The sequence below is a fragment of the Macaca nemestrina genome, chromosome 12, assembly GCF_043159975.1.
Source record: "Macaca nemestrina isolate mMacNem1 chromosome 12, mMacNem.hap1, whole genome shotgun sequence".
Lineage (NCBI taxonomy): Eukaryota > Metazoa > Chordata > Mammalia > Primates > Cercopithecidae > Macaca > Macaca nemestrina.
In genome coordinates this window covers 29,794,973-30,371,688 of record NC_092136.1, presented here as the reverse complement: position 1 = coordinate 30,371,688, position 576,716 = coordinate 29,794,973, and the positions used below count along the sequence as shown (strand labels likewise).

The 576,716-nt window shown below is 42.2% G+C and overlaps 4 protein-coding genes and 4 long non-coding RNA genes across 22 annotated transcripts in view; 4 read left to right on the top strand and 4 right to left on the bottom strand.

Moving 5' to 3' along the window:
• LOC105471555 (uncharacterized) overlaps positions 1–4,242 on the top strand; it is a 9,549-nt gene extending 5,307 nt beyond the window's left edge. The window contains exon 3 of the long non-coding RNA XR_981210.2: positions 4,009–4,242. This is a non-coding gene — a long non-coding RNA (uncharacterized lncRNA). The remainder of the gene's footprint in view (positions 1–4,008) is intronic.
• Positions 4,243–23,467: 19,225 nt separating this feature from the next.
• Positions 23,468–26,929, top strand: LOC105471556 (uncharacterized). The gene is made up of 3 exons (XR_981211.3): positions 23,468–23,716; positions 25,052–25,183; positions 26,760–26,929. It is a non-coding gene; the product is annotated as an uncharacterized lncRNA (long non-coding RNA).
• Positions 26,930–41,124: 14,195 nt separating this feature from the next.
• On the bottom strand, positions 41,125–44,939 carry LOC105471558 (uncharacterized). Of its 2 annotated transcripts, none has more exons than XR_981213.3 (3): positions 44,773–44,939; positions 43,725–43,992; positions 41,125–42,693 (listed from the first exon to the last, which is right to left on the bottom strand). It is a non-coding gene; the product is annotated as an uncharacterized lncRNA (long non-coding RNA). The 2 variants fall into 2 exon arrangements; XR_981212.3 differs by having other exon boundaries at positions 41,126–42,693; positions 43,725–43,989; positions 44,773–44,935.
• A 94-nt stretch (positions 44,940–45,033) lies between these two features.
• Positions 45,034–134,833, top strand: LOC105471557 (CD44 molecule (IN blood group)). Of its 11 annotated transcripts, none has more exons than XM_024789613.2 (18): positions 45,034–45,406; positions 81,850–82,015; positions 85,506–85,639; positions 91,647–91,715; positions 94,642–94,872; positions 101,578–101,706; positions 102,896–103,021; positions 105,855–105,968; positions 106,437–106,556; positions 109,547–109,675; positions 111,391–111,519; positions 113,695–113,796; positions 115,562–115,651; positions 116,832–117,035; positions 120,473–120,535; positions 124,948–125,019; positions 127,308–127,386; positions 133,934–134,833. In XM_024789613.2, exons 1-18 carry the CDS (start codon positions 45,340–45,342, stop codon positions 134,136–134,138), a joined length of 2,229 nt encoding a protein of 742 aa, XP_024645381.1. In that variant the 5' UTR covers positions 45,034–45,339; the 3' UTR covers positions 134,139–134,833. The 11 variants fall into 11 exon arrangements, with proteins under 11 accessions (XP_024645381.1, XP_011722387.1, XP_011722388.1 ...); XM_011724085.3 differs by having other exon boundaries at positions 111,388–111,519; XM_011724086.3 differs by lacking the exon at positions 109,547–109,675 and having other exon boundaries at positions 45,058–45,406; positions 111,388–111,519.
• Positions 83,852–102,951, bottom strand: LOC139357476 (uncharacterized). Its single transcript, XR_011610688.1, has 4 exons — positions 102,817–102,951; positions 87,714–87,868; positions 86,716–86,820; positions 83,852–84,450 (listed from the first exon to the last, which is right to left on the bottom strand). It is a non-coding gene; the product is annotated as an uncharacterized lncRNA (long non-coding RNA).
• Positions 134,834–159,693: 24,860 nt separating the features above from the next.
• On the bottom strand, positions 159,694–329,257 carry LOC105471559 (solute carrier family 1 member 2). 3 transcript variants are annotated; one of them, XM_071074880.1, is made up of 11 exons: positions 329,240–329,257; positions 222,433–222,572; positions 220,104–220,256; positions 217,381–217,631; positions 211,017–211,185; positions 206,468–206,594; positions 197,251–197,484; positions 191,755–191,949; positions 185,850–185,984; positions 169,819–170,050; positions 159,694–165,543 (listed from the first exon to the last, which is right to left on the bottom strand). In XM_071074880.1, exons 2-11 carry the CDS (start codon positions 222,560–222,562, stop codon positions 165,472–165,474), a joined length of 1,698 nt encoding a protein of 565 aa, XP_070930981.1. In that variant the 5' UTR covers positions 222,563–222,572; positions 329,240–329,257; the 3' UTR covers positions 159,694–165,471. The 3 variants fall into 3 exon arrangements, with proteins under 3 accessions (XP_070930981.1, XP_011722397.1, XP_011722398.1); XM_011724095.3 differs by lacking the exon at positions 329,240–329,257 and adding an exon at positions 328,284–328,901; XM_011724096.3 differs by lacking the exon at positions 329,240–329,257 and adding an exon at positions 270,557–270,671.
• A 12,357-nt stretch (positions 329,258–341,614) lies between these two features.
• LOC105471560 (peptidase domain containing associated with muscle regeneration 1) lies at positions 341,615–440,879 on the bottom strand. 2 transcript variants are annotated; one of them, XM_011724098.3, is made up of 12 exons: positions 440,643–440,879; positions 406,734–406,910; positions 401,264–401,392; positions 383,517–383,631; positions 379,497–379,714; positions 376,890–376,997; positions 361,724–361,774; positions 351,651–351,863; positions 349,791–349,857; positions 346,041–346,273; positions 344,450–344,742; positions 341,615–342,686 (listed from the first exon to the last, which is right to left on the bottom strand). In XM_011724098.3, exons 1-12 carry the CDS (start codon positions 440,713–440,715, stop codon positions 342,150–342,152), a joined length of 2,214 nt encoding a protein of 737 aa, XP_011722400.2. In that variant the 5' UTR covers positions 440,716–440,879; the 3' UTR covers positions 341,615–342,149. The 2 variants fall into 2 exon arrangements, with proteins under 2 accessions (XP_011722400.2, XP_011722401.2); XM_011724099.3 differs by lacking the exon at positions 361,724–361,774 and having other exon boundaries at positions 341,616–342,686; positions 440,643–440,878.
• A 92,385-nt stretch (positions 440,880–533,264) lies between these two features.
• LOC105471561 (four-jointed box kinase 1) lies at positions 533,265–535,761 on the top strand. The gene has a single exon (XM_011724100.2). It carries the CDS (start codon positions 533,525–533,527, stop codon positions 534,836–534,838), a length of 1,314 nt encoding a protein of 437 aa, XP_011722402.1. The 5' UTR covers positions 533,265–533,524; the 3' UTR covers positions 534,839–535,761.
• Positions 535,762–576,716: the final 40,955 nt, after the last annotated feature.

The following is a 576,716-nucleotide window of genomic DNA, read 5'->3' as shown; positions in this document are numbered from 1 at the left end:
AACTACATGGAAACTGCTCCTGAATGACTACTGGGTAGACAACGAAATGAAAGCAGAAATAAAGATGTTCTTTGAAACCAATAAGAACAAAGACACAATGTACCAGAATCTCTGGGACACATTTAAAGCAGTGTGTAGAGGGAAATTTATACCAAATGTCCACAAGAGAAAGCAGGAAAGATCTGAAATCGACCCCCTAACATCACAATTAAAAAAACTAGAGAATCAAGAGCAAACAAATTCAAAAGCTAGCAGAAGGCAAGAAATAACTAAGATCAGAGCAGAACTCAAGGAGATAGAGACACAAAAATCCCTTCAAAAATCAATGAATCCAGGAGCTGGTTTTTGAAAAGAACAACAAAATTGATAGACCACTAGCAAGACTAAGAAAGAAGAAAAGAGAGAAGAATTAAATAGACACAATTAAAAATTATAAAGGGGATATCACCACCAATCCCACAGAAATACAAACTACCATCAGAGAATGCTATAACCACCTCTATGCAAATAAACTAGAAAATCTAGAAGAAATGGATAAATTCTTGGACACATACACCCTCCCAAGACTAAACCAGGAAGAAGTTGAATCTATGAATAGACCAATAACAGGCTCTGAAATTGAGGCAATAATTAATAGCCTACCAACCAAAAAAAGTCCAGGACCAGATGGATTCATGGCCGAATTCTACTAGAGGTACAAAGAGGAACTGGTACCATTCCTTCTTAAACTATTCCAACCAATAGAAAAACAGGGAATACTCCCTAATTCATTTTATGAGGCCAGCATCATCCTGACACCAAAGCCTGGCGGAGACACAACAAAAAAAAGAGAATTTTAGACCAATATTCCTGATGAATATTGATGCAAAATTCTCAATAAAATACTGGTCAACCAAATCCAGCAGCACATCAAAAAGCTTATCCACCATGATGAAGTTGGCTTCATCCCTGGGACACAAGGCTGGTTCAGCATACCCAAGTCAATAACCGTAATCCATCACATAAACAGAACCAATAACAAAAACCACATGATTATCTCAATAGATGTAGAAAAGGCCTTAAACAAAATTCAATAGCCCTTCATGCTAAAAACTCTCAATAAACTAGGTATTGATGGAATGCATTTCAAAATAATAAGAGCTATTTATGACAAACCCACAGCCAATATCATATTGAATGGGCAAAAACTGAAAGCATTCCCTTTGAAAACTAGCACAAGGCAGAGATGCCCTCTCTCACCACTCCTATTCAACATAGTGTTGGAAGTTCTGGCCAGGGCAATCAGGCAAGAGAAAGAAATAAAGGATATTCAATTAGGAAAAGAGGAAGTCAAATTGTCCCTGTTTACAGATGACATGATTGTATATTTAGAAAACCCCATTGTCTCAGCCCAAAATCTCCTTAAGCTGATAAGCAACTTCAGCAAAGTCTCAGGATACAAACTCAATGTGCAAAAATCACAAGCATTTCTATACACCAATAGCAGACGAACAGAGCGCCAAATCATGGGTGAACTCCTATTCACAATTGCTACAAAGAGAATAAAATATCTGGGGGTCCAACTTACAAGGGATGTGAAGGACCTCTTCAAGGAGAACTACAAACCACTGCTCAATGAAATAAAAGAGGACACAAACAAATGGAAGAACATTCCATGCTCATGGATAGGAAGAATCAATATCATGAAAATGGCCATACTGCCCAAGGTAATTTATAAGTCAATGCCATCCCCATCAAACTACCAATGACTTTCTTCACATAATTGGAAAAAACGACTTTAAAGTTCCTATGGAACCAAAAAAGAGCCTGTATTGCTAAGAAAATCCTAAGCAAAAAGAACAAAGCTGGAGGCATCATGCTACCTGACTTCAAACTATACTACAAGACTACAGTAACCAAACAGCCTGGTACTGGACCAAAACAGATATATAGACCAATGAAACAGAACAGAGGCTTCAGAAATAACACCACACATCTACAATCATCTGATCTTTGACAAACCTGACAAAAACAAGACATGAGGAAAGGATTCCCTATTTAATAAATGGTGCTGGGAAAACTGGCTAGCCATATGTAGAATGCTGAAACTGGATCCCTTCCTTGAACCTTATACAAAAATTAATTCAAGATGGATTAAAGACTTAAATGTTAGATCCCAAATTATAAAAACCCTAGAAGAAAACCTAGGCAATACCATTCAGGACACAGCCATGGGCAAGGACTTCATGACTAAAACACCAAAAGCAATGGCAACAAAAGGCAAAATAGACACATGGGATCTAATTAAAATAAAGAGCTTCTGCACAGCAAAGGAAACTACCATCAGAGTGAACAGGCAACCTATAGAATGAGAGAAAATTTTTGCAATCTTCCCATCTAACAAAGGGCTAATATCCAGAATCTACAAAGAACTTAAACCAATTTACAAGAAAAGAACAAACAACCCCATCAAAAAGTGGGCAAAGGATATAAACAGACACTTCTCAAAAGAAGACATTTATGCAGCCAACCGACAAATGAAAAAATGCTCATCATCACTGGTCGTTAGATAAATGCAAATCGAAACCACAATGAGATACCATCTCACACGAGTTAGAATGGCGATCATTAAAAAGTCAGGAAACGACAGATGCTAGAGAGAATGTGGAGAAACAGGAATGCTTTTCCACTGTTGGTGGGAGTGTAAACTGGTTCAACCATTGTGGAAGACAGTTTGGCGATTCCTCAAGGATCGAGAACTAGAAGTACCATTTGACCCAGTGATCCCATTACTGGGTATATACCCAAAGGACTATAAGTCATGCTACTATAAAGACACATGCACACGTATGTTTATTGCTGCACTATTCACAATAGACTTGGAACCAACCCAAATGTCCATTAATGATAGACTGGATTAAGAAAATGTGGCACATATACACCATGGAATACTATGCAGCCATAAAAAGGATGAGTTCATGTCTTTGTAGGGACATGAATGCAGCTGGAAACCATCATTCCGAACAAACTATCACAAGGACAGAAAACCAAACACTGTATGTTCTCACTCATAGGTGGGGATTGAACAATGAGAACACTTGGACACAGCGGGGGAACATCACACCCCAGAGCCTGTCATAGGGCGGGGGTCAGGGGGAGGGATAGCATTAGGAGAAATACCTAATGTAAATGATGAGTTAATGGGTGCAGCAAACCAACATGGCATATGTATACCTATGTAACATACCTGCACGTTGTGCACATGTACCCTAGAACTTAAAGTATAACAAAAATAAATAAATAAATAAATAAATAAATAAATAAATAAATAAGGCTCCAGAGAGACTCCTTACCCTTTCAGCCATGTGAGGACACAGCAAAAATTGGCTGTCCATCAACCAGGAAGTGGGCTCTCACTAGACACCAAATCTGCTGGTGCGGTGATCTTGGACTTCCTAACCTCCAGAACTGTGAGAAATAAATTTCTGTTGTTTATAAGCCACCCAGTTTATGATGTTTTGTTATAGTGGTCCATATATACTGTGTTAATTCGGCTTTAATGCCCCTTTGCCAGAAGCTCTGGGTACAGGCCCTGAGGGGGACTGAGTCTCTCCTCTTCTCTTTCCTCCAGCCTGGCCTCAAGCTGCCCCAGTGAGCACTGGCCATGTGGTGGTACACTGGCTTCCAAAAGGTCATGCAGCGTCAAATGGTATTTCTGGTTCCAGATCTTTGAGGAATTGCCACACCATCTTCCACAGTGGCTGAACTAATTTACATTCCCTCCAACAGTGTAAAAGCATTCCTGTTTCTCCACAACCTTGTTACTGGGTATATACCCAAAGGGATATAAATCATTCTGTTACAAAGATATATGTATGCACATGTTTATTGCAGCACTATTCACAATTGCGAAGACATGGAATCAACCCAAATGCTCATCAATGATAGATTGCCTAAAGAAATTGTGGTGCATATACACTATGGAATACTATGCAGCCATAAAAAGTAATGTAATCTTGTCTTTTGCAGGTACATGGATGGAACTGGAAGCCATTATCCTCAGCAAATTAATGCAGGAACAGAAAACCAAATACTGCATGTTCTTACTTATAAGTGGGAGTTGAACAATGAGAACACATGGGCATAGGGAGGGAAACAACACACACTGGGGCCTGTCTGGCAGTGGGGTTGAGGGAGGGAGAGCATTAGGAAAAACAGCTAATGCATGCTGGCTTAATACAGGGTGATGGGTTGATAGGTGCAGCAAACAACCATGGCATATGTTTACCTTTGTAACAAACCAGCACATCCTGCACATGTACCTTGGAACTTAAAATAAAAATTAAAATGTTTTTTAAAAAAGGTCATGCTGTTTTCTCAGCAGCCCAGCTCACATTTCTAGACCCCTCTGGCTTGTGTTACTCCAGAAAAAGCCCAGTGTGTGCGAGACCCAGGCCACTGTGATACTATATAATGAGAGGAGGGAGTAGGCTGCTCCAGCCAAAGCCAACAGCATCCTGGGAGCTGCTGCATCTGGCCAAAGGCTGTTTACTCTTTGCTGCAGACATCGAGGCCTGCTGTTCAGGGGAGGAAGATATCAGTATGTGACCCCACAAGGCACAAGCAGAGCCACCTCTGTCAGACTGACCTGGACAGACTGGTAGGGCCAAGTTTTAGAAAGAAGTTACATTGGAGAGGGAGGCAGGAAAGAAACACTTTGATTCTTGCTTTCTGAGCTTGTCTGGAAAAACAAGACCAGAAAACAGAGCACCTCTCCAATTGTGTGACAGAATAGGAAAAGAATCGGAATTGATGGCGGTGGCTCAGCTTCAGTACTGGCCGCTGCTGTCTTCCACCTGCATAATCTCCTGCAAGTCCCATAGTCTCTCTGTGCAGACTCAGATTCCACATCTGTAAAATGGGAACAATAACAAAATTGACACGAGGATCACATGGAATAATGCATGTCTTGGACTTTTTTAAAGCAGGCAGTTATGTGCACAAATATTTCATTTGCTTATTTATCTTTTTCTCTGTAACTTTTCCTTTTGTCCTACCTAATCCCTATTTCTCTTTTTTTTCCATGTGCCTATACCTCAGGCCAGAAATGTTCAAATGTTTCCACCAAAAGTCCCCTAACAAGCAAAAAAAGACGTAAGAAGTTTAGCCCAAAGTGCCTGACACAAATGTGAAATTTCATTCACATTTAATGTTTATTTTTAAGATGCATGTGAATCTTGCATTTGATTCCATAATATGTTCATGTGAATCATTTACATTTAGTTCTTGGTTGAAAATAATGGAGTCCATTCTAGGTAGCTCAGGCAGAACAAGAATTTAAGGGCAACCATGGATCTTCTAGGAAATCTAAAGCGTTGGGTTCCCCACGTGCTGGAAACATGATGAAGCCAGTACCCAGGGGCTGCCCCAGCAAATGTCCAGTGGTGTTGGCCTTGGACACAAACACCCCAGCTTGCCCCAGACAGAGGTGCTTGCTCTGATCCCACTGGGGACTGGATGCAGAGGCTCTGCCACTGCTGCGTGTGGCTCTGTCACAGTGCTCCCCAAACAGATTCCTCAAGGCCCCTTCCCCATATCACTTTTGCCCAAATTGAAGTCTTTCGTGGTTGTGTCTGCATGGTATAGCCTAAGACCCAGCCTATAACCCAGCTACAAGGGAGGATGGAATAGTAAATTCCAGCTTCTACTTTATGAAGGCAGAATTCACAAGGTAGGACATTTTCCTGATACCTAAAAGACTTTCAATGCACACTTAGTGGTCATAAACATTATATATCTTAACATTCTTTTTAAACCACCTATCTGCAAGTAAAGTGAATGTTCTGGAAACATACGCCCTGTTTTTCTAAGCTTTGTGTATCTTTCATAATCTGTGTAATCCCAAGGATACATGCACTGCAGTTTGAAAATGCAGGCCCTAGGCCCTCCAGAGGCATTACCCATTTTCATGGAATGTACCTGAGGTTAAAGAGATGAGTCATCCTCAGAAAGAGAGTACAGTTTCCATCGCCTAGGAGTGGAGGCACATTCAAAATAATGTGAATAATTCCAGATACGAAATTGTCATATTAGGGTCACGAAACTGATACCCTTTAACAGCTTTAGAATCACCAGTCCCACTCTGAACACCCATCTCCTAATGCTTCCCTGATGTCGGTTTCCATGTCTTCGTCCCATCTTTTCCCAGTGCAGGCTTAGTTCCTATCTAGTCAGAGGAATTCAGGTCCATTCCGCACATTTCATGTCCAGTTTTGTTTACAGTAAAGGATCAAGCCCCTCCTCTACCACGGCTAATAATTCCTGTTAGAAATACAACCCACTGGGAAAAAGTCACAAAAAAACAAGCACTCTTTTCTGGGAACTTCAACTTTTCTTATTTACATGACCTGAAGTTTCATCATCTTCATTAGCAGAGACCCCCAAGTCTGTAATTGAATCTTTGAGAGAAACAATACAATTCAAATTTCCCTGTGGCTTGAAGGTAGTGGGACTGGCACTGTGGAGGTTAACATTCTCTCTGCCAACTACAGGATGATATTCTCCTAACAGCACAGCCCTGTCATTGTTGGGAAACAATTCTGTCTTGCTAACCCTCTCCAGGGAGTGGACTGTAAAACCACTGGCCAAATTTCAAGTATGTCCATGCAGAATGACAGTTATTTTTCCAGTTGGTCACTAGAAATAGAGCCCAGGCAAGGGCCGGAAAATTGGAAAGTATAGTTCATAGCAGTTTTTTATTCTAAAAATAGAATGATACTCACGCCTGTAATCCCAACACTTTGGGAGGCCTAGGCGGGTGGATCACCTGAGGTCGAGAGTTCAAGACCAGCCTGACCAAAATGGAGAAACCCCGTCTCTACTAAAAATACAAAATTAGCCGAGCGTGGTGGTGTGTGCCTGTAATCCCAGCTACTTGGGAGGCTGAGGTAGGAGAATCACTTGAATCCGGGAGGCAGAGGTTGTGGTGAGCTGAGATTGCACAAATGCATTCCAGCCTGGGCAACAACAGTAAAACTCCATCTCAAAAAAAAAAAAAAAAAAAAAAAAAAAAAAAAAAAAAAATGAAAGATAGCTTTGCTGCTCAAGAGATGGGATTTTAGGGCTCTAGCTCAGGGGTGAGAGGAAGGCTGTCCTAGTCAGCAAGGCAGCAGGGTCTCAACCTGCGAGACACCACTTCCCTGCTTCAGTAGGAGCCTCATCTCTTGAAATCTGACTTCAAGAACCTGAGCACAGCCCTCCTGCTGCCCAGCCCAGCTATATTCCACAGGAAGGGTGGGACCCTTCCATCTCTCACCATGCTGCCCAGACCAGTGTGTTAGGTTGCTAAAGCTTGCTGTTGGGACAGACCTGGGGTCATTAATACAACTTGTACTAGCTCCAAGAATAACCAATATTTTGGAAGAGGTAATAGATAAATACTTAAGTTGGTGACAGATACATTTGCTGGATGGACAGGATGTGGGTCCATATAGTCTCACATGAATTCGAAACATGACTTGTGTTTCCCCAAGAGGACATGAGTCTGGGTGGCAAAGGTGGGGTGCAGTAGACAGCCATAAATCGTGTTTCACTGGCCCCACCTGCTATTCATACTTCACCTCTTCTCAAAGTGTCACTCAAGTATTTCTGAGAATTCTTAGGGGTATGTCAAATATGCTCCTAAACAAACGCTTGCCATTTCCATTTGGTGCCTGCCATTTTCCTCTTGTGCACCTCTGGCCTCTCAGTGGAGTCTCATGGCCATGATTCTTCAGCTGGCAACTACTGGGAGAACCCTCATACCCAGGGCTTCCTCTGTGCACTCAAGGCTTAGCTCCATGACAATGGGAAATCTCCGCTGCTCAGATTTTTCTCACAGCTTGTCTTTCCCAAGAATTCTCACATTGAGTCCACATGGCACCGGACCCAGTATTGACATAGTCATGATGTCACCATCCTGGATCCAAAATCATCCTGTCCTTTACACAACAAATGCTTTGTCATCTGGGCCCGCTTCTCTGCTGAAATTCTCTCCTTAGAGTTCCAGTCCCAATCTGATGACTTATGGTGGGCAAAGCATTTAACCTCTCTGTGTTTCAATTTACTTATCTATAAAATAGGGGAGGTGAGCTAGATATCTTCTAGAGTCGCTTCTATTCTAGGGTTTGATGACCCCTTGGAAGCATGATGCTTTATCAAGCGATACACAAGAAGATATATTAGGTACTTCCATGTATCAAGCACTAGCTAGGTGCTGTGTAAATGGAAAATTGCTATTTTCTTTCACCTTTCTGACAAGAACCCAGCCTCTCTGGTCATCACTTTGCTTAAAACCCTCCAGTGACTTTTTGTCATATTCTGGAAAAAATCCAGGCTCAGTGGCATCCTACCTCAGTGCTCTCACCTCATTCTCTTCTCTCATTTTTCATTTAATATACTCCAGATGGCCAGTCTTCTTTCTGATCCTGGAATGTGCTGAACCCCTGCACCCCAGAACTTCTGCAAGTGTTCATTGTCCTACCTGAGATGCTCATCTCCCAGGTAACCCATGACAGACCTCTTACCATTCGGGTCCCCAAGGTGCCTTGCTTGACATCTGCCCCACTTTCAGCCAACTTGCTGTGTCTCAAAGGTTGGCAAATTGTTGGCTGTGGGTCAAATCTATTCTCATTTATTTACACATTTTCTCTGGCTACTTTTGGGCTACAACAGCAGAGTTGAGTTCCATGTATGAGTAGCAAGAGAAATGGATGGCCCACAAAGCTGAAAATATTTACCATCTGGCCTTTACAGGGAAAGTTTAAGAATCCCTGCCTATCCCATAGCATCTTTTATTCACATTGCTTATCAGTATCAGAATTGCTAACTCAATCTGCTTCTTTCTATCTTCTTTTTCTCCCCCACTAGGATGTAAGTGCCTGCAAGTTGAAGAACTCATCTATCTTGATCCCGGTGCTTTTGTTAGTTCTTAGCACAGCGCCTGACACAGAGCCAATCATAACGGTAAGCTGGATGGATTTAGGTCTGTTTCCTTTTGCTCTGTTGAAGCAATAACAAAATTCAGTGCAAATCGTAAAATAAACTCCACCACCTCCACAGTTCTTTCTACACCCCCGTGACCAACTGTCAAGCTTCTCTCTGTTCCCACCTTCATCTTGTTGTGTCCTTTTCTGATTCTGCTCTGACACCCCCAGATACCAGTGTCTTCTTGCCCTATCACTCTTTATACTTTTCTAATCTGCTCTTGACCCTCCATGACACCAGCAGCCCTCCAGGGAAGAGCTCATGGCTAGAAAACCAACCAAAGGGCAACAGTGCATTCCTCTAGGGTATTTCTGGGTAGGACTTGAAAGTCTGGTGGACTCAAACTCAGACACATGTTTGAGGGAGCTTCATACCTTCCTAAGTGAGCCTTTCTACTTGGGACCACTTGAAAAATGAATTTGGGCTCTCAGAGAATAGAACTCCAGGGCCAGGAGAAGTTTGAATCTAAGAAGCTCTGGCTATCAGATATGGGGGAGCTCCAAGGAATCATCTAGCACCTCTCAAACTTCCCCACCAAAACTAGCCTAGTAGCCGATAACAGTGACACATTTCCCCAGGAGGGAATGAGGTTGATACTTAAACTACACCACTCTAACTTCATGTTATTTTAATAATCCATTAGAACATTGTATTCTATCTCATAATATATTTTTAAAGAAATAATGAACCTTTTCCATTAAAATGTGTGGCTATGGCAACTACACATCTGCAATCTTTGAGCAAAAATCACAATCTACCTCTATCCTTAGCACACTCTTGCCTAGGCCCATATACCCACTGGTACTAAGACAGCTTGGAAAGCAGGAAATCTTATCCAGTGTATCCTTTAACAAATGAGGATACTGAAGGCCCAACAGAGACAGCAATATAAATGGAGCACCTTCCCTTTAGGAGAACTCCATTCCTACTTATTGGTAGGATAAACTAGTCTGTGGTGGGATTCGAAGTGTATTGAACAGTCTCTGTCTGCCCTCCAGACACACCTGCCACCCTACCCACCTGCTCTGTGACCCTGCAGGCTGATATCTGTGTACTGCACAGCCTTCCTTGCCCTCTGACTTCTAGTTGGGTTTGACCAATGGCAAGCAAGGGAGGGAATTGGAAGGCAGGATGGGAGTGTGGTCAGGGTATTTGTTCCCCCAGCTCCCTCCCTGCCAGGCCTCATGTTGGCAATGGCTGTGCTCTTCTACCAAAGCAGGCTGACCCCACAGCTAGAGATCTACTAGGTTCTGGGAACCACTCCATGCTCTCATTCTCCTCAGACCCAGGAGTGTAGTGGCTTCCTCATTTGTCATCCCCAGAGTTCTTTACTATCCCAGCCATACATTTGTAACTAATGCCATAGTTAGACTTTCCTAATCTCTTTTATCAAGGAATCATTTGTTTCCTGCCAGGACACTTATAGTAAATGGCACTGGAAGAAGCCCAAAGAAACATCCCTCAAAATGGGATTCTGAGATTGGGTTGCTCACACATTCATTAAGCACACATTAGCACACTCTATTTTGTGGCATGGGGAGGGGCATTTGTTATTGTCATTTGCAGTGACCTTACGATTACCTAAAACATCACCTGCTATGGCCTGGGATGGTGTGGAATATGCATGAAGGGCATTATGTTTTGAGATCAGGAGCCATGGGTCTTTAGTCAGTCTGGTGACAATGATGATTGCAAAAATTATGGTGTGAGCTGGTTGCCTCTGAAAACCCTACAGAATATTCATAGAGAAAAGAACAAATGAAAAGCTTCTAATATCCAACTGAGAATACAAATAGAAAATCAGAAAGCCTCTTTGGTCTGAATGATGCAAGTAACCTGGATAAGCAGATGGCCCAGACTCCCGTGACACTTACTCCTTCTCCTTGAAAGCATGTCTATGGCTCATGAGAAGTTTCTGATGGCAATGACAGACCAGTTTATACAGGGGTCTACAAGGTGTTCTGGAACCAACCAGAAGTACTGGCCACTACCTACAGACCTACTCAGGGGTGGCCCTAAAAAATAGTGATGATGGTGAATCTTCCAGGTGGGTAGAACTTTCAGAAGTTCAAGGACATGGAAAGAACAGAACTGGAAGATTGGTGACAAGGAGGTCTGGGGAGAAGTCTGTATATGGATACCCGGGAATAGATACTAAGTGTAAAGATATCTGCGTTCCATGTACATACCTACCTACTGAGGGCATTTACTGCAGATGATGCGCCAAGTAATTAGATGGACAAGATGATCTGTCTAAGAGATGTCAGTCTCTCTTTTGGATAACTGTGTGCATACTCCATGTGCAAAGTGCTCGTGCCAGCAAAGATGGATGATATTTATGCACGTAGATAACAAAAAGACACATCCTTAACAAGGCTTATCAGGCTATCCTCATTGCCAAGACCGCTCTGCCACAAAAAAAGAAGCCAGTATAAGCCTCTAATGTGGCACCATTCCCCAAGGGATCAGCTAACTACCTGGTGGCAAGATGATTTCATTGGATCCCTCCTGTTACGGAGAAGGCAAGGTTTTTGTCTTCATAAGAAAATATATCTACTTCACTTGCAGAATTTGCTTTCCTTACCCACAATACTTCTAACAGCACTATCTTTTGGGGGCTGTATTGAGAGATTTATCTATTGCCATAGTATTCCACACAACATTGGTGCCAAGCAAGGAGCTCATTTTATAACAACAACAAAAGTATAGCATGGGGCCCATGACTGCGGAATTCCCTGGTGTTTCCATTGATCCTCTCATCTATAAGGAGCTGACTTTATGTATTAGTTGTTTATTATTGCATAACAAATTACCCCAAACTTAGCATCTTAAAACAACAAACATCATCTTCCAGTTTCTGTAGGTCAGGCATCTGACCTCTAACTTGGGGTCTCTCACAGGCTGCAAACATTGGCCAGGGCTGTAGTGATCTCAATACTTGACTAAGGGAGTGGGCACTCCCAAACTCACTCATGTGACTGTTGGCAGGGCTCAGGTCCTCGCTGGCTGCCGGCTGGAGATATCAGTGTGTTGCCATGTAGACCTCCCTACAGAGCAACACACACCAGAGCAGCTGGATTCTATCAGAGCAAGCAAGCAGGAGAGTCAGAGAGAGCAGAAAGTCAGAAGCCGGAGTCTTTTTGTAACTTAATCTCTGAAAGTGACATCTCTTCATTTTCTCTATATTCTATTCATTAGAAGCAAGTCACTAGGTCCAGCCCACATTCAAGGAGATGTAAATACACAAGGGCAAGGACACCTGAAAGAAAGGATCATTGGGAGCCCCTTTAGAGGCTGCCTATCACCCTGGAAATAAGAGCACAATAGCATGCCAAAGCCTCAGCTATGCTTCTGACAGGCAACACCCTGTGAGGGTTGGGTGCTACCCTACAGTATGCAGTATATGGCTAACAGCCAGCATGTGGTACTATCTCCTCTATCCAGAGAATGCACATGTCTGGAAAACCAGGGGTAGAGGTAAAAGTGTCCCCTCTCCCCATTTTAAGAAATAATCTACTTTAAAAATGTTACCTCTCTCTCCTGTGTCCTTTGGTTCAATGGGTTTAGAGGACCTAATGCCCAGGGATAGAAAGCTTCCTCTAGAGACCACAGCCATGGTTCTAACAAATTACAAGCTAGGCCTGCTTCTGGCCATGATGAGCATCTATCCTTAAACCAATGGAGAAGAGAGTCACTATATTACCAAGGAAGAATTTGGGTGCTGCTGCACAATGGAAGCAAGAAGGACTACGTTACAAATTTGGAAGATTTCAAACATAAAAAACCAGGGATGCCTTCTGGTAGTGTTGCCTCATGATCCTGATCATTTGGAAAACTATAGTTTCAAAATTAAGAGAGTACTACCGAGGACTCATATCCTGTGGCCATGAAGGTTTGGGTCACAACAGGTAAATGACCGAATTCAACCAGGGTGCTGGCAGAAGGTATAGAGAGCATAGAATGGGTCATAGAAGAAGTATGGTTATAACCTTAATCCCAATGACTAGGCACAGAAACAGGGTCTGTAGAAGCTATATTTTATGTTAATTATATCTTTGCCTATGTTTCCTCCCACTACCTTCTAAAAGAACGCAGGTAGTGACTAAAGTTTCAGATTGCAGGTGACAATGTGACTGAACTCACCCTGACATGATACAGTAGTTGAGGAACTTTATGGAGGCCAAAAGGCAAAAGAGATGGGCTAGGATGAAGAGTTACTATCTGCTCTTCCCAGTCTACTCTCTGCCCTTCTCTCTCTTTCTCTGGGCCCTGGGAGACTGGTCTCTACAGAGCACATCAATGAGATGTTTTCACTTCTGGTTTCTGAGAGGAACTGGCAGGATATCAGAGGGTGGAAGGAGATAGATAGGGTTATTTATCACTCATGTTTCCTCCATGTTTGGCTGCAGATTGTCAGTGATTGGGCTGCTGTGCCAAAAGTTGATTTTCTATGTCTTAGTTTGCGTTCTTTTGAAAACAGTGCAACTTGAGTGTTGGGGGTTGACTCAGGAGGCAGAAATAAGAAAGAAAAGCCAATGGAGTGTCTAAAAATTATCTGGTAATTGTTGTGGGCAATTGGGGTGCAATCACTCTGGGGACTCCCTGAGGAACTATGATCGTGTGCCTCAGAATGATTTCCACAGAGGCTGATGGGCTCTGGGCATTTATCCATGGACTTTCACCCACTATCTATTGAGTTTGCGCCTGGAGACATATATTCCATGAAATTTCTCCATTGTACCTATGCTGGCTAAGTGGCCTTCTGAAACTTTGGAAAAAGCACCAAGGAACACAATTGAGAAAGACCTTGAATAATCCATCCTTGCCCTTGAGGAGGGACTCAGGTAAAGTGTGTGGAACTGTCCACCCTGTGTTGCCAAAGTCAGGCAGATTGAGGGTATATGTTGTGGTACATCACCAGCACCTTCTTGCCCTCTGACAGACGCAGGACTCCTGGGTTTGCTTCTTCTCTTTGCTGTTTCAGATGTAATCATAACACATCCTGTCCTTACTAGTCCCAGGGTATTTCATTATCTCTTTTTTGTTTCCTCTAAGGAGGTCTATGCCTTTGTAATAGCTCCTCCTAACTCTCTCTTCAATCATCCTTTGGATCTGTTTTGTGCTAAAACTCTGATAGATAAGATTCGTGAATTTTCAAAAGTGAACATATAATTAACTAAACTCCAGATAAGTAGTCTGGACAAGGTCTACTGTTTCTACCCACCATCCACATACTAGTTTCTTATTAAAATGTTCAAAGCCACAGAATCAATTTTTTTGGACTCCTCAAGATGCAGATACTTTGAGAAAGTACTTTTCATGCCAAGGAAATACTGGCTACTTTGGGGCTAACATGCAGATTTATTATTTTTTTTAAATGTCTGTAATATGGTTTGGCTGTGTCACCATCCAAATCTCATCTTAAATTGTAATCCTCATAATTCCCATGTGTCAAGGGAGGCATCTGGTAGGAGGTGATTGGACCACGGAGGTGGTTTCCCCCATGCTGCTCTCATGATAGTGAGTGAGTTCTCATGAAGTCTGATGGTTTCATAAGAGGCTTTTCCCCCTTTGTTTGGCACTTCTCCTTGCTGCTGCCATGTGAAGAAGGACATGTTTGCTTTCCCTTCTGCCATGATTGTAAGTTTCCTGAGGCCTCCCCAGTGTTGTTGAACTGTGAGTCAATTAAAACTTTTTCCTTTATAAATTACCCAGTCTTGGATATGCCTTTATTAGCAGTGTAAGGACAGACTAGTAAAGTAAATTGGTTCTGGGTAGTGGGGTGCTGCTGTGAAGGTATTCAAAAACTTGGAAGTGACTTTGGAACTGGGTAACAGGCAGAAGTTGGAACAGTTCAGAGGGCCCAGAAGATGAAAGGAAAATATGGGAAAGTTTGGAACTTCTAGAGACTTGGAGGGCTCATAAGACAGGAAGATGTGAGAAAGTTTGGAACTTCCTAGATACTTGTTGAATGGCTTTGACCAAAATGCTGATAGTGATATAGGCAATAAAGTCCAGGCTGAGTTGGTCTTAGATAGAGATGAGGAACTTATTGGGCACTGGAGTAAAGGCCACGCTTGCTATGCAGAGAGACTGACAGCATTTTGCTCCTCCCCTAGAGATCTGTAGAAATTTGAACTTGAGAGAGATGATTTGGGGTATCTGGCAGAAGAAATTTCTAAGCAGCAAAGCATTCAAGAGGAAGCAGAGCATGAAAGTTTGGAAACTTCGCAGCCTGATGGGATGCAATAGAAAAGAAAATCCCATTTTCTGGGGAGAAATTCAAGCTGGTTGCAGAAATTTGCATAAGTAATAAGGAGCCAAATGTTAATCACTAAGACAATGGGGAAAATATCTCCAGGGCATGTCAGAGACATTCACAGCCACCCACCCATCACAGGCCTGGAGGCCTGGGAGGTAAAATAGTCTTGTGCATTAGGATCAGGGCGCCTGCTCTATGTAGCCCCAGGACATGGGACCCTGTGTCCCAGTTGCTTCAACTCCAGCTATGCCTAAAAGAAGCCAACTGACAGCTCAGGCCATTCCTTCAAAGGGTGCAAGCTTCAAGCCTTGGTGGCTTATACATGGTATTGGGCCTGTAGGTACACAGAAGTCAAGAATTGAGGTTTGGGTGCCTGTGCCTAGATTTCAGAGGACGTATGGAAATGCCTCTATTTACAGAAGAGGGAGAGGATTCCAGATACCTGTTAATGTGGACAGTAGAACTCCCTTCACTAAAGGACAAAAGTAAAGAAAGATTACATGGTGCCATGTTCGTACAAGGTGCTCAATAAATATTTGCTTCCACATGTCAACTGAAACCCAATATTAGTTATATCTGCTGGAATCAGAACTCAAAGTGTTCTTTCATTTACCAGTTCAAGAAAAGCACAGAGCATCTAATGTTTTCCAGAAATTGTGGTGCTCTGGGGCATGCAACAGCAATCACGCAGAATGTGTAGTCCCCCATGGGCTGAGCTTGCAGTGTGTGGGGAGTACATGCAAGTAACTGGCTCTTAAAATGCTGTGTGGTAAGTCCTTTGATGTAGGGGCAGAGGTGAGAAAGGCACTGACCCAATCTTTGGAAGAAAGGATATATTGCTTATAATTGTGCTTGTCTGTAATAGTAAATTCTACTCATCTCCTACCCTCTGAGTGTCCCCCCACAAAACAGTGACTTTAACAATGAGAGATTATATACTTCCAGAAGTAGGTGGTCCATGCTTATATGGCAGCTCAAAAAACGCCATCAGGGCCTTTACTTGGTCATCCTTAGCAAATGGCCCTTGTCCTCATGGTGGCAAATGGCTCCTAAGTTCCAGGGATTAATTCTACATTCCAGGCAGGAAAAAGAGGAAGAACAAATGGCCAAACACTAGATGAACCTGTCAGAGGTTTTCCAGGATCTCAACCTAATGTTTTATCTCTTTAGCTACACCTGTGTCCCATGGCTGCTCTGGATCCAAGGGTGCTGAGAAATAAAGCTTCTGGCTCTAAACTTCGACAACTCAGACAAAACTGGATTTCTGTTAATCAGGAAGGCAAAATGGCTACTGCAGAAGCAATTATAATTCTTTGCCCCATGGGTCAGAACAGAAGGAAGAAGTGAGCACTGAGTTCCTAGACACCTTGCTTTTGCCCCCAGGGGTCCCTTTTGCTACTCTGGACCAAGTTTCACTCTGGCCTTGTAGGTGATCACAAGGCTGGAGCAGGGAAGTGGGACTCGATAAGGCCTGAAGCTGACTTCCTCCCACCCCTGCCGTTTCAGGCAGAATCGCCTCCAAACATGCTAGGGAGGCATGCTCTGCGTTGGCACGCAGCAGTGACCCCAACAAAGCAACTCCTGCCTCCAGAGAAGTCACATTTAGTGAAGAAGTCAGATAACACAACCATTCTCAGTTAAGACCTTTCGATAATTTTATATATTATATTCATTCCTCTAAGCCAACAGTAGGGAAAGCAAGTGTCTCATTATACAGATAAGGAAATGGAAGCCCAGAGAGAGTTGAAACTTGTGCAGTTCACACTACTGGTCAAGACTGGAATAGGGTTTGCTTCCCAGTTCAGTGCTTTTCCCTCTCCAGAACCGCTTTCTGCTCCCCAACCCCTACCCCAAGCCTCAGTCTGGTGAGAGAGAGAACTGGAAGAGAAGGTGCTGTGGTTCCAGGCATTAGAGCAACTGAACATGTTCTGAACCAGAAGGCCTGATTAGGAGCCACTGCTCTGTTTTCATCGTATTCTTGCAAGAGGAAGTGGTGGTGGTTTTCCCCGCAATCAGGAAGGAATTCCATCGTACATCTGCTAGCACAGCACCTCCCTGAAATCATCTCTCTTCTCCTAGTCAGGCCTAGCTGGCTCCTTTCCCTCTGCAGCAGGATTGGAAGGGTTGACCTTATTATGGTCCCTTCTGGCTCTTGATTCCTGTGGGGCCTTCTTGACTGCCAGTAGCACATTGGCTTGGTTCAGGGTGGAGTTGCTCTGAACTACCTTAGGAGGGAGAGGCCTTGTCCCCGGCACTTTCCCTTTCCCTTCATTCCCTCCCAGCTGTGGCATTCACAGAGTTTCCCTCCTCCAGCGCAGTCCTGGGCAGCAATGACCTTCATGTTAGATGCCAAAAGGAGCATTCATCCTTCCCCCATGGGCTGGCACTGGGGCACTAAACTTGGGCACCAAGGTGGGGCCTCGTGGAGGCTCATGGAGGGGGCTGTGTGAACGGGGTGTGCTGTGTCATGTCTTTCCACCACTGTTCCTGCTCCTGCCTGCCTCCGAGGCCTGCATATGACTCAGGAGTCAGTTCAAGTTTATCTCCCTTGGCAGATCTTCCCTGCTCCCTGCCCACTCCACCACCACATCCTCTCCAGAGCTGGAAGATCCCTTCCCACATCCCACAGGTCTCAGAGCACTTAACCCCTGGTTCCAGTGGACACATCTGTTTCTGTCTTTCACCTCCCTCCTTTTGACTGTGAGATCCTTGCCTTCTCACAGTGCCTTGGCACTTAGTAAACCCTCGGTACATATTGGGTGAATCCAGGATGTGCCCTGGTGCAGAACATTACAGGAACATGTAGAGAAAGCTTTTATCACATTCCTGAAGTAGCTTAAGGTGAGGTACTTGTAGAGAGGGAGGGAAATCCTAGTAGCACATTTTTGTTGAGGATTTGACAGTTGCCAGGCACTAGTATAGCTTTTTGCATACTTTGTGTATTTGCTCACTGAGTCTTCACAACAACCCTACAAGGTAGGCGCTGTCTCCACTTTGCCCATGAGAAAACAGAGGCTAAGAAAGATTAAGTAACTTGCTCAAGATCCCACAGTAGGACAAGATAGAGGGATTTTGACCTCACACTCAAGCTCTTAACCCTGTGCCATGCATGTTGTGTCCTTAGTACCACCTCCCCACCCTCCCAGCCACACAGGAACCCATATTATAGGCTAGACATTCTCAAGTGGATCAATTAGATGAAAAAGCAAGACAGGGCCTGCCCCAACAATTAATGCTCAATTATTGCCCAAATGCTAATGTACAGAAATGATGAGGACTGGACTGGAGGGAAAGCCAGAAAGGACTTCCACAGAAAGGTGTGCCTCATCCAGCTTAAGAGACATGGAGGAGCAGGACCAGCAGGTGATGGGGGCTGGGGACAGGGTGGGGTGAGCAACCCGTTTCAGGTTTCTTCCAAGAAGACGTTTGCAGGGGACTGGCTGAACTTAGCCACAGTTTCAGGAATGCATAGAAATGAAACCACTAGAAGCATTTGGCTTCAGTTAAACTTGGGGCCAAGCAGAGCCAAGACCAGCACACATGGCTGAGGAGCATGGGCTGTCCAATGGCCATCTCGCCAAGATGAGGTGGGAGCAGTGACTGGGAGGAGACCCAAAGCCAAGGTGGGAAGGTATCACCAGCTTCCTGACCACATGGGAAGAAAGGTGGCTCCTGTTTATCCATCAAATATTTGACTAAGAACAGGTCTTAGTAAGACACTGCTTTGGCTTTGGGAGGAGGGCAGGTTGGTTGGTTTTTCTCTTACCCCTGGAGAGAAGAAATAGAACCAATGTGAGCAGAGCTTGCTGCAAAAATGTCACCTCTCCATTCAGATGCTGTCACACTGTCGGAAATGCCACCATTAGTAAGGGATTTAAAAACTTGAACCTTCTTCTTCATTCAAGATGAAAAGAGTTTGCATAACTATAGACCTTGACAGGTGACTAAAAAGTGTTCAGGCTCCTGAAAAACATATGAGAATCCTCAAAACATGAAAAATAGAATGGCTATATGATTCAGCACCCCACCACTGGGTATATATCAAAAAATATGAAATCGGTCAGAACTATCTGCACTCCCATGTTTACTGCAGGAGTATTCTCAACAGCCAAGGTTCGGAATCAACCTGAGTATCCATGGAGACTCATGGATGGGTTTTTAAAATACGGTACATATACATCATGAAATATACATCAGCCTTAAAAAAAAAGGAAATCTTGTCATTTGAAACAGCATGGATGAACCTGGATGACATTATATTAAGTGAAATAAACCAGGCTACAGAAAGACAAATGCCATATGACCTCACTCACGTCTAATGTAAGAAAAGTGTTGAACTCATAGAAACAGGAAGCGAAATGGGGTTACCAGAGACTAGGGACTGGGAGGATTGGGGAAATATTGGTCTAAGGACATGAAGTTTCAGTGAGCAGCAAGAATAAGTTGAAGAGATCTATTTTACAATACGGTGACTATAGTTAATAGCAATATATTGTATATTTGAAAACTGCTGAAAGAGTAGATTTTAAGTGTTCTCACCACAAAAAGCAAGTGTGTGAGACAAAGCCTATGTTAAATAGCTTGACTTAGACATTCCACAATGTATACAAACACCAGAACATCATGCTATACATCATAAAGTTTACTTGTCAATTAAAAAAATAAATTTAAAAAGGATTTCAATTCCTTGTATCTGTTGAATCCTCCAATAGGTCTATGAAGTATGGTGGGCTCTAGAATGTAGTTGTTTAAGCACCCAAGTGATGAAGCCAGACTGAGTTTGAATCCCATCTCTGAGTAGCTATGAAACCCGGGGCCACCCACATAACCTCCCTGTGCCTTAGTTTTCTTTGCCCATAAGTGGGGTGATGATAGTACTTACCTCGGAGGGCTGCTATGATTAAATAAACTGCTGATATAAGTGATTGGAACAATGTCTAGCATGCAGCAAGTGATATGTAAACATTAGCAATTATTATCCTATTTTATAGGTGTGGGAAACTGAGGCTCAGAGAGGTGAAGTGACTTACTCCAGGTCACACCACCAGTTGATGGCAGAATGAAGATTTAACCTCTGCCATTTGGTCTTCCAACTTGAAGCCTGACGATCACAATGAGGAAAGCTCTCCCTCTTCTTCTACCCTCTCAAAGCAGTGATAATCATTGTGAAGACCCTTTCTTTTAAATATGACAAAAAAATTGCCTGGCAGAGAGGACTTAAAAAGCAGGTGATGAAGCCCCAAGGAGAAGGGAGAGCAATGCTTATTAACATTCAGCTATCTGCTGGACTATTAGATGATGAGTTGGAAAACCTTTTTCTGTAAATGGCCAAACAGTAAATATTTTAGTCTTTGTGGGCCATCTGGTCTCTGTCAAAACCACTCAATTCTGCCATTGTAGTTCACAAACAACCATGAGCAATATGTAAATCAATGGGCATGGCTATGTCCCAGTAACTCTTTATTATGGATACTGAATTAGGTAGAATTCTATTTCATGTATGGTGAAATATTTCTCTTTTGATTCTTTCCAGCCATTTAAAAATGAAACAGCAATTCTGTGCTTGAGGGGCGTACAAAAGCAAGCAGCAAGACAGATACCAGGGGGCTGTGGTTGGCTGACCCCTGATGCAGAGGCTGAGATTAACTTACTCCTGCCAGCACTGCTGAGACTCATTTTGTGCATGAGTAAACTGAGGCTCAGGGGCTTCCATCACCAGCTTACAAGGCAGACTAGTGAGGAGCAGAGCTAGGATTCAGTTCCTCTTTCCATCTCCTCTGTGATGCCCTTGGACCTAGTTGTTCCTTCTGCGTTTGTCACCACTGTGTGAAGAGGTTGCAAGACCCTTTGTTATAGGACAGGGGAAACTGTCCTAATGGACATGCCTCTTCAATGTGTGATGATGGCATTTGCCATACTCAAGCCTTTTAAGGAAACAACGTCAATCAGTTGATGTTCAGGACATGTCGCTTCAGGAAATAGCAGATCCCAGCCACAGCATGGGGAAGGTGCCTAGTACTCATTTGGTATGTGGCGTAGGGCAATGGTTCTGTCATTGCCCCAGCTCTGTGGTACTGGTGAAAAGACTCTTGATTCTCTGGCTTGTGGTCAGCAAGAAGAAGGTTGAGAGGTTCCCACATGACAGATCACCTTCATGAGATAACACAGAAAGGTGCATTGGTCTCAAGGGCTTTGGATCATACTGGACAAGCAGCAGCAAAATGAGAAAGGTGCATGTCTGAAAGATAAAACTGGGCTAGGATGTCTCCTGAAGGGTGTAGCCTGGGACTGGGAGATTTTCCGAGAGCGGACTAGGCTTTATCTCCCTCTTCCTCACATCCCGCATCTCAGACCTCAGACTTGGCCTCTTTCCCCACCTGCCAGACACACTCTCAGCTGAGCCAGCTGTGAGACTGGGGTCCAGCATCCAGCCTTTCCTCCCTGGTGCACATTGAAGACCCAGGAGTGCCTGCACTGAAGCTGCTGTTCCCAGACTGCAGCAAAACCACAGCTGTGGCTTCCTGCAGGTCTGAGCTTGTTTAGGCTTCACCGGAAAGAAAAATGCCCCCGCCTTGTGCAATGGGTGCAGTCTGTCCTGGGAGCTGTGGCAAACCAAGCCTGTCTGAGTGAGGGCGACTGGGGACCCTGACACTTGCCTACTTACTTTATATCCTTTTAAAATTGTTGTTTCAGAAATAAACACTCTCGAAGTAGAAAATTTAGAAAATATGCATGACAAAAGAAAAAATGAAGATGACCCATAATCCTGCTTCCTAAAAGTAACTGTTTTTCTTCTCTTTCCAGTCTTTTTTTCTATGCATGTGTGCGCCCTATCCAAATGGAATCATAGGATAAATGCTGCTTGGGGAATTTGTTTCTTTTTTATTTAACACTGTAGAGTGAACATCTTTCCATGCCAAAGCATACTTTTCTTTGCCGTTATTTTTGCCTATCATCTGTTTTTGGCAAGTCCTCTTCCAAAGGTGTGTGGAACTTGGAGAGGATTTCTGTGTATTGGGGTCCTAGGCTCCAACTGGATCACCAGATCCAGTCCTTTTTAGGTAAGAGTGCGGGGGCAGCTCTGTGGCTTTGAGTAATAAAAAAAAGCCCTAGGCTCATTGTTTGCGCAAGAGTTCCTGCCCCAGCCCTGCTCTGACTCATGGTGCCATCTTAGACTTGTCACTTCATCCCTCTGGGCCTCAGTTTCTTTACCTATAAAATGGGATGGTTGGATTGAGGGCTTTGCCAGCTCTAATGTCCATGACTAAGCACTTGTATACTGAGGAAGATTCCAGAAGCCTCTGGGAGCATTGGCTGCTGGGAGGAAGTTGTCTCTTCCCAGTCAGTAAGCTGGCATCCAGCTCAAGGCTAACCAAGGAGATAGGGGTCTTGGCCTGGATGATCTGAAACCTCTCTGGGGTAGACAGCACCCTATGCTGTGATCCCCAGGGCTTCACAAATCACTGGGTTCTCCCCACCTTCCTGTTCCCTGCCTCTGGGGAAAGGGAAGCAATTGTCCTGTGCCAGCACCGAGCTCACAACTCCACTGCTTCTTGGTCATGGTATTAACAGTCAGAACCTGCAGCAGCCAATAGCTACCGGTCACTCTCTGAAATGCAAACCAGGTGACTGGGCAGAGAGTGCCATCTCAGGCAGTGCCAGGGCCAGTGTCTGGGGGGCTGGGCATGTGGTGGAGCTGGAGCTTCTGGGAGCTGCAAAGGGCTTAGGAAAAGGGCCTTGGGTGGACAGGCTTTCCTCACCTCTGTTTTCCCTTCCTCCTGTGGTCCAGGAACAGCAGCTGGCTTTTCTTAAACTGATGTGAAGAGTCCTGCCAAGAAACTTGGAGGCTGAGGCAGCTGCTGTGTGAAGGTTTTGAGGAATGGGAGCATCACAAAATAAAAACAACAGAATCTTTTTTTTTGTGGCACTTGGGTTGTTTGTCTTCCATACTCTTTTATAGAAATTACAACAACAACAACAACAAAAACAGCAACAACAATAATAGCAATACAGCTACCATGTAATAAGCTTTTGCTGTCTTCTAGGCAATGAGCCCAATGCTTTACTTTCTTCATCTTATTTGAGATGAGCTGTTGCTGGTATTATCTCTATTTTACAGCTGGGGAAATAAAGGTTCCAAGAGGTTAAGCTATTTGCCTAAGGCTCCCCAGCAATGAGTTGCTAGGCTACAATTTGGACTCAGAACGTCTGTTCTTAAGCTTGGCCTCTTACCCACCTGGCCCTGCTACCTCCTCAAAGTTTCATGCTTCAGTTGGCCAGGAACCTCCCACTGTAGTTTCAGTTTTTACTTATATGCAGAGATTGCCAGAGGCTTAGAAATTCTATCGGTTCCAGGCATCTATGTGCTAGGTCCCATACTCATCAACAGCGTACCCAAAATGTGTAAGCTTTGGTCTTCAAGTGCTGGCAGTTTAACATTTCATTGATGAGGTGAGTGATAACAGATCCTGAGGTCCTAGGGGGCATTTATATTTTTCATGGCATCGTGGAGTATGTGTTTTGAGCTATGCCTTCTGCAGTGTGAATCCCAGCTCTGCCACTTACCTGTGACTCTGGGCAAGTCTCTTATCCTCTCTGTGCCTCAGAATCCTCCTCTCTTAAACAGGGGGAATGCTATACACTTTATAGAGATGACTCTTAAGGATTAAAGAGAAGGTATGTAAAGGACCGTCACTTAGTAGGTGCTTTATGAATGTTAGCTCTTATTATAAAGACTAAAAGAATGGTATCCTGAGTCAGATGCCTGAGTTTTATTCTAACTTAACTACTTAGCAGTTGGGTGACTTTGGATAGCTCGCTTTTGTCACTCTGTGCCTCAGTTAATAGGATTGTTGTAAGGAGTAAATGTGTATCTTCTATGTATATAAGTATACAAATACACACACATACCTCAGAGCAACACATGTTTACTAAGTATCTATTATGTCCCTGGCACATACTAACTGTTCTGGTTTTTATTTTCCATTATTATTATTCCTCTACTATCAGCATAATTTTATATTTATTACCATGACTATTAGTCATGCATCTGATTTATGGATTCAAAACGACCTCACTCACTCCTCTAGATGACCATATTCGTATTCATGGCATTGCACATTTAAGTCATCAAAATTTGTAACTTTGGAATTATTTAAAATTTTCCTTTCCCCCTCCACAATCACCCTGTCAGTACTGTCTGGGACTGTTTCTTCCATCAACACCCTCCTCTCCATTCCCACTGGCAGTCATTTAGAGTTGGTGTAGGTGAGTGTCGCAGCTCCTTCCCTGGGAGCCACTTTTGATGAGAAGAAGCCAGGAAGGGAGGGGGCACGTGGTTCTTCCACATCCACTCTTCTATGGTTGGTCGTTTCTCATCAAGGCATCCAAAGAATTATTCCTTGAACTCAATTCTGTTTACTTCTCTCCTGAAAAACAATCAATACCCCTCCCACACCCCCTCCCGGCCCCCCCCACCACCGCCCCACCGCCATGCCTTTTATTTTTCACAAAGATTCTTGAGTCTGGGATTCAAGGCTTTCCACAGTCTGGTACAAGCATTTTACAGGAATCACCATGGATGATGCCTGACCTTGCATTTCGCTCATGTAGTTTGTTTGTACCATTCATGGTAGGTCGCTAGTCAGTGATGGGTTCAGGAATGGGCAGTCCTAAGCTACTTCATGTCCGTGGGATCTGAGGAGAAGTTTGCTTGGGGCTTCTGGGAATGATAAACTATTTTCTTTTTCCCTCTCTGCTTTTCAATGCAAACACTTTTTGCCCCAGGTGCAGCTGACAGCCAGCTTGCAACCACAAGGATGGCCACCATGAAGTCAAAGGAGAACTGAGAGAAGAACCAAGAAACAGACCAGGAACCCTGACTGAACTGCTCTGAAAAGCCGCTGCTTCTGGACTCCAGTGTGTAAAATACATTTCCTTATTGTCTAAGCCTGGTCAAGACATACTTTTGTTACTTGCAGGTTGAAGAATCCCAATGGATACACTCATCTTTCCAGCTTTATCTCCAGCCATACAGGATAACTTGTTTGTCTTGAAATTTCCCCTCAGAGTCCTACCTTGGTGTCTTCTCTCATTCTTGTCTTCACCTGGAATGCTCTGCCCAAATTATATTGTTAAGGTCTTATACACTCTTCAAAGTCCAGATTCAAAGGCACCAACCTATCCTCTCATTCAGAAGGACTCTCTGCCCTCCTGAGTCTCCAAGATGCTTTGTGTACACCTGATAGCACTAAAACGTCCAGCTCTACAGCACACTCATCTGCCTCCTTCCCGGGATGGCATATTCCAGGGAGGCTGTTTCTCTTTATCATTTTGAATCCCCTAGCTTGGAACAAAGTGTGCTTAGGAGATATGTGTTGCATTAAGATGTGGAATTCAATACAAATGATAACCAAATGTCAAATGATGGTAACAAAAACAATCAGTGTTAAGTAAGACAGAAAGGGATGGGATCTCTCTGGGCTGGAGCAGTGAAGAAATGATACTTATGTCTTGAAGGTGGGAACTGTGGCTCATGTCTTGTAATCCCAGCACTTCGAGAGGCTGAGGTTGAAGGATTGCTTGAGCCCAGGAGTTTGACACCAGACTGGGCAACACAGCAAGACCCTGCCACTACAAAAAAATTAAAAAATTAGCTAGGTATGGTAGCATGCAACTGTAGTCCCAGCTACTCAGGAGGTTGAGGTGGGAGAGTCACTTGGGGCCAGAAGTCTGAGGCTGTACTCCAGCCTGGGTAACAGAGTGAGACTCTGTCAAAAAGAAAAAAAAAAAATAAGAAGAAAGAAAGGAAGTAAAGAAGAAATCAGTGCTACTTATGTCTTGGGATGTGCCCCAACTAGCAGGTAGAATTTGGATAGGTTGACTTGGGGGGAATTCCCCCGTGGAGAGGACTAAGCAGATGCAGGGATCTGTTTCTCATTCCTCTACTCATTGTAGTATGTTTGAGGGGTTCTTTGTAATTGTTGGGAAATGTGGTCTCCGTAATAAAATTCTGGTGGGTGGAAGAGGAGAAAAGTTGGTTTCGTCCAAGTGGAAATGAATTCTTCATTTTTTCTATGATTATAAAATGAATAAAACACAAGTGGTAGTTGGGGATGGGCTGGGAGCATCTCAAGATGGTTTTTATAAGCCCAACAAAGTATGACTGTGAGACAGAGGGGATGTTGAACTCATCACCATGTTCCTCCAGGTATCCAGAGATTCCTTCCGTTTCAGGGGCTTATGTGTTCAGGCTGTTATAAAGAGTGTTGTCCATCCATATAAAGTACTATGGTGGACACATTATGTGTTCTTATTATCTCATTTTCTTCATGATCACATGAGAAGACTACAAGTGCTGCCATGTGACTGGGTCTTTCCAGTGGAATATAGGTGGTAATAATGTACTACTCTACTTCCAAGCCTAGCCCCTAAAATGGCCCATGCAATCTTTCATGGTCTCTCTCTCTCTCTCATTGTCTGGTTGAATCTACAGGTTCCAATGGAAGACTCTGAGGAGGACTTAGACAAGGCAAACCCACCAGATGAAGGAAGGCTGAATCCCAGAGTTTCACTGCTTGGAGAAAAACAGCTCAAGAGAGCTGCTTGGCCAAGAACACCTGCATTGAACCTCGTATGAGAAAGAAATAAAATTCTACTACTACATTAACACCTAAAATGTTGAGTCTGTTTGTTAGCTAGCCTACCCCGATTAATATGGATGTCAAAGAGATGGCTTAGCAACATCTGAGGGCATGTGTAAACGCAGTCCTATGAAGATGATCAGCACGTGATAGGTAGGAGGCTTTTACCTGATGCTCATGAGAAGGAGAGGTAATACAGACCCTCAGTACTGGAAAGATTCAGTGTTTGCTCCACTGGCAAGGGATAGTTTGCTTTAAACTTCCTAATGCTGGCTGCAAACGGCACCTGCGGGGCAGAGGCTGGGCAGTCTCTGGACACTGATTTCAGTGCTGTTCATGAGGTCCTGCCTGCTCCTATTATTTGACAGCTCTCCTTTTAAGCCCTGTGGATTTCCTCTTCGATAACACTCCTCTGATTTTCCTCCTTCCTCTACCTTTAATTTTGAGAGATATTGCCAAACCACTATCCACAAAGGAAAGCCCATTTAAAGTGCCATTATAGTTTGTGGGGTGGACATGAATGCCTATTTCCCTACTTACTATCCAGTACTGCATGTTATCAAACTTTTAAAATTTTATTTCATTACAAAGAAATTATTGTGGTAAAAACATGACACAGAATTTACCGTCTTAAGCATTTTAAGAGTACAGTTCAGTAGCGTTACGTGTGTCCACATTGCTGTACAAGCAATCTCCAGAAGTTTGTAATCTTGCAAAACTTCAACTCTATGTCCATTAAACAACAACGCCTCATTTCCTCCTCCCCCATCCCCTGGAAACCACCATTCTACTTTCTGTTCCGATGAATTTGACTACTCTAGATACCTCATGTAAATAGAATCTTGCAGTATTTGTCTTTTTGGATTGACTTATTTCCTTTAGCATATTGTCCTCAAAATTCCTCCATGTTGCAACATGTGTTAGAATTTCCTTCCTTTTTAAGGCTAATATTCCATTGTGTGTGTGTGTATATATTTTGTTTACAACACAAATTTTGTTTATCCATTCATCCATTGATGGGCACTTGCACCTCTTGGCTATTATGAATAGCGCTGTTATGAACATGGATATACAAATATCTTTTTGAGATTCTGTTTTCGTTCCTTTGGGAGATAAATATACTCAGAAATGGAATTTTTAAATCATGTGGTACCTCTATTTTTAATTTTTTGGGAACCTCCCTACTGTTTTCCATAGTGACTATACCATTTCATATTCCCACCAGCAATGCACAGGGTTCCAATTTCCCCACATCCTCGCCAACAGGTATTACTTTCTGCTTTGTTTCAGGGTTTTCTTGACAGTAGACAGCCTAATGGTTGTGAGATGGTATCTCCTTGTGGTTTTAATCATTTTTTCATGTTCACCTAATATGCTTTAAATTTTAATTCACATTTTTTGTTATATATAGAGGTCAGAAGAACCCATCCTAGTGATGAGATGTTTCTGGTTTCCAATCTTATAAGAACTACACCAACTTTGCAAACAACTAGTGTCTGGAGTGAGTTATGCCTTGGCAGTAGTAGAGAAACTCATGTTCCTCAGATGCAAGGTTTACACAGCACTTTGTAGTTTATACACATTATCTCACTTGATTATCACAGCAGCCTGACAAGGTGCAGAAGGCAGATGAGGAAATTGAGGTTCAGAGATGAGAAAAGAGAGAAAGAAGGAGACCAGCTCTTTAAAATCATAACCACAGAAGCAAATGCCTAGTGATGCGCAACAGATATTGCTTTCTGCCTGTCGTTGGAACCGATGTTGTCGGTTCTCCCCTTTTCCTTCCGTCAGGGTCCCAGTTTTGTTAGAGTATCCACCCTATGTATTCATAACTCCCATAATGGTAGTTCTATCTCCTTGCTTAGAGATTGGTTTAGCAGTGGTCAGTACAGTGTGAAAGGGATTTTATGAAAGATTTCTTCATTTTTTTTTTTTAAAACAACTTTAGAAAAAAGGTGGAATTTTCTCCCTTCCTCTGGATGATGTGGTTCCCGGATGGGATGCCAGGAATTGTAGCATCTATCTTAGGACCACAGGGGGAACCAGTCTTAGGATGAAGCCAGGGGCATATGACAGAACAGAGTAATAGAAAGCACCTGGGTCCAATATCACAGAGTTGTCAATAATAACACACTATGTTTTTTTCTTACTTCTTGTGGTGTGAAATAGTACATTTCTTTCCTGATTGAGCCAATCTGAATTGAGATTTTTTAGGGGTGTTTGGCAGCTGAAATAATCCTATTAAATGGTGGATGAAATTATAAAGTGACAAGAAAGTGGTGTGAAAACATGATTCAAGCACGTAAATGTCACATCCCTGCATCCCCATGTTGGGTAGTAGGTCAATACCGTTCCAGAGGTGTAATGAGGAAAGCCAGGAGAGAGGGAAAGGCAGTGGGTCTAACCATGGCTGCCAGAAACCGCCAAAGGTCCAAATGGTGAGAATGAACCTGTTGTCATCATATCCAGCAGGTCAGGACGAGATCAAATATTGGGTCCCAAAAGCAACCTGTTGTACACCGGCCTGATATTCTCATTTTGAGGAACTTCAGCTGCAAACGCTCCTGGTCTCTCTGACCATCCTTTGCTCCCTTCTCCCCACAAAAGGAGGAGGAAATTCTCTCTGTTGGTGAGTTTGGAGATAAACTGGACATTTTCCACCTGGCACCTCCGTTTCCCTCTCAGATATGCCACCCGCAGTGAGGATCCATTCTGGGCTGCTATCCACTCTGTGGCAAGTGAGGAAAGCTAGAAATTTTATGAGGTGTGCTGCAAGTTCATTTCAGGGGACAGGATTAGGGACTCTGCTGTGGCTACATATTTAAGCTGTATTCTTTTCTTCAGCTTTTCCTGGTCATAAAGCTCAGATTCCGATCTCCATCTATCTGATTCCTATCTAATTCCTTCCATATCTCTTCCTGAGTTCAGAACCAAATAAGAAAAATATTTGGAAGGCATTATTCATTGGACCTTTAGACTGTAACTCAAACCATGAAATCAAAATTGGTTAGTTTTAATAAAACTAAAAATAAAGGTATGAATAATGGTGTGAGGGTAAAACCTCACATCCCATCTACTAGCATACTGCTTTTATGTGGTCTGTTGCTCCAATGTAGCTATATTTTCTGCAGAATGTGAGGGATATTTTCATATCCTGGTGAGAGCTGGGATGTTGTTTCCAAAATTTAAAAAGCTGGGATTCTACAAAGGCCTTTAAAAAACCTTAGAAGGGATGAGAAAAGAACTGAGTTCAGAATAGAGTTTCTGAGCTAGGATGGGTGGGATGAGTGAGTGGCGTAAGTGGCTCTAAAATCATTTGACCTGTTGGATTATTGCAAATCAGGCTGCGTTTGGCTCTAGGAAACATTCTGGGTTTCAGCCGCATAGTGTTGACCCAGCTGAAGGTAAAAGAATAGACATACAGTGTTAGTAGTAGTCAGAGCAGCAGTAGTATTAGCACCAACTAAAGTATGCTGGATATGTGCTATTTTATTTTATCATTTTATTAAGTCCTCACTATGACTCTTTGAATTAAGTATTACATTAGCCTTGTTTTACATTTGAGAAAATTGAGGCTTAGAAAGATTAAGTAGTTTGTCTAAGGTCACACAGCTAGAAGCACCAAACCTGGATTTTAACCTGGCCACTGGGACTCCACCTTAGATACTAACTCCATATTGCAATCAAACTGTTTATAACCATTCCAATTTCCAATCAGTTTTCTGAAGGGATAATGCCACAGAAGCAAAAAGCTACATGTGTAAAATTTTCCATTAGAATGTTTTATATCGCTGTGATCCAAAGAAGTGACTTGAATGCACACCAGCATGGAACTATATTAATAAATTATGTTACATCCAATCAATAGAATGCTAGATGTAATTTTAAAATAGTAATTCCAGAATTTACATTAAAAATGAGCATTATATTCTACTATAAAGACACATGCACATGTATATTTATTGCAGCACTATTTATGATAGCAAAGACATGGAATGAACTCAAATGCCCATCAATGATAGACTGGATAAAGAAAATGTGGCACATATACACCATGGAATACTATGAAGCCATGAAAAGGAATGAGATCACGTCCTTTGCAGGGACATGGATGAAGCTGGAAGGCATCATCCTCAGCAAGCTAACACAAGAACAGAAAACCAAACACCAATGTTCTCACTCATAAGTGGGAGTTGAACAATGAGAACACATGGACACAGGGAGGGGAACAACACACATCAAGGCCTGTTGGAGGGTAGAGGGTGAGGGGAGGAGGAGCATCAGGACAAATACCTAAGGCATGCGGGGCTTAAAATTATATGATGGTCACTTGGACACAGGAAGGGGAACATCACACACCGGGGGCTATTGTCGGGGGGGAGGAGGGAGGAATAGCATTAGGAGATATACCTAATGTAAATGATGAGTTAATGGGTGCAGCACCACCATATACATAACTGCCAATACATAACTGCCAATACATAACACTGGTGTTATATATATGCCAATATACATAACACCAATACATAACTGCCATATGTATTACATATGGCACATGTATACATATGTAACAAACCTGCACGTTGTGCACATGTACCCTAGAACTTAAAGTAAAATTTAAAAAAAAAAAAGAAAACTGAGAAAAAAAATTATATGACGGGTTGATAGGTGCAGCAAACTACCATGGCACATGTGTACCTACATAACTAACCTTTATGTATGGTGTATACTTTATGTATGTATGTACACTTTCTCTACGTGTATCCCGGAACTTAAAGTAAAATTAAAAAAAAAAGTTTTGAATTTGTCCAGTAAATAATAAATAAGTATAAAGCTGAAAATAAATGAGTTCCTTAGTAAGGCTAAGGAACAAAGCTGAGGAGAAAATGGCATGTATGCCCAGATGGCAACAGTCTAAAAAAAGCAGGCCCACCTGCGATCCAACACTGAAAGGAAATATGCACAAACAAAAATAACAACGTTTAATAAGAAGTGGGATCTAGGTGAATATTTTTCTTTTAGCTAAAGTTGTTTCTAACATTGCAGAGGCCCTATTTTGTAGAGAAAAGCAGAACATATCGGTAGGGGATACTGCAGGCAGAATCACGTGTATGTGCGTATACTGGCTAGTTCATTGGTGGGGAGCAGGGCCACTGGGCACACTTGCAGAGGGCTTTCTCCCTGCTGAAATGTGGCTCAGCCTCATCTGACCTGCAGATATTAGTCTGACCTTCAAGAAGGCTGCAGCCAGGTGAGATTCTTCTCCTCTCGAGTCTCTTTAAACTTTCAGTAGACACTGAAGTCATAAGTGCAGTTTCCTATAATCATCCCACAGAAAAGGAAAACTCTGTCTCCAGACAGCTTGTATCCTGAGGTATTCAGGAGCCTACCCAAAATGCTGGTGACACCACTGAGACGTGGGAGAGAAGCACATGGGGCAGGACAGGGCAGAGGGAAAGACAACACAGCAAAAACTTTTCTAGAGGAAATAAGATGCAAATGAGCAAAGGGCATGAAGAGAGAAACACATGTTAAGGCGTTGGATGGTAAGTGACTTTCTCAGAGGGTTAAGACAGAAAAAGGTAATATGATTGATTAGTCGGTTTCCTCCATCTACAGAGGCCCTTATTGCAATGCAATGAAAGGGGCTTTGGTGTGAGACCAGGTTCCATCTGCTTCCTGGCTGTGTGAGTGTGGGCAAATGGCTTAACCTCTCTGATCCTCAGATTCTTTAAGTGGTAATAGCCATTTCTCCAGCACAGCAGTGAGTGAGATGTTCTGAGAAAGCCCTTCTCCCAGTGCCTGTCTGATGACATAGGTGGCACTTCAGTTATTCTCTACTTCTTACCCCTTGGAGACGGGGCTTTCTGAAACCATCCACAGTACAGGCATAGACCCAGGCTCTGTCCCAGACAGCAAAGCATTTCCTGTGCCCTCCAAGTCCATCCCATGGGACAGCTCCCTGCCATTCTCCCTTCCTCTCCAACTGGGTACCAGAAAAGCCTGCCACTGCTTACCAGAGGTAAGGGAGAGGTGACCTGAGGGCTGCCCCCGAGCATCTGCTCTGCTCTGCAAGTGAGTTTCCTGATTGCGTGTGATGAGAACGGAAACAAAAGCTGCAATCACTTTTGCACCAACCTAATATAAAAGGTCTGAATCAGGCCACCAGGAGCTGATACTCTGTGGGTGGGGGAAGAAAAAGGGACAAACCCAGGCTGAGGAAGTGGCAGGCTGTAGCAAGACCAAGGTGGGTTGAAGAAAGAGTGAAATTAAACCAAAAAACTCCCCAAAACAGTCATATATGTGACTGGTGGGAGGGGAACCAGGGCAAGAGATAGGAATGAAGGGAAAATAAGGAGAGGATGCAAAATGAGAAAGTGAGGGAGACAGGGAAAAAGAGAAGGGGAGAAAAAGTGGGAGTGGGAGAAAAACAGAAATTAAAAGAAGACAAAAAGAATGGGGAGCTTGAGAAAGGTTAAAAATGTCTGGGAAATTGGTAGAATCGCCATCATTCCTCTGCAACCTGGAGAAAGCAAGAGGCACCTACTGAATGCAATGATTTATGGAGCAGGTAATGTTCACTGGATGAGGAGTGGCTTCTCCGTGGGGTGAAGCAATGGAAATGTTGTTGTTGGTTTGTCTGTGGAGACATGACTACCCCATGCTGGATGTCCCCTGACCCACAACACTAGGTGAGAATAGAGGAAGTTTTCCATCCCTGAAAACAGCAAGCAATGACTTGGACAGTACTAACAACCACCATACCACCATTGGTACAGCTCCATCTGGACTGGGACAGAGGACATTGGTTACTTCTGAGAAAGTCAGACTTAGGCGTAACTTGGGCTAAAGTCCAAGCCAAGGGTGTTTCTGGGTTTTCCCTTGTTTTTTTCTGAGTGCTCAGAGTTCTCATGCCCTCACCCACATCTACGACCCTGGGTCAAACATCCTGATGAGAAAAGATCATCTAAACTCATTGACCCAAAGGCAAAAGGGACTGATAAGACTTTAAATGCTCAGATGGTAGACTTTGGGGCGTCTGCTGGCTGGCAGACGAGGGGCCAGAAGGATCTTCTCTGAAGGACACCATAGGGTGCTTTGCCTCCTGCTTTCTCATCTTTGTCAGTGTCACTCAGAGGTCCCCCGATGGGACTATTCACTACACTTGTGCTGTGGACTGGATGTAAGATTGGGCCGGATCCCCAGCTCCCATTTCCCACAGAATTGGTGTGAGCATGGGAGGCTTCCTTTTCACTTCTACTGCAGACAGATCAAGTCCACCTAGCATGTGATGGAGACTGTCCTCAAGACAAGGGTGTTTCCATAGAGGTGATGTCAGAGTCACTCAATGTGTGTGTGTGTGTGTGTGTGTGTGTGTGTGTGTGTGTGTGTGATGTTTACTGAATCTTAATATTTTTTAGAATAATATTGCTCGATTCAAAAGTAATATACATATTTTTATAATACATGTACAAAATCACTAGTAGAAAGAGTTTAAAATTACCAATAATGTACTAATAGTATTGTGGTTAGATAAGGGTTTAAAAGTCCTTATCTTTTACGGATACATACTGAATATTTACAGACAAGTGTATGATGTTTGGAATTTGTTTCAAAATAATCCAGCAGTTGGGGAGGAGGTAGGAGGTACAGACAGATAACATGGGCTATGAGTGGGTAATTGTAGAAGCTGGGTAATGGCTGTGTGGAAATTCATTATAATTTTGTCTTTACTTGTATATATTTATGATTGAAATTTTCCATAATTAAAGGTTGTTTTTGGCCATACGCAGTTGCTCACGCCTGTAATCCCAGCACTTTGGGAAGCCGAGGCGGGAGGATCTCCTGAGGTTGGGAGTTTGAGACCAGCCTGACCAAAATGAAGAAACCCCATCTCTATTAAAAATACAAAAAATTAGCCAGGCGTGGTGGTGTATGTCTGTAATCTCAGCTACTCGGGAGACTGAGGCAGGAAAATCGCTTGAACCCAGGAGGTGGAGGTTGCGGTGAGCCGAGATCATGCCATTGCACTCCAGCCTGGGCAACAAGAGCGAAACTCCAACTCAAAAAAAAAAAAAAAAGAATTTTATCTTCCTTTTGTGCCAAATGTATCTTTCCATTAAACTTTCACTTATTTGAGGAAAAAAATCACCAATGGTCCCACCTCACGTCAGTCCTTTTCCTATTCATAGGTAAACACAGAGATGTTGAAAACAAGACCTTATTGATTTGGTCAGTGTTAATGTTTTGCACAGTCTATTTCAGAGTACAGTGAACAGGAACTCTTCGAAGGTGGAGGCATGCTCAGTGAGTGAGGCTCACCCAGGTGTCTCCATTCTTATCATTGTGGCATGGTAGGTGCCGTGGACCTAGGAAATAAGTGAAGAAATGAGTACAGACCAAGACATCAACATGCATAACCCCCCATTAGAAGAAGAAACAGGAGAAAAGACTCAGAGGAGGAGCAAGGGATGGAGAGAGAAATGTAGCAAAGACAACAGTTTCCTGGACTCCACGTTCTTCTCTTTCCTCTGGACTCACAGCTGGACCACAAAACCTTTCCAGCTTTCCTTGCAGTTAGGTGAGGCTACACGACCGGGTTCTGGCCAATGGAATGAGGGTGGAAGTGAAGGTCCCACTATCAGATCTAGCCCATAAAAACCTCACAAACAATTCTCCTCCATACTCTTTTTCCTTCCACCAACTGAATGGACATGACCTCAGTGAACTTGGAAGTCATGTATTGAAAACTGCAGAGTCTCTATCAGCCTGAATTGTTTATCCCTCTTCACCATCCTATCTACCCAGAAACCCTTACAAGTATTAGGTAACCACAGGATAAATGTGTATGTGTTTAAGCCATTCTACCTCGTAGCTGAAATTGGACCAAAAACACAGAACGATAAATTCATCTGAAAGGTGGAATGAAAGATAGGCTATAGCCGTATCTATAAAGACAAGGGAAAATATAATTTTAAGGAAGGTGAGTCAATAATAACAAAGACTGTTTTTTAGACCCTGCTATATTCTAAAGTCTTGATAAGTTGAATAGATGAATGATTATATTATATATTTTAAGTTTCATAATAATTATATCAAGCATTAAATGAGGATCTTAAGCTCAAAGAGGTTGAGTACATTGCCCAAAATTCCACAGCAAATAAATAATGCTCTTCAACACCATATGATCTTACATCCAAAATAATAAGTCTAAAGAGCCAGTTAAAGTGACTTGCAGAATAGTGGACAGGATTGAGCCAGGGAAAGGAAGGGGGGCGTTTATTGGGCATGGGATGGTGAGGATTGAGTAACAGGACACTGCTCATCCATCAAGATCTGGTTCAGGCACCCTTCTTCTCTATAGAGCCTTTTTGAGCTACACTTGTCAGTATCACCACTCTGAATATCTTTCTTTTCTTTCTTTCTTTTTTTATTTTTTGAGACAGAGTCTCGCACTGTTGCCCAGCCTGGAGTGCAGTAGTGTGATCTCCGCTCACTGCAAGCTCCGCCTCACAGGTTTATGCCATTCTCCTGCCTCAGCCTCCCAAGTAGCTGGGACTACATGGACTCACCACCATGCCCGGCTAAGTTGTTTTGTATTTTTAGTAGAGATGGGGTTTCATCGTGTTAGCCAGGATGGTCTCAATCTCCTGACCTCGTGATCTGTCCGCCTTGGCCTCCCAAAGTGCTGAGATTACAGGCGTGAGCCACCATGCCCGGCCTCTGAATTTCTTTATTATTTACTACTCCTTATCCAGTGCATTACAAACTTCCTTAGAGTATTACTGGACTTGCTCTCAGGTCGATTTATATGCTAGATTTTTACTGCTTACTCACATTAGGTTCTTCTCTACCTTTAGGCAAATGAAAGGATTACCCTTTCCCAGTCGTCTTGCACTTAAGTGGGATCATGTGACTAGCTCTAGCTAATGGGCTGGGAAAAGAAGTGACATCTATTATTTCTGAGACAAAGCATTTAATCACTGGCATGAGACCTTCTACTATTCTTTTTCCCTGCTGCAGCAATTGTGTTACGAGACAGAGGTAGCACAAGATCAGTGAGCAACTGCACGGAAGATGGTTGTTTTTAGAGAGTTTCCTGAACCCACAGCCAATTTAGCATGGCAAGAAGTCACCTGGGTAATTGTGTTAAACCAATGATACTTTGCTGATGTTGTTACTGCAGCACAACTCAGAGTATTTTGACAAATACAATTTAATCTTCCATCACGATCAGAGATGTCAAATATTAATCATCAGTGTTACCACTGCCTCATGCTACAGACATGATGTATATTATTAATTCATCAATGGACTTTTATCCATTGAACTGTAAAGCCTTAGAATCTTTCTCATCATGGTAAACTAAGCAGTCATTATTAATTGATTACTTGTGAAAATTAGGGGAAACCCACTAAAGTCATTCCATTCCAGTCGGCATAAAATCCAAACTTCTTACTGGGGCCTGAAAAGGGGCACAAGAGCTAGCCTTACCTTCCTCTTCAATCTCATTTCCTACTATTTGCTTCCTCATCACTCTGCTCCATCCACATTAACCTTTTTGGTTCCTCAAACACACTAAGAACACTCCCATCTCAAAGCCTTTACATTTGCTATGCACTTTTTTTTTTTTTTTTGGTGCAAATTTGCCTGAAATGTCACCTCTTTGCCCAGACCTTCCTAGTCTCCCTTATTAAAATTGCCTGCACCCTCCACCCACTTCCTCAATGATAATAAAATGCCAGTCGTCTTTTTGTGCTGTTGTATTCTTGGTATTTAGAGTAGTGCCTGGAATATAGAGGTACATACAAAATAGTTCTTAAACTAATGAAGGCAACTGATCCACCAACCCTGATCTAGATCATAATCTCTGAAGAGAGAGGGCAGGTCCTTCTTATCTGTGACTTGTCCTCTGTGGTGAATCCATGTAGTGCATACAGAAGGTGTCCATTAAATCCCCATTGGATGATTAGAAGACTTTTATTTTCCATTGCATCATCATGGAGTCACATCTGTGTCTTTTTGCCTCTTTCACCTTCATAGGCTCTCTCAAGACGTCTCTTCCTTTCTCTCTGCCTAGCCCGCTCTCCCCACATCCTCTCCCATTAAAGTTCAGTTCAATAAGTCTCTTTCTCACCCACACCATGCCTTCTAGAGCAGCATTCTTCTGTGGCTGGGAAACAGTAGCCAGCAATAAAATGCGTTTTGGCCTGGACTCACATCCATGTTCTGTACCTATTCCTTTTCTACAGGATTTGATGCTAAGCCCAGTCAGGACTTGGCAGGAGCCTTATGCCTGTACATTACAGCCCAGAATTTCTACCCTTTGGGTGTTTTAAAGAGAAGCAGCTGTTACCAGCTGCCAGAATGAAAGGCTTTGCCTTTGAAAATAGACTGTGAGGCATGTTCAGGCAGAAAGGGACTCTCTGGAGATCTGAGAGGATAGGACTCAGAAGACCTGCCACTCATTTGGATTGCCATACAACTGTAGGCAAAGTATCAGAGATGTTTAGTTTCTATCACAGTGAAGGAGAGAGAATTATGTTCTTTGGGTAGGATGGAATGACGTGGGGAGGGATTGTAGGTGAGGCCAAGTGGTGAAAAGGGCACAGACCTCAGAATCGGAAGACTTGAGGTTTAGAGTCAAAGTCCTGAATTCAAGACCCAATGGTAGCGGCATCCGCCAGCCACCTGAGCCACCATTTACCCTTTTGTAAAATGGTGTGATGCTCTCCTACATTCATCAAGTCTTTTTGGTTGCATGGAACAGAAACCAGCTTATGCTAATGTAAACAGAATAAAAGGAATTTATTGGCAGGATCTGACTGCATTCTTGCCATTGGTTTCTGTAAGGCACGTGTGTCAAGATTGGACTAGAAAAAGAAACCCGAAAAGTGTTAGACCTCAAGAAGTATTTCCTGCATTTCTGTGAGCTTCTGCTTTATTCTTATTTCCCCTGCTTCTCTGTCCTCATGGAGGTGTACTGCTGCCCCACAGCTTCCAAGTTTGCGTCTTAAACCTTCAGCCATGCTCTAATCCCAAATGTCAGGAACAAAGACTGATTGATCGGGATTGCTTTAGATGTCTACTATGGGGTCGAATCAGTCCTGGGCATGGGAAGTGAGAGTCACATAGTAAAACTGTGGCTGCCAGAAGCTGCTTTTCACACTCTGGATGAAATATTTAGAGAAGGAACTATAACTTGTGGGTTGGGCCAACAATCCAAAAAGGGTCTTGTGGGTATAATCATTATTGAATAAACTCTCAGGTGCTGTAAAGAGAAAATGGTGTTATTTCTAGTCAGAATATACAACCATCCCACAACGATACTATAAGGAATCAAGGCATAGTCCTGTGCAAATCTAAAATTTTCCATTGACTAGCCAAGGTCTGAGTCTACACATTCAAAGTTGTCTTATTCTAGGATTCTAGTGTTTCAGAGGGCTGTGAGAGTCAGCATTCTCCATCCTCTACCTTAGCAATACTCTTTTCACTTCCTCCACTTCAACAAAAGCTTCCAAAGGAAATCTTTCTTCTTAAAAAAAAAAAAAACTGACTTCCATGATTCAGAATAAAATTTGGTAAAGACTAATGAATTAGGACTCCATTAATTTAGCATTTTTGCTACGTCAAGAATCAGAAAGGGATTAAACTTCTGTATCCCCATATCTCTTAAAGCCAGGAAAGATTTGCTAAGTGAAATAAAAATGTGACTTTGGACAAGTTTTGTAACCTTTCTAAGACTTTGTTTCCTTATCTGTGAAATAGAAATTAACTTTTCATAGGATTGTTGTGACAATTAAATGACATTAGGCTTGACATGTAGAAAGTACTGGCTATTAGCTACGATGTTGAAGATAATGGTGGTTGTAGTGATGGTAGTGATAACTCTAGTGGTGATGGTGGATAATGGTAGCGGTGGTGGTGATGGTGGTGGTTATGATAGTGGCAGTGGTGATGGTGGAGGTGGTGTTAGTCTTCAAGGTAGTCATGGTGGTTGTGGTAGTGTGATGATGGCAATAGTGGCAGTGAAGGAGTGGTGATGATTAATTATGACAGAACCAAGAATGTATAAATTGTCCTTAGCACATAGTAGTCATATACTGAATGAGTGCAGAGAACAAGGCTTTTTCAGACAATTACAAGGCTCTTAGTTACCATTTACATATCAACCATGGATATGTCCAAAACAAATCATGCTTAAATGTTCATTAAAACAGATTCCTAAAGCCTTCCAATAGATGTTTAACCACTTTGTATGAAGTGAAGAGGGATAAATATGAATTTTAGTTACTACATGAACATAAAAGAAATATAATTAAAAATAAATATAATTACATTTCCCTTAAATAGTAGTGCATAAAATATAGACTGTTTCACTCATCTTCCTCCCAGACAGCTTGCTACATAAAGTCACACACCATTAATTCAAATCTCATCCTCAAAAATTCACATTTCTAAATGTATTATCATCCAAGTCTAGGATTTGTCCTATCTGCATACTATTTTAACCTCCAAAGGTCTGTGTAAAACCTATTTTGTGGCTAACATGGACCTATCTAAAAAAATCCAGATGCATCCGTCCCCTTGGCACTTCCAGGGTGCAGCAACTACTCCAATTTCTTTATCTGCCATAATTTGAAAGCCTTATTAATCCCAGAGGCTCAGCTCTGTAATCAGACTTGGTTAGCTTGAGACTAATCCTTGGAGGTCATTTATTTTTCATGAAGTTTGCTTCCCGGCTACTGGTTTATCTAGACTTTACTAATAATTATTTCACAAAAGCTTTTTTCACCACTGCTCATTTGTATATGTAGAATTCACACTGTGAATATGAACTAAGTATGAATCTTTTTAAGAGTTAAAGTTCAACTGGAATGTCACTTTTTCTTTACTGTGCCAGATCATTCCTTTTCTGGGAAGCAATCCCATGAAATAATTAAATATTGTTCCTTTAAAAGTCTGTGACCTGCTGCATTTGTAATCCTTGAATTCCACGATTCGGTCCAAGGTCTCCCAGCTTTGCATTTCACACTCCTGCTCACATTTGGTTTAGATTTGGTTTTTTGTTGCTTGAGAGGAGCAGGATTTATTACTACCAGTCAGAAGCCATCAGGCCCCAATATTTCAGCAAAGAACACTAGTCTGCCAGAGTGAGTAATGCTCTGGCTACACTCAAGTGTCCCTGAACCAGTCACCCCAAATAGGATGTCATTGCTTGCATTTATTTAGAAACCGTCAAGTTGTCTACGTGTTTCCACCCACTAGTTCATGTGATTCCTGAAACACCCCTATGTGCTTTGATGGGAGGAAAAAAAATAACAGTCCCTCATGCATTTATGTAATGCTTATTTATGGAGCACAGTGTATATGTTAGGGACTGAGAGCTGAGTATGTGCTAGTGCCACAGAAGGACATGTCCCTGTTCTCAGGTATCTTAGAGGTCACTGAGTCGCACCACGTGGCAGGCACCCCAGGAAATGGTCTTGATATCTTCTTTCACTGACTACTCATAATAAACTATGGGAAAGGTCTGATTACCCTTGTTTTGTGGCTGGGATTGCCGAAACTCCCATAGGTTAAGTCATCCTCTGATAAGGGGGCAAGACAATGCTCAGACCTGGGCTTTCTCAGTCCAAGGCTGCTGATTGCATTCTGGATTTTTTCCAAATAGTGTGACCTCATGTCAACTCAAATCAATTCAAGTTTCCTTTCCAGTTTCCCACATCCCATGGTTTGGCTTAGAAAGAAAGGTGGTGCAACACACAATAGATATCAAGCATCTAAGAGTTTGGAAGGGTTTGTGTGACCACTGAAGTAGGCAAGGTGTATTTGGAATGGAAAGTGGATGACAGGGGAGCTCAAAGAGGTGATCCAGGAATTCCCAAAGGTGGGCCTTGACTCAGTAAGTCACCGGGTCTGTTATTTGAAATGAGTCATTTGTGGTATGGGGGCAAATGACTTCAGTCCCTCACCAAACTATCGGGAAGAAGGCAAACAAAATACTCCCCGCTGCTGGGGAGAAGAATCCTAATTACAGCCCCTAGAATTTGCATGCCCTTCTACAGTTTGCAAAGCACTTTCAGACCTGTTTATTCCTTGGTGGAATTGTTTACTGCACTAATGGAGAAGGGACCAGGACTTGATATGGCCTAGTTTGGTAGATTTATATATTTTTAAAGAATAATCCTCTGTCAAAATGTAATTTCATGCAGTAGTCTGGTATATAAAACTGACGCAGGTGGAACTTCTGTGGTTGGGATGGGGCCTGGGGAGGGAGAGGCACAGCTTACTCTTAAGCTTTTACTCTGACCACTATGTCTGCTTCTGAGGGGTCTCTAAAGAACCTCCAGTTTCCATGAAACACAGTAAGACAGACATTGCTCCTAGTGACTCCCCATGTCACTTCACTTTCTTCCTCCAAGAAAAGGAAGCTGAAATCCCTGGAGGTTGCATGAGGTGAGCAAAGCTGCTCATTGTCCTGTATTCTTGTGCATGGAACCTCCCAGGGCTGGTTTCTCACATGGGTAGGGCCTGAAGTCTTATCTGGGAGTCAGTTTGCCCCCAGTTGTTTCAAGAAATAAAGTGTCCTCTTGGTCGCAGACAGCAGCAGCAACAACTTTTTCCTGCAGACTGGCAGCATTTTCCAAGCACCGGCTCTTCAGGTGGGAGTTTCGGGGCACTGTCTTCATTCCAGACTGGCTGCTCTTTGAGTCATGGCATGCCAGCTTCTGAGTGGCTGAGGACTAGATCCAGACAAGGATTTTTCAGTCCCAAACACTCTTCCTGAAAATGCAAGAGGAGTAGTCTTTAGTCAAACAGAAAAGTTTGCACTGGACTAGACAATGGTGGTGGTTGCACAATACTGTTAAGGTACTACATGCCACGGATATATACGCTTCTAAAAGGGGGAAACGGTAAATTTTATCTTATGCATATTTTAACATAATAATGATAATAATTTTAACTATGTACATTGGCTCCTTATTTCCTACAGGATCAAGTTCAAACTCCCTGGCATAGCTTACACTCTGTACTCCCCACACCTGTAACCTCATGTCTGCTATCTTCCCCCAGCCCCTTCATCTGATCTATGTTCAGATCAGCTGACATTGTTCTGCATTCTCTGGACAAGCCATGTTCTTTCACTTTTCTATGCTCAAACATAATTTTGCTTTTAGTAATGACAGCAAACACTTATTTAAAGTGCTTACTACATGCATATATAGACATAAATCTAGTGCTTAATACATGCAGGGCTTTTGAGTCATTTAATCCTCATCAGTTCTATGGAGTACATAGATACTATTATTAAGCCCATTTTATACTTGAGAAAATTGAGCTAATTGCGTTAGTCAATGTCACACGACTAAGAAGCAGTCAAAATAGGGTTTGGATCTAGGTGTTCTGACTCCTGAATCCAGGCTGTTCATCATTACACAGTACCACCTGTGAATGACTTGTCCCTGTAGTTTCATCTGAAGAATTCCTCCTCCTCCTTTGAGGTCTGCCTCAAATATCACTTCCCCTGTGAAGACTGTCTGGTGTTCTCCAGGAGACAGTGTGACTCCCTTCTCTAGGAACGGTAGCACCCTGAACACACATATTTTGCAACATATTTCACCTTGCATGGTAAAGGCCTGCTTGTGAGTTAGTTTCCCTACCAGAGGGTGAAGGCCCTGGAGATAGCGCCAGGTCTCGTTTACCTTGATATCCCACAACACTCATTACATGTTTGATGAATGAATGCATAGGTGGATAGTTGGGTGCATTCCTCTCAACTTTTCAATTTCTTGAAATAAATAACAAAATCTTACCTTCCCTCAGAAGTTCTGGCATGGTTCCTTCAGTCTTGCCACAGCCACTGATAATGACTTTCATTTTCTGTGCAACTCACCAGGCAAGAAGTCCTTGCAGATTTACTTTTAGTAGTTCACATGAAAAATAAATACTGTGTTTGATTTCCAAACATTAAACCATAGTGTATTATAGGTAGATATAGAGTTATCATTCAAAGTATGATATTTCAATCTCAAAAGGCTTCCCCTGAAGAATATTACAATCTCTTCCTCTCTTTAAGATCTGCTGGGTAGAAGAGGTGGGAGAAAATGAATTAATGTTTACACAGAAAGGAGGATAATGGGGGCAAAAAATAACAGATGAATGTATGGGTGGATGAGAGAATGGATAAAATGACAGGTGGATATGTTGATCATGGACAGATGGGAAATGAGTGGATATATCAATAAACAGATATGTGGGTGGATGGGTGGAGAAGAGGATAGTGGATGGTTGTGGGTTTATGAAGAGATGTGAAAAAGGAAGTGTGGAATGATGATTGAGAAGTTGCATGGGAAGATGAATAGAAGAATAGGTGTATGAATAAATTAAAAGATGTGTGGCTGGAAGAATTAATGAATGAATGGGATGATGGATGGACCTAAGTGGTTAGTGGATGGACAAGAGGATGCATGGATGTGAGAGTCCCGGAAAGACATAAGGAAAGATGGGTGGATAGATGGATGGGTGGATGGAAGGGTATTTAGGAAGATGAATGAGCATGTGTGTGGAGAGAGGTGCCCACACCCACTGGCTTGAACACATGGGTTAGCCGAGCCAAATGCCAGCCCTATGACCGGCCATCAGTAGCTTTCCCTGAGCCGTTCTGCCAAGAAGCAAAAACTTATTCAAGCCATGTGGACTTCACTTGTTTTTGAGGGGGAAAAGAATGAGCTCTCCCTCTTTCCACCTAGAAGATTCACCAACTCCCCACCCCTCACTCCCCACTGTGGGCATGGAGGCACTGCGCCACCCAGGGCAAGACCTCGCCCTGTCTCCAGCTCCTCTCCCAGGATATCCAACTACCTGTGTAACCCAGAGATCTTTCTCCAGTCGGATTCAAAGAGAAATTTAGCGGGAAAAGAGAGGCCAAAGGCTGAACCCAACGGTGCAAGCTTTTATGATGCAGTCATCCTCTGTCCTGACGTCTCGGGGCCAGCGAGAGAAGAAAGCCAGTGCGTCCCGGGTCGCAGGGGCCGGTGGGGTTCGGAGGCACAAGCACCCCGCGACACTCCAGGTTCCCCGACCCACGTCCACGGAAGCCCCGATTATTTGCAACCTCAGCAGAGCACGGGGCGGAGGCAGAGGGGCCCGCCCAGGAGGGCTGCTACTTCTTTAAACCTCTGCCGGCTGCTTAGTCACAGCCCCCCTCGCTTGGGTGTGTCCTTCGCTCGCTCCCTCCCTCCGTCTTAGGTCACTTTAAGCCTCGAATAAAAACTGCAGCCAACTTCCGAGGCAGCCTCATTGCCCAGCGGACCCCAGCCTCTGCCAGGTTCGGTCCGCCATCCTCGTCCCGTCCTCCACCGGCCCCTGCCCCGCGCTCAGGGATCCTCCAGCCCCTTTCCCCCGCGCCCTCCGTTCTCTCTGGACACCATGGACAAGTTTCGGTGGCACGCAGCCTGGGGACTCTGCCTCTTGCAGCTGAGCCTGGCGCAGATCGGTGAGTGCCCGCCGCATCCTGGGCAGCAAGATGGGTGCGGGGTGCGCAGCGCGAACCCGGAGGTAGCCCCTCCGGCTGAGTCGGCGCTGGGGGACTGGAGTCAAGTGAGTTGCCTGCGAAGTGCTTTGGGCTCCGGAAAGCAGGGCTGGGATTGCGCTAAACCGTTGGAGAATGTGTCTGTGGAAGCACCGTTTGGTTGAAAGAAAAAGAGAAAGAGAAGAAAGTTTGTTGGGCAGGCTGCCGGCACGCAGTTTTGGGCGAGGTCGCTAGAGCTAGAGCACATGGCAGAAAGTAACCCTTCTCCTGGATGCGCTCAGTCAGTGTCTGGACTAACAGGCTCCTGTGCCCAAGGGCTCGTCAAGCCCCACCGGGCTGTGTCTAGGCAGGGCAGAGCTAGGCGGGGCAGGAACTGGGGCTAGAAAAGGGCGAATGGCTGTTACCAAGGTGGTCACAGAAGGGGTCACAATTGCAAGTGTGAGACTGGCTGGCAATGGGTTTTCCAGAAAGGGGTCCTGGGTTCTCCCAACTACCCACTGAGCATTGTTCCAAAGCTTACAGTCCGCACTGCCACTGCCACCTTAGCGCTGTGGAAGCCTGAACCAGCTCTGCGGTGAAGTCTTGGGTCTCCATGAGATTCCAGCCTGGGACAGGGAGCATGAATAGGAGAGGCAACCACTGGACCAGCTGCTTGGTCCTTGCTACCTCCTGCTTCTGCCAATCAGTGTGGGGGAAATCTCAACGGTAAGGTGGCTCATATTCCCTGCCTGGCAGCCTCAGAGCAGAGAGAAGAGCCTTGATACCAGCGCGACATCAGGGACACTGGGGCTAGGACTCCAATATCTCATCCCAACAGGATCAGTGCTATGAAGGGGAGGGGCTGCGTGTAAGGTATATTCTAGCACGGCTCAATTCCAAGCATTCTCTTTCTTTGTCTATATATGTACAGATAATTACACAGCCAATTCGCTTATCGCTGGCCAAAATTAATTTTTCTCTTAAGAAGTGCCAGCTGGGTCATTAAGACAGCTCAACCTGCATGCAGTAAATTCTACTCAGCAAATATTTATTAACCCAGTTCCACGGGGGTACTGAGAAAGTGAAACGCAGTCCCACCTGGTTACTTTAGATTGCGTACCCAGTATAACTTATCTTGAATTACTTTCTGCTTTCTGTATCTTCCTACTTTCTGCAGTAGGAAGAAAGTGACCCTAGGTAGAGGCTAGGCAGGATGAGTTCTTTGTGCACATGCATCTCCCTTTCTGTGTGAGTAGGAGGTCATTACTAGGTGGGGATTTGGGGATCTAGGATTTATACTACTGAAGCTGAAATAGTAATAATAATGACAGCAATAACACAGCTGGTCATGGTGGCTCATGCCTCTAATTCCGGGACTTTGGGAGGCTGAGGCAGCAAATTTCCTGAGGTCAGGAGTTCGAGACCAGCCTTGGCCAACATGGTGAAACCCCATCTTACAAAAAATACAAAAATTAGCAGTGTGGTGGTGCAAACCTGTAGTCCCAGCTCCTTGGGACGCTGAGGCAGGAGAATTGCTTGAACCCAGGAGGCTAAGGTTGCAGTGAGCCAGCCTGGGTGACAGAGCATGACTCTGTTAAAAAAAAAAAAAGCAATACAGCACTAGCTACCATGTACTGTATATTTTCACTGTGCCAGGCATTATGTTAAATCCTTTCCATGTGTTATCTCATTCTCCCCTCACAATGGCCTAGTAAGAAGTTTCCTGTTATCAGGCCTGTTTGACAGGAGGAAAACTGATGCTTAGAGAGGTTAAGTGACTTGCTGGCATTCACATAGCCAGGAGCAGTGCTGGATGGAAACCCAGCTGCACTGAGCTCCAAAGCCTAGGCTTATAATATGTTAGACTGTATAAGATGGACAAACTTGGAAAGGATTCAAGGAGGAAAGGATTTTGGTGGACTCTAGGCCTTAGGGAAAGTTCCAAAAGGGACTGGAGTTCAAATAAGCCCTTGAAAAGTGGAAACACTCAGGATGGGAGAGAAGAGTCAAGTTGGAGATCAGGGAGAGCCCTGGGCCTGGCCTCAGAGAAGAGGGCCCTGGTGGTTTCCCTATGGCCTCTAGGGAAGTTTATTTGTATGTTACCTACCAGTGCCATCTTCTGCTTTGTCTTTGGGCTTTCTGACTCCTGACTCCTTCCAACTTGTCTCCCTGATTCTTCTAAAGGGCCCCACCTCCAAATATTTGGCACGTCCTAACCCTTGAGGTTCTCCCAGAGACCGGCAGGCTCCCTCCTGCCCCGAGTTTCCACGGCCCCTTTGCGCAGCATCATTTAGAGGAAGCACAATGAAGTGCCAGTAGCAATAACTGCCCCGGCCCTCACTTTCATGTGCTTGTAAAGTTGTTTGGCAGGAACTGAGACTTGGAAAGGAGACATGACTTTGTCACAGGGCTTGGGGCTGGGCATGGGGTGGGTGGCGGGAGGGAGAAGGAGGAAGGGGGAAGGAAAGGAGCTCTTGTTGCCCCATTCTGGGGAGTGGTGGACTCTGGACAACCAAGAGGAAACTTTGGAAAGGAGCAAGGCTTTCGGGAAGAGAAGGGGATCCAGTCTTTGTATGGGAAAGCAAAAAGTGGAGAAATGGCCAAATGTAGTTAAGTGACATTGGACCCAGAAACTCTGAGTTGGGGAACAGATATCTTGAATTAGGGGTCCTGTGTAGGAGGAAGAAAGTGACCCTTGGTGGAGGCCAGCAGGGATGAGTCCTTCATTCACACGCATCTCCTTTTCTCTGTGGGCGAGGGGCTCTTTGCTTGGGAATTGCATGCCTGGTGTTGAGAAAGAGGTGAACGTCTGAGAGTCCTGGGGCTTGGGGTTGGCACATACCTTTCTGCTCTTTTCTCTCTAATTGAGCATTAGAGACTCCGCCCCTTGCGGGGAGTTAGAACTTTGGCTGTGTTTTCCCATGTGAAGAAGCAAAGAGGCAAAGCTTCATCTCTGTTGGGGCTAGCATTGATTAATTGAGGTATTCCCCATTCACACATTGGACATCTACTTCCTGCAAAGGCATGGTGACAAGTGCGTGTGTGGGAGGCTGGCAGCCAGAAGGAAAATGTTCCGTTTGTTTTTTCCCAAATTGCCCCACAAAGGAGGGGATGCTGGACAGCATAGAATTCTTAGTTTATGACAGATTCCCTTCCATTCATTCAGGAACTATTTCCTGACTCATTGTCATAGACTCAGAGATGGGAACTCTAAGGATCATTTAGAAAACCTGAAAGAGAGGGACTAGTGACTTCCCCTCTCTGAGACTTGTTAAGATATTAGGGCAGGGCATTTTTCACTGGTCTCTCATATATCTCTATCATGAGGACTGTGGGAGCCTCAACCCCAACCCCTGCACTGGGCGGGGAGGGTGTGATCTACTGGGGTAACAACATTTGTTTCACGCCTTAAATACTACCTTACACAGTCATTACAATTTTATATATTACTCTACAATATACCCAATTTGAATTTAATGCAATAATCATGACATATATTTTTGACCATATAGCAGCGTTGGTGTTTGAGAAAGATTCTCTGTATTGTCCTGGGGCTTCTAGCACCTCCTGGAACATCACTAGATGATTAGGAGCACCGAAGTTTCAAAAGCCTGACACTCTGCTATGGTACCATATGGTCCTATGTAAAGCAGGGCCCTAAGTCCTGAGTCCCTAGGAAATACCACTCAGGGAGCACTGACTCTATGCTAGACATGAAGCCAGGGGGTAGCACAGGATATCTTATCTAAGCCTCCCAACAGCCCTGTACACCTAGCACTTTCTTAACTACATTTTCTAGATAAAGAGATCGAGACTTGTGGAGATGGCATGACTTGCCCCAGGGTCCAGTGGTGGAGTTGGGATTTCCCTGCCATCTAACATCCTCCTATGTTAGACTCCAGTGCTTATGCTCCTTCAATTCATTACGTGTCTGGAGGACTTTGAAAACTCTGCGTGGCTCTCCCACACTCCCTGTCTCCTGTGGCTAGCATACGTAAAGCGTTGCATGGGTGGCTTCTCTCTCCACCCCGGCAGGCTGTGGACTCTTGGCTGTCCTGCCCTGGCCTGTCTCCCCAGGTTTGGCCACAGATATCAGAGATGCCAACCAAGTTATTTGTAACTAAAATAAGTCACTTCCCTTATCAGAGTCCAGCTGCCCTCCCAGACATGCTCTCATTTGCAGGCTTGGAATAAAGGGAGAGGTGGTTGCTTGTCTACGAGACAAGTTAGGGCAATGCCCTCTGCCTGAATATTAGGAAAGCAGCACTACAGGAGCTCTCACTCTGACCTGGCAAGCATTTCACCTGCACTGACCCAGAGACCCACTCCTCACATCTCATTAGTAGGTTGTGTGACCCCTGGCAGGAAGCTGACATGGGTCTTGAACTGAAACCCAGTGTGTGGCTCTAGGTGACACATGGCCACCCAAGTGAGGTTTTGGATCCACCTGCAGTGTCAGATGCTTCAAGGCTGGGGTCCACTGATGGAGAGGAGGTGGTTGGAGATCACCTGGGCCTCCCCAGCACTGCCTCCTGGCTGGGGCTGGGGCTGGGGCTGGGGATAAGAGAGTAACTGCCCTTGTGTTTCCCCAGCACCTTCACTTTAGCTCACTCCAGCCAAGAGCCTGAAAGGGAAGTAGTTCTTGTGAAAGAATGAGCTGAAGCACGTGGCAGATACTACCAGGCACCGTGTAGTTTTCAAAGGGGATCTTTTTCTGCCTCAGAGAGAAATTCTGGGGTTTGAACAGCAAGAAGCCGATGACTCAACTTCCTTTGTGTCCCTGCTTTAATGGGAAGGTTGCAGGCATTCTTTAGAATGGCAGGGTAGGTTGATACCTTCTACCTTAAATTTGAATCCCACTTTTCACTCACTTAGCAGGTTGAATTTTTTTAAGTGTAGCCCCCACGACTGCCCAACTGGGTTTGGAAGGCAAGCCCAATTTGCCAGAGTAAACCAGAAGGGGTGCTTTCTAAAGTTTGTGGTTCTGGAGTCTGGTCTGGCATGGATACAGTCATTGTGTGTTCCAGATTTTCCAGGAGAGTCAGGATCTCAAATATGCAAACACTCTACCAATTGATGTATAGTGTATATTTTGACTAAATGTTTATATATTTTTCCACAAATAAATACATGACTTCATGTAATTGAAAGTCAAACGCTTTTTTAAAAAAATGCTTTTTGCATAAAGAAATTCACATCTTTACAACTCCTTAACTAGGATGGTGTCAATTAAATTAATGTTTGATCCAGGACATGTGTACTTTGGAGATAAGTCTTTCATATTCCTCCTCTCTCCATTGCTCAGTCACCCCACTGTGTGACGTACCAAGATAAGCCACATGTTTGATTCTTGTTTGCTGGATGTGGACATATATACATCGCAGGTGTGCCTGTAAGTACGTGCCTGATGGATCTATGTGTGTGGTGGGAATTGGTGATGCCAAAATGCTAAAGACTTTCATGCCCCTTAAAGGGGAAAATAACCACAAGAAAACAAATTCCAATGTATCTTCTCCTGTCCGTCTTCTGCAGCACTGGGGGAGTCCCCAGATAACAAGGATCATGTCACATTCATTTTTGTGGGCCCAGATCCCAGTAGTATTGACACATAACTGTTGAACTTCAACGAATGTCTAGAATATAAGTCATGCTATCTATATATATGGAAGCATGCTGTCAGTATGGCTAAGGTGCAAATACATTCATGTGTAAGTGAGAACCGTAGTGACGGCTGTGTTGCTCGGGACAGGGCTGAGGAGGGCGCTTGGCTGACTGACTGCCCACCACAGGCCTCATGTTTGGTCTGCCCCAAACAGTGAGCTCACTCATCTGTTTGTTTGTGGCTTTGGTGGCTGCCTGCTGTGACCGCTGGGGACATCTGGCTAAAGACAGGGTTACTAGATAGTTGGGCTGAGAAGGGAGTGGGAGCCAATGAGATGAAGACACCAACCCCAAATTTAAGCCTCAAAACAAGAACACACCCCAGCAGCAGCCAGATTGGAGTTCTAGTTATTTTGGAGATACTGATATGAGGTTAGGATCCTTGGGTGAGAGGCCCACACTCCTCCAGCCCCAACACCTGCTTCTGGAAGGTGGTGGCAGAGGACAGAAGTAGAAGTACTACACAGGAGATTCTTGCCTTCTCTGTTGGTCTCTTTGGGCAATTATCAAGCTGTTGTCTGGCCGGATACTACTGTAGCTTCTTCAGGGGCAAATCCATAGGGAATCCTGACATCCAACAGGGAGCCACTTTGGCAATGGCAAACCATGTCTCCTCTCTACAGAGCTTGTGATGTCAGAAATTACCCATAACTGGGGCAGGTTTTGTTTTCCTGAAGATTGTCTGCCCAGCTAGACTCGAGAGACAGGGAGACAAACACAGAATGAGGGGGTGGGTCTTGTGGGGGTGGGGAACAATGGAAACTCGCAGAGCCAGATCTCCCCGAGTTTGAGGTGCACTGGCTGCCTGGGTGTGTCCTCCTGAGGCAAGTGTCCCTGCTAAGTGCAAGTGTGGGCAGACAGATCTCAGGTGGGTGGGGAGGGACTGAGTCACCAAGGAGGTGATTTGCAAAACTCAGGTCCCAAAAACTTTCAGGTCTTCAGCTTTTAAAAGTAAAGGTTAATTGCAAAACTCTGGAGTTTAGGGAAGAGATTATTCATATACACCAGTCATTTTGAGCATCTGCTGTTGTGGCATTGCAAGTCTCCTTTGGCAGTGCCTGAAAATTCATTTGTTTTTGAGAGCTCTTATGCTTTTTCTGCTTGCATCTTTGCATAAGTTCTATGTTTCTGAGAACTCTCACCACTGTTAGTAATAATAGCAAACACAGAGTGTTGATCATGTACCAGCGCCATTCTAATTGTTTCCTATATACTGCCTTGTTTAATCCAAACACTGATCTCATGAAGGTGGTGCTGATATTATCTGTCTTTTACATATGAGGAAACTGAGGCACAGATAATTGAAGTAACTTGCCCAAGGCCGTGCAGCTGATAAGTGATGGCGCTGGGATTCAAACTCACGTCTGGCTACAGAGTTTATGCTCTTTGTCACTACATTAGAGTGCTTCTCTTCGTATATTAAGATGTCGAGGCACCCCAGAAATCCAGACGATTGTACCTGGAAGTACTGTAGTTGTTTTCAAAAACTTCATTTGGGAATCTAGTTGTGGGTGAGGTCATAACATCCACAGAGCTTTTAAATATGATGTCAGAGAAAGGCGCTAGAACTGCAAAAATGAAGGAGGAGGAAGTTGTAACGGAAACTTCTTCCAATGCATATTCTGAGTTGACTCATTCATTCCGATCTCTGAACAGAAGCTCTACTCTCTTCTATGTGATGGAAAGTTGAGGATAGGGTAGGACTGACAGGGATGTGAATTCAGTTGTTTGTTCATTAGGATAAGGTAGGGCTGAAAGGGATGTGAATTGAGTTGTTTGTTCATTATCACTTCATTATTTGTCACCTGGATGAAAGGTGAAGGTGGCTGATTAGTGGTTCTCCATCATCTAGAACTTTGACTGGGAAATGAGCTAATCAAATAGCAGCAAAATATTTGCCCTCAGCCTACAGGCCCTTGGTTCCAGGGTCTTCTCTCTACTGGCTAGAATGGATGAGGGAGGGAGGGAAACTCTGAGAAAAGAGACTGTTAAGAGTAGGGTTGTACATATCCAGGGCACAAGGAATTTGGCAAAAGCTGGAAGTGTGCTATAGCCCTTCTCTCCAGCCCTAGCCTAAACCAGACAACCAGGCTTCTATTTGGCCCAGCATGTGACCATCCCATCAGGGAGCAAGAGAGTTTCCTCCGGGTACCCCTCACTGAGAAAAAAGCCACCCAGGAAGGGAGGAGGCAAGGCCCCCTGGGAACATCTGGTTCAGTCCACTGGAAGGGACACAGGCCTTTTCCTGGGAATGGGGACTCATCCCAGATTCCAGTCCCCTTCCCCCAACTTTTGATTTTTTTTTTCAATTTTAATGTATCTCTTTACACTTAAACAGGCCTGCAGTGACTTCTCGGAGGACCCACACACCAATCATGGGACTAGGCAGCATCTTTTTCCACTTCCTTTCCAAGATAGTAGCATGGTAACAGTAAAGCCCCTTTGTAAGTGTTCACCATTATGCACATTAAGATGCCAGGGAGAGGGCCAGGCATGGTGGCTCATGCCTGTAACCCCAGCACTTTGGGAGGCTGAGGCGGGCTGATCACCTGAGGTTGGGAGTTCGAGACCAGCCTGACCATCAAGGAGAAACCCCATCTCTACTAAAAATACAAAAAAATTAACTGGGCATGGTGGCACATGCCTGTAATCTCAGCTACTCGGGAGGCTGAGGCAGGAGAATCACTTGAACCCGGGAGGCGGAGGTTGCGGTGAGCCAAGATCACGCTGTTGCACTCCAGCCTGGGCAACAAGAGCGAAATTCAGTCTAAAAAGAAAAGAAAAAAAAAGATGCCAGGGAAATAAACAATTCCATGCATCCAACACCTGGTCTCCTGCCTGTGGCTTAGAAGGACATTTCTGCCCAAGCCTCTAGCCCCAGTCTTTGCACGCTCTAAATGAGTACCTACTATATGCCAATCAGAGATGTTGCCTCTGCTGAATGTGTGCAGTCCAAAAACCAGAATCCAACAGAGCTAACTAAGCACCATCTTGCAGGAAACCAGCTGATGTCAGCTCTGCAGCCACCAGTGAGTTGCTGGGCCCACATTAGCCTGCAAGAGGGGGAGGGGAATTCAGGTAACCCACAAGAGTGCTGCTCACACAGAGGGGATAAAAGTTTGGGGAATAAATCTCCTGTTAAGGAGTTTGTTTTTGCAGTGGATCTTCTGTGGTGAGACTAGTTGTCTTTACAATATCATTAGAGGTCAGGTACATTCCTGTAGACTCCCTTAAGTGACTTACTTTCTCCTATTGTTCCCCCTGAAAATTCATAAAAACCTCACAAACACATCTCCATTTAAAAAGAGAAAGTTTAAGGGGTGGCGTATAATGGCTATCTCTTCTCTTTTGTCAGTGAGCATAAAAGCTCCTTAGGGAAAAGCCCAAACGCTCTACACATTTTCATATTCATAATAGCCCTGAGCAGTCAGCACAGTTCCCCAATTATAGTGAGTACTCAGTAAACACTTGGATGGCTTACTGAATTAATAACGTTTCTATACTTGGCTAGCAAAGCCATCTCTGTTACTTATTTTTCGTGATTTTTATAGCTTCTGTCTAATTCTTTTTCTTCATTTTTTTTTCTTTCTGGTCTATACAAATCTTCTTTCATTTTTCTCCATTGCTGCTTGTAGCAATCCTCAACCCCCTTCCCCCCTTGAAATTTCTGTTCTCTGCACTCTCTTCAGTCTAAAGAGTTCTTTCTTGAGATTTGAAATGTAACACAAGGCAGGGAAAGTTTACAGCTCATTGTATTTTGTCCAGTAGAATGGGGATCTGGATTTCCTATAGGTCTGACTGTCTCTTTGTCTACACCTTTACTTCCAAATCTGGCCTCGTGTATAAAAAGACCCCAAACCTTAGAGTCATGTTCTCAACAATCCTCAGAGAAAAATTGTTGGCTTTTTGGTCACCATGCCAGAGGAATAAAAGGGCAGTTGTTTCTTTCAGTCAATGGTTTGTAAACCTCCCAGACTAAAAATCACCTCCATATAATCAGATGTTTGGTGTGGTATAATGAAAATGAGGAGGTCTGGCTTTGAGGAGAGTCCTTTAGAAGGTATAAAGACAATGGAACAAGACAGGGGGACCCACATACCAGTTGATTCCACTCTTGCCACTTAACAGCAGCATGAGCTTGGGCAGTTGCACTTGTTAAGTGTCTGGAACAATACTTAGAACATAATGTCTAAAGCTAAATGTTTATTTCATAGAAGGTACCCCAAGAATAGAAATGATTATTATATCTTAGCTTCTTTTTATTACTGATTCACTATGTGCTGCAAAGCAAAGTATTTCACCCCTATTTACCTCTGTTTTTCCACGTGTAAAATGAGAGTTGGATTCTAGTTGATCTGTGAAGTCCTTTTCAGACTCATGTTCTATAAATTCGTCACTCTGTGGGCTTACTAACACCTAAGCCTCATAAAACCTAATGGAAAGAATAACATAAAACCACCATAATGCAGTGTCAAAAAAAATTGATGCCTGATTTGTATTAAATGTCAAAAGTGAATTATTAATCCATGCCAGAAATAAACATATGGACCCAATTACACTTTAACTCCAATCGGCAAGAGTGACTCGTAGGGAGAAAGTGCTTTGCCCATAGTACTCCATAGAATCCTCTAGACCATGTGGAAGGCGAGCAGATGAAGAAGCTCTAGCCAGAGAAGTTAGCAACATGTCCCAGTCACACAACTGAAACTGCAGGAAGTCAGTCCTGGGATTACCTGCAGGATCTGAACACTGTACTCTTTATATTGTACTTTAAAAAACATTGCTTCACATGGCCAGAAAAACCAACCTCCAAAGGAGAGAAAAATTGTTCCCTTCACTCTCAGAGCTTCATGAGCACCTTGGACTTGCCAGCTTTCCGCAAGCAATCCCTGCAACTTGTTGGTACAAAATTAATCACAATATTCAGACAAAGCAGTACTTACAGGGTGAGCACTAGTATCCTATGCAACTAGGGTAGCCTGAGAATCTAGGGGAAAAAAAGCAAGACAAAACAAAAGATTATATATAATCTTCTCCCAAATCAAGGCACTGAGCAAGGTAGGCCTGTGAGATGGTGAATTTCTGCTTCTTCTGAGAGTCCTCCAGACCCCCAGTAAAAATTTCTTTTCATCATAAAACCAGATAAATTCTTGGTCAGGAAAAAGAAAGAAAAAATGGAAATCATAGAGATTGCATTACTTAGAAGTTTGTCAAAGTGTGTCAGAGGCTATCATATAAGGCTAGTTTCTGGCATTCTATCCGTCACTGAATGTCCTTGGTCAGATCATAGCTCCTTCTTCTTGTGCTCACTTTATACCCATCTGGAATCTACTGACCATTAGTTGAAATAAAATCACAGATGTGCTCAGATCTCATATCCTGTGCAATGCCCTCGATTATTGCAGATACGGTTCAGTCATCTGTCTCTCCAGCGAATCATACAGACACAGTATTCTAGAAGTGAGAACCCACTCGTAGCCAGGAGAGGTTCTCCCTCTTAGTCACAGGGTGACTGTGGGCAAGGTCCTTCCCTTGTTAGTTGCCTCTGTCTCTCCAGTTATAAGATGGTGACAAACTGACCAATTTAAAATTTCCTTAAAATGTATTAGCACTGTGGACAGAAATGAGGAAAGCGGAAGACCTAGTTTCTGTCCTCAGGGAGCTTACCGTTTGGTGGAAGTAAAGTTAATCAGGTGAAAGAATTATGCAAGAGAGCATAACCAAGTGTCAGAAGATCAGGAAAAACAGACGTCTCGACTGTATGTGAAGGCTTCAAGGAATTTGAGGATGAGTTGAACGTGGAAAAGAAGATGGACAGAGAGAGGGGAGAAGAGAGAAACCCAGAAAAGAGCAAAACATGAGCCAGGAGTTTTAAGTGGGGAGTAAGAATGGCTTGACTGGGGCCGGGGGAGGGGTCAGCCTGCTTGGATAAGAGAATTCATGTTAAGAACAGTGAGAGATGAGGTTGGACAGATTCCAGGCAATCAAGTAACAGTGGCACTGTCCACTGGCAGAAGACCCAATTTTTCTGCCCCAGAAACTCAGAAGTTCTCATGAATCACCCTCTCAGACAGTGCTAGACAGAGTTCAGAAGCAGGCCAGCTCCAACAGTGAGAAAGAACTTTGGCAACTTTGCCTGGGTTAGAGAGTGGCAATTTAAATGAATCCCAAACAAGACCTACTGTGGCAATAACAAATAGATTTTAGCTCAAGGAACATTTCTCATTGACTGCCTAGAGGCCTCCTAAAATGCTGTGCTAAGAAGTCAAACCTTGGCTCAGGTATAGAGAGTGCTGTGATCCATTAGTGATGTCTGCTATGGGCACAGTATGAAGGATTTGACCCCATGCATCACATGGACATCACCGTAGAAGAACAGCAGGCTTTCTTTGTTAATGTTTCTGAGAGTTGTGTGTATAGTCCTCTGGGAGTTTAGCCATTCTAGAATCTGGCCAGCTAGCCATACTATAGACTCTATCTCCTTCTAGAACAGTAGAAAAGCAGTCTATTGCCCAGAGGGCAGAGTTTAGTCACTTGAGCCTTTTGTTAGCATTCATTCTCATTCTGTCTTCCCATTTACCCACTTGAAGTTAGATGATGGGATCCAGATATCTCCTGTGTTTGAACAAGGGCCAGACTTCCTGGCAAAGGGTCCCTTCTCCCCATCAGTTTCTTCAGCTGCAGACTGAGAAGACAAAAGTGATGCCTCACTCGTGGTGGCGACAGGAGGAATAACTAGCTAATGCGAAGAAAGCCTTTGAAGATGAAAGGGTGGTATGTGCACGTTAATTACAACGTTTATCAGCCCTGGAGCCTCTGCATTCTCAGCTGCCACTGGAAGCTCTTCTGTGCCTCCCAAATGCAAACAGCAGCCGCATTCCACGAACTGACCTCACTGAGTCCTGCTTAGAGCATCCAAATCAAGAAGGCTGGATTTTGAGCTCAGGCTGGCCAGCTAGCTCACTCTGGGCCACTCAAGTTTCCCACTACTCGTCCCCAAGGGAAAAAGTAGGCTAGCTACCTGGGCAGGTAAGATAAGATAGAACCAAGGTATAAACAAAAGGCTCCATCAAAAGTCTACCAGAAATAGCCCCCGGGTAAGATTAGGACACTCTGCTCTAATTCCCACCCTGTGAAAGCCTAATTGTTTGACCTTGGGCTATTGGCTTTATCTGTCTAATGGTTCAATATACTGTGTGAACCATTTGGGGATAATAATCCCTCTGCCTCCCCTAGACCTCTCCACCTTTGCCTGCTGGTGTGAAAGTGTTTTGTGCTAGTAGGCAGAAGCACGTGATACAAAACTACAAGGTCCTATTATTACCTAGGATAACTTTCGCCTGTATCGATGTCTCCTGTTGCTGGTTGACCCCAATCATTGAAACTGTATTCTTTGGAATGCTCAGCAGTCTCCTCCAAGCTGCCATCCCCTCCTTATCTAGGTGGGCCCAGTATTGGCTCAGGGTTCTTGGTTGTGCCATTTCCTAAGGCTTGCAAATTCATTCAGCCTGCCAGGGTGGCTCTCAGTGCCCTTGCTGGGATAATTCAATAAAGGGCTAGAGGTGGGAATGGGATAATCATCAGATTCTTTGCTAAGGCTGATGGGACAGCTTAGAAGGTACAAGCCGAGCTGAGCCCATGCAGCAGCACCAAAATATGGGTTCCAAGAGGAAGAAGAGGAGAAAGAGAGAAAGGACCCTATATGGGAAGTTATCATGGGCTGATGACAAAAAAGCCAAAGATGAGGGCATGTCAGAATGGGAAAGGGTGCCAGGAATTTTGTAGCCCACTTGTTTGATTGGAAAGATAAGGAAGGCTCAAGGGCTGCAAGTGACTTTCCCAAGGTCACAAAACTAGTTAGTGGCAAAACCGTGGTCTTCTGACTTGTCCAGTTTCCTTTTCATTTTATCCTTTGAGATGCTAAAAGAGAGGACACTAACTAAACAAGCAGACAATGATCTGATCAGGACAATAAGACTTGGAATGCAAAACAAGAAGAAGATAAAAGTGTAATGGATGTTTTAGTGGCACAATGGGAAATGGAGTAGGCGTTTACACTGCACTGGGGCCCTCACTGGGCTTGGAACTGGTTCCTTGCGCACTGTCTTGCGCATCCATATTTGGTATACTTTTTATCCTTTTTGACTTAATGAGCATTTGGAAACCATAAGGCCCAGAGCAACCTGACCTTTGCCTTGCCCAGACTCTCTGAGCAATTTTGTGATTTGAGTCAATAATCAATGGTTTTCAAATTATTCAATTGTTCACTCAATGCACACTAGTTGAACACCAATATCTGTGCTCTGCTAGGCACTGGGGATACCACTGTAGACAACAGAGGCATAGTCTCTTCTCTCCTGGAACTTACGGTCTATCTGGAAGACAGACAGTAAACAAATAATGATTTAATTACATTTTTGTTTAATTACACTTGTGGTAAGTGCTATGAAGGAGAAACACTGGATCTTGTGAGAGCATAATAGAGAGCTATCATCTGATTTAAAGCACCAGGGAAAGCCTCCCAAGACCTGTTGGATCTGTAGCAGTAACTGTGTCTCCAGGATCCCCACAATTCCTTGAGGAACCCCCTTGCCGGACTTCGCAGAGCTGCACCAACCCTCTCACTGTCTCACCATTGGGTCTTCTGAGTAAGAGAACAAGAAAAAAAAATTTTACTCCTCAAAATTCTGAAAGCAAGTGGTTTATCTTGTCTGCCCTGTAATAGACAGTGGTGAGAAAATCATGGGAACCTCTAATCTGACTCAGGATTTTAGAAGCACACATTTGAGGAGAAGGGAAACAAAAATTCTGAAGAAGCAAAAAGTGCCATATGGTATAGATGTTATTTTAAGCTACTGGGAAAAAGTCATAATTTACTTAGGGATCTTGAGTGACAAGCATTGGTTTAGAGTCAAATCTTATCCATTTCATTGGAAGTTCCTTGATCTTGTGGCTGAAGCTTGGGCCTAGGGTTTTATTAGTGTGTATGTAGGGGATGGTTTACAGGGTGTCTTCCAAGGTCATTCAGGTACCTCTTTTGGGGTCATGTGGGAGGAATAGAACAAATTCTGGGATATGGATGTACAACCATTTGGCTCCTAGGGCCTCACTCCTTTAGCTCCTTGCTGGTGACTTCTTGGAGATGACAAGAGTAGACTCTTTCAGAGCAGTGAGATAGTTGTGCTGACAAAACAAAAACAAAAACATCATTTAAGATGCCTTCAGATGCAAGCACATGTAATAACAGAAATATTTAAAAATTAGTAGAGTATAGGTACTAGCTAATTCAAATACTTTGTTGTGAACAACTATGTCTTGTAAATGAGAATAGATCAAAGTTTATTCTCCCAATGACGATGATAATATCTTTCTCACTCATTTTTACTCAAATTGGCTTTATTGGGCAGGAGAGACAGGGATGGAGTTATAGCTATCATGACTGAACTTAAGCTACAACCCATCTATGCATCAAACCATCACGTGTCTCATGTGTGATTGTTACCTGTTGTGTATCCCTATCCATACATACCAGCTGAATATTTCTGTAAATAACAGGACAATCAACCCTCATAAAATATTACCTCCCAGAGCAAGAAGTCTGGGATGATTCCAGAAAGTCAATGATATTATCAAGACTCAGGTTTATTTTTTGCAACTTTCAATTCTGCCACTCCCAGTGTCTTCCTGCAATTTAGCACCCCTCATATTCCTAAACTAAATCCCACAGTTCCAGGCATTCTATGAAAAAAAAATCAATATTTAGCAGCAGAAGAAAGAGTGCATATTAACAAACATCTCTTCTTAAATTGGAGGAATGGCTTTTCGGGAAGTCTGTAATTGACTTCTCCTTATTTTTCATTGGATGAATGGGGTCACATGCCCACACCTAACCAATCACTGGCAAGGAGAGCTTGGACCACAGTGTTTGACTTAGACCAATCATGATCCACCCACTGGAGCTGGGATTTGAGGTCTCACCTCTCCTGTAGCACAAGTTCAGGGTTTCTGAATAAAATTGCACTTCAGGTAGAATAATTCTTTTTCATTGGTAAGAATGTGGGCTACAACGAGTGAGGGAGTCCATCTACCTTCTAGAGTTGTGGTTTGAGACTCTATTTGGCTAAGGAAAGAAGGCAAAGCTAAGTTTTTGTGTTTCTATGCCACACCCTCAACCTTTTTCTGAGAAGCCATGCCTCATGGGTAGAGCTCACATGGGGAACACACTGCAGTTTGAGGCTTAGATGGTCTGTGGCTTATACTCAACGATAATAGCTATAACTTTATCCTTTCCTCTCTTCCACAAAAGAGAATTATATTAGGGAATAATCTTAAATCTGTTACAATTTACAAGAAATAGCCAGTCTTTTGCACACTTGAGTACTTTATTATTAGAAACTCATTACTTGCAACACATCTCAGCACTGCTGGAGCTACACCATGTGTGAGGACCACTGCTCTAGAGTGATCCATTAAAAAAGAATTACTACGACCTTGAGTGAGCATCTCTCTCTCTAAATTATGAGATGATGACCCTCAAAGGAAATGCCCGTCTTCCCTTTTCTACTGCACTCTTAGCGTGTATTAATGTATGTGAAGTGTTTTCAGTTCCATTATCTAAAGCAGCCCTCATATTAACGTCGTGGTTGGCATTATTGTCCTCCTGTATGGGATGAAAGTTTAATGACTTCTGCAAGGTTATGAAAGGTCAAGGTCACAGCTAATTGGTGCAAATTCAGGATCTGAATCCTAGTTTCTACCCCAGAGCTGATGTCCATGTCACTATGGACATCATTTGCTCCCATTATACCTGATTTACTTTCAAGGGGTCTGGAATTGACTATTGGATTTTATATTAAAAATTGCTCTTTCATAGGCAGGAAAAGTCCTTCCTAATAGTTTGAGTCCAAAGCTTAAGGGTCTAGCATCTCAACCTTTTAATAAACCCAAAATTGAACAGGAGGGCTTTCTGAGCCAGTCCCCTGCCTCCACAGAGTTAGCTCATGAATCCAACATCATGGGAGAAGTCTTCAGGATTTTGTTTACCTTTCCTTTTGTATCACCTAATATAGTTAAAGGATTTGTGAAGACTGCATCCAGAGATGTTTAAAGATGGACCTGAAGGATGTGATTGTGTCTTAGGCAGAAAGCAGGCTGGTTCTTTTCAGTATCTAATGATGAATGATCTAAAGGAAATGGATTCTAAACCATTTGATTCTAAACCAAAATGGTATATGCTTTCTTTTGAGGGTGAATTTCCTGATCTTGAGCCTTATTGAGCATTAGACTGGCCAGCTGGTTCCTAATCCATCCTTCAGTTCTCAGCTGCAATGACATTTCCTCAGAGAGACAGATCTCCTTTGGGGACAGCACAGTCCTTCTTAGAGGAAAGGCTTCCCTTTCCACTGAGCTTGGCTCCTACTACACTTCATGTGTGTGTTATGTTTATTGTGCTGTGTTGTCAACTTGTTTAATGTCTGTCAGTGGCTCATGCCTGTAATCCAGCACCTTGGGAGCCTGAGGCAAAAGACTTACTTTGACAGCAGAGGTTTGCAGCCAGCCTGGGCAATATAGTGAGACCCTGTCTCTACAAAAATATATTTTTAATTGGCTGTGCATGGTGGCACACACTTGTAGTCCCAGCTGCTCAGGAGGCTGAGGTGGGAGTAGTGCTTGGGCCCAAGAGTTTGAGGTTACAGTGAGCTAGGATTGTGCTACTGCACTCCAGCCTGGGTGACAGAGCCAGACCCTGTCTCTATTAAAATTAAAAAAATTAATAAATAACCTGTCTACTCTGTTGGTCCATAACCTCTATCGAGACAGTGACTTTGTCTGCTTTATTCAATGCCTGGATCTTTCCTGGCTCCTAGCACAGTGCCCAGCACATGGAGACACTGAATTGGGATTCTCGTTTTTGAAGGTCCCATATCCACTTCAGTATTGGGGTGATTTTGGTGGGATTGTGGCTTACCATGGTGGATGCAGCCTGTGAGTTCCAAAGTCAACTTCTTAAAAAACCTTGTTTATCTATCAGCTATCCATCTATCTATCTGTCTATCTATCTATCTATGTATCTATCTATCTATGTTCTATGCTCCATCTATCATCTGTCATATATCTATCTCTATTAATTATCTCTATCTTTATGTCTATCATCTATCTGCCATATATCTATCTCTATCTCTTAATTATCTCTATCTTTACCTATTTATATCTATCATCTATCTATATCTATCATCTTTTAACCTACCTGTTTCTATTGGAATAAGAGACAAGTGTTTGGAAAGCAGAGGAGAGTCGATACACAGGCCATATCTTCTCTCACTCCCTCCTTCCTCCTCATGGCTGTGAGCCACCCCAGTCCCTGTACCCACTTATTTGGCTGGCATCATCTAAGAGATCATCTCTTCCACAGTTTCCTGCACGGTTATCACCCCAAGGGAAGCTGAACACATGCAACATTTGCCCACTCAGGATGAGTGTGAGGGATAAGGAGGAAACATTTTTCCTCTAGAGACAGGGCAGTTGGGGCAAGGGATGGGGAAGCAAGACATGGATACTCCAGGCTAGTTCTTGCTGGGGCTGACGGGTCTGCTCAGTGTGGCTCCCCTCTGGGACATGTTTGGGGCGGCTCTCTCGCCTCTGAAACAAGCCTCATCAGATCATCCCCAGGCTTCCTTCCGCATAGTTTCTGATGATATAGGAAAGGAGCCTGATTATCTATTTGAACTTCCTGTTCTTTGTATTGTTCGGAAGGCTAAAGTCAACAGCCACTTCTATATTCTGCATTGTTTGCGTTGTTAAAAACTCTGGAAAACTCATCTGATTTCTTCTCCAAAAGTAGCTTCCCAGAGCCCTGGGAGACATTCAGAAATAAGATCCTTTTCAAATAGTCCAGCAGGGACCAGGGTCTCTCAGAACCAGCTCTCCGATCTTCTTCCAAAGGCCGGAATTGAGAAGGCTTACTCCAGCCCACATAATTGAGTCTCTGGGCTGTCAAGGATGCATTAGGGGGATTTGCCTCTGGTGTGCTGGGTGCTCAGAAAACTGTGTGAGTTGCAGAGATAGAGCTGGGTTCCAGTTCTGCCAGTCACCAATTATGTGGCCTTAAGCAGTTTACTTAACTTTTCTGAGCCTCGATTTTCTCTTCTCTAAAATAGAGTTGTAATATAACCATGGCTTAGAGTTGTGTAAGGACTGATGCGATCACAGACTTGAAACCCTTGATAGAACAACTGGCATGGAGTAAGCATTCAACAGTTATAATTAAGATCATTGTGATGATTGCACTTGGGGCCTCTCCATCCACCATTCTGCCCCAACTGTGTTCCTGCTGCACTTGAAAATGATTCCAGCTGCCTCTGGAAGATTTTCATCCCGTTTCTGGGCAAAACATTAGCCAATAAACTCTCACTGAATTTGGCAGGGCAGGCACACCAGCGAGCTGACACTATGTGCATACGGGCTTCCTGGAACAACTGTTGCTGAGCCAATGAAGCAGCATGGAACGTTCCGGGAAGCAGGGGTATTGCTGTAGCTGGTAAAAGTGAACTGGGAAATGCACTCCAGGTCCTGTCTTTACTTGCACAATTACAGTCAATCTCCCAGGCTGCTTGTCTCAGCAGGATCAGCCTCTTCCTGCCTTCTGTCCCGGCAGTGGCAGTGGTGGTGGGGCTGGAGGAAGAAATGGTACTTTCCTCCCTCTCAAATGCAATTGTTTCTTTACAGTGTTGTTCTCTGGCCTCAGAGAACAGAAGGGCCCTTTCTAGAGGCAGTTTACCAGAGTAGCTTCCTTTTCACTCCGAGAAGTTTGGAGTTTCCCAGAGCCCACTTCCTCCCCAGAAGCGCAAGCTTGGAATTTCTTGGTTGCTGATGAGGGGCCAGCTTCTGAGTGCATAAAGTGTGTCCATCGTTTTTAATCAATTCTCTCATCTCCAAAAATATCTTTAATTGCCTTTAGCTGCTTAGTTCTGCTCTCCTCTAAAGAAAGGAAGATCTGGCCCCTCCCAGCCACACCTTAGAAGTGAGTAAGGCTTTTGCACCTTTTAATGGGAGTATTTACATGTGTGTCAGTTTCTCATCCGCTTTTAATTTCGTGAGAGTGTGATTTTGGACTGTTGTTTGAGATGAAAGAGCAGATTATCAAAGTGCAAATGATTTTTTCATGGTGCAAACACATCATAAATTAGAACCTACGAGACCCCTTTGCAGTGGGGAAGACTGGGGCCAGTCATCCAGGGTTTCCTCTTCCTGTAGGAGCAGGGAAAAAAACGGACATTTATTAAGCATCTGGTATGATCCAGACTCTCTACTGGTGCTTTTTGTATATTTATTCTCTAACTCCCATCAGCCTCTCTTTGAGAGAGGCAGCAAATGACAACTGAATAAATGAATGGCTGAATTTCATCAGAGCCAGTTTACAGGCAGAGAAACTGAGGCTCATAAAGCGGACGTAACCCGCCAGAGATGTCTCAGCTCTTATGCGGTGGGGCTGGAATTCAATTCAGAGCTCCTTCTCCCGTTTAACACTACACTGCAAGTTTCCGTTCAGCTTCATGGGATTAATCCTGTTCTTCTGTCCCTAGAATGGAGGCTTGAAAGTTCAAGACATCTCCCTTTCCTAAGAAATTGGATTTTTCTGGCTCCTTGAGAATTAAGGAGCTCAAAACAATTCAGAACTCTTGGGAGGCATCGTCAGGAAAGGAGGTGGTGGAAACTTCCCTCTCCCCATTCTCCCTAGGAGCAATGGGGCCCCCAAGACCACCAAAGATCAGGGCGCCCGGTGGGGGATGCCTCTCGGCTCCCCATTCATTGTTCAACTGGGGGCCACTCAGCAGCTTCTAAGGCACGGATTGTCTCAGAACTGAAGAATGGTTCAAACTGGCCCAAGATGCTGAAATTTATTGCAGGGAATATTGGGCCAGTGTGTAGCAATTTAGGAGCCTTCTCTGTGAGGGAATCGGTAACTGCTGCATTTCTGTTAATTGAGACCTTTCCCTCCAGCTTCGATGGGGCAGGTTCTCATATCTGTGTGCTGAAAGGCATTTGTTTGGTGTAATCTGAGAGCAGGATGCTGGCAACACTTTCTTTTGTGTTTTGCCAATTGTTTCTTTTTACTGGCCAGTCCACCCTGTCTGACGCATTCATTATACCATAACCACCTTGACACCAGAGTGAAATGCCATTTCTCTGCAGGCAGGAGGGAGTCACGCAGATTCCTTGAGTGTTTGTAGAGTAAGTGAGAAAGATATGTAGCCTTCTCCTAGAGGCAGAGGGCTGGGTTGACTAGGACCTAGAGGTTTTCAAATCCAACTCCATCCTTGTCTGATAAAGTAAACGAGGGCTCAGAAGGTAAAGTGACTTCTCTGAGTACTCACAGCTTATCAGTGAGAAGCCTGATATTAAAACTCCAGGTCACTAGACCTTCAACCTAATGTTCTTTCCACTAAACCAAGTTAACGTTTATTGTGCCCCATACTAAATGGCAGACACTGGGGACACAAATATGAATAAGGCATGGTCCCAGTGGAATCCACTTTGGTTATATGAGTTAGGACACTTGAGGCAGGATCCTCCTTAGAATGGTGTTTTATAAAGTCTCTCTCTCTCTCTCATCTATCTCCAATCTATCCTGTCTATCAAGAGAAAACCATATAATGTAGAGTAAGAGCCCATGTACTGGATAATTAGGCTTCTGGCTCCTAATTATCAGGAAGCCTGGAGGTCTTGAGTGGTTGTAACCAAGGATACTGAAAGTGGTTGACCAGTCAATGAAGAATTAAGTTAGAGTAAGGGCACTTTACTTTTAAGCTGCCTTTTATACACTTTAATCTTTGAGATGATTGGCTAATATCTGTTAAGTACCAGGCTCTTTGCAGAGAGTCAGGTTCTTTGCTAAATGATTTAGGTATATTTCTTCATTTAATACTCAAAAAGCACCCCATAAGGAAGGTATTACTTTTACTTTACTGATGAAGAAACTGAGGCTTAAAGGTTAAGAAAACACAGCATGCATAACATCCCACAAGAGCTCAAGCCAGGACTTGGACCCAAGTCTTTCTTGGATCTTTCTGATCCAAGCCATATTTGGAGTATGGTTACTACAATCTTACAATACAATGAGGGTAAATCCTTGCAATCACCAGTCACCAGCAACTGTGAAATAATGGATGGCATAGATGTCAGGGGGTCAGGAGAGCCTTCTAAGCATTCAGAGGGCTTGGGAGTGGACACATCACAGTTGCACTCTGCTGGACCGCTCTGTAAATCTCTGGTTGGATCTTGCCTTGAATTTTTTCTGGTCAAGACTCAGAAAGGATAGATGTAGCTTCACTAACACCAATTCTACCCAGCTTGTGACCCAAATGGAACTCTTATCCCTTAAGCCAGGTCATTCAGTTGTTGTAGCCTTTGCCTTCCAAGTTTCCCTTGTCTACCCTACTGAGTTTGAATTCTAAGGACATCTCCTTATGGACTGTGGAAGGCAAAGATGAATTCCAAATCTTATTTAATCTGTGTGTTGGGGGGAGGAGGAGTGTATTTCCTTTTGCCAGGTATCTGAGCCTACAAAAAGGCCTGTAATAAATAAGTAAAATATGTCCATGAGTTCATAAAAGAGTGAGCCTTAGACATACAGACCACCTGTCAAAAGAGGCCTGTCATTCTCTATTATGATATCCTCTTTTATTTTCCGTGTAACACTATCAGTATCTGAAATTACCATATTCATGTATTAATCATTTACCTGTATACTATCTCCTCACTCTAGAGGTAAGTTCTTTGAGGGCACAGATTGTGTCTGACTCTCCAGCACCCAAGATTATATCTGGCTCATATCATCCATATCATAGGGAAGGTGCTGTGAATTGACACCTTGCACCATGCCTTATGGGAACTAATGGTGCTTTGAGAGGCACAGATTTCATAGAAAGAGGCCCACTTGTTCCCATCCTGATGGTTCTAGAGTTGCTCTCCAATGTCTATGGTGAAAGAATGTGTTTTTGCGAGGTATGGTCTCATGTCACGTTTGAGGGTCATTTATTTAAGGGAAAACCAAGACTTATTTTCTTTGACAACTGCACACAAGGGTCGTTTGTAAAGTCCTTCATTTCCAAGCCTCTGGATCTTTGTATGGATCATGCTCCTTAAAAGAAGGAAGTTACATTTGGCCTGCTTCAACTGAGCATGGAATGGTAAAGATTTTGGTCCAAACCCTGTGGCTTGAGTTGGATTTAAAAGCTTGTCAGAAATGAATTCTCTGGAGCTTGGCATTTGAGACTGGCATCTGTTTTTCCAGATGAGATTTCACAGATTGAAACCTCAGGAAGAGGTGTGAATTACAAGCAATTAGTTCACAGGGCAGTTGGAACTGTAGTAATCCTGGAAATCTTTTGGCCCGGATTTTAAAAATATCCCCACAATCCAGCTTCTCCCTCTGTGGCGCTTCTGCTTGGAGAGGTTTATGTAACTCCCCAAAACATCTAAAGAGTGACTAGCAGTAGGGTTCTTGGACTGCAACGGAGACCCTGCTTCTTGTGTGCATGCTCTTGTGTGCACAGACAGAAACAGACACACACGTGCACACACACACAGACACATACACCCATGTTCGCTTTAGCATCTGATAGAAAAGGAAGAGCATGAGGAAAGACAGAGATTGAGTCATTAACATGTGACCAGGTGATTTCTGAGTCCTCTGACTTTGAAATCAGTGGAAACCTAGAGCTCTACTTTGTCACTTGTAATGCTTTGTTGTTGCAAATAAATATTTTTGCAACTGCATCACTTCATTGCTAATATATTTGAAGAAGGCAAGATAACCTAAAGGCATGAATCTTGTTCTGTCTTAATCCACCTATAGGTCAGTGTTGGTTGCAAGGTAAATTATAAGGGCTATTGGCCACCAAGTGCCAGGGTTATGAATGATTTACCTTTTTATTTTTTTCTAAACTGAAACAAACTCATGGTTGTTCCTAGAAAAGCATGCACCCTCGCTTGCATTTGGATAAGCTTCTTTGAGTAACAGAGAAGAGGCCACTGGGATTACAAGGCACTTAGTGCCCATTGGAGTGTGACTGGCATTGTGCACCCTGTGAATTATAGTGGTGGTATGGGGAAAGGAGTTAAAAAGCATCAATCTATGGAGTATGCAAACCGGATGGCATCTGTCCTGGGAAGAACAGACGTCCCTCATAGGAGAGTTAGAGGACTATACCAGTCAGGCAGAAATCCAGTCCATTCGTCAAGCTTTTCCTCTTGCTGTGGTCCCTACAGGGTCAGCCCTGTTTAGGCTCGGGCCTCCTAAATCCCAGTGCAAGACCAATTTCTCTATGAAATCCTCCCTATCTCCTTTGGTCTCATAGCTACTTCCTGGGAGGAGAAAGTAGTAATCGGCTCCCACCCGCCAGCTAAATTTGCATGGTATTAGCAAATTCTAACCCAAGATGTTAAAACTATCTGAGAAGAGGCATGACTCTGCTTCTTGTCTGTACTCTCCTAAAGATGCAGCAAGGAGAGAAACATTTGCCCGTGGCCCCTGAGAAAGAAGAGATTTGTCTGTCTCACCCCCTGCTGGTGCAAACTTGCACCTCTCTCAGCCTCAGTTTTATTATGTGTATAAAGTTTCAATGATCGAAATAGTACTTATCTCATGTGACTATTATGGAATGGAAACGAGATAGTTCATGTGAGGAACCGAGCACAGAGCCTGGCACACGGTAGGTGCTCTATTAGTATTAATATCACTGGAAAGCCCAACTGGGGCTCAGCAGTAGAAGCTACCAGAGCCTTAGTGTTACAGCCACATCCTTTACCCCACCATTCACATGCATTTCATGGCCCAGCGTGAGAATCCACATATTCCAAGCAGAGAGCCACAGCTTTGATAAACTGAGTCTTAGCTCACTCGTGTCAGAGACCAGGTGTTATCCTGGGGTTTGACTCCTGGCTCTTGCCACATTCATAGCAGGATGCTGAGTGGATTGTACTCTGAGCTTCACTTGTTGCATCTGTGAAATGGGGGTGATTATTTGACTTCTCAAAGTATAGCATCTGTTAAGGCACATAGACTACAATCTGACACAAAGTAGCAGCTCCATACATTGCAGAATCTTTTCTTTTTCACTTAAGGAGATGTTAAAAGAGGCAAGAGGAAAGAAAATCAAATTTGGAGATGCCCTGGGCCGTGTGTTGAAGTTGGGCTCTGGTGGAATTACTGGTGGCCTTTTTCTTCTCTCCACTTGGATGGCTGCATCTTCAAGGACAAGTCTTACTGCAGTTTTTGATAGTATAAATCTGGCCAAGTCCACTACTTACCCAGCCCCAGTCTCCTTAGAGTAGGATTGGAAACTTGGACTTTGCTATCTCTTCTGCAGAGTGAACTAGAGACAATCTTTATGAAAAATTTTAAGTTACAAGATACTTGTATTCTTGTTACTGAGGGGAAAAATACAAAAATGATAATACTAAGCCTGGCTGATGGATAGCATTTTTGCACAATGTATTTCATTTGGGCTGCACCTTTGAGCTGTGCTAATTGCTCTGAGCATCTGTTTTTATGTCTGTTGCATGGGGTGATTTACCCTCCTAGATTTCCAAATGCTTTGGAGCCCCTGGTTCATTGCAGGACTTACTAAGTGGTGGCCATCAGCATTTTGATTGGCCCCTACCACAGTATTTTCCAGACTTTTCCACTGAGGCTCCTAGGGCTTTGTGGCAGGTGCCAGGACAATTGATGGGGTAGGGTGGGTGCTGGATGAGAATGAGCAGCTGGTAGGTTGAGTCTCTGGGTCTGCCCTTCCACCCTCACTCCAGTCCCCATTAGCTCAGCTCGATTTTTAACCACTTGAAATATTGTGGTTGTGCCCAAGACATCATGGCAGGGAGAGGAAGAAACGTCTGAAAACCGTCAATCTTTTCTCTGTGTGCTGCCACTGGTCCCATGGGCCTGTTGACAACCCAAGTTGAAAAAGCAGCACCACTGGGGAATGGGGAAAATTAACAGAACTGGAAAATCTGAGTTGAGATCTGGGTTTACCAAACTCTCCGTAAGACTTTGAGTCTGTGAAACTTATGTCCATTAGTTTCCTCATCTTTTAAATGGGTCTGTAGTACCTACCCTCTGGGCCTCACAAGGCTGCTTTTGGATGTGAAAATGCTTTATAATTGGTGAAGGAACCTCCTACATGGCAAGAATAGCAAAGCCTGATGTACTTTAATCCATTCTGTTCTGCTGAGGGTGGAACCCCAATGTGTCTTAATTCATATGAGGTTTTTGAGAAGCTTTCTGAGATTTTAATACTGTCCCAGGTATGCACATCAACCCTCTCACTTTTATCCCCCAAGCTCCAAAAGTTTCATAACTTTTTATTTCATCTTGGGTGGTAGGAAGGCAAGGTGTGCCTGGGGGAGCTACAGTGAGTTATTCAAGGTCACATAATTAGCTTATAATTAACAGAGTTTAAGCTAGAACCAGTGCATCCTACTCCCAGATGGGGGCCCCTAGCTCAACTCAACATGTCAGCAACCATTAAGCACCCCTGAAATACAGATATTACCTGTTAGTAACAGTTTTTCAGCCTACCTCAACTGTTGTGAGAGTCTTCCCTCAAACTAAAGCTAAGCAGTTCCACGAAATGCCAGCTGTAGACATTAGCAGAAACTGTCTACTGATTAGGTGATGTATCAGTCATTGTAACTACCCATAAAAATAAAATCCAATGACAAAACCAAGTGGACCAACCTTATTTTCTACTTGGAAGAGGAAAAACCCTATCTGGGCCCCAAGATGCTTTTTAAATTTCATTTACCACATCCTGGGTTTGTGCTAGTCAATCTGCTAAATCAATAAGATCTGAAAAAGCAGAAAACAAAGATCGTGAGGCCAGAGGATTTCCTGATCACCATGGCAACACACAGGGGTAGGCACTGTGGTTTCTCTCCCTGAAGACGCACTCGTCAAAGACTACTTGGTGTTACAGAATTCTAGTGCAGTGAAGCAACAGTTCTGGGACACATACTTTCTTTCGCCAGAAAGACTCTGCCGGATCCAGGATCAGGAGTCGGGGGTTAAACAGTTCTCCATACTCTCACCTCCAAGTCCCCATCATCCCATCAGGAGGCAGGGACAGGACTGCTCTCCAAACTCTCAAAACAACCCCAGAGCTTTCTAGACTGTGCATTGGGTTGGTCATTTGGTGGCTTTGGCTGAAGGGCCAGGGTAACAGCTAAGAGAAGCCTGAAGATTCTTCTCCAATGTGACAGGACCCTGTGGGTTCTGCATTGGCTGCCATGACAGGCTCCATGCTCCACAGAAAAAAGGCAGAGAAATCAGGGGGTCCAGCCAGGCACCAACACGCTGGGGTGCCGTGCCTTTCTAAGTGCCAAGTGATGAATAGCTCAGTTGAAAGCAACCCAGGGCACATTCTGGAGGAAATTCTCTGGGTATGATTGTGCATGACTGTTTTCTCTGCTCATTAAACCCTCATCTGCCTCCAGGGCAATTCCGGGAGAGACTGAGTCACTCAAGACTCATGGTCTGCACTGGGCAGCCAAAGGCGATTCGGCCCCTAAGTGTGATTCTGGCCTCTTTCAGAAGTGGATGCTAAACAATACACCCTTTCACAAGGAGCCCATCACATGGGCGTCAGGAGATGGGGGCGAGTGATGTGGGGGCAGAGGGAAGGCTGTCGGCCCTCTAGACTGGCAGGCCTGTGGGGCAGCAGAGGGCATAATAGCTAGAAAGACTCCCAGATGAAAACTTCTGGGCTTTGAAACCTTTGAACAAATGAAGAAGAAAATGACTTCTTCGTGTCCTATTAAGACAGTGAGTTGTGGCTTTTTTGAGAACAGCTTGCTCGGACCTCTTATGAAAGATAGATCAGTAGTAAGAGCACTAGTGTAGGAGTCAGGAATCTGCAATTATGAACCCCTGAGTTTTTTGGTTTTTTTTTGTTTTTTTTTTTGTTTTTTTTGATGTGCTGGAGGACCATGCTCGGCTATTCTTGATTTTACTTTCTCCTGTGTCACAAGAGAAATTGATTAGAAGCTTCCCATTGTGCCTCCTGGCTTTAAAAGTAGATAATCCAATTAGCAATAATGCTTTAAAACAACAAAACATTGTCCTTTTCCCTTCCTACTTCTGATCAGAACCAGCTCAGTAAGATTTATTAGTTGTGCAATCTGTTTTGGACATGAGCTCAGCAAATCAGAGGACAGAAATAGAATCCTGGCTTTTTAATGATAAACACTGTAAAAATAAAAAATTTGGAGAGCTTACCAGTGCTTCTGACTGCGCAAGTGGTTGGTGTGTGGCTGACTCCCAGGAGCTCGATAACTTTGGGTGCAGTCCACCCAAAGAGTCATGTTCCAGCTACATCAACCTGGATCCTTAGCTTGGTCAGTCTAGATTTTTAGGTTTGACTGCAGACATCTCCAGATGTCACAAGGACAGCCTGTGTCCTTGGTGACCCAACCCTGGGCCAACCCTGAGTCCTGGAGTCCTCTCCTAAGAGCCCTGCCTAATTGTAGAGAGAGCATTCAGGCTGTAAAGGGCAGCAGGCCTGGGGGTTATGACTAGGTTTGGGCTTTCTAAATTCCCAAGGGTGTGAAGACCAACAGGTAGAATCAGAGAAAGCAGTCAACCCACTGTTGGGGAAAGCCAGTCAAGGTCAAGACTTCAGAATCTCCTCTCTGGGGAGAGAGTGAAAATTCCATTAGTGAAGTTTATTCCACTGAAGCCTAATCAGGCCTTGGTAAAGGCCCCTATCTTGTGGTCCAGAATCAAGGGATTTCTGATCTTAAAATAATATTCAATAAGCTCAAATTCTTCTCTCTAGGGCTCTCTTCATGATAACCTCTCCACACTTTATTAAAAAATGACATGAAGGGTAAGTGGGCCTCCTGTCATTTCAGCGTCTGACCTGTGCATAAGTTGGAATTTAACACTGGAAAATGATCAGCCAGATTGCCCAGTCTGAAACCCAGGTCCCACAGTGACTCGCACAAGTTACTTACATCTTCTCAATGAATCAGTTACCTCTTGTGTAAAATGGGGATAATAAAAATGCCTACCACATAGGATTGTTAGGAAAATTAAGTGAAATATTAGGTGTAAAGTTCTGAATACCTTGAACCCAGACTAGGCACTCAGTGTGCGCTCACTGTGGTTATCATGGACCACGAGCTGCAGGAATTAGAACACCATTGAGTAATAGGAACCGGTTTTATTCTCATCTTCACCGATGAAGCAACTTCTCCTTACATATAGCTTAATCTGGAACCAAAAATCTAATTCTGTCTCATCCCTCCTGAGGAGATGACAAATAGGGATCAGGCACAACTGGGTGGCTCAAGTTAGAAAACAAATTAACTCATTTTGCAGAATCTGGAGACGTCTGGTCTGGAGAACTAACAGTGCCCTCTCTTTGGGCATAGTACAATTGTAAGTTGTCTTCGGGTGGTCTTCATATGGAACGTACTGTGTTTGCCATGTTCCCTAGGAGATTTGGCCTCAGAAATGGCCCTGTGATGGTATGTGAACATACTGTTCTGTTACTGAGATGATGGCTTGCACATTCAGACAGATAAAGCCAGTTACAAAACTAAAAGTTGGTCTCTGAAACATTTGCTTTCTGGGAAAATAGCAAATGTTCACAGAAGCAGAGTTCTAGGTTAAAGACATTTTAAGTGTCCAATAAGGAATTCTCAGCAAACACCAGCTGGTGATTCTTCAGATATGATGTGGGAAAGGAACCTGATAGGTGATCTTTTTGCACTCTATAAGACTGAAGCCTGTTGGGGGTTGGAGGCGGAAAGAGAGCATTTATTAATTCATTATTTCATTCAAAATTTGCTTACCATGGGTGGCTGTATTGGGTACTGGGGATATAATTGTGAAGAAGGGAAACACCATTTCTGTTGTCACGAAGCCCACAGGGAAGTTCCAAAATTTCAGAATGCTGGAATTTCTGGTTACTGAAGCGACCTTGGAGATAATAATTTCTTGCAATTCTTTACCTGGTTGTGTCACAGACTTTACGAACCAATGAAAACCAGAGATGTTGCCCCATCTAAACACACACAGACACACACACACACACACACACATCCATACACACAATCTTGCATATAATCTCACAGGTCCATGGACGTGTTGAAGATCAGCTCCTGGATCCCATATTGAAAATCCCTTGCAGCCCAGCTCCAACACTAGCTACTGCATGAACCAGCCCACTCACCTCTCAGGAAAGTTTGGGAAGACGTAGATAATGGCAACGTGGGTGAAAATTACACAGTGCTCTCTTCCCAGCACATGTTGTGATTTTCTACAACTTCAGAAATAACTGGGCTGGACCAAGAAGCTATTATTCCTCACAGGCCCTACAATCTAGGCAAAGCTTTGAAACGTGCTGGGACAATTTTATTAGAGATCTGTTTTCCTTGATCTGAGGCTTAGGGGACAGTATAGATGAGATTAATGGCATTTGGGGTCAGCGATGGTTTATCCAGGAGAGAATGCATAGTACCCGTAACCAGGAGCCTGGAGAGTAGGCAAGATAGCACAGAGGTTAGAACCCTGACTCTCCTGCTTAGATGACATTGGACAAAGGACTTCACAACTTTGTTCCTCAGTTTCCTCATCTCTAAAATAGGTTTAGCAATAGTGCCTACCTCATAGCATTTTTATGAGAATTAAATTAGCTGAAGGACATAAGGCACCTAGTAAGTGTGCAATGCTCATTGGCTCTGATTATTAAGTGTCAAACACCATATCAAGTGTTTGACATACCTTATTTCATTTAATAGTCCCATAAACCCTGACAGATTAGCATTGTCATCCCATCAAGGAGGAGGTGGAGAGTCAAAGAGGTTAAGTAACTAACAACCTGTGTCACCTGAAGCGAGTGGCAGGGTCAGGAATTAAAGCAGGTTTGAGGAGGTCCTAACTAGGTTGAACTACCAACCTTCACAAAAGTTTGGCACTAGAGACTAGCTTTATAGGACAAATAAACCTTCTTTCAGAGCTCCTTTTTCTCGCTTTCCTGACAGCTCCCTAGCAGACCTCTTCCCATGTGGGTGGGGAGATAAGGTTCCTAGACACTGAGATACTGGTCACCATGCCCCCTCTGTGCTGCCCACAGCCCTGTAGTAATGAGCATTCTAAAGGCCTGGTGGCATTTCTCCCATGGGAAGTCTCCTCTCTGAATCCAAAAGTGGCCTCAAACAGTCAGTGTTTTCTGTTGAGCCCATTTATCGCTCAGAGGGAGCCACTTGGGACACTTTATTCATTACATGATACAGGAGATTTATTGGAGACCAGAGGGCTCAACGGAAAACATTCTTGATTTATTTCCAGCCGGAAAGGCTTGTTTGAGAGATGCAATCAGCCATTTAGTATCAGCCTCTTGAGTCAAAGTGGATCCTGAATCACAGAGGTCTCTGTTTCTCAGGAGAGACAGACAGACATCTGAGGAGTCTTGCCTCTCTATAGTGGTTTGCAGCATGGCTAGCACCATTGCCAGAGACACTGGCACTCTGTCAAGCAATGTTCTGTGGTCCATGGCTATTCACGTCTTAACCTTACCTTAACTCTACTTCATTGTGAATTTGGGCATGTTTCTTTATTTCTTCCCCTCTCTGTGTATTAGTTTCTCCATCTGGAAAATGAGGATACTAATATTACCCACCTCATAGGGATGTTTTAAGGATAAAATAAGTAAATAATTCTAAAGTGCCTAAAAGAGAGCCTGGTATATACATAATGAATGCACAATAAATATTAGCCACTGCTCTTGCTGTTGGCATTATTAATATCCTGCAGGGTAATAATTTGGGTTTGCATTTGTATCAAGGAAACCTATTGAAATGTCTTCATAAATTATCAGGATATGAATGACACACAGCCTTGAAAATGTTGTCTCCTTTTAAGTCAAGAGGGACCTAGAGGAGAAGGATTGTGAACACTCACAGGATAGTTGACCAGAAGTGAAGTATTGACACCATTCTTGCAACTCCTAAGCGGCTAAATAGCATCAGGGTTAGGAGTTGGACTTTCTCATGAGATCAAGATAAATGTAAGCTGTGGAATTTTTACTTTGCATAGCATTTCTTCATCCAATCAGTAGCCCTTTGCAAATACCTACAATGTTTCAGGACCTGCTTAAGCCTTCACATCGAGGAAGGCTAAAGGTTGAGTTTATCTGTTTCATCCTGTCTTGGCTCATCACATGCACATACAACCACACACTCACTTGCATACACACTTAAGAGTATGAGGAGAATTCAAAATGTTCATGGAAAAATGAGATTAAAAGAGAAAAGTTTAAAGATGTAAGCTTTTCTTATCACCATAAGTGCCATCACGTTCAAGATACTGTTATAAGCTATGATAGCAGCCGTTTAGTCCATCCCTTAAGAACTGAGGGTCCTGGGAATTTAATCATGTCAATGCAGTCTTTCTTACATTGTTAACTAAAGAAAAATGGGTGCCCTTTAAAGATTTTTAAAGATTAAGTAACAAAAAAAAGTCAGAAGAAGTCAAATTTGGACTGTAAGGTGGATGTCTAATGGCTTCTCCTTAGGAATTCTCAAAAAATTGCCTTTGTTTGATGAGAGTAATGAGCAGAAGCATTGTCATGGTGGAGGACGACTCTCTAGTAAAGCTTTTTCATACATTTTTTTCCTTCAAAAGCTTTGGCTACCTTTCTGAAAACACTCTCATAATTAGCAGATGTTATCATTCTTTGACCTTCCAGAAAGTTAACAAACAAAATGCCTTGAGCATCTCAGACAACCGCTGTCATGACCTTGGCTCTGGACTGGTCCACCTGCTTTGACTGGTACACTTTTGCTTTGACTGGACCACTTCCACCTCTTGGTAGTTATTCCTTTGATTGTGCTTTGTCTTCAGGATCACACTCATAAGGCCATGTTTCATCTCCTGTTACAGTTCTCAAAGAAATGCTACAGGATCTTGATCCCACTTGTTTAAAATTTCCATTGAAAGCTCAGCTCTTGGCTGCACCTGCTGATCTGGGCGCAATGGTTTTGGCAACCACTGAGTGGAAAGTTTGCTCAACTTTAAATTTTCAGTCAGATTTGTGTAAGCTGAACCAGTTGAGATGCCTATGATGTTGGCCATTGTTTCTGCTGTTAATCATTGGTCCTCTTCATTTAGGTCACAAATAAGATTAATTTTGTTCTTCCAAATTGATGTGGATGACATATCACTGCAGGCTTCATCTTCAGCAACATCTTGTCCCTTCTTCAAACAAGTTATCTGTTTGTAAGCTGCTGATTTCTTTGGGGCATTGTCCTGATGAACTTTTCATAAAGCATCAATGATTTTGCCATTCTTCCACCTAAGCTTCACCAAAAATTTTGGTGTGTGTTCTTGCTTCAATTTTAACAGAATTCATGTTGCTCTGAGAGAGCATCTTTTCAAATATGTCTTATCGTTGTTAGTGCCTCAAACTAGTTCCTGTTCAGACATATCAAGTTAGTGAGAGTTGATTTTGGTACAAAAAAATTGAAATCCATGTATAATTTTTTTCGTAACACATATTTTTCATGAACTTTTGGAAGACCCGTAATATAGACACACTCACACAATGCATGCATGTATTGTCAATGAAGTTATGTTGGCTTCTGAAACTCAAGGGATTTTACTGAAACTCATGAAACTCAAAGGATTTTACTGAAAAGTCTCAGCCTTAATTGGTTCCTCTTACATTTGCATATTCTGTCTGCCAGGTGGCAAGGTAGAATTGACTGTAATAAGAAAGAAATTACCATTTAGCTCCAATTATTGTCCATGCCTCAGAGTTGATTTTTAACCTGAGAGTGACAGCAGCCACCTGGGCCAGGGGCAGACAGGTAGTTTGCCTTTCCTGGAATCAGAGGCTCCCCTATTAGCCTTATCTTCAAGAAGCTGATAGGAATGCTTTGTTTTCCTTTTGTGTGCTGGAGAAGGAGAGGTCCCGGAAGGTCTGTCATGCAGATTGACAGTTTCCCTTTGTAAGACTGGCCAACTGAGGCCAAAGTTGAAAATGTCAGTAAAAACAAATAGTATTGCAAAAGGGCCTTATGCATTTCCTTCTCTATCCTTTCATTGCCCCATCAGCCAAGTGTTGCATGAGTGGCTTAAGAGAACACCACTAGGCTTGAAAAAGAGTGAACTGCAAAAACACATTTTCTCCATTTCACCTAGTTGGTATTTCCCCCCATGTGCCAATGACGCAAACAAAAGAAAATAAAAATAATAGACATTGGCTTATGTATTTTCAAGTTCCATTTCTTGTTTCTTCTTTTACTATTTTCAGAATCAAGGAAGATAATATAGAATTTTAACAGTTTTCTTATCTCATTTTCATGTGTTAGACATTGTTTCCTAGTGGTTGAGACCTGCTTCCTGCTCAGGAAAGAGAAAGCAGTGGTTGCCCATACAATTCAATAATAATGACTCTATCTTTGTCATTATTTAACGATTGTTTAGGTGTGCCCATAAATAATACATACATACACAAAACTCACCTTTCAGGGTTCTGGTGAAGATGATACAACACAGAATCTCAAAGGTACTGGGTACCCAGGGACATTGCAGTAATAGGTCCCTTCTCCCATTGCTGTCAGCTCAGAAATACAGAACAGAGGAACTGGGATTCAGGAAGGAGACTACAGGCTCTAGATAGAAGTAATCACTCACTTCCTTGGGCAACTCACTTCCCTGAGCCTCAACTTTCTTGTTGGTAAATAAGTGGAATCTTCCTACCCACCTCTAGACCTGTGTAAGAAAGGGATGGAGCTGGTTAATGCCAGTTCTGTCTGATTCCAGACTGGGTTCTTAACTAACAACAAGGAGTGGTGCCTGGCCAGGCACCTGGGTCATTGTCCCAAGATGATGTCAACATGTCTCCTTAGAGAAGGACTATCATTGAGGCCTAAGGAAGTGTTCAGGAGGAATCAAGCTTCACCAGGAGAGTTTCAGTGTCTTAACCCTTTGCATGCAATTTCCTCAAGTATAAACTGGGGATCATATAGTCCCAGGAGTTTTCAATTACAGCCTTTGAAGTCTTTTGAGATTGTTACACAGGATCAAGAAGAATAGGATGATTTCTAGCTCTCTATTGGAATTTCAGATTAATGTCTACAAAATTCACTAAAGTCCTTGTATTGAATAATTCTTTACCCAATTGATAGCAGTTAGGCTTCATTTTCAATGCCATTAACTCCGAGAGCAAACGACAGGCTTTAAGTCTGCCAAAATATTAAAAGTGTATTTCTGAGGAAATTTCAATGAGTCATTCGTTTATATAACAAATACTTGTTGAGCGTCTATTTTCTATTGGGTACTGTTGTAGGGGTTAGAGATAACAGCTGCAAGCAAGTAAAAGGCCCTTGCTTTCTCAGAGCTTTCATTCCAGGAAGGAGAGAAAGAGAGTAACCACACACAACAATAGATGACCATGCTGTTGTGAAGACACAAAAGCCAAATGAGTTGAGGGAGAGACTGGGGGTTAGATAAGGGTGTTTAGGGAAGCACTCTAAAGTGAGGTGATGTGGAGTTAAAATTCTGAAATACAAAATAATGAACCACCTATGTGACCATTAATGAACCACCTATGTGACCATTTGAGGATGGAACATTCCAGACAGAGAAGAAGGCAGATATAAATGTTCTAGGATGCGAAGGAGCTCAGAGTGTCTGAGAGAATTGAAGAGAAGATTTGTGTTTCGAGCAGAGCAAGCTACTTTGAGGTTAGAGAGGGAGCCAGGAGCCAGATTATGTTGGTTTTAGCCATAATAAGAACATATATACTGGGTGTGAACATAAACTGTCGGAGGTTGTAAGCCAGGAAGAGAGATCACTTGATTGTGGAAAAATGCTCATAAGATTAAGTGGAAAATTGACTCTCAAATCTAGAACTGTATATACAGTACCATTTCAATTATGCAAGCATATGTGTATGTATATGTGTGTATGTGTATATAGATACATACTTTATGTATATATGCATAAAGTACGTGTGTGCGTGTGTGCACGTGTGAATGTGTGTATTCAGTAAACAAACTGGAAGAAGATAAAGAAAAGTGTTTGCTGTAGTTTTTGTAGTGGTGGATTTATTTTCCTTCATTGCTTTCTTGTGTTTTGTAAGTTTTCCCTAAGTTCATATGACATCAGTAATCAAAATTAAATCATTTGCTTTTTAAAAACTTTGTTGCAGAGCAATCAATGGAGAGAATGTAAGAGTGACACTATTTTACCGTGTCTTACCTCAGATTTGAGCTTAATATCATGGTGCTTTGGAATGCTGGAGTGAATTTTGAAGGCTCTGGCTAGCAGAGAAGTTTATTTGGCTTTGGCTTTTGGTTTGTTCTTTTTTTTTTTTTTTTTTTTTGAGATGGAGTCTCGCTCTATCACCCGGGCTGGAGTGTAGTGGCATGATCTCAGCTCACTGTAACCTCTGCCTCCTGGGTTCAAGTGATTCTCCTGCCTCAGCCTCCCAAGTAACTGGGACTACAGGTGTGTGCCACCACACCCGGCTAAATTTTGTATTTTTCGGAGAGACGGGGTTTCACCATGTTGACTAAGCTGGTCTCGAACTCCTGTCCTCAGATGATCCACCTCCCTCGGCCTCCCAAAGTGTTGGTATTACAGGCGTGAGCCACTGCACCCGGCCTTATTTGGCTTTTTAAGGAGTCTGTCCTAAAGTGAACTTCTTACTGTCTCCAAATTATGCAAAAGAATCTAACATTTCTATTTCTTCTCATAGATTTGAATATAACCTGCCGCTTTGCGGGTGTATTCCACGTGGAGAAAAATGGTCGCTACAGCATCTCTCGGACGGAGGCTGCTGACCTCTGCAAGGCTTTCAATAGCACCTTGCCCACAATGGCCCAGATGGAGAAAGCTCTGAGCGTCGGATTTGAGACCTGCAGGTAACATACCAGCACCCGACCACTGGCGAAAGCTGGCGGCCTGGGACCAGGGAGCTGGGCTTAGAACTGGAAGGCTCCTCTCCCACAGCTGAATGGACTATTGCCTAAAGAGTCAACCCCACCTATTAATTTGGCCAAGTCAATTTGGAACCTGTATGACAACTGGAGTTTAAAGTCAGCTAAAGACACCTTTGTGAATCATAGAGTGGGAACCCAGAGGAAGCCATTAGAGCTCTCCTGGCTTTGAAGAAGCTGCAATATCATTGTCAGAACCACAAGGAAACATAAACCAAATAACAGTGTTTAAAATAAATATGTGGCTGGTAGAGTCTTGGCCCTGCAGACTTGGCTCAAAGCAGACTTTTCAAATTACTCTACCTTGCTCTCTCTTCAAAAAAAATTTTGTTGGTTTCTCTTCTATGTTTCTCTGGTTTGAAAAAGTAAATAAAAAGGCATGAAAGCTATTAAGCTATATTATATCAAGTTATATTATTATATATACCAGGTATTCTAGAGCTCCATAGAGCCTTCCTCAAACTATGGCTCCAAGCAAGATAATCACAACAAGCAAGGACTTTATTTTTTGAATTTCCAATGGTCTTGTGTTAAGCAGTGCACAAGAAGAGCAAGCCATGATGGCAATCACAGTGAATTGTTTTGGTTCGGTTTGTTTTCTTTAGAAGAGGACTGAGTAACCTCTACAACTGCTCTAAGCTTCTACCCTAGCCTGCAGGTGTGCTTTTGCAGTGTCTTTAGGTGATACGATTTCCCTTTCTCTGCAACACACACTCACATGCACACAGACTGCTTTTGAAAAGTCAAGCTGCAGAACTCTTTATGGAAACCATGAAATTTAAGTTAAGTGCTTCTGTCCTCCCACACTGATTATAGTCATGCACCCACATTATGAGTGATGGCTGAGACTCTTGCTGAAAGGGGAAAGGAAAATCTTTTGCCTAAAATTGCCCTGTCTGATATGGTAGCCACTAGCCACATGTGGTGACTTACACTTAAATTAATTAAAATACTAAAATTAAAACTTTAGTTCTTCACTAGCACTAATGACATTTTAAGGACTCGGTTAGCCACCAATGGCCAGTGGCTACTGTACTGGATGACCCAGGTTAGAGAACATTTCCATCGTTGTAGAAAATTCTATCGAGCAGCACCACTCTAAAATAAAGAGCAGATGTACATAGACATCTGTATGTGTTCAGAGCTAGGTCTGGGAGAATATGAAAGGAGCAGAGAGAGGGAGAAAGCTCTGGTGGCTACTGAACTTATACTGTAAGATGCAATAAGGAAAGGCCAGTTAGCAAATCCATTATTCTATTCCCAAGGCTAATTGTTTAATTATGGCCCTGACTAGGCCACTGGCCTAAGAAAGTGAATTTAGTAAGCTGAACTTCGATTGTGCTGAACTTCGATTGTGAAATACAAACAAGGCATACTTGCAAAATATAGAAATGCTCCCATATGCTGAGGACCAGGGGAGTTCTTACAACTGCCACTGGCCAATCATCAAGCACTTAGATGCTGGGAGCCCTACTGCCCACCTGGCCAAACCCTCACTTAATTCTCAAACTGCACTGTTGATCAATATTATCACCTCATTTTATGGATGAAGCAACTGAGGCTTAGAGAAGTTACACACACAGTCTGCCCAAACAGGAGTTGGGATTCTGGTTCTGCTTAGCCTGAGCCCAGGACAGGATTTTAATGACCAAGCCCTCCTCAGGGGCTTAAAAGGGGAGGAAAGTATGCTCTCTGGATTTGCTAAATATTCTTTCCTCCTTGTGAACAATCACTTACTCATGCCACATACACACATATAAACTTTAATATCCCCAATTTACAGTTAGCATGACACATAAAACCGGCAGGCAACATGAGGTGGCAAAAACTCAGTAATAGCTTACAAAGAGAATGCAATAGATTCTAGAATGTCGGTGTTATCCATACTTGATGACATGATGTGATGGGGGTGAGTTGGCAGGTAGGTTCACCAAGAAGTATTATTTAGAAAAAGAAAAACTGTGCCAAAGAAATCTATCATTTCACCCATAACTGGTATTAAGGATTGCAAAACTTATTTCCATAATTTCACTCCAGTAGCTATGAATCAGCTTTCTGCCATAGGACAGATGGCAGAGTCTCATGGGTTAGGATAAAACCTTAGCAGCTACTCTCTTTTGTCTACCCCACCCTGATTGGTAGCAACTCTTAGATATATGAAAACTTATTACCATTTAAATGTGCCTGTATCCCCTGCCAAGCTAAAGAGGCTTTGGGGAAACCAGTTTGTCTGTTTAGATGAGAAATTAGTCATGCGAGCTACAATTGCCACATAGATAGGAGTTCTGTGTGCTTGGGAACTGCAGACTCAGAGACATTTCCATGGGTCTTGCAGGGTGATGCACTCCATGCTGTTGCCCCTGGCAGGAAAGATGAAAAGCAACAATGTGCGTTTTAGCCAGAATTGAATTTTGAAAAACCTGCTGGATTTAGCTTCCTCCTCTCTGCCCTCCTTCTGCCACAGCTTCTCTTGCACATGGCATTTTCTCAGCCCACATCTCATTTTTTTGAGGCATTTTATATTCAGAAAAATTTGTGGTTTTAGCACAATTAAAAAGTAAGCAACTTTTTAGCCATCAGGATGCTGCTAGAAGAGGCTGGGCTGTGTATGTTGTATCTGAAAGGGCCTCCAGCTGTAACACACTCTCAGAGATACCTTGGCGGAGAGAGAGGGGCTATGCGTTTCTCTGGCTGTGCTGCTTCTGGAAAGTTCCTGAGCTACATGAGCCATTGCTATCTGCTTACTTAATTGCTATGACTCCTATTGTAATGATGGTTAATTTATTCCCACTGGCAATAGAATTATGCCTGCAATGCTCAGGAGGCCGTGTGCTGTGCTGTGTACTTGGCATATGAACAAGGCTTTGTGTTTAGGATAACGGAGTATGGAGTAAGGGGACTCGCAGGAAAAGTTGTGGCTGAGAAAGAAGCAGGGGAATGGGACATGAGACAGGTCTGAAATATGTGCACTGAAATGAAGAAGCACCCCTTCCTATCTATGGAAGCTGGCCATTTTGTGTATTTTCTGGAAAACATGAAAGTAATCCAGAGCCAGTATGAATCTCACATCAAAACTTCTCTCTTCTGTGACTCACGCTTCCTTCTGTTTGTTCAGATAGACTCAACACTGCTGAACACAAATTTTATTTGAAACTAATTATTCCTTTCATGATTTTTTTTAAAGCTCTTTATAGGTCTCTAAATAAAATCACTTTGTTTCTATTAGTCTTGTTGATCTCTTTCCCTCTCTATGCTGTTATTTTTGGATTTCACATAACTCAGTTGTTGAAACCTCCGATATCCCTAGAGGTGAATTGAGTGAAGAGTTGCACGGCATTAAATGTCATTCAGTGGGATATTATGAAATTCCCATCTTAACCTTTTAGGTCAATATCCTCTTGTTTTTCTCTTACAGGTACGGGTTCATAGAAGGGCACGTGGTGATTCCCCGGATTCAGCCCAACTCCATCTGTGCAGCAAACCACACAGGGGTGTACATCCTCACGTCCAACACCTCCCAGTATGACACATACTGCTTCAATGCTTCAGGTTGGTTCTCACGGGGGGTGTCTGTTGGCATGAGAGGCTTTGGGAGCCTGGTCTTTGGAGCTCAGCTCAAGTGGGGATTCTCATAGCTTCCATTTACATAACAAATGCTCACTCAATATCTGTACAGCAGAGTCAACACTCCTGTCTCCAGTGGAGCTTATATGCTAAACTGGGGAGGCAAACAATAAACAAATAAATATTAAATACCCTTCAGGGGTGTCCAGTCTTTTGACTTCCCTGGGCCACACTGGGAGAAGAATTGTCTTGGGCTCCACATAAATTACACTAAAACTAACAGTAGCTCATAAGCTAAAAAACAAACAAAAATCACACACAAAAAAATCTCATAATGTTTTAAGAAAGTTTACGGATTTGTGTTGGACCACATTCAAAGTCATCCTGGAACACCCGTGGCCTGTGAGCCGCTGGTTGGACAAGCTTGCCATGTATGAAGTCAGAAAGTGATACAAGTGTTGTAAAAAAGAGAGCAGAGTACAAGGCTAACTAGTGTCAGGGATGCTTTTATTTTCTGAGAAGGTGGTCAGGAAAAGTGCCCCCTGGCCTGTTGTGAGAATATCAGTGCTCAGAGGGGAGAATGCCAAGGAACAACGTCAGAGAGCTAAGCAAGGGCCCGCTAACAGGGGGTGATTCATTCTCAGTGTGATGGGAAGTCATTACAGGTTTTGAATAAGGGAGTGACATGAATCTAATGATAGCTTCGGGGTGTAAGTCAAATGTCTTAGCTGAGAGCTATTTATTATATGAGAGGGCTGGAAAAAATTCTTGGAGAGTATATGGTATGCCTTTGACCTTCTTAAATATCCCTTACCCAACAGTTAAGAGAACCAGAGGAGAAGAAACCTAAGTTAAGATGTAGATGCTAGGACACAGGCCAGCCTTTCTCTATGTCTTTGTGACTTTCTCCCAACCATTAACCTAGAAACTCAGGCTTATGAGCCTTATTCAAGTCCTAGCAAAATTAAATAGTTCTATGCATCATGAATTTTCAGAATTTTTTGAAAAGAATCAAAATTATAAATGTCAAATATCTGGATGCCACCTGTCAAAAGTCTTACCTCTTAAACTGGGTCTTCTGTTCCCATGGAAAGTTTGAAGTTGTGTGAAGGGAAAGATGAAGCCTTGAGGTAAACTTGGTACATCTTGTTGGAGCATCAGTTTTCCTCAAAGATGGGAAGGAGATGTTAAATTAGCTGGAAAGGGACTTAAGACATTAACAGCCTGAGACAAACACATATAAATATATATATAAAATCAAGATATCACAGATATATATATACCATATATATCACATATACCATATATATACCATATATATTTATGGTAGTAAAATATAAAAATCTGCATAGATTTTTAAGTTATAAAAAGAACATCAACTTAATTATGAGATCTTCTACCTACTAATAAAAAAACAAAAATTAAAATTAATTGTGAGATTACATCAGTGGCTTTAATCTACACCACCCACTCTTTGTTGTGTGAACAGTAGGTATCAGAGTGGAAATTCAGAGAAGAAATCTAGAGTTTAGGACAAAGTATCAGGGCTGGCTAGTTGAAATGGAGTGTGTGAAGCCAGTAGATTTTGACAAAAATTTACAGGTCATTAAACCTATGGAGAGACACACAAAACAGGAACAGAAAACTGTATAATGTTTACTCCTCCCTGTTATATGAGTGAAGAACACAAATGGAGTTTCATAAAGGGAAGGGAGTCCAATTAACGCTAAATAGTACACGACTCATACATACTAAGTTCCCATACCCATGTCTAGCATGTCACTCTAATGATATTATAATGAGAAAACCACATATAAAAAAGCAAGAAATAGACATAGAGCAACACGTGGTCTAGCTAGCTCCATCTCGGTGCAACAGGTCAGAGGGAGACATTGGGAAAAGTTTGTGCTTTAGACGAAGAGGTTGGCTCAGTGGGAAAGGGCTGGCCTGAAGTTGTACACTCCTGAGTCTCTGGGCACTGCTTATTGCATCTCCCATTGAGTCTTACTGAATGAATGTAGGCAATAAATTATGTAGTTGCATACCCACATTGTCTTACCTGTTTTGCAAGTTGGTTTCACTTGCCAAAAGGAACCTCAACTCAAATAGGTAGAAGCTCACACTGTTTTATTGCCTGGCATCGAAGCCATCTAGGCAGGCTGCTACTGAGACTTGTTTCTATCCTTAATTTTGTTCATGAGGTTGGGTCCATCCCTGGAGTTGGGAGCAAGAGCATTGATTAATTTTCTTCTCCTTGGAGGGTTAGTTCAGTTGAAAAGTTTGAGAAGTACAGGGGGTATGTTCCTTACTAAAATGGATGAATTAAATAATAAAGCTAGAAGTACTATTTTTCCTTTTGTCTATTTTCCAAATTGACTCAATATTGATAGCTACTTTTGTAAGTTTTTAAGTTTAAAGGGAATATTTATTGATCACCTCTATGTGCTCAGTACTGCACTAGGCACAGATGGGGTAAGAAGGAACTGGAGGCTACATTTCTTGTCTTAAAGGAGTTAACAATCTCGTTGAAGCAATGAGACAAAAAAAAAAAAATAAAGAAAGAAACTGGAGAAGAGGATAAATGTGTTTAAGGATACATAAATTCTAAATGTCTTGAATTAGAGTCAGATGATAGGGGTATTAAGTGAGCTAAAGATTTTGATAAACTGCTGTATACAAAGGATTTCATTGCAAGGATCCCTGAATCTAATTTAGCCTGAAAGCTGCTAGTAGGTGGTCCTGTCCCAGTGCTGTGATCCCCCCATAAAACAGCTATAGGGACAAAAGTCAGCTTGATCTTAGTAGATAACTTCCATAAGCTTAAAGTTTTAGCAATATTTTTAGAAAACATGGCCTGTGGCTAACAAATGAAAATAAGGCGGAACTTGAAAAGACCTTTGTGATTTTTTTTTTCCCCTCATTCTCAGTGGCTGAGGACCAATGTGAGCCTGGTGACTTCTGTGTGAACACAGAACTGACTTGAATTGATTCATTTAAGCTTGCTTTCAGTCAAGTGCCTCATTTTATTCTGAAGGTAGAATTAAAGGGAAGATTCTACATGTATTTGTTTATTCATTTCCTCCTTTATTCAACAACTATTTGAGAATATTTCTGAGATAACTAAAATGTATCCAGCATTGAAGAGGGTGCTTTTCTATCTGGAGATTAGTGGCCAGACTGAATAATTAATGTTTCTCTTGGTTATTTTGGTGTGTTGAAGCCAAGGTTTATGAGAATGCCCACCTCAGAGAATTTCTAACAAGTCCTCAGATTCAGGAATACCTCACCAGGTCTAGCTTTCCAAGCAGTACAGAGCTCATTAAATGGAAAGAAAGGCTATCTAATGAGGCCCTGGAATCCGACATGAGAGCATGAGTGTGTTAATTGCACATTTGGGTCACCATCCACTAAGTGTATTTGCCAGATTTGATGTTCTTTATAAAAGTTAAGGTGAATTGGAGCATGAAGGGGGTCCATGTGAACGAATGCGCGAATAATTTACAAAACTGTCTTAGGGTTTTTGACATCATGCTCCATTCTATTACAACTTGCTGCCTGGAAATTCCCAGTGTACTGTTACTTGCAGTTATATTTGAAGTTGGGGGAGGTTGCTGCATCCCTGGCATTAAGAAGCCATAATCCAAAGCCTGGTTCCAGGTATGCACAACATACAAATATCAGAAACATCTCATAGGTTGGGTCAGTTTCTGCTGATATTTCCATGAGAAACAAGATAGATACTCCACCAAATCTCCCAGGTTGGTTATATGCCCTTATTTTCAAGTGCAATAATTTTGGAAAATATTTTTGAAAACTGTAAAAAGCTAAATTAATATTAATTATTACTGTGCCCGATGACCTTGTGAATTTCTCACAAGCAGGGACAGAAGCATGCTCATCTTCTTTTCTCCTTTTATATGGTCTGGCATATAAGTGTTGAGTAGATGCTTAAAAGTAATAAATGAAGAGTTATAGATGTAACTTCCTTTAATTATTTCTTATGGCATTATCATTTAGGGATAATCTGAATGCTTGACCTGTACATATTTGGAGACCCATTTTGGGGGGTTAACATCTTAGGTGTGTTTACTGGAAGAATAGACCCTTGGGAAATTATATTGGTACTTTTTTCTTTTTTCATCCATTTAACACATTTTTATTGCATGTTTATCTGTCCCTATCACACATAAACGTTCTGGCCAAGACAGATAAAGTTATTACTCATCTGTGGAACTTATATATTTCTAGGGAGGGAGGCAGGTAGCAGGAAGCAGTGATTGAGAGATGTGCCATTAACAGCCATCAAGTAAGATGAACAAGATAAGTTTATATAGTGGTAAACATGAAGAAGAAATGAGAGCAAGATGCTGCGTGATGGTGACAGGTGTGGGGGAGTGATGAAGCAGTTTAGATTGGATGATAAGGAATGGCCTCGCCAAGGAGGTGATATTTCTTTTTTAAAAAATCTGAGAAATCTTTTAGAACAGGCTTTGCAAGAATGGCTTTTCCTAAAACTTTCTGTTTTTTCCAATCGAATGTATAAAACTGACAGTTAGTTTCACTATGAGGCCAAAGAAATGGGCAGGTTAAGGTTATCCTCTTTTATCTGTGGGAAAAGATGCTCGCATGTACTAGGAAGCAAACAAAACCTGTTTTGTTCAACTTGTGTTTCTATTCACTTTTATGCGCACGCAAAAATTATAGCAGGACACTTAAAATACTTGTGATAGCAGTCTGTCTGCCTGCCTCTCTTCCTCCCTCCCTCTCTCTATCCATCTATCTGTCTCCACCCATCCATCTCCTTCTTCCTCTTTGCCAGGAGCAATTCTGGGAGAAACTAACCTAACAAATAAATTTCCATTTTACATTTACGTATGCACACACACAGTACAAAAACTGTAATGCACAAATGGACTTAACCTTTCTACAGCAGCAAAACCAGTTTAAAGCTCTCTGAGGCTTTAGAGCTCAATTCAAGGTCTAGTCACAGAATAAAGCACTTTGGCATGAATGGAAGGTTGCTTCAGCTACTCTGCAGTCTGCTTTTAAGACACAAGGAATGAAATGCAGGGTGGAAGTTTCAGGGCCTGTTGTCAGGGGGCTTGAGACAGTGCTGCTCAGAGGGCTACCAGTAACATCTGTGGATGATCAGTCAGGTCCAAGATTCAGGCAGAAATATTTATTCCTAAAGAAAGGGATGAAAGAGCAGAGGATAAATGGAGAACAAGAGGAAAAAATCCAGAAATACCAATAATGAGATATGCCAAAACAGTAACCTTGAAAAATATTGTGGGCACCTAGGCCAAAGGTGGTCAACCTCAGAAGCAACATGCTGAGAAGCTGTCTATACAGAGTAAGCACTTCAAAAGATCAGCTAAATTAATAAATACATTACTACATTAATGAAAGACTAGAGATTCATTTGGTTTTTAATATTTCAACTGAGTAAATTCTTTGTTATGATTATGTTATTTTAACCTTCAGATTGTCAGGCTGTTCATGTTGATAAACATTTGATTGTGTGTCTGTCATGTTTTCTCATCATTTCTGTGGATTGCCCAGATTATAAATGATCTTCTCATGATAGTTCATACTTTACTTTTAAATTTTTTACAATGTTCCTGCATTACCTTTATAATCACAAACTTAAAAAATCCTCCCTAATGTGTTTGCATTAGAGAAGGAGCCATGTCTATCTCAGGCTTCCACAGTGCCTGATATAGAATGTACATTTATTAATGAATGAATTCATGGGGGTGGGGAAATTTCTGGAAATTTCATAAGTTCCAGAAATTTATGAAATCAAGTAAAAATGGAAAACGCATCACAGAAGACAGAGAAATTCCTAGCCAACTTACGGAGTTTTGGAAAAAGAAAATTATTTGGGACAAGTTATAATAAAACTCCATCCTAACTGACTAATAAAAATGAGAATAGATTTTTCTCATATTTTTAAAGTGTTCTCATCCTTTTTTTTTTTCCTACCCCATAGCTCCACCTAAAGAAGATTGTACATCAGTCACAGACCTGCCCAATGCCTTTGATGGACCAATTACCATAAGTATGTCTCTCTTCTAATCTTAATTGAATTTTCCTATTTTGGGGAAGGGGCTCAGGTGGGTTCTCTATGGTATATTTGAATAGAACATTAGGCCAGGTGTGGTGGCTTACTTCTGTAATCTCAGCACTTTGGGAGGCTGAGGTGGTTGGATCACTTGAGGTCAGAAGTTTGAGACCAGCCTGACCAATATGGCGAAACCTTATCTCTACTAAAAATACAAAAAATTAGCTGGGTGTAGTGACAGGCACCTGTAATCCCAGCTACTTGGGAGGCTGAGGCAGGAGAATGGCTTGAACCTAGGAGGCAGAGGTTGTAATGAGCTGAGATTACGCCACTGCACTCCAGCCTGGGCAACAGAGTGAGACTCCATTTCAGAAAAAAAAAAAAAAAAAAAATATTAGTCATTTCCCTAAGACTAAGGACAGTTGGCTTTAATTCAGTGTCCCTTCCCTTTTTTCTGCAATGACTTGAAACTGCTCTCTGGTTTACACTCATGCATCGTTCCTCAAACTTCAGTCATTCGAAACCCACTTTCACATGTTTTTGGTATCTCTATATATACAATGCTATCATTTACTTGATTTTTTTATTTAATTGACCCATTGTTTTCTACTTAAAATGCATTTATTTTTAAAAAGAAATTGCACATGGAAAACCAACACCACATCATCAATAGAAGGCAACCTTAATAACATATTAAAATGTAAGAAAAATTAAATAATGTTCTTAATTTGTAGCTGCTGAAAACTCTGGGTCTGAGTCATGTTCTCTCTTATAAAGGGGGATTAATAAGTGTTGGGCATAGGGGCATTTTGGCCCCAATTAGCAATTTCATGTTTGATATAACTGAAGTATTGAAAGATAATCATGAAGGATATAAACTTCCTGATATGAGTTTTGACATTATTTATACCACATCCATCTTAAATCATCCTGATATTTGATTATCCACAGATGTATATATTCATGCACTTTTTAAAAATAGACATGGGGGTCTCACTATGTTGTCCAGGCTGGTCTTGAACTCCTGGGCTCAAGCAATCCTCCCTCCTCAACCTCCCAAGTGCCAGAGTTACGGGCATGAGCCACCATGCCTGGCCTATTCCAGCATTTTAGAAATCAGAAAATCTGAACCAGAACTTTCAAATAGGCTAGTCTGCTAACCCTGATCTTACTGCCTCTGAGCCTCATTTAATGGGAAACAGTACAGTGTTGAGGAGGTCTGATTTCTGCTTCCTCACAGCTGGACACTGACTGTGTGCATGGGCATGATGTTGCAGTGGCAGATGGATGAGAATCTTTGTAGACCATACAAACCCAGCCCCACATTGTTGTGTAAGGAATTGTGCCTGACCTGTGCCTTGCAATAGGAAGGGGAGGCTTCACACCATGATGGCTATGACATGAGATGTGCTGTCTTGGTCAGGCCTGGTTTGAAATCCCAGTTCCTCACCATGTGTGAGATTTTAGAGGAGTGACATAGTTTTTCTGATCCTCAGTTTTCTCATACGTATAATGGAACAACCTATGAGAATTTTCAGGAAATTTGTAAAAGATACTATGTCTAACGTATGCCCAGCCCATAGTAGATGTTTAATAAATGCCCTGTTTCTTTGATGCCCACAGTTCTCTTTTGAAGTCCAGACCTGTAAGAGTTTGGTCAACAATATTTCCTTGTCAAATCCTCACCAGCAGAGATTACCAGGGTGATTGACACGTTGATTTTTTTTTCATTTATGTATTATTAATAGTTCCACTTGAGGCTTGGCACAGTGGCTCACTCCTGTAATCCCAGGCCGAGGCAGGCAGATTACCTGAGGTCAAGAGATCAAGACCAGCCTGGCCAACATGGTGAAACCCCATGTCAACTAAAAATACAAAAATTAGCTGGGTGTGGTGGCGTGCACTTGTAGTCCCAGCTACTTGGGAGGCTGAGGCAGGAGAGCTGCTTGAACCCAGGAGGCAGAGGTTGCAGCACGCCGAGATTGTACCACTGTACCCCAGCCTGAGCAACAGACCATCTCAAAAAAAAAAAGTTCCATTTGAGCAAGCTAAATAGGTGGCCAAAAAGAACCTTTAGTCCCATCAATGCAATACAGCAGAAAATAATTTCATCTCACTTGCGTAGTGAGTGGCCCAGACTTGAGAGCAGCAAATACTTTTAGGGAGGAATAATGAATGAATCCATTCAGGCTTTTTCTTCTCCAGTTCATTCTAGTCATTTGCTTGTTGAAACCACAGATGTTGATCTTCGTGTATATCTGTGCTTATTAATTTCCAGGTTGAATTTCACAGAGAACTGCAAAGGGCTCTGTCTGTATTTAGACCTGCTGATTTCCTAGCCAGAAGTGGGTGTTTGCAGAAGCAGACAAAATTTGCCCCTTAAAAAAGAAAATCTAAATCTTCATCAATTTTCAGATGTATCTTCCCTGCTGAGGCTATTAGTCTGCTACTTCAAATCCTTTTTGGAGGAATATATGGAATTAATAGCAACACATTTTATATGTACTTCAGAAGGGAGAGTAGGGAACCAAGTGGGAGGATGATTATTTATTGAGCACCCACTGTATTTTGAATACTGTGCTGAGCACTTTACTTACAATGTATCACTTAATCCCCATTTTACAAATGAGGAAACTGAAGCTCAGAGTTGCCTTGTCCAGAGCTCTATGAAGCTGGGATTCAAACATGGGGATGGGACTCCCCAGTACTTCCTTGTTTCCTGCCTCATCCCCAGGGTGTGTGGGGGGATGGGAGGCTGCACTTTCTAAGTGCATCTGCCACTCTGTCCCATCACTGGATAGATAGGTGTTTTTCATTTTCATAAAGCAGAGGAAAATAGCTTTGAAGTCACTATGTTAAATGCTAATCCACAAACTCAAAATATGAGCTGTGAAGTTCTGTAAGAACCTTTTCTCTCTCCCAGCTATTGTTAACCCCGATGGCACTCGCTATATCAAGAAAGGAGAATACAGAACGAATCCTGAAGACATCTACCCCAGCAACCCTACTGACGAGGACGTGAGCAGCGGATCCTCCAGTGAAAGGAGCAGCACTTCGGGAGGTTACATCTTTCACACCTTTTCTACTGCACACCCCATCCCAGATGAAGACGGTCCCTGGATCACCGACAGCACAGACAGAATCCCTGCTACCAGTAAGGAAAATAAATCACTGTGCTTCCCAATAGCAATTCCTTGGCAAAATGTCTCTGACCTTCCTGAGCATTGCACACTCACATGCTGATTTCCTCATCTCTAGACAGCTGGAAGCTGGTGATGCCATCTGGGGAGGTGGGCTCTTGTGGTTGTCAGTGAACTGTATGCACTGACTACTACTGCCTACCTTTTTTTCCTCATCTATAACTGTTTTTCCTACCTTGGCATAAGAAGTGCCATATAGGAAGTTTTATTTTGGGGAGAGCCCTCCTTATTCTCTTATCCCCAGAGATACAGTGACAATTCAAGCCTGGTATGAAAACCATTTTCATTTTTTCATGTTTCCTTCTTGTTCTTATCCACCTATGGATAAGATTGTTTTCATAAAGTCGGGATCATACAGTTTGCGTACCACTCCACTATCACCTTTTTAAAAACCCGTTTATGCCTGAGGTTGCAATTTTTTTAATTTTTGCAATCAGAACTTGGTGATGACCTTGAGCAGTAGGATATAAATAACTCCCACATGCTTAGCGTTCCAATAATGGAACTGTAGGCATACATGGGTCAACTGTGGCTTTTTATGTTTTAACTTGATTTACACTTAAACTATTGATAGTGTGATATTCAGTGATTTTCATCAACCATGATTTACTCAACAATTCCTTCATTTTTGGTCCAAGGAAGCATATCTGGATGAGTTTTCTGGTGAAATCAAATCAGCTTAAGAGCTCTATATTCCAGCCTGTTGGGGAATGTTCTCAATACTTACTTGGTGTGTGGGGGTAATTCGTTACTCAGAGCTGCAAGAGTGGAAGTATGTAAACATTGCGTTCGATTTCTTTGGAGTGTGCCCCTTGCGCTTCAGCTCCACTGGCAAGTGTTTACATATCTCTTGTCTCCTCTGTTTCCCTCTTTGCTTTTCTTCTACAGTTTGTTTTGAAATGGGCTCCCAGATGGGCCATGTTCCTCCAGTGGAGGATTAATCAAACTCAAATAGGACATCTGCATCTGGAGCAGTTTTCCTAGTATGGTGTGGATTTTCTCTTTTCCTGGCTATAGCTCCTGAGGGGTGAAACTTGGGCCCCAAAGAGTGTGGCAGAAATGCGCTAGCTTGTGAATACTCAAGACAGGGCCCTTCTCTATTCCTCGCCACCCAGAAACCAGGGAAACCCCCACAGCACTGTGATTTCATTTATAAGGTCACTTGTGCAATAGTGTTTTAAATTTCTGTCAGTCTCTGGCTGAGGGCATGATATAAATAGGCTTGGGGTTCCCATCACTCCCTGCACATTCTTTGAAGCCTTTTAAAAAGCAGCTTTTTCAAACTGTCCATGCTTTCTTGGGTGATTGGCCCTCTTAAGTTTGCATCAGCTTATTGTTGGTAGTCCCGTGGGCAGCCCTTCTTGAGAGAGGCTTCTGCAAACCAAGCAGGTAGTGCTGCTAGCCACTCACTGCTTCTTGAGTTCCTGTCTTTTTAAAGTAACCATGTCAAAGGTGCTTATCATTATGGCATGCAATTTTGTCAGATGCTGGCAAACACAATAATTAGTGGTCTCAGCAGGAAGCAGAATAGGTCTACCCTAAAGTACCGCTTCCCACCAAAGAAGAAAATCCTGATAAAACATAAGTTGTGGGGACCATACATAGCTAACATTCAAGCCACTAATAGCCTATACAAAATAGTATTTCATGTGTGTTTTAAAAAGGCAATTAGCACATTTTATTAACCCTCATAGAATATCTCTTAAGAACTGTGTCTTCCCTTCCTAAGTTAGTCAGCAAATGTATTTTGAGAACCTACTATGTACCAGGCCTATTAGAATGATTGCGATCCAAGGATAAACATGGGTAGGAAGTAACATTGAAGAGAAGCAAAGATTACTGAGATATTTATTCATTGAATCAATATTTGAGGTCTTCTGTATGCCAGACATGGCTCTAGGATGCTAGGAATTCAGAGTTGGACTTACCTTCATGGAGACCATATACTATTAGTTTAGAAATCAGGGAAAAGGAGTGTTTATAAGACTTAACTAAAACATAGTTCAGGATTTGGGCTGAGAAATGAATTGTGCCTTTCTCCTCCCAGATAAATTAGTTAAGTTTCCTTCAGCAGCTAAAAAAGAAAGAGACTAATGAGTCTACCAGATGAGTCCAAGTTTAACCTGAGAGTCACTGAAGTACTGTAGGACCCAATGGGCCAGTAGCAGCTCCAAGTGGATCGCTTCATGCAAAGAAAGGTACCAAAGCAAACAACCTGGTGGAAACTTGAACGTAGCATAATGGCATGACAGGAAAACTCAACACCGATAGGCTTTTGAATAGAATTGTATCTCTAAAGTCCAGTGAGGAGATTTGCAAAACCTTATCACTGTTGGACTGAGAGCTGGGACAGAGTGAGAGGGAGTGATTGCACAACCTCCCTCATGCATTGCAGGAGGGCAGGGGTCAAGAGGAGTGCTGGCTAAGAGCATAGAAGAAGACTGTCTTTGGCTCGGCTGGCTCATTCCTTCCTGAAGGGCCTGTAGTGGGTGGCAATAGGGACAGCTAGTCAGAATAACCATCTGGGTAGCTTTAGGCTTCCAGCAGGCTGTTTACCTTGAGTGTCATCAGCCTCTTCCTATTGGTGACCTGGAGCTCTCTGGGATCAAGAAACCTAAACTAATTCAGGAAACTGACTCTTGCCTTGGAACACTGTATTTCCTTGTCTTCTGGGTGTCAAAGGAATACTTTCTTTTTTTTTTTTTCAGATCTGGTATGGCCTATTTAGGTGGGGAAAATTAGAAATTCTGCTGGCTAGGCAGTAGCTTTTTCTGTTTTTCCCCCTCATACCACTCCTTTCAGGAAAACAAAAATAACACCTATTTCTATCTTGTTCTTGTAGGTTTGTTTCCTCTGGTACTGTTTTTTCCTGGTGTACTATTGGGTGAGGGTGGTGGGAACTATGCATCTTTAATAAAGTTTCTGAGGTGAGAATGTGGTGTCTGTGGATTTTCCAGGGGATGCTCAGGTTTGTCGGGAAGCTTCATGGGTAAAATTGGCTCCTATTTCTCTACTCTCTGTTCTAAACTAATGTGTCCTTTACAGCAGGGGTGTCCAGTCTTTTGGCTTCTCTGGGCCACATTGGAAGAAGCACAATTGTCCTGGGCCAAACATAAAATGCACTAACACTAACCATAGCTGATGGGATAACACACACACAAAAAATCTCATAATGTTTTAAGAAAGTTTATGAATTTTTGTTGGGCCACATTCAAAGCCATCCTGGATCGCATGTGGCCCGCAGGGTGTGGGTTGGACAAGCCTGATTTAGAGGACAGAACGTACTGTGCCAGTGGGGCACAAATGCCTGTTGGCATTTGATATAGGTAGAGTCAAAGTTTTTAACATAGGGTTCATGGACTTTCAGTAGGTTCAATGATAGACCATAAGGCATTCTAGAACCATCTGAAATAATATGCAAAATTTTGAGTGTGTGTATACGTAGCATCTCTTTTTTGAGGAAGGAGGTCATAACATAGATTTTCAAAGGGATATATAATTTAAAGTGGTCTTTTAAAATCTCAACTGGCTTAAATTAGATATTTATCCTGATGGTTTTTGCCATTCCACTTCAACAAGGAAATATGCTGGACTCAAGTCAAACTTGAGAGTCAAATGAGAGATTTTAAATTGCAAAATGTTACTGATGATATTCTCTCTAATCTGAGAAAAATGTGGAATTTCTCTAACTTTGGCTACTCTGGTTTTTGGTAGAAACACATATTGAATTAGAATAAAAAGTAACAGAAATGGTAGATGGATACCTGAGGAAGCTTTATCTGATTTCTATACTTTGAACACATTTTCTTTGCAAAGTTCCTGCTCAAGTATGAAGTTTGACCTGAGGCTGATGCATGTGGGTGGAGCTTTGAAATGCCAGTTGTCATCACAAGCTACTTGGGTACAATGTTAGACAGATGTGAAAAATACATACTAGCAACTCAAAGATAATCCAAAGATAAATGAATGAAAGCAATCGTTCGAAATTCTGCTTCGAAAACCTCCAGTTCATGGCTCAGTCGCCCAATCAAGAAAATAGAAAATTTCTTTCCTTCACAGGTTATTAAGTTGCTGCTTGATTTTGCTTTGATCATGAATTCAGGAGGTTCAGTTTGAAGAATGAGTAGCATGAAATTTATACCCATGTGGAATTTGCATTTCTGATGTTGTCCTAAGATAGTGGGAGATGTTAGGAGTCTGGAAAGATAAAACAAGGCCTAGATTTTTCTTTTCTAATTATCATTCAATAATAGATACAGACATCATATATAGACAGAACTGAAAGTGAAGATTTATAGAGGGAATATCACTAAGTGATATTTTCATAATTGATCCAGTTACTTCAACTGTGCACTCAAACAGCCACGCAACAGCACAGAAGCAAAATAACTGGATTTGGTCCTGGTTTGGTAATTCATAGCCTAAGACTCAGGATCTCACAACAACAGCAATGACAGGTAAACTGCTTCATCTTTTGCTTATCGGCACTCCTGAATGTCAGATCTTTTAGTGTTAGGGGAGAGGACATCCATCATCACGTCAAATCTCCTTCACCATTCTTAGTGAGAATAGGGTATTGTACCACTTGGTATATCAGAAAGGCCTGTGGATCTGGGAATATGACTGATATTCTTAAATGTCCTGTATGTTTTCCTTTTGGCAATGTGTATGTAGAATCAGAATGAATTTTCCATAAGAGGAAGGAAAAACTATGAATGAATACTTCTGAATGAATGAATGAAATTATGAAAAACTACAAATGAATGAATTGACTGTGTGATTCAATGAGAAAATGTCCTTTAGAAAGAAGTCTGCTGGAAAGTGCAGGCTTCTCCTTTCTGCTGTTCTGATTCTCACAGCCAATAATAAGAGAAGGAAATGCAGATTTCTCTCATCAAAGTGTAGGCCCTGAACCCTTCTTTGAACACTTAAAATCTCAGCTGTAAAATGTAGGAAATGACCTATTGCTCCATATCAGAATCTAGGCCTCTAACTAGCTCCCTGGGTGTGTGCCTCTTAGCTCTATATACCTGCAAAGTGTATTGATAAAGGAGCTTTGGGGAAGAACGATTCAAAGCCTGTAAAAATGGGAGATTGCAAGGACACCTTCATTTATTAACTTTCATTGATGGAGGTAATGGCCATACTCCAAAATAACTAGGCATTCTTTCTGCAGAGGGGAGTAATAAACATGGAAAAATGATTCTTTGCATTTGTTTGCCTTATATGACATTGGACAAATTATATTCTTTACTTCTATAAATAATCATGAGGAAAATAGTGCTCATGTTATGTTATTATTGCCATATCACAATGTCTAAGATCATGCAGGGGTGGGGAGGAGGGATAGAGAAATTGCAGAATAAAGAAAATGCTATTTTTAAATGTTGACAATGTTTATCTTCATAGGACAAAGAATGTGAAGGAAAAGGTCTTTTTGGCAGTATTTCATCTTAGGTCATTTTTGGGCTTTCTTGATAGCTGAAAAAAAAAATCTAACTCACCTTACTTTTGTGTTTGGGGATGATGGTTTCAGCCTCTCTGCTTGAACTTGTTCTCAGTTTTTTGTCTACTGTTAGCTCATATTCTTCTGATACACATTTTTGTGCATTATTGGTTGCAGAAATGGCGGTCTTTGGAGATTTTTAAATCAAGACTCTTGCTTCTGGTTTTATTAGCAAGATCATTGGGGTCACTTCATCTCTGTCTGTCTTTCCTGATTGATTATCCTATTTTCAAAGAATGAGACTCAAAATGTCCTCTTCTGCTTTGCAAAATATAGTTTGACATAAGAAATTACCTTGGGCAAGGTTGTGAGAGGATTTGGAATCTAAATGGAGAAAAGTGGAGAGGCACATTTTTCAATCTTCTACTTCTATGTCATTTTCCCTGTGTGTTGGATTGTTAAGATTATGTATCTATTGCTGGCAGAAATATCATATTCTAAATTCTTGGAGAATGGTATTGGTTGCCCAAGATTGTATAGAAGATTAAGGAGCTAGGACTCTGAAGAGCTGGGTTTTAGAATCATAAACTCTCAGATTTGGAAAGGATGTTAAGTGGTCTGGTTCAATCAACACTTCTAATAATTTAATCTCTTACACAACTTTCCTGCCAAGTGATCTTCCTGACTATGGGAAACATAATACTTTATGAAGAAGTTCATTGTTGGATAGTTCAGATTATTGCTTTTTTCAATCCAACATTTGGAAGAATATTCATCTCCCTGAAATTTTCACCACAGATCCTAATTTGGCCTCCTGGATCCAGAGACAAAAAATTTAATCCCTCTTTTACATTATATAGACTTTCAAAATTTGAAGATGGCTCTCATGTGTTCCTGGAGCCCTCACTCTTGCTAATTAGGCTTCTGACTTCAGATAGGTCAGAAGCTCTGTCCAGCACAATTTTTAAATCTTTAAGATAAGGAGCATGAACCAGATGACATTTAAGATCCTTCCCTCTCTGACATTCTATAAACTTCAGTTTGAGCCTCTGAAAAAAAATGGAACTTTTTTGCTTTTTCCCATTCTTTTCACTATCTATATCAAATATAGATGATTCTCTTGAATAGTAAAACAGTACAAGCATATTCAATGCTATTTCTTAGGAACTGTTAATTAATCTTTCAACAATCAATTCAATCATGATTACAACAGCTTTGATGAGCACTAGTGCTACAGCAACTGAGACAGCAACCAAGAGGCAAGAAACCCAGGATTGGTTTTCATGGTTGTTTCTACCATCAGAGTCCAAGAATCATCTTCACACAACAACACAAATGGCTGGTAATGAGTTATTATTGTCTCATAGCATATGTTTTCTTGACAGCGTTGAATAATTTTGATTGACCTCTGGGATGTTATTAAAGCCTAAAGTTCCTTCTATTCTCACAAATGTTCATTATGACTTTAGAAGGATCATGAACTCTGGTATCTGTTTGTTTGCTTGTATGGCACCAATAAGCAGATTTCTTCTTTCTAATATATGGATTAGTATAGCCCAGGAGAAGGTTAATATAGAGACTATAAAACGGGAATAAGCTTTTTTTAATGATGTAGCAAAATTGTGACTCTGAAAGATTATTCATGTATATTCTAAAATTACCACAGTCATAAAAAGTCTTGGACTTTCATGAGGAAATAGCATAGCTAGATCTGAAAAAATATAGAAAATCTTCATCAATGGAACTATTCTTGGGGTAGACACTAATCATACGAAAAGGCAAATGCTCATTCCCTAAGATAGCCTGAATCTCATTTAAAATGTAGAAAACCCCGTTTTAGTAAAAAGACATTGTCTACAGTAACCACTGAGAAGAAGATGAAGTTTTTCATCTCCTTTTTTTATTCAAAAAGAAAAAGAATTTCTCAATATCTCAACCACAGTTCACTTTAGTTAACCCCTTTGATTGCCTAATAATGCCAAAAATGATTTCTCTGTTAATTGGCTCCACATTTTTGCTCTATGCTGAAGTAGTGTTGGGAACTGCAGTGTAGCTTCCATCTCTGAAGACAAAAAATGAATTAGCAAATTGTGAACACAATGAAATGACTGACACAGGTGTAGATTCCAAATTTTTCTGAAGGAGTCTTGACCAAAATAAATAAATAAATAAATAAAGGCACGTATGAAACCTTTCCATTCTGTTCTTGACGGCTTGGCTTTAATGGCATATGCTTAATGAGTTAATAATAAACACATCTGAAAGCGTGGGGGAGTTTTCATTGGCCTTTGAAGACCTATTTTAGCTTTCTTAAGGAGAATATTCAGTTTTAAAGATCACAGTCACTTGTTTTGAGATTTATGTATTAGCTTCGGAGACCAGAACATAAGAATTTGGGGTATGCAAGTCAACTCCCTCACTTTCTTTTAAAAATTCGGGAAATCCATTATACCTTCTGTGCCTGATTTTCTTCCTTTGCAAGTGGGTTGCCTGGCATCCAGCTCAGCCACTAATGCAAGTCACCACAACAGGTACGTCTTCAAATACCATCTCAGCAGGCTGGGAGCCAAATGAAGAAAATGAAGATGAAAGAGACAGACACCTCAGTTTTTCTGGATCAGGCATTGATGATGATGAAGATTTTATCTCCAGCACCAGTAAGAATAATCAATTACAGTACAGCCATTTATGCAAGGCTTATTGATTAATCTGAGTGATACCTAATTGTATCTCTCTTGAGAAGTAGTTAATGTGAAAAATAGGTGAACCTGTGATCATACCTTAGTTATATCTTGATGAGATTATGGAAGAAGAAATAGAATGTTTTGAGAAGTGGGGAAAATATCTCATAAAATTTCTAATGTCTCAGGTTCTTCCTGTTTTATTTATCAATGAAGTCTACTGCTACAGATTGTCTTTGAATGATCAGGCTTTGTCAGAGGATGACATTAAAACAGTCCAAAAAATATTCATTGTGTACTTACTGTGCTAGGTGCTGGAAACACAAAGATGAAAAAAGCCAGAGCCTTTGCCTTTCAGAATCTCATGGTCTGTTGGAGCAATAGACTTGAAGAATGTGATTAGGAGGGTATTAATTAAAATTTGTAGGCCAGGCGCGGTGGCTCACGCCTGTAATACCAAAACTCTGGGAGGCCGAGGCGGGCAGATCATGAGGTCAGGAAATCGAGACCATCCTGCCTAACACAGTGAAACCCCGTCTCTACTAAGAAATACAAAAAATTAGCCCGGCGTGGTGGCAGGCGCCTGTAGTCCCAGCTACTTGGGAGGCTGAGGCAGGAGAATGGCGTGAATCAGGAAGGAGATAGCGCCACTGCATTCCAGCACTCTAGCCTGGGCAACAGAGCGAGACTCCATCTCAAAAAAAAAAAAAAAAAAAAAAAGTTGTAGAAGATCCTAAATTGAAGGCCCTTAAGGCTTAAATGATGGGAGCTGGAACTCAAGAATTATCTTAATCAAAACCCGACTAAGGTCAAAGGAACAAATCCAGAGTTTTAACAAATGAGCTGGACACCAAAGACCTTGAAGGGAAGGGCAAATGTCAGGTTAGCTTTAACAAGACATTACCACTTATTAAAAGCAAATAATGAAACCACTATTGGTACATAATAGTATCCAAATTTTTGACAATTATAAAACTTTTTGAGAACAAAGAGATGGAAATTGAGCTTTAAAGATGTCCTTAAAAAGTTAAAAACATGCAAAGGTTGGTCTAATAGTCTGCCAGATTACTGAGTTTTCCACACATACCTGTAATGACTTAAGATTTTGCTGAATAGAGCTGAGAATCCTGAACCTGACTCCATCACAGTTTTGCTTTTCCTTAGAAAAAAGGCTTTTGGGGTGCTATGTGAGCTCCCCCAATTCACTGAAGTTCTATCCATTCCATTAAAACCTGACAATTTAATCCTCAAACGGACAGCACACAGAGAAGAAAGGGTCCAGAAAAAAAAAAAAATAGCTTAGGCCTTGAAGGCATCTGAATATATAACATTGATATAACAGATACTCAAAAGGAACTAGAATTTTCTATCTAAACTTTTAAGTGATTTTTTTAGACCCAGCACCCCTCCAGAGCTTAATCTATGGAATAAGAAAATTCTTTTTGGTAACTTCAGAACAAAAACCAAATAATCAAAAACACTGGAGTTTTACATTACACTGTCTCCTGTGTTCAGGATGTGGCCCAGCTTTGCAGGTAGGCCCATTAGTAAAGACGTGGTCTTGATATTGAAGAAATTAAATTCCCTTGGGGAGTAACCCAAAGATATCTACCTGCAAATGAATTCTATGGTCAGGCTTCAGGGAAAAACTTCCCATGGTGTTTTTTTGTTGTTGTTGTTGTTGTTGTTGTTGTTTTTAATTTTTAAAATCTCTATGGCATATTTTCCAATTTCAGTTTACTTTTCTGCTTAGCACCCATGGACATAATTCAACATGATGCCCTCTTTCTTCTGGAGGGGTGCGATAACTGCTTGATAATAAGCACCTTTTCATGCTTGTTGAGAATGTGGTTAATGATTCTAAACTCGATTTTCATAACTTGTAAAATAAAGCTGACAGTATTATAGTTCTGAAAACAGTTTTGTGTTATTTGGGTTTCAAAATAAAATTTGAAACAATTAGGATGGATTTGCAAATAACCTTTCCACAAAACACATTGATTCAGATTTTGTCATGATCTTTCTGTTAGGTGCATCTCCTATCCAGCCCTAACAGATTGGGTGACGATATCAGGGTGCTGGTGGATGTATGCCTCTTTCTTTCCAGTGTGCTTCTGTGATGGTGGCTGGTTACCTGTGGTGTCTTATTTTCTTTCATTGGCTATGAATGGCTTGCTCGTGACATATTTTGTATTTGATGAGAATACCATAGTGTTTGATAAATATTCAGAAATGGACAGCTAAAACATATGGCTATTCTAGGTAGGTAATATTTTTCGGAATCATCTATAGGAAAGCTCTGGCTGCTCAGACATTTCTTTCCCCACTGAAATTACTAACAACATAAAGTGATTATCATGGTATAACTTTCAGTTATCTGCCTCTTCACCCTGAGGATCTACAAATAGCACACAGTGACTAAGTCCCTGGGCTTTCAAGTGCAGAGGGATACTACAGACTGCATGGATGGGCAAAATGGCGCCTTTGGTTATCCTCGGTGAAGGGCTGGTGTTTTCAAAGCTGTCCTTCCTACTGCTGCAGCTTCTTTGACTGTTTTATCTGGAAGATCTCATGTTCTGAACCCCAAGGTATTCTATGACAGAATGCAAAGGACACTGAGATGCTTACCAATATGGCTGAATTAAGCTGAAGGCATCCTCCGCTTTCCCTCCATTTCCATGCCGCCATCTATACAACCTGGTATAGATGATTCATTGCATAGTCTACAGAAACAAGACTATATGTGAGACAAGTGGCGAAGGCTCAAGAAATAACATTTTTCTAATTGCTTCAATCATCGTTATCACAGTTTCAACCACACCACGGGTTTTTGACCACACAAAACAGAACAAGGACTGGACCCAGTGGAACCCAAGCCATTCAAATCCGGAAGTGCTACTTCAGACAACCGCAAGGATAACTGGTAATGGGTTATGCATATTTAATGAAAGGTTTTTTTCCCCTCAAAGCCTATGATGCTGCAAAGGTCAATCATCGGGACACAGTGGGAAATTTAGCTAGTATCTCATCAAGAAATTCTTAGTGGACTTTCATGAGGATACTTAATTCCATTTAGGAGTCATTTATCAATTATACCATGTGGGTATATTTTTATGTTGCTTCATTATAAAAATGAATATGTTTGAAGGATTTATGGTGCTGCCTTTGACAAACTGATCATAGTGGAATAATAAGGGAACATGAAGAAATTCCAAGCCCATTGATTTTCTCTTGAGACCAATTAGGTAAAGTCACTCAAAATTTTTGAGAGTGGATGCTCAGAGATAATACTTTGGCATAGAATTGTTAAATAGCATGCACTTTAATGGAAGAACAGAATCATTAAAGCTTGATTGATAACAAGTCACAGTGTATTTAACCATCATCACAGCAGATGTAGACAGAAATGGCACCACTGCTCATGAAGGAAACTGGAACCCAGAAGCACATCCTCCCCTCATTCACCATGAGCATCATGAGGAAGAAGAGACCCCACATTCTACAAGCACAAGTAAGCAAGATGGCAGTCGGCAGTTCTGGGTTAGATGAGTTAGTGAAGACATTCCAGCAATAGGGAAGATTTTGTTTAGAAATTGGCCACATCTTCTATTTCCACTTAGTAATTTATTTTATTCTCAGAGCCTGAAAATCTGCCAAACTTGCACACAAATTTTAAAAATTGGAAGGAAAATGATAACACTTCAGGTTGCCCAAAGACCAAAATGTTTTAAGAAGTAGATCTAGATACAATTTTTGTGTTAAAAGTTCCTAGAGGTTCCATTTGGGTAACTTGTGTGTGTTTATGGAAATGTGTGGCAAAGTGTGTTCTTTTGGTGCTTAGTAGTGAAATCTGGAAAGAAAGCTTGTCAAGTGAATTGATCTTTGGAATCCTTATTTTCTATGAAGATCTTTGATGAATATAGTTTCTTTTTTGCATTCTGTCCTTGACTGTTCTATAGTCCCTTGTACTCTTTAGAACAAAGTTGGTAGCTCGTATGGTCTGCATTTGAATTCTACCACTGCTTCTTTTTCTGTTTTTAAGCCCAAGGTAACTTGGGGAAGGCTTTGATGCTCTTACTGTTATTTCTACTATTATGAAAACTTGTCAGTTTTTCTAAAACAATCTCAAGTTGCAGCACTGGACTGTGAGAATAGGGGACCCCCTCACTCCCCAAACATAAGAAGTAAGTGCTTTTCTTCTTTTATCTGTCCCACTGAGATATGTCTATCTTATTTGGAATAAGAGTATTTATTTTGGAAAACAGCTTTTTAGCATTTTTAAAATGATGATTTGACTGTCATTCTCACAGCCCTAAATACACCTAATGCGGAAATGTGAGCTATAGCCACTTAAAAACCAAAGGGCTTTGGGAATCTATAGCTTGAGGTGTGTCTTCAGACAACAAAAGAAAAGTTTCAGGTACCAGCTAGGATAGAGGTTAGACGTTGTACTAAATATATCCAGCAGACCTTACATTCCATTACAAACCCCAGTAGATCTGATGTATGCATAAGGCTTACGGACTAAGTTAACAAAGAAGTCTAGGAAAAGAAAATACAGAGGAAGCATAAATCTCTTTGGAATAGGATTTTGTTCCAGTCCCTTAGAGCCCTAACAGTATATCTTAGAAATTGTTTTAGACAGTTTGCACTTAAAGACCAGAAAGCTACTTTAGAGACTTGGAAATAATGAGCCTATTGTCAAAAGGTGGTGCTTGGGGGGCATTAGGACTAGAGGGTAGGTGAAAATTCAGACAGAATGTAACTTGACAAAGAGAAGACAGCGAAAACTGTAACAATTCTCTTATGAATATTTGCGAAACTCAAAGGGATCTGATTGGTGACCTCTGGTCTTTATCAAATTAACATCACAAATTCTAGAAGAAAGTCAACCTTCATCTTTTACAATAGAAATCATATGTTTTGTGAACTCATTCCTATTTAGGCTGAAAACAATAAAGAGTTATGGGTACTTTAAAAACTCATTAAAGTAGTGATAGAAGGAGTATAGAGTCCTTCTATGCAGTCACACACATACACTTCCTTATTTCTTTTATTTAAACTTTGAGTAACATGGCAGTCTATGTTTGGGTCAATGTTCCTTTTTATGTAATTACATTCAGTGGTTTTTCTAACTTCATTATTGGTTGGGAATTAGTGATTTAGTCAGTGGTAGGTAAAACTTAACATTCTGGCTTTTTTCCCCTCCCGCTGGATAACCAGTTAACCCAATAATGGCTTGGCCAACGTAAGGGTAAAATGAGGACTGTTCTATTTTTTAAATGTCATTGCCGTCACCAAATCACACATATCATTTTCTAAGATAATGAAATACAACCATTTTACAAGTTACAAAAAAATACTCTGGCTTGGCAAGTTAATAGGCTCTCATTTTCTTGATAAAACAAAATTGCTTTAAGTTGCTATAGTTAAAAATGTTGGTGGCTTTCTGACTTTTCCTGAAGGCACCTTGATGGAATTTTATTCTGTTGATTTTGTCCTTTTTAAAATATGGTTGAAATTTTAAGCCTGTCACACACTATTATTTATATAATGCCTCAAACTGGCTTGGATAGTTTTTGTCAACTGAATTAATTTTGTTAAAAAGTGATTTTAGTGGCCGGGCACGGTGGCTCAAGTCTGTAATCCCAGCACTTTGGGAGGCCGAGGCGGGCGGATCACAAGGTCAGGAGATCGAGACCACAGTGAAACCCCGTCTCTACTAAAAATACAAAAAATTAGCCGGGCGCGGTGGCGCGCGCCTGTAGTCCCAGCTACTCAGGAGGCTGAGGCAGGAGAATGGCGGGAACCCGGGAGGCGGAGCTTGCAGTGAGCCGAGATCGCGCCACTGCACTCCAGCCTGGGCAACAGCATGAGACTCCGTCTCAAAAAAAAAAAAAAAAAAAAAAAAAAAAGTGATTTTAGCAATTTTAGGCGCCATATGAACATTGCCACATAATGTGTTAGTGAAATAGCATTCAAGCCATCCCAACACCTTTCCTGCTGGGCAAATCCACTGCTGGTGCATTTCCAGTGTGTGCAATTATGGGTTACATGACCACCATTTGAGACGGTCTCCTAATGCGCTGATCTTGTCAGTTGTTATACAGTATTTTCCTTTCATCAGAATGACTGGAGCGAAGAGGTTATTCTTTGAATGGTTTTCTAAGACAGGGTATGTGACGCCATACACTACAGTAAAATAAAAATAATGATAACTCATAGAACTCTGAGAATTCATCAGCTATGGTCTGCTTAGTCCTATGGTTTTGAACAAATCAAAACCTCTTTGGACCACAATGTTCCCATCTGAAAAATTAAATGTTTGGATCATTTTATTTCTAATATCCCTTTCAGAATATCAGTGGCCTGTTTCCTTGCTGCTTTTCTTTTCTACCTTCTGTTCCCATGTGTATCTGCCCTTAAAGTAGAAAGATACGTTGACAGCTATTGGCAAGGAAAATAGACAATTATGTCTCCCAACTGATATTCTTCTCACAGTCCAGGCAATTCCTAGTAGTACAACTGAAGAAACAGCTACCCAGAAGGAACAGTGGTTTGGCAACAGATGGCATGAGGGATATCTCCAAACACCCAGAGAAGACTCCCATTCGACAACAGGGACAGCTGGTAATGGGTGGTTTAACAAGTAAATTTGGATGGCAACTTCCTTTTGGGTTAAATGGTAGACATTGAGGACACTGAACAAAAGGACATTGGAGGAATTGTCACAAGATGTTAGGTTACTTAATAGATTATGCTGCAGTTAACACAGAGCCAAACCTTAAAGGCTCATAACAAGTCACCTGAACAGGAATGGATACAAGCCAGTTACGAATAAGAACAGGAAACACAGAGAACATGCCCTTGAACATGTCTCTTTCACACCGAGTTCTGGGCATTATCTAGTGAGATTGTAGCGGAGGCCCTGATAAAATATCCCCTTTTGTCGTACAAAGGAATCTACTCTAGAATATGGGTCCAGACTTTACAATGTGATTCTGCAAAGTCTGACTTGTGAGAAAGCATTTTGCTAGAACTCCAGTGTTTGAAGAAATAGAGCCAGACATTATGTGAAAAATGACACCTGTCTGATGTCATTTGGCCTTTTGGCCATGCCTGTTTGGTAATTTGTCCTGGAGTATAAACAAGCCATCTTCTCTATTCTTGAACTGTGAGATTGTGGAAATTGGAATCAAGTCTTATCATCATCTCTAAGTGATACCAGATGACTTGGCTCTGCAAGCTCCCATGCAGGATATTTTGTCTGTGTGACATAAGTATTGAAATGTGTCCTGCCTTATCAAGAATGTGAATTCCATATTCTCACTTGGTATCAGTGAGAAATATTCCCATATTTCTATTTGCAATATAGAAGATAATACGTCATGTACTTCTGGGGCATGGCAAGTTCTGAATGAATTCCTGGCAGAGCAATGGATTCTGTGACTGTCTATGTGGTGTGGTTGTTGCTAAGAGGATGCTGTTGCAATCTTTTCTACCTATACTTCCTCATTGGCTCAGAATGAAGCAAGGCATGTGCTGCTTTCTTATATGTCATTTAGGCATATTCTCACTTGGTATCAGTGAGAAATATTCCCATATTTCTATTTACAATATAGAAGATAATGCGTCATGTACTTCTGGGGCATGGCAAGGTCTGAATGAATTCCTGGCAGAGCAATGGATTCTGTGACTGTCTATGTGGTGTGGTTGTTGCTAAGAGGATGCTGTTGCAATCTTTTCTACCTATACTTCTTCATTGGCTCAGAATGAAGCAAGGCATGTGCTGCTTTCTTATATGTCATTTATGCCATAAATCCCGTTGTCAGGTAATGCTTCTAACGGATTCCATTCATGCTTTTGAGATAAATGGGACTGACTTTCATATTGATCACATGGAAAGCTGTTACCTGATTCCTTTCCTGAGATCACTTCCAGCCTAATGTGCATTCGGCTGGAATATGGTTGTCTCAGAATAACATAATGCACTCGGGCTTTTACACTTCTGCCGTTAGGGTACGGTGGCAGCATGGCACAGGTCAAGAACTACTCCTTCATCTTCCTATGATGTCTGTAACTCACCCTCTCTGCACTGCAGGAGTCGTTAATGCTTTTGTGTCCTCCAGTTCACATGCTGATTGCTAAGAAGAAAATGAGCATGAGTGAACCCAAACCTGCTGAAACATTTTGCGTTTATGCAACTTCCTTGCCCTCTATACAAGGAAGATGGTTTCATTGTCTTGTCTAGAGAATAAAGTCTTTTTAAACAATAAAATCAGTGTATTCCTGACCAAGCGTCCATTAACACTTTGACAATTGCTCCAACTGCATGGTCTCAGCAGCCTCAGCTCTTACCAGCCATCCAATGCAAGGAAGGACAACACCAAGCCCAGAGGACAGTTCCTGGACTGATTTCTTTGACCCAATCTCACATCCCATGGGACGAGGTCATCAAGCAGGAAGAAGGATGGGTAATAGCCTCTGATATTTTTATATATTCTGTTTTTTGAAATCCACTGACTGCTGACTATTTTTCTAGAAATATGCCCTAGGTTTAGACCAAACTACTTTCCTGAAGGACTTGAGATTCTTCAAAAATTAGTTTTCTTGGTAGGAGTGATACACATATTCACCTGAATATGAAATTCCGAGCTGAAAGTAAAGAATTTAGCAGGAGAGTTGGCAAAAGAAAACATTTATTGTCAAAATATATCTGTGTGAGGCAGTAAGTAATAGATGTGAAATGAATGTTGCCAACAACAAACGCTAAAGAAATTCTGAGAACCCCTCCCCGCCCACCACAGCATCACAGAAAGGTGAATTGGATCTGGTTTATGAAAAATTAAAAAACCCTGGATAGTCAGAGAAAGGAAGTGGGTGGTGGGGGGTGGGGGGCAGTTTTCCTAAGAAGGAGACTCATTTAAGGAGAAATGTGAAGGAAGAAAAGCCAAGGAATGAATATGTCAAGTGAGTAAATCCATTTTTCACAAAGGAAGATGTGTTTGAATGGCTAGGGAGGGGCCATTATGTTGAGTGACTGAAGTACCACAGGCAGACCCAGCACACATGAGTTTGCACATGGCAGCTGGAGCTCTGAGGAGCTGGAGCTCTGAGATATGGGGGAAAACCAAGCCAGGCAAAGATCTTCAGAATCAATATTAAGTCTATGTACTGATGAAGAGAAAGAGATTCCATTAAATTAATGAACATGTCAAGGACAATACAATTGGCTTCAACTACACAATGGTATGATAACTCTTGAAGGACTCTACTTCTAAGAGGGAAGATGAACAAGAGTCTAGATCCCATCATCAAGTGGGACTTTTTCTGGGAGAATGTCCATTTGTAGTTTTGATTCAGGTTAGCACTTGCTCTTGTTTGAAATCTGGGATAGTAGAGTCACCACATTTTTGTCCTACAAAGATCTTGAATATTTTAGTGTTGAATATTTAGTGTTGAATCTTGAATATTTAGTGTTGAAAGCTGCAGTGCACACGTAGGTACCCAGTATTCTGGTGCTTCGCTGGAACTGATTAAATCTCTCCAGAGGCAGTGGTGTGGATAGACTTTGACTGAATTGGAGAGCCAGCAATATAGATGGGGTTTATAAATTGTTTGGCCTCTGTTTCACTCAAGACTTCTTATTTCAGCAGAATAGATCTGTGATAACTATTAAAAACAACATTTACAAGTATCTCAGTGAAATTTCTGCACTACTCAACATTGTACAAGTTAAATTTTAAAGACCGCTTATACTTGGGTTTTGGGGAAGAATAATTCAATGACATCTACTGCTTCTTATTTCTTGCCCCTGTATACTTTCTGTAACTCCACCTAGGTGTTATTGAATGCTGATTTTGTGTTTGTTTGCATTTTCACTCTGTGAAGAGAAAAAGACTAAAGGGGGGAAGAGGGTTATTTTTACAAGTCCCTTTGGTTGGTAAGGGGGAGGGGATAAAATGGTGCCTGAGCCAGCACACTTTATCTTTTCTCCATGTGTCAGATTGCATGTTTCTATAAAAAAGGCAATGTATCTGTCTCTCTGCAAGCTTTGGGTGTTCCATCATGTGCCCATGTAGAGTCCTTCGAGACTCAGCAAAAACAAACACGAATCATAGCTTTCATATAACTCGGCCCTTCAAGGAAAGTCAGTTACTTGTTGTGGTGCTCTTGATGAAACAATAATCTATCTCAGTTCTGGAGATATAGTCAGTATGTGCTTTCTTTCCTCTTGGCCAGATGCGAATATTTTTTTTTTTTTTTTTGAGACAGAGTCTGGCTCTGTCGCCGGGGCTGGAGTGCAGTGGCCGGATCTCAGCTCACTGCAAGCTCCGCCTCCCGGGTTTACGCCATTCTCCTGTCTCAGCCTCCCGAGTAGCTGGGACTACAGGCGCCCGCCGCCTCGCCCGGCTAGTTTTTTGTATTTTTTAGTAGAGACGGGGTTTCACCGTGTTCGCCAGGATGGTCTCGATCTCCTGACCTAGTGATCCGCCCGTCTCGGCCTCCCAAAGTGCTGGGATTACAGGCTTGAGCCACCGCGCCCGGCCCAGATGCGAATATTTTAAAAAATCAGTTGTAGACCATAAGCCACCTTCGGGTAGTGGGTTTGGGAAATCAAGCATTAACACTAACATTGATTCCTTCAGACATGGACTCCAGTCATAGTACAACGCTTCAGCCTACTGCAGATCCAAACACAGGTTTGGTGGAAGACTTGGACAGGACAGGACCTCTTTCAATGACAACGAGTAAGAATAACGATGCTCAGCCTCTTTATTGACTTGTATTCCTGCTTCATCTCTTACACCCTATTGGCCAAGATGCAGAACTTTGGTGGTGGAATGGTGCTATGAGGCTCACCTCAGCCCAGAGTGTGAAACTGTCTTCATTGTCTATATTTCTTGTGGAGGTCTCTCAAGCTGATTTTCCCTTCATTTCTTGGTGCCTTCCAGATTCAATGACTTTGTGTTTTTAAAAAAGTAGAACTCTATTCAACTCCATTTTCATTCTCTAAGTAGTTATGTCAGTGAAACACAAGCCCACTTCCAGGATATCTCTGTGTTTTAACTGACCATTTCCTTTCAATATCCATCTTTCCTCCAGCCAGTGCAGAAGAGGGGTAGGATTGCTTGCATGGTTGTAAAAAGACATTTTTGGGGCCAGATAATCCTAGAGATCACATCAGTTCTTAGAGGAGAGGCAAGGCATGTTATTGACAATCAACAAAGGTGACGGGATCCCTGGAACAACAACAACAACAACAACAAAAATTGCTAGTATCTCTTTCTGTCACTAAGAAATGTTCAACTTCTAGTAGCCTTAATTTCTACTATATGTGCAGGGATGTCCTAGAGATCAGCCTAAAGTCATTCATAATTTCTTTGAAGAATACAAAAGAAATCTAGAATTAAGAAGGTCCCATTTTATTGCTTGCCACACACAATGGGCAGAGTCCTTCATATGAGCCCTTTAGGCAAAGGAAAAAAATCAGCAAGCATGTATTGATTGTCAGCAATGTAAATAGCACAGCATTAAGCATCAAAGGAGATGCAAATAAGCCTATGAATGGCCCTTGCCAAAGAAGGACTTTTATTTCCATTTTATGTCACTGTTGGCTTTTGTTCTGACATTGGGCTTGGGATTTGGTGACTGTCTCTCTCCTGGGTTGTAATATTTGTTTGGTGGTGGGCATGGCTTATGGGTGTGCTTTATGAAGTTTTTGTACCTGCAACTCAGAGGTCAGTACCTTTCTTGAAAGAACACAAAAATAAACTTGAAACAGTCCAAGTGATTTTAGATATGGGCAATGGTTCAACCTCAAATTGGTATATGTCACTGAGGGCCCTGTGTTTGCCCAGGCAAGCGTTTCCTTGGTGCAGTGATGAGAATCCCTATACACAGGTGAAATTAAAAAAAAAAAAAAAAACAACTTAAGAATGGAGTAAAATGGTAACTTTAATTTGATGACCTTTACAAGGTAGCTAAGTATTTCCTTGTATAAATTTGATCTGTGTTACTTGAGTAGGCTATTCTAGATAGGCTTCTTTTTCTTTTGTGGTTACAAGTAGACTGCAGGCTATCATAGTGTTCATTTTCCCTACAGTCACATGTCTTAACACACAGTTAGGTGCTCTTGATTACTGATAGGAGCATTGGGATTCAAATATTCTTTTTTCCGTGTCTCTGTGTTCTCTGGTTTTCCTGAGTGACTGGGAGCAATGCTACAATTGCGCCAGGACAATCCAGGGTAGGCAAAGTTTTGGCTCATTCTTCACCTTGCCATCATTACCTTTGATGATTATACTGAGAAATAAAGGATTTTTGGAACCAACTAGGGGCAAAATAGAATTCTGTATATTTCTATCAATCAGAGGAGAATGGTGTGCACAAACTTTGGTCTTCCTGTGCACCTATCCATCTGACTCTACTCTAGCCAGATCTTCCCTGCTAGCAGATAACAGGATTTGTACCATAGCTTCAAATTAACACTGGATTCATCCCTCATTGAAACAGAGCAGAGTAATTCTCAGAGCTTCTCTACATCACATGAAGGCTTGGAAGAAGATAAAGACCATCCAACAACTTCTACTCTGACATCAAGCAGTAAGGATTATAAAATCTAGTTGGCTTCAGCTATTGATAAGAATCAATCAATTATGGGTACTTTTGCAGTGTCTTTGGTGGAGGTGCATCGATTAGCTGCTGTTACACTGTTACTTTTAATCAAAAGGTGCATCTGGTGGTGGTTTTCTGATTTTCCTGTTTTATACACTCTTTGAACATTAAGTGGAAACTACATTTCTTAGTCTTAAAGGTTGGATTTCTTTCACTCTAGGGTTAGTGCTTTGTTTTAACCATAATGGATTGCTTATATATGATTGATTTTATTTATTTATTTTTGTTAACTTGAGATCTTTCTAACTTTTTTATGTGGGCGTTTAAATTTAGTGCTATAAATTTCCCTCTTACTACTGCCTTAGCTGTGTCCCAGAGATTTTGGTACGTTGTAACTTTGTTCTTACTAGTTTCAAAGAACTTCTTGATTTCTGCATTAATTTTATCATTTACCCAAAAGTCATTCAGGAGCAGGTTATTCAATTTCCATGTAATTATATGGTTTTGAGTGAGTTTCTTAGTCTTGATTTCAAATTTGATTGTGCTGTGGTCCAAGAAACTGTTTATTATTTCAGTTCTTTTGCATTATAATTGGCGTAAATGTCTGATTATATCACTTTATATTCCTCACAATAATATTATTTTGCCTTTTGTCCTCTGGACCTACATGGTGCTGATGACTAAAAAGCAGTCCCTTCTGGAAAAGAAAAGAATAATTAATTTAGTAGCCTCGGGCCCTTGAAACCATGCATTTGCTATTCTAATTGCAAGCAGCAAAATTTTATCTTTCAATCCAATGGTATGTTCCCTCCACTTCATCAAAGATGAATCCAATTGAGAAAGAACTCAAGATTATCTATGAGCTCAGCTGACTTCAAGGTCACAGTTTTAGTGACATAGCCTTACCTAATAACCCAAGCAGATGTTGCAACAAATGCCAATTCTGGGTATTAAGATCACCAAAATCTCTTCTGTTGAGTGATGTCCAAGTGGTGTCTATTGCAAAATATTTATTCTGTTCAATAGTGTGACAGACTTCACTCTATTGCTCCCTATTTATGGATAACAAGTGGAAAGCTTTTGCAGCAGTTGTGTGTTCTGGAGACAAGCACATGGTGGGTGGTAATCTTACAAATATGGGTTCATCACTGATTCCACCTCCACACAGATAGGAATGATGTCACAGGTGGAAGAAGAGACCCAAATCATTCTGAAGGCTCAACCACTTTACTGGAAGGTTATACCTCTCATTACCCAGACACGAAGGAAAGCAGGACCTTCATCCCAGTGACCTCAGCTAAGACTGGGTCCTTTGGAGTTACTGAAGTTACTGTTGGAGATTCCAACTCTAATGTCAATCACTCCTTATCAGGTAATTTGGCATTTATTATCTAGTTTGCTTTCTCTATACAGAGAAACAGTATACAGTTTCATATTACAGAGGACATTTTCTGTGTCGTCTGGAATTGGACTAGTTTGTGATATAGAAATGTCTTTCATTATTGGTTATCAATTCTAGTGCAAATAAACTTGGGTATACTTTAGATAAAAGAATACTTCCTTTTGCCGGTGTTTTTTCCATTTGTGTATGTTTGTGTGTGTGTGTGTGTGTGTGTGTGTGTACAACTTGGCTGTTATGATGGAATTGCTTTCTTTGTCTTATCTTGTGATATATGAAGTTGAACCACATGAAACTGATATTTTTGCAGGTCAAAATAGTCGAATTTTAGCAATTCCATTTAATTTGACTAATATATGCTACTTATTTGGTAAGGTTTTATCCTACAGGTGAATAATTTCTATATACTAGTATCTTTGCTCTGAAATTATTATCTGGTTTTGGTGATAGATTGATCAGTTTTACTTTTGGTGTTGGATAAACCTCTTCTAGTTCTGATGCATACTTAAAATGTTCATGATTTAATCTAGTATTAATGAGGGACCACTTCTCTGATTGTAATAGTGAAGAGAGGACTGAAGATAATTTATTCAATTAAGTTTGACATGAACCTAGAGTAAGTCTTTTTTTTCCCTCAAATAAGTAGTCATCTCTGCTTCTGCTTTTCTTTGCTTCTCCATTTGTATTAAGAAATTAACACTGAAGAAAGGGGAACTGGAAAACACCCACTTTAGTGAAGAAATAAAAAACAGATTCTGTCTTCCTAGTACTAGTTTTTCAATTGCTTTGTAACACAGTCACTAAGGCATATTCAAGATTAGAGACTTTAGATATATAATTTTGGAGCAGAGATCTTCTCTCCTCCCCCTAAAAAGAAAAATAAGAATTTATATATATATATATGTGTGTGTATATATATATATATATATATTTTTTTTTTTTTTTTGAGATGGAGTTTTGCTCTTGTTGCCCAGGCTGGAGTCCAGTGGTGCGATCTCGGCTCACCGCAACCTTCGCCTCCTGAGTTCAAGCAATTCTTCTGCCTCAGCCTCCATGAGAATCCAATATGTAAAACAGATGAGAGTTGCGAGGCAGGGACAGAAAATTCAGAATGCCGCACGCTAGGCCTCATTTCTCTGGGTGGCCTACCCCAGAGCTTCAAGAAAAACAGTTTAAGAAAATGCTAACTTCAGCAATATTGGCAAGACAAAGCCCCTTACACTCCTTAGTTCCTTATTCAGCATTGTTCTGCTCTCACTTATTAAAATTTCCAAGTACCATTGTCAGTATTCTTCAGAAAATCTTACAGTGCTGTCTCATTGCTCTTGGCAAAAGAAAGCCTGTTGTGCAACCTAATGAATTTAATTTTTTTTTGGTTTTTTTTTTTTTTTTTTTGGAGACAGAGTCTTGCCCTGTCACCCAGGCTGTAGTACAGTGGCGCGATCTCGGCTTACTGCAACCTCTGCCTCCCAAGTTCAAGCAATTCTCTTGCCTCAGCCTCCCGAGTAGCAGGGATTACAGATGTGTGCCACCATGCCTGGCTAATTTGTTTTTATTTTTAGTAGAAATGAGGTTTCACCATGTTAGCCAGGCTGGTCTCAATCTCCTGACCTCAAGTGATCCACCTGCCTCAGCCTCCCAAAGTGCTGGGATTACAGACGTGAGTCACCGCGCCCAGCCATGAATTTAAATTTTAAATGGCAATTTTAATAGTCACAGTACCCTAGAAGGCTTATAGCCTAATGTTAGTATATCAAATGCTTTTTACAAGACTGATATTCACAGACACTGATTCCTTCTAATTTCCACAGTGGTAAGGAGAGATTTTCCATGATTCTCCATGGATTAGACAATTAAGTCACCCAATTCTCATCCTTGGTTTTCTTCAAAAATACTCACCCATATAAATCTCATTTATGTCCATACATTTTTCTCAGTCTTTAGGCTTAATGTTAAGAACTAAAGCATTTGTTGAAGCAAGCGGATCACTTGGGGTCAGGAGTCTGAGACTAGCCAGGCCAACATGGTGAAACCCCGTCTCTACTAAAAATACAAAAAATTAGCCAGGCATGGTGGCAGATGCCTGTAGTCTCAGCTACTCGGGAGACTAAGGCATGAGAATCACTTGAACCCAGGAATTGGAGGTTGCAGTGAGCCAAAATCATGCCACCGCACTCCAGCCTGGGCAACAGAACGAGGCTCTGTCCCCCAAAAAAGAACTAAAGCATTTAGAATCATAGTGGCAGTGGTGGTGGTGGTGATGGTGATGGTGATGGTGATAATGATGGTGATGGGATGGCGACGGTAATGGTGATTTTGGTAGTGGGAGTATTGGTGTGGCATTTCAGCAAATGTTGTTTTCATTTGTTTTAACCATCAGCCAAGGAACAAAGCAATCTGTCTCTTCAACATAATTACACAGGTGACTAAGTGTTACCCACTTCCACCTTCTCTAATCAAGGAAATGGTGATGATCAGGTTACTATAGACTCCTTATAAGGTGCCTTCATAATGGATAACTGCAGCCATTTATGTAAGCATTGTCCTGTGGTCAAAAAAAAAAAAAAAAGATTCCAGTATACTTTTGAAAAATGGGGGTGGGGGAGGGAGTTTTAATATGCTGCATTCAAGATTTGACCTGTGGATTTAGATTTTAGCAATTAATGAGGTTGACTTAATCTAAAGCTTTCTGGTGATAGATGTTTGAGAAGTTAGGATTATATTAATTCGTCATGTTGAAACCACAGATTTAACTTTAAAAAATATTATTTTAAACTTATTATAATACCCATATTCCAATACACATTATTCATGTTAGCTATCATCTCACCATTTCCTTTTTTACTTATTTTTAATTTTTTTTGAAAATAAGTAGTTAACTTTTCTCTTTGAATCTTTACATCATTCAATCCCAAGATTCCTTATTGCATACTAATTTCCTGCCGCCAAGAAATCTGTTTCATGCCCTAAGCCAGCGTACGCCCATTTCCAGTGATTACATTTCTCATAATCCAATTCATATTGTCCTTATTTAAAATATACAATGTCTAGTCTCAACCTCAGACCTGCAAAGGTATCACAATATTTTTGTTAGCATGTTCTTTACCACAGTTCTTGGATTTCTACCAAAACCAAGTTTCTACAAAACTTCCTGTGGTCATCCTTCTTCGCCTTTGCTGCCCTAGTTTCCTTAATTCTGATTAAAGCTCTAGCTCATTTATCCGTGGATTAAGCAATGAACAGTAATTAATATTGTGCACCCATTCAAGGCTGTTTTGCCATCATTTTTTGGAATACCTTAAAAAGACTAAACTTTGCGATAGGCTGTATAGGAATGCAAAGGTAAGGAAATGCAGACGGGAGTGTAAGTGAAAACATGCAGTACTGACCTTCCTGATTGCTCATTACAGGAGACCAAGATGCATTCTACCCCAGTGGGGGGTCCCGTACCACTCATGGATCTGAATCAGCTGGTGAGTTCAAAACCGCTTCAGTCATGTACTGTTATAATCATTGAGCCTGACGATGACGACTAATGAAGTATGAGTCAGTGTCTCCAGAGAAGTGGTTCTCAAACCTTCTTAGCATACATCACAATTACAGGGATGGCTTATTAAATCACAGCGCTGGACCCCACCCTTAAGGCTCCTGATTCAGTAGGTCAGGGGTGGAGCCCAAGCATTTGCATTTCTAATCAGATCCCTGGTAATGCTGACACTGCTGGGACAGGGATTGCACTTTGAGAACTACTGCTCTGGAGAAAAGCCTTGCACTGAAAACCTCAGGAAGAATTCAGGCAGTGTCCCAATTTAACATTGCACTACACCAGAGTGAGTAAGAGCATGAGTTTTGTAGCAAAAATGGCCTGAGAACGATTCCAGCCCTCTACATATTAACTGAGCAAGATGCTTTAAAGGGTCTGAGACAAAATTTCTCAAGTAATAAACTTGGAATAATAATAATTGTCACAGGACATTGTTTCAAAGACTAAATGATAGAATACATGCAAAGCATTTAGCATCATCCTGGCACATGATATCATCACTGGTATTTGTTGGGAATTTGCTGTGTGCCAACAGTATCTTCCTAAACACTTTACATGTATTAAGTTGGGCCAAATGGAACTGCCATTATTGTAGGTCAAGAACAGGTCAATATCAGCGAGGCACAGTGGCTCACACCTGTAATCCCAGCACTTTGGGAGGCCGAGGCGGGTGGATCACGAGCTCAGGAGTTCGAGACCAGCCTGACCAACATGGTGAAACCCTGTCTCTACTAAAAGTACAAAAATTAGCCGGGTGTGGTGGCACGCACCTATAATCCCAGCTACTCGGGAGGCTGAGGCGGGAGAATTGCTTGGACCTGGAAAGCAGAGGTTGCAGCGAGTCAAGATCGCACTGCTGCACTCCAGTCTGGGTGACAGAGCAACACTCTGCCTCAAAAAAAAAGAAAAAGAAAAAGAAAAAGAAAAGAAAAGTTGATATCAGCAAATGTATAGAGTTTATCTAGTATGAACTCATTCAGTCATCCTACAAACTCTGTGACATAGGTAAGTACTGTTATTATCCCCATGTTACAGATGAGGAAACTAAGGCTCAGAGTGTCAGAGTTGACAGGGCCAGGGAGTGACAGAGCCACCTTTCAAGCCTGGAGGGTCTCATATTACTTCTCATAGCACAGTCTGGAGAAAGCATTCCATAATGCCCATAATTACTGCCAGGCGTGAATTCGTAAATAGACTCCTGTTTGTTGTGATTCAGATCACATCCCTGCAAACCTTACCCCAGACTGCAAAAGTCTGGCATGAGGTAGGTTTACTAATGACTTCTACTGCTGGGCTGCTGGGAGGTTCTGCCAGTGCTGCTTTACTGTGGTCTCCCTGAACATCATAAATCCAGGTGACCCCATGTAAATGATTTAAGCCGTATCAATTACTGCCTTCCCTTTTTATGCCCAAGTTTGAGTGAGGCTCACCAACAGGTTTAATGTTTACACATTGAAACAAATATGAAGATGGATATTTACATGGTGGCTTTCACAATAACTCTCTATGGAGGAGCACTAGGAGGTAGGGATTCATTAGAGATGCCTCTGAATTAGAGACAGAAGTCACAGGTTCACTGGGGACCTTAGGCAGGGCACTTAACCTTTCCCAGACTCAGTTTCCTTGTTAGGAAAAAGGAGATCAGATCATCTGCCTCAGTTGCTTCCTAGAGTTCTTGTGAGGAAGACAGGGTACCAGAAGTGCGAAAGTACTCTGAAACAGTGGGGAGTTATTAAGGGGCATGATCTCTAAAACCAAGAGACCCCAGCCACTCTGTAAGTGTGATTCTTTAACCATCAGTGCAGACATCACCTAGGAACTTGTTGGAAATGCAGAATCCCTGGCCAACCCAGACCTACTGAATCAGGATCTGCATTTTAACTATACTCTCCCACCCAGGTGGTTTACACGCACATTAAAGTTTGGCGACTTAGACTGTGCTAGACTGGTTTTCTCACCATTAAAGCCAATTGAACGATCTCTGTGCACAGGTCTCAGATTACATGTCATCTCCCAACAGGAATATCAAGTGCTCCTCTCTGTGGAACTTGCTATTGTGGCCAGTCCTACCCTGGCTGGATTTGTAGACATCTAGGGCACAAGGCAAGCCCTGCTGTCTCACATCCATCCTCTGTGGCTTTTGCTTGAAGTGAGAATCAGGCGGACAGGAGCCAGTCTCTTTTGTTTGGCTTCTGAGCAGGTGTCTATTGTTCAAACAGGAGGTTTCATCTTGTTGCACACACACCCAGATCTTTTCTTGCTGGGAGCACTTCTTTTTTTTTTTTGAAAATGAAAATAAAGAGATTATGATCCATTAATGGCCTCTTTTTTAAATATCAAAGGCTTATGTGAGTCAGAAAAAATAAAATAAAAAAACAGTGAGAGTGACTATACCTCCTGGGGAGTTTTCAAGGCCAAAGATCTTTAGTTTAAGTGGCCAATGTCCCATGACTTGGGCAGGTGAAAACCTGCCAACCACCAAGGACACTGGAAAGCATGTAGGGAAAGGGCCTTGGATTGTTTTGGAGGTTTGTAAAGTCAGAGGCCGCTGTCAACATAGGATGGGGGATGTTGAAACACCTAGATGTCTGGTAGGAACTTGTTTTGCTCCCTTTTAAGTTTTAACAAAAGCATCAAATTGCATAAACAAGAGCTATCATGTCCCCATATAACCATCGTAATCAAGATTTCATTGTGCACAGCCTAAAGTTTGGCTCCATGAGGAAAGCTCTCATTTAAGACCCCACCATCTTCATCCATTGATCAGCCTTCAGGATTCTACAATGGGCTTCCCTTTGGTAGGAAAAAAAGTTCATTTTGGTGGGACACTTTCACATTTTGTTTTGAAGCAATGGAGGAAGAATTTTTTAAAATCTATGAACCTTTCATTTTGATGAGTCTCTTCACAAGATGTCTTAGAAGTTTCTTTTTGAAAAAAATTATTTATTTATTTATTTATTTATTTATTTATTTATTATTTTTATTTTTAATAGGGACAGGATCTCCCTATGTTTCCCAGGCTGGTCTCAAACTCCTGGGCTCAAGTGATCCTCCTGTCTCCGCCTCCCAAAGTGCTGGGATTACAGGTGTGAGCCACCGTGCCCAGCTTCTTAGAAGGTTCTTTTAGAACCATTGTGTCTCCCTCATTTGGATAGGCCTCCATTTCTGACTTGAGGATTGTCTGTCTTGTGATGCTTCCTCCCAGTTTAAGGCATTTTGTTCATTTCCTTATTTTGCTTTTTAGCAGTAGAAAATGTTGATTCTTCTAACAAGGTGTGTTTCAGTAATATATTAGCAGGGACTCTAATAGGGTGATTTTTCATAGTCAGAAAGGGCCACTGCTGCCAAACTCCTTATTTATTTATTTATTTAGAGATGGCGTCTCGCTCTGTCATCAGGCTGGAGTGCAGTGGCACAATCTCAGCTCACTGCAATCTCTGCCTCCCGAGTTCAGGCAATTCCCCTGCCTCAGCCTCCCGTAGCTGGGACTACAGGTGCCCGCCACCACGCCTGGCTAATTTTTGTATTTTTAGTAGAGACAGGGTTTAACTGTGTTGGCCAGGCTGGTCTCTATCTCTTGACCTCGTGATCGACTTGCTTCGGTCTCCCAAAGTTCTGGGATTACAGGTGTGAGCAAACTCCTTATTTTATAGCGTTTATGTTGGCTCCTATGATGCTATTGGATGGGATTTTCAGGTTCCCTTTGGGCTTTCTGGAGTGTGTGAGTCCCCTGGGGGTCTTGTTAAAATGAAGATTCTGATTGGTAGCTTTGAGATGAGGCATAAGATTCTGCGTGTCTAGCGATCTCCTCAGGTATGCCTGTCCTGATGGTCCGAGAGCCACACTTTGAGTAGCAAGGTCCTAAATTTAAAATAGAAATAACAACCACACACAACTACCAATACCATGTACTTCTTTAAATGTCTGTAAAATTATGATGAACAGGATTCTATTATCCCCATCTTACAAGTGCGAAAAGAGAGACTTGGAGAAGGTAAATTAACCCATTACACATGGCTAGTTAGCAAGAGACAGCGGTGAGACTCAAATCCAGGGTTATCCAGCTCTAGACCCCAAAGTCCTGAACACTGTACAACACTGCTGCGGAGAATTCTCATGTTCCTTGATACAAAATAACATTACCAAGCCTTAGCCTTAATCAAACCAGGGTGGCGAGGGGGGATATCTTTTGTGTAATGCTTTATAAACATCTGCAGCTTGAATCCATAAATGGCTTCTCAGTGATTAAGAATGTGGACAGCTGCCCTTTCTGCAGCTCCACAAGGAACTCATGGTTACTCATTGCAAACTTTGGTTCAGAGATGTTGTTTTTCCCCTTAGGACACTCACATGGGAGTCAAGAAGGTGGGGCAAACACAACCTCTGGTCCTGTAAGGACACCCCAAATTCCAGGTGAGTTTCCAACTGTGAGGCAGAAAAACACGCTGAAAGTAGCTTTCTCTGAATGTCCCAGCAAGGAAGAAGAGACCCGTTTGAAAGCACATTCTCTGCAATGCCCAACATATGAATCTGATTGCTCCTCTTTACAAGTTAAAGGATGAGTGAGAGTACTGCAGCCTCTTGGTAGGAAAAGATGGAATAGTCTTCTCTTCCTGGGTTCTGCAAACTAGCTGAGCTCATACTCAGATCTGTCCCTGGCCTGTCCCAGAGAAGTGTCATGTTAGTTACTAAAGCTTCCTTCCTAAGTGAATGATCGCCAAGAGGACCCCATGTCATTCCTAGGTCCTTTCTATCCCAATCCAATTTTCCCTTATTTCTGGGGTCCAAAGTGAAGCATGTAATTTTCCTCTTACAATTACAGACAGGGAGGAGCCACAAGAGCATTTATGTTAGATGGAGTGAAAACTTTCTTTTGGTTCCCCAACTAATTTTTTTTTTGGTCGAGGGACCGCCTGCTGATGTGGACAGAATAAACTTTTCAGAAAGTATGACATGTGCAGTGAGGAGGCTGGGACACCTGGTTCTCCTGAGCATCAAGACAAGGCATTTGTTGCAAATTCTTTATTTGACTTGGAATCAAAATTGATTTGTCAAGGAGAATTACTAAAGGGAATCATCTCCTAAGGTTGTAAATTACCTTTTTAATTCTCTACCCTTCAGAGGTCTCCAAACTGAGTCTCCCTTGGGGAAAGAGAAGAATGTGTCTTGCACCTTTCTCCTTTGTCCCAGCTTGCCTAAGCACACCTGAAGACAGACCAGACAGAGAGAGGGGTGGGCTGCCCTGGGGGAGAGCGGAGGGGAAGCCTTAGCTGTCATCAGGCAGCAAGATTCTTCCCAGCTCCAGGGGTAGTGCAGGTGGGACATCTCAGGCTGGAGACCAGGGCCACTGTGGGCAGGAGTAGACAGGAAGAACAGAAATGGGGCCCTCCTGTCAGTCTCCTCCACTTCTGACTCTACCTCCCTCTCCAAACTCATCTGAACCAGGAAAAGGTGAGGCAAAGGTAGTGCTGAGCAGGAAATCAGAGGTAAACCAAGATTTCCAAGAAGAAAACAGATGATGAGACTTTCCATGTGTCTTCTTTCTCAAGCCCTGGTTCATGGCACACATATACAACCCACTTTGCAGCTGAATTTAGGAGAGTTGTCAAGTCAGATTTTAGTCCTACAAGAGCCTGATTTCAAAATGTGTAGAATATTAATCCACAAGTGATATGTAATTATTGAAGACATTTGAAAAAATACAACTAGATAAAATAATGGAAATATAAATCACTTATCGATCTCACCATCCAGAAATACCATGGTTACCATTTTAATATACGTCTTTAATTTAATTTTATTTTATTTTATTTTATTTTATTTTATTTTATTTTTGAGATGGAGTCTTGCTCTGTCACCCAGGCTGGAATGCGGTGGCACGACCTCGGCTCACTGCAACCTCCGCTTCCTGAGTTCAAGCGATTCTCCTGCCTCAGCCCCCTGAGTAGCTGAGAATACAGCATGCCACCACGCCCAGCTAATTTTTGTAATTTTAGAGATGGGGTTTCACCATGTTGGTCAGGCTGGTCTCGAACTCCTGACCTCGTGATTCACCCACCTCAGCCTCCCAAAGTGCTGGAATTATAGGCGTGAGCCAGCGCGCCTGGCCTTTCCTGTCATTTTAAAATGTAAAATATATACCAAAATGTGATTGTGCCTTACATGGTGTTTAGCAAACATTGCCTACTGGTTAACCATGGCTTCCATGTCATTGAATATTTCCTCCTTGTATTGTAGTGCATAATGCAATAGATGTACCCTAATTTATTTAACCAATCCTTTATTGTCTCCATTTTTGTTTTTTAATACAATGTAAGGTGGATAGGTTGGTGCTCTTATACAGGAAAAAATGTTCCTTTCAAAAGAAGCCTACATTTCCTTTTATCTGTTTAATAATATTATACCAAAGGCATCTACAAGATTCAACAAGTCATCCTGTCCTTTTTTAGAAACATAGTTCTCCTGAAGGGACTTAAAAATCCTGACTGATGATAAAAGATTAAAGCAAGAAGGCTGTTGGACAAATACGTATAGCAAATTGCTCTTCCAGAATTACCTGCCTATTGGCTGGACCTGTTGACCAGACCCCCCTGCAGCGCTGACTGGTGCTTGTTTGAACTAGGTCAATTATAAAGTGCATTTTTGTTTTTACAAAGTGTGTCTCTGAAGCTCATACATGTCATTTAATTTACTCACACCAGAATGGCTGATCATCTTGGCATCCCTCTTGGCCTTGGCTTTGATTCTTGCAGTTTGCATTGCAGTCAACAGTCGAAGAAGGTAAGGGGCTGTCCTGGGGGCCTTCACCTTGGAAAGGGCATCATTTAAACTTTATATCCTTGCTGCTCAGAGTGTAGTCCCTGGAACCAGCAGCCTGGGCACGCTGGGAGTTTGTTGGAAATACACAATCTCAAACCCAACCCCAGACCTCCTATGGCAGAGTCTGCATCCTAACAAGATTCCAGTGATTCATGTGCATGGTGCAGCTTAAGACATCTTTCTCTGCCCCGGTTTTTAAAGACAGGAGACACCTGTGATTGTTTGGCTCATCACTTTTAAGTAGTGGTTGAATGCTTTGTGATTTTACATGTTTTTTAGGGTTAAACCTCATGCAGACTCTATCTGATAAAAGTTATGAAGTATCTCACCAGGAAGGCATACAAAAGTATATACTCATTCATTGATTTGTGAAATATTGATTAAATACATTCACGATGCACAAATATTGTATAAAGATTCAGTGATTCATCATCCCCTGTAGCCTCTCTGAGGTCCAGGGAATGTTTAAGAACTTTTACCAGAAGGAGGTATTGGCTTTGTGCTTTTGTTTGTTGTTTGCTGTTTGTAATGATATCATTTTTTGTTTTCTGGGAACTGTAGTTGAAGAGATTCAGGTATACACACAATAGTAATTCTAGCAACAGAGGAAATGAACTTTAACAGGGGCATAAATCTAAATTTATAAAAGTATAAATCTAAATTTCTTACCCAAGACACTTTAAAGATACATTATTTTTCTCCAGGACATAATTCATAGGAATATTAAATCTTTTGTAAATGTCCCTTTAGATGGTTTCTCATAAGGTAAAAGAACCTTATTTCCAAGCAGGGCCACATTTATTGTGTCCCCAGATCACCTCACAGGGCAGAAAAATGCCCCTCAGTCTGGGAGAAGACCTAGAGAGAATTATGGACTCCTTACTGGCTTTTGGAAAGCAACCAACAGCTAATTCCAACACCATGGGCAGCCCATACAGTCTCTAATTATCTGAGAAAATCAAATGATGCTGTTATATAATTATGCTGGTACAAGTTAATAAAAGTGCCATATTACAGTTAAATAGCTATGTTGCTATCTATACCATTCAGGGCATAATTTTAAAAAGTAGTTATGATAGCTGATTGTATAAGGAACAAAACTGAGAGAAAAAATCTAAAAGGCTGCCTATGATTGAATGGAAGATTTTTTTTTTAGTTGAATTTAAATAATGTGACTTGGGGGAGTCTTTACAAAGAGTCTTTATACTTCCCTTCAGCTTCCTTGTTTTCCCTCGGATTACTTTTGCTCAATTAAATATGAATTTCCTATTGTGTGCAATCAGCCCTTTATTGCCAAGCCCTAGCATGCACCACTTTTGCTCACATACACAGTCCATAAGCTTTGCACATGTCACCATAGAAACGCTGGCACGGATGCTGTCAACATTCAGGGAGACCTCAGAGAAGCATCTCAGCTGTCCCCAAGAGCAGCTGGAGTCCATACATTGGAGCTGGGTATCTCCCCCATCGTCTGTGTCTTGTCAGCAGCAGACAGCAGAGAAGGGGCCTCACTCCTGCCCTCTCCCTCCTCCCAAGACCACAGTCACCCTGGTAACCGGCAAACAGGGACACACAGGGTCCGGCACAGCGAGTATCTCACCAGGAAAGTAGCTGCTTGGACACCATAGATCACTATGTCCTGATTTGATAATTGAAAACAGATTTGCCACGCAGCTAAAGGGTGGTTAACAGCTGCACAGGCCCCTTAATGGGCTCTGTGATTCTGAAGCTGTCAACCCATTTCTAATCCCCTTCAAAGGCTGGGGCTTTTCTGCTTTGAGTGTCACATTTAAGAGAAAGAGATACAGAATCCTGTTTTCATCAGAGAAAGGTTGGTTGAAAATGGGGCCTCCAATGAGTGTTCATTTATTCAGCAAACATCTTTTGAGTGGCTCCTGTGACTACCAGCCCTGGCAAGGAGAAAGAGAAGGTAAAAAACAAAAAGAGTACCATCCCTTTTTTAAAAGAATCTTGAGGTTTAGTGGCAGTATTGGCCTCTTGAATTTGAATTGGCTAATATTTATTGAGAACCCCTGTGCCAGACACTGTTATATAAATTATGGTTAAAAGACAAAAGTGGAAAATCATTAGTCTCTGAAGTTGACATACAAGGATGGCTCATGGGCTTGCATGATGAAGTGATCTGTGAGTCACGTTGTCTTAAAGATGCTGGCTTGGGGGTTCTATTACTTCTTCAGCTTTTTCCACTGCTGCCATCATCCACAACAGCTTTCCTTGCTGTTCCTCATGTCACCTGACTCCTTGAATTACAGCTCTCCACGGGAAATCATGCTTTATTCCCTCTCTGTGAGAGCACATAATTATTTTAGGAGTCAACTGGGTTGATAGATACTGGGTGAGGCTCCAGAGAAGATTTTCCTTTAAAGAATGTATCTGGGCCAGGTGCAGTGGCTTACGCAATGGCTCACACCAGGTGCAGTGGCTCACTTTGGGAGGCCGAGGCAGTGGATTACTTGAGCCTAGGAGTTCAAGACCAGCCCGGGCAACATGGTGAAACACCGTCTCTACAAAAAAGACAAAAATTAGCTGAGCGTAGTGGCGCATGCCTGTGGTCTCAGCTACTTGGGAGGTTGAGGTGGAAGAATCGCTTGAGCCCCAGGAGGTAGAGGCAGCAGTGAGCCACGATAGTGCCACTACAGCCTGGGCAACAGAGTGAGACCCTGTCTCAAACAAACAAACAAACAAAAACCCATCTGAATTGTCTGAAGAGGAGAAAAAAACATGAGGACTTTACTATGCGCTGCTTGTACATAAAAACTGTTCACCAGCCTTCACTTTAATGGGAATAATCGTGTTTTCTATAAACCCCAGCAGGCAGTCACCCACACTCCAATCAGTAGGTCTTTTCTACGCATCGCCATAATTTAGAAATATTTTCATTCTCTTATGCTCCACAGGAGCTCCTGTAATCTGAGCTCACCCAACTTCCTCCTGCTGTCTAGAACAGTGCTATGCAATAGAACTTTCTGTGATGATGGAAATGTTCTATATCTCCACTGTCCAATATATAACTACTAGCCAATTGTGGCTACTGAGCACTTGAACTGTGGCTAGTTTGACTGAAGAAGTGAATTTTTAATTTCATTTCATTGTAATTAGTTTAAATTCAAATAGCCACATGTGGCTGGTGGCTACTATATTGGATGGCACAGCTCTAAAACAGTGCAAAATAAATCCCTAAATATCTTTAAGGATTGTCAGGTAGAAGAGTCATGAGATCAGTTGCCAAGTTACCCACCTAAATCTTTTGAGATAAATTCTGCCATGCCATAAAACTATGTTACCTGGCGTCTAAACCCCAGCCAGCCTGCCCTCCCTTTCCTGGTGAGGTCCCAGTCTGCCTCCTTCACACACTGTGTGATTGCTGTGTGCTCAGCTAATGCCTGAGATTTAAGGGAAGAGGAGAAAAAGGTAAGATACAGATCCACGAGGACCTCTGATCTTCAGAGTCAGAAAATCCAAGCTGTGGCTGGGCACAGTGGCTCACACGTGTAATCCCAGCACTTTGGGAGGCCAAGGCAGGCAGATCACTTGAAGTCAGGAGTTTGAGACCAGCGTGGCCAACATGGAGAAATCCTATCTCTACTAAAAATACAAAAATTAGCCAGGTGTGGTGGTGGGTGCCTGTAATCCCAGCTACTCGGGTGACTGAGGCAGGAGAATTGCTTGAACCCAGGAGGTGGAGGTTGCAGTGAGCCGAGATTGTGCCATTGCACCCCAGCCTGGTTGATGAAGTGAGACTTTATAAAACAAACAAAAAAACAGAAAATTCAAGCTGTGATTCTTGCAGTGCCATAACTAGCTGTGAATTTGGACAATACCCTTGACTTCTTGGACTTGGTGTCCAGTTCACATAATGAAGAAGCTGGGCTAGCTCATCTCTGAAGCTCCTTCAGGTCTAGTGCTCATTCTTAAATTCTTATAACTAAGAAGAACTTAAAAATTTGAATTTGTCTTTTAAAAGTACTTATTAGATGCCTAGAGCACTGAATATTGGAATGAGTTATTTATGAGAATCATCCTACCCTCCTGAAAGTACTCAGACAGATAGAAACACATAAATCCAAAGGGAAATGCTGGCCAGCCAAAACCTAAGCACAATATTCCTGTGTTCTATAGGTCAAATGTTATCCACTGTCAAGATCAGCTTCATTTAGATTAACAAAATTAATCCCCACCCACTCCCATGCACAGACACATTTTTTATGCTCATAAATCACTTTCCCACAATATTTCATTCCATCCCTCAACCACCCATTGGTTAGGCAAATGGGAATGACTTTAACTAGACAACTTTCCTCCAAAGAACACAGGGACCAGAGAATTGGAAGTAACACGAGCAGCATTCTACCTTGAGCCTTTTAAATCCTCTTCATAGTAAATAATAACGAGGTAGGTGGAGGAAGCCAGGAGAAACAAACAAAATTCATTTCATATGGCTTTTGTTATATTAACAATTATAGACAGCACTTGAAAGCTTATTGTGCTCCAGATACTGTTTTAAGTGTTATCCCAAACCTTAGTTTCCTTACCCTGCATAAGAGCAAGAACAACAATTATTTCCTTATCCTTCATAAGAGCAAGAATAATAACAATAGACTCATTTATTTAGTGACAGTCTCTGTTTCAAGGGCTTTTCACAATCCTATGATATTGCTACTCTTAATAACCTGGTATTATTGATGCAAAACTGAGGCTCGGAGAGGTTAAGTGAGTTGCCCCAGGTCACACAGCAGGAAGTTCTCAAAACCAGGCCTTCCAAGCCCCTTTTCTTTTCTTTCTTTCTTTTTTTTCTTTTTCTTTTTCTTTTCTTTTTTCTTTTTTTTTTTTTTTTGAGATGGAGTCTTACTGTGTCACCCACCTGCACCTGGCCTCCAAGGCCCTTTTTTTGACCATGCATCCTGCTGGACTCCATCTGTATTCCTGGTTCCCATGAATCTGTTTCACGGTTCAAGCATCCTTCCCCCAACTCCTCATCAAGCCTCATGCCAGAGGAGACAGGATCTACCTCCTGTTGAGGAGGTATAATTTCTATTTCCCCAAACAAGAACTTAAAGTTTATGGCCTTGGCAGTCCTACAGGGAATGGTCCATGATCATGAATAATAGATGCTTTGTCTCTATTACCCCAAATATCCAGAGGCAAAGTGAACAATTCTGACTTCATACTGTTTCCAAATCTCCAGAGGGCTGGCAGCATTGACAGAGCCAGGCAGAGCCCAGACTTTGGTCATAAAGGCCTGGATTTTAATATTGGCTCTGTCATTCTTACTCTCTATGTGACCTCGAGCAAGTTATTAAACCTCTTTTGGCCTCAGTTTCCACTGCTGTATTATGGGAACAATAGCTGCTTTGAAAGAGTCTTGTAAGAATTATAGAAAATTACATGTAAAGTGGCTGGCATTCAGGAGGTAATCTGCTTCCCTGCATCCCCATCTTGCTTGTAGTTGTGAAGCTGTGCAACTTTGCTTCCTCTAAGCATAGTCTGACTTGTATATGTGTAGCAGCGATGTGTTACAGGAAAGAGGAAGCATTGTGTCAGCCTGGCTGGGGTGAAGCAATGGACAGTAACCAGGGAAAAGATCAAGGTCTTGCTCTTCCATGGCAATTTTCTTTTGCGTTTGAGTCTTAAGTAATGTTAAAGTAATGAGAATAATTCGTCTTATGTTATTAAACTTCCTATATAAGGGTTATATGGGAGTTAACCAATGTTAGGAAAACATCACGATGGCCTTACACCTCTAGAAAAATGTTTTATTCTTCTCAGTACATTCAGTAATAACGCTGACAAGGCCGACAAAGTGTTGACTGGGAGAGGAAGTTATTGGACTTTCTTGAATATACAAATCAGAATGATTTACAATCATCATGTTGATGGTTTATCTAAATCTGCAGAAACTGCCAACATGCTTAAAAGAGGCAAACATTTCCATTATAAAGTATGATAGAAGGCAAATCAGAACTTGAGAGTAAGACAGACCAGGGTTTGAATCCTCTTTTCTTACTTGCTGAGTTACTTGGGGGAAGTTACTGAATTTTCTGATCCCCAAGGTTTCTTCTCTTGGATTAGGGGGATAATAATAATAACACCAGCTTCCTGGAGTTGTAGTTGCTGATTTGCAAAGTTGACTGTGCAGAGAAGCCCCCTGAGGAGTTGTGAACCACAGATACTGGGCTCCAACCCTAGAGTTTTCTGATTCAGTAGGTTTGGGGTGGGGCTGAGAATTTGTATTTCTAACAGGTTCCAAGAGGATGCTCTTGCTGCTGGTCCAGGGACCTCACTTTGAGGAGTGCTGGTTGTTAAGAGTCTGGTCATTAAGTGCTGGTTGTTAGTTGTTAAAGTAGAGAAGACACCTAGTACAGTGCTTGGCACACACTAAAGCCATCATAAACCATAGTGATCCTCATGATGGTGCTCAATAATGATGACGATCTGATGCCTGAGTCGCTGCACTCTTTCTCATATGGTACATTTTTTAAATTATTAGGTGTGGGCAGAAGAAAAAGCTAGTGATCAACAGTGGCAATGGAGCTGTGGATGATAGAAAGCCAAGTGGACTCAATGGAGAGGCCAGCAAGTCTCAGGAAATGGTGCATTTGGTGAACAAGGAGCCATCAGAAACTCCAGACCAGTTTATGACAGCTGATGAGACAAGGAACCTGCAGAACGTGGACATGAAGATTGGGGTGTAACACCTACACCGTTATCTTGGAAAGAAACAACCGTTGGAAACATAACCATTACAGGGAGCTGGGACACTTAACAGATGCAATGTGCTACTGATTGTTTCATTGGGAATCTTTTTTAGCAGAAAATTTTCTACTCTTTTTGTTTTTTGTGTTTTGTTCTTTAAAGTCAGGTCCAATTTGTAAAAACAGCATTGCTTTCTGAAATTAAGGCCCAATTAATAATCAGCAAGAATTTGATTGTTCCAGTTCCCACGTGGAGGACTATCATCCCTCAGGTGTGCTGTGGATGACTTCTAACAAAAACTACACATACATATTCCTGATTGCCAACATTTCCCCCACCAGCTAAGGACATTCCCCAGGGCTAATAGGGCCTGGTCCCTGGGAGGAAATTTGAATGGGTCCATTTTGCCCTTCCAGTATCCTAATCCCTGGGCATTGATTTCCAGTGAGGTTGGGGGTTGTGGTGTACTAGTTACACATCTCCTTCAACAGACCCCCCTAGAAATTTTTCAGATGCTTCGGGGAGACACACAAAGGGTGAAGCTATTTATCTGTAGTAAACTATTTATCTGTGTTTTCAAAATATTAAACCCTGGAGGTCCTTTGATCAGTATAATTTTTTAAAGTTACTTTGTCAGAAGCACAAAAGGGTTTAAACTGATTCATAATAAACATCTGTACTTCTTCCATCTTCACTTTTTGTGCTGTGATTTTTCAGTTTCTAAACCAGCACTGTCTGGATCCCTACAATGTATCAGGAAGAGCTGAGGATGGTAAGAAGACTCTTCTAAGTCTTCATCTCAGAGACCCTGAGTTCCCACTCAGACCCTCTCAGCCATATGTCATGGAAGATCAAGGAAGGCAGCACTGTTTAGTTTTTGACACTTTCCGAAGGTTTTCTGTCCTGTCCTGGAATCAGAGTTGGATGCTGAGGAGCTTCGGACTCTGTTATGGTTTAATGGCCAACTGTTCTCTCCTGTCAAAGGTTTTGCAAAGTCACATTAAGTTTGCATGACTTGTTATCCCTGGGGCCCTATTTCATAGAGGCTGGCCCTATTAGTGATTTACAAAAACAATATGGAAGTGCCTTTTGATGTCTTACAATAGGAGAAGAAGCCAATGGAAATGAAAGAGATTGGCGGGGGAAGGATGATGCAGTGTAGATCCTGTTTGACATTTTTATGGCTGTATTTGTAAACTTAAACTTTGACACATCAGTGTCTGCTCTTGATGCAGTTGCTATTTAGGTTGAGTTAAGTGCCTGGGGAGTCCCTCAAAAGGTTACAGGGATTCCCATCATTGGAATCTTATTACCAGATAGGCAAGTTTATGACCAAACAAGTGAGTACTGACTTTATGCTCTAATCCCATATTATCTCCCACTTGGCAAGTCCTTTGTGGCATTTATTCATCAAGCAGGGTGTCCGATTGGTCCTAGAACTTCCAAAGGCTGCTTGTAATAGAAGCCATTGCATCTATAAAGCAACAGCTCCTATTAAATGGTATCTCCTTTCTGAGGCTCCCACTAAAAGTCATTTGTTACCTAAACTTATATGCTTAACGGGCAATGCTTCTCAGACCACAAAGCAGAAAGAAGAAGAAAAGCTCCCAACTAAATCAGGGCTGGGCTTAGAGTTGATCTGAAGAATATCTTTAAAGGAGAGATGCCAACTTTCTGCACTATTCCCAGCCTCTGCTCCTCCCTGTCTACTCTCTCCCCTCCCTCCTTCCCTCCACTTTGCCCCATAATCTTCAAAAACTTCCCTTCTTTTCTGTGAACATCATTGGCCAGTTCCATATTCAGTGGTCTGGGTTTCTTTTTATTTTCAATTTGAAAGAAACTGGACATTAGGTCACTATGTGTTGTTCCTGCCACTAGTGTGCAAGTGCCCCTTGTTTTCCCAGAGATTTACTGGGTCTGCCAGAGGCCCAGACAGGCTCACTCAAGCTCTTTAACTGAAATGCAACAAGTCACTCTGGGACAAGGTTCAAAATGGTTACACCAGCCTCTACCTGTCCCCCCAGGGAGAGAGGGGTAGTGATACAAGTCTCGTAGCCAGAGATGGTTTTCCACCCCTTCTAGATATTCCCAACAAAGAGGCTGAGACAGGAGATTATTTTCAATTTTATTTTGGAATTAAATACTTTTTTCCTTTATTACTGTTGTAGTCCCTCACTTGGATATACCTCTGTTTTCACGATAGAAATAAGAGAGGTCTAGAGCTTCTATTCCTTGGCCATTGTCAATGGAGAGCTGCCCAAGTCTTTACAAACCCTTGTAACATAAACATAGCCTGAAGTTTATGGAATAAGATGTATTCTCACTCTCTTGATCTCAAGGGCATAACTCTGGAAGCACAGCTTGACTACATGTCATTTTTACCAATGATTTTCCAGGTGACCTGAGCTAAGTCATTAAACTGGGTCTTGTTTATAAAAGTAAAAGGCCAACATTTAGTTATTTTGCAAAGCAACCTAAGAGCTTAAGATGTAATTTTTCCTGCAGTTGTAAATCTTTCATGTCTCCTGAGGACTTCCCTTAAAATTAGCTCTGAGTGAAAAATCAAATGAGACAAAAGACATCTTCAAATCCATATTTCAAGCCTGGTAGAATTGGCTTTTCTAGCAGAACCTTTCAAAAAGTTTTATATTGAGATTCATAACAACACCAAGAATTGATTTTGTAACCAACATTCATTCAATACTATTATATCAGGAGTAGGAGAGAGGAAACATTTGACTTATCTGGAAAAGCAAAATGTACTTAAGAACAAGAATAACATGGTCCATTTACCTTTATGTTATAGGTATGTCTTTGTGTAAATCATTTGTTTTGAGTTTTCAAAGAATAGCTCATTGTTCATTCTTGTACTGTACAATGACCACTGTTATTGTTACTTCGACTTTTCAGAGCATACCCTTCCTCTGGTTTTTGTATATTTATTGATGGATCAATAATAATGAGGAAAGCATGATATGTATATTGCTGAGTTGAAAGCACTTATTGGAAAATATTAAAAGGCTAACATTAAAAGACTAAAGGAAACAGACTCAGAAGTCTCTAATTTAAAAGAACGGGAGGCTGAGAGGGACAGAACTATGCTTATCTGGCACTGAATGGGTAATTTAGAGGAACAAAGTCAAAGGTATCTGAGGTGGCTGAAGCCTCACACTCATTTTATTTTTTAAAAAAGCAAAAACAAAATGGGTTTCTATCAACTTGAAAGTCTTCTTTTGGAGAAAATTTGGTTTTCTATGATTGATCTGTGGTTCACATGTTTCAAACTAAATGAGATATAGTAAAGTGTTCATTCTTTTAAAGCCAAGAACTACTCCTGGACTTCCAGTTAAAGAGAGGAGAGTATACATACCTTCATTCCCTCATGTAAGCCTCTAAAAAGAAAATAAAGAGATATTTCCAGATGGATTCAACCAATGGAGTTCAAAAGATCGGAAGAAGAGACAAGAGCAACAAAAAATTGAAGCTGAAAAGTGATAGCTGATTGGTAACTGAATGAACAGATCTGGAAAAGCTGACTCCTAAGCCTGCAGTGTGGAAAACTGAGAAACAACCAGATTTATGTGACAGAACCATCAAAAGGCTCAGTAGCTACTCTGGAAATAAATGGGAAGATGAGGCTAAGATTAGGAGGACAAGCTTAAAGTCTATGTAAGAAGCAGTTAGAATTCCAGGTCCCCTTCCTTACTCTGTGTAACTGAATACCATCCTTTCCCAATCTCAGCAAAAGATCAGAAGTTTATTTTCTGGAGACAGGGAAAAAGAGAGTCTCTGGTTGAAGTCCAACAGCACGTACACAGTTGACATTAGAAATACCACACGGTGATACATGCCTGTAATCCCAGCAGTTTGGGAGGTTGAGGAGGGCAGATTGCTTGATCTCAGGAGTTAGAGAACAGCCTGGGCAACATGGCAAACCCTGTCTCTGTAAAAAATATAAAAATTAGCTGGGCATGGTGGTGTGTACCTGTGGTCCCAGCTACTCGGGAGGCTGAGTTGGGAGGATCATGTTTGAGCCTGGGAGGTCAAGGCTGCAGTGAGTTGAGATTGTTCCACTGCACAGCAGCCTGGGTGAAGAGTGACACCCTGAATAAGAAAAGAAAGATAAGAAAAGAAAAGAAACAAAAGAGAAAAGAAAGGCCATGCTGAAAAAGTGAAACCATGCTTAAAGAGTGTTGAGATTCCCTATCCTTCTCTCCCAGCTTGGCTCTCGGAATACTGGCAGCTAGGCATATGTTCTCCAGGCAGAAGCTCAGTGTTTCTGGGGAATCTTATAAGCCTGAGATAAAATTCTAAAAATATTAACATGGTAGTTCCCCAAAGAAATGGCCCAACAAAGCGATCTGCAATGAAGATGGCATCTCAAGCCACACCAGGCACCCAGAAAGCTCAGTCAGCTTTCTGTAGCTTACTCTCACACATGAGCTGTTACCAAGGAGCACCAGAATTTTGGAGAAAACATCTAATATTAAAGTCAGGGACTACAAAAAACAGGAAAAAGTACCTTGACAGAAAAGAAACTGCTTAGATAAGGAAACTTTCTCTAATAAGGGTCACCAATACCCTCAGTAAGGTAAGAGGAGATGGTATATCTATAAAGCAAGAACACAATGCCAGGATAAAAAGGAACATATAGAGAACACCTGAAAAAGAAGCTTTTAAAAATGTAAACGTGAGAGCACAAATTTAAAAATAAACCTTACAGAAGGTTTGCAAAATAAAGTTAAAGAAATACCCTCAGAAATAGAGCAAAAGCAAAGAAATGGAAACAGAGGGGGAATACATTGGGAAGATTGGCACCTGGTCCAGCAAATTTAACATGCAAATGCTGTAATAAAAGTCACAGGGAGAGAAAACAAATAGGAAGAAATCATCCAAGAAAAAAAATCAAGAAAATTTTTCAGAACTTTAAAACATGAATATCTTGACTAAAGACAAGGTGAGTACTTAGTAAAATGAATAAAAACAGACCCACACTAATGCATATTATCTTAAAAATTCATGACACCTGGGGCAAAGAAATGATCCTATGAATATCTAGAAAGGAAAAATACATATATGGCGGATCAACAATCAGAATGGAATCAGATTTCTCAACAGCCACATTGGAAGATAGAAGACTATGAAACAGTGCCTCGAAATTCTGAAAGAATTATTTCCAAGCTAGAATTCTAACTTGTTAAACTGCAAATTAAGTATAATGATGGAATAAAGACATTTTAGGTAATCATAGTCTCCAAACCTGCTCACCCATTCACAGGCAACTCCCAAAGGATGTACTCCATCAAAACAAGGGAGTTACCAAGAGAGGAGAGGACATGAGTTTCAGAAAACAAAGTAGAAGGAGTTCTTAAGGTGATGACATAGGGAGATCCCAAGATGACAGCTGTACAGCAGGTTTAGAGAACAATTAAAGTTGGAGTACTGACTAATAATTAAAACAATCAATGTTTTGCTTTTATTGACTACTAATTAAAAAGAAAATTATTTTTTGTTATATTCATTAACTACTGATGCATTAAAAACTGTTCCAAAATTAGTCGCTTAAAATAAAAAGCATGTATTTATTTCTTATCCATCCACCAGTTAACTGAGTGCTTCTGCTGATCTTGGCAAGACTCACTTGAGCATGATGGGACTCATGCATTTGTGTGTGTGATTAACAAACAGGTCAGCTGGAAGCTGTCTGATCTCGGATGGCTTCATCTGGGATGATTGGGGCCTTTTTCCATCTGACTCTCACCTGCCTCCAGCTGGCTGGTCCAGGCCTGGCAGGGTTCCAAGTAAGAGCACATGCTCACAGGTCCTCTTGAGGCCTAGGCTCAGAACTGGTGCTCTGTCATTCCACCATATTCTATTGACCAATCAAATTACAAGAGCAGCCCAGATTTTAAAAGAAGAGAAATAGATTCTATCTCCTAATGGGAGAAGCTGCAAAGTCACATTGAAAAGAGTGTGGTTACCAAAAAGCCAACTATCAGGGCCATTAGTGCAATCAAGATCTATGATAGACATGTTGAAAGATTCTTGTGCTCAAGGGCACCTCTCATGTTTATGCTTAAATACACTCACCATGTGAGCCATATTGGCAATAGCATTAACTTAGAAAACCATAAACAACTTTATAAACCCCATGCTTTTAGAAAAGGAAGGAGCACAGTCATGTGTAAATGTGTTTGGGAGATTGCTTGGTATGGTAGAAACAACATGAGCTTTGAGATCAGACAAATTTTGAGTTTTAATACTGATTCTACCACTTACTTAACTATGCAACCCTGTTCACACATCTTAAATATTTTGAGTCAGTAAAGAGACAGTAAAACCTTCATAGGGTGGCTATGAGGATTAAATTTAATAAGCACCTGGCAGTGCTTACGGTATATTAGGTCCTCAAAAATATTAATTTCTACTTGCCATTGCCCACATATGCACAGTAGGTACTTAACTTCTTCCTTCACCATTTCCTCCAATGTTCTGAACTCTAACCAGCTTTTAAGTGTGAGTTGCTTTTAACTTACAGTGGCTGGAGACAGATTATTTCAGCATCTGAAGCTCCCCATGAAGAAAGCCCTTCAATTTTAGTCGAAAGGTTTTTGCTTTCAAAGCAAGGCTAACAAGCAGGGAGTCCTGGAAGCAAATAGCTGACATTCGTTGATCAAATCTTGGCCATCCAAGTTGTGGCTGCAGGTTAACCAAAGTTGGGCATCCACCCATGGCTTTGATTGTCACCTCCAAGAAGTTGTCTTGCCCCACCCCTACCCACAATGAGCTCATTTCTCCCTTTGTGGGTATACATCTTACCTTGTCCATATGTCATTGTAGTTCTTACTCTGCAATTTCATTAATCTGCCTATGAACCTGTCTCTTCTACTATATGATGAGCCTCTTAATAGCAGGATCTGCTTTGTGTATCCTATGTGCAACAGAAAACTCATCTCAATAATAGCCTCAAAAGTTACTGAGCACTTAATGAATGTCTGGGTTTACACATCTTTGAATTTCCCTTACAACCAATGAGGAAGAAATTCTTACCTGTTTTTAACAGGAGGGTCATCTGAGGGTACAGAGAAATTCATTATGGTCCCCCAAACCAAGTAAGCAGAAAGTGGTGGAACCAGGAATAGACCTCAGCTGTTTCCAAAGTCTCTGGCTTAATATGCCTGAATTGTCTATTGTCAGAAGTTTGGTAAACTGAATTTGCTGAAGTTAAGACATCATCTCCAAATGTTGCAAACCAGGTCTGTATTCTGGAGCTCTCTGTGCCTGGTGGAGCCAAAGGAGGCTTTCACAAACCACTGAGAAGATTTGGGGATGAGTACACTCACGATTTAGACCATATTAGCAATGGAATTAATTTAGGAAACCATAAACAACTTCATAGATGCTGTGTTTATTGGAAAGGGAAGAATCAGTCATGTGTAAATGTGATTTTTGCTGTGATGCCCTGGGCAAAGAAGGCTCAGTGGAGAAGAAAGTCTGGCTGGGCATCCTGGCCTCAAGCCCCATTTCGTGCCTGTGTTGACACCTGGTCTTGAACACCAGTAGTTTGCCTGTAAGGGCCGCCCAAAACCTGCCTCCTCAATCCTGCCCCATTAGGCTTCTAGACTGCTGATGTCATTACGTGGTGACTACTATTTTCCAGAAGTCTTGTTTAAACCACTTCCTCCTTCCTCTCTCCCTAAAGAGGAATAATAACCACCTCAGAAAAGGAGGCTAAGGTTTAGCTTTTAAAAGGTGATTTTTAAAATAAGACTCTCAGTTCAAATTCAACCTCTGCCATTTACTTATGTATAACCTTACGCAAATTATTGAACAGTTCTGTGCCTCAGTTTCCTCATCTGTAAAGTGGGAATAATAATCTCTACCAGAAAGAATGCTGGGAGGTTAAATGAGATAATATCTGTAAAATGATGGAATATAGTAGACCTACATAGGTTTCCCTCCCTCATTTCTGCTATCTTCAACACTTTCCTTGTGTGAATACACAGTAGGGACATAGATAGAATATGAACCATGATTTGGGGGAAATCAGAGGTGTTCCGAAAATTTCTGAACCTCTCCCAAACGCTTTTAAGCATTGGGGTCTGAAAAGCCTACCCTCTCCCACCCTAAGATTTCCAAATAGCATCAGAAAGAAAAAGAGATTCCCCCTCCTGTTTTCTGGGGAAGGGTGGGATATGCAGGTTTATTATTGCCAACATGTGTAACACAAAGGCTCTGCCAGAGCCAGCCTTCAAGGTGGCCCCTTGATAGGGAGAGAGAAGAAATGAGATTGAAATTCCAAGGGCCTAGCTCTGGAGATTCTGAAGATCCTATACCTTGGGAACTCACCCACGCAGAAGTGGAGAGACAGGTTTTCAATAATAAAGGCTTAAGGGCTTCAAATTTCAGCTTGGGTTACTAGAGTTCAGTAAGAGCTTTACTTTTTACTTTCTCCTCCTCCAGGATTCTTTAAATCTCATTAAGAAATGAAGAGAGAAAGATGAAGAAAAGCTGTCAGAGGGGTAAACATTGTCAGAGGGATGCAAAGAAGAGTAAGATTTCAAACAATTGTTCTGAAAGAAAGTTAGTAGCTATTTAATAAGGACTGTCTATGCATATAGCAGATATTTAAATCACAATAGGTATAAAGTAACCTCAAAAGTGTCTCAATAAGGACAGCATCTCTCTTCCAAACCTCAGTGGGTTTTGTTGGCTGCATTTCCAGGGCAAGTTGTCTTGGCCACACTTGACTTCTCTTCCACTCTCTGAACCCCTTTCACTGGGCTGGGAGGCACAGCAGCTCAGAAGTACAAAGTCTGGCCCGGGCAGCAGAGTCATTGGCCGCGCTGTACTGTCCCTCAGGTCAGGTAGAGCCGGGATCTTTCTCAACAGGCGAGGGACCTCCGACTCCCTGTTTTAGATCACTTCCCCCTTAAACAAAATTTAGACCTTTGTGCAAAAGCTGACTGAGAAAAGTGCAATGTGTTCATCTGTCAAGCTAAGGGTGACAGTAATGGAAATTTTCCCATCAACGTTCACGTCCCTTGCAGAACCTTCGTTTTCACCCATCTTGTTGGCCTTCTCCGGCCCGTTGATAATGCGCCCCCTAGTGGATGCTTTACAACATCCCCTTTGTCTCTGTAGAAATTGAGTCCTTCCGCCTGACTTCAGTCCTGGAATCCTCAAGGTAAAACCAGAAAGAAGAGGGTAAAGGTGGGTATCCTTGCACTCAAGGCTTACCGGGGAGTGGGAATGGGAGTGGAACTGGGTTGCCTGAGTTGGAACAAAGGGTTGGGGAACAACTGAGGGTCCACGTTTTCTTTTTAATCAACATTTTGTGTTTTGAAAAGGATTTATAGATCATGAAGAGAGGGAAACGTTCATTAGTTGCAATTTAAACATCATTTACTGATTATCTACTATATGCCAGACATTGCACCATTACTGCGCTACAGATACTTGTCTGAAGGACACTGATAATTGTAGCCAAGAACCTGCTATGACAGAGGGATAGGTAGAGTATTGATCTATAATGGCTGAAACTGAGCATTTGCTATCTACTTAGGTGCTGTCTTAAGCATGTTGCATGTGTTAACTAAATTATTTAACCTCTCTGCGGTTTAACAGATAATCATAGAACACAGCTTACAGAGTTATCAGAACTAAACAAGATAATATCTGAAAGATCTTAAACAGTGCCTGGTACAGACATGCTAAAATAAGAAAACGAAAATGATACTCTGCACAACCTTGTGATATAAAGTACCATATTATCTTGCATCTACAGATGGGGAAACTAAGGCAGAGGAAGCATAGTCACTCTGCTAGTAACTGGCAGAGCAGTCTGCCAATGTGAACAGCCCAGAGCTAGAACATGCTGTCTTAACTCCTATGCCACACTGCTTCTGCCTGAACATACTGACTCTTTAAACAGGAATAGTTTTCATTTCAGTTCTTAAAGAAGGCTGGCATCAACATTGGTGAGCTATTAAACAAGTGTCAAAATTATTGGGGACTCTAAATCACTTTATGTCTATTAGTTGATTCTAAGTGTGGCACAGATTACTTGTTCATTTGGTGTTTGAGGAAAAGTTCAATAATATGCCAAACCTTGGTTCTCAGTTTTCACTTATGATGAAGCTCTTGGCTAACTAAATTTCCTGAAAGAATCTAGGACTACTCAAAGAAGAGACTGGCTTATTTTCTGCCTTTTATTGCTCCTTAAAAAGAATTCAACATTAAAAATACGAAAGTAATGGTCTACTTCATTTCTATAGAAAGGTAGACAACAAGACATCTGCTTTCTAGAAAATTCTTTATTCCCAGAAATTTTATACTGGAAATGTTTTCTGTTCCGAAAAATATCATCTAATCTTGTTAACAAACCACACAAAGGGATTACATTTTAAGTCTTATCGTTGTGACTGAATGAACTGAGACTTCCCCTCAGCCTCCAGGGTTTAGGGAGGTGCAACTTGGACATTCTTTATTGTCAAATAACAATGAGGTGTCTGATAAATTATCTCAAAGGCAAGGTGGAAGTGAATGCTCTTTTAGCATAATAAGTCCAGGTTATTTAATTCTGCTAGTAAGATTGTCAAAATGAGTAGGAGAAAATGGTATATGTCATACAGGTTAGAACAGAGTGTTTCTGAAAGAAATTAATCCTGGAGGTGGTGAGATGTGCTTGATTTTAGGTAACCCAGGGGAAAGCCAGTACAACCCAGGGTGGTAGTATCTTTTTGATGCAGCACCCCGCCCCCTGCCCCCAGTTCCCAGAGACAAACTCTCACCCTTGTGGACTCAAGTTATCTCTTCTCCCTGTAGAGTGACTATCACTTGAAGGAGGAGAAAAGCAGTTGGCATCCAATGTGGAAGGCTGGGAAAGCTGAGGGGACCGAAAAAGCTGAGACAGGCATGAGCTGGTTATAGAGGCTCCTGGACTTACAATGGGGCCATATTCCTATAACACGTCATAAGAAGTCAAGAATACATTTAATACTGGCATAAACCCGTCATAAAGTCAAAAAAAATTAAGTAAAACCATCATTAAGTTGGGGACTATCTGTATTTCTGTGGGAAGGGGTCGTGGGTATAAGGAGAAAGGGAGGGTTGTGGGGATACCAGAGATAGAAGAGATTAAAGGAAGAAAGATGAGGGTCAAGAATTAAAAGGAGAAGGATCGGACACGGTGGCTCACACCTGTAATCCCAACACTTTGGGAGGCCGAGGCAGGTGGATCACTTGAGGCCAGGAGTTCGAGATGAGCCTGGCAAACGTGGTGAAACACCATCTCCACTAAAAATATAAAAATTAGCTAGGTATGGTGGTGCACATCTGTAATTCCAGCTACATGGGAGGCTGAGGCATGAGAATTACTTGAAGCTGGGATATGGAGCTTGCAGTGAGCCAAGATTGCGCCACTTAACTTCAGCCTGGGCAACAGAGCAGGAGCAAGGCTGTCTCAAAAAAAAAAAAAAAAAAAGGAGAGGAATACCTCCTGGAAAGGTATGCACACACACACACACACCAGCTTGTGTGACTCAGGGGTAAGAAAACCTCGTCCCTTCCCCCTATTTCACCATCACTGTCATTATGCAAGGCTTTACCAAATCAGTAACTGAGTCTATAATTTTCACCTTCCCTGTAATGTCTTCTGCATCTGGAAGAGCACCTGGCACATGGATGCTCAGTCATGTATGTTGAACAAAGGCACAAATAATAATAGTAAGAGATCCCGTAAGTGATCAAAAAAAGGAATTAACTCACTGGCTGTATCCCAGGGGCTCTTCCAGGGTATTTGAATGGAGATAAAATGTCTGCTTACTTCCTGTCTAAGTCATAGCCTAGAACTAGAGCTGATAATATATTCCTCAAGCCAGCTGCTAAATAGCTAGTAGAATGGTACCAAGGTGCCAACATGGACCTAGCCAGGATGTATATGAGTTTCTTCTAATGAGAGGGGGTTACTGGAGGCAGTTAAGCATTGGCCTGGAGCTGCTTGCTGGGAAGCAGCGTGAAGTGTTGCTTCCAGTTGAGAATGAATATTCCATCACAGAATTCCAGTTAAAGTCAACAGATTGAATATACTCATTATGTATTTTCCTTCCTAACACTCAAACGATCACAAATGCATCAAAAGAATGTAGACTCATGAAGAGATTGGAAGAAGGGACTTTAGCAGAAAAAGATACCAAGAGATTTTGGAAAACAGTAAATGGCAGAGGAATTCATGATCTAGCAGGTGTAGGAAGATGTCACCTAAGTATGAGCAGAGTGACAGCCTCTGAGTAGAGAGCCAGTTGCTCCAGCAGAACCTTGGAGATGCTTATGCCTTAGAGGCACCAAGCAGGCAGAGACGGGGATGAGGAACACAAAGAATTCTCCTGTCCAGGGCTTTGAATCTTGAGCAAATCACACACAGACAAGTGAGAGATGAAGAGAGATTCACAGCGGTAGTGACACAATGACTGTGTCCAGTGGCATAGCTACTGAATGGCAACTGTGGTGGCTACATCCTGGCAAAACTAATCTGCCTCCTAAACTCTACATATCTAAGAAAAATAGAGGCAGGCCGGCCTCACTTACTTACTGGACGCTATGCCTGAGGGCATTGTACTTGATATATTTAGACCTCAGTTTCTTCACTTGTAGAAATATGTATAAAGATGTGTAAATATATATAAAAATACACATAGACCAGTGCCTGGCACCTAATACATGTTCAATAACTGTTGAACAAGAGCGTCCTCAACTAGGCATTTCCCCGTTGCAAGAACCCAGCTGGACAATGGAGATTTCCATCTCTTCAGGGGATAGCTAGAGATCTATCCCATGGGGGTGGAAATAAACACATAACATTAGTTTTTGGTCATTTCTAATCAACCAGTCCATTGTTTAACTTCCAACAACATAGCTATTTAAAAACCTCACTTTTAATTTGAAATTGGTGCCAAAAAAATGTTTTGCGATTCTGAAACTCTCTAGCCTCACTCTTAAGGAAACTATCATAACATTCTATCTTCAGAGATTGACTTTACGTATTCTGTCATTTCCTTCATCCTGCCTTTGGAAGTCTTCTTTAATGATCAAAGTCTTCACTCTTCAGGACAGTTAAACATCATTTTCATAGGGACAGTTTGTTACTAGCATATAAGAAGGGTTTTATTTTATTCCCAACTGAGGTTACACCAGAGAAGAAATATCTAAGCTGAAACACCAGAGCAGGACATAAATTTGCTTAATGTTTTCAGGCAGTTGTTTGCAGTACAAACAACTGCAAATTCTGAGTGGCCTAAAATAATAAAAGTTTATTGCTCATTCAGGCTATATGCTCCTCACAGGCCACAGACAGGTTCTATCATCATAGTCACTCGGAGACCCTGACTAATGGCACAACTGTGATCTAAAAATGTCTCTATTACCTGCCAGAGGGGAAGAGCGACTTAAGAAATATAAATAGTTGTAGAGCTGGAAGAGACAATTGCTTCTTAATCCCCAACAATACAAGATGAAATAGAGAGATGCTTTATGCAATAAAAGCCAACTTAACCTCAGAGGCAAAATCAACTCAAGTGCTTGGTCATTACATACATTGTTAAAGCCTCTGCATGAACTAATGTGGCATCCAGGATATTCTTTCATTTTAAAAAAAGGCCAAGGGAAAAATAAATCTAGGAATACGTCTCTCTGCCTTAAGCCTGATTGACTCAAGGTACCCACAATTAAGGAAAAGGAACATGTTTTTAAAAGGGCTGTGGTTATGACTGTTGGCATATATGGCTAATTAGAGTCAAAAACATAAAGGCCAGCAGAGATGTTAAGAGTTGTGATGGCAAAAAACTATGGAACTTAATTAGAAAACTCTGTAACTGTTCAAGTCTGAAAATGAACCTTAACTTTCTGTGAGCATAAAGCAGAGGATGTTGCTGAAGAAGAGATTATTTCCTAGTCTTCTCTTTGGATGCATCAACAAAGTATAATGGAAAAAGAAGGACTTCCTAGAAGGTAATATTAAGGGCCATGGGGGAAGACAGGGAGATGGACTGCGGAAGCCCTCCCAGGAGGCCAGATCAGAATCTAATAAAAGCATTTTCCTTATTGGCTGGGTGCAGTGGCTCACACTTGTAATCCCAGCACTTTGGGAGGCTGAAGCAGTTGAAGGGATCACTTGAGGCCAGGAGTTCGAGACCAGCCAGGCCAACATGATGAAACCCTGTCACTACTAAAAATACAAAAAATTAGCTGGGTGTGGTGGTGTACACCTGTAGTCTCAACTACTCGGGAGGCTGAGGCATGAGAATCACTTGAATCCAGGTGGTGGAAGTTGTAGTGATCTGAGATTGTGCCACTGCACTCCAGCCTGGGTGACAGTGAGACTCGGTCTCAAACAAGCAAAAGAATTCCTTATGTATAGTGTAAGGGTTCTGTAATGTCTGCCCATCAGGATTTCTGAAATGCTATGGCTCAGTGACTCATAAGTCTTCCAGGGGTCCCCTTTCCAGACAGGAGTATTTATGGTAACTGAACTCTTCCTGTTCCACCATTGGAGTGTGTGTACCAGGGAAAAGGAGGGAACGGGGCTGCAGAAAACATGTTATTTTCTGTTCATAAATTTTTGAGTCAATGGAAGCCACATCTGAACCATATGTGAAACCTTCTATTCATCTTGCCAAGTTCTTGGACTTTGACCTTGATGTCATGACTGGATGAAACTTTTATGTGGTGTCTTTGAAGAATTTTGCATGTGGGAAACAGTTACCGAATACTAGGTGATCAGAGAAGTAGACTGTGGTATCATATTTGTGCCGTTCACCAAATGTTTCTGGATCTCTCTCTCTCTCTACTCTCCAGTCCCTCAACATTCCCAATTCCCATTCTGAGAATGTGGTAGAATTGCATTTCACTATCCTTGAAGCTGGGTGGGATTATGTGGCTAGATTTGACGAGGCTAGTGGGTTGTAAGCTGAGGCGACATTTAACTGCTCAGGTAAGGACTTTACTAGAGCTCTTTCTCTCCACTGGCACATCAACAAAAGCCTGTTTAAAAATAGTAGTTGGTTGTCATCTAGGGTCCCTGAGTAACTACAGAGAGCAGAACCTTCTATTGACCTACAGTGGGACTGTGATGAGAGTCAATAATAAACTTATCTTGTTGAGACCATTGAGATTTTGATATTGTCACTGCAGCACAACTGAGCCCATCCTGATTGATATCTGCAAGGATGGCAGATATAAGACAAATATTAGTCACTCCCTCTTCCTTCTTCCTTTGCGGTCATTTATGATCATTTTGAATTCTTTCCTAATCTGCCCAAATAGTTTCTAAGAAACTTCCTCACTCCCAGTTGATTAGAGTTGACACTCAAGATGACACTCCTTGGCCTATTGACTTAGCAAATTCTTTAGGGAAAAGAATTTGTCCTAACTGGCTGGGGCCAACCAGTATGGGTACATCTATGGGTTCCAGTTATTTTTTGAGATCTCCTCTTTACCATACATGGATTTCATGATTCTGGGAGTCAGGCAAGTAGATAATGCAGGACCCTATGGGATAACAAGCATGACCAATCTTCTTTGAATGCCCTAAAGCCCCACGCATAATTAGGACTCCAAAATTAGATATCAAGGGAAGTTGCACCCAGCACAGAGGTTCAACCAACATAAGAAACTGATAATGTGACAATATATACTCTCTGGGTCATTTGAGAAAACAGAGGGAGTATAGTAGGAAGCATTGAAACTAGAAAGACTTTCAGGTCAGCTTCTTCTTAGGTGTGCATGTTTCCTTCTCTGAATCTCAATTTCCTTATCTTCAAAATGGGGAGAGTAATAGTAACTACTTCACAGAGCTGTTTTGAAGACTAAAGAACCTACATAAGAGCCTGCCACATAGCAGGCATGTGGGGAATGGGATATTTAGGAGATGCTGTTGGTGCTCTGCCCAGACATCCTTCCTGTATTGGTGCACTCATGGCCTAACTGCTGTGTTGACAGCTAACAACTTGCAGCTGGCCCCTCTCCAGCAAACGGCTTTCTGCAGATGGGAGCTGCCTCACCCTGGAGGTTATGCCTCCTTCCCATAGGTAGCCCACAGCCAATGACTGACTGATAATGAGTGCTCAAAGATAAGCCTCGTTTCCTCAAGGGGACAACTCAAAGTTAGATTTTTCCTGAGACTGTCTTCCTGTACAGCTCTTTCCCTTCCCTGTCCTGCTCTCCTTGTGCCCTTACAGGCCCTCCTGAGAAATACTCCCTCAAGAAAATCTTGTGAATTTGAATTTTGTCACAGGGATCCCCACCTAAGACAATTAATAATTGCATTATTATTAATATTATTATTAATTGATTTACTATTAATAGTAAATAGCAGAGTCTTAAGGTTGTGGTGATGCCTTGAGCTGCTGAAAACTACAGAAGGCACCATTTTGAGATGATTCTAGCATAGCCACAGAGAAGCTCCCTCAACCTAAAAGCTCCCAGAAGTTCCTCCTGAGATCTGCTCTTGGAAGAGCAAGAACATTTGTGAAAGAACACAGGGCAAAGAATAAAGGGATGATGGGAAGGAGAGCTGCTGGGAATTGATCAGCTAAGGGCATTCTGGAGGGTCCTTCTGGGTGGGTACATTCCACAGAAATGGCCTTTCTCACGACATTTGTCTCAACGAGTCCATCCAAGGCTGTGAGCTGGGGACTCCCCGAGGGACTCCACCAGTGAGTAAAAGAATTCTGGATGTCCTGTTTCCCATTGGAAGGGTCAGCTCAGGCTCCCATCTCAGTGAGAGGCCACTTGGGCCAGACTGAAACTCACTTCATTTCCCTGAAGAAATGCAGTGCCTTCTCTCACTGCTAAGCCTCAAAAACTTGGCAAGTAACTGAAGACATTTGGAACATCAGATAATGCAAACTTGTAATGACCATGAAGCTCCTCTAGATGAAAGGTGGGGTTATCTCAGGCTAGGTCAAGAAAGCTCATGGTCTACTAACAAAGCTCAGATTTGGGGGAGGGCAGCTGAACTATGGGTTACATGCTGGTGTCCATGATATGGTTGAGAAAAAGGCCAAATTGGGAGAGAGGAGGCATGACTTCTTCCAGCTTGGTCACAAAGAGGTGGTGATTGGTAATGTTAAGGATGAAAACAGTGATGATGAGGAGGATGATGAGGATGATGGTGGTAACTATCACTGACTGAGCCCTTATTATGTGCCAAGTACTGCACTAACTACTTTATGAATATTCTCATATGAAAATCTCTATCTCATAGGCATGACTAGCCCCATTCCACAGATGAAGCAATTGAGGCTAAGTTAACAATCCAATCACCCACAGCTAGGAAAGGGATGGAACCAGGACTTAACCTTGGTTTGTAACTGAGTTACCTCTAGTTCATTTAAACTAAGATATCTGCTTCCTCATCTGCAAAAAAAAAAGCACAGGCTGACAATCTGGCTTTACAATCTGGAATGATCTCTGCTCTCATCACCATGATGAAAGGAAAATTTGGGATCAGGTGGAGAAGGAAGATGGTGTTCTGATGGAACTGTTCATTCAGAGGAAAGCAGTTGGGAAATTCTGCGGCTCCTCCCTTTGTGAGCAATGTGTTATTCAGGCCTGGAAAACATCTGAGAAGTGACAGAAGCTGTTCGAGAATTCCAGGGGAGTCAGGTCACTCAACAAAAGGAGTGAGGAACAGATGACTGCAATTCTAAATTTGTCTTTTTTTCCTTAACTGGAAGCCACTAGATTTTTCCAGACAATATTTGGAAGGCTAAATCTGATTACCCCAAATAACAGACATAAAAAGATGTTGAGATTTTACATATTCATTCAGTTGGTAAAAAGGAAAGGGAGAACCGTGAAATAATGTTTTATTTATCTGCTTCATGGAATTCTTCAGAGTTTAATGTCGCTGCTTTTAAATGTTTGAGAGTAAAAACAGGATTTGCATTGGATGGGTTTATTCTTTTTATATTCTTTTTGGATAAGCTGTGTAGACCCAGTCTACCCTCTGGAATTTGAGCCTGACTCTGTGGCTCAGTTTTCTTAGGACAACATGGGAATTAAATATGGTCTTTCACTGCCTCGGTGGAAGAATGAATTAATTGAACTTTGAAAACTACCAGGGCGAAGAATTATTGAGCTAAAAACATTTGTGTTGTTGCCAGGGACTCCACAGTCTTCTCTCCTTGCTCAACCCATGTCAAACGTGTGGGCATCTCCACCCACACCTTCCTGTCTGGGCTGAAATGTGACAAGTGGGGAAAGCTTCTGATGAAAGCTTTCCTGGAGGTGCCGGAACCCTCTGTCACCTGTGGTTCTTTGCTATACAGAACACTGGCATCCTGTTTACGTCATTGTGCCTGGAAGGAGATGTCCACACTGGGGCCAGTCCTTAGCTGGCAGGCCTCATAGTTCACCCTCTTTACAGGTATTGCCCTTTGTGGTCCTATAGTCCTCCATCACAGGGCAGGGGGTTGCATTGGACTGAATGTTTGTTTTTACCCCAAAATTTATAAGTTGAAATCCAAACCCTCAAGGTGATAGTATTAAGAGGTGGGGCCTTTCGGAAGTGATTAGGTCATGAGGATAGATTCCTCATGAATGGGATTAGAGCCCTTATAAAAATGACCTCAGATAGCTCCCCTGCCCTCTTTCTGCCATGTGAGGATATAAGGAGAAACTCAGAAGAGGGCCCTCCCCAGAAAACACCATGCTGCCACGCTGAGCTCACACTGCAAGCCTCCTCAACTGCAAGGCATCAATTTCTGTACCTGATAAAGCACTCAGCCTATAGGGTTCTCACAGCCAGAACTAAGTTGGGGATGTGGCTGAAGGGGCTCCTGGTGGTTCTTGCGATAGGTGGAGAGACTTTTTTGTGACTTCCTGTAACTTCCTCTGTTAACTGACAATTCACATCAAAGCAAATAGCCCGCTGATGTCAGGTAGAGGCTGCTGGGCCTCACACATTATCGGTCAAAGAAGAGATCAAAGATGAAGTGGGCCCTGTTTTGCTCCCATTAGATTTGTGCTCAAAGGCCTCACCATTTGAGCCTGAGGAAAGAAGGCTTCAGCCTTGCAACTTACACTCCCCTCCTAAAAATGGTCTGGTTTTGCTTGTCTCAGTATCCATGTTGGGAAGATGGACCCATAATACAGCCAGTAATGTATGGATCACTAGGAGATTACTAGCAATGCATGGATCACTAGGGGACTAGTAGCGGTGCATGGATCACCAGGGTACTACTAGCAGTGCATGAATCAACAGGGGATTACTAGCAGTGCATGGATTATTAGGGGATTATTAGCAGTGCATGGATCAACAGGGGATTACTAGCAGTGCGTGGATTACTAGCGGATTACTAGCAGTGCATGGATCAACAGGGAATTATTAGCAGTGTGTGGCTCACTTGGGGAATACTAGCAGTGCACGAATTATTAGGAGTGTCAAATGGTTCACAAGTGGACTCACTGATGGGGCTAAGGACAAATGGGCAGAAGATTTGAACAGGAACTTTTCAGTCACATACACATACTTTTTAAAAATTAGGACCACATGCACTAAAGCCTCCTGGGTCATACACACAGGAGACACAGATGACAATGTTCATAGCAGCCCTGCTCGACATAGAAAAACACCTGGAAAAGAGCACACACCCACTGTCCAAAAAAATGAATAAACAAAACATGACATATTCCACATGCTATCATATTATTACACAACCGTGTAATGAACAAACCACAGTTACTTGAAACAACATGGATGGACTGAGAAACAATGTTAAATAGAAAAAGAGCAGTTCAAAAAGACTACATGTGGTATTGCACTCTTTTTTAAAAAAAGCTCAAAAATAAGCAAAGCTGGTTTGGGTACACCTATGTTGGGGGTAGAACTATTTTTTTAAAAAAAATCAACAGGGGAATGATAAACACAAAATTGCAAGTAGCAGCTTCCTCCGGGGAGTAAAGCACAAGAACAAGGTAAGAGAGGAGCATGGGGTGAAGGAAGGCTCTATAGCTCTTGCACTGGGTAGTGGGCTTTTGGGCTAGTATCTCATGTGGCATAAGACCCAGACACAGGTTACAGAGATTCTTTTGTAGGTATGAGATGTTATATTAAGACAGTAAGATTAGAAAATGAAAGTGAATCTGTAGCCATGATGACTTACCTAGGTAAGATCATTCAAATTTCACAGTCCAAAAGCTTAGAAGTCATCTACATGAAACCCCTAATTTTATGTACGCCAAGATGACTTCCAAACTGCAAAGACATTTGGCCACATTCGTATGACCCTTCAGTGACTGAGTGGAGACCGGAATTCCTGGGTCATAACTCTCAGTCCACAATTACACTTTCCCTACTTACCCCTGTAAATTCTTTTTTTTATTTTTCCTTTTCACGCAGTGGTAATTAAAAGCAACACTTAGCGGGCCCTCACAAAAGGATGGATTAAACACCTCTGATCCAGAAGAGCAGGGAAATCACATTCCCTAAGCAAGCAAAGTCAAGTCTCTCTCTGGCTGTGTTGCCTTTGGCAGGAGTGGCTGGTTTGGACCTAAGAGTATACATACTAAAGCATTAAGAAGTTTACCTTAACTCTGATTTGTGGCTATTTGCTATCTTAAAATAAAATGGCAGCTCAGATATTTACTAATGAGCATATTTTCCATAATTAAGATCTTAAAAACATTTTGAATGTGGATAGGATGTAGACCTGGCTCCAAGGGAAGAATAAAATATGTCTTTTCAAATGAAGAGTCCATTTTCAATATTTTAAGAAATTACCAACAGTGGTGAAAAAAATTGTGATGTATTACATCTATGTACTTTACTTACTTAAAATAAAATATTTGCCTTCTTTTCCCCCAAAATAGAATAAGAGAAAACAATTCAACTAATCCAAGCCGTCTACCAGTGGGTGTCCTAGAGTGTGACACAAGAGTCTGCCACTCTTTCTGTGGGTCTCTGTTCCTGGACATATACCTTTCAGTGCATCAGAATCTCACCATGCTGAGTGTGACCCTACTGTTGAAGAGCATGCATTTTATTTCTACAGCATCACCACTTAAGGCTTGCCCCTTACTTCCATGGTCATTATTTTCCCAATACTGGAGGAAAAACTTGCTATGTTGAACTTGTTGAGAAATGATATGTTTGTATACTATCCTTTATGAATGATTTAAGGGATTTCCATGGCCTGATAGTCATTAGAGCTATTCACCAACTAGTTCCAGTTTTCTTCCTGTGAATCTGGTGAGGTTACACCTCCTTCATTTCTTGAAGTTAGATGGAGCTGTGTGAATTGCTTTGGCCCTTGAAATATGAGCAGAAGTGAGGTACATACATTCAGGGGAAGCTGTAAGAGCCCACGTAAGATTTGTTATGTTCCTCTTCCTGCACTGGCAGCTGCAAAAGCATGGAGATGGAGCCTCCCACATACATCCTGAGTGAGGACAGAACACAGCAGAGTCTCCCAGCCAACTGGTAACAGACATGTCACATGAATAAGAAATACACTTTGGTTGTTTTAAGGCCCTGAGATTTGGGGGCTACCCCATATTGACTGATTCATTGACAATATACCATTTTGTTCAACTTACTAATTTAGATTGCAAGATGTAACTCCAATATATATTTAGGCTTCCTAGAAAATATTCATTTTAACATTGTAGCCATCAATTCATAAGTTTCTGCAAAAGGAACACTACTATGTCACCAACAATTAGTCTAAAATGGGAATTAAAGAAGAGGCAACAACCAAAATAAATTGAAATCCACATTTATTGATGAAAGATATATACACGAAAGTTAAAACACTTAGTGAAATATTGGATTCACAGGTTATTTCCAGTATATAAAGAATATCCAGTTATTTTACACATGAAATGTTACAGTAATCAGTCCACATTGTAAGAAAGCTTAGAAAGCTAAAGGCGAAAACAAAAGACCTCAACTACCCAAAATGTGCTTCATCAACAAGGCATTTTTCTAGTACCATATATGAGAAACAATTCAAAAATTAGCTGAAGAATTTATCTTTTTGCATTCATTAGTCTTTAAACACTATGTGCTATAGATGCTCTGTGCTACATGACTTCAGACCAACGGGGATTGTGAATGTGAGGAATACAATTATTTTTATCTTTCATTCTGGACATACAAGAATTTTCAAAGAGAATCCTGCATAAAGCCCAGTTTTATTTCAGGAAGTATTCCATCCTAAATTTGAAAGGAGTTGAAAAAGTCACATTTTCAAGGAAAAATTAGCCTGTCCACCATATCTCTTCATATGAAGAAGCCACTGCAAATTAATGTGCTTCATGCCCCCTGATGATATTGTAGGCTTTACCCTTCTTGGGAAAAGAGTAGGGCACTCAGGGTTCCCTATAGCAATGACTAGTTCTTTTCTGTCCTTGGGGAGGAGAAAGGGGTTACAGAAATTATAGACCTCACAGCATTGTATTTAGTGACAATTATACAGAATGTATGTTTTAGGAGGCAAGTGTATATTTGCAACAGTTAATACCATCTTCAATAATTCAAAACATGCACACAGAACGTATTAGGTAGAGGAGGTCATACTCCCTCATATATGTGGGACCTGTGCTTCATCAGTTGCTCCTCTACAACCCCCTAAGCTGTACACTGACTATTACTGTGCTTCTAGTGTTCTACATTGTTTTACAGAGAACTGTGAAGTTTATAGCCAGAACTGTGCTTTTGTGGGGTTTCACCTGCATGTTCGTTTGCAGTTAGTTAGTCAGCAATGTTTTTCCTGTACCCTGACTCAAAAATTCAAGGGCGACAAGGCTCTTCAGAACCTTTAAGTCACGAGCATCATGAGGAGTATTTGGCAACCAGAGAGACTGACCTTTCTCTAAAGACATGATGCTAATATGCACAGGGGCAGACTAACTGTTTGTCTCTCTGAGCCCAATCCACCAAGCAAAGGACTGTAGATGGACATTCTCATTCTAAACCTACCTAAGTCTAGGTAACCAAAAGTTCCACAGTTGTATTCACCATGTATTATACAGACATGAGATGACCTTTCACTAAGAACCAGGACACACACCCAGCCCATCCCTGCTCTGAATTGTGTATTTACAAAGGTGCTGGACACACACAGACTTTCAAACAATTATCAGTACAAAGGATTCACAGATAAATTCTTCACTCATATATATTCCCAAACCACATTGAGAAAAAGGAGAAATGATTCACGACTAGTTATCTAAGAAGGAAAAGAAGGATTTGCAAAACACCAATCAACATGTCTACTGCATTTAGATGAATAGCCAAAAATAACATATACATTAAATTACAATACATCTATACACCATTTCACTGAAATTACACCTAGATCCCTACATTATAGCTACACAAAGTGCATAGGCACTGTTCTTCATGCGTGAACCAAGTGTCAGTGTGTATACACAAGAGCTTCATGCTTTGACAGCTAGCTGTACTTGAAAATAGATACAATTATTGCCAGTTGAGGGTACATCTAATCTGTTTGTTTAATGAAGAGCAGGTTCAAATACATACCAATACACTTTCTATGTAACTGACTACTTTTTAAACCATGGTAAAAATACTAGCCCTACAACCATCTCAGAAAGTGTATTTGGTGGAAGTAAGACACCTCGTCTTTGCAGTGGCTATTGTTTTACCTTTCGGGAAAGTTACATAGTCCGTTATTCACCTGAGGACAGAAACTACCTGGGCTGCTTCTTCAGTACGATTCTAAGCCCCTACTTCCAGCCCCCAGTGATACAGTATAGCCTCATAGCTGGTTCTAAAATTTTTTTCAAACTTTCTTTAAAAATATGTACTCAATTCACATAACAATGTGACATTTACCACCAATTTGCTTGACAAGAATTAACTGCAACAAATCTGTCCTGATTTCATCTCTAGCACTCATCCTCAGTCTCTGCTACTCCAAGTTTTCCTAAGCCAATTTTCACATAAACCTTCAGGAAGGTATGAAATATTCTGATCTAGAAATAATCCTACTATTAATACCTTGCCTTTGATAGTCTTAGAGAAAAGCAAAATTAGAATGCTCAGCTGGAAAAACAAGGCCTGGTGTCAAAAATTTTAAAAACCAGCACCATTCCTTGAGTTAAAAAGATGAATTATTTAGATGCATATCCTCACCAGCTAAGGGATTTGAGCAATTCCTTGTTCTTAATGGTTCATTTTGTTTATTGCATCACTAAGGACTGGGTTCTTAAATTTGTCAAATGTGACTATATAGTCAAGAAACAATTGATCGCTCTAAATTGCTGAAGAAACTTCTTGTGCTCTAATTAGTTATAATTCTACATGTGTGGTTACATAGAAAATACTGTAAGAAAATATGTCTGCAAAATTACAGATACTAAATAGATTAATTCAGTCTACACTGAGTTCTTTATAATTTCTGAAGAATAGTTACAAACCTATAACATTATTAAAGGCTAAATTAATATTAAACATATAATATCCAGGTCTATAAATACATTTTCTAATGCTCTTTATAAATAATAGCAAACAAGCTAGGGGATTCGTTTAAAAAAATGTAAGACTGGGCTGGAGGAATTTGTGGATTTAGGGTGCAATACTGATCAGAGGGCAATATATTGTCCCTGGTAACACAGACTCTTACCAGGAAGCCAAAATATATCTGCTGGCAACAAGATCAAGTTAGATTCACAGTTTGCCAGCTCTTTCCTCAAGCTGTAGAAAACAAATAGAAAAACAATATACAAAATCCTCAAAAAAGTAGTTTTTTTATATACAAATCTCTATAGTGACCAGATAATCTGATCTGTGTTGTGCAACATGGAGATGCAATGTTGAGGTTTTTCCAGGAGAAGGAGAAAGGGAGGGAGTTAAGGTGATTTGTAGAAAAATCTAGATGCCAAAGGATGAGTTTCTATAACGGAAGTAACTTACGGAGTATCAAACCACCAGACAGCCAACTTTCTGATGATATATCTCAGGGAATTCGCTCCATGGGTCCATGGGGGAGAAACCTCAGAGATGTGTTGGACCAACTTCCTTGGCTAGTGTGTGTATTTGCCCCCAACCAAAGGCAACAGGCTGTTTCCAGGCAAGGAGAATGGTTGCCGTGAGAAGAAACAGTGCCCCAGAAGAAGTGAGTTTCCGAAAACAACATCTCCATCTCCAGGGGAGATGATGACAAGGCTAACAGTCAGTTGTCAGGTTCCAACACTCACCCAAGGATTGGGCGTGTCTCCAGAGAAACTGAGGACCTGTTGCTACCCATTCTTTAGGTCAACTGCTGACTCTACAAAGCAGTGAGATCTGTTTCAATAGCAGGTTTTATTCTCAGCACAAAAGGGCCTTGTGTAAAAACCAGAAGGACTTTGTAAAATATCAGAATGAATATTTGGCCTGGAGGTTGGGAAGTGAAGCAAGGCTGGACATAGGGAAAAACTGATCAGTAGTTACTCAGGATATTATTTAGGATAAATGAAATAGGAACTTAGGGGCATCTCTCACTTTTCTACAGGTTCTTATATGGGTCAATGAAGAAATTGTGTATATCTTGCTGCCCTTGCATCAGGTTTTTTGCACTAATGGAATAAAGCCGGCCAACAAACAAAACCCTGTCCTTTCAGTCCTAGCTTTACATTTTGCCCCTGCAAACCTAAAGAGCTGAAGTCTTCTCTGGCAATAAAGGAGTTCACAACACAGTAAATACCAACACTATTCTATTTAGCAGAAGTTTGGACAAAGAGCAGAGGTGCCAGCCATGGGCCATTGCAGCAGTGCTGGAAAGTACAAGAGGGTGTTTAAAGATCATGGCTGGTGACATGCACCTTGTAGACCATGCATTGTATCCCATCCACCCTAGAAACTCATCAGGCCTTGAAGAGGACAAAGATAGTCAGAAAATTCCATTCTTGTAAGTTAGAGCATCTCTTCCTGCAATGTGATGCCCATGATAAAAAGAAACCAAGAGGAAAATGTGAAAATGAATTTGCGGGCTTACTTGTGAGTGGATGTGCATGTCTACATGCTGGCAGAGAAGAGAAGATATTTACAAACAGTTGCCGTGATTGTGTAAGTGTTGCACCAAATTTCATAAGAGTGTTCAAGGTTATTTGCCAAAGGCTGTCAAATTCCCACACTGGGTTGGCAATTAGAATTGTTGGAGAAAATTGTGTTTTTTGGGTATTCAGAGTGGGCTCTGTTGCTACAGCAGGAATGATGCAAGAGCTTGAGTGAGGCTGTAGGTTCATCCAGTCCTCTCATGGTGACTCTGGAAACATTTTTTTGTGAGCCAAATCACTACTTCTATTAGGAAGGTGAGTTTAGGTAGAGAGAACTTTTAGGAAAAAATGTATATTGGTGTCTCAAAACATCCAACTGTGAATGAACATGGCCACCTTCCAAGCTTGTTATAAGACATAAAATGAATAGAGGCTTGAATTTAATTTCTCCCAGAGGGGATGAGAAAAATCTAAACTGATAATTCATTATTGTGGGCTCCTTCAACTTAAAATGTAAATAGGTCACATTTTATAGTAGGAAGCCTCTTAAGAAGGAAACAAAGCAGAGATCATAATACGTTGGGATCACAGGGCTGGAAGGGGATTTTAATCATTTAATCCAACCCCTTCACTTTTCATATGGGAGAAAATGGGGCTTGGACACAAAATGACTTACGTAAGTCATACAGCTAAAGATGGGCAGAGTTGAAATCAAATGTTCCCTCTACCAAACCATGTTGTTTCTTATCATCTCTATGTCATTGCCTGAATTAGCTGTGTTACGCTATAAAGTTGGATATTATTTAATCAAGATTCTCTGTTATCTATTTTAAAACCAAGCCTCACACTAATTTGTGTGATGGCTTACTAAGCTGTCTGTTTGCAAAGCAGCAACAATAAGTGGAATGATAGGAAAGAAGGAGGAGGAGTAGAAAATTTGGTTTTCTTTTAGGGAAAATCATAAGCACATGTTTCATGAGCAACTGGAAACTCACTCTACACTAGGAGAACAATCTGCCCCTAGTGCCACCTGCCTGGGTTGGCACTCAGTGATCCTTCTAGGCTTAACCAGAAATTACTACAGATACTGAGACCATTTATCTTCTTTGACAACTAGACTTACAAAACTCTCACTCCAGAATTCCTTCAGGCTGTTTGCTTTAACTTAGTCTTCTTACACCTCCAGACTCTAGCATTCTTATTCAAGGAACAAGTATGATAATAACTGAAAATTTCATTTGGTCCTTTTTCTTGGCTTGGAATGAGTTCAGCTGGAGAATAAGTAAAACAAACCAGCAGCTCAGACAACTAGATAGCCGTAAGAGTTAGAGAGCAGCGAGGTGAGAAAAATCACTTCCACTAGGGTGTAACTGCTGTGCACTTTCAGTCATCAAACCAGGTGAGAGCTGATGAGACTTGTTTTTCAGGAGTCAGAACTATGGAGAATTCTCTCTGAGCATGGATATACCTACTTGAATTTATTGCTGCATTCCATGGGAAAATATTGCACCGGTGGCCGAAGCCTTGATTCTGACAAAAGTAAAACACCATAAGATAACTTTTGCTATTGAGAGCAAAGGGACGTGTAGTATTTGCAAAAACATGGCAGAATTGGGTTTCCTTTGGGGGACCCAGTAAATGAGTTTCCCAACCACTTTATTCCAAAAGGGCTTCTTGACTAGATACATTTGCAAATGACATATTTCTCCATGCACAAGTGGAAATGACCAGAGACTCTCTAATCAACAGGTCATTGGGATTCCTGGCATCACCTAGCAGGAATCTCCCCATGACTTGAATTTTTCCTAAGCCTTTCTCACATTCCATGAGTCTAAATCCAGAAGCTAGGCATTTTGGCACCCCTTCTTTCAGCTTTCATGAATATCCAGGCTGACTAGTGGTTCGAGAGGAGAAAGAAATATTTGTCTTTTACAGGGTATGGTAACTTCCACAGGCAGCAAAACCATAGGCTGTGTCTCTACACACTCAATAGGTAGTAAAAACTGAATCTGATAGCTCTGTGGTTCAGATGTCATAAGCTAGAGTCCTATGTTGAAGATCTGTGAGATCTAGATGATTGCCCTGATTTTCTGATGCTCTTTGTATGGGAAGCATGCCCTCAAAGATCTAAGGTAAAGCATTACCTTGAAAGATAAGCCATTCTTCTCACCCACTGGATTTGATTGATTGAATTTGAGTAAGTAATTAACTGATGATTCCACTTGGGTTTCTCAAAGGATAAGAATGAGAAAGAGAAGAATTAAAGTCTACTTGGTTGGTTTTCTCCTGAAATGATTCTGATTCCTAAAAAAAGTGAATGAGTCTATAACAAAATGGCATTGCCAAAGCCCTGATTTACAGACCTTACAGGATGCAGTGTGTGTATGTTTCTGGCCTGCTGTAACTGTATATAAATATAACATTTATGCATTATCAAATAGTAACAGACTATTACAAGCATTCATATACATGTTGAACCAATTAGGATAAATCTACACATATAATTGACAGGTTAAATGTATTCTATTCAGATAAAGGTTATTAGAGGTATACCTTGGATCCATTTGTTCTGTTTATGGCACATATGCTGGGCAAAGAAAATCCCAAATGGGCATGGCATGGGAGAAATAAATGAGGCTTAAAAAAAACCAAAAAAACAAACAAACAAAAAAAACAGAGGACATAGACATATGTCTACATACATTTTGGATTTTCAGGCTAGTCCTGAGTTCAAGAAATTGTTTATTTTTAATATGACTTATTGAATTTCCAGATAAGTATGATTTTCTAAGTATATTCTCATGAGACTTCCTGCAAACAGTAAGTCTAGAACCAGAAAAACTTGCTTTGTGAAGTTGTACACCTTGTTTCTTCCAAACACATTGTCTACTGATATATTTACAGGCTAATAGGATAGCTAGGAAAAAGTTGAAGACAAAACACACCAGAAAGGTTTCAGGCAGAGTTTTGAGAAGACAATCCTGTGATCACTCCTTTGAGAAACATGCCCATATATACAAATCCCAAAGTTGGCCTTCCATAGCAAAAAACAACAAGCTCCTAAACACTTTGCCTAGAGCCTCCAACTTACCATAGAAAAGCTCTTGGGAACACCACTTAAAGAAAATCCTAAACAGTTTCACAGCTAAACCCAAGAACTGTCTCCTTAACCTGCAACATTTGCTGTAAAGAATGCATTTTCTGACCAGGCGCGGTGGCTCATGCCTGTAATCCCAGCACTTTGGGAGGCCGTGGCGGGTGGACCACGAGGTCAGGAGATTGAGACCATCCTGGCTAACATGATGAAACCCATCTCTACTAAAAACACAAAAAATTAGCCAGGCGTGGTGGCATGCATCTGTAGTCCCAGCTACTTGGGAAGCTGACACAGGAGAATCGCTTGAACTAGAAAGGCAGAGGGTGCAGTGCAGTGAGCTGAGATCGTGCCACTGCACTCCAGCCTGGGCAACAGAGCGAGACTCCATCTAAAAAAAAAAAACAAAAATGAAAAGTTGCCTAATACTGTTCAGTAGTGATCCGTATCCAAAAATAACTAGGGTTTAGGAGACAAAAACAACTGGAATCTCATGTCTCTTGTATGTTTCAAAGGTATCTGATTTAGAAGAGAGAAGTCACAAGGAGTAGATAAGAAAGGCTATTTGAGGTCCATAAGCACCCTCATCTCAGAGAATTTGGGTTCTATAAACCATGACTATCTCAGCATCCCTCTGCTGGTTTCATATAATACAGCCTACTCTCACCTATAAACAAGGTTCTACATACTTCTTAGAGTCAAATGTGCTTTATTTCTCAATGATTAAAGTCCCAAGCTTACTCCCAAACCCAGCAACATTAGGAAAATACTGTGCATTATTCAATAAAAAAAGGATAGTAGAGACATTAAAAATTTTAGCTTGCATAACCAATCATTAAGAACTTGTTGGCTGCCTACTGCATGCAAGGCACTGTGCTACACCAATTATATTATTTATTCCTTAACACTTCACAGCCTTAAACAAGATTCCATCCATGAAGTTGTACAGAGCCATCCTTGGTTGCCACGTCATGGTTCAAGGCTGCCTGGACTCTGCCATAGGAATGTCACTTTTATAGGGTTTTTGCACAGATGTTTGTTTTCTGTTCCTCTCTACTGAGAAGATTGAGGAGGAAGACTGGCTCTGCTTCCAATTGTGTCCTATAACTGGTTTTATGTGCTTTGATAGAAGATTACAAAATGCTTTCTACATATTAGATAAATACCAGTATTTTTGTTTCATCAAGAGATGACATTAAAAGAGGCACAGCCAACACAAGTGTCTTCCATGTGTGAGGACAGCAAAATGTCGAGGCTTTCTAGGATGAAGACATGATGACTGAAATAATTGACAGATTAAAAATGTCTTTGTCTTTAGGAACTCAAAAAATAATATTTTGGGTTAAACAAAGCAAAACATATACCAAATAATCTCACTTGATTTTACTACACCAGGTGAAGGCAAACCAAACATAAATAAATTTGAATATTTAACTCTGGTTAAATTTTATGTTGACTGTGCTCTCTTACTTTTGTCAATGTGTACAGTGGTTATATATAAAATACTTTCTAATCAATTATCAAATTTAGAAAGAATTATGAAGCATAGTTTGAAATTTCAACCATTGTTCTCATAGATTACACAGGGTAAGGCAGAGACGTAATAGGTTCTTTAATCAACTGCCTTTAAGAGCATGGCTCCCTCTAAAACTCTCTTTGAAACATTTTACTTAAAGAGCATATGGAAAATAAATTGTCAGAATTCCCTAAGACAGGTATTTGCTTTTAATCAGCCCATGTGCAAACTCTACTAGACATTTTAAAGGGAGTTACTTCTAGAAGCTTTTAATAGAATCTCTTGTGCATAACAAGGCGAGACATGGAGAACACTTTAAGGAATAACACACTGTGTGTTTGCTCATTATCCCAAGTCCCTGGAGTATACCACACTGCTTTACTCATGTCCCCTGGGAAAAGAGCATCCAGGGAGAAAAGTGAAGCTGGCAAGAACATGTCTTCAATTCAAACTGATTCCTCCAGCAGCATCCATTCAAATAATAATACAAGTGAGAAAATTAGACGGTTATAAAGCATTATTTGGCAAAGACACAGCACCGTGCCTGTCATCACTGACTCACAAGAGCTCCTCTAAGCCTCGGCTAACAGATTAAGTAAACATAGAAATATATGCATTTTTTTCATTTTTTTCCTTTTTAAAGAAAGCTTGTTTAAATCATCATTTACCATAGGATACGCTGGGGAGTTTATTCAAGAATTTGCTGAGACTCATATCCTTATTTCTCACGTTTCCAAGGTTCTTCCTCAACACTGCAGTCGGCTGACTTTCCATTGGCTGCCAGAGTTACCTGAAAATAATTATCATCAACATCCAGCTTACAGGCCATGAACCAGAAAAAAGCCCTGTGGGTTATGTGGAGAAGCACCAAATCCAAGATTATACGACATGACTGAAATATTAGTTTTAAATGGAGTTCTTTCCAAATTGAATTTGAGCCTGTCTTGGGTTTCAACAGTGATCTGTGAATTTTAAAAATCCATATCTGCCTTGGGAGTATCAGTGTATTAAAGCTGCTTTGCAATTTGGGGAATAACTTCTACTATGTTTTTAGTGTTGCAGGGTGTCTAACTACCCAAAGATCCATCACACAATAACACAGTCCTTAAAATATAGTGCCCACGTGCTACTCCATACAACCACAGAGGAAGAAATCCAGAACTAGGTATCTAGTTCTACTCATGCATGTGAAAGATTCAGTTGCAATGACACCAGGTAGATGGCATATATGTCTAATTTTTATATCAGAAATCATGACGTTTCAGCTGTGCCAAATAAGCTATCCCAGCTTTAAAGATTAAAAAGAAAAGTAGGGAGAATTAAAAGTCTGAGATTGGTGACAATGTTTATCTAAATTACTTAAATGCAGACATTTAATAATCAGATATAATTACCATCTATATTATGCTATATTATTACCAGACCATCTATATTATGCTTCCCTGGCTCAAAGTGAACTGAACCTTTTTGCAGAATAGGAGGTTTTCCCCTCCACTTCTAAGTAGTTTTCCTAGCTTACCTTCTGTCTGTCCTCAACGTCATGTGCAAACTTAAACCCACGACTGATATTCCACATAATGGAGAGACTGGATTTATGAAAGCATTAGAATATGAAGACATGACAAACACAGCAATGTTTGAAAGAAATCTGACTTTCTTCTTACCCAAGTGGAAGTGAAATGCATGCATCATGACCACATACAACATGCTAGGAACAGAAAACCAAGTGCCCTTCAACGAATCAAGCAAAGGAAAATAAAAACCATTCATTCAATCCCCATTAGCCCCTCAATTTTTTTTTTTCAGAAAAACAGACCATGCAATTAGCAATGACAGCTCCACATGCAGTTATTCTGATTAAACTTGAAAACTATTGTGTAACTTCAAACTACTATTACCAGGCAAGAGTTTGAATACACAGACCAACGAGACATAACAATGCTTGAAATGGTTAAAGTTTTGACCAGAGCTGCAGCAAATTTGTTTCCCTTTCAGTGAACTGTCAAGAAAGACTGCCAGGGACAGACTGTCTGCCTGGAGAAAGTTGCCTGTTCACTATGATCTTGAATGTGCCTATTTGGCTCTCGGTGATGAACCACATCAATAGTGGTACAAAATTATCAATCACAGTGTGGTGCCTTTGGAAGACCAGACAGCACTTGGGGGGAAGTGTTTTTTTGTTTTTTGTTTTTTTTGTTTGTAAATACTGGGGCCTATGTTTCAAAGTATCTGGGACAGCAGCTTTTTTTTGGCATTTCCTTTCTTGGTTGGGCTAAAGAAAGCTAGGACTCCATTCCCCAATCCTCTCTGCTCCAACCACTTGGGTAATAGAAAAGAAAAAGAGGATGGCATTGGCAGCAAGTGCTGACATCTCCCATGTCAGTTTTTAAAAAGTGGGAAATAGTGAGACAGAATTAACCATAAGGAAGCTCAAAGGAATAAATAAATGTGACCCAGATATCCTCAGAAAGGTGTAAATGTATCTCCATGGCTCTGGCTGCCTCCTTCCCACATCAGCGTCAACACAGTTAACTGATTTAGAGTGAGAAAAATCAACTTGCTTTACCTAGCAAAGGCTGAGGATAAAATAGCCTTCACTGAGCTGAACCCAACCATTTCATTAAAAATGTAAACAGCTGAAACAGTTGATAAACCAATAGAGCTATTTTCATCATCTTCAAGACCTGCTCAGCTTGACCACTGGTGACCTAAAGGCTAATTAACCAATGAGTTTGCAGATGGTTGGCTGACTGACCATTTATATAGAGATTGATCCACTATCTCTATGGAATGTCCAGCAAAAACGTTATCTGAAATACAGCAAGGACTAAAGATGCTAAAAGGATACATTCAACAAATATTATTGAGACCCCTACAACATGCCAGACACTATTTTAGGTGCTGGGTCACAGTAGTATAACTAGGGACAAAGCCTTACTGCTAATTAGCTTACTTCCTACTGATATGGATAATTCACAACATTTCCTTATAGGGCTTGAAATAGTTTGCTTTTAAAAATGAAGCAAATTGGCCAGGCACAGTGGCTCACGCCTGTAATCTCAGCAGCTCGTGAGGCCGAGGCGGGTGGATCACCCGAGATAAGGAGTTACTGACCAGAGAAACCCTGTCTCTACTGAAAATACATAAAAAAAAAAAAAATCCCAGCTACTCAAGAGGTGGAGGCAGAAGAATCGCTTGAACCTGGGAGGCGGAGGTTGCGGTGAGCAGAGAGCACGCCGTTGCACTCCAGCCTGGGCAACAAGAGTGAAACTCTGTCTCAGAAACAAACAAAAAGAAGCAAATTTATCCTCATGTGCTTGATGTCCTTCAAATCCAGGAAGTCTGAAATCTAAAGACATCTCCACGTGCACACACCTTCTTTTTAAAAAAGTGTCCTACAAAATATTAAGAAGCCTCTTGAGAAACTCCAAAAGGGCCATACGCAATTAACCACTAGGATTCTTCTCAAATATAATTATGAAATTTTTAAAAAATTGTGATGTTTTGTTTTACATAACTTTTCCTCATATGGCAATAATTTGAGTTCAAGTCTTATCAACATTGTACATTCTTCTTGCTGTCCTCCAGTGCCTAATTTATGGCTTTATAGATAATAGGCATTTAGTAAATACTTGATGAATAATCAAAATATAGGATCTCACAGGAATGAGACAGGGACACTCAACTAAACCTTACAAGGCACACAACAAGTACTTAAATATAATAGAACATAAAGCCATTCACAAGATTATTGACCCTTGTTGATTCAAACTAACATTTTGACGGGGAATAATCCAGCGCATTCACTCAGATGTGGGAAACACCAGCTTTCCATGAGAATGCATCATGTCCTTTAGGCACATCTGAATTTCTAATAATTTGAATCATTTTCACTGAGTCAATTAATAAACTTGTGCAATTGCCTCTTGATGGATGGTTTCCCTCCCTAATTTGTTTCAGAGTCCTTGTTCACCCATGTATGTATCTTCCATAGAGAGGACAAGCAAAAGCCTGTGCTAGTCCACGAGAATTCTGGACCTATGTTACAATCCAGTAAAGAGAATTATTTCTGTGACATCCTTAGTTGCCCAGCAAGAGCCATAGTATGTATTTGTAATGACCCAGAAGTAATAAAGGAAGAAATTAGTGATTAAATGTGACCTTGTCAACAGAAGTCAAAAAGGTACCAGAGATCTCTGGCTGGGTTCAGCTTGTCCTCAGCTGCTGTGTGGAATCATTTTAGAAACCAACCCCCAGAGTTGATTCTGCTCACCTGCCAGGGTTTCTCCAAGTTTGCTTTACTCTGGTCATGACACTCTGACTGACAATGTCAAATTAGTTACAATGAAGGCTAGACAGAGCCCATCAAGCTTGAAGAATTAGCACCCAACAGCTTGGAGGAGAGCCCAGAACATCCATGCTGCATGGCGCAGCCAGGCAGTGTCTGAGATGTAGTGTTTTTAAAAAGACATTTCTGGATAATTGTCCTGAAGGATACCTGTTCTCTACTTGAAATTGTTTACCCACTTTTGGAGCAAGGTACTCTCAGGTCAAAATTCACCTTTCCCACAAAAATAATTAAGAAAAAGATAGTTGTGTAAAGTTCTGTGGGCACATTTTTGACCAATATGTGATATATAGCAAGGACAATACTTGTGATAGGTACATCAGCTTGGGATTTCTCTTGATGCTTCAATTGAGGAATCAAATATTTGAAAGTCAGAAAAGCTCTAGTAACCACAAATTCTTGGGCAAAATATTCAAGATAACTGGTCAAATTAGTCAAGTGGGGCAGATGGGGGAATCCAATGGTTGTTTCATGTCACATGGACAAAATAAGCAACTGATTGACTCTTTCTCTGTCAGACTTGTTGATTTCCTGCCACGTTAGACACAGAATTAGATGATCTGGGACTCACAGAAGCTTGGGTTACATGATTCTTTAGGAAAATAAATGTGACAATAATACATGCAGGGCTTTATGGTTTGTTTTTTTTTTTTTTCTTAAGAAATCGAGCATGCACTACTATATACAGGTCTCGATATCCATGAATGGGAAATGTACCTTGCACTCATCTACTATGACAGAGTTGTGTGCAGCATAGACACATTGATTAGAGTTGCTTTCCCTATGGTTCTTCATGTCATCATAAATGGATTGAGTCTTGGTCATTTCAATATCTTCATGCACTCGATGCTGGGAGTCAATGGTATCCAGCTCTGACTTGGAGAGGTGATAGACTATCCCAGCCCCAAAAGAGTCACCCACAACATTGACTGAAGTTCTCATCCTGTCCCTGAGAACAAAGAACAGAAAAGGTTCAGTGAGGAAGCAGTATTATGTGGTGGTTGAGAGGTCAAGGTCTAGAGTCAGAGAGACGTAGGGTTGAGTTCTGGCTCTACCTTTTCCCTCTGCTTGATTTGGGGCAAGTTACTTAACCTTCATGAGCCTTGACTTCCTTGTTTGTCAGTTGGAGATGATGCTTATACTTCTCTCATAGACTGTGTGAAAATTCAGTGAGATATTATACGTAAAGGGCTTGGTAAAATGTCTGGCAAATGGTAAACACCAATAACCAGTAGCAAAGGAAAAGGAGGAGGAGGAGGAGGAAAGAAAGGATTAAAGAAAAATAATGTGTCTAAATCAGAATTAGTACACAGGCTCCAGACACACCTAGCTGAGTGCAGCAACCACTCCTGATTTAAACTGTTCTGTTTTTGAAGACTCTACACTATTTCTGCTTATGTTACTTATTAGTTTTACTGGAAAAACTAACCATCTGTGAACTTTCTCATAGTAGAAAAGTCACTGTTTTTGTAAGAATGGGAACTAAGCCTTCCTTTCTCCCTGCACCCACTTCCCTCACACACAGACACAGCTGTTAGATAAGAAATCCAGCCATAATTTTCTCATTGACCAATATGTGTTATAACTGACTACTCGTCCTGAAAAAAACAAAATACTTTATCTTGCTCTATTAACCTAAAAAAAAATTAAATCTCCCAGAGTGTTTCTGGAATCAGGAAATATTAAGAAAATCCTTCTCCAAATCTTGTGTTGCAAGTTTTAACTTGAAAAAAGGATGGTTGATAACTCTCTCTCTCTCAGAAATTCAGTGCCAGGAAAGCTAATTAAATTCTTAAGAGTAATTCCAGCACTTTGGGAGGCCGAGACGGGCGGATCACGAGGTCAGGAGATCAAGACCATCCTGGCTAACACAGTGAAACCCCGTCTCTACTAAAAAATACAAAAAACTAGCCAGGCGAGGTGGCGGGCGCCTATAGTCCCAGCTACTCGGGAGGCTGAGGCAGGAGAATGGTGTGAACCCGGGAGGCGGAGCTTGCAGTGACCTGAGATCCGGCCACCGCACTCCAGCCTGGGTGACAGAGCGAGACTCCGTCTCAAAAAAAAAAAAAAAAAGAGTAAGTTTTCTCCTCTCATCCATAAGTTCAAGTCAAATCAGTGTGAAGAATCCTTTTGGCCATGTTTACCAGATATTCAAAGTCTTAAAAGGATGCTGAAAAACTACAAAAAATGTTTTAAAAAAATTAAAATGAAGGAGTTTACATAAAGATGCTGCTGAGACAGTCTTAGTCCAGGACATTGTAGCTTTCAATTCAAATAATATTAGTTCCAGGCAAAGCGGAAACTTTAACTTGTTCTTGGAACAAACTCTAAATAAATTCTAGTTGCTATTATTAAATCTATTTCTTATTAGAGAATAATAAGGAAGCTGCACTAGGAAGAATCAGGCCTGGCTCCCTTGCAAGGCCAGTTGTTTGCAAAGTATAAGCTGGTCGTCTTTCTGATTTCAACTAAGAAGAAAATGTGGGGGAAAATTGTGATCAAAGCTGGAGTTTAACTCTTGTGGGCCTCTCTCCATCTGAGAATGCTCTTGCGCCTCTTCTGCTTTGGAGAATCCGCCTCAGGGTGATCATGTCTACATCTGAACGAAGACTGGGTCTTGAGGTCATCCACAAAATCAGGCACTTGGAATACGTGGCTAAGAAGTCCCAGTGTATGGGTTTTAGGAAGGAATACATGACAGTAGTTAAGAAAAAGCACAGACTTTAGAGGCAGCCTGATTTGGATTTGAATGCCAATTTGTCCCTTGCCTGTGTGACAACCCTGATCATACTTGACATTTGAGAGCCTTAGTTGCCTCATTCATAAAATGAATATAATAAAAATCTCCAATACATAAGGTTGTGGTGAAGATTAAATAAGATAACAAAGTGCTTACATGCTTCCGGACATTTAATAGGAACTCAAAAAAATATTTAATCTATGATGTATAATTCTAATATTATTATAAATTGTATCAAGTCAATTCAAATATATTTGTGGCAACTTCTAGGTAGCTCATCCAAATATGGCTAGTTAAGTTACTATCACCCCCTGAAAACATTAACCCTATTTATAGCACAATTTCTATGGCAACACTCCCAACTAACTAGCTGACCTATTTGTCCATTATATGGTTGTGGTCTACTTTGGAGCTACTCCACTATACTTTCAGTCCCTCCTGGAATGTATCCTGAGTCATATATCTGTGAAAGGAAAGTAAAAACTCCAGCCCCCAATTTACTATGTCAAATGGAAAAAAAAAAAAAAAGAAAAAGCCGAAAGTTGAATCATGCAAGAAACTGCCTTTCCTTCTGTTCCTAAGCAGATAGCTAATAGTTAAATATCTCCACAGGTAGCTACTCTATGTTCACCTTATCTTATGTAAAGTGCCAATTTACTGAGCATAAGACAAATACCTAATTATCTATTCCCCTACCAGCTTCTTTTCCCTGGCAACATGTGGATTCAGTAAAGTGACCAGACTCTCCCTCTTTTCCCTCCAGACTGCATTTCCCTTTTAAATATGGAAGCCCTCAAAATCATCTTTGGAGAAAAGTACCGGCTACAGACTGTTACTGTGATTCCATGGTTTTTTCTTCTGGGCATGTCTTTAACCTTGGAAAAATAAGCTTCTAAATTGATTGAGACCTGACTCAGATACTTTTTAGTTTACATATCCAATACCTTTGACCAATTGCAAAATTTCAAAGAATGCTAAAGTCTTCCAGAGCAATACTCTGAGTACCCACTGATCTCATAGCCCAGAATAATTTGCATTATTGGCAAAGAAAGAGACCAAAGGTAACGATGGTGGTGGTGGTGATAATGATGAGGACAATTAAATTTATATCACACTTACTATGTGTAAGAATATTCTTTATAGGCTGGGCATGGTGGCTCACGCCTGTAATCGCAGCACTTTGGGAGGCCGAGGCGGGTGGATCACCTGAGATCAGGCATTTGAGATAAGCCTGGTTAACAATACAGTACTAAAAGTACAAAATTAGCCGGGCATGATGGTGTGTGCCTATAATCCCAGATACTCGGGAGGCTAAGATGGGAGAATTGCTTGAACCTGGGAGGCAGAGGTTGCAGTGAGCCGAGATGATGCCACTGCACTCCAGCCTGTGCAAGAGTGAGACTCTGCCTCAAGAAATTAAAAAAAAAAAAAAGAATATACTTTATAGATACTACCTTATTTAACCCTCACTATAACTCTGAAGAGGGATTATTATTCATATTTACTAGATGACAGAACTAAGGCCTGGAGAGATTAGTGGCTTCCCAAAGTCTCACATCCTAGTTAAGTCATAAAGCAAGTGTGAACACAGGCAGTACTACTCCAGAATCCAGCATCTGCCACATGTTGAGAAGCACCCTGGACCACACAGCCCTGGTTTTGAATCTAGCTCAGCCACTTACTAACTGTGCAATCTGGATGACTTACTGCTGTGATCTGAATGTTTGCATCCCCCCCAAATTCATATGAAGAAACCTAATCTCCAAGGTGATTGTATTTGGAGACGGGACCATTGGGAGGTGATGAGGTCACATGGGTGAAGCCTTCATGAATGGGATTGGTGGCCTCAGAAAAGGGGCCCAACAGAGACTCGTTGGCCTTTCTACCATGTGAGGCTAGAGTGAAAAGATAGCTGTCTATGAGGAAGCAGACCCTCACCAGACAAAGAATCTGCCAGTGCCTTGATCTTGAACTTCCAAGCCTCCACAGAACTGTAAGAAATAAATTTTTGTTGTTTATAAGCCACCTGGTATATAGTATTTTGTTACACAGTCTGAATGGACTAAGACACTTGCTCAACCATAATTTTTCTCAGGTAGCCAAAATAACTATTAATACTTTATAGAATTTGAGGAAGACAAATTCAGTTCCTAGCCCATAGTTGACACTCATTATGTGCTGGGTCCTACCCTTTTTGGGGATAACTCCACTCACATACCATGTTTTGAACAAAAACACAAAATACTATGCTAAAGGGTTAACGACTTTTCCAGTTTAACAAATCCATTTCCACTCAAGTGGTTGACATAAGTTTACAAACGACTGCTTCTTCAACCCTTGACACCAAATCCTTGCTCTCCAGAAGCAGCCACTGAAGTAGCCAAGTTTTTGGAATAGGATTTCTGAGTAAGTTTTCCCCATATTTTTTCTTTTTACCACCACATCTCTTCCATGCCATCAGATCTCCCTGCATCTGAAAAAGAACTCTGGCCAATGAAATAGCCATTAGGACAGGAATGGATGCAAGACAGAGTTGTACAGGATAAAAGCAGACTGGCTGAATGCAGTGGCTCATGCCTGTAATCCCAGCACTTTGGGAGGCAGAGGTGGGTGGATTACTTGAGGTCACGAGTGCAAGACCAGCCCAGTCTCTACTAAACCCAGTCTGTACTAAAAATACAAAAATTAGCCAGGCGTGGTGGTACATGCCTGTAATCCCAGCTACTTGGGAGGCTGAGGCAGGAGAATCGTTTCGGCCTGGGAGGCGGAGGCTGCAGTGAGTCAAGATTGTGCCACTGTACTCCAGCCTGGGCAACAGAGCAAGACTCTGTCTCAAAAATGAATGAATGAATGAATGAATTTTTTAAAAACAATAAAAGCAGATTGATGCTTTTATTCTTTTGATGGAAAATCAAGATGCAAAGGACCCTGGACCTTGGGTGAGAACACTAACCCAGGTCTTCTGGTTCCCACTTGAGGAAATCACTTTTCACCTGAGCATGAAATAGGGAATGAGGCTAATACCAGCCTCACAGGAGGTTGTATTAAGTGGAATAAGAAAAATACTAGACATGCTTTAAGTACTCATTGTAGGTTACAGGCATACATGAGCATGAAAATGTTCCTTTTCTTACACCTGTTAATAGCCAAGTAGAAAGAAGAAGAAAACATCAACTCTAATACTTTGAGTTCTTTGTTAGTGAATTTATTTATTCAACAGATGTTTAATAAGCTTCTTAGAGTGTGTAAGGGCACTATGCCAATTGCCCAGGCAGCAAAAATCCTTCCTAAACTCCCTTTTCCCCAAGAACCCATGTACTGTTTATTTGTCTATCTCCTCCAGTAGAGTGAGATAAATGTTCAAAAAGAAATGAGTACAGAGTGCTACAGGGTCATATAGGTAGAACACTATCACACTTGCGTCATAATAAAAGCTTTAAGTAGAAATATCTTGAGTTGGCCCTAAGGATAAGTCCAAGAAAATGAGCTAGAGAGAGGAAAGAAATAATATGCAGGAAATCTAAGAGGTAGGAACACTTAGATGAATTCAGGATGGCTAACAAGTATAGTGAGAGACGGAGAAAATAAGAATTAACCAAATCATGTATCAGTCAAGTTCAGGGGTTAGTCTTTATCAGTCAAGTTCAGGGGTTAGTCTTTATCCCAAGTGTAATGAAGTACCATTGAAAGAAAAGATCATGTTTGTTCCATTGTGAAGAACAAACTAAAAAAAAGATAAACCTGAAAGAGTGAAATCCAGTTAGTGAGGATATGGTGGATTTGGAAAAAGATGGATTTGAGCAAGACTCAGGAGACAGAATTACAGGACTTGAAGACTGGTTATAGGGAATAAAAAAGAGTCAAAGATTCCTCTCAGGTTTCTGGTTTGGGCAACCAGTAGACAATGTAAGCACATGTAGGGAGTATGATGAGTTGGAGTGGAAAAGATTCTGGCTTTGGTTTGGACACGTTGAGGGTGAAGCATATGACTCAGTTATGAGCAGATGCCCCACAGATGGCTGATAATATGGACTGACGGTCAGGAGACACATCTGAGATGCAGGTGATAATAGGATTCATCACATAGAGATGGCTGAGGATGCCAGAGAGGTGCTTAGTTAATCCTTGGAGAGAATGCAGAGTGAAAAAAGCAGACAGTCTAGGCTGGAACACTAAGGTCAACCAACATTTAATGAATGGGAAAGATAAGAGCCTGCAAAAGTGAAAGGAAACTAGAAGAGTTTGGTATTTCATAAGTAAATGGAAGTATGCTTCCAAAATAAGGGTGTGGCAAACAATGCTAATTATTATCTAGGGATCAGGTGAGATGAGGGTAAGAAGGTTCTTTGGGAGGCTGAGGTGGGCGGATCATAAGGTCAGGTGTTTGAGACCAGCCTGGCTAGCATGGCGAAACCCCGTCTCTACTAAAAATGCAGAAAATTAGCCGGGCATGATGGCGTGCACCTGTAATCCCAGATGCTCTGGAGGCTAAGGCGGGAGAATCGCTTGCGCCCAGGAGATGAAGGTTGCAGTGAGCTGCGATAGCACTACTGCACTCCAGCCTGGGCAACAGAGCAAGACTCCGTCAAAAAAAATAAATAAATAAAGATAAAAAAGTTATTTTGGTTTTAACAACAAAGAGGTAACTATTGGCCTGGCAAGGGCAGTTTCAATACAGAGGTAGTGATAGAAGCCAGCTTACTACAGGTGAAAAATTGAATGTGAGGTGAAGAAATGGAGACATTATGTATAATCAGCTTATTCAAGATGATTGATAAGAAAGGAAGGAGAGGAAATGGCAGATGGAAATGGAAAGGAGATCAAATTTTTATTTTAAGAGGTAGAATATTTGAACATGTTTAAATCAAAAAGAGAAGACGTTGGTGGAGAAGAAGTAACTGAAGACACAGAGAAGGGGGAATAATTGATGAAGTTAGGTTCCTAGAGAGATCAGAGAGGATGGAAGTCCAGAGTGCAGATAAGGGCCATTTCCTTTGGTGGAGGGACTGTATTCCATCAATACAGAAGGGAAGGAGTAAAAGGCAAGGTTATGAAGATAGGTTTCTAAGTGAGAAGGCAGGACATTAAAGGGGTTCTGTTAAACAGAAAGCTATTAATTTGGATTAAACTAGAATACAGAACCCTCTCATGCCAGGTTTCTCTGCCACAAGGCATTCTGGGAAGATTCCCAGGATGCCCAGCCAGGAGGTAGGTCATGGCTGCTCTACCTGGGTCTTCCTTTCTGAAAATGCTGCAAGGCAGAACACCCTTGAAGCTGCCAGGGGAATGTCTGACCAACTCTGGGGAAGTTTAACTCAGGCCCAAAGCAGGACATGGGAGTTTGCGGTTCATGTGTGGAAAGTTTCTCCACAGGCAAAGAGTTTCATTTTCTCTCACAATCATCCCTGACCACTCAGGAAACCCTGTCTTTCGTGTTGACCTCAGGAGCTTTAAGACTTGGTAAAAAACAACCTTTAGAGTGTGTGACGCCATCTTTGGGTCTAGAGGCTGTGTGTCAGGACTGAAAGAAGGGGATGAAGATGAAAGCTGATCTTGCATTTCATGGATTTCCTTTTTTTTTTTTTTTTTTTTTTTTTTTGAGATGAAGTCTCACTCTGTATCGCAGGTTGGAGTGCAGTGGCGTGATCTTGGCTCACTGCCACCACACCTCCTGCATCCTGGTTCAAGTAATTCTCCCGCCTTAGCCTCTCGAGTAGCTGGGATTATAGGCATGCGCCACAATGCCCAGCTAATTTTTGTATTTTTAGTGGAGACAGGGTTTCACCATGTTGGCCAGGCTGGTCTTGAACTCCTGACCACGTGATCCGCCCACCTCAGCCTCTCAAAGTGCTGGGATTACAGACGTGAGCCACTGCGCCTGGCCCATTTCGTGGGTTTTCTACAGATGACACAGCTATGCTTTAGAGGTCACCAGGAACCAAAAATGAGAGAGGGGCTTGACTGAGTTATTTCACACTGAGTCACTGGGTCTGGTTCACTAGAAGAAAAACAAGTACCAAGGTACTCTGTCTCATCTTCATCTCTCAGTTTATATCCTCTAGCAGGGAAATGTGAAATTGTCTGGAACTCCTGGTTCACAGAGAAGAACAGGGCTGAGGGAGCTGGGTCACCCACAATTCATCTGGTGTCTTGCATTGGATTGAACCATATGAAATTGCCATTTATTTCAATATAAAAAGGTCAAATATTGGCAATTTCATATGGTTCAACTTAATATTGATAGAAACAAAACATAGTGCCTGCCTCTCAGGATGCATGGTGTCAAGGGACTGTCTTTAGGGGCAGGGTGTGGCAGAGGGGTCACTTGAGGCCCCAAACCTGAGGAAGGCTGGCACAGCTCTGGGCATTGAAGGGCTAAAGTCACATGGGGTTAGGGAAGAAAACGAGATCCATGTAAGCATTGGCTAAGAGCGTGAAGTCCGGATTCCAGCCTAGATAACAATCCCAGCTCCAACAGAAAAGATTTCTTAGCCTGTCCTGCTCAGTTTTCTCATTCATAACATATGGAGAGTCATACTCACCTGCAATCATGTTGAGAAGATAATAACTGCTAACATGTATTGAGTGCTTGTCAACCAAGAGGTCCTCCACCAAGGCTCTTTTATATAAAAGGCTTACAGGACCCAGAAGAAGCTTCTCCTTATATTACCATTTTTAGTCCAAGTGAAAACAGGATCAGAGCATTCTCTCTTTTATTCCTCCACTACATCTTATCCATTTCTTTTTGCACCTAGCATGCTCCATTGGGATTTCTTGACACATTACTAGACTATAAGCTCCTGAGGACTAAGACTATGTTTCATTTACTTATGGCATGGGCTGGGCAGGGGAGAATGGGGAGGCTGGTATGCGGAAGGGGCAGGACCAGGATGGATTGTGAGTTTAAGACTTGAAAGCAGATTAGCTCTAGAGACACAATTGGTTTTTGTTTAGTAAAATATCTAGTTGGATATTTTGGTGGTAAAAAGTCAGAGTGCAGGCCATGATCTAGAAGGATGAGGAAAGAGGCACAGAGAGCTCAGATTACTTTACAGATGAAAAGGAGAGAGGTGTCCAGAGAGCCGGGGAAAGATTCAAAGATGGAGAACAAGGAGGCCCAGGGGGAAATTCCCAGGAGTGGGGAATACTAAAAGATTTTTTTAAAAAGGAGATGCCTAACATTACATTTTTATTTTATTTCTGTCCTACCTGAAATTATTAACAGTGAAATAACACTTGAGATTCAACAGTAGGCGAAGGGGAGATGACTTCTTTTTCATTTTATTACTCTTTTAAACTTTGTCCTTCCCTTTTCTATGAACACGCATTTATTTTGTGATATATTAAAAATGATTTTGCTGCACAGAACTATAGCCCTGCCCCATCCTGCCTTGATCTGCAATTACGCTGCCTCAAGTCAGAGACACTTTGGCGAGAGAGGAAAGGACTTAGTGGAAAAGGGGCCACATTCCTTGGTGACGTTGATGTAGACTGGAGATAAGGTGTAAAAAAGAGAATTCAGTGGAAGTGGGAAATCAAAGCAAAAGACTAAGACAGACATAAGCCCCTAAAATCTTCAAAGAAAAGATTAATGTAGGAATTAGTTTTGTTTTCCACCAGCCATGAGTGGAGGGTAAGTCAGTCAGTTAAGTGTGTGTGTGTGTGTGTGTGTGTGTGTGCGCGCATACATGTGTGTGTCTTAAATTTTTAAAACAGCAGAACTCAGATGAGCACGCTGGAACACCCAAGGCTATCTAGATCATCTAGGTTTGAACCCCAATTCAGCCAGTTAATATCCACTAAATTGGGATAAGTTACTTCTCTCTGAACCTGTTTTCTCAACCGTAAGACAGTGATAATACTATTAGCTGCTTCATAATCTGCTGTGACTTTTAAACGAGCCCATGTAAAGTGCTTAGAACAATGTCTAACACTTAAGGGACACTCACTAAGTATTAGCTATTTGCATCCTGCATCCTTTCAATCTATTTTTCTGAATGGATGCATGAACTGTCAACTGTTACTCAAAAAAAAAGTAGAGGTGCTCATATACCCACAATCAGAAACTCCTGTTTTCCTTCCCTGTCTCTAGTTCATTGCTTCTGGAAGGGAGTCCCTGGAGATTGCACCAACGGAATCACCTGGGAACTTGTTAGAAATGCCAGTTCTCCAGCCCCACCTCAGATAAATCTCTGGGAGATTTTGGTGCATGCTCAAGTTTGAGAACGAATGCTCTATTCTCTCCAGAGAGGAATGCCAATGGGAGGAGCTTCAGAGCACTCCTGGAGGGTGGAGGCTCTTTGAGGTCTTCCTTCTAAGTGCCATCTCAACTATATTCCCCCATTAGCACATGTGAGCCCAGAAAAGATCTCACCAGCAGAGTCTTACGTGAGAATTGGGCCACAGGTCCGCTTGGATTTCACTTTATTTTGATTTTCCTTTTCCTACCTGTAGCCAGACCCAGTTATTTATTACCTCTTCCTGGTATTGGCTCCCATTTATCACTCCATCCTGTCTCTGTCAGAGACATTGGGGTGTCAGCAAGGTCTCTTATAAATATCTGCCAAGGGCTCCTGACACAAAGAGCTTCTTGGACCCAGGGAAAGCTTCTAGTTTTAAACAGTCCCACCCATCCGGTGCTCTGGGACTCGGCATTTTTCAGGACTCCAGAATCTTGGTTTTCACCATGACATTTACAGAGCAGCTAAGCCTGCCTGTTGAAAACCATCCAGGGCTTAAAGGGCAGTAGCGAGGCTGGCTGGTCTCCAGCAGTTGGCAAACACTGTGACACATTAAATGTCACTGTAGGCTTTGTTTGGTTTTAAATGGAAAAATTGCTAGAGTTATGAAAGCTTACAAACCTTGGATAAAGCAAAAAAAAAAATTCCCCCTTTTCTTCTTGTCTGCTTTTCCTCCACAGGCTACTTATCTAGGGAATGGCCAGTTGCACCCCATCTCATCTTAGCCCCCACCACCACTTACACACTAATGAGCACCCAACAGTCACAGAGCCCATAACCAAGAGCTAGTTTCCGGAACTCCTCTTGCTGGTGAGAAAGAATGTGCCACCATTACTAATTCAAAGCAGATCCGACCTAGCTACAAACAGCTACACACATTTTCCCAGGATCCTCTACCCTTCCTTTTTCTTTTCCTCTTAAAAGGAATGCTCATGTTTATTTGTATACAAATATTCATCCCCAGCAGAATTCTACTCTAGGTCTTAAAACTAGAAGGGCACTCAAAGGCATTGAACCTAGACTCTTGCTTCCAGCCTGATAGGTTATTGCTCCATTTTACACATAATGTAGCTGAGGCTCAGAAAGTCACTTGCCCAAGGTCCTGTGGATAGTAAGTGCAGAGCTCTCAGACCCAGGGCTCCTGCCTCTTAGACTCTCTTTCCCTTCATCACACTCCTCCCTCCATTTGAGATCAGAGCCCTAGAACTAGATAACAGCTCTTCATTTGCCCCTTTCTTCCCACCTCCAGCCAAGGATAGAGTTTTCTCTTACTTGATTTCATCAATATAGTTAATCCAAATGTATCATCCTTTTTTTTTTTTTTTTTTTTTTTTTTTTAAATTCAGCCAACTCCCTCCTGCTGACACACTTCAGCCCTGGAGTTAGGACGCTCTGCTTTCCTTTGCAAGTGTAAGCATGTGAGCACATGCGTGGGGCGATCTGGGAGGACCTGGCCCTCCTATTTCATTTGCTAACATTTAGGTCAGAAGTAGGCAGGGTTTTGAATGTTTCATGAAGTGACTCACATCCAACAGGCTTGAGAACAAATGACTGCCAAGAAGGAACAGGGCCCACAATGGCAGACCCACTGGGGGTGGACGACTTGAATTCTAAGAGTGGTTAAGACCTTGATTGTACCCCATTTGTCCTCATTGAGTCTATTTGTTATTTTCATGCTGTGAGAAGAAAAAAATAGGTCAAAAATATTTCTCTGGTTAGCATGCAGATTCAGGTGTGTCTTAGTCTGTGCTGCTATAACAAAATACTTGAGATTGGGTAATTTATGAAGAACAGAAATTTATTTCCTCAGAGTTCTGGAGGTTGGTTCCCAACCTCCAAGATCAAGACACTGGCATCTGTCAAGGGCCTTCTTTCTGCATGATGACACAGCAGAAGGCAGAAAGGCAAAGAGAGAGCAAGAAGGGGCTGAACTTGCCCTTTTATAATGCACCAACCCCACTCATGGGTGAAGCCTTCATGACGTAATCACCTTTTAAAGGTCCTACCTCTTAATATTACTACAATGGCAATTAAATGTCAACATGAGTTTTGGACTGGACAAATATTCAAACCATAGCCCAATAGGAGGCCCTAATAAATGTGTCTTCTCCAACTTTCCCAACTCTGGGCCTCTCTGCTCCTCCTCCCCATTGCTAGAACTGCTTAGTACAAATTAGGAGGCTGTGTAGAGTTGGGTGAAGTGCCCTGACCTGGCTATACAAGCTCTGCTGTGCATCAGGTAAAACACTCAACTCTTCTGATTCCCAGTTTTCTCATCTGGAAATACATCATAGGGCACCTTAATGATTAAATGGGGACAGATGTAAAGATATTGCAGTACCCACCAAATATCAGCCCCTTTTCCTCATTCCTGATCATATTAGTGCATTTTTTCCACTCAAAGGCATTTGTATTATAATGGGGGCAGCCTCTACAATAATATTTTTTAAAAAGATGAATCTCTAATGGTGGTTTAAAGCCTTGGAAATAAGCCCAAGAAAAAAGCGAGGTGATATTGTTGCAGCAGGCAAGGGACCCTCAATGACAACACGCATTGAAAAGACTTGACAGGCAAAGAGTCAAGGGTTTAAGTCAGCAACAAGTCACAGGGAAAGCCAGCAGAACTTAAATGGCTTCCTTCATCTTTCTTCTCATGTGGGAGGACCCTAATTATCACACAGCAACTATGTGGTTAAGAGTAGCACATATTTATTGAGCTCCTACTATGTGCTCTGTCTCTAGACCACTGCCAATGTCTTCATTTCCCCTTGGTCCCCCTTCCATCCAACAGCCTACCCCATTCCTTTGTATCCTTCATCCCCTTCTCTCACAATCCTTCCCACCCATACACCACCATTGACTCTCAGCTGCCTTGTCTGAACAGATGTCATGAGAAAGGCTGTCCCTTGGGGCCAACATAGGACACAGAGAACAACCAAGCTGGCAGGTAAGGATGCCACTACCACCACCTGAGAGACTGGCAGAGACAGAGATGAGGCTATTCTGTTTGCTCTTCACCTTCTGCTAAAGGTATTTCCTGAGCGTTTTCTGATGATGAAGGAGCCAGTCAAGAAGATCCATGGCCTTCCTTGCAGTCCTCCTAAGTTGAACTGATTCTGTTCAGGGAGCCACTTCTTACTTCTGCTTTTGTTTTGTTTTGTTTTGTTTTGTTTTGTTTTGTTTTGTTTTGTTTTTTTCAGATGGAATTTCACTCTTGTTGCCCAGGCTGGAGTGCAATGGCACTATCTCAGCTCACTGCAACCTCCACCTCCCAGATTCAAGCGATTCTCCAGCCTTAGCCTCCCGAGCAGGTGGGATTACAGGCATATGCCACCACACCCGGCTAATTATTTTGCATTTTTGGTAGAGACGGGGTTTCTCCATGTTGATCAGGCTGGCCTTGAACTCCCGAACTCAGGTGATCTGCCCGCCTAGGCTTCCCAAAGTGCTGGGCACTTCTTACTTCTAACCTAAGTCCTGTTGTCTGCACCAACAGCAGGCACATCTTATGGAGAGTTTGGGCTTCTTTTTAGCCTTCCCAGATGTCCTTCCTCCCTTCAGCCACTTGCATTTTCCTCTCTTTGGAAGGGTGGGGGTAGGAAGGAGGAACAAACTCAAGTCCACAAAATGTGGTTTCTGAGGCCGGGCACAATGGCTCATGCCTGTAATCCCAGCATTGTGGGAGGCCAAGGTGGGCCGATCACTTGAGGTCAGGAGTTTGAGTCCAGCCTGGCCAACATAGTAAAACCCTGTCTCTACAAAATACAAAAATCAGCCGGGTGTGGTGGCACATGCCTGCGGTCCCAGCTACTTAGGAGGCTAAGGCAGGAGAATTGCTTGAACTCAGGAGGCAGAGGTTGCAGTGAGCCGAGATTGTACCACTGCACTCCATCCTGGGCAACAGAGCAAGACTCCATCTGAAAAAAAAAAAAAAATGTGGTTTCCGGCTCTTAAAATCAATGCCAATAAATGTCAGAAAATTTGCTACTGGCAAGTGAGGCAGTTTGAAAAATAAGTGTGGGCACTTTGGCCTTGGGCCTCTGGGCCAGCACTTGTCACTCTGTGCCTCTGACATTGAAGACTGACATTGCCGGAGGCCCTATCATATAACTCCAATTCTGGACAGGAGGCATCAGTGTATATCTCATAGAACGTCAAAGCCCAAGTGGGCACTTAGAAGGGATCCATTGCAACCCCCTTATCAAGGACCATCTGTTTAGACTTTCCCACCTTTGTGAATGGGCAGTGAGTTTTGTAAAGGAGGAAAATGTCTTTCACTGAGAAAGGTAGCTGAACTACTGTACTTGGTCAAGTTCAAGTTTCTCTGCACGACCTTTGAGGATGTCCATCTTGCTCACCTTTCACCACCCGCTGCCTCCAAGAGTACCAGACCACTCGTACATCCTCACAGTGCTATAACCTCAGTGCCTTTGTGCAGGCTGGCATTGACTGGAATGTCCTGTTGCCCCTCTCCCTACATTCACCTGAGAAACTTTTACCTATTGGTTATGATTCAGCTCAGCTACCACTGCCTTTAGAAGCTTGAATGTGACCATAAACAAGAATTTGTCAGGCTCCAGAGACAGGCTGACTGAGGGTCGAATATCTGTCCATTCCCAAGTCCCTCTACCTCTACAAACCTTAGTGTCCTCATCTATAAAGTGGGAATAATAACATGGAACTTTCAAGGCTGTTAAAGAGGGAGATAAAAGTGCTCAGTCTAGTAGCTGTTCACCTAGTGAACACTCAAATTCAGTAACCATTTTCATGTTTCTTGATATTCTCCACTCTGTCCTTCCATTCTTGACTGGGATGAAGGCTTCTCTCTATCACTGTGCTTTTATATGTGTGCTATGTTTTAATCACTTTATTGAAGTGTAATTTACATACAACAAAATGTACCCATTTTAAGTGCATGGTTTGAAGAGTTCTGACAAATGTAGACACCTGTGCATACCTGTGCATACGGAACATTTCTGTCACTCCCAAAGGTTTCCTTGTGTTCCTTCCCAGTTGATCTCTATTCCCCTATACCTGGCCCTAAGAAACCACTGATCTCTTTGTTCTTTCTTTTTTTGTTTAGGCAGAGTCTCACTCTGTCCCCTAGGCTACAGGGCAGTGGCACAGTCTCAGCTCACTGCAACCTCCGCCTCCCAGGTTCAAGCAATTCTCCTGCCTCAGCCTCTCCAGGAGTTGGGATTATAGGCACATGCCACTATGCCCAGCTGATTTTTTTGTATTTTTAGTAGAGATGGGGTTTCACCATGTTGGCCAGGCTGGTCTTGAATTCCTGACGTCAGATGATCCACCTCCCTCGACCTCCAAAATTGCTGGGATTACAGGCGTGAGCCACTGCACCCAGCCCCAACTGATCTCTTTCTATTGATATGTGTTACATTGTCTTTTCTTAGAGCTTCATATAAATGGAATCATACAGTACATACTCCTTTGTGTCTGGCTCTGTTCATTCAATATAATGTTCTGAGAGTCTTTGAATGCATCAGTAGCTGGTTCCTTATTACTGTACTTTTAACCTTGTGTCATAATCTATCTGATTCCTCCACTAGACTGTGAGGCCTTCAAATATTTAATCTTTTTCTTCTTTCGTTCTCAAATAGGTACTCAGTAAATGTGAGCGGGAAGGAGGGAGGAAGAGTGAGGGAGTTGCCATGGGGATTAGCTAAGATCTTGGTTGCAGCCTTGCTACCTGTCCATCCCTGGGAGGCAGTACTCACAGTCCCAGCAGAACCCCATCCACAGGCACTTACAGCAGCCAGTCCACAGCCACCAGCAGGCTGATGTCCTCTGTTGGCAAGCCCACGGCCGTCAGAATGAGGAGCATGGTGACCAGTCCGGCACTGGGGATACTGGCCGCGCCGACGCTTGCCAGGGTGGCTGTGAGGCTATAAGAACAGAGAAGTCCAGGTCATGGAAACAGAAAGAATCTTAGCAAAACCAACCCTGGCAATTTTAAGCTCTAATTTTCCTGCAGCCATAAAATCCCCACCCTCCCAACCCCCACCCCATACTCTCCACCAAGGAATAGAGAAATCTAAAGTACTAAGACCCAGGAATTAAGGATTAAGGCCTATTTGGGTTCTGCTCAACTATGATATAAGCTTATAAATTCATGGATTGGAGCCTTATTCCCATCATGCTATCCAATTAGTCTAATATATCACAGGGCTCAAATAAGGTAAGCGTGGCTCTAAAAGCAGGCAAGGAAATACTAAAGATAAAAACAAATCGCCCTTAATCCTCCCATGGGAACACAACTGCATTCATTTTTGCTTACGCTTTTATGTCTCTGTGAGCACCAGAGGCTTTTGGACTACGTGGCAAGGGTCTGAGAAGGCCATTGCCAAGGTTAACAGGAGAACTCAGAATAGCAAATATCCAGACGCAACTGAGTTGGACATCAGGGGAACAAATCAACAGATTCCAAATGACACTAAGCGTCAGGCGCCTGGATGCCTCACTGTGGGCTGGAAAATACATTATTCAGAAGGAGGATGCCAAGAAATGATAATGAAAGAAAGGGAGGCTTTCTTTCTGAAGCATCTCATCAGTGCTTTCCGAACAATGCCAGGGCCACACCCAGCACCATTCTGAAGTTTGTCTCTGGGAGAGGGTTAATCTGGAGTTCCAGTGCCCTGTCCTGACACCAGGGAGTCTCTGCGGTCTGGCAAAGGGCAGTGACTCTTTTTCCTCTTTTCTGGATGCCATTTGTACAAAGCTGTCACATCAAAATATCATATCAAAATATCCAAGAGTACTTTAGAAATATGGATTCCTAAGCTGTTTTTGTGGGTACCAAAAGGTAAGGGGGACTGCTTTCTTTGTAGTCATAAAATCCTAGAAATTTTATGAGCTGAGAGGCAGCCTCTCAAATTGTTTCAACTAAATCCGGGCCATCAGTGCGACCAAGCACAGAATCCTGGGGTCTTATCATCGGGAGGGCCCTGAATATACCTAATCTTACGTTTGGGAGATTAAGTCCCCTGGAGAGCCTGTGGTTTGAGCTGTTTTTCCCATATTGCCATCCTTCCCAGGTTTAGGCCCATCCTTGCATAGACACTTCCCCTGGGTGTGATCTACAGACTCCCCAACCACACCCTTCCCCTCCCATTCCATGGTGTCAAGGCTCGGCGCACTCCAATTTCCTTGAATCTATCTGGGTCACAAGAGGTACAGTGTGGAGTGCTCAGCCGTGAAAGTTCAGCAGTTGAACAACCTGAGTTCAAATTCCAGCTCTGCCACTTAATAACCACGTGACTACAGGCAACTTAACCTCTCTGTGCCTTGATTTCCTCGCCTGTAAAAAGGAGGCAGTAATGGTATCTCTTTCATGGGCTGGTCAGAAGCTTTCAGGAGCTAATAAATTAAAATGCACTTAGAAGGGCCGGGCACATTCTGACCCATCCCCACCCCGCCCCATCCCGCCCAGTAAATGTGAATTGTTTTTCTTGTCAAGAAATCTGGATAGGACTAGGCTGCTTTGCAATGAAAACTTCCCTAAAACCCCGAGAGCTGGAAGAATGGAATTCTCAACCATTTCCCAAACAGACAGAACACCAGGGAAGGGGAACTCCCCAAGTTCCAATGGTCTTGACCTTGACTGTTTTATTTACAGCATCAGTTGCTCTGAGTCACTCTTGCACATCCCTTTGAACTGTGGTTAACATTAACATTATCTGGTTATCTTTCGGTTGTGTGAGACAAAGTCTTATAAAGATAATTCTTCCTGGAAGTTGCTTTCCCCTCTTGTCCTCCACCCTAATAATATCCTCACCCTCCAGTGGGCACAGTGTCTGTCTGTGGAATTCTAAGCCCTGCAAGAGCTCCTTGGGCAGTGATTTTCCCTGCATCCCTCATTGCTTTCTGCTTTGCCTGGTCTTCCACTCCCCTGGCTCACTTCTCTAGGGTTCCTGGAAGCTGTTAAGATACTAGACACACAATATCAGAGCAGAACCTCACAGTAACCTTGCAAGGGACTTATATGGTAACACCTGCTTTCACTGTGAGGAAAACATATATAGGATGGGTGGAGAAACTTAGGTCACACAGCTTGAACATGGTCTGCTGGGATTTGAACAACGGTCTACTTGATTTCAATGCCACGCTGGTCCTTGATGGCCTTGATCCCTCCCTACATTGAAAATTCTATGAATTAATAAAATGCTGAGAATTTCTAATCACTATTTTCCTACATGCAGTGAAAGGAGAGGAATGAAGAATTTACTTGGAAGTGCAGCATGAAGATAGATTTGGCTATTTTCCTCCAAATAAACTGCAGGCATGAAGTATATCCACCCGTGGTGGGTGCCCCAGATGTAGCCCTTGTGGGGTCTACAATTCAGGAGGATTTGACTAAACTCACCCAGGGGCCAGAGATTTAAATGTGTATGGTCAAACTCATCTTTTGTCAACTGAAAATGCTCAGTAGTATCATTGTTAATATAAAACAAACCCTGTGTAGATAAATTTATAGAATTTAAGCATAAATTCAATCACTCACTGGTCCATTCTCCCATCTGTAAGTTCCCATCTAATAGTGCAAACTTAATGGAAAATATGGTTACCATCAAGACCAATTGTTGAGAGAGCAGAAATGACTTTTGCTTGGCAAAAGACTTTCTTAAGAAGCCCTTTTTGTCTTTGAGTTTTAAAGCAAGGGAGGTTAGCAGTCTTGTGATAATTGTTAGGACATAATTCTGAAAGACTTGATCTTCTGACCTGAAATATGTTTTCCATTGTCAGTAACATCATGGTACTCATGATGTCATGGCCACATTTTTCTTTAATATTCTAGGAGTGTTGTGTGTTTTATTAGACATCAATAATAATAATAGAAGCTAACATTTATTGACTGGTGCCTGGTTCACACTCATAAGAGACTATGAGCCAGGCACCATGTTCTCAGCCACCCTAGAATTTGTTATTGTTCCCATTATGCAGATGAGGAAACTGAGGCTCCCTTGTAGTATATAATTCATAGGGTGGTTGTGAAGATTTTATTATATGTATGTAAATTATTATTTTGCAACCCAACAGTATAATATAGTGGAGGCAGTGTGTGTAATGGTTAAAAACACAAACCCCAGAGTAAGGTGGTCTGGGTTCAAATCCCATTTCTGCCTCTTATAAACAGTGTGATCCTGGCCCAGTTACCTCATCTTACTGTGCCTCATTTTCTCCATCTGTAAAACACGGAACCCAGTATCTACTTTTTAGGGCTGTTTCTAGGATCACAAGTTAAATAAATGGAAGCATATGCCAGCATTTGGAAACTTAAATTGTAGTTGTTCCTCTAGATGGCTGTGTGTGATCTGTTCTCTGAGCCTCTGTTTCCTTATCTAAGGTGAGATAATTTAGCAAGAGAGTCACTGGAAGACATTTCAGATGATACATTCTAGCTGATTAAATAAATGTGATTGCTATTTCATGTTTTCATATTGTGTGTGTGTGTATTAAACATGGTGAATTTTTCTTTTCTCTATTTGCTGAGTTGCTAAAGTGAACTCAGATGCACATGGGATATTCACTAAATCTTCTGGAATGGTTATAAGGATAAAGGAGAAAGCTGTGTTTTAACAAAAATGTCCTTGAGCTGGTTGAATACCTCAGAGCTAGACAGATCAAGCACAGGCTCTGAAGTGGCCATTCCATGGCAATATCAGCCCCTAGAACACATAGAGGACATGATTAGAGGAATTTTCCAGCACTGCTACAGATACTGGGTGGTCCCTTAGTTTGAACTTTTAAAAAATCTGAGCAGGTAGAGACATCAGACCCAAATGAACACTGCCTCTTAGGAGAGATCTCCTAAAATGGCCCTAGTCCACTAAAGGCCTACCAGAGAATGGACTGTTGAATAACATGAATCAACCAGACACCAGATTATTACCAAAGTTTCTAATATAGAGGTTGACAGTGCTGCCTGGGGGAGAAACTGAAGTGGGAGAAAGAGGCTAGCGCCTTAGCCTGAACCCAAAAAATATTGCCCCTTCTAATGCCCAATGGAAAAAGCCAATAAAAACACTATTCTAATGTCTGTTTTTGAGTCATAGTCAGAAAGAAGAAATGACTTGTGGTTGGAAGAAGTAAACTGTGGAATAGAAATTTGACTTGTGCCTCTGCCACCCATAACCATGAGACCTAGGTTTGTCACATAATTTCTTTGAGCCTCACATGCCTCCTCTGTAAAATGGGAATAATGACTATCCCTTCTCTTCAGGACTGCTGGGCATGTTCAAAGCAATATATGGAAAGAGTCTGCTACCTCAGAGGAACCAAAGAGTGGAGTGATTATCATCGTGGAGGATGAAAGTATATTCCAGTGTCTACCTCATTCATTTCCTAAAATGAATCACCCAGGCCTTGGCTATTCTAATATCTGGAATTCTCTTTCTACTACAAGTACATCTGTCACACAGAATGTGACCCACTTACTCCCTATGTTTTCTGATCACATAGAGTCGAGAAGGGAAATAAAACTTGCACATTGTTGAGTCCAAAACTGACAAACTCCAGGGTCTTAAAAGACCAAGCTGCGGTGACAGGTGCAGCAGACCAGGCATAAGTAATAGGGTAGGCAGGGGAGACTGTAGGAAACTGAAGTGCAGCTGTCTTACAAGAGGATGAATTTCTAACCTTTTACAATATATTTCAAGGCAAACAAAGCAACACTCTGGGCTGGGAGTCCATCCATGAACTCCAACTTTTAGCCCCAAATTATGAATACCTTCCTTATTTATAGATGAGGAAATTGAGACTGAGAGTAGGGATATAACATAAGTTAGGGCAGAAATTGGCTTCTGGCTTAATTGAAGCATTTAGATGGGTTGAGAGTGATAATATTAAAATGATGATTGCAAAAAGCTTTATTTCATGCTATAATGTCAATATAACATTGAATGGGTTGAAGACCGATATTTTCAATGACTTAACCTATAAGCAAGAAAGTGAAGTGTTAGTTTGGCTAGTAGGTGTGATCTTTAAGTTTATGGTGAGGCAACACATTTTTAATGATCTCTTAGGAAAATGTTCTTTCTGAATTTTTAAAATGATGAATGCATTTAAATAAAAACAGCTTTAGTAAAAGCAAAACTATGTGCTATTTATTTGTAATAAAATCTTATATGTCATATTTAGGAATCTCTTCCAGTATTTTGTAATTTCTGCCGTTACCCTCTGGTGATAGAATATTGAACGGAGCATATTTTAGTGAAACAAAAATTGGATCCAGAGTCAGCTGATGTTGGCCTCAGTTACAGTCCTGTCAAATCATTACTGATGTTGGCCTTACTTACAGCCATGCTGTAGCCATGGACAAACTACCATGCCTCTTGGTGCCTGAGTTTCTTCGTCTATTAAATGGGCAAGGAAATTACCCTGCCTACATCACAGGATTGCTAAAAATCAAATAATATCCAATTTCTAAAGCAAGTTGACATGTGCAATACAAACAGGAGGCATTAATGAGAGTCTTCTTTCTTGTCGCAATCTTTTCCTTTTGAAGGCTGCCAATAATTCCTCTTCTTTTATTACCTTCATTGTCTTCCACCAGCAGAAATGAAATTCAAGTGGCCTCTGTCACATGGAGCTAGTGTGGAGGGGAAACAGGGTAGAACAACAGGTAGTTGTTTTTGTGTTTTACCCCACCCTCCTCACCTTACAGTCACAATCTGTCCTCCATCCAGGACAACACCATTCATTTGGGCTATAAAGATGGCGGCCACCGCTTCGTAAAGGGCTGTACCATCCATGTTAATGGTTGCTCCAACAGGAAGGACGAATCTAGTCACACGTTTATCAATCCCCAGATTTTCTTCCAGGCAACGGAAGGTGACAGGCAAAGTTCCAGCACTGAGAACAAAGAGAAAGAGAAAGACAGGGTTATGTCCACTTTAGAGAAGCAGGACAATGCACAAACTGGAACGCCACTGCATCCTTAGTTTTTCTTGTTTTGTGTCAATCAAGCAAGGTGACATGCAAAAAAGCAGTATCTGGAGCCAGATTAAAAACTGGTGAGTTGGAGGCTGAAATTCAATCTTACTGAGATGCTAATAGGCAGCAAAATATTTTCGTTGGTTCTGGTTCTGGAGATACACTCAGAACTTGAAGATGTTTTCTTTTGACCACTGTTTCCATCTTGGATTCGATATTGAAGTGCATCTGATTGCCCATATTAATTGGGTTGCAAAAAAAAAAAATCTATGTCAGAAAAGAATCAGCTATCAACAGTGAAATGGGATGAGGAATTTTTGGATAACCCATAATTTCATGCTAGAAATGCTGTTTCCAATAAAATGACTGAATGGATCGCATTTAGCCCCAAGAAATTGCCCTGAGCTGGGCTTGCTAATTTCCACAACAATAAACATGTCCAGCACCCTTCAGCATGAGCTGAAGCCCTTCACTGGGGAACCTCACAGATAGTCCAACACCCTGATACATGCTCATCAGCCAATTCTACAGTCACTTCAATGACATGGAGCAGGAAAGCATGTGTTCAATAGCAAATCAGAGACTAAATATGAAGTGACTTCACCCCCACTCCTCCCAGGCCTGGGATGTGGATTCATGACCACATGATCCAGCCTCAAAGGCCAGAATTCCTGACATGTTCATATGTCTTCAAAATTGGAGACCAATAAAAAATAAGGATTGCTAAAGGCCAGAATATTATCTCCATGTGGATAGAAGGGCATGGGAGGGTGAGTGGATTTGCTGCAAGGTTTAAGTAATGTAGAAAGCAATGCAAAACACTCAAACTGCCATGGAAGTGCTTCATGGTCCATCCTCTTGATTTTTTTCTATTCAAACTTTAGCAAAGTGAATTAGAAAACCTGCAATGCAGACAACATTTGGAGGTGTTTTCTCTCTTGCACTTACAGCTTTTGTCAAAGTTTCCTCCTACTGGTCAGAATTAGTGACTAAGCTGGACATAGATCCCTGTAGAGGTCTTGGTTTCTCAGAGAGTGGGAGAAGACCATCTGCTCCAGGGAAGCTAAATGAAATGAAGATTCCAGGGCCTATCCAGAACCAACGAATCAGAAGCCCTAAAACTAGGGATGCCCAGATGTGCATCTTATCAAACCACTGGCCCACAAGCTCCTAAAACAACCTTAGGAGAGCCAAATTTCTCTTACCAGAACATTCTTTGTGATTTCAAGTCAGGGGTCTGTCTCATGCCTCCTTCTTGGTCTTGGGTAGGAAGAAGAAATGTTTGTTGGGAAACATTTCATAACTAAAATCTTGCAAACCCAGGGCAAAGTTGGAGCCTGGCCTCATTTGCACGCAGGAGATGCCATTAGACCTGGCTTGCTGTCTTAATGCGAAGTCAGTGTCCCTTTCTTCCTCTTACCCCACCCTCTCCTGGGCCCTTTCGAAGGGTTGCCAGGACACCAGGACTGGTCTGAGATGACTGCTCAGTTGTGGTTGGTGGCCAGGATTCTCGATTGCAAGGATTCTCAAATCTAAGGACACTTCTGGGATTGCTAGAATACATTTATATTTATTATTGCATTCATTTTTCCAAACTGTCATCAAATGGTCTTTGGACAATTAAGTAGATTGGGAAAAATGATCGGTAAGTATAAAAATATCCTCTATTTCTCTACTGGACAGGCTTTCTTTGTGTCTTTAAACCCACCCACCCAATCAAACTAGGACTTGAGAATTTTAATTTCAAGCTTTCCTATGTGGATGGGCTGACATTCTGACATTGCTTTTTTGTCTCCTGCCTCAATGGCCATATGACAGCCTTCAAATGTTGCTAATAATAACAATTATTAATAAATAATAAATGTTGCTTCTTTTGTTTTTTATGTATTAGTTTTAACAGCCTGCACTGAAGTTGGAGGGCTGAAGACAAGCCAGTCTCAGGCCACCCCCCTCCCTCTGCCCTCCCTGACACCAGCCTCTGGAACCATTGAGAAAAGCCGTTCAACTACCCTCAACATTTTTATTCTGTACAAGGGCCGAGGAGGCAGGAAGGATATTTTGTGGGCTGTTCCTGGGTTTTGCTTTTTTTTTCTTCTCTGTGACCATGATGGCAAAGAAACCTTCAGTTAATTCTCGGTACATGACTCATGTCACACAGCCTTTTAAACAAAGAAATTCCACATCCAGGCAAAAACCACATTTTAATGAAAGATTAAAACCACATTTTTTTTTTTCAAATGAAATATAGGGTTGGGGAAGAAATCGGTCTAATATTTGCAGCCTTGGTTGGATAATCTGAGCATTTGTCTCTGATTTAAATACAAATTTGGGCCATGCAAATTCCCTTAAGATTCACCTTGTCTTACAAAGTTACTGAAATAATGGCCTAGTCATTCAAAAGAAAATAATACTAATATTTTTGAAATAGTTGAAAGATCTAAACCATAAAGGTATCGGAAGAAAATAAAAAGTCATATTGTATTAACTCGAGAAGCTATTCCTAAGCAAAATCTAAATTCTAAATTCTAAAGAAAAGTACTGATAGCTTTGACTAAGTACAAATTTAAAACTTCTAGAGGCAAAAAGCACAGTAACTTTTTAAGACAAATGTCAAGTGAAGAGAAAGATTATTTGCAACTTGTGACACATGAGCTAATATTCTTATACAAAAAGAGAGCTTGAAAATCAATCAGGGAGGGACGAATACCTCAACAGGGAAATGACCAAGTTCAAGAACAATTCACGAGGCAGGGGAAAAGGGGAGGGGAAGGAGAAGTAAAGATATGCATATCCCATGAGATTACTTTTCACCCAATAGGACTGGAAAGCATTAAAGTGACCCGTAATATCCAGAGCTGGTAAGTAAGCGGGGATGGGCACACCCTCAAACCCCAGTTAATGGGAACATAAAATAATAAATTTTTCTGAATAGCAATCTGGTAACGTGATTCAAAACCGTCAATGTGCATACCATTTAACTCTGAAATTCCACTTATCCTGAGGGGATCATCATACAACCTTGCAGAGATGTATTTGTAAGGATATTTGTCACAGCCCTGTTTAATAGACATGCCTTAAATGTACATCACTGTGGCTAGGATGGGGTGGGGTTTGCATTGTAGTACATACAGTGCATTATTATGCAGTTTAAAAAATTGTAGTAAAGTCTATTGCAATAGATATAACTTTTATGATATGTTGACTAGTAAAAAAATAGCTATTTATAAAACAGCATATATATACATAGTAAGAACTTGAAAGATATATAACTAAAGACTAATTAAAAGGTTATGACCAATTATCACTGGGTGATAGAATAATTGGCAAAGCTCATTTTCTTCTTCAAAATTGTATTCACTGCCTGAACTTTTTCACAATGAGCCTGCAGAAATTTTATTTTATTTTTGTTTTCTGGTTATGAGCCAGGTATGAGATAAAGTATGAGATACCAGGCTTATAACCAGAAAACAAAAATAAAATTAAACCAGGTGGGTTTTTTTTTCTTTTTCCTCTTTTCTTCAAGTGGAGATCTGTATGGATAGAGATACTTAGTCATGGGAAATTTATAAAACCAAGAAGGAAATTTTGAAGTGTTTTCCTTCATCTTCGGAAAATGGGTGCAGAATCTAGATCCTCAAGATTGTGTATATTCCAGCTTGGTCTGAAACCCCATTTTCTACTAGCACTGAATCCTCATTGATTTGCAAGGTGGAAATTTAATTTGGTTTCCCAGGCATTATTGGTCTGTTAGGTCGCTTAAGGGAAACCTGACTGCCTGCTCAGCAGCCGTGGAGCAACAGGCCCTGCTGTGTCATGGAGTGCCACCTCACCAGCAGTGCATGGGCACAGGGTCTGCAACAAGGACCTGATGATGAGCTATGGGTTTCAGAATTTGCTTCCCTCCCTGTTTTATGATTCAGTCTTAGTTTTGTGACCCAAGGACATATGTGCAGATATAAAACCATGATTGCAAGCTGAAAGTAAAACACTAGTCTTAAAAATTCTCAGTTGTAAGGCATTTCTTTCTTTCTTTCTTTCTTTCTTTTTTTTTTTTTTTCCACATGGAGCCTCACTTTGTCACCTAGGCTAGAGTGCAGTGATGCAATCTCAGCTCACTGCAACCTCCGCCTCCTAGGTTCAAGCAATTCTCCTGCCACAGACTCCCGAATAGCTGGGACTACAGGCACTCCCCACCGCACCTGGCTAAGTTTTGTATTTTTAGTAGAGATGGGGTTTCACCATGTTAGCCAGGCTGGTTTCGAACTCCTGACTTCAAGTGATCTGCCTGCCGAGGCCTCCCAAAGTGCTGGGATTACAAGCATGAGCCACTGCGCCCAGCCCAATTGTAAGGCATTTCTTATGTATTTCTTCTTGTTCATTTTTTGGGTTGTTTTTGTTACATTCAGTCCAAGATGATAGTCCAAAAACTGATTTTTCTCTGCATATCTCTGGGGTCCTCTTTGGCTTTCTAGGCACTGGAACTAGGTAATAAAGGGGGAACTGATTCTTCATCAATGCCAAGTTAACTCTGGGGAAGAATAATCCATTAGAGGTTCATGTCGAGGTCAAAGATTTGGCTGAGCTTTGTTTGTTAGAAAAAGTCTCACCTAACATACCATTTACTTTGTAAAAGCTGCTGCTTCTACTTTTGAAAATTTATTTACCAAAATCTTCAAAGAGTAATATTTTGTGATAGCATTTTCCAAATCACAGGTGAAATGTTAATTGAAAAACATCGTGTTAAACTTCCTTTAGAAAACATCTAAAACTAAACTAATGATACAAGTGGCAAATTAGGCATGCAAACAAATAGCATGCATTTATCTGAAAAATTTAATGTGAGATCATATTTCCAATATAGTTGCAAACCAGCAAAAATGTTCACCAGAAGGCTCAGAAGTTCCTAGAAGGAGACAAAAATTCAAAGCATTCGCCTTTTCCAAAAGATCTTAGTAATGTGTGCCAAGTGTTCTTATTGAACTTTGTGATGGGAGGGTTTTGAGAAATGAGAAATGGCAAAGAGGGCAAAAGAGTGAACAAAGAAAGAAAGAGAAGAAAGAAAGAAAAAAAAAGGAAAAAAAAGAAAAGAAAAGAAAAAAAGTACCCTAGAACTTAAAGTATAATAAACAACAACAACAACAACAACAACAACAACAAAAAGAGGAGAAAAAAAAAAAAAAAGAGTGAGCAAAGAGAAAGGTGATTTCTTTTGTTCTCTACCTGGAAGCGGTGCCCAGGGCAGTGATCCAAGCTTGGAAAATGCCAGCAAAAAAGGAGAAGGGGTTTTTCCTGGTCACTACAAAGTAAATCAAGGGGAGAAAGATGCCCCCGTGGATGATGAGGCCTATGATCACTGTTACCATGTACATCCCCAGTTGCCTAGCAACCACTTCTAAGTCCTTGATTGCAATGATCTTCCCACAGATCAGGCAGGCGATACCCAGGGGAGAGTACCTGAAAAACACAAAAGGGAAAAACAGCATTGAAGAGATCATTATGGCATTCAGAACCTGGGCCTCCTCTGTACTGCACCCTGAGGAAAACACATGGCTCTTCTGTACAAAAAAAGACTTTTGCTGAGAAAAGGTCATGACATTCCATTGATGTTATTTTTTATTTTGGACCAACTCCCTTAATCAAAATCTGTTTTGTGGATCTGGTGGTGCCTGCTCTGATGAAAAGTCCAAAGGCAAATTTTGTCGCTTAAGGTGAGTTTTAGGGATAAAGGAGAGACATGCATTACCATCTTTTAGCTTTACCATCAAGTTCCAAGTTGAGAGACTCAGGCGTGTTTCTGGGAATCTTGTTTGATTTGTGTTCCTCAGTTCCTTCCTAGAAATTTGGGAATTTGAGCTTTTTAGAAAACCATAAACTGGAATTTGTAAATTTGCATTGTTTTTACCTTGGAAGATAGGGAATATATTAAAATGAGAGAGAAAGAGAAAGAACAAGGAAACCATCTGGGCCAAAATGTACATTTAGAGAAAAGTGGTTTTATGACTTCCAAGTCTGAAAGTAGTTTTTCCATACTTACTCTAACAATAATGCTAACTACTTTCATTTTGTTTTAAGCACTATGGTGAGAGCTGCACACTCATTCCCTCACTTCATGCTTACCACAACCCGAAAATCTAGGTGTCATTATTGCTACGTGGCAAATAAAGAAACTGAGGTTAAGAAAAGCTAAATAATCAGCCCAAGACCAGGAAACCAGGAAATAAGAGAACAATCTCAGGTCTCTGAAACTCCCAACTGGGGGATTTTCCCAACCAAGACAAGCCACTTCTCTTTAGTGAACAATAAGCAATTCACCATATGCCAAATTTATCCTATATAAACTGATGTTATAGTTCTACCTTATTACTTTATAGAGAGTTTGGAAACTACTTTGGTCCTCACTCTTGGGAAAGGTATTTTGTCTCTCAACCTGAATATATTCTTCCCATATTTGGTAAAATTCTTTAGTATCCAGAATGATGTTGCTAGGGCATGAATTTGTTCAGCCTGTGACAGTTTCTGGCTGATATGAAAATATTTGTGGGAAGGTTGCTACCTTAATACAAATTATGAATATACTTGAGAGAAAGACTATGGGGAAAATGAAGTCCCTAGATAAGGCTTCCAGCAGGGGTCAGGGAGTCAGGAAAGGCTGCTGTAATTGTAAGATCTATAGAGACTTGTAATTGTGCCTGGAGCAAACACTTTCCTGAATTAAAGAAAAAATGTGAAAAGTAGATGAGACACATATATATGAATACTACGTAAGACATGGAGCTCATCTCGCCACTTATTAGCTATTAATATGTGACCATGGTTAGTGGCTTATTCCCATTTTACAGATATGGATGTCAAGGCTCAGAGCAGCTAACTCCAACCTCATGGAGATGCTGTGGGGATTAAATTTTTGAGCATGCATGTGTGTGTGCTGCAAAAAAGCCCTCTCGCATCTCTGTCAGTACCATTAATTCTCTGAGTCCTGACAAAGGAATTCCTCGTGGGTTCTGTTTTCACACATGTACCCCATGTCCTCCCACCACTCATGCTTATTAAGCCTGAGTTAGTGATGCTTTCTAGAACATCTCATGGGATACCCAATTGCAAGATGATTTTATAGCAACATATTCTCTCAAGAGGAACCTAATCTTGAAGGAACTGATTTGTAACTGACACTATTAAACATTAGCATAGCTGTTCTCTTCCCATATGAGAATCTAGCCTGAAGCTCCTACTTCTCCTTTCTGTGGGGTCCAGGCTGGTCAAGTCTGAGGACTGCTTCCCTAGACATTAGGGAGTCTGAGACAAACCTGTACTCATGTCATTAAACCCTGAGCTCTCCCACCGTTTTATATTCTGCTGGTGTGTCCATAGTCACAACATCTCATAAATTATCAAGGTAGTCTCGGGGACCAGCACTTCGTTCACTGAGACTGTAAATAAGCAGAATGAACCTTCCTATAAAGCAAAAAAGTATTTATCTTCATAAACCAAGAGATCAGTTCTTTCCCAAGCACCAAGCACCCTTGAAAGCTGTCCAGAAAAACACTACTATAAGCTGTTTTGGGTGCCATTCAATTTTCCTTCTCTCCTGGGAAAAGCAATTTGTAGAATGGAGAGAAAATGCTTTCAAGGCTCTTTGCCAAAAAAAGACTAGCTATAGAGTCTCCTGGAGAATGTATTTGGGCCACTGACAGATGGACTAGAGAGAGGTAACAGTTTACCTCTGGGACACTTAGCCAGCTGGGAAAAGCATGAGCTCCCATTGTAAATGGAGAGTGTTAAAGGCCAGAAAGTGAAGTGTTAGCAAGCAGAAGCCCTTGCTAATCCAAACACCTTGATCTCTGGGAATAGTATGAGCATTAAGTAGAAGAAGGTAAGAATCTTTGTTCTATGAAGTCTTTCAGGGCCGTTACTTTCTTGTGCCTATTTTTATTTTATTTATTTTTTATTTTTTATATTTTGAGACAGAGTATTGCTGTTAGCTAGGCTGGAGCTCAGTGGCACAATCATTGCTTGCTGTAACCTCGACCTCCTGGGCTGAAGCAATCCTCCCACCTCAGCCTCCTGAGTAGCTAGGACTACAGGTGTATGCCACCATTCTCAGCTAATTTTTGTTTACTTTTATTTTTGTAGGAGATCTCACTATTTTGCTCAGCAGGTCGCAAATTCCTAGCCTCAAGCAATCCTCCCGCCTCAGCCTCCTAGAGCACTAGGATTACAGGTGTGGCCAACCAACTGCGCCCATTTTTAAAACAAACAACTCAGGCCTTCACTCCAAAACTGGGGCTTCTGGGTTCCTGGGTTTCCATGTCAATGAATTACCTAATTGAAAATAATATGCCATGGAAAAGGATAGGCAAATGGCCAGCACCCAAGGCCACCACTCAAATCTTCTGAGATGAAGCCAGCAATCAAAACCACAAACCAAAGTGCATAACGAGGCTGAGGGCTGCACGGAGAGTTCTGAAGCCAAATAATGCCCTGTGATTGTTGGTCCAGTTTCCAAATGAGAGGGACACGGCTAGAGAGCTGGGGAGAGGGAATGGCTCCCATGCTGCTCTTAGGCTGTTCTTGTTCTCTGTTTTCAGGGCCACAGATTCATCCAGGACTGGCCTGTGGAGTCTTTTTCTTACTGCTGTATCCATTCTAGCCTCCACCTACTTTGTCTCAAAGCCCTTGCCAGCCGAAGGATCCCACCAAGATGCCCCTCGCAGGACTCCAAAAACACACTCATCTACAGCAGGCAAGTTACCTAGAATTCAGTCGGTGTCCGGGTGTCAGAAACCACTGGCTTCCTGTTAACAATGCGATTCCCTGGGCTTACCACACACCTACAGAGTCAGAATGTCCTGAAGCTGGCCTTGGGGCATTTATATTTTAAACAAGCTCCCCAGGTAATGCTGATCTGTTTGAAAACCAGTATTTCGAGAAACAAAAATCTTAACTGCAACTGATGAAATGCAGATATTACTTGGTGACCTTTTGGAAACCATTTACCTTAGCTCCAATTTCTTCAGCATCTTTGAGGTCTTAACCCACTGGAATAATTCATTTGGGACTTACAGGCCTGGGACAGATGATGGGGCAGACACTGATGATGGGAAAGGAGGTAAGCTGAGGGACTTTCTCAGTCCTGCTGTGAAGCCCCTCTGGTGCTGTCCCACATATTTCCAATAGCTTGTCAATAGAGCTAAACACACATTCCAAGAGTAGCTGAAAGGTGCTGTCCACGCTCAGAGAGTATTACAAATCTTCATCTTTCCCAATCCATTTAGGGATACGTGTTCCAGCTACCCAAAGAGTGATTCTTGTTCAAAGTTACCATTTGTGATTAGAACTTTTCATCAAGACAGAGTGAAAAACAGTTTGTACAGCCTCTAGGCTTATGATTAAGGGACTTCCTTTTGCAAGTAAATGAAATTCCAACCCATCAAGGTGGCCTGCAGGACCCTGGAGGATCTGCCTACTGCCTACCTCTCCAACTGCACCTCCTTCTGTCCCCTTTCACCAACCACACTGCAGCTTCTCTAGACCTTTGTTCTGATCCTCAAAAGCCTTTCCCTGCCACTTCTTCCCCCGGAACATTCTCCCCTCAGTTCTTTACTAGGTTGCTTGGCTCACTCTGCAGCTCTTCATTAAAGGTCAACTTCCCAGACAGCACCATGTGGCCCAACACTTTTACACCATCACTATCTCTCGCTATTGCACGGCACTTATGACTATTGGAATTAGTAATAAGTGCTACAAAGACAATCTGCTCCCATTTGCTCCCTTTTGGCTTTCCCTCTCTCCCTTCCCTAGGATGTAAGTCCCACGAGGGCCGGAACATTTCTCTGTCTTATTCAACATTGTATCACCAGTACCTAAAATCATTGCCTGCACATAATAGAATATTTATTGAATGAAAAAAAAAATAGATGAATTGACAAAGATTCTTTGTTTGACCAAATTTTAGTTAGGCTTCTGAACCTTCTTCTGGCCTCTTCTGGGCTCTTTGCTAAACCTTATAAAATCCGGTTTAGCAAAACACTCATCTAAGTCAGGTTAGCAAGAACCTCCGTCCTCAAAATCTGATCACCCTCAAATCTGATCAGGTTCTTCATCCTCCCCCGGATGTCTGGTCACCCTGTGGCCTTCAGCTAGAATCCTGTGGGGTTGGTTTATCCAAAATACTCCTTACTCCAGACCATCCACTGCCCCCACCTTTCTCCATGCCTATAAATTCCCACTTGCCCATGTGTACTTGCAAGTGAGCCCAATCTCTCTCCCCCACTCCAAAATCCCATTGCTGTGGTCCCTGTGCTCATTGCAACGATCCTGAATAAAATCTGCCTTACTCTGCTTTAACAAGTGTCATTGAATAGTTTTTTCTTTAACAGTGTGGATGGATGGTGGTTTATTGGAAGAAGGAATTGGAAGAGTAGGCAGAGATTTTACTTCTCACTTATGTTTTTATAGGGGTAAGATTATGAAACATTTTACTTTCTGTTTAAGTTTTTCAAATTTTGAAAAAAAAATGTTTTAAATAACCTCATAAGAAAATGAGGATATGAAAATCATACAAAAATTAAGGGGTTTTCAGGTTTCTTAAAGAATTCATAAACACAGAGATACAAAGGATATGGATTGAATTGATGATAATATTGGTAACAGCAAACAGCTATTACTATAATACTAATCCATGTAAAGTGCTTAGACAGTTCCCAGCACCAAAAAGGTGCTTCACGACTGTTGGTCACAGTCTTAGTTCTCACAGCAACCTATGGCATGGATTCTAGAATCATCCCATTTTACAGATCAGAATATCGGGGCTTAGAATCTGTCTAACTTGCCTGAAGTCACACAGCTTGCAATGGGAGGATCCTGGATTCAATCCAGTCTGAAGTAATAAAGAAATTGACATAGGTGTTACTTCTGTACAGCTCCATAATACTGGGCAAGTCGCCCTCTGTGCTGAGTTTTCTCATTTGGTAAATGGGTTAACAAAAGCACGTATTTTTGTGTTCAGTACTATTGTGAAGAATAAATGAGCTAATGCATGTAAAATAATTGGAGTAATATTAAGTATTTAGCAGGAATTTGGTAAATTTAAGTTATTTAATAATAATTGTTTCCTCAGTAATAAATGGGTTAGTACATGTACTATAACTGAAATAGTACTGAGCATATAGCAAGAAGTTAGTAATTCTAATTTATAATTTAATAACAAAAACAATTATTATAATATTTTCAATGTTACATTTTGTTATTATTACTATTATAACTGCTACATAGAAAAGAATACAAAAGAATTCTGATTTTTTAAGCTTTGAGGGGTCAGTTAAATAGTAGTTGACTGTTTTATCCAGAACCTTTTTACACACATCATTAGCAAATACTGATGCTGAGGAGGCAGTGAAAGAATTAAAGAAATGTGTAGAATTGGCATCTCATGTCACGTGACATCGTCCTGACTATGAGCCTAGATGAAGTAACCAAACAGCTGTCAGAAATCATTCTAGGGTCTTACTCCTGCCTCACAACCACTTTTTACCTCCCAAGATGATACTAAGTATTTAGGAGTTCTGGTTTCAATGAATGGGAAACTTCTTAATTCATACCACCACCCTCCATCTCTGGGGAGGAGGGAGGCTACACTTCATCCCACTGACTCATCTGATGTCCTAGAAGATTCCCTTTCCTGCAAGGGTTTAGTGGAAATCACATTGGTATGGACGTAGGAAGGACACACACATTGTCTATGTTATTGGCATCATATTACAGAAATATGGGCTGCATATTTGGAGTAAAGATGCATAATCTGCTAGAAATTCTAGGAAACAATGGAAAATCCTAATGTTTAAGCAAGAGACTTATTCTGCATTGTGTATTATGTACTAAACTCTCAACAGACTCAGATGAATCTGAAGGACTTAAAAAATACATTTTACCTCTGGGAGCGGTGGCTCACGCCTGTAATCCCAGCACTTTGGGAGGCCGAGGTGGGCGGATCATAGGGTCAGGAGTTCGAGACCAGCCTGGCCAACATGGCAAAACCCTGTCTCTACTAAAGATTAACAAAACTAGCCGGGCATGGTGGTGTGCACCTGTAATCCCAGCTACTTGGAAGGCTGAGGCTGCAGAATCACTTGAACCCGGGAGGCGGAGGTTGCAGTGAGCTGAGATCGCACCATTGCACTCCAGCCTGGCGACAGGGCAAGATTTTGTCTCTCTCTCTCTCTCTGTCTCTCTCCGTCTCTCTCTCTCTCTCTCTCTCTATATATATATATATATATATGTGTGTGTGTGTGTGTGTGTGTGTGTGTGTGTATGTATATATATGTTTTGCACCACCATCATATTACCAAATCTTCATACAAAAGAAATATCTAGAAATCCAGCATTGCCTGAGAAGCTAAAGGATCAGTACAATCATGAAAGAGAACATGTTATTTCATTAGCATACTTTCTGTGTTTTAAAAGCACTGTAAAACAATGATCTGAACAAGCCAGGTCTGCTAAATATGGTTCATGAAATAGTGAGGAACATCTTCTTGATCTGAAATCTTGGCGTTTTCAGCTATCCCACTCATTCCTAAAGTTTTAGTAACAATTGACTACAGGCACATCACCATGTTTGGTTCTGTGGAGATAAAAAATAAGAACAGATTTTTGTCCTTGTGAGGTGGGGTGGGAGACAAGAAAAAGAAGAAGAGAAAAAGCAGCTGGAATTTCCATGAAAGGCACCTACAGAAAAGTGGAAAAGGATCAGAAGAGGTTTGGCAAAGAAAGTGGGTAAGCCTGGAACATGCAAAGATGGGGAATAGGTAACCCAGAACTCCTATGGAAAAGAGAACACAGCTATGACTTGGTCTAAGAGTGGTTTTATTTTTTTCTAGGCAGACATACAGGACCATCCTAGGGATCTGAAACAAATGCAAGTAAAAAGCTTTCTGTCTGATGGATATGGGACACCAAAAGTTTCCTACGATTGAAGACGACAGAGCTTCCACGATGAGAGAGTAGATCCTCGTGCTCTCCTAGGCTCCCCTAGATTTCAGAGTCACTGACTATAAACACACGTGAAATCAAGGGGAAACAATATTGTTTAGATGATTCAAACCAAAAAACCTACCTGCTTAGGTATCAAGGATTTTGATACCAATATGAACTATAGCTCTTCCTCTACCTAGCTATAATAATCTTAGGCAAGTTAATTATTAAGTTGGTGCAAAAGTAATTGTGGTTTTTGCCATTGAAAGTAATGGCAAAAACTGCAATTCATATGTTGAATTCATATGTCCCCCAAATTCATATGTTGAAACTTAACTCCCAGGGCATTGGTGTTAAGAGGTGAACCATCTGGGAGGTGATTAGATGATGAGGGCTTTGCCCTCTTCAATGGAATTAGTGCTCTTAATAAAAGATGCATGAGGGAGCCTGTTTTCCCCTTCCTGTGAGGACACACACAAAGGTGCCAACTACGAGGAATAGGCCCTCAACAGATACTAAATCTGCTAGTACCTTGATCTTGAACTTGTCAGCCTCCAGAAGGGTGAGCAATAAATTCCTATTGTTTATAAATTACCCAGTCTAAGGTATTTTGTTATAACAGATGGAAAGACAATGACTGTGTAAAAGCGACCCCAGAGAGCTTTCTGAATCTCTTTTCATGCTAAGCGAGGTGGCTCATGCCTATAATCCCAGCACTTTGGGAGGCCTAGGTGGGAAGATCACTTGAGCCCAGAAGTTTGAGATCAGCCTGGGTAATATAGTGAAATCCTCGTCTCTACAAAAAATTTTCAAAAACTAGCTGGGCATGGTAGTGTGCACCTGTAGTTCCAGCTACTTGAGGGGCTGAGGTGGGAGGATCACTTGAGCTGCAGTGAGGGAGGTTGAGGCTGTAGTAAGCCATGATCACACCACTGCACTCCAGTCTGGGTGACAGGGTGAGACCCTGTCTCAATAAAATTATAATGAAATAAAATTCAAATAAAAATAAATAAATATCTTTCTAACTGTGGGTACAATGAGAAGTTGGTCCGCAACTTGGAAAAGGCCCCTTATCAGACCCAACCATACTGGCACCCTGATCTTGAACTTCCAGCCACCAGAACCATAAGAAAGAAATTTCTGTTGTTTCTAAGCCACCCAGTCTTTGGTACTTTGTTATAGCAACCCAACTAAGACAGTTACATAAAAATATACAACCCATTCTCAACTCGCTGGCCGTACAAAAGAGACAGTAGGTTAGATTTGGCCCAAGGGGCATAATTTGTCTACCCTTGTTTTAGGGGAAGCTCCAAAAAAGATATTTTCATCCCTTTCTCAAAGTCTTTCTGGAAAGACCTTTGATCAGCCTATGCCAACTTGTTCCTGCAGGGAGAGCTCCAGTATCCTCTGGGGACCCCAAGGCTTTCTCAACCCACGGCTAAGAAGAAGTAAGAACAAGGCCACTTACCACATGATCATGATCACTAACTTCATTACAATCTCATTCAAAATGTTGAAGAAATCCACCATCAGCTTGGCCTGATCTCCCATCTTCCCCATAGCGATGCCAAAAGCAATAAAAAACCCTATCAGACCTGTTGGGTGAATCACATTACACAGAAGGACAAATTACAAAGAATGTATTTTTTTTCCTCATTCTTTACCATTCCCAAATGTATGGAGCCATGTTCTCACTGCTGGTTACCCTATGAATTAGACATTAAAAGAAAAAAAACATTATATTTCATACTGAATGTAACTTTCCCCTGGATAACTATGGATTTCTTGAACATTTTCCACATGAGCAAGTTAAACTGTAAGCAGTGTTAGGTTCAGAAAAATGTATTCATTTTCATTCCGAACTAAAAGGTGCTCTTTTCTCCCTCCCCTCACTTATGAAGTCATGTGTAAGCAGATTCCATTATTACACAGATTAACGAGTAAAGGCTTGTTGGGACTTGGGGATTATCATGCAAACTTTGGAGCCAATATTGGAATAGCAGAGACCAATTAGCCAATAAATTCTTTGCTAGAGTTACATCTAGTTTGTTTTGGTATTATCCCAAGTCAACGTATGGCTGGTATGTTTCACTCTTACAAAATCCTAAATGTAAAATTTATTTTTTATTACTACATACATAAAATGACAGGGAGAAAAAAATACTGAAAAATCAAAGGGAAAACAATAGGAAATCTGAAACTCCATTTTATCCAGTTTTTAAAAAATGTAATCTGTTATTTATGAATTTGTCACAATTCTTTTCATGACTCAAGTGGTTAGAATGCTTTCTTTTTTATTTTATTTGTTTTTTCAGGATCATAAAGACAGAATATAGATTCACTGTCAGATTTTGCTAGTTCCTAGTCTCTCCACTCTCTTCTTCCTTCACTTGACATTCTTGACTTGTATCTAAGTCCAGCCTCACATCAGCCTCTGGGGTCAATCCTAACCCCAGGAAGGATTTAAGGAGCTTCATCTCTGCCCTCTTCATGTCAGCATCACATTGCACTAGGTCTTGGACCAACTCCAATACCCAACCATGAGTCTTACTTCTGTGTTGGTTTCACCTCATCCCTATGCCTGAGGTCCTGGGAATCTGCCCTACACTTTAGTTCCTGCAAGGCTAGGCCTGGCTTTGCTCTTCCTACCACTCCTGTTGGTCCCTTCCATTCTCTCCCTTGGTATTTCATGCTCAGGCCTGGAGTCTCACTCCAATGCATCCAGGGACTGGGGTACACTGTGCGGCTTACAGGTGTTTCCAGTAGTGCCTGGGGGCTATCTGGATTTCTAATTGCCAATCCCCATGTGCTCCCTGACCTCTGACCCCTGATCTAGTATTGACAGTCTTAAGGTCTCAATTCTTACTACTTACATGTTCTGTAAATCAATGTTACTATGTCCTTGGCTACAGGACTTTGCTTGCCCACCTGACTTGTTCTCTGACTCTGAAGTATGAGCCATCTTCTCTTTCCTCTTCTCCACACCTAACCTGCTCAATTCGGCAGTCCTAATTTCCAGTCCCTCCCTATTATATCCAGTTTCCTATGGTGTCCAGTTATGCTTAAAGTCTTAACCCATACTCAGTAAATTTTAGCATCATAATTTGATTCTCTTAGAAGGAAATTTCTTCTTTCTGAACCTTTGACTTTACCCTTTCCCTAGCCATCTAACCCATTAACCTCTTTACACCAAACACATATCAACCCAGATTGTCTAACTACCCTTTGCTGGATCCTTTCTATCTTCAGCAAAAAGAATCCATTACTTGCACTTGGGGTTGCTAATACTTCACATTTAGTATCTCCTCTTTTTGCTCTCAGCTAGAAAGCTTGACAAATGACTTCATAAGTGAGTTATTGGCCTGGGAAGACAAAGGCTTAGGGAAGATTAGATCCAGGACAGAGGGAACTAGTCCTGCAGCAATGTACAAAGTCAATTTCAAGCCATTCCCAAGTCCTTCTCTCAAGCCCATGGAGAGGAGTCTGCTAGGTGGGCGGGGAGAGAGAGTCAATCTGAATATTCTGGTTGAGAATAGCTCATATTACTTGGTTAATTTCATTTGAAATTAAGAAAAAAATGCCTGAGGTATCAAGGTCCCAAAGAACTGGAATAAAAAAAAGCTCCATTCAGTGTCAGCAGAAACTGGCCATACCTACGAGAGATAGGTTTTTAAAGGAAGAATTGGAGTTGATTTAAGCAGTTGGGAGAGGGTGGAGCCCAGAATTGTTTCTGGAGGATTCTTAGGAGAGAAGTGGTTCCTTAAAGAAGTGGGAGGCAAGAGCTGGGGTTGTATCTTCACTTATTGCAAGTGCTTAATCCTCGGGACTTTCCAAAGACAAAAAACAGAAAGACAGCAAAAATAAAAAATAAAAAAAGCCACTATCTCCACCCTCAGAAGACCATGGAAAGAACCTTATTTCAGCCATGATTTGTAAATGGGAAGTTTCTCAACAGTTTAACTTCCCTTGGCTTTCCAGAGCCTTGATCTGCACTTGGATGGAAACCATATTCAGCTTGTAATTTTTCTCTGTAAACGTTGCCTAATTGAAATTGCTCACTGAAACGGGGGTGTTCCATCTGAACAAAACCCTCTTGGACTTGGCCGCTGGGGTTACAGAGTAGTGAGTTGTGTTGAAACTCCCCAGTAGAGCCAAAGGTCCTGTGACTTCCCAGAATCCACCAAGACTCTGGAAACAACCAGGAAAGTCTTTGAATGATTCACTCCAAAGCCCTGGCCCCATTGTTCATGGCCTCAAACTCCTCCAGAGTATGGAGAAGACTGAGGAACACTTTGACAAAAGGGGGTTGGGTGTTTTAAGTTATGACCCACCAGAAAGGACCACGGGGGAGTTAGGAAGGTCCTAAAAGGGACATAGATAGCTGGACAGTGAGGGAGAAGAGCTGCTCCGTGGTGGGTGCTGGGGATATTTGCAAAACCTCCCTAGAGGAACTCTCCTTCCTTCTCCTCGCTTCTTCCACCTCTCACCTCCCACTGGTTGTTAAACAATGTTTATTGATCTTCCATTGCCCAGCAACCTAGTCAATTCATCTCTTCCCTCACTCTCACTCACCCAACCTGCTTCCTGCCAGGCCAAACAAAAAAGATCCACTTCTGCTTCTTGGTGACTATGCAATTCTGCTCCCTCTCTCTCCTCTTTCTCTGTACCATTCTGGATAGCTAAGAAGTAGGCTTACCAAATTTGGAACAAACAAACAAACATGACACTCAATTACTTTTTGAATTTCAGGTAAGTAATGAATACTTTTTTTTTAGTATTCTTATGTCCCATGCAATATTTGTGACACACACTAAAAAACTATTTGCCTTTTATCGAAAATTCAAATTTATCTGGGCATTCTGTATTTTATCTGACAACCCAACTAAGGAGACAGGCCATGCGATCTTTTAGATGACAATGTGAAAGGACTACTGAGCTCATTCATCTCTAAGCAGCTGTCATCCAAACCTTTAGAAATTGTGCTTAGATAAATAAACATACTTCATCCATCCAGATTCACCATTTCTCCCAGGTTTTGGCCAAACGCCCCTATTTCCTGTCTAGGGGACACCATTCTAATGGTGGATGGAGGTTATGGAAGGGAGTGGACCCATTGAGTGGGAGGGGAGCAAACTGGGCAGACTAGAGCCGCTCACATGGTAAGAAACCTCTGTCCCTCATGGAGGTATTTTCTTACTGAACTCCTCAGCTCTCCACCCACTTGGAATAATGATCAGAGCTCATATGGAGAGAGCACATGGCATAAGCTACTGTGCCCTATATGCACAATCACATTTCATCCTCACAATAATCTACTAAACAGATGTCAATCCCATTTCCATTTTACAAATGCGGCTCAGAGAAATGGAGTAACTTGCCCAGGGTCAGATAACCAGTTAAGTGGCCCATACTGGATCCAAACCCAGGTCTGCCCAACTGCAGAGCCCCAAAAACCTCTAGGATAGCATGCTAAGAAGGCACCAGGCTAGGAGAAAGAGCTCACTGGGATCCCAGAAAGTAAAACAAGATAATCTGTAAAGCTCCTTTGGTACCTACTCCAACACTTCACAGTCCTGGTAGCATTGCATTTGTTTGCAGACTATGAGAGCTGCGGTGGTCCAGCCTCTGCACCTAGCACAGCACCAGTACATGGGGGCAGCTTTTAAAAAATGCTTAAGAAATGAAAGCAATGGATGTGTCAATAACATAGAGAGTCAGAGAAAGTGACTTTCTAACACCGCACAGAGAGTCAGGGAATGTGCCCAATGATGGTAAGCTCCCTTATTTTTTTCCGATACCCAGCTTCTGGCTGCCCTGTCCCCTCATGGTCTCCTCTGCCCTTCTCCCTCTTCCTTAAATCGCTCAGCTCTCAGTCCCAGTGACCCTCAAATTGCTCCCCAGAGAGAGCCTCCTGCTCCACCTAGAGGACAGCTGAGTCATCAGTTTTCTGAAAAAGGAGTGCAGGAGAGCCCAGCCATAGACAGGGAAGCAGAATCCCGGACCACCAGCTGGCCTACCTAAGACGTTCATCCCGTCCTTGAACTCCAAGCCCTTCTTGATAACCATCTTAGTCTCCTCCGGCACCTCGGTCACAGTCTCGTTCAACAGAGACACAACAGCGCTGGTTGCGTTGGCCTCCTCGTCTGGCGGTGGTGCAACCAGGACTTTCTTTGTCACTGTTTGAATCTAACAGAGTGAGGGGAAAAAAGGCATAAAGTTGAGGTTTGGCCTATGAGGTGAAAAAAAAAGCCTGGCTACTCATATATTTTAAGGTTCCCAACAGGTTAACAATAATTAAGAAATGCCAAAGCAAGGTTATGAAAACTGGAGAATATTTCCTATGTCTATTTACAAAGCAGTGTTTTATTATACACAGTGAGATACAATTGTCCTAATCACAGATAATTACAGAATTTTTATTTGTGCAAATTTATGGGGTACATGAGAAATTTTTTACATGTATACAATGTGTGATGATCAAATCAGGGCATTTAAGGTGTCTATCATCTGAGTACAATGCATTTTTTAAGTACAGTCATCCAACTCTGCTATCAAACATTGAATGAATTCCTTCTATCTTTCTGTATGTTTGTATCCTTTAAGCTACTTCTCTTCATCCTTTCCCTTTCCCCCACACTCACCCTTCCTAGCCTCTGTTATCTATTTTTCCACTATTTTTCCATGTGTTCAAATATTTTAGTTCCCACATATAAATGAGAAATGCAATATTTGTCTTTTTGTGCCTGGCTTATTTCACCTAAGATAACGACCTCCAGTCTTATCCATGTTGCTGCAAATGACACGATTTCATAAGTATAGAATGTATAAAAATAATTTGCAAATGTACTATAAGTACTATGGTCAATAATAGGACACAGTCTTATAAACTTGGGGGATAAATGTTTTCTTTCACTCCTATGATTGTAGCTCAGAAACAGTATGAGACATCTAACTTGGATGCTCTTCCCAATTGTGAGACCTAGTAGATGATCCTTCCAGTTGTGATGGTCCTTCCAGTTGTGATGGTCCTTCCAGTTGTGATGGGCCCTGGGTCTGGTTAGGAATAGAAAGCCTTGGCAGGGGTCAGATCAGCAACTCATGATCCACCTGTTTTCCCCCCAACCTGGTCCCCACTGGATAGGGGCATCACAGGCTGCCTCAGTTTGGGCTCCTTCTAGAGCCAGGCTCGGCTGGAAATCTCCATCTGGGCACCAAGAGTGCCAGCTGCCAGCAGCCACCATGGCAGGAGCATTTGCTCATATTTCAGATCCAAATTCAAGGTGGGAAGACAGCCGCTCCTTCTGAGCAGTGATGCCAAGCCTTGCTCAATGTTCCCCAAGCATCTCTGTCAGATGACTCACAAGGAACCTCTCCCGCTATTCCTCGACATCCATGGCAGTGGTCCTATTTTTAAAGGTGCCAGGCACCCTACATGCAGAGTGCTATAAAAATCCACATCTGAGGCTAAAAAACACCACCTCCAGGGGCATTAAAATAGAACTCAATGCAGAATCCTAGAATGTCAGTGCCGGCATGTAGTAGGTAACAGATGGCTGAACCCTGAATAGATACGGAAGAAGATGCATGGGAAAGTCAAGTGACTTGTTGGACGTCATGGAGGTATGGGCAGAACTGGGGCTTCAACTCAGATGACCTCACCTCCATTGAGTTATTTCCACAGGCTGTGCTGTACGTTAAGCTATAGGGATCCAATCCTACTGTGCTGGGCTCCATAGGAAGCAAAGCTGCACTGCCAGTTATCCAAAATGGAAGGGAAGGGAGGTCAGTGTTCTCTGAGGAGAGGAGGGTGCTCTCTTCTAGCCTGGCCACATGTACTAGTGCAGGGAGAGAGGAAGCCTAGGGCCAGCTGTGTGAGGGAAGAACAGGCAGCCCACTTCTCCCCTCAATGTGGCCCCTTCATCTGGGCAACATTGGTGTGAAGAGTGAATGCAGGAAGGATCACAAGAGAAGCTTCTGTGAACAGCAGAGTCATGCTCCCAGGAAAGAAAAGGGGACCAAAGTCAACTGTCAACCTATCCTAAGAATGCTAAAGAAGCCTAAATTGGTTTAAAAGAGAAATACTCATGGATCTAAATGAATGGTGGCTGTCAGGATCGGGCAGGAGGCCAGCTGCTACCTGTTTTACATCCATTATGTCTTAGGTCAACAGTAGCCCCTCGACTCAAAGGCAGCTTGCTAGTTAGTTGCTGAGGCAGGATTCAAGATGAGTTATGCTTGACTCCAGAAATCCAGATTCCAAATAGCACAGGCCAATAGTGTAAGTTGAAGCTGAGGAGATAGGAACATTGAACACAGGCCTAGTTCTCTGCCTGAGTTCCTGATTCACAGAACCTGTTTGGTTGCACAACTTCATGTATTTGCTGTTTTAGTCTGTTTTGTGCTGCTACGACAGAATACCTAAGACTGGATAATTTATGATAAACAGAAATTTATTTTTTCACCATTCTGGAGACTGGGAAGTACACAATGAAGGTATCATCATCGGGCAAGAGTCTTCTTGCTGCATCATTACATGGAAGAAGGTAGAAAGGCAAAGAGAGGCACAAAGGAGCCAAACTCATTCTTTTATAGCAGCATTAATCCCATCCATGAGAGCAGAGACCTCATGGCCTAATCACCTCCCAAAGGGTCCACTTATCAATATTGTTAAAATGGCAACTAAATTTCACCATGAATTTTGGAAGGGACAGACATCCAAAGCATAGCAGGTGCCAACTCCAGTCTCCCCGACCCTAAGCCACCATCATGTCTCACTGTAAAACCTGCAAAACCATAAACTTACCTACTCAGCTTTCTTCTTGTCTACATACAGTCTACAGATAAGTGTGGCTATCTATAGCCCTGTCTGTATCCTTAGCTTCCCCTGGCCCACCAAGTCATGCCTGAGCTGAGTTCACCTTCCTCCAGTCTCTGTACCCCCAACACTGGCCTCACACAGCCTCCTTTTTCTTCTCTGAACATTATAAGTACTTTTCAGCCTCTGCATACGTGTGCCTCTACTGAGAAGCATCTTTCCCCAGCTCTTTGTAGGCCTAACTCATTCTGATCCCCTATCCTCTCAGCTCAAACATCTCCCCTAGTTACCACCAGCCTATCATCCTGCCTCTAGCCCTCAGAGAACACCTGTCTCAGTGTTTAAGTCTCTTCTGTGTTTCCCTGATGTTTATTTTGGTCTACCTCCCTCCCCTTTAATGTAAGTGAGCTCCTTGGGGCAGGGACCTCATCTCTCTCCTCCCCCATGGCATCCTTGTGCAAAGCAGACAGCCTGGCAGCCCGTCCTGCTCACAAGTATTGGCCGAGTGAACATACACAAATCACTGAATTTTCTGGAGGAAAAGAACCCATGCTCTTTTCCTTCAGAATTTAAACTTGAGATATTTTAAAAACAGGTGATTCTGGGTTTAATATTGTAAGGCCATATCTTACAGCCAGTTACTCTCTTGGAAATCTCACTTTAGTTCAGAGTAAGCCCCAAATAGCAAGCAGGAGACCTCCCTGCTCACAAAGACACAGGGACCTGACTTGGGCAAACCAGGCCCTGTCACCTGGGAGGAGGCAGTCTCCTCTCTGGGGGGAGCTCATCTTTCTCTTTACATCTCTGTTTCTAACTCTGGTCAGGGAGCCTCCTCCACTCAAGACAGGTTATTTTAAATCACTTCTAGCTGTACTCATGCACACAGATGTTTCTCATGCACCCTTTCTCTCTGGAAATGCCATGTCCCTTTAAAAGAGTTTCCTGTCTCAAGTCCTCCTCAGTGCCTTCCTCCCAGGCCTAAGGAATCTGTTCCCATTCTCTCCCTGAGGTGGATTCTACACCATTCTTCTTCAGGTTGTCCTAACCCAAAGGGACCTTGATCCTGAGCCTACCGGGGGACCAAGGCTCAATCCTCATATGAATTTTGGCAAAGGAAAGTTGGGGTCAGGGCCAGGATGGGGAAGGGAATGGCTCATGTCTTTATTCCAGAGTGGCAGACAGCACCTCTCGCCATGGGCAGCTGCATGCAAAGACTGCCCATCCACCGTAACGCTCACCGAGTGTGAGTGTAGCCAGCTCCACAAAAGTTCACTCCAAGACCAGAGCAATAGCTCCAGGAGCCTGCCTGCTTCTTGGTCCTGCCTTCCTGTTTTCACAGAGCATGGCATGACCAGGCACAGAACTGAGTCCAAATCTGTCCTTCCCAGGCCCTCCCATGCTCCACTCTCCCCCAGTCTACTACCAGCTCAGCCTCCTGCAGCTGCGATCCCAGAACACTCTCTCCAAAACGTTAAGAATGGACAGCACCCAATTGTGTGTCTCACTCTAAAGCAAGTCAATTCATCTTTCTGAGCAGGCTGGCTGAGGGGCAAACATGCTATACAGATGGAGCCCAGTAAGCACCTTCTCCTCCAGCTTATTTCTATTTATTTCTGCATCCAACTTCCCTGGCCTGGAGTGGTTTCCTTTAATATAGGTCCATGCTACATGTACCACTAAAATGGTATCTGAAACTAGGGAACAGAGTAATCTGGGTTCAGCAATGGTTAAGGACTACATTTTGGAGACAGCTAGGAATACACACTTTTCTTCTAAGCTACCTGTGTCCTAAGCTCATTCTTCTGTGCTTGGAAATGGCTGAAGGAGACTGCTTGGTTTTAGCTTAGTTTCTACGCAGGTTCATGGGAACTGGCGTGTGTGGAGTGTGTTCTAGCCTAAGCAGGCCTTGGGGCTAGAAAACAGGGTAGTGGATGGTGCCTACTCAGCTAACTCAGTGGCTCCACTCAGCAGAATCACCTATTTTTTAAAAATCCCAAGTTTAAAAAAATGTATAGGCGTGTATGCAGCAGGCAAGAGTGTACATTGCTAAGGAATCTGTACCCACTGCTACATACTTTTGTAGTGCCATTTTGCAACAGCCAGCAAACTCAAAATATAAAACTCCTGTCAGGGCATTTTTACTTCTAGGAATTTATCCTTTAAAAATATTATGCAATCATGAAAAAAGAGATGACTTTAAAACATTGTTCAATGAAAAAGTCAAATGTAACATTTTATGAACAATGGAGTACCATTGGGTTAAATTCTTGTTTTGTTTGTTTGTTTGTTTTGAGACAGTATGCCACTCTGTCTCCCAGGCTGGAGTGCAGTGGCTCTGTTCACTGCAACCTCTGCCTCCCAGGCTCAAGGAATTCTCTTGCCTCAGCCTCCTGAGTAGCTGGGATAACAGGCATATGCCACCACACCCAGCTAATTTTTGCATTTTTGGTAGAGATAGGGTTTCACCACGTTGGCCAGGCTGGTTTTGAACTCCTAACCTCAAATGATCCCCCTGCCTTGGCCTCCCAAAGTGCTGGGATTATAGGCATGAGCCACCACGCCTGGCCAGGGTTGAACGCTTTTAAAGATTATGCACACTTGCATATGTGGCAAAAGAAAAATATAGGGGAGGAAACAACATTCTCAACAGAAGTAGCTCTAGAGAAGGGAAAGTAGAAGCTTCTAACTTTTACTTTATGTACTTCTATACTTTCTAAATCTTTCATAATCTGCATGTATTACTTCCACAATTTAAAAAAATACCCAAGCTCCAGATTCATCCCTTGGAGATTCTGATTGTGTACGGTATTTGTATTTTCTTAAAAGTGCCATTGATGGTTTGGCTTTACTGCCAAGTTTAAGAACCCCTGTGTACTCTAGAAGGTTGTGGGCAAGGCTAATGAAAATATGCCCATGGATGACTCAAAGACACATTTCCCAGCCTCATGCACAAAAAGGAAAGGAAGAGATAGATATAAGGAGAGAGAGAGAGAAAAAAGGAGGACAATCCCAGAGCAAAAAGATATTAAGTGAGCTGGAAAAAAAAAGGAGGTTTAAAAAAGTTAAAATCAGGAGACTCCAATCCCAAGATCCTGCCCTAAACCACCTCATAGAATCCCTGGGCCTAGACAGAGATAATTACATATTAAGAAAATTTCTACCAGAGTTGATCTGCTAAAATAGACTCTTTTTTTTTTTTTTTTTTTTTTTGAGATGGAGTCTCGCTCTGTCACCCAGGCTGGAGTGCAGTGGCCGGATCTCAGCTCACTGCAAGCTCTGCCTCCTGGGTTTACGCCATTCTCCTGCCTCAGCCTCCCGAGTAGCTGGGACTACAGGCACCCACCACCATGACCGGCTAGTTTTTTGTATTTTTTTAGTAGAGACGGGGTTTCACCATGTTAGCCAGGATGGTCTCGATCTCCTGACCTCATGATCCGCCCATCTCGGCCTCCCAAAGTGCTGGGATTACAGGCTTGAGCCACCGCGCCTGGCAAAATAGACTCTTAAGTTACCGCCTTGATAACTTAGAGGACTGGAGAAGAGAGAACATCTGAACTCTGGATTACCTGTTGAAAGCAGGCTTGGACAAGGTTTTCAGGGAAGAGATTTCGAATAAGGTCCAAGAAGGCATCCAGGCTGGACACTTCATCGTTCTTCTTCCCAGGCCCCAGCTGCTTCTTGAGCTTGGGATTCCCTGGATGGATAGCCAAGACCAGAATGACCCCCAGCACTGCGGCGATGATGGTTGTGGACATGTAATACACCATGGCTCTTGTGCCCAAGCGGCCACTAGCCTTAGCATCCAGGCCTGACAACCCTGGATTGAAAAGAAATGCAGAAGGATTAATTCTATTACATTTGTGCTAATGACCTATGTCTACATTTCTATGACATTGGCTTCATATTACTCAAATGTGTTAATGGCTGATTAAATCCCCTACTGTAGTCTTCCCTCAGTATCGATGAGGGAATTGGTTCTGGTACTCCCAACAGATACCAAAATCTGCAGGTCCTCAAGTCCCTTCTGTAAAATGGTGTAATATTTGTATATAACCTATGCATATCCTCCTATCTACTTTAAACCACCTCTAAATTATTTACAATACCTAATACAATGTAAATGCTATGTACATAATTGTTATACTATATTTTTAAACTTGCATTATTTTGTATTTTTTATTAGTTTTTTTTCTCAAATATTTTCAATCCTCACATGAGGGACTCACAGATATGCAGGGCCGACTGGACTGAATATTTGGTCAATCTCATAGTTTATCATTCTATTTTCCGGGGAGATTTTCAAGATTTTACAGAACTGGGAGAGTTGAAGATTCTCCTGTTTAGAGTTTACGAATGGTCTGTGACAACTTTTTTGTCAGTCTGCAATAATGAGTTAAAATAAAGTTGAAGACAACCCATTTTTAATTCTGAGATTATGTTCTTTCCACTTTTTTTTTTTTTGGTCTTAACATATCCTTTCTTTTATGAAGCAATGCGATGGTGCTGGTACATGCTAGTTTTTAACTTGTTTATTTATTTAGGTTTTAATGTCCTCACTTGGAAGACTAAAAAGTTAGTAGCTCTGTCCCACGCTCAAAATGTCTTTTGAATATATTACTGGTAACTGACATGGAGAGTCTGAGAATGAAGATTTCGCCCAGTCCTCTCATTTCTCCGAGGTGAAGCATGAAGATCCACGTTCCCAGCCTCATGCAGGGATTAGGGAACACCCTGTGAAGCACCCTGCCAATGGTGGGCACTTCATCTATACCTAGGGAGGTTAGAGGAAATTCCAAGCAAATTAACAAAAACTCCAGCCCCACTGGGTTTTTTTCCAATTGTTTCTTCAATGTGTCCACTTCCTGGTTTCAGTTCCTGCTTTTACCAGAAAGAGAGATTGAACCCCTTTTTGGGGGTCAGTCTTTTTTGCTGTGGGGGAGGAAGTTAGTGATGTGAGCTGCTCTAAATTAAGCTGACCTACGTATGACCTACTTCTCTTTACAAGCTAAAGTCTAATTCTAGCCAATGGGAGCTAGGTTTCCCCACCAAGTTGGCCAATGTATGATCTGTTAACAGGCCTAGAGAACATTTTATCTGGTTTAGAGAGGAGCATTCATGGTAAATGCACCATTTCACTCAATCTAGCGTTGAATGATAAGATCCCACTAAGCCCCTAAGTGCCTGATTCTGAGTTCCAGCATTTCAGGTACTGGGGTCACTGGTCAACCAGCTGAGGCTGTCTGACAACCCAGCTCAGCCCCTGAATCTCCTGGAGTGACCAGAGCCTTGCCAGTCCAGGGGGATAACTTCTCCAGATCACTTAGCTGGCTGGTACCCAAATTTGGACCAAAGCTTGGCTTCCTGCCCTTAACTCAGAGCTTAGTCTCCAAAGGGCACCAATTTATACCCTGTTTCAGCAATATTATTTGGTAAGGAGGAAAATATCAGTATAAGCCCACAGAGGAGGACCAAATTCTTTCAAATACAGTAATTAATTATTTTAGTCAAAAATAAGTGAACATGATGCCACATATTAGGAGTACTTTTGTTCTGAAAAACTCAGAGGACTTTCATACCTAGCATTTCATTTATTTTTAATGCCAACCTCCCTCTATTCCCGATTAAAATAGTAGAAAGTTTCCTTTTCCATTTATTACCTTTATCAGTATCTGGACAAAATACAATTTAGAATGGTGAGAAAAGTAGACATTAAAAATTAAGGCCAGGTATGGTGGCCCATGCCTATAATCCCAGCACTTTGGAGGCTGGTGGATCATGAGGTCAGGAGTTCGAGACTAGCTTGGCCAATATGGTGAAACCCTGTCTCTACTAAAAATACAAAAATTAGCCAGGCATGGTAGCACACGCCTGTAGCCCCAGCTACTCAGGAGGTTGAGGCAGGAGAATCGCTTGAACCCAGGAGGCAGAGGTTGCAGTGAGCCGAGACTACACCACTGCACTCCAGCCTGGACAACAGAGGGAGACTCTCCCTCTCAAAAAAAAAAAAAAAAATTAAAACCACTAGAGGTATCATCACTTGTAACATGTGGCTGTGTTTCCTTTTCTTTTTTTTTGCTGGAGAGAAAGACAAATAGACTTGACCAATTGATGGCAAGCTTTTATTTCTTTAGGGTTGATTATCCCCATTTCAGAGACAGGAAAACCAAAGCTCTGAAGTGAAATGACATAGACGATCACTTTCCCTCAACCAAATTGAGATTCTAGTCAATCCAAAAGCTGGGGCAGGAGTATGACCCATGTTAACCAGGCACTGGTGAGGTCATCTTACCTGTGATTAAACTGGAGATGATTAGAGGGAGAATGAGCATTTTTAGCATCCTCATGAGAATATCCCCTGGGAAGGCTATTAACATAACCACATCAGGGTGGATGGGAGATGCCAAGCGAAGAAGCCCTCCACATACTGCTCCCAGGATGACACCTAAAAGGAAGGGGAAAACAATCTGAATTTGTTTTTTGCCCTCGTCAAATGACTAACTGTAGACACTTATTTCAGCAACATTGACCTTTCTCATGCTTCTGCAGTATTAGATGATGAGCAATGTGTAACAAAAACAACATTTGATAAGTGAAGCTGATTTTGTTGACTAGCGAGAAGACTTTCTATCCCTCCAACTATTCTAAAAAAGTCAACACCCAAAGAGTCAAGGAGAACCTTCTCAAGGCTTTATGAAAGTGCACACTGGCAACTTGACTCTAACTTCTTTGAGGCTATTTGTCTACTTGGAGCCAGAAATTGTCCATAGAAATAAACCATAAGGGGCTGGGCACAGTGGCTTATGCCTATAATCCCAGCACTTTGGGGGGCCAAGGTGAGTGAATCACCTGAGGTCAGTGAGACCGGTCTGGCCAAAACAGTGAAACCCTGTCTCTACTAAAAATACAAAAATGTAGCTGGGGGTGGTGGCGGAAACCTGTAATCTCAGCTACTCAGGAGACTGAGGCAGGAGAATCGCTTGAACCCGGGAGGTGGAGGTTGAAGTGAGCTGAGACGGCACCATTGCACTCTAGCCTGGGCAAAAAGAGTGAGACTCCATCTCAAAAAAAAAAAAAAAAAGAAAGAAAGAAATAACTCACAAGGACAGATATTGCTTCCTCACCCAGCCCAAGCTTGGCCACATGGCATGGCATTTAATGTGTGTCTTCTCATTGTAACTGGAGACCAGATGAAAAGAACATTTAATTGACCAAGCTAGTGTGAATTCTATTTTTTTCTTCCTATCTATTTTCTTTGGCTTCCAATAATTTCCCCATGGCTCACTCTCAAGGCTTGTCCTTGACTTCTGTGTCCTTTTACATAGTTTTTAGATTGCTGATCTTATGGGAGCTCAAGAATGGAGTCTAAAATATTTAATTTTGGAGGAAACAATTTAGGCAGAGATGCTGGCAGGGATCTTTCACTTTACAGACTCAGATCTCAGAAGAAAAATTTTAGATCTCTGCAAATGGGTGGCCAACATGAATGACTCTTGCAGAAACCACAAGTTGAGTCAGTACCACTGGCCATAATGGAGGGAGGGAGTTCCAGGAATGCAGGCTACGGTGTTAATTCCATGGATGTAGAGGGAGTCATGTGGCTGCAAGCCTGACTCTTTTTCTTCTGCAGGTGAAAATCATACTCTCCAACTTCTTCAAGTCCTGTGATGAATTAGATGTGGTTACATGGTGGGTAACCTTTGGAAAACCTAACCATGCCTGTGGTTTCTTATTAAGTGAACTTAGCTGTGGTGAGCTCCCAGTCCTGATCCTGGGCCACTGGCAACCAAGGCATCTATCTCAAAGGAAAGGTCATGGAATAGAGGGGTTCAGGTGGGTGTGTGTGGGTGGGTGGGAGGGTGGGAAGGACAAGTTGTTCATTGCTTCTCTGTGTAACCTAAGTGAGAGCTGAAGAACAAGGGAGGGATTGAAAAAGGAAATGGTGTGGTTGTCATTATAAGAAACTGTATCTCGCCCCATTTTCAATAAACCCTCATGGGAAACTTAAGACCAAGATTGCATCAACAGCCTGAGAACAACCATCACCTGGGTGAGGCCTGAAGCAGAGGAGGAGGACTTGCTACATGGAGCTGTATCAGATTAAGGCATTGGGGCAAACATCTTCCGCACTGACCTCATTAGCCAATGTGCCCAAATTACCTAAATTAATGATGTGTCTGGAGAAGCTCAGACCTTGGGAGCCATTTTAGTGTGGTTTTGTGCAATACTTGGGCTTATCTTGATGCAGGTGGTTCTCTAAACATGGTCCATGGACCACTGCTTTGGAACTGCCTAGAAGGTTTGCTAATATGTAGACTGCAGGGCCTCATTTCAGATGGCCCAAAGCAAAGTCTCCATGAGTATAGGAATCCACATGCCAACATTCTCACAAGATGCTTACTTGCAAAAAATTTAAGAACTACTAGAATCCAAAGGAGAACGAATGGCTAAAGGAGGTAAGGAGGAAAATTGTATCACTGAAGCCTGGGTAGACAGGACCCTAGGCAAACCATGTGGCTTCCTTTCTGGTGGAACGACTGGCTGCTGAGACCAGCTGCCCCACAGAGCCAGGAGAGTCCCAGAGAAGAGGGGACTGGGGGTGGGGTGGTGCAGATACCTACCAAACACCGTCAGAGTGAGCAGGAGATTCTTCCCCAGCTTGTCACACAGGCGCAGGCCCAGGTGTCGGTGCTTGGGTTCCTCCGAGCTGAGGTGACTGTCGTGCATTCGCACTTCCACCTGCTTGGGCATATTGTTGGCACTGGAACAGAAGTGAAGGCAGAGATTAGAAAGACTGGCACCTCCCCTATACAGTTTCAGGGGCTAGATGAGGAGGAACCTCTCCAGGTACAGTTGGAATCTGGAACCATCTGCAGGAAAGTAAAAGTAAGTGTGACTCAGGGTCACCTATAAGCAGGACAGTAGGACACACTGAGAACTGATGTGGATCCTCCCAGTAAAGGAAAGGAACACTACATGCAATGGTAGGGTCTTCCAAAGAGTTGCCCCCCATAGTAACTTAGGGAAGGAAGTTACCATGTTACAGAGCCTTTACTTGAGTCTTGACCAAGGTTGCAAAGGCTAAAATAAATAGAGATCCAAATCCAGATAGGTCTGGCTCCAAAACCTGAGCTATTTTGTTCTTGTAACAACAGCAAAAAGGTGAGTCATACTTGAGTTACATCAACTTTAAAATGTCTCCAAGCTCAAGCCTTCCCCATCCTGACATGTGAAAGTCACAAATGTTGATCATCCAAGCTTTACCTCTTTTTTGGAAAAGATGGTTTACATAGTAAAAAAAAAAAAACAAAAAAAAAACACTCAACCTATTGTGGCTTTTAAAAGGTCACCTACATTATCAAGACTACTAAACTGGCCAAGAGCTAATACCACTTAGAATCTAGAAGTATGGTTTTAAGAAGTATTTTGATCACCTCCAGCTATGGTTGCAGCCAAGCCCTTTTCTGGGTAAACCCCAGGTACGCCTAAGCCATCCTGGGAGTCTGCCCAAAGGAGCCCTTGCTGGGGTAATGGGCATACTTCGTCCTCAGCTTTGTCATTTCCCTGGCCAATAATATTCCAGATGTAAGCTTGGGGATTGCCATAGGGAGGCCAGTTTTTCACTTTCATATCTTAGGACATTTTTTAGCTGCTGTTTACAATCACCATCATTTGATAAAAGAAAAAAAATAAATAAGCCTTTCACACCTAGAAAGAGAGGTGTCTCTGAACAGATGACAGTGCCTTCAAGACAGGGAGGTGTTGCCCTTATCCAGATAGTCTTGTCATAGACTGGAGAAAATTTCCTTTGGAACCAACACCAAGCTGCAGACCTGTGTTTTGAAATAACTGGTTATAATGGGAATAGTGTGGGTTTTGGAGCCAGAGGGCCTTGGCTTCAAATCCTGACTCCAACTCTTGCTAGTTGTGTGGGGTGTAGAAAGAAAAGCCTGATGCCTACTTGATAAAAGTTAAACAAAAATATGCTAGCATAGTACCTTTCTCCAGTGTACACAAAGAAGAGACACTTAACACCCATCAGCTTCATGGCAAGGATGACATTTTGTTCAGGGGGCTTACCCACTTGCACTGCCATTCCAGCAAGATACCAAGACCTAAGCTTCCAGTCTCAGAGTTAAGACCTGGAACCCAAATACAACTACTTGCTTTTTCATAACAGGCTGCCTAATATACTCGCTACCCAAATGTTTTAAAATTAGGAATAACGTTGCATGATCAGATGAGAATGTTAGTCAAAATATAAGCTTCCTAGTCTCCCCTTAATGGCCGAATTTTCTACTCATCTAGTTAATTTCTGAGGCAACTTCTGGTTTCCTGACATATGTGTGCACTAACAATCCCTCAGACCGTCTGAAAAAGAAAATAGGGTATGACTGCCCACAGCAGGTGGGTGAGGGCCTTTCTGATCAGTGAGCAATAAATACCACTTCCTCCTATCACCAAGTGAAACAGACAGAAAATTCACTTTACAACACAGCAGGGGGAAATGATCAAAATGATCTTTTTAACATGGATAGACCATATTTCTATGTTTACAGTGGGATCTTTTTCCATTTTTAAACATGTCTCCAGCCAGTAATATGAAGCTCTAAAGCAGGAAATGTCGAACAAAGAATGGAGGTAGTATGTGTTCTGAAATGGTGAATGTATTTCCTTAGCCAGCTCTTGGCCAAACTCTCCAGTCCCCTTGAGATCATTAATCTCTTTGCCTTCTGCTTCATTTGAATCCCTCCTGCCATTGAAATGAGAATCAGGCACATGGTTGGTATTCAAGTAAAACTAGGAAGTATTTAAAGCAACCATTCCGGCAAGATCCATATGATGTAATGGAAGTGTCAGGCATCAAAACAGCCACGTCAAAGTGAAAACACACAAACAATTAGGTTAGCATATACACCCAACCCGGCAACATGGTTGGATGCCTGTGCCACACATTTCTTTGTTTACAATATTGCTGCTTCTTTAATGGTTTGTTTTTTAGGCCATAACAAAATGTCCCTGAAGTCCTGAATCAAAATAGCCACATCAAAGTGACTACATCAAAATACTGTAAACCCACAAATATTTATTGAGAGAATTTCCGTGAGTTGCCCTCTTGGAATTAAACAGATATGGAAGACTTGTAAGAGTCCTTGATGCTTGCATATAGAAAATAATTTTAAAGGTAATTCAGGGACTCATCTTGCAGCTGGAAACACAGAGAGTCCCCCAAGAACTCTCTGTAAAAATTCTGACTAATCTAAAATTTCCAACTATTCTAATTAGTCTAACTAATCACTACAGCTCCCAGAACACAAAGAGAGACTGACATGGGAATTATCACGTAATATAGCATGATTATATAATGTATATAGAATATTATATAATATAGAGCTGCTTCTAAGCCTATACACCTTTAGAATAAGATGTAAGTTTTTAAAAATGTGTTCACACAAACAGCTATATAAATGCTGATTGCAAACACACCTGGTAACAGTGACAATAACAGGGATAACTTATATTTATTGAGTGTTCTCTATGTGTCAGATACTATACTCAGTAATGGGTATGGTACAATCTTTACTCTTAAAGAGCCTTTACTCAGAGAGAAAACATAAAGCACGTTGTACTGTAATTGTCTGCTTTATGTACAGGCCCTGAGCAAGCTTGCAAAGGAGTCTATGGGAAATCATAAGAACAATGCCTAACCCAGGTTCAGGGAAGAGGAAGGGATGTTCAAGAAGGGGTTCCAGAAGGGGCCAAGACCTGAGTCAGCTCTTGAAGGAAGGATTTAATTTAAATGCCTGCATTCTCCACCAGTCTATGAACCCCAGGAGGGCAAGATTGTGATCTTTAACACCTAGTACTGAGAGCTTAATCAATGTTTGCCAAAAGAAATTGAGAATTGAAAAGTAGCTCTAAAATGGCCCCGTGCTTGCCCCTGGGAATAAGGCCCTTCTGCAGACAGACTGGCAGCATGCCACTTCAGTCAGATTCTGACCATTCTTGCATTTATTCCACAAATTTCTAGTGGGCCCATATTACAGGCCCCATACTGTTGTCAATGTTAAAGATATTGCAATAAACAAAAAGAGCCCTTGATATCACGGAGCGTGCACTTTAGTGAGAGAACAAATACGTAGATAAATACATTTTAAGTAGTGAGAAGTGCTGGGAGGGGGGTTGTATTAGTTCATTCTCACTCTGCTAATAAAGACATACCTGAGACTGTGAAATTTACAAAGGAAAGAGGTTTAATTGACCCACAGTTCGGCATGGCTTGGGAAGCCTCAGGAAACTTACAATCATGGTGGAAGGGGAAGAAAACGTGTCCTTCTTCGCATGGTGGCAGCAAGAAGAAGTGCCAAGAAAAAGGGGGAAAATGCCCTTATAAAACCACCAGATATCATGATAACTCACTCACTATCATGAAAACAGCATGAGGGTAACTGCCCCCATGATTCAGGTATCTCCCACGGAGTCCTTTCCACGACACATGGGGATTATGGGAGCTACAATTCAAGATGAGATTTGGGTGGGAACACAGCCAAACCGTATCAAGGGTGAAGGAGAAGGATAGTAGTGTGTGGGGAGGCAGCGTGATTTTGTATCAAGTGTCCGGGGAAGGTGTCTATGATGAAGGGACATTTGAATAGAAACCTAGAAGAAATGAGGGGTCTCCTCAAGTATTTTATGCAATTTGTCTAGAGCTTAGCAAATAAATGGAACATACACAATTTGGAAATCTGTCTTACTACCTAGATCCCAAAGCTCCCACCCAGATGCACACCCTGGGGTCCACGTGTTGATTTTTACATGGATTCAAATGAATATGTAATAAGTAATGCTGGGTCCTATCACCATCATGAATATTATGAGGGTGTAAATGACTATCCCAGCTCCCCCTAAGAGAAACAGTTACCAGGAAGAGGTGAGTTGGATATAGGTGGAAAGCCTAAGGTCACAGCAGCCAGCAGATTTGCTCCCATGGCAATAAGCAGAAAGTGCCAAATCTGGTCTGGGAAGTCCATCGGATACACAGTAAGATGTCCAGTGTGCACACTTACCCCTTTACTAATAGTCCCTTCCTACATCCTGTAGCTGTGCACACAGAACAAAGCAATAAAACCCAGGTGGGATTTGGGTCCACCAAATCCATCAAGGCTAGTGCTCTCTGACACTGCCTGCCGTCCGTGTTTCTACTTGAGTGCCTCCTGAATGGAGGAATATTAGCAATGCAATGCCTTAATGTTGGAAGTTCCAGTGCGCCAACTCAGACCGATCTCTCGAATGGCCTCCACTGCCCAACAAAGTAAGGCCATGTGGTGGGACAGCTGTTGGGGGATAATTAAAAACTTTTAACAATGAGCCTATAATTTCCTTCAGCCTTAGCCTCTCCATTGAATTATTTAAACAGCTGTTAATTTTGCAATCGTTGCCCAGTTCTTTCTCATGCAAATCCACGTGAGTCCTGTTTCAAGGCAAGCTCAGCTTATCGTGCAAATCATCCTCTGTGACTCAGAAGGGAACGTGTAACGGGGCTAACGCTAAGTTTTAAACTATTCTTAGAACCTGCTTTTCATTAGCATTCAATTTCTCTTGCTTTGCCAAGAGCCTCTAATAATAGGCTCATTAGATGTGGTGTTGGATTCAGATTTCCTGCTGCACACTTCAGTGTCACCTTAGCTGGCACCAGACTCTTTTTCCCACCTTCACTGATTTGATGAGGTGGCAACAGAACACTCCCCAGGGAGCCTAAAAGCAACTGGTGTGTTTCTCCTGGAGGATGTGTGTGGGGTTTGCAATGGGCTTCACCCACCTGTCTTTCCACTGCTGACATCTAACCTCCCCTCTCTGGCCCCAGGCTTCAGGATCTGGGGAGGTACTGGGGAGCCAATGATGTCCAGAAATTGCCCTACTGGAAGACACTAGGTCACCCTAGTATCAAGAACAAAAACAGTGCTCGTAGCAGGGCCTCTCGCCTAAGACAGTTGTTGTATTTGGATAAGAAAAATGGAAATACCAGTGATGTCAGCTCGAGCACCAAGAACAAGGAGGTAGAGATTTCAGCTTTGATTGTCCCACATCCAGGATATCCCCAGCTCCCTGAAGAATGCCACCCCTGCTGTAAAAGGGCCTGAAACTCTAAGACTTTCTGGCATTTCCAACAACCTGCAAGTCCCTCCACCCTTCCTAGATCCTGTAAGACCTGCCTTAACTGTGTCAAAGATGCTTACCCACCAAGATGTCAGTCTCTCTCTGACAGATACTGTGTTGTCACAGATCCTGCAAATGAAACTTAAAGGGTCACAGCCTCTAAAGTCTCTTTCAGTCCCTTCTTCTATTCATTGTGTCTTCACAGTGTTCATTTGCAAAATCACAGAATTACTTTCTTGTCCTGCTGGTGAGGCACTCCAGACTTCACAAACCTCTTTTCTACAGCTTCTTTCAGTCCATTCGAGGGGCTGGTTAAAGAACACAGTTTATAGCTATCCTGAATCATGATGGTATTGGGCCAGGATAGGACTGGAAGTCAGGAAGTCCGTGTTCTAATTCCAGGACTGCTGCTCAATGGGTGTGTCAGGGGAAAAGTATGAGGATAAAATGGATGTAACGTTACCTTCCGTGATCAACAGACAGTAGGGTAAACTGCTATGAGATGGTAAAAACACACTCTTAATGTAAGATATCAATAAGGTTTAAGTATCAATTTTGGCCCATTTTTATTTTTTAGGTCTCATTCTCTTAATCTATAAAATAAGAGGATCGAATTGGAAATTCTTTAACATTATAAAATTCTGTGATTCTCTAATTCTCCAGGGAGGGAAAAGGATAGTAATAGCATTCAGTTCCAGAGATGTGGATTCCATTCTAGCTACCCACGATGGAATAAGCCTAGAGATGACCATGAAGACAAGTCATTTCATTTACCATGAGATAGCCCAGTAGCTACACCACAACCCTCACAGGGAAAGGCAGAGATGAGAGACAAACCAACAGCAACCATAACAACAACCTTTGGCGTTCCTTTTAACCTTCCTTATGTCTGCTACGGAAGCATTGTTTTCCAGGGCCAATAAAGCTGGGTTGGGATGAAATTCAGCACACAATTCAGACATGAGCATCTTCTAATTCCTCATCCATCCTCACCCATTCTCAGGTCTAGATTTCTAACATGGGCAAGTCAATGCCTTGGGAACAGTCAAACAGGTAAACTGGCATTGGGACCGGCCAACTGCTAAACTGACCACTAAGCCATTGAGAGACCACCTACATCAGGCACAGTCAACTTCTGTGGAACTGGTGAGGTGGCACTCAGAAAAGACAAGACGAGAAATCGAAGGAGAAGAGCCTCTTTTTCCATATCACTTCCTAAGTGCAATGGTCCAAGCCAGCTAATGCCATGAATGGCAGGTATACAGCCAATTGAGACTTCAGGTGTCTACACACAAACTGCAAAGACAAAGTAGCAGGAGACAAAGTTTTCAAGGGATGAATAAAAATTTTATTTGTTTGGCTCAGAAACAGATGTTATAACACCAGCTGTGATTAGCAACTGTCAGAAGGCAAGTTGGTGGAATACAATCACATAATTACATGGCCATTGATTCTTGGTTAAAATGTCCCTTTTCTGGCAGTGGCTGGGACAAGACATTTAGTCTTTTGGACAAACGATGCAACTCATTGCATCATTATAGAGCTCCAATAAGATAATATCTATGAAAGCACTGAGAGAGCATCTGATATATAGTAGATACTCAATTTTAATATCCTCTCTTTGTCTGAAATCCCTCATATGATGCAAAATGACCAGTAAGAGAGTTTACTCACTGTTGAGTTTTAGTAAATCTCCCTGCCAATACATTGGTGCTTGTGCCTTTTACAAACAGAAAGTCTCAGAGGGTCCAGAGTGGGTGAGGGTCTGGGAAGATCCCACTGCCATCAGCCTCCCTATGATGGAATGACTGAATAACCTCTCAAAGAACATCAGGAGTACAACCTTAAGGATATGGCCTCTGGACTTCTATGAAATCTTTCCCCAGGCAGAGACTTAGGCAGCTTTGACCCAACAAATTTCCTTATTTCCAGATAGACTCACCACCCCAAACAGAAATAAGACACCAAGGAACAATCAGCCTCCAGGGCCCAATGAGAGACTGGGGTGGGGTGTTTGATCATCTCAAATTGGGAACCTCTTCTAAAAATAAAGATTATGCCATGGCTCAGGAACACACTGGCCAGCCCAGTCCCCAAAGGCCTGTCAATTCTGAAGTAATGGCTACCCATTTCTGGTTCATGGAACAACACAAAAATACATGTGATAACTTCACACAACATCAACAAGATGAGGAAGATTCACGTGGCATGCACTCTGGCTTTTGAGCCAGGGGCAACTTGGCCCCTTTCCAGATGAATAAGCCAGCTTGTCTTGAAGCAAACCATCTCTGCTAGCTAAAACATCCTCCACCCACTCTTCAAACCAGCCTTCTTAGACCAACTTTTATTCCTTCCAAATAACTCTGGGCATGACTTCCCTCAGGAGCCTTTGATGACTTGACTCCCGAGTTTGCTTTGTAGATGTAGTTTACCATGTCACCCATGCTCTCAAGGCATTTTTCACGGTTTACTCGTATATTTTCCCCACTAGAACATAAACTCTTTGAGGACAAACCGTGTCTTATTTGACTCTGTCTCCACCATGCCTAGCATCCTCCTGGCACATAGTATATGCTAAATTAGTGTATGTTGCATGAAGGAATGGATGATTATGTTAAAAATATGTTCTTGTCACAGGTTCTTTGTGACACTCCATTATAAGAGGTAGTGGTCCAGAAGGCTAACAAATCTGAGAAGAGGAGAGAAATGAGAGAAGGAACATAAGAAATGGTTTCAAGTGGGGAAGTCCCATCCTGTAAAAAACAGGGGGGCCGGGTGCAGTGGTTCACGCCTGTAATCTCAGCACTTTGGGAGGCTGAGGCAGGTAGATCGCCTGAGGTCAGGAGTTTCAGACCAGCCTGGCCAACACAGTGAAACCCTGTCTCTACTAAAAATACAAAAAATTAGCTGGGCATGGTGGCAGGAGCCTATAATCCCAGCTACTCAGGAGGCTGAGGCAGGAGAATCGCTTGAACCCAGGAGGTGGAGGTTGCAGTGAGCTGAGATTACACCATTGCACTCCAGTCTGGGCAAAAAGGGTGAAACTCTATCTCAAAAAACAAAAAGAAAGAAAGAAGAAAACAAGCAGGGAACACCTGCATTGAGAAAAACAGTGTGTAGCAGAAATGGGCAGCATCTCAGCAGGGCTGGTTCTTTTCTGCTGGTGGTTGTGATCCAGCTGCCCTGACCAAGGTATGGTGGTCTCAGTGCTCCCAGCACTCTTGAGGGAAGATAGAACGAGGAACCACTCTAGGTTCCCCCAACAAGGCCTTTGGGGAAACTGATGAGGACCTGGGAAGATGCACTGGTCCCTGAAGAATCTCTTAGGACCCAACTACTAAGCATCAGCATCTCTAAATTGGACCCTCCAAAATGTGGTCCTACTGCCAGAAAGCATGAGTACTTATTCCCCTTCCAAGAGTCACTGGAACCCTGATCTTGAGGTTAAAAGAGCTCAAGATTTGGCCCTCAGGCCTGGGAGGTTCTTCTAGCCTCTGAAGCTTCTCAAACTGAGCCTTTCCAATCAGTCTGCCAGACAGGAGTGACTAGGATGTTGACTAAGAGGTGGTTCAATTAGCTGCAGCGCCTTCAGGCACTAGGCAGAAACTGGGTGAGGCGCTGTACACCTTAGCCGGGATTGGGTCTTTTGATCACACTTTACGATTGATTTTCTTCAGTGCAGCCTGTCTCTTTTTTCTTCCTTCTAGACTGAGCAGCCCACCACGCAATGTAGCATCAATCCCAAGCAAGAAGGCAAGTCACTATCATGACCTTGCAAATTGCAAGATTTACCATGGCAGGCATTCAAAATGCCACACAATGCTTTTGTGAGATGATTTTAAGGGCTTCTTCAAAGGTTCCCTGAAGACCTTCAAAGTCACCCACTTCTGGCTCCCAGAGACCCAAATTTTCTCCTTGAGAGAACTATCCCTTTTGATTCCACCCAAAGACCCAGATTTAAGCCAGAAACATATGGAAAAAGCAACCCATTCACTGACACCACAGTGTAAAGGAGATTCTCAATCCATCCCCCAAAATAGAATTTTCTGGAGGAACCCCTTAATATAGGTCCTGGACAGAACTGTATCTGGAAGCCAAACAAAAGGAGATGTCAAAACATAAATGACGTAAACTTTTCCAACTGCATACCATTGCCAGGATCAGTCTTGAAGTCAACTATTGAAATTCTGAGGCCTCCACAGCATTTCTTGAATGCTAGCAATTTTATTCTCCTTTTTTTCCTTTTTAATCCAGATGCTTATTTCACATGAGTGTTCAGTTTGTGGAAATTAATCACACCATTCACGTAAGATTTGTGTGTTTTTTGTCTGAGTGCTATACTTGAGTTAAAAGTTGAAAAATAGTCAAATTAAATTATGGTGTTAGAAGTAAATACATATAGCGCATCTATCTTTGGCCCTAAATGGCTGATTCATACTGGTGGATTTCCCAGCAAAAGAACAGGTACTAATTTTGCCTAAAGAACACCTTATACTTTGGAAACATGTAACCATCTCCTTCAGATAAGGCAAAACAGCAGGGCCTTAAGGTAGTCCAGGTTATAACAGAGTGACCTGACTGGCCAAAGAAGTTTGTGGCCTTCATCTTCTTTCTACTCTTCCATGCCCATAACAGCAAAGAACTCTCATACATTTCCTTTCTTGTCTTCCATAACAGGAACCCAGGCAGGTTCTTCTTGTGTTCATCTTTCAATTGTAAACAATAACCAACATTTCATCAGTTTAACTTTCTAACAAATAAGCCAATAATAACATTTGTATTGTTTAAAAGGCATTTTTGCATTCATCAAGAGTTAATGACATTCCTAAGAGGGAAGGATTATTCTATCTTAGAAATGAAAAGACAGAAGCCCCAGAAGATTCTGAAACTTGCCCAAGCTCATGAAGGTTAGAAATAGCAGAGTTAAACCTGTGCTGTGGGTCTGCAGCAAAGTTAAACCTGTGCTGTCCTTTGCCTTTGAATCCAGTGTTTTATGGGCATACTCTTTCTAGAGGTATTTGCAGAGCAATGGACACGTTAGAACTACCACCTACACCAAGGCACTAGGTAGCTACTTATGAGACTTGCATCCTAGCACGTGGAGAGAGAAGATAGAGAGAGGAGGTGCTGCTAAACAAGAGAAAGAGCAAGTGAGCTCTGGGAAGCTATGGTCTTGTTGTCTTCCTTGGACAATCCATGCTGCTGGTGCCATGGCCCCAGATGTACCATCATGAGAAAATGGCATCCACTCAACTGACTCCTCCCTTCAGGCAACCAGGGCACACAGGAACCATCCTATTGCTGTTGACTTAGCCAGCACTTGCTGCTGTGAAATAACCTCAAGGGTTCACTCCAACTCTGGTCCTTCACCAGGAAGGACTTCCCCACCAGAAGGACCCTAATGTCTGGTAACTGGTAATGATAAGAATGATGATGATGACAATAATGATGACAGCAGCTAACATTTACTCACAACTAACTTCATACCAGGTATTTTTCTGTCTTCTTATGTATGAACTTATTTAGCTCTCACAATAACCTCAGGAGATAGGTACTAGTATCAGCAACTTTTACTGAAGGAATAACGAAGTCATCGAATGGTTAAGTTACTTGCTCAGTGTCACAAAGGTAACAGATGGTAGAGCTAGGATTTGATCCCTGTCAGTCCTGGACTTGGAAGAACCAGTCAGCCCACTCTCCCTCCAGTCTGAGAAAACTTGCTCTTTATATTAGGCAATTTCATGCTAGCAATACACATTGAAACCGAACATTTGGCCAAAAAAGTGATTTTGCTGTTGGGGGATGGGGAGGATTCCAGAGAGAAGAAAGGTAACACCTAGTCCAAACCAGAGCCTGCTCCAAGAGCTATATGGAACAGTCATGGAATCCTAGAATTTCTGGATTACAGAGGCTTCCTGTCCCCTCTAAGCCTCTGGACAAATGATTATCTGGTCTAGTGGCCCCAACTCTGTCTCTGGTTCACTTGTTAAAAATACAGATCTCCAAAACTTATGTCCACACAAAACATTGCACAGGGATATTTATAGCAGCTTTATTTCTAATTCCCAAAACTTGGAATCAACTGAGACATCCTTCAGTAGGCAAATGGATAAACCACGGTACATGCAGACAATGCAATATTATTCAGCACTGAAAAGAAGTGAACTATCTATCCACAAAAAGACATGGAGGAAAAATAAATGCATATTACTAAGTGTGAAGAAGCCAATTTGAAAAGGCTATATACTGTATGATTCCAACTATATGACATTCTGGAAAAGGCAAAACTATGGAGGGGCATGGTGATGAATAGGTGAAGCACGGAGGATTTTCTAAGGCAATGAAAATACTTTGTATGTTACTATAATGGTAAATACATGTCATCATACATTTGTCCAAACCCACGAACATACAACACCAAGAGCCAACCCTAAGGTAAACTAAGCACTCTGCATGATAATGAGGTGTCCATGTAAGTTCATTGGTTGTGATTAATGTACCACTCTGGTGGGGGATGTTGACAGTGGAGTAGGCTGCGCCTGAATGTGAGCAGGGACATATGGGAACTCTCTGTACTTTCTACTCAATTTTGCTGTAAACCTAAAACTGCTCTTTAAAAAACAGTATATTAAACAAAAACAAACAAAACAAAACACAAAACAGATCTCCAAGCCCCATTCCTGAATATTCCAATTCAGCACATCTGGATGGGGCCTAGACCTCCGGACTTTTGCAGAAGCACCCAGATGACACTGTTGCAGCCAGTCCACATACCGATGTCTGGTCAATGCCTGAACAGTTGCAGTGCAGGGCAGCTTATCACTTCTACTCTAAACATCCTGCCGTTGGATAGCTTTGACTATTAAGAAGTCCTTCCTTTATGGTGAGCCTATATCTGTTTCCCTGCAGCTTCTATCTACAGGTTATTTTTCTACCCTGTGGAGCTACCTAATAATAACAGTTACCATCAGACAATGTAATGGATGCTTTACATATGTTATTTCATTGACTCCCCACAACACTCTTACAAGATAGCTACTATTATTAGTCCCTCTTTATAGATGAAAAACTGGAGATAAGAGAGAGGAGCGCATTTGCTCCAAGTCAGGCAGTTGGTGAGTAGATGAGCTGGATGGCAACCCAGCTCGTCTTGAACAAGGTGCACACACTTAATCATGATACTTACAGAAAATGAAGCTGAATTCCTTCTCAATCTACCAACCTTTGAGGCATATGAAGTTTCTGCTCAGGGTTTTCTCTTCTCCAAGTTTGTTACTATCGTGGTTAAAGCACCTCAAGCTAATTACTTGCATGTGTCTCCTAGACCTGCACACAACCTTCCAGGTAAGGGCTGGCTACTTCCCCACTCCCCTAAGCCCATCAAAGACTGCCTTTCTTGCTCTCACCCTCCAGCTCATCAGATTCTACCAGAGCTGAGGCTTTAGCACTGCCTTTGAAAAACTGAAGGGCATAGGTAACTTCACAGTAGAGAAAGAAAGTCTAGGGAGTACTGGTAACGAATAGAACCATTTATTGACTTTTTATTCTGTACCAGTGATAGGCAGAGTAACGCCTCCACAAATGTCCATGTCCTAATCCCCAGAATCTGTGGATGTGTCAGATTACATGGCAAAGGGGCTCTAAGGCTGCAGGTACAAAGAAGGTTGTAAATCAGCTGACCTCAAGACAGGGAGATGTGCCTGGATTCTCCGGGTGGGACCAATGGAATCACAGGGGTTCTTATGCTTGAAAAGGGGAGGCAGGAAAGAAAGAACTGGAGGATGGCAGCATGACAAAGACACAGCCCAACATTGCTGGCTTTAAAGATGAAAGAAAGGGCCATGAGCCAAAGCATGTGAGAAGCTTCTAGAAACTGGCAAAGGCAAGGAAACAGACTCCTCATCTGAGCCTCCAGAAAGGAATGCAGCCCTGCTGACACCTTGATTTTCGCCCAGTGAGACCCAACTCAGACTTCTGGCCTCCAGAACCATACGATAATAAGTTGTCTTGTTTTAAGCCTCTTGATTTGGGATCAGTTGTTACTGCAACAATGAGAAACTAATGTAGTACCAGACCTTATGGTAAGTGCTTTCTACACTATCTCATTTGTTTTTTACAAAAAGCCTCAGCAGAAGGTGATAGACACAGAGAGTCTCCTATCCATACCCACACCTCTGCTGCTTCTAGAAATCTGCTCAGAGAAGCAGCATGCTCAGCCAGACACCACTTCTCAAACCTCCCTTCCTGAGATGTAGGCTGAAGTGTTCTGCTCCTCCCTTCCTCACTTCTTCCTGCCCTACAGAAATGTAGACCAAAGTAACATCTTTCTCTCTTTAGCCGATCCTGTGTTCAAAAGGTTCAGCAACACCATGCCTCTAAATGGCTTCCATCGCTCATGGAAGCATTTCAAGGCCTCCCAGAGGACTTGTGCAGTTCCTTACTTTGGTTCCTTCGAATGAGCTGCTAAATCTGTGGTTACTGAAGTGAACTAAACATCCAGTCCCTGTTGATCCCAGCAGTCCAGTCAGCTTACTGACTGCCCAATCGCTTCTCAACTAGTTTGATCTGCTAAGTTTACAAGTGATAAACTGAGCTATCCAGTCACCCCTGAAAGGTAATGTTCTCACCAGGAGAATTTCTTCTAAAGAGAAGAATGTGTATTCTCACTCTGGTAGCTTGTGGAGACAGACTGGTTCACAGGGCTTTGTTCACAGGGCTTTGTGCTCCCTGGAGTGGTCTCATTCCCCATCCGCACACAGCTGATCAAGTATTCACTCCCCAAACAGGTCTCTTTCGCAGCTACTCCAAAAACGTAACCTTTGGCAGGGTGCAGTGAGTGGGCACAGTGGCTCACGCCTGGAATCCCAGCACTTTGGGAGGTCAAGGTGGGTGGATCACCTGAGGTCAGGAGTTTGAGACCAGCCTGGCCAAAATGGTGAAAGCCCATCTCTACTAAAAAAAATACAAAAAATTAGCCAGATGTGGTGGTGCATGCCTGTAATCCCAGCTACTGGGGAGGCTGAGGCAGGAGAATCACTTGAACCTGGGAGGCGGAGGCAGCAGTGAGCCAAGATGGCGCCACTGCACTCCAGCCTGAGTGACAGAATGAGACTCTGCCTCAGGAAAAAAAAAAAGCAAAAACCGAAAGCAAAAAGAAACATAACCTATCTATATTGTTATACTAAAAATAACAGACGTCACAGAGTTTATTCACCTTAAGGTAAGGATTCCTTTGCTTTATTGCTAAGCTAAATAAGCAGGAACTTTAACAATGTTAATGATGAAGAGTTGGAAATTTATTCTAAAACCCTTTAATTTATGGTAACATATTGTTAATCATTTAAGTTTTTCTTTCTCTTTTTTTTTTTTTTCCTTGAGACAGTGTCTTGCTCTGTTACCCAAGCTGGAGTGCAGTGGCACGATCTCAGTTCACCACAACCTTTGCCTCCCAGGTTCAAGCAATTCTCATGCCTCAGCCTCCCAAGTAGCTGGGATGACAGGCGTGCACCATCATGCCAGTTAATTTTTTTTCTTTTTTTTTTTAGTAGAGACAGGGTTTTGCCATGTTGTCCAGGCTGATCTTGAACTCCTGGCCTCAAGTAATCTACTTACCTTGGCCTCCCAAAGTGCTGGGATTACAGGTATGAGCCACTGCTCATTTAAGTTTTTCTTAAGTAAATTTCAATGCACTTTGTTTCAGTCTTATTATTGAAAGTTACTAAAGGGTTTTGTCCACTTATAATTATGAAACCTAGATCCCTGAGTGGCAACAATCAGATAGAACTGAGAAGTGATTGTCCTTTAGATAGGCATGGATTTTCCAGTCTGCCACAGTCCCCACCATCCCTTATTGCCTCCTTGCCACCAATGCCAAGTGTCAATTACTATTTATCATCAGGTTTCCACTGCTGTCTTTCTGAAAAGAGTGTTAAGAGGAAAGTAAACTGTTTCCTGATTTCCTGTGCATACCTGCCTGGCTCTCATTAAGTTAGCAGCCCCCGTCCCTTTTGGTTCCATCATTGTACAGATGGGAGCTTTCTTCATATGCTTAAGTAAAATCTTCAAAAAAGGAATGAAAATTTATTCACCAGGCTACAAGTAGGCAGGGAGTGATTTAACAGAGCGAATCACGTTGTTGTTACTAAAGATGTCACATAATTTACGACTTTGAGCAAAGGTTCCCAGGGGACAGGTGTGAAAACAAAAGCAAGTGATATGTCATATCACCTTCCTAAGAGCAGGCAGAGACGGTGCTTTAAGAATAATTGATGACTCACTAGCAGATTACAGGGGGTGGAGGAGGGCTTCACTGTCTTCTCTGCATGGCCCCTTATTATCAGTAGCCCCAAGATTAGAACTCTCTAGAGTAATGACTCAGTATGTGCTCAAATGCTGAGACATGACTTCAGCCTTTTCTTTACTAGTCTACTTTGCAGGGCAGGATGTGGAGATTTGGTGAGTTGGACTCACAGCTTGTAGAGTCTGGCTGGAGAGCAGTTTTGTTTTGTTTTGTTTTGTTTTGCAACATCCCTTAAGACAGACATTTCGTACAATATGAGAAGTGACTGTTAGTCATTTCACAGATGGGAGAACAAAGTTAAGTAACTTTCCCATTGTCAGGTAGCTAGGAGGCTAGGAGTAGACAGGTGGAAATCACACCTTGGTCTGTCTTCATCCGAAACCAACTCCTTTTCATTACAATATGGCAGCTGCAAGAACCTGATACTTTAAGATGAGAATAACATTCTCCAATATTTCTTTATTTACAGCATCATAGACATAGCCTTCAATTGTCCAAAGTAGTTAAGAGTGTGTGCATTGATGGCAGGGAAGTGTGTGTATTGTTTTATATTGTTTTATTTTGCCACTCTCAAGTAAACTTCTCCTTCTCCAGTCTCATCAACATACCCAACCTCAACCTCATAGCTGCTAAATCTTCACAAATACCCATAAAACGTATTTACTGAAAGCTATATTTCCCCCAAGATACTGGCCATATAGGCAGCTTCAGGCCAAGTTCTTTCAAGCTTCAGCCGTAGCAACCATAGTTGCACAACCAAGGCCAGCTGTGATGAAGTCACTGGGAACAAATTAGCAGAGGTCCCAGTACTCCTCTGGCCTGTAATCACTCCTCATCACTGGCTCTCAGACTATGTTGATGATCCAGACCCTGGGCATGGCATTTAGCTGAACTCTATAGCTGAAGGAAGTGCTCAGGAAAGGATTTTTAATTTGAGATTTTCCTTTGAATAACGTGAGGATTCATTTTTTGGAGAAAGGAAGACAGTCTATCATGAGTTACTACCAGGGTCCTCACAACAATGCAAAGCAAAATCTGATCCAGTCTCACCCGGGCGCAGTGGCTCATACCTATAATCCCAGCACTTTGGGGCCAAGGTGGGTGGATCACTTGAGGCCAGGAGTTCAAGACCAGTCTGAGCAACATGGTAAAACCCTGTCTCCACCAAAAACACAAAAATTAGGCAGTCTCATAACCCAGTCTTGAAAAAATTAAATAAATAAAATGTTTAAAAATTAGATTTAAAAATGTTTTTAAAAATCTGATCCAGTCTCTTCAGACTAAAAATCTGATCCAGTCTCTTCAGACATCCTCCCACAGAAGATGCTGAAAAAAGGTTTCTTACATGGTACAAATACACCATGGAATACTATGCAGCCATAAAAAGGAATAAGATCAGGTCCTTCAGAGGGGCATGAATTGAGCTGGAAGCCATTATCCTCATCAAACTAATGCAGGAACAGAAAACCAAACACCACACATTCTCACTTGTAAGCAGGAGCTGAACAATGAGAGCACATGGACACAGGGAGGGGAACAACACACACTAGGCCTCTCAGGGGGTGGAGTGGGTGGGGGTAGAGCATTAGGAAAAATAGCTAATGCATGCTGGGCTCATTAATACTTAGGTGATGGGTTGATAGGTGCAACAAACCGCTATGGCACAGGTTTACCTGTGTAACAAACCTGCACATCCTGCACATGTACCCCGCAACTAAAATAAAAAATAAAATTAAAAAAAGAAGGAAAAAAGGTTTCTTCATGATCTCTATCTAGACCCCTTTGAAGGTGACCCAATCAATTCATTAATTGTATACTCTTGAATAGGTGCTTTCACCCAATGGGCTTTGTTATTGATAACAGTACTGATTATACTCTCAACATTTATGGAACATACTAGTTCCGAGATAAGTGATTTCCTTTGTTTGATCCTAACAACAACTCTATAAGCAAATAGGAGGAAGGAACAAACAGATAGAGTGCTATTATTATCCTCATTTTATAGACTAGGAACTAAGGCCACCAATGTGCCTAGAATGACGTAGTAAGCATCAGAATCACATAGCTAAACCTGCATTGGCCCAAGACTCTAGTTTGTAGGACTATGCTCAAGTAACTAGGCAGTCAATTCAAATACTCCATCCTCCGATTTTATATTTATAACTTATTAGCACTCACAGCAGAGGTCAGCAACTCATGGCTCTCCATATGGCCCATAAAGCCTAAAATATTTACTCTCTGGCCCTTTACAGAAAAGTTTGCTGACCCTTGACTTAGAAGAACAGTAAACCAAATCCCAAATTTTCCATTCAGTTGACTGAGGTCTCTGTAGTACTTGGGACCAGCAGATTCCATAACATTTTTTAACACAAGAAAAATATTTATTTGCATTAATTTATGTAAATAACCCTGAGTGATGAAAGTTGGAAACAAATTTGAGGGAAAAAAGAGCTAAAGAGTTGTAGTTGTAAAATATCCACCTCCCAAATTACTGCAGAGCTGCTGGTTAGCCAAAATGCAGGGAGGGTTTTGCCAGAATCATGAAGAATTTTATGAATGGGTCTACACTGAGTAGAGAGAAAAGTGCCCACAGGCCTCTCTGTATCCATGTTGATGGGGGATTAGAGGGGACTCCTCCTACCAACATGCAGCCAAACTGAAGACTAGCTGTTTAAATGGCTGCCAGCATGCTAAGCGAACAGAAATAGTGATACAGAGGGTAGTCAGAAAGGCAGTGAGTAACTATACATTGTTTTCAAACGTGGCGAGAGGTGTTTGGTAATCTTTGTGTAAAACAGACATCTGAGTCATCTCAGCAGCAGGGAGTTCTCATGAGTCATAAAACACATGCTAGTCCCAAATCAGGTCTTTCCACCAGCTCAGGAGTATTACCAACACTATCACCACACTACTCAGTATGGATCCAAAACTCAAGGAATATCTATCTAACTACACCTACATGTTCAAATGCACTAGATGTACCATGGTATAACATAGGTACCAGTAGATGTACTATAGACTCTACCTATAGGGTACAGTCCTTTAAGGTTGTAGAAGAAACAGCTGCAAACTCCAACACTGCCCCAGCTTGCTGTGTGAACGTGTGCATGTGCTGCCTCTTATCTGAGCCTAAGACTCATCTATAAAACGGGATGTTTGAGTTGGATGCCTCTGCCCTGCCTTCCAGCTCTATGTGTAGGTGGACGGGAAGTTCCACTAACAGTGTAGAAACAGTCCTGGAATACATTGCTGACTTATGACTCATCATTCCTCATATTATCTAATTAGTATTATAATTACCATCAATATTATCATTGTTATTATCCTTAGTATAGCATAAATAATAACAATATAATAATAGCCAACATTTGTTAAGTGCTTTGCTGTGCCAGATCTTATTTGTTGAGGTCTCTAGAATATGTAGGATAAGAAGATTGTAGTATCTTCATAGACCAGGAGTTGGCAAACTACAGCCGTGGGCCAAATCCAGTCTACAGCCTATTTTTATAAACAAGGTTTTATTAGAACACAGTGAAGCCTATTGTTTACCTATTGTCTATGGTTACTTTTGCACTCCAAGAGCAGAGTTGAGTAATTGCAACGGAAACCCTAAAATATTTATCTGACCCTTTACAGAAAACACTTGTTGACCCCCTTCTTTTAGACCCTACATAGCAAATCTGTTGTTTTTTGCCTCCCTAGTGTCTGCTTGTTACTCTTTTGGTTCTATCCTCTTGACTTCTCAGGGCAATACCCCTTCTTACTCCCATCCCTATGGTTTGGATGGAACTGACCCATGCCCATCTCAGGACTGGTGAATCAGAATACTCCATCCTCATAACCACATAGATTTGTGGGTGATCATGTAGACCAAGTTGGTCCAGTGAGATATAGTCCTAAGACTTTGGCTAGAAAAAGTGGGAAGGAGGAGCTCTTATTTGTTGAGGTTTCTGAGCTGTTAGGATGTGTTCAGAGCTGTCAGGAGCTTATAAGGGAATGACCTGCCTTTGTTCGAGGACAAGGAGATAAGGAAAGAGAATGAGATCTAATAAGAAGATTTTAGCTCCTAGATCCAGATATGCCTAAAGTTATCTCTAGACTCCTTGGTTAATAAGCTGATATATTCTCTAGTTCACTTAAGTCAGACTAAGTTAGGCTTCCATCACTTGCAACTAAAACAAAACAATCCTTTGAAATAGACATAATTACTTTACCCACTAAGACACACCTGATCAAGACCACATAACTAGTAAGTGGCAGAGCCTAGGACCCAGGTCTCCATTGAGCTTTTCAAGATGAAGAGGTCAGCATCTAGAGCTCTCTAGAAGATCTGGCTGGAATCAGGAACACAACCAACAGGTGATTTTCCTGTCTTTGAATTGCTCTCTAAAGGGCGATTCTTTGGGGATCATCCACTTTTCTACTTATGACTGTCCCATGGTAAGACCCAGTAGAGTATTGGCTTCTCATGCAGTAATTTGGGGGAAGTTATGACCAAGAGTGATGTCATAGCCATTGGTCAGCTCTTCATTCTTGCCATTTAACTCGGAAAAATTTTTGCTGGGGAGAAACTTGACCTCCCTCTGTTGGGATATTTAGTCATTCAGCAAGAAACATGTAATCAGGGAATCTCAATGTGGTGAGCAAGATTGTGGGTTGAGACCCTTCTGTGTCAAGGAGTAAGACAGGACAGATTTTGCTGAAGAAGAGACTTCATAAAATCAAACTTAACTGGAACTACCCATTCCACAGGGCATCTTCTTATATTCTGCTTTGAAGGGGACAGACTCCAGAAGGAAACATGTGGTGCGGGGTATGGAAACAAAATCTCTCAGGGAGATCTTTGGTTAGTGTGTGGCTCAGTGTTACACCTTTACCAGCTGGAGGACCTTATCATAAGGACTTGGTCTCAGATAGGAATCCTGGCAACTCACAGGACCCTCTGTCAGGGGTCCACTGGTCTCAACACACCACATCAAATGAGAGAATGGATTCAAGCATTTTTGAATGATTTTCAACCATGAGAGTTGAGCATAAGTTGCATGGGCAGATGGATGGATGGAGGGATGGATATTGGATAGACAAAAGATTGATAAGCACAAATATATACACGTATAATTGTATATACAGAGATTACAAGTAATATTTCTGGAAAGATCACAGAATACTGCTGAGAGTGGTAGCCTCTGGGGAGAACTGAGAAAATGGGTATCTCAAATGAGAGGGTGACTCACAGATCACTGCATTCTCCTTAGCACTGTTTAAATGTTTTCCTATGTGCATTTATTGCTTTTTCAATGTTAGAATTAAAAATAAGAAGGAATTATCAAAAATATATTTAATGACAAAGCCCTCTTGGTTTCATCCCTCAATGACTCTAAAATTTAAATGACCAAAACCCCAATTCCTCAGGCTTTCTTGTTAAGCTTTTTTCCTTGAGGCTTTGTAATACCAGCCATGCAGACACATCGACATGAGCTCTCTGCTCACATGTCACTTCTCTGAGCAGAGAAAGGAAGTAATGGGACCCAGCTCATGTCAGGAAAATATGTTACATGAGACCTGTTCCTTTGGTGTCTGCCCCAACTCAGTGCCAAGCCAGAGGTGAAGAGCATAGGGTGACAGGAAGAATTCCAAAATACAGGCCACAAAGGCCTCTAGTCCATCTGGGCACAGCTGGAGCCAGGACAGGGCATCCCTGGCACAGAGATAAAAGAGCTGTCTGCAGTCTGGTCTCCAAGGAACTTGAAGTCCATAGAATGATCTGAACTCCCTATCTGCTTTAGTATAGTCAGTGGACAACGTTTATCACTTCAAAAGAATAGGACATGAAACAGAGCTATCCTGCACAATTCTGAATCACACACACATTCTGTAGGAAGAACCTGTGTCTTGCTTTAAAGCCTACTTCTACCCCTTTCTAGCTGTATGATCCTCAGCAACTCACTTTAGTCCCCGAGAGCTTCAGTTTCCTTATCCATACCAAGGAAGAAGATTGTAGCGTAAATTAGACAGAATCACTTCTGTTAAGTGCCAGCTACAAAGAAGCAATCAGTATTGTCCTGGTTCCCCCCTCCCCTTTGGCATCTCAGAAGTAAAGGGAATGCTTTTTAAAAGAATTTATTGATTGAAAGAGACAACAGAAAACTGTCAAAATGAACTTTCTTAGAAAACGGTGCAGACACTGAAGTGAGACCCAGCTTCTCCGGACTCTTACGTAACAAGTTACATAAGGATCATCTTATTCCCCCAGTATGCCCTCTGGGATTATGGTGTGGAGGCTAAGGTCAAAAGGAAATTATGTAAGCATAATCCTGGAAAATTGACAAACAAAGCAGTGACCAGTTCAAGAAGCAAACCAGCAGTATGTTACTGTGAATCTCCCAGATGCCAGGAACTTACATAAAACACAGATTGAGTACCTTTGGTTGACAGCGGGGGAGGGAATTGTCAAAATAATTTTTAAATGGTATATCAATATGCCAAACTCTCTGAATAGAGGCTGGAAGTGCATTAGAGCAGCCTCTGGAAGGTTCAGGTTTGCCCCAAAGTGCTACATACTAACCTTTTAATTGTTGCCTCCTAGGGAGGTCCCAGGACAGAGAGATAGAGGAGAGAAGTGGGGGTAATGAGACTTAAGACTGCGGAAAGTGAACTTGGGTTGGGACACCTTACCAACAAGTATTTAAGCATTTGCTACCTACCAATACAAATAAATGAAGGCATATTTTAACTACCAGCTGCACAGCAACCCTGGGGAAGAAGCATTTCTGAAATAGTCCTATTCACGAAAATGTTTGAAACCCTGTTAAAAACCTAATAAGGTATAGAGCATCAGAAGCAGCATGCAAAAAACACTTTCAACTACCTTAGCAATCAGGGCAGAGCAAGTGAAAATACCAATTTTTGCACATCAAACCGACAAAACATCTTTAAAAAGTTGACAACATCTGTGATTGCCAAGGACAGGTAAATTTAACATGGGAGTCCAAACCGGTATTGGATGTTGGGGGGAAGTTTGGCAGTTTCTATCAAAATTTAAGATATGCAATACCTTCTCACATCCCAAAATATTTTTCTTGACATCTATCTTGAGAAATGTGGATATATATTCACAAAGATGTCGATTCTTTGCAGAAGTGTTTATAAAAGTAAAAAACTGAGTAATAACTTAAATGTCATCAATAGAGGAGTGCTTAATAAATTCTGATATATTTTGATGCAATGAAAGTATATGTACCTGCTAAAAAGAATGATGCATTGCTATATGAACTACCATGGAAAAATATCTGAGATGTATCTAAGATGTTGAAAATTGCATGTGCATGTGTACATTTATAATGTTTGGAAAGAAATTCTGGAAAGAAAAGTTAAAAAAGGATAGGCAAGGATTACCTCTGGGAATGGATGAGGGTTTTTGAGACAGGTGTGTAAAGGGAGATTCTTATATATTTTTGTAGGGTTTTTGGTAGGCTTTCACTTTTAAAATAATGCATGTACATGTATCATGCTGTACAATTAAAACTATTTTTGAGAAATGGTGAATCAGCCATCTAAGATGTTTGGAAGAAGACAGTATTTGTTTTAATGAGAAAAAATATTAACTTTCAAAACATGAGTCTAAGAAGCTGTCATTTATAAAGGAAGTTACTGAGGATGTAATAAGCTCTGTGTGAAGATTTACCTCCAAGCTCACCCGATACAGATACTGACAAACGGTAACTTTCTGCCCAAAATGATTCTGAGGTATATGCTTGAAAATCAAAGCAGTTTGTCTAGAAGAGACCAGAGTTTATTTCTCTCAGATGTAATGTACCTCTCAAATGAGTGTTTTGTTGTTGTTGTTGTTTTGCCTTGGTTCAAAAGGAGCCATAGCATAATAATTTCTAGGTATGGTACCTTTTGTCGCCTCGTGTAAGATTAGAGAAAAATGGCTGGGTGTGGTGGCTCATGCCTGTAATCCCAGCACTTTGGGAAGCCGAGGTGGAAGGATAGCTTGAGCCCTGGAGGTTGAGGCTGCAGTAGGCAGTGATCACTCCCCTGCACTCCAGCCTGGGCACGACAGAGTGAGACCTTGTCTCGAAAAAATAAAATTAAAAAATACAATGAAATTTAAAAAGATTAGAGAAGAATGCACCACCTCTTTTCTAAACCTTAACCCTACTCATTCAGTAACAGAGGCAATTATATCCCATTCACACTCAAGTTCATGTATCAGAAAATACTAGCCCCAAGTTGGTCTTGACCACTATATTCAACTCCTACCCAGGACATCTTTTCCAGAATAGAACACTAATGGTTCTAGAGTGGAACTGGAGTTGGCAAGTGGGACTTCTATCACTGTCCTGCTCTGATATATCGTGATGGTTCAGACAAGTCACAAAATCCACACTGGTGTGTCAGTAGTGAGACAGGAATAATACTGGGTGGTTGCAAGAGAATAGAAGCAGTTTCACAAAACTAGCAAAAAGGAAACTGTTGAAATAGCAGCACAGGCTAGGGGCTGATAAAAGACCCTGAAAAACAGGATGTGGCCCAAGCTGGCTAAGACCGACTGGACCCAGCATGGCACTGGATTTGACCTAAGTTTCACCTAGGACCTCATTATACACTCATTAACATACCAAATCACACACCCACCAGCACCATGACAGTTTCAGAAACAACCATATTTGGTGTAAAAATGAGTGGCACCACAGTTCTGAGAAATCTTCACCTTTTTCCAGGAATCTTCATGAATATTCCACTCCTTGGTTAAAGAAACTCATAAAGTTAGAAGCCCCAAACCCTAGTGGGCATGACTTTCTTGAGTACACACACAATCCCCTTTCTTGAGTGTATACTTTTCACTTGCAATAACTCTCCATACTTTCACTATTTGCCAGACTAGTCCTTGAATTCCTTCTCGCTCAGGTGTCGTCTGGATACCAATCAGGATAGAGGTCCCCTGGGAATTTGGGGACCTCCCTAGCCCATCGGTAGCAATAGTATTAGCACCCCCATTTTCATATGGAGATAACCTATTATATATGCACCAGAATAATAATAATAGTATCTGTGCACCGGGACGTGCACAGACACACGCACACAGGCACACACACACTCACAAATGTGGTGTATTCAAAAACAGAAATTAATAATGATGTACAAGCATTGTGAAATCCCTTTAAGACTTCTGCCTAAACATCTGTTACAATGTCAGGTGATCATTTCATAGCAGATGAAATGTCTGGAACCCAAGACACGTGGCTGAGAAGTGGCCCCACTGAGAACTCAGATCGTTTTTTTCCCATCATTAAAACTTTTTTTTTTAATATCCGAGACCTAAATATAATCAAAGTTGTTAATTTGTTCATGCATTTACTCATTCAACAGATATTTACTGAGCGTCTTCTATGGGCTTGGCATTGTTCTATATGCTACAGATACAGCAGTGAATACCATAGAGGCTTACATACTGAAAGAGGGAGGTAATAACAAACAATGTCATGTGGAATAAGCACTGTAAAGAACAATGAAGCAATGTAGTGGTGAGTGGGATATTTAATATAAGGTGGTCAGGAGGTGACATTTAAACAGTGGCTTGAAGAAAGTTACAGTGACCATGTGGATCTTGGGGGAAAGTATTCTGAGAAGGAACAGCAAGTGCAAATGCCTGACGCAGGAGCAAGTTTGGTATATGCTACGAATAGTAGCAAGATCTCACTACACAGTGCATAGGTCAAATTCTGTGAGTGCATGCTTGATGGGATTATGGAACTCTCCCCCGAAAATGCACATACAGACAAACTTTCCTTACAATTTCAGACTCCTGAAGACCTTTTCCCACAGCCCCTAGTTAAGATCCTTTGTTCTACTCCAACCAGTTGTTGCTTCTGACATGGCTCTGTGGTTCCAAAAGGCTGGGTCCTGGCTGCCATCCCTCACAGAGTGAAAGACAAAAAGAAGGCAAACCTCTTTCTTCAGACAATGTGCTCATTCTGAATTTCGAAAAGAACAGGAGACCCTTCCTGCTTGCTTTCTCAGCTTCAAGGACTAGGAAATTATCCTGGAGCAATGAAAAGCACAATCTTTGGCCTGCTCACTCACCCTCTCTGTAACAGGAAGGGCTTCTGGAGCCCTGAGCACCTGGATTGGATCAAATTCCATCCACTCTGATTTGGAAGCGAGCTAGAGAAGCTTTTAATCTCCAGAAGGTAGTAAGAGAATTGGACCAACCAATTAGGCTTAGCAGCTCTGATTCAAACAGTGAGCACATAACTGAGAAATATTTTTGGTTTGTCTCTAAGTGGAGTTTTGAATGCCCCAAGAGTAAAAACATATAGTCCTTTTAAAAACAATAAATTAGCTGATTTAAGCAGCATGCTGAACCCAAGCAACCCAGTTCATGACGCTTGGCCTGTTTCATGCCAGTATCACATATGCCGCCAAAGGACTCACAGTGCTAAGACCATCACACCTCATAACTCTTGCTAAATACCAGGGTTCCAATTACAGCTCCACCGTAAAACACTTCATAAAAAGTGCAGACCTTGCTCCTGCTTTTGCAAACCCAGCCTTGCCTTCCCTCCTTTCTCTCCTGGGTTCTGCAAATGGCCTTCCAGCTCTCGGAACTTTCTGCTGAGTTCTGGGGAAACAGGTCACTTGCCTGTGATTGCACTAAGGATCACATGCTCTTTGCAGAGGAACTGCTGGATGATTTCATTCCCTGTTCTCTGTGCAAGGCTCACTGGGCGTCAATCATTGCACCATTCCGAAAGGTAGACACCTCCACTGTAAGCATCTGACTGTTGGGACTGGAGGGGGACCAGTGATGGGGACAGGCAGAAGAGGGGGAGCTGAAGGTTACCTCCCCACACCAATCACACCATGAAATACCCACACAGTACATGGGGCAGAGGTTACCAGAGTTAACTATAACCCCTTTACCAACCGGACTCTTTCCCTGTCTCTTAAAAAATAATAAAAAAGATATTAAAAGAAGGTAAAGAAATAGTTTTTCAATATATTTTCCAGATGAGCTAAATAATATATGTTTTGTCTACAGAAAGCTACAATGATGAATATGAAAATCACCAGTAAATCCCACTGCCAGGAAAATCTAAGTAATAGCCAATGCTTGTACCAAGAATTATTTTAAATGTTTTATATTCATTTTAACTCATTTTCTTAGTTAAACCTCACAACCTCTCTATAAAGTTGACATTGTTTTAAGACCCATTTTGCAGGTGAGAACACCAAGTCACAGAGAAATTAAGTAACTTGCTCAAGGTCTCACAATCATTAAGCATAAGAGCTGCAACCATTTTATTTTTTAATATACTTTAAGTTCTGGGATCCATGTGCAGAATATGCAGGTTTGTTACATAGGTATACACATGCCATGGTGGTTTGCTGCACCCATCAACCCATCATCTACATTAGGTATTTCTCCTAATGCTGTCCCTCCCCTAGACCCATGTTCTCAATGCATCTTAGCCAGGGCTGCTTTCCATTTGAGGCATCCATTTCCATCCCAGCTCCTGCTGTTCTGGGGTCAAGCATAGAGCAGGGACTTCTCCCTCCCTTAGTCTCCATAGGTTGCTCCTTCCCCTGCCAGCTGGGCAACGCTTTGGGAGCCTCCCCTAAGAATCACATACTCAAAAGAGTCACCAGCAAACCAGACAGGGAAAGAAGCTGCCTTTCACTCAACTCGGGATGTGTGGAGCATCTGGCATACCCACAGGATTGAGGGGATACAGTGACTGGGACTCAGCTCTTGACCACAAGGCATTCGCTCTAGTGGCAGAGACATGACCTATAAACAAGAGTAACTAATGATAGAAACGTAAACAGACCCCAGGCTCTTTGAGGGCAGGTTCACGTCATACACGTTGGGACTTAGAGGAGGCAGTCAATAACTGTTTGTTGAGTGACTCAAAGTGTAAGATAGTAAGATCCTCGGCTCATGGCACTTGTTATCTTCTGAAATCATAAAGAAGTCAGAAAGGGCTTTCTCAGTGAAATGGCAGTGAAGCGGAGACTCATAGAGTGGCTATGACAGACAAAACAGAGAAGAGGGGCAGGGCAGGGACATGTGTCAAGGCATGGGAGCAGGACTGCGCATGGGTACCCCACATCTCAGACACAGGATGGAAGAAGACCTTGTGCTCACAGCAGAAGTTCTGTAGGCAAGGAGCTGGGACTGGAGAGGGGACTGGAAAGATAAACAGGGTCAGATGGTGGAAGTGCTTCAGTGCCAAAGGGAGGAGTTTAGACTTTGGAAAAAGACTTCTCTGAAGATACAGATTTGAGAGTTAACTACTTTAAAAAGCTAGTAAAAGCTGAGGGAAGAAATGAGCTCTCCAACTGAGAAAACAGACAAGAAAAAAGAATTTGGGACGGATGAGTTTAACCTTGCAAAACAGCCACTTCTGAGGGGTATGAGGAGGAAGAGGAGTCCACAATGGTCAGACAGAAAGGAGCCATGAAAGCGAGAAGAAGCGCGAAGCAATGGTACAGGGCTTCCGTAATAGTGGTGTTACTTTTGGACACTCCCATGAGTGGAGTCTCCTCGTCTGCTCTGGACAGACACAGTAACTCAATATACTCGCTGTTTTGAGCCCCTGCTCCCCAATTCCAGTGGCATTTGGACCACTTTAAACACACACCCACACACACACAAAAAAAGGATCACAAGCAGATTTCATCTCATGGGCAAAGTCCAAATCAGTGATAGTGGCTGCTGGAGCAATGCTTTGAGAAGGATCCCAAGGCTGGATCTTCACCTTAATCCAGATTCAAAGTGAATGAGTTCTATGATTAATTAGCAATATCTGCCACGGACACAAAATTAAGAAGTGGACATATGCATGCCCATATTTGCCTTCCTTGCTTTCGATAGTTTACATTCATTTCATTTCTTAGAGATAAGCTTATTTAGAGCAGCAATCATATTTACCTCGGTGCCAAGCCCTGAGCCAGGCAGGCACTGGGAAAACAGAGATCACTGTGCTCAGCAATTTTTAAAAATAGAAATGAAGTCTTGCCATGTTGTCCAGGCTGGTCTCGAACTCCTGACCTCAAGTGATCCTCCTGCCTTGGCCTCCCAAAGAGCTGAGTTTACAGTGATGAGCCACCACACTCAGCCACACATGTTTGTTAAATGAATGCATTTGTTCCTAAGAAAAATGAGGACAAAGAAGCGGGTTGTTGTGAGCTTCAGGAATGCATAAGTGGCAGAAGGGACCTCTTCCTCTCAAGTTAGCTTCCCATTTTGCCCTTGCCTGAGGCCAAGCTCCAAATGACAAGTCTGGGCGGCACATGGGTTGAATTCAGGCCTTTCTTGTTCATGGAAAGTGCCCAGCCCACAGACACTATCCCCTTATTGCTCTGCAGGAGGAATTGTTACTAACGCAGCTAGATTCTAGAATTCATGAGGAGAGCCTCCCCAGGAACAGGCCTGTCAACTGGTGCAATGGCCGAAGCAGTCCTGGGCCATCTGTTTTTAATAAGAGACATGTGGAATGCAAGAGCCAGAGGCATGCTTTGCTTGCCCTCCCCTGGAGTTGGTGAAAAAACTGTCTAGAATTGGAGCAGGCCAATGGACACACATTTCTAAAGGTCTCACCTCAATTATTTATCGATGAGCAAACTTAATAATTCCTCTTTGTTTCTCAACCCTCAATAGGGTGCTTGCATATAGCAGATACTCAATAAATGAAGCAGAAACATTAAATTTAAAGAACTCCTGACATAGACGGGGAGGAAAGCAAACAGGTGAGAAGTCATGTCCAAGAGGTAGATAATGCCCTAAGCAGAGGGGAGGAAGCACATGACCAACTGATGTAGGCACACATCAGTGCTACTAGAATTGAGAAGACAGAGGCCAGGCATGGTGGCTCATGCCTATAATCCCAGCACTTTGGGAGGCTGAGGCAGATAGATCATCTGATGTCAGCAGTTGGAGACCAGCCTGGCCAATATGGTGAAACCCTCTCTCTACTAAAAATGCAAAAACTGGCCTGTCATGGTGGCTCACCCCTGTAATCCCCGCTACTTGGGAGGCTGAGGTGGGAGAATTGCTTGAACCCGGGAGGTGGAGGATGCAGTGAGCCGAGATCGCACCACTGCACTCCAGCCTCGGCGACAGACTGAGACCTGGTCTCAAAAAAACAAAAAAAAAAAAAAAAAAGAAGAAGAAGAAGACAGAGAAATTGATGGAATCATTGGGAACAGGTTCCCAAAGGAGAAGGATGTGTGCTGAGTTTGGAAGACTATAGGTAGACTTTCTTTTGATTGGAAGTGGAAAGGGGAGAGGATACACCAGGCAGAGGAAATAGAGAGCAAAAGCTCAGAGCAGGATGGGAATGACAAGGTTCAAAAACAGGTAGACGTGGAGGGAGGTGAATCTGGCAGCAGTAATGAACAAAACTGGAGGCAGGGATGTAGATGGGGCCACTGCGGGAGCCCAGGCAGGGAGGGAGGAGGCCTGCATTGAGGTGTGGTCAATATAGATGAGATCAAGGTAAAAACCAGGGCCAAATTGAAAGGGACAATCACAGAAGAATCAAAAGTACAAAGGGAATCAAAGACCAACAGATCACAGAGAATAATAAATAAAAGATAATGACAGAGGAAGTGGTGATTTTCTATGAATCCTTGGAGGCATAGATTCTTTCTGTGCCCTGCAGACCACCAAACCTTGTCCAGCCAATGCCCAGGGCCTGCAAGCCAGGAATTCTGATGTGTACATCTTATGAACCCTGTGGTACTGTCTTCGTCATCTCAGCCCCACTTCCTCTGCCTTTTACTCCTTTCCCTTTGTGAGAAAATAAAGAGAGGGAAGAGCTCTTCCCCTCCAGATTTTCAGTGCCTTTCGCTGCCGCCAGCCACCCAGGTATCTGAGAAAGTCCTACTTTCCCATATCAAAGATAAGTATCTAGTGAACCTAGGTATATAAGAAATCAGGTACTTACTTTTCATAGGACATCTGCATTTTAAAGGAATCCTAACCCAGATTCTTAGATTCCCAGTAGGTGTCTCCAGGGTTTCCTATTAGCTGCTATTAGCTGCATGCCTGGGAGGGGATTGAGAGGGGAACACACAGTCTTTGGGCTCAGGGGGCTTACAATTTAGTAGTTGAAAAGGCCATTCCTGCCTGTTTTGTACTTCTCTTTTCCAGCAAGGAGTAGAAGTCCTATATAGTTAGAGACCTATGTTTGCAGTAGTTACGAACATGGGCTCAGAGACAGAGGGACCTAGGTACCAATCCCAGCTCCACCACTTAACAGCTAAGAAACTTTGGGTGAGTTTCTTCATGTCTCTGAGCCCCAGTTTTTCTCCTCCATGAAATGAAAGCACTGTATGAGATCACCCATACAAAGGGTGCAGTACAGTGGCACATGGTATATATTCAATACCTATCTGCTAAGATGTGCCAGGAAATGCCAGAGGCCCACTACTGGTTTTTAGAAAGTACAGACTAAAACTCAAACAACAAGAAGACATCTCCCAGACCCTAGAGGCTGAGTGAGCTTCTGCCTTTAATTTTCTTGTTCCCATTACTTATTTACAGATGAAGAAACCTAAGCATTTTCTTATTCTGTCTTGTTTTCTCTTGTAGGATGGGGGGATGGAAGATGGTGTCAACATTTATTGAGAATCTGTATTAAGTCCAGCATGGAGTTAGGCATTGTCATAGAGTTTGCCTCTTTTAATCCTTGCAACAACCTCAAAAGGTACAAATGTTTACCCCCGATTAGGGTGAGAAGGTAAAGAAAGGCTAAGGTTGTGAATCTTGCCCAAGGTCATATAACTAACAACGTGCAGAGCTGGGATTCAAACCCAGGTCTCTCCAATCACCGTATGCTGCTCCCTAGGTCCTGGTTTGAGCCAGACCTTAACCCCAGGTACCTGGGGATCCTTCCATAAAGACACACCAAGATAAGATTTTATCTCAGCTTTTAAATTTTGGACTCTAAAAAGCTTGGCTGATGCAACAAACCCTTTGATGATTTATTCAAATACTTAAAGCTGCAGCTGCCCCATCAAGCCTGATTAGGAAGATGCCTGGGCTGAGACTGGACCTGCTTATTGGTCTGAACCCAGATCTCCTATCAGGCACTGAAGTGTCCTCAATTCATGGCCTGGAAAATGAAATGGAAGGAGCCTTAAGATTTCATTCTTTTGACTTCCCTAAACCTTAAATATACCTTCTCTCTGAGAGAACATACTAATACTAAAACTCACCAACATTTTTACTTCCTTTTAAAGATTATCTTAAAGAGTGAACCCATCTACCCACTATCTTCATCCAATGGAATCAGCTGACCCAGTCTTTGTTGAGGAGATTAATAAAAATAATATACTAATGATAGCTAACATTCATTGAGTACTTACTCTGAGTCAGGTACTATCTTCCAACAACCCAGTGAAATACATAATACCATTAGTCCCACTTTATAAATGAGAAAACTGAGGTTTAGAGGATTAGGTAGGCTAACCATGATCAGGCAACTGATTAGTGCCAGAGACAGAATCCAAGCCAGGAATATTTTACTTACGAGCCCATGATCTTTTCTCTGCGTGATGCTCTCCCCAGCGAACTTCCCACTCCTTCTCTGCCTCCCAAAATGACCAGAACATCTCTGCTTTCCCAGACAGCATGTCAGTTTCTCCTGGGACCATGGAGTCTGTCTGAAGAACACTCCAGACCAGAGCACTTTCCTACTGACATGGACATGTGTTCTCCCAGACATCTCACCCCACTCAGCCCTGGTCCTCAGGAGGTTTATAAGCTAAAAACAGTCTGGTTTTCAAGTAATATTTAATGACCCCATCAGATACAGTATCACTGGGAGTACATTGTATGTACATTTAAAAGGTAAGACAGAAAACTGTATACTGTATATATTCTCTGATCATTATTTTATTTTTATTTATTTATTTATTTTTTGAGACAGAGTCTTGCTCTGTTGCCCAGGCCGGAGTGCAGTGGCACAGTCTTGGCTCACTGCAACCTCCGTCTCCCAGGTTCAAGGGATTCTCCTGACTCAATCTCCTGAGTAACTGGGACTACAGGTGTGTGCCACTGTGCCCTGCTAATTTTTGTATTTTTAGTAGAGACGGAGTTTCACCATAGTGGCCAGGCTGGTCTCAAAATCCTGACCTCATGATCCGCCCACCTTGTTCTCCCAAATTGGTGGGATTACAGGCATGAGTCACCGCATCCGGCCCTGATCATAATTTTATAAACGTTGTACACTCCATCGAGAAAACAGTGGGCACAAAATGTTCCTAACGGCTGTCTGTGAATGATAAGATGATGGATGTGTTTTTACTTCCTTATTGCTTCTTTTATGTTTCCAACTTTCTACAGCAAAAATGAAGCCATTTTTATAATCAGAAACAAAAAGTTGCTAAACTAAGCTGATTGACCAAAAAGGAAAAAAAGTCCATATGACTCAGAGTAAAAACAAAGAACTACTTAATCTAGAAGAAACTTTGTTGGCACATGTTCCTTTTTCTTACTACTTACATACCATGCCCTGGTTATGAATGTCAACCTTCATCTAGTTCCACTTGGTTTTCCAGCCTGCTTCTGATGCTGAGCGAAGAATGTCAGTGTTGGGAGTGAATTACCTTAACACATCCATGGTACCTTTCCAGTCCAAGCCACAGCTTTCTGCAGAGGGAAGGTTTAATTACCAAAAGCTCTGTGACACAGTTAGCACTATTTTTGGCTGGCAGGAGGGGCAGGTTAGCTCTTTATCCATCCCTGCCTTGGCTGAGCCCCAGAGGTCACAGAGAGAGAGCAATTTTCACCGTCCCAGGGCCAAGCCCATCTTTCTAGAAGCCATTCCAGTGCTGCCTCCTGAGAAAGCAGCAAGGCCCCAGCTCCCTTCTGCAAAGGAGTGGCACAGTTTCTCCTCCTGATAGTCTCACCCCTGTCTAGAATTCCAAGCTGTCTCAGGGCATGCTCACTGCACCGAGAGAGATCGCTGCCCTTGTTTTGTAATATACCTTACTGGATACATTTCAGACAGTTAGGTTGAGATGGTTGGCAGTGAGCTCATGTATGGCTAAACTATACCATGTGAGAAATCAATGTGAACTCAAGGGATTGGGAATCAAGGAGCTGGGAGGAAAGAGGGGAGGTTTGAGCAGGAAGCAAGAAATCCTATCAACATGGTGGGGAAGCACGTGCCTGGGCAGCAGAGATGGCCAATGAAAACTCTCCCAGCTGGTAGCAGTGACCATAAGAGACCTCAGTATAAAAACGATGACAATAATAGCAATAATCATTTCAAGACTGACTTTGAATTTTGATATCTTATGTCCTTGCTTTTAAGATAGGCTTTAAAAATATATATATTTAACGTTTCTGAAATTGGGGTGCATATTATAGTCAATATCAACATTTATCTACTATGGTACATCTCTTTTTACTTGAAAACTATTATTCCATTGTGATTGCAATTTACAACTAAGGGTGACTTAGAATGGAGTGAACGTGGCTGTTTAGAAACCTTCTGATAGAGACAAATGGGGTTGGGCTGACATTCTCCTTTTCTTGTCTCTTGGATCTTAAGGTTTCCTCTCCCCTAACCATTCATACAAATGCATAGAAGCAATGTCTCAGCTTCTCTTCTTCACCTAGCAGACTCCTGCTCATCCTTCCAATCTTGAATCAAATTTTGTTTCTTCCAGGAAGCCTCCCTGACCTAATTGAACAAGTCTAATTCCCCTATTGATCTGTGTGATTGATGGATGTGCATCATCCCCCACTAGGCTGTACCCTTATCGAGAACAGAACTGGACTTTTTTTTCTCACTGCTAAGTCATCCACTAAGAGCACAATAGGGTTTTCAGTAAATTTTTGCTGCATTAAAATATGTGAGTCTCTAATAGAGAGCTCGACGACAAATGATTAATTCCCACCTCAGATGATCAAAAGTTTCTTTCAATGATCCTTGGCAAATATCCCTAATAGCAAGGGTGGACATGAGCTAGACCTTCAGAAAAGCAGAAAGTTTTGTCACTTTTCTACCATCAACAGACCATGTTGATATTTAATTAATTGCATGTTAAATAGTATTGAGTCATTTATTATTATTTGTGCCTTTGTCCCACTGGCTCCCGGTGACTCCTTATGCCTATTTCAATTACAAGCCTAAGCCTCCCTTGAAAGGATGTTAAGTGAATAAAGAGTATGACCATAGCACTTAGTGCAATATTAATATACATTTAAACTTTAAGGAGGGAGGATTTCAACAGACAGCACTGTTAGAATGGTACTACTGGTTAAAAATCCTATAATCCTGGCAACTACTGAGAATAGTTTCAAGCCTAGAAGAGTCCCTAGAAACCCTTGGGTCTGATCATTTTACAGATAGAGGACAAAAACACAAATCTATTACCAAATAACAAAGGTATCCTATTAGTGGCACACTGGGACAAGAGACCTTCTGATATAAAAAGAAAATCTTAGCTGGGTGCAGTGACTCCTGTCTGAAATCCCAGGGCTTCTGGAGGCTGAGGAGAGAGGATTGGTTGGGACCAGGAGTTTGAGACCAGCCTGGTCAATATAACAAGACCCCGTCTCTCCAAAAAATTAAAAAAAATAAAAAATTAGCCAGGCATGGTGGTGCACACCTGGAGTACCCACTACCAGGAAGTCTGAAGAGGAGGAATTCCTTGAGTCCAGGAATTCCAGGCTGCAGTGGGCTAAGATTACACTACTGTACGCCAGCCTATGTGACAAAGCAAGACTGTGTTTCTTTAAAAATAAAAATAAAAAATAAAAAATCCTGAAATCAAAGGATCTGTGTTGGCCCACCTGTTCCAACATTTCTTTTTTGCCCTAACCCAGTGGTTCTCAGCCAGGGGCAATTTTGTAATGTCTGGACACATTTTTGGTTGTCACTACTAGAGGAAGAGGTGCTGTTAGTAAGTAGAGGCCAGGGATGCTGCAAATCATCCCCCACAACAAAGAATTATTTTGCCCCAAATGGCAATAGGGCCAAGGTCACACCAGGAGATTATACCCCACGCGTGTCTTGGAGGGTCGCACGCCCACAGAGCCTCGCTCACTGCTAGCACAGCAGTCTGAGATCCAACTGCAAGGTGGCAGCGAGGTTGGGGGAACGGCGCCCACCATTGCTGAAGCTTGAGTGTAAACAAAGCAGCCTGGAAGCTGGAACTGGGTGGAGCCCACCTCAGCTCAAGGAGGCCTCCTGCCTCTGTAGACTCCACCTCTGGGGACAGGGCATAGCCAAACAAAGGCAGCAGAAACCTCTTAAATGTCCCTGTCTGACAGCTTTGAAGAGAGTAGTGGTTCTCCCAGCACAGAGTTTGAGATCTGAGAACGGACAGACTGCCTCCTCAAGTGGGTCCCTGACCCCCAAGTAGCCTTACTGGGAGGCATCCCCCAGTAGGGGCAGATCAACACCTCACATGGCCGGGTACCCCTCTGAGACAAAGCTTCCAGAGAAACGATCAGGCAGCATCATTTACTGTTCAGCAATATTCGCTGTTCTGTAGCCTCTGCTGCTGATACCCAGGCAAACAGGGTCTGGAGTGGATACCCAACAGACGTGCAGCTGAGGGTCCTGACTGTTAGAAGGAAAACTAACAAACAGAAAGGACATCCACACCAAAACCCCATCTGTACATCACCATCGTCAAAGTCTAAAGGTAAATAAAACCACAAAGATGGGGACAAAACAGAGCAGAAAAGTTGAAAATTCTAAAAATCAGAGTGCCTCTCCCACTCCAAAGGAATGCAGCTCCTCACCAGCAATGGAACAAAGCTGGACGGAGAATGACTTTGACCAGTTGAGAGAAGAAGGCTTCAGATGACCAAACTTCTCTGAGCTAAAGGAGGAAGTTCGAACCCATTGCAAAGAAGCTAAAAACCTTGAAAAAATATGAGATAAATGGCTAACTAGAATAACCAGTGTAGAGAAGTCCTTAAATAACTTGATGGAGCTGAAAACCATGGCACAAGAACTACGTGACGAATGCACAAGCTTCAGTAGCCGATTTAATCAACTGGAAGAAAGGATATCAGTGATTGAAGATCAAATGAATGAAATGAAGCGAGAAGAGAAGTGTAGAGAAAAAAGAGTAAAAAGAAATGAACAAAGCCCCCAAGAAATATGGGACTGTGTGAAAAGACCAAATCTACATCTGATTGGTGTGCCTGAAAGTGATGGGGATAATGGAACCAAGTTGGAAAACACTCTTCAGGATATTATCCAGGAGAACTTCCTCAACCTAGCAAGGCAGGCCAACATTCAAATTCAAGAAATACAGAGAACACCACAAAGATACTCCTCGAGAAGAGCAACTCCAAGACACATAATTGTCAGATTCACCAAAGTTGAAATGAAGGAAAAAATGTTAAGGGCGGCCAGAGAGAAAGGTCCGGTTACACACAAAGGGAAGCCCGTCAGACTAACAGCAGATCTCTCAGCAGAAAGTCTACAAGCCAGAAGAGAGTCGGGGCCAATATTTAACTTCTTAAAGAAAAGAATTTTCAACCCAGAATTTCATATCCAGTCAAACTAAGCTTCATAAGTGAAGGAGAAATAAAATCCTTTACAGACAAGCAAATGCTGAGAGATTTTGTCACCACCAGGCCTGCCCTACAAGAGCTCCTGAAGGAAGCACTAAACATGGAAAGGAACAAGCGGTACCAGCCACTGCAAAACCATGCCAAAATGTAAAGAGTATCAATGCTAGGAAGAAACTGCATCAACTAACGAGCAAAAGAACCAGCTAACATCATAATGATAGGATCAGATTCACATATAACAATATTAACCTTAAATGTAAATGGGCTAAATGCTCCAATTAAAAGTCACAGAAGGGCAAATTGGATAAAGAGTCAAGACCCATCAGTGTGCTGTCTTCAGGAGACCCATCTCACGTGCAGAGACACATATAGGCTTACAATAAAGGGATGGAGGAAGATCTGCCAAGCAAATGGAAAACAAAAAAGGCAGGGGTTGAAATCCTAGTCTCTGACAAAACAGACTTTAAACCAACAAAGATCAAAAGAGACAAAGAAGGCCATTACATAATGGTAAAGGGATCAATTCAACAAGAAGAGCTAACTATCCTAAATATATATGCACCCAATACAGGAGCACCCAGATTCATAAAGCAAGTCCTTAGAGACCTACAAAGAGACTTAGACTCCCACACAACAATAATGGGAGACTTAACACCCCACTGTCAACATTAGACAGATCAATGAGACAGAAAGTTAAAAAGGATACCCAGGAATTGAACTCAGTTCTGCACCAAGTGGACTTAATAGACATCTACAGAACTCTCCACCCCAAATCAACAGAATACACATTCTTCTCAGCACCACATCACATTTATTCCACAATTGACCACATTATTGGAAGTAAAGCACTACTCAGCAAATGCAAAACAACAGAAATTATAACAAACTGTCTCTCAGACCACAGTGTAATCGAACTAGAACTCAGGGTTAAGAAACTCACTCAAAACTCAACTACATGGAAACTGAACAATCTGCTCCCAAATGACTACTGAGTACATAATGAAATGAAGGCAGAAATAAAGATGTTCTTTGAAACCAATGAGAACAAAGATACAACATACCAGAATCTCTGGGACACATTTAAAGCAGTGTGTAGAGGGAAATTTATAGCACTAAATGCCCACAGGAGAAAGCAGTAAAGATCTAAAAATGACACCCTAACATCACAATTAAAAGAACTAGAGAAGCAAGAGCAAACACATTCAAAAACTAGCAGAAGGCAACAAATAACTAAGATCAGAGCAGAAGTGAAGGAGATAGAGACACAAAAAAACCCTTCAAAAAATCAATGTATCCAAGAGCTGGGTTTTTTGAAAAGAACAACAAAATTGATAGACTGCTAGCAAGACTAATAGAGAGAAGAATCAAATAGACACAATAAAAAATGATAAAGGGGATATCACCACCGATCCCACAGAAATACAAAATACCATCAGAGAATACTATAAACACCTCTACACAAATAAACTAGAAATTCTATAAGAAATGGATAAATTCCTGGACACATATACCCTCCCAAGACTAAACCAGGAAGAAGTCTAATCCCTGAATAGACAAATAACAGGTTCTGAAATTGAGGCAATAATTAATAGCCTACCAACCAAAAAATTCCAGGACCAGACGGAATCACAGCCGAATTCTGCCAGAGGTACAAGGAGGAGCTGCTACCATTCCTTCTGAAACTATTCCAATCAATAGAAAAAGAGGGAATCCTCCCTACTCATTTTATGAGGCCACCATCATCCGGATACCAAAGCATGGTAGAGACACAACAAAAGAAGAGAATTTTAGACCAATATCCCTGATGAACTTCAATACAAAAATCCTTAATAAAATACTGGCAAACCGAATCTGGCAGCACATCAAAAAGCTTATCCACCATGATCAAGTGGGCTTCATCCCTGGGATGCAAGGCTGGTTCAACATACACAAATCAATAAACGTAATCTAGCATATAAACAGAACCAAAGACAAAAACCACATGATTATCTCAATAGATGCAGAAAAGGCCTTTGACAGAATTCAGCATTCCTTCATGCTAAAAACTCTCAATAAATTAGGTTTTTATGGGACGTATCTCAAAATAGTAAGAGCTATTTATGACAAACCCACAGCCAATATCATACTGAATGGGCAAAAACTGGAAGCATTCCCTTTGAAAACTGGCACAAGACAGGGATGCCCTCACTCACCACTCCTATTCAACATAGTGTTGGAAGTTCTGGCCAGGGAAATCAGGCAAGAGAAAGAAATAAAGGATATTCAGTTCAGAAAAGAGGAAGTCAAATCGTCCCTGTTTGCAGATGACATGACTGTATATTTAGAAAACCCCATCGTCTCAGCCCAAAATATCTTTAAGCTGATAAGTAACTTCAGCAAAGTCTCAGGATACAAAATCAATGTGCAAAAATCACAAGCATTCTCATACACCAATAACAGACAAACAGAGAGCCAAATCATGAATGAACTCCCATTCACAATTGCTTCAAAGAGAATAAAATACCTAAGAATCCAACTTACAAGGGATGTGAAGGACCTCTTCAAGGAGAACTACAAACCACTGCTCAACAAAATAAAAGAGGACACAAACAAGTGGAAGAACATTCCATGCTCATGGATAGGAAGAATCAATATCGTGAAAATGGCCATACTGCCCAAGGTAATTTATAGATTCAGTGTCATCACCATCAAGCTACCAATGACTTTCTTCACAGAATTGGGGAAAAAACTACTTTAAAGTTCATATGGAACCAAAAAAGAGCCCTCAATGCCAAGATAATCCTAAGCAAAAAGAACAAAGCTGGAGGCATCATGCTACCTGACTTCAAACTATATACAAGGCTACAGTAACCAAAACAGCATGGTATTGGTACCAAAACAGATATATAGACCAATGCAATAGAACAGAGCCCTTAGAAATAATACCACACATCTATAACCATCTGATCTTTGAAAAACTTGACAAAAACAAGAAATGGGGAAAGGATTCCCTATTTAATAAATGGTGCTGGGAAAATTGGCTAGCCATACGTAGAAAGCTGAAACTGGATCCCTTCCTTACACCTTATATAAAAATTAATTGAAGATGGACTAAACACTTAAATGTTAGACCTTAAACCATAAAAACCCTAGAAGAAAACCTAGGCAATACCATTCAGGACATAGGCATGGGCAAGGACTTCATGTCTAAAATGCCAAAAGCAATTGCAACAAAAGCCAAAATTGACAAATGGAATCTAATTAAACTAAAGAGCTTCTGCACAGCAAAATAAACTACCATCAGAGTGAACAGGCAACCTACAGAATGGGAGAAAATTTTTGCAATCTACTTATCTGGCAAAGGGCTAATATCCAGAATCCACAAAGAACTCAAACACATTTACAAGAAAAAAACAAACAACCCCATCAAAAAGTGGCCAAAGAATATGAACAGACACTTCTCAAAAGAAGATATTTATGCAGCCAACAGACACATGAAAAAATGCTCATCATCACTGGCCTTCAGAGAAATGCAAATCAAAACCACAATGAGATACCATCTCACACCAGATAGAATGGCAATCATTAAAAAGTCAGGAAACAACAGGTGCTGGAGAGGATGTGGAGAAATAGGAACACTTTTACACTGTTGGTGGGACTATAAACTAGTTCAATCATTGTGGAAGACTGTGTGGTAATTCCTCAAGGATTTAGAACTAGAAATACCATTTGACCCAGCCATCCCATTATTGGATATATACCCAAAGGATTATAAATCATGCTGATAAAAAGACACATGCACATGTATGTTTATTGCAGCACCATTTGCAATAGCAAAGACTTGGAACCAACCCAAATGTCCATCAGTGATAGACTGTATGAAGAAAATGTTGCACATATACACCATGGAATACTATGCATCCATAAAAAAGATGAGTTCATGTCCTTTGTAGGGACACGGATGAAGCTGGAAACCGTCATTCTGTGCAAACTATCACAAGAACAAAAAACTAAACACTGCATGTTCTCACTCATAGGTGGGAACTGAACAATGAGAACACTTGGACACAGGAAGGGGAACATCACACACCGGGGCCTGTCATGGGGTGGGAGGACAGGGGAGGGATAGCATTAGGAGATATGCCTAATGTAAATGAGGAGTTGATGGGTGCAGCACACCAACATGGCACATGTATACATATGTAACAAACCTGCACGTTGTGCACATGTACCCTAGAACTTAAAGTATAGTTTTAAAAAAATAGGGCCAAGGTCGAGAAACCCTATCCCAACAGATGTCAGTGAGGCAGAAGGAGCCAGCCATGGGCAATTCCTCACACTTTTCACCCCCAGCCGCCCCCACACCCGTCACCCAAGAACACATCTGAGACTTTGCACCGCATACTGAAATATGTGCCTACTCTCACGTGGACACAAATAGATACCAGAAGCCTGGCCCAGCCCCAACAGAAACATGACACATCTTCCACGAGCAGCAAAATCTTCCTGAATTTCCTCAACTCTAATTATACATTTTCCCATATTTCAAGTTTTCTGAAAATAGAATGTGTCTCATAATGAATGTAGTTTCCCTTATCCCAATGCTGTTATAAAATCAATAGAAACTCCTATAAATGATTACATTTATAAGAAAGTTACAAAGAAACATGGTAGTTTAAACCATAATGTTTACACAGAAATACAATCAAACAATAGAGCATGATGTAAAAATTTGCTTGGTTTCCAAGGATAAAACACAAGGTTTCAAAGAATTTTTCCCTTGTGGCAGGCCCCTTTGGCCAATGTGAGTTCAAACTCTTCCACCTTGTTGGTAGAGAGACCTAAAGCATTATAGAGTTTACTCTCAGGATGAAAAAAGGCCAAAGGTAAGAGGGTCTGTGAATGAGACCAACCATGGTGAGCTCACTTTCAGAATCTTAGCATCAGAGAGACCTGATCTCCCTCCTCCCAACCTTCACACCCTCCTCCTGCATCTTCACTCCAATAATCCTATATGGCTTTTTTTCTGTATTTTTCCATAATTCACACCATTTCAGATGATTAGCACTTGTGAGTGTACTGGAGCTAACTGGGAAAGAAAGCATCCATAGGTCGTGCCTGCTGACTGCCTTGTTTCGCTGCATGTCTGCGCAAAACAGCAGGAAGTGGTCAATGCACCAGCTGTAGAGGGAGTGAGGCCAATTATAGATCCAGTCTTAACATCTTAGCTGGCTGGGCATGGTGGCTCACACGTGTAATCCCAGCACTTTGGGAGGCCGAGGTAGGCGGATCACTTGAGGACAGGAGTTCGAGACCAGCTTGGTCAACATAGTGAAACCCCTTCTCTACTAAAAATACAAAAATTACCTGGGCATGGTGGTGTGTGTCTATAATCCCAGCTACTCGGGAGGCCGAAGCAGGAGAATCGCTTGATTCTCCAGGAGGCAGAGGTTGTAGTGAGCCAAGATCATGCCACTGCACTCCAGCCTGGGCAATAGAGCAAGACTCCATCTCATGTCAAAAAAAACAGTCTTAGCTGACGGTCTCCTTGAACAAGTTAGGTAACTCTGTAAGCCTTGGTTTTCTCATATGTAATGCACAGCAGATGGATAACAACACTGTCCACTACAGAGCTGTTTTTTCTCTTTAGTTACAAACAAAATAATTATGTGAAATACATGGTATATAGCCAACTGCCCATGAAAGCTGGTATGGCCTTCTGAGCAGGTTATAAGATGTCTAGCAGTCTCAAAAGAAGACATTCATACAGCCAACAGACACATGAAAAAATGCTCATCATCACTGGCCATCAGAGAAATGCAAATCAAAACCACAATGAGATACCATCTCACACCAGTTAGAATGGCGATCATTAAAAAGTCAGGAAACAACAGGTGCTGGAGAGGATGTGGAGAAATAGGAACACTTTTACACTGTTGGTGGGATTGTAAACTAGTTCAACCATTATGGAAAACAGTATGGCGATTCCTCAAGGATCTAGAACTAGATGTACCATATGACCCAGCCATCCCATTACTGGGTATATACCCAAAGGATTATAAATTATGCTGCTATAAAGACACATGCACACGTATGTTTATTGCGGCACTATTCACAATAGCAAAGACTTGGAATCAACCCAAATGTCCATCAGTGACAGATTGGATTAAGAAAATGTGGCACATATACACCATGGAATACTATGCAGCCATCAAAAAGGATGAGTTTGTGTCCTTTGTAGGGACATTGATGCAGCTGGAAACCATCATTCTTAGCAAACTATCACAAGAACAGAAAACCAAACACCACATGTTCTCACTCATAGGTGGGAACTGAACAATGAGATCACTCGGACTCAGGAAGGGGAACATCACACACCGGGGCCTATCATGGGGAGGGGGGAGGGGGGAGTGGGGAGGGGGGAGGGATTCCATTGGGAGTTATACCTGATGTAAATGACGAGTTGATGGGTGCAGCACACCAACAAGGCACAAGTATACATATGTAACAAACCTGCACGTTATGCACATGTACCCTACAACTTAAAGTATAATAATAATAATAATAAAATAATAATAATAATAATTTGACTATTAATGCTTAGTAATATTCCATGGTATGAATATACCACAATTTGTTTAGCTATTCACCCACTGAAGGACATTTGGATTATTTCCACTTTGGGACTATTACAAATAAAACTGCTGTAAACATTTGTGTACAGGTTTGTGTGTGAACATAAGTTTTATTTCTCTGGAATAAATGCCTAGAACAATTAAACAAAAAAAAAAAAAAAAAAAAAAAGATGTCTAGCAGTAATGATTCTAAAGATTCTATAGCTTTGTACTTAGCTACACTTTGAGAGTTCCTGAATGAATTGAATACCATCAAATACACCTAGACTGGGGGACCCCATGATGTTTTTTTCCAGATTCATCTTCACAAACTTATAATCAACCCATACAATAGCCCTAATTGATTTTGAACAGTGATGTTATGGGCAGGTGTGTGTTTGTTCTATAAAATTTCTGGGAATAAAATCCTTCACCTCATTGGTGTCCCCAGATGGTAGAAAGACTTAGTTGAAAATCTGCTAATGTTCCTGGACACCTCTGACCATGCGTTATGGCACTGCACTTGCTCAGGTGGCTAAGACTCAAGGCAACTCCCAGCACTCCCCTAGAACGCTGGGCAGAAGGCCCTTGGTTGCAACGTGGGCAAAAATGGGGTGCATTCCAAGACACCTTCTTTTTGTCAAGAATATAACGTATCTTTTCTCTGGGGCAGCAAATTTCAAGGATCCTTCTCAGACATTTGAAATTATTTCTGAGGGTCTAGAATATTCCTTTGCCCTTGTCGTTTAGGCTTGTCTTGAAACAGACTCAGTAGGTGAATGGCATTGACAAATGTAAAATCTCTGACAATTTAGAGAGAATATTAAGAAAAATGAGGGAAATGAGAATAAAAGCAATCCTTATTCTTTCAAATATAAAGTCTTGATGTGAATTTTATTACATAAAAATGTAAAACTAATGTTCTGATAACACATTATTTAAGTATTGTTATTTCTGGCAATAATTAACTTTTTACTCATTGAATTTGCTCATTTTTATGGCAAGCATTGTATCTCTTATTATAAAAAAGTAAGAGCTTTTAGGCCGGGTGCAGTGGCTCACCCCTGTAATCCCAGTATGTTGGGAGGTCGAGGCGGGCGGACCACGAGGTCAGGAGATTCAGACCATCCTGACTAACATGGTGAAACCCCATCCCTACTAAAACTACAAAAAAAAAAAAAAAAAATTTAGCTGGGCGTGGTGGCACATGCCTGTAATCCCAGCTACTCAAGAGGCTGAGGCAGGAGAATTGCTTGAACCCAGCAGGCAGAGGTTGTAGTGAGCCGAGATCATGCCACTGCACTCCACCCTGGGCAACTGAACAAGATTCCATCTCAAAAAAAAAAAAAAAAAAAAAAAAAAGGTAAGAGTTTTTAAAAGTAAATTCAAATCCATTAATTTTAGATCTCTATTAAAGGCAGAAAATCTAAATCAATGACTTAAATTAGACAGGAGTGGGGCTTTGTACAAACAAGTACATTCGGAAAACATGGGTAGCAGTATGAATCAGGCTTAATCTTTCTCAAAATGGGTAAAAAGCATTATAAATCTGTTTATGTTCATGAACTGAGTAACTTCATTTTGGGAATATGGTGCCTGGAACAATCTCTAAGTAAAATAAATGCAATACAAAGAGGGTCATTTGCAGCACTATTTATAAAATAAGAAAACTGGAAACGACCAAGTCCAATTCCTGCAAAATACTTATGCAAATGACACCACAGCAATAGTGAACTCTAACAGAGCCATTAAAATATAGAATTCCTTACCCATATTCTCATATGGCAACCTACTGCATGTACATAAAGCTGGGCATAGTCAGGTCCTATATATTGTCCACACAACATAAGAGTGACCATTAGGACAAAAACCAAGGCTAGAAAAGAATTTACAATAATAATTTTATAGGATATTAAAATGGTTTAAGTTCTTTTTCTTAAAAAAGGCGGGGGAAAAGCAGGGTGCTGTGGCTCATGCCTGTAATCCCAGTGCTTTGGGGGGCCGAGGTGGGCAGATCACCAGGTAAAGAGATTGAGACCATCCTGGCCAACATGGTAAAACCCCGTCTCTACTAAAAATACAAAAATTAGCTGGGTGTGGTGGCAGGTGCCTGTAGTCCCACCTACTTGGCAGGCTAAGGCAGGAGAATCGCTTGAACCGGAGAGGCGAAGGTTGCAGTGAGCCGAGATTGCGCCACTGCACTCCAGCCTGGCAACAGAGCAAGATTCTGTCTCAAAAAAAAGAGGGGAGAGTGGCAGCCTAGAAAACAGACGTAAAGTATGTAACATAATCTCAAATGCGTATTGGTGTATGTTATGACTAGAAGGGAAATACAACATTTCAACAGTGATTATCTCTAGTTGAAGAAATTGCAGGTGATTTTTCCCTTCTGCATACATTTACGTTTTAATACTTCTCTGCAATGAGCATGTAGAACTTCTATGATCATAATATTAATCACCTTTTTAAAACTGAAACTATAAACAAATGAACTTGAAGGAATTCATTTTAAACAGTAAGGAGAAATAGGCCAAAATGTGAACAGAATAAGTAATTTATATTATTGTAGCAAGGAAAATTATCAGGTTCTTCACAACTTTGTATCATCCACATTGCCAAGCAAATACAGAAAGCCCTTGCTCAAATCCAATTTTTCCAGACTTTCTTGATGTTTTCTGGTTTCCTGAGTAACTTCTCTTTGCAATTTCTGTTTCATTTGACTTCTTTATTTTTTTTTTAATCATCATCTTGAACTTCTGAAAAGAGAAACTAACATGCGAAAGAATAGAGTACTGAATATTGTCCCACTTCTGGTAAACCCTAAAGCTGCACCCAGAACCTAGTGAACACTGAAAAATGTGTTGAGAGAATAAAGAAGTACTAACCACTTTTTTCCAATAATGGAAGAAAAGAGTAATTTGAAGGAATAAATAAATAGCAAGTAGGAGGCGGTGGTCATTGTCACACCCACACTCTATGTTGCAAGAGGAAAGAGAAATACTTAACAAGGACCCAGAGTGTAACATGGGACCAAATATCTTATGCATTTAGTACTATTAAAAAATACCTTTTTCACCACAAAAGCCAGACCTGCTAATTTTCTCACCAAATACAGGCAGCAGTGCAACATCGCTGACACTTTTGCTTTAGACTTTTGGACCCAAGAGCTTTGACAGCAGGGTAAACTGCTTGACAATAAAATCTTAATTAAAGTCACTTGCACTTGCAAGTGGAAATACAGCTATCACACAACAGGGAAATGGCAGAGCTGGAATTCTAGAATTTTCGTTTGTGTCAATTTCTTCACAGTGATGGCTGAAAACACTAACACTAGAACCTGTAGAAAGAACATGAGGCTCAATGTAGAGCACATATCCATTAAAGACAGCATCACACATTTTTGGGTGCTTCAATTCAAGATGCAATCATGGATGATTATTTTGATTTTTTAAAAAAATACAGCTTTTCCAAGTCACCACTCACCTGCTATACTGCAGAGAAAAAGCTGTCAGCTGCTTTAAAGTTTTCCTAGCCAGTGTTTCGACGTCAAAGACATCGAAACTGTCCTATCGACTGCTGTCATTTGACTTGGGAGGCCAAGGTAACTGTTTGTTTGGATGTTGTGTAATCATGAGAGTAAAGTCGTCATCAGTATCATGTAATTAATATATTATTTAAGCAGTCTTTTAAAGGGGAGTAACTGGATGTGGAAAGATAGAAATAACTCTGATTCTTCCATTAATTCATTAATTCATTAAATCATTCAACCTAAAAAGTACTTGACTCACTACCAGGCACTGGCATGCAGAGACCTGTGCATTTTATTCAGCATCCTAAGACATTTCAGAAACCAATTGTTTTTTCTGAAAATCAGATTATATTTCCCAACTCTTCTTCCTTTCTCTGAGCCTCAGTGTTTCTAAGGAAGATCTCATTCACAGGAGGGAACTCACATTATTTCAGCCCCTGGGAAAACCAAGTGTCTTTGCCAAATACCAAAATAGACTCTCAGCAGTGTCTCATAATAACCTATTTTTCTGCCTTCTCGTTTCTCCTCCTTCTGCAGGAATGCAAACTGATTCCTCCCTTCTCATCACCCCTCACAACCCACCCTTATCCCATCCAAGATTTCTGACCTGACCATTCTCTCGGCTCCAGGAACGTGCTGGTCACGTAGTGCTGGAGTGAGCTCTGCCTTCCATCATCATCCTGCTACACCACAGAGGAAAAGCTGTCAGGCACTTTAAAGTTTACCTACCCAGTGTTTTGATGTCAAAGACATCACAAACTGTCCTATTGACTTTTGTCATTTCGTTTGAGAGCCCAAGGTCACTGTTTGTTTGGACGTTGTGTAATTATGGGAGTTAAAGACATCATCAGTGTCATTTTTGGCCTTTGATGTCCCTTTTCTCTCCTTAGGCAAGAACCATGGCTGTTTCCTTCCCATGTTTTGTGAATTTCTACTTGGTTATCCAGCAGTTCACGGGTAAGCCCCTGAGCCTGTTGGTAGCTCTGACACCAGATGGTCCTCCCTGGGTACCTACCTTCACTTCTCTAACACCATTCTTCCAACCCCAGTGACCATTAACCATTTCATGCCTGGAAGACTTGCTCTTTGACATTTAACCCTGACCCAGTAAAGTCATTAGTCTTTAACTTCTAAATCCCAATGTGGAAGAAACTAGCTCATTTTAAGGCCCAGAGATGTCCCAGCTTCCGATCTTTTCTTGATGCTTAAATTCTAAATGTTCCATAGCTTAATTTACTCCTGGATTTTGTGGAAAGACCTCTCTTTGTTTTCTAATTAAATGTAAAATGAAAGGTCAACCTGTTGTTTTGAGGTAGGTTTGGACTCTAGGCTCCATGTCACCTTCCATGGCTTCCATAAATCATAGCACCATTTCTCAAATGTGCCTCTCAGAACACTAATCACGTAAAATGTTCCTGCATTTATTTTATTTATTTAGTTATTTATTTACTTGAGAGTCTCACTCTGTTGCCCATGCTGGAGTACAGTGGTATGATCTCGGCCCACTGCAACCTCCATCTCCCGGTCTCAAGTGATTCTTCTGTCTCAGCCTCCTGAGTAGCTGAGACTACAGGTGCCCACCAGCATGCCCAACTAATTTTTGTACTTTTAGTAGAGATGGGATTTCACCATGTTGGCCAGGGTGGTCTCAAACTCCTGACCTCAAGTGATTCACCTGCCTCAGCCTCGCAAAATGCTGGGATTGTAGGCATGAGCCACCATGCCTGGCCTGCTCCTACATTTTAAGATGAAGAGAGTCACATCAGATTGGACAGAGCTGCCCTTTTTTGGAGGCTAAGAATGTACATTAGTTTACTAAAGGCTCTGAGAAATTCTGCAGTGAAGAAAATTCAACTTTGCTTAACCAAGCCATAGCCAAAGTTACCCAAAACATGTTGACTTTTTGTTTGTTTTATTTTTCTTACATAAGAACTATATAGATGTATGGATTTATCGATCCAAGGAACATACTCTGAAGCAATAGTCTTCTATATAAAGATCAAGCTCCCTAACGTAGCATACAAGGCCTTCTATGTCCAATCTGGCCTACCTCAACTTCTGGAGAAGTCCTTTGTTACTCGTTCCTCCTTTCTGCTTCCCCCAACCCTTGTCAGGCATCAAAATCTCCCATATCGTGGCAATCCTTTAGGTTAAGAAGAGGGGACAAATGGGTGAGAACACAGAGGACCCTGAGTCTAGGCTACAGACTTGGATTTAGTCTTATGGTAGAAAGGAATAAAGACTTTTGTCGGCTTCGTATGGTGGCTCACGCCTGTAATCTCAGCACTTTGGAAGGCCGAGGCAACAGAACTCCTTGAGCCTAGGATTTCAAGACCACACTGGACAACATGGCAAAACCAAGTCTTCTACAAAAATACAAAAATTAACTGGGCACGGTGATGCATGCTGCAGTTTCAGCTACTCCATGAAGTGGAGGATCACCTGAGCCTGGGAGGTCGAGGCTGCAGTGAGCCATGGTCACACCACTGCACTCTGGCCTGGGTGACAGACATGGTAAGACCTGTCTCAAAAAATAAATAAATAATTAAAGACTTTTGTCATCATATTGGTAGGATTCAGGCTGCTATATAGAATTATTAATCTGACTAGAAGTTAGCACAGAGAATGGAGATTCAGTTCTCAACTGGGATAGGCAATAGTGGGGATCAGGCCAGGGGACTATCCAAACTACCATCTACCCCAGACAGCAGACGCCCAAGATGTTTTGCAGGTGACCTGATGCAGAGCTCTACTCTGCACAATCCCCACAGGTGTCTGGATCACCTAGACACAATCCTCACCATATCTGTGCCTCTTTCATAGCTGTCTCTGGCCCCTCTCTGGGCCATTTCAATCCCAGTCTGAAATTTTCACAGGAGATAACACATCTGAGAGAGGACTGTTCTTCCATCAGTTCCTAATAGCAGCCATAGATAAATATGTCAAAATAAAGAGTCGCGTGGCCTGCAGTGGTCATCTTTTGGAGCTCCACCTGAGATTCCAATCCTACTTTCAACAGTCATGAGCTGTGTGGCCTAGGACAGATTATCTAACACCTGTGAACCTCAAATACTTCATTCATACAACAGATGATAATAATAATAACTATTCACGGGACTGCAGTGAAAATTAATTCCATCGATACATGTGAAAATGCCTGGAATGTGGCATGCAACACATGGTAACTATTATGATTATCCTTACTGTGTTGTATTTGTTCATTCCACAAAAATTTCTTAGGCAAAACAACCATTGACTTTATGAGCCTTTAATGGCCTTTGAGCAACTTTGCTTTTGAGAGTCGCCATGGAAATCCATGGCAAATCCACAGCAAACTAGATTTTCAGGTCTCATGTCTTAGCAGCCTGACTACATCCAACTTCTAGTTGCAGGATCTACTCCCCCTTTTGGTGGCATTTATCACTTTAGGACAATGATACTAGCTAACCTTCACTGAAGACTTACTATGTGCCAGCCACACATTCTAAGTGCTTCACATTTGGCATGTTTGAATCATTCAAAAACCTGATGAGGTAGTACTACTATTATTCCTATTGGGGACAAGAAGAAGGCACAGAGAGGCTGAGCAACTTGCTGAAGTTCAAAGCTGGTCAGTGGCGGACCCTCAAAGTCGGACTCCCGAGCCTACGCATGTTACTGTTGCACACCCTGCCTCTCACTGGAGAGGCTTACTGTCTCTCTAGAGAAGGGGAGGTGTGCAGCGTGAATGTCATAAAGGATGGAAAGTGGAGGAAGCCAGGGGTGGCTGCAGGTGAGGCTCAGAAAGCAAAACCACCTTTTGGGTATTATGTAGAGAAAATAACCAATTAATCAATTAGCCCCAGCCTGAGCAGCATTAACATCCTGCCCCAGATGACAATTTTGAGGTTGCTCCAGACTGTGGATGTCTGAGTAGGAGACAGACAGCAGGCTGTTGCTTGGCAGTGAGGAAGGAAGAGGGGACGGCCTGGAGCTTGAGACCCAGCTAAAGTTGCTACAGATGCCTCTTCTTCTCAGTTGCCAAAGGTTTTGTAACTTACAAAATAGGGAGCTCATCAGAGGGTTTCAAATCTCATTTGGGATCCAAGACCAGCGCATGCCTTCAGATCCCTCCAGGCTGTGGAATTCTAGGATGCAAGTTCCCCCAGGGACATCTCTAACACATCTGTCTTGGTCTCAAAATGACAGAGGAACCAGCACTTTAGAGCACTTTCTGTCAGCCAGCTGCTTTATACTGAGTTCTTCCAGCAAGTCTCTGCACAGAATTATTATTATCTCCATCTTATTGATGAGGCAAAGAGAGAAAATAACTTGCTCCAGGACACGTGGCTGACAAGGTCTGGAACTAGGACCTGAGCCAAAGAAAGAAGGAAGAAAATGATACTGGGTGTAGTACTTGGTACTCAATAGGTGTTTTGAACAGGAAGGGCATCATACCTTTTCCTCACGATTGGTTCTCATTCAAGCATCTACAAAGGACCAGGACACAGAGGTACACAAGGCAGGCTAGGTCTATGCCTACACTGAGTGGTACTTCCTGTTCCACCAAAGACAAGAGATTAGTAGGTGGCAGGGGCACGGGCTGAAGGAGGATGACCCTCAGACCCGGGGACCCTGCACTGTTTTCCATGGCTGCCATCTCATGCACAGAGGCTGGATTGAAAAGCAGCTCTTGGAACAGAGTCTGCTCCCTCTGACACTAAGAACACCATATGTGTCCCTGCCACAAAGGGAGAGCAGACACTCCCTGCTGATCTGGAGGTGGCGTCCGGGAGGCTGGCAAGCAGCCTCTTGGCATTTTATTTCCATAGCTGAGGGTGGGGGTTGTGGGGAGAGTTAAGCAATGGAAAGTTTTCCTTTGTGCTGCCCTCACAGGCATTTCTGGAAAGGGTCAGTTTGGGGTGATTCATCATCTACCCATGTAGACTCACCCTGAGAAGCTGGCTCAGATACTATGCTTAAAAATACATCGCTGCTCACCTACCTTCTTATTAATACTCTGTAAGGGGGCCTCAGTCAATAGTAAAAAAAAGTTCATTTACCCAATAGTAGCTACATGGGCTCTAATCATTTGGTGAATGTAACTATCTACTTAAAGACTTGATTTTCTTTTCAAAGAGCTATGGTAAAATGCCAAGCAGTAAACAATCCAGCAAAGCAATTACTTGCTTAACAGTCTGCTGAAGTTTGACTACCACTCACTAACTGCATACATTAGGTAAGTGATCAGATTTCCCTGAGCCTTCGTTTCTTCACATGGAAAATGGAGATAATCAGAATACCTACTGTAGTCATAGGTTAATACATACACACCCCCATGATGGTGCCTGGAATATCACCTGCACTCAATACAAGTTAGCTATCATTATGGACACTCAACCTATTTCTTAAGATTTATGATAACAACTGTCATTTATTCTCTTACTGTGTGTGCCCAGGTGCAGGGCTGAGGACTCACAGACATCACACAATTCAGTCCTCAAGACAACCTTGTGAGGTGGGTATTAAGCCCATTTTACAGATGAGAAGATGGAGAAAAAGAAGTCCACACCTGGTGGATGGCAGAGCAGGGCAGGTTCATCTGAATGCACAGCCATTGCTGTGTAACTTCATTGTCGGTTTAGAGTAAGACTGTAAAACTGGCAAGAGAGAAAACATTGTGATCTCTGTTTAAGAGGTCAAGAAACTGAGGCAGAGAGATGTTAAGTGACAAAACTACATCCAGTTTGTTTGTACAACATATGGAACAAACATCAAAGTGGATGGGTCAGGAAATGATACTGAGGAGGCCAAAGAATAAGCTGGCTTTCTCCCTTGACTAAAATAATAGAGCAAAGGTGCTTCTGCCTCTAGGGCTGGGTTGCATCCATGCCATTTGGCAACTCCTCTAAGTGCCTCCAAAGCCCTTGACATTGCTCCTTACATATGATCAATGCCACGGTAAAGCCGGTATAACTACCGTCCTGCCATCAGCCTGGCTCTGAGGTCAGCATTTCCAACATCAGTCTCAGGGTAGCATTCCCAAATCTCCACAATTACCAAAGATCATAAACAGTGTGATTTGAATCCTTGTCGTAAAATCTGCTCCTAGGAACCCAAACCAACACAGAACCAAAGTAACACATGCCATTTCCAAGCAGAAACATTAACTTCTACATGTGGGATCACTCATCTGAAAAATTCCTCTTCATCCTTTAAAACCCTGCTCTGCTGTCTCTGTCTCTGCAAAGCCTTCCCCGACCATCCCCAGCCTGCAAAAAGCGTGATGTTTACCACTCCTGAACTATTTCTGTTTTCTTTACATATTTCAAATTGTTGTTACCCAGGGTGGACTGGCCATTGCAGTTTATATGTCTGTCTGTTTGTCTGTCTCTCCCATCGGGCTGAGTGCAGCTGCATCCAGGTAGCCACAATTTATTTCAGTTCCTTGGGAATTAGCAATGCATATGTGGTCTACATCAGTGGCTCACTACAAGGGTGATTTTGTCCCCCAGGAACACCTGGCAACATTTGGAGACATGTTTGGTTGCCGCAATTATGAGGTGAGGGGAGAGAGGCTATGGGCACCAAGTGGGCAGAGGCCAGGAATGCTAATAAACATGCTATAATGCATAGAACAGAATTAGCCAACCCCAAACGTCAATAGTGCTGAGGTCAAAAACCCTCGTCTGGATGGTAGCTCTCAGTTAACCATCTATTACATTTATTGTGTCAACTAGAGTTTACTACACTTTTGAATCAGGGCTCGGTGCCTGTTGCAAATTATGTTTTGGTTCTCAAGTATTTGCTGCACCTCTGTGGGAGGATTACACTTCTCTATCCCTGAAGACGTCCTTTGCCACGTGAATTCCTTTGGACAAAGAAATGTGAGCATGTCTCAGATGCTCTCAGTGCCCCACCCATGTCCCTCCTCCCTGTCCCTCTAATGCACTCCAGCCAGCTTGCATTTGCCAGCATCTCTCTCTTTGTCTGAGTGCTTTCTCAGAAGCTAGAAGGCTACTCTGTGTACACACAGGCTGGAAGTGCTGGGAAATTAAAACTCCTCAGGAGTAGCCTTCAACCCATGTCTGGAAGGTTTGGTTGTGTAAATATACCAGCTCCCTTATTCCTCAAGAAGGTAATTCTAAGGCACATGATTTGCCCTGTTTTCCAGAACTTCTCCATGGGACTGAACTGGAGTTGCCCACAGTGGTAGCTAGCTTAATAACGCATGTTCTCCTGACTGCCTTTCTTATCTCATTTCTCCATTCCCCAACTGGTGTTTCCTGTATCTCCCTAATAATCCATGAGTTCAAAGCCGTGTCCTAAAATCTGCTCCTAGGAACCCAAACCACACAGAACAGAAGTAACACATGCCACTTCCAAGTAGAAGCATTAGGAACTTCCCCATGGTTCTGCTATTGCTCTTTTCCCCTCTGCTCTAAGAGAGGTGTGGCCCTGGCTGCTTCTTCAGCCTGGGTCCTAGATGAAGAAGCTGTGGTAAAGTATGCAGTTGGCCTGCAACCAATGTGTAACAGACACAAAAAACAAAGTTTTATCGTTGGAAGTCACTGAAACATGGGAGTGGTTGTTACTGAAGCAGAACCTGGTCAAAGCTGACTAATACAGGGCTTCTCACTCCTGGGAGGACCTTCCTAACTGACTCTATTATGGCAGACTTGCTACTTACCTTCCAAATGATACTCATCTAAGGCTAAAAATCATATAGCATAACCCTATCAGCTCCTTGAGTTTGAAGACAGTTATTTACTTCCTTCTCTTTGTGGAAGCATTTCTTTGTAATGCATGGTGCTTTGTGCAGTGCCAGCGCATTGGTGAGCACCTACGACTGGTAGATTTGACCCTGAGCTATCTGGGTTTTACATGGGCCAGTTCATGCCTGGTGGCTGTTGTGGGAAACAGAGACTCAAGATAAGGCACTTGACCCAGAAATGGATGAAAACATTATTCACACTGCAGTTGCTCTCAGCCAGAATGACCTTGGGGAAAAGCCTTCTGCATCTGGATCCTCATGTATCTAACACAGGATCTGACCCTGAGCCTAAGTTCCACCCCCAGCACTCAGCTTCTATGGTTCAATGAAGACCAAAGCAAACTCCATTTTCCCGAACCCCTGCTTTACCCATCAGCCTTCAGAACAGGCTAAATTCATACCCAAAATGTCAGAGGAAAGACTGTTTCATCTAGTTCATAAACAGCTCATTTCTTTTCTCCTATTAAGAGATCAGAAGAGAGAGTTACATGTTTCCTTCACTCTGTCCTTGACGTTTATTATGATCCACATGCTACCATCAGCTGAAAACTGCTCACAGGCTATCACAGCATTTCTCATGCTTGACTCATTCATGTTCAGCTTCTGCTATTTTTGCCCTATCTGAACACTACCTCTAGTATTATTTCTGTAATAGTGTTGAAAACTGACTGATTCTCCATACTCCAATAAGTGTATTCTAAGACAAAATTTTACATCACTCTATCAATAAAAATCCAGTGTCACCTGCCATCAATAGAAGGTGGAAGTGAAAATGAATATGACCTAAAACCATTTTTATTGAATACTAGTTAGATATTATTGTCTGCTAAGCCTCTGCTATCTGCTCTCTCTTTGTTAAAAATGGAGGTTAAAAAGTATTAGACAGTGTTGAAGGCACAACATCACTTAATCAAAGTTTAATCCTTGTCATACTCAGAAAGATTGAAAGAAAATTTAAAAAGGAATAATTTTCTCACCCCATGATAGGACATGATTTAATCCCTCATCAATGCACCCCCTAATCATCTAATGTGCCCCCTACAATCATCTTTCAATTCATCGGAACGTTCATTTCACACTTGGAGTAAAGCTGTATGATTTCCCTGAATCTTTACTCAGGTATGGTTGAGCTACTGACAACACAGAATTTACAGCTTGTCAGCTGCAGGTTTGAGTCCTGCTTTACCACTTCCTCGCTGTGTGATTTTTGGAAAAGTCACTAAACCTCTCTGAGCTTCTCTTTCCTGGTCTGCAAAATGGGAATAATCATAGTCCCTACCTCCTGAAGACTTTCAAAAAATGCTTGGCCTGAAGTCATGCTCAATCAATTATGGCTGTCATTATTATTGATTATCATCAAATCTATATGGTAGGTATTTTGATATCCATTCTACACATAAAGAAAGTAAAATCCAGTTCAGTAATCTCTCAAGCTCACGTAGCCTTGCTTTTCCCACTCTACTAAACAACTGCTGCAAGGAGCAGCAAGAGTTGTCATCTCTATTTTAAGTCAGAGGTATTTATTCTTGTCCTGTTTTATTTTTCCTAGCTATGCAGGCTTGCTTAGTTGCCTCACACTGAAACAATGAGATACAGAGAACAATGATGCATACACATAAGCTATCAGCTGGGGCAGATTCAGGCCCAGTCGTGATGTCCCTGACACGTCTTTGGCCCCCAGAGCATGTCAGCTTGCCCTGGGATATGCCATTTTGTGTAGGAAAGCAGATGAGGACAGAGGTCTTGTCTAGCACCACTTGGAGAAGCAACATGAAGTGCAGAGCCCTGCCACTGACATTATGACAGGGGTGGGGATGGACAGTGCCATTACTGTACCTTTCTATTTTTAATGTTCCATTTCTACACCTCTTGCCTGATTTTAATTAAGCTCCACTTCAAATCACTGCCTAGAGAGAAGACATTAAAATTATAGAAAAGCACAAGTCTGGGAGAGTGCATACTATACATGCTGCTTGCTTTCCCATCCCAAGGCTTCTCCCGGGTCTTAAAACATCAAGTCCTGCTCTGGAGTGGATAGTGTGTGGGCAGCAAAAATAATGCATCCCAGAATGGACTTTTTTCCCCCACCACCTTCCCAGAGACTGGGGGCTCTAGAGATCAAAGTAATAAAGAGGCCCTTTTGTCATATAACTCAAGGTGAGGGAAGGTGAGAGATTGAACACTCTTTCAGTATAAAAATTACAAGTTATATTTCGGCATCACTCATGAGGTCTGATAGTGTTGTACCTTTCCATCCTCATGCTAGAAGCAGCTTACCAAGCTCCAGGTTCCCCACCAGACACCTTGAGGCTCTCTCCTACTCCCAAACTGAAGCAAAACAAAATGTGTAAAGAATGAATGGAGGCCGGGCACGGTGGCTCACGCCTGTAATCCCAGCACTTTGGGAGGCCGAGGCGGGCGCATCACGAGGTCAAGAGATTGAGACCATCTTGGCTAACACCATGAAACCCCATCTCTACTAAAAATACAAAAAATTAGCCAGGCGTGGTGGCAGGCACCTGTAGTCCCAGCTATTCGGGAGGCTGAGGCAGGAGAATGGCGTGAACCCGGGAGGTGGAGCTTGCAGTGAGCTGAGATTGTGCCACTGCACTCCAGCCTGGATGACAGAGTGAGACTCCATCTCAAAAAAAAAAAAAAAAAAAAAAAAAAAGAATGAATGGAAACTCATGCTGGAGGTCGGAAATAAAAAGCCATGGGGCCTTAGGGATAAAGAAGCTAAATGGTCTAACATTTTGTTGATGCTTACCAGAGCATTGTCCCAAACATGAGATCTTCAAACCTACCAGAGAATGACACAGCCACATATACATCCCTAAAAGGAACTTGGAATATCTACTTCAAGATTCAGTACATGTATTCTGAATTTTTATTGACTCCCTCCTATGCTCTGCCTTGCCAGTGACACAAAGCTGACCTTGCCCTCTAAGAACCAATCATCATCGTCGATGAAAAGGTATATGTATTCAGGCAGGAGCTGGGGCAGGATAGCATGGCAGTAACTCAAAAACATAACTGATGCTAACAAAAATCATAATATAAGGATCCCTAGCCAGTCGAGTAAGAAACAGTCCATATAGGAATAAAGTATCTGGTGGTCAGAAATCAAGAATTTGGGATAAGGTAAAGTAAAACTTACCAGACTCACAAAATTGGGTGGAAGAGGTGAAGAGAGAGGATGCTTCAGGCAGAACAATGTGGGCTAAGGCATGGAGGGAAAAGTATACGTGACCCTCCAATAGCCTGTAGCACAGGTGTCAGCATAATAATTGTTAATACTTATGACGCACTTAACCATCAGCCAGGCAAGGGCTTTATACAGATCATCCAATTTAACCTGAACAACACCTTGACATGGAAATACAGTGTAACTTGCCCAATTTTTCAGTTGAGGAAACAGGCTTGGCCTTGCTGAAGGTCAAGCATGTGATCCTCTAAGAACTGGGGCTAGGTTTATGTGATTCCAGAGCTCACTCTCTTTAGGGAAAGTGATGAGGCAGGAGTGACCACAGAATATTCCTCTACCTCTTCCTAGGTACCTTTAGTGGTGGCACATTGTCAGTGCCTGGTAAGCCTCCTCAAGGAAGGAGTCAAATTGTTTCTTCTGAAATAACTACCTACGTTGCTTCAGCTCTCAAGTGAACAAGGACAGTGGTGACTGGGTAACTGTGCCTCACCAAGAGAAAAGAAGACTGGGGTCTTAGCAAATACTCAGCAGCCTGACAGAGGGTACATATGGGTTGGAGGAGAGGCCCAAAGAACAGAGTGAGTGTTATAAGTTGTACTCTGGTTTCACAGGAGGTAGAGAGCAGCTCCTGCCCAGAGCTAACAGTGAAGAGGAGAGCTCAGCAGGGGGAATGAGAGCAGGTGCAGGAAGAGGTGAGAACTCTTTCCATTTTATGTGAGAGGCTGTCTCACTGGAGGCAGTGTATGGAAGAAGAACTGGATGGGCAGGAAGTGAAATTCCCATTGCTGAGTATCCCTCCCCAGCATCGCAGCAGCCAGGTAGAATTTCCATGACCTCCCAGGCCAAGAAAAGCATGAGCTGCACATGCTGAGTGTCCCAGGGAGAGAAAAGATGGCTAAGATATATGCAAGAATACATGAAATATATGAAAACTTGCCTTGCTTATTGGGATAAATCATAACATTTCTGCCAGGGTACAGAGTCCCAAAGGGTGGCATCTTCCACTGTCATTCATGGGGTGAGTTTTGAGCTGTTTTCTTGCAGAGACAATGGGTGGAGTTGACTCATCTATGTTCACTTTGGTCTACCACCTGTAGGCCAGGTGGCTACCCTCAGTGAGAATCCTTTGCCTCATTCATCCTAAAGCAACCCACCTTGTCTCACCCACCGGTGAAACTCCCAACTCCCAAGCCCCATTTCCTTGCTTCCCATTGTTTCATTTGCCTCTTGTTTATGAGCTCCCCTCATGACTTTGATACGGCACCAACTTGGCTCCAATCCACATTCCCTCCCTTCCTAGTGACACAGGCAAGTATCCACCAGGGTCCAGCTGGGCCCTCAGAACCTCCTCTCTCAGGTTTTACTGGTTATTCACACTCTTCATCCCCCTGCCACCATCTGTCAACTACAATGACTTTGGTGACCAGTGGCTACTGGGCAGTCTACAACAGTGGAGCAAAGTGAAGCTGATGGATCCCCTGAGAATTGAAACCTGCACCTGTGACTTCGTTTCCCTTAGTACCACCAGCGGTGGGAACACACCCATGACGCCTTGAGATCTTTGCAAAGGGAGACTCTGTGACCTCATTAGGTGATTCTTAAAACACATGAGAGTTTCAGTAAGAAGCACTATTCTACCTGATCTTGAAACTCAACCAGGCTACAGGTCTGAAATTGTTTCCATTGGAAAAGCAAATGCAAAACAAAGTGATAGTAGCCGAGAGTTCTGAAGCCACTAATACTCCTGGACAGTGCATGAAGAAGCCTTGGGGTCTGGCCCAGCAGCTGGCTCCCCCATCAGTCATGGTGCCTTCACCACTGCCTGCTACTATGAAAAGGGTGTGCAGTGTAAGACAGAAGGGAGTAAACAAAGAAGTCACTTGGAGAGAAAGCAAAGAAGCGATGAGGGCAAGGGAAGGAAGTTTGCCTGGTAAAGAGAACTACAAGGCTGCCCCTTGGCCTCTCTTGTCTTTTAGGATCAGATGCATCTTTCACTCATTTTTCAGCTGGACCCAGACCCTCCTCACTTACAGAGCCTTCATCAACAACTCATGCCATCCAGTTGATGGCTTCATTCTGCTCTGCTCTCTTATGGCATCATCATGTGTATTGGTCCCCTCTCTCCTGCTTTGGTGGCTCTGGGGACTGGGCATTTAGCCACATGACAACTCTCAAAGCCAGATTATTAACTTTTCTGCTTCTTTTAGTATCTCCCAAGTACACACTCCATATAATTTATTTGAGATATTTATCCTCAACTTCATAGATGATTATTACAAACTTATTCTCAATAACCAGGAAGGGCCTAGCATAGGACCAGCCACAAATATGAGTATGATGCTTTGGGTGGCCTCAATAAAGTCTCAGTCATAGTAAGAATTATAATCAATAACTTATTATCATAGCAATAATTATCATCAAGGCAATTACAATAGTTTATAATTATAATCAATAGCACTTATAAACAATAATAAATTATAATCAATAACTCAAAGCAAGAATCCACAACCAATAATTATAATCAATAATTCTTGTAATTATAATCAATAACTCTTAGAATTATAATCAATAACTATTTTTCATCAGGAAACATTCTAAGCCCTTCATTTGAATTCATTCATTTAATCCTTAAAATAAGTTTGTGCGGTTGGTATTTTTAGGGATCTTCATTTTACAGATGGGGAAACTGAGGCACAGAGGATTTAGGTAACTTGCTCGAACTTGTTTAGCACATGGTAGAAGCACTGAGACCCACCAGAGCAGGACCTGAGCCACGTATGGGACACTGGGGCACCCTCTCTAGCAGATTTCCAAGACCCATGACCAAGTGCTGCTGTTTCCATAACCGGGTTGGGCCTCCTCATGAGTGGGACAAACCCAGTAGAGATGCCAGTCACGATCATCCACCCCTAGACTGTGCCAAACCACAGGTCCCAGGAACCAAGCAAAGGGCTGGGGAGCAGCTGGTTGAGGGAGGGGGTGAGGCCAGGCTGTGGGTGAGAGCAGAAGGTAGAAACAAGGGTGACAGAAGCAGAAGCAAAGGTTGAGGTACGAGGTAAAACTAAATGGGAACACAGGAAAGACCCCAGAAAATGAGTAGATGTGAAACAGGGAGAGGGCTGCAGGCCGTGCTGCAACAAGGTGAGGGCCTTTGGGTGCCTCATCTGCTGGGCAGGAGTGGTAGGGCTAACGCAGCATGGGCAACGGGGATACTTGTCTGAGAACTGGGCAAGGAGCCATTGCCACGATACAGAGCACTGGGTCAATGATTAACACAGCATCCCAGAGTCATAGATACCAGGAGGCAGAGGAAACAGAAATCAGATCATGGGATTAATATAGCTCAAGTTCAAAGTATTAACTCTGAGCCAGGCACTTTGCTAAGTACTCCACACAGATTACCTTATTTAACCTTCACACGTAGTACCTAAGAATGTCGGCTCCAAAGCCAGGTTGAGTTTGAATCCTGACTCCTCCATGTCTTAGCTGTGTGATCCTGAGCAAGTTATTTAAACTCTGTGTTTCTCAGCTTCCTCATCTGTGAAGTGGCATCATGTCAGTAGTTATGTCATACAGTTGTGATGAAGATTAAATAATATAATAGAGGTGACATTTAAAGTAGTGTCCTGCAGGTTAGAGCTTCACTGCCCTGTGTCCTCTGCTCGGGGAGGCCTAGGTGATTCTGCCACAGCCCCCATTGCTCTGTGACCTGCTGGCATTGAAAGATTTATAACTAAGACTTGAGGACACCCCTGAAGCCGAGAAATGGAACTCTTAACATTCAGGGATGTGGCCATAGAATTCTCTCCAGAAGAGTGGAAATGCCTGGACCCTGCCCAGCAGAATTTAAATAGTGATGTGACGTTGGAGAACTACAGAAACCTGGTCTCCCTGGATCTGGTCACCTGTCCGGAGCAAAGAAAAGAGCCCTACGATTTGAAGATAGACGAGACAGTAGCCAAACCCCCAATTTAAAGAACAAGTGTCCAAACTTTTGGCTTCCCTGGGCCACAATGGAAGAAGAAACATTGTCTTGGGCCACATATAAAATACACTAAAACTAATGATAGCTGATGAGCTAAAAAGAAAAAGGGTTTGTGTATAGTTTTCATGATATTCATCACCACAGATAAGCAAAAAAGTCCTCTCATTCAAAGGGTTGGTTGGACACCGCTGGTTAAAAGTATCTACTCACCTTCTAGATTTTTTTAAATGCCCTTTGTCATTAATGAGCTTAGAACACTGCTAAGCAAATATTAAGCCATCTATTATCTTATTTTTTAATAACTATTACCTTATAATTCTGTCTTATACTTAGTAGGGAGCCTGCTGGGACTGTGTCATTGAGATATATCTATATATATATATATAAATGTGTAAAGTGATACACATACACATACCTATATAAATCACATATGTGTATAGTCAGTTCTTAATGTCGACAGGTTCTTAGAAGCTGTAACTGTGAGTGAAGCAACATATTGCTTAAGAATATGAATTTTACCATAGTTTAATTGATACAAACAAAAGGTATTTGAATGGCATATAGCAACATTGTTTCATTTTTTAAAAGCTGCAGTTTTCAAGAACCTATTTTGAACATTAAGTGAGGACTTACTGTTTGACTGTGTTTGTGTGACACGGATTTTTCAGATAAATAAAAATTGTATAACAAAAAATAAAAAAATAAAAAAAATAAAGCAGTACCCTGCAGAGAATAAAACCTCATTACATTTAATGATATTTACTGTTACTATGATCAGCCTCTTTTAGATACCAAGACGCTGAAGCACAGACTGAAGCTGAATTACGGCTGAGAAGCAAACCCAGTCAGTCCTTCCAGAAAAGCAGAATGTGTCATCATCGTCACTCCCTGCTTCACGTCCATTCAGAGGAATGAGGGAAAGAGAGGAGACCCAGGTGAGAGGACAAAAACCCCCAGAACAAAGTGGTCAGGAAAGCAGAGTAGAAGAAGGGGGCCTGGGGCGATTTCTGAGTGGATCTCATGGCTGCAGGTGCAGGTTGCAGGATGTGGGTGGCTGGTGAGCTGAGCACAGCAGGAGGCCCTGGAGACGGAACCCCCGTGTGGTACCAGCATCCAAGCTTTGGGCCCTCCAGTCGAGGTGGCTATTTCAGTTGGGCCATGAGAACCATGTCTAAAAGCCCCAGGGCCTTGATGCAAAGTCATCACTCTGGTCAGAGCCACACAAGTACTTGCAGACCTGGGCAGTGGCATCAGCAGGTCACTGCGCCTGGACTGCGATGGCGAGGGCACAGAGGAGGGTGAGCAATGGTAACAGCTAAGACATACTGAGTGATCACCACCTGTGAAAAACTGTTCTACACACTTCATACTTCCACTTGATCTTCACTGTGACCCTAAGAAATTGATTCCATTATTATCCCCAATTGGTAGAGTAGGACATGAAGGCACAGAGAAGTCAAGTAACATTTGCAAAGTCACACAGCAGGTAAGTCACAGAGCCAGGAGCGCAATCCAGGCTGTCTGGCTCCAAAGTCCATACTCCTAACCTCCAGTATCAGTAATAACCAGCTGGGCTAATCTCAGAAATATCTAGACAATTTATTAGGCCTAAAACCTCCCATTTGTCACTGAATCCTTGACCTGAACAGTAAAGTATGTTTAGTGCAGTCAATTAAAAGCTAGAAATGGAGAAAATATTAGACAATCCCAAACTGAGAGGTATTCTATTTAAAAAACAAAAAACAAACAAACAAAAAAAACCTGATCAGTCCTCTTTGAAAGTATCAAGATCATGAAAAGACACGGAAAGACTGAGGAACTATCTTGGATGGGAGGAAGCTACAGAGACATGACAACTAAATGTAATGCAGGACCCTGGATTGGATCCTAGAACACAGAGAGAACATTATCAGAAAAACATGAAATCCAAGTAAATTCTAGCAATTGTTGCAAAGTTAATTCCTTAGTTTCGATCAATGCTCTATGGTTATGTAATACGAGTGAGGAGAATTTGGGAACTGTATGTATTATTTTTCCAATTCTTCTATAAGTCTAAAATCGTCTGAAATTTTTAAAAATTTTTAAAAGACAAAAAATACAAATGACAAAAGGATCAAAGCCACTGCCATTCTCAGGTTATAAACCAACATGTTTATCTTTATAATTGTAACCAAATTATCCTGTTTCCACTTGTGTATGTGAATAATTAGTCATCTTGATTTAACATTAAATCTGCTTTCAATTGTGAATAATGATTTTTTTTAAAGCCGGCAATGGTTACATTTAGACACCTGGATCTGCTTCAGAAAGAAAGAAGCAAAAACAGAAACAAGATGACTTCCATGTGCTTCAAGATATGAATCTATCATCTCTCCCTCCCTTTGATTCATATCCTCAATGTCACATTCGACAAATTTCCTCAACCCCTGCACACTGATGGCGGCTGCTAGGAAGAGCCTGGATCACTTGGAGGTTGAAGGTCACTTTGTAGCCAGGAGTGAGCTTCCAGAAATGCAGCTGGTACTAAAACTACTGAGGAATGGGCAGGTCAAGTGTCTGCATGAAGATCGGAATAACTGACACGCAGAATGATAAAGCAGAAACAGGTGTATGTCCCCCCCTTCCATTGTGCAGGGCACTGATGTAACACTCTATCCTCATAAACTCATTTAACATTGACTACACCCTTAGGAGGAAGGAACCATTAATATTATTCCCATCTCACAGATCAGGAAACTGAATGTCAGAGGGGTTAAGCAACTTCCCGAGGTTGCACAGCAAGTCAGCAGTAAAGTTGGGATATAGAATGGAAACCATGTGTCTCAGGAGACTGTAGCCATCTTTTTCCTTTTCAACTTTCTTGTTTCGACCCATATTGGACTGGCTATCTCTGTCAAATCATCCCTGGTTTGTTCTCAACTCGGAGAGTGGGCTGCAGGTCAGCCAGATGAATGCCACAGAGCACGCACTGTGTAACAGATGCTCTACACCCGCCATTCCATCTGTTCATTACCAAAGGGGGATGATGATCAACTCTATTTTCGTGAGATAACTGAGGCTCAGAAAGGCTAAGGAACTTGTCCAGCACCAGAGAGCTAAGTGGCTGTGTCAGAACTTAAGCCCACACATGCCTGATGGCCAAGGTCTGTGCTCTCTTCGTTCATTCTCTTTCCAGGGAAGACTCGCAATATGAAAAAAAAATCATCGAGTAGGTACCAAGAAAGGAACCCCCCAACAACCCCTAAAAGGTAAGCTGCAAAGATAGGCCTGAATAGGCATATTCATGCTGATTATTCAGTTGATTTTGCCTGTTGTATTTGTCAAATCCAGATAATTCAGACCCTAAACAAAAAGAATCGTTTTTGTTCTGTTTTCTCATTTTACATACTGACATGTTCTAACTTATCTAGAAAATTGCAAGCTTTCTTTTTCTTTATCCCAGTGTGGGCTTTTCTTTAAGAAACACAGATTCACAATCTATTTCACTAATTGGCCATTGTCAAATAAAAATACTTGCACATGGTAAATGGAAGCAGCATTGTGCAGGAACTTGGAGGTTCCTTTAGTAGTTTCAGCCAGAAGAATAAAGCCATACAGAGCCACACAACCTCCCAGAAATCCAAGCCTAGTTGATTGATTCTACACTTGGAAACATAATCAGCACCACCTCTGCCTCCCATCCCAAAAGCCCTTCCACAGTTACTAACTCCAAATTCTGAAAGGGAAAAGCAATATGAAATTTAGAAACAGGCAGAACCCCCAGATCCTAAAGCCCAGGCTCAAATCGCAGTGGCATGATGCTTTGCAAAACGTTACTTTAGGGACTGATTATTCCGAAACGTTGTTTGGGTGATGATACACAAGACACCATCCAAGGGCCCTGCCTCCTGGGAAGACAGCAATATTAGCTTGTGGCTGCATAGTAGACATCATTCACCAAAAACAGAAGAAATGTCAGATAGATAGATAGATAGATAGATAGATAGATAGATAGATAGATAGATAGATAGATACATTAGATAGATACATTAGATAGATAGATACATTAGATAGATAGATAGATAGATAGATAGATAGATAGATAGATAGATAGATAGATAGATGCTAGCTGGTCTGAAGCAACTTAAAACTGTCACGAACCTGCACTGATTTGTTAAAATCTTTATCTCTGAAAGCGATAAAAATTGCTTATTCACATCAGCAGTTTGTGTCTTTAGGAATAACTAAAAATCCACTGCCCTTTTTCATGAAAACTAAGCACCACCTAGTATAAGATTAAGAACCTTTCCAATGCATTGGAGACAAGAAGGACAGGGTGAAAAAATAAGTCTGCCTGTAACTGAAGCTCTCAATTGGATTGATAAGTCTTGTGCCTCGAACTTACTGCTCACAAAAGCAACAAGAATGTGACAAGCAAGAGTGTCTCCAGACTAATGTTTAACCTGTGGTTCTCTTCAGTTAAGCCTATGAAAAGTTGTCTATAAGGATACAGTTAAAGTTGGCAATACCTGGCCAGCTTGGAAAGGATGCATAGCCAACGTGGCTAAATGTACCTCACAGAATGGGAAGGAGAAGATGGAGGGGTAAGTCTGAAGTTCCGTTGTCTGTGAATTAAATCCACTAAAATTTATGACACATAGCCAGGCATGGTGGCTCATGCCTATAATCCCAGCACTTTGAGAGGCCAAGGCAGATGGATCACCTGAGGTCAGGAGTTCGAAACCAGCCTGGCCAACATGGAGAAACCCCGTCTCTACTAAAAATACAAAATTAGCCGGGCATGGTGGCACATGACTGTAATCCCAGCTACTCAGGAGGCTAAGGCAGGAGAATCACTTGAAGCTGGGAGGTGGAGGTTGCAGTGAGACGAGATCATGCCATTGCACTCCAGCCTGGGCAACAAGAGCAAAACTCCATCTCAAAAAAAAAAAAAAAAAAAAAAACATTGCGACACAGAGGGCAGTGCCTGGCACATAGGAAGTCTATGTAAATGATAGCCTTTGTTGTTGCTGCTGCTGCTGCTGTTATTAATAATAAAATTTTTAGACTGCCCCGATTCACAAAACTATTCCAAATCCTTTGCCACGTTTAGGCAATGCAATTTCAATAGGCAATACAGATTTTTTTTTTTTAAAGCCAGACATGAAATCCTGGGTAAGCAAACTCCCATCCACAAAGAGCATGGCACCCCTGCCTTGGACATACTCCTTGGGAGAGACCACCTAGCAATTTGGGAGCTTAGAAGTCTTTGCTTCAGGCTTGAGAACATGCCAAGGACTCTCCATGAGAATCAGTCTAGGGAGAGAGGAAGACAGACATTTGATCACCTTTCCCAATGAAAAGCATATGTCCGGGGCACACAGGCTTCCTCCACTCATGTATGGATGGAAACAATGTTAAGCACATTCTGTCCCAAGAACTTACTTATGCTTATCCTTAAGGCTTAACTTTTTAATTTAAATCCCAGGATCCTGCCATAAACCAGCCAACTGAAAGGTTGCTCTGAAAACAACTTCTGGGCAATCCATTACTCACATGGCAAATCCCAGAACAAATGTTGTCCAGACATCCCCAGAGTTGGTTAGAAGCTATGGCCTTTTTGAATTCTCCTTTCCATGATTATCACTAACAATATCTAATAAATTCCATTTAACCACCAACTGCAAAGACTTTACTTGCACGCTGATACTGGGTCAGGTTCATTATGTTAAGCAGACACCTGATTGTTCCAGGCAATCTATAAAAGGTCGTACCTATTATGATTCCCATATTTTCACAATCCATCTGATTTTATCATTTAATCCCTCAGCCTGCTTTTGAAAAACCCAAGAGCTCACTGGTTTGATAAGACAACCAACATTAGGCAAGTTCTCAAACTGTAAATGCACAGCATGCAATGCCTATACCCTCGGCTCCGCAGTCCTATGAAATGAAACACCTCCTTGACATAAGAACCCTGATGCTCTGGGTGGTTTGACTCCACCTAAGGATTCCACGGAAAAGGCCTTGGCTTTTGCTTTGCTTTTGAAAAATAAGCCAGGTTGTAGCCCTGGTCATTGTGAGCACTAACCTTCTCCGAATGTGGTCCTTGGGCCTCTTCATGGATGCATATGTGAGAGTTATTCTAGGTGATCTCTTGTTAAAGAGTTTTATTTTAAATCCCAGCTAATCTGTGCTGCTCCCTAGATTGGTCTGATCTCTTGATACATCTTAGTTCAGGTCTACAGCGAGCTGCAAGAAGACAGTGCAAACACTTTTGCTGTTTGTCTCCCTCTTTCCCTTTCTTCCAATCAATTCTGTCCCATCAGGAACCCCTCATCTCTTCTGCATAAAGAGGTATAGAAATAAAAACAAAATAAATAAATAAATAAATAAATAAATAAATAAATAAATAAATAAAAGGGCTGCCTGAGTTGCTGGCTCTCCCTATAGTGACAGCGCTAAGGCAATTTAAAGAGGCGAGCATGTGGGTGAGCACGGGCAGTGCCTCGGTGCTTCGCTGTTTGTTTTGAGTGCCTCTGGGTATTTTTAGAATCTGTAGGGAGAAGTTGAGCTGCCCTGGATGGCTTTTTGCTACTAATGACATCCTGGGCTTAAAGAAACAGGATTTACAGCGACTGCTAAAGTTTCAGACGATAGAACACAGCATCTGACAAAATTACACGTATGTGGGGATGGAGGTAGAAGAAAAGAGAAGGAAAAGAAAACACCTTGACAAACTAAGTTGGAATGAAGTATTACAGAGCTCAGATGTAAGTTACTCAATTATGAGATTTTTTAAAGAATTTGCAGTAGCCACATATATTTTCCTCCTTTCATTCCTTTGTTTCTTTTCTCTTATTTCCATCATTTGGGCATCTCTTTGGGCAGCCACCTTTTCCATGTCATCCCATCGTGTGATCATCATCACACGGTGATCCAGACTGGCCAATCAGAGCAATCCTTTCCTACAGTGGTCAGCCTAAGAGTGGGTGTGGCTGAAGCCCAGCCAATGAGACTCTTCTCTGGGCCTCTTCCTGTAAGTATCAGAAAACAGGCACTTTCCATTGCTGAAATCATTTGCTCTGAGGATGCTGTAAGCCTTGGGCTGCCAAAACCCATCACTGCCTGAAAGAAAGACAACCCAGAAAAAAACCCAACTGACAGATGGGGAGAGGAGCAAAGTCTAGACAGCCTTTCAGCCCTCGGTCCACTGTATCCAAAGCCTGCTGAATGCCTCGACATCCCATTTACCTTACCCATAAAGATCCCCCCTTCTTTCTCTTTGAGTTTGAGTCCTACCAAGGACAGCCAAAAAAATCTTCATGTAGAATGATCAATAGCTGTCAATTTTTAAAAACATCAGAGGGACATTAAAGTACAAGTCACAGCCTGTCCACTTATGCCTACCCTGCTGGTTCAGAGGACACCAGCCCCCTCAGCAGGCCCCCAAACTGCTCTTGTCTGCCTCAGAAGACAGGCGGGAAAGTCCAACCTGATCCTACTTTGTACTTCAGGAAAACAAAGGCGGGTATGTATTTTTCGTAAATGTCGTATTGCACCTTTTCATTTATTGTCTTTCCCAGAAACACAAAACTATGATGATTTTGATGTTCTGCAACAGTGAATACTGATCTCTTATCACATAGTCCCCTTCCACTGAGTGAAGTGATAATGAAGAAAATGATGATGAAATTGTAAAAATACAGTACACTGCCCAAAGCCATCAAACAGTAACTACTCCTATACTTACATGATTGGTTAGATTCCCACAACAACCTTATGAAGCAGGTATGATAACATGCCCATTTTATAGATGAAGATACTGAGGCTCAGAAAAATGGAACAACTTGTGCAAGATGACACAGCAACTAAGAAATGGAATCAAACTCAGCTCCATGTTCCTACAAGGCCTGTGGTAAACCACTGTGCATTGCTCTCTTTTCACTGAATCACCCACCACTTGTTGGACCTTTACTTGCCATATATTTCATACTGTGCTTTCCCTGTGGTCCTTGTCAACCTCTCAATATTTTCACGATTACAGAGTTTCTGTTAAACCTATTTGGTTTCTTCCTGATCCTCTTGTGTTTCATTGCCCATCATTCCACAGAGTACTTCTTCAAGATGGGTCACAGGGGCAACTAGACCAGTGAAATCTTTGTTTAGCTAACTCATAATGGAACATCATGAATCCATTTCATAGGAAGAAGATACATGATATTTCCAAAAGGACAAATCATAAGTTTTAACATTCCTCCTAAGGCCGGGTGTGGCAGCTCATGCCTGTAATCCCAGCATTTTGGGAGGCCAAGGTGGGTGGATCACTTGAGCTCAGGAGTTCAAGCCCAGCCTGGCCCACATGGTGAAACCCGGTCTCTACTAAAAATACAAAAATTAGCTGGGCGTGGTGGCAGGCGCCTGTAGTCCCAGCTACTCGGGAGGCTGAGGCAGGAGAATCACTTGAACCCAGGAGGCAGAGGTTGCAGCGAGCTGAGATTGCACCACTGCACTCCAGCTTGGGCAACAGAGCGAGACTCAGTCTCAAAAAAAAAAAAAAAAAAAAAATTTCTCCTAAAGGGTAGGTGAATGATCTAGATGATGCTTTACACCTTTAAGGTATTATTGTTTCTAGCTCTCTAGGGGTAAAAAAAGTTTAAATGCTTCTTTTGAACCTGAATCTGAAAACTTATCCTGCTTTTCCCACCTGCACACTACAAAAGTCAAAAGCCTACCACAATCTAAGAAAATTATCAGACATAAAGAAAAAATATATATGCAAAGATGTTCACAACAGTGTTATGACAGAGGAATGTTAGACATGTCCAGGAGTAAGGGATCAGTTAAGTCAATTGTACAGTGTAGCTGTGATTGAAAAACACTCAAACTGATAGGGTATTAAAAGTTACGTCAAAAAAGAATATAGTGGAAAAACTCTGGCATAATCCTAAAAGAAAAAAGCATGCCTGAAAACACCATGTTAGTTTGACACAAATAAGGACATAAACTAAAATGACAACAGTAATGGGGCCTGGGTGAATTAATTTTGTTATGTGTGTTGCCTTTTTTCTGCCTTTTTTGGTCAAAAGTATTTTTTGTTGTTGTTATTTTATAATGGTTATTATGAAAGAAATAAGCCTAAGAAAATTCTATATGGTTTAAGGAGATAAAGATGTTATGGGATTATCAGAGAAAAGAAAAGTACAAGCAGAATGTGCCGGTGGGAAGCCCAACTCGAACTGACTGCTTCTGCTGAGTCTGCTCCTCTGCTTGGGTTTGGATCCTGGTTCTGCTCCTCACTAGCTATGTAACTAGGGCAAGTTACCCAGCTTCTCTGTGTTTGAGTTTTCCTGTCTATAAAACAGGGATGGTAAGAACAACCCAACTCATGGGGTTGTTCTGAAGATCACACAAGCTAACATACGTGAAGCATTTAAAACAATGCCTGGCATAGAACAGGTTCTATATAAGTTGTTGCTATCATTATGGAATAAACCACCCAAGAGCAAATACCCTGTCTTTCTCATCTCTATAGTCCCAGCACCTATCCAAGTGTCTGGCTTACAGGAGATGCTTGATCAATGTCATCTGGGTGGATTTTGGAGGGCAGTGCCGATATTTTGAGGAACAGCCACCACGATACTATCTCACTCAGTACATCTATGGTGTGACATCTCCCTCCAGATCCCTTCCAGGGGGTTTCTTCATGCTGAAGGGATGGCAATTGTTCTACTCGCTTGTTTGGAGTACTGGCACTTAACAAGATAAAAAGGACAGAATCTGTACTCCACAACACAGCAAAGTTTAGCAATGGCCTGCCATTGCCTCCTCTGTTCCGGTCAGGACTTTTTTGGTTGCTTGAAAGAGAAATACATTTGCCCTAGTGCAAATAAAAGAGGAGAGTATCACGTTGCTAAGCATAGATATCTCATGGAATCCAAGAACAAGAAACAAAATAGTAATAGAAGCTGTCTTGCCACATGTAACTTAAACCGGTGAGTGGGTGATTCATCAACGAAGTCAGTGAGATCTGGGTATGACTTTTTTAATGATACCATAATTCTATAAATATTTTAACTGAAAATACAGATCCCATGTGGAATACGGACGATGACTATTCTCATCCACGCAGGTTGCTCCTGGATTGTCTGAGTTCTGATTTCATCATTTAATCCCATGAATCTTTAAAAAAGTAATGTACAAATAATGAATGTGACCCTCCTCCTTCTTGAATAAGGAAGACCCACTCAGAGGCCATCTGCAAAGCAGATGGCCATAATTCAAAATGACAAGTACGTGTTAGATTTAAGAATCCTAAATGAATGTCAGACAGTTTCAGCTTTAGGCTCAGTGGATTAGAAGATATTGATTCATCACTGCAGATTATTTGCTCATTGAAGTTACCCATGCAATTGCCCCGTGGCATATCCACCAGTATCCCAATTTCCGAATGTTCAGAAGATTCACTGGCTTTAGGGGAAAGGAGTATCATCACAGAAGTTTGGCCACTTATACGCTTGTTCTATTGGACAATTACACAAAGACTTCGAACCATAGAATTTGGAGAATTTAGAAGGATTTTAGAAACCAAATAATCAACCACTCTAAAGCCTAGAGAAGTGACAGTAAGTAAGATGCCATGGGAAGCCCATGGTCTCAGAGTCTCAGTGCAGGATGGGTTCCCTCCACAATTGTGTACCCAAAAAGTAACCATCTGCCTAAATATGGTACCACTTATAGAAAGGCAGTTGGTTAAATTTCCCAGATATATGTGGTTTATACAAAGATAAACTAAAGAAGTGATAAAAAATGTATTCACATGCTGACAACATCATACTATATCTAGAGAATAAAATTTCTAGAGGCCTCAGAGTGACCCAGTGAGACAGTGAAATAGAAATATTCAAAAATAAAAGCTTTCCCCTCACTGCATTCTAAATTGTCATTGAGAAAGGCCGGAAAATGTCCAAACTCAAACCATCCCTGCCCTCCCCTCCTTTTTATGAATTAGGGTAATAGATGGCTTTTTCAGTACATTGAAGAGAGGTAACAGCTGTTGATAATCTATGACAAGCACATGACAGATGGTTTTTCCATTTCATCCTTATCACAACCTGAAAGGGAAATATTATCTCCCTTTTATCAGGTGAGCAAACTGAGGCTCAGAGAGGTTAGGCAATTTCCCCAAGGTCACACAGCTAGTCTGTCTATTTCTAAAGCCTACAAGTTTTGTAGTGTTTTGTCTCCCATTCTCCCTAGGGGCAGAAGAACCTGCAGAGGGGCCTGGGTAGCAGTCAAATGTTCTTTTTCAGAACACCTTAAAGCAACAGGGTTTGGAACCTGTAAGTTATCTCAGAATACCAATTCCACAATGAGCCAGGCTGGCCATCTGCTCTTCTGACTTGATCTTTCCCCAAGATGTGCTACATCCAAGATCTAGAGCTTGGTTTTATTTTTCTCTGATTGCTTGGATTCTCCTTAGCATCTTCTAACCAATCTTATATCATCATATATTATTATAATAGTATTTTTCTCTTGAGCCTGCAGGTTCTCTGGGTGAAACTTTGTGTGGAATTTCTCTCATCAAAGTTGGAAGAATTTAGACAAAGGACACAGGAGCAAGGAGCACAGCAAAACTTTAAAAATAATGACAGTTGGCCAGGCGCGGTGACTCAAGCCTGTAATCCCAGCACTTTGGGAGGCTGAGGCAGGCGGATCACAAGGTCAGGAGATCAAGACCATCCTGGCTAACACAGTGAAAGCCCGTCTCTACTAAAATACAAAAAATTAGCTGGGCGTGGTGGCAGGCGCCTGTAGTCCCAGCTACTCGGGAGGCTGAGGCAGGAGAATGGCGCGAACCTGGGAGGCGGAGCTTGCAGTGAGCTGAGATGGCGCCACTGCACTCCAGCCTGGGTGACGGAGGGAGATTCTGTCTCAAAAATAATTAATTAATTAATTAAAAAAATAAAATAAAAATAATGACAGTTTTCTTTTCTCTGAACCTTAACCATGTTCCCTGCTATATTTCTTTCACACTCTCAGGTTTTTTTCCATGGAATATCTAAATTCTTAGGCCTATCTTGTCTTCTCTCATTCCTCACTCTTTTATTGTGCCAGAAAAAAAAAGATGTCTTTTAAAATAAATATGGTTTCCAGATACCTGTAGATGTTGACACCCTCAGTCACTGTTGTAATGAAATTCAGGGATGTAAGTGTAAATCAACAATCAACTGAAGAAAGGCGCTGATGAAAAGGCATCAAATATCAATCACTCAGATGGCGATTTCAAGCATTTTCTTTTGAAAGAAATCAAAAGAATATCAATTTATATTTTTGAAAAGTCAAAAAACCCATCAGTTTAAAAGGTTGTATTTTGAAATCATAACAGATTTCAGGTGATTCAACCTTCAAGAAACATCAATATATGGTTTAGGGATAAAATCATTTTATAAGCAATAGCTAACATACTAAGGGGCTTAATGTGTGCCAGGAACTTCTTCATATAGTTCCTATGCATTTATCCTCACAACCACCCCTAAATAATGTGGTCCTACTATTAAACCCATTTTACAAACGTGGAAACTGGGACTTAGAAAGCTTAAGTAAAATTCCTTAAAATTACCTTGTCTGAGAAGCTTGGTGACTAACCTGCAGTGCTTTTCATTTTTAAAAAAGAACAAGGGGCAAAATTTTACATCTTTTTTCCCCTTTTTTATTTGTTGTAGAGATGGAGTCTTGCTATATTGCCCAGGCTGGTCTTAAACTTCCAGACTCAAGCAATCCTCTTGCCTCAGCCTCCCAAAGTACTGGGATTACAGGCATCCACCACACCCAGTAACCTGCAAAAACAGACCTTCTGCCTTTCCCATCTTCTGGTACCTCCCCTCACCCCCTGTGGAACTGGTATATGTACTTGATCCTGGTCAATCACTGAAGATGGCTGCCTTAATGTGTGGGAGAGAATTACCTAAGAAGAAATGGGTCAAATCATTCTGGGGTGGGTGGGGGAAGAAATGCCTCAAGAAGCTGCTTCTAGAAAAGTGACTCAGAGAGGGGCCCAGCTTTTTATGCAATCCCAAAATGGCAGGAACGTGGGGTCTCTGGCCACTGAAGAGGCTCCCATGTGAATGGCTGGCTCATTTGGGTCTTCCCCACACTGAATGAGGAGGCAAGAACATCCCCTACTTTTCCACACCGTGACCTTGCTTGCTACAAAAGCCATATTACCTTCCCCTGGAGAGTAACGGGTGTGTTTTCTGACTATGCCCCAGACAAAGCTCATTAATAATTCACTTCTGAATAAATGACAGGAGAGTGTTTGGTTGCCATAGTAACAACTGCAAGGCCTATTTGGTTTTTGTTCTTTTTAAAAATAATATCTGGGCCATTTTTTTGTGAATGTTGAATTCCTGATAGAAACCATACATGTATAAGACAGAGACATGAATGGGTAGAGAAACAACATCTTAAAAATGCAGTCGGTAAGCCATTAAGCATCAGGACCTTAAAATAAGGGAACCAAAGTTCCTTTCTCAGCTTCCCACTGCACCCTTCTGGAAGGAGGAGGAAGTGACACACACACAAAAAAAGAAAAAACAAACAAAATCATTTCTAGACTCAATTAACTATGTGATGAAAACTTATTCATACCAAAAATTCATATGTAAAAGCATTTTTCACACTTGAACTTTTTTCTTAATTAACATATATTCTCGCAACTAATCGTTACTACAACCTTATGAAGTCAGCATTATCATACTCATTTTATGGATGACAAAGCTGAGTCTTAGAGAACATGGCCTAAGCCTCATAGTCTTGAAGTGGTAGAGGCAGAATTTATACCCAAGTCTGCCTGAATCCCAAGACTGTGTTCATTCTACGTATCAGCCCTCTGGGAAAGGAAGAAATGGGATCCCATTAGGGGAGTGGGGTTTACCCAGAATTTATTTCCAGAAAATGGGCCTTAAATGATTTTTACTGAAAAGAGAAAGACCTAAAGAGTCATAGATTTATTTAAAATGTCTTTCATCACATTGCTAAAGAGCAGGGGGGAAAAGTGAGTTTCATCAGTTTCACATTTTCATCATTTACGGAACTACATACCAGACTAAACAAACTCTTTTTCAAAGCATTCTAAATAATTTCAGACATGTTTGTTTTCATTTGTTTGTTTCTGTTTTGTTTTGTTTTGATACAGGGTCTTACTCTGTTACCCAGGCTGGAGTACAGTGGTGTGATCACAGCTCACTGCAGCCTTGACCTCCCAGGCTCAAGCCATCCTCCTGCCTCAGTCTCCAAGTAGCTGGAACTACAGGTGTGTGCCTCCATGCCTGTCTAATTTTTTGTACTTTTTATAGAGACAAAGTCTCTCTATGTTGCCCAGGCTGGTCTTAACTCTTGGACTCAAGTGATCCTCATGCCTCAGCCTCCCAAAGTACAGAGATTATAGGCATGAGCCACCATGCCCCACTCAGACATGTTTTTATGGAAAGACAACACCCCAGACTGCGAGCATGTAGAGCCTGTGCCTCCTTCACCTTTGTTTCTCAGCACAATACACCTTCAGATGCTCAGAAAGCATGAGCAGGTGGAATTACCCTAAATGAACTAATTCAGAAACAGAAAACCAAATATCACACGTTGTCACTTATAAGTGGGAGCTAAACACTGGGTACACGTGGACATAGAGATGAAATAATAAACACTGGGGACTCCAAAAGGGGGTGGGAGCGAGGGTTGAAAAATTACCTATTTGATGCGATGTTCACTATTTGGGTAACAGGTACACTAGAAGCCCAGTCCCCATCAGTATGCAATATACCCACGTAACAAACATGCACATGTACCCTTGAGTACAAAATCTAATTTAATTTTTTAAAAACCTAAATATGTAGATGACCAAAAACTGAGGGAAAAAAATATTTGTAGAAGAATCAATAAAAGAATCAGTGCTTTAAAGCAAAACCTCTTTAACTTTTATTTCATATATTCAAATATTCCAAGCAAAAAAATGACTCAATACTTAAATCACTGGGTGAATTGGCCCAGTTTCCCATTCACGTGCACAGGTAGAGAGCCCAGCAGGTAAGGAGCTCAAGGCTAAGTTCTCCTCATTCTCGTTCCAAAACGACTTCCCAGGTTTTTGGTCTTTTTTTGTTTTTGTTTTTAACTATAGGTTTTTTTTTTTTTTTGTGAGACGGAGTTTCACTCTTGTCACCCTGGCTGGAGTGCAATGGCATGATCGTGGCTCACTGCAACCTCTGCCTCCTGGGTTCAAGCGATTCTCCTGCCTCAGCCTCCAGAGTATCTGGGATTACAGGCATGAGCCACCATGTCTGGCTAATTTTGATATTTTCAGCAGAGACAGGGTTTCACCATGTTGTCCAGGCTGGTCCTGAACTCCTGAACTCAGGTGATCCACCCACCTCAGCCTCTCAAAGTGCCAGGATTTCAGGCGTGAGCCACCACGCCCAACCTCTTTTTTATTCTTAAATTTTTTTGTAGACACCTGGTCTTGCTATATTGCCCAGGCTGGTCTCAAACTCCTGGGTTCAAGTGATCCTCCCACCTCAGTCTCCCAGAGTGTTGGATTACAGGCATGAGTCACTGGGCCCAGCCAAGGTTTTGGGGTCTTGACTTAAGTATTTCACCTTTCCGGATTTCTGTTTGCTATCTGTAAAATGAGCATGCTTTAAAACTAAGAATAGAGATAATAAAGTTTAAAGTTGGAGACTTTGGTTTGTATTTTTATAATGGTCACTATGACATTCAGCAACTGGTTTAGCTGGTTTTAGATGTTTATTCAGTCAACAGCACAGCCTGCGTGAAGCAGCAGCTAAACACCCCAGTCAGCCTCTGCTCTAAAAGACAAAAACACAAACAAAAAACCCATTTGACCTTAGCACGTACAGTAACGAGTTTCAAACATGTTTACCTGCAATCCACAGTGAGAAATAGATGTCTTCTTTTTCTCATCTTGTCTCAGCGCACACCCACACACAAGCATGTGCACACACAGGCATTCACACACCGAAGTACAAGAAACAGCCCATGTCCTTCCTACATGCAGTGTACTTTTGATAGTTTCTATTCTCCTCCATTTCATTTTTAAAATTTGATTTTTTTTTTTTTAGTAAGTTGCTATCTCGACCCACTAAATTGGTTTTGGAGAATTGTTTCTGCAGTTTGAGAAGCAATATTGAGGTTGCGCTTTACTGACCACTTGAAATGCGACCAGTACAAAATGAGATGTGTCCTAAGTTTAAAATACACAACAGATTTTGAAAATGTTACCAAAAAATAAAATGTACCATCTCATTAAGGAATTTTTCATATGAGTTACAAGTTGAAGCAATCATAGTTTGGATATATTGATGTAAGTAAAATCTATTCTTTTTTTTTTTTTCGAGATGGAGTTTCACTCTTATTGCCCAGGCTGGAGTGCAATGGCACGATCCTGGCTCACTGCAACTTCCACCTCCCTGGTTCAAGCGATTCTCCTGCCTCAGCCTCCCAAGTAGCTGGGATTACAGGCATGAGCCACCACACTTGGCTAATTGTTGTATTTTTAGTAGAGACAGGGTTTCGCCACAGGTGATCCACAAGTGATCCACCCGCCTCAGCCTCCCATAGTGCTGAGATTACAGGTGTGAGCTACCACGCCCGGGCATAAAATCTATTCTTAAAACTAATTTCACCTGTTTCTCATTCCTTTTTTTAGTGTGGCTACAAGAAAATCTAATATGCTATCTGTGGCCACTGCTATATATCTATTGGACAGGGATGATCACGAGCAGGGTCAGTCAACTACGGTCCACAGGTCAAATCCAGCTTGCCATCTATTTTTGTAAATAAACTTTTATTAGAACACAGCCTTGCTCGTGAATTTACATATTGTCCGTAGCTGTTTTTGTGATGCAATGGCAGAGTTGACTCATTATGATACAGACTGTATGGCTCACAAAGCCTAAAACATGCGCTATCTGGCTCTTTGCAGAAAAACTTTGGGGAACTCCTAAAATAGCATTAGGTACTTATCACTGCCAGTCACAATTGTGTGAGAGTTTTATGACGCTGTTTTACAAATAAGGTTTTGGGCGATTAAGTAATTTGCCTGAGGCCACCCAGCTGGGCAAGAAGTCACAGAGCTGGGATTTGAACCCTTGCCAGTCTGACCACAAAGTCTGTGCTATCATCTCTACCCCGCGTGTACCTTCCCAAACACCCTCCAAAACCCTTCCTACCTCGATACAGCACTGAATTCTACCTCTATAGCAGGTAGAACCAATCAGCCCACCTGACCGTCAACCAGTCTAGAAGGAAATGGGAACAGGTTTGGTTGGGGAAGAAGGAATCTCCTCAGGGAATTTAAAGGTTGTTAACTGCTGTTTTAGTTTTAGGACAAATTACCAGCCTTCTCACTGCCATGCAAACAAATACAGCTCAGGTGTGAGTAAAATTTAAGAATCTTATATCTCCCCTAGCTTCAGTTAGGAATCTTCATTAAAACAGCTTGCTTTTCTCTTTCAACCCTCATACTGAAGGACTTCAAACCCTAGATTTGATAACTCTGGATATCCAAAGTCACTGTGGGAAAAAAAAAAAAAAAAAAAAAAAAAGTGTAGGAAACATTGCAAATGTTTACCAGGGCTATTTTTAAGTGAAAAAGCTAATAACAAAATAGTTTGCAGAATACCTTATCTTGATAAATAAATAAAAATCACTCTTACCATTCCATTCCGTGTGTGTGCACGTGTGTGTGTGTTTTGAATATTATTCTCACAGGGTATTTGGAATTCTTTTTGCTTACACCTACTTTTAAGTGTTTGTACAATTTTAAAAAGTATTGCTTGAGTAAGTTTTTGTTTCCTGGTTGAAGGTGCACATTGTTGGTTTTATTTTCTAAATACGTTGCTGAGCTTTCGCTGATTTCTACATAAGGAAGACACAGAGAATGTGAACTCACCCAGATACAGAGGAAAATCAGGATCTTTCAGGGCTCAGACGGGTAGGGCATCCAGCAAAAGTGGGGCTGCAGCGCCCCCACGTGTCTAGGGCAGTGGAAGTCACCAGGAATAGGAGGAGGAAGCCGGCTTCGGCTTCTGACGCTTTGGAGGAAGGCGACCTGCCTTCTCTATTGCGAATACTATTGGGAATTCCCAGAGCCAATCAGCAGTTAAACGCTTACAGAGTTTCTTATTCATACTCCATTTTGCCAGACCAGAAATCGGAGAGAGCTGGAGCTCCCAAGGCCCACCCTTTGGCTCCCTAAATTAAGGCTCGCGGGGTTCCCACACTCTTTTTCCCAGTGGCTATGGAGGGTCTTGGGAAAACTGTCTGGAGGCGATGCCCCAAGTCCCTCCCAGTATCTTGGGAGGGCTTGGCACCCTTAGGACCTCCCCTTTTGGAAGATTCAGCAGTGCACGTGTGTGCTTGGAGGGGGAGGGTGGATAAATGTGGAATGAACCCATTTGGAAGCTTTTATACATCTTGAAGTCTCAACTTTAGGTGTTTCAGGGGGTTATTGAGCACACGGGTGCTTAAATCATAACATATTTCAAAATAGCCACCTTTTTCCAAGCACCTATATACTTATATGTTCCAGCATTGGTCACCTATATACCTATATGTTTCAGCACTGGTCAAATGACAGATGACCATCATTACAACCCTCCAAGACAGGTGCTATCATACCTACTTTATAGTGGGAGTCTATGAGGAACCTGAAGCTCTGAGAGGCCAAGTCATTCATCCAGTAAGTACCTGGTCCTAAGTTCAAACATCTCTATCCTCCTTCTTGGTGCCAGGTGTCCCGTGTGAAGGTTTGGGTCAGAGTGTGGTGCTAGCAGGTGGCAGAAGCCCAAGGTGCCTCATCACCCAGAGTCTCAGGCTGCTGGGCTCCATGCAGCTGCCAGATGCGGCTGTGTCTGTCTCCCAGAGGGCTGTCCTTAACGCCGAGCGGAGAAGCAGCCTGTCTGTAAGGAACTGTTTAATGCATGAATGGCACCGCATTTTATTGCAGCTTGAGCTGGTCCCAGGAGACTCTCCTGATTTCTAAAGCTGCCACTTTGAAGACACAGGCCAGCCCAGCTCCTGACCTCTCCCCACAGTGAATGCAGGAGGCCCTTCCCCAGTCATTTCAAAGCTAGATGGCTGCAGGTGACCCACAGCACCCACAGCCCCCATTGTGGGGCATCTGACAGCCCCCTCTTCACTTCTTTCCACTGCCCATTGTCCTGAGCAGAGACGGCAAAACCATTCTAAACTGGTGTTCATTGCTAAACCTTTAATCAAATTAGGATTTGGCAACCGGCAAGAGGCATTCAGACAAAATGTGAAAGGATGTTTTACAAATACGGGAAAAAAGTCACCAACCACTTTTCCTCCCAGCTTTGAACATTTCCTTCAGGGATTTGTGTCTCCCCCAATCCCCAAAATAGCCAAATAAAAATGTATAAAAATCAATAAAGCAAGTATCTTAATGGTGGTTTGCTCAAAATGCTCTGGTTTTAAAGAATGGGAGAGAACAGAGACTCCCTTTTATCACTCTGGGCTTCTTTGCCCCCTTTCCTCTTCTTCCCTGTGGCTTTCGGCTGGTGGGAATCGCTAAAGAAGGTCCCACGGCCCTTGGGGCTCTTCTGTAACCGTGATGGAGCATCCTCCAGTCCCCTCCTAAAGGAAAAAGACTGCTCTGTTCAACTGAGCCCTTCCTTCCTCCCTTGGCAATTTTCAAGCTCCCTCCTTTCTATCACCTCCTTTTGTCCCAGCCCTTGAACAAACCCCAGCCCCAACTCTAGGGTCTAACTTTTTATTTTAAGGAAATTCCTCCTACCCACCCGCCAGCTACAGGCAGCAGGGGAGACCTGGTTTTCTCATGATGTTGCAGCAAAAGCCTGAGGTCCACACTCTGTCTCCTATGTGCCTTTAGCCATGTGTGGAGGGATCAAAGACACATCAAAACAGGTTTCCAAAGCCTCAACCTGCTGCTCAGGCACCGTAGGGATCTGCCCCATTGCTCTGGGTGGCTGTGATGTTGGTGTCCATAGATGCGGGGGGCACACCGATTTAGTAGCCTGAACCTGCTGGAGTGAAAGACCACTTTTCAAAAATATGGAAATGCAAATAGCTCATTTAACTCTCCTGATGAAAAAAAAAATCCCTAACTTTGGTCAAAAGAGCATGAACTTTGGCCTTTAGAAAGCGACTGAATGACCCAGCCAAAACAGGTACGCTGACCCCTTCTGTTTCCTAGAGAGTTCACTCCATTGCCCCACCTTCAGTTTCTCCTAGTCCGCTGCAAGGCCACCATCCCACCAGCCAAGGATGGGATGGAACCACAGGTAAGCAAACCTGTAGGTCTAACCTAGTGAGTGCGAGTGGCCAGAGCCAAATGGCCTGGAGGCTTGGAGAGGCACAGTACTGGGTGCTGAGTCCCATTTCTGTTGTACTGTTATGCCGTTGGGCATGACATGGAAGCTGAAAGATGAGAAAAGGTCAAGGCACAATAAAGACAACTGTTCTTTTGTGGCAGACAGAGGATACAGCTGCAGGTATGTTGCCTTCTAGAAAAGCATTTCTCTCCTTGGTAGGTCTGGAAGGCAAGTGTCCTCAGGGGTGTGTATGCCCTGTGTGCTAAGCGTGGGCCAATGCTCAGAGGATCCCAGAGACCCCCGAGGACAGCGTCCTTCCCACTGGTGCTCCTGGAAGTGCTATCCATAGTGATTAACTCAGACTTCAGGAACAACCCCCAATGAACAACAATGGGCTGTCCCTGAGTAGGGAGGGCAGTGGGGATCCACTCTGAACAGGAGTGGGAGTTTGCCCCGTGGAGGACTGAAAGAGGAGCACTTACTCTGAGGAGGACGGACCTCAAGCCAGGCACCAACACAGAGCTAATCTCTCAGGTGACCTCCTGTCAAAAGCTTAGGAGTTTGTTTGTTTGTTTTTTCTCTTAACTTCTGAGAATAGCTATTTTTAAGGTTCTCTCTCGCTCTCTTTTTAATCTTTGATAAAGTCCTTGTATGTGTGAAACTCTGGGGAATTAAGGGACAGGAGAGCAAAGGGAAGTGTAGCTCTTCCCACCTCACCCCTCCACTAAAGACTGTCCAAGGGAGCAGCACAAAGTCAGGAGAAGGTGAGAGACCCCAAGACCCCAACAGAGCCAGCACCTGGAAGGAGAGGCCCAAGAGGAGGAGACAAACACAGGTAAAGCAGGCAGCAGGCAAGTCTCCTAAAGCTTCCATATTGGGTGGAAAGAAGCAAAGCTCTGAATACACCCGAGCCACGTCTTAAATGCTAGGTGGGCTGCTACGGACTGAATGTTTGTGTCCCTCCAAACTTCTTACGTTGAAATCCTCACTCCCATGGTGATGATATTTGGAGGTGAGTTTTTGGGAGGTGATTAGGTCAGGCAGGTGGAGCCCTCATTAATGGGATTAGAGCCCTTATAAAAGAGCCCCAAGAGAGACCCCTCACCCCTTCCACCAGGTCAGGACACAGTGAGAAGGCACCATCTATGAGGAAGTGGGCCCTCGCTAGATGCCGAATCTGCCAGCACCTCGATCGTAGACTAACCAGGCTCCACAACTATGAGAAATAAACTGTTATTTTTAAGCCACCCAATTTATGGAATTGTGTGACACTAACACAAACAAAGACATGAGGGAACTCCATTTTCTTCTTTCTCACAGTCTTTAAAACTCAAAAAGCGTATTGTGAGATATGACAGAAGGATTGCTGGTCCAGCAGCCAGCAGTACAGGCAGGGCTAAAACCTGGGTCTCTCAACATGCTTTGACTGTGGTCCTCAGGATAACAAGGGGGCTGGAATATCCTGAGTCCATTCACAGTGATGACAAGTAGAGAACCATATTATCCCTCACGAGACATATAAGCCTACTTGGCTTTCATTTCCAAACTTCACATGCACTGGCCCCTTTCACTTTTTTTTTTTTTTTTTTTTTTTTTTTTGAGATGGAGTCTCACGCTGTTGCCCAGGCTGGAGTGCAGTGGCGCGATCTCGGCTCACTGCAAGCTCCGCCTCCTGGGTTCACGCCATTCTCCTGCCTCAGCCTCCTGAGTAGCTAGGACTACAGGCGCCCGCCACCGCGCCCGGCTAATTTTTTGTATTTTTAGTAGAGACGGGGTTTCACTGTGGTCTCGATCTCCTGACCTTGTGATCCGCCCGCCTCGGCCTCCCAAAGTGCTGGGATTACAGGCTTGAGCCACCGCGCCCGGCCTCCCTTTCACTTTTGAAGGGGATAGAAAAAAAGTATGATCTGACATGGAATTGACCTAGGTGCCCATCAATGGTGAAGTGGACAAAGAAAATGTGGTACATATACACTGCAGAATACTATGCAGCCATAAAGAGGAATGAAATCATATCCTTTGCAGCAACATGGATGCATCTGGAGGCCATTATCCTAAGCAACTTTAGGCAGGAACTGAAAACCAAACACCACATGTTCTTCCTTATAAGAGGGAGCTAAACATTGAGGACATGTGGACATGAAGAAGAGAACAACAGACACTGGGGTCTACTCGAGGGTGGAAGGTGGGAGGAGGGTGAATATCACAAAACTACATATCAGGTACTATGCTTATTAACTGCATGATGAAATAACGTGTATACCAAACCCCTGTGACATGCAATTTATCCATGTAACAAACCTGAACATGAACTCCTGAACCTAAAATAAAAGTTGGAAAGAAAAAAAATACATATGGCCTGAGTTTGATCAAGGAAACACAGCCCAAACTTGAAGCACTACTAGGAAATGATCCATTCATAGGATACTAAGCCTACAGCAACACCACACCGTGTTAAGACTGCTCAAATACATATTTGGGGTCCACAGTTTATCCAGGAATAGAAAGTCGTACCGCTGCCCGACTGTGTCAGAGAGGCAATGTGAAGAGGCTTAGCCTCCACTCCATTTGCTCAGCTCTGGTGCTGTGAAACACATGAGAATAACCAGAGGGTGTTTCAGCAGCTTCCTGAATGGGAAGGAAGGATAATACACTAGACCTTGCATAGGCTGCCTATGGCTGGGTCATTAGGGATTCTAGGAGACACTTCATTTGAGGGAGTTTATTTGCATCACCCTGCAAGTTACTCACAAAATAAAAATGTTTGGCTTGCAATCTATTCCTATCAGCCTGGAAAAAGCAAGTCTACCCACAGATGCCTTTAACATGTCCTTCCTACTCTTCCTTCCTCTTCATCTTGCCCCTACCGTGCTGTCCTCCCAATTTAGTCCCGCTTTATCCCTAAGGAAGTCAAGAGTTGGTCTTCACCAACACTTAGCCTCCTGCAAATGCCTCCTAAGGCTCATGGGAAACTAAAGCAAGCATAGTTAAGTACTCTAATTATAAACATCTTGAGCTTGACTTACCCAGATAATGAAGCCATTTTGTATGATTTTCCCTGATTGATTTATCTAAAAGATTTCCTGCTCTCCATCGCACTTTGTTATGTAAATGAAGACCCACCATAGAATGTAAATACAAAATCTAGATAGCCACAGCAGGAGGTAGAGCTAGGAGGAGGAGGAGGTAAGGGTGGGTCTTAAGATAGTTACGAACAGGAGAATCAAACCTGGTAATGGTGATGGCTGCGGATATAGGATGCCTTTTCCATTTGTATGTGGAGTATTCGATCATCTATTCCTACTCAAAATAGAGGGGATATTCAGCTCTTTCCATCTGCAGGGCCAAAAAGAAGGAACCAGCCCTGAATAAAGTCGGGAGTCACCATTTTAGAGAAAGTACTCAGTAGAAGAAAGCAAAGTTCTTAGAAATACAATGTGAACTCTGCACAATTACAGATAACAAAATCAGAGAATGTGCTTCAATTTACATTTTTTAAATGACAATTTCAACATAGGGTGATGTGGGATGTCAGAGAAGGTTAGGGAGATACAAAGAGCCTAGGAACAAAAAGTTCACCAAATACAGAAGAAAGATTTTGTTTAGCCTAACCCTGGCTCAAGATTTTGCCATGTGATGAAGAATTCAAAGTCAACCCCAGAGCCATTCGATATCACAGCTGCAAGTAAGAGACACAGCGGTGAGGGCGACTCAAAAAGACAACTGCATTGGAGAATCTCCTGCCCCTGCAGACACTGGCTAATTGGCAGCATGTGTCAAAATAATGAGTATGAGTGCCATTTGACCTGGCGATTTCCCTTCCAGCAACCTACCCTAAGAAATAGTGAGACAGGTCAGCATAGGTGTACATGCAAGATATTTATAATAGTGAAAATTAGAAACAAGCTAAATATCCAACAATAGGAGATAGTTTGTAAAAGTCATGGTAACTCCAAAAAAATGAAAACTATATACAGCCACTAAAAAAGTTTATAGATTCACTTATTAAGATATGTTCACAACACATTGCTAAGTAAAAATCGTAGGTTGCAAAAATCTGTAGGCTATGCTCCCACTATAAGAAATGTATTGACATGTGTATATGCATCTGAAATAAAATATACCAATGTTAAAGACATTTATTCCTGGTTAGTGAGATAAGTATTGTGGGGTTTTTGAAGATCATGCTTGTGTCTAATTTGTATGGATTTCATCTATGATGAAATCATAGAGAGTTATGGATAAACTCTCCACCCTTACAGAATGGTGCCTTAATATGGTTTACTTCAGCCACATATAGGTATATCCATGAAAAATCAATCCCATGAAAATTTATAGAGAGATAATTTTTTTTAAGTCTAACTACTTGATTCTCCTGAAAAAATAATCAAATAGAAGTCTTTTAGTGCTTGCTGGTGAAAAGTATCAAACTGTGTAAAATATTTGAGAAGATCTGTTCTGAGCCAAATATGAGTGACTATGGTCCATGACACAACCCCAGGAGATCCTGAGAACATGTGCCCAAGGGGGTCCGGCTATGGCTTGGTTTGTTTACACATTTTATATACTTTGGGGAGACATAAAACATCAATCAATACGTGTAAGATGCACATTGCTTCGGTTCCAAAAGGCAGAACAACTGGAAGCAAGGAGGTGGGTAGGTGAGGCTTCGGTGTGATAGGTAGGTTCAAGGATTTTCTGATTGGTAATTGGTTGAAAAAGTTTATTTAAAGACCTGGAATCAACGGAAGGGAGTGTCTGGGTTAAGATAAGGGGTTGTGGGGCCCAAGGTCCTTATTGTGCAGATTAAGTCTATAGGTAGCAGGTGTCAGAGAGAATGGACTATAAGTGTTTCTTATCAGACTTAAAAATGTGCCAGACTCTTAGTTAATTCTCTCCTGGATCAGAAAAAAAGACCTGAAAAAGGAACAGGATTCTCTACAGAAGGTAGATTTTCCCCACAAGAGACAGCTTTTGCAGGGCATTTCAGAATATGTTAAATATATATTTGGGGGTGAAATACTTTGATTTCTTTCAGGGCCTGTTATCTGTCATGTTGATATCTTATTGCTACAAAGATTCTATTTTGTCTGTCTTAAGGTTCCTGTTTAAATGTTAATGCTGGTCAACTGTACCTGAATTCCAAATGAAGGAGGGTATAACGAGGCATGTTCAACCACCCATCCTCATGATGGCATAAACTAGTGTTTCAGGTTTGCTTTAGAATGCCCTTGGCTGAGAGAAGGGGTCCATTCAATTGCTTGGGGAGCTTAGAATTTTATTTTTGGTTAACACATCCTAGCTGCATACCACTTTTTTAATGTTTTATTTTGGAGATGAGCATTTTTTTTTTCTATACCACCTGGATTACCTTTACCCACGTACCTACTCACCTGCTAATTGTACCATTCTGTCACAGGTTTCTCAGTCAAACTCATCTTGGCCTTTGAGATGTTTTAAGGTGTTGGAAACCTTAAAGCACCATGTTGGTGGGGGTAGACCCTCAGTGTTAAAGGAAACAACAGTCATCCAGTCCATCCCCTCCTTCCAAGGCTCAGGGCCCTCTATGATGCCCCTGCCTAGTGGCTGCCTGTCCTAGGCTTGAAACATCTTTTACTTCCTTTTCCCCCACCCAACATCACCTGAAACAATCAGTTATATTTTTAGAAAGTTTGTGAGTGAATGAATGAATGAATGAATGAGTGAATGAGTGAAAAGTCAGGCACTCCTTGCTTGGGGAGACTTTGATATTATAGGGCTGTGATACAGTAAAAAATAAATATTTGGTCTTTGTCCCAAGATCCTGGCACATAGCTAAAACCTTTGAGTGACTTTTGTATGCAAATGAGATGACCAGTGGCTGGGGGCCCCTAGATAGCTTCAGGATGGGGACTGCTCACCAGAAAGACTAAGAATTAGAACTTTCAGTGCCACCCACCAACCTCCAGGGAGGGAAGAGGGGCTGGAGGATGTGTTAATCACCAATGGTCAATGATGAATCATACCTACATAATGAATGCTCCATAAAAACCCCTGAACAGTGGGGTCTGAGAAACTTCAGGTTGGTGAACACATCCAGGTGCTGGGAGGGTGGCCCACCCAGAGAGGCATGGGAGCTCCAAGCCCTTCCTCGATACCTTGCCCTATGCATCTCTTTCACTTGGCTGTTTTGAGTTGTATCCTTTATAATAAACTGGTAAATATCAGTAAAATGTTTCCCTGTGTTCTGTAAGCTGTTCTAGGGAATTATTGAACTTGAGGAGGGTGTTGTGCAAATCCCCTGAAATTACAGCCTGTCAGTCAGAAGTACCAGTGACAACCTGGGACTTGTGATTGACATCTGAAGCGAAGGCAGCCTCATAGGACTGAGCCCTCAATCTATGGGCTATCCATAGTCCAGGTGGATAGCATCAGAATTAAATTGACTTGTAGGACACTTGCCTGGTGTCGGGAAAGACACCATGCATTTGGAGTCAGAAGTGTTGTGAGTAAAAACAGTTATGGATTAAATGCACATAAGAGAAAAAGCTTCAAACAACCCTTCGCTAGTGCAAACACGGCACTCAAATGATCAAAGAAGCCCAGGGTCTACTTTCTAATCTTATCACCTGTGGCTCTGTGGAAAAGAATTAGCAAACATACCTGTGGGTATGCAGCAAATGTTAGCAGCCTAATGTGCAAAGTCAAGAGACTGAGGGATAACCCCATCTAAGTTCAACAGACTAAAAGTAACACAGTAATGTTATTCCAAGAAGAACAATGACAATCACCATTATGGGTATCTTCCAGGTCCCAGGCACTAATGCCGAGTGCTTCACACACATCCTGCCTTCATCCATTGCAAAACTCTATCAGGTGGGTGATAATGTCCTTATTTAACAGACAAAGAAACTGAGTCTCAAAGAGGCTAATTAACTTCTCCAAAGTCACACAACTAGTGAGTGGTGGAACAGGAATGGTTGCCTAGGTCTTTCTGAGTATAAAACACTTCTTTTTAACTGCTGTGCAACACTGGCTCAGAAGTTGTTTTATGAAAGTATCTCCTTATGAGAATATTTCAGTGCACTGCCAGAAGGCAGACTGTCTCAAGGTCATCTGTCATCTTTACCATGTTCACTGTCACTGGTAAGAGGATTTCATACGAGCCTGCACACATGTGGCTTCCCTGTAGGACTGGCTACATAATGTGTGGGTCTGCACGTAATTTGTGCAAAATGAAATCTTGAGACCCCTTGTTCAAATTAAACATTTCAAGATAAGAGCAGAACATTAAACCATGGACTGCCCAAGTCGCATATCCATAAAGCAGGTCCTGCTTCCCAGAGTTCCTATGTTTATGCCCAAATAATCTAAGATTGCCTTGAAGGAGAAACCAGAAATTCTTGAGGTAAAGAACTCATCCAGTGAGCTCTTCAGCTGCATGCATTTATTTATTCAACAAATATCCTGTGATCTTATGACATGAGAAACTCAAGGGTTAATTTAAAAAGCCCCCTAAATAGACACTAGAGCCACAGCTGGACAGAACCCTGATTTTCCTTCTCCCTAAAAACAAGGGAACATCTTCATCTTGCTGGCTTGGCTCAGCAGCTTAGCAAAGGGGGAAAGTCCTCTTTTTTTTTTTTTTTTTTTTTTGAGACAGAGTCTCAATCTGTGGCCCAGGCTGGAGTGCAGTGGTGCAACTTCAGCTCACTGCAACCTCTGCCTCCCAGGTTCAAGCGATTCTCCTGCCTCAACCTCCCAAGTAGCTAGGACTACAGGTGCTCGCCACCATGCCCGGATAAATTTTGTATTTTTAGTAGAGACGGGGTTTCAACTGTTCGCCAGGCTGGTCTGGAACTCCTGACCTCATGATTCACCCACCTCGACGTCCCAAAGTGCTGGGATTACAGGCGTGAGCCACCACGCCGGGGGAAAGTCCCCTTTAAGCAAACATATGGAAGCATGGATCAGTCCCTGCTCCATCACAGCCGCCTCAGCTACACAGAATCCTGATATTCCTGCTCCCAGGAAAAAAAGGGAACGAACATCTTCCTCTTGCTGGCTTGCCTCGGCAGCTTAGCTCAAAGGCAAAGAGGGAAAGTCCTCTCTAAGCAAACATATGGACACGTGGATCAATCTCCGCTCCTCCACCGGTGCCTCCTAAGGCAGTGTGCCCTTTCCCAAAACACAACGTTTTCATGCCTATTTTAATTGTGTTGCTTGCTTCCCATTGGGTTGAAAGCTAGACCTTGGGGGTGGCTGATAAGTCATTCTGAAAAGATGAATACCTGTTTTCACACCTCCATTCTTGTGTTGTTGATTTTGGGGCCTTTCCAACCCTTTCCAAATGTTTTCTCAATCCCTCGAGTGTCTAGGCTTCCTGCTTTAAAGGCCTGCCTTCTAACCCAGGGTTGCTCCATTCCCCTTAAAACATTTTTCAATAACCCAGAAAAAACCAGGCTGAACATACCCAAGCTCCGGAAGCAGCAAATCTTGTTCGAACCCCGCTGATGACTCCCAGGGGAAGCCAAGAGGACAAAGACAAGGATGAGGACGAGGACCCAGGACCCGCTGGTAAATGGCAACTGCTGTCAACTCACTTTCAACCTCGGCCAGTTGTCCCAGGTGTAGCCTTGGCCTCCAGAGAGCTGGTCCCCGGTTGTTACTCCAGGTCACTTGGAATGTAAACAAAGTGGTTGGGCTTTCCTTCTTGGAAACCAAGACAACAGCTGGTGCGGGGCATGGGAAAGAGGTAATTTGCCCTCTCGCTCTTGCTTCAAAGCAGCAGGAAAATCACCATGACTCAGAGGTGTGGCTCCACAGTGCTCCCTGCTGGACAAATTGTTCCGGTCTGTCTGACCACTGGACAATCAATCACGTGTGAATTTTGTGTTGAGATCTGGAGTTTACTTGCCTTGAACCCCATTGAGTGTCTTCAGAGGGAGAAAGAAAGCAAATAAGTAAAAATGAAATCTGTATATGCTTGGTTCTCCCAACTAACAATGGCTTCCCTATCAGAGTAGACGAGAGAAAACCCAGCATCGCGGTTTTGACTCTACTTTCACTTCAAAAACAGCAGTTTGAGTGCCCTAGCTCTGAATCTAGGAGGATTCTAGGATTTTCCGTAAGGATGATGAGGATAGCTTCAGCTGAAGACTTTCCCATAGGGCTCAGGAAGGGGATTTTATAAACTGATCTTTCATCCAATCACAGGACTGGCACTGTGAGGACTCACAGAGTCAAGAAAGATGCCAGCCATAGTTTTTCTTCTCTTATCCCACCAGGATGCAATAAATATCCCCCAACATGTCCAGTCACCAGAAAACTCCAGAAAAGAACTCCATTTCAGGAAATATAAGAATAGCTAACATTTTTATTTAGGTTACTGGAAAACACATATACCAACTACAAGGTATTATTTTTTGACCCGTAGAAAATCAGAGTAAGGGAACTCTATTGAGACTGACTAAATATACTAATGTCTCTTTAATAGTTAAAAGATCAATTTAACAACAATGTTGTCTGCTTGTGGTAACTTTTCTTTTTCTAAAGCATTTTTCAAGTGCTGTATTTTTTTTAACTAATGCAATTGAAAAATCAGCTTTTACTTAAGAAATCCCTTCTTTGTATCTGAATATCAAATTCATTCTAGCTTCTCCTTGTTTTCTTTTACAAAGAACAAGGGAAGGGAATAGACAGACATGATTCTGAGAGGAGGCAGGCATCTTGGGAAAGATAGAGGATGGGCTCAAAGACTCTTTTCTGATGAACTTTCATTGCATTTTAAAAGAACTGCAGATACAGGAGTTTGTAATTTTCCCAGACAGTAGCATGGGGACATGATTGACTGTGACAAATACATTTTTGGCTTCACAAGATGAACTGCTGCCCAACTGATTATTCTTGTAACCTCCTTGAACCCTATTAACCCTTAGCAAAGGGTAATTATTGACTGGTAGGCGGGAATAGGGATGTTCAATTGACCACCAGAACCTTACCAAGATGACCATGCCCCAACAAGCAAAAGGAAATGTTTTCTCAACCTTGGATCTGTTTCCTCCCACACCTGTTCCCTTCTGTCGTCTCTATGCCCTTGCATATCTCTTTTGCAAGGCAGACAATTCAATTACACTAACATTCATAGTGATAATGGTAATAAGATGAGGCACAAAGAAATTAATGTAACCCTGATCCTCAGAGAGATACCAGGATAGTGAACAGGCAGACAAGAAAACACTTAGCACACTCTGTTATGATGAATTGCTATGAGAGAGCTCTGAACAAAGTGTAATAAGGACAGACTCCCTGAAAGAGGCACAACTCAAACATCATCTCTTCTGAGAAGCCTTCCCTCCTTCTCTAGGCTGACAAGGATGAGAATTCAGCCAACAAATGCTTACTGAGTGCATTGCATTAGGATCTAGGAGGACGTGATGATAAAGTAGTACTCAAAGTGCTTACTTTGTAGATACAAACAGACAGATGAATAAAATACGTAAAAGTTGTAACTGATGCAGTGAAGGAAGCAAACGGGGGAATGAGGTAGGACTAGGAAAGAGAGACCTATTTTGGGTGGAATGGGAAGAGGAGGCCTTTCTGGGAAACATCATTCAAACTGAGGACCAAAGCATGCTCCAGGATCAGAGGGTGCCAGTCATCTGTGAAATGGCGGTAGGTGGAGGGTAGAAAGTGGTTCTGGAAAACAGAATGCAAATGTGGACAAGACCATGGGATATCTGAGGAACTGAGGTAGAAATGAGTAAGCTTGTAGGTTGAGGCTGAAGGAAGAAAAAAAAGTCAGGGATAATACCAACCTTTCTGTCTTTGAATCTCTAAACAGATAGAATTTACTGAGATGGGGAAACTTGGGAGTGGGTACAGATGAGTTTGTACAGGAAAAAAAAATCAAGAGTTCCATTGTACTATGATAATTTCCAGACATCTATGCATTGCACAAATGGAGACATCAGTTAGGTTGTAGGATATATGAATCCAGAACCTGGGAAAAGGCCTGAAATAGAAACATACATTTGGGAGTTATCAGGATACATGTGCTATATAAATACTCAGGAAGTGATTCAAAGGGAATGCAGAGCCCAAGAGAAGATTGGGATTAAAACTGGGTGCAAGAAAATTTTTACAAACTATGCAAGAGCATAGATGATGAAGGGTTAAGGGAGGAAAGAGAAGAATTCCAACTAGGGAGACTTAGAAAGGATTAAAAAGGTAAATTAAAAAAAAAAAAGCAAGCACTACTAAAATATATCCAACTCTAGCTGGCTGACTAATGAGGCTATAGAAGTAAGGACAAGCTGGCTGCCCCATCTGTCACTCTATGGATGACCAGGGTTGACCATGTGGACTTGACCGTCTAGGCAGGCAGCCATTTCCTCACTGTCCCTTCTGGGCTGTGCTCCCCTATACTGTGGGATCAGTCTCACAGAGGCACCCTGCTCTTCCTGCAGGAACCCCCAAAGCGAGCAATGAATTAGCCTCAGGTTCTAACTCTTTCCTTCATCAGTATCTTCCACAGATAATTCAAGACCTCATCTTCATTAATCAAGCCTTTCCCTTAGCAGATGAACAGGCTTATAGCACACCCAGCCTAAAACTAAAACAACCCAACATATAATCCTGCTCTCGCCTTACCTGCTTTCCTAGTACCATCTACCTCTTACTACCATTTATGGAAAAAAATAATTTGTATTCATTTTCTCTCCACCCGTTCTCAACCCATGCCAACATAGCAGCAGCTGCCATTACTTTGCTGACCCAGCTCTGGCAAAGGCCAATGATCGCCTTGAAATTGACTAATCCAATGACCACTTTTCAGTACCAGGATTTGACCTTGCCATAGCATGCGGCACTGTCGGCCACTTCAAGTCACCTGCTCACTCCTGACTCCCCTCCTTACTTCTCAGCACCCTGCACCCTGTGAATCACCTCCCTCTGCCTATCCTCAGATACTAAAGCTTCCCAGGATTCTTCTGTCAGCCCAATTCTTTTCTCTAACTTCATGCTCTGTGCAGGTGAGCTCCCTTACATCTGTAATACAAATAGCACTCCATAAAGTTCCTGGCTTCTCGTGACTCTAACTGCCCAGTGAGCATCTCTACTGATATCCCATTCGCCACAAATGCTAAGCCAGTATGCTGAACCAAATTCACTGTCTTCTTCAAATTTAATTTCTCTCCTGAATTCCTTTTCTGCACTTACCTCACCCCCATTTGCTTAATCTAGAAGGCTGAGAGATGGCTTTAAGCCCTTCCACCTGCACTTGGTCACCAAGTCCTTCTAAATATCCTTGGAATCTGGTAACCTATGTTCATTTCTATGCTTTAATTTAGGTCATAATCTCCCACCTAAATTATTGCTGCCATCTTCTAACTGGTCTCAGTGCCTCATTCCCCTTGATATGGTTTGGCTCTGTCCCTATCCAAATCTCAACTTGAATTGTATCTCCCAGAATTCCCATGTATTGTGGGAGGGAGGCAATTGAATCATGGGGGCTCGTCTTTCCTGTGCTGTTCTCGTGATAGTGAATAAGTCTCATGAGATCTGATGGGTTTATCACAGGTTCCCACTTTTGCTTCTTCCTCATTTTTTTCTTGGTGCCGCCATGTAAGAAATGCCTTTCACCTCTTGCCATGAATCGGAGGCCTCCTCAGCCATGTGGAACTGTAAGTTTAATTAAACCTCTTTTTGTTCCGAGTTTCACGTATGTCAGGTATATTTAAGGATTTAAGGGTTTTGTTTTTATTGTTAATAAAGTCATGTTTTTGTGTTATGGGAAAGGAGCCACTGGTCCAGAGGACAAAAGGTTAAAAGTTTTTGTTAAAAATAATTTCTTTGACAGTGAATAGTGAATCATTCATACCCTTTTATTTGGCTGTTACATTCTATGTGCAAAAATGTATTTCTTAAATGTAGATTGAATGTAATCAGTGACATCTTTACCCATAAACTGGAAATATGCACAATATCAATCTGCCATGGTAAATAACAGACTTGTAACTATTAAAAACAGGTAAGGAAAGAAAAGAAAGGCAATTGCCAGTGAGATTTGGTTGGCTTGCTCTACCTTCTATTGCTCTACAATTGAGTCACTGGAATTAATTTGTTGTGCGGGTAAAAACACAAACACAATGATAATCAATGTCTTGGTCTCAGAAAGCAGAGTCAACAGATGCAAGAAAATAAGGGAAAACACTCACGAAGATACAATTTGCAAGGCCTTGGGTTGTGTGAACAAAAGTGTTCTTTCACCTCTGAACATATTTGCCAGTGGAATAGAACAGAGATATGTCAACATATACGTACCTTTGGCTTGAAGTTGACAGAATACCTGACTTCTTGAATCAACAGAACAATGCAGTGGATATTCCAGAAAGGATTTATCTAATTCATTGTTCACTTTTCTCTAGGTAAGGACTCCATGGGAAATAACTCTTGCAGGAGTGTGAAAATGGCTGCTGTCAACACTGAAAATATCAATAACAACTACACTCTTGTTCCCAATATATTTATTTATTATTCCTTCTCACCCCTTCCATTATACTCACCACTCTAGATAGAAATTAGATTAATATAACTAATTTCTCTCTCTAAAGCAGGACTTTCAGATAACCATCTTTCCACTGGACGTGGCACCCTTGGAAGGACTGGAACGAAGAGAAGGCCTTCTGTCATACGTACTTGGTGACTATGTGAGACACAGCTAAAACTGAGGAAGATGGATAGGCATGGTGGTTCACGCCTATAATCTCAGCACTTTGGGAGGCCTAGGCGGGAGGATCACCTAAAGTCAGGAGTTCAAGACCAGCCCGGCCAACATGGTGGAATCCCATCTCTACTAAAAATACAAAAATTAGCCAGGCATCGTGGCGTCTACCTGTAAACTCAGCTACTCAAGAGGCTGAGGCAGAAGAATCACTGGAACCCAGGAAGTGGAAGCTGCAGTGAGCAGAGATCATGCCACTGCACTCCAGCCTGGGTGACAGAGCAAGACTCTGTCTCAAAAAAAAAAAAAAAAAAGAAACCTGAGGAAGATGATGACCTTGAATTCTCCCCAGCCTGCCCATCAGAATCCACTTTCCCTGTCTTAAAGGGCAGACAAAAAAAATGACTCTTTCTGGAGAACAGGATTGGGGCAGGAGATAGTCTTTTACTTTTTTACTTTATGCCATTTTGTGATATTTAAGATTTTTATTTTTTAAGATACAGCTTTATTTATTTACTTATTTATTTCTAACAAATAAAAGTTGTATGTATTTATGGTATACAACATGATGCTTTGATATACACGTACACTGTGGAATAAAATAAATCAAGCTAATTAATGTATCCATTACTTTACATACTTATCATTTTTTGGTGGTGAGAACACTGAAAATCTACTGTTCTCCCAATTTTCAAGTACACAATCCATTGCTGTCAACTCTAGTCACCATGCTGAACAATAGACCACTTGACGTTATTCCTCCTGACTACCTGAAATTTTGTATCATTTGACCCGCAAGGTATAGCATTTTATTACAGATGATAGCTTTGTGGATGCCTGAATATTCTGATCACAAGCAACCAGACTCATTATTTTATTATCTTTCAAACATTTGAATTTAGAAACAGTGGTGGATGCTGTGACATGCTACCCAGATCCCTATCCCCCCACGTTCAGGACTGAACGATTCATTTGCCCAGCTGCTCGGCATGTTGATAAGTGACAGCTCTTAACTATATTCCCCCCAACCCCAACCCTGTCCCCTGTTCCAGCACAGCCCCATTCAATGGCTGGTTAATGCAGGGGTAGAAAGGCCCGACTGTTTTCCTCAATTCAGGATCATTCTGAAGGGTCATCCCTGTTCCAGAGCTCTTTGTGGGTGGGCAGGCTTTGGTGCGACTGTTTCAACCTCTCCCTCTGCCCACCCTGGTTTCCCTCATTCCTTCATGAGGATTTATGCTGAAAGCTCCTCCCAATAAACTCCATGCACACAAGTCTCCATCTCACAATTTGCTTCCTGGGACCAACCAATGTCACCTCAACCCCAGTGTATCAATATCTGTGAAAAGAATCTAAAGTTCAATGCTCTCAGACTAATAGATAATGAGTTCTCCATTTGAAATGTTAGCAATTAATTATGATCTAAAAATCAATGATCCTTCAAATGCTAAGATTCTATGATGATTTTATAAATATCTGCTGATTGATGGGATTGAGTTCCATAAAAATACTGGGAAAATAGATTCAGTCTATAATTCCATTACTCTCTATTCTTAGACATTAGTCCAATATTTATTCTTTACACTTTTTCTAGACCATATGTTACATATAAATAGAAAAAATGATAGCTGAACCAATCCCCCAGGTACCATCAGCCACTTTTGAATATCTGAGATGTGTGTTGTTGGTTAATAACCATCCATTTCACTCTTGAACAAGTTTGTCTAATTGGGTTTTGTTCATGTTGATGTCCATCCAGTTTCCTAAGAAATCTATCCAATTTCAACTGTTCTTTCTTAATTAATTTTTTTAGAGACAGGGTCTTGCTATGTTGCCCAGGTTGGAGTGTAGTGGTTATTCACAGGCATTGTGATTGTTAGCTCACTGCAGCCCCCAACTCCCAGCCTCAAGAGATCCTCTCGCCTCAGCCTCCTAAATAGCTAGGACTACAGGTGCACACCACTACGCCCAGCCCAACTGTCCTTTTAAGTAAAGATTGAGATTAAACACAATCTTCAGCAGTTAGCTTTCCATGATATCTAAGAGAGAAGAATGATTTTCTTCCTTTATCTGTTTTCTTCTACCTATCTCCCTTCGTGTACTACTCCTTCTTCCATTTAAAATTCTCTTGTTTGACATCTACAAATAGGTCCGACAATCATTTTGAATTACCTAAACTTATTCTCACTTTTTTATGGTGACACTTTCTTTTGAATGTTACATCTCCACTCAAAGAATGACTTCTTTCTGTAACAATTGTTGTCCTTCTTAAGGCAGTGCCTCTTAAATTCTTTAAGATTCTTTAAGAATTTAAGATTCTTACATTATTTTTTCTTCAGAGGCACCTGGCTATCTTGCTTTTTTTGAATGAAATTATTGAAGACACCCACTGGAACAAAAAATAAAAATAAAAATAAAGCAAAAGAAGGATCCATGAAATTTTAAGGAAATGTGGATTTATTGAAAAATATGGATAATACAAAACACAGTACAATTAGATGACAAAAAAAAAAAAAACCTCAGTAACAGCATAAAATCAAAACTTCTCTAAGTTTCAGTTTTTTCGTCTCTAAAATGAGATAATATTCCCTAGGGGATTTTCAAGGATGAAATGAAATCATGTATATATAGCCACATAAGCTTGGCTGATCCTATTTATATTTGTTTATGGTGATATTGAACACTGTAGATATATGTCATTGCCTCACTCTTACCAAATTCTATACTTGGTGGAGAAAGCTTTTATAATCAAAAGAGAATGAAATGCCATGGAAATTGGGATTCCCTAAGGATTGAAGGGCTTCCAAAGGGAGTCAGACCACCACCAGTGTGGACCAAGTGCTGACATTTACTGCCATCTGTTGGGTGATGAGCAAACTGTTCCACTCTTTAAAACACACAGAAATTTGCTTCTGGAAGATTTCTTCCTCAATTCAAAAGGCATCCCTAGCTCATCACTGTTTGCATCTGCTGTGAAATAAACATCAGCCCCACTCATATAGAGACAAGACCAGTAGCTGTTTCAGGAAAAAGCGTAAGTTAAGTCACAACCCTAAACAGCCACACCTGAAGGCTGCAAAAGAAAAAAATAAATTCCAGGGGCTGCTATATGCTCGGCTACATTTACCACTACAAAGCACATACCCAAGGCTCAATTCAATATCCCAAAGGTTGGAACCCATGTGGTCATGCCCTGGGCTCTTTCAAAGCACTGCCTCTAGACTAGACAGTGCTATTGGCTTCCTGACAACCAAACCAATAATCACAAAATAATTACCTCTCCATTAAGTACAACCTGGAGCAAAGTTAAAGAAAATAACGAGCAGTGCTTGGGTGGGGGTTGGGGGAGGGGAAGGTAGCTTGAATGATCTTTCCTTACCTAGAAATGAGATTTTGAATAATTCTTCAAATCCAAAACCACTAGGCAATGGTATATACCAAGAGGATGGAACGCATGCTTTCAGTCTCTTGATAGCTTCCTTGGAGAGGTAAGGGGTCAAGCAGGTAACATGAGAAAAGCAGTCCCAGAACAGACTGTGTGCAACCTGAAAGGTATATGCCCTATCTCAAGAGACAGCCATTCCTCAACCCCAGTTAACCCCTGCCCTGCTGGCTAAGAGGTGTGGCCTAGTAACTACGGGCATGGATCCCAGAGCCAGGATGCTTGGGTCGAAGGCCTAGCTTTGTCACTCACTGACTGTAAAATATTGGGCAATTCACCTACTCTTTCTGTGCCTCGGTTTCTATACCTGTAAAATGAGGCTAAGAGTCACTCCTGCTGCATCATATTGTTGTGGGGATTAAATACATTGATACACATTAAAGTGTTTAAAGCCATACTGGGATATAATCACTCAATAAATGGTACCAAGATAAAAGGAAAGGTTGTTTGTCATCAGATCTCCCAATTTTTAAGAGAAGCCAGAATTGGGATTTTTTTTTTAAGGTAAAACATTTTTAAGTATAGGTGAACAATTAAAACATGTTCAAAATCCTCTGTGAGCCTAAAAGAATATACCCATGGGCCACATACAGTCCACAGGCACCCAGTACCTCACATCCAGTGCTGGGAAACAGGCAAAGCAGGAGGCAGACAGGTCTCAGCCTCACTTCCAAGTTCATCACCAGCTCTGTGATCCTGACAGCACAGTGGCTGGGAACTTTGGATGGCAGAACCACATGACAGAAAGTCCTGTGCCAGATTACAAACAGCAAGTGACAGATGGCCCTCCTGACCAAACGTAAGAGAAAAAAGTACTCTCAGTGATATAAGTGACGCCTCTAATATAGACGGGGCATGGGGACAGCATCTCCCTCCTTGACCCCAAACACTTCATTCAAGGTCTTTAACATTGCCGTCATCTATCCTAGAGACCAGGATTGACACAGATCAAGTCCAGCCACCAAATCGAGTTCATTCTTTTCATTCCATTTTCAAAGGACAGTTCTTGCTCAGTGAGTCCATACTCTAAAGCAACTGTCGAGATTGCCAAAAACACCAAACGGCAGTTCCACAAACAGTGGTCATATCTGCTTATCCAAGTGAGACATTAAATACATGAATGAAAAATAAATAAATACCAACATCATTGAGAAACAACACTTTTTAAAAGAAATGCCAAAGCATTAAGAAAATGAGGTCTTCTTTTTAAAATTTTAAAGATCTTCCTTTCATTCTCCTTTAATACTGCGGGCCCATTGTCTTTTCTGACATCATTTAAAGACAACCAGACAGATTTATAACGAGATGCTAGTCCTTTTCTATTCTACCGACAAATATGTGGCCCATCTGCCTCCAGTCAATGATGGAGCACGTGGAGATGGAGCAATGAGATATTTTTAAACATTCCTTTAATTAATTCATTCCAAGGAGTTGGCACTTGGAGAGTTGCGGGGTGAGGGGCGGGCAGAGGGAGGAGAGAGCGAGCTCACGATCACGGTAAATAAAGAGATTTGCCATAATCTGGATTCTAAAACCCTTTCTATGCAGCATCCTGCTTGGCCCCCAACAAGCTGTTAAGGGCATGAAATCAAAAGCTGCAAGCAAGGCAGTGTCTGGCGTTTGTTTGTTAGATGTTTCTTCAGACTGCGAAGACAAGTTCTTTAAATGCAAGCAAAACTAAAATTTTATCTTCAGAATAATGCTTCTGCTTACTATTGCTAGAAGATTTAATACTATCAGTGTGTTAGTAGATTAAAATAATTGTAGTAGATGATTGAAATGAAGAATAGTTTCAGCTCATGCCAAGAGGCAAGCCAGTCCAATGGGGGAAAAATTCAATATGAGAAACAATTCGGTTTGCCTTTAAAAGGGGGGAAACCAGACATCAGGGCATTGTGTGACACAGCCATGGAGGAGGGCAGGGAGGGGAGGATTTACATTGAAATCACTCTGTGTTGAGCTTCAAATTATGAAAAAGCTTTGCAATTCTGGAACTGTAGGATTTATGGCACACTGACCCAGAAATCTCACACTTAGCTGTTAAATATATTGCTCGTTTTTTGCAGCTGAAACATCATTGCTTAAGGACTTTTCCTTGTCTGACACATCCTTTAAAGCCAAAGCCAAAGGAGACACAAAACACCTAACTGTGTTGCATGGAAGAGGAAAAGAAGTGGCCATTGATACTGATGAACAGATTTGTCTTTTGGTTTTTAATAACATGGAGTTTCCGCCTCACAAGTTTCATCTGGATTTAGAAATTATTTCCTGAGAATTAAGCTTTCAATTACTCACAAGCGACTGTCTTAGTAAACATGAAATGGTTTTCTCATAGCTCTCCTAATATCTATTTTCCCCAAGGAGGCTGATTTCTATATTATTGAAAATGAGAAAAGAAAATTCCAGCCAAGCCTGAGGCATGCAACCTGCAAACCCCTCTAGACCACATAAGCCCCATATCTTTCACTCATTTGCCAATAAGTCCACTCTGTGGGCTCTTCCTCCTGCTGACCTCAGATTCATTCCCAAGGGGAAAAGCAAGAGGACAATGGTTATGGTTTGCTTTTATTTGCTTGAAATAATAAATTCAAGGGGTCTCCCTTGCCAGGGTTTTTCCACTGTCAGCAGATTTCTGTTTCCCTGGCTCTTTAAGTCAAACTGAAGCACAGGCCCTCATGGCTGGCTTTCGCCCTGACCCCTCGGCTCACGGGAGCTGATCAGAAGACAGATTGCCTTGGGTCTCTGACATACAGAGTGACCTAGCCACCCCCCACCTCCAAGAAGATATTTCTAAAATGCCTGCCTCTTCAGCATCTGGGCACTCCACTGTGACCCAGTCTGTAATGGACACTAGCCTGGCTGCCACCAACTACTTATAATCTCTTTCCAATTTGGGTCAGGGACCTAAAAGCCATCTCCATAATTCTAGCCATGACAGGGAACTCAGAAAGAAAGAATGCTCAACTATTAAATTCGACCTTGCTTTGCAGGAAAATATCTCTCAGAACCTGGGAACTACCAAAGTGTCCACTATTGATTTTTATAGAAACCGGATGCTAATAATCTCAATTCCAAATAATCAAAGCTCTCAGAAAACCAGACTGTGGTGGCATACGCTCTGCACAGGCAAAGACCAATGCACAGGTTACAAAGAATATCCTAAAAGGCAATTTGCAGGATAGGTATGCCAAAAGTTTGAGAGAAAGCCAGTAATCTGCACCAGCCATGCCCAGCACACATCATTTTCAGATGATAACCCCAAAGCTTTTCCAAGTATTGGAATCTTTCTGGAAAGATGGTATTATATTCTCTATGTATAATTTTATCCTTAAAGTCTATTTTTGTTGGACTGCCTACTTCACAGAGTTACTGGAAGAACCAAATGTGATGAGGTACACGAATGAGCTTTGAAAGTGAAGTGTTAAACAAACATAAGATGTCATTATTGCTTCTAATAATTCTTTAGAAATTGGTAATTAACACGTTCTGCTGCTGTTAATGACATCACCAAATAAATGTGAACCAGAATGGTCAGTTTCCCATATTACCCTATTCCCCAAACATTCTGGATCAAACAGAGTTGAAATGAAAACATATAAATTGAAAGCATATAACAATATTGCTATTTTTGCTTCCTTCTCAGTAATGTGTTTCAAGGAAACAATTTCAATATTGTTAAATGGCAAAAGCCAACAAAGGAGATAGCCTGAGGAGTCTTAGTAAATTTTTCTTTACAAGGCACATTAATCAAAGATGTTAGAAGGGGCAAGAGATCTCATGAATCCACGTGAACAATTTACTAATAAAAATCCTTGACTGGATGGAGCTAGACTTCTAAAAGGCAGATCCCAGACTGTTTCTGTATCCCCCCAACTCAGAGTTCCTCACATGTGAGTTCCACCCAACAAGTGCTCAGTAAATGCTCCTGGAATAAAAGAAGAGAAGAAGAAAGGAAAGACCAGGGCCTCTGAGAATGTCACCTGCTCATCAGTTACTGCTGTTAAATAATAACGGATCATAGATCTTATATTTGTTTCCCAGCCATTCAAGTTTTTTTCAATTCTTTCATCTCTTAAATATAAATTCCTCTGATGAATCTTTTCTTAACCATACCTGGTGCAGAAGGATGGGATTAATTGGATGGGAATCTTTCTAAAATGCTGAAAATCACTTTGGCTCTATATTGAATGTCACATCATTTGACAGCTTTCATTTAGGACAAAGGTGAAATAAACATACTCAGTTTGGGGTTGTTGTCATAACTTCTCCTCTATCTGGCCATCAAAATAGGGAGTAAGCTGGATGCAGGATTTGGAAAACTAATATCATCCATCTTTTTCACAGATGTTTTCCACCCTAGCCTTTACAAGCAAGGATAATTCTAGAAGGTCCCTGAAGGCAACCAGAAATGCTTTCATATCTTTTCTCATATAAAAGCCTTTTTAATTAAACATGGGAAGGCACTGATCTTGATCAATATGGGCTCCTACTATCTATTTCTAGAGATCTTTTTTTAGCACAAGGTACCACCCTCCTTGTACACAGATGTCTTCCTGAAACATCTTTTTGGAGAAATAATAATCAAAAAAGTCCAAACTGCAGAATGGTTAGGGCAAAGGGAGAGACAAAATTTCATGCAATGACAAGATGCCAGATGCGTTTGGAAGGACTCTGGGGGACAGAAAAGGAAGGAATTCCTTCTCCTGGACACAGAGAGACAGTTTTAGAAATATTTTCCTTCTATTGGAGATTGCAGTCTAGAGATCTGGCTTTGGATACCAGCTCTTCACGCCTGCTTAGAGATCCATTCCCCTAAAACAAGCCTGCGGAGTTGGTAAAATGTCTTAGGAGAAACTGGAAAATGCCAACACCACCACTTGAGCCCAGAGAAGTCCCTGATATTTGCTTTTCACATAACATGGATCCTGTGATCGCTTGCAAGTGAGTAAGTGCAATTTTGGGAATTAACCAAAGGGCTGAGCTGCCCAGTCTTTTCATTGCCACTCAGGTTCTATCAAGCCCAAAAAGTTTTCTGAGAGATACTGGTCCAAGGATTCTGTTTGTGGACCTTTTCTTTGATGTGTGAGTATTCAAAGAATCCTTTTGCCCCCTGCAGCCCCTTCTGTCTCTTGCTAAAGACAGATGTCTTTAATTATCACTGTGAGGGAGCTTTCCCCATGCCAACTGCAGTCTCGGGGAGGCAGGACACGACTCCAGACCCTCGGGCTGAACAGGGAAGCCAGTGCTATCCCCGTCCGCTGGAGTCTGGCGACTCCTGCCCTTGTCCCAGACCACACGTTTTCCCGCCTCCTCCCGGGAAGCACCCAAATCTCTTCCAGCCTTCCTTAGAGCTAGCCAGGGAGATTCCGCCTTCCAGGGACAAGGAGCGATCGGAGTGGGCCCAGCATCTCCACGGCGACTCTGCAAACCTGGCGTTCAAGGCCAGGCGCGCTGGTCCTTGCCCCGCCCCAAGGCCCGGTCTTGGCTCATTCATTCCGGGCCGGTCCCACCTGCAAGCCCGCGTCGGGCCTGCGGCGCCGCGCTCCAGGCGCTGCTACCCCGGTGTCTGCTCACACTGTGCCCAATCCCCTATTGTTTTGAAATCTCAAAAGTAACCTCAGGAGGATTTCTTCCTCACACTCTCAAGCCCCCAGCGCACCTTACCCTTTTAATCAAAATACAACAACCCTCCGCCTCTCGCATTTTCAAAGGATTAAGCAGCAATCTCCAGGAAAGAAAATCAATCCCCTCCGCACCATCGCATCCCCAGCCAAGCCACTGCTCCGCCACCATCTCCCAGGCCCGCCGCCGACGCCTCTCTGTCCCCATCCCGGATAGGGGCACCACCATCCCGCGCGCGACCCCGCTTTCCCGCGGGTACAGCTAAAAATCCCCTCACCCTTCCGTGGATGCCATGGTCTGGGGAACGCCCCCTCCTCTTCAGCACTATCCGGCAGCTGTGGGCGAGGGAGAGAGCGGGCGCCGGGGTGAGCGCGAAGTGCTGCCGGGAGCGGTATTTAAGAGGAGCCTCTGCCTGCCCTTCCACCCGCCTCCGGGGTAAGCCCTTTAGCGCCTCAACGGGCGCAGGAGGCTCCTGCGGGCGCTAATCCGCGTCCCGGCTCTCCACGGCGCGCGACCCGCGCTCCCCTCCGCCCGCGGGGATGGCGCTTGGCGTGAGCTCCGGGGGCTCCGAGGGTGGCTTCCCTGAGAGAGCGATGCACCCAGGGCTGCAGGAGGGCGCACGCCGGAGATGCGCCCTGCAGCCGCTGCCACCTGTGCTTTGCTGCGGGGCTCGCGGGTGCGGCGAGTGGCGGGAGCAGAGAGTGGTGGCAGAGGACGGTGAGCGTGCGTGCGCGTGTGCGGGTGTGTGCGCGCCGGGGGAGGCGGTGGAGGCCGCTGCGCCCTGGCTCGGCGCCGGCCGGGGAGGGATTGCAAGGTTTAGCCCCGCCGGAGCTGAGGATTTGCAGGCGATCCCTCTCTATTTTCGTCGAGAGCTGACATCACCCGCGCCGCCGCCTGGGGCAACTCCTTTAACCGCCGCCCCCCGCCCCCAACTCCAGACGCGGTCCCTCCTCTGCCATCCCTCCCCCCAGCCTCTCGCCATAAATTAGCCAAATAAGAAAAGAGGCCCCGCCGCTCGTCCGGGAAGGCTTGGGCAGCCGGTGGCAGAAGCCCAGGATCTAACGAGTCGCTATTGTTTCCCCTGAAGCCCGCGTGGCCCCGGGTCACCCCGTGAGGGGTGAAGCGCAGGCGACGGCGCGGAGACCCGGGATGCCCCTCCGTCTCCGCCTCCCTGGAGCAGCCCCTGGCGCTCCCTCCTCACTCCCCGGGGCACCCGCTTCAGCTCACACTCACCCCCAAACTCACAGGCGGGCACACCCACCCCATCCTCCCACGTCTAGGGGTCCCAGGCCCCGCGGAGTCGAGCGGCTGAAACACGCGGGTGGTGCAGCCCAAACGCGGCCCAGCTGCGCGCCCTCCCCCGCCGAAGCTCGAATAAATCTCCGGCCTTCAATTATTCAGCGAGATTAATATTAATGCAGCTCCCTGGGGGCGGCGGGCGGGGTGCAGGGGAGGCCGGGATTTTTTTTTTTTTTTTTTTTTTTTTAGGCCGAGAGAGGTCGGCCTGGTGGGTGCGGGCTGAGAAGGCGCGGAGAGTTGGCCGAAGTGAGTGGCGGCGGACGCTTCTCCACCCACTGGGCGCTGCTCGCCGCCTGCTTCCGAGCCCCGGGGGCGGCGCACAGAGACAGATGGGCTTGTGTAAGGAAGAGTTCGAGCCTTCCGGATGGCTTTGCATAAAAATGACAAGACCTGTGCAGCTTTGATTATCTCTGGAACACAGCAGGAACCTAGGGTCCCGCTACCTGCCGACCCTGTGACCGCAGAGCAGGCAAAGCCTCACTTTCCTCGTCTAGACAATGGAACCCAAAAGAACTCACTTGGAGGGCCACAGGAAAATTAAACAGACTCTCTTTTCCCCCAGGGTAGACGCTCTTCGGATTTGCGCTGTGCTGGACCTTGTTAGACGATGTAACGCTACTGGCCACGTGCAAACTCTCAGAGCAGGTCCTGGGGATGGTGCCAGAGGAGCCGGGGTCCCAGCAGGACGATTGGTAGTTAAATGCCGGGCGCTGATATCCGGCGCTGATACCCGAAGGCCTGAGTTCTTCACCACATTCTAGCTGAGTAACCGAGGGCAAATTCCTCCATCTCTTTTTTCATCCCGCCTGTAAAATGGGACTATCTTCTCCCACTTCTCTGTGCTAAGAGAACTAAATGAAATGGAGAAGATGTGTAAAGTTCCTAAACTGGCGTCTGGCACCCAGTAAATCCTCCAAAAATGTTCAGTGCATTCTCAGAGTCCTTAGAAGATAGTTTATTGGACAAAATATCCAAGTATGAATAGACAGATGAGAAAAATAACAAGAAAAAGAGGGAAAACACATTAATAGAATTTAAAAAATAAATCTCAGCTCACCTCCTTCCTTTACTATCCTTTACAAAATCTGAATCCAAACGTCTTCCTCCATCCATGCCTTTCTCCATCTCTCCCCTCCCCTCTTCTCTCTCAATCCTGTCTGCACCATTAGAATAATCATCTGTATCTTACTCATCCTAGGATCCTTCAGAACTACTCTAACTTTGCATTTTCTTTATTTAAAAAAAAAATACCATAAGCATCCTTCATCTTAGGGCATTTGACTTTGGGTACTCTCCTCTTCCAAAAAATTATTGTTTACCCTGAAAATGTGTTTAAAAATAATTTGTAGATGAAAAGCTACCTTCTTTCACTTTGGTATTATGTTTGACACTCTCTCCTCTTAAGCCCCGTCAAGGGTAAGTGTGTGGCTTTGTATTTGAAGTTGTCACATATACAAACTTTACAGTCTAATTGTCTAACTTTACAATTTAGGCATTTTATTTCCCTTTCTGCTGAGGTGGCAACTGGAAAAGAAGCCATCTCCATCTCTCCCAGGCCTAGATATTAATAATCCCAGGGGCACTACTCTGCTATTAGCACCCCCCTTAACATGAACATGAATGAACTACTCTATCACAATCCCTCAGTCTCTACACACAGGCTTTGGGGGCTGAGCTGTGCCATTCATTCATACTCACCGCCAAGAGCAAAGCACCTGGTGGTACATAAATACAAGGTAAAAAGGAAACAGAAAAAGGGATGGAGTTGTTTTCACCTTTTTAAACATTCAATTTAAAAATTCTTCATTATGTTTTCAATGCTCAGGACATGAGAGAATCCAGGTGAATCATCCAGCATGGCCGAATTAGATGGAGTCATCATTCCAGTTTGCCACTTTCTCTGTAAGCCCTGACGTCCCGTTCTATACTTGAGAAACATTTGCATTCAGCTGCCCTGGAAGACCAGGTCTATTAAGTCACATGGAGTATGCCACAGATAATTCTGGCTAACAAACATTAGCTAGAAGAAACTGGTTCTCTTTCTTCGTGCCAGAGGGCTTTTGCCAATATTCACACCAATTATTTTTTAACAAACTGGAGCAGTTATTTTCAACACTGGCTGCCCATTAAAACGTTCTGAGAGAGCCTTTTAGAAAATAATAATACTCAGGCCACCTTTCAGAGATTTCTGGTTCATCCATCTTGGGGGTTAGGCGGGGGCTGACTTGGGTATTTTTAAAGGACTTCCCCAGGTGATTGAGCCCACTGTGCAGCCAGAGTCAGGAAGTGCTGGACTAGAAGTGGTTCAACAACATAGAGAAGGGTCTAGAATAGGGCTCCAAGAAGTAGTTGGAGCATGATACATTTAGCCTTTGGAAAGAAATTGCTAGGGAAGATATGATATAGGGCTGATCCTCTTGCCTTTAAAGACAGGGAATAAAAAACTTTCCAGGCAAACAAACACTTGTATGTTATTCGAGAAAACCAATGTGAGCAGCTACAAAAACATAGAGTTTTCTTCTAATGTTGTGCACACACAAAGCATTAGGGGTTAGCTACTGTACAGCATGCGACCATGCTGAATAAAAACTCAGCTCTAGGTCAGACAGTTCTGCCTTAAATACTATCCCTGCTAAGTATTAGACTGTGTGTTACCTTATTCTGGGCACAGGATCTTAGCTTCCTCATCCCCAGGGATGTGTGGGAAATGCTTACATCTTTTTCATGCTCAATAGAGAACCATCCTAGACACATGGGAACAGCAGCATTCACCCAGTGTAATTTACAGCGAGAACCTAGCCTCCCCACCTACCATGTGACTTCAGGGTCTCCTTTTAATCTTCACAGCAAACTACAAGTCTCTTAACCAGCAATAAGTTAATAGAACGTTGGAAGGAGAACAGAACAAGGCCAACCCCACAAGCTGCAGGAATACTTATGAATTCCTCTCATAGGCATCTCTCAGTCTCCTCTAGGGATCCCATAGTCATGGCGAAAGCAGAAGACTGACATTTATGTATAGATTTACCTTTCTTAAGTCTAGCTAATGGGTTCTCGAACTTCAGCGTCAACAAGAACTACTCCGCAGGACTGCATACAAGAAAATCAACTGTACTATACTCTGATAGGTGATGTAAGGGATTCTTAAAAATGAATTTTGATCATAAGGGTTTTTTTTATTTGTTGCCTTATTGATTCTTGACTGAAACTTAACCCAAGTTCCCAGAAGCGAGTTACTATAGCTGATTTAAGGTAGTGTGTGAGCTAGAACTTCGTGGTAGTCGTATGAGCTTAGCATTCCCCTAGTAATTCCTATATGCATAACGTACTGTACCTTATGTATTGTATCTTGTTTGGTTCCTAAGATGACCTTCTGCAGAAAATATTATTAAACCACCTTTTTACAGAGGAGAAAACTGAGGCCAAGAGGAATTAAGGAATTTGCCCAAGGTTGTATTTGTCGGAGTCCCAGCTTAAAAAAAAAAAAAAAAAAAAGAATGGCATATTTAAATTAAGTAAATTGTGATAAGTTTAATAAAGGAGTCATTTAGAAGGGTGTGGGAGGGGGTAGAGAAACTCTAAGGGATAGGGCAGACTCCCTGGGCTACTAATAGTAGGGAACAGTTGCCCATCCTAAGCCAAAGGGAGAGTCCTGCATGCAGAAGGCCACTTGACAGGAGCTGAGACTGTGGCCATAACAGCCTGCTGGAAGGGGGTCTGGGAATAAATACCCCAATGCCCACTTTCCTCCAGTCCTTCTTTTCCTTCCGGGACTCTGTACTGGCCAAAGCCAGATGGAAGCTTCAGGGCAGGAGAGTCCACTGAAACAATTCACATGCAGTCCTTACAGTTCCATCTCCCTGAGAAACAGAGGATGGAGAAGGGTGAAGAATGGCTCTACAGGGCTAATGGATGAAGGCAGGGTTTGCGTTTAGGCAGTCTTCCTGCAGAATCTTGCTTTCTAACCTCTCTGCTATGCAACTTGGAGTGATGATGTTATCATTATTGGAACAGGTAGCCCCCATAACATGTGGGACCTCTCCACTGTGGGGTTTTCCAGCAGATAAATAGACTTAGTCAGACTATTTACTAGAAATCAGAAGAAGGTATATTTATACTATGGAAGAAGTCACAACATGGCCTCAAATTTTTCAGTCCTAAATGCTACAATTCTCAACATTCTTCAGCAATTATTGTAGGAGCTTAGTTGGACCAAAGAAGGGACAAAGACTCCCTTATATTGGGCTCTTCTAAGGGATTCATCCCATGTCTTGGCTCTCCTGCAGAATGCTTCAGATTGGTCATTGCAGCTCCACATAAGGGAGGTAGGGTGGGAGTGAACTCCTAATATAGAAAAAAAAAAAAAAAGTCCTACATTGCTTTCCCATGAAAGGCTGCTGAATAAAACCATTCCCCCTCATGATGACAACAAAGGAGAAATGTTTCAACATTCAAAGTTTATCAGAAGAAAGTGACCTAGAGAGAGAAATAGCCAAGTGACCCAAGGGTTATCCACTTGAAAGTCACTGTCATTTAGTAATGTCTGAGAAATATGAATTTGACTTTTCCCCCCATGTGCAATTACTGTTTCATCTGCTTTGCTTTTTAAGATTATTGATGCCCTCCAAAACTTAGTAATGAGAAAACTATCCACCATCAGCTCGTTAGGTGGGGTATTCATATTTGTGGTTCTTTGCAAAGTCAGAACCACTCTGGGAACAGATTTGTCCTTACACTTTCCACACAGCTGTTCTTGGTAAAGTAAATCTAGGCAGGACTGTATTCAAATCCCACTTTCTCCACAACTGACATTGAGTGGGTCACCTAATCTCTTTGAGCCTAAACTCCCTCCTCTATAAAATGGAAATAATCCTTGTAGCTTCAAAAATTATATATGTAAAGCAGATATCACAGGTCCTGGCATGTAGTGTGAATACACTGTTGGTATACAATGTCCTCTGCCTGCCTAAATAACCAAGGAATTACAAGCTGTGTGTCTGGATCTATCTGTAACACGTTGACCCATTCATTAACTGTAAGACTAGATACCTTAATGTTTTTTTTTTTTAATTAAATAAAACAGAGGACACAGTAAGGGCTCCTTCATATGACAACTAATACGAGTTTGCTAGTTTTCAAAAATATGAGCTATTTTAGGATGAATGAAGAACCTGAATGGAAAATTATTATATAGTGTTCCAATTTCAGAGGAAAGATAGTATTCTCTGACAGTGTTGGTTCTGAAGCCAAGAGCATGCAAGAGAGAAACTGGAGAATCCTGAACCCAAATTGAAAAGATTTCAGAAAGATAAGTGGGTTCAGAGCAATAAGTAGCAGGAGGAGAATGTTCACAGTGGCACCACCAGGACATTGAATTAAGAATGCTAATGTGGCCACAGAAGTTATAACAGTCTTCCGAATTAGACCAACCTGGGAACCATCCATCTTGAACATGTTTGGAGCAGTGAGATTCAAATTGAGTTCATCATTCTTTCTTTCCATTTTGAGTGACCTTGAGTACGTTATTTAACCCTCTGAGCATCAGTGGGTATAGTAGTGACCCCATCCACTGGGCTTATATGAGAACTGAATGAGGCTATGTCACATAAAGCACTTAGCACAGTTCCTGGCACACTGAGCTGTTATCATCTTTATGACGTCAGCTTCCTAGCTGCTGGCACTCTCATCACCCAAAAGATCGGTGGTAATGCTTTGGTTTCAACAACACAGTACAGCTACAGATGAGCCAGTCCGTAGCCCTGTCAGTCTGGTGGTGGTCACTGAGTAGACTCAAGGGAATCATCTGTCTTAAGGGTGGTTGGAGCTGTAAGATACAAGCTGAGTTCATTCACTCTTCTTGTTAATACACATTAGCAAAAGAGAAGTCTGGGAGTTCTATTTTTACCTCACTCTCTTAGCTGATGAGAAAAAAGATATTACTTCATAGAAATCTCAATTCAGACTGAGAACTTGGTCTAAATATAATCCATTCTGCAGGCAGAAATTGTCTCATTAAGTAGAGGGCTCGGGAAGGCTCAAACAGTGGATAGCTATGCTTACTGCCTGATGAATTCTAACGGAAAGAGTGTGAATTCATCCCATTTTTTTAGTATAGGTGAAGGAAGGAGACAATGGAAAAAGATGAATTGTGAGTTCTCAGTATATCATTCCCTCTGTCAGCATTTCTGCTGCAAGATGACTTGAGGCTAAATGTCAGGGGTAGTGCAAATTCTTTATGCCCGCCATAAAAACCGTAACATTTTGAATTAGAGCAACTGTCTTTTTTTTTAGCTGCTTGATCCTGTATGAAGCAGAAATACTCTTTGAGAGTGATTACTGGTATTTTAATTTCTACCCCCAGTTTCTCCTAACCTGGGCAATGATTGCCAGTAATGCCTCCATCTTCCCTCTTCCCTTTGTTCTGCTGGGACATTACAATATTCAGTAGTGACAGCCTCATGAGGAACAAAAGAATGGAGAGTTTGTTTTTTTTTTTATCTTTGGGGGGATTTCTTTGCTGAACAGCAGCTCACTGTGATTAAATGCTAAGTGATTTGGATAAAGGACTGAATCAAGGACCCAAGCCAGAATCTGATGACCTCAGAAAATCCAGCGATGTTATTCTTGTTCTATTTTATCTGTTCACTTCTTTATGAAATTCCTTGGTCATTCTGAAAGAGGCTGTGTATCACATCCCAAAAGTATTTTTCTTATAAAGCAATTTTCCTTAATAAGAGAAAGACAGAGAGAGCAACCAGGTAATTTAGTTTTAAATTGAGATTACAGATTCAGAGTTGTTGTTTTTTTTTTTTAATCAAAGACTAAAGGACTAAATTATGCCTTTTCGTAACTGCAGTGAATTGGAAGTTATCCCAGTTCACTCCGAGGTTTCATTTCATTAGTACCTGGACACAGCTTCATTTGTAACACCCTGTTCCCCTTTCAATGGAAAATAAACAACTTTTCCTGAATTGCACATATTTAAGCACAAAGGAAGATCATTCTTTCCTTCTCTCTTGTGTGGAATTACTTTTTCCTAGAAACCATAAGTTCAGGAACATAACAGTGGTTCGTTTTTCTCCAAGAATTCAGTCTTGAATGTATTCCTCACCTGAGAAAGCTATTCCCTAATTTTATCTACTGACTTTTTTTTTCTTTATTGACAAAGCTCTCCATCAAACCTAGTCCAAGCTTCTGGATAAACACTCAGTGAATTGGAATACAAACGTGAAGTGAGCCCTAAAAAACTCAGCCATTGAGACAGTCTTCTTAAAATGCTGGGCCTCAATAGCACATCCGGGCAGAGCTCTGCCAGGGAAAGCAAGTCCTGCTGCCAAGAAAAGCAAGGAGAGACCACAAATTGCTACCAAGCCACTCCAAAATGTTCTTTCCAACAGCCCTATCTTTCCAACAGCCCTGACAAGATAAACTTCCCCAAGCCCTAGGGATCCAAAGTATTTCACTTGAAATTTTCACAGGATACTAAAGAAGGAGAAAAAATAAGGCAGGAGTAAAGATATGTGTCTTACTTCTTTGGCTCATCCATTGGCTGTCAGCTTTCTTCTTTTAACTCATCTGATATCATTTAAGAACAACATGCAGTTGTGTCAATGCAATGAGACTCAAGGTCTTTATTCATGTCCGGGTTAGGACAATACAAAAGCCCAAATTCAGGTCAGGCACGGTGGCTCATGCCTGTAATCCTAGCACTTTGGGAGGCCAAGGCAGGCAGATTGCCTGAGCTCAGGAGTTCGAGACCAGCCTAGCCAACACAGTGAAACCCCGTCTCTACTAAAATACAAAAAAAAAAATAATAATAATAGCTTGGGCTGGGAGCAGTGGCTCATGCCTACAATCCCAGCACTTTAGGAGGCTAAGGTGGGTAGATCACCTAAGGTCGGTAGTTCGCGACCAACCTGACCAACATGGAGAAATCCCATCTCTAACCCCGTGTTTCATCTTATGTATTTTCCAAACTCACTCCTTACTTACAGCATCTTCCTTTCTTCCTGTCCATCATGCCAATGACTTGATTGAAGTTCTAACTACCTGTGAATGAAAAGTTAACAGTCCTACTTGAATTGCCCCTTCCTCTCAATTTCTTTTGGAGTTTACATAAGAAAATACAGAGTGAGTTGACTACCCAGTCACTCATGAAAAGTCCATTTAGTGTATAAACCTGATCACTCCCAAGGAAAGTAAGTCTTGTTTAAATCATATAGATTTTACTTAAAGTTTGTGTACCATATGATTAAATTTATGTGATACGTAAAATTTAAGTAAAATCTGTATGATTAGGGAAGATGCTTATATACATACAGAGATGCTCCTCAGCTTACTGTGGGGTTCCATCTCAATAAACTCATCATAATTTGAAAACATCATAAGTCAATAATGCATTTAACATACTTAACCTACTTAACATCATAGCTTAGCCTCGCCTTCCTTAAATGTGCTCAGAACACTTACATTAGCCTACAGTTGGACAAAATCATCTAACAGCCTATTTCATAACAAACTATTAAATAGGTATCTCATGTACTTTATTGAACACAGTACTGAAAGTGAAAAACAATGGTTGTATTGGCACTTGAAGTACGATTGTGCTAAATGCATATTGTTTTCCTACTATCATAAAGTCAAAAAGTCTTAAGTCAAGCCATTGTAAGCCAGGGAGCATCTGTATATGTATATGTGTGTTGCATCTGTATATGTATATGTGTGTATGTGCGTGTATATATATGCATGTATATATGAATATATGTATATATACATATAGTATATATACACATATATATTATATATGTATGTGTATTTTATATATATATAGTCAATGCCTTCCAACCAAAGACCACTGGAAACATACCCGTAATTGAACAAGTGGGATTTTTTGCTCCTTGCAATGAGGTAGGATGCACATCATGGCCAACTATGGGGTGTCTCATCAAGAGTGTGTTAGAAAGGAGTTACAGGATTTGAGTTTCTATTAAGTGATCTTAGGTTTCAAAGTGGGGCTTTGTTCTGGATTGGATGGGAGTAATTCTATAATTGGCCATGTAATAAATCTTATCTAAAAGGAAAAAAGACTATAAAGAGGCTACCACTGTAATTGATGAAGAAGCAGCAGTCACTCATACTAATTAGCAGAGGGGGATATTTAGCACCTTTGTAGTTTGCATAGTCACCTGGCTTTTGTCTGTTATTACAGAAGTTATGAAGTGGTCTTGTTTGGGTCTTGATCCATCAAAGTCGCAGAATAATTCTGACGATATTGGCATTCTGTGAAAGTATTTATCTTCAACAAGAGAGCATCACAGTCTCATTGGGAGTGCCAGATCAACTCCTGGGCACCAAAGCCCAGCTGGTATAATGTCAGATGTCAGGGGCTACATGGATACATAAAAAAAAACAAAGCAATCATCACAAAAGAAATCAGAACCAAAGTACTCTGGATGAAGCAGGAGCCTTCTCTGGTGCTCCCTGAAGGTGTCCTCAGTCGACAGCCACTTTTTCAGCATTAGTATTCCATAACTTGTGACTGCTTTGTTCCGTGTCAACTTAGGGAAACTGAAACTAGGTTGCAGAATTCCCTTCCCTGTATGGTTCCAGGTTAGTGAGCACAAGAGAAATTGACATGAGATTTGGAAAGGAGAGTGAAGCAATGCCTACTTTCATGCTTTGGGAGTTGTTTAAGCACATAAGACTCTGTGGCAGCTCACACACAATGTCACTATCTGTCAGCTCACCTTGTTGGGGTGAGAAAGCACCCAGGCCCACAGCTCTTCCAATGCCTGCTGAAAATCCTCCTCTGGCTTCCCTGAGTCCTGGACTGGGTGAGTGTGCAGCTATGAGCAAAGGGCACCCGCTTCTACTACAAGTCACTCACATCATGGAGACTGGAGGCAGCAAGAGACAAACACAGGTTTCCATTTGTCCTTGCTTTGCTGACTTCACATCCAGCTTTCCTTCCTGACCACTGGTGTGGTTGATTTTAGATCCAACACCAGAAACAAAGGCAACAGTCTTGCACAGACTTCTCCATCAGTGGTCACAATTTTGTGTGGTTATCATAATCTCTTATTCTATAGGACTGTTAAAGGTTCTGATTCTCTGAAAAGCCCCTGACTTATATATGCTCACGATTTCTAGCTTTAGAGTTCTATGCTAGGAGGCAAGGGCTATGTTACAAAAAGAGATGGACAACATTCTGATAGCAGCCAGATATGGCCAAGGGACAAGCTTGGATCTGATCCTCTTTGCCTGCCTCAAAGTCTTAGGTGAGTGTGATCGAGTGTTCATAGCCCACAAGAGCAGTGCTAGGGTAGGAAGATCTAGGGGTGGTGGCAAATGGCCATGGAGCTATTAACCAAGCAGCCTGGGATGTCATTACCAAAATTTCAGGCCAGATTCAGCTTCTGAGGGGGCCAGAGTCATAGCTAAGATGATGTACATGTGAACCAAATCTGAGTAGTAAGACAAGAAGAGAAAATAACACAAGTAGTAAAGAGAGCATTAAAAAGAAGTAGAGAACATGATATTCCAGGTGGAGGGTCAGGACACAGTCAGGAGACGGAGGGTGTAGGCACGTATGTGTGGAGCACCTACCGAGGCAGTTGTGGAGCTGTGCTTAGCTGAAGAGCGCTGACCCTGCCGGGTATATCATGTATTATGTTCATTGTTTTACACAACATCTCACTTAATTGTCACAGCTACCACAATAAAATCTCAATATTTTATTATGCCAACTTACCAGATAATGAAACTGAGGTAGAGAGGCTAAGTACTTGCCCAAGATCACTTTAGAAAAGAAGTTAAAAGACAGGAATTTGCATTCAGATCTATCTCTTTGATCCAAGTTCCATTACACCTTTTAAGATCCAAGCTTTCTAGGCTTAACAAAGAAAAACCTTTGAGTGACCTGATAAATATTTATAGAATCAAATCCTCCAGCCTCCGTCAAGGCTTCGGTTGATGACAACCTCAGGTTAAGCTGCTCACCAATTCCTGACCCACTGACACTGTGAGAGAATAAACACTTACCATTTAAGCCACTAAGTGTTGGGTAATTTGTACTCAACCATTGATAACTAACACATCCCTCTTTGATTAAGCCAGGAGGATGGGCATGGAGGGTTGAATGAAAGGAGGAGGATGTGACTTATGGAAAGCCCCAGGAAAGGCTGACAAAAAGAGAAGTAGAAGAAATTCTCTTGTGGCTCAAGACCCAGACATGGGGGAAGACAGGTTGGGAAACAAATAAAATCCTCACCTCCTGTCTTCGGCTAAAGTCCTTGAGCTTTCTGAGATAGATTAAGGGAACAGGGGAGTTCCTGTTTGGGTCTACAGAAGGCAAATGTCTCCCAGAAAGCTCTGTAACAAGCCTGGGCTCTCAGCTGTCATGTGGTATGGAAAAGACCAACAAGTTCCCCCAATCGCCCAAAGGAGGAAGAGGAGGTTGCAGAGAGGCTGGCTGGGCAGTTGCCAGAGGTTGTCACTGTGGCCATGAGGCTGAGTGACCCAGACAAGGGTCAAACAGGAGTCAGTCTGCAGGAAGGAGGGCCGGGCCCCATGAAATAGAGAACATAGCACAAGTTACACTAATTACAGACTCTAGCATTAAATGTCAGCAACAAAAAGACCCACCACACACACCCAAGAACCAGCAGGTACTTGGCGGTCCCCACTCTTATCCCAATGTTTGAAGGAAGGTAAGCCTCCAAAGCACCAGCCTAGTGAAGAGAAAACTGGCGAGGAGAGCAGGGGAGAAAGGATAAAAGAGTAAGTCACCCCAAAAAGAGGGTCACTGCCAAAATTACTTAAGGTGTCTGACTAGACTGAATTCATGTTCTTTCCTTCACTATCCAGTGGGAGGTGAGAGTGAGGCTTGAGAGAAAAATCACATAAGTTACAGACAACAGTGAAGCTACAGTTTCTTGGCATATCTAAACTTAGTGTGAGTTAATATGTGACTCCAATTCATATGCTATAAAAGCATTCCATGAAGATTTATGGAGGTTCAAAGCAGGACTCTGTGCTGGATCTAGAAGACAAGAAGCAGAGGCAATCCTAAAAATCATCGAATCTCTGGTGTTTCTGTTTGTGCCTTATTGTAGGGTACCCATGTCCCTCCTCCCCTGGCCCATGACCCACTGAGCTCTAAGAGTTGGTATTAAAAAGATGATATTGACTTTGTCAAACACACTATTTGGGAATGACAGCCCTTGGCACTATTTTAAAGGGCTATCACCAAGCCATCAGCCGTGATACATGTAGCTCTGAGAAACAGCATGCAGAAATAAGAGCATAGCACATTTGTTTTGTAGTTCAGAAGCCAACCCTTGTTTTATTAAAATGTGTACAAGAGATGGGGAAGAAAAAGGACCAGAGTGTACTGCGGCCATGTACACAAAGGCATGCACCACATCCCAGTTCTGCTGCTCTGGGCTGTCCCACGGGCAGCTCTCTAGAACTTGAGAGCCTCAAAAGGGGTCTCATGAAGCCCAGATCTTCCCTGGTCAAGCTGATGGCATTCGTGACACTGAAAGGTGAGAAAGGCCACCAGGTCAGTGGAGTGGAGAGGTTTTGTATATGGTCTTCTTTGAAGAAACTTACTTCTTGCAAGCCCTGGCATCTTCCAATTGACTGTCCTAGTAGTGGAGGCGGCATCAGCCTACCAGCAATGGAGGTCTACTCACCCTTCACTGAGTTTTGTCCCTGAAGTCAGAAACCCTGGCACAGCCAAGTTCACAGACAAAATCACACTTCAGGCCCATACTGCTTCACACAATGACACATGTATAGATGGATATACAGAAACACTTCTCAAGGAGTGCATGAGCCTGGTTCATTTCATGTTTCTTTCAATCCAGTCTTTAAAAGGCAGCACCTTGGTGAAGGCAGTGGAGAGCCTGTGGCTGCATGTTTTATCATAGCTCCAGCTGACCAGTCCCATCAGATGCCAGCGTGGCTCAGGAGATGCTCGTCCTGGGAAGGACACAGCTGCGATGCCTCCTGTCTCTGCAGTGCATATATCAGAAGGGGCAGTGGGGTCCTGGCTGGCACAGAACATGTTATCAGTGACACTCACTGGGATGCCATGGTCCTCATGCTGCTCCTCACACAACAGCGAGTCCACCACGCTGACCACCCCAGAGCGCAGTGTGTCGTTCTTGAAGCCAGGGCTCCTCACATCTGCCAGGACATTCCAGCCAGCCACAGTGATGTGGGACTCCTGGAAGGAAGTGCTGAGATCCCGACTGGCAGCGAGGCAGATGGGCTGGACTCGGGTGCTGATACGGGCCTTGTCTAGGAGCTTCAGGATGGCGATGTCAGCATCAAGCAGGATGGGGTCATAGTTGGGATGCAGAATGATAGCAGAAATCTGCAAATGCAAGGAATGGGCAGCAATGGTGAGGAGCCACTCCACAGTGCACAAGAACAGGCAAGGCTTGGGGCTAAATTTTTGGGAGAAAATGTCTAAGAGGCAGCTACAATTATTTGGAGATACCTTACTCGAGAAATCATGGAAAACAACTGCTCTACTTCCAGGATTGCAAACCAAAGTGCTTTCTACAGCCTGGAAAGTGGGATTAAGTAAGTGAAGTGGACAGTTGAGGCTGCACAGCCATCTAAGGTGGGCAGCGGCCACATCACTGTAGTCAGCCACTCCATGCTGAAATGGGACCAGCATTCTAGTTTTGCCAGAAAATGAATTCCAAATCTTTATTTGAAATATCTTGATGTTAAACAATGCTTGCAAATAAATAAATGATTAAAAATATGTGTCAGTACCATCAAAGCACAAACCCTCACAGGCTAAGTTTTCAACCTCTGGTCCACTGTAAACATTTCATTTACATTCAAGTCAGCAAATAGAGCTATGCTCAGAATATTCCACAAGACTTTTCCACAAAGTCTTCCCTGATTTTCCCAGTCCTTGCTGGTCATGCCTTTTGATAGGAGCCTGTAGGAGCACACATCTTGTAAAATTTTTATATATATGTTCTATTACCTCAATCTCCTTTGAGTATATTGCCTTGGGGCTTCTCTTGTGTCACACTGATTATGATAAATTTGTCTATCTCTCCCACTCAACTGTGGACTTTTCAGAGAAAATAAAACGTGTTCTATTCTTTTCTGTGTCTACTTACAGTGGAAGGCCCATTGTGGGGGCTCAACAATAGATGGACAGGTGGGTGGATAGATGGAGAGATGGATGGATGGATGGATAGATAGATGGAGGGATGGACAGATGGATGGATGGATGGATGGATGGATGGATGGATGGATGGATGGACGGATGGATGGATAGATAGATGGAGGGATGGATAGATGGATGGATGGACAGATGGATGGATGGATAGATAGATGGAGGGATGGATAGATGGATGGATGGATGGACAGATGGATGGATGGATAGATAGATGGAGGGATGGATAGATGGATGGATGGATGGACAGATGGATGGATGGATAGATAGATGGAGGGATGGATGGATGGATGGATGAACAGATAGATGGATAGACAGATGGGTAGGTGAATAAAAGAGAGGGAGGAAGGAAGGGAAAGACAGACATATATTATAAATTTGTTAGGAGTGTATCTAGGTTAAAATATCTCTGTCTACCTAGAACAGTGCCCAAATGTAATAGGTGATTAGCCTTTTTTTATTCAAAAAATATTTATTGATAATCTACTTTGAGCCAGGCACTGTGCCACGCTGTGAGGGTACAATGACAAATCGCAACATTCATAGAGCTAACCGTTTCAGGCAAAGCCAGGCATTAAACAAATAATTTCACTAAGTTTTAATTTGTTACAATTTATGACATATGCTACCAAGTAACATATGCTACTAGGAGAAGTACATTTTGCTCTTAGGTGATTAACTTTTGATGACCACAGTGATAGAAGACTTTGCCTCTATCTTGTGTATAAAATAATCTAGGTGGAAAAAAGACTCCACAGTCTTTCTAGATGGCCCCATCTAGTATCTTAATACGAAATATTGAACACTGCTATATGCCAGGCTCCAGGCTGGCTGCTGACATGCTAAGGGGACAGGGCTTGGCATAATCACTGCTCTCCCATGCTTGGAATTTTTTGAGCCAGAGCCCCAGCTTCCAAGTACTAGCCCTCTCTTACCCGTAGGCTCTGGATGGTCTTCTCATCCCGGTCATCATCCCGGTAGAATTTCCCCAAAACAACTTTCAGGTCTGCTGTCTTGATCATGGTGACCTTCCCCAGGTCAGTAACACAGTGGGCAGCCACCACCACAGTGCGCTCATTCACCAGGGCACCACTGCAGACCAGGAACCATGCTCCCTTGTGAAGGCTGCCATCATGCACCCCGCTGGTCCTCCTATAGATGGCCGCCTGCCATGGCCAGCGCAACCCTTGGGTCTTCGGAGCAGTGACGTTCTCAATTTTCCCACAGACTATGAAGAAAGTACCGGATTAGTAAGATAAACTCAGACTTTGCCATCCAAAGGAGAATGTATCACTCAACCAGACAGCACAAATCTGGAAAGGTGAACCCTATGGGCGTGATGACCACTAAGCCAAGTAACCTGGTTTTCTTCTTCCCTTAAATATGAATCAACCCACCTTGACATGGCTAGCTATAAATCTAGGGTTAAAATTGGAGGCTTTGCAGTCAAATGAAACCTGAGTTCTGATCCCAGGCACTTACTATCAGTAGAACTTTGGGCAAGTTGTCTAATCTTTTAGAGCCTCTGTCTTCTTGCCTGTAAAATGGATAGAACAATAATAATGGTCTCACAGAGCTCTTGAGGAGATTAAATGAGATGGTACATGTAAACAAACTCAAAATATCCTGACTATCCTCATAGTCATAACCACAACGAACTAAACCATACTGTTCTCCTTTCTCAAAGAGGGTGGGGAAGGCAGCTTAGTAAATGCAGGCCCCTAATCCAGACACTTCCACACATTATCTCAGTATTCATCATCATAACCTTACGATGTAATTAGTACCTCATTACATTTTTTATTTTTTGAAGCAGAGGCTCACTCTATCACCCAGGCTGGAGTGCAGTGGCATGATCTTGGCTCACTGCAAACTCTGCCTCCCAGGTTCAAATGATTCTCCTGCCTCAGCCTCCCAAGTAGCTGGAATTATAGGCATGTGCCACCACACCCAACTAATTTTTTTTTTTTTTTTTTTTTTTGTATTTTCAGTAGAGACGGGGTTTCACCATGTTGACCAGGCTGGTCTCGAGCTCCTGACCTCAAATGACCTGCCCACCTTGGCCTCCCAAAGTCCTGAGATTATAGGCATGAGCCACCGGTGCCTGGCCTAATACCTTATTGCTTAATAACAAGTACCCAATTAGTATCATTGGGTGATGAGTGTAAAAATTGGGGCTTAAACAGGGTAACCAAGATTATGTAACTTGAGGCCCTCTGGCACCTTTAACCCCGTTCCCCACTTGGGAAGTCACCCAAGTGGGGAAGTCACCACTTAATGACCCTTTTTTCTAAGTAAATATGACAGAATCACCCAAGAACATATGCCCCTCAGATTTAATGAGTCAATTTCTCCTGGGTAGTAAGGTTAAGCCAAAGGAAAAAAAGTTCTAACTATGGAATTTCAGATATCACCAAACTAGAGAAAGCACTGGAGATGCTTTCCCAAAAGGCAGGGTTAATGGTTTTTCTCAAGCAGCCACAAAAGATGGAGCATGCTCAAGCCCAAGAATGAGCCTTGACTCACTAGGGATGCAGGATGGTGCCCGCCCACTCCACTTCCCAGTCCTCAGACATGTCCTCCGGCTGCTGCCCAGGCGGCGGTAGAAGGGTGAGATGCACTCATATTGGAGCTGGGTGTGCAGATGTTGGTATCCGGTGGGCAGATCTCCAAAGGGAAGGGCTGGCTTCTTGGTAGGGGCACTCTGCAGTTTCTGCTTGCTGAAGGCCGCTGAGTATAGCTGGTGTAATGGTGTCTCCCTGGGTCAGGAAACATGGGCCCAGAGAAAGGGCAGGGCAAGAGAAAGTCATTGTGGCCTCTTTAGCATTCATGCCATGTCCCACGTAGGTATTTGGTTTCAGAAACAGAAAAAATCTCTCTCTCTCTCTCTCTCTCTCTCTGTCTGTCTGTCTTTTGAGGCAGGGTCTCCCTCTGTCCCTCACTCCAAGATGGAGTGCAGTGATGTGATCTTGGCTCACTGCAACCTCTACCTCCCAGGTTCAAGCAGTTCTTGTGTCTCAGCCTCCTGAATAGCTGGGATTACAGACATGCAACACCATGCCCAGCTAATTTTTGTATTTTTTGTAGAGATGGGTTTTCATCATGTTATCCAGGCAGATCTTGAATTCCCGGGTCAATTCCCAGATTCAAGCAATCCACCCCTTTGGCCTCCCAAATTGCCGGGATTACAGGTGTGAGCTACCCTGCCCAGCCAAAAATGTCTTTCTCATTCTGTGTCTCTCTGTTTCTCTCTTTCTGTGTCTCTCTTTCTCTCTCTCTCTCTCTCTCTCTCTCTCTCTCTCTCTCACACACACACACACACACACACACACACACACACACACTTCGACTCTCCCACTGAGCAAATTCTCTTGTACACTTCAATCTTCATTTTATGTCTCCATGTCTATTACTGGCATGATTCCAACTGCTTAAGATTTTAACCAAAGAGAATACTATCTGGCATAATAGCTGCTATCCAAAGGTACATTATACATGCACACACAAAGAAATTAATTGCAACATTAAACAGAAAAGGGAGTTAATTTGAATGAGAGAAATCTAGACATTTTTTTTCTCCAAACATTATCATAATGGGGCAATATTAGGAATTGACTTGAACTAAACTGTGTTGATACAGTAGCTTGATTTAGCAATTAGCAGGTATAATTAGTACACCTCAGAGAGTAGAATTTTCTCTCAGGGCATATTGATTGGGAGAAATATGAAGCATTGTATATAAATGGGAAAAGGGGATATTAAATGAGCCTTGAAGTTGGAGCCATCAGAGACAACTCAGGGATTCTTGGGGAAGATGTGCACACATTCTGCGGGTTGTGTTCATTTTATATTGGCACCTAATGACTGTCACCTGAAAAGCTGAAATTCCTTTAGGAATCTATGTTTGCATCCCTGTTTAATGAATGGGCAAAGGAAGCGCAGAGAGACAAGTGGAAGTACGCAGAGGCACGCAGTAAAGAAACCTGTACCCAAGGCAGTGCTTAGCAGTCACAATTTCCACCCTGGTGTCCCCACCACACCAATATATCGTCATAAGAAATCTATTTCATATACAGTGCTTGGCTCAGAGCAAATATTCCAATCCTCTTGATTTCATTCAACAAATCTTTAGCTCGTGTTTATAACGAGGTCTGTAGCTCAGGGAGCTCCTGAACTTGCAAACAAGCTCCTCCCTTGGCCATGGAAGGTATACACTGTTGTTGGGGGCTTCTGGATGAGGAGGTAGCTGCTGGAGATAGGGATACCCTCCACTTCAGCAGCCTGTCTTCCCAACAGATACTTAAAACCAAATTTCAGCCTTGCTTTTTCATTTACTTGAGAAACCTGGCACCTTGCCACCTAACCTCCCATTAATATTGCTTTAAAAATAGGAAGCTCAGTAGTCTTTTTGAATAGTGCAGGGGCCTGTCTACAGCATGTGTCTTTGGGAAGAACAGGTTGATCCCATTTAGTGGAGAGTCCAGCCCAGGAAAATCACACAGATCAGGAAAGAGGGCAGAATTTGAATTTCACTGCCACCGTTTCCAAGGAAATGCCTTGCCCCTGAAAGGAAAAAGACAAAAATGGAAGGAGACAGCCTGAGGAGGGGTGAGAGACTGATGGATATTCTGACTTATGAATATTCCAGGGAACTTGGCTGTGGTCAATTTCAGTCACCGGAATTCGCTGTTACTATTTCTAACAATAGGTGAGAAATCACTTTCCGATGAATTATGTGTGCAAGGTGCTTTGCTACAGCCTTTACATAAGACTCAAAGTATAGTGCATAAGGGAGCAGACCATGAAGCCAGATACTGAATTTACATCCTGGCTTTGCCACTTCTAGCAATGTGACATTGGACAAGTTACTTAACTTCTCTGAGCTTCAGTTTACCCCTCTGTAATATAAATAATAAAATCTGTAATAAAATGGTGATAACAAAAATACGGACCTCAGAGGTTATAGTGAGGATTAAATGAACTAATGCATGAAAATGCTCAGAAGAGCAACTGACATAGAGCAAACATGCAATAAATGTTAGCTATTAGTGTTGCATATAATCCTTAAAACAATCCCCAGAGGCAGATTGTTATGATTATCCCTACTTTTCAAAAGAAAAAACTAAGGCTCAGCAGGTTTAGGAACTTGCTGAAGAATACTCAGCACTAAAGACAGAGGCAGACTCAGGTCTTGATCCTTTGTTTGTCAATCCAATTCATTCATTCAATAAATACTTACTGAATGCCTACTATGTGGCAGATACTGTTGTAGGCACTAGAACTTTCAGCATAAACAAAACAGATAATGTTCCTGTACATGTAACTTTCACATTTTGGGGAGGGTGAGGGAGACAGAAATTGGACAAATAAACCCTTAAAAAATATGAGACAACAGGTGGAGAGAGATGCTAAGATAAAAACAGAAACAGAGTAAAGGCTAGAGTATTCTGGCTAAAGGGGTCCACTAGACAGTCAGGGTGAAGATAGGATTGCTATCTTTAAAAGGATATTTAGGGAAGATCTCTCTCTGTTAGGCAAAAACTGAGCAGAGAACTGAAGGAAGAGAGGCATTAAGCCTCACTGAAATCTTGTGGAAGCAGGTTCCAGACAGAAGGAGCCACAGTGTAAAGTTTCCAAAGCAGGACTGTGCTTGAAGTGATAGAGGAAAATCAAGGAGGCCCGTGTAGCTGAGTGGGGAGAGTGAGAAGGAGAATGTAGAAGAGATGAGTAGAAAGGGGCTACTCCCTCCCCACCAGGTGGACCCCACCTTTGTCTTCCCAGGAGAAAGGCTGAGCATACCAGAGGGCTCACATCCTTCTGTGTGGTTGGTCATTTGTCTCCAGTTCCTGGGCTCCCCCAGCCTGCCTCATCTCACTGGTTACCTCCAAGCATAACTTCCTAAATTATAGCTGGCTGTGCTTAACAGAAATGTCGTCTTCCTAGAAGCTGCCATAACAAGTACATAGTAATTTCAGGAAGACTCAAAGATTCAAGTCCATTTTCTCAAAGATCATCTGAAAGTCTTGCTTTCCACCAGTCATCTACTTTCCCACGATCCAGTGAAATTTGTACATCTTCCAAAAGTTGCTACCTCTTGGCTAAAGGCAGCTGGCTAATAAGCCTCCATCTAACAAGCCCTATTCTTTCATGACCAGTTAGCACTAAATGTCCCTAAGAAACCTCAAACCATCTTTGGCCAAACACAAGTGGGGAAGGGGAAAGGAAGGGGAAATACTCATTAGCCTTTAGGGCAGAGTGCAGGTGTTTCGACCTCACCTTGACTGAACCTGCATTGGAAGAACTCTCCTTCTCACCAGGTCTGAAATCTTTGGTTCTCGGCAGGCTAGAAATAAAAAAGACAATGCTGCACGATCCTTTTCCATATTCACTGTTCACATCATTCAGTTCAGATTCATACCTGACTCCCACTTCTGGACATCAGGTGCCCATTCCCCAGGCTCTCAGAGGCAAGACATGTCAGCCAAGCTTGAACATCTCACTTTACAAAAGAGCTTGCTGCCTTTAATCTTGATTGACAGCACCCTCTGAAGAATCTAAGAAGACCAGATGCCTCTGAAAGGCTGCCCCACCTGAGTGATTTGGGACAATGGCATCATAGAGTAGGATCATCTGTTCATGTGAATGTAATTCGCAAACTTGATCAAAGTGGAATAAAATTCAAAGTGAAGGTTCTAAAACATAGCCCACATGGGGAATTAGAAGGTTCTCTTTTGACACTAGACAGCAGTGTCAACCATAGATAAGTCTTGGAAAACTGATTCCTTCGTGTTCTTTCTCTGCCGTTAAGGCCCCTAACAATCACTTGAGGGCAATTCAAAGCCCAGTTTAATTTTGTTGAAGTCTCTCTTTCTTCATGAGTGAAAAGGAATCCTTCCCATCTCACTTTCCCAATCAGGCAGCCAACATTCATCTAATTAGCAACTTAGAGAACTTTGGTTGTATTAATTTGTAAGAGAAGAGTGGACAAAAATCTCCAAGGACATATGTGACACCGTTCCCATACTTAATGAAATAAAAATCAGAATTTGTGCTGGTGGGGATGAAGGTCGCTTCTGGCTAAAGTCTAAAGTGATTTATTCCTTTCACAAACCATTCCCTTTCATTCCTTTTCCCATGATTCAGGTTGTTGACAAACACCCAGAAGGCAAAGTGGAGGATTAAGACAATTATCTGGATAATCTAGGACAAGGACATGTTTTCTTCCCAGTAAACAGCCAGATCATTGTGGCCTGCCCCCAAATAGAGAGGCTGTTAACCTGAAGCAACTAGTGAATCAACTCAGTGAGAAACTATACATCCCCACTGCCAATAGAGAAGGTTCAAACGTCTCTATTCAGTATTCCACTTTTCTGTCCAACCTACATATTTAAGTTTACCCCTTGATTCCCAGATTGCCTCACTTTGAGTTTACCATGATGACTTCACTTCTGCCTACACCTCTTTTCTTTTCCGCTGTCTTCCATCTGGAATACCATCCCAACTCCTCTTCACATGTACAAATCCTCCCCAGCTTTCCAGACTGGCTCCAGTCCTACTGGATTCATGCAATTGTCCCTATTTCAGGAACATTGATCTCTCCTTTTGCTGAACTTACACCACTCATCTCTTCCTATAACTATCCCTTGAATGTACAAGGGTTTACTCTCTGTCTTTGTTTTTAAACATCTTAACATCTTCAATCCTCCCCCTCCATAGGCTGGTAGGGATGATGCATCTATTTTGTTCTTTTATTTCTCGCATCAACTTAATATTGCATAGAAAGTAGATAAGTGGAGCTATGTAAATGCTTATACATTGCCTCAATTCTATACTTGGATTTGCGTATATTAAACTCAGCCCTGTCATCTTTCCTAAATTGCTCTGATAACTACATTCCTCTTCTTGATCACCTCTCGAGGTGTTGTGATTAGGGAAAGCAGGTCCTCTTGAGGGAAAAAAAAAAAAAAGAAGCAAATGTTTTTAGGATGGTTTCCAACCTCAGAGTTACATATGGTTTCAGAAGGGACTTAAGAGAGAAAGGCATTTTTCCAGGGGCTTAAAAACATGCAGAGGAGCTACCAAAAGGTCTAGCAACTTCATCAATGTCTGTAGACTTCAGAAACAATTGTAAGTTACCTTTTATGCAGATGGGCTGTTTCCCTGACCACTCTCCATTCTGCTGGCAAGTTCTTTTCTCATTGCCACTAAGAACATAGGAGTTGTTACAAAAGAAGGACACAACGGTGCCAATTTTAGCATGGTGTCCATTGATAAGCCCAGGGCCCCCTGTTATCTTCTTGTACCCATTGACTGGGCCCCCAGGGTCTGAGCAGTTTCTTTCTTCAAGGACTAAAAGAAAGTAAAAGAAAAGGAGAATTGTTAAAAGTCTGAGTTATTCCATTTTAGAATAGAATCTTTCATGTTTCATTGAACTGAAAATACAATGATATAGGACTTGGTGCTCAAAAGTATTACTAAAAGAAATCGCATAATAGAAAATTCATATATTAGACATGTATTTCCCTTGTTTTCATAATTTATTCTTAAATTGAAAAGTATCTAATTCTATATAGAAATAAATTTGATGCCAAATCTGGCTCTTATATCATCTTGTCCATTTCTTTCTCAAACTGTAGGAGCTAGGCAGCCCTGAGTAAAATAAATATCTCGCCTAAATTTCATTATTGGTATACAAGGATTATTGATTTTCAGTGTTGTTGTATTATCTCCTTCATTCTTTAAAGCTTGGGCAATTAAAAACTATTCCATTTCCTATTTGTATTGTACCCAGAAAGTAGAGCTGCTTAGAAATAAGAGTAGATACGTGAAGTTAATTTAGATTTCATATTTAATCTCTAGGAAAATAAGTGTGTTGAAAGTTATAGTTAAAAATACTAGAGGACAATATAATTGTAGAGATATAATAAATTTACCTTGATCTCCAAATACAACTTTCCATGTAAGTATTGATACTCATTACAGAGGTATTTCTATTCTTTGACTCCTGTTGAATGGCTATTTAAAGTAGAAATGGCATCAGCAGCTATTCTGAGCACTAAACAGGATTTTTAGATACATTCTGGAAATATTCTATCAAATAGGCAACATATTTCTCTCAAATAGATTATGACACTGTACTGAACATGACTTGCCTTAAGGAAACTGAGCTCCCAGAGAATTCTAACTTTGACTACTTGATTTGGGTACCACTCTACCAGCCTCCCTACTTTCTTTTCCCTTTTCTTTCTTTTCCTTTCTTTCTTTCTTTTCCTTTCTTTCTTTCTTTTCTTTTCTTTTTTTTTTTTTTTTTTTTTTTTTTGAGACATGGTCTCACTCTGTCACCCAGGCTGGAGTGCAGTGGTACAATCTCGGCTCACTGCAACATCCATCCCCTGAGCTCCAGTGATCCTGCCACCTCAGGCTCCTGAGTAGCTGGGACCATAGGCACACACCAGCTGATTTTTGTATTTTTAGTAGAGATGGGGTTTCACCATGTTGCCCAGGTTGGTCTTGAACTCCTAAGCTCAAGCTGTCCTCCCACCTTGGCCTCCCAAAGTGCTTGGCCTCCCAAAGTGCTAGTTGTGGTGTAAGCCACCACAACTGATCTTAGTTTCTTTTTTTAATAAATAATTTCAACTTTTATTTTAGATTCAGGGGGTACATGTGCAGAATTATTACCTGAGCATATTGCATTATGCTGAGCTTTGGGGTACAATTGATCCTGTCACACAGGCATTGATCATGATATCCAGTAGTTTTCAACCCTTGCCACCTTTTCTGTCTCCTCTTCTAATAGACTCTCTGGTTTCCTTAAAATCATTTATTCTAAGACACAGACAGGCTCATCCCTGTAAAACAGTCTCTGTGCAATGCAATTATGCTTTTGTTTCTTTCCTTCTTTTTATTTTTATTTTCAGTTTCAGATACATGTGCAGGATGTTCAGGTGTCTTACCTAGGTAAACGTGCGCCATGGTGGTTTGCTGCACCTATCAATCCATCACCTAGGTATTAAGCCCCCCATGTATTAGCTATTTATCCTGATGGTCTCCCTCCCCTCCTCCCCTAACCCCCCAACAGACACCAGTGTGTGTTATTCCCCTCCATGTGTCTATGTGTTCTTATCATTCAGCTCCCACTTACGAGTAAGAACATTCAGTGTTTGGTTTTCTGTTCCTGCATTAATTTGCTGAGGATAATGGCTTCTAGCTTCATCCAAGTCCCTGCAATGGATATGATCTTGTTCCTTTTTATGGCTGCATAGTATTCCATGGTGTATCATGTACCACATTTTCTTTATCCAGTCTATCATTGATGGGCATTTGGGTTGATTCCATGTCTTTGCTGTTGTGAGTAGTGATGCAATGAACATACACGTGCATGTATCTTTATAATAGAATGATTTATATTCCTTTGGGTACATACCCAGTAATGGGATTGCTGGGTCAAATGGTATTTCTGGTTCTAGGTCTTTGAGGAATCACCAAATTAGTTCAATCACCTTAAACTAATTTGCATTCCATGAGCAGTGTAAAAGTGTTCCTATTTCTCCACAGCCTTGGCAGCATCTGTTGTTTCTTGACTTTTAAATACTTGCCATTCTGACTGCTGTGAGATGGTATCTCGTTGTGGTTTTTATTTACATTTCTCTAATGATCAGTAATGTTGAGCTTTTTTCAAATGTTTGTTGGCTGCATACATGTCTTTAAATTCATAAGGAACCACAAAAGAACCCATATAGCCAAGATAATCCTAAGCAAAAAGAACAAAACTAGAGGCATCATGCTAACTGACTTCAAATTATACTATAAGGTTACAGTAACCAAAACAGCATGGTACTGGTACAAAACCAGTACCTTTGAGAAGTGTCTGTTCATGTCCTTGGCCCCCTTTTAAATGGGATTGTTTCTTTTTTCTTGTAAAGTGTTTAATTTCCTTGTAGACTCTGGATATTAGATCTTTGTCAGTTGGATAGGTTGCAAAAATTTCCTCCCATTCTGTAGGTTGTGTGTTCACTCTGATGATAGTTTATTTTGCTGTGCAGAAGCTCTGTAGTTTAATTAGATTCAATTTGTCAATTTTTGGTTTTGTTTCAATTGCTTTTGACGTTTTTGTCATGAAATCTTTGTCTGTGCCTGTGTTGTATGGTATTGCCTAGATTTTCTTCTAGGGTTTTTATAGCTTTGGATTTTACATTTCAGTCATTATTCCATCTTGAGTTAATTTTTGTATAAAGTGTAAGGAAGGGGTCCAGGTTCAATTTTCTGCATATGCCTAGCCAGTTCTCCCAGTACCATTTATTAAACAGGGAATCATTTCCTCATTGCTTGTTTTTGTCAGGTTTGTTGAAGATCAGATGGTTGTAGATGTATGGTCTTAGTTCTGAGGTCTCTGTTCTATTCCATTGGTCTACGTGTCTGCTTTTACACCAGTACCATGCTGTTTTGGTTACTGTAGCCTTGTGTGGTTTGAAGTAGGTTAGTGTGATGCCTCCAGTTTCATTCTTTTTGCTTAGGATTATCTTGACTATATGGGCTGTTTTTTGTTTCCTTATGAATTTTAAAATATTTTTTTCTAATTCCGTGAAGAATGTCAATGGTGTCAATGGTAGTTTGATGGGAATAGCATTGAATCTATAAATTACTTTGGGCAGTATGGCCATTTTCACAATATTGATTTTTCCTATCCATGAGCATGGAATGTTTTCCCATTTGTTTATGTCCTATCTGATTTCCTTGAGCAGTGGTTTCTAGTTCTCCTTGAAAAGATCCTTCACTTCCCTTGTTAGCTGAATTCCTAGATATTTTATTCTCTTCGTGGCAATTGTCAATGGGAGTTCATTCATGATTTGACTCTCTGCCTGTCTGTTGTTGGTGTACAGGAATGCTTATGATTTTTGTACATTGATTTTGTGTCCTGAGACTTTGCTGAAGTTGCTTATCAGCTTAAGAAGCTTTTCGGCTGAGACGATGGGGTTTTCTAGATATAGGATCATGCCATCCACAAACAAAGAAAATTTGACTTCCTCTTTTCCTGTTTGAATACACTTTATTTCTTTCTCTTGCCTGATGGCCCTGGCCCGAACTTCCAGTACTACATTGAATAGGAGTGATGAGAGAGGGCATCCTTGTCTTGTGCCAGTTTTCAATGGGAATGCTTCCAGCTTTTGCCCATTCAGTATGATATTGGCTTTGGGTTTGTCATAAATGGCTCTTATTTTGAGGTATGTTCCTTCAATGCCTAGTTTATTGAGAGTTTTTAACATGAAGGGATGTTGAATTTTATCAAGGGCATTTTCTGTGTCTATTTAGATAATCATGTGTTTTTCATCTTTAGTTCCGTTTATGTGATGAATTATGTTTATTGATTTGCACATGTTGAACCAGCCTTGCATCCTGGGGATAAAGCCAACTTGATCATGGTGGATAAGCTTTTTGATGTGCTGCTGGATTTGGTTTGCCAGTATTTTATAGAGGATTTTTGCATTGATGTTTATCAGGGATATTGGCCTGAAGTTTTGTTTTTCTTTTTGTTGCATCTCTGATAGGTTTTGTTTTCAGGATGATGCTGGCCTCATAAAATAAGTTAGGGAGAAGTCCCTCCTTTTCCATTGTTTTGAATAGTTTCAGAAGAAATGGGACCAGATCCTCTCTCTACCTCTGGTGAAATTCAACTGTAAATCCGTCTGGTCCTGGGCTTCTTTTGGTTGATAGGCTATTAATTACTGCCTCAATTTCAGAACTAGTTATTGGTCTATTCAGGGATTCAAATTCTTCCTGGTTCAGTCCTGGGAGGGTGTATGTGTCCAGGAATTTATCCATTTATCATAGATTTTCTGGTTTATTTGCATAGAGGTGTTTATAGCATTCTCTGATAATTGTTTGCCTTTCTGTGGGGTTAGTGGTGATATCCCCTTTATTATTTTATATTGTGTCTATTTTATTCTTTAATTAGTCTCTCCTTTCTTCTTTATTAATCTAGCTAGCTATCTACTTTATTGATTTTTTTCAAAAAACCAGCTCCTGGATTTGTTGATTTTTGGAAGGTGTTTTTGTATCTCGATCTCCTTCAGCTCTGCTCTGATCTTGGTTATTTCTTGTCTTCTGCTAGCTTTGGAGTTTGTTTTTCTTAGTTCTCTAGTTCTTTTAGTTGTGATGCTAGGATATCAATTTGAGATCCTTGTAGTTTTTTGATGTGGGCATTTAGTGCTATAAATTTTCCTTGTAACATTGCTTTAGCTGCATCCCAGTGATTCTGGTATGTTGTCTCTTTGCTCTCATTGGTTTCAAAGAACTTCTTGATTTCTGCCTTAATTTCATTATTTACCCAGGAGTCTTTCAGGAGCAGGTTGTTCAGTTTCCGTATAATTGTATGGTTGAGTGAGTTTCTTAATCTTGAGTTCTAATTTAATTGTGCTGCAGTCTGAGAGACTGTTATGATTTCAGTTCTTTGTATTGGCTGAGAAGTGTTTTACTTTCAATTATGTGATCAATTTCAGAGTAAGTGCTATGTGGCGCCAAGAAGAATATTTATTCTTTTGTTTTTAGGGGAAGAGTTCTGCAGATATCTATCAGGTCCACTTGGTCCAGAGCTGAGTTCAACTCCTGAATATCTTTGTTAATTTTCTGTCTTGACAATCTAATATTGACAATGGGGGGTTAAAGTCTCCCACTGTTTTTGTATGGGAGTCTAAGTCTCCTTTTAGGTCTCTAAGAACTTGTTTTATGAATCTGGGTGCTCCTGTATTGGGTGCATATATATTTAGGATAGTTAGCTCTTCTTGTTTAATTGAATCCTTTACAATTATATAATGCCCTGCTTTATCTTTTTTGATATTGTTGGTTTAAAGTCTGTTTTGTCAGAAACTAGGATTGCAGCCCCTGCTTTTTTCTGCTTTCTATTTGCTTGGTAAATTTTTCTCCATCCCTTTATTGTGAGCCTATGTGTGTCTTTGCATGTGAGATGGGGCTCTTGAACACAGCACACCAATGGGTCTTCACTCTTTATCCAGCTTGCCATTCTGTGTCTTTTAATTGGGGCATTTAGCCTATTTACACTTAAGGTTAATATCGTTATGTGTAAATTTGATCCTGTCATCATGATGCTCACTGGTTATTTTGCAGACTTGTTTATGTAGTTCTTTCATAGTGTCATTGGTCTATGTACTTCAGTGTGTTTTTGTAGTGGCTGGTAACAGTTTTTCCTTTCACTATTCAGTGATTCCTTCAGGAACTCTTGCAAGGCAGGTCTTGTGGTACCAAATCCCCTCAGCATTTGCTTGTCTGAAAGATATTTTATTTCTTTTTCACTTATGAAGCTTAGTTTGGCCGGATATGAAATTCTGGGTTGGAAATTCTTTTCTTTAAGAATGTTAAATATTGGCCCCCAATCTCTTCTGGCTTGTAGGTTTCTCCTGAGATATCCAATGTTAGTCTGATGGCATTCCCTTTGTAGGTGACCTTGCCTTTCTCTCTGGCTGCCCTTAACATTTTTTCCTTCATTTCAACCTTGGAAAGTCTGATGATTATGTGTCTTGAAGTTGACCTTCTCCTGGAATATCTTGCTGGGGTTCTCTGGATTTCCTGAATTTGAATGTTAGCCTGTCTTTCTAGGTTGGGGAAGTTCTCCTAGATGACATCCTGAAGTATGTTTTCTAGCATGGTTCCATTCTCCCTATCTCTTTCAGGTACCCCAGTCAGTTGCAGGTTTGGTCCTTTTATATAATCCCATAGTTCTCAGAGGTTTGGTTCATTCCTTTTCATTTTATTTTTTTTAATCTAATCTTGTCTGCATGTCCTATTTCAGCAGGATAGTTTTCATGTTCTGAGATTCCCTCCTCCATTTTGTCTATTCAGCTATTGATACTTCTGGTTGCATTGTGAAGTTTTTGTGTTGTGTTTTTCAGCTCCATCAGGTCATTTATGTTCCTCTCTAAACTGATTATTCTGGTTAACAGCTCCTGTAGTGTTTTATCACAATTCTTACCTTCTTTGCATTAGGTTAGAACATACTCCTTTAGCTCAGCAAAGTTCATTATTACCCACCTTTTGAAGCCTACTTCTGTCAATTCATCCATCTCAGCCTCAGTCCAGTTCTGTGCCCTTGCTGGAGAGTTGTTGCAATCATTTGGAAGAGAAGAGACACTCTGGCTTTTTGAATTTTCAGCACTTTTAATGTTGATTTTTTTTTCATCTTCATGGGTTTATCTACCTTCAATCTTTGAGGCTGGGACCTTTGGATGAGATTTTTATGGGGTCTTTTTTGTCAATGTTGTTGTTGCTTTCTGTTTTTCTTTTAACAGCCAGTCCCCTCTTCTGCAGGGCTGCTGCAGTTTGCTGGAGGTCCACTCCAGACTCTATTCACCTGGGTCCCTCCCACACCTGGAGAGATCACCAGTGGAGGCTACAGCAAAGCAAAGATGGCTGCCTGCTCCTTCCTCCAGGAGCTCCATTGCACAGGAGCACCAACATGATGCTGGCTGGAACTCTCCTGTATGAGGTGTCTGGTAACCCCTGTTGGGAGGTTCTACCCAGTAAGGAGGCACGGGATCAGGGACCTGCTTAATGAAGCAATCTGGCTGCCCCTTAGCAGAGCAGGTGCACTGCACTGGGGGGAATTCCACTTGTCTGGACTACCAGCCACCTCAGAGCCAGCAAGCAGGAAAGACTAAGTCTGTTGAACAGGAGATCATGACTGCCTCCCCACAGGGGCTCTGTCCCAGGAAGATTGGGATTCTGTCCATAAATCCCTGGCTGGAGTTGCTGGAATTCCTGCAGGGAAGTGCCACCCAGTGAGGAGGGATGGATCCAGGTTCCACCTAAAGAAGGAGTCTGGCCAAAATCTGCCACAGTCACTGTACTGCACTGTGAGGAATTCTTCTCCATCCAAACCATCCAAACTTTCTGGACCAGTGCGGAAAAATGGCCAACTGAAACTGCAGTGATAGCTGCCTCCCCTCCCCCTGGGAACTTGGTCATCTTAGGCAGTCTCCAGCTTGCTGCCACTGGCTGCAACCCAAGCAGCCTCCGAGAGACTGCACAGCTCTGTGCTTGAGACCAAAGGCCCTGTTGGCACAGGCTCACAAGGGGATCTCCTGATCATGGGTTGCACAGATCCATGGCAAAATTGTGGTTTCCCTGGCAGGGTAGCACATCACTCACTGCCCCCTTTGGCTGGGGTGGGAGTTTGCTTTACTCCATGCAGCTCCCGGCTGGGCCATGACTCCACCCTGCTTTTCCTTGCTCTCCACGGGTCATGACAACCACCTAGTCAGTCTCAATAAGAGGACCTGGATACCTCAGCTGAAAGTGCAGGATTCATTTGGTGTTTTCATTTTTCTCAGTGGGAGCCGCAGACCAGAGCTGCTTCTAATCGGCCATCTTGGCCCCCACAATTATGCATTTGATATGCTTTCTTCCCTGTAACTGTTACAACTGCCTTCCAAGCAACTCAGTTGCTTGCCTCCAGGCAAAAAAAAAATTCTCCATTCAGATAACACCTCTAAAATATTTGAGAATTAAAAATAAATAACTTTCCTATGTGCAACTTGGCAAGGCTGCAACAATTAGCCAAATCACTGGTTTGTCCACTCTAAGACCATCCATAGACTATGTCGAAGTTGATCTCAATGACACTCTGTATGCCTTTGGACTATGTAATATTAGCATTTTTTCTGGCAAATGAATCCAAAACTCCCATTTTATAAAAGTGTAAAAGTATAAAAAAGGGACTCCACTGAGTAAACTATTTAAAAATACTGTGATGGTATAAAAAGGGTAATGGGTTTCTTGAGCTTCACGTGAACTCAGAAAACTCCAGTGCTTATATTTTCAGAAATGCCTCCATGATGTGGGAGGAAAAGGCAGATAAAGCAGTCCATGTTGCTTCACTGATGGTGGCAGCTTCTAATAGCACAGACTCATTCATTCTGAAAATTGAGCTTAATAAGCACCCATTGGGGCCCACAGACTGAAATTGTCTCAAAAGCATAATATGTTATGCCTGAAAGTTTTATAAAATGGAATTCGTTGCAGACATAAAAATCGGGAGATTTCATTTAAAAATCTATATTATTCATTTCTAACATAATTCAGATCTGAAACCCTGGGTCTGTATTCCCATACAGCAATAATCAACTGGAGTTGAAAAGTATCTTTGCTTAGAAGGGAGCCCTATTCTTCACAGCCCCCAAGGGCTGCCTAGTTCTAGCAGGCATGGGAATATGTAGCCAATTAGCCTATTAAAGGGCTATAATTTGTGTAATTTAAGTGGAGCTTCCCATCGATTTTGACCATAGCTAGATAGAGCTCATGGCCAAGAAAGATTGAGTGATATTTAAGACCAGTCTTGGAATACTAAGAGAAAATGAACTATACTCTAGCCACGTGTGCCTCAGCAGAGGATAAGAAATCCTTTCTATTGTTGGCTTTGACAGGTAAGCCTGATAGTTGGGTTTTTCTGCCCTTGGAAGGAAGTGCTTTCATGGTCCACTAGGCTCCCACCCCATTACTTTCCAAATGCAGGGTTCTAACGGCTCATAGCTCTACTATATTTAATGTGGGTTTAACTAGCAGAAACTTTAGAGAGTTTTTGAGCCCTTGAAAGTAAGAGAGATTTAGAACAATTTAGATCCTTTGTTTCTTTCACTAAGCAAACTTTAAAAGAAGACTTAAAGAGAAACTGAATCAGGACATACAAACACCTGTGCCCAAGGCATATAGCTATATTTCCATAATGCTTAGATGTGTATTCTTTTATAATCTGGCATTTCTGAAATCAAAGCACATGGGATGTGTACTTTTCATGTAGTATTTCTTTCCTCACAAACCCAGAAAAGCTATATTAAATCAACGGTACAACTTTAACTTGACAAGATCTTAGAATGGAGAACTATGAGAACCATTATTTGGTTTTAAGTTATTGCTTACAGAATGTCATAAGGATAGAGCCAAGTGATGCTTCTGAGTTAGGATCCAATAGAAGGTACAATGTACTGAATGTGTGTGTCCCCCCAGTATTCATATATTGAAATCTGAATCCCCAATATCATGGTATTAGGATGTGGGGCATTTGGGGGTAGATTAGGTCGTAAGGGTGGAGACCTCATGAATGAGATTAGTGTCTTTATAAAAAAGAACCCAGAGAGCTCTCCCACCCTCCTTCTGCCACATGAGGATACAGCAAGAAGTCAGGATCTGAAGCAAGCCCTCACCAGACAACGAATCTTCTGACGCCTTGATCTTGGACTTCCCAGCCTCCAGAACTGTGAGAAATAAATGTTTGTTGTTTAAGTCACCCAGTCTATGGTATTCTGTTGTAGCAGCCCAAACTGACTAAGACAGAAGGCAAGACTGAAAATCAAGAGAAATACAAACAATAGAAACACATTTATAAAGAATACAGATAATGTTGTTATCTACCACTACTCAAAAATAACTATGCTGAATATGTTTGAGGAAATAAAACAAGATTAAGCAGAAGACTGGAAACCTTAAAAAAAATAAGGGAAAAATATGTAACTGAAAAGTGTAAGGGCAGGAATTTAAAGCTTAGTGGATAAGTTTGATAGCAAATCAGATACCACTGAAGAGTATTAGTAAACTAAAAGATGGCTTAAAAACACTCAGAATGAAGCAAAAAAAGACAAAAAGATTTAAAACGTATGAGAAAAAATAAGGGACATAGGTGATAGAGTGAGAAGGTTAAAAAATAAATGTAATTGGCATCCAAGAAAGAGAAGGGAGAGAAAATGGAGTACAAATAATATGCAAAGAAATAAAAGCTAAAACTTTTCCCATATTGATGAAAGACATCAACCTACAGATTCACAAAGTTCAAAGCCAGATAAATATGAAGCAGCCGAGGGTTGCGGGGGGGAGAAACTAGAGCATACTTTAAAATAATTATAGTTATTATCTCTGGCTTATAACATTAAAAATAAATTTTGCTTCTTTATAACTTTTTCCAAAGTTCTATAATCAGAAAATGTGACCCTAAAAGTTTGTTATTATATCTGTTGTTTCTGGGGTTAAGTACATATCAAGCAAAACGGCTTGGGTCTTCCCTGCCAAGTGTCTAAATCTAGCATTATTCAGTCTTCCACGCCTATTTTTATGTGTTCCCATAGTCTCACCACCCCATACAAATCTCTTTAATATCTTGCATAATCATAGAGTAATATAATTTTCTATGAAATTATTTAAATAAGTTTATTCACTAGACTCCAATGGAAAAAGAATGGCCGTCAGGATCAGATAGATATGAGTTCAGATAATCATTTGGTTCCCCAGTGTCCACAGCAAGCGCATAGTAGGTGTTCAATAAATATTTGTTGGTGGGTGGAAGGGATAAAGGGTGAAATATATTCATTCTTCCACTTAATGAACTAGGGTTTGGAAAAATTACATAATCTCCCCAAGCCTTGCTCTTCTCATCTGTAAAACAGGATAACACTTACCTGGCTGGGCTAGTTTTGAGAAGTAACTGAAATAGTACAGTTTCCTTTTCCCTTACTTGCCTTTGTTCACAAAGCCCCCAACTGCCTTTAAATGCCAATTTCCCAAATACATCTTAAAGAAAACCCCACAGAGAAGTATAAAAGCCCATTGTTGGGCCTATTCAAACGTAATGCAATATTCCACTCCATTTTCTGGGATCCTGGTAATGTCTACCCATGACGGGCTTCCATACCTCATTCCAAGGTGTTGATCACACTTCTGGGTGCCAACCACGGTGTCCGTACATTGGTATCTTTTAATCCTGCACAATAAAGCCTTCAAATTTCATCCTATATCAAACAACCACTGTGCTTATCTCTTATCTCTCATTTATTTTCTGTGCTTCCCAAAGCCACACTGTCTCCTATGATGCTTTTGAAGTTAATTCTAAGACTTGCCCTCCCAGTTTAGACATCTACCTGGTGGGTACATAGGCCATCTGCACCTCATCAGAGCTCCTCCCCAGGGTCAGATTTCAAAACAATCTTTTGTTTTTCCTATTCATTCTCTTTTTAGAAACCTTTGTGTCTCCCCATTGAACTGATTTATGATTCTTTCCTATTTGAGTTTTTAATGAGTGTTTCATTTATCTTCAGTGTGATGGGGTTTTTTTGGTGCAAAGCCAAATGAGAATTTAAAATATATGCATTTCTGGCCTGAAGGAGCATCAAGATCCCGCTTCGCTAAGTGAAATATTCTGTGATTAATAATAAATAGCACATTGCCATGCTACTTTCAGGATTCATCCTGCAGACAGAAACGCACTAGGTTTAGCATGCCCTTACGTGCTATTGCATGAACAAAAAATAGGAATCAAAGGTGCATTTCTCTGGGATATTGTTTCAGATAAATATTTAAAGAAAGACCTTTCTTATTTTTGTTTTCTTTTTTCCTTTGGGCAACTGTATGAGGTGGTTCACTGCCAGGTCAGTTTACAGAAGCATATGTGATGGTTTTGGAATGGCTCTATAGTGAACACTTAAGTCTCCCAGATTCTTTTGCCAGCTCAAAGCACCCATTCCTCAACTTCTACAAGAGTGCTTTGCAGCTGAGAACTGGCACTTGCAACTTTTAGAGAACTGCCCTTGGGCATGGCCACCACCCTGCACTTGATATGTGTACTTCATATGAATTGAAAAATACCTAGGAGATTTTTGTCTCCCTATGCCAACCCCAGGGTTGCCTGTGGGCAATGACTGAGGGGTATGGAAGTTTCCAAGCCCAAACAGTGTTTCTGGAGGTGTAATTGATACTCCACAGAGCCCGTGAGATCAGGTTGAGTCTGGGAGTTCAATTGAAAATGCTCTTGCTTGATGCCATCCCCATTCTTATCTTGCTTCCTCAACTCGTTACTGGTTGATCCTGGGAGTGCTTCCTTTGATAAATCAGTTGGACCCAAGCACCTGACTCAAGGTCTGCTTGGGGAAGAAAACTAACCTGAGACAACTCTGCTGTTTTCTTAGCCCTGGACATCAAGGTCCCTCATGCCTTCCCTCAGTCTCACTCCTGGAGGTGAATATACCACAGAAAGGCAGCTGTCTTAACCCTGGGCATCAGGCCCTGTGTGCAGCACTCCTCGGCGGTGAAAAGATCTTGGGGAGTATGATTAGCCAAGCAAGTAGAGGCCAGGTCCTCGTGAGAGGACCTCCAACCTCCACAGATACACTCGCCTCGGGCTCCAGGCCAGCCCCACACAAGCCAAGATGTTTTACCTGAAAGAATTAGGTAGTCTAAGACATTGGGCTTCCCTGACTAAATAGCGTGGACCTAAAATCTGCCATGAGAGGATTCCCTCTGATGATTTGGTGCTGTCCGTGTAAAGCAAGTAACCTTTTTACAAGTCTGGGGCACAGAGGAGGCCCCAAGAATGACAGCGACTGCCTTTTTCATGAGCCTCAATTACAGGTCTGAGACACGGATTTTAGTGGATTCAAGGCAAGTAAAGTGACATCCTTTTCTCACCTGATTGTCATACTCAACATAAAAGTAGCTGAGATGACCAGGTCCATAAATTCTATAGGAAGTAGACAGGATGATAGTGATATCAGGGAATAACTATATCAGGACAAGGTGGAGTTATTTTCAGGAAAAGTGGTTCCTCAGTGCACACTCATGACACCATTTTCTATGTCCTCCAGTGAAATCAATAATATTAAATGTGTGAAAAGGAAGTCCATACTCTTCATTCCTAACCTGGGAACAGATGCCCCCTCCATATTCTCTTATAAACACAAAACTCAGGAGTAGATCCTAGCTGTGGTGAGACAACAGACCTCTTCTTTAATTTATTGTTATCCACCAGTGTATGCCTGTCTATAATGAACAAATGAATCTAGAATTTTAATATGATACACCAGCCTTGCATGAATATATGCCTTTTCCTTTTGCTTAAGTCTCCAAGCCATAAATTCAAATTTGGAGCTGAGAGCTACAAAAAGCCCCTAGAAGCCAAATAGTTCAAGCACTGCTTTGCCTTTCAGAAGTCCAGCATGTCACACAGAATGACGAAGTGCTATTAACTATTGATTTGATTCATTTTCTTGGATCTTCACATATTTAATGAGTGCCTCCTCTGTGCCCAGCTGAATAAGCCATTAGAAGATGTTTTTCTGTATGTTTCATTTAGAATTTTTTTATTTAAACCCTGAAATAGAAGTGATGCCAGTTCAAGCTATTCTACTAAGGTGCTTTATACTTTTCAAGGCTCTCCCAGCTTCACTTAAACACTCACCAAAAAAAAAAAAAAAAAAAAAAGATTTGGGGCTTTCCTTCCACTTATTCCCCAGGTCAGATTTTTACCCAGCACAATCTTTTTCAATCAAAAAAGAGAGTTAATAGTTCAACGAGTACTTGAAGGGATGTCATTGCAGGAAATTCAGCTTTACTTCTTTGGGCCAACTCAACTCATTCTGACCAGAAGAGGGAAAGACAGAGAGAGAGTAAGAATGGGGAGAATAAATATATATAATTTTTTTTCACTTGCACCAATTCTTCCTAAGTGACTAGTACCTTTCTTAATTTTGCTTCTATAATTACATCGGAGGATAAGTTGTGAACCAATGAATACAGTAAAGGTAATCACGGGTCCTTAGATGAATTTGAATGAGGTGCAGGGTCTCAGCAAACACTAACCAACCCCAGAAGTTGACTGTAGTCTAGATTGCAGCAAAGATTTCATCAGGTGCAATTAATTGAAGTGGGTTCATACTACTTAGCCTGCCGTGCTGTCTGAAAAGAAATTTCTTAATCTACAGGTAGAGTGCTGAGTTAAATGGAACCAAATTCTAATTTAAATGCTTCTGCTGAGAATAATCATTGGAGATTTGTTGGAATTGGAGCTCCCAGTTTTATCCTATTTGTGTTCTCCTTGTGGTACTAGATAGAACTGTTGATGCAGAGATCACCATTTAACCAGGGCACATTTGTGTAGTTAATGCAGTGTGGACAGTTGATCAGGGCACAATTACAAGAGATGAGACAATTAGAAGAGACCCAGAGACACTTCTTTATGATAGGAGCAGCCATTTTCCAATATGCTGCATGGCAAAGTTTGAACAAACCCTTCAGAAGATATGAAATCCTCTGGGAAGTATTGTAGGCTCTCTCCACAAATAACACTGTAGTCTCCACTCACTCCCATGACCCTACAAAGGACTAGGCTTGCTCTTACACACAGAGAAGAGCTTGTGCATGTGCACACGTGTATGTACAGAATATCAATTCTTAGATCTAACATTATTTTTTTAAATCAGCAATGCAGATGATTCATATTTTGAGTATCCTTCAGATAATGCAACCCTAAAATATATGTTATTCAGCATTAATCAAAGGCTTATCTAATAGTTTAGAGAAACAACCAGATGGTGATCTGCCTGACTGTGGTACTTAATTTTATGTGTCAACTAGACTGGATCATGAAACGCCAGATATCTGGTTAAGCATTATATCTGGGTGTGTCTGTGAGGGTGTTTCTGGAAGAAATTGGTGTTTGAATTGGTAGAACGAGTAAAAAGGATTGCTGTCTCCCAATGTGGGCAGGCATCATCCAATTTGCTGAGGGCCAGAATAGAATAAAAAGGTGCAGGAAGGGATAATCTGGGTTATCTCTCTGCCTGAATGCTTCAGTGGGGCATCCATCTCTGCCCTCAGCACTCTTGGTTCTTAGACTTTAAGATGCTTACTGAAGTCTACACTATTGGATCTCCAGCCTTCAAATTACACCACTAGCTTTCCTGGTCTCCAGCTTGTAAACAGCATATCATAGCACTTCTTAGCCTCCATAATTGTGTGAGCCAATACTTTATATGTGTGTGTGCGTGTGTGTGTGTGTATGTGTGCATGTGTGTGTATATATATATATATATACATACACACACACATATATACAAATTATATTAGTCCTGTTTCTTTAGAGAACCATGACTAATACAAAGCTGTAGACCTCTATTAAGTTAGCTCCTCAAGGAAACACCTTCATGAGGTGTCTTAGGTTGGGTTCTCCCAGAAGTCGCCTGTGTGACAAGGCTTTGAGTGCAAGTAGTTCATTTAGGTGACAGTCTTAGGAAGAACCAACAGTGGAATGAGGGAAATGAGGTGGGGATTATTATAAATGAGAAAGGAGATAAGACTGCATTATCAAGGAGGTTACCACAGGGGATAACTGAGTTGGAATGATGTTTAGAAACTCTGGGAGACAGTGTGGAGCATGTCTCATCATTATCCTACTCACAGAGGAAAGGATATGAGTTATAACCTACCAATTGCCATTAATCATTTGTTGAAGGATGATGAGATGAACATTAACTCTTCATACCTCCCATTTGCCCACCTATAGAAACCTGTGCACCCTGAGAGCCAGAGGAAGTCTCAGACAGGGCAGAAGGCGCATGAAAATGCAAGACAGTTGGGTTGGCATGCACAGAAATGGTGTGCATGATCAAGTCCAGCTACCTTTTTCTTTTCAGGAAAGGGAGAATGATCTACTTTTTAGAAAGATATAATATTTAAAAATTAACATTTCTATAATTTACAAAACTCTAGTGAACAACATTTCCTCAGCACCCATCCTTAGATAAGGGGAAGAAAGGAGTAGATGTTTAGAATAAAATCAGCAATGGTTGCATCTCCAGATGAATGTGTGTTCACTTTCTTTTAATCTCCATCCCATCTAATACTTATTTTTTATTGTTCTTGTTCAGCTTCTAAATTATTTTATTTTACTTTAATTACTTATACCCTGCTTGCTTTAAGAAAGAGTTTACGGTGATTTACAAAACTATACATAAAAAAATATACTTCTTTTTTTGCAAATGTTATGTTAATGAAATATTTATGATTGCCAGATACCACCTGAGCTAAAAACCAAGCCAGGCAGGGTGCTTATTTTGTTTCTTTAATATGAGCTGAGTTTTGGAGCTATAAGATTATCTGAGAGTTCCAGGAAAGGAAACAGATCCAGAGTCAGCAAAATTGATGACTGTCATCTAACTGGTAGTAAGGGCCAGGGATGGAGAGATGTTTGTCTCAAATCTTAGCATACTCTTGCCATCCGCCCATTGTCACTTGTCACCAAAATCAAGGAAACAACTTGTGACAGAATTTTGGTTCTGTTTAGAAAAGGCATTAACTTTCTCATCAGGGCATTGTTCATCCTGGAAATCTACTTAACACGACTCTATTTAACTCTACTTAACTCTTAGAGACAGCCATCACATGGCCTCTCTTCTCTTCCTCACTTTTTCCTGTTCAGCTTATATTTGAGTTTTGTGACTCTGGACCAAACCAAATATTTTTTACTCCCAGGAAGGTCTTCACCAACCAGGAATAATGACACCAACTGGTGATGTAATCCCCACTGAAAACTCTTTTTATCCCTTTCCAGCCAATGGAATTCATCCCCCCTGATGTTTTCTAGCCCTCTGGGGGTGTGAATGAGAAATTCTCATTCTCTCTCTATGTGAAATTATGCTTGGATTGCACACACTGTTATTTTTTCATCCGGCAGCAATTTAGAGGCTGAGGCTTACAATTAGCTATTTGATCTTAATCAGTATTGTCCTTGGGCATGGTACACTATGTCTTTCGGATACCACTTTTCCGGTGTTTGGATGGCCTATTTAATTAGACAGCTGAAACTGCCTGTGCCTAAGAGACAGGTCAACTTGCAAAATTTTTTGAAAAGTTCTGGTCATTTCATTTCTTCTTCAAAATCAACCTGATACATTCTCATTTGATAGAGTAGATGGGTAACCTTTGTAGGTGTTAGAAACTTCACTGTCCAAATACAATCTGCTTGGTAACATTAGTTTTCTTGGGGTTTCCCCAAATCTCAGAAGATTTCTGCTTCAGCTCCTTGGGGGTGGATAATAACTCTAAACTACTGGGGGAAATGTTCCCCAGTGGTATTCATAGCCAACTTCTCAAACTATAAGAAATGTTTGCTATGAAAATAGCCCGAGCTAGGCAATTCTGTTCTGTTTAGCCTTGGGGATGAAGAGAATGACCTTGCAGAAGAGTCCTCGGCTGCTAAGCACATTTGAGTCCTAGCAGATCCCACCCAGTTCATGGCATACTGGAAGCATGTAATAACTTTCATCATCACCATCACTATTACCAAAAACCTTGCTAGAAGAAGCTGTAGCTGGAAACTGCATGGCATGTAACATTCTTCTAAGGACTAGGAAAGGGCTAAGATTGGAATTGTTTTATAGCTTTGTCAAAAGGAGGGGAAAATATATACTGGATAGCCCTGCCTTATTTCCCCAGTGCCTGGTACCTAGTAGACACTCAAAAATGTCTAGCTGGGTGAATCTGTAAAGTGCAAATGATCAAAGTATCTACTACATGGGAACATTGAGACAAATAAATGGACCACGTCACATAAAGCCCAGAGCCTGGCCTATATTAACGATAGACAGAATAATGACTATTGCTTTAGTACCTGTATATCAACAAGAGTACCTTGCATTTTGCAAAAGGGAAGCTTTCATTTTCTGGCACAGGAAGAGGGACATGTAGTTAATGTCCCACAAGGGGAGGGACAGGTGGTAAATGTCCCACAAGGCAGATGCCTTTAAGGAAAAGTGGGGCTCTATAACCATTGCCAACAGGCTGATGTCTGTCTTGGATCCCATAATGTCAGGGATGCTTGTTTCCAAGAGAAGTTAATTGTGCTGTGCTCTCGCTGTTTGCACCCTTCTCTTTCAACCCTCAGTAGGTAGACAGTCCATCCCAGTTCTAATGAAATAGCTCTTAACCCAGAACCCAAATACAATCTGCCTCCCACATTACGTCCTGTCTCAATGACCTCATCTGCCAAAGAAAAAGCCAAAAGGGCCTTGACAAGAATCAGACAGGTGCAAGCAAAGCCTTAGCAAAGCAATGGTGGGTCTGGCCCTTTCAACACTGATGGGTGCTCTGTTCCCAACTCTTGGAGGTAGTCTTGCTGCATTGTTCAGATGGCCTCACCTTGGTATTTGGCTCTAGTCTTGGTACTTGGCTAGAATGCTGCCCATGCTGAAATAATTCCTGAGTAGTAAAATACACCCCTTATGTCACAATCCCCAAGCCTCTTGCCCTGCATGAGACATAGCAGTGTTTTGGTCAAGAGGCCACAAGGCCCATGGAGCCCAGGAGAGTTCATACTAAGATGTCACTTGGGCTAGGTAGACCCAAGCTCATCTAACAAGGATTGATCTAAATGAAAAGAAAACTTTTCACCAAAATTAAAAAAAAAAAAAAAAAAAAAAAAAAAAAAAAAAAACTACACATACATACACCTTGGTAACTATAAAAGGGCAGCTTCTACCATGTTCAGTGACAGCTTTTGTTTTTTGGATCTAAATCCAAATGGGATGGCATCCCTCTGAATACACCAAGGAGGACATTACAGATTCATTTCATATTAGGGAGGGTGAATAGAGGAGAGACCCAGGTAATGTGTAAGAAGACAGTCGCCCGCTAGCTAATGGTCTTTCTGGGCTCCTCCAGTCTGCAAAGGCTCTGGGCTATCAAGAGCATATGGGTAATAGCCATGGATTCCTTGGGACTGTTCTCCATGGAATTAGCCCTATGCCCTTCATACCCTCTCAAGACAGAGTGCTCCTTTGTTTTTCTCCCTGCCCCTTTAACAAAATACCAAAATGTTACTCTGAAGTCTTGACTGCTTCTTTCTTTTTCTTCTCCCTGTCCTTTTAACAAAATACCAAAATGTTAACTCTGAAGTCTTGTCTCCAAAATGACCAGCAGGGGACTGACACAGACCACACTAAATGAGTGACTAATAAAACCCCATGAGAAAAAGGGAGGCTGGCCAGATAACATGATGCTTTGAGCAACCTGCTCTGGAGTGTCCGAATCTAGTTTCTCCCCAACATTACTCTATTTGTCATTTCTAACAGCCCCCTCCCAAGGCTGTCCAGGGTACAAAGTCTCAGCATTCAACATGCCTAATGTGGGTGTCTTTTCCTGGGATCCAGTATTTCTTTACAACAATGACACCAGCAGCACCTACTTGTCCTTTTAAAACCAGATCTTTCTTGCCTGTATGTTGGTGCAGCGGTAGCAATATTTAGTGTTTAGCAATGGCTTCGGGAGATTTGCAAAGGAAACTCAGAAAGTCTTGGAAGAGTTTTCTTAAATCCTGGGACTTTGAGAAAGTTATGTCATAATTGTCTAGATTGTAGAAACTAGTGTTGTTGCCCTAATCCCTTATCCAGGGAATCCCTTACTTTCTGTCATACTTTTAAATGGCCGTAATGTGGAATCAGAAACAGTGGGATGGCTCCTATTACTCAACTCAGTGCCTTATGTGGATCATCTCATCCCCTCCCTACAAACACCCTAAGAGGAATTTGGTATTATTTTTCTGGAGATTATAAATGGGGAAACTGAGGCTCATAGGAGCTAAATGACTCGCTCAAGACCACCTGACTAGTTCATTGAAGACTCAGTGTCAAACCAAGGTTTTTCTGGCCACAGATTCTAAGGTGATTCTTCACCTTGGGGTGTACCATCTCACGATGGACAAAGATGTATGTCTTCTGTGTATTAAGGATAAGAGAGGTCTTAGAACTGTGAAAAAGGAAGTAAATAATTCCATTTTTAAATGCCTCATCCTCAGAGATTTCAAAATACTTTGCAATAATTCCACCTAGGCTGCAGTATATGTATCTGTCCCTGATGGGAGAGACGATAGTTTACCCACTAGAGGTCTCAGTACATTCTCACTGGTTCGGCTTCATGTTTTCATGAACATCCCAAAGTTCCTAATTGTTTATTCTGATGAGACGCGCGGGTCTCCCCTTTGAAGCTGAAGCATAAAGTGTGCCTCTCAGCCTGAGCTCTTTTCTTCCCAGGCCTTGGGACAGGCCAGTGGGAACTTTCTGAGACTCCCAAACCCAAATGAATCCAGATTCACCATTTTTCTTTAATTGGTGGAGGCCGATTTGTTTTGCTCCAAGGCGCGTCAGAGCCGGCAGTGTGAGCATTGTGCCCCAAGAGTTAGCCCGTTTCATCGTCCTTCATTAGGATGCAGGGGGAAGTCCCGGCCCGTCAACTGGGCCGGGGGAACAAAGGCAACATGGAAATTAGAGCAGGACGATGAATCCCTTGCTCTCCACTTTTTCAAAACAAGATTCTGACCATTTACTCAAGGACCCATTTTGTCGTTGTGTTCCATACAAAGAAACAGGAAACTTCAGAGGGAAGAAGGGGCCCCAGTTTCCTACACGGTGGCCCAGGGAGGCTGGAGGTTGCTGACGGTGTTGGCAGGAGGCTAGCTTGGCCTCAAGGCAGAGGAGGGGGCTGTTCCCCTTGTTATGCTTCCGAGGAGGTCACCCAGGCACCAGGGGAAGTTTTTCCTCCTTCGGAAGCAATCTAGGGCAGGTGAGGCCCGGGATAGTGGACCTTGAAGTCTGTCCCATCGGGGCTCTCACACCTTCTTGACCGCTGGTAGTAGGCCAAATCTAGCTGATTATTTTGCATTCTTTAACCTGTCCCACAAAAGTCTGAAGGAGAAATTTCTCCCCAGACCAATGGAATTCCTTTGAAAATAAATTCATTTCCAGCTTGACACGGATAGATCCTAGTTTCTGCAATGCAGGTCCCAAGTCTTATTTTGAGGACAGGTGTTGATAATGAATGGCTCATCTTCTAAATTGCCAAAACCTTTTAGTGACCAAAGTAGCTCTCAAAATCAAAATATGTGTACCCTTTGAATGAACAGTTCAGCATCTAAGAATTTATCTTACAAAAATATTTCTACGTACGAGCAAAGAAATATATGTAAGGATATTCATTGCAGTGCTCTTCATAATAGCAAAATATTAAAAGCAATATCAAGTCCATCTTAAGGACTTGGATGACTATATAATTATATTAATACATTCAGCCATACAATGAATACTCAGCAATCATTTTTTCAAATCAGTATAACAACATGGACAGATCTCGAAAAAATATCCGTAACATGGGGACTGAAAATCAATTGAAAAATTGTATGAATACTTAATCCACTTGTGTTTAAAACAAGGTTTTTCAACCTTGGCGCTACTGATCTTTGAGCCAGATAACTGCTGTAGGGCCTGTCCTGTGCGTTATAGGATGTTTAGCAGCATCCCTGGCCTCTACCCACTAGATGCCAGCAGCACACCACCTCACTCCTACAATTATCACAACCAACACTGTTTCCAGACATTGCCAAATGTCCCCTGTGGGTAGAGATGGAGAGCAAAATCACCCCTGGTTGAGAACCACTGGTTTAAAATAATGGCACATAGATCACTTAGGTTTGCATACCATAGGAAAAAAAGTCTAGAAGAATAGCCACCAAGTTTCTTACAATGCTTCCACTGGGAACCAGGATTGGGCAGGAAAAAACAATGTTCTCTTTTTATTCTATACACCTCTGTACTATTTGATTTTTTTGACATATATTTCTGCAATTAAGTAGAAAATCTACTTCTATTCCACTCCACTCACAGACATACACATACATAAGGAAAATAAAGAGAATAGTTTCTATCAAGAGATTGCACATCAGAATTCTATTTGGAAAAGAGAAACAGATGAACTCTACCTGGGAAGGGAAGTCCTTTAAGAGGACTCGCTAATGGGGCATAATGGTAATCAGAGTTCATCAGTCAAGCATCTGGAGTCTCACCAAAACATACAGCAAGTGTCGTGTCTGAGAGATTGTGAACTAAATGAGAAACATGAAATTATGGCCTCTGGTTTTGAATTTGATGGGGACCAGTGTCTTGCATTCTCTGCTTCAAATCACTCATCTGCAAAACTGAGCATCTACCTTTCCACAAAGACTTGAAGAGATCGTTAAAGCAGCACCTATGAAATGGTTTCCCCTCATCAGATGTGGCACTGCATAAATGAAAGAATTCTCATTAATATTGATTTTGGTCATTAATATTGATTTTAAAGCTATTAAAAAAAAAAAAAGAGCCTAGTCTAATTTGGGCACTTAAGAGTTTGGGGAATCCCAGATGCTTGGGTTTCTTCCTAATTTCAAAATAATTCCTGCCAGAATTTTTTGAATTTGTTGGTATCCTCATGAGGAAAACAAGAAAATAAATCTTTTCATTCTTTTTTGCTTTTCTAACTGATAGACTGCTCTGGAAAAATTGCTAACTAAGGTTTACTCAGAAATTATAACATAAACTGCCATAGCCACTTTTTGTGATGTATCCCCCAGTGAGTTAGTTGAAACTCGTGCCAAATTTCCTAGAAGGAAAAATGAACCTGGATCTTATAGAAAACAGACAAACAAAAAACATTTAGTCCCCCCATATCGATGCCAGTAAATGACATATCAGATATCCATCGGTAACACCTTCACCTTGCTATAACTACGTAGTACTAAGGGAATTATGGCTTTTGAACAATATTTTGAAAACCAGCAAGGGAGAATTTTCCTGCCCATCTATGCTGATGTTTTAAAGTAATTTGAGACAGTTTGTGAATTAAGTTATGAATCAGGTCATGGTGATATATTTTACATTCTTTTTTCATTATGTTTCTTTTTTTCTTGATTGAATAACAATGCTGAGAAATCTGTTTTGACTCACAAGCTACCAATGAATATTTTAATCATAAGTTTTAGACCAATTTATTTTTCTTTCCTAATTTGACTCAGCTTCTTAAAGGCATTTTGGCTTTATTTGGTGATATTTTTCTTCTTTCCAATTCTACTCTTCTTTATCAAAGGATTGTGTAGTTCATTCGTCAAGAAATTAAGCCTTTCCTCTTTTTGTTTCCTCCTCTGAATCCAAAGAGTGAAGCTCAGGATTTGCCAGTGTCAAGAAACTAGAATCGCTCTACATACAAATTCTTGAAGCCAAGAGAATGCAACATTTCTCTGGTCTGCCTTGCACACAACATGGCAGGCTCAAATGAGGCAAGAACCACAAAGCAGAACATCATTTTCTACGTCTCTAGCATAGTCACACTCAAGTCAGCTGTGCCAAACCAGGGCAAGGATGCTTTTAGTAGAAATCAATGGCACACACAGGGACCCACTATTGAAACCATGGTTTCCATCTGCGTTGTTTGCAAGAAAACATTAGTGAAAATTAATTCAAAACATACACAAATTTTAGAGAATACTGCCAGACCAGGCTGTTAGATGACCAACAGAACACCTGTGCATGCTAGTTAGAAGCCACTGTAGTAGACACTGTTGGTGCTCTGCCCTCAGGTCTATTTTCAGTGTTTCTGTGGGCCGTTTTCCCCTCCCCATCCTATGGTATTTTACTTCCAGTGGACTGTATCTGTGACTCTCTTTCAGGGAACTGCTCAGGAGCTACTGGAACCACTTTGCCCACATGCATAGAAAGCCAAGTGTGTCCACGGTTTATGTCCTCCAGTCCCCCAGGGCAGTCTGTACCCAGTGACTGATTGCTGTGGGGATATGAAAGCCCAGATCCCTTGCCTTAAAGCTAGAACATTACTCTAAAGAGTAATGTACATTCCAGATCTCATGACAGGTTAACACTGGGGTTGGTATTTTGCCTGAAATCGCACCCCTACTTGGCCTCCTTCCCTTCCCAGGTCAGCTTCCCACTCCCCTATCAGCTTCTCCAGGGAGCCTGTCCTTAACACTTCCCTTGTGTACACATTCTCAACTCACGATCTGCTTTGGGGAAATCTACCTAGGACACTATCTGTCCTCCTTTGCTCTCCCCCAAATTCTTGTTCTTATGCACATCTCATTCCATGCTGATGGCTTCCATCTGTGACACCTGTTTTTGGTCTGGTAACCAAGGCCTTATATATGACATGTGTTAAAACATGACCATATAGTTTGTCATCCAATTCACGACACTTTGCCCATGAAAGAGTATGCTACTAATAATTTTGCTCAGCAAAATGTATAGACTGAGATTATCCCTGAGAAACTGGAGCTCATGGTCCCCCTAAATATCTACCCCCTCATTGCAGGGCTTCAAGATGTGCAATAACTCACATTGGAGTCTGTGAATGGTGCCTGGAGTATAAATCTAAAATACAGATCTTAGAATGGACAGGGATACAGACTGAGCCACAGGAAAGTTTGTTGACCTTTTTTCAGTGTTTTCAGTGTTTTTGAGCTCTGAATATTACTGGAGGCCATTGTATCTTTCTCAGAGATATTTGCAGCAAGTATCTGCAGATTGGAAATGCCAATGGACAAACCTAAGAAGTTGCAGACAACCTGACTCAGAAGCAGTTCTGCCCTTCTGAGAACCACTCACTGGGAAGGTCCACACTGTGCACCATCTTGGACAGACCAGCCTAGACATCAAGAAAGAGTAGGCCCTGCAAGCTCTTAAAATCCTTCCATACCAGCCCCATCTGACACCTTAACTCCCACTTAGGAAGCATACTCACGATTTTCACAGCGCTGCCCAGTATAGCCTGCCAAGCAGGCACACTTGTAAGATCCAGCCTTGTCAAGGACGCACGTGCCGTCATGGAAACAAGGGGATGAGGAGCATGCTGTAAGAGAAAAGGCATCCCTCAGTGCCACTGTGCTTTGAGTTGATGTCTTCAGGCCCAGAGTCTTGACCAAAGCCTTTTAATTGCTTATTAAAGTCTTCTTGCAATGTTTTTTATTCCCTTTACTGAATTCATGTTATGATTATTTGAAAATGCCTAAAATAGATACTCATTAAATATCCAATGTTGGTGATATTATTTGATGTTTTTGAGGGCCCCAGAAGTATGCTTAACACTCCTATATTCTGAAGACCACAAGGCAATGCAAACAACAATATTAAACTGATGAAAGCAGAGCCATGCTTGTATCTCTCCCATAGGGATTTCAGTGTACGGAGACATCTTTGGGTAGCTGAAGACCATCTTTTTTCAAATAAAAGCTCAGCATCCTGGCTACAGGGGCAATACAACTGGAAGACAATCTTTATGACATTGTTGAAGGTATATTCAATAATTTCCAAACTTATATTCTGTAATCATTAGTCCCTTGAGATGTTGATATGTTTTACTGAGGGTTCTGAGCTCAAATATGTTAGAGAAATGTTGCTTACTTTCAATGCTAATTAACCAGATTTCCTTACTGCAGAACTTCTCAGTTCAATGCCCTAATATACATTGTGAGTTTCCTAAAATACATTGTGAATTTCAAGCTCATTTGACCTCAAAGCATGCATTTTACAAGGCATCCTGGGGACTATTTTTCTACAGAAAAGATTTTGAGAAACACTCATCTGTGTGTTATCCATCAATCCTACATTCATTTATCCCAATGTAGAAGTAAATTCCTTGGCTCAGTTCAGCAAATCTGTATTGAGTACTTGCTCTGTGGAAGGCATGGGAGCAATACAAAGATGAACGGGACATCCTATTTACCAGATTAAAGCTACTTGAAGAAAATATAAAACAACTATGACTTGAAGTATATAGTTAGTGTATTATGAAGAAAGAAGAGGCAATGACATTCAAAAAAGGGCAAAGTCATAGCTTGTTGGAGCAAGAGAAAAGATTTAGGAGAGGAGAAAGAATGTAGTAGGGACTGTGAAGGATGGATTTTGATGTGCAGGTTGCAGACAGGTGACTTTAGCCAGAGGAAATATCTTGAGGGCAAGTGAACAAACAGGGATGTTTGAAAAATGGGAAGTGGTATTATTTGACAGCATTGATAAAACGCAGGCCAGTATTGCCAAAGTTCTCCAAGGGAGGTTGAGGAGATCATTTCAGAGGAGAAAGACATTCTCCTGACCGTCCCTCAGTCCCAGAGTCACAGACCGGCCAGTCACTGCTGCCCCTACCTGGTTTGCTGACTGTCCTAAGTCCCCACAGATGCCTCTCACTTGGGACCTTGCTCAGCCTATGCCTGCAGGGTGTCACCAAGGGATGAGGATTCAGCCACAGGCTGATCACACCACAGCAGCAAAGCCTCAGAACTGCCAGGCCCTGCACAGCTCCACAGGGAGCAGGCACAGAGACTGGCAAGAGCGCCTGCCGAGACTTCCTGTAGGCAGCATCCTAAAAGAGCGGTAGACAGGAGAGCAGGGTCTCCTGGCCTTTCTGAACAGACAGGACTGAAGAAACACTGATTATTTAGCCACCCACCTTCTTTCCCGAGACTTTCATGTCATACCCTGTAAATAAGGAAACCTTAATGATCAGAATACTATTACAAGTTCTTTTTTAATTCAGTTTTTTTTAATCAAACTTCAAGCATGTGTTTATTTTATAAAACCTGATGCAATCTGATCTCAGAATAATGAGAGTGGGGTGATGGCTTAGGATTGAGCATTTTGTTCAGTTTGGTCAAATCCTACTTCCTAATGTGATCACAGCAAGAATTACAGTCAGGCTTAGAGTTACTCATCAAGTCAATAACATTTACCATTATAGTCTTTTAATACCTATTTTATAGATGGCAAGCAGAGGGTAAGGGTATGCCTAGGGTTAGGCAGCTGTTTAGTTCTTACTAGGTACCAGACTATGCTAAGCTCTCCATTTGTTCTGTCTCTCAGAGCCTCTTTAATGGAGAAGGATCTACTATTACTCCCTTATCACTATCATAATTCCTAATGATCACTATCATTAGGAAACAGAGGCCCAGAGGGGTAGAAGAACTTACCCAAGGTCACATAGCTTGATCTGTCAGAGATCTAAAGCCAATACTCTCAACCATGAGACGTCCCCTTGTGTGAGCTCTAGAGCCGAACAGCTTGGGTACAAATCCCTGGTTCTGCCCATATATCTGTGTGACCTCAGACAAGTCATGCAGCCTCTCTGTCCTTTAGCCACTGCATTTGTATAAGGGAGATAATTCCTAGTTCTGGTTCTGGGTAAGCTTTTCTGAAATATACCTTGCTATTCTTTTTTCTCAGTGTGTAGGCTGTTTCTGAGAACACAGTCTGTTAGGTTTTAATAAGCCTGAGAGGAAGAAAGGAAGGGACATGGAAAGGAGGTATTTGTCTGGAGCAAGCCACAAAATGCCACATTTGTCTCATTGGCCTTTACCTGTGATCTCCTCAAAAATGGCATGGAAGCCATCAAAATTCTTGGAGCCATCAGAATGGAAGAGGACGTGGAGTGAGGATCCTGTGCTCTGGATAGGAGCTGGCCGCTCGTTGCCACAGACACGTTTGATGATCTGGCCATCGCGGTTGTCCCCATCACGAACCTCAACATAGTCATACTGGCACATGTAGTCAAACTCCAGGCTCAACATGACAAACCTGCGGGTGGACAGGGTGACAGAGGGAAGCGGATGGGTCCTGGAAGTCCTGAGACCGCTGGGCACATTCAAGGCCAGATGAGGAACAGGCCTGAGGAACAGATGGTGTCATTGGCCTGATCTGATAGGAAAATGGTCCTCGGAGGTTGGCGAATTTCTCTTAGTGGAGAAGTATGTATTTGTGCACTGTTTGTATGTATACGCACATGCAAGTGCTTGCCCAGGTGGAGCAAGGTGCCATAATCCATGCAGACCGTCTTTGCATGTGTTGGTCACTTTTCCAGGGCCCTTTTTCCTCCCAGTCTGCATGGCTGGTTCCTTCCTATCCTCAGGCCTAAGCTTAAATATTCTCTCCTCAAAGAGGCTTCCCTGACCAGTCTTTCCAAAGAAGATCCCTTATTTTTCTCATAATATAGACATAAATTTTAACTTCTTATATTTACCTCCTTGGCTTTTTGTGTGTGGATGTGTGGCCTGTCTTCTCCACTAGCCTGCAAGTTACTTGAAGGCAGGGAGGAACACCTGTCTCGTTCCACGGTTTTCACAGTGTCCAGCACAGTGCTTGGCCTATGGAGATGCTACAGATATTGCCAAATATATGACTGAATGGTTACGTTATTGTAATTTTATAGTTGGAGAATGAAAAAAGCTCATATTGTTTTCCAAGACTAAATAAAGGGGAAAAAAAACAACAACAAAAAACCTCTGCACACTCTTCTGTTTGACGGAAGAATCAGAAGGTAATTATCTTCTAGGCGACGATAATTCTCGCCCAAAGAGCAGACAAAGTAGCACCAAGTCAGAATTTCAGGGGTTAAGGAAACCTGATACATCCATGCTTATCCAAAAGGGGTCTTGGGTTTGAAAGCATTGAGATACACCAGATTGGAAACACAGAAGATGACATTAAGCCCCCAAATCCAAAAGACAAGAAAAGCAGCAGCCACATCCCAGGGCAAGACAGGCAAAAGCATTTTTCCAGGATTTCCAAGGGAATACCTGAGTATCAAGTTCACAAAATGTGTATCTGTATCTTCTTCTCCACACTCTGGAGAAAAAATAGAAATAGAAAGGCTCATAACTGCTGCCTAAAATGTTGGGAGTAGGGATATTTCTGCCAACTACAGTAAAAACCCAACACGCTAGCATTAGGGAACACTGGAATACAGTGACAAAGAGTATATCGAATTTAAGTGTTCTAAAAGGTACTAATAACAAAGAAATCCAATAATCGAGTTTCATCAGTGTTTACTTCACAAAGGGTTGATCACAGTGCTTTTAGGGTGTAGGTCCGGTGAATTGCATGTTGTACAGCCTGCTCTAACATCTAAGAGGACACCTGATTTCTTATCCAGATGCCACCACGCGCTCACTGTGTGTGTTAAGGAATCAGCTTCTTCTCTTGGCCTTGATATCTTTGTCCACAGAGTAATGGAGAGGCTACTGCCTGACAGAAACCACAGTTTTTCCTGAAGCTGAAGAGACATTGCAACTATATTTGCATTCATGCATTCATTTGTCCTTTTGTTCACTTACTGAACACATATTTCTGGAGGCCAGCTCTGTCCCAGACACTGTCCTAGGTGCTGTCAGCATTGCAGTGCCCCAACTACCAACTAGACACGTACCAGCCCTCATGGAGATTAATTCTGGTTAGAAGATAGATAATAAGCAAGGAGACTAAAAAACAAGGTAATTTTAGAGTGCTGAGTGCTGCGAATCAAATTAACCAGGTAAGAGCATGAAAAGTGACTAAGGTCTTAAGTTTCTGATGCAATGTGGTCAAAGAAGCCCCCTCTGAGGATGCTAGCTGGGCAGAGGTTTAAATGATGCAGTAGAGCCAGCCATGTGAAGGTCATGGGGGCAGAGTGGTCCAGGCAGGGGAATCTGTAAGTGCAAAGGCCCTGGGGCAATGATGAGGTTAGTATGTTCGAGGAACTGGAAGAAAACCAGGGATGCTGCAAGGTGGTGAATGAAGGGGAGAGTGATAGGATCCGAGGCCAGTGAGGGGAGCCTGTAACCGATCTTGTGTGGTAAGGAAACTAGCTTTTATTCCAAGTCTATAGGAAGCCACTGAAAGGTTTCAACAAGGGGATAATGCAGATTTTAAAGGCTCCCTGAAGCCACTCTGCAGAGAGGAGATGGCAGAGCTGGCAGGAGTGGAAGCCAGGAAGCCAGTTAGGAGGGCATGACAGAATCCCAGTGGGAGATGGGCGTGGCTTGAAGCAGAATGGTGACAGTGGTGACAGACAGCTGTGGATGGACTATTTTTCAAGTAAGAAAATAGATTTTGTGGTGGTCTGGTGGTAGGTGAAGGAAAAGGGGCATCGGGCACACCTTCTGGGCTTTGGGGCTGAACATTGTGTCTATACCTCCAAGTGTTTCCATCATTATTACTATCCCTGGCCAGGTGCTCCAGACTTCACTTGAGGAAAAGAAATCCACACATTTCCATGCCTCCCTAAGGCCCTTTCCTGGGCAGCTAATATGCTTCTCAATCCTCCACAGTGTTGCTATTTTAGAATTTCCTTTTGCATCTTGGATTTTGGAGAAGCTCCTGAGAGGCCCAGAGGGGACCATTGGTCTTGGTTCCTGAGCTGCTGAAATATTAACATGCAGCATTTAACACCTACCTTTGTCATCCCTGCAGACTCAGCCTTGAGCCCACTGGGCAGAACAGTGTGGTTCATCGCTTGTTCCTTGAGCCAGCCTTCCTCTAGGAATTAATGAGACTCATTCCCAACCCCGGGTTCTCAGGGAGTAGAAACACAATCTGACAAGCGCTAGTTTTGAAGAGGAAGATTGAGAAGGGGACCTGTTTTGCTGGATTTTTCTAATTCAGGGTACCATGTTGCCCCTCCTGGAGGACAGAGAGACATTCAAGAAGCCAGGTAGCATGTGGTAACCTCTGTGTCCATTTATCCACCCAGAAAATACTTAGTGAAAGCCTGTGCCCTAGGGGATCAGGGATTTTAAATCCGTTCACTGTCACCACAGAGTTAAAATGAGAAGAGCTAAGTGGACAATGACCCTAGCCATTCTAGGGGTGAGTGAGGAAAAGGGGAGGTGTTTTTCAGGAGAGAGAAGATACGCTGGAGTCAGAAAGCAGTTCTTTTGGCATTTATTCGTGCAACAAGTATTTATCATGCAACTATAGTGTGCCATGAACTGTTCCAGCACGATGATGCAGTCATGAACAGCTCTCACCAAACAGGTCCCTTGTGTAGCATTTATCAATAGTTACAATAAAACAGGGTCTATACTTTGGACTATGGCATAAACAACATTTGCGAGGGCCCTAAAGCTCCATAAAAAGAAATGACTCGTCTTCCACACAGGTGAGAGAATTAGTTTATTTGTTGTGGGATGTTTGCTTTTTTTCTGAAAGCTCCAATTAAAGGAGCTGTGACAAGCATCAGCCCCAATCTAAAGTATAATTCTTTGAAAGTTAGGCCTGTGCCTTTTATTTCTTTACATCCCTCCCATAGGAACCAGCCCGGTCCTGAGTAAGTAGGAAACACTGTTGAAGATTTGTGGGTGGGTAGACTGCTCTCAGTATTTTGCTTTGTTGGTGTTATCCTTGGGTCAAAATCATCTGAGCCCTACACTTCTAAGGCAGTGATGACAAGCATTTAGTTGGCTGTAGTTTCAGCCAGGCCTTATCCCAGAGAATCACAGAGTGGTAAAGAGAAAGGCTCCAATATATATAAAGGCTCCAGAGGATTCCAGTGACCAAAAGCCTTCTATCCCATTGCTGTGTCCTTAAAACCTCAGACTCCTTAGTTCTGACCCCAGCTCCTTACCTTAGTTGGATGTTGAACCCAGGTTTAGTATGAATGGTCCATTCGCAGTGAGCATTTAGGGGATAGCTTTCCAACAAAATCTGACCCTTTGGGGCTTGCAGAACCTGGCCGCATCCTAAGAAAAGAAGAAAAGATTGGGACATAAAAAGGGAGGTCAATAAGAAAGAGACCGGAGAAGGTCTCAAAGAGACTTTGAGCTCATGTCACACCCCTGAGAACAGGATGAATAAGGAAAAGGAAGAAGGAAATTAATATTTCTTAAGCAGCTGGCAACGTGCCAGGCAATTTACATAGATTAATTCATTTAATCCACCCAACAGCTTGGGAAGGGAAGTGGTGTCCTCACAATTTTCCAGCTGGGAAAACATAGATCAGAGAGTTAAATAAATAACTTGTCTAGCCACTAAGTGACAGAGCAAAGCCTCAAACCTAGCTGTGTTTGAATGTAAAGTTTAAGCCACCCTATCATCCTTCCTCTCCAGGCCTGACAAATGCCAGCCTGCTGCCCCTACCTTAAAAGGCTCAGAAAGTAGACCCTCCCCACAGCTCTACTCTCTTCCCTCCACCATCCAGGCAGGAAACCAAGGCACTAATTTATTCTATGAGCAGTCATGTAATAAATGCCTCTTTAAAGCATGACAGTGGAAAGGAGAGATGATTTCCAACCAGTCGGACTGGATTGATGATTTTCTCATATTTTCTTGCTCCCAACTCCTTTCGTTCAAATGAACTCCTATCAAGATCACCAATAAAACTAAATGTATCAAAAAGGGGCTCCTGGTTAAAGCAGAATGAGGGGCCCAAAACCCTCCACCTTGACCCCTACCTAGTTGTCTGCTGAGTTACCTCCAAGGAATCCCTGAGATTTGAAAAACACTGTATTGAATAGTCTTTAAATTAGATCATGTTTTCTAGTGTTAAGATAAGCACAGGTATAGCAGATGCACTGTATTTTTGTAACCAAAAGTTTGGGGAAAATGTCTTGAAGTGGTTCTATGGAAAAATTATTTGGATAATGAAATAAATTATATTCTCTACCTGGGGGTGGCACACTATGATCCTTGGGCCAAATATAGCCCACTGCCTGCTTTTGTAAGTAAAGTTTTATTGGAACACAGTGACACCCATTCATTTATGTATTGCCTATGGCTGTTTTTGGACTATCATGGCAGAGTTAAGTAATTATAGCAAGAGACAGTAGGCCCCATAAAATGAAAATACTTACTATCCAGCTCTTTACATAAAAAGTATACCTTCCCTATTTCTATACAGAAATCCAGATTGCCTTCTTAAACTCTGGATACATAGTTATATTCAATAACTCCCCAAAAGTATAAGATTTCATAACTGAAAATAAAAATATTATCAGTGGATACTGCACCATGGCAAGATGACAGTAGTAACATTTCTAGTGTTAGGAAAAGAGCCCAAACTCCACTTTTGACAAAGCTATGAGGTCTGAGGCTTCTTACTTTTGTAAAAACTACTGCTAGGTCATACTATCTATCTCTTCACTAAGATCTTTATTGCTGCTGCCCTGTGCCAATGATGGGAAGCATCATCCACTAGTTTCTACTTGGGGCTTCTGTCTAGTCCCAGCCTCCATCACCTGTCTCTTTGTAATCTCATCTCCTCCTTGATCTCCTGGTGATATGGTCTGGCTGTGTCCCCAACCAAATCTCATCTTTGTAGTTCCCATAATCCCCACATGTCATAGGAGGGACTTGGTGGGAGGTAACTGAATCATGTGAGTGGTTACTCTCATGCTGTTCTCGTGACAGTGAGTGAGTTTTCACGAGATTTGATGGTTTTATAAGAGGTTTTCCATCTTCACTTGGCACTTCTCTCTCCTGCTACCATGTGAAGAAGGACGTGTTTGCTTCCCCTTCTGCTGTGATTGTAAGTTTCCTGAGGCCTCCCCAGCCCCACGGAACTGTGAGTCAATTAAACCTCTTTCCTTTATAAATTACCCAGTCTCGGGTATTTCTACATAGCAGCGTGAAAACAAACTAATACGCCTGCCATTCACCCTTGTCCCCTAACATTCTATTGTCTACCCAGCATCCAAAGCCACCTTTTAAATAAATGAATCAGATCACATTATCCTCTTGATTCAAAGAGGTTCTCCTTCCAAAGGTTCTCCACTGTGTAAACACCTTCCTATGACATTTGTAGCCCTGCCTTGCTGGCTGCCTAAAGCAACCCTCCTCCCAATCTCACGTACCACTCATCTGCTTGTCCACACTGCCCCAGACACCGCCTGCTTTCTGTGCCCCACTCCCACCTTGTACTTGCTGTTTCCTAAACCTAGAAGGCCCCTCTTCGTCTGCATCTCTTTCCTGTAAGAATTAAGCTTATATGATTGCACCACTGCACTCTAGCCTGGGTGACAGAGCAAGACTTCACCTAAAAAGATATAGTAATAAAAATAATAAGCACGACTGCCACTTCTTCAAAAGGCCTTCCTTGCCATCCAGCTAAAATAGGCCCTCTTAATTCTATGGTCAATATCATTACTCTGTTTTGTTTTCTTCATAGTACACATGCTTATTTGAAATTATCTCGCTTACTTGCTTACTCCCTTTGATAGAGCTGGGATCTTTTCTAGCGTGTACACCTAGAATGGTACCTGGCATGTAACAGGTGCTCAATGCATATTTGTTGAATAAATGGATGATGATATTATTATAGGCCAGGCACTAAAGCTTTGCATTTTCTCATTTAATCTTCATAAAAAACCAAAGAGAACAACATTCATCTCCCCGTTTTCCAGATGTTTTCCAGATGTGGAACACTAAAGATGGAGAAGTTAAGTGATTTCCCTAAACTCAGATGCCAGGAAGTTAGAAGACTGTAAATTGTTGTCCTAATGGTAAAGCAGTGGTTAAGAACAGAGACTGCAGAATCTGACTGGCCTTAGTTTGAAACTCAGCTTTATTTTCCCTAGCTGTGCAGCCTTGGGCAAGTTACTTCCTCTGTCAGAACCTCAGTCAGCTTGAATCAAATGTGAATAAAAGTGGCAGCTACTGTGTATGGTTTTGTAAGGCTTAAATCAAATTGTGCATGGCAAACTCAGGAAAATTAGTAAATGTTAGCTGTTTGTATTGAGTGGCAGAGCAGAGATTTGACCTCGGATCTGTCTAGTATCAACGCTGAGTCTTTGCTGGTATGTTAAACTGTCTTTGGGGCATTCTGACCCAGGCCTCTCCCACTCCATTTTGAAACGGCAGAATTTTTCCACCCCTAAGAGAGATACATGGAATCTTTGCCCGCTCCCTTTTTATAATGCACGTTCCTTCTTCCTGCACACCTCACACTCCTCATCGCCCCCATCTACCCATCTGCTGCTGGGCTACGGAAGCGATATGTAGGGTGTGAGAGACAACAAAACAAGCCTTCCTGCACAGCCCCCGCCCTCAGGGACGGGCAGCTTCCCAGCCTGCAAGGTGTTAAATCCCAGCTCCCTCAGCAAACCTCCTGCTGGGGATCCCAAATTAGAACCAGCAGCAAATGCTGCCAGCCTGCTCCCAGTTTCTTCTCTCCATATGGAAGCTGGAAGCAGACAGCTGTGCCTCAGGCCCCTCCCCAAATCCAAGGGAAGGCAGTGCTCATCTCCATTTAGGCTTCCTTGGCACATCCATTTGGGCTTTGGCCAGCTCCAGGGTCTCTTGCAGTCTCTAGAGGGCTCAGTTCCCATCCTCAACCAGGTGCCCGATCCCTGGCCATGTGAAATGCTGGACCACCTGTTCCTGTAGGCTCAGGGGCTGTCCTTCAGAAGTAGCCAGGATTCTAAACACATGCAACATCTCCATTCTTCTTAATGAGGTTCCTTTTCACTCTGAAGGGGAGGGCAGAGTTGGCCCCAAGATGGGGAACAACTTCCAAACAACCAGAGACAAAGGGGCCACTTCTTGGAAATGTGCTTGGAAAAAGGAATATTAGGGAAACAGCAAGAGGAGGAGAGAGCTGCACTCCCTCCCCACATCAAGGAACGCCTTAAATTCCCTCTCCACTCTTGCCTCTACTTGAAGAGCTGGCGAGCCTGGGTCCAGGGGCAGCCTGACTACACCTCTCTGTCCAGGGCAGAACAGTGAACACAGCTGAGTGTTCCTGCCAAGGAAGTATCGCTGGCCAACCTAGCAGGTGGTCCTGAGTCTGAAAGACCAGAGCAGGCAAAGAGCCTGGAAGATGTGCTCAGATTCCTTAACAATATCTTACTGCAGGAGAAGAGGGGTATAGGTGTGTGCATGTGTGTGTGTGTTTGTGTGTGTGTAGTGATATCTGTCAATGAAGCTGGACTGTGCCCTGAGCTCTCAAATTCTGGCATCATCGCCAATCTTCCCCCATGACTACATTCCCAAACAGAAGGGGCAGTTGGATAGACCCTGCTTCTACAGAACTGAAAGGAAATCTTTATTAATTTCTAGACCAGTAAGACAGCTGGAAAAGGCTCTCAACAAAAAATGAACACCCTTAGCCTCATTCAAAAGTCTTCTTATCTTCAGCATTTGGTGCAGGGAAGGGGATTGCAGGAGAGACACACACACTTCTAAGAAGTGGTTGGGTTTTGTTTTTCTTTACTGTTTCCTCTTAGAAAGAAAAGGAGGACTTAAAAAAAATTCAGAGAGAGGCATTTGCATTTTCTCTCCTCCTTCAAAGATGACACAGTCTGTGATGCCAGCCAGGGTCCAAATCTTAGTTCGACCACTTTCTAGTTGTGTGACTCTAAAAAAGGCCACTGTATTTTCTGAGCCAAGGTCTCTCATTTGGAAATGAGAATATTTGTACCTACAACAATGTGTTTTTCTCAGTCGTCTTGGGGATTAAATGAGATATTGTGTGTAAAGCACTTAGCACAGCACCTGGTACATAAAAATGCTCAATAAGTGGCAACAAATACTGTTATTTTTCTTGAGTCTTGTCTGGATCTGAGGCACTGACTGTTTTGGTCCAGGAATCACAGGGGACAGTTCAGGTTCTGACCCACTGCTCCAGGGTTCATGAGAGCCTCATCTCATCACTGACTAGAATCCTAAACTCATCAGGCTTAGCATCCCAGACAGTGATAGCAGAGCCAAGGCTTGGATGATGAAGACCCAAGGCCCTCCCACATCAAGAGATGGTTTCATGGAGAGGATAAAAGAAGGGGCTCTGGGGCTGGCTTCTGAATTTGCATCCTGGCTCTGCCACTTACAAGCTGTATGACAGCAGAAAAGTTATTTATCCCTCTGTGCCTGAGTGTCCTCGTCTGTCACATTGCTGTGACAAGGGTTGCAATGGGGATTAAATGAGTCAGCACAGGAAGGTACTCCAAATAATGCCTGGTTCATAGTAAGTACTAAGTGTTGGCTTTTTTCAGGGGCTCAGGTGTTCATCAGGAACAATGACAGGTCCTCAGCTCAGCCTGTGAGTTGACCTGTAACCCCAATCCACCTGACTCTATGATGACTGTTTATTGAGTTGTCTGCCTCCCCCACGACACAGTTCCACGAGAGCAGGGATATCATCTGTCCTGTTTACACCTATATGTCCATCAAGTCAGTGCTCAATTACCATAGCTACTAACTGAATGAATGGTTAGACCAAAAAACCAATTCAAAATTATTCCTGTCCAAACAAACCATTATTAAAGCCCCTCCCCACCACCCTGTGTCCAATGGCCTGTCCATTCAGTTGAGAAAATGATTGTCCAGAAAGAATAGCATCTACCACTTTGCTTCAGAAAGCCTTTCTTCCCCCAAAGTTGCCAGGGTTATCATAAAACACTCACATGGAAATAGCTCTGCTAATGGAACTCAATGGACAGAGTCTGGCTAGGGTAGCACAAAGAGTTAAGATTGCTAAATACTTTCAGTCTCTTTTCCCTATGCTTCAGTTTGGTTGATTTCTATTGATATGTCTTTAAGTTCCCTGATCCTTTCTTCTATTTTGACCAATAGGCTGTTAATCGCCTCCAATAAATTTTTGTTTTATTTCAGATAATGCATTTTTCAGTTCCAGGATTTCCAGCTGGTTTCTTTTTTATTGTATTGTTCAGTGCTAGGGTTTCCATTTTGTTCTTTTAAATACTTTCCAAATCTCTCCTGAATTTTTTTCTTTTTTTTGTTATTTTACTTTAAATTTCAGGATGCATGTGCAGAACGTGCAGGTTTGTTACATAGGAATACGTGTGCCATGGTGGTTTGCTCCACCTGTCTACCCATCATCTAGGTTTTAAGCCCTGCATGCATTAGATATTTGTCCTGATGTTCTCCCTCCCCTCACTCCCCACCCCCGGACAGGCCCTGGCGTGTGTTGTTTCCCTCCCTGTGTCCATGTATTCTCATCGTTGAGCTCCCACTTGTTGTGACAACATGTGGTGTTTGGTTTTCTGTTCCTGTGTTAGTTTGCTGAGGATGATGCCTTCCAGCTTCATCCAGGTCCCTGCAAAGGACACGATCTCATTCCTTTTTATGGCTACATAGTATTCCATGATGCATTATATATCTCATTTTCTTTATTGAATCTATCACTGATGGGCATTTGGGTTGGTTTCATATCTTTGCAATTGTACATAGTGCTGCAATAAACATACGTGTGCATATGTCTCTATAGTAGAAAGATTCATATTCCTTTGGGTATATACCCAATAAAGGAATTGCTGGGTCAAATGGTATTTCTGGTTCTAGATCCTTGAGGAATCACCATGCTGTCTTCCACAATGGCTGACCTAATTTACATTCCCACCAACAGTTTAAAAGCTTTCCTATTTCTCCACAGCCTCACCAGCATCTATTATTTCTTGACTTTTTAACAACCGCCATTCTGACTGGCATGAGATAGTATCTCATTGTGTTTCTAATTTGCATTTCTCTAATAATAGTGATGTTAAGCTTTTTTTATATGTTTGTTGGCTGCATAAATATCTTCTTGTTTTGTTTATTTGTCTGTCTGTTTGTTTGTTTTGAGACAGAGTCTTGCTCTGTTGCCCAGGCTGGAGTGCAGTGGCATGACCTTGGCTCACTGCAACCTCTACCTCCCGGGTTCAAACGATTTTCCTGCTTCAGCCTCCCAAGTAGATGGGAGTACAGATGCACACCACCACGCCTAGCTAATTTCTGTATTTTTAGTAGAGATGGGGTTTCACCATGTTGGCCAGGCTGGTGACAAACTCCTGATCTCACGTGATCCACCACCTCAGCCTCCCAAAGTGCTGGTATTACAGGCATGAGCCACCTTGCCCGGCCATAAATGTTTTCTTTTGCGAAGTGCCTGTTCATATCTTTTGTCCACTTTTTGATGGGTTTGTTTTTTTCTTGTAAATTTGTTTAAGTTCCTTGTAGATTCTGGATATCAGAACTTTGTCAGATGGGTAGATTACAAAAATGTTCTCCCATTCTGTAGGTTGCCTGTTTGTTCTGATGATAGTTTCTTTTGCTGTGCAGAAGCTTTTTACTCTAATTAGGTCCCATTTGTCAATTTTAGCTTATGTTGCAATTGCTTTTGGCATTTTCTTCATTAAGTCTTTGCCCATGCCTATGTCCTGAATGGTGTTGCCTATGTTTTCTTCTAGGGTTTTTATAGTTTCGGGCTTTACATTTAAGCCTTTAATCCATCTTGAGTTAATTTTTAAGGTGTAAGAAAGGGGTCCAGTTTCAGTTTTCTGCATATGGCTGGCCAGTTTTCCCAGAACCATTTATTAAACAGGGAATCCTTTCCTCATTGCTTGTTTTTGTCAGGTCTGTTGAAGATCAGATGATTGTAGATGTATGGTGTTCTTTCTGAGGTCTCTGTTCTGTTCCATTGGTCTATATGTCTGTTTTGGCACCAGCACCATGCTGTTTTGATTACTGTAGCCGTGTAGTATAGTTTGAAGTCAGGTAGCATGATGCCTCCAGCTTTATTCTTTTTGCTTAGGATTGTTTTGGCTATACGGGTTCTTTTTGGTTCCATATGGCATTTAAAGTATTTTTTTTTCTAAATCTGTAAAACACATCAATGGTAGTTTGATGGGAATAGCATTGGATCTATAAATTACTTTGGGCAGTATGGCCATTTTCACAATATTGATTCTTCCTATCCATGAGGATGGAATGTTTTTCCATGTGTTTGTGTCCTCTCTTATTTCCTTGAGTAGTGGTTTGTAGTTCTCCTTGAAGAGGTCCTTTACATCCCTTGTTATCTGTATTCCTAGGTGTTTTGTTCTCTTTGTAGCAACTGTGAATGGGAGTTCATTCATGATTTGGCTCTCTGCTTGTCTATTGTTGGTGTATAGGAATGTTTGTGATTTTTGCTCATTGATTTTGTGAATTTTTCATGTCTTCATCCATTATATTCATCTTTTCCTGTCAATCTTTTAGTGCATTTATTTTAAAGTTATGTAAAAGTTTCTTGTTTGAAAATTTCCATTTCATCATCCATGCTCTATTTCTTTTGACTGAGTGTTCTCTTAAATGTAGATCTTATTTTCTTGCTTCTTCACAACAGGAGATCTATTGTTTCCTTTGATTGGAAATGCCCTTTCCTCTATTACGTTGGCAGGAGAACTGATGAGGGATGAATCAGTTCGACCCAATCAAGGGTTAAGCTGATTTGGGGCAGGACTGAAGCTATAACCTCATCAGAAGAGCCTTGAAATTCAAACTCCATAAACTTAAGGAAATCTCTCTTTGATTTTCATCTCCTCCTTCCCCCAGCTTCCTGCACTCCCATGACTACAAGACTGGGAAGCTGTGAGCCCATGAGACTGTGAGAGTTTGAGACCACAGGCTTATGAAGCTGTAAGGTGACGACATCCCAAGATCTCCTGCTTCGTAGCCTCATTCCAGCCTTTGCTTGCACAGCTAAATTCCATTTAAGAAAATACTTGGTGGAGAGAATTGTCTTTGCCTTGGGGTCTCCTCTAGATTTCAGTTCAAGCAGTCAGCCCACAGATTCAAAAGTTTTCCTGGCCCTCCTCCTCCTCTGTTAGGCCTCTTCCTGCACTTGCCCTGCCCCCAACCTCAGCAACTGCCTTCAAGTATGAAGCAGCCCGAATCTCTTGCTCATCCTGGAAGAACTCATCCCTCTGGAGTTTAAATTCTTTCAGATTTCATATTCACAGACATATTATGGCTTTAATGAAAATTGTTATTTTCTTTGGTTTAATCTAGTGATTTCTTACTGTTTAAGCAGGAGGGAAGGTCTTTCACATCCTTCTATACCTTCATCAGAAGCTGAGCTATGATTGATGAGTTCTTTAATAACATAAAATCCTCTACAAAGATTTAAACATTAATTCTCTGGGGTCAAAGAGCTTCAGCACATAAAATATAAAATACTATTTGCCATACAATACTTTGTCTAGTGAAGACTACCTCCTTGTGTCCAGTGTGTATTCTTTACCCTTAAAGACTTCTCTTTTATTATCTTTCTTCTCTGGCCCTTTATGGATTTCTTCCCCTGCCCCCTAAAACAACAACTAACAAACAGAGCTCTGGATTATAAGAACAGCATCCACCAGTTATTGAGCACTTACTATATACCAGACTCCATCCACCATTTATTGAGCACTTACTATATATCAGACTCCATATTAAGGGATTTATAGACAGTTCTTCACTTAAACTTCACAAAAACTCTGAGGGCCACTATGAGGGTCCCAATTTTGTAAATGAGGAAACAGAGATTCACAAAGATTGGGTAACTTTGCCCAAAGCCAGGAAAGGAATACAGATTAAATCCAAGCCCAGGCTGCTAACTGCCACCTAATACCATCCCCAGTTTGAATCAGCCTGGGCACTGTTCTTCTTCTGGGAGCATCAAGACACAAAAGGCTGGAGCGAGATGAGGCAGTTTTCAGTGACACCGCCCTAGGCGATTCCACAACTCCCCTGGAGGGCAGCCCCAAAAGTCAGTAACACACAGCTTTGTAAGCCTTTTCCCCACTCCCCTTAAGTTTGCTCTTAATCATTCCTGCTTATGGCTCAGGAATCAGCCTGCACAAATCCTCTTCCTCTCTGATAACTCTTGCCCTACAAACATTTTTGGGCATGGCTTATGGCCAGTTCCTCTGTTTCTCTGCCTCTGTCCAAAATATGACTAAGAAGATAAATGTATTAAGGACCTATAATCTCTCCCCATAAATCCTCTCATCTGGGTTGCTTTCCTATCCTCCTCAGATGCCCAGTATCCTTCAAGGACTGAAAGGCTGGGATCACTGCCATGCCAGCTAGAAGTGTGGCATTCTGGGTCACTCTTGGGCCCTCCTGCTGCTCATCTTTTTTGATGGCCAAGGAACTCAGCCTAGGGCCAAGGTAAACCAACACCAGTCTGGTGGTCAGCAGTGGAAGTCAGCAGAGTGGTTCCACTTCAGAACTCAACTTTTGAGTTTAAGAAACCCTAAGAGGAAGCCTTGGTTTCGACTTTGGATATCAGCACCTCTAATAGCCAGCACCCAAATCGCAGTTCCTAAATACAATTTCCCACTATAAGAAACCAGGATGCATGGAGAAATGGCTGGTTTCAAGACCTGGCATAGAAAATCAAGGTGAACTTAAAACATTTGAGGGTGAGGGGTAGAATGCAAGTAAGTGCTCAAGGAGCAATGAGGTGTAGCCAGCTTGAAGGGCCAAATCTGAAACAATCTAAGCATCAAAAGAAAAAATATGATAACGTTATGAAACAGAAAAAAATTAAAATTCATGAGTCTCATAGTGCAGAAAAAGAGAGCGAGCCAGATGTTGGAGAATGATAAAAAGTGGCGAATCCTGGAAAGGAGCATGTGGATGTATGCTATTTCATCTCTCTGTAGAACTGAAATTTTTACATTAAAAAGTAGAGAAAGGTAGAAAGAACAGCTCTTTTTTTTAAATGGCAATAAAGTGCCACTAGCTCCTAGTCTGGATATTCTGAGATTACTAAACCAATCTTTCCTGGACAGAAAGATGTGAATGAGTTCTCTCCTGGGCCCAATAGCCTCAGGTCGTTTGCCCATCCTCCTGGATAATACAACCTGCCAATGGTTATGCATGAATCAATTGCATAATGAATTTTAAGGTCATCATTAGTTAGGTTAGTAACACAAACATTGTCAAGGACAGTGAGCATATAAAGGTGCTACTGCATCTGTTCAGTGCCAGATGCTCTCTAATTCACATATAAAACAGCTCTGATACTTCTGGCACTTGTCCGCCACTCCTCCCTCCTTCTAAGGCTCTGTATAGTACTCAGGAAAGAAAAAAAAAAATGCCCAGGCTCTTCAGAGACACTCAGAAGGAAGCGCCTTCAGGATAACGTTGTCTGAAAGGATCACTTGGGCGCCATCTAGTGGGAAAATGCTTACACTGCCATGGGGCTCCAGCGCTGTGTCCCAGCCATACACGGGCCACCCTTAACAAGATACGCGGGCGGCATACTGCTCAGCACCAGGAGGGCATTCAACAAAGAGTGGAATGAATTACTTCTTCCTATGAATTCCCTGCATGTATGTTTAGTGCCAGTATGAGGTGAGTGTGATAAGAAACTAATAACATCATATTGATGTTTTCTTATGGTCAAGCACCGTTTTCACAGATGGATTGTAAACTCATTGCAGAATCATTGTATTCCCTGGTGCCTAGCCCAGTGCTCCATAAGAAATGCTCCATCAGTGCTCATGGTGGTGGTTACATACACTGTGCGGAATGAGGCTTTCAGAACAAGCATAATGGAATTGAACAAGCACCACTGAACCAACACAGGATCGGATAGGAATCTGACCGTTAGTTTGTTTTTTAAATTGCATAGCATTGACCACACTCCGTTTGTTTTTAACTTAAAAAAAAAAATCTCCTCTCTAAACCACAAGCTCTAAGATGTCAGAGACCATGTCCGTCTGGCTTATCATTGTACATCCAGTACCTAGAAGCAACCATTCAAGAAATATCTTTTGACTGGATGGGTAGATTAATGAAGGAAGGCGTGAGCTCTCTGTTCTACCTGCCTAGGTGATAGACTGGTTGCTCTGAGCCAGTTCTGCTGTCCTTGAGAAAGCCGGGACCCTCACATGGACACGATCACCAGCCTAACCAATGAGGCTCCATAAAAAGCCTCTTACACCAAGGCGCAACCCAAGACTCGAACAGTAGGTGCTATTTAAAAAGACACATGCTCAGGATTTCTGAATATTAATATTTTCTGTTTCATAACGTTTGGGTAACTACTATCCTTGTTTTGTTACCATTTGCTTTATTGACCTCGTGCATGCAAATATTCTTTCCCTCCTGTCCCCTGTACCCTGAACAAACCCCCTTACTCACATGGAGTGACTGGAGTATTGTTTAGAAATATTTATCCACCCTGCTTCCTTGAGGATGGCATATACTTCCCTACTTCACTCATTGGGAACTTAGCCATGTGACTCCTTTTGGCCAGTGGAATATGGGTGAGTGTGATGTGCACAGAGGCCTTATGTGCACCTGTGTGTTTGGCTTCGCCTCTTGTGCTTCTGCGACCCACCCTGAGAAGAGCATCCTCTGATGGCTGCTGTCCCTTCTGCCTGAGCCCTGCAGCCTGGAGCACAACCAACCCAGACCAGCCCAGTTGAAATCAGTGGAACCCCTGCCAACTCACAGACCCATAAGAAAGAAAAACAAACATTTGTCCTTTGAGATTGTTAGTTACCCAGAAAAAAAAATGAACACTTTAACACCACCACCCCTGAAAGCTTCAACTTAGAAACTCTCCGATCATAATACCCTTCCCACCTACATGTTCCATTACTTTATTACCACCAAGCCTGCTTTTCCACTTAAGACTTCCTGTCCCTGTTCCCCCCACCAGGCTCTTTCTGGTTTCATGTCCTTCTCAATTGGGATCCTTGGTCAGTCACGTCTCAGCTTATTCTTGGATCAACAAAACAACTGGTTTTATTCCCTTCTGCTACTGCACTTCTGGAAAGTACCAGTCAATGTCCTAACTGACTGCATCATCTCCCTAAGAACTCTGGCTTCGACTGGGTCCTCCGTCTTGCTTGCACATGCTTTAAGCTTAACACCAGCTGGTGCCTTTTCTTGTTCCTCAAGTGGCTGCCCCAAACCTTTGGTTCTTTCAAGCCCCAGCCTCTCTTCTACTCATTCTCAGCAGAGATTTCACTCCCTACTTCTCAGAGAAAACAGGGAAACTCACCAGCGGGAGGCAGGCTAGGACCGTGGTTAAGAACAAGAATAAGGGGTCTGGAATCATCCTGGGCTTTACCCTAAGTGTATGGCCTCAGGCAAGTTTCTTCACAGCTCTGAGCCTCAGTTTCATTATCTATAAAGTGGGAGTATGTATTTTCATAGGGTATTTTCATACGTTACAGATAAAACAAGACACGGCACATAAAGTGCTCAGCACACTTCCTACCATATAATTACGAACAAACCAGATATGCTACCTATAAATAATTCTTTCCCTCCTGTCTCAGTCTAGGACAGAAAAGGAAACTCCCTCTCCTTTAACTCTCACTTTTGTTCTTGATCTCACAGGAAGTTCTTCTCCTTCAGCATAACATGGTCTTACCTTCTTCAGTTATTCTTACTCTAATATCTTCAATCTCTCCTACTGACATGTTACTCACATTAGCTTAAAACCTGTTTCACCCTTTCCCTTTTTTTTTTTTTTTTTTTTTTTTTTTTTTTTTTTTTTTTTTGAGAGACAGAGATGAGGTCTTGCTCTGTTGCTCAGGCTGGAATGCAGTAGTGCAATCATAGCTCACTGCAGTTTCAAAATCCTTGGCTGCAGAAGTGATTCTCCCTCCTCAGTCTCTTGAGTAGCTAGCACTACAGGCATGCACCACCATGCCTGGCTGATATTTTTTTAATATTGTACAGAGACAGAATCTCTTATTGTTGATCAGTCTGGCCTTGAACTCTTGTCCTCAAGTAACCTGACTGCCTCATCCTCCCAAAGTGTTGGGATTACAGGTATGAACCACTGCACCTGGCCTTTCCCATCTTAATTGGTATTTTTCCACAGCAGTTTATTTACTCGTATAAACTATCACCTTAATTCTCCCCTTCCTTGCTTGATTAAGCTTATTTAAAAGTTGTCTGTATTCTTTACGTCCATTTTTCACCCTTCAAATCTTGCCTTTTTTTTTTTTTTTTTTTTTTTTTGGAAACTGTCTCACTCTGCCCAGGCTAGAGTGCAGTGGCATGGCTAATTTTTGTATTGTTTGCAGAGATGGGTTTTCACCCTGTTGCTCAGGCTGGTCTCGAACTTCTGGGCTCAAGTGTTCCACCTGCCTTGGTCTCCCAAAGTGCTGGGCTTTCAGGCATGAGCCACTGTGCCCCACCAAATCTTTATATGAAGTTGCTATTGCTCAGGTCACCAATCACATGCTAGCCATCAAATACAAAAACCTCTTTACTGCCTTCATCCTATGTGACCTTTCTGCCTTATTTTGAAACACTGCCCCCAGCTTCCAGAACCCTACTCCTTCCTGGTTCTCCTCCCATCTCTCGATCTTTTCCCATCTCCTTCCTGGTTTTCTCTTCCTTTCTTTTTACATCTGTTGCTATTTCCTCTGACCATGGTGCTCTGTTCACCTCCTACTTCCACCTATAACAGCCATATGCACTTCTCAAGTCTCCAAAATTATCTCGAGCTGCAGACACCTATTTCCTACTGTTTGCAGGGTCTCCTATAGGTGTCCAAATTCCAACTTATCTCAGGTAGAACTCACCTTCTTTCCCCCACCAAACCTCTTCCCTTTTATTATTCACGTAACAGCATCAACTTCTAGAGAGTTGATCAAACTAAAAATTTGAAAGGTAAACTCTTGAGGTTCCTCATCCCTACCTTCAGTGAGTCTTGAGTCCTGTCACTTCTTCCTTTAAGCTCTTCTAATTCTAGTCTCCCTTCTTCATCCCCTGAACCACTGCAATTGCACTCCTAATGGCTACCTTTGGATATGGTCTTCCTCCACTCTACTGGAGTTATGCTACAAGAGTTATCTGTCAAATGGTACTCCCCTGATTAAACCATCCATCATCTTAGAACCATGTCTAAGCTCTGAGCCCTGGCACACTATGCCCTTCACAGTCAGAGCTTGCCACCCCAAGACCATCACCTTGCTCTGATCACACCTCATGTCACACGCTTCCTTGAACACACCTTGCATTTCCACACCCTGACTATACTATCCCTCTGCCTGAAATATCTTCCTGTTCTGCCAACATATGAGCAAAGGCATAGCTCAATCTTCATCTCCTGTCTGAAACTTTCCCTCCCTCTCCCTGTCATCAACTGTTCTCTTAGCTAGTTCTCAGAGCACTTGGTCCATCCCCTACTTCACCACTCTTCCTTGGCTCCCCACTGCACTTGGAATAGCATCTAAATTCCTTACCTAGCTTACCTACATACAAGGCTGTATTAGTCTGTTCCCACACTGCTAATAAAGACATACCTGAGACCGGGTAATTTGTAAAGGGAAAAGAGGTTTAATGAATTCACAATTCCACATGCTGGGAAGGCCTCACAATCATGGCGGAAGGCAAAGGAGAAGCAAAGGCATATCTTACATGGCAGCAGGCAAGAGAGCTTATGCAGGGGAACTCCTGTTTATAAAACCATCAGATCTCGTGAGACTTATTCACTACCATGAGAACAGTATGGAGGAAACCACTCCTATGATTCAATTATCTCCACCTGGCTCCACCCTTGACACATGGGGATTATTACAATTCAATGTGAGATTTGGGTGGGGACACAGCCAAACCATATCAAAGGCCATGTGTGATCACACTGGTGCCTACCACTCCAGCCCCAACAAATCCCCCTTTCCCTCTCATGTGCACAGAGAAAGAGCAATCTTCCATATGATCCAAAGCAGGAAAGAACCCAAAGTGATCCTATATAATCCAAAGGTCAATGTGAAGTCCAAAGCTGTGCACTACAGCTTTAATTATGACTATCCCAAACTATTATTGAAAGTAGTTTTGTCAGGCATGGTGGCATGTGCCTCTAGTCACCACTATTTGAGAGGAGGATTGCTTGAATCCAGGAATTTGAGGCCAGCCTGGGCAATAGAGAAGGACCCCATCTCGGAAGAAAGGAAAAGAAACGAAAGGAAGAAGAGTAGTCTTCTTTCTGAATCACCTAACAATTCAGTAATTAAGGAGCATATAGGATAATAGTGATGTATTTATTGCATTAATTGAGCTTTTACTATTGTCAGAGAACTAGGTGCTTCACATACATTATCTCATTTAATCCTCAAATCAACCTAATGAGGTAGGTAGCCTTATTCTCCTTTTTTATAAAAGGACACTGATATTAGCAAGATTAGATGACTTGTCCAAGGTCATACTGGCAGCGATAGACAAAAACATTATTTAAACCCAGGTCTGTTTCATTCGAGAGCTTGTATCCTGCTCATTATGCGATACAGTCTCCATAGAACAGCTGCCAAAGAAGACCAGAGTTAAATATTGCGGCTGACCTACCTGGAACATAATCTGCCAGGTACTGATTTACGAGAAACCATCTAAAATGACATTGAAGTTTTAAACCTGAAACCGAGACCAACACTTAAAAAGTATCTGTATTGGCCGGGCGTGGTGGCTCAAGCCTGTAATCCCAGCACTTTGGGAGGCCGAGATGGGCGGATCACGAGGTCAGGAGATCGAGACCATCCTGGCTAACACGGTGAAACCCCGTCTCTACTAAGAAATACAAAAAATAGCCGGGCGAGGTGGCAGCGCCTGTAGTCCCAGCTACTCGGGAGGCTGAGGCCGGAGAATGGCGTGAACCTGGGAGGCGGAGCTTGCAGTGAGCTGAGATCCGGCCACTGCACTCCAGCCTGGGCTACAGAGCGAGACTCCGTCTCAAAAAAAAAAAAAAAAGTATCTGTATTATGGATAACTGAACTCCCCAGTTCACCTGGAAGTGCCAACAAGCCCCTTCTCCTCCTGGTATAGTTGAATTTCTCAGCTGCAGACCATACACTCATCCTTAGCCACAGAGTCTTGAAACTGATGGTATTTCAGTACAGATTATATCGGTCAAAGATACCAACCACACCTGATCCTCCATCTCTGTAAACTGGAAATATCATTCATAGGAGAAAATTAGACTGTAAGACCATTCTAACTGCTTCTGATTCAAGTAGGAGACATATGGAATAAGTTAGTGAAATAAAAGCAATTTGTACATTGCTTGAGATACAGACTCTCAGAGGGACATTTATCAATCAGGGCACTGCGGAGGGGAATCTTGGACTGAGCGAGAGATTAGATTTCCACTCCATTTTCAAAGAATTGAAACTCACAGAACTCTAATAAAAACTAAGTAATTCTTTCACATCAAGCAGATGCCAGAAAGAAACTCTTTCCTTGGACAAAAGGCATGCTAGCAATTTGCTGTGGGTTCCAGGAATTTAATTCAGGATTCAAGAAATTTACCAACAGAAATTCATATGTACAGTGCACTACAGACAACATTTCTGAAGACTTAGTCACTGTTTGCTGACCAAGGCTACCATGCAATTGCTTCTGGAATGCATAGAGCAGAAAGCCTTGGCCTCGCTTAGAAAAGGAGATTGAAGAGTAGACATAAACCTCCTGTGGCCAAGAATTCAAACAAATGTTCACAATCCACACCTCGCAGATGGAAACCCATCTTTGTTTTTATAGTTTTACCTAGAAAGCCCTCTGGCTGCAGGCTCTCCAAAACTCAGATTCCAAGGAGATAAATCTTGGTCCATTGTAAGCTAAGACTTTAAGACAGTGTGCACTAGAGACAGAGCTAGGTCAAGGTCTACTTACGCATGCAGTCTCCTCCGTACCAGCCTGCTCGGCACTCGGCACAGTAGAACCCCTTCACATAGAAGTCATCCAAGGTACCCCCCCATGAGCCATTTCGGCAGCTCTTGCAGTTTTCAAAGATGGTACAACCTGAAACATTCCCAAGAAGAGGAGTGTTAGGCCAAAGCACTTGCGGGTTCTAATCAGCTGCATGGGAGCACAACTGCACCTTCTCAGGGTCCTGTCTCAACTAAGAGCATCTGGGCCTAGAAAGGTGTCAGAGCCCAGAGGAAGAACCTCTCATCTCAAAGAAACTGCTAGAGGTGCCAGAATTCAGACTGGAGAGTTTAGAAGGGGGGTCTCAACAAGTATCCCAGGTAGTGGCTGGTGTTTTAAAGTAACACGAAACTGCCTGCAGGAAAAGGAAGAATCTATCAATATAGAGTCTTTTGTATAAATGCGTTACATGTTTATTGTGGAAGTTTTAGAAAATTTAGACCAGCAAAAAGAATTAAATAAAAAATATCTAAAACCCCATCACCCAAACTATTGCTAACAGTCTTTCTCTGCCTATATACACATACATTTTTTAAATTAGACTTATATGACTTATGGTACATTGTTTTTGTAACTTACTTTTGAATTTCATAATAGATAGTAAATATCTTCCTGTGTTATTAAATACTCTTCTATGTCATATACTTCTGTGATGAAAGTATGCCATTGGAAACAACTCTCCTGTCTAACAATAGGCTCACCCTGGAATGTGTCAGGCTCCCCGCAACCAGCAGGCCACACCAGAGGGGTTTGCGTGATTCTGCAACAAGGACCAGTTTAGAAACATGGTCTCTTGAGGGAGTCGGGGGTCGTGAGAAAAAGTACAAATGATTCAATCCCACTTAGCAAAACAGAGAACTAAGTTCTGGCTCTGCCATTGTGCAGATGTGTGTCCTTGGGCAAATTGGTTAAGCTTTCTGTGACTCAGTGTCCTCATTTGTCCAATTGGGTGTTATGATTTGGATCTGTGTCCCCACCCAAAGCTCATGTTGAGATGTAATCCCCAATGTTGGAGGTGGGGCCTGGTGGGAGGTGATTGGATCATGGGAGTGTGTGTTTGTTTTTTTTTTTAGACGGAGTCTCGCTCTGTCACCCATGCTGGAGTGCAGTGGCGCAATCTCAGCTCACTGCAACCTCCACCTCCCAGCTTCAAGTGATTCTCCTGCCTCAGCCCCCCGAGTAGCTGGAACTACAGGTGTGTGCCACCACACCCAGCTAATTTCTGTATTTTTAGTAAAGACGGGGTTTCATCATTTTGGCCAGGATGGTCTCGATCTCTTGACCTCATGATCCGCCCACACTGGCATCCCAAAGTGCTGAGATTACAGGCGTGAGCCACCGCACCTGGCCCATGGGAGTGGCTTTCTCATGAATGGTTTAGCACCATCCCCTTGGTACTGTCCTTGCGATAGTGAGTGAGTTCTCTTGAGATCTGATTGTTTAAAACTGTGTGGCACCTCCCCCTTCTCTTGTGCTCCTACTTTCACTCATGCTTTACCTTCCTCAATGAGTAAAAGCTGCCTGAGGCCTCCCCAGAAACAGATGCCACCATCCTTTCTGTACAGCCTGCAGAACCGTAAGCCAATTAAACTTCTTTTCTTATCAATTATCCAGTCTCAGGTATTTCTTTATAGCAATGTGAGAATGGCCTAACCCTGGGATTAGACATCGTATCTACCTCTTCAGACTGTTTTAATTTTTAATTAAATTATCACAAGTGCCTGCACATAGTATCTATAATACAAAATATGAACTCTTATCCCTGCCACTGCATACAGCATGCTCAATTTTAACAGCCTATTATCTGTTTTCCTATAATAGACTTAAGTCAAGGACTGTATCTTGTCCAACATTGTATCCACAGCACCATACAGTGGCTTGCACATAGTAAGTGTTCAATAAATATTATTTGAGTGAATGAAAGAAGGAAGAAGGAATGGCTAATACAAGCTTCTGAATTTCTTAAGATAAACAGCATTTCCTCAAGCTGATAGTATGCTTCTTTGCTTTCAGCTGAAATTAGGTTTTCCTTGGGCTGTAGTGTATGTACGTGTGGTTACTGTAGGAGAGAGATGCATAGCTCTCTCTTTCCACACTATCCTGATTTTGCTTCCCTTCTTCCAGTGTCCCCTTCTATCAGAGAAGATGAGTTGCTAATACAGCTGGCCCTCCGTATTCACAGGTTTGACATGCATGGATTCAACCAACCATGGCTAAAAAATACAGTACTCACAGGATGCAGAGCCCTGGAGTTCCACAGGGCCAACTGAGGGACTTGAGCATCTGTGGATTTTGGTATCTGCAGGGGTTGTGGAAACAGTCCCTCGTGGATATTGAGATATGACTGTATGATTTGTCAAATTCCAGTAGTCATGTGACCCATAACTGGGTCCCTGCAGGATCACTGTGCCTTCCAAAGACTATCTTTACTTACATGCCAATTCCCCCTCTTTAACTCCCTATCTCATCACTGCTGAGGAGGCAAATGGACTGAGTCTGCCCCCAGCAGCTGTCTTAGTCTGTTCTCACACTGCTAATAAAGACACACCTGCGACTGGTTAATTTATAAAAAGAGGTTTAATTGACTCACAGTTCCACATGGCTGGAGAGGCCTCACAATCATGGTGGAAGGCAAATGAGGAGCAAAGTCATGTCTTACATGGTGGCAGGCAAGAGAGCGTGTGCAGGGGAACTGCCACTTATAAAACCATCGGATCTCGTGAAACGTATTCACTATCATGAGAACAGCATGGGAAAGACCTGCCCCCATGATTCAATTACCTCCCACCAGATCCCTTCCACAACCTGTGGGGATTATTACAATTCAAGATGAGATTTGGGTGGGGACACAGAGCCAAATCCTATCAGCAGCCCTGGCCAACTCTCTTTCTTAGCACGGTCACATCAGAGTGCTTAGATATAAGCCACAGACACCAGCCTGGTGATTAAGATGAACAAGGCTATACTAAAAAGACACTAAATACAGAAATAATAAATACCCAGGGTGATGGATACCCTAAATACTCTGACTTGATTATTACACATTCTGTGCAAGTAACAAGATATCACATGTACCCCATAAACGTGTACAAATATTATGTATCAATTAAAAAGGAAAAAAAGACATTAGATAGTTCACAAAGTTGCTAGAAGGGCCAGGGGACCAAATGCAGAGCTATACAACCTAGAACTACAGGAAACCACACTGGCCCAGTGAGGACCCTGGTGCTACCAGATGCTACTAGAAGTCACCATTGACATCCCTGCCATTGGTGCCCCTCGACACTGATCCTGCTGCTCCACTGCCACCAGCAGAGAGAAGATCATTATCTATCATAATGATAGAAATGCAAACTGAAACTGTCCATGATCCCACCTATGAGACTGGCAAACATCCAAATGACACATCGTGTTGCAAGGCTTAGGGAAAACAGTACTCTCACACACTGCTGGAAAAAATGCCAAACGTATGGAGAAAACATGGCAAAGCAAGGCTGGGAAGTGACATATGCGCCCCCCTTTGACTCAGCGATCCCTCTTCCAGGAATCTACCTCGAAAATACACTGCAAAACTACTAAGTGATGTATGCCTAAGGGTAGTCATTGTAGTACTGTTAACAGCAAAAGGATGGAAACAACCCAAATGTTCATAAACTATGGTAATCCACACAAGGCAGATACATGCAACCATATAAACAAATGAAGAACATGGTTTCATACTGACATAGAGTGACCTCCAGCATATATTGTTAAGAGATAAAAGCAAGGCCAGGCACCAGGGCTCATCCCTGTAATCCCAGAACTTAGGGAGGCTGAGGCAGGCAGATCGCTTGAGCTCAGGAGTTCGAGACAAGTCTGGGCAACATGGGGAAACTCCATCACTATAAAAAATACAAAAATTACTCAGGCGTGGTGGCACTTGCCTGTAGTCTCAGCTACTCAGGAGGCTGAGGTGGGACGATTACCTGAGCCTGGGAGGCAGAGGCTGCAGTGAGCCATGATTGAGCTACTACACTCCAGCCTGGGTAACAGAGTGAAACGGTGTCTCAAAAAATAATAAGAGAAAAAAGCAAGATGGTTAGCAAGGCTTATGATATGCTATCTTTTGTGTAAGAAGAGGAAAAATATATATGTATATATACATCTGCTTGTGTTTTCAAATATGGAAAACACATAAAAACAACAAACCTATTTGTATATCAAATAGGTGACATCACAAAACAGAGAAAGGAACTATATCAATTGATTTTAACATGTAATATTTTGACTGTACATATCAAGTGGGAGATATTGGAAGATCAATAATCACCACAAAGAAGTAACTGCTAGAAGGTCTCATTTCATCCAAAGACACATTCATATCACTGGGACCATTTCCCAAGTGTCCAGTTCAGAAACCAGAGCATCAGACTTGACTCTGTTCTTGCCTTCCCTCTCCTATCCTACCCAACAGATCCCAATGTGTGGTCAGTTCCACTCTCAGATCCCAAATCCCTCTACCTCTCTCCATTCATAGAGCTTGTACCTTTATTAAGGTCCCCATTATTTCTTTCCTGCCTCTAGTCATGCTTGTCCTTTTCCCATACCACAGCTAAAGAGAAAAATCTGCTTTTCCTTCTTTACTAAAAGATTTCCAGTGTTACCAAAATATCTTCAGTATATAGCCTAAACTTTGAAGCACAGTTTGCAAAGCACTTCAGGATCTGGCTCCTGTTCCTCCCTTCAGATTGCTCTCTCTTAATCTTTTCTCATTCATTCATTCCCTCTCCCTCTCCCTCTCCCTCCCTCTCTCCATTTATCCAGGTCTCTCATCACATACACATTTCTCCTGCCAGACTGCTACTTGCATCTCCCAAAACCCCATGCTTCCTCTTGCCACAGGACCTTGGCACATGTTATCCTCTGTGGCTTGACTTCTCCTCCCAAGCCCCCTCACCTTGTTTAGTCTGCTTCTCCCATCAGCATGCTCACCACTTTCTCTAGCAAGTCTTCACTGACTTTCCTCCCACCTGCCCCCATTCCCATCCATGTTGCCATAGTCCCCCATGCTTCTCTATCATAGCATTTACTACACTGTATGGTAGCTGCCTGTTCTCCATATCCCCCCAGGCTATAAGTTCTGGGAATGCCGGAGTGTGTCTTTTGTTTTATCATTGTATTCCTAGTATCTGACTTGGTACATAAAGCTGCTCAGTCAGCTTGTTAAATGAATGAGTGAATGAATTCAAAGTTGTACAAGTTTAACACTGAAAAGAGTACTGACTCCTTTTATTGCTGTGCCTTTGGTTAGAATACGCTGAATTGTGTCACTTTTCATAATCATGGGACCACAGCCTCCTGATGGCTGCCTGCTAGAATTCAGGTGTTCAGTCTGTTCCTGTTCATTGCCTCCAACAATGTGAAGGCAACCTGAAGTCTCCCATTCCACACTCACCTGGGTGGATCAGGCAGGAGTCACACTCATTCTCCTCATTCCTGCAGCAAGGGATGGTATAACCCACAACTTCCTTCTTTCCGGGGCAGACGCACTCAATCTGATCATATTCACAACACTCCCGACACATGATATTCCACTCGGCTCCAGGACAGGCTTCATTAATGACTGTGTACTCTGAAATGGAAAACCAGCAGGTGAGGCTAGGGCCTGGCAGGGAGTGGTAAGACTCTTAAGTACTCTACTGCTAAGAGGCAACTTTGCCCTATAAATGCATTGCCCTGCCTGAATGAGAAAGAAGATCCATGTGAATTCTTCCCAGGCCAATGTCTCCAAAGTAGGGAGACCTACCCCAAGGAATATTTGAAACCACCCATGGGAGCATAGATGAAATCTGTTTTAACTGCTATTCATTTTTATTTTTATCTTTAAAATATGAAATCAAGTTTCATCATTAGATAATCTAGGTGGATTGGCAATAGAACTTAATGTATATAATTTATAAACCAGCACACATCTCTTAGGTGTCTATGCTCATTTGTATTTTTGTTAGAATACATCAGGCCGCTGTTTATGACTACATAGGTTGTGCACTGCACAGATCCATAGGCAACCATTAAACTGCATGACTACACACTGCAGCCCAGGAATGTGGGCCATCAGAAAATTTGGAGACCAGTCTCCACACCAGGTCATTCAAGTGCAAGGCCGATTGCCCAGTAGAGACTATGTCATTTCTTCCAAACTCGGCCCCTCAATTTTTCAGTGTACTATTTTCATAGTACCTCCAAAGCGAAAACCAACAGAAAAGACAAAAAGCACCTTAATTAGTATGTTTGGGAGAATTTCACTGTTTTACAATGGTGAACTCATTAGCCCAACTTCATTCAGGCGCCAAGTGCAACTGAGTGTTCTTTCCCATAAGAAAAAAAAAAAATCCCTTTCTGTGCAGGATTTTTTCCTTCTCATTTTCTTTTTTTATATATACCTTCAATAAAAACAAAAACCATCTGGCAAAACCTATAAGAGGAATCAGTCAGAGGCTGCCTGAAAAAAGTCAGGCTAAGAAACAGACCTTCTAGTTTTGATTTCCTCTTCATTTTCCCCACTCTCCATTTCTAAAAATTTTGCACAAAGATGACAATTACAGCTGAAATGAGTCAGATATTTGAGGAAGTGAATCTGGACAAGATCCCCACAAACCCTTCCCAAGAAACTCCAGGCAGGGATCACCAGCATGCTTCGCAGGCCCGCATAAATGAACTCTAGCGTCTGCAGTGGCTTCTAAACCCTTGAATTTCATAGTTTCCTCCCTAAATTAGGAAGTGTGACACAGGGTTGGTCACTCTCAATTTTCCAAGTAGAGCCATTTAAAGAAAGTATCATCATCTACTCTTAGCCTCAGGTCATAAGAACATGCCAATATCATAGAAGGTAGCCACTTGCACAATGTGGGACAGTTATTTAAATGAAATAAATTTAGTTTTATGAAAATTTGACTTTTTAAATCATTTTTCCACAAACATTAGTGGACCAGAAAAGATCCTTACATTGGTGTTTGGGAATGAGTGGCTACATCATCACAGCATAATCACCACTGAGATTTGTTTCCACCACTATTGTCTGAGGCCCTTCAGGGGGACCCCCACGACTTACTTAGCTGTGCTTCCCATGTCTCTGATGATTTGCTGACAAAGTGAATGACTTCTAAAATCTAGATAATAATTTAATGGTTAAAAGCAAGAAACAGCAGAAGGAAACACAGGAGTCAATCTCCATCCATGATCTTGGATTTGGCTATGGATTCTTAGATATGACACCAAATCAGGAGCAACAAAATAAAAGTGAATTCGACTTTATTGAAATTAAAAATGTTTGTGCAGCAAAGGACATTATCAAATAAGTGAAAAGACCACCCATAAAATGGGAGAAAATATCAGAAAATATTTCTGATAAAGGCTTGATATCCAGGACATATTTCTAAAACTCATACAACTCAACCATAAAAAAGACAAACAACATAGTTTTTTAAATGAGCAAATGACTTGAATAGACATTTCTCCAAAGAAGCTATATAAATGGCCAACAAGCACATGCTAAGATGTTTAACATCACAAGTCATTTGGGAAATGCAAATCAAAATCACAATGAGCTACCACTTACTAGGGTGGCTGTGATCCAAACCAAGGGAAAAAATGGAAAACAAGTGTTGGCAAAGAGGCAGAGAAATTGGAACCCTTGTACATTGCTGATAGAAATGCGAAATGGTGCAGCCCCTGTGGAAAACAGTTTGGCAGTTCCTCTAGAAGCTAAACAGAATAGATCAGGAATTACACTTCTAGGTATAGATCTAAAAAATTGAAAACAGAGACTCAGAGATACTTGTATGCCAATGTTCATTCACAATGGCCAAAAGGTGGAAACAACCCAATTTTCCATCAAGAGATGAATGGATAAACGAAATGAAGCATATGGGCCGAACGCAGTGGCTCACACCTGTAATCCCAACACTTTGGGAGGCCGAGGCAGGCAGATCACTTGAGGCCGGGAGTTCAAGACCAGCCTAGCCAACATGGTGAAACCTCAGCTCAACTAAAAATACAAAATATTAGCCGGGAGCGGTGGTGCACACCTGTAATCCCAGCTACTTAGGAGGCTGAGGCACAAGAATCGCTTGAATCCAGGGGGCAGAGGTTGCAGTGAGCCAAGACTGTGTCACTGGACACCAGCCTGGAGGACAGACCAAGACTTTTGTCTCAAAATAATAATAATAGTAATAATAATAAATAATATAAAAAATAAAAAATGAGGTATGTGCATACAATGGACTATTATTCAGCTGTGAAAAGGAATGAAGAGCTGCTATGTGCTACAATGTAGATGAAACTTGAAATCATGCCAAGCAAAAGAAGCCAAACACAAAAGGACAAATATTGTCTGTTTCTACTTCAATGCAATATCTACAATAGGCAAATTCATAGAGACAGAAAGTAGACTAAAGGTTACCAGGAGCTGGGGGAAAGCTGAATGGAGAGTTGTTGCTTAATGGTTACAGAGTTTCTATTTGGGGTGGTAAACTAGATTGAGGTGATGGTTGCACAGTCACAGGAATCTAATTAATGCCACAGAATTACACACTTAAAATGGCTAAAATGGCACATTTTCTTAGCCTTCTCTATCCTTCCATTCCTCCTCTGATTATGTGCACTCTGCTTTACCCCTTAGCTCTCTCTCCCTCATTGTACATTTATATCTTCCTATAGGTAAAATGTTTTTGTGTGTCCATAAACCCTAAGACCATGTTGGCCACTCTGAATTTTCAATAAATGGTGATTGATCAACTATAACATGTCACTCTACTGATGTTTATTATTGTACTACATTATAACATTCAACTTCTTTTCTTCTTTCTCATTGCAAGTAAAATATCTAAAAATTCTCACTCAATACAGCTTTCTTTTATACATATATATAGCTTCTTTTTAACATAGAAAAAAAATATTTTCAAAGGCTGAGAGAATGAAGGGAAGTCATCCAGTTAGAAAGAATAGCACACCCAAAGGCCACGGGATGAAAATAAACACAGGCCATATGCACAGGACAAAAACTAAGCTTGCTTGAAAGAAGCAAAGATTATGAATCCTGCATAAGTTCTTTTTTAGATCACAAGCTCCTACCTGTGCCAAGTTTTCCTAGTGGAATGTGTATTATTAATAATATGCTGTAGTGTGTTAAATCCATGTGGTATAGCCCATTATTCAAATTATTCAAATTTTGGTATTTGTGATACCAAAAAAGGGCACATTTTATGTTATCTATATATATTGCCACAGTGTTTTAATTGTGAAAAGTAGGGGAGGGAGACTGAGAGAAAATAAATCGGTTAGATGCTCAAACATGGGAGTCGACAGACCTAGGTTTGGAATCTCCCTCTGCTACTTGCCTTGGCAAAGTTACGTTACTCTCTCAGCCTCAGTTTAGTATCCAGTAAAATGAGTACATTTTCTCCAATTTAGGCCTGTTGAAAATACTAGACAAAATAATGCATATAAACAGCTTAGCACAGCACCCAGTATGTACTAAGCGTTCAGAAACTAATAGCTTAAAAAGAAAAAAAGAAAAACAATAGAGAACGCCCATATTTCTCAAGGATATTGTTTTTTATGCATGTCAGATCAATTTCTTGCTTAAAATGGTCACCTTGCTTCCCACTGCTTTTTAGAATAACCCTCAAATCCTCTGCCACGGCCCACAAGGCCTTTGAGGTCTATGGTCTCCCAACTCCGTCAAGCCTTTCTGGCCACTGTTTCCCACCTTCTCTCCATTTCTCAAAACCACCAAGCTCTGGCCCACCTTGGGACCCCACATGTGCTTCTCCCCAGGCCTCTGTCTCAGGCCTTCACGTTAATGACGTGTGTTCACAGAGGTCCTCCCTGGCATTCCCCTCTGAAATGCACACCCCTTCCATCCCATCTGTGGTTATTTCTGTCTCAGTATCCTCAGTATCCTGGTACTTACCACAGTTTAGAATCGTTTTCTGTTCTCATTTACCTGCCGAGTGTCTGCCTCCCTTACATGCCCATAAGCCAACAGGAGCCACATCAAACTTGTTCACCACTGCCAGGACAGGGCTGGCTGGCACACAGAGGCACTGAACAAATATCTGTTGAATGAATTCAGCCTGAACTCAAGAGCTAACCTTTCTTCAGCAGTCAAATATTTCCATCCAGTGGGTTCAGCTTGGAGCCATGAGCCAGGAGAGCTGGCTTTGCCTCTAATTTGTTGATACCAGAGCTGGGTGCCTTTCCTCCCACAGTGAGGTATCTAGACATGAAGGTCCAGGTGGCCTGCCTTGGGTCCATATTTCTGGACTCCAGCCCCCACCCCGTACAGATGTATGTTTGTTCCACTCTCTGAACAGCAAATATGCCCATGGGGTGTGGCTCATGCCTCACACCCCCTCCCTCTATTCACCCCGCAGCAAGCACTACATTCTTCTAGGTTTTCTAAGAATTTTGTAATACTGATAACTCGAGGGGCTACACCAACAGGATAAATAATTTGCAACTTTTATAAGATTCTGTACGTCAACACGGAAGGCCATTTAAGGTTTGTTCCACTCCCTGTTTGCCCCTAAGCAGCAGACTCGTCACCTCTGGCCTGTCACGTACCAGGGGCCTTCCTTTTACCCAGGAATTAATTCCCTAAAATACCTTCACTGGCATTTCTCTTTACTCCAATGAGCAAGCCCACCTCAGCCCTCTTTACTCCATGACTCTTTATTTCATAGATCAGATCCATTTCTCTTTACTCCAATGAGCAAGCCCACCTCTGCCCTCTTTACTCCATTACTCTTTATTTCATAGATAAGATCCATTTCTCTCTACTCCAACGAGCAAGCCCACCTCTGCCCTCTTGACTTCATGATTATTTACTTTATAGGTAAGATCCATCTCAGGCTAAGGGAATGACCCCAGGGAATCCTGGCAGAAGGGATTTTACAGATGTGACTAATTTAAGGATTTTGAGATGGGAGGCATATGCTGTAATATCCAGGTAGAACCAATGTAGTCACAAGGACCCCTGTAAGAGGGAGACAGGAGGGTCAGAGTCAGAAAGGAAGTCTGCTGACAGAAATGGAGGTTAGAGTGATGTGCTTTGAAGATGGACTGTAGGACCACAATCCAAAAAGGCAGGCAGCCTCTAGAAGTCTGAAAAGGCAAAGAAACAGATTCTCCTGCAGAGCATCTGGAAGGAAAGCAGCCCTGCCAACCCTTTGATTTTAGCCTTGTAAGATTCATTTTCGACTTCTGACCTTCACGACTGGAAGGTAATACATATGTGCTGTTATAAGGCCCTAAAGTTGTAGTAATTTGTTACAGTATCTGCAGGGGACTAACATACCGGGACTTTTTTTTTTTTTTTTTTTTTTTTTTGAGACGGAATCTCGCTCTGTCGCCCAGGCTGGAGTGCAGTGGCCGGATCTCAGCTCACTGCAAGCTCCGCCTCCCGGGTTTACGCCATTCTCCTGCCTCAGCCTCCCGAGTAGCTGGGACTACAGGCACCCGCCACCTCGCCCGGCTAGTTTTTTTGTATTTTTAGTAGAGACGGGGTTTCACCATGTTAGCCAGGATGGTCTCGATCTCCTGACCTTGTGATCCGCCCGTCTCGGCCTCCCAAAGTGCTGGGATTACAGGCTTGAGCCACCGCGCCCGGCCTGGGACTTCTTGAAAGAAAGGTTAGCCCACAGCAAGTCTTTGAACCACTCTGTTCCTCATTTTCCCCACTGAGCACAATGCCTAGAGCAAGGGTGAATGATGAACTCATTCTTTCATTCTACAAGTATTTATTGTTGACTACGTCCTAGGCGCGCTGGAATGCAATAGAAAAAAAATGGACACCATCACTAGCCTGATGGTGCTCACAGTTCAATAGAGAAGACATTGGTCAAATGACCCCACAAATACATAATCATAAACCATGATAAGGAAAACTTAGAATGCTAGAAGAATGAATGAGTGGTCATGAAGGTGCATTAGCACCAAATCTACAGACCTCATAGGGTTAGCGAGGTTTAAATAAAATTACAGAAAGAATCCATCTACAGCTCTGCATCACTTAACGACAGGGCTATGTTCTGTGAAATGTGTCATTAAGCAGTTTCATCGTTGTGTGAACATCAGAGTGTATTTAACACAAATCCAAGTGGTATAGCCTACTACACACCTACACACAGGCTACAAACCTGTATAGCATGTTACTGTACTGAATACTATAGGCAATTGTAACACAATGGTAAGTACTGGTGTATCTAAACATATCTAAACAGAAAAAATATGGTATAAAAGATTTTAAAAAATGGAACAGCTGTATAGGGCACTTACCATGAACACAGCTTGCAGGACTGGAAATTGCTCTGGGTGAGTCAGTGAGTGAGTGCTGAGTGAATGTCATAGGCCTTCACTACACACTATTGTAGACTTTAAAAACACCATACACTTAGCCTACACTCAATTTATCAAAAATATTTGCTTCAGTAATAAATTAACCTTAGTCTTCTGTAACTTTTTAATTTTATAAACTTTTTTTTTTTTTTTTTGAGACAGGGTCTCACTCTGTCACCCAGGCTGGAGTGCAGTGGCACAATCTCAGCTCACTGCAACCTCCGTTTCCCAAACTCAAGCGATACCCCCACTTCAGCCTCCCAAGTAGCTGGAACTGTAGGCATGCACCACCAGGCCCGGCTAATTTTTGTATTATTTTTGTAGAGACAGGGTTTCATCATGTGGCCCAGACTGGTTTTGAACTGCCGGGCTCAAGCAATTCACCTGCTTTGGCCTCCCAAAGTGCTGAGATTACAGGTGTGAGCCACTGCACCCAGCCAATAGCACCCAGCCAATAAACTTTTTAGTGTTCACTTTTTGAGTCTTTTACAACAACTTAAATAAAACATAAACACAAGTACAGTTGTACAAAAATATTTTCTTTCTTTATATTTTTATTCTATATGCTTTTTGCTGTTTTCCTATTTTTAATTTTTTTTTTTTTTTTTTTTTTTTTTTTTTTTTTTACTTTTTAAACTTATTTGTTGAAAACTAAGACACAAACATACATATTAGCCTAGGCCTACACAGGGTCAGGATCACTGCTTCCACATATGAGTAAGAACATGCAATATTTGTGGTTCTGTGCTTGCTTATTTCACCTAACATGATAACCCCCAGTTCTATCCATGTAGCTGCAAATAACAGGATTTCATTCTTTTGCATAAATAAATAATACTCCCTTATATATAGGTACCACATTTTCGTTCAGCAATCATCCACCGATGGGTACTTAGGTTGATTCCGTATCTTGTCTATAATGAATAGTGCTGCAATAAACATAAGAGTAGAAATGTCTCTTTGATATATTGATTTCCTTTCTTCTGGATGTATTCCCAGTAGTGGAACTGCTGGATCACATGGTAGTTCTATTTTCAGTTTGCTGAGAAACCTCCATACAGTTTTCCATAATGGCTGCACTAATACACATTCCCACCAACACTGTACCAGGTTCCCTCTTTATATCTTCACCAGCATGTTATTGCCTGTCTTTCTGATAAAAGCCATTTTAACTGGATTGAGATGATATCTCACTGTGGTTTTGATTTGCATTTATCTGCAGTTTTTCATATACCTGTTGACCATTTATATGTCTACTTTTGAGAAAAGTCTATTCAGATCTTTTGCCCATTTTTAAATTTAATTAATTAATTAAATTTTAAGTTCTGGGGTACATGAGCAAGATGTGCAGGTTTGGTACATAGGTAAACATGTGCCATGATGGTTTGCTGCACCTACCAACCCATCACCCAGGTATTAAGCCTGGCATGCATTAGCTGTTTTTCCTAATGCTCTCCCCCAACCCACCTTCCTCTGACAGGCCCCAGTGTGGTTTATTCCCCTCCCTGTGTCCATGTGTTCTCATTTTTCAGCTCCCAATTATAAGTGAAAACATGTGGTGTTTGGTTTTCTGTCCCTGTCTTAGTTTGCGGAGGATAATGGCTTCCGGCTTCATCCATGTCCCTGCAAAGGACATGATCTCATTCCTTGTTATGGCTGCATAGTATTCTACGGTGTATATGCACCACATTTTCTTTGTCCAGTCTGTCATTGATGGGTTTGCCCATTTTTAAATCAGATTTTTTTTTTTTTTTTTTTTTTTTGCTATTGAGTTGTTTTAGCACATTGTATCTTCTGCTTATTAATCCCTTGTCAGATGGATAGCTTGCAAATATTTTCTCTCATTCTGTGGTTGTCTCTTCACTTTGTTGATTGTTTCCTTTGCTGTGTGTAAGCCTTTTGGCTCAATGTATTAATAATCCCATTGGTCCATTTTTGCTTTCATTGCCATGCTTTTGAGGTTTTACCCGAAAAATCTTTGCCCAGATCAATGTCCTGGAGCATTTCCCCAATGTTTTCTTTTAGTAGCTTCATAGTTTCATATTGGATTTAGTCTTTAATTCATTCTGATTTGATTTTGTATGTAAGAAATAAGGGTCAAGTTTCTTTCTTCTGCATATAGATATCCTGTTTTCCTGGCACTATTTATTGAAGAGACTGTTCTTTCCCCCATTGTATGTTCTTGGTACCTTTGTCAAAACTGAGGTGGCTATAAGAAATGTGGATTTGTATCCGGGTTCTCCATTATGTTTCACTGATCTATGTGTCTATTATTATATAAGTACCATGCTGGTTTGGTTACTACAGCTTTGTAGTGTACCTTGAAGTCATGTAGTGTGATGTCTCTAGCTTTTTTTTTTTTTTTTTTTCTTGCTCAGGATTGCTTTAACTATTCAGAATCATTTGTGATTCCATATCAACTCTAGGATTGCTTTTTCTATTTCTGTGAAGAATGTAATTGGTATTTTGATTAAGGGTTGCACTGAATCTATAAATTGCTTTGAGTAGTATTGTCATTTTAATGGTATTAATTCTCCAAATCCATAAGCATGCAATATCTTTCCATTTTCTTGTGACCTCTTTAATTTCTTTCATCAGTGTTTTATAGTTTTTCTCATATGGCTCTTTCACTGCTCTGGTTAAATTGACTCCTAGGTATTTTATATTCTTTGTAGCTATCGTAAGTGGGTTACTTTCTTGATTTCTTTCTCAGATTATGTTGGTGTATATAAATGCTACTGATTCTTATAGGTTGATTTGTATTTTATGACTTTACTGAATTCATTTATCAGTTCTAACAGTTTTTTGGTAAGTCTTTCGATTTTTTTTAAAATATAAGATTATTTGGTCTGCAAGCAAGGCTAATTTGACTTCTTCCTTTCCAAATTGGATGTCCTTGATTTCTTTCTCTTGTCTAATTGCTCTGGCCAAGACTCCCAGTATTATAACGAATAATAAAAGTGGTGGAAGTGGGCATCCTTGCCTTATTCCCAATCTTAGAGGGAAATCTTTCCAATTTTTCCCCATTAAATATGATATTGGCTGTTGGTTTGTCACATATGGCCTTTATTATTTTGGGGTATGTTCTTTCTAGGTCTAATTGTTTAGGGTTTTCATCATGAAGGGATGTTGAATTTTATCAAATGCTTTTTCAGCATCTATTGAAATGATCATATGGTTTTTGTTCTTGGTTTTTTTGATGCATGTACCATGTCTGTTTATTTGCATATTATTTGAATCATCCTCGCATCCTTGGGGTGAATCATGGTGAATGATCCTTTTAATGTGTTGTTGAATTCAGTTTGCTAGCATTTTGTTGAAGATATTTGCATCTGTGCTCATTATTGATATTTGCTTCTAGTTACCTTTTTTGCTGTTGTTCTATCCTCATCTGGTTTTGATAATAGGGCAATGCTAGCCTCATAGAATGAATTTGGAAATATTCCCTCTTCAATTTTTTTGGTAGAGTTTAAGGAAAATTGGTATTAATTCTTCTTTAAATATTTGGTAGAATTCAGCAGTGAAGCCATCAGGTCCTAGGCTTCTCTTTGATGGGAGACTTTTTATTACAGCTTCAACCTTGTTACTCATTACCGGTTTGTTGGGGTTTTCTATTTATTACTGGTTCGATCTTGGTCGCAAGTGTCCTGGAATTTATCCATTTCTTCTAGATTTTCCAATTTGTTGGATTATAGTTTTTTGTAATAGTCTCTAATAATTCCCTGTGTTTCTGTGGTCTTGGTTATGTCTTTTCTCACTTCTAATTTTATTTAATTAGGATTCCTCTTTTTTTAATTTTAGCTAAAGGTCTGTTGATTTTATCTTTTCAAAAAACCAACTTTTTGTTTCATTGAATCTTCTTAAATTTTGGTCTCAATTTAATTTATTTCTGCTATAATCTTTATATTTCTTTGCTTCTATTTAATTTCTGATATTTTTGTTGTTCTAGTTCCCTGAGGTGCATTGTTAGGTTTTTTGAATTCCTTCCACTTTTTTGGTGTAGGTGTTTATTGCTCCAAACTTCCCTCTTAATACTACTTTTGCTGTACCCCATAGATTTTGGTATGTTGTATTTCCATTATTATTTGTTTGAAGAAATTTTTTTTTATTATACTTTATGTTCTAGGGTACATGTGCACAATGTGCAGGTTTGTTACATATGTATACATGTGCCATGTTGGTGTGCTGCACCCATCAACTCCTCATTTACATTAAGTATATCTCCTAATGCTATCCCTCCCCCCTCCCCACACCCCACAACAGGCCCCAGTGTGTGATATTCCCCTTCCCGTGTCCAAGTGATCTCATTGTTCAATTCCCAGCTATGAGTGAGAACATTCAGTGTCTGGTTTTCTGTTCTTGCAATAGTTTGCTGAGAATGATGGTTTCCAGCTGCATACATTTCCCTACAAAGGACAGGAATGCATCCTTTTTTAAGGCTGCATAGTATTCCATGGTGTATATGTGCCACATTTTCTTCATACAGTCTGTCATTGATGGACATTTGGGTTGGTTCCAAGTCTTTACTATTGTGAATAGTGCCACAATAAACATACATGTGCATGTGTCTTTATAGCAGCATGATTTATAATCCTTTGGGTATATACCCAGTAATGGATGGCTGGGTCAAATGATATTTCTAGTTCTAGATCCTTGAGGATTCACCACACTGTCTTCCACAATGGTTGAACTAGTTTACAGTCCCACCAACAGTGTAAAAGTGTTCCTGTTTCTCCACATCCTCTCCAGCACCTGTTGTTTCCTGACTTTTTAATGACTACCATTCTAACTGGTGTGAGATGGTATCTCATTGTGCTTTTGATTTGCACTTCTCTGATGGCTAGTGATGATGAGCATTTTTTTCATGTGTCTGTTGGCTGCATAAATGTCTTCTTTTGAGAAATGTCTGTTCATATCTCTTGCCCACTTTTTGATGGGGTTGTTTCTTTCTGTAAATTTGTTTGAGTTCTGCTGTCAGTCTGATGGGCTTCCCTTTGTAGGTAACCCGACCTTTCTCTCTGGCTGCCCTTAACATTTTTTCCTTCATTTCAACTTTGGTGAATATGACAATTATGTGTCTTGGAGTTGCTCTTCTCGAGGAGTATCTTTGTGGTGTTCTCTGTATTTCCTGAATTTGGATGTTGGCCTGCCTTGCTAGGTTGGGGAAGTTCTCCTGGATAATATCCTGCAGAGTGTTTTCCAACTTGGTTCCACTCTCCCCGTCACTTTCAGGTACACCAATCAGACGTAGATTTGGTCTTTTCACATAATCCCATATTTCTTGGAGGCTTTGTTCATTTCTTTTTACTCTTTTTTCTCTAAACTTCTCTTCTCACTTCATTTTATTCATTTGATCTTCAATCTCTGATAATCTTTCTTCCAGTTGATCGAGTCAGTTACTGAAGCTTGTGCATTTGTCACGTAGTTCTCGTGTCATGGTTTTCATCTCTATCAGGTCGTTTATGGACTTCTCTGCACTGGTTATTCTAATTATCCATTCTTCAAATCTCTTTTCAAGGTTTTTTAGTTTCTTTGCACTGGGTTCATAGTTCCTCCTTAAGCTCTGAGAAGTTTGATGGACTGAAGCCTTCTTCTCTTAACTCATCAAAGTCATTCTCCGTCCAGCTTTGTTCCATTGCTGGCCAAGAACTGCGTTCCTTTGGAGGGGGAAAGGTGCTCTGATTTTTTGAATTTTGAGCTTTTCTGCACTGCTTTTTCCCCATCTTTGGGGTTTTATTTACCTTTGGTCTTTGATGATGCTGATGTACAGATACGGTTTTGGTGTGGATGTCCTTTCTGTTTGTTAGTTTTCCTTCTAACAGTCAGGACCCTTAGCTGCAGGTCTGTTGGAGTTTGCTTGAGGTCCACTCCAGTTAGGCTACTCCCAGTTAGGCTCTCTCAGTTAGCCTACTCGGGGGTCAGGGACCCACTTGAGCAGGCAGTCTGTCCATTCTCAGATCTCAGCCTCTGTGTTGGGAAAATCACCACTCTATTCAAAGCTGTCAGATAGGGACATTTACATCTGCAGAGGTTTCTGCTGCTTTTTGTTTAGCTATGCCCTGTCCCCAGAGGTGGAGTCTACACAGGCAGGTAGGCCTCCTTGAGCTGCAGTGGGCTCCACTCAGTTCGAGCTTCCCAGAAGCTTTGTTTACCTACTGAAGCCTCAGCAATGGTAGGTGCCACTCCCCCAGCCTCACTGCCACCTTGCAGTTATATCTCAGACTGCTGTGCTAGCAATGAGGGAGCCTCCATGGGCGTGGGATCCTCCAAGCCAGGTGTGGGATATAATCTCCTGGTGTGCCATTTGCTAAGACACTTGGAAAAGCACAGTATTAGGGTGGGAGTGACCTGATTTTCCAGGTGTTGCATGTCATGGTTTCCCTTGGCTAGGAAAAGGAATTCCCTTCCCCCTTGCGCTTCCTGGGTGAGGTGATGCCTCACCCTGCTTTGGCTCTTGCTCCTTGGGCTGCAACCACTGTCCTGCACCAACTGTCCGACACGGCCCAGTGAGATGAACCCGGTACCTCAGTTGGAAATGCAGAAATCAACCGTCTTCTGTGTCGCTCACACTGGGAGCTGGAGGCTGGAGCTGTTCCTATTCTGGTTGAAGAAATTTTTATATTTCTTTCTTAATTTCTTTATTGACCTCTTGGTCATTCATGGGCACACTGTTTAATTTCCATGTATTTACATATTTTCCAAGGTTCCTCTTGTTATTTATTTCTAGTTTTATTCCACTATAGTCAGAAAAGATAACTGATATAATTTCGACTGTTTTGAATTTGTTGAAGAGTTGCTTTAATGCCTAAGATATGGTCTATTCTGGAGACTGTTTCATGTTCTGATGAAAATAATGTGCATTCTGTAGCAATTGGGTAAAATCTGCTGGGTAAATGTCAGTTAGGTTCATTTAGTCTACTGTGTAGTTTAACTCCAATGTTTCTTTGTTTTTTGATTGAATGATCTATCCACTACAGGGAGTGGGGTGTTGAAGTACCCTACTGTTATTGTATTGCAGTCTATCTCTCCCTTTAGATATATTAATGTTTTCTTTATATACTTGGGTGCTCTATTTTTGGGTGCATACATTGTTGGGTGCATAGATATTTATAATTGTTATATCCTCTTGCTGAATTGACTTCTTCATATTATATAGTGACCTTCTTTGTCTGTTTTCACAGTATTTAACAGGCATGCTATTTCTATCTGATAGAAGAAGTATGCTACTTCTATCTAATGGAAGTATAACTACTCTTGCTCTTTTTTGGTTTCTACTTGCATAGAATTTCTTTTTCCATCCCTTCACATTCAGTCTGTATCTGTATAAGTGAGGTGAGTTTCTTGTAGGCAGCATATAATTGAGCTTTGTTTCTTATTCTTTTAGTCATTCTATGTCTTTCAATTTTGGAGAATTGAGCTCATGTAAATTTAGAGTTGTTATTGATAAGTAAGGACTTACTATTGCCATTTTGTGGCTTGTTCTCTGTTTGTCATGTAACTCATCTCTTCCTTTGTCCTTTTTTACTGTCTTCCTTTGTGGTTAAGGGTTATTCTTGGGTGGTATGTTTGAATTCATTGCTTTTTATTTTTAGTGTATCTATTATAGTCTTTTTTTCATTGAGTTACCATGAGGTTTACAAAAATATCTTATAGATATAACAAATTATTTAAACACATGACAACTTACTTTGTATCACTAAAAAAGAACAGGAACAAGGAAAGAAAACAGCCTTTAAAAAATTCTACAATTTAATCCCATCCCTCCCAAATTTTGACTTTTTGTTGTCTCGATTTACATATTTTTACAGTGCCTATTTCTTAACCAGTTGCTGTAATATTATTGTTTTTGACAGATTTGTCTCTCAGGTGTCATACTAGAGTTATGAGTGAATGACCCACCACAATTTTAATATTAGAGTATTCTAGGGTTATCTGTGTATTTAATTTTACCAGTGGGTTTTATAACTTCAATTTTTTTTTTTTTTTTTTTTTTTTGGCATGTTAGTGTTTTTTTTTTTCCTCTTCTTCTTTCAGAGTAAAGAACTCCCCTTAGCATTTCTTGTAAGATGGGTCTGGTGGTGGTAATTCTCTCACCTTTTGTTTATCTCAGAAAGACTTTATCTCTCTTTCATATTCAAAGGGTAGATTTGCTGGATGCCATATTCTTGGGTGACAGGGTTTGTTTGTTTGTTTTCAGCACTTTGAATATGTTATCCTCCTCCTCCATGACCTGAGTGGTTTCCATTCAGAAGTCTGTTGTCAGACAAATTGGAGCTCCCTTTATATGTTATTTGCTTCTTTTCTCTTACTGGTTTCAGGGTCCCCTCTTTGTCCTTGACTTTTAAGAGTCTGATTAGCATATGCCTTAGGGTAGTCTTATTTGGGTCAAACCTGTTTGGTGTTCTCTGACCTTCCTGCATGTGGATATTTATATCTTTCTTAAGTTTGGAAAGGTTTTTGTTATTATTTTTTTTGATAAGCTTTCTACTCCTTGCTCTTGCTTGACTCTCTCTTGGATACCAATAATTCTTAGATTTATTCTTTTGAGGTAATTTTCTATATTGTACAAATAATCTTTGTTCCTTTTCTTTCTTTTTTCTCCTCTATTTTCAAATAGCCTGACTTTGTTTTTTCCTTTTTTTTTTTTTTTTTTTTTTTTTTTTTTACAGAGTTTTGCTCTTGTTGCCCAGGCTGGAGTGCAATAGTGCAATCTCGGCTCGCCGCAACCTTCACCTCCCAGGTTCAAGCGGTTCTCCTGCCTCAGCCTTTCCAAGTAGCTGGGATTATAGGCAGGCACCACCAAGCCCAGCTAATTTTGTATTTTTAGTAGAGATGGGGTTTCTCCATGTGAGTCAGGCTGGTCTTGAACTCCCGACCTCAGGTGATCTGCCCACCTCGGCCTCCCAAAGCACTGGGATTACAGGTGTGAGCCACCATGCCCGGCCTCAAATAGCCTGACTTCAAACTCACTGATTCTTTCCTCTGCATGATCCATTCTGCTGTTGAAAGCTTCAAATAAATTTTTCAGTTCAGCAGATGTATTTCTCAGTTCCAAGATTTCTGTTTGGTTTTTTTGTTATTATTTAATCTCTTGTGAAATTTTTCTGATAAATTTCTGAATGAATATTCTGTGTTATCTTAGAAATCACTGAGATTCTCTAAAACTGCTATTTTAAATTACTGGTCAGAGCCCACATATTGCCATCTCATTAGGGTCAGTCACTGTTCCTTGTTTTGTCCATTTGGGGAAGTCATGGTTCCCTGTTTGCTGTTGTTTTTTGTGGATGCACATCTTTGTTTTTGCATTGAAGGATTATTTATTTTAGTCTTCTCTGAATGCCTTATTTTTTATTGGGTATGTTTGCTTAGAGATTCTTTGTAATTTACCTATTGAAATCTTTTTTTTTTTTCCTTCCTGCTGAATTGCTGCTTCTTTTTGGGCAGTAGATGGTGTCTTAAGCCCAGATTTGCCTTGGCTCTAGTAAACAAACAAAACACTGCCTGTTCCAAATTGGGGAATTCCCAAAAGGAATACCCCAATAGTTTTGAAAGGCTGGCTAGGAGTTCATGCCTGGGGAACTTGTAGATGTACCTCCTGCAGCATAGTGTCACTGAATCACCACTCTGATTTGGTGTTTCTTTTGGCCGAGTTGAAGAGCAGAGTTTCCAGGGCTGTGGATGGTAGTCCTTTCTCTGGCTTATCTGTGGCTGTTGCCAGGGATATTTTTCCCTTCAGGTACTTAAATGCTTCCTGTGCACTTTGAGGCAGGAAACGATCTCCTGTCAAAGAACCCAAGATGGTGGGGAAGCTGGTTATCCGCCTCAATATCAGTTTTTCCAGTGTAGAAACCATGAGTCAGAAGAAAATTTTCAATATGCCTTGTGCTGGGAAGACTGTGGAGAGGGACATTATCGATAAAGAAGTTCAATTCTCTTACCATCTGCTCGGAGTTTTTTGCAATTCTTTGTAGCCCTTGAAACTCAGTTATCCTCATATTTGAGTTCTGGGACTTTGCTGCTAAAAATCTCAGTGCTATATACTTATTTTTGGTTTTGTGTCAGGAGAGTGAAGCTAGCTTGCTTCTATGCCACCATTTTGGAAACAGGAACCTCCATTATAATCTTTTTTTTTTAACTTTTATTCAGGGTCAGGGGCACATGCACAGCTTTTTTATGTAGGTAAACTATGTATCATGCGGGTTTGATGTACAGATTATTTCATAACCCAGGTAATAAGCATAGTACCTAAGCGATTTTTTTTTATGCTCATTCTCCTCCCGCCCTCCATCTGCAAGTAGGCCCCAGTGTCCTTTGTTCCCTTGTTTGTATCCATGTGTACTCAGTGTTTAACTCCCACTTATAAGTGAGAACATGCAGTTTGGTTTTCTGTTCTTGTGTTAGTTGACTTAGGATAGTGGCCTCCAGCTCCATCCACGTGGTTGTGAAGGACATTATATGATTTTTTATGGCTGTGTAGTATTCCATAGTGTATATGTACCACATTTTCTTTATCCAGTCTACCATTGATGGGCATTTAGGTTGACTCCATGTCTTTGCTATTATGAATAGTGCCCTCTATTATAAACTTACGAGAACACCATCATATATGCAGTCTGTCATTGACCAAAATGTCATTAAATAGCACATGACTATATTTGCAAAAATAAAACCAGTTCCCAGCAATAAGGAGGTGATGGTTTGGATGATTTTGTAACTTTGCTCCTTCCCCTCTGGTTTGATAAATCCACTATCCCTCTTTCTCTCCCAGCTTGAACAGAGACAGAAAAGTACCCCAAAAAATGAATATGTAAGAAATAGATACATGAAATATATTTTGAGAAATTTTCAAGTTAACCAGCTAAAGATATTTTAAAATGCAATAAATAGACAACATCTTGTTGCTTGCATTTTTTTTCCTCCATTTATCAGAATTACATTTGTGGAAAGGTCACATTGGCCATTTGGCTTCAGCTGTACGAATTTCAGGGAATTTCAATGTGGCGGTAAGGGCCAGTTCCCAAACTAGCATTTAGAGCAATATCAACGGCAATAGAAATTATTGCATGTTTTCTTATATGTATGCGAAAGCAATTTAACATTATTTTAGCTAAAATGTTCTTAAATTCTTAATACAATTTAATCTTCAAAATGATCTAGTTAAGTTGCTAATAAGTTTTATTTTAAATTAAAATTATTTAACCCATCTCCTTCACTTTACCAGTGAAGAAAAGGGTGAAGTAGGGAAGAGTTGGTCTTATTTATTGAAACAAAGAGAAATACCAAATAATCTTTCTTTAGAGAATTAATTCTGGGAGAAAAGACGGGTCCACAGAATTCCAGGGGTAGGGAGGGGGCAGTGAACAAGCCTGCTACTTAGGGGGAAACAGCTGGCCAACTTGTAGTTTTACCAGCTACTGGAATTGAGCAAACTTTACTTTGCTTTTCACATTTAAAGGCAAAGCCTTATGAAAGCTGCAAATAAATTTTACCTTGTCAGTGCTTCCCAGTGAATAAGCACAAAGAAAACACAAAGAACTCATAGACTCCACACTGGGATAAACCAAGTCACTGAGAAAGCAAGCATATGCCCATGATCACACAGCAAAATCAAGCTTAGGGAGTTCTGGGTGCTACACGCATTCATTCATCACTAGCTCTTCCATTGGATAAAATACTTTTTTCTTTATAAAACACTTAAGCCTTCATTTTTGAGCAATTTTAGGTTCACAGCAAAATTGAGAGGAAGGCATAGAAATTCCCCACATACCCTTTCTCCCACAATTGCACAGCCTCCCCATTATCAACATCCCCACTAGAGTTGTGCATTTATTACAACTGATGACCTACATGGACTCATCATTATCACTGGAGCCCACAGTTTACATTAGGGTTCACTCTTGGTCTTGTACATTCTATGGGTTTGGAAAAATGTATAATGTCATGTACTCACCATTAGAGTATCCTACAGAGCGGTTTTACTGCCCTAAGAATTCTCTGTGCTCTGCCTAATCATCCCTGCACAACCCTCCCCGCACCCACCCCCAAAAAAACCAGTACACTTTTTATTCCCCCCCAAAAAAAGAGTTCCTTGTGAAAATCTTTGGAAAATGAAGGAAAGTCTAAATAAGGAAATTAAAGGTATTCAAAATAATGTCAACATTTTGATGTCTATCCTTCAAGTCATGTTTTCAATGGGCATATATATCCACATGTAGGTATTAATAAATGTATAAACATAGAGTCTTATTACCTCTCAAAATTGTTTTATTTTATAAGTTGCTTTTTTTTTCTTGTATCATGAACATTTTCTCTTGGCATTGAATAGTCTTTACAAGAAATTTTAAATTGCTGCATAATTATTCTATGTGTGCAAGTGCTCCCCTGATCCCCTCTCTAAAATCAGGGTAAAAAAATTAACAGAGTTGCAAAGTATTTTGGCATCATAAGTCCAAACACTTCTCTCAACTTCCATGGCTATGGGCAGCCATACTGGTATCTCCTATCTAAAGTGGGAAGTCCAGTTATATTAGTCCAGCCCTATTTATTCCAGAATTCACTTTGGCAAATGTAAGACATTTAACCTCTTGGTCCTGTTTTATCAATGAGAATAGCAAGTCAATGAAAACAATGCTGACCAATTGGCACAGGTTCAGCTTTCATATATTTGGTAAACGAATGAATGAGTGAGTGAAAGAAAGCTGTCATCATCATCATCATCATCATCTTGCACAGCCCCTCACCAGGCTGACAAAATGTGCTTTACGACTATCCAATACTGGTCTGTTTCTACTGCTGACAAATGGAGAAGCATGTAATCCCTCAAACAGCAGGGGCTTAGCTGTGCAGAAGGACAGGAGCAGCAAATGTGCCCCTCAGGCATAGTCTGCAAGTGCAATGTCTTCAACATTATATTTTAAGAAAATATGTTGCCATGATGGCTGTTAAGGTCAACCTGAAAAGACTCTGAGGATTCTGTATGAACATAAAGGTCAGGCTGTTCCAGACCGGATAGAAACATCACATGTCAGACTAAAGGCCCTGGCCAAGACCACCCCAGAAGGTGGCAAAGAAAGACACTTTTGTCATGTGCCTGCTCCTCTTCCTTGATGTGAAAACCTACCTTTGAGTCCACCAAAAACCCCACAGCTCTCCCTTCTAACCACATTTAATTAAAATTTCTACTGGGGTTTTATTTTTACCGTCTGCATTCTATAAACCTTCTGAGACCAGAGGGAGAAAAAAGGACATAGGAATCAGAGAGAGATACAGCTAGGCAACTTGGGCTCCTCACCCATCCCTACTCACTGCCCCCTCATCTTGTGCTGTCTGAATCTCTGGTATTGATGTCTAAACAGCACACAACATTCCTAACCACTGGAGGATCTGACCACTGGCTCCATGGGGCTGATGACACCGACAAGGCCAGGCAGGAACCATGAGACTGTGAGTCAGAGGGTTGCTTGCTGGGGCCCTTGGTGATTCTATCCCTCCCCTGAGCTTTTGACAGCCAACCAGTCACCAAGTGACCCTCGGTGCATCCTGGTTGCATCTCAACCTAGGTGACCTCAGTCTTCTCCTTCCTTCTCACAGCTGCTCCTGTTAACAGCATATTGACAGCTGGAGAGTCAAGGCCTTCATCACCCCCTGTTTGGGTACCAGGAGTGATAAAATTTTCAATGGATTTGCTAGAAATCTGATTTTTGATCATGTACCCTGGGGAGAGGTAAAGGAGTGAAAATGAATGTGTTGCTTTCTTTCCTTTCTCACCCTTTATTAAGCACAGTACCTCACACTGAGGCTTTTCATTCAACCTCCTCTACTTCCAGCACCCACTAAGAATATATATGAGCCCTTGACACATACTAGCTCATTACATTCTCATAACCACCCTTTGAAGTAGGTTATTTTCTTCATTTAGTAGATAAGGAAAGAGGGTAAATAAATTGCCCCAGCTTTCAGGTAAAAAGAAAGATCAGAACTCAGCTTTTTAGGGACAAAGCCTTGCTCTTTCCAACACAATACATCGGTTCTTGAGAGTTCATGCCTCTGACTTTACAGTTGAAGAAAGCAGCATTGGTGAGTAGAAACATCTAGGAATGAGGCTGCCCAAATTTGAATCCCAGCTCCACCAGTTCCTAGGTGGCCTTGGGAGAGTCACTAAACTTCCTAGTTTTCTCGTCTGTGAAATGTGGGTAATAATAGCACTTCTTCATGGTTGTGATGAGTATACAAAACCTAATAAAAGGAAAATGGTTAGGCCGGGCAGGGTGGTTCATGCCTGTAACCCAAGCATTTTTGGGAGACTGAAGCTGGAGGATCTCTTGAGCCCAGGAGTTTGACACCCGCCTGGACAGCATAGTGAGACCCTGTCTTTAAAAGTATAAAAATTAGCTGGGCACAGTCCCACATGCCTGTAGTCCCAACTACTCAGGAGGCTGAGGTGAAAGAATTGCATGTGCCTGGGAGGTCAAGGCTGCAGTGAGTTGTGATCACACCACTGCACTCCAGCCTGGGTGACAGAGTGAGACCCTGTCTAAAAAAAAAAATTAAAAATCAAAAAGGAAAGTGGCTAGCAGGGTGCTCAGTAAGCACTCAGTGTTACTATCATATTTAAGATCAACAATCATGCTCTGAGTCATATCAGTAGTCTATTCAGAACAGAACTCTGCTTCCAATGGTGACACCAAAGGAAAGTTTAGGGGAGATATCACTATACTCTGAAATCACTGAAAATGGTTGATGAATAACCTGTTTCAGATAATAATAGCAAACACCTTCACAGCACTTTCTATATACCAGACACAGTTCTAGGTTGTTCATCTATATCATCTCATTTAATCATTACAACGACCCTATAGCATAGGGACAATTAACACTTCTATCTTATAGATGAGAAAACTGAGGTTCAGAGGGGTTAAATACTCACAAGCAGTAAGTAGCAGAGATAGAATTCAAATCCAAGTAGGCTGTTTCCAGAGTCAGAGAGCATTAACCATCATGCTGGTCTGGCTCTCAGGTATGTCATTCATCATTCTGAATGGCAACAACAGCAATAAACTTACATGGAGAGCTTGCTCTGAGCCAGACACCATGCTGAGTGCTTTCCGTGTGTTTCTCTGTGTTCTTTCATTTAGTCGACACAATTGCATTACTATCTTGCATTTTATATATAAAGAAATCAAGGCACAGAAAGATTAAGTACCTTAATCAAGGTTACACAGTAAGTGGCGGAGCTGGGACTGAGTCTGTGTGCATCAGAAGCCCATGTTCTCACTTACAACACTCTCTCCAGACCACCTGTATTGAAACTACCTGTGATGCTTGTTTAAAAGTCTTATTCCTGGACCAAAGACCAGACCTCTTCCCTCAGAATCTCTGGAGGTAGGAGCTAAGTCTCTACCTTTCAAATAAGCATATTCCTTTAAGAATCACAGCCCTATGATGCTGCTTTTACTATTTCCAGGAGAATGTGTTACCAAGAAAGGTACCTTCCCTCCAGTCCACGTAAAGATGAACTTTATCTAAAGATGAAGGATAATAACCCTGACTTCTTAGTGGCCTTGAAAGGGATTCTGACCTTCTGGGCTATACTCTGGACCCACATCCACGGCATCTGCCCCTCCGTTATGCTGCTGGACAACCATGGACAAGACAGCTTGCCACGGCATTTCCCCAAAGCTTCAAGAGGATGGAGGCACAGGGATGAGATTGTTGATGTCACTGAAGTTGAAAAAACACAACGAGCATAAAGGGTTTTTGAAGAAAAAAATACATATTTATCAGACATTACCCTTATTCTCTGCAGAATAGAAAAAGACACAGATGGCAAGGGAGCGAAGGAGGCGAGATGTAATGTCTCCTCCAGGGGCCCACACATACATGGCCTTTTCAAGCAGTCTGTTCAGGTTTATATCATGGCATTCTGGGCTCCACCCACTTGCTTTTGCCTTTCCTGGTCCCTTTTCTCTAATCCCTCTTCCATTTATCTTGCCCCCTGCTGCTTTACTTTAAAAACAGAAATTCTACATCCATATCCAAAGGGAACAAAACCCAAACTCTAGGAGTTTGGAGGAGCCCCCAGTTGCCATTATCCTCAACAACTGTGGTGCTCGAAATCATTGAAGGACAGCTGCTTCTGGATTATTTCAAATGTTGGAATACGAGCTGAATAGGTCTTATTTTTATTAGCACTGGTTACCGAAAAAAATAATTGAATAATGCATCTAAAAATACTTGGCAGCCAGGTGTGATGGCTCATGCCTGTAATCCTAGAGCTTTGGGAGGCTGTGGCGGGGAATGGCTTGAGGTCAGAAGTTTGAGACCAGCCTAGGCAACACAGCAAACCCAACCCCCACCACACCCCCGCCCCCAGTTTCTACAAAAAAATTAAAAAATTAACTGGGCACAGTGGTATACATCTGTGGTCCCAGCTACTTAGGAGGCTGAGGTGGGAGGATCACTTGAGCCCAGGAGGTCAAGGCTGCAGTGAACCATGATTGTGCCACTGCACTTCAGCCTAGGTGACAGAGCAAGATCCAGCCTCAAAAACAGATAAATAAAACTTGGCAATACAATTCAGCAAATATTATATCAATCAAAGCACTAGAATGACTACATTAAAAACAATGAAATATAAGCTATACCCTAAAAATCCAATCTCGTTTTCCCAAGACCCAAGAATTTTACAAACTATCCCACCTGTTCCCAGTCTTGCACACTTTAAAATCTTTCTGAGTCAGAGTGCATTAGGACTACAGCAGGGGTCTTGATCTGCCATGGTCTACCTCTTTGCCAAAAGCTTCCAGAATTACTGTTACTGTCCTCCTATCCAGATTCCCCTATGCAAAGCCAAAGCCAGATTTTCTGTCTACCAAAGGCAGCTGGCCAACAACAGATGTCAAGTGTAGAAAAATGTTGAGCCAGGGTGATGCATTTGTAATGGTATGTCCAATGGGTCCCGAAGTCCTGAGCTGACAGCAGCTTTAGGCAGGCTAGTCCTTATTATAGTTACCTCCCCCAGCTCTGCAAGCTAGAACAAGATCAAGGGAAACTTCTTTTTGCCTAAGGATTCCTGGCTGGCTCTAAACTTGAATTATAACAGGTGGATGGTCATGAGCAACGTCTCATCTGCAGACTTTTAAGGGGGCCTCAGTGTTTGGGGTGGAACATCATTAGCCCAGAACCACCTGTTCTATAAGATATTATCCCTCACGTGCCTACAAGAACCTGCCACCAGCCCTATTTCAAACACAAAGAAATGAAGCCATGGCATGTGGAAGGCATTTCTCCTCAGGCTGGAAGGTGGATGCATATTAAAACCAGAGAGAGAGCAAGTGTCAACAGATAGACGTATGACAAGTCTTTTGGGATTCTTTTTTTCTCTCTTTCTGACAGTCACCGACGTGTAGAATGGGACTTTGGCCTGAAAAAGGGAGCCTCATGAGGATCATGTAAGTTTCATCAAACTATAGATGGAAACACCCAGTATCATTGCTTCTCAATTCCTTGTGAAACTTGTGTTAGTGGGAACAGTATGAGAAGGAACGGGAGGAGTATGTGACAACTTTAATTTCTCAAGTTTTCCCATTTTGCCAGGCACTACGCTAAGTATGCTAAATGGATTATCTCATTTAATACCTGCAGTCAACCTATGATATAGATACAATTATCCTCAGTCTGCAGATTGGAAGGTGATAGGGCCACATCAGTGAGGGGAAGTAACTTGCTGAATAAAACTAGCCATAAATGACAGAGCCAGGATTCAAACCCTGATCAGTGTTTCAAACCACAATGCTTTATACCCCATGCATGTGCACATACATACATATACACACAGAAATATGCACCTCTTATGCCTACTTTTATTATTCTGCGTGCATGCACATGTAAACGTATATCCATTCCAAGAAATATGTATCAAAGATGAATTCGATATATATTCAGTGGGGGCTGAGAAGATCATAGCTTCCCAAAATCCACCTAGGCAAGATGCCCTTTAAGGAGCAGCTGGTTTCATTCCTCATCCATTGTCACTGCAGTCATCCTGTCTGAAACAAGTCCAGGCAGAGAGAAAAGGCACACAATGCTAGGGCCAAGGGAAAAACTGTGTTGCGTGACAACAAGAACAGTATTTAGCAAAGGCAGGAATAAAGAAGGTCCCACAAACAACAAACAAGGGGTCAACGAACAGCTCAAACCCATATGCTGTCTCTGTGGGATACAGCCCCAGTGTAAACAGACAGACCACTTTCAGGTTGTGCAAATCAGGGTCACAGTGACTGGGCTCTACCAGAACTGGCAAACACAAGAGTAATTTTGACCACAAATTGGACCACAATTCTTACTTTACATTGTAGTCAAATGTTTGGTAGTCGATCATGATCTGATAAAATATCAATCAGGTAGAAACAGTGACAATGCAGGGGGCACCTCAAACAAATAATCGCAAGGGATTGACAAAGCCTCTGGGGGAGGGGAGGGGAAAAAAGAGGCTGGGGAGGGGAGTGATTAGACCCTAGATTCAATGTCCCAGGGATTAGAAGGATGCTCAAATATTCTCTGTAGACTGATGATAATTGTATCTGACATGATACATCTAGCTGGGAAGTCAAGGCACAGCTCTTCTCACTCCCCCAGACTGCCACATCATCAGGCGTGCTAATGAGATTCACACCTCAGTTTGCCAAGTGATCCCAGACCACTCACATTACTACAAGCACCTGGAATACAGGAAATGAGTTTTCTCCACAGCCCAAACCGATTAGCGCTGGCGAGAACCTTTCTTATAGGAACATGGATGTGCCATCATCTCCATGGCCCTTTCAACATCTCAGCAAATGTTAAGTGATGAGGACATCAGACTTCCTACCCATACCTCAGCAAAAGTCTGAAGAGAGGCCCATGATTCTTAGACTTTCAAAGTCCCTTCTTATCCTTTCCTCTGTAATGGTGAGATATCCTTCCATGTTTCATGCCTTATGGGCAAGAGATCAGAGTTTTCCAAACTGTATTTCATGAAGTACTAATTCCGCTGGATGGCATAAGGTAAAAAGACAAAAAGAGGCTCTGTGGCTAAACAACTTTGTGAAATGTTTCATTGTAAAAATGAATTATAGCTTTCTTTACTGCAGGACTCTGCAGAGTCTACAATCTTCAAATCCCCCAGACTTATTTCATCATAACATCCTGGATTCTGTTTACTTTTGCTGACTGTCTCCCAGGATTAGCATTTCCTGAAACCCACTTTGGGAAATGCCAAGTTGAACCATAAGTTCTCTCAGTAGATTGCAAGTGCCTTCAGAAAAAGGACTTTGTCCTATTCATCTTGATATACCCAACACCTATAACCATGCCTGGCACCTGATAGGGGCTTGATAAGGATTACTGAATAAATACATGAATATGGACATGGGAGCATGTGTGATTCCCAGCGTGAAGGCTATTTGCGACAAAGACTGATGTTAGAATCTTCTCTTGCTGTGACTTTTCAGAGTCTCTATTGTACAGAAAGAGGAATCCACTGGGTCCATTAGTGAATATTTTTGTTGACTGCAATTTGTATCTCATTTCCATTAGGGCTTGAGATACTTACCCATTGTGTTCTATCAGTGGATTGGCCAGAGAATCAGGCTTGCCCAAAAGGGAGGCTGAACACCATTGAGAAGCAGGCAGTTAACCCCCTGGGAGGCAAAAAGCCAGAACAAAAAGTGTTGTAAAAAGGATTTTTTACCACCAGCCATGTCCTCCCTTCTGCTTGTATCCAAGTAAGCAAAGGTAGGTTGAAAATTGTAGGAGTAGATGATACCAGGTAGAAGCTAAGCCCAGGCACCTTGTCCTAGGACATTTCAGGTGTTCTCCATCATTCTCGTTAACTTCTAAGGAGGGATCCCATGGTGGATGCAAAAGTCTAAAGGGAAGCCCATGTTTCTTAGATTTTCAAATTCCCTTCTTACTCTTTCCTCTTTAACTGATCACCTCAGTAACTGATCACCTCAAGTTGTTTGACCACAGAGCCTCATTTTGTCTTTTTCCCTTATACCATCCAGTGGAATTATAAAGTAAATAGAAGTGCAACTGGATTTGAAAAACATTGACGCTTTAGTTTCTTGGAATCATCAAACAATTCATTTGATTTCAAGCAAACCAACCCAACATCCCCTCTCCATCCAGTGGTTTTTCATTAAGCCAGCTGGAATTTTTTTCAACCCACCATAAATTCAGTGCGTGAGGACAACTGCTGTGTCGCCCCTGAGCTACAGTTAGCTAAATGTGTTCCTCACTCTGTTCTGGCAGCAACAGCCTGGTTTTCCAATCAAGTCAACTGACCAGACTTCTACTTACAGGGATGCTTGCTGCCAAACCACTAATTCAACCCTCTGAGACAGCCAGAACTTCAGAGAAGGCGATGATAAAGATGCCCAGACTGCAAAAATAAAGGCATTTATCCAACACCAGAGACAGAAGAGTGACAGAAATAGTAGTCTTCATAGCTGCTCAGCCAAGGGGGCCACTTCCTTAAATAGCTGATATAAGATCCAGGACGTTGGTATCTGGTAGATAGTAGATCCTCATTCAAAGTTGAGATGAATTGGTTAAAACCCATCTTAGGATTAGAGTAAAAGGGATTGAGTCTCCATCCCCTGCAATATTCATCAACTATTTTTGCCAAAAAAGAAGGGAGAAAAGTGCTCCCCCTTATTCATTCCAGGGCTGCTCCTCCCATCCCATGGCTTAAGAGTTTACACAGAACACATCCATAAAGGAGCAGACGTACACAATGTCAGGGCCATGCTGGAAATAAATGGTCTCATTCGCAATTCCGTTCCTCTGCAAACAGACACGTGATTTGGATGATAAAAATTTACCATGGGACAAAGAAACTCTCACCTCTCATATCTACTGAGAGCAAGGTACATGACACCGTGGACAACTATCCCAGAAACTGGTTGGACTTTCAGTCTGCCTGGCACCCCTGTTTCCCCTAGGGAACGGCTCCTCTTGGGTTCCATGTGGTGCTACTGGGGCTGCTGATGCCTCTGTTTTTTCCTGCATCCACTCCACCTCCACAGAGGTGAGCACATGACTTGACGCAGGCCAATCTGGGCACTTGGGATGTTCCAGGGATAATCAGACTCCTTTACTAACACCATGATTTTTTATCATTTGGCCAAAATACAGCCAGCAGATCTGCCACCGTTGGACCTACTGCTTACTGTAGTGGTGTTGTGTCGTATTTCAGGGCATGCCTTATGGAGTCAGACTGGATTCAAAAACATGGATATCCAGTTATATGACCCGGGCAGGTACTGAAACCCTTTGCCTAAGCTCCTTTGTATGTGAAGTGGGGCAAACAACAATAGTACTTACCTCCTAGGTTTGTGGTGAGGACTAAGTAAATATATAAAAAGCATATAGGGGAGTGCCTAGTGTTTACCACAAACTCAATAAATTATTTGGATAGCCAAACTTGGGATTCATTTCCTTAGGTATGCTAGGATGGAAGCCTCTTCAAAGGTGTTTCCACCATTGATGATTCTATCATCAAGGGTAAAGATGCTCTGATGTGCAACCCCTACTTACTCGACTCTCAACCCACATGAGCTCTTAGTCTGTCTCACAGACAATTACAACCAAGAAAAAGGGGTAGAGTTGAGTAGGGGTAGCAGTCACTCTGATTCAGAGAGGAATATCTCCAGCCAACTCCAATTCTCTGCCTTCCTGGAGTGGTTCTGTTTATAGGTATGAGATCTGGTGTGTCCTGAATTTTTTACTTCTTTCTCTTCATTTTAATCTAAAGCTCTCGCCCAGGTGTTGAGATGACTGACAAACAGAATTCCTTAAACATAGACCAGGCTTGGAATCTGATAGAGTTTCTGCCACTGATCTGGTAGCTTTCAGTTTTCCAGCTGGCCTCTGGGTTCTCTGCCCTGGAATTCAGGAACTGGAAAATGTAAACATTGCATTTCCCTCGTCTTTAAAATAAGAGGGGAGGGAGGCTGGGCTCTTGTTACTTTCAAATATCCACAAAGTGAGGATGACAGCTCCTCCCCCATGAGGGGGGAATAGGGCACAACCTTCCCTCATTTATCATGGAAATGACGCTTTTCTCAATTTGCTTACACCCCAAATCAACTGCAGCTTCTACAGCTGATCTCAGGGGAGGCAGGTAGAGAAGTTTTCCTTTGCATCAGGATTGGCCACCCCAGTGGGGCAGATGGAAATAATTTTCAGACTTAAGACCTGTCATTAGGTCCCAGGCACCATTATCTTGGCCATTTCTGTCTAGCCAGTATAACCCAGACGTGGATAAGATTAAGTCAACCCGATGGTCCATGCCAGTGGCATTCTAAAGCCCTCCCCAAGACTTCTGCATATTCCTGAGGGACTTACACACTCTAGGTCACCTCTGCTTCTGGGCTCCTATGTCTAAGGTACTTTGTTCACAGGTAATTGACCCAGATATAACACCCAGCCCTGTCTCAGTTTCCACTGAAAGCTCATGCTCAAGGGCATTTATGAAAGTAAAACATTTTACCAATGAGTTAGAGGTCACAGAGATAGGTAAGATTATGTTCCATGAAATATACAGATTAAAATATGTTAGACACTGATAAAGTCTGATGTACCAGATGCTCTGAAAAATCCTGTTGGCCAATTAGTCCTCAGCAGCTTAACTCCCTTGTTTCCCTCCATTCACCATCCAGCCTTCCATCTTCTCCCTCTCATTCCCCCTTCCTGTCCCATCCCTCTCAGAAATGGGAGGTCAGAACTTCAAATGCTAGTAGGGATTAGCAGGTATCAAACATATGGGTTGAGAAGTGGGGTGTCAGACCCTAGAGAGGATCCAGCCTAACTCAAGACATTCAGGTTCAAAACACTCTGAAGCACTTGTGTCCTACTAAATACCTTCTGCAGGTCTTTTGGCTCCAAAGGCTGCCAGTTTGTGGTCTATCAGCATAGTCTCCCTCTTTGCCACAGCCAGCCAAGACACAGCAACAATGCCACTAAAACAGGAGCTAGCAAGGGCTCTCTCTCCCCTGCTTCATGTGCGTCCTGAAACCTTAACAAAGTTAGATGTCCGTCAGCATAATCAGTCCATATGCTGGATGTGTGAATGTAAGTCCTCCAGGTAACGGGAGAACTTGGGTTCAGAAACTAGACAGCCTGAGCTCACCCTGGGCTCCACTAATCTGCTAGTGTAGTCGTTTATTTATTTATTGTGGAAAAATACAAAAAATTACCTTTCAAATAGTTTTTTTGTTTGGTTGGTTGGTTGGGTTTTTTGTTTGTTTGTTTGTTTGAGACAGAGTCTCACTCTGTTGCCCAGGCTGGAGAGCAGTGGTGCAATCTCGGCTCACTGCAAGCTCCACCTCCCGGGTTCACACCATTCTCCTGCCTCAGCCTCCCGCGTAGCTGGGACTACAAGCGCCCACCACCACGCCCAGCTAATTTTTTGTATTTTTAGTAGAGACAGGGTTTCACACTGTGTTAGCCAGGATGGTCTTGATCTCCTGACCTCACCCACCCGCCTTGGCCTCCCAAAGTGCTAGCATTACAGGCGTGAGCCACCACGCCCGGCCTCAAATCGTTTTTAAGTGCATGGTTCAGTGGCATAAGTACATTCATACTATTGTGCAACCATCACCACCATCTATCTCCAGAACTTTTCACTATTCCACATTGAAACTCTGTACCCATCAAATAATAACTCCCATTCCACCTTCTCCTGGCCCCCGGCAATTACCATCCCACTTTCTGTCTACATGAATTTGACTATTCTAAGTACTTCACGTAAGTGGAATGACAGAACATTTGTCTTTTTGTGTCTGGCTTCTTTCACTTAGCATAAGGTCTTAAAGTTCATCTGTGTTATAGCATGTATCAGAATATCCTTTATTTTTAAGGCTGAATAATATTCCATTGTAGGTGTAAACTACATCCAGTTTACCAATGGACATTTGGGTGGTTTCCACCTTTTGGCTATTGGGAATAATGCTGCTATGAACGTTGATGTAAAAATATCTAATCAAGTCCCTGCTTTCAATTCTTTTGTGTATATAACCAGAAATTGAATTGCTAGATCAAATGGTAATTCTATGTTCAATTTTTGGAGGAACCATGCCTGTGTATCCTTAAACCTCTGTGTATCATAGAACCTCTCTGAACCTCATCTGTAAAACAGGGATAATAATAGCAATGCCGTTTCAGGGTGGTCTGAGAATTAATGCACATAAAGCCTTTGGCTCAAAGACTGGACACATTAATAAATGTTCACTAAGTGTTTGCTTGATGTTTAATCTCTTCGTCCTCTGAATTGAGGGACTCATACTAAAATAATCTCTAAAGTCACTCTCAGCTCCTAAACTCCATGATCCCATCATTAAATTATTTTCCTGTTGGGGATGCCAGGAGCTCTCAGAGTATATATTAGGGAAACACCCTCTTCATGATCCCCACAAAAATCCACCCCTGCCAAGAAGGCCCAATTTTCCTAGCTTTCTCCTGGGAATTTGCCAACACATCCCAGTGTAATCTAACATCTAATTTTTCTTGACACGCCTCCGTTGCTTTCTTTCCACATTTCCTTTCTTAGCTGGCTTTTCCTGCCCACTGAATATCTGCACTTCAAATTATCTTCCCTGGTTGCATTTATGTTCATTCCCCACAAGTTAGTGTCTGTTGGAAGCAACACTTATGAAGTTCTCCAGATTAAGTTTTCATTCCCAAGAGTCCCATATTTTAAATGAGGTTTTCCTCTTCGGCAGAATCACACTGGCAGAGCTACTGCAATTTGGTGAAGTCAGTGGAGTTGGGCTTCTCCCCCGCTTCTGTTTATGTTGTGTTATCACTTGGCCTCGTGTTTGGATTCTCATCCTCCCAACATGTGTCACATGCCGGTGAGCAACAACGCTCTCCCGTACCATCCCCATGGATGTTTACAATTCAGCAAATACTCTTTTTAGAAAAGTTAATTAGAGGAAATATGCTTCCAAGTTTTTCTCGACTGGGGCCAGATTCAGCATCCCAGCAGGGAGTGGACTCCCTTCACTGCTTGAAGAAATATTTTCCTTCTCCACGCGATTCCTCTGTCTTCCCTCGAAATGTGAGTAAAACATTCAACAACTAAAATATCCTCGCTAAATACATGAAGCTGCGCTCTGGTTCAGGCAGCAGTTTAGCCACCAACAAACTGTGCATCCTCCCTGAAGCTTTTTCACAGCCAAAGGTAAAAGAGGTTCTCGGGTCAGAAATAAATGGATTTTTCAGATTCTGGGCTAGGAAAAAGAGGCAGCTCAGGTGTTTTTATTTTTATTTTTTTAAAACTTTTATGACTTTGAAGAGCCTCACCTGCCATGTAATAAAAAAGGAAGCAGGGGAACACTGATGTAACCCTGAGGAATCGAATCCACTGAGCCCTGGCACTCTGAGAAGAACCAGGTCCTCTAGAGCTGGTCCACCGACACCATGCCCAAAGGCGAAGATGAAGTAGGGAGGTGCCTTAATGCAAAGTCACCCACTTACCCTTGGTGTAAGGACTGCCAGCCCTTACGAAGGGTTCCTTCTTCCTTTATTATTGTCTTTGGGCTGCTCCAGACACCATGGAGGCAAAATTCAAATGAAACACTCACCATCTTTATTGTAAATCATTAAGCAACATCCTACCTGGGCAGGCAGGCTCTAGGTAGATGGAAAGTTTGACCAAAATGAAGGGCAGGGGGGTTTGTGTATCTCAGTTTTTTGCTGATCATGAAGGGATGTGCCCATGGCTGAGTTTCCCTTCTATACAGGCTATTGCATTTAGCATCCTCCCCACCCCACCTGGCCTGTTTCATTCTCAGGAACTTGCCAGCTACTTGCGGCGGCAGAGCACCCAGCTCTCAGGTAGAGTTCAGGTGACAGGTAACCAGCACAGAAGGGAAGCAGCGCAGGCTCACACATAGCTTGCCCCTATTCAGAGCTGCCCCATTTGGTCATATCTGTACATCTCAGCCTGCCCTCACCTCACCTCATGAGGTCTCACCTTACCCCTGGGCTATAGAAGGACAGATGTTCCTATGACGTTCCCATTTCCCTGCCTACCAGCAAGCGGGCTGTCATAAGACAAGCCTGCCATTCCCTCGCTTCTGCCCTTAGCTGGATCTCCATGTCATGTACCAGCCTCATTTGTCCCCAGAAGCCCATTTGACCTGGGGATTGTGGCTTAGAAAATGACATATGAAAACCAAAGAAGCCAGAGCTCCTTCAAAACAAACCCTGTGCATCCCCAGAAACAATCTGCACTTTTAACCTTGGCTTTTTTCTTATTTCTCACTCTCATCAGAAAGGGAGTGTGTCTATATATGCTGAGTGAGTCAATCTCCTGTGCTTGGATATGCTCTGAAGGGGTATGACTGTAGGATTTCGTGAAGCAACATTCACCAGAACACCAAGCAAGCCCTGCTTGCTTGCTTTCTTGCTTGCTTGCTTGCTTTTCTTTCTTTCTTTTCTTTCTCTCTCTCTCTCCCCTTCCTTCCTTCCTTCTCTCTCTTTCCTTTTCTTTCTTTTTCTTTTTCGTTTTCTTTCCCTCTCTTCCTTCTTTCCTGCTCACCTCTGAGGGAGCCCTTTCCAAGGGAAACTTAGCTTTTGCAAGTCAGAGCGGGCAACTCAGAATTGATTCCCTAAGGCAATTTGGTACTTTTAAAATGATAAAAAGAGCAAATAAAACAGGAGCTGGTCCGCTTTCCTGAGACAGTTCAGGCCCACGATTTGGGATGACAAAACCATGTCACAGTCTCAGGGAGGGCCACAGGAGCTCCAGCACCACCAGCCAAGTCCCCAAGATTATCACTGGAAAAGCACCCCCTTCCAACCCCCCCACCCCAAACACACATACACCACACCTCCTGAGACTCCCAGTCCTGCTCCCAGGCAGACCTCAGAAGGAAAATGCTCCCTCCTAGGGTGTCCCGGACGCTACTCACAGTACCTCTTGGCAAGGACGAGATGAGAAGGAGCTGAAGAAAAGTGAGCCCCAACTGCGTCCAGCAACCCAGCTCCATCCTTGCCGCGACTGGTGCCCGAGCGTCTGCTGGGGAGGGAGAGGAGGGACCTAGGGACGCCAGGGGCAGGCGGCTTTTACAGGGACCTCCCCGAGCCCCAGCTGAGCGGGAGCTCGGGTTTCAGCTCGCCAGGCTCTCCCATCTTCATCTGAGGGGAACCACCTTCAGCCAGAGCGACGTCAGCCCAAACCTCTCCTCTCTGCTGCCTTAACCCTTGCGGGGCCCCGGGAGGTGTGGCCATTCCTGAAGCCCGAGGACGGCGGCTGCGAAGGAAGGTGCGGAGCAGGGAGGCCAGCCCAGGTCCAGGTGGGCTCCCAGTGTTGGATGCTGGGAGGAGGGGCCGCAGGACCCTGGGTGGGAGCGAAGGTACACAGGGCTGTGGGGCGCTCAGGTGAGGCCGGGAGGTCTACCTACGCGAGGCTGAGACGGGAGCTGGCTGTGCCCGCTCTGACCGCACACGGAGAGCCTGATTAAAAGCCTGGCCTAAAGAGAAGGAGGAGTTGGTGATGGGAGGATAAAGGGAGCCTTCCTCCACTCCGCACTCAACACCCCTCGTTTATCTCCTTTCCTCTCCGTTTGCTCCAGGTGATCACAGTTTGGAAAGCTTATCTATAGGCTACTGGAAAAAGTTTTCCTCTTCCTGTGATCCATGGTGAATTCAGCAACATGAACAGCCCCTGCACACACGCCAGGCAGGAACGGAGAAGAACACATAAGAACCCTCACTGCCTCCACCGAGAGGGCTCAGCTTAGGTACAAGATAGCAAGTGACATCTCGAAGTGAGGAAGAAGGATGTTTTATAAGATAATAGGTTACATTTTTTATAAACTTCTCCGTGCCAGGTACCTTACATGTATTAACTCAACTATTCGTCACAATAAACCTAGCCTCTGTATTTTCCAATTAGAGAAATGGAACCATTGAGGATTCAATAACTCATCCAAGGCCACACAGTTAGTGAGGGGCAGAGCCAGAGTTTGAACCCGGTTAGCTTAGGTCCACAGGCTGTATTGTAGTCTTAGCCACCAGGTTATAGAGCTTCTTACGATGCTGCATATGCAGAATTATATTTAACCATTTGAAATGGCTTGGCTGTGTCCCCACCCAAACCTCATCTTGACTTGTGGTTCCCATTATCCCCACGTGTCATGGGAAGGACCAGGTGGAGATAATTGAATCATGGGGACAGTTACCTCTAATAAAAGTTTTAATTTTATTTTCTAGATATTGGGGAGCCCTGGTGGTTTAGGAGTAGGGGGTGCTGAGCTCAAAGCAACGTCTCAGGAAGAGAAGTCACCCTGGACTATTGATGAAGGCCTGGAGTGAGGATTAAGAAACGGAAGTGGAAGGGAAAAGATAAGGGGAGAAACCTGAGGAATAGAATCTGTAAGGCTCAGGACAGATCAGAAGGTCAGGAGCCCTGACACAGGTGCTCCACTAGAAAGAATTTCTGAACTCCAGCCCTGCTTCTGGGGGCCTATTGCAGTAAAGTGACTGGAAGCAAGAACTCAGCAGGCCTGTGTTCTAATTGTTGATTCGCCACTTACTGGCTGTGTGACCTTAAGCAAGTTAAGTAACTCTCTGAAACTCAGTCTTCACATCTGTAAAATGGAAAGAATAATCAAACCTCCTTTGTAGATCATTGGAAGAATTTAATAAGATTATGCATGTAAGGCCCATAGCACAGAGCCTGCCACATACTAAGTGCACAATAAATATTAATCATTATCTCTATTATCTGTCCTGAGACTGCTCCCAAGAACATTGCATGGGATGAGTCTTGTTCCTACACTCAACTTCCATATTGAGGTGAAATCAGTTTAAAATAAGCACCAAGAGTAGCCTTAAACAGGAGCAGAATACCAGAGGGCAGCATATACCTAAGAGGTAGAGGGTAGAGGTTAGAAGAAGGGAAGTTCACCTTGTTGCTGGCCAACCAATACTGGTCCTTTGGTGATGGGATGGGGAAGAAGATGACTTAGTTTCCAGATAACTGTAGGCATAAGAGCCTCTCGGGCGGGCGCCTGTTTCAACTCCAGCTGACAGCACCACTTCCTTTTTCCTTTCATCTCCCGGGTCCCCATCTCCCACCCCCCACCACACACACCTTCCTGAGTTAATACCAAGCAGCCTCATCCCTACATGAATTGCATCCCCCTGACAGGATGGGGCTGTAGGTGATGAACCTGAAGGGTACCAGTATATACCACCCCCAAATATGCCCCTTTGGCATAAGGATTATTTTGAGCTGAAAGCAGTTAAGAAGAAGTAGATACAAGAAGAGGTCTCCACCTCCCCCTCTCTACCAGGACGGACAGAAGTTAATCACTGGAGACAACCCTAGACCCTTATCAGCCCAGAAGAATCTACATAGCAAAACTTACTAAGTAGTCTTATCTCCCATTAGTACCCCCATTTATTTATCTTCCCATAATTTGCTACCCGTAGAAGCTCAAAGGCCTGTTTCGTTGTCTTGCCATTTCTCTGTGAATTTATTGTTCTTTTTTAAAATGCAATATAAACCCAAATTCTAACCATCCCTTTGAGCTACTCCTCACTAGGTACCTCCACGTGTAAGCACCATGCACAAGTTAATAAACTTTTGTTTGTTTTTCTCTTGTTAATCTGTTCTTTTGTTGTTTTTCTGTTTGCTTGCTTGTTTGTTTGTCATTCTAATTTACAGGGCCCCAGCCAAGGAATCTAAGATGGGTAGTGAAGAAAGATTACTTTTCCTTCCCAACAAACCTGTTTGGCTACTTGCTAAGGAAGTCCCTGGTAGTAGGTCTTTTTTTTTTTTTTTTTTTTTTTTTGAGACGGAGTCTCGCTGTGTCTCCCAGGCTGGAGTGCAGTGGCGTGATCTCGGCTCACTGCAAACTCCGCCTCCCGGGTTCACGCCATTCTCCCGCCTCAGCCTCCCAAGTAGCTGAGACTACAGGCGCCCGCCACCACGCCCGGCTAGTTTTTTGTATTTTTAGTAGAGACGGGGTTTCACCATGTTAGCCAGGATAGTCTCGACCTCCTGACCTCGTGATCCACCCGCCTCGGCCTCCCAAAGTGCTGGGATTACAGGCTTGAGCCACCGCGCCTTTACTTCTCTAGGTTCGGGGGTCTGGAAACAGAGGCCCTTATTCTGTTTCTGGAATCCCCTTCAAGAGTTGATTTGCCAGTTTGTTGTCACTAATTTGGGTTTGTAAATTTCCTAGAGCTGAGGAACCTGGAAAGAAACTCTCAAAAAGATGCTCTGAAAAGGTGGAGGATGTATTTTTCTGGAGAAGTCAAAGTAGTAATCAGATATTACCTTGTTGAACTGCACAATAATCTCAGGGCTGGAAGAGAAAGAGAACTGTTATTATGATACAGAAAAGTCAGTAGTTTACCGAGGACATTCAGCACTACACAAATTTCTATGTTCTACACAAGTTTACCTTTCTGTCCCCATTATGGTCAATTCTATTTTTCATATTGATAGAGTTTAGTATTGTTCTAAATCAAGGGTTCTTAATCTGGAAGCTCCTGGTTGAGATAGGGTTTTTTGAGGGACTTTGAATCTTCCAAAATCATATGCAAATTTTTGCATGCAGGCTTTTGAATAAGAGGGAGCCATAGCCTTCTCATTTGCAAACTTGCAACTTTTTTAGAATCACTAATCTTCATAAGTTGAAATTGAAAAATGGACCAAATCTGAGATTTGGGGAGTGATTTTGTGAATATATACAGTCGTTGAGTCTAGGCTATAAACTGCACAATGGACATTTGGAGGGCCCTCTCACCTCCTCCTCACCTTTAAAAAATATTTCTGACTTAAGAGCACTTGCTCTGGACTCTACTGACTAATGTTGAATGCAGATGGACCACTCGCTACCTGCATACACCTGGGCATATTATTTCACCTATGATGGCCTTGGTTTCCTCATCTGCTAAGTCTGAAGAACAGTACCTGTCCCCATAGGGCTAGAGTAAGGAGCTCAAAACAGTGCCTAAAATATACTAAGATCTCAGTAAATGTTAGTTATTTCTATGATGCTTATCTCCCCCTCTGCCCTCACCTCCTATCACTGCTTGCTTCAGGGGAGAATAAACCACAAGAAAGGCTGTGTATGAAAAAGACAAAGTGGCATGCTGGGACGTAGGGCATGATACCTGGAATTAAGAATTATCTACTAATAATCAGCATCAGGAATAAAAACAAATTGGCTCTAAAGATAGAGTCAGGCCACCCATTTAATTACAAGTCATAATACCCACTAATTTTCACCTGAAAGGATGAGGCACTCTAACAATACCTGTACCTTTTTCAGTGCCACCAGGGAGGCTGGTTGCATGTGAATCCATAGGGAGAGACAGAGAGGAGACTGTCTTTGTGAATTCTTACAGTTTCCTCAATCTCCCAGCTATCACTTCTGCAGATCAGCAGCTAAGAAGCAACCACACACTGGGAAAGCCAGAGGAAAGAGGGCAGAGGTGGAACTGGTCTGCAAACCTATAAGAGGCATCCCAGACTTCTGGTAATTAAGTTTGGTTTCCATTAGCTGTGCAAAACACCAAGTTCAAGTCAGCCAAGGCCAGAGATGGAGAAGGGCAGGACTGTGGAAAAGACAAAGGACCCTTCCACTGGAGCCTGCTATAACTGGTCCCTTCATGGAAGTCTCCAGCCCTAATGAATCCCGGCTGTTCACCTACACAATGAGCAATCATGTTCTGCCTCAGGTCTGGCTCAGCTCCACTCCCTTCCACTGGGAGCCAGCAAGGGGGTAGGTACATCTGTGGTTCTTTCTCGGGCCACATTCTTCTGGCTCTATGTCATTCTTCACACAAATTGCTGAAAGCCGGCAAGCTTTTCTCCTTCATAGTTAATATGCTCCTGAATCACTTGGGGAAACCTGTTCTTGACTTCTAAATGTATATTTATAAACTTCAATTTTTAAAAAAGTTGTCTGCTACACAACTGAACTGCAAAGCCTTACAAAGAACACTGGCAAAAACGTTGACCACAGTCCAAGTGGCTAACTCAAAAACAGTTGAGTCATTTGGGTAGGGAAGAAAACAAAAAATAGAATAACTCCAAGAGAAGGTGATGGAGTACAGTGGCACACAAAAAAGTCACTGTGGTCAAAAGATCCCCACATGGATCAAGGCTCTACTATGTATGAACCTGGGCAAGTCCATCAGCCCTTCTGAGCTTCAGTGTCCTCACCCGTAAAAAGGGGGTAATAGCTACCTCTGAATTTTGGTAAGAAGACTACAATGATGCTGTTATACATAATAGGAGCTCAATCAATGTGTACTATTTTTTAATATTATAACTACTATAACTATCTATCTATCTATGAACACCTCATCCTGGAGTTTTTAAAAATAGGATGGAGAGAAGTGGCTTGACCTGAGAGGCACTGAAGAGGTTAGAAGGATGGGATCTGTGATTGATGATGCGTGGAGGATAACAGTAAGAGAGAAGTCAAAGATGATTCCCAGTTTAATGACCACGTGGTGGTGGCTGGTGCATGGTGGTGTGCTGGAGGAGCCCCTTTGTTCTCTCTCTCTCTCTCGGATTACTCTATCTGGGAGAATCTGGGAAAAACACTGTGGAGAGTCTTACATGGAGAGGAAGTGAAGCCTCTTGACAGTAGTCATATGAATGAGCTTGAGAACATATCCCCCAGTCCTTCAAATGACTGCAGCCCCAGCCAGCAACTTGGCTGCAACCTCATGAGAGAGTCCTAGCCAGAACCACCCAGCTAGGCTGCTCCCAGATTCCTGACACTCAGAAACTGGGCAAGATAATGCATTCTATTGTTTTAAGCAACTAAATGTGTTAGTTCATTCAGGCTGCTGTAACAAAATACCATAAACTGGGTGACTTATAAACCACAGAAATGTATTTCTGTCAGTCCTCGAGGCTGGGAATTCCAAGGTCAAAGTCCCAGGAGATTTGTTGTCTGGTGAGGTCTCACTTTCTGGTTCATAGATGATGTGGTTCATAGATGATGTGGTTCACAGCTGAGTCCTCACATGGTGGAAGGGAAGAGCCCTGATCTCTTCAGTCCTCACTACGGTCTGAATGTTTATATACCCTAAAAATGTGTTGAAACCTAATCCCAAATGTGGTGGTATTCAGAGGTGGGAACTTTAGGGTGTGATTAGGTCATGAGGGCAGAACCTTCATGAAGGAGATTAGTACTCTTATAAAAGAGGCCTGAGGGTGATTGTTTGCTCTTTCTGCAATGTTAGGACACAGCAAGAAGGCACCATCTCTGAAGCAGAGAATGAGCCCTCACCAGACACTGAGTCTGCTGACACCATGGTCTTGGACTTCCCAGCCTCCAGAACTGGGAGCAATAAATTTATCTTGTCTATAAATTCTCCAGTCTATTGTATTTTTCTTATAGCAGCCTGATTGTACTAAGACAGCCCCTTACGCATCTACCAATCCAATTCATGAGGTCTCCACCCTCATGACTTAACCATCACCCAAAGGCCCCACCTCCTAACATGTCATGATGTGGATTAGTGTTACATATATAAATTGGGGGAGATCATAAACAATCAGGCATAGCACACAGAAATAAAATACAAATACAAAAGGTTTCTGGATTGGGCAACATGGGTTAGAGGAGAAACTAAAACCTTCTATATATCAGTAAACATGCAGTCAAATGAAAACTGCCAGCCCAACCATATTTAATGTAAATATACATTGTTGAGCCTAAGGACTCAACAATGAGAAATGTTTAAATAGAGTTAGATTATCACAGTGAAGAGGCTTCCCTGTGCATAACAACAAACCAAATTCATGTGGCTTAAATAACAAGGAATTTTATTATCTCATATAACAATGAGTCCACAGGTAGAACGGCTCCAGAGTTGTTTAATCCTGTGGCTCAACAACAATGTAAAATACCCAGGACCAAATTACCAAAAGATACCTACAGCATGCAAGCATTTATATAAAATCTCAGAACACACAAAAAATAGCATACATTATTTATAAATATAAGCACGTATCATTAGACTACTAAAACATATAAAGAAATGACATTCTCTTCAAGATAGCAGTTACCATTGAGAAGGAAGGGCAGAGCAAAATATGGGATATGAAATTTTTAGTGAAAATTTAAAAGAAGCACAGGAGAAATTTGAAATAATTGAAGCAAAATATTAACATGTGTTTCATCTTTGAGATGAGTACATAGGTATCCGTTATTACCTAAGCTTTTTTTATATGCTTGGATTGTTTATAATTATATGTAAATTTTATAGTGCTATAGAGATGACATAAGGGGGGAACATGCAGGAAACTATTTTCAGATGGATAAAGAAAACAAGCATTTATCGATTTATTTCAGAAACCATTTTGAGTGTCTGCTATATGCCAGGCACTATTCTAGGCAGTAGGGATAACATGGTGAGCAAGATGAATGATTTCTGTTTTTATGGAGTTCATGTACTACCAGACAAAAGTATGCAATAAAAAATGAAAACCAGATGATGATAGTGTTAGAAACGAAACAGAAGAATATGCTTGAAAGTGACTATTTTGTGGAATCAGAGCAGGCCTCTATGAGAAGGTGACATTTAAACTGAAAACCGAGGTGAACAAAAATAAAAAGAAAGCCATCCATGGGAGCCTCTGAGGAAAGATATTCTAGGCAGAGGAAACAGCTAATGTAAAAGGTCTGAGCTGGGAATGGGCTTAGTGTTCTTGCAGAGCACAAAGAAGGCCAGAGTAGCTGGCACCGAAGTACATCATCAACTCTTTAAACAAGAGAGAATACGAAAAGCGCCTGGAGAAAACGGGAGGATGAAGTGAGGCTTCATATCAGTGTAACTTTATCGTTTGGGTGTTAAAGAATCCTTTGAGAATTCAATAAAAAGGTATGGATTCTAGAAAAATATACATGCATTCTGATATTTGCTTACAGTTTCAGGATATGTGGGAACCCTCTCAAGCCTATCCAAAATGACCTAACTCCCACTTTTGAGCAAAGGCCACATTCTTCCCAGGCAGCCCCCAGTCAATGAGGGTACAGAGAAAAAGCCTCTGAAAATGCCATCCTCTCCCCAAGATAGTAAATCAAAGACAATATCACATTCCAAGGGTATGGTTGGAGACTGTTGTCACCCCTAAAGATCTTAATGATGCAGTGTTGATAATCTCTTTCTTAGCTCCCTATCTCAACTTTATTCACCAGTCTAGTCCCTGCAGAATGTAGAATAATTGTAGATTACCACATGTTCAACAAAGTAGTAGATCCAATTATGGCTGCCTTATCATGCATGGTCTCACTGCTAGAGAAGATCATGTCAACTCAGGTGCATGATATGCAGCCATCGAGTTTTTTCTATTGCAATCAGAGAAGAAAATCAGAAACAATTTTGTTCATGTGCAATGGACAATAATATACATGCACAGTGCTGTCCCAAGTGTATGTTAACTCTCCTGCAGTCATCACAATATAGTCACAAACAATCTGGAGTATCTGGACATCTTCCAGGGTAACACATTGATCCATTACTTCAGTAGCAGAGCAGGGAGAGTAAAAGGTGGCTAGCATACTGGAGGCCTTGGTGAAACAACTCACTTCTGATGGTAGGAGATAAACTTTATGTAGATGCATGAACATGGTGCATTGGTAAAATTGTTAGGGATCCAGTGATTAGAGGAACGCTGAGAGATCCTGTTCAAAGTAAAGGATAAATTGCTGCATCTTGCATCCTCTATTACAAAGAATGAAGTAAAATGTCTGACATTGGTTGCCTCCAGAACCCCTCTTTGGGTTGGGTTCTGGAGACAATACATTTCACACCTCTCAACGCCACTTCAACCCAGGAGACATAAAAGATAGCTAACTTTGCGTGGGGCCTGGAGCAAGAAAGGGATCTATAATCAGTCCCGGCTGTAATGCAAGTAACTTGGCCACATGGAACATATGATCTGGTGGAAGATTTTATATTGAAGATGTCAATGGGGGGGGGGAATATGCATTATGGATCTTATGCAAGCCCCAGTGGGAGAATCAACTTAAGCCCCTGATGTTCTGGACCAAGGTCATGCCATCTGCAGCACAGAATTCTATGCTTTTTGAAGAGCAAATACTGGAATGTTCCTGGACCCCAGTGGACATAGAACACTTGACTCTGGGGTATCAAGTGACACAAGTATGAAACTCTCCATCATGAACTGAGTTCTGTCAGACCCTCCAAGTCCTAAAGATACACAAACCCATAGCAATCTATCTTAAGATGGAAATGGTCCATCCAGAATCAAGCCCAAGCAGGACCAGAGGGAACAATCAAGCTTCATAATTGGAAACTCCAGACCCACATGCCATCCTCCATGACTGTCCAGTGCCCCTCTCCCAGCTTGCACTGTGGCCATATGGTTAGGGGAATTTCCAGTACAACTACCTGAAGAAGGGAACCCCATGCTTGGTTTACAGGTGGGATATCTTGGTAGTTGAGTGCAAGCTGAAGGTGGGTGATGAGTACATCGCAGCCACTTTCAAGAGTAGCTTTGAAAGACAGTGCTGAGAAAAGATCTTTCCAATGGGTGGAGCTTTGAGTGGTGTACCTTTTCATCTGCTTAGTGTGGAAGGAGAAGTGGCCTGAGGTAAGAATATATCTGTAGACTCATGGGCTGGGGTGAATGGCTTTGCTGGCTGATCAGAAGCCTGAAGTGAAATGGACTGAATAGTTGGAGGCAAGAAACTCTACAGTAGAGGCACGTGGATGGGCATACGGGAGTGGGTACCAAGTGTGACCAGAAAGCGTGACAGTGGTCAACAAGAAAGCCTCCACCATGGAAGAGGAATTGAGCAACCAAGTAGACAAAAATGGCTCATCCAGTTGACATTAGCCAGTGTTTGTCATCAGTCACCCAGGCCTGGCATGATGGGCACATAAACAGAATAGCACAGATAGAGGTGTTGCACAGGCCACAACAGCCTAGGCAGTAGCTTACCAAGGCCAATCTAACTACTGAAACCCCTGCATATTCAACCTCCCAATGCTGCTTCCCTGAGAAGGCACTATTCTGACCCACCAAGAATGAGACAGGGACTGGAGATTTTGCATTTCTAACAAGGTCCCAAGCCATGCCCCCAAAAAGGCTGGTCTGTGTACTAGTTTGAGGAGTGAGGACTTAAAGGAGCAGGAGTTACCTCCTCTGAGGTCATAGGTTGGAAAATTGACAGGAGAAAAAGCTCTTTCAATAGGCTGTAAAGGAGAATCATGAGGATTTTTAGCAGGGAACACTTTTTCCTTTAAGCAGAAGCAGCAGCAGGGGGACTGCTGGCCCTTGAGAACCGGCATCTATGGACTGGGGAGAATTTTCCAGGCAGGCTCCCTGGGAATGAAGGGGTTACTCTTTGCTAAGCAGCTTAGAGGTGAGCAGCATGAATTGTGTTGCATCTAAAGGGATTTAGGATTTGTAACAAAGTCTTCTCTTTCCCCTCTGCCCTGCTGGCTTGACCATAGGCCTTAAACTTTGCATCTTGAGTTTCCATGAGCCACAACAGCATCATTATCTGAGGAAGTATGCTACTCTCTGAAGGGGGGCCCCCATAAATCCAAGCCCACACATGCTTCCCTTTGGGCTCTGCAAACCTGCTTTACCCTTTCTCCTTCACAGTGGGTCTCCCAGGGCCTCAGCACAACCATAAGTCAGACTGGACCAGGGCTGTGTTGACACCGGGCTCCTCACAGATGTCCCTGTGGTGAACTGGGCCAATTTACCTGTGATCTGGCTCTGGACTCTTTTTTTCTTATAATATTTCGTTGGAAAATCTGATCTCATTTCAGGTTTGGGCTTCCAGTTCTGTTTTTGGTCAGGTGATCAGTGGAATGCAGCCAGGGAAATGTAAACAGTTAATGAAATCGAACAGGGCCCACACTTTCAGTGATATTTCATGTCTCCAACAAGTCTGCCTTTCCTATTTCCTCCACTGGGCTCTCCCTCCTGGGTATGGCCTGGGTCTGTTCTCCATCATCATGGTGAGCACTTCAGGGAAACACAGGTGTCTGCAGTCATCAGAAATTCAAATCCACCTGCTGGACCACGTGCATGCAGGAGGGCTACTGAAGGCCAATCTGCATGTGGTGGGTGGGGGGTGGGAGTTGCTGTCTAGCCATGAGTCCAGAGGACCCATAAATCATGCTGGTTTCCACAGGCAAGGCGCTCTAATGGGAGTTAGGCGAGAGGCCCACCTGCGGCCAGGCGGCTGGATGCTATTAAGCAGTGGCCCCAGAAGGACTTGAAACTGGGCGTATTTGGCTCCTTCCACTCTGGAAGCAATTTACTGTTCCTGTCTGCCCTTTCTCTTATTGTGTCTCTCTGTACATCTCTCTTTCTGCACACGTTTGTTTCTCATTTTCTTTCACATATTTGTCTCTCTCCCCCTCTATTCTCCTCCTTTTCTCTCTCTCATTCTCTCTTCCCCCTTTCTTTTCCTTGGTTTCCCCTCTCCTCTCTTCTTTCTCACTCCTGACTTGCAGGGAAGAAAGACTCAAAAACATAAATAAGTCAGGCCTAACCATCATTATCCGGGAAGGGAGATTTTTGCACCCATGGCTGATGCAGGGACTGCTGCCTTGAGGAGGCATGGGAAATGGGCTGGGAGCTTCAAGGTAAAATTGAGAGTAGCCCATTTTTTCATTGTCCTCCACTTCCACTCCTTCCCCATTTTAACATCTGTTCACCCTTTTTGGAATCCCCAGGCCTCACTTCCAGGCTGCACCCCGGCTTGCCATCACACATAGTTGCTGCTGTCTCTGCTAGTGCTACAGGCTCCAGCTCCCTTCTCCAGCCCCTCTCCCATGCTCACTATTCCAAGTTCCTCAGGAATTGTCCCCCTTGACAAGAGACAGTTCCTCTAATAAAAGCATCTGCACTAAGTACCTAGTTCTAGTCCAAAGGAATGACTTCAGTGGAGGATGTTGCTGAGTCCAGGGTCTGCCATCAAGAGAGACATCTCAGGCAGGCTGGTTTTTTGTTTGTTTTTTTTTCTTGTTTGTTTTTGTTTTTGTTTTGAGACGGAGTCTGGTTCTGTCGCCCATGCTGGAGTGCAGTGGCATGATCTCAGCTCACTGCAGCCTCCACCTCCCGGGCTGAATGGACTCTACTGCCTCAGCCTCCTGAGTAGCTGGGACTACAAGCACATGCCACCACATCCAGCTAATTTTTCTATTTTTAGTAGAGACGGGGTTTCACCATGTTGGCCAGGCTGGTCTCAATTTCCTGACCTCAAATGATCCGCCCACCTCAGCTTCCCAAAGTGCTGGGATTACAGGCATGAGCCACCACACCTAGCCCAGGCTGGCTTTGGTCTGTCCCTGAAGTCACACCACATGGAGTCACCCAGCCTGGTGACAACTTGCTGGCATCAGCATCAGTGCACCCTTCCAAGTCTCAGTGGCCTGAAGAAAATATCAGTGATATATGTAAGTTCCCTCAAACTCCCTGAGGTACCAAGAGAAGCAAGGCTAGAACTCAGATCTCCATCTTAGCTATCTACTCTGGGAAAATCAACCTTCCTCTCTGGGCCTCAGCTTCCTCCTCTGTAAAGTGAAGGGTTAAGCTCTGTGATCTCTAAAGTCCACTAAGCTTCTAACATCAGTGGGTTTATTCTACATAAAACTGAGTTTCTCAGGTCTCTCTGACCTGTGGGTAGCACTGGTCACCTATCACAGCCATTCCCACACTTCACTGGCTCTTTCTCCCATCGGATCCTAGAGAACATCAACTCCCCATGAGATCTCAGTCTCTGCATCCCAGCGTCCCTTGGAAGTGTCTCTCAGGTGCTCATAAGCCAACAAGTCACCATTAGACACAATGCATCCAGTTGCAGCCACTGGATTTTTCTCTTCTCCCACCTCACCCACCTATGTTGCCTGCATCTGAAGTCCCCCGGGAGTTGAAAATGCTTGCCTCCCAGCGGCCGTGGATGCCAGTCCATCACAAGAATGCCAGTGTCCACAGCAAGGGTGCTACCTACCACTGCTCCCACAGCTGCTCCAAGTGCCAGCAGGCTGCTCTGGTCCATTCAGAAGTGAGGAGATTGTCCCTCTCCCCTCAGCATCACATGGGGTCACCCAGACCTTCAAAAGGGCCTCCTTGTGCCCTCAAGGGTCACAGAGACTCTTGTGTAAACAGTTTCTCATTCTTTCCTTTAGGAGCCTCCTTTCCACCAGACTCAAATGCATGGCTAACTTCAAGGGTTCCTCCCCATCCCCTGGTTCCTCCCAGTTAAGGGTGGGAGAGCCGTCCTGCAAATCACCTCCTGGTCCCCGCCAGCCTCCCACCACTGCTTCTACAGACATGAATTCCATTTTAGGCTCAAGTTGAGACATCCCCACTGTCCCAAGCAACTCTCAGTATGCCAGACCACAAGAGCAGGTAAAAATAAAGAATTATCTTCTCCAATTCTTCCTCCCAATGTATTCTAGAAGCAGACCTGGGTCTCCAAAGAATGCCTGTGACAAAGAGTATTGCTGGTGATTTTTAAAACTCTGTGCTGGCTGACAAAGAAGAATCAAATTGATGAGGGAGTAAAATAATATACTGTAAAAAAAAAAAAATCCTTTCTAGTGATCAATGCAGGGGGCCTGGAGGCAAAAATATAGGCTCAATGCTCAGTCTGGAAAATCCACCACTCTATTTTTAGAACCAATGAAAAGAGCCTTGTATAAGGACAAGGCACAATAACAGCTATTTTTCTCCCTCTAAGAATGAGGATTAACAAGTGGTTATTAAGAGTCTGGATCCAGGATTCCGAGTGAAGAAACCTGGCATCTAAGCATGACTCTATGATCCGTGCTCCCTGCCTGTGACCCAGAGAGTGCAAGTCAGACCACATACTCCTGTAAGGGAGACATCCATTCAATATTCGTTGACTCAATTTCAACCAAGACAAGGCATATGACCAGAAGCCCAGACCCAGGCTAAGGGACCAGGGAAGGCTTCCTGGAAGAAGTGTGGCCAGAGCAGAGTGTTAAAGGAAGAAGAAGAATTGATGGGATATTAATAGATGGAGTGATACATTAGTGTTCCAGGCACAGGGGGAAGTGACACTTGCCAAGGCAGGCTGGGCAGGAATGTAGTGTATGTGGCAACTGAAAAAAGACCAGAGTAAACCGAAGCCCAGAGATCAAAAGGAGTATTTTATGAGCGGAGGCTGATAAGGTAAGCAGTTCTCTGTTAAGGACTTTGTCTTTAACTTAAGGGATGGTCACCAGCCTCCAAGATGGTGTCTCATAATTTTGGCCTCCTGGTTGTCATGAACCTTGCATGATCCCCTCCCGCAGTGTACCAGGGTTGGTATGTGTGACCCATCACAGATGGGAGTAGTGACCGCAAATCCCTCCTGAGATTAGGTTATGAAAGACACTGCTGTCTCCATCTGCACTCCCCACTGGATCACGTGCGCTGTGGGAAGTCTTGTCCTGAGCAGCCCCGAGGACAGGCTCCCAGGCAAGGAACGAAAGCTTCCTGAAAACAACCATCTGAGTAAGCTGCTGGAGAGAAAAAAACTGTTTTCCCTCTGCCCATCTTAGATTCATTCGCTGGCTGGGCTCTGCAAATTACACTGATAAAAGTCAGATAAACGAGAGAAAAACAAGCAGAATTGCATTAACATGTGCATGACACATACACATGGGAACACCCAGTGAGTAACTCAAAGGGGTGGCTAGAACTTAGGCTTATATTGCATCTTAACAAAAGAACTATACAGTTTTAGAGAAGTGGTAAGACAAAGGAAAAAGACTTTGAGCTTTTACAGGTGGCAAATTATGGAAAGGCAAATACATGTGGGGGCTAATGGAAGAGAAGGACTCATTGGTAAGGTTTTTTAATGAAGATTCCTGTGGTGCCCTCTCTGGGCTTATAAGGGTCTAGTGTTGTCTCTTGTGACTAATTTCTGTCCTTCCTGGTAGGGAGAAGAGAGAGGGCACCTTTACAAACTCACATCGTGTTTTAGGCAAATAGAGGGAGGGCAGAGAATTCTTCTTGGGTCTATCTTCTTTTTCTCCTTCGCTTCCAGCTCAAAATAATTCTTATACCAAAATGGCATATTTTGGGGTGGCATTTTCTGCTACCCTTCAGAGTCATCTTGGAAATGATGAAATCCAGCCCCAGTCAAGTCTTCAGAAACCACAGCCCCAGCTGACACCTTCACCGCAACCTGATGAGAGAACCATAGACCTAAGCTGCTCCCAGATCCCTGACCCTCAGAAACCATGTGAGATAATACATGTTGTTTTAAGATGCCATATCTTAGGGTAATTTGTTATGCAGCAATAGATAACTAATACGTAAGAGTAGCAACAGAATTAAACTTGCTAACTGTGACTTTGAACAAGCCACTTCACCTCTCTGGGCATCAGTTTCTCTCTTCACTTATAAACAGAGAGGAATGGGCTCAGGTAATAGAATGTTAGCCCAGGAAAGATTTTATATATAATCTAAGAAGGCCACAAGTCCCTGAGGGCAGAAGAGTGGGCATAGATGGGGACCCAGAATGACCCAAACTGCAAGGCAGCTGGGAGTGTAATGAAAACAAAAGCCTAATATTTACTGGTTACTCACCCTGTGCTAGGCATGGTGCATGCATTATCTCATGTAATTCTCCCGTCTAGCCTCAGTTAGGCCCTGGATTGCCCCAATTTTACAGAAAAGAATGTGAGGCACAGAAACACTAAGTCAATGACAATCCCATCCTTCCATGCTTCTGAAAGTTGCAAATAAGTTGTTTGGGTCTAGAAGTAACTGCTACAAAACGCAAAGCAGAAATCACCTGCTCTTTTGCCATCCCCTTGGTTCCTCCCCAACACCACCCTCATCAGCATCCTCCAGGAAATCATCCTGACCAGACAATTATTAAAGTGGCCCCATTCTACCTCCTGGGTACAAATTCCAAATTTTCAACCCCAGCTGACCTGGGAGTTCGAAGGTGGGTGCCATAAATGGCAGTGGGATGTGGTGTCAATGGTAGAAGCCAAACAGCAGCCACACAAGTGCCTTCCAATCATTCATTTCCTGACAAAACACTAAAAAGATGGCCATTGAAAATTTCTCCAGATTCATTGGAATTTGGGGTCTTTGTTCCCATGTCAGGAAACACATCAACCTGCCAATTCTGGTAACAGAGTCTACGATGATGCTCTTGGCTTTCATCATTGTTTTTGGCAAAAGCACTGCTAAGTGCTGCTTTATTTTTTTAGTTTTGGTCTCACTTTTCAGAGAAGATAAATCAACTGTAAAAGTGTGTTATGAAAACCAACTTGGCAAGCAGTCTCCTGGAGAGGAGCAGGGGTAGCTTTATTTTCCATTATCTCAGTGTAAAACAAATAGATTTCTCCCTCTTAGATGTTCCTGTAAGGTCATCAGGAGCACGTGATTTAAAACATGGCCCTTGGCCGACTCCAGTCCAGAGCATGATCTAATCAGGCCTGGAATTCTCAAAGAAGAAAGGAAGAGAAAAAAATTGGCCTCGTTTTGAGGATTTCAAAGTTATCTCAGTACAAGGAAGTTTTTCCTCTCTGCCGAAACCTCCTGAGAATCCTCCAAAGGAAACCTAATTCTCGACATGTTTTTAAGGTTCTCTGTCCTGTTAATAGTGAGTGAGGTTAAATCTGGGCAGACTGGGCCCTTGTCTTCATTCTTCTCCCAACAGGCTCAGACCTTTCTCAGCTTGATGGCTTTGCTTGGAATGTTAGGATTGAGCAATATTCGCAAAGTATTTAACCTATCTGAGCCCATATTTCCTCATCTGTATGGCTGCCATCAGAACCCATACTGAGATGTAATTATTTTTGTGAAAATTAAACAAGGTGATTGATGAGCACATCACCAGGCATGTCCCAATGAGTCATTTAATAGAGTAGCTATGGTGTGATCAAGGGTATAAGGACCACAGCTGGAGATGCTGCATTTGTATCCTGGTTCCATCACTCGCCAGCCACAGGCAAATTACTTGACCTCTCTAAGCCACAGTTTTCTCATTTGCAAAAGGGGGTGATAATGGTATGTATCTGCTACCTCACAGGATTGTTAGACGGATGATATGAGATAATGCTTAGACTATGCCCAGAACATAATAGATAGTAAGTATGTGGCATTTATTACTACTGTGACTTCAAAAAGGATGTCAAAAACAACCACAGCTACTATGACCAATGTGACCCCTCAAGTATTATTTAGGGTTCTTTGATTACTAAGCAAAGCAAATCATCTGTGTGTAACTTAAAAGAAAAGAAAATGTATTAGATGACTCTGAGACAACTGAAAGAATCAAAAGCTAAATTGAATGGCCAAGGTTTGGAAAGAACCAGGAAGCAGAAGAGCCCCAGATACGTCAGCCACAGGAACTAATGATGGACTCTTTAGGGTGCTACTGTCAGGACCAGTCAGCTCCACCGGGGTGCCATCTTTGAGCCACTGGCCAAAGGAAGGTGTACACGCTGACATCCCAGCCGAGACCAGATCCAATCGGGAGGGATAATTATACAAAGGAAAGCCTAGTTGTTATCAAAAGCAGAGGCCAAAATACTGGGGAAGCAGAAACAACTGATGCCAGCCATAATTATGAATGCACCTACCACTATTCCTACTAATATTAATATTTATTATAATAATAATAGTTGTAGTAGTGCTCCTAGACCAAACCAAGTGTCAGGCTGCTTATTCTCACAGCCCAGTAACAAAAATGCAGATGAACTGGGAGAGAAGGGAGTTTATTTCTATAGCCAGGTACAGGGAGAAGGCCTGGAAAATATCGCCAGACCAACCCAAAATTACAAAGTTTTCCAGAGTTTATATACCCTTCTAAGCTATATGTCTACATGTACGTGTGCATTCATCTAAAGACGTAAGTGATTAAATTCTTCTAATCTATAACTAAGATCTGAGTCCTGAACACCTTCCTCTGGAGCCTTAGTAAATTTACTTAATCCAAATATGTCCAGGTGCTGGGGTAATTACCTTTATCTAGTCTCCTGCTAAATCATGGAGGTTTGGGTAGTTCCTTTAGACCCCTAATAAGCTTCTTTGTGGAGGCCTGGGGAGTTTCTTCAGACCCCCCAATAAGACATGTTTAATCTTAAACGGCCCCTGTTAAGAATTCCTTCGTTATCTTGTCATGCTTCAAAGCCCAGGAAAGGCCTAGGCAAAACTCCTGGTGGCTTTTGTTACATTCCAGCCTTTGTATAGGAGCACTAGGCCTTTCAGCTTTTAATATTTAACTTAACCACTCAGTGCTGAAACAGTTGTTATGGAGGCCTGCCTGTTCAGCCTTTAGGGAGACCTGGCCTGCCACAGTAGTTGCTACTAATATTGCCACAGTATTCCCCCATTATCCTTGGGGAATATGTTCCAAGACCTCCAGTGGATGCCTGAAACTGTAGGTATTGAAGCCTATACATGCACATACATATATGTATATATACACACATATACATATATATACACAGATATATATGTACACACACTATATATATAATATATACTGTTTTTTCCTATACATTCAAACTTATGATAAAGTTTAATTTATAATAGGCACAGTAAGAAATTAATAATAATAATAAAGTAGAATATAATAATATAATGTAATAAAAGTTATGTGAGTATGGTAACTCTATCTCTATCTCTCTCTCTGTTACTCTCTCAAAATATCTTATTCTACTATAACAGATAACTGAAACTGCAGAAAGAGAAGCCATGGTGATATGGTTTGGCCATGTCCCTGCCCAAATCTCATCTTGAATTGTAACTCCCATAATTCCCACGTGTTCTGGGAGGGTCCCGGTGGGAGATAATTGAATCATGGAGGTGGTTTCCCCCATACTGTTCTCATGGTAGCGAGTAAGTCTCATGAGATCTGATGATTTTATAAGGGGTTTCCTCTTGTGCTTGGTTTTCATTCTGCCTTGCCACCTCCATGTAAGACGTGCCTTTCGCCTTCTACCATGATTGTAAGGCGTCCCCAGCCAAGTGGAACCATGAGTTCATTAAACCTCTTTTTCTTTATAAATTACCCAGTCTTGGGTATGTCTTTATTCACAGTGTGAAAACAGATTAATACACATGGATAAGGGGGAGCTACTGTATTAATTCAAGAAAGGGCAAAAACAACAATGTCAATGAATATCCAAGCCTGAACTTCATGAACGCTGTCATTCCTAGATAATCAGACTAGCCATCAGGCTGGCACCATTTTTTTTTTTCTTATTTTTTGAGACAGAGGCTCACTCTGTCACCCAGACCGGAGTGCAGTGGCACAATCTCGGCTCACCGCAACCTCCGCCTCCCGGGTTCAAGTGATTCTTCTGCCTCAACCTCCTGAGTAGCTGGGACTACAGGCACGCACCACCACATCCAGCTAATTTTTTGTATTTTTAGTAGAGACAGGGTTTCACCATGTTGGCCAGACTGGTCTCAAACTCCTGACCTCGTGATCCGCTCACCTCAGCCTCCCAAAGTGCTGAGATTACAGGTGTGAGCCACCGTGCCAGGCCCAGGCTGGGACCATTTTTATTTCTCTTTTGGAAAACCTACAGTTTTCCAAAATGCTTTTATCTTTTGGGAAAAGTATAATTTTATTGTGATAAAATGAAGACCATCATTTCTTGTCTGCTTCCTAAATGTATGACGCCATGCTAAACACTTGACATATTTTATCTCACTCACTGCATTGTGAGGTTGGCTCAGGAGAAAGAATTAACCATTGTTAAATAAAATGTAATGGAAACCATAAAAGTTAATGTTGAAGTCACAATAATTTTTATAATTGCTAATAATACCAAGCTATGATCATTTTTAATTTTGCAATAAAGCTTCTTTATATAGTGAGTCAGTCATTCAATTCACCAGGACACACAATTAAATCCATGCAGCTACTTGCCCTGGATCACACTACACAGAGTCAGTTGCCTGTGTGAGAAGCAGTTCAATCAAAAATCGATGCCTGCAATTTGGAAAATCTGTCCTTGTGATGTATAAGGGGTGGAACAGGAGAAACAGATGTTCATTAGGCATCTAATGTTTGTTGAATTATTAAGTAATTTAATGCAAAGGACTTCTAGGTACTGTTACAACGTTTAAAAATTCTTTAGGATAATTGTACTGCCTCTTTTTAAGACAGCATCAACTTTCGGAAATTGAATTGCTGTTAGATTCTTTAGCTTAATCCTTTCAAGGCTCGTATTTGAAACCATTGTTTGTTGTCTGTCTTAATGGAGAGCAGATCTTTATGGGAAGGCAATGTAATATCCTCTGAGCTGGAAATCCATTGCTAGGGCTGTGAAAGCCTGGGCTTCTCTCAACAGCCATCACTTGGCCCTCTGAATCTCCCTCTGGAACTCAATTTCAGCTGCCCCAGAGCACCACAGCCTATCTCTTTAGTATCAAATATTTTGAGAGAGATGCATTGTTCTTTTCATTATGAAGAATATGTGTAGAGCTATTAATATTAATATTGATATTTTTCCTAGCATAGTGATGCCTTTGCACTGACCTTTCTATCCTCCATCGACATTTCTGCTGTGTCCAGCAAGATACACTTGTGCTATCAGGAGTAAGGGGCAGAGTTCTTTGCAGAGCTAATTATGACTGGAAGGATTCGTTCATTGGCCCACCATGCTAGACATCCTAGCCTTCCTGGTCACACCCAGAGGAAGCTACAGGAGAAACGGGAGACGACTCTGAGAGTACTCATAGGAAAAGACCACACAGGCCACCAGGAGAAATGTAATCGTCTAGAGACCAACAGAACACGCTTCAGCAGGGGAGCTATGGAAAGTCTTATTGCATAATGGCATTGAAAGTACTTATTAAAGACAAAATTTCCAGAGCAGAGGAATTCTCTCCATCCTCCCTGGGGCTGCTCACTCAGTACTGAAGTGCTTCTCTTGGCCCCAAATCCCGTCTATGAACCTTAGGGCACAGAAAGAGGAAATGAGAGTGGAGTCCCTGGAAGCAAACTTATTCTATTTAATCATTTTGCAACAGTTTTAATCCTGTGCCTTTTCCCCTCATTTAGTACATCTCCTCCCACAGACAAATGATAGACGCCTGATCATTTAATTCACACTACAGCAGCTGGGGGTAAAAAAAAGAGCTAGAAGGACAGAACGGTGCCTAACTTGAAGGCAAAATAATAGGAAAAATAACCAATCAGTGCTCACAGTTGGGCATTATGTACCAAGCAATGCAAATGCATAACTTGATTGGCCTATTAACCGTCTTAAGAGGCAGTGACTAACCATCTTAAGGGGTAGTAAGTAACTTCTGCATTTTACAGAGGGAGAAATAGATGAAGCTCAAAGAAGCTATGATTTGATTTGTCCAAGGTAAACCCAGAAAAAAAAAAAAAAACTGCCAGAGTTGAGACTCCTGCCTGGATGCCCCCACCTGGTGTCAGCATATCTCTGAATCATGTTAATAGAGCTGTGGTTCTCCATCCTAGCTACACATTAGAACCACCGGGACTGCTTTTTAAACTACAGAGGCCTGGATTCTTCCCATGAAAATTAAGTCAGAATTTTGGGCAGGGGGAAGCTGACTTTTTTTTTTTTAAAGAGCCCAAAGTTGATTCTATGTGCAGCTGGGATTGAGAATCACTGAGACAGGGCACCCTATTGATGGAGGAGATCAGAATTAGTTCCCCTTACTTTCCTCGTGTCTACAATAAGACCACTGACAACCAGACCTTCTTCACTGCTCCTCTGCCCCATCGCAGGCCTGAGTGAAGCTGCTGCCTCTGCCCTGCTGAGCTAAGGAAAATGTCAGGCCAGAACTAGAAAGAAGACCCAGCTCCCCAGCCAAGAAACCAACAAATTTATCTCCACATCTGTCATGGGAAGTCAAGGGAAGATCAAAAGGGGGGCAGAAGGAATACGAAAGGGCACCAGATGAAATATGTGTTGGTCAGTCCAGAGGCCACTGGGGCACTGGAAGCAAAGATTAACCAGTTGGGGGAAAGGACTGATTCTGGAAAGGGCAAGGGAGGAGGAAGCTCTGGAGCCGAGCAGTGGTCTGGGGGCCAGGAGAGCAGGGTTCTCACCTACCACAGTGGTCTGAGAGATTTCAGACGTAGATGACCTCAGCCCAGCTACTCTAGGGTGAAAGGTGAGAAGTGTCTTTCCCAGTGGGCACAGCTAGATTGATTTTGGGGGTTTTTTTTGTTGTTGTTTTTTCTTTAGAATTGCAGTCCAGGCCTGACTGTTCATGCTAATGGAACGAGGCCATGTTGTACAGCAGTGGGATTTTTCAGGTTTTTTAAAATTTTAATTTAATTTTATTTCAAGTGCCAGGACACATATGCAGGATGTGCAGGTTTGTTACATAGATGAATATGTGCCATGGTGGTTTGCTGCACCTATCAACCCATCATCTAAATATTAAGCACCATAGCATTACTTATCCTGATGCTCTCCCTCCCCCTGCTCCCCTCAACAGGCCCCAGCGTCTGTTGTTCCCCTCCCTGTGTGCATGTGTTCTCATTCTTCACCTCCCACTTATAAGTGAGAACATGTGGTGTTTGGTTTTCTGTTTCTGTGTTAGTTTGCTGAGGATGATGGCTTCCACCTCCATCCATGTTCCTACAAAGAACATGACCTCATTCCTTTTTATGGCTGCATAGTATTCCATGATGAATATGTACCACATTTGCTTTATCCAGTCTATCATTGATGAGCATTTGGGTTGATTCCACGTCTTTATTATTGTGAATAGTGCTGCAGTGAACATATGCATGCATGTGTCTTTATAATAGAATGATTTTTATTCCTTTGGTTATATACCCAGTAATGGGATTGCTAAGTCAAATGGTATTTCTGGTTCTAGGTCTTTCAGGAATCGCCACACTATCTTCCACACTGGTTGAACTAATTTATATTCCCACCAACAGTGTAAAAGTGTTCCTATATCTCCACAGCCTCACCAGCATTTGTTGTTTCTTGACTTTTTGATAATCGCCATTCTGACTGGCATGAGATGGTATCTTATTGCAGTTTTTATTTGCATTTCTTTAATCTCTAATGATCAGTGATGTTGAACTTTTTCTCACATGTTTGTTGGCCGCATAGATGTCTTTTTTTTTTTTTTTTTTTTTTGAGACTTGTCTATTCATGTCCTTTGCCCACTTTTTAATGGGATTTTTTTTTCCTTGTAAATTTATTTAAGTTCCTTGTAGATTCTGGATATTAGACCTTTGTCAGAAGGATAGATTACAAAAATATTCTCCCATTCTCTAGGCTGATGACAGTTTCTTTTGCTGTGCAGAATCTCTTTACTTTAATTAGGTCCCATTTGTCAGTTTTTGCTTTTGTTGCAATTGCTTTTAATGCTTTTGAGCTAGACTGGTTTTTAAGTTTCCTTAAATAATCTCACATCTGGACTATGACAACAGCCTTCTAACTGGCCTCCTTGCCTGCTGTCTCTGTCCCCACCCCATTCCCTTCTCCACTGAGCTACAGTGATCTTTCCTTCTCCACTGCAGGGCAGCTTAATCCTCTGTTCAAAAGCCTTCCAGACCTCCTATTGTTTCCAGTATAAAGCCCAAATGCATTAATGAGGCTTAAAAACTCTGCACGGTCTTTTATCTTCTTGCCTTTCTGTTCCTCAAACGAACCGTCTTTGACTGCTCTGGGCCTCTGCACAGACTGTCCCTTCCTCCTGAAACCCTCTTCCCACTCCACTTTTTACTCATCCCTCAGGGATCAAGTTAGACATCACTTCCTTTGGGAAGTCTTCTCTGATTCCCCTAGAGTGTGTCAGTGCCTATTTTAGCTCTTATTATACTGAATTACAAATGCTTGTTTCTTAGTCAGCTTCCCTTGAGATATAAACTCCCTCATGTAGGAAACATTGCTATAATATATTTTCAGCACCCAGTTGTTTGAGGTTAAAATGTCTCCAGCATTGGAAGGAAGAAATATAGAGTAGATCAAGAATAGCCCATCCAAATATACATCTCTTTCACTGGGGGAAAAAAATCCCAATGCTTTAGAACCACATTCTAAAATCAGAGGCCCTGATTTGACTTTGTGACTTACCAACAGATCATAAACTCAATCTCCAAAGGGCTAGAAAAGCCATGAAAGAATAAGACAGGAGATAAGGAAACAGAGTCAGCTTCCCTTGAGATGTAAATTTCCTCATGTAGGAAATATTGTTATGATATTAATCTCAGAGGTTTGCTAGTAAGTGCCATGCTTTCTCCAGAGCCCAGCATCTTAACCACAGCACCCAACTATCTGTCCTGCCCCACTCAGCCACTGGCAGGATCTCCAGGCTCTCAGCTGAGCATCTACTGCTCTGTAAGTGCAGGTATATTTTCTAGTCCCCAGTGAGAAAATTGCAGCATGTGCACTGAAACCTGAAACCCTGGCTATTCCAAGAGCCTCATCATATCTTTCAAGTGCTCACATTCCACAGCCCCAGCTCACCGGTGCTTTCTCACCAGAGGACTTCAGCCTGCCTGGAACTTTGTCTCCTCTGTAGTGCTGAGAGACCACAGTTATCACTCACCAGGGATGTGGCTACAATCAAGCAAGAGGATCTTAAGAGCAGTCGTTGTCAAATGTGGCAGATTCTATCCAATGATTCCTGAATTCCAAGTCAGTCTTTCCTCTAGTGTGACCCCAGTAAACCACTCTGCTTTATATTAGGTTGGTGTGAAAATAATTGCGGTTTTTACCTTTATTTAAACAAAAAAAAAAGGTACTTGCAAAAACCTCAATCACTTTTGCAGCAACCTTTAACCAGCCTCTGAATTTGAAGTGAAAGGACTCTGACTTGAACACTGGATATGCACATTGACACTGTGTAGCCTTGAAAATGCCACAACTCTGAATCTCAGCCTCTTCTTCTGTGGGGTGGCATTGCACTTGGACACCCCAATCCTTTCCACATCTCTGAGTTCTATCTTGATGCCACTCCCTGTTTGCTTCTTCCTTTTGAACGAATCCATGTTGATGGTCCCTGGCTTTAAATTTTGGTTCCTCTCCATATCACTGAGTCTCCCATTCTCTCTTAAATTGCACACCAGCCAAAGCTTGTGGTTAACTCCTAACGAGCCCTTGTCAGAGTCCCAAGTGTTTCCATGGAGATGGATATTGGAGAGTAATTGTGCACCAAAGGATTTGTCCTTTTTTTTCTGTGCAGCCAAACTTTGGAGGGTGGCAGATGATGGTCAAGTGACCTTTGGCCCTGAAGCCCAAGAATTAGTTCTATGAGAAGGCAGGAAGACCAAGAGGACTGTTGAAGAGAGTAGATTTGATGACATGGCAAGTTCCAGGGCACCAAATACACCTGAGAAGTTTGTGTGCTGCACACAAGCACCCAGGCTATCAAGTGGAGGCTGGAATCCAGCCCAGCTTCTACTGACCACGCCATGTGTCCATGGCTACATTCACCCAAAGGGGGTATCTTTCAGTAGATTGCACAAATGTACCCTACAAAGGATCCTTACTGGTCCTGGTACATGTTAGGGCTCAGTAAAGGTTAATTGAATCTTAAGTTCTTTATTATCCACACAGACAGAAAATAGAAACTATTATTGCTGAAATCATAATAATCTCAGCCTGCATCCCTGGGGTAGCAACACAGCAGAGTAATTAAAAACAGAAGCTTTGGAGTTAGCCCAGGGTTTGAGCCCCAGTTCTGCCACAACCATGGTGAATGATCAGAAGCAAGATGGGTAACTTCTCTGAGTTTCCGTTTCATCATCTGTACAAGGGGAATAATTTGGGAGGATTAATGGTGACTATCATAACTACTATCTCCTGAATACCTCCTGTTTCAAGTGCTCTGGGACCTAGCTTTATAGGGAAATGGACCTCAGATCAACAGAGGTAATCAAACATTCATTATTGTAATTGGTATTTATTAAAGTTTTAATGTGTTCTAGGCTCTGGAGGGCTTATGCCATCTATTGAGAATTTTCTATTTACCAGATAATGTGCTAAGCACTCTGTACACGTGGTCTCATTATATCCACAACAGCCCCAGGAAGCAGATACTATTATTATCTGCTTGCAGGGAACTTACAAACTAGTTAAGAAAGCAATGAGTTACTGCTTGAAACCATTTGAGTAAGCACAAAATGAGTAAGAATAGATTGAGTTTCCAGGGAAGACAAGTACGAGGATGCACTTTGAGTGATAGAGTAATTAGGAACTAGAGTTAGTTGTTGGAGGCCACCTAGATATCTGTCTCTAGAGTGTTTGGTATAAAAATACAATAAAATGTTATGCAGCAGCCAGAAATAATCATTTATTCCTGGGAACAGGGATAGATCTAAAAGACCGTATCAAATGAAAACACTAAGAAACAGAGTGAGATTTAGAGAATAACAAGACAGGATAGTACATGCCAGATTGTGAGGTGACCCTACAGAGCTTCCCTTATCTAGGAGGGCTCTTCAGCCCTGGGAGCCTCCATTATGGATATCCAGGGACAGCCCCAGAATCATCCATTCATTCCTGATGCTGCCACGTAACATGGTACCAAAAACAAAGATGAGCAAAACCTGGACCCTTCCTCAATTTGCCATGACCTAGAATGGAATTCCTGAATGAGTAAGCTCTGATAGAAAACTATCTCTGCTACACATGAGCTTCTCTCTCACAGTTGTCCTTCTGGGTCAGTAAATTCATTTTTCTTTGCCAGATATGTTTTTATAAAGTGGTAGAAATTAAGCCTTGGTCAAAGTCGGGAGTGGTATCAGCTGGACCTGTGCTGGTCATTCTGAAGAAGCTAATTAACCAATGTAACATTCCATCAATGACCACTATCCTGTCCTGCTTGTTGAATTATTATAGACGAAGTTTCCTGGGTTAAAGAAAAATAGGTTCGGCATTCTGTTCAAGCATCATAACCACCCCTAACCCTATATAAGGCCTCAAACAGTTCAGCTTGATTTTTGATGATGATAGGCATATCTCGGACCTGCAAATATTCTGGGACCAGTACCTCCTCCAGCCCCTCTATAACTCCAAGACCCCGTTGGCTGCTACTAGTGTATATTTGATTGTCACACTCCTCACATCTTAGCAATACTTGTGGCAAATTCATGCTCCAAGATAGCCCCAGAAACTGTTATGTTCTGGGAGTTCTGGCTCTACCAAATCCCCAGCCAATAAAAAGGCCACTGTTTACATTACCTTCTCACAGAACTAATTCTTGGGCCTCAGAGCGAAAGATCACTTGACCATCATCTGCTACCTTCCAAAATTTGGTCATACAGAAAAACAAGGACAAATGCTTTGGTGTACAATTACTCTCCAATATCCATCTCCATAGATGGATATTGGGACTCTGAGAAGGACTGGTTAGGAGTTAACCATGAGCTTTGGTGGTGTGCAATTTAAGAGCCAAAATTTAAAGCCAGGGAACCATCAACATGGATTTGTTCAAAAGAAAGAGGCAAACAGGAAGTGGCATCAAGAAAGAATGCAGAGATATGGCAAGAATTGGGGTGTGGAAGGGTGCTAGGCATTGAAGCCACCAGAACAGAGCAGGAAGAACTCTTCTTGGACATTCTCGGCTTCAGTGTAAGTGACAAGGAAGCCATGAAAGTCTTTGAGTAGCTGTGGACAGCATAAAGACCACTGAGTATTTACACACACTCAGTAATGGGAGGATCACCCTGATTGCATTGCAGCAGAACTTGTGTGCGTCTACAAACTCAGGTTTTCACATATTGTATTTAGATTCCCAGAAAGTCAGAGACAGAAGGAGATATGGTTTGGATCTGTGTCCCTGCACAAATCTCATGTCGAATTGTAACCTCCAGTGTTGGAGGTGGGGCCTGGTGGTAGGTGATTAGATCGTGGGGGTGGATTTCTCATGAATAGTTTAGCATCATCCTGTCTTGGTACTGTTCTCACAATAGTAAGTTCTCACAAGATCTGATTGTTTAAAAGTGTATAGCACCTCCCACTTCTCTTCCTCTTCCTCCTGCTCTGGCTATATGAAGTGCCAGCTCCCCCTTCACCTTCCACCATGATTGTAAGTTTCCTGAGGCCTCCACAGAAGCCAAGCAGATACCACAATTCTTCCTATACAGCCTGCAGAACCATGAGCCAATTAAACCTCTTTTCTTCATAAATTACCCAGTATCCAGTACTTTTTTACAGCAATGTAAAAATGGCCTAATACAGAAAGACAAATCAGTCCACTGACTCCACACCATTTTTCATGTGGAAAAACATTCCCAGGGAGAGAAAGCAACTTATCCAAGAGACACCACTAGAGAGTGAGGAGCTTGGGGAGAAGTTGCTGCCTTCTTTTGCTTGGCCCTGGGACTAATTACGTCTAATAAAAGAACAGGTCATGATGTCTGCTAGCCTCAACATCCCATGTAGTGGAATGTAAACATTGGCTAAAACTTCTGAGGTCATTCAGATGGGTTCTCTGATTTCACACACGGGGAAACAGAGACTGCTCATCTTGCCATCATTCTAGTTACAAATGCCAGTGGATCACATCTCCAACTAGCCAAATACTTTCAGGGCCCCTACACAGCACAGCAGACCCCAGTATGACCTCTACAGATGGTTGACTACCCAGATGGTGAAGCACTGCTTTCTGATGACACAGAGACCTGGGTTTAAAGAAGGTCTCAATGGCCAAAGAGCTGTCCTAGGGTCAGGGCTGCTGAAGATAACCAGATAAAATGTTTTATTTGTCTGGAACCCCACACATCACTTTTGGGAAGCAATTCTCTTTGCTCTTTCTATCGCCAGCCTGGACTTTTGCCTCTCTCTCTCTCTCATTTTGGATGTGGATTGGAAATTCAAACTCCAGTCTGTCCTTGTATTTTTCCTTCCTCTAGTCTATCTGTTACTGAAGTAATCTCTTACAAGAGTTACATTCCCAAGGCTCATCTTTCAACCTCCCCACAATGATTTCCCAATGCAGCCACCTATTGATTTCAACTCCACCCTAGTTCCAGCTTGGCTTGTGGGTTCTCAGCCAATCACCTGCCCATTTCCATTACCCTAAGCCCCAAACCCCACAAGGGCTGCCTGGTCATCACCTCACCATTCAATTATCCCACTCTGAAAATTTCTGAGTCTGAAAAGGGCAGAAAAACCTCAAGAATTCTTCTGGAATTGAGGGATTATCTTTTACTCCTGTAAAAATGTTCAGAAGAAGCTCTTGTCTCTTTTAAGAAGACTTTAAATCTTGTTACACAAGGAACAGATGTAGTCAGGATTTTATACCAATGGAATCATGATCCTCGGTATTTTAACAAGCCTCTCTGTTTTGAAAATTCTTCAGCAGGAATCACCCTATGCACTCTTCCTAACAGCCACTAGGCTTACTTCAGTAACACTATGAGGCTTGGGGAAACAACGTATTTGTTCGGATGTTTGTCTGCTGCTCTTCTTACTGTAGCAGGGCCTGCCATGTGTTTACCTTTTCCTGCAGACTCCTAAGAGGCTTTCATCTCTAGCCTCCCTTGCCACATTCGTTCTAGCCAAAGGAATATGATGGAAGTGATGCATGCCACTTCTAAGTCTGGTCCATGAAACAGCAGAGAGACTCTGCTGTCTCTCTTTTCTCATCTGCCAGCTAAATGAAGAAGACTTCAAGAATCTTGAGGAGGGCAGAGCCACCAGATAGAGGGATCCTGAGTCTATAAGTCATAACTTGGAAAAGAGCTGACCACGAACACCATCGTGGACTGCTGCAAAAGTGAGAAACAAATTTTTGCTGGGTTAAACTCTAGACAAGTGGGGACAATTTGTTGTATCAGCTAGCCTACTTTGACTAATACATTACTCTGTTTTTCAGAGACAGTAACCTAAAGTCAATAATCTAAGGTCAACTCAAGACAGAATAATCTTTAAGAATCTGTCTATTTATTATTTATTTTTTTATTTATTTATTTTTAATTTATTTATTATTATTATACTTTAAGTTGTAGGGTACATGTGCATAACGTGCAGGTTTGTTACATATGTATACTTGTGCCATGTTGGTGTGCTGCACCCATCAACTCATCATTTATATCAGGTATAACTCCCAATGCAATCCCTCCCCCCTCCCCCCTCCCCATGATAGGCCCCTGTGTGTGATGTTCCCCTTCCTGAGTCCAAGTGATCTTATTGTTCAGTTCCCACCTATGAGTGAGAACATGCGGTGTTTGGTTTTCTGTTCTTGTGATAGTTTGCTAAGAATGATGGTTTCCAGCTGCATCCATGTCCCTACAAAGGACGTAAACTCATCCTTTTTGATGGCTGCATAGTATTCCATGGTGTATATGTGCCACATTTTCTTAATCCAATCTGTCACTGATGGACATTTGGGTTGATTCCAAGTCTTTGCTATTGTGAATAGTGCTGCAATAAACGTACGTGTGCATGTGTCTTTATAGCAGCATAATTTATAATCCTTTGGGTATATACCCAGTAATGGGATGGCTGGGTCATATGGTACATCTAGTTCTAGATCCTTGAGGAATCGCCATACTGTTTTCCATAATGGTTGAACTAGTTTACAGTCCCACCAACAGTGTAAAAGTGTTCCTATTTCTCCACATCCTCTCCAGCACCTGTTGTTTCCTGACTTTTTAATGATCGCCATTCTAACTGGTGTGAGATGGTATCTCATTGTGGTTTTGAAGAATCTGTCTATTTAAAATGAAAGCATCTTGAGAATAACAGATGGTGAGAAAATATTTGCAACATATTTTATAGTCAAGTAGTTATTATGACTAAGAACAAAGAGTTCTAAAAATATCAAAGGATATAAACATAATTCACAGAATTACAAATGACTCGTAAATGTATAAAAAGATGTTCAACTTCATTAGTGATCTGAGAAATGCAAATTAAAGTAGCAACAAGATATAATTTTTCACCAATCAGATTAGAATAGATTAGATTAGATTATCTTGATAATTATTCAGTATAGGCAAGGGTTTGGGGAAAAGAGCATTCCCAGATACTTTTAATAGGACGGTAAATTGCTATAATGTTTTGAACATTTGCCTGTATCTATCAAAACACAAAACGTGCTTCTTATCAAACTGAAATGCATGTACTCTTTGCCTCAACAATCACAATTCTAGGAATATTTACATAAGGGCACAAGGATAGATGTTAAGGAATTATTCATTGAAGCATTACTCGTAACATCAAGAACCCACCTAAATAATTATCAATATGAAAACAGTTAAATAAATTTTGATACATCCAGCTGTACCACATGAGACGTTACACAGCTGTTGAAAAATGTAGAAACTGTCATGTCAGTGAAAAAGGCAAGTTTAGAGATACAGATGAGTATATAAGTATATGTAACGGATTACTACATGGGACTTTTCCTATCGCCTTTAAATTCTGCTAATGCCCAAAGCTAAAAACAGTAAGTGGCAGGTACCTATGCATTCTAGTTGTAGACTCATCCACCCCCAGAGGACCTCTACTAGCAGACCCCCTCGCCCACCTCCAGGTCATATAAGAAAAGGTTGAGATTCCATACAGAAGATTTCTTTGAAGGAAATTCATAGGGGTAGAGAGCAAAATCATGTTTTTCCTCCCTTTCCCTTCAAACTGAGGGAGATATGCTTCCAGAGAACTACCCATGGACTCTGAGTTTGTCTGCCAGGAGAGGCAGCTACATCTCACCCTTTAGCTTAATGCATCCTGGGAACAATCTGCAAGCCCATCACCTGGCACGACTACCTGAGTGGGGCACAAAGGGGCTCTGGGGGAATCTGAACTGTAGCCCCAAGAGTTTGAGAGTTTTGGATGGGGAGATAGAAGTGCCTTCTTCTAGCCTAGACAAGTTTAAAGGTGGGAGACTAGCTAAAGCGACTTATGATGCTGGGGAGAAGAGAGAGGGCAGAGGCAGAGCCCACATGTACTTGAAAGGTTGTGCGTGTCAAGGAGGCATAAGGTTTCCTATGGGTTGAGTCATAGCCACTCCTAATATTTCCAGGGTCCACAACAGGAGTACAAATGGAGGCCCACATATTCTATGTCTAAATAGTTTAAAGTATAAATAAAGCTCAATGAAACAGTTCTATCATTCCATGGTGACAAATATGTCTTCAAAGTGAGCTGGAAAGCCAGATCCAAAAAGAGACTTCTAAAAATCCTTGGAGTTGACTCCTATACACAGAGGCAAAATGAGAGCTGGCCCTGCCAAGCTTCCCTTCTTGTCCCACCCCACATTCCTGTTCCCACACACACATACAAGTTCATCCATATACCCAACAAGCAGCACCCCTTGGCAACCCCTTGAGCCTAGGGGTGTACACATCTGCAATGAGTCCCAGGTGAACCTGGGGGAAGAAACCCACAAGAGCTTTAAAAGAGGCTTTGAGGCCATCCAAGCAGAGTATTCAGGAGTCCCATTACCCAAAATGAGGTCTACAGAAGTTGCGTGAGCTCAGCTGGGAACATCCTTGTGGACTGCTGAGTTCTCACCTGGTTAAAGAGATGCCGGCAAAAGAGGACAAAAGTGGAGTCTTCTAAAGTGTGGGAAATAAGGCTGGCAGCCTTCTTACCCAAATCTGAGGGAGGACTGGGCCAAATGAACTCTGTGAACATTGAGTGGGGATAGGAGGCAACTAGACCCCAGGGTGTATCCTTGGGAGTAGGGCCCAGGTCTTGGGGATAATAATTGTGTCAAATGGTATATCCTGAAGAGCCAGCATTCAGGCACCTGCCACACAGATCACAGCACTGCAAGTCAAGTAAGACTTTGCTTTTTTCTTCTAACTCCCTCTTTCCCATCCTGGGGGAGCCAAAAGCCACAAAGGACATAAGGGTGTGAAAAGTTTGAAAGAACAGATCATATCACCACTACTCCTCCTTCCCCATCAGCTCAGGACTAAGGTGGGTCAGAGGTGGTGGCGGGGGTGGCAAGGAAAGAAATTTTGAACTAGATGAGAGATTGAAGACTTAATGTGTACTGGACTGGACTGACAGTGATTGGAAATCTATGAGACCACCCAAGATGCCTTCAAGAGATTGAAAAGGGAGGCCAGGCATGGTGGCTCACGTGAGCCTGTAATCCCAGCACTTTGGGAGGATGAGGCGGGCGGATCACGAGGTCAGGAGATCGAGACCATCCTGGCTAACACGGTGAAACCCCGTCTCTACTAAAAATACAAAAACAAAAAAAAATTAGCCGGGCGTGGTGCTGGGCGCCTGTAGTCCCAGCTACTCAGGAGGCTGAGGCAGGAGAATGGCGTGAACCCGGGAGGCGGAGCTTGCAGTGAGCCCAGATCACACCACTGCACTCCAGCCTGGGTGACGGAGCGCGATTCCATCTCAAAAAAAAAAAAAGAAAAAGAAATCATTAGAGCATATTTAAAGTAAACATTGGGGTAAATTATACTAATTACTGACTGCACCCTACCAAGTCCTTCCCACTCAATAACCATGAAACAGAAAAAACCCAAACCAATTAGTAACACATTTGTATGTCATGTACAGGAATTTTATGATGGTTCTTATATTAGTGGTTACCCAAGAAGAATAAGCTATAAGAAGGGCGAGAGGTGATTTTGGCTTTTTAATCCACACATTCTGAATGACTTTTGTTTAAAAGAAATATCTGGAAAGGTTTTGAATGATGTATAATTGCCTCAATTTGACCAACGAGGCACTGAGAAATTCTCTTCAACCTAGGAGGAAAAAAATCAAGCCAAGCACAAGACCTAACTTGTGTATTACATAATTCCTCTCCGAATGTTGCCACAAGGCCAAACTCTATGATTTTCCTAGGAAAAAAGAAGTTGTTTATTATTCCAACTGTTGCCATAGCAGTCAGTGTTTCCATGTTACCATCCTTTTCTCTCCAGACATTACTCCACTAATACATGTTCCAGACCTGCAATTCCAGGCATTTCAGCCAGAAGGAAATAACCTTGTGCTGTTGTAAAAATCAACTGAGAAGGCCAGCCCTGTGGTTGTCATCTAAGTTCCAGCATTTTCTATCACTGCATCAGTGAGGATGAAAAAGTGGAGTCTGTCTCTAGACTCAGCAGGCTGGGATCCTGAAGAATTTTATCCAACCCCATGATCCAAGGCTGGCAGCCCATTCTTCTCCGCTTTTGGGACCCCTTTGGTCCCAGCCATTAGAACTGAGCTAGTCTCCTTAAGAAGAGTAAAAGAAGAATATAGAAACCTAGAGATCTGTTCTTTGAAAGCTTGGCCCTGGCTATATCTATGTTAATATAATGAAATAAAGAATCAGGGCAATTCTTCAATTATCATCAGGATATTATTGTCTGGATTCACCAAGTCTCCCAGCCCTAGCGGCATGGTGTGGCCGTTTCATTTATCATTCAAGTAGAATAGTAAATGAATTGGCAATCAGAATCAATACCATTACCCAAATAACTCAAGAGGATTCTTTGGGGCCTTACATTTCTTCTGGTCACCTCTTACCCTGATTTTGCATTTCTGTTGAAGGATCTCTCTCCATTCCACTCACTTCCTTTGATTCTTGTCTGTTCTCTGTCCCTCTGGTGACACAGTAAATACCACCCCATTCCTTCAGCCCTTTCCAAGTGCCTTAAAGTTACGTGTAGCAGACTTTTACTGAAGGTTGTAAGCAACAGAATTACAGCATAGCAAATATAAGAATCAGCTTAAACTTTAATCTCATATGGTTGTATGTGCACAGAACATCCCTGCAAGCATGTGCTACACAGAAGAACGTGGAGTTAGGAAGATTCTAATTCACCTGGAAAATACTCACTGAGTGCCCAATGTGTGCCAGGCATCGTTCTAGGTACTTGGAATAAATCAACAAACAAAACACACAGACGGCCCCATGCGGTGGCTCACGCCTATAATCCCAGCATGTTGGGAGGCCGATCACCTGAAGGCAGGCAGATCACCTGAAGTCAGGCATTCAAGAGCAGCCTGGCCAATATGGTGAAACTCTGTCTCTACTAAAAATACAAAAATTAGCTGGGCCTGGTGGCAAGCACCTGTAATCCCAGCTACACAGATTTTATTCCATCGAAGGGAATCAAAATAAACAACAAATAAATAAGTAAACTATATATTAAAATAGCATACTAAAAATGTATAAATGTAAGTGCTATAGAACCAGTAAGGAAGCCAGGAGTGCAGGGGGCAGAAGAGTTAGGTTTTTTTTGTTTTTTTTGTTTTTTGTTTTTTTGTTTTTTGTTTTTTTTTGAGACGGAGTCTTGCTCTGTCGCCCAGGCTGGAGTGCAGTGGCGCGATCTCAGCTCACCGGAAGCTCCGCCTCCCGGGTTCACGCCATTCTCCTGCCTCAGCCTCCCGAGTAGCTGGGACTACAGGACTACAGGCGCCCGCCACCTCGCCCGGCTAGTTTTTTGTATTTTTTAGTAGAGACCGGGGTTTCACCGTGTTAGCCAGGATGGTCTCGATCTCCTGACCTCGTGATCCGCCCGTCTCGGCCTCCCAAAGTGCTGGGATTACAGGCTTGAGCCACCGCACCCGGCCTAAGAGTTAGTTTTAAACAGGCAGACAAGAAAGCCTCATTGGGAAGGTAGCATTTTAGCAAAGACCGGAAGGAGGTGACAGAAGGAGCCATGAAGCTACATAGAGGAAGAACATTCTCCGTGCGGCAAGCAATAGCTACTACAAAGCCCATGAGTCAGAAGTGTGCCTGGTGTGTTAGACTCTGACAGGTAGAGGAATAGCAGGGAGGCCGGTGTGGTTGAAGTAGCATGAATGAAAGAGACAGGAGGAGGACAAAGGATCAGAAAGGTAGGGCTGGCAGGGTTATGATCAGGACTTCAGGGTTTTCTTAGAGTAGGATGGGGAGACTTTGGAGGGTTTTGAGCAGAGGAGTAATGTGATCTGACTTGTGTTTTATCAGAAATACTCAGGCTGTAGCATTGCGAATAGGCTACCATGAGCCAAGAACATACCAGGGAGCCCAGTTACAGGGCAATTGCAGTAATCAGGGGATGTGGCTCCTAGCAAGCTGGTGGCAGATTTCAGATTTACTTTGTCATTAGAATTTCCTAATGGATGATGTGGTGTGAGAAAAGGAGAGAAGGAGATAACTGTGGATGGAGTAGGTCTGGGGAGGAATTTCAAAAGTTAAATCTCAGAAACATTAATGGGGGGGGCGTCTATTAGATACCCAGGTAGAGACATCAAGTAAGTAGCAAATATATAAGTCTGGAGTCTAAGAGAGATGTTTGGTGGGGATGTAAAGTCGGGAGCCATCAATACATAATTGAACTTAGAGCCATGATATCAGAAGAGATCACTGGGGTAGTTAGTATGGATCGTACATAAATGACTACACAACATCTGCAGTATTAAAATTTCATGGCTGGAGAGAGACAGTTAAAAAATAACAGAAAAGTCTCCTTAAGGAGACACTAATGAAAATAGAAAACTTGAGAAACACTGTTTAAAGACAGAATGTAAGAAAAGGCATTGGAGACAGAAGGTAAACAATGCTCTCATGAGTTTTGTTGCAAAAGAAATCAAACAAATAGCCAAGGACAAAGCAGGGTTCAGAGAAACTCCCCTAAAATATTTAATAATGGGAATGTAACAATAGTGCTTATAAAGTGCTTATTCTAGGCCAAATACTGCTCTTAACCTTTTACAGATGTTAACTCAGTTAGTCTCCTCATCAACTCCATAAGGTAGGTACCAACATTGTCCTCATTTTGTAGTTGGGGAAATCGAAGCATAAAGAAGTTAAGAAACTTAATCGCCCAAGGTCATGCAGCCAGGAAGTGTTAGATCTAAAATCTAAATAAATGCAGTTTGGTTTCTGAATCCAGAATCTGGATTCTGTTACAGTGTTTTTATCATTTACATTTCCTTTACAAAAGTAAATATATATACATATATCTATATACACAATCATACATTTCTAAAAATTAATATTTGGCATTTCATCCCTAAAATATGTCATTCTCTGATGTGGGGAATTCCTCAATGTTTCCTTCCTCTTTTGGTCCTTCTCTCTCGGGAGATCTTCTCTCTACTTTGGCTATCATCTCCCCCAGCTCTAATTCTTAAGACTTTCTATCCACAGCAATGTATGCTTGCTCATCCCGATTCAGCCAAGGGGGTCTTAACTTCCAAGCCAAAAAGTCCATCAAGGCTAATGAAGGTGATTTCCTTCATAGAAGAGCCACCTAATTCTAAAAGTAAATTAAACATAAATATAGTAAAACGTAAAATATTGAATTAGCCCTTCCCCTGGAAGGTAGAAATGCAGAGTCATTTTATTTATTAAATTACAGTTTTTCCCACAAAAATCCCAACACCCACTCCTCTCAGTAGCATTTCCTTCCACAGGCAATGGCTTAATTAATATAACCCAAAAGTAGTTCAGAGAAAATTCGAATAAAGAAATCCTTTGCCTTAATTAGATGTATTTGTCAAGGAAAACTATATTTGAAGGCTAAATTATTTGCATAATTATCTTAATTCTTTATTTAATTTAACAGGTTCATAGCAAGTGAGAGGCAAAATTGTTTAATTCTGGTAGATGAGTCCTAACTAGTATCTGTCCATGACAAATTATTTTAATTAGGGTTCAATTTGGGAGCAGGGACTTTTTTTGCTAATCTACAAGGGGCAAATGTAATGGATTCATGAGAAAACAAATGACTTTCTGAATGTGCTGTGTATAATGCTTTCATGGAGTGTCCTGTGAGCACACATAGTTCCCAGTCTTCCTTTCTGGTCTTCGGGTTTGTGATTCTCAGGGAAAGCATCTCCTGTTACTCTCTTCTGGAAAGTTCTCCACCAGCCTTTGGAGCAACCCTACCCCCATCAAAAGAAACCGGTCTTGTCCCAGGATCCATCATTACCCCTCACAGCAGGCAATATCCCCAAGTGGAATTCATGGAGACTGAGTGGGGGCTGGGGAGAGCTCCGGCAAGATTCAACCCTGTCCTCTGACACCCTAAGGCCCATGAAATATCCCAGAATATATCTTGCTATGCTTTTGAAATTGGTGTACAAATGGAAGTTAGAGATAAACTTCATAATTCTCCCTATTGTCCAGCTCCTTCTAACGATCAAAATCAAACACATCCACTCACAATTCCAAAGACAAACATCAAATTCAGAGTCAGTACAGTCATCTGATAAGCAGAAATATTTTATTTTTCCCATAATCCTCAATGTATGAGGCTATCTCTCACATAAAGAAGTGAGTCCTTTCTTTTATTATGCAGAAGTATGACTTCCTTTCCTCCAACTGCTAACTTCACCATTTCAAATGGTGTCCTCAGGTAGTTGGCATTGATGAGCGATAGATATCTAAATAACAACCTCCTTAGCTCCAGCCTGAATTTAGAGTAACCATGTGTAAGAACATTCAAGTCTGGCTGAGGACCATTCTCATCCTAGAGGATGCTAAAGATGCTTCCTTTTCTCTGGATGATGTAATTTTTTGTTCTCTAATTGCACTTTTCCCCTTTATCCTTCACTCAAGAAGAATATATGAATAGAAATGTGTGGGAATGATATGACTTTATAGATAATCCAGAATCCACTCTAGTTTCTCAATGTAAATCATTAGCTCTTATCAGTATTTTATGATTGCCAGTAGATTACTTGTACTATATCTAGCAGCTGATTGCAGGTACATAGCAGTTCTTTGGTTGAGAACTACTGAAATAGAATAGAGTGAAGGGATATATAGACAAGAGAGAAAGGGTTCATAAGTTAAAGTTATTAATATGGAGCACTAGGTAAGAAATACCATAGTTAAGAGCTTGAGATGTGGACCCAAACAGAGTCCTTAAACCTGTCCTGTGCTTTAGTAACTTTTAAGACTTTAGGCAAGTTACTTAAAACCTTTTGTGACCCTGGGTCTTCTCTTTTTAAAGGGATAATACAGTATATACCTCACAGCACTGCTGTGACAATTACAAGCAGTAATATAAGTAAAAGAGAAAGTACAAGGCTAATCCATAAAGAGATGGTTGTATCCAATGATCCACAATCCACACAGTCATAATCCTATGGGAGAGAAAGAAGAGGTTGGGCTGAAAGTTTTGCTAGTTTCCATATTATTGATAAAGAAAATATTTCAATCCATTTGCACATTGCACAGATGTTTTAATTTTAAAAATATGTAGCTGATTTTGCAGTAATGCAAAGTTATTTGCCTAGGCCCATATTTATATGATGAAAAATCCATGTTTTGAGACAATAGAATGGTCCATATATTTTTGTGTTATCTAAATAAGCCATTTTGAAAACATACTGCTTTGAAATCTGTCTTGAATCCAAGCTAGTTTGAGTAAGTGTTTGGAAGTTAAGTAAAGAAAACTTATCCATAAATCTCGGTACTCAGATAAGTAAGTTTTTAAAGAGCTTTAAATTGTTTTGATTAAAAATTATTTAATTTTTAAATAGTATAAAATTGTTACCAAAATATTTGCCTAAGTGATCTGGTTTCAAAACACATTTTGACACTAAACAGGCTTGCACTGCCTTAAAAACCACTTATAAGTTATGAAAACCACATTAAATAGATTCCAAAACAAATAATGTTTAGAAAACCATTCCAAAACCACTATTTTGAAAAGCTTTCCAAATTTAATCATCGATGGCAATGACTCTCAAGATTCCAAAGAAACCAATTACTAGATGTACATTTAATGGGTTCAAACTTTACAAACTATCTTATTCTTTTTCACTCCTGGTTTATTTTGGCCTTTTTTCCTAGAAGACCCATGAATGCAAGTATGTTTAGCAACCAATAGCATGCAGAGGAGAAAGATATAGCAGAGACGGAAAGGACCTGTTTCTGACTGAAGTTCAGGCTCGAATTCCTTCTCTGCAATATACTATCTGTGGTAGCTTGGTATCATCACTACCCTTTTTTGAATTGCAATTTCTTTCTTAGACCAGATTCCCCATAAAGCAAAGCCTAGTCAAGAGTTTTCATGCAAGTAGTTTGGGAAATGGTCTGGGGAAAGGATTAAGAACTGAAAAAAGTAACACAGGAAAAGAGAAAGAGCCATTACAAGGGCTGGAGTTGGCCACTATTGTGAACAATTGGGCCCAACTGTGCATGTACCTTCTGGGGGTCAGGTTGAATGCCCCAAGGACAGAGGTGGGGACAGTTCTTGATGGGCTCCATTTTCCCCATAGGCGTACCCTCCCAGATTATACATGCATAAGTGCCAGATGGGTTCCTGAAGATTTTCCACGTTAGAGAAGCCCCTGAGGTGGAAAGTGAGAGAAATGAAGTGTGGCCCATATAAGGTGTCATCAGGCTACACCTGTGCAAGCTGGTTGCTGCGGCAACGGCTTCAATAAATGGTAGGCCCAAGAGGATGTGAGGTGGGGCACAAGAGATTTCTCCTGAAGTCTCCTCCTCTAAGTAATGGGAGTAAAAATATTATTTGCAGAACCTATGCTTCAGGCCTGGCAGAATGGCTCGTGCCTGTAATCCCAGCACTTTGGGGGACCGAAGGGAGCAGATTCCTTGAGCTAAGGAGTTCGAGACCAGCCTGAGCAACATGGTAAAACTCCATCTCTACAAAAAATACAAAAGTTAGCCGGGCGTGGTGGCACATACCTGTAGTCCCAGCTACTAAGGAGGCTGAGATGGGAAGATTGCTTGAGCCCAGGAGGTGGAGGCTGCAGTGAGCCGAGATCGCACCACTGCCCTCCAGCCTGGGTGACAGGATCAAACCGTGTCTCAAAAAAAAAAAAAAAAAAAATCTTCATCATCTAACTCTTTGCCTTTCTGAAACTTTTTCTGATATGAAGCAAAGAAGGCTCCCTTCCCCTCTGTCTGCCTTCCTCCAGGATCTAAAGGAAAAAAATTCTGTCCTCTCCATTCCAAACCACCCCCAGCCACCACCACAAACTTCTGTAATCTCCTAGTGAGAAGGAGTAGCTTATTTGAACTGCAATCTCAGAAAAAGCTCTCTTTTTCAGATTCATCTGACCACTCTTCCTTCTCTAAGGTGGGGCCTGCCTTCTATAGTAGGTATGTACCAGCTGGGCAAGATGAGGCAGGATTTACCTTCCCTAAAGTTGATGGGAGGGAAGGAGACTTGGGAGGAAAGAAAGAGCAAGGCAGATTCCAGCCAGATCCTCCCATCCCAATCACAGTACTTGGTTTTTACATCATCCATCCCAGCAGCTGGAAACTGAGTTCTAGCTATCCCCACCAGCAAGGGCTAAAGTACTCTGGTGTCTTAAATAATAACGAGCTAATAAATCTAGTATGTTGATCCCCATCTGATGCTTCAATCTACTTCTCATGGGCTCCTCTGTTACAAGTTCTCCAAAAGGAGAACAAATTCTCCTTTTGTTTACTGATGTCTCCCCACATGCCTGGATCAGAGCCTGGCACACAGGAGATGCTCAGTAGTTGTTTAACAAATTAATGAACTCACAGGGAGAAGGGACATAATTAGCACCTCAGAAACCTCAGTCATTTCCTCCAGACAGAAATGGGCTCTCCCTCCTTCGTGCTCCCTAACACCTCCTCCTACAGCATTTAACACGTTGTAATCATTTGACACACCTAGCTCTCATGTTTGACTTGGAACTTCCCAAGGACATGGATTTCGTCTCCTACTTATCTTTGTTTCCCAAATGCCAAACAGCATGAGGTCTGACCCCTAGAAGGTGCTTAAAAAAGATAGCTGAATGAATGAGAAAGAAATGGAATGTAATAATATCACACTTTAGCTGCCTTCTTTTACTACTAATGCCAGAGAGTCGTCTGTTTTAAAGTTAGAATGTATGATTAATGAATCACTCCCAAGCTTCTCCCAGAATTCTAAAGAGAAGGAATGGAAAAACAAGATAAGCCAAAAGGAAAAGCCCAATGGACAAATGTAGACAGTGACTCTTGGCAACTATACTTGAAATCCAAGAAGCCTGTGTCATTCAAAAGGAAGGGTGTAAAGTTTTTTGAGGATTTGCTAAAATTGTCAAAGCTATGATTCCAAAAAGGAAAATAAGAAACCCAATGAAATAAGACTAGAAGCTGTTAAAACTTTAAAGAATTATAAGAATGGCAAATATGTGGCAATTGTGACAAATAATTTCCCCCACCCTCCTCATTCACCCCTTCACCTGCCGTCCTTGGTAGACATCACCAATGAATCCAAATACAGTCATGCATGGCATCATGCATATATGACAGTGGTCCCATAAGATTATATATAATACCTTAATTTTGCTGTGTCTTTTCTATGTTTTAGATATGTTTAGACACCCAAATATTTACCGTTGTTATAATTACCTGCATTATTCCATACAGCAACATGCTGTACAGATTTGTAGTCTAGGAGCCTACACACCATATAGCCTAGGTGCATAGTAAGTTATATCATCTAGGTTTCTCAGAGTACACTCTATGATGTTTGTTTGATGTTAAGCAACACATGACTGTACTTGTTTCTATCAAGGACTCAAAGTCCTTCCCAATCAGTGTGGTCAAGAATTATATTTGTTGGCCAGGTACGGTGGCTCACGCTTGTAATCCCAGCACTTTGGGAGGCTGAGGTGGGCGGATCACGAGGTCAGGAGATCGAGACCATCCTGGCTAACACGGTGAAACCCCATTTCTACTAAAAACACAAAAAACTAGCCGGGCGTGGTGGTGGGCGCCTGTAGTCCCAGCTACTTGGGAGGCTGAGGCAGGAGAATGGCGTGAACCCGGGAGGCGGAGCTTGCAGTGAGCCGAGATGGCCCCACTGTACTCCAGTCTGGGCGACAGAGCAAGACTCTGCCTCAAAAAAAAAAAAAAAAGAGTTACATTTGTTATTTGGTCTAGATCAAGAGTTCCCAAACTTGAATGAACTTCAGACTCACCTGGGGAGCTCCTTAAACATTCAAAAGCCTAACCCAGCTTTCCAGAGGTCCTCTTAGGTGGTTGGAGTGGGGCACAGGAATCTGAGTGCTTACGAGTCTTCCGGTGAGGAGGATCCTGGGGAGGAAAAGCGTTTCCTCCACCCTGTTAGGTTCAGTACTTAGGAGTCTGTGAATTAAACTGACAATAGGAGGTGGAACGAACAAGATGGCCAAATACAACCCTCCAGCAATCATCCCTCCTGTCCCTCCACAGGAATACTAATTGAAAAACTGTCCACACAAGAAAGCACCTTCATTAGAACCAAAAATCAGGTGAGCAATCACAGTACTTGGTTTTTACATCATCCATCCCAGCAGCTGGAAACTGAATTCTAGCTATTCCCACCAGCACGGGCTAAACTATGCTGGTGCCCTAAATAAACTTGAAAGGCAGTGTAGACCACAAGGACTACAGTTCTTTGGAAAGTCCTGGTGCTGTGTTGAGCTGAGACCAGTGGATCTGGGGTGCATTTGACTCAGTGAGACACCAACTAGGGTGGCCAAGGAAGTAATTGCATCACTCCAGGCAGTGCGGCTCCCAGCTCTGGGAAGAAAGGCAAGAGTAAAGAGGACTTGGTTTTGCAACTAGAATACCGGCTCAGCCGCAGTAAAATAAAGCACCAAGCAGAATCCTAAGGCCCCCATTCCAGGCCCGAGTTCCCAGATGACATTTCTAGACCCACCCTGGGCCAAAGGAGAACCCATTGCCCTAAAGGAAAGAATCCTGTCCTGGCAGAATTTACCACCTGCTGACTAAAAAGCCATTGGGCCTTGAATAAACATAAGCTGGAGCCAGGAAGCAGTCATTCCAGGTCTTGGACAAGACCTAGCGTGATGCTGGCTTCAGGTGTGACACAGCACATTCCCAGCTGTTGTGGCCATGAGGAGAGACTCCTTCTGCCTGAGGAAAGGAGAGGGAAGAGCAAACAGGACTTTGTCTTGCAAGTTGGGTACCAGCTCAGCCACAGTCAAATAAAGCAATAAGCAGACTCCTAAGGCCCCTGATTCCAGGCATCCCCTCCTGGAGGGGATTTCTAGACCCACCCTGAGCCAGAAGGGAATCTGCTGCACTGCCCAGTCCTGGTGGGATGTATTACCTAGTGACTAAAGAGCCCTTGGGCCTTGAATAAACATCAGCAGTAGTCAGGAAATAGTTGCTACAGGACTTGAGCAAGACCTAGTACTGTGCTGTCTTCAGGTGTGACCCAGCACAGTCCCAGCAGTGGTAGCCATGAGAGTGCCTACATCACCCCTCCCCTAACTCCAGGCAGCTCAGCATAGAAAGAGAGAGAGTTTGGGGAAAAGTAAGGCAAGAAATCAGGAGTATTGCCTGCTAATCCAAGGAATTCTCCTGGATCTTACCCAAGACCATCAAGTTGGTACCTCTACAAGTCTGCAACAGTCACAGCATTACTGGGCTTGGGGTGCCTCCTAATACAGATCCAGCTATAGTGACCAAAGACTTAGTTCACAACACTCAATTCTCTTTGAATACTTGGAAAGCCCCCTGAGAAGGATGAGTACAAACAAACCCAGACTGTGAAGACTAAAATAAATATCTAACTCTTCAATGCCCAGACATTGATGAAGATCCACAGCCATCAAGACCATTCAGGAAAACATAACCTCACCACAAACTAAATAAGGCACAAGTGATCAATGCCAGAGTGACAGAAATATGTGATCTTTCAGACAGAGAGTTCAAAATAGCTGTTTTGAGGAAACTCAATGAAATCCAAGATAACACAGAGAAAGAATGCATAATTCTATCAGACAACTTTAACAAAGAGATTGAAATAATTAGAATCGAGCAGAAATTCTGGATCTGAAAAATTCAACTGGCAAACTGAAAACTGCATCAGAATCTCTCAGTAGCAGAACTGATCAAGCAGAAGAAAGGATTAGTAAGCTTGAAGACAGGCTATTTGAAAATACATAGAGGATTCAAAAGAAAAAAGAATAAACCATGCTTACAGGATCTAGAAAATAACCTCGAAAGACAAATCTAATAGTTATTTGCCTTAAAGAGGAGGCGGGGAGAGAGAGAGAGACTGAGGTAGAAAGTTTATTCAAAAGGATAGTAATAGAGAACATCTCAAACCTAAAGAAAGATGTCCATATTCAAATACAAGAAGGTTATAGAACACCAAGCAGATTTAATCTAAATAAGACTACCTCAAGGCATTAGTAATCAAATTCCCAAAGGTCAAGGATAAATAAAGGATCCTAAAAGCAGCAAGAGAAAAAAAATAACTAACAATTCCACTGCTGGATATATACTCCAAAGAAAGGAAATCAGCATATCAAAAATATTTGCACTCCCATGTTCATGCAACACTCTTTAAAATAACCAAGATTTGGAATCAAGTGAATCAACCTTGGTGTCCATCAACAGATGAATGGATAAAGAAAATGGGTGCATACACACAGTGGAGTACTATTCCATCATAAAAAGGATGAGATCCTGTCATTTGCAACAACATGGATGCAACTGGAGTCTATTAGTTCATTTTCATGCTGCTGATAAAAACATACCCAAGACTGGGAAATTTACAAAAGAAAGAGGTTTATTGGACTTACAGTTCCACATGGCTGGGGAGGCCTCCTCATGGCAGAAGGCAAGGAGGAGCAAGTCACATCTTACGTAGATGGCAGCAGGCAAAGAGAAAATTTGTGCAGAGAAACTTCCATTTTTAAAACCATCAGATCTCATGAGAAATAACATATAAAGGAGCGTCAATATGTCTGGCAGCAGATTTCTCAGTGGAAACTTTACAAGTCAAGAGACAGTGACATGATATATTTAAAACACTGAAGGAAAGAACTTTTATCCTGGAATATAATATTCAACAAAAATACCCTTCAAACATGAAGTAAAGACTTCCCCAAACAAATAAAAGCTAAAAGATTTTATCAACACCAGACTTATCCTATAAGAAATGCTAAAAGCAGTTCTTCAGTCTGCCTAGCAAAAGAAACAATCAACAAAATGAAGAGACAACCCACAGAATGGGATAAAATATTTGCAAACTATCCATCAGTCAGGGGTTAATAACCAGAATATATAGGGCACTCAAACAAATCAACAAGAAAAAAAAATCTAATAATCAGATTTATAAATAGGCAAAAGATCTGAATAGACATTTCTCAAAAGAAGACCTACAAATGGTAAATAGGTATATAAAAATGTGCTCAACATTTTGATCATCAGAGAACTGCAAATCAAAACTACTGTGAGACTTCATCTCACCCCAGTTAAAATGACCTTTATCCAAAAGACAGGCAATAACAAATGCTGGTGAGGATGTGGAGGTAACCTTTGTATACTGTGGGTGGGAGTGTAAATTAGTACAGTCTCTATGGAGAATGATATGGAGGTTCCTCAAAAAACTAAAATAGAACTACCATATGCACTAACAATTCCACTGCTGGATATATACTCCAAAGAAAGGAAATCAGCATATCAAAGAGATATTTGCAACACTATTTAAAATAACCAAGATTTGGAATCAAGTGAATCAACCTTGGTGTCCATCAACAGATGAATGGATAAAGAAAATGGGTGCATATACACAGTGGAGTACTATTCCATCATGAAAAAAGATGAGATCCTGTCATTTGCAAGAACATGGATGCAACTGGAGAGTATTAGTCCATTTTCATGCTGCTGATAAAAACATACCCAAGACTGGGCAATTTACAAAAGAAAGAGGTTTATTGGTCTTACAGTTCCATGTGGCTGGAGAGGCCTCAAAATCATGGCAGAAGACAAGGAGGAGCAAGTCACATCTTACATAGATGGCAGCAGGCAAAGAGAAAATTTGTGCAGAGAAAATTCCATTTTTAAAACCATCAGATCTCATGAGACCCATTCACTACCACAAGAACAGCATGGGAAAGACCCACCCCCGTGATTAAATTGTCTCCCACTGGGTCCCTCCCACAACACATGGGAATTACGGGAGCTGCAAGATGAGATGTGGGTGGAGACACAGAGCCAAACCATATCATGCAGAAAATTAGGTTAAGTGAAATAAGCCAAGCACAGAAAGACAAACTTCATATTTTCTCACCCACTTGTGGGAGCTAAAAATTAAAACAATTGAACTTATGGAGCAAGAGAATAAAATGATGGTTATGAGAGGGTGGGAAGGGTACTAGGGAAGGAGGAGGAATGGTGATGGGTAATGGGTCCAAAAATACAGTTCAATACAATAAATAAGATCTAGCACTTAGCAGCACAACAGGGTGACTACAGTCAGCAATAATTTGTTATACATTAGAATAACTGAGGTACGACAATTGAAATGTTCATAACACAAAGAAATGAGAAGAGCTTGATTTGCCCTAATGTGATTATTATACATTGTATGCCTGTATCAGAATATCTCAAGTTCCCCATAAATAAATAAATACACCTACTGTGTTTCCACAAATATTAAAATTAATTTTTTAAATGATGAGACTGGAATTTGAACCCAGTGGAAAAAAGACATACACTGACAATAGATTAGCAAGAGAAAAAACAAACTTAATCACACACTGGAGTTTACAAAGAAATGTGACCCAAGGAGGTGGTTAGAATTTGGGGTTTATATACTATCTTAATAGGGAAAGGAAAGAGAAAGAGCACTTAAGGGAAAACAAATGGCTTTTTGGAAAGGTAAGTGGGCCCTCAGGGGAAGAGATGAGAGATATGATAGTTTTGTGACAATATCTGTGTGTGGTGCTGATTTCTCATCTCCAGTGATAAGAATCAATCTTCCCAAGTTACCCCCAGGGAGAGAATTTATGACAATTGAATTCTGTCGGGAGGCTCTGCTTTTAATCAGATAGAAGATTTCAGGAGCCAAATGCCTTTAGCTCAAAATAATTTTTATGCTACACTGATGTATTATGGACCCCTTCAAGTATTTTATGCCTGACATGGTTTAGAATTGCAGATGCATGGTGATCATAAAAAGCAGAACAACTTTTAATCCTTTGTATTATTGTTTGTAAAATCTCTACAGAAAATACACTCCCTCATTGCTCACTCCATCTTTAATACCCACAGCAGAGCACTCAGCTCAGCTCCTTTTGTAATTAACCTGATTGGCATAGGCTGGAAGCTCCAAGAAGTCAAAGGACCCATCTGTTTTTCACCTTCACCATTGCATCCCCAGCACCTAGCAAAGCCTGGCACAGTGTAGGCTCTCAATAATATCTGTTCAATGAAGGAAGGAAGGAGCCAACTCAGGTGTGGTACGACAGTCCTAGGTACCCTTAGACAACTCGACCCACCCCAACTGTGCCTAACTCCCAGGCACCTGTCCATGAACTGGCACGGTCCTCAAATGAATTCATAATGAAGGGAGAACAATAAGAACAAGACAATTCATTTTTTGTTCATCTAAGTTTCTTTATTTTAAAAAATTCAGAGATTATGATGGCATGTGTATGTGTGTGCCACTGTACTTTTCTTATACTAAATGGTAATACAGAATTGCACACGTAGCTGCTGAGCACTTGAAATGTGGCTCACCGAATGGAAATGCAATGTAAGTGCAGAACACGTGCCAGATCTCAAAGGCTTAGTATTTTTCAAAAAGTCACATCCATATTTGTGTTATTCCATGTTGAAATTAGAATATTTTAGATATCTTGGATTAATCAAAATACACACTTTTTATAAAAATTGTAAGCCTTCCTGTGATGCTAATGATTAACAAAATCTGACTACAACTGAAGTTGAAGACTAGATAGAGACTGAATTCAGAAAAGAACCTCAGGCACTATCTGACTATCTGAATTAAGAAGGCTGAACTGCTGAAAAGCCTTTTGTAGACACCATCTTCCTCAGGACTTTTCAACCCAAGTTTCCTGACCTACAAGCATGTCACCAGTGCTTTGTTACTAAAAATAATTAAAATTAAGTTTGAGAATTAATTTCCTTTTAATAAAATATAGCATAGTCAAGGATACTTTCTTACCAAAGTTATTTTCTCACTTACATACCAATATCCATTCTTTTTTCCATGTTAAATAGATGATTTCATTTTAGAATAGGGTTAAATTTACAGTAAAATTCCGAAAATAGTACAGAGACTTCTCATAGGCTCTGTATCCAGTTTTCATTATTAACATCTTATATTAGTATGGTACATCGGTCACAGTTAGTGACCTCTTCCCCAGGACAGGTCGTAGAAACCAGAAGTCCTTTTCTTCAAAGTCAGCTATAAAACCTAAAAATATTACTCTAGCTTATCCTCTACCTTTCTGGGTAAAAACTGGCCATAAAGCAATTATCTGATATACCTCGTTTAACTATAGGTGAAAAGAGGGCCCTGCCAATACCCAGAAGGACCAAATGAATGCTCAGAGGCCAAGAAGAATCTAGACAGACAGGTCTTGCTGGGTTTTCCCCTAAGTCTATTAGCATTAGGTAATACCTAATAATCATTGATTATTATAAATAAATAATCATATTTATACATTATTATCAACTAAAGTCCATAATACCTTATTCCTGTTTCCTTAGTTTTTCTCCAGTGTCTTTTGTTTTTGGTCCAGGATCTAATCCAGGATAGCACATTACTTTTAGTCATCATGTTTTCTTAGGTTTCTTTTGAAATTACTGCAATAATTTCTCAGACTTTTCTTGTTTTCTGTGACCTTGGCAGTTGTGAGGAAAACTGGTCAGGTATTTTGTAGAATGGTCATCAAATGGAATGCGCCTAGTACTTTCGTCATGATTGTTAGACTGACAGCTGTGGTCTGAATTTTTGTGTCTCCCCAAAATCCATATGTTGCAATCCTCACCCAAAGGTATAATATTAGCAGGTAGGGTCTTTGGGAGTATAGAATCCCCTTGGCTCTCTGAAGTTTCACCAAAAGAAAAATTCAACTTGCAAAAAGCAGATTAACTGGAGAAAAAAACATACTCATTTATTTAACATGTATTCACAGGAACCTTCAGAATAAAGACCCAAAGATACAGGGGAAATTGTCCATTTTCATGCTTAGGTTCAACAAACTATAGACAGCTGTGTAGAAATATCACTGGACAAAGTAGGTATTACCTAATGCTAATAGACTTAGGGGAAAACCCAGCAAGACCTTTCTGTCTAGATTCTTCTTGGCGTCTGAGCATTCATTTGGTCCTTCTGGGTATGGGCAGGGCCCTCTTTTCACCTATAGTTAAACGAGGTATATCAGATAATTGCTTTATGGCCAGTTTTTACCCAGAAAGGTAGAGGATAAGCTAGAGTAATATTTTTAGGTTTTATAGCTGACTTTGAAGAAAAGGACTTCTGGTTTCTACGACCTGTCCTGGGGAAGAGGGATTCTATTTTCTGTGGCTAAAGCTAGCCTTGGGGGAGAATGGGACTGAGAAACAGGAGGGCAAGAGAAGGTCCGACAAAAACTTTTGCTTCTGAGGCTACTTCAGAGAACTTCATTTTGGGGAATTGTTTTCTGAGCCCCAACAGGTTATTATGTTTTGAGGGCACAGTCCTTGTGAATGGAAATAGTGCCCTTATAAATAAAAAAGGCCAAAGAGAGTCCACTCGCCCCTTTTACTTTGTAAGGCTGCAATGAGAAGATGGCTGCCTGTAAACCAGAAAGCAGACCCTCACCAGATCACTAAACTGTTGAACCTTGGGAACATGCTTTGCTGTCTCTAAGGCTCAGTCTTCTCATCTGTAAAATGGCTGTAGCAGGGACAAATCTCAGTTCAGAAATCCATGTGAGTGAGAAATATAATTGTATTTTTCATAACATGGCTTAATTTCTGTCTTGAGCTCTGCTTGTAGCTGAATAGCAGGTCTTTACCTTCATCTGGAATCCAGTCTTCTGCCCTTTCTCTCTGTGGTTGTGAACATATTCTGAGGGGGTTATAACATGCTAAGTTTATGAGTGCTTACCTGGTCCCTGTTCATAGTGATATCTACAAAAATATCAGTCCTTTTATCCTTTTTAATCAGTCCAGCTTGGTAGCCACAGCTGTCAGCAGTTGATTTTTCTCTTGCATTTCTGTCTTCAGTTTCGATCTATCAAATTTCTCAATCTCAGCCATATTGGGTGTGTTGGACATGGTTGCCAAAGAAGCCCATCCAGCTCCCTTCTCTTCTCACAATGGTAGCTGCTGCCAGGAGCTTCAGACCACTGCACTAACTGCCTCCTCACTCTTGCTCACCAATGCAGCCAATAGCCTCTCAATTTCCTTGAAGTCCAAGATCAAGGCATCAGCAGATTTGGTTTCTCCTTGGAATGCAGATGGCCATCTTCTCTCTGTGTCTTCACATGGCTGTCCCTCTGTGAATGTGCGCCCCTGGTGTCTCTCTGTGTGTCCACATTTTCTTACGAAAGTACCAATCAGATTGGATTAGAGCCCACCCTAACAGCCTCATTTTAATTCAATCACCTCTTTAAAGGCCCTGTTTCCAAATACAGTCACATTCTGAGGTGCTGGGGGTTAGGGCTTCAACATATGAATATGGGGAAGGACACAATTCAGCCCATAATGATAGCAAATACATTTCAATTATTTAAATTTGAGAATTTGGCAGACTTTTTATCAAAAATAAATGAAATGAGACTGGGTGTGGTGGCTCACATCTGTAATCCCAGCGCTTTGGGAGGCTGAGGCAGGCAGATCACTCAATGTCAGGAGTTCAAGACCAGCCTGGCCAACACGGTGAAACCTCATCTCTACCAAAAATACAAAAATTTAGCCAGATGTGGTGGTGGTGTTTGCCTGTAATCCCAGCTACTTGGGAGGCTGAGGCAGGAGAATCATTTGAACCCAGAAGGCAGAGGTTGCAGAGAGCCGAGACCATGCCACTGCACTCCAGCCTGGGTGCCAGAGTGAGACTCCATCTCAAAATAAATAAATAAATAAATAGGCCTCATCATTTCAAGAAAAACAACGACCATATGTGTCACCGATGATAAAATTTTAGCTTTCAATTGAAAATTAGAATTTGGAAAAATTTTATTTACTATTATGAGCTTAGCAGTTTCTCAATATTTAAGAACGTTTCTAATGAGATCAGTGGTAATATTCACAAGTATGATTTTGTGATATTTTATAGTGAAATATTTGAATATGTGGAAGATAAACATAACCTCAGTGAGCCAATATTTTCCATGGTATTACAAAATCATGCATGGGTAAAAGATCCATTCAAATTTCAAGACAGACCAATGGATTTTAGTGTAACAGGATATGAAAGTTCACTAACATGGTTTTAGATTCCACACTGAAAATAACCTTTAAGAAACTACCACTTAGCAAATTTTGTGTAGTATCAAAGGATAATATCTCCAATTTAGCAGGCATGGTGGCTTACGCCTGTAATCTCAGCACTTCGGAAGGCTGAGACAGGAGGATTGCTTGAGTCCAGGAGTTTGAGTCCAGCCTGGAAAACATAGTGAGACTCCATCTCTATAAGCAAAAAATAATTAGCTAGCGTGGTGGCATACGCCTCTAGTCCCAGCTACTAGAGGAGCTGAGGTGGGAGGATCGCTTGAGCCTGGTAGGTCAAGGCTGTAGTGAGCCATGATCACACCACTGCACTCTAGCCCGGGTAACAGAGCAAGATCCTACCTCAAATTCCAAAATATAAGAATATTTGCAATTATCTAAAAAGCCTATTAAAAAACTTTTTCCTTCTCCAACTGCATATCTCTGCGTATCTTCTTCATAAACTTCAACCAAAACAACATATCACAACAGATTAATTGCAGAAGCAGATATGAGAATCCAGCTGACTCCTTTTAAGCCAGATATTTAAGAGATTTGCAAAAATATAAAGCAATGCTATTCTTCTGACTAACTGGTTTTCTGTTTTCAAAACTTTTTTTTATTAAAAATGTTATTTAGTTAACATGTAATGCACTTGTTATTTTTAAATGAATCAACTGAAATTTTAATAAATGTTTTCTTATTCAGTTTTAATTTCTCATTTGATAAATATCAATAGATATAACCCACATAAACAAAAACTCTTTGGAAGGCTCCATAAATTTTAAGAGTATAAAGGAAATCCTGGCCAGGTGCAATGGCTGACATCTATAATCCTAGCACTTTGGGAGGCTGAAACGAGTGGATTGCTTGAGGTCAGGAGTTTGAGACCAGCCTGGGCAACACAGGAGACCCTGTCTTAAACAAAAATACAAACAAAATAGCTGGGAGTGGTGGTGTGCACCTGTGGTCCCAGCTACTTGGGAGGCTGATGTGGGAGGATTGCTTGAGCCTGGGTGTGGAGGTTGCAGTGAGCTGAGATCACCTCACTGCAGTGCAGCCTGGGCAACAGAGCGAGACTCCGTCTCAAAAAAAAAAAAAAGAGGTTCTAAGACCATACAGTTTGAGAACCACTGATTTAATCGACAGTCATATTTTGAACATCTACTGTATGCCAAACAGTGGGCACTTTATAACCACAGCTGTGGTATAAAAAATAAAAGTCAGGGCCGGGCACGGTGGCTCACGCCTGTAATTCCAGCACTTTGGGAGGCCAAGGCAGGCGGATCACGAGGTTAGGAGATCAAGACCATCCTGGCTAACACGGTGAAACGCCGTCTTTACTAAAATACAAAAAAATTAGCTGGGCATGGTGGCGGGTGCCTGTAGTCCCAGCTACTCGGGAGGCTGAGGCAAGAGAATGGTGTGAACCCGGGAGGCAGAACTTGCAGTGAGCTGAGATTGCACCACTGCACTCCAGCCTAGGCGACAGAGTGAGACTCCGTCTCAAAAAAAAAAAAAAAAAGTCAGTCTTTCTCCTTAAGGAGCTCACATCTAGAAGAGGAGATGTTGAAACATTATATAGTCACAATAGATTTATTTGTGCACAATGAAGGTGTGCAAAGGTGGCTCTGGGAAGGGGCAGGTATAGCCTTTAACTCTCTTGAAGCATCACTATTTCTCTGAGACCTCCTCTGACTCCCCAGGCTGCGGGCAAAAGGATAAAGAGGAATCACACAGGAAGACGTGGCAGGACAGAGCAGCCCAGGCGAGAGAATTACACATTCACATAACCCAAGGCAAGAGAAAGCTGCTCTGCTCAGGGAAGAGCAAATGGTTGTTTAACATGGCGGGCGTGTGGACCACACAAGGATTAGCAGGTGGGGAGGCTAAATTCCTTTAAAAAGGAAAATAAATAGATGTTGCAAGATCTTTCCTTTTTTTGCTGTTAGCAGATGATAATAGTTAGCTTCCCCATGTCACAGAGGAAATAGGCATGCATGACTCAGCAGAGATGACCCATCAAAAGGAAACTGGTGCTGTGAAATCTGAGTCAGTTCAAACTAAATCCACATGGTGCCTCGCCTTGGAAAATAAATTTTTCTCCATGGGAAGTAATTTTTACACCTTTATATTTAAGCAAACACATATATTATGGCCTAGATTACATGATTCATGTGAGTGAGACAAAGCATAAAACTTAAAGAAATGTTCTGTTTGCAGCTAACTGCTTTGGCTCCATGGGTACATTGATATTTTCAGTTGATTAGTACTTAAGTGGAGAGGTTTGTCTAGCACAATTTAAGAATTAACCCATCATGTGTTCTCTGCAAAAGCCAAGACAGCCCTATTAAAGGATCATATTCTTGGAAATACATTTTCACCTTCTCATTCTTTCATGTCATTCTTTCATGATGCCCTGGAGTAGAGTTTATTGTTGTGTGATATGCAGTCTGTGGAATGGCTCTCAATTATCTCTTCCTCTTGTCTTTCATACCCTCATGTAAGTTCCTCCCCTTGAGGCTGGGCTGTGCCTAGTAACTTGCTTCTAATCAATAGAATATGGCAAAAGAGATGGGGTAAGAGTTCCAAGATTAGACTGCTCTGATCTGAATATTTGTATTCCCACCCCAAAAATGTACATGTGATGGCATTAGGAAGTGTTACCCTTGGAAGGCAATTAGGTCATAAGCAAGGAACCTTTATGAATGGGAATATTGCCTTTATAAAAGAGGTCAGAGAGAGACTCCTTGTCCCTTTTCTACCATGTGAGGACATGGCATGGAGGTGCTATCTATGATCTAGAAAATGGGACCTCTCTGGACATCAGTTCTTCCAGTTTCTTGATCTTGGACTTCCCAGACTCCAGAACCACAAGGAAAAAATGTCTGTTGTTTATAAGCCATGCAGTTATGATATTTGTCATAGCACCCTGAACGGACTAAGACAGGTTACAAAAGATGGACTTCTACCTTGCTCAAATCCTCTCTCTGTCCCGCTCTCTTTCCCACTCTGATGAACTCCAGCACCACCCACTGACAGCTGCCCTGTGGAGAGACTCACCCAACAAGCAACTGAGCACAGCCCCTAGCCAAAGCCATCAAGAAACTGAGGCCCTCGGTGCATCAGCCCTCAAGAAGATGGATCTCGCCAGCCACCACATGGATGTGGACCTTCCCCAGGTAAGTCTTGACATGACAGCAGCCCAGATGACACCCTGACTACAGTCTATCAGTGACCTTGAACCAGAGCGCCAGTAAAGCTGCCCCAGATTCCTGATCCACAGAAACTGGGAGATTTGAAAACTATGTTGCTGCTTTAAGCACTGCATTTTGGGGTCATTTGTCATGAAGTAATACATAACTAATACACTCTCTATTGTTACGTTGTAAATGGATAAAATTGTCTTACTTTAATAAAAGAGGAGAAAAATATCTGTGCCAGCTTGAGAGAATGTGGCAGGCTGGACTGTGGGAACCCATTCCTCAGGAACAAATGTTCACATGCATTGTCTTTCTCCAAGGCATACCATGAGATCTAGTTTTTGACATGCTCTGTCCAATTACCCCCCACTTCTGTGATTACACAAAGCCAGCAGAGCTGTATGTTTCAGTGCCTCCATTCCAAGGGCTGCTACCATACCCTTGAATGCCCTAATCTCACTTCTTTTGCTATCAAACATCCAATAAACATTCTGCATGCTGTGTGTCGGAGCTGACATCTTCTCTCATGGTGAGAAGGCTCTAAACTCAAAAGAGATTTTTATGTCTGTTTTTCCTATTCAACTCCCTAACCTTCTGCTATTTTCTCCTCCTGTCAGTGCCAGTTATCTGGAATAAAGGCTAATAGATAGCATTGGCTTTATACCTCTGCTTTTCTGTTAGGGTTTTTAAGTTTGGACTGAATCTAGGTATGGAAGGCAAACTGGACAGTGGCTGTGTGAGTGAGAACAGGCACTGGATTCAAAATGGAATGGTGCTTGGGATTAGCCAGCCTTCCAACCAGTACAGGCCCCACAGGGACTGTTCTTTGAATCCATGTTAGCTAGGGTTGTCTGAGAGTCAGACTCCAACACGAGATCAAATATGCAAGGATTTGATAGGGGAAACACCTAGGAGAGAAAATGAGAGGGAGTCAGAAAAGGCTGGGAGAGTCATCAGACTGAGATGGGATCCTGGCCCTGAGTAGGAAGAGCAGGAAGGGAAGCATCCCAGATTGCCACACAGTCCAAGGAAGGTCCTGTAAAACTCTCAGGAAGACTTCAAGCCAAAGCTGGCATGGGAGGATTCCTGTGTTACCTAGAAAAGGGCTGCCCAGTAACCCTACTGCACTCGTCATTGACGGGGAGCATGGCCTCAGCACAGAAGCAGTGATGGACTTCAGAGTCCATCTGCAGTGGCTGGGGCTCTTGGTCAAGTACACTCCCCGTGGGAGAGGTTTGCAAGGAGCATACTATGGCCAGCATAGAGGCATAAGACAATGAAAATTCTGGCAGCAGTGGGTCGGGGGCAAAGGAGTATTGTAGAGTGATAGCTCTCCCTCTAAGAGGTAACAGCTTAGTATTTCTTTGTCTATATTGACAATATACGATCTTTACATTGTCACCAAAGGAGCAGAACAGTGCTATGTTTCCTGATTTATGTAGGTCATTTTCTGTGTTGTCACATTTCCTATTCATTTGCTTGTTATTCACCCAATAATACCTTTTTTTTTTTTTTTTTTTTTTTTTTTTTTTTTTTTTTTTTGAGACAGAGTCTCACTCTGTCGCCCAGGCCGGAGTACAGTGGTGTGATCTTGGCTGTCTGCAACCTCCACTTCCTGGGCTCAAGTGATTCTCCTGCCTTGGCCTCTTCAGTAGCTGGGACTACAGGCACCCGCCACCACATCCGGCTAATTTTTTGTATTTTAAGTAGAGACGGGGTTTCACCATATTGGCCAGGCTGGTCTCAAACTCCTGACGTCGTGATCTGCCCGCCTCCGCCTCCCAAAGTGCTGGGATTACAGGCGTGAGCCACCACGCCCGGCCTAACAATACTTTTAAGAGTCTAATTCTTCTAGTCACTAGAGAATCTGTGGTAAATTGACAGTCATGGAAATATCTTGTTTTAGGTAAAATAGACAATAAAAGTGTGAACAAAAAAATAAAGAAGAAAATTTCTGATCATTATAATACCCTAAGGAAAATAAAACAGGATGATCCAATAAAGAATTACTTTTAGCAAGTGGAGGAAGAAAATCTGTTACTTGTATGTCCAATCATGTTTTCAGCTACTTTCTTTTCTTGTCCCACAAACTCTATTTTGAAACATTAAGCTGGATCGACCTAACCTGACTCCAGTTTGTTTTCTCCCCTGGCATAAACATTGGCTTACACTATACACTCCAGCCTCTGCCTTTCCCTAACAATGTTATTGCTGGCAAGCCCAATCCCGCCCTCCGATAGTGCAAACTGCTCTGTACATCCCTCTCTACACAGGGGACAGGGTTGGTCCCGCAGTGATGAATAAACATTTCTTCTGTATTAGTAACTCCTCTAATTTGTCTTGGACTATCATTATTTTTTCCTTTCAAGAAATAAAACCCCAAACAAACAAGGGTCTAACAAGCCACGTGAGAGTAAAGCCTACCAGGTCACACTCAGCTCTGGGAACACTCAGCTCTCCCCTAATTAATTGTAATAGTTGAAGCATTAGCCACACAGCTAGATGAGAAGGAAGCATGAAGTTGTAAGAGTGTTGGGCTGGAAGTCGGAAGACCTATATTTTTGCCCCAGTTCTACCATTAACTAAATGGGCAATCTCAAATAAATGTCTTCTTCTCTGGCGCCTGCCATATAATAAGCACATAATCTATTTTGTTGAATGAGTGGAACAGGATCTTAAACTACCACTGCCCCATCAGCTAAAGTAGAGATTCAGAGGCTGTAACAGAGACCTCAGCATATAGTGGCTTAACCAGCAAAGAGGTTTATGTCTCTCTGATGCAACAGAATAGTGGTAAGGAGGGGAGGTTGGCAGTTCTGCTCTGTCAGGATATCCCGGGACCCAGGTTTCTTCTATTTTCTTCTAGATCGTTTTAGGGTGGTGCTGCATGGCTGATGCTAGTTCAGCAGTGCCACATTCAAGTACCAGCCAGAGAGAAGAGGAAAAGGGAGTAGATGTGAAAGACTTACACTCCTGTTCCCATTCACAAGAAGCTGATAACGTGGCCACAACAAGCTTCAAGGCAGACTGGGAAATGTGGCCTCTAGCTGATTAGCCATGTTCCCTGAAAGCACCTATGGAGTAGGGGAGAATTTCTGACTAAAAGAGAAAAGGAGAGAACAGATACAGTTGGACATATAGCAGTCTTGGACATGCCTATAACAAGATTCTGTACTCAAGTCTGTTATTCTACTGAGGAATTAATTTTATTGTCAAGCAATCATTTAATTTTATTTGGCTTCTTCTTTTTTTCTTTGCCCAGAATTTTACCTTGATTCTAACTTCAAACCTACTGCTGACCTAAACCTAATGTCTTTGGGCATGTGTGTTTTAATGTGAGGTCTATGGGTCCCACAGGACTCCCAAGGGAAGTCTTAAAATTTTTATGAGGATGTTTTTAATTGGAGGTTTTCGTTTTGATCATAGTCTTAAAATTGAGTTTTACTATCTTCTGCATCATTCTAGTGACTCGTGATCAAATCATACCACAGGATTCCACTGGCCTTGTTTATTCCAGTTGCACAGATGTAAGCTTTGCAAAGATATGTTGGGTTAACCCAAATTAGGGCCAAATAAGTTGATAGTATACTTTACAAAGGCAGTTTCCATCGCAGTTCAAATAAACAGAAAGTGTGCAAAATTGGGTCATCACATGGCACCCAGTAGCATAGGCATGCCAAATTTAAAAGAATTAATGAGGCGGCAGTCAATATCATGTTTTCATTTGAGAGGTAATTTGGTTTCAGCAAAACAACATCATCCTTCTCATTAAATTAATGTTGTTAAATTGAATTACATTGACTTTGTAGTTTTGTTTGAATTTAACTTGTATTGAATTATATAATTTAACTTGTTTTTGGTTTTATATCTATATCAGAGCCATAAGGATAAATTTGAAAGTAGCATTATACTTAAACAATTTAAGTAAACATTGGGAGGAAAAGTGGAGATTGCTTTTTTCTTTCAAAGGGCTCCATTTATTACTAAAGGTTAAGGGGCAGAGTAAACATGAAGATTTGTAAACAGTGATTTCCCCCTAGACTATGATCCTAAATATTTTTACCCTGGAAATACTTGTTTTAGATCTTGTCCACACTCACCACTCAACCTCAATGCCTGCTCAGTTGCTGCCAACTTTAGAAAAAGAAGAAACATGGAATTGTATAATATTTGCAGCATTTCATGAACCACAAATTTTGCCCAAGAGGATGAGTAGGTTACTCTCTGATTGCTAGTTGATTTCTGTTGCTTGAAAGGACAGGAAAGTGAAAAGTTCCTTCCTTTGCCTCTTGTCTTACCCATGACTGCAGTTTCTAGGGTAACTGCATGAAAAGGGCAATAAACATTCCAGCCCCCTAACGCAATGGTGTAGAAAGTGACAAATAGAGGGGCTCTGCAGCAGTGCATACATCAGTCTATCTGGTGCTTGGAGATCCTTTGGGATGAGAGGTGCTACATAACTTTAAGTTATAGAGACACTTAATCAACCATTCTCCCACTGACTTGTGTTCTGTCTGTGATTTACTGGCACCTCTGTTTACCTACAGGATAATGGTCCTGGTGGGCAAGAGTATGAGGAAATAAATGACTAGGTGGGTGATTAATTGTCCTCGCACAACACAGGGTCTGGTACCAAGATCATTATTTCTATTGTATGACAAGAAATAAAGAAGGAACAGCGAAGCAGTGTGCATAAATAATGGGAGAAAGGTTTCTTCATTGCTCAGGAAAGCTGTGCTGTCCCATTCTTTTCAGACTTCCTGAAGTGGCCTGTCCCATAGTGTGAATTCTCATCTCTCTCTTGAACCTTCAGAACTTGTCTTCACCAGTCCATTTCATTGGGGGCTAACAGATATTTGCAGGATAGTTTCCATCCTATTCACTACCAAATGCAAAGGGAGTATGGAACTGTTACTTTGCCCTTTCTGGAGCTTAACAATGCAAGGCACCCCCTAGGAGACAGCTCTGGGTTCCAAAAATAAGAGGAAGCAGGGAAGAATATATATTTGGTTTGAATGAAAACTATGAGTAAGGGCAGAGCAATATGGAGAAGAGTTCAGGACCCAGAGGCATCAGCTTTCAGCATTTTATTTTAATTAACTAAAGCAAGCATTTAGCTTAGTTGTTCTCAATCCCAGTACATACTAGAAACACTTCACTTGGGAGCCTTCAAAAAATACCAATGCCCAGGTCTCACCTCAGACCAATTAAATCAGAAAGAGGTCAATACCTTAAAATAACTGACCAAATGGAAATGAAATTCCTGGTCCTTGAATGTAACTCTTTGGGAGACTTGGAGCATAGATTTCATCACGGAATCCCTCGCCTGTCTATAGAGAGCAGCAGACAAGAGCAAAGCACAAGCTACTGTGGACTGTTCCCACTTCAACATTACTGCTTCCAATAGGAGGAGATAAATCACTAAAGAACTGTGCCTGATTTTAACTAGCCTGGGCTTTAGTAGCCCATCAGCTTTGGTTTAAATGCTTTTTGATAGCACTGAGCATTTGACCTTAAGCAAAGCACTTGGATTCAGCCTTGACATTTACCATAATTAGACAAAGAAGATTTTGCTCATTAAATATTATTTTTGTTTCTTGGACCATGAACTGAGTTGTGAATAATCTCCAGTTTCAGGCAATGCAATGGCATGACTCTCAGTTCCTTGCAGCTAATAGCAGCTACAAGCCCCAATCTGCCCTCAAAGGAAGGCAGGAGGCAAGGCTAGCATTTCCCACAGGTTCTCTTTGCTACTTGCAGCTACTGAGAGATGTCACAGAGGCTGGCATCCACCAAAAGGAGGATGGGTAGGGGGTCAGGGAGGTAGGCAGCCCCATGCCAGTTCTCATGGATATGAACTTTAATGCCATGGAATCCCCACCCACTGAAATAAAGGAGTGGATCATTTTTGGCATACCCACCCAGTTCAAGCAGAAACTCTTAACTCCCTCCTCATCACGGCAGTGAGCCTTTGGCAGTTATTTTGTAAAATCTTGCCTCGATCTTCTGCCATGATTGATTGGACCAGATGTCGCCAATTCACTCAAGTTAGATTGAACAAAGTTTTCCCAGGAACTGGAAATGGAATCAAGAAAAAGAGAATATGACATTGGATGACCAGACCTGTACAATGGACATGCTCCAGCCACCATGTGAATTGAGAAGCAGAGAAAGCAAGGCTCCAGGAAAAAAGAAGAATGGAACAGAGATCAGAGGCAAGAGACCCAGAATGAGTATGGCTTGTGTGTGCCCTGATCCCTGATCTTAGTGCTTTTCCAAGCCCCATTTTGTTCCTGTTGTTGGCTTCCAAAAAACACTCCTGTGTCTTTATAATAAACTCCCCTGTGAGAAAAAGTGACCTTTAACTGGTTTGTTCTTTTATTAAGGCTTAAATATTTTAGAGCAGTTTAAGGTTCAAAACAAAATTGACAGGAAGATATAGAAATTCCTTCTGCCTTCACAAATGCACAGCCTCCCCCACTATCAACATACCCCACCGGAGTTTTCCATTTGTTACCATTGATGAGCCTACGTGAACTTATCATTATCACCAGAGTTCATAGTCTACATTAGGATTTACACGTGGTGGTATATGTTCTATGGGTGTGGACATAGGTATAATGACATAGTATCATATCTAGTCGTTTCACTGCCCTAAAAATCCTCTGTGCTCTGCCTTTTCACCCTTCCCTCCCCATTCCCCATCAACCCCTGGCAGCCACTAATCTTTTTACTGTCTTCATGGTTTCCCCTTTCCCAGAACATGAATCACACAGGATGCAGCCTTTACAGGTGGGCTTCTGTCACCTAGTAATATGCATTTAAGGTTTCTCCATGTTGAACTGGTTTTTGTTACTTACAAACATGGCCTAAGCAAAGCAGACGGGGAAACATCTCATCCCTGTTCCCTTCCTCAACATTATTTATCTTCCCTCCTTTCTTGATGTGGTGTCCAGGCACCACGTGACCCACTTAAAACCAAAATCTAGGCTGGGCATGCTGGCTCACACCTGTAATGCCAGCACTTTGGGAGGCCAAGGCAGGCAGATCACTTGAGCCCAGGAATTCGAGACCAGCCTAGTGAACATGGTGAAACCCCTGTCTCTATGAAAAATACAGAAATTAGTCAGGCATGGTGGTGCACGACTGTAGTCCCAGCTACTCAGGAGACTGAGGTGGGAGGATCACCTGAGCGCAGGAGGTCAAGGCTGTAGTGGGCCATGATTGCACCACTGCACTTTAGCATGGGTGACAGAGCAAGACCCTGTCTCAAAAACAACAACAGCAACAACAAAAATCCAGGTGTAATCTCTAACTCTCTGGAAACTCCACCCACTGAGATGAGATAATGGATCCTTTTCGGCAACATCTTTCCAGTTCACAATGAGACCCACAACTCCCTTGTGATGGCTAATTTTATGTGTCTACCTGTCTGGGCCACAGTACCCAGATATTTGGTACATTATTCTGGATGTTTCTGCAAAGATGTTTTTTGGACGAGATAGATTTTGAGTAAAGCAGATTACCCTCCATAATGTGGGTGGGCCTCATCCAAATAATGGACGACCTTAATAAAACAAAGACTGGCCTCCCCTCCCCAAGCAAAAAAGGAAATCTGCTACCAGACTGTCTTTCGACTCAAACTGCATCTCTTCTCTGAGGCTGCAACCTGCTGGCCTCCTCACATCTCCTATCTAATTTTGGACTCACCAAGTTTCCACAATCATGTAAGCTAATTCCTTAAAATCTCTCCCCCTCTCTCTGTCTCCATATACTTACATACATAGCACACATCCATCCTGTTGGTTTTGTTTTTCTGAAGAGCTGGAGAACTCTGACTAATACATTCCTCCTCATCCACAACAGTGTGCCTCTAGCTATTATTGTCTCGATTCCCTCCTTGTATTTATTTGTGATGTTTTAGCATTGATATTAACTGACAATACGGAGGGAGTGTGGCAAAATGGAATGAACACTGGACCCCATTCAACTAATTAGTAGGGGTAATTAGTTGAGCAAGGCACCAATCCTGAGCAAGTCACTTAACTTCTCTGAACCTCCTCCTAGACTATAGTATTCCTAAGGGTTCCCCTCGTTTCATAACATCTCAATGGGAGGTGAGTCATTCCCTGTTCTGTTGGCCTTCACCAAGGCTTGGGACACACAGCTTGAGGTGCCTGTCCCTTTCTTTTCCATGTTTTTCCTTGGTTGGAAATCTTGTTTCTGCTCCTATAGTCTTTTTGTCATTTTGGACCTGGGAAAGGGAAGACGAAGGGTAAAGAACAAGGAAGAAGGAGGATATGAGGGCAGTTGTTGCTGGAGAGAAGGGGAAGATAGAAGGTACTTTCAGTGGAAGGAGGAGCTGAGAAGAGGGCTGAAGAGAAGATGGGCAAGTGTGACAGAGTGTCCTGAATTCCCCCTACAACCAGATCAAAACCCCAGGCTGGGCTGGGTGTGAGCATGCACTGGGACCTTAAGGAAACTTTGGAGAAACCTAGCAAGGCCATGGCTGGTGCTCTGCTTCCCCAGGTACAGCCTGAAAGAGCCACAGCCTGTGGGAGAAGTCTGCATTTCCAAAGGGTGCCGTGTACATCAGGTCTAGGTACTATGGGGCAGCATGGGCAGAAGTGGGTGCCTGTATAGCCAGGGCCTGAGATAGCCTCATTCTACCCCACCCTAGCTCTCTCTTGGCTTCAGCAGAGCACAAAGAAGATCTGGAAAGTTCTCAGGGACCAATAAAAGGGATGGCGAAAGTAAAGAAGAATTAGGAATTGAGAAGCCTGCCTGCAAGTGCTCACTGAGACGCAAGATGGGGAAACCCTGTAGCAGAGGCCACAGGGAGGTCTGGCCAGGTCTGGGGGACTCAAGGAGCTTGTGACCATGTCTCAAAGGACCAATATCATCAGCAAAATATCAGGTAGCTGGAGTTAGCAGTGGGAGATGGCTGAGGTTGTATTCCACGGGCTGAGAGAACGTTCACCAGGTCCACCAGGCTTCACATTGAGGCAAGGAAGGTTATAAGGCCAGAAGCTGGAGCCCAGAGAACAGCGGCCCAGAGGACCACATGCAGGCGCAGAACTCCTCCTCTCTGCTGTGAGGATATCTAAGGCTCTGCTTCCCTCCACCTCAGGTGCCATCTTGAAAAAGAGTAGAAAGCAACTTCTTGAAAAGAGAAAAACAGACGTGGTCGGGAACCACTTCAGAATATTTGCCCAAAGGGAACTATTTTGAACTGAAAGAGACTGGGTTCTCATTTATTGGCATGTCTATTTTTATTTGTGTTTTTCTGCCTACTCCTATGGGGGCTTCAGAGCAGAAGAAAACCCATTATTAAAATAAAAGAAGCTCCTTTCTGGTTTTGCACACCTGAGCTGTAGTGTGTAGCCATAACAGAGGATGGAGAAGGGGAAGCCTTTCTTGCTGCCATGCCTTGGAAGGAGAGGTGCTCTTCTCCCACCCTGTCGGGAGAGAGAAAGTCAGGGATGGCTCCAAGGATGCCAGCTATTTTTAGGATGTGACTCACTGTCCCTAAGGATACATCACTGTGATAACAAGCCAGAAATACAAGCATTGAATTGTAGAATGATAGCTTGAGTCCTTCCCTCCTCCTGATGCTATAGCAGGTTGCAGCAAGAAGAACTGGGAGAGGCACCAGGGATCCTAGTTTATGGATGAAAGAGCTAAGCCAGGGAGTGGCGTCTCCCAGGTGTTGCTAGACCAACGGAGGGACTCAACAGGGAGAGTGTGCCCTTGTCCCTGCTTTTGTCAGTTTCCTTACCTGTTACACTGAGATACTTTAGGAGTTGTTAGAGCTGAGGTTTTCAGAAGAGGTGCCAGCCTTGCCAAGTCAACAAGAGGAAAGATTGGAGGGTAGCCCATGGGAACCAAAACTGCTTCTGCCATGGGTATGACACAGCTCAAAATCAGCTTGGAGAGCTCTCTGTGTCCAAGTATGGTCCGGTTCTGCCTATTCTGTTGCCATCTTACATTACTCATTTATCCCCTTAGCCCTGTCACACTAGTCCATGGCTTTTCCGCCCAGACCCATTATTTCTTGAGAATTATCTGAAAGTGAAAAGTTAGTTCTAATACTATCTCTTATAATGTAGTTGCTAAAAATGCATCCCTAAAATCATGGCGCTTTCTACAACCTGTCTATCTATCTATCTATCTGTCTGTCTGTCTGTCTGTCTGTCTGTCTGTCTGTCTGTCTATGTAATCTATCACCTCTACCACGCTCACTATTTCTGTTCTTACTAGCTACTGCTCAGATCCATGCAAGGGCTTGAATCACAATTCCCCTCACCAGTTCTGCAAATTTGGTTTCTGTATGGTCATCACTCTTGTGTGCATACAATGTGCAAGGCACAGGAGTCGACATTTGAAATGTATCTTATTTAATCCTTACAATAGTCATGAGATGAGGGCAATCATCCCCATTTTATAGAAGAAATGAAAGCAGGAAAGATTAGAAAGTGAGTACTTTGCAAAGGCAGGAGTCAAAAACACTGGTCTATCTTTAACCAAAACGCATGCTCCTTCCATTACAATGCACTGCTTCCTTATTGCCTGCTCTAACCCCAAAGCTGCCTGTGGCCACATACCAATGCCTTCTGTCTATGCTGCTGCTGTTGCTGCTGCAGCTGCAAAATGAGAGCTCCTATGTAACTCTCTGATTTTTCACTGTCATTTTTGTGGAAAGATAACAATATCTGGATTAAGTTCAGAACTGAACTGGACTTCACCAACTGGATTGAACTCAAAAAAATCTCATTCATCTTCAGTGACCCTTCATTTCTTGTTTCCATTATCAATTGCATCCACAACAATAGTGAAAACACGTCTGTTTATGGGTATGTGCAATATGTATTCCTTTGGGTTGTCTACAAAAAGATGACATAGAGAGAATTGAAATGTCTAAATGATTATATGACAGTTTATATTATGCCCCATTGCTGTCTCAGGAGAACTGTCCAAATATCAATTACAGGGCGAAAATGATTTCACCAGAATGTAAATGCAAAACCAGCAAATGCTTTCCAGAATTTTGTCAACATATTTTCAACATCCTAATTGTTGGACATGTTACAGTTAGTCCATAAGGATGGCGAGGGCCATTTTCCTTGTGCATCCTATTTCTTCATTTCTACTGGTAGAATGTGTACCTTCACTTTTAGAATAACGTCCCAGTTATGTCCTTCCTGAACTTTCCCCTTCTTGTCACTAGTTATTTCTCTGTCTCCAGTGGTTATTGCTAAGTTCTTGAGGTGTTACTTAATCATGCCTTTCTCCCTTCCATGTTCTGAGGCAATTGAGAAATATACAAAGGAATCAGAGGTCCTAATAATAGTGGTACTACTGGCTACCTGATCTGGTGAATGGAAACTGTCCCTGTGATCTGAATGAGTTTTCTATTCCATACTGAGTTATACTTAGCCACCTTTTCATGGCCACAGCAGCTAAACGACTGCAAGCCTTTCCTCTTGAGGGCAAAGCTTGCCTTGGCAGACTCACCACATGAAAGAGGCAGGAACAGAAGGAAGAACACATACCAGCTTCAGGCCATCTAACCTAAGAAAGGGAGCCACAGAGAGTATAACGTTTAAAAAATCATTGCTGGCCAGGCGCGGTGGTTCACACCTGTAATCCCAGCACTTTGGGAGGCCGAGGCAGGCAGATCACTAGGTCAGGAGTTTGAGACCAGCCTGACAAACATGGTGAAACCCCATCTCAACTAAAAATACAAAAATTAGCTGGGCATGGTGGTGCATGCTTGTAATCCCAGCTACTCAGGAGGCTGAGGCAGGAGAATCACTTGAACCCAGGAGGCAGATGTTGCCGTGAGCCAGTATCGCGCCACTGCACTCCCACCTGGGTGACAGAGCAAGACTTCATCTCAAAAAAATAAAATAAAATAAAATAAAATAAAATATATATATATATCTCTCTCTACAAATGCCTCCCATCCCTATATGTATGCCCCCTGGCAATGTGGGGTTGCTACTGCTCCCATCACTTGCCTTGGCCAATGGGTCAATGGAAAGAAGGAGAATGATGTTAAGCAATTTCTGAGCCAAGGTCTAAGTCAAGCGACCGCTGCATTCTCTTTCTCAAAATTCACCCACCAAGTGAAGAAGACCAAGCTAGCTAAACCAGTGGAATGGCCATGTGGATAAAAACCAAAGTGCCCCAGCTGACACTTCAGCCAACTGCTAGGCCTGTAAATGACATCATCCAGGATCAGCCAACACCAATCAACATGCCAAGTGACCATAAATATGTGAGTGAACCCAACAAACACCACACAGAATGGAGATGAACAATCTCAGCTGAACCCTGCCCAAATCACCAGGCCACAAAATCTTGAGTAAATAAATTAACACATGAACAGAGCATGCTCAGTAATTGTTATTCAGCTTCTCCAATCAGATAAGTCTCTCTGGTACAAGGCTAGACAAGCAATGTGGCTTTAATATGGTTTTCTACAGAACATGAGGTAATATCCTTACTCAAGAGTTATGAATTCTGCTGCTATCATGTACACTAATGCCTTCCATAGGCACTAGAAAGGCACTTTAACCATTGACCATTATTCAAGGATCCATTGAAAAGTAGAGTATATGTTTCCTATTGCTGCCATAACAGATTGCCACAAACTTGGTGGCTTAAAATGAAACAAATTGATTATCTTATATTTCTAGAGGTCAGAAGTCTGAAATGGGTTTACTGGGCTAACATTAAGGTGTCAGCAAGACTGCATTACTTCTGGAGGCTCTGGGGGTAAATCCTTTCTCTTGTGTTTTCCAGCTGCCAGAGGCTCCACATATGACTCATGACACTCTTCCATCTCCAAAGCCAGCAATGGCCAGCTGAGTCTTTCTCAGTCACTCTGACTTTTCTACCTTCCTTTTCCACATTTAAGGACCCTTGTGATTACATTGAGCTCATCTGGATAATCCAGGATGCTCTCTCTATTTTCAAGTCAGTCGATTAACAACCTTAATTTCGTCTGCAACTTGCATTTCCCTTTGCCATATAACATAACATATTCATAGGTTTCAGGGATTAGGTCGGGACATCTTTGGGGTGTGAGGGCATTATCTTATCTACCACAAATAGTGATCTCAGAAAGAGCAGCATCATACTACACAGGAAAAATTAACACTCAGTTCTCTTTTTTTGTTTTGTTTTGTTTTTTTTTAGACAGGGTCTCGTTCTGTCACCCAGACTGAGTGCAGTGGTGTGATCACAGCTCACTGTAGCCTCAACCTCCAGGACTCATGTGATCCTCCCACCTCAGCTTCCCAAGTAGTTAGCACTCCAGGCATGCACCACCATGCCCAGCTAGTTTTTTATTTTTTGTAGAGACAGAATTTCACTATGTTGCCCAGGCTGGTCTCGAACTCCTGGACGCAAGCAATCCTTTTGCCTCAGCCGTGGAAGGTGCTGGGATTACAGGCATAAGCTGCCGCAGCTGGTTACACACAGTTCCTTACTTCCACCTTACCTAACAGTTACTAAGTACTCTAAAAGTAGGGATAATAAGAAGTCATATTTCATGGTATGTTTTGGAGTTGATCATATAAGACAGACATGGAACCTTGTTGAAAACAAAATACATTTTATCTCTTGCTTCACTCTAATAGCCCTGTGAAGGCCAAGTTGACAGACTGTCCAGCTTCTCTCTCAATCATGTTGCCAATAACAACATTGAACCAGTGCTGGGGCCTTCAGGCTGGACACTGTCAACAATGCAGGCCTCATTGAGAGAGAAGCAATCTGTCTCAGTCTGTCAGATGCTACAAGATTTCTGATGGCAATGGCGGGGAGAGCACTCAACTTCCTGTTTTCATCAGTCTACTGAGTGGTGGGAAAGAAGTAGTACAGCAGCCTCCCTGCCAGAAGCCAGAGAAGGAGATGGATGGATTAAACAATACAGAACTCTTCTGCCTGCTTGGCCATTTTCTTCTTGTAATTGAATGCTAAAAAGATGACATAAAAAAAGAACAATTTGTCCCACAAAGGTGCATGCATATCTGTTAAATGATACAAGACACAAAGCGTCATCCCTACAAATGTGATGTGCATTCATTCACTGTAGGCCCCATACATTTAAAAAGTGAGAGTGTCCTTTCCCTACTCTATGTTTTTGTTTGTTTTGTTGAAGACTAGTTCGCTATAAGTATTTGGGTTTATTTCTGAGTTCTTTATTCTGCTGCATTGGTCTATGTGCCCATTTTTATACCAGTACCATGCTGTTTTGGTGACTATAGCCTTATAGTATAGCTTGAAATCAGGTAATGTGATGCCTCCAAATTTGTTCTTTTTACTTAGTCTTACTTTGGCTATGCAGGCTCTTTTTTGGTTCCATGTGAACTTTAGGATTTTTTTTTTCTAGTTCTGTAAAGAATGATAGTGGTATTTTGAGGGAAATTGCATTGAATTTGTAGATTGCTTTTAGCAGTATGGTCATTTTCACAATATTGATTCTACCCATCTATGAGCATGGAATATGTTTCCATTTGTTTGTGGGGCATGATTTCTTTCAGCAGTGTTTTGTAGTTGTCCTTGTAAAGGTCTTTCACCTCCTTGGTTAAGTATAGTCCTAAGTATTTTACTTTTTTTTTTTTTTGCAGCTACCATAAAAGAGGTTGAGTTCTTGTTTTGATTCTCAGCTTAGCCACTGTTGGTGTATAGCAGAGCTACTGATTTGTGTACATTAAGTATGTATCCTGAAGCTTTGCTGAATTAATTTAACAGTTCTAACAGCTTTTTGGAGGAGTCTTCAGAGTTTTTTAAGTATACAATCATATCATCGGCAAACAGTGTCAGTTTGACTTCCTCTTTACTGATTTGGATGCCCTTTATTTCTTTCTCTTGTCTGATTGCTCTGGCTAGAACTTCCAGTACTATGTTGGATAGAAGTGGTCAGAGTGGGCACCGTCTTGTTCCAGTTCTCAGAGGGAATGCTTTCAACTTTTCCCCATTCAGTATTATGGTGGCTGTGGGGTTGTCACAGATGGTTTTTATCACATTGAAGTATGTCCCTTGTATGCCGATGTTGTTGAGGGTTTTAATCATAAAGGAATGCTGGATTTTGTCAAGTGCTTTTTCTGCATCTATTGAGATGATCGTGTGATTTTTGTTTTTGATTCTGTTTATGTGGTGTATCACATTCATTCATGTTAAACCATCCCTGCATCCCTGGTATGAAACCCATTTGATCATCATAGATTATCTTTTTGATGTGTTGTTGGATTCGGTTAGCTGGTATTTTGCTAAGGATTTTTGCATCTATGTTCATCATGAATATTGGTCTGTAGTTTTCTTTTTTTGTTATGTCCTTTCCCGGTTTTGATATTAGGGTGATACTGACTTCACAGAATGATTTAGGAGGATTACCTCTTTATCTTGTGGAATAGTGTCAATAGGATTGGTACCAACTCTTCTTTGAATGTTTGGTAAAATTCAGCTGTGAATCCATCTGGTCCTGGACTATTTTTGTTGGTAATCTTTTTTTTAATCACCATTTCAATCTCACTGCTTGTTATTGGTCTGTTCAGTGTGGTGCTGGGATAACTGGCAAGCCACATGTAGGAAAATGAAACTGGATCTTCATACCTCACCTTACACAAAAATCAACTCAAGATAGATCAAGGACTTAAATCTAAGACCTAAAACCATAAAAATTCCAGAAGATAACTTCAGAAAAACCCTTTTAGACATTGGCTTAGGCAAAGATTTCATGACCAAGAACCCAAAGGCAAATGCAACAAAAACAAAAATAAATAGGTGGGGCTTAATTAAAGAGCCTTTGCACAGTAAAAGGAACAGTCAGAAGAGTAAACAGACAACCCACAGAGTGGGAGAAAAATCTTCACAATCTATACATCTGATAAAGGAGGACTCTACAGGAATTTTACAAGGAATCTACAAGGAACTCAAACAAATTAGCAAGAAAAAAACAAACAAACCCATCAAAAAGTAGGCTAAGGACATGAATGGACAATTCTCAAAAGAAGATAGGCAAATGGCCAGCAAACATATGAAAAAATGCTCAGCATCACTAATGATCAGGGAAATGCAAATCAAAACCACAGTGCAATACTGCCTTACTCCTGCAAGAATGACCATAATCAAAAAATTAAACAATAATAGACGTTGGTATGGATGCTGTGAAAAGGGAACACTTCTTTTTTTATATTTCTTTTTTTTAGACGGAGTTTTGCTCTTGTTACCCAGGCTGGAGGGCAATGGTGCAGTCTTGGCTCACTGCAACCTCCGCCTTCTGAGTTTAAGCAATTCTCCTGCCTCAGCCTCCCAAGTAGCTGGGACTACAGGCACCCACCACCACACTGGGCTAATTTTTGTATTTTTAGTAGAGATCAGGTTTCAGCAACACTGCTGATGGGAATGTAAACTAGTACAACCACTGTGGAAAACAGTGTGGAGATTCCTTAAAGAACTAAAAATAGAACTACCCTTTGATCCAGCAATCCCATGACTGGGTATCTACCCAAAGGAAAAGAAGTCATTATACAAAAAAGATACTTGCACATGCATGTTTATGCAGCACAATTCTCAATGGCAAAAATGTGGAACCAGCCCAAATGCCCATCAACAACTGGATAAAGAAACTGTGAGATATATACATATATATGTGTGTATGTGTGTGTGTGTGTGTCTGTGTGTGTATAGGAATACTACTCAGCCTCAAAACCTATAATTGAGGATAATAATAAATACCTGTTCAGAGCCTCCTGTAGCAGGTTGTTACATTGATTGCCCACAATGAATCCCATCTTCCTGTATCCATACCCTTTCTAGCTCCCTTCCACCGGTGCTGGGCTTGGCCATGAGCTCTGCTTTGCCAATGGAACGTCACCAAATGAGACATCAACAGAAGTGGATAAGTGCCTGTATACTGGGGCTTGCCCTCTAAATATACTGCCACTACCATGAAAGAAACCTAAGATATCTTGGTGTAGAAGCTACCACCTAGATACTCCAGCTAGCAGCCCCACCTACTCACTTACTGCAGAGCCCAAGGCCCTCCATCATCTGGCCCCTGCCTGCTTCTCCAACCCCTTCCTCCTCCCCTCCTCATCTCTTTCCTCCTCTCTTTCTATTCACACTAACCTTCCTTCTGACCCTCAAAACTGGCAGATCTGTTCCCATCTCAGGGCTTTTGCCCTTGATGATCTTTCTGCTTGGAAAACTTCTCCCCAAAATCCGTACATAGCTGTCCCTTTTCTCTCACTGGGGGCTCTGTTTATTGTCACCCCCTGCTACCACCTTCTGTGACCTGCCTAGCTAAAACAGCCCCTCCCATATGCAGTCACTCTACATCACAGGACCTGTTTTATCTTCTTGATGGCTCTTAGACACACCTTATTTGTGTCTGCTTGCGTTGTCTACTGCTACCGAAAGGGGACCCCTTGGGCACAGGGACTCTTCTTTGCTTACTGCTGTTTCTCAGCCTGGTACACTGTCTGGCTCCTAATAGGTACTCACAAAGTATAGATTGACTATCGGACAAGTAGATAGCAGAGCTGGCACTCAAACCTGGGCAACCAACTGTTCCCCAGTTGCTGAGGGGTTTTCCAGGATACGTGACATTCAGTGCTAACACTGGGAAAGTCCCAGGCAAACCAGAAAAGTTGGGTCATGCTAACTCAAACCCAGTTCTTCTAACTCTGGCCAGTGTTTCTTCCTCTGCCCCACCCTTGAGATTCCAGGACATCTCATGTAAAGTCAGAGACCTCATGCTTTACAACAGTGCCTGACACGAAGCAGACAAATGACAAATATGAGTTGGATAAATGAATGAATGAAATGAATTAATGAATGAATGACCTGACTCCCATAAGTAGAAGCCGAAACAGAATCTCCCTGTGTCAGCTTGTTTGAATCATGTGGCCTGGGTACTCTGCAACATCATTCTGTGGGTATAACTAGTCATCTCAATATCCTAAGTTGTGAGCTATAATAAAGTATCCAGGCATTCCCCAGTTCATGTCTTGTTTACTCCACCCTCTGGCTGCTGGTTTTCAGCTCTAGGCCAAAGACCTGCATTGAAGGGGCTTGGACACAAACAAAGAATCCAGAAAACTGATTCAGATACATTGGAATTTTTTTTCTCCTTGGGAATTTTTTTGCTTCTCCTTAGAATTTGTTGATAAACCCTGCAGTCCTGCTCATGGGGATGGAAAACAGAGTGGATGCACAAAGGTAAGTTATGATGACCCCTTCTTAGCTGCAGCATGGAGCCGCGAGAGTGGGAGAAGGCAAGTGTACATGCCCATGCAACAGTGGAACAAGTCTGAGACTTAATTGGGGAGGGGCAGAGAACAAAATAGACTGCTCTGGTAATCAGTTTCTGAGCCAAAAGGCAAGGGACAGACTCCCCTGTGCAGTACATAAAAATACATGTTCAAGGCCTCAGAGTTTCTGCAGCTGCAGAAAGGATGGCTTTGGAACCCAAATGACCTGCGTCAAACTCTCAGCTCTGCAATTAACATATCAGTCACCCCTCTCTATCTGTAGGTTCTGTATCCATGGATTCAAAACCAACTGCAGATCTGAAATATTGGAGGAAAGATAAAAAATAATAATACAACAATTAAAAATACAAATTTTAAAATGCAGTCTAACAACTATTTTCATAGCATCTGCATTGCTCTAGACATAAGCAACCTAGAGATTATTTAAAGAATACAGGAGGATGTGTGTAGGTTATACACAAATACTACACCATTTTATATAAGAGAGTTGAGCATCTGTGGATTTTGGTATCCACGGGGATTCCTGGAACCAATCCCCTGTGAACATCAAGGGACTGACTGTACATGTGTGACCTTCAGCAGATTATTTAACCCCTCTAAGTCTCATCAAGTTTCTTCATCAGTAAATTGAGATTGCCGTGAGAACTGGCGATAATGGATGTAAAGTAATTGTCACATAAGAGGCACTGATAAACAGTGGCTGTGCATCTCGTCATTACATTAAAAGTTTATATCCAAGGGAGAGTTACTTGGGCCAAGAATAGTAGGTGGCTCTGTCCCTGGATAAAGAACAATTATCAATGCAGTTATGCTTTAGGGGCTGGCTTTGGCATCCTCATGGCGAGGTGGGAGTCATGAGGCTGGTGGTTCAGGATGCTCACAACATTGCCTGACTAAACCCTCCCCCACCCTCCAGCACTAATTTGTGACTTTCATTTCAATTTAGTAGATTCGAGTTTAACAAGATAATTATTATACTTGAAATAAATACTGACTGGCCAGAAATGCAATGTTTACTGCAAATTAGGAACAAAGAGACCTCCTTGGTTACATCTCTGGTATATCTCAAACACAGCTTTTGAATAATTAATTTACCATTTTGATAATACGTAATAACCAGCCTACTAAGCCAAGAATCTTGCATTTATTAAATGCTAACTTAATGGCAAACAAACAAAACCTGAGTCAATAGTTGCTTTGCCAGATATTAAAAGCTCTCCTCCCTGAGGATTCATGTGGGAGGCAGACCACATGGTTGGGGTGTGCGGATCTTAGGAGTAGGCAGTAGGAAACTGAAGGTGCATGCAGTAGGATATTCAAAACTCAGGCTCTGCTCAGGTGGGAGGATATTACTAGGGTCATCTGGGGTAAGTGCCAAAGAAACCACCTGGATTTTCCACCAACGCCGTACCAAAGCCATAACATTTGCTTTTTGTTTGGGCTTTCTGAATGTTCTTAATGCCTGAAGATGGGTTCGGGTGCAGTGGCTCGTGCCTGTAGTCCCAGGACTTTGGGAGTCCGAAGCGGGTAGGTCACTTGAGCCCAGGGGTTTGAGACCAGCCTGGGCAACATGGTGAAACACTGTCTCTACAAAAAAATTAAAAAATTAGCCAGGCGTAATGGCATGCACCTGCAGTCTCAGCTACTTAGGAGGCTGAGGTAGGATAATTGCTTGAGCCCAGGAGGTTGAGGCTACAGTGAACCGTGATGGTGTCCCTGCACTCCAGCCTGGACGACAGAGCAAGGCTCTGTCTCAAAAAAAAAAAAAAAAATGTAGAAAATGGTAGGGATCCCAATATTAGGATCTCTCAATCAAGAATAATGTAGAACTGAAGAATACAGCCCTTGTTGTAGTTAACCACACAGTACAGATGCAAACAATATGGGCTTCAATGAAGAAACAATTAGGATGTTATTGATTGCGTATAAAAGCAACTCCAATTCCAAACAGTTTATACATTAAGAAAATTAGTTCTCACCCACAGGAAATTCAGAAATATATAGGCTTCTCAGTTGGGATTAAACCAAGCTGCATATAAAAGAAAACATTAAGTAACAGTAGCTTATGTAAGTTAGAAATTGCTAGCTTACATAGAGAAAATGCTATATTTCTCTCACATAAAAGAAGCCTAGAGAAAAACAGTCAGTAGCTGGTATGGCAGAACCCACACTCTCAGCACTGCCATATTCAGTAGACAACTTGTATCCTCAAGTTAGCTTCATGGTCACATAATGACTGCCATCGTTCAAGCCACCGTGCCCACATTCCAGGAAGCAGGAAAGTAAAGAAAGGTAGGGCAAAAAGCCACATAACTTCCATTGATGAGGAAATCTAGAAAAATGAGGTTTTATATCTGAGTACATTACTACACTTATCAATGTAGATTTTTTTGTTACTAAAGGAGAATAGAATGCACACTGGAAAGGCAAGTCGAAGTTTCTGCTGCTGTAGGCTTCTAGGATGGTTATTTAGTGACTGAGTCCAATCCTCAAGGACCCAGATTCTCTCTATCCCTGCACTTCCATCTTGGGTATTGGCCTCATCCTCAGATTTGGTGGCAAATGGCTGTGCAGCAGTTCCAAATGTCCCATCCAGATGCAATGAAAACCAGAGGAAGATGAAGGAAACTCCTCCCATAGCACTCCCTCAGAAGTGAGAACACTTTTCTCAGAATCTCATCAGCAGATTTCTAATGGTCAAAATTAGATCAGTGGAAAAGGCGGCCTTTCCTTTGGAGGTGAGGGCAAGTGCATATTCCTTAAAGTACATGGCTTCATGGGGGAGGGTGGGATAACTGGTCATATTTAGGGTCTGTTAGAAAGGAAGAGGAAGGTGGGAGAAGGATGCTGGATGCAAAGACCAACTCTACCATAGTCTAACTCTGGACGTTGCCACGGACTTAATACCTCCAAGCTGGAGGTATTGAGCTGCCTTCTCTGTCAAATAGCAGTATTTAATGACTAACTTGTAGAGTGCTGTAAGGCTAGAGTGAGATGTGTGTCACATATGTGTGTGTGTGTAATTTTACAGTTCTATAGACATGAGCTGTTCCATGCTCTTGCAATATAAGTAATGCTATAAGTCTTTATTTCTCTAATAAAATGGAAGCTGCTCAAAATCCTATACACCAGATTGGAAGGAAGTTCAGTTACTGCACTCTTGAGACTTCTCTTCTCTAGGGCTTACAGAGCCCAAAAAGGAGGTTTGTCAAACTGTCACTTTCACACCAGGATGCCTCCGGAATCACTTGGCCTCCTGTTTCTTTTGCTGCTACTGCTTCTCACTACTTCCTAGCAACTAAAATTAAAAATACTTCTTGTAACAATGATTGAAAATGCCCTCCGTGTCATGCTCTCCAAGTGCTACACATAAATGAACTTGTTCAATGCCCCCAGTGGGTCTGTGGCCCTCCACATGTCTGCTGCTGTTGCTCCACGCTGCCATGGGGTGCCACTCCCCAGCTCCCTGCCTTGTCATGCCAAGACAGCCTTTGAAAGACTGATCTTTGAAAGACTGAAAGGCTTTGAAAATGTCTCCTTCACTGATTCATTCCCATAAAACCACACAAAATCCTGGAGGCTCCTTGTCTAGCACTCTAGGACTTTGGTTTTATGTAAAACCAAACATGCCCAGTTTTCTCAGGCACCCTCGTGATTATTCTCCGCTACAGCCCCCAGCCTAGAGCCCACACACACTGTCTCGCTTCTCAGTTTGGGAAATCGTCCACCCCTCTTGGATATTTTCTTCTTCAACTTTATCCACTCCCCCATACACCTACAAACACCAGTCATTCCTGCTTTATTATCCTAAACTAGAGTCTGACAGCTCCCTGATATCCCTTCCACACACACCTGCATTGTGCAGCTGCCATATGGGTGAGATATGGTGATCCCACCACCACTGCCCCCATAAGTATGCTTTGCTCCAATAACCTAAGCCAATCAACATTCCCCAGTCAAAGGGACTCAGTCAAGTATGAGCATGAGACCCAATTTGAGTGGGTGAGAATGAACCTGAGCTTTTTCAAGGAACTTCTAGGGGCAAAAAAGATTTCTCTATCTCCTTCTAGATAATGTGGAAGTGAAGGCTGGAACTGCTGCATCCATTTTGCCACCATGAGGAAGCCAGGCTGCTGCTGTATGAAAAGCGTAACAGAAAGCTTGGGAGAAACTAGCATTGGATGACATTGGTGAGCTTTTGAATCAACCCAACCCAGAAGACCTTCTAGATACTCGTGCCTTAAATCTATCTCCTATATTGTTTAAGCAATTTGGAAGTGAGATTCTTATAGTTAAAAACAAAAAACAAAAAAACAAGACTTAAGTGACCCAATAAGGCATCCAGAAATGGCCCAGACCTTAGAAAGGCCTTAATTCTCTCAGGCTGGGATAAGAACAGCCCAGGTCAAGGGAATAATATGAGAAATACTGCCCTAACCGAGGACCTAATTAGACTTCTAAAGGAGTTCAGCCTGAATCTAAAAGGACCCTTAAATGAAGGAACTCATTCATTTGTCCATCCATCCACCACCCACCCACCCATTCACTGATAATTAGAATTCTACCTCCTTTAGGTCCCTCCATAGCTCGGCAACAGTACCTAGGCTCCGTCCTCATGAAAACAGTGCCACTTTGCAAGACTTCAACAAATGCAGGTGATACCCCTGGCTCCTGGTTTTTAATGGCACTCAACTCCACTCCCTTCCTTTCCATCTTCACTGCTGCCACCCAAGCCCACACCCTTGCTAACTTAATTCCAGCTCCACTGGGGCAACTTCTTAACAGTCACCTATCCTATCTGCCTTTTGATGATCTGATGCCATAAGGCACGAATTATTCATTTGAAGGCATTCCCTTGATCATTTCAGTCTGCTCAAAAATATATGCTGAGTATAATGAATTTAAATGTCCAAGAATATAAGAAATTTTTTGAAAAAGAAAAGAAAGAAAGTCCTTTCTCTTCAAATTTCCTTTTCCCAAGGTAAGGTATGTCAACAGTTAGATACGTGTCCTCACAGACTTTTTTCAGGGAATAAATATATTTGGTACTTTTCTTTTTCAACAAAGTACAGTATAGCTTTATAAAAGTTACTATACTACAAGAGAGGGACTGCCCTGAGATCACATAAAAAACCATCCCTACATGATTCCTTAGGGCCACATTCACTCAAAATAATGGAAATTTAAACTCAACTGCCCTGCTGGGGGAGTGCTCTGAACACAATTGGAACACAACTCCAGTTTTGTTACTGTGATATTTCTGTTGCTACATTCTCCACTGACTTAATTAGTGCATGCTATTGTCTGAAACAATGTCACTTTTACTCCAGTTATAGCCAGAGGCAATGAGCACGAAATTCACAATATTTTAAATTCCAATAAAACTATTCCGCCTAATGGTACTGTTTCAGCAACTTCAGAGGGTAGAACACCAGCATCTGAAGCTGCAAATGCAGGGAAAAAAGCTTTCCACGGTGTCTTAGAAAGAGTACTCCTCAGAAGGTCCATGACTGGACGTGAACTCCTGAGAGTTCCTGGTGCCTTGTTCTCCCAAACCATACACAAAAGAGCTTACTCAAAGGCTTGGCTTAAAATGATGTTAATACCATGCTGGTTCTGGGAGCAAATATTATATCATAATTTCCAATCTGTGGTAGTCCAGACTATGACTACTCAACAGTTCTGTGACCTATCCCAGAGCAGCCAGGGATGGGTACCAAAGCTGCCAGTCTGGGGTCCTTTCAAGCTAGCTTTGCAATACAGATGCGCGGTCAGGACTGGGTGACCTGAAGACACACTGGCCCAGGTTTGGATCTGGCCTTACCATTTAAGAGTCGTATCATCTTTAGCGATTTACAAGTCTCTGAAGCTTGCTTTACTCATCTGTAAATGGGGCTTATAAAACCCACCTGAAAGGGTTTGTGAAGCTATGCGAGCTGCCTGGCATGGAGCAAGACTCTGTAACTGGTATCCGTTATTAGCCTATCCCTGGTCGTTAGAGACGTGGCTTCTGCCTTTCAATAAGTCATTTCTGATCTCTTCCCCCAGCAACCACCCAACTCCACTTCCAAAGAAAAAACAAACAAATCACAAGGAATGGATGGGCGGCAGAGGGAAGGATTTATTGCCACTAGAAAGGACTCTTACGGGCTGACCGGAGGGGAGCTAGCTGAGCAAGTCCTCTGTGGCGCAGATGTTGCCAGGAGGCATTACAGAGAACACAGAGCATTCCTCCTCCCCTCCTAAACTGGCCAAGCTCTCTGCTTCTCACTTTATTCTCAACCTCGTGGGCCTTGGCTGAGTGCCTCTTTGCTGGGAAACACGGATGGTCCACATAGAAAATGCAGTCTGGATTTGAGCTCGCCTTAGAAGAGCCCTAAATCAGTCTGCCCCCAGGGCAATGACATGTTTGTCTCTCTCTCTCTGTCTTTCACACACACACACGCACATGCACACGCACATGCACATGTACAGATTGTACTTTGCATGCCTTCTGTATGCTTCATATTCTCTGCCTCCCAATCACTGTAAAATGACAGCTCGTGATAGAAAAATCAAAAGATCCTCTATTACTTTTCTTTACCCTAAAAAAGGTCTCAAATTCCCTTCCTAACCACAGAGGCAGCACTAAAACAAATGTATGGAAATTCCGGATCTGCTAACCGTTGGAGTCAAGAAGACAAGTGTTGTTATTGTTATGTGGGTGTTTGCCATCATAATCAACATTTATTCAGACCCAGGGCAGACGTGTCACTTCGCGATGTATCACCAAGCACATGAATGATGAATTCTGCTGGGTTTCAATTTTTGTTGGTTCCTTGTAAAAGATGGACAAAACACATTTTGTCAAGATCTTACAGCATAGCTCTACTCGCTTTATCCATTGTTAGAGGTTTCACATTATTATTTTTAAAGAAATGCAAGATTATAACTTTTTAAAAAATCAAACACCACAAAATTGTTGGGATGGACATGTGCAGAATCATAGTCCAGCACAGAACTGTTCCCTTACATACTAAAGGCTGGATGAGCCGATGCTCGAAACCTGGTCCTAAAATGGACCAATCGGATTCCTCCTTCCTGGAATATTAAAGCTTGAATGGAAGGTACCTGTAGCTGAGACATCTTATATCCACACCCTTGATCAAAGGCGCTCCTGTTTACATACTCGGGGCTGCTCAATTCTGGTGTTGGCTGGTGCCCACTTTTCAGTTCTTCCATTGATGCTGTTACGTGTAGTAAGTATAAATTTTGCAATCAACCTGGGCACAGTGGCTTATGCCTGTAATCCCAGGCATGAGAGGCCAAGGTAGGAAGATCACTTGAGCCCAGGAGCTCAAGACCAGCATGGGCAACAAATTGAGACCACGTCTCTACAAAAAAATTAAAAACTTAGCTGGGCAGGGTGGCATGTGCCTGTAGTCTCAGCTACTTGGGAGGCTGAGGCTAGAGGAGCCCTTGAGCCCAGGAGTTGGAGGCTGCAGTGAGCTATGATTGCACCACTGCACTCCAGCCTGGGTGACAGAGTAAGGCCCTGTCTGAAAAGAAAGCCACAAAAAGCAGATTTTACAATCACACAAACAGGTGTACAAAAATGTCACATTAGTACTCTTTATCTGATCATAACTCTTAACGTGAGCATCCACACACCCATTAATACTTACATATCATTCCCACAATGAGATATAAAGTAAAAACATATGCAGTAAAAAAGTGAAAGTGCCCCCCACACACAAACATCTTCTTGGGGAATAATGCCATTACCAGGTTAGTGTGTGTCCTCCCAGACATTCTATGCAGCTTCATGTGTGATTTTTAATATTTATTAAGTGCCTACTATACGCCAGAAACTGCATTAGAACTTTTCACTTGCTTTTTTTTTTTTTTTTTTTGAGACAGAGTCTTGCTGTCGCCCGGCTGGAGTGCAGTGCCACGATCTCGGCTCACTGCAAGCTCCGTTTCCCGGGTTCCCACCATTCTCCTGCCTCAGCCTCCCAAGTAGCTGGGACTACAGGCGCCTGCCACCACGCCCGGCTAGTTTTTTGTATTTTTAGTAGAGACAGGGTTTCACCGTGTTAGCCAGGATGGTCTCGATCTCCTGACCTCGTGATCTGCCTGCCTCGGCCTCCCAAAGTGCTGGGATTACAGGCGTGAGCCACCGCGCCTGGCCTTCACTTGCTATATTTTATCTAATCCCATAATCTCATTGAATTCTTGCAATACTTCTGCAAGGCAAGCATTAATATCCTATTTTTACAAATGAGAAAACCAAGGCGGGAAGACTTCCCTAGTCCAGCACTCTCACTTATCCTAAAAAGCCATGCAGACCTGTTGTCACCCCTAACTAAATGGCCCTCTTAATGGGAAGAGATGAAGACAAAGTTAAATACCATGCTTTGATCTGCTGACTTGATTTTGCCCTGAGGGAGCGGAGGTATCATGCACAGGAGCAGAAGAACAGGAGGAAGCTGTTAGCTATCTCAGAGTTGCTGTATGATCTTTGTCCCCCAGAAAAATTTCACTCAGCAAATAAGTCAATAATCAGTGATTACCTGCACTTTCTTTCTCTGACTTCTTTGGTTAGCTCTTCTGGTTATTGAAACAGATAAGCAGAGAAAAGTATTTAAAAATAATATATCTCCCTTTCCCCTAACTTTTCTTGCTCATTTTCCTTCCCCTCTTCCTTTCTTTCATAAGTGCTAGTAACAGAGATAGAAGAGTCCAACGCAGGCAGGTCACTTGAGGCCAGGAGTTCAAGACCAGCCTGGCCAACATGGTGAAACCCTGTTTCTACCAAAAAAAAAAAATTAGCAGGGTGTGGTGGCGCATGCCTGTAGTCCCAGCTACATGAGAGGCTGAGGCATGACAATCATTTAAACCTGGGAAGCGGAGGTTGCAGTGAGCTGAAATCACACCACTGCACTCCAGCCTGAGTGACAGAGCAAGACTGTCTCAAAAAAGAGAGAGAAACACCATTGAATGGGAGAGGAGTGTCTAAATATTCTAACTTTTCAGCAATCCTTGGTTTCTTTCTTCTGTCCTCATTACTGGAGTTTTAGCAGCCATTGTAATATACAGGTAACATGCACCTGTAACTATGTGGAAAACATGAGATAGAGATAGAATCTGCAGATGTGAGTCGCACTGGGCAAAGAGGGAGTGTCCTATAAAACATCTGAGGTGGAACTCAGGTAAAGTGCATTCATGTTCTTGGTGTGTCAGGAACTAGCTGTGAACCTAGGGCTCATTATGCAACTCTCTGAAGCTCAGCTTTCTTCTTCATCAGTAGGAACGGTAACTAACCCCTGCCTTACTATCCCTCCCTAGCAGGTTGTTGTGAAAACCCAATGTGATCAGCATGTGAAACTGCTTGGCCAAACTGCAAGGAACTAGATAAATATATCACCATTGTTATTCCTCAGCTTTTGTCCTGCTATTCCTCAGGCCAAGATTGTAAAATGTAGCCATTTTTTAAACTCAAGCAGCAAGAAATGGCCTTTGAGGTTTCTTTCTTGTTTTATTCTTCAGGTGAAATGAAAGGGAACAAGACATTCAACAGCAAGTCTCAATGTGTGGTGTGTAACAAACACACCCAGCCCCACAGAGGCAGCTTCCCTGGGGCAATCTCAGAGTTTGCTAATGGGAGGGGCAAAACCAGAGGAGAAATGACAGCAGGTGTTCTTGCATTGCCATTCTTGTCCAAGCTGATCCGCTTCCCAGAGAGAAACAGTGCCATTTCCAGGATTGTCAGGCCAGCCCTCCTCTTTCGGAACCAATCACAGCCCACTCAATAAGGTATTAACCCTGTGGAGCTTTCTGTACTGCAACATACCTCCCAGTAAACGGGCTTGGGCTTAATCACTCAGCAGAGATGAGGATGCAGGTAGTACCTATATCAAACAACCTTGAGAAAGATGACGTCCAGGTACCAAAGAGAGAGGTAATTCCCCTGTAAGAGTCCCCTTTGCTAACTCACTAATGTTTCTCAGTCCCAGGAAGCCAAGTGGCATTGTAGTTAACATAACTTTGGTCTTTTGGCAGACAAGAATTGGGGTTCCTCTTCTACCCAGTAGCAGAAGTGTCCTGGTCTGAGGCTTGCTCTAATGATGTTTCTTTTTCCCATCAATGAAATGGGAAAATAAGATCTTGGGGTGTTGTGGGGGGATCTTAAAGATTAAGTGCATGGGAAACTCTCAGCACACTGCCTGACATGTAGAAAGTATGCTGAAAATGTTAAATTGTGTCTACCAGAAACCCCTTCAGGGACTCCCCAATTTGATCCCTAGAAAAACCTTGACCTGAGGTAGAAGCTGAGATCCTGAATGGATCCTGAATGGAAGTAGCCCTGTTTTACATGATGTAAGAGCAAAGTTTCACCTGTTTGCCCACACGAGAGGGAGCGAGAAAGGAAAGAGAAGACAGCTGCATAGATGAAGACCTTGCGCAGTGCAGTGACCTCTCCTCAGCGAGCCTGCCCCCAGATCTTTAGGAAGGTCAATGAACTTATGATATTTTGTTCCAAATGCAGGCGGAGGGGTGGTTAAGGCACCGAACTTCACACCCATGCTGATGTGTGTTGGAGCCAAAGTCACAACTGTGAAAGCAGGAAGTGGACACAGAGACAAGTTTGAGGCACAAAGCTCCAGGGAGTCTCAGGAATAGGGGGAAAGTCTTTGAACCTCCCCGCCACCGAGACCACACAATAGGAATACAAATAGGAATTTGGGCTAAGTCTAATTGGATCTCAAAAAAGCAGGTGGCTTCAACTGACAACAGGGTACATCATTATTAACATCATGATCATCACCATCACTGCCATCACCAACATCATCAAATGACATTGTCTGCCTATGGGATGCAAAAAGCTGATTTTAGGCAACCAAAGCTGGGGCCCTAGAAGCTAACACATTCTTAACCAGGGCTGCATTACCTAAGAACTTCTGTTTTTTCACCTAACTGATTGTGGAAATATAAAACTACCTCTAGGCTCATTATTCCCCATCAGTGAGTGTCTGTAAGTTATCCCTTGCCTTTTCCTACTCTTGCCAGCCAGTTTTCAGTCCAGCAGCAATGGCTTTTCCAGGGTCTGGAAGTCTCTCAGTCTCCCACTTAGGTGGCTCACTATTCCAAAGCCACTTTTCTGCACTGCAGTAAGCCCCCAGTTATAAATTACTTACCTGCTGGCCATCATTTTAATGTAAATGGATTTTAAAAAGCAGCAAAGGAATATATTTTCATTTGGAGTTAAAGCATCCATTTTTTATTTGAGCGTGAGCCTGGTCTAGGAGAGATGGCAGAAGAATGGCTCCAAGGCTAATATGGTTAATGATTATGATGGAGATCCCATGAGCAGCCGATATTTCACTTACAGCTATCTCGATCCGGGCTTTGCTGGCTGCAGTACTTTCTTTTTTTCACAGCTACTTCCATTAACACCCACCGCCTATGATGGAACCATTATGATAATATCTCTGCTTTCGGCAGCCTCGATTGGTCTTGACACATTATCACCCTAAGAGCTTAGCCACGTCGCACTAAGTCCTATTTATAATAACCTTTGGCAGGAGCCACCAAAATAAAACCTGGTACTTATGAACTACCTTTCATCTGAGGAAATCAGAAAGCTTTATAAGCTTAATTAAGCTTCAGCATCTATCTGACCGATGAGATATGTGGGGCCTTGGAAAGCTGAGGAGGCACAGAATCACTAATTGTGCACTGGATAAATCTCTGGGCGGCAATGAAGAACAGAAATCAACAAAGAAGAATGAGAGTCACCTTTTTTAGTGGGAGTGTTTGTTGAGTGAAATTTTTCAGGGTGGGTTGAGACCAACAACCACAGGTTATTGATGAAGGGGCCATGGAGGGTATCTAATGAGGGGCCTCTCAATCTAGGGAGGGTGCCTGAGATTTACTTCTTTTGCCAAAAGAGGATTAAGCTAATTCAACACACTGAAGGGCTTTCAAGGATGAAGAAATCGAGCTCCTGAAAGATGTAGTAATCTGCCTGTGGGCACATGGCTATTGAGCTCACACACTGTTCCCTCTACTTGACTGAATCTCCCACCCCACCTGTATACCTCCACCTCCCCTTCAAGACTCATCTTTAACACCTTCCTCCTCGGTGAAGCCTTCCCGGACTTCCCCAGCAGAATCAGTCACTCCCTATTCTATGATCCTCCATGTGCTTTCTATTTCCATAATAGCTACAGCAATTGACATTTATTAAGTCCTTTCTAAGTGCTTAAGGTACATCTCATCCATACAATAATGAGGCAGATACAGTTACCATCTCCATTTTACAGATGAGTTAAGTAGTCCAGAGAGGCTAAGTGATTTTCCCAAGATGGTACAGCTCATAGGTGCAAGACAGCCTGGCTGCGGAGCACATGTTCCCAAACATTAAACCACACAACTTTCCCAGTAGCCCAGTTGTGATGGAAGAGATCTGTTTATCAGTCAGCCTCCTTCCTTAGTTCGTGAGCTCTGATGTGAAAGGGTATGTCATTTAGGAGATTTGGGGCTACAAACAAAGAAACCCCAACTCAGAGTAGCTTAAACCATAGGAAGTCTAGAGGAAGGACATTTCCAGAGTTGATTAACTTGGGGGCTTGGTGACATTAGCAAGGATCCAGGTTCTTTCCATCTTTCTACTCTGCCTTCCTGATTGTGTGAACTTAGTTCCCCTCGCATTAACATGACTTCCTCAGTTCCAGGCCTCCCATCCAGCCTTGCCATATCTTTCTTGTGTCTCTGTAAGAGTACAGATATATTTTCCAGAAACCTCCCACTGGGCTTCCCCCGTAACGTTCACTGGCCAGAATCGTCTCACATGCCTATACCTTAACCAGTCACTGCAATGAACTGAAAGCACCATGACTGGTTTAGCCCAATCAGGATTTGGCATCCCTTAAAGGTCAAAGGCACAGAGGATGAAGATGGAGACCTGCCAAGAAGGAGGAAAGGAAGGTGGAGGATGAAAAGAAGACAACAAACATTCCCTGATGCAGGTGTGAAGGAAGATCTGATGCCCAATCACTTATTCCTCAGTCCTTTGGCCTTTACATGTGGGCAATAAATGTCTGTTGAACTAAATTATAGTACAGAAATTCATGTTTCCAAATGCCCAGTCCAGAATTCTTACCATCATACTCTGTAATCAGGACTGAAATATGTGTTAGCAACTGCTCTAAAATTTACTAAATTGATTCACCAGTGCTCCAACCTTTAGATTCGAGTCTTTAACACTAGTGCCTGCAGGAACGTTTGCAAAGCAGGTCCAAAAGAGAGCTAGGTGGAATAACGAGAATCGTAAAAATATTAGTCTCACCATAATTTACAAGGTTCGTGTCAACTATGACTTTCTTTCCAGAAACACAATATGTTCTTAAAAGTGGGACTTGTTCTAGCAGGTAGGTTAATTGCATTCAAAGATTACTCTATTTCCTGACCTCCTTCTAGCTCTCCAGTAGGATTTATCTGGAACCAGGCATCAATATACCCGCCCTTGACAGCTGGGAATGTGAGAATGAGATCACTTAAGCAATTTTTGGAAGACCCAGATCATAGTCAAATAGAGATACCAAGAAAAAGAAACTGATCCCCAACCAGAAACATAATGTACCCTGGGGTAGAAAAGATGGGAAGGAGGGAGTGTCTTAGTTCAGGCTTACTATAACAGAGTGCCATTGGCTGGGGTAGTTTAAACAACAAACATCTGGCCAGGCACAGGGGCTCACACCTGTAATCCCAGCACTCTAAGAGGCCAAGGTGGGTGGATCACTTGAGACCAGGAGTTTGAGACCAGCCTGGCCAACATGGAGAAACCCCGTTTCTACCAAAAAAAAAAAAAAAAAAAATTAGCTGGACGTAATGGCAGTGGCACACGCCTGTAATCCCAGTTATTTGGGAGGCTAAGGCAAGAAAATCGGTGTAGGTTGCAGTGAGCCGAGATTGTACCACTGTACTCCAGCCTGGGCGACAGAACAAGACTCTGTCTCAAAAAAGAAAAAAAATATATATATACACACACACACACACACATATATATACATATACATATATATACATTTTTTATATATAAGTGTGTGTATATATATATACGCGTGTGTGTGTGTATATATATGGAGATTGGGAGGTCCAGGATCAAGGTGTCAGAAGACTGGGTGTCCAGTGAGGCTAACTCTTCCTGGATCATAGGCAGTGGTATTCTTTCTGGGTCCTCACATGATGAAAAGAGAGCTGGAGAGCTTATTGGGGTCTCTTTGATAAGGACACTAATCTCATTTATGAGAGCTGTGCCCTCATGATTTAATTGCCTCCCAAAGACCTTACCTCCTAATGCCACCATATTGGGAACTAGGTTCTCAACATATGAATCTATGGCGCGGGGAGGAACACAAACATTCAGTCCATAACAGAGATACATAAATAATAAAATTATAGCCCAGAGGGTTAGAAAACTCCCCAGGGTCAAACAGTAGTGGCCAATGTAGGAGTCATACCACTTTAATGGAATACTATACTCATCTCTGATATCTTTTCTCCCCTCTCTTCCTTTTTGTAGAAGTATGTGGAAGGGTACATTTGTAGGCCTCTGTTTTGTCCAGGGGCTTATAACTCAGGACATCCAGAAAAGGTCAGGATTGAAGGAGGCAGAGTAGTGAAAGGAAGCCAGAAGCTGTCTGCCCGAGGCTGGCTGGAGGCTCTGGGCTTCTAACAAGAGTTACACCGGGAACCTTGGTAGAAGCCAGGGGGTCCAGCTCCATGGGGAAGAAATATTGCAAAATTATCAGGAAAGATACCATTTCAGGCATAAAGCAGGTGCATTGAGCTGGAACACCACTTGTGTTAGGTCTCTCAAGACCAAGTGAGGCTTGGTAGAGGCCAGCAACAAGAGAAGAAAGACATCCCCATTTGGGCAATGAAACAGTGAAATAGAAAGGAAATAGAAAGCAAAAAGAACACCACCACCTATAATATAGTGAACACTTAGATGGTCTTTTAAGCACTTTAAATATAAGCACTAATTTAACCATCACAATAATCTATAAGATTTGTTCCTATTAATTACTAGTAATCATTAGATACTATATATTGTTATAATTTTTGTTAGTAATACTAGTAATACTATTCTTATTGCATTTTACAGATATATCCACTGAGGCACAAAAGGGTTAAGTGACTTATCCGTCACATGACTCGTAAGTGGCAGGACTGGGTTTTAAATAAGATAATCTGGCTTGACAGTTCACACTCTAAACCATTTCACTTGGGAACAAACCCCAGAGAATAGATGAAACCAAAATTTCGTCTGAGTTGAATCTATTTTGATTTAATGTAATAATTTCTGCACCTGACATTTCCCTAGCAATTTATAATTTACAAAGGGTCTAGCCCCCATCATTTTGGAATCTCAGCCCTGCCACTTCCTTGCTGCATGACCTCATTCCACTGACTGGCTAAGCTTCCACTTCCCCATCTGTAAAGTGGGAATAATAATACTTGTTGGGAGGATTTCATGAGATAAAGCACATGCAGGGTTTAGCTCCACACAAAGCCCATAATAAGAGCTCAAAAAGTGTTTGCTGCCACTGTTGCTGTGTTTATTATTAATATTTCACTTGAGCTGCATGACAATCCCGTGAGTTCGGAAGGATTTATTAACTTATTTCTCAGGTTCTGAAACTGAAACTCATAGAAAGTAAATAACTAGCCCAAGGAACAAGCCAGAAAGTGCTAATGCCAGACTTGGAAAATATTCCAACTCCAAACTTCCTCCCCTGCTTCCAACCCTCAACTCCACCTCCTCTCTTTCCCCCAGGAGGCACCATTACATGAACTAGATCATTCTTCAAACAGGACTGTGGGAAAGTTTGAAGATATTGGAAGTCCAGGTTCAGGGATAAATTCTAAGGAGAATCAAGAAAGTCATAAAGGTGCAAATAGATAGTTGCCCAAGCAACTGCCAGAGGGCAGAAGTGACTGAGGTTGCACATGGTGATTAACTATGCTACCCCATAGAGCCAAAGTGGTTTGGGCACAGGTGGCAGGGGAGTGTCCTCAGACCAGAAAATAAAGGAGAATGGGAGTATTTTCATCTAACAGCTAAACAGAGGCATGTTTTTAAACCCTGTCTCAAACAATCAAATACCATTCCAAAACTGCATTCCACTTTGAGGAAGGGGCAGTGTTTGTTCCTTCGGTTTTCTGTATTTGTGCATTTCAATTAATTTGTTAAAGTTTCAATTAATGCATCCTGTTCTGGTACATGATGCATTCAGTCCTATGGCTATAGGCAAAGGGCTGCTCAATGATAAAATTAGTCCGTCTTATGAGGTGTACGGTCTTAGTCAACTTCTTTAAGCCTGGTTTTTGTTTTTGTTTTTGTTTTTATCAGTACCAGTCATATGATTGGGAGATTCCAGGATTTCTAGTCTCTGGATTGGGAGCCAGTCCTCCCAGAATTAAAATCATGTGCTTCCCCTCACATCTGTTATGCAGAACCCTCACCGATATTTTTTCTTTTTAAAATTAATGGAAGTTCTTATTTTGTATTCTTTAATCAGTTAAACAATAACCCGCAACCCTTGGACCAAATTATTTTGTATTCTTTAGTAGTAAGGTGTTTAATAAAAAAAAAAAAAAACTTGATACATGCTACTTGCAGAGCTTCATCTCATTAGCATTCTAACGATGTATTCAGCAAACTGTTGTTGAACACACACTAAGTGCCAGGCACTGTGCCCAGGCAGCCATAAAACAATGGACAAGACAGGCTCCCCAGGAAGTTTACAATGGTAGTTACTTACAGCTTTTGTTAGCTGCCAAAAAGACGAGACCCCAACTACTTTGGATTTCTCCATACCCCCTAGGACATAGCTTGGGACATAGTAAACATTTAATAGTCTTCCGAGTTTAACTTTAACAATTAATCATTCAGTTAAAAATGTATACTTTTCTCCAATTAGATGATACTCTACTTATGCCCACTAGGTGGCGATCTTGCTTATAGTTTGCCCACGCTGAAAGAGGCTGCCTTTCAAATACATACATATCCCAGTAGAAGTTAAACCAAAAGACAAAAAAATTAAATTTGCGTGCTTATTTAGTGTAATATACTATGTTAGGTGGTATAAGAAATAAAAGGTTAATAAGATGTAGTCCCTGCCTGCTAGGGAAAGACGAGGAGTTTGCACAGGGCAAAAAAATAAGACCTTTGAAGGAATTAATATATTTTGATGTAACCATATGGGAGCCATAGTAATCTCATTATCAGATAAGAGTTATAAAATTGCATGATAAAGCCACCATGTGGTTGGGAACAGATTCAACAGTTCAGCCAATACGTACTTAACTACACCAGTGAAAACACTTGACCGTATCCTGGGTCAGTGCTGGAATACTCCAAATGTGGTTTTTTGATGCCTCTGTTCAGCCATAAACATAAGAGTGTCTGCTCTATCACCCTAGAACGTTTTTTCTTTGGAGAAAAAAAACATAATCAGTGCCAGTTGATGAGGTAGTCCAGTTGAAAACCTTCATATGCACCTGATGGGGAGATGAAAGGAGAGAAAAGATACACCATGTAAGGAAACAGATTTCAAACTCTGGCCTTTGGGAGGTGGATTCCACCACGCCCCTGAACTTGTGTCTACCCTGGGTATCTCAGTGTGGATCTGGGACTCATTCTGAGGCAGAGAGGTAAGGGAGAGGGCTGACTGGCATCCAAGAGTTTTCCTAGTAAATGTAACCCAGAGGTGACTGGAAGATGTGTTGGGGTGGAGAGGTTGTTCATTTTGTTTTGTTTGCTCCTTCACCACCTCCCCGCCCACTCTCCCCCCACCACCATTTGTTTTTCCCTTAAACCATAAAAGCAGTAAATCAAATGCAGTATGGGATGGAAGTTTTCTTTTTTTTTCTTTTTTTTCCTGTTCATTTGAAAACTCCTTTTAATTGAAAAATCACATTTGGGGAACAAAGTGGTCAAATGACAGTGAATTTCAAACTTGAGAATGCTGACTTGATTTTTTTAAAAATACTGATCTTTCTTGATGGAGGGAAAATCAAGCACATGCAGCCAGGAGACCTGAGTTTGACTTTTAGTTTCACCACTTACTAACTGTGCAATCCTGAGCAACACCCATTCCTTCTCCGTGCCTCAGTTTCCTCATGGACAAAACGGTATCATTTCCTTCGAAAAGTTGTCCCTGACTCCCCTCTCCCCAACACGAGGTTGGATGGCTATAATCTCTCTTAGCAACCTGAGAGTCCTACTGGAATGTAAACTCCAGCAGCATGGGACCGGGATCTGTGGATTTTGCTGCTGGTGAGCAAAACCAGAACCGAGGGGCAATCGCTGTGTTGAACGGATGCACGAATGAATGGGAGATGGCCTAGGTGTTCAAGGGCACGTGCACAGCGAGGCTTCATGCCCTGGGAGTCCCTTGGGAAAGGCAGAGGGCCAATAGTGATTGGTGCTGGTGTACGTGCTCAGAAAAGGGGGTGTCGGTTCAAAGTTGTTGGCTACAAAGGGTTCCTCTTTCCGCTGGAATCACATCCTCTGTGGCTCAGAGACATTCCCAGGGATTTACATAAAGCAGCGTGAATCACCCGGACAGACACTGAGAAAGCAAAGGGACTCTGCCTGATCCTAGCCTGGCGGAGCTCGGAGAGCGGTGGAAATTTGTCTGAAGTTTGCAGGAGACCCGGTGCTGCCTAGGCGAAGGGACCAGGCGACCACGACACCCCCACGAGGGCCCAGGGCGCGTCCCTCCCGCCAGGCCCCAGACTCCAGCTCTGCGCCACCCCCTCCTACGCTCTGGCGCGGGCGCAGCCAGTCCGGCTTCCTCCAGGCCCCTAAGTCCCCGACCGAGTGTGCGGCCGCCTCTCCCTCTCGGAAGAAGCCATCGCCGCTTTAAGGGGAAGAGGAGGGGAAGGGGGCGGGGGAGCGGGGGGCGGGGAGCGGCGGCGGAGGAGGGGGAGGGGGATCCCCCTCGCTCCCACGTGGTCCGGGCGCCTGTGAATCGCGCCCACCGGAGGGTCTCACAGCGAAATACAAAAGCAGCTGGGAAGCGGCGGCGACGCGAGTTCCCAGCGCCGGGCGGAGCGCCGGACAGAGCCCCGCAGCGCCCCGCGGCCGCGATGGGGCCGAAGCGCCCGAAGCCCCGGGGCCCACCAACTGCCGGGCCCGCCTCGCCGCCGGGACCCGGGTGCCTGGGCTCGGCTTGAAGCGGTGGCGGCGCACCGGCACAGTCGCGGGAGCATGGGCAGGAGGATGCGGGGCGCCGCCGCCACCGCGGGGCTCTGGCTGCTGGCGCTGGGCTCGCTGCTGGTGCTGTGGGGAGGGCTCCTGCCGCCGAGGGCCGAGCTGCCCGCCTCCCGGCCGCCCGAAGACAGACTCCCACGGCGCCCGGCCCGGAGCGGCGGCCCCGCGCCCGCGCCTCGCTTCCCTCTGCCCCCGCCCCTGGCGTGGGACTCCCGCGGCGGCTCCCTGAAAACTTTCCGGGCGCTGCTCACCCTGGCGGCCGGCGCGGACGGCCCGCCCCGGCAGTCTCCGGGCGAGCGCAGGTGGCACGTGCCTGCCGGGCAGCCCCGGCCGGAGGAGAGCGCCGCGGTGCACGGGGGCGTCTTCTGGAGCCGCGGCCTGGAGGAGCAGGTGCCCCGGGGCTTTTCGGAGGCCCAGGCGGCGGCGTGGCTGGAGGTGGCTCGCGGCGCCCGGGTGGTGTCCCTGGAGCGCGGGGGTTGCGGGCGCAGCTCCAACCGACTGGCCCGCTTTGCCGACGGCACCCGCGCCTGCGTGCGCTACGGCATCAACCCGGAGCAGATTCAGGGCGAGGCCCTGTCCTACTACCTGGCGCGCCTGCTGGGCCTCCAACGCCACGTGCCGCCGCTGGCACTGGCCCGGGTGGAGGCTCGGGGCACGCAGTGGGCGCAGGTGCAGGAGGAGCTGCGCGCTGCGCACTGGACCGAGGGCAGCGTGGTGAGCCTGACGCGCTGGCTGCCCAACCTCACGGACGTGGTGGTGCCCGCGCCTTGGCGCTCGGAGGACGGCCGTCTGCGCCCCCTCCGGGACGCGGGGGGTGAGCTGGCCAACCTCAGCCAGGCGGAGCTCGTGGACCTAGTACAATGGACCGACTTAATCCTCTTCGACTACCTGACAGCCAACTTCGACCGGCTCGTAAGCAACCTCTTCAGCCTGCAGTGGGACCCGCGCGTCATGCAGCGCGCCACCAGCAACCTGCACCGCGGTCCCGGCGGGGCGCTGGTCTTTCTGGACAACGAGGCGGGCTTGGTGCACGGCTACCGGGTGGCAGGCATGTGGGACAAGTACAACGAGCCGCTGTTGCAGTCAGTGTGCGTGTTCCGCGAGCGGACCGCGCGGCGCGTCCTGGAGCTGCACCGCGGACAGGACGCCGCGGCCCGGCTGCTGCGCCTCTACCGGCGCCACGAGCCTCGCTTCCCCGAGCTGGCCGCGCTCGCCGACCCCCACGCTCAGCTGCTACAGCGCCGCCTCGACTTCCTCGCCAAGCACATTTTGCACTGTAAGGCCAAGTACGGCCACCGGTCTGGGACTTAGTGTCACCCGGAGGAAAAGAGAGAGACCTGGGGCTGGGGTATGGATGATGGGGGGAAGGGACGTCGCCTCTGCCACTGTCGGGGACCAGCCGGCCAACGCCCACCCGCAAAGGTGTCTAAAAACTTAAGCTCTTCACCCACCTGCCCCTTTCTTTCAATCCCACGCTGTTTCCTTTCAAAGTTCTGGGAGGACGAACTCACCGAGGCGAGAAGTGTAACATTCCCTCCACCCAGCTTATAAAAGGATTCTTTCCTGTGCCAGCACGGAGATTGGATCCGAAGAAACTGGCTACTGGGGTTTGGCCCCCGAGTGGCCGTCCCTGTGGGAGATGTACCCCATTCTTGGGCCCCCCTCATTCCCTTTCCGAAAAAGGAAAACTTCCGTTTGAGCCGTTGAGCTAATTCTGCAATTTTCTACCAAACACAGCGCTGGTGGCCCCGGAGCAGGGCTGTGACATTGGCTGGTGGAGCCCCCTTCCTGTGTTCTCCCTTTGTTCCAGCGCCGCGATGGTGAGATCACTGTTCCAAGCAGGGGGACGGCTCCCGATAGGACAAAGAGAGCAGGACCTCCAGACTCTGGGGAGCCCTGCAGACCTTGACAATTTGCCTGACTCATTCCTGACCTCTTGTCATTTTGGCCTGAAGGCTACAAATTCAGGGCCAGCTGTATGCACTAAGTCAAATATAATGAATTTCTTCTTCCTCCCACTCCCAACCGACCAAAATTTTGACAATGATGATGTTCACCAGAAGGAAAAAAAAAGTCAGTTTTATGCACTTTATTTTGTTTTTATTTTAATTTTTTATTAAGAAAAACTTTTTTATTTTACAGAATTTACCTTCTCTGTATATATGTGCATAAAGTGTGGTGTAAATATACTAAACAAACTTATATTTCAATAAAAGGGAGTTTAAAATTTATAATTTAATTCCTGTGGTTTTAACTTGTTTGATATTTCTGATGCCCCATCTGCTTTCAGAATAAGATTTAGGTTTTCTTTCTTGTGGGTGTGCTTTTAAAACAAAGGATGCATATCCATTCCAGTTGTGACTACGGAACTTACAGAATTGAACAAAGATAAGAGCAGACTCCCTGTCCTCACTCAGATGAACCTTGGTGCTGGAAATTTGAGTTCAGCCTAGAATGTGGGGGGAGATGGGGAGAGAGATGGGAGGAAAGTGTTCTATTTCCTGGCAAATAAAACTTTGATATGAAAGGATTTCACTGTAATATATTCCTATATTAATCATTTGGCAAATATGATAGAACCAGATGTGGGGACTAAATTATGACAAACACCCCCCTTTTTAAACTTAACTACAGTCATCACATGTTGCAAATTATTTTCAGCATTGTAATTACAGTGCATTGCAATGTGTACAGATAATAAGCTGAGCCCACATTGGGAATGGGTAGAGAAAGTCATAAATTAATTCTTCTGTTTAATCTCCTGGCATAAATTCCAATGGATTCAGAAGATCATAATCTCCAACATCTGGACTCATCCAGTTCTCTGAAGAGGTTGTACTGTTTTCCGGGTACTAACTGCATGGTCTCCTCAGAGCAGCCAGTGTGAGACCATGAAGGCGTACAGTACTTTGTGTATGACATTTGGACCCTTTTTAGGACTTCAAACAAATTATTTTTGGATTTTTAACTCAAGAGGAAGAGGTTGATTTTTATTTTACAGCCCTTGGTGTTTTATTTTGGCATTTTCTTTGGTATCTGGTGACCTTGCCTGTTAGCTTCTTTTTATTTCATGACCTTTAACTCGAATCATCTTTTGGTTGCAACTTTAATAGTTTTTTATTTGACTTGCATTTGTAAAACTAGGGTTTTATAGACTCAGAAAGCTATTAAATCTCTGTGGGTTCCCCTTCTCACTCTGCATTACAACGGAGTGTGTAATTTAACTATTTAATGTCATCCTTATGTTTTCAGTGCCTTTTGCTAAGCCAAATCTTAGCCTTAAAAAAAAAAAAAAAGTCCTGAAACTATCTGTGGTGTAAGTCAAGTGTTTGCACAGTACAGCCATAGAATGTACTGATAATGGGAAATTTATCTTTTTTCAAGACATTGTTAATGGGATACTTCTCATAATTACACCTTTCAGAAAGAAACATTTTCCATTTCTGGTGCTTATTTCACTATTAGATTTGCTGCTTTCGTTAATGGAGGCTGTTCCAAGAACGGGACAAGTATTCAGCAACCTGCATTTTTACCCAACATATTCATGGAGGAAAACAATGAGCAGTAATAAATTAGAAGTTTCACAGATTGCACAGGAAATACATCCTGGCTCCCACGAAGATTCAGCACTGGTGAGTTCTGGGCCAGCCGCATTCTCCACATTCTTTCTAAACTTCAGTTCCAAGCCCAGACTTGATCGTGGTTAACCCAGAGCAAAACACTAAGCATAATTTAAATGGCTCTTCTCAGATTCTTTAGTGAACCGTGTCTGCTTGTTTGAGAAATAAGTTTAATTACATGGTGGAGTTGTTAATGGAACCAAGACGTAACTACAGAGTGGGTTTTAACTGTTGCTGTTCCTCATGGATAATAGGTAGGCTGTGGCATGGAAAGATCAATTAAAGTTTCGCCATGGTCAGTGAATGCTGCTAGGGACAAATTTCTCAAATGAACAACAACAACAACAACAAAAAAAAAACTTTCAGACCACAGCATGATTTGGAAAGAGTAATGGGTTCTTTTTTTTTTTTGAGACGGAGTCTCGCTCTGTCGCCCAGCCCAGGCTGGAGTGCAGTGGCGCGATCTCGGCTCACTGCAAGCTCCGCCTCCCGGGTTCACGCCATTCTCCTGCCTCAGCCTCCCGAGTAGCTGGGACTACAGGCGCCCACAACCGCGCCCGGCTAATTTTTTGTATTTTTTTTAGTAGAGATGGGGTTTCACCGTGGTCTCCATCTCCTGACCTTGTGATCCGCCCGCCTTGGCCTCCCAAAGTGCTGGGATTACAGGCGTGAGCCACCGCGCCCGGCAAGAGTAATGGGTTCTACAGGCAGACAATATTCTGAATTCTGTTCCTTACCTACCTTCAGCAAGTCATTTAACTTAGTTCCCTCATCTGTGAAATGGAGATTCGATCAGAATATTGTGTGATTTAAATATTAACATATAAAACATACAAGCACAGGTGCTTACAAAAACAAAAACAAAAAATCCTCACTTCCTGTTCCTCTTTTAAAAAAAACAAAAAAACAAAAAACTTTTGCCCTTCTTACACTTCAGTAATTTCCATCATCAAAACCAAATCTGGCTGTTTCCAAGGTTGGTATCAGTTTTAAACATGTGGTAGTAAATTAATTCAACAAATTGTTTACTAAGGACCCTCTTCCAGCACTAGGCAAGGCACTGGTGCATAAGGTCAAGGGCACAGGTCCATTTGGGTTTGAGTGGGTGATTTCAGGACCCAAGCAGACTTCAGCACCAAGGCAGCTATACTACAAATATATGAGGGTGGCTTAAATTTAAAAAAAAAAAAAAACAAAAAAAACAGATGGCTTATTGCAAATCCATCACCACTTCTGGAAAGCTTCAAGAAGTGATGAATCTTTGCAAGAACAACCCTCTTCCCTATTCCTTCTGCCAAGAGAAAGTAGGCAGTTGACCTTTTCTCCCTGGATTTGACTTTTGATTAATTTGCTTTGTCAATGACATAGTTCTAAACTCTATTAAGTGTACTCACCCTCCTGTCTTCGAATCAGAAAGAAAAACAAATTATTTTAACACATCTCAATGCTTCTCAACCTTCTGCCTACAATTGCAGCTAGGAGAGTCCTCTAAGACCTTGAGGTTGATTATGTGGATTAAATGAGTAAATATTTATAATATTGTCAGAATAGTGCCTGGCACACAGCAAATGCAATATAAGTATTTATTGGTGAGGTAGAACATTTCTCCTCTAACTCAAAAACAGGCACCTTACGTTCCAGACATGATCCTCTTTCATAATCCTGTTCTATCTCTGCAGTTATAGAACACGATCTACACACTTCTATTTTGACCCAGGAAAACCAACTAGAGTGCTTGAGTTTGGCAGGAATTACCCAGAGCCCACAGCTGTCAGCTAGCTGTCTTGTTTCTGAGCATGCCATCTAAGTGAGTGGTCATATGTACTTCCCTCTTTTTCACAAGGAGGCTGTAATTCTATTCCTCATGTGGCTCATCAGCTCCAGGGAGCAGTGAGCTGTGGAACTCCAAATCTGGTGAGCTACCATGAGCTATCCATGAGTCATGGATCATCCAAGCCTAAGCGCTGATATTTTGCCCCTGCGCACGCCAGCCCACATCACACAAAATCGCTGATCCCAAGTGGTAGAAGGGCTGTGGGAATGCTAGAGATGGAGAAAAGGAAATTCAGAGCATAGGAAATGCTCCAAAAGAGAATATAATGTCAGCTGCCAAGGCAGTATGGAAATCAAAGGACAAGGGTTGACATCCGCCTTCAAGCATATTTTAGGTATTAGAGTCTAATGGAAAGGATACTGAGAGACAGGAGACCTGGGCTACTTCTGACACACTGTCTGACTTGAGAAAGTCATTTGCCCCTCTGGCTTCAGTTATCTTCCCTGCAATGGGAAGGTATTTGATTAGGCTGATAATTTCCAATATTTTGGACCAGAACTCATAGTAAGACACATGTATTTTATATTGTGACCTCTGTTAGAGAGACACACACACTCATACACTGAAACAAAAGTTTCACAAAACAGTATGTATAACATACTTTTTCTCTTTCGTTGAATGTTATTCTATTCCTTCTCCTCCTCTATTTCCTAACGCTAACTGTGGCCCTCTAAATTGATTTCATAACTCATTGGTGGGGCACAGGCTGCTGCACTATGCAAAACATTGGATTAGATCATCACCGTAGGCTCCCTTTCAGCTCTAAGATTCTAGGGAAATTCCATTTATAACCAGATTACTACCTACTACAATATTTCCCCAAAGGCAGTACAAACAGACTTCAATTTTGTACACTCTTTAAAAACAAAAGACGGTAGTGCTTTATTTCAAAATGTCATTGGAAGAACTGCTCAAAATCTTTCATAGGGTCTTTCTATAAATACTTGAAAAATTCCCTAAATATAGGAGGTGACTTTCCATCTGTTCCAACCTTGTGTGAGCAAATAGTGCTTTGAAGCAAAAATAATAATAATAATCTTTTGCATCTCTGTCTCAACATGGCCCCAGGATGACTCAAGAGGACAGTTTCTCTTCTGTGTATTCATAAAGATCAGATGTAGGAGTCATAATTTTTTAATGTGACTGTTTTACCAGTTTCTCTTTCTGTGTCCTGCTGTGGGGGAAACTGCATTAATAAACTATGTCTTAATGCTGCCTAGCTAGAATTTTTTTCTCTGCAGGACTCCACTAAATATAGCTAAAGGAATGCTCATTTTATTTATCTTTCCAACTTTCTTTCCATTTTGAATATGTCTTCTTGACACTTTGGAAATTTTTCTCCTAATGGCACCTTAGTGTTTTTTTGTTTTTTTTGTTTTTGTTTTTTTGGAGAATAGAGAACTAATTGTTCATTGAGTAACAACAACAAAAAAGAACTCCTTTTTTCTCTTTCATCTGTGCCATATGGAGTCTTTTATGGTTTTATCAGTTATTTTACACCATATGCAGAAAAATAATGTAGAACTGGCATTTTTCCAGTACCAAGTCACGGATTTTACTTTGCTGAGAAATTGTGGGTTAAAAAATAGAGAGGTGTCACTTTTAATTAGATAGCCCTACACCATGCATTTGTCTTTGCCTCTTTACACCTTCCTCATGGTGATTTTTTTCCTTTTAATATTCATTAAAGACTTTGTCCTCACCTCACAACTGGCCTGGAAAGGCAAAGTGACTGGGGAATGATTAGTCATGACCTCTTTTTTGCTTCTTTGTGGTAAATATACATAACATGAATTTTTTTTTTTTTTTTTTTTCAGACGGAGTCTCGCTCTGTCACCCAGGCTGGAGTACAGAGGCGTGATCTCAGTTCACTGCAACCTCTGCCTCCCGGGTTCAAATGATTCTCTTGCCTCAGCCTCCTGAGTAGCTAGGATTACAGGCATGCACCACCATGCCCAGCTAATTTTTGTATTTTTTTTGTACAGACTGGGTTTCACCATATGGGCCAGGCTGGTCTTGAACTCTTGGCCTCAAGTGATCTGCCTACCTTGGCCTCCCAAAGTGCTGGGATTACAGGCGTAAGCCACCATTCTCAGCCCCATTTCGATCATTTTTAAGAGCACTGTTTAGTGTCATTACATATACTCACAGTTTTGTGTAACCACACCGTTGTCTATTTCTGAAACTTTTTCATCCATCCCCTGACCCCGTGCCAAAAAACCTCTGTAACCATTAAGCGATAACTCCTAATTTCTCCCTTCCTCTAGCCTCCGATAACCTCTAGTCTACTTCATGTCTCTATATTATAACATTGCCTATTCTAGGTATTTCATGTAAGTAGAATCATACTCCATTTGTCCTTTTGTGCCTGGCTTTGTTCACGTACACAGCCATAGTCACGGAGGCAACGTGACAAAAGTGAAGCAATACTGTTTGGGAACTGGCAGAACTGCATTTGAGCCTGATTTTTACCATTTAATAGTCCTGGACCGTAAGACAAATTGATGAACTCCTTATTTCCTTCACTGGAAAAGCAATGGAAAGACTACATAGTCTCTGGAGTCCCTTTCGACTCTAGAAAAATGTCATGTTTTTATGTACAGCAACTACGCAAATGAATTCCATTCCTGACTTCCAGTTTCTTTTCCATACCTGCAGATTCAAAAACTTTTTAGGTTCCTCCTAAAAAGCCCCAGGCTATATACTAGGCACTGTGGATTCAGTGGTAAGCAAGGTAGGTAAGAACCTGCCTCCATGAAGCTTAGAGTCTCACAGCAGAAGATGGAAAATTATCTAGCCGAAGCTCAATGTGAAAAATGCAATCTATGGTAGAGAAAAGTGCTATGGAACCATATGACAGGACTTCAGATGCTCATCTGGAGGGAGGTCAAAGAAGGCTTACAAGTTGGCATGTGTTTATCTCTGAATTTTAGAAAAGGTTTGAAGAAAAGGAGAGTACAAAGAGGAATTTTTCACAGTGGTTTTCTGAACAACCTAAAGATGTTCTGCTGACTGTGGTGAGGCATGACCTCTATAGCTTGTCTTGGAGGGTTGAGGGAGCCCTGTGGTATTGGTTTAAACTTTTCCAGCGGGAATACTATGTACTTTCTGCAACAGGACATCCACTTAAATAGTAATCACCCTGAGATTGGCTGCATAGGGAGAGTATGGTAGGAATTAATATCACAGGGAAATTAGTTCTGTCAATAACATCAATACCTACATTTTGCTGAATACATACAAACAAACTAGGCTTTGTATGAGGCATTTTGCAGGATTGTTAGGATAAGCAATGATAGCTATACACCAAATATTTCTGTTACAGATATGGACACTAAGGCTCAAAGGGATTAAGTAAACTTCCCACATGTCTAGAAGACATGGGGCTGTGGCTTGAAGATAGATCTAGTGCCAAAGAGTGAGCTGTACTTTTTCCTCCTCATCTTTTTCTTTTTTACTCCTTTTTAATATTGATTTTTTTTTTTTTTTTTTTTTTTGAGATAGAGTCTCACTCTGTTGCCCAGGCTGGAGTGCAGTGGCGTGATCTCGGCTCACTGCAAGCTCCACCTCCCAGGTTCACGCTATTCTCCTACCTCAGCCTCCCAAGTAGCTGGGACTACAGGCATCCGCCACCACCCCCGGCTATTTTTTTTGTATTTTTAGTAGAGATGGGATTTCACCATGTTAGCCAGGATGGTCTCGATCTCCTGACCTTGTAATCCGCCTGTCTCAGCTGCCCAAAGTGCTGGGATTACAGGTGTGAACTACCACGCCCAAGCAATATTAGTCTTTAATATTTTTTTTAAGTTTTGTCTTTGTCTTTGGTGTCCTATAATTTCATTATCATGTGTTTATATATGGTTGGGGATTTGTTTATTGTTTGTTTTGTGGAGAAAACATCTTGTTATGTTGCCCAAGCTGGTCTCAAACTCTTGGGCTCAAGCAATCCTCCCTCCTCAGCCTCCCAAAATGCTGGAATTACAGGCATGAGACACCATGCTGGGGCTTCATTGGGATTTTGTTATTGTTGTTTTTTCTGATAGAAACATGCTCTTTCTTAAATCTAAGAATTCCCTTTTATTTCCAGTCTAGAAAAATTCTCAGTCATCATCTCCTAAATTATTTTCTTTCTTATTCTTTCTATTCTCTCCTTTGAGAACTGGTATTCATCATATGTAAATCATCTTTCTATCCTTCATGGCCCAACCTCTCTCACATATTTTCCATCTTTCTGTGTTGCTCTCTGGGTACTCAGAGCTGTCTTTCAGCTGATTTGCTTTCTCTCTGATAGTGTCTAAATTGCTGCTTAATCCATCCCAAAGGATTTGTTTTGTCTGTCTGTTTAAATTCAATGACTATTTTCATATTTTCAAAAGTCCTATTTGGTTCTTTTTCAAGAATTGCCAAACATTTGAAAAATATTTTCTCTTCTTATATATTCAAGACTTTATTGTATTCGATCATTTAAAAGTATACAATCTGATTACTCTATCTGAAGTTCTGAGGTGCTCTAATCCTGTACCCCAGACTTTTGTGTGTCTCCTGACTTTTGCACATTTAGGACTGCCACATAAAATACACAAAACTCAGTCAACTTTAAATTTCATATATGCAGTGAGCAATTTTTTAGTATGTACATATTTTAGTATGCATGTAGTATTTCAAATATGCTTATATTAAAAATTATTTATTATTTGAAACTCAAAGTTAACTAGGTATCCTGTTATGTTTTGTTTTGTTTTGTTTTGTTTTGTTTTCCTAAATCTGGCAACTTGACACATAGAGTCTTTCTATTTTGTAATTTGAGATTGTAAACTCATGTTCAGGCAGGATTTTATCTGTGAGACTCTCATTTCGTTTGGGTTGAACATATGTCTTTCCCAAGATGTTTTCATTTCCTTGTATCAGACACTCCAGGGTTAAAGCCAGACTGGCTCACTTTTATATTAATCATTTTAAAGTGTAAATTTAAATAACAAACATATGACAACCGGAGGAATCCTCCCAGAGACTTTCATTTTTTTCCCCAACCAGAGTTCAAGCTAAGACAAGCAATCTCCTCTCACATCTTCCTTTGCTGGAAGGATAACGTTTTCCTTTGACAGTCCTGGCTTTATGGAGGTCTTTGAAAGACACAACTTTCCCTCCCACTGGGGCACGTTAAACCCAATCTTATTACAAAGACCAGACACACACACATACACAAAACCAGGGCAGCCCCAGTTTCAGTTCACACCTATCACTCTGTTTTTGGTTCTGTCTTTGTTTTGGGCCCCTGGGGATTTTCCTTACATTTTTATGATCTCAGCTATGCATTTTAAAAGATGTTTGTTATATTTTATAAAACATTTATAGGTGTTTTACAGAGGGAAGGTTTTTAGGTCATGTAGTTTGCCTTATTGCTGGAAACAAAGTCCACCTGAGCTCCTTCTAAACCCTGTTATCAAATCCTGCTTGCAATAAGCTGGCCCTTACTTGAGGATTAGATGCCCTATTTGGTTATTCATAGTGATTTCCCCACAATGGAGACATTTACTTTAATAGGATTTGACCCGAAATAATCCCCAAAACAAGTGACCCAGGAGTCAATAACAAATTCTGTTCTGTTTGCCACCAGCAAGTTTGAGATATATGCCAGGAAAATGATTAAAAGGAAAGACAAAAGGAAAAGATTGGGAACAAGGGGAAAGGGGAAGGAACGTTAAAAAGAATCACATGTGGTAAAGTGGCAAAGAAGCAGCCTTTGCCTCTGGTACAGATAGCCCTCACATTGACCTTCAATCAGCATCAGAGCCAGAAAAATGATACCACAGTGCAGAGGAAAGAGCTAGTGCCTCTGCAGGTTACATTTAGGATTAAAGAAAGGTCAAGTTACTCCAGGGAAAATTACTTTTCATTTGCAGTCATCATCCTGCCTCTGCCACAGCTCCCAACCATGCGAAGTCCAGCCATCACCACTTGATCTTTGGTCCCTTGACGCTGAAGAGCACATTCTGCCAACCTTTCAAAAAAGAAAGGCTTTGCCATCACACATGAATCTCAACCTTGCACTTCCAGAGGCAGCACATTCAATTTCATTATTTAGTGAGCCTATCTCTAGTGACCTATTAGCAAAAATCAAAAATGCTAATGAAAAAACAGGTTAAGCGTCTTTGACTTCTCAAGGCATTGAACTAATAAAAGATGCCCAGAAAACATTGCTGTGTGGCTCCCTTCTCCTCCACCTGTTTATAATTGGGATCCATCCAAAGTCTCCCTGCAATATAACATTCATGACCCAACTCCATATAAAGTGTCTGTCTTTTCTGATACTGTGATCCTGGATGCATGACTCGTGCCATAAAAATTATTGTAATGACTCTGGACTTAGCAATTCGGAAGTTGGTGCTCCACGTGAAATCCCTCTTGGGCTGTTTTCAAGTGATTACGCATGGCCCAGGTATGTGCTGCATGTATGAGTATAGTTATGTTGGTTACTAGACTATCGAAATACTTCCAGCTCAGTTGACAAATGTCTACTCTGAGGCCCCAGAGTGACTCTTCCATGTTTCTGAACAATCCCCGCTACCATCCCATGATCCTGCAACTAACAGGTTAACACCTGGAGTAGCAGAAAGTTCTTGAACCAGTAACCCAGCACTAAGACCAATAATAAGTTCTGATTGCCCCGTATGTAATTTGAACAGTATTTCGTGGATATAAGAGTAAAGGTTCAAATCCACGGAACAACAGAGGTGTCATCCTAAACCCTATCTTTTGTTCCCCTGTTTTATTCAAAGCCTTGATTTACGTGGCAAACAGACACTGAGCATCTGCTCATTGCATTAATGTTTCCTGGCTGCTAACTTTGGGTCAGACACTGTGTTAGGTGGTAGGAACAGGTCAGTTAACTGGAGAGATATGGTTTCTGATCTTCTGTAGTGTAGAGTCTGGTAGAGGAGACAGACATTAAGCAAATTATTACTGTAATAAATGGGATGACAGGAAAATACATGGCCCTATGAGAGTGTTAATAGGGGACAACCTCACATTGGAGGTTGAAGGATGTGGCATTTAAACAGAGACCAGAGCAATAAGCAGAAGTCAGTCAGCGTAGAGGAGAAAAGAAGGAGTGGAGAGCATTTCAATCAGAAGGAATTGCATGTTTGAGAGCTTGAGAGAAGGAGCTTGCTGCACAGAAATGAAAGGCTGGTGTGATTGAAGAGTACGGCCCTAGAAGGGGATTGCATAGTTCGAGGTTGCAGAGATAAGCAGGCACCTATTAAGTGCCAGGCACAGAGGGCAGGAGATGGATATATCATAATCCTCACCCCTTAGAGAGGCCTTATCTCATAGTGGTAAAGGCTGAATTACAGAGGGGGACTCTCTAGGTTCAAACCCTGGCTCCTCCATTTTCTGGCTCTGAGACCTTAGGCAGGTTACTTATGCTCTCTGACCCTCAGTTTGCTCATCTGAATATAGGAATAATAATAAGACCTACCTATTTATGAATAACACATGCAAAGTACTTATAACAATGCCCAACACATAGTAAAGACTCAATAATTATTAGGCATTGACCACTAAGACACAAGAAAGAAGTGGAAACACAGATTAAGTGGCTTCTTTTCTACTCATTTCCACCCGGTTCAAAGGTGGTTATGTGGTGATATGGTTTGGCTCTTTGTCCCCACCCAAAACTCATGTTGAGTTGTGATCCTGAGTATTGGAGGTAGGGCCCGGTGGGAGATGATTGGGTCATGGGGGTGGTTTCTAAGGATTTAGCACCATCACCCTAGTACTCTCTAGTGATAGAGTTCTCACAAGATCTGGTTGTTTAAAAGTGCAGCACCTCACCCTTCGCTCTCTCCTGTTTTGCCATGATAAGATGTGCCTGCTTCCCCTTTGCCTTCTGCCATGATTGTAAGTTTCCTGAGATCTCTCAGCCATGCTTCTGGTACAGCCTGTGGAACTGTGAGGCAATTAAACCTCTTTTCTTTACAAATTGCCCAGTCTCAGGTGGTTCTTTATAGCAGTGTGAGAATGGACTAATACATGTAGTAAAAACATGCTGTGCTTAATAATCCCACTAAAGGCACCAATGCCGTCTGTGCTATATAGTTCCTGAGAAGCTTATGTAATGACTCTCCCTCCCATGATCCATTCTATCAAAAGCAGTTTCCGGCTGGGCATGGTGGATCACACCTGTAATCCTAGCACTTTAGAAGGCTGAGCTGGGCAGATCATTTGAGCCTGGGAGTTTGAGACAAGTCTGAACAACATAGCAAAACCCTGTTTCTACTTAAAATAAAATGCAAAAAATTAGCTGGGCATGGCGGCGTCCATCTATAGTCCTAGCTACTCAGGAGGCTGAGGTAGGAAGATCACCTAAAGCTTGGAAAGCTGAGGCTGCAGCGAACCAAGATCACGCCACTGCACTCTAGCCTGTGTGATGGGAGTGAGACCCTGGCTTAAAAAAAAAGCAGTTGCCATATACCTGTAGGGATTTGCTACTGATTCTTTCCCAATTCAACTTCTTCACAAATTCCTCAAAGGCAAAGCCACAGAAACCTGCTTTTAAGGGAGATCATCCAGAGAGTACTGAAAAAACAAAGCCATCATCTACAGAGTTGTTATAAACAACAACAACAAAAAAGGAAGTACAAAAGAGGATAAAACCACCATTCTGAAATTTGTGACAATGCAGGACAGAAGGAAAAGGAAATCCAAACAAGAAAAGGCACACCAAGGCCCCACCATATTTCTGACAGGTTTACAAAAGACTTTCCTGAGTGCTCCGCTGGAACCCACAGAAATGTGCAGGGACCTGGGAGCAAACCAATCACCCTGTGATGTAATCCCAAGAGTACAGATCCCTCGGGGTTCTGCAGAGCTGTCTTCAAAGCCGTAGTCACATTAATCACCCTGGGCAGGAAAGGGAGAAACTGGAGGTGAAAAGGGCAGATTAAGTTCTTAAGTCTTTCCCCAGAGAATGCCACATGAAGATCACTCTGTGAAGTGCGCTCTCATGAACTCAGTAAACTTTGGGATTATTCAAGCTAAAGGCAGGCAGCTCTTCCTTGGAGGTCATTGTTTTCTGCAGTCTAATGGGCTTTGGGTTGTTGTTTTTTGTTTGTTTTTGTTTGTTTTCACAGATCTATGCTGCCCTCACATTCTGTGAAACACCATGGACATGAGGGTTACTCGCCATGATCATCTCCTTTGCAGAAATGGACCACAAAACATTTCCCACTGTGGGGACTAAGAAGGTAGAGTGAACATTTGTTGTGGTTATGGTCACTCAACATCTATTTCTTCAAGAACATCTGATTTTCTTTGGAAAATTACCCAGTTGTGGTTAATGTTGTTGAGTCCTAAATCTAGTTCTCCAATACATGGTTCTCTCATACGTACTCATCATGCCAAAGAGTGAGCATGTGATCTAAACTCAGTTGACTGGATTCTCTCTTTTAAGAAGTTGCTTCTTGGCTGGCCACAGTGGCTCACGCCTGTAGTCCCAGCACTTTGGGAGGCTGAGGCAGGCGGATCACGAGGTCAGGAGTTAGAGACCAGACTGGCCAATATGGTGAAACCCCGTCTCTACTAAAATATACAAAAATTAGCCAGACGTGGTGGTGCACGCCTGTAGTCCCAGCTACTTGGGAGGCTGAGGCAGGAGAATCATTTGAATCCAGGAGGTGGAGGTTGCAGTGAGCCAAGATCACAACACTGCACTCCAGCCTGGGTGACAGAGTCAGACTCTGTCTCAAAAAAAAAAAAAAAAAAAAAGTTGCTTCTTAACTGTTTTTTCCAGTTGGGGAGACAGTTGGGGAGTGCCTGCAATCAGAAGTTCTGCAGCTGTCTGGGACCTGTGTATTCCAAGCTACATACTTCAAACTTCCTTTCAGATGTGTAAGTGCCTTCATTCTTGCCATTAAATTCCCATTTTGCTTATGTTTGCCAGAGGGTGTTTCTGTTGCTTACAATTAAAGACCCCTGATTAAAGAAAGCATTCAAAACGTAGGAGAGTTGGAAATGATGTCTGGAATGATTGTCCCATGACAACAGATATTTCACCTAATGCATTGTACAGGGGTGAAGACTGCATGGTTAGGAGAGGAGGAGTATCTGCCCCTTCCCATCTGTTTAACTGGGTAGTAGCCTTTGACCTGGCTGGGACCCCTATTTTCACCCAGCCCTGAAGCTGTGGAAAAGCAGGTTCAGTGGCACAGTGTGTTCTCTCGCACTCAGCAGTATCCTGGTGAATGTTTAACAATTGGCTTTGGGTAGGGGATGGGCACTGGGGTTTATCTGTAATGTTTGCCAATTTCCATGGTGTAAACATTCCCACTATGGCCAGTTTCAAGCTGCAAATGTGATGTCATTGAATGCAGAGTTGGGAAGAGATGCACACATCAACTCCCCTGAGCCAGTATGAGCCGCTGCAGTGTGCCACTGCCTCGCTGCCTCTGACTGTGGCAGTTGCACAGGAAAGTTTCTGGGTAATAATAATGGCTAAGATTTATTTAACACTTTACTTTGTGCCACATACCATTCTGGGCACTTTACTACATGTATTATCTATCACATGAATTTAATCATGATCTCTTTGACAGATGCAATTCTTGTCTCCATTTTACGGATAAGAAAACTGAAGTACAAAAAAAATTAGAAATTGTTCAAAATCATAAGACTTGGAAGTTGAGGTGCCATGATTTTCATCCCTGGTCATTGTTTACAGGGGTATCTTGCTTAATGACAGCATTGTGCTGAGAGAACAAATCAGATCATCAAAGACTTCTGCCTTCTATAAGGCAAGGTGAGAGGTGGTATCAGGCTCAAACAACCTGTCAGAAATGACAGTGAAAAGATACACAGATACACTCAACACAGACGTTTCCTATTTGAGTCTAAACTTTATTTTCTGTATGGGAATTCTAATTATTTATACCCCATCTACCATCAAAAGGGTAAAAGGTAGCTCAAAATAGTGACATCCTTTTTTTTTTTTTTTTTTTTTTTGAAACACAGTCTTGCTCTGTCTCCCGTGCTGGAGTGCAGTGAAGTGATCTCAGATCACTGCAACCTCTGCCTCCTAGGTTCAGGCAATTCTTCTGCCTCACCCTCCTGAGTAAGTGGGACTACAGGTGCACACCACCATGCCCAGCTAATTTTTGTATTTTTAGTATAGATGGGTTTCACCATATTGGCCAGGCTGGTCTCAAACTGCTGACCTCGTGATCTGCCCCAGCCTCGGCCTCTCAAAGTGCTGGGATTACAGGTGTGAGCCACTGCACCTGGCCTTGAAATAGTAATATCTAACAATTATTGAGTACCTGCCATGTACTATTTACATTTTATCTCATCTTCACTACAACCCTTTAGAGAGAGGAATTGTTCTGCCCATTTTGCAGATAAGGAAACTGAAGCTCACTAAAAGTTGATCTACCTCAGCCTACATAGCTAGTAAGTGACCAAAGGAAGACACATTTTTAAAATCCTCTTTATTTCATTGATGGGGAAGCAGGCACAGAGTGGTTAAGTAACTTGCCCCATGTGACATAGTTAATTAGTGCTGATCCAAACCCCAGTCCATCTGCTACTGAAGCCCATGATCTTCACACCATATCCAGCGACTTCTCCCTTTAAGCAGATCCCCTTATGATGCAGCCAGAATTGATTTTCCTAAAAAGCCCTGTCTGGGACACTCAGGAAAATGACTCTGCCAAGAGACCACTGAAGAGTTAACTGCAATTCCACAGCTCAGAGGGCTGTCTCGGGACCTCCTGCCACTTGCTCATGATCCACAAAGTCAAACACTTGTCTCTCTGAAAAGCTTACCTCTCTGCGAAGATCAGCAACAGGTTAAAAGCAACATCAAAAGAATGAGTTTATTTTCCCAATAGTGGTTACTTCCGATCTTCTGTGACTTCCCTATGGAGACTGGGCTGGATGGGGGAGGTACCGCACCAGAGTGCATGATTCTTCCTGGGTGTGATCCTGAGTCGCTTTTGCCGGATGCATACACGACCCAACCTGACTGCCTTGACAGGTGTGATATGAATGAGATGCTCCCGTTATTGGTGATAATGAGACTTTTCAGTGTCTGTCAGTTACGGAACAATTGGTGTCATCCAATGAATGGCAGCTTCTCAGCTAACTTGAGGCAGGGCTGCTGAAACATGGAACACTTTAAGGAAGTCATTGATGCTGGTTCTGGAAGGGTTAACACACCCCAATGTGCCTGCCTTCACTCTTCCAGCAGAGAGAGGAAGGGGTGGGCTGGGGGTGGGATGGGTCACATTCAGACACATATCCATAGCAAAACAGTGGAGAAACAGTTTTAAACCATAACGCTCCCTGTTCTGGCTTGCATACTGATGTCTTTGGGATTACTTTTCCCTGCTCTGGCAATCTGTCACCTGTAACCGGGGAGGAAAGGCAGGCATTAGAGAGCCTAAATGATTAAGTCATGTAGTCTTGTTTGTATGGGGCTGCCTTGCAGGTCCTTGGCCTCATTAGGGCACTCATGGTGGGACAGTTCTGCAGCAACACCTGAGAATCTCCAAGGGTACCTCTCAACACCGCTTCTACTTCCAATAATATACACAAAGGACATCCAGCCTCAAAAAATTAAACCTAGAATTATCCTAGGACCAGCCATCCCACTTCTGGGTATACACTCAAAAGAATTGAAAGCGGGGAATTAAACAGATATTTGCACACCAATGCTCATAGCAGCATTATTCACAATACCCAAAAGGTGGAAATAACCCAATTGTCCACCAATGGTTGAATGGATAAACCACACACCCTTAAAATCATTCAGCCTTAAAAACAAATGAGTTTCTGACATATGCTACAATGTGGGTCAACCTTGAAGACCGAATGCTGAGTGAAATAAGCCAGACACAAAAAGACAAATATGGTGAGATTCCACTTATATGAGGTACATAGAGCAGTCAAATTCATAGAGACACAAAGGAAGATGGTGCTTGCTAGGGGACTGGGGAAGAGAAGAATGGGGGTTATTTTTTAATGGGTACAGAGTTTTAGTTTGGGATAAAAAAACATTTCTACAGATGGATGTTGGTGAAGGTTGTACAATAATGTGAATGTACTTAATGCCACTGAACAGTACACTTAAAAATGGTTAATATGGTAAATTTTATGTTATGTATATTTTACTACAGTTCAAAAAAAAAGATACCTAGCAGAGTGCATGTAGTCAGAGTACTTACAAATCAGAAGCCAAATGAAAGAGAACTGAGGTATTCATTGCCATCATCTATAAAGTATCCTATATATGTTAGCTAAATGTGCACACTTGCCTTTACCTTACTTATTCTTCAGGGAGGTATCATCAGCTTCTTTTGACAGAAGAGGAAATTGAAGTTCAGAGAAGTAAAGTAAGTTGCCCAGGTTCCACGGCAGTGATAGAGAGAAGATGTAAACCTTGAGCTGCCTATCATCAAATGCAGTGCAATTTACATACTGCAAAATGCCTTAAAGCATACTCCCTTTTCAGGGTGTTCACATGCCAGAGAGTCAGATGAAGCCAAATTCATCTGTTCTGTGAAACATGGGAGATTTACCCTCAGAAATACTTTAGAATTGGCCAATGTAGAAGAAGTCAACTTGTAATTTATAGAACTAAAGTGCATATCTGCTCTGATAATAGCTAAAGAGAGAGAGACCTGGAGAAGATCCCACATCTATCATGTGTGACTTTGGCTGGCTTTGTAAGATATAGCATCAGAAAATTCAAAGCATTCCGTTTATAACCAAGAGAGCCATGCCTCCATGGCATTGGTAATGACCACACCCCATTTGTAATAACCACACACCACTGGTTATTTTTCTAAACCTAGTTGGAATAACTTATTTATCCCTGGCCAGATCTCTCTCTTAGTTTGCAAAAGGTAATGATGTGTTATTCTCGTTATGTTTTTGTCATAGGTTTGAAGATCTTGGGGCTGTGTACTTTTCCCAGGTATTCGTTCCACTCTCAATGTTTATGTTAGCATATACATTGTAGTCTAAGCCAGGCTTGGGCTAATTCAGCATAGTGGTTCAGACTGTGGGCGCTAGGGTCTTACTGCGTGAACACAAATCCTGACTCTACCACCTACTAGTTATATGACCTTGGGCAAGTCACTTCATTTTTCAGTGACTCAGTTTCTTCATCTGTGATATGGGGACAACAATAGCACATACTTCATTGGATTATTGTGAAATTCACCCGCTCTAATAAAACTACCCACCAGGGTGCCTGGTTTAAAATAAACATACAAAGTATATTGGCCATTATTATTAATTTCTTTGAATGCTTCGATGCATCTTACTTCCCAAGTTCTAATGATATGGAAAAGATCTCAGATCACTTATTTTCAGAAGTGCACCCACTACTATTTGAGAAGAGGGAGAGGCAGGAACTGGGAGGTGAGGAAAGGTGGCTTTGAACCAAGTATAAGCATCACACATTCTCCTCTGGTACCAATTACTGTGATAAATTGAAGGTGACAAGTTATTTTATGACATAAATGCAAATCAGCATTCACTTCACTGTGATTTTCCAATGCCCTGGCACTTTAATGGTCCCCATAAGTTTGCTTCACTTGCAGCAAGTATCAGTATGTTCACAGTCAGCCAGAGAATTTATTTTTAGGTGGGGAGTGCAATGAACTGAGCCCACCAGCTGACTTAGAAAAATGATCACATTTCCATCCACAAATTATTCACAGAGCTAGTTAGCATTTGAGCCTTTGTTGGTGAAATAACGCAATAAATAGAGATGTGTCAAAAGGGTTCATTTCCACCTGCCAGACTTGACTCTCTAAATATTAGGCATTCACACATTTGTGGGTGCCTGTGTGTTTATGAGAAAAACAAAAACTTATTCCAAAAGGTAAAATTCCCTGCAATGGATAGGAGTAGAGACTCCTCCGAAAATGCCGTGGAGAGAAGAGCATGGCTTCCTGTCTGTTGAGACAGTAAAACTGCTGTACACCTGAAACTCATGCCAGTGACTTCAATATGAAAGGAGACAAAAACAAGGAAAAAACTATGTGTTTGCTTTTCAGCACTGAACTTGATTTCTCATTCTACCAGTTCTACCAGCCTGTCATTCCTTCTTTATTGATGTTGATGGGGGGAAGAAAACAAAAATTTAAAAAATAAAAAAATAAAAAGCAAACAAAACCAAAGAGACTGGCAGCAATTGTCACTGTAAACAGGCTCTACCTCTCAACCTGTCATTGTACCATTAACAGACAGTGGAAGCTGCTAAATACAATACCTAATTAATTTAAAATACAATTTCAGACAGACAATCCCTAATTGTTAAAAGCTTTTTATTAGGACATAAAGATAATCATAGAATTAAGTCATTAAGAGTCATAATAAGGAAACTGGTGCTCAAAATGAAACCCGATCCCCAATGTCACCCTTCCTCCATCAAGGAGTTAGCGGCTACATTCATTCATTTATGTATTAACTAAATATTTAGTGAGTGCCTACCACCCTACCCCTGCCAGTGAGGCACAAAAAAGAAGGTCTTACATTCTAAAGACAGGTGGCTTTTTCCCCCGCTTCATCCCTAGAATTGCTGTTTGTGTGTATGAGAGTGTGTGCACATTGTGTGGTTTGCATGCTGAGATGCAATCCATGTGCAAAAGCAGGGAAGGCCAAGGGAAATGGGCAGTGAGAAACATTTTTAAGCAAACCACAGAATGAGGAGACTTTCTATCAACACCTTTCCTTAGGTGTATTGCATTAAGCATTGCCTCTGACCAGTTGCCACTTAGAGACACAATCTTACCCCCTTCCCCATCCTCCAACTTGAAACTCGACATTGCTTCACATCAAATGTTTAATTTCCCATTGTTTGAAATAAAATGGTATGTAAGGCATGCGTTGCCATGGATGCAAGATCCAACAGTGCATATAGAGTTTTCTGAAGTCAGTAACTTTGGATCTGCCCAGATAACCAGGTGTTGAATAAGGCAAAGGGAGAACTGACTCTCCCGAAAGAACTTCCAGTGGAAAGTTCCTCTGCTGCAACTGAGCAATAGAATATTTACCAGCAACGAACTCTTTCTTCTGTCTGCAGAAAATGTACCTGCTTCAGTCTTTCCTCATCTGCTGTCAAAAAAGTCATTTTCTTGGCCAAGTGCGGTGGCTCACGCCTGTAATCCCAGCACTTTGGGAGGCCGAGGCGGGCAGATCACGAGGTCAGGAGTTTGAGACCAGCTTGACCAACGTGGTGAAACCCTGTCTCTGGTAAAATTCAAAAATTAACCGGGCTTGGTGGTATATGCCTGTAATCCCAGCTACTCAGGAGGCTGAGGCAGGAGAATCGCTTGAACCCAGGAGGCTGAGGTTGCAGTGAGCCAAGATCGTGCTACTACACTCCAGCATGGGCGACACAGCAAGACTCTGTCTCAAAAAATAAAAATTAAAAAAAAAAAAGTCATATTCTGAGGGATGAAAGCAAAGAAGTTTCTTTTATACACAACACTACAACACTTAAGGTGAGGCAATAGCTACTAGCAATGGGTAAACATTCAATTCCACTCCTAGGTATATACCCAATAGAAATGTGTCCGTATCTTTTGCATGTTTGCAAAAGTTCCATTCTTAATAGCCCTAAACTGGAAGTTGAGAATCTGCTTCTTTGTGGCTGCCAGGCCAGATGGTCAGGGGATGCTTCTTTGACTTTTGCTCCTCTAACTACCTTCCTCAACCCCAGTTGTTGTTGTTTGTTTGTTTTGTTTTGCTTGTTTGAGATAGGGTTTCACTCTGTCTCCCAGACTGGAGTACAGTGGTATGAACACAGCTTATTGCAACCTCGACCTCCTTGGCTCAAGTGATCCTTCCACCTCAGCCTCCCATGTAGCTAGGACTATAGATGCGTGCCACCACACCCAGCTAATTTTTAAATTTTTTTGTAGAGACAGGGTCTTACTATGTTGCCCAGGCTGGTCTCGAACTCCTGGACTCAAGTGATCCTCCCGTCTTGGTCTCTTAAAGTGCTGGGATTACAGACATGAGCCACCATGCCTGGCAAACCCAGTTTTGTTAAACTCAAATTCCTCATGTTATAAGCCTTCAATCTTGGAACACATTGATTGGCCTTTGGATTCCTGACTGATCCCTGACAAAGCAGAATAGTAGAAAGGCACACACACATGGAAGATCTACCATTTTGGAATCTAATGCTTAGACTTTTAACAGAGCTGTGAGGCTGCTGCCAAGCCCTGGGCCTTATCGGAGGAGCTGGCTTCCAGAGCTGTAAGACCTCTATAATCCCACCTCTGAGTTTTTCTCTGACTTCACCTAATACCATTCATTCCTCTTTCTCTCTCAGTCCCAGCCAAACCAGGCTATCTGTGTTTTGGGTCCTTTGACCAGCCTTATTCTACACTGACTCGGAGGCTTCACGTCAGCATTTGCTTTTATTTGACACCCTCCTTCTCCCCTCAGTCATCTAGCACACATCCTGAAGGCGTTAACTAACCAGTCACTTCCTCGGAAAGTCATTTTCGATACCCCAGAGCGCATACTCCCATTGCATCCTATGTGGCTCCTTTCTTACTTATTGTTTTCAATGCCCAACTCCTACCAGTCTATAAACACTGTGTGGGCAGAAACCAGGCCCAAAGAACGCACCACTGTACCTCTAGCACCCAGCATCCTCCTGCAACATGGAGTGCGCACAAAGAATATTTGTTGAGTGATTGGTATTCGAAGCCTCCTCTTCGTGGATAAATAATGCATTTCCCTCAGAACAGATGGGACCCAGTTTTATAGCAGGTGGAATTGAGCAAAAGAAAGAATTAACATACATTGGGCCCTTTCTTTACACTGTACATTGTGTCAAGCACTTTGCCTACATTATCATCATTTAGTCCTTGCAAGAATACTATTAATATCTCCATTTTACACATGAAGGAACTGAAGCTTAGAGAGGTCAAGAAACTTGGCCAAGGTCATATAGTTGCCCCAAGTCTCAATTCCTCATCCTCTGTTTCATCAGTAATTGTTCATGATATCATATGGCCTTCACACGACTGGCAAAAAATGTCTCAGAAATAGCAACAGTTAATTTCCATAATTACATGAGGTTGTTTTGAGTGTGTCCTGATATTCTATTTTGCCACTTTAGCAATGACAGGCTTGCATTTCTACATCGTTTAGCTACGATGGCTTAGTCCTGACCTCTAACCTCCCCCGACTCTTTGAAATTGCTTCATTTCTCTCCCTTCAAAAGGAGCCAACACTGTTTCAGTTAAGGGGCTCCACAACAATTTCCTTCTAAATCCCTTTTTTCTCAAGATGGATTGAGGTTAGTGGTTTTCTGAGAGGCTCCCCCACCCCCAACCCCACCCCTAACTGGTAGACAGGGTGCATGGCCTGCTGGCAAAAGCAGGTGCGTATTTAGCAGTATAGTATCATGGCCAAGTGCATGGGCTTTGGAGTCAAATTATCCATTTGAATCCTGGCTTCACCATTTATTCTATGTTACACTCTGCCTCAGTTTCCTCATCTGTAAAATGCAAATGATAATAATATCTCTTGCATGAGATTGTTCAGGGGATTCAATGACATAAGAAATGGACCGTGCTTACAGCAGTACCTGGCCCATTATAAATGCTTGACAAATGTGAGCCTTTGTCATTATCGATGCTGTGTAAGCACTTGAGACAGAACGTATGCAAGTTTTATCCTGCATCCAAACTGCAACCACAGCCCTGGTTTTTGCTTTGTTTTGTTTCCTTTCTCCAAATAGACCTGAAGCTAAATATCCCTTGGCTATTTGGGAATGAATTCAAGAAAGCTTAGCTCCAAGGGTGAAGAAGAATATACCCTAGTAGGGTGAGCCACTGGCATCCATCCTTTCTTTGTTGACGAGTTTTCTCCCTTCAACAGCACTACCCTCTTCTCTCATCTCTCACCAGTGCTCCTGTGGCAGAAAAATTCATTCCCCTTTCTAACTGAATCACAGCTTTAATAAAGCTATTGTATTTGACCACAGGCTTAGAAAACGGTAATATAACATAATAAGAGAAGATCATTAAAGTTCTATAAAGCAAGCATTCGGCTCCTTCATTTCCAGTGTCCCCAAGCCTTAGATAGCAGATAAACATTTTTTAATCAAAATCTAAATAACAGTAAATCTCACTCTTCGTTTTATTTCAACTATTTTTCCAGTTAAGTATGTGGTGTTTTCTAATTTCCTGTGTAGATCAGATGGACCATAAAAGTTTTCTTTTAATTTTAAGTTTTCAGGGCACTTTTCTGACTGCAATTTCAGCACATGTCTCTGGTTAGGTTGTCAGAGAAGTGAGCCAAGAATGATTAAAATTCTGGAAACAGTTTTGTAAGGGAATAATGACAAATAAGTACCGAGAGGTAAACACACTTAACTGTAGGTTAACTGGGTAAGTAGCTCAGAAAGACTGAGAAAACCAGACATTAACTACAATATTCAGAGGGTAGAGTTGCTCTGAGTTAAAAAAATTGTTTTAAAGGAAAACAGAAGCTTTTTATCCCCCTGCTTTTGCTTGAAACAGCAAAGGCCACAAGCACTGGTGTCCCAGGCAGAGACTCAAGTCTTATTTATCTCTACCATTTGCTGGCTGCGTAGCCTTGGAAGTAACTAAACTTCTGAGCCTCAACTGTATTGTCTGTAAATGGCATTAAGAAAAACCTAATTATTCATGAGATGGTCAGGAAAAATCAAGAGGAATATTTAATGCAGTTAGCACAGTGTCCAGCACATAATCAATTTCAAAATATTGACATCATTGATGTTTTGTGGTGATACTTCTGAATAGTATCATATTTTTAACAATGTAAATCTTCCAAAGGAATTGTTCAAAGAAAACTTAATTAAAACATTTTCCCCCGGCAAGGCAGAGTCTCACTCTGTCACCCAGGCTGGAGTGCAGTGGTGCAATCTTGGCTCACTGCAACCTCCACCTCCCAGGGTTCAAGCGATTCTTCTGCCTCAGCCTCCCAAGTAGCTGGGACTACAGGTACACACCACCACGTCCAGCTAATTTTTTTTTTTTTTTTTTGTATTTTTAGTAGAGACAGAGTTTCGCCATGTTGGTCAGGCTGTTCTTGAACTCCTGACCTCAGGTAATCTGCCTGCCTTGGCCTCCCAAAGTGCTGGGATTACAGGCGTGAGCCACCGCGCCCGGCATTAAGACATTCATTTTTAAATGGTCTGGGCTGAGCCCAGCATGGTGGCTTATGCCTCAAATCCCAGCACTTTGGGAAGCCAAAGCAGGAGGATCGCTTGAAGCTAGGAGTTCATAGTGAACCTGGGCAACATAGTCATCCAACTCTAAGGTGAGATCGCTCAAGCCCAGAAGTTGAAGCCTGCAGTGAGACGTTACTGTGCCACTGCACTCCAGCCTGGGTGACAGTGCAAGACCCTGTCTTAAAAAAAAGAAGTCTGGGCTGAAGTATAAGAAATCTAAATCACGGGTAAGCCTGGAAACAGACCAGCAAACTGGGATTTGACACTTCATCAACACCATCATCAAAAAAATTTTTTTAACTTTATTTCATGGACTGTAAGATGCATTTTTTTCCCACATTTTCCAATCATGAAATCTTATGATCCCTAACTTTTTTTCCTTCTTAGTGCTATATGGAATGACGGTATGTATTCCAATGAATGGCATCTAAGTTTTGATGAAATATGGGGTTAAGCATTAAGCTTACTGGTGTACTGTTTTGAGTAAATCAGCCCAAACAATTTTGGCTCTTAAAGAATCTGTAACGTGAGGCGGACAATGTAAAAAGAACATCGAAACAACTAAGTCAACATTGCATGGAGACAGGGAAGATTTGGTTCTTTGTGGGCAAAAAATAAAAATAAAATTCTTTAATTAAAAGTTCCATTTCACCATTTACTTATTGTGTAAACATGTTTAAGTTACTTAATTTCTACATATGTTCATTTCCTCCTCTATGAAAGGGGCCTAATAACATCTCTTAAAATGTTGTGGTGAGGATTGAAGGCATCACTATGTAAAAGGAAAAGTCCTATTGGCCCTTAGCTTGGCACACGGGAGGCTTGGCTTTCATACTACCAAAACAGATGTCTGTGTCTTCCCTGAGTGCCCCCCAATATGGAGGAGCCAGACCAGTCTTATTTTAAGATTTCAATCAAGGATGATGTTTAGTCTATTCAGCCTGCTATGACAAATTAGTCCAACCTCAGGATTCTCATTGTAAATGGAGGTTTATAGTCTGTTCAGGCTGCTATGCACAATTACCATAGACTGGGTGGCTTAAACAACAGAAATTAATTTCTCACAGCTTTGGAGGCTGGGAAGTCCAAAATCAAGTCACCAACAGTCACCAATGTCTGCTGAGGGTACTCTTGTGGTTTGCAGATGGCAGTCTTCTCACTGTGTCCTCACATGGTAGAGAGTAGAGAGGAAGCAAGCTCTTATGCCTCTCTTTTTATAAGGGCACTAATCCTCTTCATGAAGACTCTACCTTCATGACCTAATTATCTCCTAAAGTTTCCACCTTCTAATATCATCGCATTGAGAGTTAAGATTTTAATGTATGAATTTTGGGGAGATACTAACATTCAGTCCACAGCAGGAGGAATTGTAAGCATCTACTGTCTCAGCTCTTGTTCCAATTAGCAACCCACATTCTACTGATACTTTCCCTCTTCATGGGTTTCTGTCTTACATCTCTTCTGTGTAGCTGTCATAATTTACATCTCCAAATTCTCCATGGTAAAATCGATCCTCATTACCAAATAGGCTTTCATAAAGTCCTAGTTGCTACAGAACGCACACCTCATAAGCTACATGAGGGTAGGGTCACGCCTGTCTCATTCACTGAGGAGTCAGTGGTAGCAATCGCAGAGTGAAGTGGGAAGGTGCTCAGTAGCAGGTCTCACCATGCTAAAGTCAAGGTTTAGAGCTTGCATTCCTTTTTGGAGACTCTAGGAGAGAATTTGCTTTCTTGCCTTTTGTATCTTCTGCATTCCTTGGCCCGTGTTCCCTTTCCTCCATTTTCAAAGCCGGAAATAGCAGATTGAATTCTTCTTATATTGTATCACTCTGCTTACCTCCTCTGTCTCTCTCTTCCATTTTTAAGAACTCTTGTGATTACATTGGACCCACTGGATAATCCAGGATAATCTTTCTATTAAAAGGTCAACTGATTAGTTACCTTAATTTCATCTGCAACCAGAAATCCCCTTTGCCACGTAACGAAGATTGGGACATAGATGTTTTTGTGGGTCCATTACTCTGCTTACTATACTAAGTTAGGTTTTTATTAATAATAGCAAACATTTGTGAGAGCCTAGTATGTGCCAGGTACTGCGCTGGCTAAGCACTTTGTATACATTCTGTCATTTTATCTTCACAATAACCCTACGAGGCAGAAACAATTACAGCCCTAGTTTTAAATATGCCATAGCTAAAGAACCCAGAGATTTAAAAGACCTGTGCAAGGACAGAGATCTAATCAGTGCAAAACCAGGATTTGAACCCAGGAGCAGGCCTAGTTGCAAGGTCTTAGCCTTAAGAGCTAGGCCATATAATTGCAGGTGGCAAGTATATCCACAGGAATGGATGAACCTGAACAAGGAACAGAGGTTCCAAATAAAAGTCCAAGAGAGTACCATAAAATTAAAGTGGCAGCTTGGTGGATGGTTTCATAATGAATATCCACACTTCCTTAGCTGGGATTTCTTTCTTTATAAGTGACAGAAAGTCTTACCAGGACAGTCTATTCAAAAAAAAGGGTGGGTCAAGTAAACTGAAAAATGAAGAATTAGGGCTTCAGGCATGATTGGATTTAAGACTCAGTGATCTTATCAAGAGTCAGTTTTTTGAATCTATAATTTTTTTGAAAATTTTATTTTAGAAGAAACGAATGGGTTTTCTTTTTTTCGCTTGTGTCTACCTTCCTTGGAGTGGACTCTTCAAGTCAGCAAGATGTAGGGAAATCCAGCTGCTCCAGCCACTGTTCCTCTTTGCTTCTAGGTCCAGCAGGAAAAAAAAAAAAAGGAAAAAAAGTCCTCTTTCTCAGAAGTCCCAAGAAAAATTACATTGCCTCTCTGGCTCTGCCAGAGTTTTGGCCCATCTTTGAAATAATCACTGTGGTCAGGTGAATGCAGATGCTAATTGCTTAGTTCTGGGTTGTAAGCTCCTTCCTAGAATCACTCATGAAGTCAGTGTCTCTAGAACCATACAGATTCAGAGGAGTGAAAGAAGGATACTTTTGACAGCAGATAACAGACTTGCTTGTTTATAGGGGTGTATTATCTCACATAACAAGAAGTCCAGAGGTAAGCAGATCTGGGTTGCTGTCTTAGTTCATCTGTGTTGTTAAAAAGAAATAACTGAGACTGGACAATTTACAAAGAGAAGCGATTTATTTGGCTCATGGTTCACAGGCTGTACAAGAAGCATGATGCCAGCATCTGCATCTGGTGAGAGCCTCAAGCTGCTTCCCCTTATGGTGGAAGATGAAGGGGAGCCTGTCACAGAATGAGAGCAGGAAGAGGGAGGGAAAGGGAGAGGGAGAGGGAGAGGGAGAGGGAGAGGGAGAGGGAGAGGGAGAGAGAGGAGAGAGGGGGAGAGAGAGAGAGAGAGAGAAGGGGGGAGAGAGAGAGAGAGAGAGAGAGAGAGAGAGAAAGAAAGAAAGAAAGAAAAGAAAGAAAGAAAGGAAAGAAAGAAAGAAAGAAAGAAAAGAAAAGAAAGAAAGAAAAGAAAAGAAAGAAAGAAAAGAAAAGAAGGAGGAAGAGGAGGAGGAGGAGGAGGGGAAGGAGAAGAGGAAGGAGAAGGAGGTGACAGCCTCCTTTCCACAATCAGTTCTCTCGGGGTCAAGGGGTAGGGGGAGACAAAGTGAGAATTAACTCCCTTGAGAATGGCACCAAGCCCTCAATGAAGGATTCACCCCCATAATCCAAACACCTCCCACCAAGCCATATCTCCAACACTGGGGATCAAATTTCAACATGAGACGTGGCAGGGCAAAACAAACCATATCCAAATCATAGCACTGGGTGACATAGCAGTTGGATAAATACAAAGCTTAATAATGTCAGGGGGCTAGGTGTTTTTTTGTGGTCTCTTACCTTCATGATTATAAGATGGCTTCCATAGCTTGTTCCTCACAAGATCCTAAAGCAGGACGGAAGGGACAGAGCTTTCCTCCTACAAGTCTCTTTCTTCTGTTTAGAAAAGGAAATCTTTTCCAGAAGTGCCCCAGTGAGACTTGCCTTAATGCCTCATTAGCCAAGGCTTGGTCACATGTACACCTCAAAACCAATTACTGGCAAAAGAGGTTGGGATTCTCATGATTGGCTTAGCTCTATGATGGTTCATGCCCCAGGGCTGAGGATGTTAATATCTAAACATCTGGACAGATGAGAGTTCTGTTAGTAAGGTAGCTGGGTTTTAACCAGCTATGTGTGCACCAGGTCCCTGGAGGGAAACTGGGGAGCTTGGTTACCAGAAGGAGGCTGAGGGGACACCAGGTGGAAAAAACAATGAATGTCTATTAGAGCTAAACTCAGAGTAAAGAGAGTTCAAGACCTGGAACATACTAGGCTCTCAGTGGGGGAATTCACAGAGTTCAAAAACCAAATTGAGAAGAACGAGAATTGCCTCAGAACTTTAGGTTTAAATATGGACTGGCAGAACAAACATGGACCACACAGATTATGGTAATTGCTTTGAAAATGGTCAGAACCATCCCTCCCATCCTGCATGCCCTTTTATAATGTAACTCTGAAAGTCTTCAGGAGGTAGAGCCTTTCTCCTTCTCCTTGAATCTTAGTTGACCACTGACTTGCTTTGAAAAATATTCTACAATGAAAGTAATATTGAATGACATCTGGACTAGGCCTTCAGAAGCTTTCAAGTTGCCATTTTCATCCTCTTGGAACCATTTAGGAAGTTCAGGTTATCCAGCTGGAGGGACTGTGTAGAGAGAGAACTGCAGATCAAGTTTTTATTTCTTGCATGATGCAGTAATTCCTTTCAGTTCAACTCTGAATCTTGTCAGTTCTCCAATGTGCCTTAGCATCTATATGGATTTCAGGATGAAGACAGAGTAAACACGTTTGGATTATTCTAGCCCTAGAGGAACTCTCCCTTGTGTAGAATTGAGGTTGACAAACATAGCTGCCAAACAAGTGGGCCACACCATCTTGGATGTTGCAGCTCCAGCTGAGCACCCCTCTGAAAGCAGCTGCATGAATGATCCCAGCCAATACCCTATAAAGCAGAAGAACCATCCAGCTGAGCCTAGACAATCCATACCATCCTGATAAATAATGAATCATTATTGTTTTCAGCACCTACGTTTTGGAGAGGTGTGTGGTATAGCAATAGATAACCAAAGCAGGAATCATCTACTTCAGCTCACTCATTTCATAGAGGAGACTGAAAAGCCAGTGAAGTTAAAGGACTTGCTCAGAACCACATAGCTCATTAGTGGCAGAGGCATGGCAAGAACTTAGATTTCTGCATTCTCAACCCACTGCTCTGATAATTAAACCTGGCGTAATGGTCAGGCACAGAGGCTTACACCTATAATCCCAGTGCTTTGGGAGGTCAGGGTGGGAGGATGGCTTGAGGCCAGGAGTTCAAGACCAGCCCCAGCAACATAGTGAGACCCTGTCTCCACAAAATAATAATAATAATTTTAAAATTAGCCAGGTGTGGTGGCACACGCCTGTAGTCCTAGTTATTCAGGGAGGCTAAAGCAGGGGGATGGCTTGAGTCCAGAATTTTGAGGTTATAGTGAGGTTGCATCATTGCAGTCTAGCCTAGGTAACAGAGAAAGACCCTGTCTTAAAAAAAAAAAAAAAAAAGAAAGAAAAGAAAAGAAAAAGAAAGCCTGGTATAACTATTTGCATCCAGACAAAACAGGTGTGCTTGTAACTTCTGCTCATGTGCATATAAAGTAATAGCTTGCACTGAATGAGTGTTTATTATTGCTTGGCACAGGGCTAAATGCATTATCTCATTTAATCCTCACAATGAGCCTATGAAGTGGGTCCGATATGACCACTCCCTCCCCATTTTACATGTACGATAATTGAAGTTAAAGAGGCTAAATAATGTGCTCAGAGTTGCCCAGCTAAGTAGGTGGTGGAGCCAGGATTCAAATTCGGATTTCTCAGGTTCTGAAATGCTTACTCTTTAGCTGTCATGATACACAGCTTCCACTGACTCAGAAGGGCATTTTTCACTGCAGATCAACTTTTTCTTTCTTGCATGATGCAGTGATTCCTTTCAGTTCAACTCTGAATCTTGTCATGTCTCAAATGTGCCTTAGGGTCTATATGGATTTCAGGATGAAGGCAGAGTAAACACGTTAGGATAATTCTAAGAGTTTTTCTTTACTGAGCATTTTCTCTGAGTCACTAGGACTGTTTCTAAGGAAGGAAATTAAAAGATCTTGAGTTTTTAGCCCTCAGAAGAACTACAATCAAGACACTTCCCACCCTACCCCACCCATTGTACACTCTGCATTGAGATTTATGGACTCCTACTATCCTGAAATTACCTGTGAAGTAAAGGTGAGAATTGTAGGGTTATGCTTTGGCAAGATTGGACACTCTTGCTGAGCAAGAAGAGAGGAAAAAAAAGATAGAAGGAGGAAGGAACTAGCTGGAAGGAGGCTGGACCCAAGAAAGACAAACTATTGATCTAAGATGATTTCTGGGAGACTAGAAATCTAAGGCTAAGGCTGTTTCCCTTGGTTAGTAAGATGACTGTACATCACACTTTACCTAGGACAGTTCTGGTCTTTACCTAGTGTTCTGGCACGATTGTCAGTAGTGCTCCATTTCATTCTCAAGGTATCCCAGTTGGGGCAATAAGTCATATAGTGATCCTTTCAATCATGTTTTACTCTCGGCCCACCACTTGAAGTTTCAAGAAAGAAAACTAGGCACTAGATGCTACCCTGAGTGCTGAGGACATCAGAGTCAACAGATACGGCCCATTCTCCTGCAGAGTTCACTGCACAGTAGGGGAGATACATGGCCACTTTATGATTTAGGAAGCATGAGAACAGAGGCACTGCTGGGCACAGGGGTAGGCAGTGGTTGGGAGAGGAGATGAGGTGGCCATTACAAGAGAGGGAAGAGCAAGTGCAAAGCCATGGAGGTACGGCAAAGCATGGCATGGTTTAGGGAACCATAGAAACGAATCACTCCTAATGCCAAATGCCATGCAAGATTCTGGCCCCAAATTATTTTTCAGAAAAGGGCTATCTTATAGTCGATTTCTTCCCCAAGTCTCTCATTTTATGAGGTGATCTCCAGGTTACTTTATTTTAAATAAAATAATTACCATTTACGGAAGTAGATGAAATTGGTTGAGAAAGAGAGAGTGTGTGTGCATGCGTGTGCATGTGCACGCATTCCTGGGCTCCCAATAATGCTTCCCAGAATAGCTGGGACTGAAAGAGGGAGCTCACTCACAACCGAGTCTCTCTTCATCCAGTGCTCTTTGCCCCTCTGCCCTGCAGAGCCTGAGAGCAGGGTTTGCTAAGAGGGAAAGAGGCAAAGAAGGAAAGCAGGCACACTGAGCCCAGAGCCCTAAGGACAGGGAGAGAGACAGATTGATGTAAAGACTCAGTATTATTCCTTGCCTGGGGTATGTCCTCAAAATCCTTAGGGGTGCATGTCATTGTAAAGTAGCCTTTTAAAGACCACTTTTAAAAAGCAACAACATAGCACATGGCTACATTGTGGAGAATATATATATTCTCACCTATGAGGAATGGATTTTTCTCTTTTTTTTGGGGGGGGGGTTTGTTTTTTTTTTTTTTTTGAGACGGAGTCTCGCTCAGCCCCACCCAGGCTGGAGTGCAGTGGTACAATCTCGACTCACTGCAATCACTGTCTCCTGGGTTCAAGCGATTCTCTTGTCTCAGCCTCCCGAGTAGCTGGGATAACAGGCACCTGCCATCGTGCCCAGCTAATTTTTGTATTTTAGTAGAGATGGGGTTTCACCATGTTGACCAGGCTGGTCTTGAACTCCTGACCTCAGGTGATCTGCCCACCTCGGCCTCCCAAAGTGCTAAGATTACAGGCATCAGCCACTGCGCCCGGCCTATAAGGGACTTTCAAAAAATGTCCTGTTGTTATATAAAGGTATATGTATGACTTGTGCTAAAAATTCCAGTGGCTGCATCATTTCATTTCAAAAAGTCCTATGTTACAAAGAATGTAGAAAGCTGTGAAGATGGTATGCCTTGAAAAGCTGTGTTCTGTGACTCAAAATGTAGCTCTAGTGATGATGAAGACATTGTCAGAACTGCCTATGAAGAGCTGGAATAAACATTCATGAAATTTGAGACACAAAAATAATCAATGTTTCTAAATTAATATTTTATATAATATTTAATTTAAAATATATTTAACTAAATTAATACATGAAATATTACAAGGAAACACTGGAAATTTTCAGCTATATCCCCAAACATTTATACACTCAAGTTGGCCATACAAGTTTTCTTGTATGGTCATTTCATAAGAAAATGGGGGAATTGCCTTATTTGAGGTCACCAGATGTTTCACACATACAAAACATTCCCCTTGGTCTATGGGGAACCAAGGTGTAGAGTTGAGGGAGCAGCAAGAGATGAAGTTGGAGAGGTAAACAGGTGATCAAATCAAAGAGGACCTTGCATACCATGCTGAGTTTGCAGTAGGCAATGGAAATCTAATGGATATTTAGAAGATGAGTATATCTTAATTAAATTTGCATTTTGAAAGAATGATTCTGATGGTAGTATGGAGGGTGAACAGAAATAGAAGAATGTTAACATATGCTCGAAATATAAATGCACTGGCAGCACTCATGACTCTGTTTTGCAGGTGCATCTTCAGAGCCTAGGAGAGGATCTGGCCTACGGAAAGTAATCAACACTATATTTTATTTATTTTATTTTATTTTATTTATTTTTTGAGACAAAGTCTTGCTCTGTCACCAGGATGGAATGCAGTGGTGTGATCTCGGCTCACTGCAACTTCGACCTTCCAGGTTCAAGTGATTCCCCTGCCTCAGCCTACCCAGTAGCTGGGACTACAGGTGCACGAAACCAAGCCTGGCTCATTTTTTTGTATTTTAGTAGAGATGGGGTTTCACCACGTTGGCCAGGATGGTCTCAATCTCCTGACCTCATGATCCACCCGCCTCGGCCTCCCAAAGTGCTGGGATTACAGGCCTGGGCCACTGTGTCCAGCCTACCAACACTTACTAAATGAATAAGTTAATGACTGAAGGAATGACCCACTCTGAAACTACCTATACTCACTCCTCATTCCTCCCCATCAGAAGAGGCTGCCTCAGCGTTTTCAGGATGGCTCTTCTTCATTTTGACTACGTCTGTGGGCCCTCTGGCTTATCTATGTTTCTTGAACTGAGGCCTCTTCCATCCTCAACTCCACTCCTCTAATGTCTTGTCATCATAGTCTAACTACTATGGCTATATGTTGTCTTAAAACTTTTTTGAAAAGGTACCACTTTTAGAGAACATACTTAGGGGAAATAAGTCACCTGTCACCTGTCCCTCACTCTCTACTCTTACCTCCATCATTATGATACCTCCCACAATACAAATTTCTTTATTCATAGATAAGATTATAAATTTAGTCAATATATTAAGAAAAATGCCTCACTCTATGGAAAAAAAAAAAGTTAAGTTAGACCCCTATCTCAAACCATATACTAAGGTAACTTCTAGATGGAACTTAATGCGAAAGGTAAAATCATAAAGAAAAAGGAAGAAGATATTGGAGTGTATATGTATAATCTCAGAGTAGAGATAGACTTTTTAAACAGAATGGATTTGACTATGTCAGAACATAAGATCTCCGTTCAAAAAGGACACTACTATAGACAATGATAATGGACAGGTGACAGATTGGGAGAAGATATTTACAATGTCTAAAACTGACCAGGATTAATTACTCAGAAGAAACAAGAAAATTCTATGAAAACAATCATGAAATGTCAGAGAACTCAATCAAAAATAAGCAAAAGCTACGAACACACTGCTCATATAACAAGAATATAAAGAACCACGCATCTTTAGAAGTAATCCGAGACATGCAAAAATAATACAAGTTATCACTTTATACCAAAAATTAGAAAGTCAGATAATACCAAATGTTGTCAAGGAGTGCATATCCAAGATTTTAACAATCTCAGCATTGTATTAAAAAAAAAAGACAAAAACAACATTCCTTACTGCCATATTTATGTAAGGACTAACACGTGCATAAACAAAATAATTACAACACTTTTTAAAGATAGATACATACTCAAGGATATTTATCAAACACATTAGAGTGAGTTTCTGTGGGAAGAAGTTGGGGGAATGAGCATGGGAGTCTGTAGATAAAAGAAAAATTAAATTAAAATTACATAAAATAAGATAACTTGCATAAACTAAAGACAGGTTATGATCTGAGTAGTATGATTAACTGTCCTATCTGCACCTGAGTTCCAAAATAAATAAATAAATGGAGAGAACAAGCCTTGGGGAGATTTTCCCTCATAATCCCTGATTTACAAGGGCAGTGCACTAACCACTGAAATACAAAGACTTTAATTACTTCCAGTCCAGAGGTGACTGCTTTTCGAACTGGAGTAATGGAAGGCAAATTTAGGGATTTTTCTCACTCCCAAGGAGGGCTGATTTCACAGATGATTAAGTGTCTGCCTCCATTACCCGAAGTCCACTCGGGTAAAAGCGAAGACCACCCCTGAGAAAGCATTTTCAAGAAGAGGAGTTTGAAAACATCATTTTGCCAAAAAGAATGAGCACCACCCAGGGGTTAGGGAGCTGGCTTGGGGACCAGGCAGGAAGTCAGAGATTAACTCACAATTGACTGGATGTTCTTTTAAATCACTCTCTTGGCCTTTTATTTCCTTACTGGTAAAATGGAAACTCCACTAGCAGAGACTATAGAAAGTGCCTGAAGAAAACTGAAACAACAATCAATGAAATCTTTTGAATTCTTACAGTGAATAAAATGATGAATATAAAAATGGGGTATGTTATTTTGTTATACTCACAGGAACTATTTAGCAAGTATGATACTCCATGAGTGTAATGAAAACCTCTTGATCAGGGATTCTCCGAAGTTATCTTTACATATTCTTATAGGGATTGGGGTGTTTAAAGCATTGTGATATTACCAAGAAGCAAAGCATTTGCTTGTAAGCACTGGATGAAATGAAAATATTCAGAAGGGAATTGGGCCATGGAATTATTTTGTATATCCCTCTCCAACAGGCTTCTGAGGAAAAGAGTCAGGCTCAACCATAAAGGCTTCATTCTTTATATTTTGGCAGGGCTGGGATGGGCTGGGAGATACTATATTTCACTGCACTGACGTTAATGGGATAAGATGTTAGCTAATATGATAACAGCATGAGATGAAATTCAGGTGATCTCAGGGGCTTATTGGGGAAAATGAAATCAGTTACTGAAGTGACAGTCTAATTACATAAGAATGGGATCAACTGAAGTGGTGCATTACCTTTCCTAAAGCAGTGGACTTTGAAATTCCACCCTGTTGTCTTTTCAATGTTTAAAGGTTTTTCTAAAATTAAATGTACTATGTTATGCCTCTTACTAAACTCGGCTCTTCTATTTGGCATAGGTGAAGGGGATAGAAATAGATTTCACAGCTGGAAGGAAAAGACAGGTAAAGTTATTTAGAATCAGGCAATTAGGGGGGATATTAATTATTCAAACCACAGGTGAATATGGTAATATCCAATCTGAAAGCTCTGAGTTTGAATCCCAACTCAGCTAGCTTCTGACTGTGTAAACCTTAAGTTTCTTCACCTCTCTGAACCCAGGTTTCCTCATTTTGCGTAGAGTTCAAACGTTAAAGACAAGGGCTATCAGCCACATAACAGCTGACACCTGTTTATTTAGGACTACACTATTTCTGGAAGCCTCACATGCACTCAGAAAACAGCTGCAGCTGCAAACTGCCCTATTCTCCGCATCTGCCAGCTGCTGAGCATCTTGGAGATGCCTTAGAGCCATGCTACCGACAATGAGAAGACAACGGCAATGCCAAGTGTGATGACCAGCCCCCAAGATGACTCAAAGTTTTGGGGTAATTTGTTATTGTTTGGGCTCAGAAAATGATACCCCAGAATGAAGGCTTCGGAAGCACAAGTTTCTCTCTGACCTTCTCCCACGTTCCTGTCTCTAGCCCCTCATTCTCCCCCAAGGCTAGCCATAGAAATGAGAATTCCTCTTTCTCAAGGTGGGTCATAGATACCAGAACCTCTTTTCCCCAAAGCCAGTCATAAAACTTAAAAGTATTACTCTAACTTCCCCCCCCCACACACATTTCTGTGTAAAAACTGGCCATAAAGAAATTATCTGACTTACCTTGCTTGACTGTGGGTCATAAGACCCCCATTCTAGAGAAAGTCCTACCCTGTACCTAGAAGGAAGGAATGTTGCACAGAAAGGCCAAGAAGAATCTAGACAGGCAGGCCCTGCTGTCTCCCCACACAGTCTGTTAGTGTTATCAGAAAGGGGTCCCGATCTAGACCCCAAGAGAGGGTTCTTGGATCTCATCCAAGAACGAATACAGGGTGAGTCCGTAAAGTGAAAGCAAGTTTATTAAGAAAGTAGAGGAATAAAAGAAAGACAGAGCAGCCCTGAGGGCTGTTGGCTGTCCATTTTTATGGTTATTTCTTGATTATATGCTAAACAAGGGGTGGATTATTCATGCCTACCCTTTTTAGACCATATAGGGTAACTTCCTGACGTTGCCATGGCATTTATAAACTGTCGTGACACTGGTGGGAGTGTAGCAGTGAGGACCTCCAGAAGTCATTCTCATTGCCATCTTGGTGTTGGTGGGTTTTGGCCAGCTTCTTTACTGCAATCTGTTTTATCAGCAAGGTCTTTATGACCTGTAGCTGGTGCTCACCTTCTATCTCACCCTATGACTTAAAATGCCTGACCATCTAGGAATGCAGCGCAGTAGGTCTCAGCCTCATTTTACCTAGCCCCTATTCAAGATGGAGTTGCTCTGGTTCAAACAACCCTGGCATTAGCATTAGATCATACCCTTTTTTCTTCAATCATATTTCTACATGGCTGTTCATACTTCATTGACCCTAAGTATAAAAATAGACAGTTTCCTCCATACCTTTGGGTCTTCATTCTGAAGACTCTTGTGTAATGTAAAACTTATATTAAATAAATTTACACGTCTTTTCTCCTATTAATCTGCCTTTGTTCAGGTGATTTTTCAGCAAATCTTCTGAGGGTGAAGTTTCCCCTCCCTTCCTACATTATGTAGCGATAGACAACTAACACAAATTTTATTAAAAAGAATAGTTTTTCCATAACAGAAACCTAAAATGTTGGAATGGTTTTAGAACTGAGCAGAGGGTAGAAGCTGGAAGGACTTTGAGGACAATGTTAGTCAACGACTAGAGTCTTTGCTGGATGCGGTGGCTCACGCCTGTAATCCCAGCACTTTGGGAGGCCGACGCAGACGGATCACCTGAGGTCGGGAGTTTGAGACCAGCCTGATCAACATGGAGAAACCCCATTCCTACTAGAAATACAAAATTAGCTGGGCGTGGTGGCTCATGCCTGTAACCCCAGCTACTCGGGAGGCTGAGGCAGGAGAATTGCTTGAATCCTGGAGGTGGAGGTTGCGGTGAGCCGAGATATCATGCCATTGCACTCCAGCCTGGGCAACGAGAGCGAGACTCCGTCTCAAAAAGAAAAAAAAAAAAAAAAAAGACTAGAGCCTTTGAAGAAACCATTAGTAGAATCATGTTGGCCCTTGAGAAGGCTGCAGGGGAGAGCTTAAAGGGAAATGAGGAACATGTTTTTGTGAACTGGAGGAAAAGAGTCCTTGTTATGTAGTGGCAGCAGTTCAGTAACATTGTCACCTGCAGTAATGTGCAAAGTAGAAATTGTGCCTAACCAGCTGAGTGTTCTAGGTAAGGATATTTCATGGTAGACTGTTGAAGGTGCTAACTAATGTTTTCTTGCTGATTATATCAAAATGTGAAAAGAAAGAGATCATCTAAAGGAAGGACTTAAGAAAAAAAAATCTGGAACTTGCAAGTTTTGAAAATCCCCAGCTTCCCCAGATGGCAAATGATGCTACTGTGAAAAAATGGCTTCCAGGCAAAGAAAAACTCCAGGACATTCCCAGGAAAACACCATTCAATGATGAAGGTAAGAGTGCGGCTGTAAAAATCCTTTGTTCAGACCTCAAAAGGATCTACAGCAGTGATTCAGAGAATTATTCAAACAATAGAGCTCTGAGGAAGTTTACAGTGTTGCGCTTCAGAGAGGGACTCTACAGAGAAGGGCTGAGGGACTCTACAGAGAAGGGCTGATCTTGAAAAGAGCTGTAGGTATAATTTTTGTCCAATGGTGTGAGCCCCAATTCAATTTATAGAAGATTCACAAAGTTTTCAAAACAATTCTTTGGCAGAAGCACTGCCAGCATGGACACACAGAGACAGTACAAAATGAAAAGTAGCCTTTGCACTTCCTAAATTCTACTTGCAATAAGCAAACTGATACAATTACACAGCTGCAAACATGAACTACTTTTAATGGAAAAGGAAAGATGACTCAGAGTGGTATCAAGAGCTCAACGGGTGAAATAAAAGACACGGGGAGTCATTCCTGAACAAGCAGTAGGTTTGAACCCTAATCAAACAACTTCCAACATGTGTCTACCTGGATTTAAGGATTCTATGGCCCAGTGACTTCTCAGGCCTCTGGTCTTTCCTCCTTTTTGAACAGGACTGTTTGTTTGTACCAGTTATCTCTCTTTTTTTTTTTTTTTTTTTTTTTTTTTTTTTTTTTTTTTTTAGGCAGAGTCTTGCTCTGTCACCCAGGCTGGAGTGCAGCAATGTGATCTCAGCTCACTGCAACCTCTGCCTCCCGGGTTCAAGCGATTCTCCTGCCTCAGCCTCCCAAGTAGCTGGGATTACAGGCATGCACCACCACGCCCGGCTAATTTTTGTATTTTTTAAGTAGAGATGGGGTTTCATCCTGACCTCAGATGATCTGCCCGCCTCGGCCTCCCAAAGTGTTAGGATTACAGGCATGAGCCACTGCGCCCAGCCTGTACCAGTTATCTTAAACCTGTCCCACCATTGCATGTTGGGGTGTGGGAGACACAGACATTCAAATGAACTATACTTGAGGAGCTGCACTTAAAACACTACACCTAAGAGCCTCATCCACACCTGGTCGCAATTTAGATGACAGGGCTTCAGACTTTGAGCTGATAATGTAATGGGTTCAGACTTTTGGGGACCTTGGGAAGAAGTGAGTGTATTTCGCATTTGGGAGATACGTGAATCATTGGTGATCAAAGGGCAGACTGTGACAGCCAACCTCCAAGATGGCCCCAAAGATTCCCATCTCTTGGTATTCAAGCCCTTGGGGAATTTCTGCCCATACTGAATAGAGCTAATCTCTGTAACCAATAAGCTATGTAGGAAATGATGGCGTGTGACTTCTGAACTTAGGTCATAAAAGACATTGCATCTTCCATCTCGCCCTCTCTTGGATCCCTTGCTTTGTGAGAATTCAACTGCCCTGTCTTGAGGACATTCCAGCAGCCGTATAGAAAGTGGTGAGGCCTTTTGCCAACAGCCATGTGAGTGAACCATCTCGGAAGCAAATTCCATGCTTGTAGGTAAGCCTTCAAGTGACTATAGCACAGCCAGCATCTTTACCAAAATCTCCTGAAAGACCCTAAGTCAGAACCACTTAGTTAAGTCACTCCCAGAGTCCTGGCTCAAACTATGTGAGACAATAAATGTATATTGTTTTAAGCTGCTACATTTTGAGGTCATTTTCTATGTAGCAATAGGTTAATATAACAAGGGTGCTATTTGTGGACACTCCCAAAGAGACGAATTCCTTGGTAATCAGATGGTTGGGATTTCTGTGCAGAGGGGTACAGAGATCTGCCTCACTGAGTCTGCCACACCTTGTCACCAGAAATTTATGAAGTCCCTTTCTAATAGTTTAATCTAGCCAAGTGCGGTGGTTCACACCTGTAATCCCAGGACTTTGGGAGGCCGAGGCAGGTGGATCACTTGAGTCCAGGAGTTCGAGACCAGCCTGGGCAACATGGCAAAACCCCATCTCTACTATAAAAACAAAAGTTAGCCGGGCATGGTGGCACACACCTGTAATCCTAGCTACAAGGGAGGCTGAGGCAGGAGAATCACTTAAACCCGGGAGGCAGAGGTTGCAGTGTGCCACTGCACTCCAGCCTGGGCAAAAGAGCGAGACTCCATCTTAAAAAAAAAAGTTTAATCTGCCTGCCTCTAAGACCCTCTCTCCACAGAGTGCTCAAAGAAGAAATGTGAAGTGTCAGATACTGAACTGCACAGTATTATATTTTAACTTTCTGTCAAGTAACATTAGGAAGAAAAAAACGTTAAAACAATAATGACGACATGACTCCTCTTCCCACCATCAAAGACCCTGGATACAACAATATCCTTTTAAGATATTAAAAAGCCCAGGCCTGTGGCTCACACCTATAATCCCAGCACTTTGGGAGCCTGAGGTGGGAGGATTGCTTGAGTCCAGGAGTTCAAGACCAGCCTGGGCAACATAGTGAGACCCTGTCTCTATAAAAAATACCAAAACAAGTAGTGGGGCTTAGTGGCTCATGCCTGTGGTCCCAGCTACTTGGGAGGCTACTTGGGAGGACCGCCCTGTGCAACAGAGAGAGACCCCGTCATGAAAAAAAAAAGAAAAAGAAAAAAAGAAAAAAAAGCACATTAAAAATTATTTTCATTGAAGGACTTTCTAAATGTGAGAACGTTATGTTTGTAAAGGCTAAGTTGTTTTCTTTTAAGCCTGGGGGAGGGCGGGAGTAGAAACAACCAAGCAAGGCACACTTCTCACTAGGTATATTAGTGTTGATGTTTGAGTTGACATTAGTTGATTTTTTTTTTCTTTTTTTCGGAATGGTGCATCAACTCATGTTTCAAAAGCAGACACAGAAATAATTTCCAGAGAAATGAGCCAGGGGAATACAGAAATGTGTATGGAATTGGAACAAAATAAACCTGATTTTTTTTCAACATTCTACAGAATTGTTCTGAGATTAAAAAGAAAGGTTTCTAAAAACTAAATATCTAACAAAAGCTGCACAAAGATTAGGCATACATTATCCATGGAGACATTAAAAACTACTAATTTTTTTTTTACCCCACCTCATCCCCTGGTATGTTTGAGGAAAGCATCTGAAAATTCTAACTCAAAATCATCTAAGGGAATCAATGTAAGACACCATTCTATCCCCCTTCATTCTTCTTAACACACCTCAGCCTCTCCCTTGACTAGATAAAAACTTAATTTTCCCTCTCTCAAATACAGTGCAAAACAAAAACTCTCCTGTGAACGGAGAAACATGGATATGGGGTAGAGGTAGGGACTTGCCTACATTACCAGCAGCCAGCCGAAAATGCCCTGTGTGTGTAAAATACGTTCCTTCAAAGGGGCATTGTGAGCACGAAATATAATTTGTGCCAAAAATAATAATGAAAGCTTAGTGAATATTCTACAGTGCAAGCATCGTTACATTTAATCCATAAAACTATCCCATGAGGTACATATTTACCGTTCTTTTCACTTTACATCTTTTTTAAAAAGTGGAAAACAGAATATGATGAATTAACTTGTCCAT

Excerpts from the sequence above, each read along its gene's own strand:
- LOC105471557 (XM_011724085.3), top strand. The coding sequence starts at position 45,340 with ATGGACAAGTTTCGGTGGCACGCAGCCTGGGGACTCTGCCTCTTGCAG. Across the intron at positions 91,716-94,641 it reads TGATGGACCAATTACCATAA|CTATTGTTAACCCCGATGGC; the intron begins GTATGTCTCTCT and ends TCTCTCTCCCAG. Across the intron at positions 113,797-115,561 it reads ACCTCTTTCAATGACAACGA|AGCAGAGTAATTCTCAGAGC; the intron begins GTAAGAATAACG and ends TCATTGAAACAG.
- LOC105471559 (XM_011724095.3), bottom strand. Across the intron at positions 185,985-191,754 it reads GGACAGATTGTGACTGTAAG|CCTCACAGCCACCCTGGCAA; the intron begins GTGAGGAGGGTG and ends CTGTTCTTATAG. Across the intron at positions 165,544-169,818 it reads TCATAGTAGATGAGTGCAAG|GTAACTCTGGCAGCCAATGG; the intron begins GTACATTTCCCA and ends AATTATTTTCAG.
- LOC105471560 (XM_011724098.3), bottom strand. The coding sequence starts at position 440,715 with ATGGAGCTGGGTTGCTGGACGCAGTTGGGGCTCACTTTTCTTCAGCTC. Across the intron at positions 401,393-406,733 it reads CTCCTGCCTGATCCACCCAG|GTTGTACCATCTTTGAAAAC; the intron begins GTGAGTGTGGAA and ends GGAATGTTTCAG. Across the intron at positions 346,274-349,790 it reads CCAATGCAGGTTCAGTCAAG|GGAGACACCATTACACCAGC; the intron begins GTGAGGTCGAAA and ends TTCCTGACCCAG.
- LOC105471561 (XM_011724100.2), top strand. The coding sequence starts at position 533,525 with ATGGGCAGGAGGATGCGGGGCGCCGCCGCCACCGCGGGGCTCTGGCTG.